Source organism: Fistularia commersonii, chromosome 13 (genome assembly GCF_037954325.1).
Source record: "Fistularia commersonii isolate RoL2024-O1a breed Wild chromosome 13, RoL_Fcom_v1.0, whole genome shotgun sequence".
NCBI classification, from domain to species: Eukaryota; Metazoa; Chordata; class Actinopteri; order Syngnathiformes; family Fistulariidae; genus Fistularia; species Fistularia commersonii.
The window spans coordinates 9,962,918-10,539,633 of record NC_141296.1 but is presented as its reverse complement, the minus strand read 5'-3'; the positions used below and the strand labels follow the sequence as shown (position 1 = coordinate 10,539,633).

At 38.4% G+C, this 576,716-nt stretch overlaps 15 protein-coding genes and 1 non-coding gene across 25 annotated transcripts; 13 read left to right on the top strand and 3 right to left on the bottom strand.

Annotated features, from left to right (window-relative positions):
- Positions 1 to 25,430: 25,430 nt before the first annotated feature.
- spon2b (spondin 2b, extracellular matrix protein) lies at positions 25,431 to 33,632 on the top strand. Its single transcript, XM_086158275.1, has 6 exons — positions 25,431 to 25,561; positions 27,672 to 27,945; positions 28,105 to 28,328; positions 29,552 to 29,743; positions 30,135 to 30,321; positions 32,703 to 33,632. Exons 2-6 carry the CDS (start codon positions 27,711 to 27,713, stop codon positions 32,879 to 32,881), a joined length of 1,017 nt encoding a protein of 338 aa, XP_086014401.1. The 5' UTR covers positions 25,431 to 25,561; positions 27,672 to 27,710; the 3' UTR covers positions 32,882 to 33,632.
- Positions 33,633 to 36,970: 3,338 nt separating this feature from the next.
- LOC147227894 (transmembrane emp24 domain-containing protein 11) lies at positions 36,971 to 38,770 on the top strand. The gene is made up of 5 exons (XM_086158514.1): positions 36,971 to 37,100; positions 37,288 to 37,379; positions 37,514 to 37,639; positions 37,775 to 37,921; positions 38,621 to 38,770. Exons 1-5 carry the CDS (start codon positions 36,971 to 36,973, stop codon positions 38,768 to 38,770), a joined length of 645 nt encoding a protein of 214 aa, XP_086014640.1.
- Positions 38,771 to 40,913: 2,143 nt separating this feature from the next.
- Positions 40,914 to 46,336, top strand: rnf212 (ring finger protein 212). 2 transcript variants are annotated; one of them, XM_086158602.1, is made up of 9 exons: positions 40,914 to 41,116; positions 41,354 to 41,412; positions 41,489 to 41,548; positions 42,295 to 42,359; positions 42,685 to 42,745; positions 43,570 to 43,615; positions 43,730 to 43,784; positions 45,918 to 45,987; positions 46,100 to 46,336. In XM_086158602.1, the coding sequence occupies exons 1-9, from the start codon at positions 41,012 to 41,014 to the stop codon at positions 46,104 to 46,106; spliced, it is 528 nt and encodes a 175-aa protein (XP_086014728.1). In that variant the 5' UTR covers positions 40,914 to 41,011; the 3' UTR covers positions 46,107 to 46,336. The 2 variants fall into 2 exon arrangements, with proteins under 2 accessions (XP_086014728.1, XP_086014727.1); XM_086158601.1 differs by having other exon boundaries at positions 46,090 to 46,330.
- Positions 46,337 to 62,015: 15,679 nt separating this feature from the next.
- Positions 62,016 to 138,022, bottom strand: fgfrl1a (fibroblast growth factor receptor like 1a). The gene is made up of 8 exons (XM_086157963.1): positions 137,484 to 138,022; positions 136,269 to 136,369; positions 105,122 to 105,394; positions 75,268 to 75,345; positions 70,819 to 71,136; positions 66,471 to 66,643; positions 66,059 to 66,239; positions 62,016 to 64,846 (listed from the first exon to the last, which is right to left on the bottom strand). Exons 2-8 carry the CDS (start codon positions 136,327 to 136,329, stop codon positions 64,422 to 64,424), a joined length of 1,509 nt encoding a protein of 502 aa, XP_086014089.1. The 5' UTR covers positions 136,330 to 136,369; positions 137,484 to 138,022; the 3' UTR covers positions 62,016 to 64,421.
- Positions 138,023 to 194,881: 56,859 nt separating this feature from the next.
- On the top strand, positions 194,882 to 417,277 carry slit3 (slit homolog 3 (Drosophila)). Its single transcript, XM_086158069.1, has 38 exons — positions 194,882 to 195,730; positions 208,688 to 208,759; positions 214,904 to 214,975; positions 219,257 to 219,328; positions 319,012 to 319,083; positions 331,124 to 331,195; positions 353,439 to 353,510; positions 357,611 to 357,774; positions 359,371 to 359,515; positions 362,149 to 362,220; positions 363,439 to 363,510; positions 365,253 to 365,324; positions 367,619 to 367,762; positions 368,151 to 368,314; positions 371,436 to 371,586; positions 372,680 to 372,754; positions 373,615 to 373,758; positions 376,883 to 377,026; positions 379,182 to 379,345; positions 382,794 to 382,926; positions 385,055 to 385,123; positions 385,279 to 385,350; positions 385,865 to 385,936; positions 388,354 to 388,425; positions 388,895 to 388,977; positions 389,058 to 389,138; positions 390,035 to 390,159; positions 392,123 to 392,220; positions 395,180 to 395,319; positions 396,595 to 396,688; positions 397,508 to 397,645; positions 398,302 to 398,542; positions 401,302 to 401,432; positions 411,642 to 411,796; positions 412,853 to 413,010; positions 413,854 to 414,011; positions 415,170 to 415,375; positions 415,455 to 417,277. Exons 1-38 carry the CDS (start codon positions 195,540 to 195,542, stop codon positions 415,706 to 415,708), a joined length of 4,614 nt encoding a protein of 1,537 aa, XP_086014195.1. The 5' UTR covers positions 194,882 to 195,539; the 3' UTR covers positions 415,709 to 417,277.
- Positions 417,278 to 423,790: 6,513 nt separating this feature from the next.
- Positions 423,791 to 435,961, bottom strand: gpc2 (glypican 2). Its single transcript, XM_086158133.1, has 11 exons — positions 435,515 to 435,961; positions 433,906 to 434,064; positions 432,193 to 432,327; positions 430,718 to 430,893; positions 430,531 to 430,611; positions 429,678 to 429,843; positions 429,039 to 429,169; positions 428,202 to 428,348; positions 427,110 to 427,246; positions 425,589 to 425,761; positions 423,791 to 425,456 (listed from the first exon to the last, which is right to left on the bottom strand). Exons 1-11 carry the CDS (start codon positions 435,690 to 435,692, stop codon positions 425,227 to 425,229), a joined length of 1,713 nt encoding a protein of 570 aa, XP_086014259.1. The 5' UTR covers positions 435,693 to 435,961; the 3' UTR covers positions 423,791 to 425,226.
- Positions 435,962 to 437,631: 1,670 nt separating this feature from the next.
- Positions 437,632 to 460,722, top strand: stag3 (STAG3 cohesin complex component). Its single transcript, XM_086158154.1, has 31 exons — positions 437,632 to 437,654; positions 438,136 to 438,232; positions 438,490 to 438,711; positions 439,727 to 439,823; positions 440,164 to 440,240; positions 440,661 to 440,865; positions 441,299 to 441,450; positions 442,989 to 443,186; positions 444,230 to 444,328; positions 445,738 to 445,817; positions 446,361 to 446,468; positions 446,794 to 446,887; positions 447,505 to 447,607; positions 447,791 to 447,894; positions 448,049 to 448,141; positions 449,167 to 449,259; positions 449,810 to 450,010; positions 450,944 to 451,011; positions 451,105 to 451,192; positions 453,866 to 453,946; positions 454,629 to 454,721; positions 455,096 to 455,264; positions 455,520 to 455,653; positions 456,072 to 456,173; positions 456,444 to 456,577; positions 456,718 to 456,837; positions 457,589 to 457,764; positions 458,349 to 458,436; positions 458,780 to 458,881; positions 458,987 to 459,074; positions 460,672 to 460,722. Exons 1-31 carry the CDS (start codon positions 437,632 to 437,634, stop codon positions 460,720 to 460,722), a joined length of 3,540 nt encoding a protein of 1,179 aa, XP_086014280.1.
- Positions 460,723 to 461,710: 988 nt separating this feature from the next.
- Positions 461,711 to 470,501, top strand: mcm7 (minichromosome maintenance complex component 7). 2 transcript variants are annotated; one of them, XM_086157954.1, is made up of 14 exons: positions 461,711 to 461,883; positions 463,752 to 463,831; positions 464,237 to 464,401; positions 464,564 to 464,688; positions 464,840 to 465,020; positions 465,098 to 465,235; positions 465,316 to 465,465; positions 465,556 to 465,670; positions 465,773 to 465,904; positions 466,152 to 466,235; positions 466,522 to 466,999; positions 467,107 to 467,275; positions 469,007 to 469,116; positions 469,571 to 470,501. In XM_086157954.1, exons 1-14 carry the CDS (start codon positions 461,853 to 461,855, stop codon positions 469,794 to 469,796), a joined length of 2,184 nt encoding a protein of 727 aa, XP_086014080.1. In that variant the 5' UTR covers positions 461,711 to 461,852; the 3' UTR covers positions 469,797 to 470,501. The 2 variants fall into 2 exon arrangements, with proteins under 2 accessions (XP_086014080.1, XP_086014081.1); XM_086157955.1 differs by lacking the exon at positions 461,711 to 461,883 and adding an exon at positions 463,133 to 463,205.
- A 476-nt stretch (positions 470,502 to 470,977) lies between these two features.
- Positions 470,978 to 473,652, top strand: and4 (actinodin4). The gene is made up of 5 exons (XM_086157956.1): positions 470,978 to 470,991; positions 471,435 to 471,485; positions 471,594 to 471,638; positions 471,724 to 471,884; positions 472,766 to 473,652. Exons 2-5 carry the CDS (start codon positions 471,443 to 471,445, stop codon positions 473,543 to 473,545), a joined length of 1,029 nt encoding a protein of 342 aa, XP_086014082.1. The 5' UTR covers positions 470,978 to 470,991; positions 471,435 to 471,442; the 3' UTR covers positions 473,546 to 473,652.
- Positions 473,653 to 474,239: 587 nt separating this feature from the next.
- On the bottom strand, positions 474,240 to 478,939 carry cops6 (COP9 signalosome subunit 6). The gene is made up of 10 exons (XM_086157953.1): positions 478,861 to 478,939; positions 478,002 to 478,127; positions 477,749 to 477,880; positions 477,191 to 477,279; positions 476,758 to 476,820; positions 476,624 to 476,671; positions 476,347 to 476,461; positions 476,053 to 476,145; positions 475,740 to 475,840; positions 474,240 to 474,686 (listed from the first exon to the last, which is right to left on the bottom strand). The coding sequence occupies exons 1-10, from the start codon at positions 478,928 to 478,930 to the stop codon at positions 474,546 to 474,548; spliced, it is 978 nt and encodes a 325-aa protein (XP_086014079.1). The 5' UTR covers positions 478,931 to 478,939; the 3' UTR covers positions 474,240 to 474,545.
- A 231-nt stretch (positions 478,940 to 479,170) lies between these two features.
- LOC147227885 (F-box/LRR-repeat protein 12) lies at positions 479,171 to 481,676 on the top strand. Its single transcript, XM_086157951.1, has 3 exons — positions 479,171 to 479,327; positions 479,464 to 479,539; positions 479,900 to 481,676. Exons 1-3 carry the CDS (start codon positions 479,227 to 479,229, stop codon positions 480,932 to 480,934), a joined length of 1,212 nt encoding a protein of 403 aa, XP_086014077.1. The 5' UTR covers positions 479,171 to 479,226; the 3' UTR covers positions 480,935 to 481,676.
- A 1,724-nt stretch (positions 481,677 to 483,400) lies between these two features.
- On the top strand, positions 483,401 to 491,339 carry aurkb (aurora kinase B). Its single transcript, XM_086157952.1, has 9 exons — positions 483,401 to 483,492; positions 484,937 to 484,975; positions 485,319 to 485,400; positions 485,487 to 485,526; positions 485,630 to 485,818; positions 489,273 to 489,411; positions 489,917 to 490,065; positions 490,149 to 490,323; positions 490,437 to 491,339. The coding sequence occupies exons 1-9, from the start codon at positions 483,487 to 483,489 to the stop codon at positions 490,608 to 490,610; spliced, it is 993 nt and encodes a 330-aa protein (XP_086014078.1). The 5' UTR covers positions 483,401 to 483,486; the 3' UTR covers positions 490,611 to 491,339.
- A 161-nt stretch (positions 491,340 to 491,500) lies between these two features.
- trnal-aag (transfer RNA leucine (anticodon AAG)) lies at positions 491,501 to 491,582 on the top strand. The gene has a single exon. It is a non-coding gene; the product is annotated as a tRNA-Leu (tRNA).
- A 552-nt stretch (positions 491,583 to 492,134) lies between these two features.
- bod1l1 (biorientation of chromosomes in cell division 1-like 1) lies at positions 492,135 to 510,081 on the top strand. 7 transcript variants are annotated; one of them, XM_086157948.1, is made up of 40 exons: positions 492,135 to 492,364; positions 492,808 to 492,932; positions 493,036 to 493,226; positions 493,893 to 494,381; positions 495,127 to 495,276; positions 495,419 to 495,567; positions 495,699 to 495,795; positions 496,324 to 496,450; positions 496,546 to 496,606; positions 496,717 to 498,547; positions 498,946 to 499,016; positions 499,102 to 499,228; positions 499,331 to 499,432; positions 499,513 to 499,556; positions 499,646 to 499,691; positions 499,862 to 499,926; positions 500,592 to 500,676; positions 500,875 to 500,933; positions 501,117 to 501,201; positions 501,337 to 501,383; positions 501,480 to 501,579; positions 501,775 to 501,842; positions 501,992 to 502,085; positions 502,471 to 502,523; positions 502,704 to 502,755; positions 503,100 to 503,143; positions 503,365 to 503,464; positions 503,711 to 503,766; positions 503,932 to 504,040; positions 504,132 to 504,184; positions 504,263 to 504,359; positions 504,607 to 504,674; positions 504,813 to 504,918; positions 505,509 to 505,558; positions 505,750 to 505,801; positions 506,154 to 506,197; positions 506,385 to 506,484; positions 507,192 to 507,306; positions 508,111 to 508,182; positions 508,918 to 510,081. In XM_086157948.1, exons 1-40 carry the CDS (start codon positions 492,248 to 492,250, stop codon positions 509,039 to 509,041), a joined length of 5,625 nt encoding a protein of 1,874 aa, XP_086014074.1. In that variant the 5' UTR covers positions 492,135 to 492,247; the 3' UTR covers positions 509,042 to 510,081. The 7 variants fall into 7 exon arrangements, with proteins under 7 accessions (XP_086014074.1, XP_086014072.1, XP_086014075.1 ...); XM_086157946.1 differs by having other exon boundaries at positions 501,334 to 501,383; XM_086157949.1 differs by having other exon boundaries at positions 499,646 to 499,697; positions 503,100 to 503,134.
- A 9,657-nt stretch (positions 510,082 to 519,738) lies between these two features.
- Positions 519,739 to 522,092, top strand: nkx3-2 (NK3 homeobox 2). The gene is made up of 2 exons (XM_086158479.1): positions 519,739 to 520,108; positions 520,847 to 522,092. Exons 1-2 carry the CDS (start codon positions 519,739 to 519,741, stop codon positions 521,269 to 521,271), a joined length of 795 nt encoding a protein of 264 aa, XP_086014605.1. The 3' UTR covers positions 521,272 to 522,092.
- A 4,594-nt stretch (positions 522,093 to 526,686) lies between these two features.
- rab28 (RAB28, member RAS oncogene family) lies at positions 526,687 to 553,571 on the top strand. Of its 2 annotated transcripts, XM_086158506.1 has the most exons (8): positions 526,687 to 527,090; positions 531,816 to 531,912; positions 534,723 to 534,811; positions 535,734 to 535,863; positions 547,475 to 547,578; positions 547,698 to 547,775; positions 550,027 to 550,128; positions 551,186 to 553,571. In XM_086158506.1, the coding sequence occupies exons 1-7, from the start codon at positions 527,016 to 527,018 to the stop codon at positions 550,120 to 550,122; spliced, it is 669 nt and encodes a 222-aa protein (XP_086014632.1). In that variant the 5' UTR covers positions 526,687 to 527,015; the 3' UTR covers positions 550,123 to 550,128; positions 551,186 to 553,571. The 2 variants fall into 2 exon arrangements, with proteins under 2 accessions (XP_086014632.1, XP_086014633.1); XM_086158507.1 differs by lacking the exon at positions 550,027 to 550,128.
- Positions 553,572 to 576,716: the final 23,145 nt, after the last annotated feature.

The following is a 576,716-nucleotide window of genomic DNA, read 5'->3' as shown; positions in this document are numbered from 1 at the left end:
ATAGATCAAAATGTATTATTATTACTATCAACTCCCATTTTACCATAACTGTAAGTCAGGATCTGATGTCTATCCTGAAATATAAAAGAAAAAGCACTTGAACATGCACAAGACATTCACTGTACTTTCTGTAATAGCATAACTTGTCACAACTTCAATTAAGGAAGATTTGATGACAATTTATAGGGGGGGGCATTAAATTTCAGTAATTTTACCCAGTCTGATGCACTTATTGCACAATTCCACTAGATGTCACCTCCGACTCTTAAGCAAAGGAGAGAATCATTTTGCACTTCCAACATCTGCTTGGCCACATTCATCCATATTTTGCCTTTCCATAAACATTACCAATCTATCTATCAATACTTATAGATGGATTGTGTATGTGTACTTTTGGCTTGAAGACACATACGATCTTGATAAGAAATAATTTATTTTCCTTTTTTTTGCATTTAATATTCTAACACACACACACAAATACACACACACACACACACACACACACACACACACGCACATATACACATGCACATGCACATGCACACAACTAAACACACACACATATGAATACATAAACAAATATATAGTTTTTGTTATTGCTTTTGCTTGCTTTTTATAGTCATTCTCTTTCAATAGATAGAATGACAATACAAATCAATACACACATTCACACACACACATAAACTCACACATATTAGATACAACATAAAATATTTCTCATGTTACTTTCAAAATTCTATTTCCATTATACCTTCAGATGCACAGACTGTCACCAAATAGCATCTGAGTGGTAAAGTGTGTAATTGAACATATTTAAAGTGTTACTACCAGACACCTTCCCTCAACTAACTCTTCCTAAATGTCAGAAAAGCACGATCCTCTGCGGGATCTCAACGCAGAAAAACAGGGTTCTAAGAGGAGCCAAACCATGTAAAAGTAATCATCTGAGTTGTTAATCTGAGCTCAGTAAAGAATAGAGAGCTAGTGTGTTTCGGAAAAGACTGGCGAGATGTTGTCCCCACTATTGTGAGACATGTTGCAGCTGCCCTCGGTACGAAATATAGATGGACAATAGCTACACTGTTAAAGCATGTCATTAAAAAAATGCAGAAGTCCAGTGAGGGGAAATGAGGATGTGGATCATTGTAAAAGTTATTAAACTATGCCTTTCTTAGCCAGCAGTACATACTTACAAAAAAACCTTAATAGTGTTACATCTACACTATGGTAGAAATTCATAATTAATTTAGAATATTACAAAAGGTGGATTGGAATGTACCTGTAAAATGAGCCTAAACTATTTTGATTAATTTTCTCAAAGCCCAATTAAATTCTCTGCCATATGCACATCAGAACTGCAATACAGTTTTAGCCCATTGCCGGCTCTGGTACAAAGTTAAAGTCATCAATGGGAAACAGAAGTAAGCCTAAACAGTGACACTGTCGAATGCTGTTGAAGAAATATGAGGCGCCCGCGAGGATAATGAGTGCAAATGATTTGCACCAGGAAATAGAGAATGTGGGTTCTGGAATAATGAATGACAACTTGTGTGATTCTACTTAGGGGAGCAAATGCAGTGGACAAAGAGTTTAAGGACATTGTTATATCCCACTTGCTTGTTTCACTGAAAGTGCTTAGAGAGGAAAAAAAAAAAGATTCCTTAACTACAAAACAAAACCTACAGAAAATACATTTCCTTGTAGAAGTGATTTGAGATACCCAGGGTAATCCCAAAGTAGAGAGGAATACATTAAACAAGCACAAATATAAAGATGATGCTGACGCAGCTGTGAGGTCTTGAGGAATCAAATTAAGTCCAACAGTTTGTCTTTAGTTCTGTCTATTGTCTATTGGTGAGTGAAATAAACATAGAAGGCTGGAGGCTATGCATTCTGCATGACTGTAGCCATAAACTGATGAATCATTTAGGTTTTACAGCCACTGGAACAAGCTCTCTGGCAGCTGGAAACTCAAGATGGTTTAATCTTAACCTAGGGTGAGCAGGATGGGAACCAGATGCTGTAAAATGGTGAAGAGAAGACTTTTTCCAACACACGAGGGACCTCCAAAGGGCACCGTGCAAGAAGCAAGATACAGTTTCAATATGACATTGGAGCTATAAAGGAAGAAATAATTGCATACTGAAATCCCAAGTAAATATACTGACATTCAAAAACCATTCTATTTAAAATCAGTGGATTAAAACAGATTGACAGACTGATTTGCTCCAACCATATCATCAGCCTTAAGATACTGGTGTGTTACAGTCAGGGAAAATTTCTGGGCAAGGAAAAGTAACCGGCTTTAAGCCTGTCTTCCTTCAGGAAATACCACTATACTGTCCTTGGGCAAGGCACTTAACATTAATCTCCATTATACGATATTCCTGTTTAATGAGGTTTAAGAGAAAGAGTGATACTATTTTACCTATCATGACTCTTTGCCAGTTACATGAGACATTCTAAGGCTTAAGAGGAACAAAATCCTGTACGTAAGTTGAACCCAACTTATGCACATATAAAGAAAGTCTTTCCACAAATAGGAATGATTTGAAGACTTGCAATCTTCTCACACTAACCTTATATTAAAGAGGATAACCATATTGTCTACTCTTTCTACACAGTCTATTGTTTTATTGTTCAACTTCATTTTATCATCTACAACTGAACCTTCATGACCAGAATATTTGCATGTCAGGCGTCAAAAAAACTTAATTTCACAGTTTTCACTTCTTCCAACCCTTTTATTTTGGGAACCTCTGGATTAGAATCGCGAAAGCTTGGAAATAATGATTGGGACTCCGATGCTGGCACCTTGATAGGGTGTTATTAGTCATGGCCATGGACTTATCCGACTCCTATTCGGAAAAAAATGAATGGCCAAATCACCGACTGTGAATGCTTAATTGCTAACAAATTACATATGCTGCTGACCTAAAGACAAATGCTGAGGCATTTGGAAAATCTAGAAAAATTCCTGCCGTCATCATTCTGAAGACTTTAAGACCAGAAGGCCATCATAATCTCCATGGAGCCAGATGATATCACAACATGGACCCTTGATGAAAGATTTTAGGAACAAATTCTTTCAAGCAGTCAGACACACTGGCTCAGAACAAGGGGCACGATGAAATACAACTTAATTTAATTAGCTCTCAAACAGATTTTTTGCTGTGCCACAGGGGGATTTTTCTTTGCAGTGCACAATGTCTCTTTCCAACAGTGTATACAGTAAATATAAGATTGGATCGGAATTAGGACTAACTCTTACTTTTCACTATTGCTATCCTTTCATTTACTTTATCTGGAATCAACATACAATGTTAGCCTGCTTTATGCTTATACGCTGTGAAGTATCTTGTGATGTGTGTTGATATAGACTATATTTTTGCATTGGTGGGGGTTAATTCTAAAATCCTGCTGAATTTTTCACTGTGACAGACTGTTTCCCCTTTTATAGAGCATATGGATGTATCCTAAAAAAATTTGAATAGAACTAAATAAACATACAATACATAAAACAATATAAAGATGATTCCATGTTTCCCCTAATTCATAATAATGACCCTAAAAAAACATGGAACAACAGCTAGTCAAAGCATAATGTTGTTTTCTAATTGTTGTACAAACATCTCTAACATGGACATGATTTGCTATCAGTTAGGTTTAAATGTTGTACTATAACCTTGGCCATCAGCGAGAGTGACGGAAAGACTGGACAGAGGATAACATGACGGTATGTAATAAAGAAATTATTTTTTTTCATGCAAATGTACAGTTTGGCTCTCGATGATCTGTTAAAAAAAAGTCAAGATTATGGCAAAGATGGGAGTGTGTGCATGAGGTGGGTCCATTAAGAGATGATGGACAAGCAGGAAATGAGTGGCTTTCCACACTTCCTTTCTGCATCTCCCCGTCTTCTCCCTCTGCTCATCTCAGCTTTCCTTTTACATCTCCTCTCACCTCTCTGAGGTTTCTTTCCCTGACATTTCCTCTGCTGTCCATTCTGCTTTCCTCTCTCATCACCTGGTCACAGGCCAAATAAAATCATGCAGATGTATTATCCACAGGGATCGGGAGGGACGCACAGGTAGCCATAACAATAAAAAGGTGAGGAGCCCTGCTGAGATGAGCGCCCGCTCAAACGCAAGATTTCAGTCCATTTTTTTTCCAATTTCTGGTTTTGGTCATATGGGTCTACACAGTATTTCATAGGACCCCTCCAGCTTTCCAAGAAAAATGTCTGGCGGTTAATAAACACCAGACGTGCTTGTAAATGTTGGCTGCCGCTTGAAGAGTGCCAATTCAATTGCCGTTTTTGGCAGGTCACCATCATTTTGTTGGTGGCAAGCAAAAATGATCCACTTCCAACTAATGTTATGATGTCAATTCATCCATTTTTATAGAGTGTATTGACCCCTGCTGTGTCACATATGTTGCAAATGTGTCTTGGTACCCAAGCCAAGCTTCATCGTTAAAATGGATTGTTAAATATCACATGGGGAGTTTGCAGGAAAAATCTCCCAAACCATAACTCTTTCTTTTAAAGTCAAGGCTGGGAGGGGAAGGTAAATCTGAAATCTTTTTACAGAGTTAGTCTGGATGCAAAAATGATAAAAACCCTTTTGAATGCAACTGTTTGACATAAAGATTCAAGATTCAAAATGTTTATTGTTGTATGTACAGTTCGGATACATGTTTCCCGGTACAATGAAATTCTTACGTTGCTGTCCACAGTGTATCTAGATAAGTGAAATCGTAAAGATAAAATACAGATATTTTGTACATTTCATGCTTTAAATCCCTCTCAATGATTGCCTAAACATCTGAGATTTTAATAAAAAGATTATCTAACTAAAATGGGTGTTTAAAATTAATTTTGCAAACTTATCTGTATCTGTCTCTGGTTGTTTTGTGATTCCATGCAATATTTCTATGAAACTGTTGGAAGAAGAAAGTTTTGAAGGAGAAACAAAATACGGTCAAAAGTATGAAAAAGATGGTAAAAAGACACTGAAATGATAAAGGCTGCTCAACTTGAAAAGTGTTTTGGTCTTAAGCGAAAGTCTGAAAATCATCTCAGTGTGTTTACATTTTTCAGTCAGGTCACGTTTTCAGATTTTCTCTCAACGTGTACAGTGTGTGTCAGTGTGTGTTTCCAAAGCAGCTCTGAAGGTGGTGACCCAGTTTCAGTATCCATGTTCTGCCCACATGTGTCTGAGGTAGGAGGAGTTGACAGCTGATAGTTGACAGATGCCATGTGGTCCACATGAATAAACACATTGCAAAAACACAGACATACATGAAACTAAGTGGTAATTGAATTACTAGAAACACTAGTTCCAATAATACTGGGTTAATGTATATACTATACACATGGTTATTCTAATATTGATTTGCTTTTTTATATATAAATACAAAATATTTCCTGAGCATGGAAAGTCTTAAGTCAGGGCACAACGTGCACATGATATTAAGTTTTTGTTTTCTTTTTGATTCCCTTTATTGTTTTCACTGAAATTACTGACTTCTTCCCTGGAATCAATGTTCCTGGAAGCCTGAAGGAAAAAAGAAAAAAAAAATGGCTGCAACTGAAAAAACTTGTGAAAAGATGGCAAAACACTACGCAGAGCTGCTTATCTTTTCTGCACTTATTTCACCATATAAAAGTTGCATATTTAATTTATTTCTGCCATCATCACCGTGGTCGATTGAACACACAATTACGAATGAGTTTCAAACCACTTTAAGTCCAGTGCTGTCTCTGGGTATTTCTGCAGAAGATGTTTTTAATGTTTTGGACAAGGACGCCAAGTGAGGACTGAGAGGAGTTTAAAGAGCAATCTTTTCTTTTTTTCTAGAAGTAAACCTTTTTTAGGTCAAAAGTCTCAGTGTAGTCTTCATTTTTCTCCAACTTAGGCAAACAACATTGAATGTGTTGTGATATCTTGCAAATAGAGGTTTTACTTTTATAAAAAATTGAGTGAGCACAATTTCTGACTGACATCCTTGAATGATTATTGATGGCATTTTAATCTCAGTCCATATTTTTCCACGTTTTCAGGGTCAGTGATAATTGGATATTGTTAGAAACTAAATGAGAGCGTAATTGCAAACAATGTCAAACACGTAACAAATTGTCACAGGTACAGGCCAATTGTTGAATCCCCTCATTTATCCATTATCTATTTTCCTGTACACAGGGTCATGGAGATTCTACAGCTAATTAATGGCTATCAGTCTGATAATGGCTATCAGACTTTTTAATTCCTTTTAAATTCCTCTTCCCTCAGCCGCAGGGAATCTTCAAATCTTTGTACTTAAGACCTTAAAACACTTGATAGCCTTAACCTTGACAATTCATATTTTATTGTATTTCTTATCCTCCCTCCTTCCTACTATTATCTATTATTGTTATGTTTTTGCTTGAAACTCTGGCACAACAATTTCCTTCGGGATAAATAAATTTGTTCTTATCTTATCTTATCTTAATTCCTCTTGTAATTTGGGCAGGTTACACCCTGGACTGGTCACCAATCAATGACGGGGTCAAACATACAGACATACAACTAGTTACTCTCTTTTTCACACCTATGGACATCTCAGTGTCATAATTCAAACTACTGTATGTTTTTGGACTGTGAGAGGAAATCGGGGAGCACATACAAACCCCCCACAGAAAGACACCAGATGGTCATCAGAATCGCAAACAAGAACTTTCTTGATATGACGCAACAGCGCTAACCTCCGCAGCACTGTGTCCCTTCAACATCCATCTGCACACACTACAGTTGATGACAACAGTGGGTTGGAGGAAGTATAATTCTCAATATCAGCAAGGGATTTAAGAGAGGAGAATATGAAAGTGTTTATTATCGTGTACAAACAAAACACTTTAGTATTGTTACTCTTCACAGTGTGTTTTAAGTTTGATCATTTATTAGATACACTGATTAATTTGGGAAGGAAAATAAGTTGTGATTCTTATTATTCATAAGTTGAGAGGCTCAACTGATGGTCTGTTCCACAGGCCAGATGCAAACATGTCATCGAGAAGTCATGTCAGTTTTATCAAGAGAACCGTTTTTTATATTTATGCTCAATCTGTGATAGACCTCTGTTTTCTCTGGCTCTAAACACAACACCCAGGACATTATCTGTGATTAATATTCTGTTATCCAGTCATTGTTTACCTCCATATCAGTACAAGTAGTGACAATATACTAGAACTAAATTCCTTGTTTGTGCAAATATTTTTGGCCAATAAAGCTGATTCTGGTTCTGAATAAACACACTGGATTATCTCCAAAGGCAATGCAGTCATATCAAGACATGCAATATTGCAAACAGTACAAGCGTGAATTTGCTCCATTATTCAAAATTCAGGACACTTTGGAGTAGATTTGGTCTGGGTAGAAATATAACTAGTGAGCCAAAGCTAACTTTTATAGTCACAAAGGAAAATGTGAGATTTTTTTCACCACTGAGCCATTAACTCAAGAATAGAGCTAGACCGACCATGCATGCAACTAATTCTCCAAGGCCCACTGAAACAACCCAGGCATCATGTGATGTTCTGTCTCAAATGAAAACAAAAATGCATATTTCTCTCCAAAGTTAACACAAAATCTTTCAGAGTTTTATGACATCATCATTTTCATTTTCACGTGCTGGTCACAGTCATGCAATTTTAAAAATCAGTTGAGAGGTGGAGTGAATTGTTTGAGCTACTAATCACACAAAACAATTCCTCCCCATAAGTAGCAGGTGAATAATGTAACAAGGTAAATTCAGTCAATTTACAAACCTGATGAACCTAATAAAGGGTGGCAAAGTGCAAAACCATTGAAACAAAACACAGTGTAGAGAAATAGAGCCAACCATCAGCCCCACCCCACTCGGCTCCACATTGTATTTGGACGTCTTGCACTGTGTATATAAAAGTTTTATTTAATTTATGTTATATACTTAAAAGGGATCTCAATGGCAAATGATAATTTACACTTTAGTTTTTTAAATGTATCATTATTGTGCAGTCCTTTAGTTCCAGCAAATGTAATGACACCTGATTATTAACTTATCATTTCCCCTATATACGAGAAACTAGTATAATTTTGTTTTAAAGTTTCTTGAGGTCATGACAAAAAAGCAGGGACTGAGGAAAAAATAAAAGTATACAAATGACAAGCCTCCAAATTCATATAATTCAAGTAGTGAGAGGTACAGGTAAACTAAACTCTAGCTGACTGAAGAGCAACATCGACCTTGACGTAGCTATTTACCAATTGCTTATGTGTAGATAATTAGGTACATTGCAGGCAGAGACAGAAGTGATTCATTTGTCCCATAAGCATAAATATGAATAATACGCTGGGGGGGATACAATTAGTGTTTATGATCACTGCTGAACACCGCAAACATTGAAACACATACATGCAAAAACACAAACACACACAGACAAAATAAGACAAAATCAAAGGAATAGTCAGATACATTCGATTAACATGTCTACATCACGTAGCTTACAGTGAGATTCTAATGTTTTTCATGCCAGGCTATATTTCTTCATGTATGTAGGTCACACCAATTTATGGGGAGCAAAAATATTGCAATCAGAAAAACACAATATTGTAGGGCAATTGAAAATGGCAGAATCTGTCCCCTGGAAGTCCTTAAATTTGCCACTGATCAAGTGATGGCTCAGCATCTCACAGAAAAGTGAGAGTATGTATGTGTGTGTGTGTGTCTGTGTGTGTGTGTACATGTGTGTATCTGTGAATGCCTTTGTGAGTGCAATTTTGAAGCTTTAGCCTTGCTCACTCATCTTGAGAGATGTCAATGACCATCAATGTGAGAGAAGCCATCAGCAAAGTAGTCTAGGTTTAGGTTAACATCACAGAAACGCCAAAGTGTGATCTAAAGACAACAAAGCTGTAGTTTGTGTTTGCACATTTCCAAATGATGGCAATTAAATGGTATACCACATTCAGCCATACTTTCACAAACTGCAGTGGGAGGATAAAGACAGTGACATTGTATCTAAATGTAGTTGCAATATGTGGATAATCACAGTCAGTGCAGACATTGTGACCTGCAAACTATTGTTTGCAATGATCATCTGCAATGAGACTATCCCTCAAAACAAACAAAAATACAACATACATACAAACACACATACATAAAAATGATGTTTCCTGAAAATGAAAAGCTACAATTGCTGTTTTGACCTGTAATATAGGATGGAACTAAGGAAGAACAGCACATCAAGAATCCCTCAGTCAGGTCTCAAATAGTCTAGACCTGCTCACATTCTGTTACATGTGTTTATTTTTCAATGTCCACATTGACAGATATCACATTTACACAATAGATAAGTACATGCACGGGGGCGACAGAAGTGTATTTTTCTGGATGTGTCCTCATGGACTCACGCACATAGAATATTTAGTGGTAATTAGGCATCCCAGTACAGCCATTATATTACCGTATTGCAATCTTCCAAGGTCAAGTGTCAATTAAAACTGAAACTTCAATTTTGAGATAACAGTTGGAAAAAATAAGCAATTTTTGCTTGAGTCTCAGTGCTAGGCCAAGTGCAATAATTTCATTCTCCATCACTCACTCTGACCTAAATACCTGGGGAAATGGAGCCCAGGTTGAAAAATACTGGAATAACCCTTTAATTTGTAACACAGTGCATATGGACTTGTGTGCACACACCTGCAGTACCTTCTGTTCCTCTTTTTATTAACCTCCCTGGCATGACTCTGTCAAACAAAGGAAAAAGGAGGCAGACAGGTAAAGAAACAGAAGTGCAGAGTCCTTTCCTTCCTCACTTAACACCCTTAACCCTTCTGGTCTCTGGTTTTGAGTTTTAATGTTCGTCATCATTATTTAGATGAAAGGTAACCTGAGTGATACCGGCTGGCAAGGTAATTCATGCAGCATATAATGCAGTAATGGCTAACACTTATGAAAACAAAGAATAGATCTTATTACTCTGTCAGGATGTCACAGGAAACCAAGGGAAGGGAGAAAGGATTTACAATGTAATAGCAATAACACTAAATACGGACTCTTATCTTACCATAATCTTTTACAGATGCAGATGGGATAGAGCAGGGTCAACCCCAATGCAGCATCAGTAACATATATGATTTTGTATGTAAGAAGGTTGTTGAAGGATATAATAGCATTAATATAAAAGGATATTAACAGCAAATGTGATATGAAATAAGTAAAAAAATGTTTATATTATAAATCCAGTGGCTTATTATCAAAAAATGGCATTACGCTAAAACTGAGGTTGACTATATTTACTTGACTTCCCTGAAACGGAATCAGATAATGGCAGAAAATAACTAATAATTAATGACATTCATCTTATAGCTGATTCCTAAATGAAAAGGGATTAGACTTTCAACTGCAAGTATAATAAAACTGCTGGCGTAACACTGCAAGCGGTTGGTTGAGTATATCCTTTTTTACACTGATATATTAAAATCTATGGTTTCCTAATCTCCAAAAAAAATTCCCATTTATGACAATACTTCATGATACCTATGATACCCTTTAATTTCCTAAATGAAATTGAATAAGCAGGGAAGGACTGAAAAAAATTTTGAAAAGATAGAAACAGATGACGAGGCCCGCACAAAGCTCAACATGAGTCTGTGCGGTTGCGTATCTGATGTCATTTTCAAACAGGAAGATTCATGTGATTTTTTTTGCCAAGAAGATGCAATGCCAGGCCACATCACTTGTCATTCAACCATTGTTCCATGAAATTTCATGTGCTGGCTGTGGAAACAGTGCAAGCGCTCTTCTGCAGTAAGAGAGACAGGTCTCTGCTCTATTAGATAATCCTTATGGCTCAGACCACTTCCAAAAGAGGGGCATCTGCCAAGGTTCTGGAAATGCATGATAGTGTCTACGTCTGGCTCTGTGTGTTCAATAGACTGTGTTACATTATCACCCCTAACTTGCCCCAGCTGGCTGGAGGTGGGGAATATATCTTTACATTCAGTAATGCACATTTCAGGTAGGGATTCATCAACCCCGAAGAAACAGAGTGGCACAGAAACAATGTGCCACTGTGAGAAAGACGTGTGTGTAAGTGTTTGACGTATTGTGCTCAGTGAAGAGTGGGCGCCTGAAAAGGAGCAAAGGAAAGCAATTGGCGCTCAAATAAACTGCAGATTAACGTCGGAAGGGTTGAGACACCAGTTGCACCTGACACTGTCACCGGCGGTGGTGTCAATGGTTAAAATTGACGCAGACACAGTGGAATGAGTTTTGAAGTGAGGGGACATCCAGTTCTGGAAGGCATTATAGTCACCTTTTTCACATCAAACTCTTTTCAATCTGAAACTACAGCCTTCAAGGAGCTGAATCATTTGCCCCTGAAGACCTCTTTATTTGGTTCTTTCGTCCTCTACTTACAGTATTTGCCATATTGAATCTGACTGTATCTTGGAAGCGCTTGTTTAAATCCCTATGTGAAGGACAAGTGTGGAGTTCAAACTAAATTCAAGGAATTTGTCTATTTTCAATGCAATTTAAGGCTCATCAAACTAGTCGTTCCTACTATTCTTGAGTCAATTGTTTGGAAAACATGCATATAATTTGTGCCATTCCATTTCATGGAAAGATGGAAGTATGAAGCAAAGCCATGCTTGCACAGATTTAAACTGGTACTGATTTTGGTCTGGAATGGTCTTGTAAGAATATGCAGTGCAGTATAGACAAAGCTTGTGTTTTCAGCATCTCATTGATTAACATTTTGTGCTCCCGTGTTATGTGATGGTTTTTAAATAAGAAACATTTACACTTTTACACAACTTTGACGGAAATTTATAGAGACCAGAATACAAAGGGTTTGAAGTGAACAACACCCTTATTTTGTTTTTTATTTTTTATAGTACTTTATTAATCCCTTGCGGGAAATTCCTCTCTGCATTTAACCCATCATGGATTAACCGTGATCAGTTGGCAGCCATCTAGCAGTCAGTGTCTATGTCAATGACATCTCAACACACTAGGAGAAGCCGGGGAATTAAACCAGGAATGTTTGGTTTCTTGGACGATCGCTCTCCCCTCTGCACCACACTGCTCCAAATTGATTTGATAAATAAATCATATAATAATATATCTGATTATATAAATAAATAATAAATAACTGAAAAAAATACACGAGTTTTGTTTGTGTAAAAGGGGTTTAGAAACACTGTTCCCTTTTAAACCACAGTCACTTTACTAATTTAAAAAAATATAGTCAGTTCAATAAATCATTGTTGAATCTAGAAATTTAAACCTGAAGATGAATGTGTCTATAAATTTTGAACACGTACCACTAAAAAAAGAGCCCTTGTGTTTATTGTTGGGCTAAGATGTATTTTTATTAAATCAGAGACATGGTCTTCTTTGATTGAAGTATCTGATGCTGTAACGCCAAAATGAAACTTTGTCTGGGTTTGAACTGTAGTTGCTCTGTGATGCCGAGGTCAAAGATCCGCAGTACAAGCATCCTCAGGAGTATTAACCGCATCAAAGGTGGGAGGAGGGGTCTTAATGGTTACAACATCCTAGAATCTACTGTTTTATGCATCTGGACCTCTGCCTAAGAGCAACCCACATTTTCACTCAAGGTTTCTTTATGGCTTCTAGCATTTTATTCATCCTGTTCTTTATTCATCAGTTCAGCTGTGTCACTGTCAGTTCACAAAACATATGGGATAGTCATTATATCGCATGTCATGTACAATGCCCAAGGTCTGCACGAGTGAGTTTCATATGTCACAAGGATTTTTAGGACAAAGCATCACTGTCCGGTTGTTGTTACGTAACATTACTATTGTGTGTGTGTGTATGAGTGGGTCCCCGAGTGAGTGAGTTTCATATGTCACCGGAGGATATAATATAAAGCATCACTGCCCAGGTGCTGTTATGTAATGCCACTATCTTGCGTAAATCATATAATTAAATGCTACGGCTTTTCTTTGGTTTAACCTTTAATGCTGACATCATCCACATGTTCGATGTCTGTGGGAATTATTCAAAGCACCTAGTAGAGATAATGAGTAGAACTACTGATGTCACCAGGAAAATGTAATTAGATTTCTCTTTCTCAGTTGCTGCTAAAGCTATCCATCCTTACAAGTGGTAAAGTGTGGAGCTTAGTTTTCAAATCTTATTTCTTTAAAATGCAGTTAAGTCCTTCAGAGGGGCGCAGTGACGTCATAGAAACAAACGTTCTCATTTGAGTCATTTCCACTTGATGATATCTCAAAACCCTTGGAAAACGTATCCCCATTTCAAAATGACAAGCCAAATTATCCAAACTTCATCTGAAACTGATGAAATGATCTCACATATTTTCACCTTTTTTTCTTTTGGTAAAACAAAAAAGGGATTTGGGTTATTTGGGGGTGAAATGTACACCTCTCAGGAGATTCAACGTTTTCCTTCGACAGTTGTGATAATTTAATATCCGCCCTTGTTGCTTCATTTCCAAAGTGTGAGTAATTCATCTGTATCGACGCCTCACAGATGGACTGACTACTGTCCAGCAGATTTATGCTTCCCTTTTTATCACTACTAGATGATCCAAAAATCACAAGTCATGTCACAGAGGACTTCACATTCACCTGTTTTTCTCCATTTGGGGGTATCTTTTGTGTCAAAGATCTCATTGTATTTCCTAATGTGGAGTAAAGACTACAGGAGCAATGTTTGTTGAGCCTTTATTGCTTTTCCTTAAGCTGAAATAATTTGGAACCTATTATCATTACGCTTTTTTTTTATTTTCATATTTTCAAGTGTACCTTCAACAACAATAGCCATTTAAGTACACATGTCAGACAAACATGTCTTTATAATATATATGATTCCGTCTTTTACTAGGAAGTGCAGTTGTTGTAGAAGTAGATATGACTGTTGGAAAATAGAACTAAATAAAGTTTTCTTCACTTATCTGTGACATATTCTAAAAATCCTACCCAATTTCAACTGTACATTGGACCTGGAAATTACAACATTACCAGCTTTTGTACTCACATCATCTGGAACGGAATATCTTGCTGTAAATTAGCTTTTTTATATACAAGTTCCACATAATATATTTAAACAGTGCAGAATGTGTTTAAAATGGGATATATTGATAGTTATTTTAAATGTATAATAAAAATGTATCTGCCATGACCTCACAAGCCAAGAGGACATGTTGATGGCATAGCTTTAAATGTTGACAAGGACTGGGGGGTTAATTATTTTAAGCTCAAATATATTTGTGAATGCAATGCCAAGTCTTTGAGAAGATATGTCTATGGTTCATGCTCATATTAGACACCACAAAGAAAAATCAATAGCTTTCGCTGATACCAGAATGCAATTACATATGTTTTTAAAACATAACAATAGAACATTGGTAACTGCAAAAGCTACATTTACCATTAAAGAATAACATTTTCGATAGAAGCAGAATTCATTGTTGAACATTAAAAACTGTCTTTCTGTTAAGACATGATACTTTGTCAGAGGAAAATGTCAGTCTCTCAAAGTTCAATCTCAGTTAGGCTGATGGCTGATAATCTAAACAGAAGAGTATTGTCCTGGTGGATTGTCAGGAAGAGCAAGCAAACACAATAGACTCCTAAAAGTATTAAAAAAGTGAAAATGTAGTAAAAACGGGTTCCAAAAACTGAAAAGCTGTGGCACAGGCAATAAAACGCATACATCCACTGTACATTGACTGTTTTGTGAAAATCACATAGTTAAATCATTTGAAAACTACTCAAATGGATGTAGAATGCTGGGGCAATGAGTATAAACTTTTCTAAAATAAAAAACTGGCGTGTGTGATCATGGTAGCTGGGGCTTTTTACACAGAATATTACTTTCCTCTCTGTCCTGATCCAGGCCACATGATGTCAACTGATCACACATAAAGAAAACCAAATCCATTTGTCTTTATCACTTTTGTTCTCCTGCGGTAGTAGATTTTGGCAATTAAACCAGATAAAATTGGACCACACAGTGTTGTGGTCAGAGTACCATAATTCAACTCAGAACTTGAATGAAACCTGCAACAAACTACCTGCACTACTGTGCTGGAAAATTGATCTCTCTTTTTGTGTTTTTCTTTCTTTCATTTTCCTTTTTTCTTGCAAAGGACACAGTAAATCATGTCCTTTATACCTCCGGCCGTGGGTTCAGTGCCTCAGTGCAGGGTGGGAGGAAAGCATGATGGGAAAAACATGATGGGAACTCAAATTTGTGGTACAGGAGGAGGAAGCAAGAAGACAAAATGCTGTATGGTATGGGTTTGTAAAGAAGGTAAGAAGAGCAATCTTTGGCCCATTCAAGAGACTAATACAGTCATGTGCAAGATGTAGTGACAAACATATAAAAAGACCACAATACACCCCTCCTTGAGCTTCCACCTTAGTGTGGTGGAGAGTTTGGTAGTTTGACCCTGGGAGCTAAGTTGTCAAGGGCTTCATACCACTGGTAGGGTCACCAGGCAAAAAGGTCCCAGTTGAGGGACCAGGCAAAGTATGGCTCAAAAGACCACCATGATGACAAATGGACAAACATTGGACAATGTTTTCCTAGGCGGGAGGCACCAAGGTCCTCTGGTGACAGGCCCAAGGGTGAAGCTCAATGGTGAGCACCTGGAGGCCAGGCCTGCATCCATGGGGCCTGACTGCACACAGCCTAAAAAGACAACCTGGGACCCCCTTGTGGGCTCACTTCCCATAGAAGGGGCCATGGGGGTTGGGTGCAGGGTGAGATAGGTGGTTGCTGAAGTAGGGGACCTTAGTGGTCCAATCCTGAGCTACAGCAGCTGGGTCTGGAGACTTGGAATGTCACCTCTCTGATGGAGAAGGAACCTGACCTTGTGTGACAGAGGCAGTGAGGTTCTAGCTAGATTTTGTGAGACTTGCCTTGACGCACAGCTAGGCTCCAGAACCAATCGGAGTTGGACTCTTTTCTGCTCTGGAGTTGCGCCTAGGGAGTCGCGCTGGACAGGTGTGGGCATATTGCCTCCCACCCCCGAAATGCCTGTATGTTCCGGTTCAACCCAGTGGACAAGAGGGTAGCCTCAATCCACCTTTAGGTAGGGGGATGGGTTCTGACTGTCATTTGCGCCTACGCACAAAACAGCAGTTCAGACTGGGGACACTCCCTTGTTCTCATGGGAGACTTCTACACTCGTGTCGGAAATGACAGTGAGACCTGGAAGGGCATAATTGGAAAGAACCCCCTATGATCTGAACCCAAGTGGTATCTCATTACAGACTGTTCATAATGAACACCATGTTGAGGCGTAAAGGTGTGCACATGTGCACTTTGCACAAACACGCCCTTGGCTGAAGTTTGATGAGTGAGTTTGTGGTCAGGTCATCGGACTTTTGGCCAGATGTCCTGGACACTCAGGTGAAGAGAGGGTCAGAGCTGTCAACTGATCTCTACCTGGTGGTGAGTTGACCCCTGAACTCATTGGTGGACACTCTGCTTGCTTGTATTAGCAATGCTGTTATCTTCCACTGCAAAAGTAGCATGGTGAGGGATGCTGTCAAGCTGCAATAGGAGTTCTATTAGGCCTTTTGGCATGTGGGGCTCCAGGGGCAGGGTAGGAGGGTAGGATAGGGTAGGATACGTGGCATGTGGCCCTGGTGGTGGCCAAACCAAACAATCATGTGTGAGAGGAGTTTGGAAGTTCAGGAAGAGTTTGGAGTTCAGCAAGAATGACTTCTGTACAGCTTTGAGGAGATTCTGGTCCACCACCTGGCAGTTAAAGAGGGGAAAATAGTAGTCAGTGGAAGAAATACTTAACCTTTTCAATCCCATCAACACGCCTTCTAATGAGGAATTGATGTATGGGAACTTGGGGTGGGCTCCTCTATTTCTGGGGCTTAGGTTACTGGGGTGATTAAAAAGCTCTTATGTGGCAAGGGCCCAGGCCCCTATAGATGATACGCATACCCCCTGTCTCCATAAGGGGTTTGTCCAGTGGTAATTTTTGCAAATACACAATCTATTTTAATAAAGGACTTCTTTTGTGCAAATCATCAGCACACATCAATGGTATCAATTTTACTGTCTATTTATTTTTCAATATTATATTAGTTTGTGTGAATATTTCAAACCTGCTAATTAAACACAAAGTAAGATCAAGACAATATTCAGTGGGTTCTAAAAATGAATAGAATTAATGCATTTACCTTTTAAATGCAGAGTGATATGCTGCACATCTGTGGCAATCACTGCACATATGGAAAGGCAGCTACTCAAGAGGTGGATAACAAGAAAAATATATTTTTGTTTCTTTTGTTTGTTTTTTATGTAACTCAGTATGATCTTGGATTCATAATGATTTTCTTTGTGGAATTGCTGATGTTGGGGAAAATGACTGTACTGCTAACTAGGAAATTTTACAACATAGCCATTCTTGTGGTGTAACGTAAGACTAATTTTCCAGCTCTTTTTCTGATTTGATAAAAAAGGAATGTTTTAATGATGTGAGGAAACCTTTGGAGATGGTGTCATGGCGTGCAAAGGGCAGCCCAGCAATGGTATAAAAATATTATAATCAGCACATACTGAACAGATGAAACTGAATTTATTGCTATCACTTTTCATAAACCCAACCAATACATTCTTTATGATACATATTGAATAGCAGGTAATTTGAAATGAATCATTTAAGAGTTCAGAACATTGAAAATATCAGAAATACTAAATTACTGATAATTACCACAAATGTTTTAGAACTTTTTTGTGGATGCAAACAATACTGAAATCCATCCTTATGGATCCATCCATCCATCCATCCATCCATCCATCCATCTTCTGTCGCTTATCCTGCACTCAGGGTCGCGGGGGATATTGGAGCCTCTCCCAGTTGTCATCAGGCGAGAGGCGGGGGTACATCCCCCACCTCTGGTGGCCAGTCAATCGCAGGGCCACATACAAATACAGACAACATTCAGTCACTCACTCTTTCGGGGCAATTTTCCCAGTTTTTTCCAATTAAGCTGCTGCACGTTTTTGGAATGTGGGAGGTAACTGGAAAACCCGAAGGAAACCCACACAGACACGGGGAGAAGCGAGTGAAGACGAAAAGCAAGTTGTTAGAATAGAGAGTAGGGACTTTGAGGGACTATGAGTTGACAAGAAAACTATGACAAGAAAACCTAGAGAGTTGGTTGATGATGCAGAGCAGGAAGGTGGATATACTATGTGTCCAGGAGACCAGGTGGAAATGTAGCCTGGCTAGAAGCTAAGGAACAAGATTTACATTCTTCTGTCATTGTATTGATAGGACAATTGAGCTATTTGAAGGAGGAATGTATAAGGAATATCCTGTTTGTAAAAAGTGTGTCAGAAATAGTGATGCATCTGAAGCTAGGTGCAGGAAACAGAGATGATGAAAAAGTGATGGTCAGGAGTCTGGCAATCTGCAAAAATGATGGAAATGGCCGTAGTGCATCCTTTTTTTCAGAAAAGAAAGGAACAGAGAGTAACTTTTAAGAGTGGAGGAATGAGGTGGACTGCATCTTGTATGGATGATGTGATCTAAAAGATATCAGTGATTAAAAAGTAATGGTAGGTTAGAGTGTAGCTAGAGAGCACAGGATGGTACTGTACATGATTAATCTCAGAAAACAAGAAAGATAAAAATGACTACGGCATAGCAGTGAAAGAAGTGGTGGAACCTACAGATGACTGGATAACTGCAGTGAAAGTGATCAGGAGACTGGTAGGAGAGAACTTGTATCATCTGGAAGGAGTGTAAAATATAATAAGAGGATCAAGCAGAATAAGGGTAAGGTATACAAGATGGTGATGAGACCACTAAGGTTGTAGCATTTAGAGACTAGCACTGAGGAAAAGACAAGAGGCCAAGCTGGAGGTGACAGATGAAAATTTCTTTGGGAGTGACCAGGATGGATAGGACCAGGAATTAGTCCATCCGAGGAACAGCACATGTTAGATGTTTTAGAGTTAAAATAAGAGAGGCCAGACTGAGCTGGTTTGGACATCTACAGAGGAGGGATAGTGAATGTATTGTTAGAAGGATGCTGAGGAATGAACTGCCAGGCAGGAGGCCTAGAGGAAGACTGAAGAGGAGATTTATGAATTTAGCGAAAGAGGATATGAAGTAAGTTGGTGTGAGAGTAGAGGATGCATAGGATAGGGTTAGATGGAGTAAGATGATTTGCTGTGGCAACCCCTGAAGGGAGCAGTCAAACGGAAAAGAAGGAGAAAGTAGTAGTACACATGGAGCGTTTACACTCTTCCCACAAAATGACACAAACAGAAATCTGGTTTAAAGCTAAAAATTAATCAGCTAGTTGATAAGCTAACAATTACATTAGTAATAACTGAAGAAGTTTTCAGCAGAGTGGCAAAAATTACTGATTAAGTTTATCCTATTAAAAATCGATAAAGGATAAAACTTGTTGAAATGACCGATCATTCATAATAAATCGCTTGTTCCTTCTTATATAATCATGTTTTTTTTCCCAAGAGTCAATACTTTAAACTTAAAATTTAGATGGTTTTATTATACAACAGTTCTGCATATGCTTAAACTATCACGCTAGTAAGAAATGCAATCTCAGCAATATGAATGAATTAAAACAAAAATAGAAACATATTCTAATGACCCTGTCACTTGGCGACTGGGGCATGGTGTGAATGTTGCCTGTGACCAAGATCAATTACTAAGGTGTTAAAGAAAGCCTGCTGGAAAAGGGCAGGATATATTCCAGAGACCTGACTGATGACAGAACAAGAAAAGTGTTATTTCTGTAACAGCCAGAAGTCAGTTACGGGTATGGTTGACAAAAAAAAAAAAACATTGACCATCTTAACTTACTACCACTGACAGTAATGAGAAGAAAATTAAAATTGGCCCAACAATGGAATATGAGAACAACTGAAAAATTAGTAGTTCTAAGTAATCAGTGCCAATGTTGTACTTTTCAGGGCTGGTTGTCCCACAAATATAGCAGGTTAGTAAATATGGGAGTATTACATCGAGGAATATGAGCCAATATGAATTAATAAGAAATTAGAAATAAAGATGTAAGTATATATAAATGTGTTTTAATGAATAATCCTGCAGCATGATCTGAAGAAATAAAGTCCTTGATTGATTGATGCCTTTTGTCATATCATGTCTGGCAGTGCTTATCGTCACACACCAATAAAGGACAGTGATGGTTTATGTATCACCATGAGGTCCTTTGTCTCTATCCTCGACATGACTCCTAGCTGTTTAATCTTTTTGTCACATTTAAAATCTGGTTTGTGCACCTTTTAAAAATCTTTCCATCAAAACTGAACAATACTGTCAATTGCTAAGCCAATTAATACCAAAGTCAGAACTGAGCAAAAATGGCAGTCAGCAACTTGGCTGCTAATGGGGTATTTGTACACTTTGTGTTTTAGTACTTTGAGGCCATCTCATACTCTGACCTGAGCTGTTTATTAGGATAGAAAATGTTTTGGTCCTGACATCTAATACTGGGTTTTTCTGAGTTTCAGTGATCGATGGTACAAATTAATTTGGGGTCACTTACAATACCAACATGTTTTTTTTTTGTGATAGCAAACAGTTGTGCTCAAAAATGTATTAGGCAAGTAAGACAGTTAATTTGATTGCATTTCTGTGCAATTAATGTCTTCGTTATTAATTCTGTATCAGAGCTTGGAAAAAAGGACATCATCACAAAACAAAAGCTTCAATATTACAGTTACATTGAGGTCCATTGATATCCATGTGCTACATGAATAAACATCATCACTGGATTGCTGTCTTCTGTTTCTGCTCTGAGCTGCAAGCACACACACACACACACACACACACACACACACACACACACACACACTATCAAGAATTGCTCAAATGAATGCACATGCACAGAGATTGCTCCCACACAGCGGAGGAAATTATTCTCGGAAATCAGGGGCGATTATTGCTCTAACAAGGCCCTTGGGATATACTGCATAGAGGGAACAGTGTGGAAAATGTTGAATGTTAAGACCAGGAGAACCAAAAAGCATGTGTGTCTTTTTGTATGTGACAAAAACTAAGGAAAATGGAGAGAGAAATGGATGAAAAACATAGCATGTGTCATCAGTGTTTTACTCATGTGTTTACTCCCCATTTCTGGAGACCTTAGTTGTTTGGTTGGTTGCCGGCAAACAAAAAATAAATTAACGCCACATGACCTCGTGTCAGATTCATAGGTTTATGGATGTGCATGCTATACAATCAATTTATGATCACCACATCACAGCTGTAGATTTACCTGCTGCGTTGGATAGATACATTCAAAACACAATTTGGCATGAAAGAAGATAGAAGGCTCATCTTTGGATAAACTTTCAATATATTTCATAAAGAGCAATAAAAAAATATCAAGATATTGAATTTTTTGATTATCTTTATTTGTCCATGCCATCAATGCCCCTATTTGTCACAGAATAAACTAAAAAAAACAAAATGTCATCTTGTTTATAGACGGTGCAGCTGACTTATGCTGGCCTTTGTACCATCTTGACATTTGCCTCCTTAAAATATCTGTTTCCTTAAATCAATTTTCCCCGACTGTACATCTGTTTAATTGGTCAATGATAGAGTGACACACAGCTCAAACCTTTGAACCAATACATAACTTTTCTGAGCAATTTAATACAATATTTTGTTTCCACATAACAGAACACAATAGGTTCCCAAACTTTTTTACTGATATATGGATTATAGTAGACGCAGCCACGCATAAGCATGTTATGGCTGCTTTAAAAATGAAGCATGTTTGAAACTCAGAAGTTTGAAACACATAGATATCAGTCCTAGTAGATACCGACAGTCCATGTGTAATCCTTACTCTTTTTTTGCCCCTTATTTCTAAGATTTTGAATTATTATTCCGCAGTTTCTTAAATTGAATGTTATATTACTGTATGCAATTTTTTTAAAACTTTTTTTAGATGAAAGGAAATACATAGCCCTTCTGTATTGTTTCCAAATTAGTGCAGGGATGGCTTATATTGACTGTTCATACCTTGTAAGGGGCTGAATTAATAGAGACATTTGTGCGGTAGCCAGTTACCATCGAAATACCCAAAGTCTTTAAAGGAATTTTTAATTTACAAGTATTGAGTATACATGGTAGAAAAAGACAGCATAACTGAAAGCTATGGGCTCAAACAATACTATCTGCAAGTTAAAGGTTCGGGTTGGTTTCTTCCTTCCATTTGAGAAGTATTGTTTGTCTGGCTATATCCAAGAGCTATTAGATTCGTTGTCTGGCTGCTGAAATGGGCATCTTGTTTAGGTATTCCAAACATTGCAGTGATTTTAATGGTATTTATAAGACGTGAATATGGTCTAAATATTATCTGCCAACAACATTGACAAAACCAGAACACAAAAGAAGGTGTTATCAATTGCACCAGTAAGTGATACTGGACGTGAACTTTGCAGGTAATCAAATTGAAGAGAAATATTTAATAAATACAGTGAGCAGGATGGGAGAAAGCTGGTCAGCAAATTTTATGAAGAATTCATAAAGGAACCCCAGTTCCTGTCGATTTTCTATTTTGCCTTTATATCATTGCATGTGTAAGCTCGTCTATAGACAAGGTTTTTTTTCTTGCTCAAATGAGGTCTCCTTGCCATTTTTTTCAGAATTTAAAATTGTGTCTTGTTGCTTGACTTTTGCAGTTTTGGCTCCTCTCATGCAAACACACTTGACGGGTGTTTCAGTATCTCTGATCAATACATGAGACAATTTTGTTATAGGGCGGCAGTGATTAATTAAACAAACCAAATATCAGGAATAAAATTAATTCATATTATGAAACAATCCAGAGGAGAAGAACAATTTGGCGGGATACTTAATCAAACAGTTGCCGGCTTTTGAAATGATAGAAATTTGTTTCAGAACTGTCAACTTTACCAAAACAAAAAGTCCAAATACAGCTGCAAAGATTATAACCATAATAATTCAACTCTCTATTCTAGTCAGTGGTGCAATTCTGGTCTCAGAAGAGGTCAACAGTCATAGGCTTTGAACACAGCAACAATTCTACAGCGCAAGTGGAGTTCTAGGGTTTCATTTCTGGACACTTTGGTTGATGGGATGTTTATGAGCAAAGCGACTGTAATCTGGATTGAGATTTAATGACAAAGTCAAAAGATAAACAGTGTGACAGGAAGAAAATAAGTGTAAATCAGTCAGGTGAATCATCCAGATGCTTTGCAATTATGTTTATCGGAATGCTTCTGCACTGAAGACATGCACAGAAAGTATTGTAAAAATCATGGTGTTTATAATTTCATAAAATTTTTCTCCACAACCCTTGATAAAAATGAACACAACACAGCTCAGCACTGCTTTGTGCACTTAAGAGTTATGAGGGTAGTAATGAGTTAACTCTACCTTCCCAAATGTCACTGAATGAAAACAGACTTAATTTTACAGTCCAAACAACAATTCTGAAAGCTGAGTGAGGTTGAAGAGAGCAACTGGCCTGAAAGAGCGTGTAGTTTACGTTTGCATAAAACGTGACCATATGGAAATCATTAGACGTGGGCTGATTCAGCATGCTGGCATATTTGTGCTATCACACGTGAGTGTATGATGTTGTCTGCCACTTCCATATTCAGTAAGCCAAACAGCACACACCCCAACCTCTCCCTACATACAGACACGCTCAATATACTGCCTGAAAGGCTAAAAACACACAAAACAGGATCTGAGAGAAAACACCAGCTGTTATCATAGCTTCCTGAAGGTGTGGGACTCCAACATCACACATTGTAAAACATTCACAGCAAAACAGACATTGCATCGTCTGCCTGGATCATGTACAGACTTTTTAGCTTCATGCTTAAAGGGTTGTTTGATTTTGTGAAATTCCCAAACACAAAACACAATAATTACAATTTATTGACAGTGATGTATTTAAAATACAGTTTTTCTGAAATCACAGGTAAAATGTTCAAATATCGGCTGTGACCTACAATGCTTTGTTGTTTTTATTTATTTTTGGGTATAAAGTATGATATAACACATGGTGAATGGAGCTAAAAATTTAAGACAGTGTTGAGAAAATGACTATCAATTGTTCAGTTAAACTGCAGCAGAAAGTAAACTTTGTATTTGCTCATTCATTAAGTTTACAACTTCTTCTTTAGTATAGTGACTTCAGTTTTTAAATTTCATAGTTATTAAAACATTGCTCTTTAGGAAGTGAAACTGGTAAGGTAGTAAATATCAAATGCAGCAGGGTAATGGTACACTCTGACAGGAAAAACATCCACCAGCAGTGATTTTTCAATACTATTCCAGCTGGACAAGGATTTCTGATGATGCTGCGTTATATTGAAGCACAACAGAGGAAACAGAAAGCAGGAAGAGCGATTCCAACGAACCCTGATTAAGATATTGCATTTTGAAAAGAACTTTCAATTAAAGAAATAAAATCATCAAATATTAGGTATCATGTGGATATTTAAAAGTAATTATTAATTTGTAAAACAAAAGATTTACCACATTATGATCTATACTGTTAATGTGATGTAAAGAGGCTTTATATCATAGTTTAGTTATGACTCAAGCTTGACTGATGTAAATGACTGCACTGCCTTTTCAACAAAAAGTAAAAGAGATATACAGTGAAAGATATACTTATTTTATTCATCAAGATCACAAAATGAACATCCATGATCTTGCTGAAAGAGAAACTGAAGAGAAAATTTGAGCTAAACAAAATTTAAACTGAAATCTGTACCTATCTATCTTCTCCATAGCTAAACTAGCTTTTAGCCGAAGAGTGACTTATTACATAATATAAGCATTTTGCACAACTGTAAGTCAAGCAAAACATGTAATATCCTTGTATTTTAAAACCCATGAGTACATTTTATGGTGGATACCTTGATTTTCTTCCCCTTGTAAGCCATAAAAATCCTATTAAAAAGGTTATATTCCGATGACTCAGACATATGTAATTTATGGAAAAGGACCCGATGCAGTACAAAAACCTAACCAAAATACATTTGGAGAATTCCACAAGTTTACTATAAATCTCTGTGTGTAGGCAAAAAGTATTTGAGTGTCATACTGACACACGAGACGTAAGCCACAGAGTTGCACGGCACCCTTGGCTGTACATGCAAGAGCTGCAGAATACATTACTTGGTTAATATGCTGTGAGTGGAGGAAGGAGAGCCAAAGTCAAAGGGCATGAAGGGGGCAGGAAAGTCACTGAAAAGCAGATAGTGGGTCTGAGAGCAGGAGTATAACCAGTTGCAAAAGGGGTGTGGTATAGGGGAGGAAGAAAAAAGAGGAATTAGGGAAAGAGGGAGCGGGATGAGGCTCCTGAAAGACATAAATAGGCGAAAGAGGACTTGCAACCTTGCAGTCACTTTTGCCGACAGCCACACGTGCTGCCCTCCTCTTACCCCTTTTCCTCATCTCCAGCCCTGCTCAAGTCATCTGGTGCAACACCTTATTCATCAGGAATCCTGTGCAATTTCAGTAAGTAGTTTCACGACACACAAATACACAATTCCATTTGAAAACTGCATTCTTGATGCTGGACAATTTGGTGGGGGAGCTACTGTCCATTGTGGGCTTATTCAAAAATGTGTTCATAATTAATCTCTATTATTCATTTAAGCACTTTGTGCTTGTGTATATAGCAGTTTACTCCCATGCAAACATTTGTGCTGAGAATGATTTCCTGAAAACATTTCATTGCAAGACACAATTATCAACTTTGAGCTCAATATTCTGTGATGAAAAAAATTGCATAGTAACAGCACACCAACGTTTAGATCAATACTAAAACTGCCAAATTCATTACCAATATGAAGAGCGAGTGGAAACAGACAATGTCATATATTTTAGGTCTGTATAATACTACCTTAAATCTAATAAACTTATCATGTATTTTGTGCATAGATAATTTGATGTGGCTCTCTTAGAGATGCATGTTTTTTTATAGAAATAGATATAGGCCACAGAAGAATGTGAATGAACTTTATAAAAATCCAGGCATTCATAGACTTGACAACACATCAAAATCATATTGGTAATTGGACGAGACTAGTAGAAAGAGCTCAGCATAGATGATAGATGTGTTCCATGATTCAGCTCCTTCTAAGCAATAAATTATAGGTTCAGAGGAATAATATGATCAAGTACCATATTTAGTGTGGTAGAGAAAGCAACCATTATCATATCACAAGCATGATTATAACCTCAACTGCAAGGTTATTTGTTTAAAATCATTTGGTCTACCTAAATTATTTCTTTCAAAAAATACCACAATTTTCAAATGGAGCTCTTAAAACATCAAGAATTAATGTGTCAATTAATGTGCTCTGACTTTCATAGCGCATCTTTTTAAATCTTAGCTGGGACCCTGCTGCCAAATACTTACTTTCACTTTCACTCATTCTCCTTGTTACTCCAAACATGTCCCATATTTCAGAAAATACAACAAGAGCAATTTAAAATAAAAATGGCCAAAACAGTGACATGAATAAAGATTTACAGAGTTAAGTATTATTTTCAGGCATTATTAGATTAGTCATTCATTCATGAATTATCTATACCACTAATCTTGCAGCCAGGGTTGCTTGAGTGCAGGACCACATATAGAGACATACAACCATCCACTCCCACATTCACACATTAGAGCAATCTAGGGTCTCCAATTAACCTACTGCATATTTTGGACTGTGGGAGGAAACTGGAGAACCTGGAGGAAGCCCCCACAGACATGGGGAGAACATGCAAACTGCACACAGAGAGGGCCCCTGTCAGAATCCTCTTGCTGTGAGGAAGCAGCATTAACCACTGTGCAATTATTCAGAATCATATTTATTATATAGTTACTAAAAGTACAATGAGTACAAGTGGTCTAAAAGTGCGTGTCTTGTGGTGAAGCATTAACAAATAACAACCCAAACAATAATAACAACCCATGTGCAGATGAGTACATCCTTAATAATAGCAGAAGTGGTTTTCTACTTACATCAATTACAATTGCTCTTCAACTAACAAAAGATGGGATTTGCTGTAGACTGGATATGTAATATAACCAGTGCTTTTAAAATTACTATCTGCATTTATGAATGCATTTAGCAACCATCTAAATAGTCTTCAATTGGTAATAATAGCCAGTTCCAAGTAAATTTACATTACAAAATGCAGTATTAGAATATTTATAATAAACAAACCCTTTTTTCCAAAACTCAAGCAAATTGATTAAGTATGACTCTCTAGTGTAATATTTCTCCTGAATCTGGAGAACTAATCAGCATGGATAACAGAAATATTCAAATGACACATTTGTGTTGGCTGCTTCACTCTATTAGTCTTATATTGGAATTTTAACAACAGATAGCAGCAAACACACTGACAAAAGCTATTAGAATTCAAGCAAAAATAGAATGGCAAGTTTAAATTTAAAAAAAAATTACAATCAATAAGCTTTAGCTCAATTTTACTTTCATAATCTGTAGCTTTATTCATGTCCAGAGATTCAAAGATTTTGGTATAGCGAGAAGTTGGTCTTATCCACCCTTAAGTTTGCAGTTCTCTTTGTGCTAATTCTCTATTTATTTTTTTTCCCCTCCAGAGCATCCCTTACTCCTTCACCCAGCATCAGTAATATATCATGGACAACACGGGAAACACTGCCACCCTCTACGAGCTGCTATACCACCTTACTGTCATGACGTTAACACTTAGTCAAAGTGTGTATACGATGCCTGTTCCTACTGACATCCCCACATGCACAGCTACAGAAACTGCCCAATACAGTTTAACTTTTTCTGGCAAGTGGACCCAGTCGGCTTTCCCAAAACAGTATCCTGTCTACCGTCCCCCTGCGCAGTGGTCAAATCTTATTGGTAAGTGCAATACAAGCTGATCCTATTTAGGCACAGTCTTAGAAACACATGTGATAGTATTTTGACAGTGTTCTGAAGGACAGAATATTGAAATTCTGACTTAATTACAGCATGTGAGAGAAAGAAAGATGACACATACCTAACCAAGTTTGTTCTTAGGGGTGACCCACAGCTCTGACTACCATATGTGGCAACGTAATGGGTTTGCCAGCAATGGAGTGAGAGAGCTCACGGAGAAAGGCGAGGCTTGGACCCTCATGAAGGAAGTTGAGGAAGCTGGCGAACGCATCCAGAGCATTTATGGGATCTTCTCTGCCCCTGCTGTTGTGGGAGGCACAGGCCAAACGAACACTGAATTTGAGGTCTTTGCCAGACACTCCTTTGTAAGTAACTTGGACATTCTGTATAATTCTTTGTCAGTGCATTCATATTCACCGGGAAGGTCAATAAACTTAACAATGTGGTGCATTCTTTTTCTTGGTGAGGGGGATAACTGCTCACAAAGTTTCCAGCCTTTTAAAAATGATTACCTCATGGTAGTCTTCTATGACCAAAATATTCATGCATCCATTCTTCCAGTAACAGTACGCAACAACAACAGTCCAGTAACAACTTAAACTTAAAAGACTTTAATAAAGCTTTGTAAAAATAGTAATCGCAGAAATGTACTATAATAAAAAAGTTCAGTTGAAAATCTAAATATTACTTAGAGGAATTTGTTATGCAATGCTTCTATTGCCTTGTTACTGAACTGCTTAAAATACCATTGTTAATTGTTGACCATTAAGTTGGTATTTTTCCACTATTTGAATGCACCATATGGGCTATTTTTCCCATTAAATTAGTTGCTTCCCAGTTTCTAACCGTTTCCACCTGAAGAGAACTTTAGAAATAATGCGAAGTTATGACCTTTGCACTTTGAGTAAGTCGTAAAGTTGGGGACACATCTGACCAAACACTATATTAAGAGATGGAAAAGAGAGGAGACAGAGTTGAGCTGCAATCAGGAACATAAATTTAGATTGAAGGGACGGGACATGGAGAAGGATTTGTTGGAGGCCGAGAAGGGTCATCATCACATGAAAAAATTTAGTATGTCACAAAATAGTGTTGGGTTTCTAACGCTAGCTGCTCCCTATGTAAAATGAGAAGTTATGGTCACAGTCCATAAAACATTTACATATTACACAATAGGGTGAATGATCTTGGGGGGAAAATATGGTTCAGTCTTAAAATCTCCAGCAACTTCACAAGGACTTGCTATCCTTGCATTCTGACAAGATTTGGTGTATATATTTGAATTTAAATTATTACAAAATATATGTAAAGATCTTTTTCTAGAATAGAACTGAATTCTGCCCTAATGTCAGAAAACTAATTTGACAGAACAGTGAGGTCATTTCAAAGCAGTGACTACTATTATTTTTTACTAATGCAGCCTCTTAAAAATGTGACCCAAAGTAAAAAAAAAAAAAACCTTTCTACCCTATATTTTTTGTTTCCTCTCCTCTCTGCTCTTATTTTCACTCTCTCTACTCATGACTCTATTTCCTTCTTTTATTCTCAATCTTTGTCCCACTCACCACTACCTCCTTTGCATCTCCAGCTGTCATTTATTGTGAGGATCATTCCTAGCCCGGACTGGTTTGTGGGCGTGGACAGCTTCAATCTATGTGATGGAGACCACTGGAAAGAACATCTATCACTGGATCTTTTCCCATATGATGCAGGGACTGACAGTGGTTTCACATTCTCCTCTCCCAATTTTGAGTCCATCCCACAAGAAAAAATCACCCAGGTATGATATTGTCAATACGTGCAAGATTAATTTTACAAATGGTGACAGGTAGAGAGCAGTATATAACTGGTACTTTGCCTACAAATCACATTTTTTACATAATTTTTTGTCAAAATGTTACATGGGCTGGAATGTACTAGATACATAAAACAGTATTATGTAAGACAAAAATCTTGGCCTACTTGTCTGTTTTAAGTTTTCTGCAGGTTCATGCTCTCGATGCACTGTGCATTGAATGAATAATACAAGAAATTTATGAGGATCTTGATTATAATATAAGCATTGCTGTACTTTAACATTACAATCATCCTAGTTAGTGCCTGTTAGACTTATGCTCTGTAAGAAGAACCCGGATGACAACATATGCACGGCTATTCCCTTTGCCTCACAGATAACTTCCTCCTTCCCGAGCCATCCTGCAAACTCTTTCTACTACCCCCGCCTCAAGCACCTCCCACCCATTGCCAAGGTAACACTGAAGAAGATAAAGAAGACAAATCAGATCATTAGCCTGCCAGTGGAACCCACCCAGTCCAACCAACTGCCAACTGGAAATGAGATTGAAGACAATATAATAAGTAAGTCTCAGGTAGAATCATCTAATGGTGGTCTAATGTCCGAAAAATCTTCATAAAGTGTACGGTCGCAATGCCATCCTGATCATCTAGGATATGTGAAACTGATTTTGGCCACTCATCGTGCTATGGAAAAAAGGATTGTCTCACATAATTTTCCACATTGATTTTCTCGTACATAAGTATACAACTATGAAGGCAATTAAATGCAAACAAGGAGGAATGAAATGTTGTAAGTTGTATTTGTTCATTCTACAGGGACACAATTGGTATCATCTTCTGAGAGGCACTGAGGGACAGATATGTGTCTATGTTATAAACAACACTGCACATAAAACAATTAAGGTGTCTGATTGAAAATGACAACAAGTATTAAGAAGTAGAGATAATCCAGTATATAGAATAGTAATTTAGCCCACCGAAACCCAAAAGTAACAAAGACATCTTATAATATGGTATAAATATAGAGGCAATGACATAATGTATATGGCCACATGTAAAATACAAAAAAATGAAAACCAGAAGTTAAAATTAAAAATTAAAAGTTTATCAAAGAACTTGACTGTTACTAGAAGTATATCAATATCATATCCACAAATGTAACATATTACTTGGATCACACCTGTTTTTATGCAATGGAGAAATTTAGACACAAAACAGATGTGAATGTTCTTAAGCAGATTTGATATAACAAATGGAATACATCAGTGTCTGCTAATAATATAGTAAATTTTTTGTTTTTATTGAACACTAACTTTCCCCTTTAACTGTACAACAATGACTCATAAGAAGACCATGAGTATGATGTGACAAGCAAAATGGAATGTCAGCCATAGTTTTCTTTAAAATTAAATTGAAACGATACTAAAACTGATACTATGCCTGTACAGACTTATAACTATAACTGTTAGCGAGACAAAGAAGTATTATCTAGCAAACATGTACAGTAGCAACAGATATAATGCAGATAATGTCAACATGTAATGCAAAACCCCTCAAATAAGCTAAGCCGAAAAAATACATTTTGCCAAATAAGTTATAACATAATACTGGGATCTTTCTGATACATGAGAGAGAGATCTGAAACCATTAGGAGCAGCAAACACTCACTTTCAGCAGGACACAAGAGTAAAAACAAGGAGTGCAGATCATCACTAAGAAAATGTTAACTCTGCTAACCAATAGAACAGAAAATGAAGCAATATACTTGAAAACCTAAAAGAAAATATAGAAATTGTTTATAATATTTATTTTACTTGGGTGGCAATAAGACCTCTATTCCTTGGGTGAATCTGAATCTAGTTAGCAATGCTAAACAGTCTGTTGAAATGTATGACTCCATTCTTTATGGATGAGTTACAAAGCTTCAAGGATGTATAACAAGCTGGAAAAAAATGAAGACTGATCTACAAGTAAAGCCATCAATACAATACTGAAACCACATATTCTTGTGATTGATGTTCTCCAATATGACAAGAAGTCAACTATACAAAGCTCATAATTCAACACTGAGTGAGACAATAGGGGACTTGACGGGGAAAGGCTTCTCTAGGAAAAAAAGGGGGTGGGGAGGATAATGCATCAACATTTCAGGATACCCGACATGGCAGGCAATGGATTCATCATTCACGGTGATTTTAAATCACAGACTTAAAAGCACCACAGACTGCAGGTTTGTTCCCTTGACAACCCATCAACAAACAGAAAAAAGCCAAGAGTCTGCCAGGACTTCCTCCCAGCTTCCAAGGTCAAGGACCTATCATACAATTCATCTGTTTATCTTTGGCTTCCTTTCATACCCCCCCACCCCCCTTGATATACCTTATCCTCAAGGATGGAGATGTGATTTCAGAGGAAACAGAGACACCTGCTTAATCCTTTTACGCTGAAATACAAATGTTATGTTATAATGAATTTTAGCCCTTTTATATGTGAATCCTTTCCTCTGGCCTTAATACACCCATGAGATGGGGGTAGGGTTAAATCGAATCAGCCTTGGCTTGGATATTCTCTCTGTATGACCGTCCAGCCTTGTAACTTCCGTAGCTCTTCTCACTGCTCTGCTTTTCTAACTGTACTTGACAGTTAAATCGGTGATAGTTATCAGATGTGTGCAACTCCTATGATTGTCTGACATGGCCACATGTTTACCATGTTGAATTAATGAAGGTTGACAGGACAAAGTGTGGCATATATTAGTTAAATTTAAGTAATTAAATTCAATTGAACAACAATTGACAACAAGTCTTGCCAAGAATGGATTAAGAAAATAAGGATTAGATTTACAAAGTATCATCATATGTCAAATATTATCTTGTTAAGCCAAGGTATACTATGCACTTCTAAAGCTCCATCCCATCTAATCACGGATATTTCCTTTGCAGATACCCCTTTGGACTGTGAGATGTCAGTATGGTCTCCGTGGGGTTTGTGCAAAGGCAAGTGTGGAGACTCAGGCGTGCAGCACCGCACACGCTATGTTCTCATGCACCCAGCAAACAATGGAGCACCCTGTCCCCTGCTGGAGGAGGAGAGGAAGTGCTTCCCTGACAACTGTTTATGACTAAGCCAGGAAAAGGGGGAGTTGAAGGAAAAGAAACAGAGAAGAGAGAAAAAAAAGGGTAAAGCCAGGAAAGGAAGGAAAAGGCGAAAACGAAGAAACAATAGTAAAGGGTCTTCAGTCTATTTGCTAGAAGCATAACTCCGTCCTCTCCCTTGACAAAGGACTGTTACATTGGGAAGATTTCATCAGAATAACAGATTGTCATCAAATAGCAAAAAAATAATAAAAAATGAAAGGTATAGCTTGGCCATAGCTATTCCTTTTGTGACTGATGGAATACTTGCGTTTAACCATCGATAAATCATCAACTGAAAATGCATTTTCTAGCAGGGTACACATTTCTTTACACACAGTGGAATACAATTATCAGAGAGACTCAGCAATTTTCTAAATAAATCCATAATAATCACACTTAGGCTCAAAGGTACCCTCATCCACGAACATTAAGAATGCGTCAATGGTTCCATTAACTGGAGCAGAACTAGAAGGGGAAAACCAATGAACAAGCTAAACTGTACCACATTCAAAATATAATGTCAACCGAGACATTGTGGATGTTTTCTTGAAGACGAAGACTTTATTTATTGACAGGATTTTAACCTGTAATGTACAGTACATCAAAACTGATCAGTGTTTGTATTCCTTTATGCCATTGAGAATTTAGTCATGGACAGATAAGCTTTTGTACAAAAAATACAGAAAAATGTAAAAAAAAAAAATAAATCACTGAATGTATCAATAAAATGTATATACAGTTATATACTGCATGTGTATGAGTGTCTGTATCCATCTTATCTTTATCTTGAGAGGAGGCTGCAAAACTTCTGTCCCTTTGTCAATGGACAAGTACTGAAAGGCTTTACAGAGCTTTTTATCAATATAAATGGCCATATGCCAGATGTATCATAAAATCAAATAATGCATTTACAAGTTTACATATCATGAATTAAAATCCCTCTTTTTGGATCTGCGATCAGCCAAACCCTAACTCTGCACTAATATCCCTAATATCTAGAAAACTTTAGGATAAATTGTCCTACTATTTCCAACTGTAAAGTGCCTTCAAATATGTTTTCAAGGTTTCATACCAATTACATTTTGCAGTTATATATACAAAGGTAACCATCAACAGTGATCAGGCTCACAGGGCTTGAAGGTTAAAAGAGATCAGTTGTGACATCCAGGGCAACACATCTTACTATGTAGAAGTTATTCCATTTGATATATAAAACAGATTCAGTGAAAATAACACAGTTTTTTTTCGAAAAGTTTTCTTGACAGAATGAAATCATTAATTTGAAAAAGTCTTTGAAATATGGCTTATTTAATCTGACAATAGTGTTAATATATTGAACAAATCTCCTTGTCTACCACCAAACAGCAGAGAAAACATACTGTAGATGACAGATTGAATAGCAATAGGAACCAAACATCTGGTGTGTGATGGGCCCCTTCCATTTTGAATGACGAAAGACAGGAAAATAACTGACAGAAAGAATGAGAAGAAACCAGAGAAAGCCAGATCCAATATCTGGTTTTCCTTAAATTTCTGTAGCCAAGGTTCAGAGAACTAAGAGAGTAGAATATTCCTAGTGTTATTTTTAATGATGATTAAAAATGATTGAAAATTTTGAATATATGATGGTCCAGTACAACACAACATGACATGTCATACTAACTTTTTTTTTAAAAACCCCTGAGGGGATTTGGGAAAACTGAAATCTTTCAGGTTAAAAAAACATAATTGATTATAAACAATCAAAGAAACTCATTACTTTGATAAAAAAAAATAATAATAATAAAAAAAAAAATACACATATATATATATATATATATATATAAAACTCTTATTTTTGAAAACGAACAGGGATGGAAATTGGCTGGAGTTCTTGTACAACAATGAATGTTTAACACTCAATACTGAAAAATACAAAATGTTTTCATGTTTAAATTTCCCTACCTTCATTTTACATTTTTACTATTACCATTGCAATAGTTACAGGTGTGGAGCCAACCAAAACTTTCAGTGGTTTTGGACCGAAGGATCAGCATTTGGTCTGATGATACGTGGTAGTATTTGTACAGATCAAATTGAACCATACAGTCTGCTTGCAAAGTCAAAACATTGTTTTGGATCGCCCACATTTCATGTTTAGTTACAGAAAATCTTAGATACAGAAAATTTTATTTTGTGAAGTTAAAAAGTGCTGTGGGTACCAGGGGATTTAGTCGGTAAGTGGAGTACTGTCTGCCTTATTTGCACCAGCGCAACTGGCTTGTGATAAAGGGACAATGTTGAGATGACATGTTCTACATTTGTTGAGCTGACCAGGTCATAGTAGGTCACAGACCCCATATAGTACATTTCTACCCAAAATTCTTAGATTAAAGAAATAAGATTAAAACAAAGGAAAAAGTTGTGGTGCCACAATAGTTGTAGGACATGATTTTGCTATTAATTGGGAACACACTGGTTGATATTTTATTACATTTCATTTTTCACAGAAACAGGTCTTAATTCTCAATTTCTCAACATGAGGAGCTGATTTATTTCTGAAGAGACGAAGGACCCATTATTGTGAGAAGCTATATTTTCTTTTTTAGCATAAGTTCGTAAGTAAGTGATAATGTTGATTAACAGATTATTACAGGGCTGGCTGAAGTAGTTTAATAGATTTTTTTAAATGCATTGACTAAGCATACACTCTATTTATTAAAAAAAAAGATACTGTAGTGTGGGAAGACAGGAAGATCTGATACTTTGCTTAGCATGAGAGGACAACCTCTGCAGATGACAAAAATGAGCAGCCCCTTTTTCTGTATGAATGTGGGTGCCGTGTCACATCAGTCATCAAGAGAATTAAATGGATTACACTTTTCCCTCTCACGCAAACTGAAGAAAAAGTTAAGGAATCCCTTTGCTTTAAAATGATCAAAATATATTAATTTGAAAGGCTAAAAATATCCAAAAACAAGAAGGTATTCCAATAATACCGTAGAATTTGGTTTGGAGATTTTGATGGCATTCAGTGTAGGTAAAAACTGTCTTTGCATTGTCCATTCAATACATTGTTCCCAGTTTCTTTGGAATGTACTAGGATGAGCCGCAAAGATCTGCTCTCCCCAACATGATCGCACCTGTCGATCAATGCAAGAAATCTAGCTGATAAACCAAAAAAATCATGCACCAGCTAAACATGAAATCTATTGAAGTAAACGGATACTTTTGTAATTGGTAACTTTGGAAATTAGACCCTTAAATATTTGTTGCTTTATAGTACGACTGTGAAGCTGAAACAAGTCTTATCCTAGCAAAGCCTATTCCAGCTCCATGATTTATCCATCCATTGTCTACCGTTTATCCTTCTGAGGGTCCCAAGGGATGCTAGAGCCTATCCTGGCTGCCATCGGGCAAGAACTTGGTACATAAACGGACAAAAAAAGCATTCACTCTCTCATTTGCACATCTGGGCATCTGCTGCATGTTTTTGGACTGTGGGAGGAAATCAGAAAAAACCCTCGTAGACGCGGGAAGAACATGCAAACACGACACATTAAGGACCACTGCCGGAATAGAACCCGGATTCTCTGTGCTGTGAGAACGAAGTGCTACACACTGTGCCACCATTCCCTGCGCCATGATTTAGTGAAGGACTTTTCTACCTGTGATGGTCTTTAATACTTGACAAAAATCAGTGAGAAAGCACCTCTAAACAACAGAACGAAAACAGTAAATATTAGCAAGTATCTTCAAATAATCACCCAGAAGTTACCAAAAATCCACAATTTTAGGACGTTTATTAATACATGAAAAAGTTCTGGACTAGGTTTTTCAGGTTAATCAGTGAGAAAACCACCAGAAGGTCTGGTCACACAAAGCAACATCTGCGCTTTTCTCACACTCGGGTTTTCTTCCACACAGCCTCAGCATTGTCATGTTAGCTGTTGGTTGCGTATATCATTGGAGTCAATGAGGCAAATCTCTAGATTTTGCAGATATTGGAAACAAAATATTCTATTGAAATTACAGGCCACACAGTCTGTTTCTGCCAAGTGTGCTGGCATTTTATACCTTATTATTAACTGAAAATGGGGTTACGAGGTTCTGGTCTCCTTCTGCTATGTTACCTGATGTTGGCAGCTGCTATGTATTTTGATCTTGGAGAGCAGGAGGAAAAGTGCATTATTGAGGAAATTCCTGAAGACATGCTGGTGACTGGTGAGTCCTAGAGAAGAGATATTTTTCGATAAAGAAACAGGTAGCCAAAAGCATTAAATATCTTAGTATCTTGGCATAAACATTTCAAGTCTATTGTTAAGTGTTCTTATGTCAGAGTATTTGTTTTTACTTCTGTTAACATTTACAGTGATTTAATAGCGTTCACATATGTATGTCTTACCTCCAGGATATTTTTTGTTGGAGCCCTGGGATTTGAAGGCAGTCACCCATTCCCCTCACCTAGGTGTCACTGTAACAATCAGAGACCCAAGCCATGAGGTAGTGTATGCAAAGAAGAGTTTTTCAATCAAACCTGAACAAAAATGTCTGTTTTCTTCACAATTTAATGAAAACTAGTTTGTAAACCCAGTTTTACATAGCTTGTGTTGGCCTTATCTTGTACTTCTCTTTAGGTTTTGCTGTCCAAGCGCTATGGTAAATTTAGTAAATTCACCTTCACATCCCACATGTCTGGTCAGCACTTCCTTTGCTTCCAAACCAACTCCACAAGGTTTTCAGTATATGCTGGAGAAAGGCTGGTGAGACCTGTTAATACAAGAATTGTACACGTATTCAATATAAATAGGCATACTGTACACCTACTCTTTGTACATAGGCAAACTTTTTCCTCTTTTCATAATTTCTATAACCTTATTTTCTCTGTTACCCCACAGAAATTACATTTGGATGTTCAGATGGGGGAACACACAATAGACCGCAGTGCTGACAGAACCAAAGATAAAATGAAGATGCTAGAGGAGAGCCTCAGTCATCTCATAGATCAGATGCTGTACATCACCAGACAGCAGGAGTACCAAAGGGTAAGACCTGTAACTGGCAGTGTGATACAGTGTGGTACCAGGCTATGTCAATAGTAGGCATTGCAACTTTGTTCAATCGACACAAAAATGTAAAATAAATAAAACCTATACTGCCACCATCATGACTGAAGTTGTATATACTGTATATTGTATATACATTTCTGAAAACTAAACAACAGCCAGATCTGTTCTGCTAGGGAGGGTAACGAATAACATTTTGTGTTTTCATTTGTATTTTGGGGCTTTTTTTAAACATATTTGTTAAACTCCTGTGTGGGTAATGCAATGGTTAGTGCTTTGGCCTCACAGCAAAGAGGTGTGGAGTTTACATGGTGCTGTGCTTGTGTTGGTTTCCTCCAGGAAAAAAAAAAACATGTGGCAAGTCAATCGGAGACCCATTAATTGCCCCAAATTAGTGTGAAAGAGTGATTGAATGGTCGTATGTCTTTATGCCACCTGTCCAGAGTGTGCCCACCTCTTGCCCAATGACAGGTGGGATAGGCTCCAGTCACCCCACAGCTCTGAGTGCAAGATTAAGCTGTATCGAAAATAAATGTTCTGTGTGTTGGTGATCAAACATTTGAGATTTTCTGTTTTTCTTTGAGTCTAAAGCACTCTTGCCCATACCTATTAATGCGCTATATTTATCAACACAGGCTTTTTTCCCCCACTTCTTTTACATTGTTGTCTGTCCCTCAGGAAAAAGAAGAAATGTTTCGGCAGATCAGTGAGGACACCAATGAAAAAGTGTTGTGGTGGGCCTTTGTCCAGACCGTGATTCTGCTTTCAGTAGGCTTCTGGCAAATCAAACACCTCAAAGACTTCTTCATTGCCAAAAAGCTGGTCTGATGATGCCTTCTGGTCTGTTGGTTTTATACAGATGCCAGCAACAAATATAACCTGACATCATTAAACAATTGCTCTCACTGTGAAACATCTGGTGACACTTCAGGATAAAAAAAGAGAGTAAGATCCATGCAAAAGCACATTGATGTTAACATAGAAAATTACAAATGAAGTTAAATGGTCTTTGAGAAGACATAGAAAACTGTGATCTCTTTTTACCTGTAAGATTCACAGTAAATCAGGGCGGTGTGGTACAGCTGGTAAGAGCACTTATCTCAGAAGTGAACATCCTTCGTTTGACAAACAACCTCCCACTCACTTGCTGCAGTGTTGGTGAACAAGTTGATTTACAGTTCACTAACTGTTCCCTGAGCAATGTGAAGTGGCTGCCCACTGCTCATGGTTCACCCATAGTAGGTTGATGCAGTAGTAAATTTCATTGACGTGATGTATGTGTAACTTAATGTGACAAAATTAAGTAGTTTTTTTTTTCTTTTCTGCTTCAATACGAGCTGTTTAAATAAAATTAAATAAATTAAAATCAGAAACAACTGTTCAGGCTCATTTCTTGGGAAAAGTAACTGTTAGCAAATGTGCACTTTTATCATTTTGTAAAATTTTGTAAATTGACACTGACATCTTCGTTTGTTGCTGGATAATATATGTATGGGTTAATTAATTAATTCCTTGAAAAAAATCTTACAAAATGGGCAAGAGGAGAGACTGGAGAAGATACTATCCGGACAAGGCCCGGGGTTTCGTACACGTTTGTCTCACACGTTTCAGAACGCTTTGGAACCCTCATGATCCCGGATCGTGTTTTATCGCGAGATAAAGTATATTTGACGTCATCTTTTTTTATAAATTCCATATTCTACTCTTCAATTGTCGTCAAGCTAGTACCTGTATACATTGAACTTCGCTATCAAAGAAACAACATCAAATTACGTTAGGTAATACTATTATGGCTGTATACCGTCCCTTAAAACACAGAAGCGTCATTCGGTTATACAAAATATGTCGAAAGTATGTTACAGTGTTGTTGCTACTATGCTAATTATTATTATTATTATTATTATTATTATTATTATTATCATCATTATTATTATTGTTATTATTATTATTATATGTAGTAGTAGTATTAGTGTTATAATGTATTAATCGCAATTAAAAAGCGTCGTGCTAAGTATTTGACATGTCATTTCACTGCCTTTCGCAGGTCTCACTGCAATGTCTCACTGGATCTGCTGCAACTCCTGCTTTCAGTCCCCTAATCCTGACCGGAAACTAGCTCTTACTTCCTGTGGCCATATAATTTGCAACGTTTGCTTTAAGGAAGGTAGTTAAAATGCCTTGTAAAATCTGCCGCATAGCAGGACGTTAAGCTTCAGATGCCGGTACATACAACTAGGTAGACGGAGACATCTGTTGGAATTCCCGTAATATTACACAGCTGGCCCCTCACCTTAACATCATGTGTAGTCCAACGAGGAACTTTAAATTCTTTTTACAGTATCAAGACTATTGGGATCAAGATGCGTAATCCCACACATAAAAGGCATTACTTTGAAACTACTTACTTTTCTATGTTTCAAGTATTATTTAAACTTTACACATTTTTCTCACAATACTTGGGTTTGCAAAAACAACTAGCTTCACCCAGATGTATGTTCCATTTAAACTACCTCACATATATTAAAAAATAACATCAGAGCTGATTTTAGTTGATAAGCAAATTATAATGGCCACAATCTGAAGACTGAGCTCAGATTTTTGCCTGAATGTTCCTCCTCTGTTTTCCACCTCTGTGTTATAGCTAGCGCATATTTGAACAATACAGTGTTTGTTCAAGTTTTAAGTTCAACTTTTCTTACAGGCAAACACGGTGTGTGTGTGATATGCAATGCCAAGTGTCAACTTTCACGAATAAATGACAATGTAGGTATCACATGCTCTATCTAATATTTGATTATATCCTATCAGAGGTGCTTTCACATGCAGACAGAATTTTGCAGTGTTGGAACATGTTTCTGTTTCAGAGCAGCTCTGAGGTGAAGGCCCTGTTCTCTGATATCCGTGTTGTGGCAGCCAAACACTTCTCAGAAATCAGCAAAGTTTGGCCTCTTTCTCTCTAGTTAAACAGACAGATGGTTAATGACTTAACACTGTGTTTCACATTATGTTAACATGACACCTCGATCTAGAAAAAATGTGCTGCACTCAATGTTGTGTAATATGGGCTAAATGTTATTCTGTAAACTTTTTTTTCTGGCTCTTCCTTTTATTTTCCAGGTTCTAATGTTCCAGACAAGACATAAAAAGAGGCTGCTGGCACACCACCAGAAAATGGTGAGAGATAACTTGCTGTTGTATGTGTGCTAGTGTATGTTTCTTGGATAATGTGTCTTTCTTCATTTGGCCAGTAATCACATTTATTTTCAGTTTTTTGTGCCCTTCCAAAGTTTGTTTTTACTTGACAGTATATATTGTCTCTCTCGCTCCTGTTAAATGCCCTCCAAAAATGGGAAAACTAAAAATGCTTCTGACGATATCCGCTTTCTACTTTTTCCACTTTAATCATTACAGAATATGAAACTGGAGGACTCATTGGTCAAGATGAAACAAGAAATGCAGCAGATGACAAAGTAAGTTACAGTAGCAGTTTGACATAATTTTTAATGAAAGGTTTATTAAGTCTGAGTTAATTCTTTCCTACTATAGGAAGCTAAATGAAAAGAGTGCCAAAATCAACCGACTACGACACTCTCTCCAGCCTCAGAGGTACAACATTATCCAATTAGATATATGTATATAACCTGAAATTCTCACGACACCATTTAGAAAAAAGGAGGGCTTCAAGAGTTTTTTAATTGCTTCTCTGCATCCCTCTTAATGTTCACACCTCTTGCATAATTCAAAATGGTTTTATTGATATATTTTTTCCTAGTTCCTCACTTGCAACCATTACTCTGGTTATCATTCACTTTAAACCATTTAGCAGAGCAGATTTTGGTTTGTCTATGAACATATAGATGATCTGTCTTTCCACTTCTTACAACATACATGCCCAAGTAAATATTTGTATTTTCTATTGCACTAGTATGACCACAGTTACAGTAGTGTTGCTGTGAAACATTAAAACATGTTTAAAGTTAAAGGAAGTTTAACTTTAAACTTTTAATTTAAAGGAAATAGTCAATGCTCAATCAAATTAATTCACAATTATAATAAAAATTGAAATACTATATGAAATACTATATACCAAGGTATTTTCTGTAAGGTTACTGTAAAAGGTTACTGTAAAATCTCATACATCTCAACCTTATTTGCTTTTGTTGTGTCTCATTTCTGACTCCAGGTTGTTATCCATCGTCTAACACTAGGTGTCAGCATTGTACAAGCCTATTTAAGTTTAAAAACGCTTGTCTTCAAGACAGCCAGAAGAGCTTATCTCTCTGTGACTTGAACTAAGTGGATGGCACTTTTTCAAGAAGTGATGTATTTTCATTATCATTTTTCTCATTCAGTGCTCAACCTTCATCCATGTCACAAATGGGCTACAGTTCCTATACACCACCTGGGAGTAAGATGGGTAAATTGCAAACCAAAATCACATAGCTTTATATCACATTTTTAAGAAGTAGTCTCTTATAATATGCCTTTGAGAACAATCCGCCCAAGAAAACAGCATTTCAATCAGATTTATTCTTGCAGTTAGTCTAAGAACTTCAATTATTACCTTGATTCTAGTCAGTGACTTCAATTAAATGAGTGACTCTAGACCAGTGGGCCAACCAAAATGACTGTATAAAGTTGTGATGTGACATTCAGTGGCCATAGATGAAAAGGAGGCCACACTGATATCTTTCATAAGTAAAAGGATAAGAGTTGTTTTATTGCATCTTGTTTGCCTTCAGTCCGACAGAACCCATACGTTTCCCCCTTGTACCATTCAAGACATCCCTCAGTTGCTAACATGTGAGTAGTTCCCCTTCAGATTTTTTCAATATCTCTTCACATCATAAAGTGTCTCTCATCCGTTTGTTTTGTATTTGCGTACTCCGCAAAAATATTCCGTTTTTCACTCTGTTTTATATCTCAGTATACCTCAGACTGCATAACATAGATGGAGTTGGTGTACGAGTTATTTTGCAGAGCAAACAAGGTCAATCCTGGGTTCAACCCTGATGTCCTACCACATGTTAGCTTTAGCCCCTGTAGAACCTTGCCCTGCCCTGCGGCTGTCTACACTCACATAGATGGCTGCAGCTGAGTAAGCTAAGCAATGCTTGGGTTTTATCATAAATCCCTATTGGGTTTCTCAGGCATAATTGTCACAAGACTAATTGGCTGTTTGTTTAAAAAGTAAGTGTTTTTTTTTTTCTTTCAACCATCCCATACAGCTTGCGTAAGCTGTACTGTGCAAAAGAAGTATTGGTGACCAATAGCTTATCGTGATAATTATTTCATCAGGGAAAATTACCTTTCATTTTCAAAAGTAAATTATTTATTTACTTACTCAAAAATGTAATTTAAAGCAGTGTTGAAACATGAAAAACCAATAGGATTTGATTGTGAATAGTTTTTTTTGTGATACACAACACTATTGCATTAGGAGATGCAATTTGGTCAAATATAAATATGAATATGCAAGCATTGAATGTGATGGATTATTCCTCTTGATCAGTTAATGCTCTACTGAATTTGTGAGGACATATAATTTTGTGTCATTCAAAGGAAAGGGTTCACTGGTTCATTGCCATGAATGAAATCATTAATGTTAGTGTTCTCTCATGGCTTAGTAACATGGAAAGCATGGACATCGACGATGGAAGTGTGCCAAGAAAAGTAAGTTCTACAGACATTAAATAATGACTTAAATAAATAGAAGGCCGCAGAATATAAAAGGATGGTGGGAGTTGCATTTAATGGTTTGTGTGATGTCTTTCTTTTGTGTATCAGCCTAATCTGGCCCCCAGAGTTTCATTAATCAACTCTTCACAACATGAACGAATGGGTATGTGTATATATTTTCTTCGACATTTTGGCATTTCCTTGGTCGTATTAAGCAAGCAGATAGAACAATGGCCTGCGTCAAATAGCACCTAAAACCTTGGGCTTGTCTAATAGTAGGTATAATAGCTGTAACCTCAGGATTTGTGGTTTGACAGCACTTTCCGTAAATGTGTATCCACACGGCATTGTAGGCACATGTTATGTTATGTTACCTTGGATGTAAAACAAATACATCTCTGTGTGTCATTCCTTCTGTCTGATAAAGATATGTGATATGTCTAGGATTTTTGTATAAATATGAATGAGGTGCAGTACTGATATGGATATAATGACACTGTAATTACAAGGAAAATCATCTTGTAATCTAAACTTGTTTGGGGATCACAGACTCCACCACTGAATTTCCACAGTGATTACACTCTTAAGAAATTGTAACTCCTATTTATGCTAAAAGTTGGATCACCTATAATGCAAAAATAACAAAAAGAATTGTAAGAATAATGGCAATGAAATATATATGAACTCAACTGTGTTACTTTATGAGAAAAATAATCCATTCTAGTTCAAAGTTCTCATATGGGCCATTAAGTAGTAACAAAGCACATTTCAAGTGTACATTTTGGCCTTGTAACTGTGAAGAAGTATTTTTAAATAGTAGTTCAACAACTAAGAAGATAAGCTGAATGGTTTCCCTTAAGTTGAAGACTTAAAAACCTGTGCAGAAAATGAATGGGAAAATGGGTCATGTGCTTCACAATGCAAAATGTTGTAAAAAATGACAAATGTATGAGCCACATCATGAAAAGATTAAGTAAAAAAGAATGTAGAATGGGGAAGTACATGATAAGGAGTATAAAGGTAGAAAGAAAATATGACATGAAAAAATATGCAAAAACTGTCAGGGCTCTGACGCCCATGTTTTAAAGATAGTTAATGAATTTGCTGACTAATAACGGAGCCTTTTGGTTCTTACTATGAAAGCCTTGCTAATTCCAGACACTATAGAGATAGAAAGTCTCTGCACTAGCAGCTCATAAAACACAGTCAGAGAGAAAAAAAGTAGTAATTAGTACTTTCTAAATGTGTAATCATAGCAGATTACAGACTGCATATTCAGTTTGTAAACATGCTGGAGGTGATTCTCCTGGGTGGCAACATCTGTGTGGGTTTGAAGTGAATATTACATGACAGTAATTACTCTGGAAAATGACTCACCCATTCACCTTCCCCTCCAAGAGGATTTTCTAAATAAAACATGCTGCCAGCTCATGACTGAAACTGAGGTTGGTGTCTGCACACATTTGTATAAATTTTACTCTGAACTATCATATGCTTCATAAAATCATTATCATGAGTTACCTGTAAATTTGTTTCCCTGTACTTTTATTTAAAGATTATTCCTGAATTGCAGTAAAATGCGTACAGTCGATAATTCAGAAGTCTTAAAATTGTGTTTCAATTGATATCTTTGATATCATCGATATTTTGTTTGTTTCTGTCTTTTTCCTGTGAGGCTATTTAAAATTTTCAAAAATTTTCAAAATTTTTATCGAGACCAATGCCCAGCAAGTCCAAATACAGCTGGCCCTGTCATCAGCAAGCCGATACTCTGGGTTTGAGTTTTAAGACACGCCACCTCCCACTGGCTGGGTGTAAGAACATATCAGTCCAGTTTAGGTCAGGGAAAAGAACCACATTGTAATCTGTTCTTATACACATTTCATAGATTCCGTGATTTCAGAGAACGGGCAAAAAATGGCTGCATTTCCTGCATTTTTTATGACTTACACCTCACCTATAACTTAAACCATTTAAGATGACAGGCTGGGTCAATCTCTGATTTACAAAATACTAGGGCTGATGTTCTACGGTTGTACCAAGGAATCATAGTTTTGAATGTCAAATTAAGTAAAAAACAAACAGACATTGCAAATGTAGCTTGTAGCTGGACCTCCTTTTCACAACACTGCCTGGCACCTTAGGGTCTTAATAAGCTGCATGTCTCTTGTTTTTGTAATCGTTGTAATTTCTTTGATTTGCCTACATTGTAAGGTGGTTGCTTCTGTAAAAGTCTTGATTCCATCTTGATCCCAGTTTAGAGGACTAACCAAAGACTGTTTGGTGTATTTGCTAGAGTCTTTCCCTTACAAATCATCGACACAAAACTTCACGGCCAACAGCTCATCAGTCTCAGCCACAGTCAGGTAAGTAATCATTTCTCATTATCATTAATATTATACAGTTTCCATTTCGTAGGTAATATAAAAATCTCCTGCAGCACACCTCTACTGTTTCTTATCTCCCAGTTGTTTTCAGGGGATGACATCTGGCTGGAAGTCACCCATCTTCAATCCCACACATCCCGTCAGACATTCTCCCGTGTCCTTCCTCAACTTCCCTCCATAAGACAACATACACACAAACTATTGTTGTATATGAGTGTGTGTATTCAGGGGCAAAACTTACCACTCCTAGGGCTTGCGAGGTATATATTTCTGGAACTGCCCCGGACTCACAAATAAAAAGACTTAATTTTGCTTGAGGTTGAGTCTTATGTCATACTGTGCACTGAGGCCTAAAATCGATCATATGATTGGGACTTACAATTTCAATTTATTAAACTTTCAACAATCATGACATGTGCTTGATTACCTTACAGTTAATGGTTGTTCATCTTATCTTTGTGGAAATGGTTTGCCACTTCATGATGAAGAGTTCATGTGGAACCTGGACAGCTTCAAATCTCTGAAAGTCAAGTAACCAACTTCATAGTTGTGAACAACAGTTGAAAACAGAAACAGGGAAATATCCAGCCATACTTGTATCTCTATACAAGATATGAATTGTTCTCCAAATTTCTCTCAGAGCTCCTCGGAACAAATACATAGGATTTTGAAAAGGCCGCTAAAAAAGAAAATTGATATGTTGTTAAAATGCCCAATTTGTGGTCTGTCTCTCTTGACTATTGCTCTTTTAACAACCAAACTTATAAATCTGATCACTGAGTTAATGGATAAAATTACAACAAATTTTTGAATTATTTAACAAGACACCTACACCCTTTATCCAACAGCGTTTAGCTGACGGCCAATCTGGCGAGATGGTGGCTGAGCTTCAGTAGCAGCTGTTCATTTTATGGAGGTGAACATGGATTATGCTGACAAAAAAAAAGTCAACTTTGTGGATTTTAGTAGAGACATCAAAGCTGATGGAGTTGTGCTCGAGAAAGCCTTCAGGCTGCAATCATTTAGTGCCTCTGACACCAGTTTTGGCACCCCCGGCTTACTAGATGTAATGTCTGACTTGTGATTTCACCCTAAAATCTGTTACAACACAGCTGTAAGGAAAGCCAAAGAGAAACATAGCTACACAGAAACATGATATCACCTGAAGTCATCACAGCAGAGAAAGGCTGATGGTGAAGCGGGTGGCCATGGCAGTCTGATGTGCTCAGACATGTAGATCCTCTGTTTGACAACCTGTTTCCCCCTCCATTGTTTGCTCTTGTCAGAGAAGTGAATGGTGTTTGTTGAAGATGGCTCAGGTGTGACTGTGTGTTTAGTGTATGCTCTCTGGATTCATGCACCTACTAAGGTAGGTGTGTGTGTGTGTGTCTGTGTGTGTGTGTTTGTGCATGTATGCTTGAACTTTTCCTATTGTAGAGAGTCAGTAGGCCTGATCCCCCTCTGCGCTCAGTAGGATTTGAACTGGTTTCCTGTTGTATAAAAGGTCCACTTAGAGAGAAATAACTCCCTGAGGCAGATGGGGCTGTCATAGTGTCACAACTGACACAGTGGGGACTAAATTTCAATAACCACTCTTTCACAGACTTGCTGATTTCTCTTTCACACTTAAAGCAAAAATGTAGGAACAGCTTATTATTTTTCCCTGTCGCAGTCATAACATTGTGTAGTCCTACTTGCAGACAAAGATGTTCTCCCTTCCTCATGTTATCTTTTTTTGTCTCACCTTTGCATGGCTCAAGGCTGTACAAATGAGCCCTGCCACTTCAGAGAGCTAAAGAAAACTATTCTGATGTCAGTAGTAATTATTCAGCAGCATGTTCCCACAGCTTGTCCGACCCCTCCCTCTCCTTTGGTCTCCTCATCACTATCTCTCAATGTGTGTGAGAGAGAACCTTCTCACTTAATCTGATCCAGATTGTACACTTTGTCATTCAGCATTTCAGTGTGTAATTGTAATCCCCTCAAGGCAAGACATGACACGAACTAAATGATTTCACACCGGAGCTATTTGTCTTTTGTGCAGAAAGTGTTCTTGTGTAGGCCTACAATAAGTGATCATCATCGGCTACACACTTTGATAACAATAAGGTTAAAAATAATTGCCAGCCTTAGTTGGTTGACACTTCAAAATATGGATAAGTGGATGGTTTCTTTAAAAATTGTGACATTATTTTCAAGCTTTAATTTTTAGAATGAGGCGGCACAGTGGTTAGTGCTGGTCGTTCAATTCCAACAAGGGGACCTTTCTGTGTGGAGTTCTCCTTGTGTCTGTGGTCCAAAAACATGCAGTGGGTTAATTGGAAAAAATTGAGAAAATTGCCCTGAGTGAATGAGTGAGTGAGTAAGTGAGTGAGTGAATGGTTGTCTGTCTCTATATGTGGCCCTGTGATTGACCGGCAACCAGTCTAGACTGTACCCCGCCTCTTTACCGATGACAGCTGGGATAGGCTCCAGCATCCTCCATGACACTGAGTGCAGGATAAGCGGCAGACGATGGATGGTTGAAGTTTTTAAAATCTTAAGTTTTTAAATGTTCCTCATTCCTCTGTCTATCATCTATCAGTCAATCCATCCCTCCACTCCTCTTCTCTCTCTCACTCCCTATATACGTTCTATTTTCCAAGTTACCATGATAATGACCTTATCTTATCTCATGTCCACCCTGACAGTATTATCCATTTATATGACATAAGGCAACTACAATTTCTCAAAGAAGTATGAATTACTTCACAGGTCATGGTGAAAAATACTGGAAAATTAGGCAATGCTAGTATGACAATTTTACAAATCGATAGTAAAAAAATAGTATAAAATAGCAGTAATTGCAAGGACTAAGTATTTGATTTAGGATTTAACAAAGGAAGTTAAACCCCTCAAAACTGCTTGCAGCACATGTGTAATCCCTAATAATATGTATGAGGTCAGACTGAAACCATTTGCAGGTCTCAAGGACAAGTAGTACCCTCAAGCATCTTGATTACACTTTTAATGTAAACAAACCCTTTGTAATTCAAATTACATTTCTTCCTCAGTTCAAGCTGCATCAAATTTATAAGAATCTGATTTGGTTATCAATAACTGCAAGATAATCTCCAGACATCAAAAAATGTGTGATATATGATATATGAAAGAAAATCAGAGTAAAGTGATTGATACAAAAGAATACTTAATGAAATAGCCGTGATATTGAAATGCCTTCAGATATGTTTGACTTGGTCTGTTGAAGTACATGCACAGCATTTCCTCTGCCCCAAAGGTGTGTCGGGGTAATGATTATCTAACATCAACATTTCTGGGGTTAGGGGACTGCAAAATCCAGGAACCCTTGATCCAGATAATCACTTCCTGTTCGTGATTAGGATGTCACAGGAGTCACTTCTAATCATTTGAATTTTGTAATTCCAGTGATTGATGATTAAGATAGAAAAGAATGAAGCAAAGTAAATTTATTATTTGAGGTCTACCTTAGCGTACTTTACATGCCTTCATTATTACAGATTCAAACAGTTACTACAGATTCAATTCACTGGCATTTCCCTATTAAGATCTTTCCACCTATTGACTTGCAAAAAAGAGATGGGCCCGTCTAATGCATATGAAATCAACAAAATATAACTCAAAATGGAGAAAGGTGGGAAAAGTACAATTATAATGCACCACACTGATGTGAAATAAACAGCCTGTAGATGGTAGTATAGTCTATTTCAGCCTGATACCATTGATGGTTTCCCTTACTATTATGCGCGAAAACTTGATAAGGATGTACAGCATGAGGGAAATGCAAGGGGCGTGCATGAACACACAAAGATACACACACACAGGCCACAGTTTCATGTATCAATTACTTCAGAGGGAATTGATACATTATCTATTCTTAACTCCCATGGTTGCTCAGCTAATTATAATGTTTTTATCTTAATGTTTGTATTTTCCAGTTTTTATTTCTTGTTTTCATTGTACATTTTATTAGTTTTTTAATTATCCCATGCTCAGACTATTGTTGAAACTGTAGAAATGGGTTTTAAGAGCCTGCCAGGAATTCAGAATTAAATTAAAATTTTGATGTTGATTGCAGGACTTTCCAGAGGGAAAGACCCATGGTTGAAATCTAATTGTACAATATTAGGTATTAGGTATGTGTGTGGAGAAAAGTGTTAGGGGTACTATACGATAGAAGACTATCAGCCAGAATGAAAGGAAAGGTGTAAAGGACAGTAGTGAGGACAGCGATGCTGCACGGCCTAGAAACAGTTACAATAACCAAAAGACAGGAGGCAGAGCTAGAGGTCGCAGAGATGAAGATGCTAAGGTTCTCTTTGGGAGTGACCAGGATGGATAGGATCAGGAATGAGTCTATCAGAGGAACAGCACATGTCAGATGTTTTGGAGAGAAGGTCAGAGAAGCCAGACTGAGATGGTTGAGTCACGTACAGAAGAGGGATAGTGAATATATTGGTAGACTGATGCTGGAATTGGAGCTTCAAGGCAGGAGGTCTAGTGGAAGACCAAAGAGAAGATTTATGGACGTAGTGAGAGAGGATATGAAGGTAGTTGGTATGAGAGAGGAGGATACATAGAATAGGGTTAGATGGAGAAGGCTGAAGAAGGCTGATTCGCTGTGGCAACCCCTGAAGGGAAAAGCCAAAAGGAGTAGAAGAAGAAGAAGTTATTGGCTGTGTATATATATGGAACAGGAGTGGTTTTAAGCAAGTCTGAAATAGAAGAAAATAAATTCTGTCAATTACTTGGTTAAAAAAAACAAATATGAAATATGTTCAGAGTTGTACACTTTTATCTTTTTATCTTTGCACATATATCATTCTACACATGGAAGATCACATACTCAAATGGATTTTAGTCATCTGGAAGGAGCTGTTTGTGTCTTTACGGAGGTAAATAAACACACTGGTAATATGGTTGACTTCCACATCACTGGCATCAGAACTTAATTGTGCCAGCAGCACTTGACAGCATTCGTGTAGGATTCTTAAAAATAAACAAAAGGCAATACAAAAAGAGAAAGCTGAACAGTAAAGACGATTTAAACTTAACATACAATGAGGAAGGAAAGAGCAAAAACTTCAAAGTAAACATAATTAGCCTGACTAAATCGAATAAAACAGAATGGACAGGTGTGCAAATAAGCAAGAAAATAAAGGAATATCGTTTTAAACTGATCCAATGGTGTCATAAAAAAATTAAAAAAAAAACAATGGAAAGAAAAAGTAACAGACAACGGCAGCACTCCAGAGAAATGGGTGAGTTACTGCTCGAACAAACTGAATGCCTTTTTTTAGCTGGTTCAAGTTTCAAATAAGTTTTTGAGTTGTTTGAAAACACAACTGGCAAATACTTCCTTGAACAAGATGCCCAGTCATCTTCTGTTTCCTGAACATTGTGTGTGTGTGTGTGTGTTCTCGATCAAGGTTCTCTTCTGCTCTGATTTATTTCACTTTCACAAATGATTTTTGGCCAATGGCCACTAAAGACCATCTTACAATGTGTATTAATATGCAACTGACTTTAAATGCTACACTGCACAGAATACAGGGACAATAGTAACATTAGTGGTTGGATGAAATTTTGGCGCACCTGGCTGCTGCACAGTTAAATCTCCCCTAGTGTCACAAATAAAGGATTAACTTATTTTACCTTGTCTTAAAGGGTGTGACTGAGAAATCGATAAACCGACACGTGCCGAGGGGGAGGTTTAAATGCCAAAAGTCTCATTCACTGTCGCAGCTTTTCTGAGAAATGCTCGTGTGAATAAGCCTGAAGAGATTTTGATTCTTAGAAGTCTTAAATTGCAACTTCTCACCCCCAGTCTTGGTCACATTAATGGAAATGCAGTATACCCCATAGACTGCTGTTAATGGCTGACTTCTTTTCAGTCCACATTCTTTTCTCCAAGCTGTTAATTCCTCTACAAAAGCTGCAGTTTCTTAAAAACAAACAAAAAAAAAAAAAACACTTTTTTTCAAAAGACTTCAATTCTCCCTTAATTCTAAATTCATTTTCCAGACTTTTACCCTTTGAAAAAGCACAGAATGCCTTTAGTTGACTGTAAAAATGTTTTGACAGAAAAATGTGACACACTTCTTTGGTTTTGGAAGTCCTTCTCCACGTCAATGAAATGCTCATCTAGTCCTGTCCTACCTGTCAGTGGCATCATCACGCCATGTGTTAACATGTACAAAACAGAGCTGCTCTGGAACGGAGCTGCACGCACGAGTGGTGAAAATCACTGGTGATGCCTTGAAGGTATTCCCATGAATTTACTGGGAAGTATGTGTAGACGAGGCTAAAGAGGAACAGGTGAGGATGGCTGAGCGGGACTGATCATATTCGCTTCAACAGGCTTTCACATACATACACACACACACACACACACGGGCATCCCACATGTGAAGGCAAGCAGGCTGTTGCCTTTCAGAGGGACCTGGCCTCCAACTGTCCACTGCTTGAGTGATGTCACTATGGCTGTGGAAAGATTCCTTTCATAGGTATATGTACACACACAGACACACACAAAACTTGCAGACAGACAACATCCCGATTGCAGACATTCGAATTTGTGACCTTTCATTTTTTGAATACAATAAAAAAATTAAAAAAAAATCAACCAAGGTTTGTGCTTATATAACATACTGGGTCTGACTTTCGTCCCTTTCGTTTTTCTTTCCATACCCATGTGCGCATACACACATACTCAAACACACTTGGCAGGATGTGTGGGGAGAAAAAGGGGCCGAAAGACAACACCGAGATTAGGAGGCTTTTGTCACGGCTCTGTGGCAGACTTTAAAGGACTTGGCTCCCTTCCCCTCTGCCAGCTTTCTTTCTTTTCTCACCCTGTCTGTTCACATCCCTCTCTTTTCACAGATGGGGAGGTAAACATTTGATACAGAGGAATGGAGAAATAGAGGAATGGAAGAAGGGAGGGACTAGAGGAAGAAAGATAGAATCCTCCTGTTGCCCCCCTTTTGGCCTCGTTTTGTGTTTTTTGTTTTTCTGGTTTTACTAATGGCTTTGTGGCTGTGTGGCGGATGAGAGGGCTGGGTGAGGTATGCAAACAGACGAGCTCTTCACTTCCAGCCAGGTGTTTGTATTCTTTCCTTCTTTGTGTGTGTGTCCCCCATGCATCTGCCGCTTTGTTGTACATCAGTATTCCATCTTAGGTAAATATAAGCTGCCACAGTCGCACATTTATAAAAGAGACACAGAGAGAGACTTATTTCTGATTTTTGAACGTTTTTGTTTTTTACCTTCAACAAAGTTGTAATGCATGTGCATTTGTATGTGTGTGTGTGTGTGTGTGTGTGTGTGAATGCTTCATGGTCACTGACTCCATTCACCTGAGCAATTCTTTCATAGTGAATAGGGAGTTGCTGTAAAAGCTCTTTGGACAGCTTCCCTTCATCGCCAACTACAGCTGCTGTTGACTCATGCGCCCAGGAATCTCCTCTGTGGGTTCACACCCTTTTAACTGGCCAACCGCTCACCGGAACCCTGGCCAAGTGAGCAAAAGGTTCTGTAAAGGCCTAAAGGAATAAGCATTTGCCCCCTTCAACTGATGAGCCTTGTATGGAAATAAAGGCATTTTATTGTCTAAAAGAGGAAGCGGGGATGCAACAAAAACATCCCATAAATTTTAATGGTAGCAATTACAAAAAAAAATCTGTTAAGTGTCAAGTGGATCCTGAGAAAACAGGATGAGGGAAGCCAAAATGTTTAGCTGAAACCTTTATTTGCATAAAATATTACTTTTGATTTATTATGCTATAATGAATTAAAGAAAAAAAAACTAGTATTATGTACGACATTTTGCATCTCAAAATAACTACATGTTTTTTTTTTAAATCCAAATAAAAATGATTAAAATACCTTTTATACTTACTGAGAGTGAGGCTTATGAATCCTTGACATGCTTATTTCAAAGGTTTGGACTTTTCCAAAGACAGTTTAATGGCATATACTCGACTGCATTTGATAGAAGAACACATTGGTTCAATCTTCTCTATGAGTCTATTCGGAAAAACAAAAACCAAAATTGTGGTTTCTCCCAACAAAAGGATAATCCTACCACTCAGAAGCTGATAAATGTCAAAGCAGTGGATTGGCTGTGCAACTGCACAGATGCTGTGAGCTTCATCCTAAAATATTTTGCACTGTAAATGAAATATGTACGGACTTGTCTAAAGTCTGTCAAAAAAATGAAATTTCAAAGAAAACATGACTAGATTATCTCACTATAGCTCAAGGGAACTAAAACAAGTGTGAATCAACTGCACAAACCAAAGGGACACTATTACTAAATTATAAGTCATAAAACAGTGGGGAAATGGTATTACTCAGTAGCATATACATATATATATATATATAGACCGTATTTTGCAAACCATAACCATAATGTGCGAACCACAAGCACAATATCAATGAATGGTTCTATTTTTTGATACATAAGGCGCACTAAGTCATAGGGCACATGATAAAACATATGGTATATAAAGCAAAAAAAAACAGTCTGTAAAGTCAAACTTTATTCATCTCATTCGTCTCACTTCATCAAACTCTGTTTGGTCTTCTTTACTTGGCACAGTTCATCTGCCCGCTTCCCCAACTTTCGTATCATTGATTCATTAATGTTGAAATCTTTCCCGGCTGCTCTATTCTCATGATCGACTGTGTGACTGACAGGCTTGAGTTTGAATTCCGCTTTATAAGAGTGTCTCGTAACAGGTGCCATTTTGGGGGGTCATCACACACACAAATGTACAGTAAAATTATGTGCTGGGTGTAGTTTGGGGTACAATGAATTTTGGGGGTTTATACCTGGAATTTAGCGGGAAAAGTTAGTTAATTTGCAGGCTCGTGTGGCGTGGCTGTGGCCAACAACAGCTATTGCTCATTAAGCAGACACACACACACACACACACACACACACACACACACACACACACACACACACACACACACACACACACACACACACACACACACATATATATATCTGGTGGTAAATTGATTGGGCGCCCAACAATTCCTTCAAAATAAACCTCACTGGTGACCTCACTTTCACCATTAATGTGTTCCCGACATAAAAATGCGACACTGGCCAAAAATAATTTCAGTGAAATTGAACATTTTTGTCATAAATCCTTGTGAATCACACAGGCTACAAAGTAAAAAGTTATGTGTGATATTGCTGTAATCCACTGTTACCTGACTAAAGACACGGTCATTTTTAACACTGGCAAAAGACTTAATGAAAACATTATTTTATTGACATGGGATGACAAAATCATCAAAAGAATAGAAGACAAGTGGATTAATTATGCTAAATATTTTCTAGATGAAATCACAGCACATAACTGAAAAAGCTATATTTTCAGAAATTTGGTCGAACACTGAGTGTAATATGATTGTTTTTACAAGAAATTGGGCCAATTTATTCTTATAAAAAAGGAGCGATGATGACAGTGTGAAGTTTAGTTTGGATGATGACTTTTTTCAAATGCAGGCCTGTCTAAACAAGATTAAGGTTCTATTTTGCAACATGGGTATTTATGGATTAGACACCTAAATCACTGCCATATTGGTCTGGCCAAGGCTTTCCTATAAATAAATACATGCAAAACAGCAGTATGACAAATGTCTTTGGTGCTGGTACTGATTTATTTATTTATTTTTAAATCAAAATGTGATACACTTTGTTTTAGCTGAAAAAAAATATACTGTTATTTTTTTAAGTAATTGAGACGTACAAGATGTAAAAAAAAGAAAAAGATTATAATGCATTAACCTACGATATTGCTTTAACTAGCCAAACTTAGAATCCATATTTCATTTCATCAGGTGTCAGTGTTTTCCACATTTTTAGTCTTTGGACTGTCTGTGTATGCGATCGTCTGTAAAAATCTTTTTAAAACAAGGAGAACTGAAAAACAATGTTAAAATAAGATGAGTTAATTTCCATTGTAGCAAAATGCTATGCGCAGGCATACAAGCCGGTATATATTTGTGAAATTGGATTTAAAAGAAAGAAAGAAAGAAAGAAAGAAAGAAAGAAAGACAGACAGACAGACAGACAGACAGACAGACAGACAGACAGACAGACAGACAGACAGACAGACAGACAGACAGACAGACAGATAGATAGATAGATAGATAGATAGATAGATAGATAGATAGATAGATAGATAGATAGATAGATAGATAGATAGATAGATAGATAGACAGATAGATAGACAGACAGACAGACAGACAGACAGACAGACAGACAGACAGACAGACAGACAGACAGACAGACAGACAGACAGACAGACAGACAGATAGATAGATAGATAGATAGATAGATAGATAGATAGATAGATAGATAGATAGATAGGTAGATAGATAGATAGATAGAGAAACCAGAAACGGCAACTTTCCCCATGTAGTACAGCAGATAAATATGTCTATGTTTACATTGAGATTAGACAAGAGGATCAGTCTTAGTACTTGCTACTTAACACTATTTACATTTTAGAAACCAAATGTCATATATGTGTACAGAGCAGATGGAAGAAACTAAATGTTCTGACAAAAGATGGGATGTTTTCTCCTCCCCTTTTCCATTACGCAAAATGATCTCCATTATTATTCCCCACATTTCACTGATCCTGTCTGCTTTCTCATCTCCTCTCACCAATGCAGAGCTCAACAAATCTGTCATCAGCTCAACACTCTGTCATCCTCCTCCTCCTCTCTGCCTTCCTTCATCCCCCTACAGCCCCCCGAACTCTCTGTCCTCCTCCAACTCTGAGTCAATCAAATTCACAGGAGATAATGGGTAAAAAGGAGGAAGAGACGAATCTTTAGATAAAACAGGAATGAAATGTCAAGGATAAAAAAAAAACTCAGTCTCGCCCAGTATTCACTGTGTCAGGTTCATATTTTCCATCCCTTATCTCATGAAAATAGAAAAAGTTGAATGTAATGTGTTTTCATAGCTGTACATCTGGTTTGTGTGCAACAAGTCAAACATATCAAGTGAGTGGAAGCTGTATGACATAAACACACATACATACACATATTACTGCAATTGGAAATCACATAAACATTGACATAAACGAGAATATTGCCCTAATTCATTTGTACTGTGGCATTGACACAAGTATGAAAAAAATGTGTTAAAAAAAAGGAAAATGATGGTCTTTTGTTTTAACCTTATTTAAAGGAGGGATCAGATTTTTTTTTTTTACATTTTTTACTGTTTTACTTTTTTTTACTTTGGTCCTTTAAGCTTATGGGGGGGGGCAAGGGAGAATAAGAAATTTACAATAAAACATATAGTGGAGACCAACAGTCACTTGAAAAACCACCACCTCTACTATTTTTTGATTGATGCCGAGACTTTCCAGATCCACAAAAAGCCCAGAAATTTCTGGGATTAGTCAATTCCTGCACTTAAAATTTATAGTCATACACAACTGTTGAGATTGCAGTAATGTCAGAACCACAAACTTCTGTGAGGCATGTTGCCTCACCGTATGTTTCCATTATTCATTTACTTGGGATTTTCTTTCTGTAGTCCACATCCAATATTCCCTGGAATATTTGCTCTCTGTTTGACAACACAAGACGAAATCTGCACAGTAATGGTTCAGTTTGGGATAAAGGCAAACACCACACAATGTCTAAACAGAGTTGAATGATATTTGGACAAGGGAATCATTTACAGAAAGAAATTAAGGAAGAAATCTGTCCTTGCTGTTTGCGTTTGCTTGAAAACGATGTTGAAATCAGTGTATGGAAAGAATGAATGGGCTTTTCATTTGAATTACTGTGCATTAGTCACCCTGTAGACAGTTACCTTGGCTCTTTTTGGATTAACACTCAGAGTTTCGTAACTTTTTGCGATGGAAACTCAAATATCATGCAGGGTAAAAGAAAGTGCTTGGTATCTTGGACGTACTATACCAGGAAAGCCTGCAGGAGTTATCCAGGTTTGGCACCAACCAGTCAGATGGAAAAAAAAAAAAGTGATCTTAAGGTAATGCTAGTATCAACTACTCAAAATATGATTTTGTGAAAGGTTTAAGGACCATTTTGATTAAAAGAAAGCCATAGCACAACCATTTGTTTAAAAATGTCCTAAAAAGATATTGCAATAACATAATGTAATATCAATTGAATTGTATACAGCAAGTTGTGTGTGATTTTTCATGATTTTTTGGCCCCAAAAGTAAGCAGAACCAACGCATCCCCAACTAGTTTTCCTTAGCTCTGTTTCCTCAGTGGTTTCCATCTAAATTGTGTCTTACATGCAAAATAATAGATTAATGAATTAATGAATGACTGAATGAATACATAATGAAAAGTCCCTCTAGTCCCTCTTATAATAAGTATGAATATGGATTATTTTTTCAGATTTCTTACACTCAACTGCTGCGCTTATAATATCAACGTCCATTTTTAGTGTTCACATCCAATAATCCCTCCTTTGACCTCCATATTGAAATGGCATTGCTTTCCAAAGAAAATTCAGCCTAGGGCCATTTCTTCAAATCTGATTTTCAGCAGCGATTCAAAAAAATGTAGAATTCAAACTAAACTGAAAACAAATGACTGGTTCAGATTGTTCCTCTGAGCCATTGAAGCTCTTTCAGCATCAGGAAGAAGAAAAAGAATGCGCTGTGGACTGGACTGAATGTCACCAGACAAAGTAACTAGGTGGTAAATTACTACAGCTAAGGACACGGAACTCAGAAATCACAGGAGACCGAAAGGGGAAGGAGTATTCCGTACTGCTGAGTGTGTTACTAAAGCCCTGACAAGTGAGAATTCTACAGGCTGATTCTGTGTTTGTGATAATATTTGTCAAAAGATATGTATTATTTTTATTTAGACTTTGGTTACCTTTCAAATGTGGGTTGGGATGGACAAAGGGCTGGGAGGTGGGATGAAGATCCTGGAATGAACCTGGATTGTTGAGCACTTGTTACATTGTGGCAGAAATGTACTTGAGATTCTGCTGTCCACCTGAGCTGTGGAGAAAAAGGGAGGACGGGAAATCATCTGGTGAGGGGAAATGTGTTTCAACTGTATCTTGCAGACCGAAGTTCACTTACTTTGCACGGCCGCTTTGTCGATGTTTGGTGTGACACGTTAACGGACTGAGGGCAAGAGAATTGCAGGCTTGTCAGATGAATCAAAAAACACATTAAATACAAGAAATTGCGCTCTGGTTGTTCAAATGATTGCAACGCACATAAAAAAAAAAAAAAAAACTACCTCTCAGATCTTTCATAGTTTTCCTTAAAGGGTATTCTAAAGCTAAGAACTGATTTACTGTACGTCAACTGTAGGCGGGGCATAGTGGTTAGGGCTTCAAGGTTCAAAGATTTCCTCCCACACACCAAAACATGCTGTAGGTTAAATTAAAGACCTTAAACTGCCCAGATGTGTGAATGAGAAGGTGAATGGTTGTATGTCTCTAAATGTGGCGCTGAGATTGAGACTGAGATTGAGATTGAGTGAACCCCGCCTTTCACCCAGTGACAGCTGATGTAGCACCCTCGCAAACTCTGAGCGCAGGATAAGACGTATAATCGTTGACTTCATTCAAAGAACTTATCAAATAACATTTAAATTTTTTTTGCGAAGACTGAGGGAGAAATATCAATGCAGCGCCATCCCGCCATAGAAACTTTAGCCCAAAGTTAAGAAGTTTTGGATTGTGAATCCGTTTGCTCTGAACGACTGCGAAAGGAACAATCCGGTTTTGTTCTCGAATCTTGCCCTTTTGCCATCCTCTTTCTTTCAGCAGTGTTGTCTTTCAACATCTTCCTCACCAAATTGAGTCAGAGAGAAGCACCAGGCCTTCACACCCTGTGTATGCACGCAATGCTTGTTCATCTGTCGTCTCTACAGACAGACATGTTGAAAGATGAAACACTGGCCTCAGCGCCCACAACTGGAGGGCTACAACTATTTCGAGGACATTCACTTAAAAACAATCCCGTGGTATTGTGAGCCATGGGGCTGGTCTCCTTTTAAGGGATTCAAGTAGCAACATAGAGAAAACATTGATCTGAGCCTTAAGAATAAACACAGGACTAAAATTGAATTACTTTTTTTTTTTAATGGGACCAATAGCGTGATTAATATGGGAAAATGTTTCAACCTAAATGATGCTAAACTGTACAAGATTGTCATTACAAAGGTTACCAATAAAATTTTGCATATGTATCTGTATAAATACAGTATCTTACAATGATATGGACATAGTACTACATAGCTTATATTTTGACTACAACACAATTTCCACTCATGCAGTATAATACCAAATTATCTTGGAAAAAAAAGATGTCAAATAAAATAATTTATAAATACACCATCTTTTTGGATCTTGAGACAAATAAGGATTTGTTGGATTTATTTTGTGGCCATAAAAATTACTACTGCTATTGTATGGTCTGGAAGCATTTTGACAAAATCAAACAATGTTAACTATTTGAAAAGCCAACTTCAAGGAAATTGCACTCACACGCACGCCGCACACACGCACACACACACACACACACACACACACACACACACACAAACTGTGTACTGGCAGTCCTTTAGCTTTGACACATATAACACACATGGGCTAAACATCATTAAAACAACATTAGGGGACATTTGCTCAAAGAAACTGTTGTTGAGGATGTCAATAACTGGATTTCATATCCCCAATTTAAAAAAAATAAACAAAAAAGAGACACAACAGGGAAGAAACATCTGACAGAGAGAGCCAAAGTAATGTTCTGAGAGGTTTCAGTGAATTTGTTGTTAAGAAAAACAAAGTCTTCCAGGACTGGCCATCATCTTAAGTAGCGGAACGATAAGCACAGAATGTGGTTAAATGCATGATTATGTTTTTTTGTTTAATTTTTGAAAGTTGTCTGGAGGTACTAGCTTGTAAAGACCCGCCAATAACTTAACTTAAAAAAATAAATCTTTGAAGGTACTAAGAAAGAGGAATCTACAGATAGAAAAGATGAGGTTTGACACTTTCATGGAATCAAATTTAAGAGGTTAAATGTGAGTATAATGTACAATGCTACGGAGCACAAAAATGCATCAAAAGATCAAAGTTGATATTAACCATTAAAATATCACAGACTCTCAAATCCCCCCCATATGGCACTTAAAACACAGGTACAGGTCAAAAGGTAATATTTCCAAGAGAATGAAATGTGTTTGCCAAAAAGAGTTAAACACTGAAGTTTATTAATCATACTGAGAAAAAGGAGGATAGTATTTCTATATATTCTATAGAAAGACAGGATCATATTGTCATGATTTACCTGAAAATGAAAACAGCATGTTAAAGATTTATTGATAAAAATAGATATTAATGTAATTGAGTTTTCAAAAAATGTGTCACATTTTAATATAATCATACCCTCAAAACAGTATTTTAAAGCGGGACATTTCAAAGAGGGAATAGTTTTGAGGAAAAAGCAAACTGAAAACGGATTTCTGCTTTGGCTTCTTGCCTCTGTTAATCAAATGTTTCAAGATAATTGGGTTTATTCCTTTGGATGACTGCAGTTATCAAAAATGTATCTTGGAATATCAAAGCTTTTATGTCATGTTCTGACTCACAAACACAAGAGCAACAACAAAATAGACACCTGGGAACAAGCAAAGGGGTGAGACTTTGGTAGTTCATCTGGGCTGGTTTCCAAGATCTTCCAAGAACTAGAGAAGAACTAATAGCCATTGAACTAGATGAACAAACAAAGAAACCACTAGTTATATGAAGAGATATCTACAGCTACTCAAGAAGCTCCTATTCTGTCAACAGTCACAATTAAACATTTACCTTTGCAAGTTCGGGGACTTTGACCCTTTATTTTGATTAAGGCAGTTGTCTTATTGTGTTTACTCTCAATCAAACTAAATCACATTCATAGACAAGTAGTTCTAAACTTATCAAGTAAACAAGCAGCTAAACATGTCCTCGGATTTATTCAAAGCAGTAAGAATATATTTTCATACCAGTATAGTTACATAGGGTTTGTGGGTTTTGCCATAGCTGCCAGTCATTTACCCCAAAGTGAATTTGTGAAATATAGCATTGTAATGATAAAAACATTCACTTAATGTGATTTCAGTAATAAGCAGGGTTTTATCTTAGACTTTAAGGAGGTGATTATAACTCTGTTTTCAGTGGGATGGCAGGAGACGGCCCTACAGATAAAGGTAGCAGTCCCATTATCTGCATTTTTTATATATACAATATGGAGGAGAACCAGCAACAAATAAGAAACAAAAAAAGACAAAAACAGAAGCAAAAAACTTTTGATGAGCATCCAAAATATTTTTGCACCAATTAAAAGCAAACTACTTGAAGAGACTGAATTGTAAATGACTGGTTAAGCCTCTTTCTCTTTCTAGCCACGAACCTTAATAACAATATAGAGTCTGTCCATTTATTAGCATTTCATACACTTGCCAAACAACTTCATAGCACCATTTACTCTCATTTCAACAATAGCTGCATTCCAGACCAAATCACCTCTTTTTACTTGTTGTCCACACCTGGTGTGACAAAGAACAGGAAACCAAAAGCAGGAGTAAAATCAGTAGGAAGCATCAAGGAAGGTAACGATGAAGCCATAATCTTATTATTATTATACAGTATCTGCATTTGTAATAAAAGAAAATATCTTTCTTAAAGTTGTAACTGTGACAAAAATTCTCTAGCTTAAATGGCTATCGAAGGAAGTTTTGCAAAATAAGAAAGTCAAAAAAGTTATTGATGGCTGCTGCTGGCCCCTTGGGCAGATGTGGAGCAGAAATGAGAAAACTAACTCAGGTATTCTGATTTATTAATGCTGATCAGATGGAGCCAATAAAAACTAGATTTCTCCGACTGAGAGAGTGGAAAAACAGCAATCACTGATATGGGGGCTGATGTGGTGAACTTTGTGAAATGGAATGAACATTTAGTTTTTCAATGTGGATCGTCCACATGTTTTCCATCACATTAACTTCCAATTAGCTGACCGGGTATAATAGTATTCCAGATTTTTGCTAAAAGGTTAATAGAAAGAGATAAGGAGTTATTAAGATTAGTTTGACTGTACACACATTAAATAACAATTTTGGCTGTGACATTACTTTCAGCATAGCTTCTGTTCAACTCTGCAGTACTGCGATATAAAATCAACATCTTGTGGACGGAGCGCTCGGCAGTTCAGCCATCTTTCGGGCTTCAGAAATATGCTCGAATGTGGTTCTGGTAGCGGACTATTAAGTAGAACATCTCTTTTCTGGACAAGGTAAGTGATGATGGCCTTTCTACAAGAATGGTTTCTGGCATTATGGGGTTGGTAAAGATAAAAATCCAATATCAGCAAGCGTTTACGACGAGAAAGAAACTCCCCATATGTTCTCCTCCAAGTTCACAGAAATTATCCAAATGGAGAGGATCGCAGTGCCAACATTGTTCAGGAAGTAAATGGTCAGATGTGCTGGAATCGGCCGGAATTGGACAGACTGAACGTTCTCTTGTTTAACTGAGATCCTGGAGTTTGTGGCAGTAACTCAAGTTAATCTATTAAGAGACATTTGTGCTGTAACATGGCGTGACACCTCTTCTTATTAAGATAAACACAGTGAACAGATAGCAGCTGGACATTTATCAGAGAAGCTTTAAGCCTCGCAGGAGCAAAAGTTTGCTGAGGATGTGGATACAGTTACGTTTGTCTTGATTTGCGGCGGTTATGGCTCAATTAGGCTGACGCCTGAGATATACACTGAAATTAAGCTATTACATTACACATATTATATTTTTCTTAATAGATTACCCAGGATGAAGAAGCATGCTAAATGCTATATAATCATATTCCACTATTTACAGGAGAAGCTCTATATAGTGCCTTGGAGGGTGAGAGAGCTGTTTTTCCACTGTTACTGAGGAGGTTGTGGTTGTGTCCTGTGTATTCTGCAGGACCAAAGTGGTTTAGTTACCTTGAAGCCGGAGCATTCATTTTGCTCTGAACAAGGCCTCGAGCAAGACCTAGGGAGATTTATTGATATTCAAACAGATTCATAATAATACAATAGCCAAATAAAACATACAGGGCTTATCCTTTCAAATTGGCATAAAATATCCTTTTTTTTCTTCTCTCTTTACATTCTTCATTATCTTTGTGAAATGTCCTTACGTTCATGATAATGTGATTGCAGCAAAAATTAGGAAAAGCCGCACGATCTCGGGCAAATCTGCATGATTACTCGCACGTGCTGTCTTGTTCTATGCTCTGTAGTCAAGTGAGAATGTTGTGATGAGTTTGCGCGCACGGGAACATGTTCATGTGATGGAGTTGAGTGCTGAACACCAGGGCTAGCTGCTAACACTGGTAGTGAATGTGCTGGTGTTGGTGAACTTTCCCATCCACATGTGAATGTGTGTGTGTGTGTATATCTGTGTAGATCTTGGGGTAGACCTTGGGAGCCAATCCAGCTCCCGCCTGGCTGAGGAGAAGCTGTTGATGGGCAATATAATCCTCATAAGAAAGGCAATCTTTATCTCCGCTGGCCGAATGAGGAGAAAGAGTCGGACCGGCTCGCTCACGACTGGCCGCCGGCAGACGTTGAGCGGTGGAGAGAGAAGAGGGGGAGGAAGCAGACAAGGAACAGGTGCGTTTTGTTTGACAAAACCAGAGGAGAGCGGTGCCGAGAATGAAGGCGACCCCGGCAGGTATTCCGATAATGACGGGCCAGGGGAGGCTTGGGGATGATGTTGTCAGGACAGGGTTGATCTGGGGCTTCAGATCTACACGGGAATGGGATTGGGACGAGAGAGAAAACAGGTACACAGGTTCAAGGGATGATACAAGACCGCAATTATACAAGACAATATATTGAACATCAGAAGAGTAAAGCAAACAAATGAAAGACTTTTTTTTTTTCAATCTGTTTGCCTAGAATTCTTTGGATTTCTAGTGTTTTACAGTTCTTCGAAACATGAACACAAAAAAACAATTTTTTTTAAATTACTTTTCAGTGACGAACAGATGATTAAAGAAAAAAAGACCAGATAAAAACAAACATTCATCTGTTCTTTGTTTAACCAATCAAATACTGCAACTTTTGGCCTTGTGTATAATTACAATGTTTCCAAAGTAGTTTTGCTTTGTGCATTTTTGAAATGATATTCTTCAAAAGACTTGGGAAAACAGCATGTGGGTTGTGATAACAACCTTTGTTACAGTTTATATACCTAAACATTTTTCTATGTTTTTCTGAGTATTTTTACTATCTTAAAATGCTGATTTGAAAAGATTCAAAGCGTTCATTGTCACATGTACGGTGTAGTTTCCCTGTACAGTGAAATTCCTACTTTGCTGTCCGCAGTGCATTTGGATATGTGCTGATAGGAAGAGTGTAAACATTATTATAAATATGATTATAGATATGAATATGAACACTGCAATAGAAAAGTGGCAGTGCAATGAGACATTTGAGTGCAACTTGGTATGCAACTCCTAAAGTGCATACCAACACCCTTGAAGACTTGTGTTGAAGAGTATTACCAGAACTCTTTTTTTTGGAATATGTCTTATTTTTGCGAACCACTGAACCAGTTATTTATTACTAAAAATAATATTGGCTATGAACTGCCAGGTAAACTGGTAGGTCACAAATCTTCTTTACTATTGTAGTGAATATCAGCTAAATACAAGAGTAATCATACATACCAGTACTGCAATTTCCAAACAATAAACCATGACTTTTTTCACTTAAATAACGATGCGGCAAATATATGGATTTTAAATGCTAAAACATTTATCCTCGTCACATCGGACCGATGAAATGACCGGGAAATTCTGAGTCCGTTCAACTCCCACACCGAAGAAGACGACTTTTATCGTATAAGTGTGCATTAGAAAGCTAAAGATAGCGATCGGCTAGCCGGTGCGGCTTATACTGAGGTGCGCTCAATAGTCCGGAAATCAATGTAATTACTATTATTCCTTCAACTGACCTGGTAGCACAGTGAGATAGGCACTCCGGACACTGTAGCCCATGGTATTGGCTCCCAGACATATATACATGCCAGCATCCTCTTTCTTGGCTCTGGTTATCAGCAGCTTGTTCAGGTAGGATCCATCAGGACGAGACCACACCTCACCTGTAGGCAGGACCACAAAGCGGTGGTCCCCAACCTGAATTCAACACACACACACACACACACACACACACACACACACACACACACACACACACACACACACACACACACACACACACACACACACAAATGAAATGTTAATGCTTTACATAATTATGTCACATGTCACAATGGCATATGTATTGTGGATATCTTGACTGTAAAATTTTCTGTTAGTTGCATGATAAAATTGGTTGGCACAGTGTACATGTATAACTGGATTCACCTCTATGGTGGAGTTGTACAAGTTCTCGTCTCCAGGCTCAACCTTTTTAAGCCACTGAATGACTGGTTTGACATCGCTTCGAACTTTACACTGGAACGATGTTGTTCCTCCGTAGTCCACAGTGGTGTTGACTGGGTGGGTACCGGTTAGAACAGGTTTAGAGTTGGTACGCTCTGTTGAAGGATACAAACATTGAGAAACACAACCTGTATTTAGCAGTAATCTTGCAAAAATTACAAAAAAACTCCTCAAATTATTAATTAGATGTAAAGATAATTTTCTTTTTTCTATTCATACTACAGTATTAAAAAAGCTCCCAGTGCAAATGAATAGTCTCTTTTACAAACCTGCTATTCTGATGTTACGGGGCATGGGAAAGTAGACCCCAATCATAATACTTTGAGAAATGCGATACAGTATATGCTGTCTTTCTAAAATTCCTTGCATCTACATTAATCATAGATTTCCAAATTTGTAATTTATCATCAATAGTAAAACAAGTTAAGATACAGAAATGTTTCTGGTGCAGAAATTCTCTGGCTTTTACAACAGGAAGAGCTGAGGTCATCATTTAATATAGAGTTATGGAATCTTTGGATCACAAAAAGGATGGCTAGACAGCAAAAAGTCAAAACGTGTACTGTTTAAGCCCCAATTAATTAAGAACTCCATTCGGGGAAAAAATAGGTATTTACTAGGTGTTTGCTCATTGTCTCATGGAAAGACATGAGAAAGCAATCATTTTCATGCATCATTTTGTTGTTACATCAGCGTTAATTTGATGCATTTCCAGCCATTAAATCACATCTGGAAGTTCATTTGGCTGTTTTCACATACTCCAGCCAGCTGCTCACATTTAATAATATTTTACATCAATTTCACCAATTTAGCTGACTTGAGTGATGCTATGGTATAGATACAATTTGTTTTTTTTGTTTTTTTTTATTTCCACTGGGTCTTCTACCACTAGGGGGCAGCAATATTTTAATGTGATCCAGGTTAGTCTTAAAAAAAAAAGGGTGAGAAGAATCTGTATCTATAGCATGGACACTCTTTAAATTGTGCCAGTTTGCTTTGAATGATCATTTTGTCAAATGTGCTAAGCTGAAAGGTGGTGTTTCATTGCTTTCCGAAAGATCAAGTTATGACAAAGTTCATCTTGACGGAGAGTTAAATTGCGTTAATATGCGCTGTATTTAGCTACATTTAGTCATAGAAATAGATGACAATCCCAGCAGCTTTCTGTCAATTTTTACTAACAACTGAAAATAACTGACAGTTGAGGGAATCTCTGCTGATAGATAAAATGTCACATTTGACAGGAGCGAGCAGCGATTTGATTTATTTCCTTTCCCTGTATGTGTTCATGAGTGTGTGTACATGTGTAGGTGTGTAAGTGTCCTTCAAGAAAGACTACATCTGTAGTTTAATGTGGAACAGATGTGGTGAGTAAAGCTATTGGACCTAGCTGGCTCTCTGCGGAGATATCACATACAGCAACATGCAGTTTAGCATGCACACAAATTCAATACCCTCCCTTCGCCAAACCGCTAGACTCTAAATCAAATTGCATCTAAACAGCAAATGCAGCCTTCCAGTGCAGTCAAATACATTAAAAACACATACAATTCATCAAAACACACATACTGTTCTCAACAGTATAACCAGACCTTCGTCACAGCCACAACTAGCTCACCTTCAGAGCCAAAAACACGCCGAACATTCCTCCCTCTAGTGATTGATGCTTACCGACAGGCCTGGTGACAATCAATAAATACCACTGAAGTGAAAGGTGACTTCACTGAAGCTATTTAAAACTTCTATTTGGGTCAGCATACTGGTGACCATGAACAGTCCGTCTATTTTTTAACCAAGCCCGTTAACTCGTTCCAGTACATTATGGAAATAATTGAATAATCATTTTATGAGAACAACTGGACATTAATCTTAGATCTGCTACTATTTTTTTGTTTATATTGTAACATGTCCTGCTAATGAACCTGACGAACACATTCAACCATTCAACCAAAGATAAAAACAGAGGAAGCTACTATGGTAATCAGACAGTGGAAAAATGTTGCTGATGACCACCAATCTTTTGTCTTTTAAATAGAAAGGAAATCTTCTGTCGGGACTTGCCAAGCACTGTCATCAAGCATTTACCAGACAAATTATTTGAATATTTCTGGTTCAGATTTTCTTGGAACCTCTTCATAAACACAGAGTCAGAATGGAAACCAAATTCAGCAGTTAGTATTTGGCAACACAAGAAAACCAATAATCAAAACACTGTTAACGTATTGTATATCACTGTTTAGTAATGAGTGAAGGACATTCCAACAGATCTCTGATACACCAGTATGAACAGAGTAAATTTGACATTTTTTGTCAAAAGATTTCCAGGGTGACATGGAGAGGTGGCCACTTATACTCCTAGTCTTCAGCAATTCTATTTAAAATTTTCTTTTAAGGCTGCTGAATTGTAATTTTTCTTGAGGATCAATGACACACCTGCAATACACATTGTTTTCAATGAATACATAGAACGTAAAACAATGTAGTACACCGAAGGGCCAAGATGATTCTCTTGACCTCACACATTTTAGTCAAAAGAAAATATTCACAACAACCTGTATCTTTTCTTTAATAAAACTTGGATTTGAGGAGTCTTTGCAATGAATAGGTCTGGTGCCACTGGTACTCTACCTGTTGCGAAATAGCTTGCCCATTGAGAATTGATTTTATTTTATTAAATGCAAGCATTTTCAATCTTGGAACCAAAGGGCTTCTTTCATGTCCCATTTGGCACTTCCAATGTAAGTGCCTTCATTTGCGCATCTTCTGTAGAAATTAAAGGGCCTGGATCAATGATGCCCGATACTTTCCCTGTACTTCGAAGCTGTTCAACCTAAAATTGTTTAAAATTTGGTTAACCCTGGTGTTTTTGAAAGGTTGGATGTCTTTCTCTTGCACTGGCTATACGCCCAACATCATAATTGTCTATTCACAGGCCTGGTGAAGTTGCAGGAAACTTAGAACTATATCCTGGGAAACATAACTTCCTTTGCAGGGGAGAATGCTCCTTTTTTTACTGAGTAGAATGTGTGGATGGTTTACAGCACACTTTCAACTTTCTTTTGTGAACCACATTTGTATGACCAGGTTTAAGGTTCTTAAAAATAGGCTCATCTACTTCAAGAATTCCTTGTGTTCTTTGTGGCAGAAGTTAATTTTCTTCTGTTTTGGCATAAAGCTTGGTTGTGATAGTGCTGGCAGTACAAACATCGCTTGTCAAAGACAATACTTGTGTTGCTGGAGTTTGCTGGCATCACACATCTATACTACAGAGTGCACCATCTGTGGTGGCATGTGAAAGTTCACACCATCTGGTTGAGCAGCCAAAATTCTGGCTCCCTCCTGTGTCATGTTCCCAACTGACAGTGTTTGGAGTGATGCATCGCACATTTTTCAAATGCAGGTTTGGGCTTAAAGTCCTCAATGGGAACTCAATGGGAATACAGCACATTCAAGCAAGTTTACGGAGATGTGCGATGAAACTCAAAATGAGGCTGTTGAGGGAATTACTTAAAAAATCTTAAAGACAGAGTCATGCGATATTTTTGACACTAACCTATACAATACTATAACTGGGCTTAGCGGAGTTTTGTGGATAAACTTCCACATTATACTGACATCTGTACATCTGTAATCCATTCTTCGTGTATCTTTTATAAAGTCTTTGATTTGAGCCATTTCGGTCACAAACTATTTTTAACAGAGAACACGAAACAAACGTTTTTTTTTTTTTAAAGAAAACACAAAAATACTTTTGGTCAACACTAAAAATGTCTCCACTACGAGCATCACTTGTCTCCAGATGCTGTAGTTGAATTCACAAAGCTCCTATTTCACTTTCCTTTTGGTCTCTTGTCAAAATCTTCTTCCTCATCACCCCTCTAATGATCATTGCCTCACCACGGGCTATTTGAACTAACGAAGCCTCTTGAATGAAGAGTGAAACGTTCTCAAGTAAAGAAATTCAAGTCGCCACGACAATAAGATTTCGACAAGAATTCACCGTGACCTGGATGACACAGAACCTCCCCAGACCATTGGTCTCTTGGCTTCCTGTAAGACCTTCCCTCTTTCATTGGACGGTCTGAATAGACAATCTCCTTTACTTTTGCTATCTTACACAGCAGAGAAAATGTTTAAGTTGCATGCCAGAGCCAAAAGCACGTTTGCTTTCAGTAACTCAGTTAGTGACATTACTTATTTTGTCCTTTATTGCTGAGTTCAATTTGGCACTGTCAAGTACTCAAGTACGCATAAAAGCAAAGTGACTCACGTATGACTTCCACTTTGTAGGTAGCGTTGATCTCTCCTGCTCGGTTTGATACGTGGCAGGTGTACTTCCCACTGTGCTCTGGTGTCAGATTTTTCAGACTCAGAGTCCACTTTTTCTTCCTCCCTTCTCGTCCTGCAGCCCCGTCGCCATCAGCTTCTGCCCTTTCATCCGAATCCACCAGAGGCCGGCTGTCCTTAAACCACACAATGTTCGGGCGAGGGTTGCCACTTGCAGTGCACTTCAGACGCACCGAGCTACCGACTGGTCGAGCGATGACCCGTTTCCTCATCTTTGCCGGCTGAGTGAAACGAGGCCGTACTGAAAGCAGAGGGGGGGAGAAAAGGGGTCAAAAAACATTTTTAGAATAATGGTCAGTCTTTTATGGAATTAATAGACAAATAATGCATTGCAGATTCCTAGAAGGCCCTAATATTTGATGTGAGAAAATCAGAGGTGGTATTTAGAAAGGCTCCTGAGTTTCTGTTTATATTATTTCTTACTCTTTGTATAAAGAAAATACAATGACTGCACTCTTAGTCACTCAGGCTGTTGTCTATGTACTCCTGTTGCTCTTGAATAGAATGGCAATTCAGAACCAACATTTTTAGATTCCTACCTCCGTATTACACAACATGGAAACTATCTAGCCTTCATATCATCTATCGTCACCTCATTTAAAATATTGTTAATGTGTGTAATGATTTGCTGTCACCTGCTTATTGCCATTTTAATGAAACGTTTAGACACATTCTGAAACATGGCCACAGAAAAAAAAGGGGCAGAAATAATTTCTTCTTTTAAAGGTTGTGGGGATTTGGGAACCAAGTATTTGACTCAGTGATTTTCTGTGATGATCATCGGCCTTGAGGTCCTCCCTTAAGGCTGTTGCACATATTTCATGGAGCACTGAAACAACTCTGTGTACATTTTGCTACACAGCCGATGTTGTTGTGATGAACCATAATTATTTTGTTTTCTGAATCACTTCCTTTTATCCGGAACAAACATGCACATGTTCATAAAAAGACACAAAACAACAAATAAAAATGGCAGGACAGTGACTCAACAAAATCTGACCCTTGTATACTTGTTGACACCCATAAATCCTCTTATGAAATGCAACTGAACAACAATGAACAGAGGAAACAGATCAAAGTGGGGAAAATGCAAGTAGGGAGAGGAAATCATTTACAGGAGTGCTTGATTTTACAGCCCTCATCTTTAAACCACAGCAGATAGCCATTAACCAGGGCGATAAATCACTCAAAAACTACTGCAGTTGCATCTCTTTCTTAGCACATCGTTATTATTCTAGCCCTGGGTAAACAAATACGGAGGAAGAGTTATGTGACAGGTCTGAGCGCTAAAATCTGCAGATTTCGCCATGGCTGCATAACTCAATGGAATATAGCTCTCCTGACCGGCACAAAGCTAGGCAGGATGACAAAACTAACATACCCAAAAGGCTTTTAAGTCCTGCCTTTGTCCCTCTCAAAACTGAGACGAGCTACTGGACTACAGCTGACCTATGACCAGAAAAGTTAGTAGATCTAAAAAAGGGAGGAAATTAGTATTGAGGAGAGGAAGAAAGTAAGAAACTGTTATCATAATAAACTGACTGCAAAGATGTCAAGAAAAAGTACTGGGAAGCCAATGCAAAGTGCTGCTGATCTAAACAAAAAAAGGATTGGATTAAGAGGGGACTCGAGCAATAATAAAATACAGCAAGAAGCAACAGATTTATATCAAACAGAAGTTAAGTAGAAAACAGATGGACAGTGACAGCGGGAGGTTCATATCACGGTTAACCCATATATAAAATCTGCCAGACTGCTAAGAACTGACAAATATATTTGGAGATGAAAATACGGAGAAAAAAAAAGGTTGACTGAAAATGACAAAAAGGTAAAAGAAAGGGTAGATAAACAGATCCTTGTGAAATAAAAAGCTGCACATCAGAGTATGCGAGAAGAGTCAGAGTGAACAAAAGGGCAGGGCTTGTCTGGGTCTCTGGGGCAAAATTACCGACCCTTTGACCAATTCCCTGTTACATAGATAGACATAAAGAGAGTGACAGAGAGAGAGAGTGAACCTTCCAACATTGATGAAAATAATTTATTATAATTTATTATTCTTATTATCAAGATAATTAAGTTTGATCTTGACTTATTTGGTTTTGTTGAGACCTGAACATGCTCAATAACTATTACTCATTAATTTATGTCCAATACAGACAGAAATATTTAACTTCATTATATATATATATATCATTATATAATGATAATAATTTAGCCTTTATTAATCGCCGTCGGGAAATTCATTTTCTGCAATTAACCCATTATGGGTGAACCATGAGCAGTAGGCTGCTGTCGACCAGTGAGGGGTTCATTGTCTTACTCAACAACACTTGGACACACTATGAAGAGCCGGGAATCGAACCAGGAATGTTTGGTTCCAAGGAAGACTACTCTACCTCTGGCGTGTTTCATATTCAGTATAGCATTAGAGTCAGGGGTGCTTCGGCGTGCACGGTATCCTTGGTCTAAAGGATTAGGCACAGTGTAAAGCAGTGTGTTTGGTGGATTCCCTTTAGATACTGAACAGAATGTAGTAGTGGCGGGAATTGATAGAGGTCCTAAAATTAGATTTTTATTTTTAAAAAAGTTATGATACAAAATTATTGTTACATTTTTATTAAAATTCTCTACAGCAAAATTTTGGCAATACAACCTATGAGAGGAAGGTGGTAATTTTAGGGGGAAAAAAGGCATCTTTGAGGCAAACAAAAATTGGTAAAACTATAATGCACAACTTGTGTCAAATATACATACGTTTATGTATTTGTACAATATTGCAATGGGATACTGCACTGTGATAAAATACTGTTACAATACACATCCCACATCTTGTATTAAGGAACCTCCATTTGATGCTCAACGTTGAATAAAGTTCATTATTATAGAGTCACTTACAGATCAGTTTGTTTTTTCCAACTTCAATAACAATAAAATAAAGTGATAAGCCATTGATGAGGTAGGCCTCATCAAAGAAAAAATTAATTATGTGTTGTTTTTTATGGAGTAATTTGGGTGGATGATTAGGACATGGGTATATCTATCATGCCATAGTGAATGTTAGTGACTGTAAAACTGACAATATTATTTTCATTAAGATACAGTGACCCAAGTAATGTCATGTACAATATCTATGGAAATGAACAAAGTTTAGCAAATTACATGAAAAAATACCAGATCCAAAATATGACAAAACTCAAATGCCATAATGATTTGCTTCGTCACTTTTTAAGTCTCAGTTTGTCTTGTTTGCATCATTTAAAAAAGGCCCCCCATTTCAGGGACCCTCCCTTCATTTTACTGTTCATGTAGAAAGATGTATGCTTCAAATTATACACCACCATCTAAAAGCACTAAAAACCTATGAGAAATGCCGGCAGAAATGAAATACCTTCAATTAACAGCGACACTTAAAATGTCAGCCATGACAGAGGATTGATATAGTTTAAAAATAGTAATAATGACTAACATTGTGAGACTGTTTTTACTGAAAGACATTCATAACCTTGCACTCAGTTGTTGACATGGAAGCTGACAGAAATAGCTGTGCTAAGAATGAATAAAGAGAGCTTGCAGGAGCACCGTAACGCCCCCGCATGCCTGCTCTGACATGGCATGAGGTGAGTGTGATTGTTGGTTTGTCAGTTTTGAAAAGTTAAAGCAAAAAAAATATGAGCCCCTGTTTTTAAAACTGTGGAACCATTAGTCTGGTTTAAATGTTTAGATTTATACTGTGGATGTGAATGTGCAGAAAATTGCAGCAGGCATTTTTTTTTTAGGTTGCATGTGAAAATTGAGTGACAGATAAAGAGCAAGAATGTGTGTGAAATAACAGTGCAGCAAACAGCAACTGCTTGTTGACAGTAAAGTGAAAATAGGCGTTATGCGTTCATGGTGTGAGGGAAGAGAAGAACAAGGAACGAACAAGGAACACTAATTTACTGAGGGAGTAGACTGTGTGTGTGTGTGTGTGTGTGTGTGTATTCGCGGTGGGTCCCACCAAGTAACACCTCACAAAATTCGACAACTCTGTCAGAACAAATTATCAAAGATGAAATAGATGACTAAATAAGAATAAATAATTACTTTTATTCATCATCTTCTAAAGTCTCCATTCACAAAGACTGAGATTCTCCTTGGTTGAAATTATTTTCAGAATACATATACATGACTGATGAATAAAAGTTATGATCCAATTGCATCTACCATGGCTGAAGAATTTTTTTAATAAGGAAAAAAAAAGGTTTATTCATTATCTGGTCTAATGAACCCTTGAACTCCTTAAGAAACTGTATTTTTCCAAATCTTGTACATTTGTACATTTCAAATACCACTTCAAGGGTTTTCAATCTGAACAATTGTTGTGAGACATTACCCAGTTTTCCAGCCAGCTCTGGAACATTCTCAGAACCGCTATCCGCTGTTCCTGCACCACCTCTTGAACTGGAGTCATCTGGAGAAGGATGAATAAGAAAAGGGAAAAGACAAAAGAAGCATGATGATTTGAGTTAACATCTTGTGAATGGTCTGTTGGGAGTGATACACACTTATCACTTTATACAGTACTTTTATTCACCATGACCTCTTGACTTGAATAAACATTTATTATATGCAAACAAATCTGAGTTTGGGCTCCGTGCAACATACTTTAAAATGACATGTGGCCTCATGAGTACATGGGAGTAAGCTGGAATCTTTCTGTTTTCTATCAACATCTGGCAGTGGTTTTATATGATGCAGCTGGAAGCAGAATGTTACAGGTTAGGACGGTGCGTTGCATAAACCTCAGCTGTATCACTTTCACCTTCAAAAGAAGAACAATGAATGTAAGAGTCGGTAAAGCCAGATCGGTACTTAGACTTGCCAGTCGAGACAAGGAGATGGTGAACCTACTGAAAACTAAAATGTGCAAAAGGTGCCTTTAACATGAAGAAACAATGTGTTTCATGCATTTACAGAGCTCTTTTTTTTCAAGTGGGAGCATTTTGTACCTGAATCAAACAAGCTAAAATTATTTATCTTATTCCTGAGATTAATCAAAACACACCATTAAAAAACCCTTCTTCAGTCCATACGCAGTGCTGGCACACATCACAAGTCCCTGTAAAGATGATGAAAAACATTTTGTTGCCAAAAGTCCCTATCATTCTTTCACCTTGATCATAAAACATGTTTAGGGTGGAAACCCCACCAATAACATTTCATATCCGTCAATTTAAGAAAAAAAAACTTTCATGCTTTCTCTGATGTATCAGATTCTCCCACAAACCAGATCTTCCCTAAAATGTCTTATCAAAATATATAAACATCTGTCCGGAACTTCGTTCTTAGAATTACTTCAAGATCTAACCAGGGGGCTCTTAACCAGGGAGGAGGGGACGCAGGTTGAAACAATGGTTCAATATTGACTCTGTCAAAATACATTAGGAGTTGGATGGTTAACTTGGCTTGAACATGAACCTTCAACAAAATCCTGGTGGTGGTTACATTGGAGTGAACACATAATTGCACAGAGATATGTGTATATGTGTGTGTGTGTGTGTGTGTACATGTCTTAATACACTATGTGAAAGAGTGTTTAATGCAGTGCCAAATGTCTTTAGAGCATCACTATTTGTGCGAGGGGATAAAGTAGTCATCTGAAATGCAAATATGTGACCTGAACCGCATCCTCAGGGATTGTATTTATAGTATACTGGCAGCTGTGTGTGTGTATGTGTGTGTGCGTACATATGTGTATTATGAATACATGGGTGTGTCAGAGCATGTGCAAATATATGCATTCTGGCATTATTTAACCAAGCGGTAATTTGAGGTGCCTCTATTCTCGTTGAATTTCACCCCTCCTTCCCTCCCTCTGATTCTTCCATCGTTGCTTTTCCCCTGTCACATGTGTGGTGTATACTGAGGGAGGGCGGCATGTTTGAAGCCAAGCGGCATGGGTCTGATCTGAAAAGGGAACATGATTTAGTGCTTGAATAGCCAGAACACCCCAAGGCTTGCTGTGAACCTGTAAACCTGACTTGGCAGAACTCTAATACCCCTACTCCATAGGGGTACTGGATCGCTTCCGCAGTCCAAATAATGTAGCCACACATCCAAACTATTTCCCAGATCCAAAACACTCATATAAAAATATTTATAGCAGCAGTATATTGAGATACTGAAAATAGACCTTCTGGCATCCTAAATAGAACTTATAAGGATAGCCCAAGAAGTGGCAACGGTTAGTAAATGATTACGGATTTGAAACTTCAGAACCGCGATGTACCGGGGAAGTCTTTTCATACAAATTGGGAAAGGTGTTTACAAACAGGATTCCTGATCATAAATGTATCTGCAGGTTGGTGAATATATCCACCCTTCAAAATCTCCAAGTAGTTACCAAAAAAAAAAAAAAAAAAAAAAAAAAGGGCAAAGAAATCAATTAAATCTGTCAAAAGACATGTAAAATATTCAAAATATTCAAAATTGATTATTTAATACGAGCAAGACAAGTTAACATATAATATCTACAAATCACCAAGTAGAAGAAATGAGGAGCAAAATATTGTCCACACTTTTTTTCAGAATTGACACATTGTATTTTAAAGGCCTGATGCATCAGTGTTAAACACTTCTTTGAACTCAGTGGTTTCGATGGCAGAATCATCAAACAGAGACAATTTTGGGCCTGATAACTGTTTAAGACATTATTTCAAAATTTCATTTAATTCCAGTTGAGATCCGTTTCCAGATAATACACCGAAGTTGTGTTGGGGTGAGTGATGGTTGCTTTCATACATACGTAATATACAGTATTACAGGTGTGACATCTGCTATATCCTCCAGACAAAAAGTACAACTTGTAAAGGGGGAGTTTGATCTCTTTTGTGAACAGAGTCTGTATAATCATTTATAATTTATATTTTATTAAACCCTTGTGAGGAAATTCGTTCTCTGCATTTAACTCATCATGGATGAACAGTGAGCTGTTGTCTATCAGTGTCAGGGAAGCAGTTCGGGGTTCAGTGTCTTGCTCGACAACACGACGACACACTACGAGGACAATTGCTCTATTAAAATGCAGTATATAGTATGACTGGGCCGCTAATACAGTCCAACCTGGAGATGAAGAAATGGAAAAAATTAGTCATTTTGTGTTTGTTCAAAATTTGATACAAAGGCTTGAAAAACGAAGCCCGTGCCGTAATACAAGTAAACTTTGGTGCAGTAATTGAAAAAAAAGAAAGGACAATGAAAGGGGGAAGGAGAAGAAGCTGCAAAACCATATTTGTTGGAATTTTAACTAAAGGGTTTATAAAAACATTGATCAACTGAGCAAGTTGCCATCTAATGAAGAACAATAGACAGTACAGGTGACCATCTGATGTCTCCATTATTCAGATGTCTACGAAGAGAGAAAACTGGTTTGATAAGCACCAAATCTTCCAACATGATAAAAATACACAGCTTGAATTCTTACTCATGAAAATGAATTTATGAACAATCTTTAACCATGAAACTAGCTCGCTGACCGTCAGCCAGCAGGACATTCAAACTTCAGCTGATGTGTCTGCCAGCAGAGTGTTTTATACCTCTCTTCAACATTGTTATACGTGTTAAGGTCCGGGGGTGATAGTTACGTGTTTGTTTCGAGCTGAAAACAGCTCTTTCATTCATCTGCATTCAATAAACAACATGTTTCTTCTGATCTGAGTCCACCTTTTCATGTCGGACCAGATATTTTGACTGTTGCCCACAACAACCAATACAGATATCTATAATTGATAAGATCTGTGAACACAGGCGAATACACATCCATACAGTTGTGCATAAATGCATAGAAGGTGTATAAATGAGCATTATGTAGTGTTTATTTAATGTAATTTGCTCATGTAGTGCTCTCACACATTGCTTTCCACATTTCACAACATTTGATTGGATTGTTGTTTATGTATTTATTTCTTTTTTTTAAATGTCTTCAATAAGAATTGCAAAGTCCAGTAGCCACAACAATATTTAACATGATCTGCTAGTCTTTGATCGTGATTCTGATACAATATACACTTACAGTGTCTGGACTGGCATCCAAACATTTTCCTTTCAACGCAATCAGGAGGGTAAAAAAGATTGCCCTCTGAAGAGAATACGCAGGATTAAATGTGTAATATGCAGCTATATGGACTTATTCAGTCTGTATCAGTGAAAAGCTGGAAGTTCACTGTCGATTTCAAAAGAGCAGTTAGTATATATATTTACATCCTAAAATAAAGTACTTTTTCGGTCAAAAAAAAAAAATATTGGACTACTTATGCCTCCCTTTGCAGTTTAATCAACCTGATCTCTCTTAAACCAATGATTGACAGATGATGAAGAGGTTGACAATATGCATCCAAATGTTCACCAGTACAAGAGTGAGATTCATACTTTGAAAAATATAACAGAAGAATATTCACAAAAAAACTGGTGATTACCAAACATACTATAACCAGAGATGTTGTAGCAAACACTGCCAGTGTTTGCTCTGTGTAGAATCTTACTTATTTAATGCCTTCAGGCTCTCCCGCTTCCTCCCACAGATCAAACCCTGCAACATGCTGTAAGTCTCTCCTTTGGTGTAATCTTGAGAATGGATGCTTGTGTGTCGCAATGCGGCGTTTTATTCAACTGGTGCCCAATCCAGGGTGAACCAAGTCCCTCACTGGTTATCAACTTGGAGTCGAGGACTCCAGCAGCACTTTTGACCCCGTGTGCAGCACAAGCAGTGCAGATAATGGATGAAGGAAGGAAGATATTAAAATGATGACACGCTAAAATGCATCTCTCTTTGTTTTTCTTATTTTATTAATGCTGTATCCGGTGTATAATGTGATTAAGCTGTCTTATCATATCTATTAGTGTTTAAGAGATTCTATTTTATTGCATCATAATGAATGGATCGATATTTAGCATTTGCATGCATGCAATGGATCATATTAATATCATAATCAGCTGGCAATCAAGTGTCATGTGATGCATGGTCACATTAAATATGTGGCAATATGTTCAGCTCATGGAATGCACTGCCTTCATTTTATGAATGATCTCTTTTCCTTCTTTTAAAGTCTTCTATTACACAAATCATTTTGCTCTCTTCTACCGTATTGTTTCTTTTCAGTTCTCCGTCTCTTAATCTGTGGGGGGCAAATGGCTCAACAGTGTGTTACATTTCACACATTTACTGTCTCAGTACCCCTGGCTGTGTGTGTGAGCACGTGTGTATATGTGTGTGTGTTTGTATAACCCCTACTTGTGTTTACCCTGAGGTCTGTAGAGAAAAGGTGGTGATTGGACATGACCACAGAAATATGAGTCTCAACTGTCCAGGGGTTTTTGTGTGTGTGTCCAGGGGGGCAGTATTTTCCTAAAGGGTCATGTCCTCCCAGGTTTTAATATAGAGACACTGGATATGTGGACAGAGCCTCAGTGTGTGCATGCGGTGCAGTCAGTATATTTGTATGTCTGTTTCTGTGTAAGCAGAGGAAGAGAAAAGACAGAGTTCCTCCTGAAAAAGGCTGACTGTTGGTTTGTATACTTGACAAACCCAGTAAACTGCTGTCAGATTTCTTAATCAGGAGCTACCAGAGTGGGTTGATTTAGAAAGAATTCAGGGGCTTGAAATAACCTATTTATTTTTTCAAGAAACTCCTTAACAGATCTACATTTTGTTGGTTTATGTTGACATTCTATTGAGGACACCTTCTGTCTACCAGCTTGAATTGTCTGAGTTTATTGTTATATCACTTATTTCAACTGCCGTTGATAAAATTTACAGCATGGAAACTGCGGTAATATTTTGGTGTTAGACCTCTAATTTGATCTACTGTGCTCAAAAAAGATTTTTTTTCATCTCTGCTTGTGTGTGTGTGTGTGTGTGTGTGTGTGTGTGTTTGTTAAGTTGTCATGACAATCCAAAATTCTAAATTTGTGAAAATTAACACAATATTCCTAAACATAGAAAAAAGTAAAACTGTACCTTAAATAGGTAACAAATGCCTGGACGTTACATTAAAAATCAAGCGACAAAATGGTTTAAAAAATAAAAAAACTGCATAATTTTAAGTGTTTTTTTTTTTCCTTAAATGGCAATAAATATTGTAAGGGTACAGAGAAACTAAATATTCATGGGACATTTCAGGATCAGAAGAAGAGAAACTTCATTTGTCTCTAAGGGGCAACTGGAGTTGTGTTAACACAGTTCAAGCCGTATTTTTTTTATTTTAGGGAACATTGGGCAAAGCTGGTTTGTTACTCCGTGCAACAATTGTCTTGTTCTCCTTGTTCAAACACAGTCTTTTACATTTTGGGAATTGTGATGTAAAGAAGTTCAGAAGTTGAACATAAATCAAAGAAATGCACAATTCAGAAAAAAGCAAGACAGAGAACAACAAAGTAAAAGACCACAGTTCTATATAACAACAGCAAGCAGAAAGGCAAAAGGTTGTATTACTGTTTCAAGAGCATAGCTTTGGATTATAAATTCTACTTTGGGGTGTCAGACAGATTATAGGATAAGCAGAGTTTGTCCTTCATTTGGAGGTCGGCACTGTGTCTACTGACCCTCACTGCTATTAAAACTTCATCAGTTCAGCACTTCTCTGGGAAGAATTCAACCACATTTTCCCGATTCTTTCTAATGGTATAACCCATTATTGCTACCGATCGAGTGACAAGATAAACAAACTCTAGTGGGGGTTGATGTGAAGTAAAGAAAAGACTCATTCTCTCTCTCTCTTCCACGCACAAACCTACACACACACACACACACACACACATACACACACACAAGCAGACATACACAAAAGTTACTGCAGTGACAACTGTCAGTGAATGTTTTTACAGCTAGCTATATCATACAATGTGATACAGCGTGTAATTGGACGAAATGATTTGTTTTAGTTTCTTTTGATCCATTTGAGAAATCTACCATTGAAAATAATATGGAAAATATCTTGGCTCAAGAACAGGCCTTTTCAGATGCAATTATCAGCAAAAGTAATCTTTTATGGACAATACCTGTTTAATGTACTTGGGAAGAAAGCTAAAAGCCCTGATAGAGACTGTACACTCCAAAACATATCGTGATATTATTTTGAGAATGATTTTGGTTGCATGTTTTAGGCATCTGATTGCATGAACTAAATAAATTATAAAATTGGCTTGGGAAATCTGTTTCCTTCCTTTCTGTCTTCCCTTGTTTGTTTCCTTCTTTCTTTATTTTTTTATCTTACAAATTTAGGATCTGTTGACAAAGACTTTTATTGACCAGGTCATGGTCAATTCTTGTCAAATATTATTGTAGCAACTTGACTTAGTTTCTCTCAGGGGTGAAACATCATCAAGGAAATAAACTAAATCCAGGTGCCATGACATTTGACAAAAGGTTTCAACTACATGAGCTTGGTAGAGAGCTGATGACATTTTTTAATATATTATGAAGGCTTGGTCTGGCAGTAAATATCAATGATTCCCATCAGAAATTTTACAACTAATGATCATTGCGTCATATCACTTTGATATTTCCCGTTCCGAAACAATTAGGTCTCAAAAGACATTAACGGGTCACAACTTACACAAGTTTCTTGCAGCACCTGATTATCACGGGAAACGGCGCGGCCACAAAATTCTGTTGCTATGACATTATTTGACAACAATAGACCACGATCTGGATGGCCGAGATCCTATACAGAACTCCTCTCCCTTGCTTCAATACCTGTTAAGTTTGATTATGAAAGTGTTATGACACTGAAGAGTATCTTACTCTTATACTACTCATCTCACATAGGTTTACAGATCAATTCTTACAATTTGCTTCACTTCCAAATTTTTTTTTTCAACTATTGATATATAATTCCCGCTATTTGACTTCTTCCAAGTACTTTTTGAATACTATAGTGTTGCGTTTTAGGTGGGATGGCATAATCACTGTAATGTGGGGCCATAAATTATTGCGAGCATTCACTTTGTGATTCCCACCCCTACTTTCTGATCTACTTGTTTCAATATTTACAATAGGTTTTTGTGGGATGATTCCTGTTGTCTAAAACATTACCTTTGAGGGACTTTGATTTCTTACTGCTTATATAGTAACCAGTGCCAAATCCCCTCAGGTTTTTCTGGACATGCACACCTCTTCCAGCTGTCTTTCTAAAACAATTAATCAAAATCGCTCATCCACCCACACAAGCTCAGAGGATTAAATATGTTGAATCTCTGAGTAGATGTGCACGTGTTCATTTCTCCACAGACCCCTTGCACACCCACACACACACACACACACACACACAAGCCATTGTGATTTACACTCAGCCTTGTAGAAAGGCAATGCAGTCTTATGGAAATCATTATAACTTGTGCTGTTAGACAGTCCTCCATTAGCAGCATGAGAAAGCAAGAGGATGGAGAACGAGGTGGAACAAACGGGATATGACTGACTTTTAGGGGAGGTCAAGAGGCAGCAAGAGAGAGATGAAAGAAATGAGAAAAAGAGAGAAATAGAGACCGAGCTTGAGAGGAAAAGGCAGCACAGAGAGTGATTTATTAACTGTAGGCACTGAACAGACAATTATAAACTCAAGCTAACTGCTACTTTGAGTGACAAAAAGAACTTACATGACAGTTTCACTGTGTGTGAAGAGACGTGTGTGTGGCATTTTTCACAACTTAATTCAATTTGTGACAAAAAAATAAGAGATCCCGATGGTAAAAGAGGTTATTGTAAGGCAAATTTTGCTGTACCGTTGCACACGCGCACACACACACGCACACACGCACACACGCACACACGCGCGCACACACACACACACACACACACACACACACACACACACACACACAGTTTGCCAAATGCCCCTTCCCCATACCAAGCATTGGCCCCCTTAGAGCAGGCAAACTTTTTACAAGTGCAGTTTTATGATGCTATTTACAAATGTGATTACACGTTATGCCATTCTGGGCTCCAGCTCTCTGAAATATGATGAACACACATCAGTGTTTGTCAGAGAATTGCTTCCAGCTTTCTAACCTATTGGGTCCAAGCCTACACGTGTGAGTAACTCTTACATGCACACAGAGAATCCTTCAAATGGTTATTCGGGTGTGTGGTTGATTACCCAGTGTTGCTCGCTGTCTGGCAGGAGATTCAAGGAGGCTTGTGTGTGTCTTACTACAGATGTCTGCTGTAAAAGTTCACAAAATTAGATAGAAAGCTATTGAGAGGGATACAAAGAAATTATGGGTGTTAAATTAGGGTACTTAACTTTTGATTTCAAATATACCACTCAACTGACAAAAGTTACAGTAAATTGTCCGTTTGAATTAAGTTGAAGAGCCATTTGTTTCACTCAAGTATGCTCAAACGCGGACGTTTGACCTATTTATTCAATCCATCAAATGCGTTAACACAGGAGCAAGGTCTATTTCAGCCTCTTCATCAAGTGATTTGTTGCAGACATGAATCTAGCAAATTTAAAATGTAGCCAAATCTGTGCAACTGAGCAGTATTGAATGACAGATCCAGTCAATTCCAAGGCAGTTTAGTTTTAAAATTAAAAAAAATGTTTGGATTGCAGTTGAGACTGGGTTGAAGCCCTTGGCCTCCTCATTGACCCCTGGATGGAAAATGTGGTTACTTGTTTAATGTTAGATCAGTAAGTGATCATTATTGAGTTTTGTCTCAAAGGTTTTCGGTGTTTACTTGCTGAGTCTTAGAAAGTTCCAGGATGCCTATGGGATCATAAGCATGTTATTTCATCCCCATGAAATTCAACATTTGATGCAAAATAACACGATAGGGTTTCATAAATGACAGCAAATGAAGCATGTTCTTACTTTGGGAAGCACAAAAAAAACCCTCTTTAACCAGATCATTTAAGTATTGACTTAGTTGGGTTTTGTTATATTAGTTAGGTTAAACTGATGCAAATACAGTTATATTAATTTGATGTATTAAGTCTCCACTGAAAGAGTTTGGTGGCCATTTGTAAAAGATTCAAGAGGTAAATAAATCTAATCAAATATTGTAAAATACCAAATGTTGAATAAAGCAGAGCTCTAATCATCAAGCATAAAGAAAGATTGTGCCGTTTTTGACTCTTAACCTTATCATATAAGGCTGTAAAATCTTTTTTAGAGTTTTTTTACTCTGAATATGGAACACGGTAAGAAAACAAAAGAGCGCCGCTAAGAGAAATTTGCCTCATCATCAATATGAGGAGCTGACCACTCAAGAGCTATAATATTTTCTCCTGAACTGCTTTCATAACCTTGTGCCCATCTGGAACCACTGAAGAAGTTCTGCTTACCACTGCAGCAAAGCCCAACTTTGTGTATTCTTATGTGAGACTAGAGATGTTGAAAATTTCAGGCTTATCTAACGATAATCCCTGCTCTGTACCTTTTCTGTCTGTGCATGTAGGAGTCAACTCTCTTAATGTAAGTTTCTTCAGTGAAGTCAGGCTGAGCTCCGTTTCTCCTGCAGACTAAACAAAAACAGTTTTAGAGGAAACCTTTTGCACGCCAACTTCACATTAGAAAGAAAGATTGAAGGTGCATGCATCTTTGTGTGTGTTTGAGTGTGTGCATCTAACTCTAAGCAGAGGTCTATTTTCCTGAAGCTGAGCGGACCGCAGTTTGATCTTGTGCCATGAATGGGCTCAATACACTAATTACAGCCACCTGTGTGTGTGTCTGTGTGTGTGTGTGTGTGTGTGTCTGTGTGTGTTAGGAAGGCCACTTTAAGATCATTAAAATCTATGAAAAAAAAATTAACCTGTCTCATCCAAATCTCTCTTCAGTAATGCACATCAGACAAGATTTGAACATTGTAATTGAAATTGATAGTCATGTACTTATTGAGAACAATACAAAAACTGAAGAGTCCATTTAGCGGCAAATAGATACGATTACTGATCATTCATTCATTCATTCATTCATTATCTATATCAATAATCCTGGAGTTAGGGTTCTGGAGCTTATCCCAGCTGTCACTGAGTGAGAGGCAGCGTCCACCCTGAACTGAAGGCCAGTCGATCGAAGCATTACTGGTCATGATTTCAAATATTGATCTTATATTAATAAGATCAGCAATGCTGTATGGTTTGGACACAGTGGCACAAGACAGGAAGCAGAGCTAGAGGGGTGCCAGAGATGAAGATGTTGAGGTTCCTTTTGGTGTGACAAGGATCTAAAGATTCAGGAATCAGTCCATCAGAGGGTCAGAACATGTTAGATGTTTTGGGGAGAAAGTCAGAGAAGCCAGACTGAGATGGTACAGATGTACAGAGGAGGGATAGTGGGTATATTGGTTTGAAGGATGCTGGGATTGGAGCTTGCTGGCAGATGGTCTAGAAAAAGACCAAAGAGAAGATTTAAGGACGTAGTGAAAGAGGACATGGAAATAGTGAGAGAAAAGAGGATACAGAGAATAACAGGGGTAAGATGAAAGAGGTTGACTCGCTGTGGTGACAAGTCAAAAGGAAAAGAAGATTTTGATATATTCTCTTATGTATGTACAGATATGCAGTAGATGTAAGTAAACTCATAAAACTTGAACACATTTAACTAAAACGACACAATACTGTGGCTTCAATATATAATTATATCTCTATATATGGAACAAGACTTCATTTTCAGTCAGTGTTGCAGCTCAGGAAATGTAGAGGTACCAAAGTTAGACTCATCAGTTGATGCTGGTCAGGCCATGAAGAGATATAACTTGCACTGAATGAGGAAATGAATGGGCCCCCCAAAGAACCACTTAGTATAATTGCACAGCATGAGTGGATGGAGCCGGGAACAAATTTGCATTTTCATTTGCTGATTATTGTGATGCATCAAATGTCCACAAAGGTGCATGCTTAAGTGTTACTCTTTGACTCTGTGATGTCTTACAATGCTGTCACTCCCTTGAAAGGACCAGAATACACCTCAGATTAAGTGCGGTAAAACTGACTTATCCTTTCTACCACTGCATCCCAAACATTTATATTCAATATTTAGCAGAAGCACAACAAAGAAGGAATCCACTGAAATGTATGTTTTCTTTGTTTCTCTAAAAGCCAAGGCCTGAGAATGACCTATTGTCTTTTAGTTTCAGAATTTAATTGACAAAATGTTCCTTTTAACATCTAACTGATGCATTTCGCTGTATATTTTGAGTGCATAATAAAATAACAGCATTGCATTGCATCAACTTGTCTATCCAATGGACCAAATAATCATTAGTATGGAGTCCATGACCAGCCTAAGAACTGGGATACTTTTTCACCTATCACCACTGTTTTTCATTCCAAACTAGGAACCTTCTGAAAATATAAAGTTTTGGTCAAAAGACACAGAAACTACATCTCCATCAGGATAATAAAGTCAGGTAGAATATTTCTGTCATTCACCAAGTCAATTGAAATAAGTGGTAGGTGGCTGTCACTTGCTTGTTCGATCAGGCACACAATCCGTTTAATGGCAGAAGTTGGAAATAATAGTACAATTATAGCGCAAATCATCTGGTGTCAGTGTTTCAATAACTGCAGTTTTATCTTGAGAATATACTGGCTTTATGCTAAAAAAACAAACAAAAGAAGCTCTTGAAAACCACAAAGCCTGACTTGTTCCCAGGTCTTCTCAACATGATCTTCAATAAGCCAACACTTCCAAGTAACTAATTTAAGCCAAGGGACTTAAGGGAGTTTTGGCAAATACTAGGGTGCATGATTCTGTTCCAGGAAGTAAAATTTACCACCCCTGCAGGCTGAAAATAGTCTCAGACCCCTTAGCAATTTTATAGATTAACCGTAAAGCTAGGTTGTATTAAACTGCATTTGCTCCTTTCGTCTTCTTTAATACACATTTTCTTTCAAGCACCTTGTTAGTGGTCTCATCTATACTAAGTCAGGATGCTCAACTCAAATTTCATCAGAGAAAAACAAAAAAAAATCCCCAAACCGCACTCCCTTGGAATGAGAGATGACAGGGAAATTATAATTTCTTGGAAATAGTGAAGACATCATGTTTTTATTTACCTTGATTTTGGAACTTCCTGATACTTGGCATTGATAATGACATAAACTGGAAACCATAATGATAAACAATCATATTACCAACAAAACGACAGAATATTGTCAGCTGTTTCAGCACAGAAGTTGGTTTGTCCTTAACCTCAGATGTAACAAGTAAGAATGGGGGGAACAGTCTAATTTACTTTGTCATGTGGTCAACCTTGTTGATACGTACGTACCTACGTACGTACATATATATATACACACACACACACACACACACACACAGACAAACGCCTATGTAAATAGATATGTGTATATATGTGTGTGTATATATATATATATATTATATACATATATATGTATATAATATATATATAATATGTAATATATATATATATATTATATATAATAATAAATATATAATATATATATACACACACACACACAAACATATGTAAATACATAGATATATAGATATATATGACATGATTGTAGCATGGTTTATTGATAACAGTATTAAATGCACAGTTAAATATTCTTCATACTTAAGTCAAAATTAAAAATACATATATTTTTAACCATTGGATATTATATTTAATGTTGCTTATTATTTGATTACCTTCTATTGTATAAAATTAAAGTGCTTATTTCATTACTCCACAAATGATGTTTTTTTAGTTTTGAAAATAATATGAGGTATGAGATATGACAAAAAAAAAAAAAAACTTATTGGAAACACAAAAAAACAAAAACAATTAGCATTTCTGAAAAAAGTAGGAGGCACATAACAAATGGCAACATTGTTTTTTTTGCCAAAAGTGTTCCTCTGGGTGTCTTTGTGTAGGGAAATGAAATCCGTTTTTGCTTTCCTGCTACTGACCTGGGCCCCTGACCTCCCTGGAAAGAGACATTAAAAAAAAGGAAATTTTCCCATTGGGGATAAATAAAGGATCATGTTTTAAACTGATTCTGACTTGGAGTATTTCAGTGAACCGTTTTGCACCCACCATTTTACTATAGCACAAAGGGGAAGCAAGATAGGGTTCAACTGTCTCATATTGAGCTGACAAAGCATGAAACCTACCATGTTCAATCGCCACCTGATATTATCCAAATACACAATATGTAATTAACGTGCCACATTTTTATGGTGCTTTCATAGGTTCAGATCAATTTTCCAACAGTTACTTACATTTAACTATAGTATATTTTCAGATACAGTGGCAAAGCATGGGCCAATTACTCTTGGCGGTCAGGTTTGGGTTAAAAACAAGGCCTGAGTTTAGTTATTTCATTAAAATTCTGAGAGACTCAACCGTGAGGGGCTATTAGAATCACCCCATGCACCTTCAATACTTAACAAGGATTGTGTCAGAGCATAAAATATCAATAGAGTGATGAAATAACATACAGACATGTGGCACAAGTGGTTCCACATACTTGCTCATAAATTCACACATAGACTGGGTTTATGAGCTCTCAAAACATACAGTAAGGGATAGGCTTTGCTTGTCAGTGTGTGTTGTTATAAGTATGAATGTGTGTGTACGTTTTTAGAATGAAAGCATCTGGTTAAGTTCACTGTGTTTTTAAAGAAAGGTTTTCACTTTGACTTCCAGGTCTCTCTCTCTCTCACTCATTTTCCTAACTCTGCGTATATGTGTTTCTAACTGTGTTCAACTTTGCATGTGCATTTGTTTATTACCAAAGCTGTTTTACATCACTGTTCTCACCTCTTTGATAGAGCACCAGGGTAAGTGCCTGGACCACAGAGCGACATTTCCTGATAATGTAGATGATATGGACGTCACTATGGCATCTGGCATACTTGCAGCTGCAGCCTAAAGCCTTGTCTGTCCACCTGGCAGATGAACGTGACGGAGGTGATCTGGTTCAGGTCAAAAATGATTCAGTGGAATTAGTGAATTACTTCAAGTTCACTACTCACAGGAGGGCTCTGAGATCACAAACTTGGAATGAATGAGAGAGGGAGTGTATATGTGTGTGAACATGTTATATTTAATGTTGAAAGTATAATTATACGTGCAGCAGGGCAGTCGGTGAAGAGCTGCAGATGGCTGAGTGTGATCCAAAGGGAATGAGGATAATTAATCTTTAAATGGACAAAAAAGACACGGTTTTAAGGTAAATTTGACTCTTTAAGAGGTGGTGAACTCAAGTAATGTGTCCATTGGATCTATAAATTCCAACTTTCATGTGCAGCGTCTGTACAAATTGCCCCACTAGGCATTCTGCTAATCTCCCAGGGCATCTGGAGAGAATTTGTGTCACATCATTTCGTAAAGTTGAATCTGCGCATCCTGCATGATCGGCAAATTGAATAACCTGAGTTAGATTCTGCGACTGTATAGTCTGCTTCAAGTTCCTCTTGTCCAATCCAGTGCAGCCAGGACTTCTACACCCTCTGCCTGAGTATAAACTCCAACTTTTCAGTACCAGGGATAATGGTGTGGTGTATTTACGACTGCGGCCGTGTGTGTGTGTATGTTCGTCCAGCTGCTGCCTGTGTAACTCTAGTAAACATCAAGGCAGCGCCTTGCTTTGCGGAATTAATGAATCTCTCACATCCATCGCCACGTGCCACCTTTGAAACATACACCGCTGGCCTCGGCTCAGCATTTTCAAATTTCAATCATCCCCGCCCACCCTGCATCCCCTCTATCCAATGGAACGCTTGTTAAATGCCTACTCATTAGTACTTTGTAGGCTTTTCCTCCAAACTTTTCACTAGTTTTTCCCATTTCTTGCATGTCTTCCTTTTTGTTGACGCAAGGTGTTTGATCAGAGCTGCTGGGGGTAAGAAGCTAGTAAGGGGCAATATGGCTTCATATACGCTAAATCACAGACAATAATTACTGCACAAGCACCTGTATACTATTTACCATGAATGTTTATTACAGAGAGGACCGACCCCCCATCCTAGATGAAGTCATTTCTCTTCATCTGTCACACACATTTTTGTTCTGCATTTTGCTCTTCGAGCAAATAAAGCGTATTAAATAAATCATTGCTAAAATAGCAGTTACAGTATATGTCCTTGCGATTCGGCAAAGCCTTAGCAGTTCAATCACTAATGATCCGAGCCCTGTTTCAACCAAATTGATTCATTAATTGACTATAATTGCTCTCATATACTTGATGAGAGCACATGAGACACTGTAGAAATAAAATCTGATCCTACGCTGAGCCGTGGTGATGATTTCTGCTGTTCACAAAAAAAAAAAAGATAAAATCTGAGAACCTCAAAGAAAATTTCAGAGGACAACAGCTACGACATGTGAAATTACTAAGAAACTGACCCCATTAAGTTTGACACTTTTTGGATTGACTCTGAATACTCAAATTGAATTTGTGATGGGAACATGTTACCAAAGTCTTCTTACTGCCTCTCTTCTTAATACTAAAGACAGATTTCTATGGGATCTCTATGGGAATGTAAGGCAGCTAAGAGCAAATCACATTTCAAAGCAAGTGCTGAACCTCTTAAATGTGAGTCAGTCATATATATGTGCACAAGAGTGTTCGTTTTGTGGATACTTGACAGTGTGATTGTTTTTGTATAGAGCAAAATTCTTGCTCAGAAGCCCTTGTGAGTCTTTGACTGTGCGTGTTGACAATATATGGCCGTATAACTTCAAAGATGCTGGCACACTCTACTGTGTGAGGCTGCACGCTGACAGACAGTCTTTGATGAAAATATTTGCAGCGATGTAAAACCAACCCACTCATCACGAATCACCGCTGGGAAATAACTCAACATGACTCTCAGTGATGCCTACCTTGTTAAACACACATTTGTTTTACCAATCTTTTCATCTGTATGACACTTCATTACGACAAGTGATCAAACACGAAACCTCGTAGTCAAGTGGTGAGTTTGCATGCCTGCTGCAAAAGTATTTGATGAAACTGCATAAAACTGAGCAATACAACTCAACAAGCCACTTGTTTGAATACATATGGTAAAATATAGTCCTGGAGATACACGGTGAATGTACAAAATCAATATCGAATAAGAAGTATCTACATAATAATAATGTATCCTTTATTAATCCCTCTCGGGGAAATTCGTTCTCTGCAATTAACCCATCATGGATGAACCATGAGCAGTAGGCTGCTGTCCACCAGCGCCAGGGGAGCAGTTAGGGGTTCAGTGTCTTGCTCAACAACACCTCAACACACAATGTTCAGTTCCAAAGACGAACTGAACATGGCGCCAAGAGGCTGTACCTCTTGGCGCCATGCCACCCCCATTTCATGATATTAATTTAAAGTGTCAATTGCAAATGCCCTGCTATTGTCCAAGGCAGGTGGCCTTTCTCATATTTATGTCAGATTGTTCTAGACTCTAGTTTTAGGCTGGAATATTGGTAAACCAATCCACTCAAGGGATGGCAGCACTGGCCCGTAGGTTTGGCTTGACGATTCCCCCCCCTGAAAAAAAGGTATTGATAGCCACAGAAAAGACTAAACAGAAAATGGACATGATCCAGTCAAATCATTTTGGCCAGTTTTCTCTGTGCTTGCTTGTCCATTTCAAACTCAAGATGCTGATTTCTCCTCCCTTGCTTACATTCTTTACTTTACATTATTAATTTGTACAATGATGGCCTGCTCCACCTGAGCTTTCCATATAACCTTCTGTTCGGGAAGATTACATTTAAATGCAATGTTTGCACTAAAATTTGGCTTGCAAAATAGTGAGAATAAAGCAACAAATATGAGTCAAAGAGGAAGAGAGTTGCTACACTATTTTTGCAAAAGAAATTATTGATATGGGCTGATTGGGCTTCTTGTTTAACACCATATCTAACAGTTATACCACATCCAGTGATTTCCCCTCAGTTATCTATTCTGCTTAGCTCTAAGAGCTACATATGAAGGACACACTCAGCTCTATCACGGTGGTGTAAATCTGGTGTAAGATGGTGAATTTTGCTTGCACGCAACAATTTAGCCTCAATGAGAAGTATAAAAAATAAACAGAAGAAAGAAATCTACACTTGCACTCGACAAAGAAAATATGAAAGAAAAATATGAAACAGAAATGCAGATAATACATTAAATACATTGGCTTCTGTGTCTGAGTGTGTGATGTGTGCACATCTTTTTTGCACGTGTATCAGTTTTCAGCGTGCTGTCACTGTGTTCACTCTAAAGTCTGATAGCCGAGGTGCCGGAAAACTATCCGACATTTGCCCAAGATCTACAGGGAAAAAGGGCGCACACCATACGCACGTACACACATGCACACACGCACACACACTGAAAAAAAAAACCTGCGCGTGCATTTATATGAAATGTAATCAGATGGAATGCAGAGACATTATGCAGATAAGTACAAGCAGACTCACACCTGATGGCTCAGAACAATACCAGTCTGTTGAAAGTAATTTCTTGTTTCACTGCGAAATTGTCTGTTTCAAATTACACAATGTATTGTTTCATGGGAGTATCCCGTGGGCATTTTCTGTTCAGTCTGTTTTGTTAATGTTTAAAAACACAAACGATAAAGCACTTTATCAAACTTCCTGGGGATTCCTGAGATATGGCACAGCAGTGACATAAAACAGTAGTTTAGTCTAGCCAGCTCGCACAATCGCATGACAAGAAACCACTGAATCAATAACAAAGTTTCACCAAAGACTAATAAAACACTGGCTTTAAGATACATAACTGGAATTAAGATAAACCTTTTGATAGATGAAATAGGTTTTTCCATGCCTGTTGCTTCTTCTTGTTTTATTGTCCCCTTGAATGCCAGTATTGCATTCTGCCCTCTTGTTGTCAATGGGATTGAAAAGCAAAATCCAACAGCTGGAATCAGAAGAGTGACAAAAGACGAATGAAGGGAGAGAATCCATGAGCACAATCCTCCATGTTGTCATTAAGACATCAAAGCAGTGGCAGGAGATACAAAGCTTTTTAGCAGTGACACGAATCCATTCGCGAAGTGAAGAGTAACGAATGAAAGAACAAGAGAAAAAAGAAGGGGGGCGGAGGGACATCGTGTGATGAACAGGTCTTTGATGGAGGCAAAGGCAGAAAAGCAGACAAAAGTTTCTAAAACTTCAAACGCAGCCCTTCTGTAGAGCACGTCCACTTTCTTTCTCCTTGATTCTTTCATTCTCCCTCTCCTGTCTCTCTTCAAATATGTCTTCGCTAATTGCCGTACCCTGCTCTGAACTTCATGGGCTCTCCACTCGTCTCGGTTCTATTCAGAACAGGGGTTGTTACAACGGGAAGGCGTAATAACACGCTCTAAGCGGGACAATGGACCCTGCAGGGCCCATGACAAAATCTCAACCCTAATGAGAAAGGACTCCTCCAGTGAAGAAGCAGGCCTGTCAATAGAACAGCCCATTATGCACAGAGGGTGTGTGGAGGAGACTTGGGAGACAGATTGTGTGTTTACATTATTGTAGATATGGTACCTTGGCCTGTAGAGACAGAAATTAGAAAAGAAAAAAATTGAAATAAAAAAAACAACAAACCAGAGGTTAAATGTGGATATGTTTTGTGAGTGTGTGTGTGTGGGTGTGTGTGTGTGCGCGCTTGCATGCATACTGGCACCTCCTGTGAGTAACAATAGTGAACAGAACTAATCCTCCAGGCCTTATAATAGGCACTAAGCTGTCTATTCAAAGTACACAGCCCCCTGCTAACTGGTCTGAGCAGGCACAAAAACTTTCCCTCCCCCTAATATATGCTCTTTTCCTTCCTTCCATCTTTCTTTCTTTCTTTCTTCTCTATATATTGCTTTATTTTCTACTTTTTCTCTCCTGCCTCCTCATTTCATTATTTATCTCTTTTACTACTACAATATTTCCTTTCCACTATTGCCTTTCTTGGATAATTGAAATGACTGCCTAAATGTAAGATTACATGCTGATTTTTTTTTTTTTTTTCCAAATAGACCATGAAATACTGTTAGAAAAGGTGTGGACCAATATCACTAGAGTTGTTCAATTTGAAAAGTAAGTTTTGGATTTGACTGACCAAAACCATAAAAGAAATACATCTTGTCCTCCCTCAGCTTTTAGCCATATTACTTCAAAAATATGTCAGACTCCCCAAGCACAAAATGCAAATTACCTATTATGTAAACATTTTAAGAAGAAGGAGTAAATAAAAAGCATGGATGCTTTTTTAAAAAAAGATGCATAAGTCAATTACAAGTCTTGGCTTGAAAATTCAGTTGGGACTGATTTAAAATTTGTGAAGACCTCGAAAATCAAGTTTAGGATTTTTGACTAATAACCAACTGTCTAATCTTTGGAATTCCAATTAAGAAAATGTAGACTTTGATGGCCATTAGAAATAATAGCATGCCCCCCCCCCATTTTTATTGGACAAAAATCAAAACTCCTGATCAGGCAACACATCCTTTACATAGAAATATGATGTGAATTTTGGTCTAAATACTAGTGCCCTGTTATATACAACTGTCTAAGTTTGAGCACAGCAGTCCATCTGTCTGTCCTGCTTCTTCTTCTTCTACCAGCCAATTTTTAAAACCTTTCCCCCATTCCTTCTCCCTCCTTTCTTCAATCATCTTCAACTGTGTGTCTGATGTGATGAGATTTTTGGAGAGGTTAACCCATTTGAGGATTTTGAGTTGTGGTGGTGTGTGGGAGATGAGAAGCTAAGCAGCAAAGGATGCTGAAGGATCTCCTTTCCATTCAGCTGCCGTCGGGTGTTGTGAGAGATGATTAACAAGGGCTGTCAGACATGCCTCTCTTTGTACACCACTCGACAAGCACTACCTTCAGGGCACTGAAATAAAGTGCTGACACTTGGTGAACCTTCCTTTTCAGTTTTCAAAGCGGAGCATAGCTGTACACTCAAAAACGGTGCTCAAACGTGAACTTTGTCTACTTAAAGGAAATCTAAGTTGGTTGTTTAGGCGCGAGAAAGATTTGCATCATGGTTATTGTTTTCGGGCCTAGTTTCCAGGCTAATCTAAGCTGCATGTGCGGTTTACACAGGCTACATGTGCATATAGCCAAAGAAGGTGGTGTAGATACATGTCATGTCCACATTTAAAATGTTTACAAAGCAAAACAGTAAAGTTCCTAAAATACTAGCCACATACAGCCTTACACAGTTAATTACTGCCAAATTAAGAAAACAAATAAGAATCTGACTGACTGAAGACAAGAAAATCTAATGAATTCCTATCAGATGATGAAGGGGTTAATATTTTCCTTTGCTTGCAGATAGATGTGTCCTCAGAAAACCAAGTGGTTTGCCTTATTTCATTAGAACACCTGTTTCCTGACTGAGTTACGGTGAGTCTCTGTAGTAAATGTTGTAGAAGATCTGCAGCCAGACTCCTCTCCAAGCAACAAAGAACATGCTGGACAACAGGATATCTTCTTCCCACCAAAAAATGCTGAAAATATCTTGGAAATATATTTGATGCTAAGCAGCCCAATTACATACTCGCTCAAGTTCATTTCTTTAGTCCAGAGTGGAAGGAACATTCTAAGAGAACCCATGCAGGCATAGGCAGAACCTAGAAAACGCAGCTGGACAATAAAGGAAGAAGAAAGACCTTCATTGCTCAACAACACTTTGACAGGGATGGCGGAGCCAAGAATCGAACTAGGAATGTTCGGTTCCAAAGATGACTGCTCTAACCCCCCTGCGCTGCTCCCAATACTTGAGCTAATCGAAATCACGACCCTCTTGCTATGTTGCACCAATCTATGTTTATCTATTCACTTACAGGTACATCTACCGAAGTAATGCTCTTGTTTGGAAAGGAATGATTTACTTGAAGATTGAGCCATATATATAAGCTGTAGGAGAGCTACATAGAGCAATTTGGCAAACAATCAGGAGGTGCAGGGCATGATCCCCAACTCTCTCAGGCGTGTCCACACATGCATATAGGGCCTACACAGATGCAAATGGGGCATAAAGGAAAACAGGAGAGGAAAGGATAAGGAGCTGAAAGACACACCGGAGAAAAGTCGGAAGTTCTAGACAAGTGGAACCTGAGAAGGGGAACTTCCATAGGGGACCAAAAAAACTAGAACATAGATGGACAAATAGTAAAGGTAGATAGATAGATACACTATATGGCCAAAAGTATTCACTCACCCATCCAAATAATCAGAATCAGGTGTTGCAATCACTTCCATGGCTACAGGTGGATAAAATCAAGCACCTAGGCCTAGAGACTGTTTTTGCAAACATTTGTGAAAGAATGGGTCACTCAGGACCTCAGTGAATTCCAGCGTGGATCTGATAGGATCCCACCTGTGCAACAAATCCAGTCATGAAATTTCCTCGCTCCTCAATATTCCACAGTCAACTGTCAGCTGTATTATAAGAACACGGAAGTGTTTGGGGATGACAGCCACTCAGCCACAAAGTGGTTGGGGTCAGTGGATGCCGAGGCGCTTAGTGCAAAGAGGTTGCCAACTTTCTGCAGAGTCAATGGCTACGGACCTCCAAACTTCATGTGGCCTTCAGATTAGCTCTAGAACAGTGCACAGAGAGTTTCATAGAATGGGTTTCCATGGGCGAGCAGCTGCATCCAAGCCACACGTCACCAAGTGCAATGCAAAGCGTCGGATGCAGTATGTAACGCACGCCACCACTGGACTCTACAGCAGTGGAGACGTGTTTTCTTGAGTGATGAATGATGCTTCTCCATCTGGCAATCTGATGGATGAGTCTGGGTGAAGACTTGTGAAGTTTGTGGGCTTTTTTCAGGAGCTGGGCTCGGCCCTTTAGTTCCAGTGAAAGGAACTACGAAAGCTTCAGCGTACTAAGACATTTTGGACAATTCCATACTCCCAACTTTGTGGGAACAGTTTGGAGTTGGCCCCTTCCTTTTCCAACATGACTGTGCACCAGTGCACAAAGCAAGGTCCATAAAGACATGGATGACAGTCTGGTGTGGACAAATGAAGGACAAATAACACAAATACAGGTGGAGAAGGGATAAAATTGAAAGTTATTTGTATAGACTACAGCAATTTTCCACCAAATGTTTTATTCATGTGTTTTTTTGTTTATCCTTTTGAGCCTGCCATTATGCACAGTGAACTGAAGACAACCTGGTCTGCATTATTATTTCACTGCTTATCTGAACTTTGTCTTACTGTGGACTGACAAATTTCACTTGAGGATCATAAAGATATATTAACAGCCTCTTTTGTCGATTAATTTTTTTGTAATATTCATATACATTTCATAATTCTAAATAAACAATTATAGATATCAAAATTGTTACCACCTACATTTAAGGGTGTCAGATCCATCTTTTTTCTTTCCTTCCTTCTCTTGTTAAACAAGCCTCAACATTTTTCACAGAAGCAGAAAGAAACAAGATCTTCATTCTTTTCTTGCTCAATCTCCTCATCCTGTCTAACTTCTTTCCATCTCTTTACTCGAGATGAAACGGTGCAGAACAAGAGGATGCGGGACAGACGGCCATTATATGGAGGCTGAGACCCCGGAGGAGTGTCTGTGTACATCTGTGAATAAAAGTATCCCTGTATGTATGTACATGTTCATACTGTTCACATCTTTCAATGAGTTCCGTGCGTGCATTAACAAATATTTTCCTGGTCGGCTTGATTCATATTTGCTTAAAGATAGAAAACATATATCTATGCATCTGGATGTGTTCTTGTCTCTTCTGGACTCAAAAACACGACACAAACACCTTCTGAAATGAGACTCTGTCTTCGCTATCTGTATCTTTACAATCGCTACAGGTTGTTTCACATGAACCAGCATGTTTACAGATGCCGTTCTTCACCATGCAATCCTGATATCTAGAGGGACTTCCTTGCTTGTAAATGAGGCACATTGTCACAACAGGATAAGCAATAAGAGACTGAATTTTGTGTAACCCATCAGTAGGACAGACTGATTGACAAATCAGATGATTCAAAGCAACCGGGTAGCCGTTGCAACGATGCGAGATCTGAAGGATCACTGACTTCTGTGGATGAATTGCTACATAGTGATGGTTCTTTCCTGTTTTGGTGACCCAGTTATTTAAACACTTGATGGATAACAGTGCCTCCAAATTAAAGAAAAAAAAATCAGAAAAATGATATGAAAATAACAAAGGAATCATCAATTTTTCCTTGTTTCTCTTTACTTTTGCTAATCCTTCTGTAGTAGTTGTCATGAGTCCATTGACAACAGATCATGAAAAGGTTAAAAAACACAAACAACCAAAAAAACAAAAAATGAAATAAAGTTGGTAATAGTTCATGGAATTTTTATATCTATTTCCCCATAGCAATTGTTTTTTTTCCAAATGCATATAAAGAGAAAAAGGGTGTTTACTGACAATTATGAATTTCATTTAGACACAATTATCTAAGCACATCTACACCACATAGAGAAAATTAAATCATAGAGGAAGAAAGTCAACAATATACATTCAGGGGATGGGAAACAACCACTTGATTTCTCGGCAGTCTTTTAAAACAACCCCCGACGCGCGCACACACGTGCATGCAAAATTCCCTTTGAGGCCTCAAACCTGAGCTAAACCCAAGTGTCTCCTCCAACCTGGGTAGTTACAGCTCTGCCTTCCTTCCATGCATTTTTCTGCCATTAGTGAGAGTGCTGTGTGTAACCTGAGCAGAAGAATCTGCTAGTAGAAAAGCTACGTCCAAAACATGCAGCAAAAGCACACATAAACACACATTCAGAAGAACATGGCAAGACAGGCACAGATGGGTTTGAAAGAGGCTGGGTGAGTGTATGACAGAAAGAGTAGGTTATTTGAGATCGTTTTGAGGCTGAGTACAATCACACACACACTCACGCACGCATTTGTGTGTGTGTATGTGTGCGTGTGAGAGAGAGACATTCCAATTAGGCTGCAAAGCTTGGCCACCTTTACATCCTCCACAGACTTGGCCCCTGATACTTCAATTAAAAACTCAGAAATTTGAGGAGAGAAAAACAGAGGAGGCACGGAGGAATTGAGGGCGAGAGGATGATGTTCGTCTGCAACCTGATCTCATGTGTTCACGTTTGCCTGGAAGACAGCTGCAGTCTAACACACGCATTATAGTTGAATAAAGATAGAATAGGCCTAACCAGCTGCCTGGAGGTTTACTGTAAAACAAAAACACTTCACAATGGACTATTACAGCAAACGTGCGTGTGCGTATATAGTCAGGATGCTAGTTGGTGTCAGCTGAATTTGAACTTGAGTTTTCCAGTATTATTTGATTCGTCATGGCATTATGTCATATTGGAAATTTAGAACTAAATGTTTTTTTCTTTTTAATAGTCATTTGAATTGATTTTTCATTAGTCACATATGATGCTGTATTGCAATTCATCATGTTTCAAAGTCTGACAATGCCGTTTGTTGAACACATATTAGCTCATTCATTCAAACATTAAATTTGAAACCATTTTTGACTTTTTTCTACTTTGTTCTGCAATTATGACCAGATGTCAGCTGCTATGGTTGAGCCCTTAAATCACCGCAAATAATCATAGCAGTCACTTCTATGTAGACACATACATTTGATGCAAAAACTACCAATACATCAAAAGTATTTCCAAATCCAGCCATTCATGCACAAATACATGTTGATGTTACATGCAGTCAGACACATGCAACTTCAAACCATTTCCTTCCTTCCTTGTTATGCATGCCAGCTCTGCTCAAGACACACATCCATTGTCATCACATCTGGCTTGAACTATTAATTGTCTATATTGGAATCTTCTACTGGAAGGCGATAAACCATTTCAAAAGTTTGTACAAGCTTATGATGAACAGCAGGCAGAAATTTGTAAATGAGTATGTCGTCAAATGTAAGACAAATAAAACAAAGGTCTCAGAGATTAAACAGGAAAACTTTGTCGCTTTGAAATTAAACCACTTTCTCTCTTTGTGTAGATATAAGCAGTCAAATGAATCGAGCAGGTCAGCTTTTTACTGACCCCCAAGAAATGTTGACACAAACGCTGAGTAATTCAACAAAATCCTGTTTTTACACATTGTCTCTCGCATCGGTGGCTGGGCAGCGGAACAATAGATCTCTTGCAGCAATCAAATGCTATTGCGTCCGGGAAAAATAGGAAACTGTGAAAATATTGATACAAATTAAAATGTGGTCGAGAGGGGAAAGAAAAAAGGCCCTGCCAGCTGAGGAAGGCGAAATGAAGGCCGAGATTGAGTGTTAATCTGAAAAAGGTGTTCAAGTTATTTTTGATAGAAATTGAGAGGAAAAGACAATACGGTGCAGGTGTGGGCTCATTACTGTGAAGCAGGGTGGCCACAGAATAATTATTGCGGGACCACACAGAAGAGGAGCGGGGAAGAAAGCAAAGAAACACAAACGGCGGAGAGAAAATTCAGAGACAGTGACCAGGGAAACGGACGACACAAACAATACAAACAGTTTATATCCTGGGAGTCACCTCCAGATGAACACAGGCCATCTTTGGTTCCAGAAAGAAACATCTATATTAATCCTTTTCCATACTTTGGACATCTGCATATGCAGATTGGTCCAGCTATGATAACACTGCTTTCCAAAAGTATCTCTATGGAGATCGGTTGGCATGATTCCTGGATTGAATTACCAAGGGGGGTCATCTTTGAAAGTTAACCTGGTAGAGCAGAGTATTTTGGGGTAGTATTTGTGTAATCTTCAAATGCAGTGATGTCGTTCCCTATGTTTGACCAGCGAGTGAGCTGTCGACAATCAGTTTTCCTGATATAATTACAAAACATGTGGACCGCAAGGAGTTTTATAAATGACCGAGTCTCAAACATTTATGTAGAAAATGGTTGAAACAGGCAATTTCTGATTTGTGTCAACAGTTTATATAGGTTGAAAGATGAACACAGGAGTTCCAACACCGAAGTAAGACTTATTTGCAGAAGCAAATGTTCCTTTCTCTAAGGACGTATCACAGAATAACAAAAAATATGGGAATTAGTTGATTAAAATGGTCTGCCTCCTCTTCCGCTTCCTCATTTTATAGCATGTTTGACTGATTGGCATGCAGTAGAAGGTTGGTCAAAAAAATGTTGATATGTACTTCACATGCATATTTTTCCCCCATTCATTTCATAATGTTGGCAGTATCCATGTTCTTTTTTGAACATTTTTTTTAATTTCAATCATCAATCCATCTTTATTGTTTTGGGGATCAGCGGCCGAGAAGTCTGGCTATCCTCAGAACACAATGAACTGAAAGGGAGTTTCTCTTAGGGTGCTCAGGTGGTAAAACATTACAATTGGCAAAACTCAAAGGACATGACTCTTCCAAGAAAACATGAACCCGGTACTAAACATAATCCACACAACTTGACATGAGCCATTTCATAGGGAAAGAAGATAGTTCCTCATAAAAATTGCAAACAGTAAAGTCTTTGTGACATGGCCATATCTTTGGAAAAGAGACGCTGCCGTTGAATATTCCACATATATATATATATATTTTTTTTTTTTTTCCCCCAGAGAAAGCCTCCACTCATTCTGTATTAGAATATACAGACATCTTTGGTTGTTCTCCAAACTGATTCATATAAACATGCTATGGAGAAAATATGTTTAGATTTTGTTTAAACCGTCCCTTTAATTGTGTATTTGTCTGGAGAGAGAGAGACCGTGAGAGAGAGGGAGGGAGGGAGAGAGAGAGAGAGAGTGAGAGACAGATATGTGGGTGGGAGGCAGACACTCACACACACACACACACACACACACACACACACACACACACACACACACATACACGGACAGACAGACAGCAGCTGTTCGCCTGAATGACCTAAGTGGCAGCTGTTACCCCCCAATTTCCCAGCACCCCCATGCCCTCTGTATGCCAGCCGGACTTTGAAGTTCAGGTCAAGCTCAATGCTACTTTGAGGTGCGTGCCAATAATTACTGCAGAATATAAGGATATTATTCACTGCCAATTTGCTGATTAATCATGCCACTTGAAAATGACATGGCTAATTCTACATTGTTTGCCTGTTGATTATGTGAGCTCATAAATCATTAAGTAAAAAAAAGCTTTCATGGATATTTAGTACGTCTTTTATGAGTCTCTTCTGGAGTGGTACCGTAGAGAGAATTATGAATATAAGCATTTACCAGCTATGTGATTTTGCAGTATCGTATGTTTTGAAGGATTTTACTGAACCTTTTCTTTGAAGTGCTGACATTGACAAAGGGATGCTTTGGACAGATCCTCTGGAATGCTAAGCTCCACATTGGCATCTAAACTCCCTTTTGACACACAGAATGCACACGCATATGGAATTGGACATATACACACACACACACACACACACACACATACAACACTTGGAATGCTGGATACAAATACACTTGGTCGAGTTTGGGGGGACTGCAGCACTCAAACAGAGGCTTCATGTCTTCCATTTATGTCTCCTGATCAGATCACAAGGGAGCAGCTTTAAGTGCGCAAGCTCACACCAATAGTCAGATAGTAAAATGCATTTCCAAATGTATTGACAGCCACTTCACTTCTCATCACATTAACTGATTCTGCATACCAATGCAGCATCATAGAGCGAAAGACAGGTGCGCTAGGTAAATTAATTAGAGATAAAGAGGACATACTGTTTTTTCAACAGAGAGCCAAAATGAATGGCCTGATTTGCAAATCAGAATGCTTTTTTCCACATTTCATTTGTTGATGTGGGCCTATTTCCTGGTTCCCAGGTAAAGTTACACACAGTTACTAATTTCTTTCCCAAGAACATGCTAGGTGACACTGGGGGTTTAGGAAGAGGACGCAGTTCAGAGTGCGTATACATTATAGAAAATATCTGTCTGAGCATTAACTATCAACAAAACTGATATAAAAAGACTGTTATCATTTCCTAAAAATAATGCAATTTAAAATGGATTCAACATTAATTTTTGTGATAATCACAATGAATAATAAGTCTGATTTTGGTTGATTTTCCCCAATCCAATGTGGCTGATTTAATGACATTAATGTTAAAAAAATAATGTTTAAAATTTAATTTATATAATTCGCTCATTTAAAAAAACATCCTCAGCCAATGAACGCGAGCTGTATAGGAAGGCTATTGATTAGACTTATAAATATATATAGATATATAGATCATAAACATTTGATGATGAAGCTCAAAAAAAAAAAAAAACACTTATGAGCAATAAAAATATATTGAACCTAAATGACTCACCAAATGTCCTTGGAAGTTTGGTATAAATTTTCCTATCATTTCCAAGGCTTTTGCCTGATGAATTTTGTTTCTGCTGTGGTATTTTTTCAACATTAGCATCGAGGGTTTTTGGCAGGTATCACAACAGAGTCATCTGGCAACACAAAGTTGTTCTGTCTCGTGACACTACTATATTACCGCAGCCACCACAAGAGAACAGAGTGACAAATACACAGACACACTGACCAAAAAAGCTGCCTTCTAGGCACCAAGAAGGAAAGTTATTATGCAGGAAAAAAAGAACAAGACACAACAATGTCTCTTTTATAGTGACATCAGTATTTAGACACGCACACACAGGCACGCATACACAGGCATAACATTCCTTACCACGCAGACGCAACATCCTACAGACAAACACTGCCAGTGCAGAATCACAAGTGTCTCCTTTCACAAATGCACCATTCATACTCATACAGGAACCCTCAAGCAAAACAATTGTGGTCACACATGAGCATACAATCTCAGACAAAGTCAGCGCTTCATTGTCGGAGGAACTACACAGGATTGATTACCATATAATGGCTCCACCAACCTAAACTGGCAAATTATATCTTCGAAAACCACACAGCAAAGAACAGATCTTTAATGTCGATTTAAAGAAGGTCAAATGCAGACTCAAAGTCACAAGAGGAAAGCAAGACAGAAAAAAACAGGATAAAGACTAAAATGTTGTGCTTTATTCATAGACGGCTGCTTTTTCTTCCGTCAGAAACACATTTGTACCGCTTAGTTTTTGTTTTTTTTTGTCCAAAAGGTCAGACTGACATGTTCTCCGATTATGAGTTGTTTTAAACATTTTGGGATAAACATCTCCATTACTCTTTGTTATCTTTTTGTTATCTAATTTTATGAAATATCCCCCCCCCCCCAATTTTTTTTTGTACTGTTGCCTTATGGATATATATTTCATCCTGTTGTCTCATGTCACGTAACAGTTTTTTGTTGTCACCCACCTATGATGATGAGAGTGTAGTTGATGTTCACGCTGCCAAATCCATTAGTTGCCTTGCAAATATAGGTTCCAGCGTCTTCGGTCTCAACTTCTTTGATCCGTAGACCATGGCGTAACACCCTGAATCGTGTCCAGCCACTGTGGATGTTGCGTCCATCTTTGGTCCACATTATGAGCGGTGGGGGGTCGCCCTCCACGGGGCAGGCCAGCTTCATGGTGCGACCCAGACGTACACTCTGTCTGTGGACCACTCGTTCAGACACCCGTGGTGGACCTTGACAGAAATGGAAGACCAGATTAAACACCGTCATATTTCAACACCACTATACACATTGCTTGAGCTTCCTTACATTGTGATCAAAGAAAAGGTCTTGCAAGGTGCTTCTTCCCATTCCCATAGTTTACATCAAATACAAGGTATGAAGGCCAAAGGTTGCAATGAGTTCACCTTGAGCAAAAAGGATTGCAGACCAAAAGGCTCAGATCTAAGGCACCTCTCAGCTTGACACCATTGCTTTCTAGTTACAATGAAGTCAGTTGGTTACAGACAGTCCTTTCCCGTATTTGTTACTTACATGGCTCTCCCAGGGTGAGAAGTGGGGCCGTGTCCCTCCACAGGCCTTTAAATATGGACCTCAGATTACATATTGACCTATGTAATACGAATTCTGACCTTTGAAAAGTCTAGGGAGCACTTGACTTTTTAAAAGGTTTACGGTCATTTGGAATGACAGCATAACCCTTGTACAACCTTTACTAGTTTACCCCGGGAGAAATCAGTTATTTTCAAGTTTGTTATTCAGCGAAAGCTTACAAGACAGAGAAAACAACCACACACTTCTTCATCATTACACAATACAGCTATCATTTCCGGCCTTTGTTGGTGAGAGTGGATCAGTCCATAACATTGCAGGGAGTAAATGGAGCAAGAAGGGGAAAGTTGTAGTGAGCTGCTAGATGAGATTTAAGCTGCAAGGAGCATATTTTCTCCTGTGCAAGATGATGACCGCTTTTACTGTGTCCTGGGGATCACGTCCTTGTTTCCCGCACAGGACCGAAGCGGCTTCAAAGATAACGATGGAAAATGCTAGTTGTTGCCTCACTGTGGTATTTGTATCAGTGCACCCAAATCCTTAATAACGTATGAAGACACGCTTGCTGCTAAATCCAGCAGGACAGAACTCATCTGGATAGGCTAACTTAGGTGACTGCATGGCTTGCTCAGACGGATATCACATTGCAAGGCTACATACACACGCCGTTAAAGACCAAAAAGGTATTTTGTGGAACTGTGACTCACATCCTGAAAATCTCATACATGGTCTGTGATAAAAAAAAATGGAGCTTGAACTCGGCATTATAGCAGCAAGGGGCAAATTTCAGATTTGAGGAAGAGCAAGATTCTAAGTGCGCAAAACTGTAAATGGGGAGCTCTCGGTTTCGAAAGAGATGCATATGATCAAAAGAAAAGTTTTGATCACCAAGTAACAAGTCTTTACAATAATGGGTTCCTTGGATTAAACAAGTGAATAATGACTTGATTTTTAATGAGCAATTTATGAGACGTTTAAAATTGTGCTTTATATCCACAAGAGGTTCCTTATACATGCTTGTATTCGACACAACATTAGTTGGTGAATATACCAGTAAACTTACTGTTACAAGTACAACTTCAAGGACAAACCAAAGGCAGTTTGCTCCAAATTCCTCTTAAAAACAGACCTTGACCAAATAAGCCGGTGAGTAAGGTGCATAATATACAGTTTAAGTTACAGACACACAACTCAGTTTTCTCTCTACTTGTGACAGATAACTTTAAGTATGGCTTGACACTCACTGGTATCCACATTGACCAAACACATAACAAGGCAGGCGGGTGTACTATCAACTGGGATCTCACATATTGAGACATGAAATCAGGTGTGACCTTGACTGCTCAGTGGTCAGTCAACTCAGAGTCTGAAAGCTAGAAAAACAGTGGCTAAAAGAGCAGGCTGACTGAGCAGAGAAGGTGGGAGGGAGTAAGAGTGACTGAGAGGTAAGCCAGATGAAGGTCACAAATTGGATGAGTAGGAGAACACGGGGGAAAAAAAAGTAAATGGAAGGAAATTAAGTGTATGGGAGAGCATGGAATTTAAGTGAGTGTGATTGACAGTTAGAAAGGGATTAAAATACAGCAGAACTGGAGAAGCATACAAAGAAAGCTAAACAGGAAGATGGAGAACAGGAAAGAGGAGGGTCTGGTGAAGTTAGGAAGACTCTGCTAAACTTCTACATGTGTCCCTGGCTTCTCAAAACACCTTTTGGAGTCCAACAATAACCTCCAAATATAGTAGTAAAACACATAATCCTTTGGTTGTGTTGAACAAAGTGTCCTGACCGATTATGAAAAGCAATTGTATAAAAATTCTTCAGACATTGGTTCACCTCAGGTTTTTCCCAGTTGAGTAAGGAGGTTTTCATGCATGAAACATTTTCTTTGTTCAGTTTCCAGGTCTAAATTGAGACAATTGTTGCATTTGACCCTCACTTCATTTGTGTTCACAGAGCCATATAATGACAGAAGTGGTGCAAAGTTGTCAACAAGTCACACACAAATATAAGCATTCCAGTGGATTGCAAAATAGCACAGCTTAATGATCACCATGAAAACAATACCATCACTGTTGTTATTCACATTTCCTATTAGAAGTATTTGCCTCTGACAGACCTCAGAGGGGAAAAATCATGAATTGTCAGTAGCAAATTATGTTTTTCAAATTAGGAAACACACACAGACACACTCACACACATACAACCACAAAGCTACCAAAAATGTGACGTTGCAGATACTGTAACAGGAGGATGTGTTTCCTGACAAATTACCGACTGCAATGACAATCGATGACTATCTCACCATAAAAACATGACGTATACTGAATTTTCAGTCTAAATATATCTGGCTCATTATACATGGTATTTTATTTTTTCCATCATTTGGTTTCAGTTGATCGCATTATCATTGGTCTAAAGGGAGCCAGTATATACAGTTGTACATGAATAATGCTGCTGGTCAATTTGAGTCATTTAGAGTTGCCAATTTACAACACATATTTTAACCCAGGGGCACTGTCGTCATTTTACTAGGGCAATGCATGTTGGGCTGAGGACATATCAAGGGTGCTTGCTTTGACTTTGGCTTTCCACTTGTGTTAACTTTTGCTTGGTACGATACGGTAAAAACGATAATAATCCCACATTGTGCTGCTTTTGGTTGCCGGTGCCAGTCTCAGGGAAACAAAGGGGCTGATGCTAGTCTACACAGATTTCAGAAGACAAGAAGAGAAGAAAGGAATGGGAAAGTGCTTGTGGATGTCCACAACTTCCAAAGGATGTGTTCTCGTTGCTCCTCTCCAGATGCAATTGATGCCTTAAGCCAAACTAAGCGGAAAGGTGCTGCTAGTTTTAAATGGACACTAGAGCCAAAGGCTGTGTCTACAGTTTTCTTTCACAAACACAGAAAAGGTCCTGGGAAAACTAGTGAAGCCGGCCCAAAGAAACGCCACAGACAGGAGACACTGGACGTTCTCCTGTGAGGATATCAACAACTGGCTGCTGCAGAATTAGCATCTGGTGGGAAAAGACCAGGCACCGGCACGATCACGGAGGAAGCTGAAGAGGAGTCATCCGGTCAGTCAACACAGCAGTTTGTCTACAGTGAACAGCCGACGACAAAAAGTGGATCTCCTTATAACTCGCTCTCTGTTAGCATAGGAACGCAGTTGCTGCACACACAACAGCGACTTTGGCTGACTTTTCTGTTGCCTTGTGATTTCCTTAAGACTGCCAGTTTTAAGTCTACGACTGGAAAATTGTAAGGTGTATGCCTGTATTTTATTTCAGCACCTGTAAGCAAGCAAGTGTAGTGTTCACATATGTTTGTTTGTTTTTTTTTCTCCCAGTTCAATGATTTTTGTTTGGTTAACCTTCATATGATGACAGCATGGCCTTAATTTTACTGTTAAGCTTGTGAGATAAATGAATGACACCGCGCCATTAAAAAAAAAGGTTTTGATGGGTCAAGTCATTTGGAATTTGACTGTCGATGGACAGACAAAACATGTCATGCAATAAATGGTTATTGCACAGGGAATTTTTGTGAACATTTGAGAAAAATTGGGCCAGTCAGAGGTCCATAACTTCTGATTCAGGGTTCTGAAATCATCAACTAATGGGCATTTGGATGGCTTGTAGACGTCTGTTGCCCAGTTTGGGTTTCTTGTAATAACAAACACACTTTGGTACATTTCTTTGTGAAAGGAATAATGGTAAAAGCTGTTAGAAGGATGGGAAAAATTTCCCTTAAATATTAACCTTTCTAAATATGAGACTCTGAAGTAATTCAGTCACAAAGGGTATTGGGTTTGTTTATTTATTGGGTTTGTTTCAGAGGAACTCTAGATGACAGTGGCGACAAAAATGTCACCATAGATGACAACAAGAACTGAGTTTCCAGTTGTGGCAACTGCTAAACATTAGTTCTACTGTTCAGAATAGAAGGGATGAAGGTTAAATAAAAGGTATAAATGAAGTGTGAGGGCTGGAACTAGACACAAAGAAGGCAAACAGCTACAGTAGTCTTCTCGTTGCTGTCACAACGCAGTGTTGTTTTAACAAGAACGGGAGGTGGACACAATGATGGATGATTGGAGCTGAAATGTGTGAAAAAGACATTAGTCACACGGAGCCTCTCCTCCTCCTCCTCCTCTCAACATTGCTCCTGAACAGGGGGGTGTCATGAAGCTGTATGGGTTTCTCATCAGGGGCCCTACTTTCCTTCGGCTCACAGCTCAAGTCATAATTTATCCCTCTTTCTTTTGCTTTTTTCTGCTATTGTACTTCTTCATATTTTCATTTAATTTTCTCTCTTTTCTCCATCTAACAGATTAAATCCAACTCCTTGAAATCAAAATACTCCATTACTATGACTTTCATTTGCACCAACTCTCTTTCTTCATGACAATTTTCAAGCCTACTTTTGTCATCCTCTCTTTCCTTGGCCTCTTATCCCTTTCTCTTTCATTCTCTCTTTCACTCTTTCATTACCGGCTCATTTGCACATCCTGTATGTTTAAAGCAAAAGTGATTTACTTGTATCCTGCCCCTCCTCCCATATACACACCTCGCTTCCCCAGAGGTTCACTGAACCAGGACCTCTGACTGAACCTCTCAATTTTCAACAGTTAACCTCTTCTTCACTTAACCTTTTTTCCTCTTCTCCTCCGTTAAAGAGAACAGAGAGCAACAGCCTCCTACCCTTCCTTCCTCCCACTCCTCATCATCTCAATCTCCTTTCTCCTCTTGCTGCTCAAAAGTCCATGATTTAAGTTTTGAAGCTCAAGCTTCTTTTCAACTATATCTGGATTAAAAAACAATGCGATTAAAAAAAGGTATCCTTTCTTTTCACGAGACACAGTGTCAGTGTTGTAGAGCCCTATTTGAAACTATACGTGCTATTAAATGATGCTGGTGCGTAAAATGAATGTAACTTATGCTGCTGATGCTGCTTGTCAAATTTGGCTAATTATGTGTGTATCTTTATTTGTATACCAAGTATGCTTTCTGGGTCTCAATGTGTGTGTGTGTGTGTGGGGGGGGGTGGCGAGCAAAGAAAATTGCATGGCTTTTAAACCTTTGGTCTGTTTTGTCCATTTGGCTTTGGTTGCTCCCTTGACAACAACGTAGTCCACATGACAATCTGGAGCAACCTGAAGATTGTTTGTCTTCTATAAAGTCACAAAATATGCACACCCTCTCTCTTCCTTCTCTTAAATGAAGGCAGCTTGTAGGTAAGACAGATGTGCACATCTGTTATTGTGCAGACTAATGACAGGAAAATACAGCACACATCAGACACACACTCTACTCCCACAGCTTTCCATCATGGAGCCTCAATATGAAGCATAGCAGAATTCCATACAGGAATTCAGTTCTCCTGCAGCTTACTTTTCAAGCAAAACACAAAGACCCCCTGCAAATCCAGTGTTTATATTCTATAATTCAGTGGACTTTGGCTGCTTCTGGTGCTCACCGATAATGTGTTATAAAGGATTTGATATTTTCATGATAATACAATTTCATATAACCTTAATATGTAACATTAGTGTGTGCAGTTAGTAACATGAACATTGAATTCCAACAACAGACATTGTTGGCTGCAGATGAGGAAACAAGAAGCAAGACTGAGATGCATCTATCAGAGACAGTCTTAGAAGGCATCTTTTATCTTTTATCACTGCCGAAATATATAATAAATATTATTCCTTTTGTGCCTGAACAGAAAGTATATAATCTGTATTGTAAAAAATATGCACTTAACATTTTTTGTCCTTAAAATATATAATGCAGAAATTCCAATTTAGAATATTTGATGCCTGACAATAAAAGACAGGAAAAAAGGAAGAAAGAAGAAAAAGTTATTGATGCTGCCATCAATAAAACCTAAACTAAAGAGTTAAAAAGATTTGAAAATGTCGGATTGAACTGTACATATTGAGCCTGTGTCAATTAAAAAGGTGAGAAGTTTCAAAATACTGCAAATACGGAGATTAACAATACAAATGTTTTCTCAAAATGAAGTGGGGGGGACTTTGTGTTATATGAGCAGGAAGACAATTTTAATTTTAGAATTTTAATTCAGGATTTTGGTTTGACTGTTGGACATCCTTTCTATTCACTGTTTAATGTCTAAATATTTTACATGGCCAGAAAAAGCATTTTGGGTGTTATTTTAACCTGTGAGGACAGGATAATGAAGTGCGCAGGTGAAAAAGGATTGCTTTGGATCAATAGTTGCATTTGGCCAAATCCGGCCTTATGCCAATTAAATTAAGAGGGTCCATGCATGGTCAGCCACAGTTGGCTGCTACCCCTATGAAAACAAGCACAATTATAAAGTACAAAAACCTGGTTGCTGAGCAGATAGTACATCACATGCATTTCTCAACCATCCCACAAAAGCTACGGCTTTACAGTAGATGCACCTACCAGAAAATTTCTGCAGCTTTAAATTCTCTACAGTGTTATGAAAGTAGATTGTTTCAAGGACAACTTGCAAACATGATACATGGATAACAAATGGCCCTTGAGCATTGCAGATGAAACAACATGCGCCTTTGAGATAAAATGCTCTTTAACTGCTCATGGTAAAATACCATATTTCGAAAAAAGATTTCTTCAAATATTTAAGTAAATTGCTCGGGTGCAAAAGAGAACTCGGGAAGCTGTAGTTTCGGCAACTCCAACAAGGAGCTCCATTGTATACTGTAGATGTCATTGAGGGAGTTTCTTACCTGCTGCACACATGTTAACCATAATGAGAGGGGGTCACTTTCCCTGATGTATTCTGGTTCACGTGGCTGCTTTGCTTTATTTGTTTTTGTTTTTGATGAGAAGAAAAAGAAACCACAATGCAATCACTCATGCATTACTAAAACAAACGTTGGCTCTTATGTCCTAATTTTTCACCCCACTACATTTTGCTATAGCAATTCAATCTTGTTTATGAATTTTGTATCATGTATTTCATTAAATCTAGTCCTATCCAGCACCAGTAGAAAATTCCTCTGGATTAGCATCAACCAGATAAGTCTACAATTTTTTCATAATCTGGACTTTGTAACAAAAACAATGCAGCTATCAATAATCTGAGTTGTGCAGAGAAACTATTTTCCTTTGTGCTGCCAGGAAACACTACTTCAACATCCACATATTTTCATTATATTTAATGGATATTAATTTCATACTCATTGCAATGTGTTTTTATTTCCTACTTGCTAAATTCAGAGTCAGAGTGTTGTCTGTTTTTTTGTTGTTGATGAAGGCATGATAAATAATTTATTCATAAAATAAACAAAGGTTATAATGCTGAAATGTAGCATTTTAGAAATAGTTGAGGAGCTGAGTTCCATACATCTAAAACAATATGATTGTTTTGGCTCATGTGAGAAAAAGGTCAAGATATATATATATATCAAAGCTTAAATAAGATCATAGCTAATCAAAATATGTGAAACAATTGCTTTCACTAACATTGTTATTATTTATTAATACTCGCATGCAATTTTGCTCTACTGTAATTCATTTGTTAAAGGAGAATGGAATAATTTGGAAATGAAAAAATTAGGAAAAAATTAAAAATCAACAATAAAATGACAAAAATATAGAAGGACACTTAAAACTTTGCAAACATTCAGTTCTGGATGTAGACTGAAAAAAGTTGTTTTTCAAAACAAGGCTAGGGTATCGCTTTTTTAGATAAATATGCCATCTATTCCAGTCAATCATTCAAGTATTTTATAATTTTCCAAGTACCATTAATACAATCCAATTTAGTACATTTTGGAAAAAGTTGGCATATTTTGGCAGAGTGAAAGTCAAGACGGCCCCTTTTTATTTTGGTTTGGAGGGATAGTTCTTTGAATGCTTTTAGAATGTTCCACTGGTCTGAAGAGTCAGATCGGTCTGCAGAGTCCAACACGTTGTTGTTTTTGGCATGGAATTGAGACTGGAGCAAGAGGAGAGAGCCGAGGAATGCTTTTGATGGAGAGTGCTTAACAGTGGGACACAGCTTTATACACTGTACTAGGCAGAGGTGTGGATATGGGTGTGAGCCCATTGCTATACATTTGCATGTGCTTATATACCATAGAAAGCACAGAATCCTCAAATAATTCATCTTACACTTGAATCAGTTGTTTAACTAAGCTCACAATTTTATGAGACAAGGTTAATCAATCCACATCATGCTAAAATGAGATCTTGCATTGCTCTAATTATATTATTATGCCATTGCTATGAGTTTTCCTATTTACAGTGCATGTTTAATGAAAACCCACAATCTAATTTAATTACCACTGGTTTGGTTTGTTGTTATGTGAGAAAGTAACATAGTGCCTGTGTAACATTTTTACCTCGCCAAAAATGTGTTTTTTCCACCTCCTCCTCTTAATACCTTTCTAATGCCTAAGGCAATAGAAAGTGTGATGGTTACACATTAAGTTGTCTTCCTTAAGTGCATGTGCTCAGGCATGAGCAAACCACTACCAACACACACGCACGCACACACGCACACACACACACACACACACACACACACACACACACACACACACGGATACGCACAGAAACACTTTCCTCTTCAGAACAAAGTCACTTCCACCCCATTAATAGGTCAACTACTTCTTGTTACTCCATCCTGACAGGTAACACTTGGCCTGGGGCAGGGGATGGAATGCTGTCATCATTGGAAGGCTGCATTAACCACATTTATACAAATAAACTTAATGGTCAACAATAGTCTTACACAAATGCACACACAGAGCATAAACACACAGCAGCCAGAAAAACTCAGTGGAATCTGCTGAACGGCTGGTACAGCAACCTGATCCCCTCTCCAACTCCCATCATCTGTCTTCTAAAAGAACAACACCCACATGAGAACCCACGAAGGTGTAAAACCTCCAGCCTTGTTTTTTTTCTCCTGTTTTTATATATGTGTATATTGTATCATTTTTACTTTCTTTCTCTATTGAGTGTCTCCACCTGTACCTCTGTCCCTTCACTCCACCTTTGCTAATAGTTGGTGACATTGTTATATTGTTCCACCTCCTGTACACCCCTGGCTGCTGCGCCTCTCAATGGACGAAAGAAAAGCCGTTTCACAATCCGAAGTATGAAACGAGGTGAGAACCGACCAAGAAGGTAGATTTGTCAGAAAATGTATTCTATTACCTCTATTGTCATTAATAACATTTAAGGCACATGGCCTGTGGATGTGGCTCATCCTCAAAAAGCTTGAGGGGAAATAAAGGGGAGAAAAAAAAATCAAAGTCACACTGTTACTTCCAAAAATATTAGTGTTTAAATCTCATGTTAATGTTCTCTGAAAGCAGCAGGGTAAAGTGCAAAGTAAACCACAAATCTTTTCCTTTTGGATTTATAGTTGGCAAGAGCAACACATTAGCTCTGTATGGTTCTTTCACTACAAAAATATTAATACTTTTTAAAGACCCTCCTTAACAACTAAAGTTTTTTTCCTGCCTTTTCTCTGGCAAAGGCTAATAAAGGCACAATTTCCCCGAAATCCAAACTTACTTTTTTGCATCAGTGCAGAAAAATATCTAATAATGACTTACAGTTGGTTTTTGCACAATTTTCTACTTAAGCTGAAATCTGTTTGAGTGATGTGTGTGCAGTTCATATCAAATGATGAATTATCTAATTCAAGAAATTCAGCCTGTCAGCCACTTTTGACAAGTCATATTGCAGTGTACAGTACACATATTGAGCAATTCAAGAATCAATGGACTGCACAACTGAAAAAAAATGTATCTGAGGAGTTTGGTGCCATGTTTGTGAGAAATTTGTGTATAATTTTGTAATGTAATGGTATGGTGAATTCTGGAATAAATATCAAAAACTTTCTGCAACATCATTGGGGCCTTGACCTTTGACCACCAATCTGAATAAGGTCATCCATGCATCAAAAGAAGGAATTTTAGTGAGTGCAGTAAATAGACACCCGCTTTATATACGGTTATCATTGAAAGATACTATTGTGCATATTTGTGGAAACACGCACACACACACACACACACACACACACACACACACACACACACACACACACACACACACACACACACACACACACACACACACACACACACCGCCTTTTTTTTTTTAAAAGATCAAGTAATACTGTTTTTCCTGGAATAGAAACAATAATTAGAGAATGGAAAAAGCTTATAGTTGAAATATGGAGCCAAAATTCAGTTATAGTAGATGTTAAAATATTATGCCAATATTTACCCAAACAAAATCAAGTTGGAGAGTTAAAAACAAGTGGAAAGTAAGCTGTAAAGATTTGTTTTTAAGGCTACCTCTATATGGCCTCATTAAATCGCAACAAAAGGTGACCTTTTTTTATCATCGAGCTGGTATCTAGATACTGATGATATTGATACCAATTATTGGCCATTGGCAAAAGTCATTGGACTCTACATCACACTACAGCTCCAGCTAGTGGGACAAATATGTTATGGTGAGTAAAGAGATCAACATATAAAGGCAACATGCACTCATAAATTAAAGAAAGAAGATACTGGAACATAAAAAAGTTCCAACAAGAGTCTTTGGAGACAGGACATACATTTTTGCAAGCCATCAAAAACCTAATGGTGGTATTAACCTGGAAAATACTTTCAGAGTTTAAAAAAGGCCTCAAAGACACCACATCACTAGAAGTTTATTGTAGTGTCCCTTGCGGCTTCAAGGATATGATTGGCCAAGAGGCGAGATATGTAAATGAGGCAATGACTGCGGGATATGGGGAATGGACCACAGGACTGTGGTTGTTTTAAAGAGTTTTTATGTGGTACAGGTTATTCAGTTGGGTCTGTCATGTTGTAATTGTGTTGCCATATTCTAAGTTAGCATTGAAGGTTGAGTGAAGTGGAGAGACCAATTTAATGGACTTCAGCCATCATCCTGTGTTCGAAATCAAACGCTGACTGAGCAATACTCTGCCTCTTTATTACTGAACAGTGAAACCCCACAGCTCGCTACAAAATGCTCTTCAGAGTGAATTTTAGGTTATGGAAAGAATGAGGGCAGTGCAGAGAGAAAACAAGGGAAGAATAGGGAGGCAGGTAATTAAGTGTGAAGAATTGGGACAAATTGCGTAGAAATACATCATCTCAAACTGATACACACAGTCAATCTCTTCACCCTCCTCCAGCATCTGACTAAGCAAGATGAATGAATCATCAAAAACATTTCTACCATAAAACATAAAAGATAAAGTAGAAATATTGAATGGTGTTGATTAAAGCTTCATTGAATTCAACACTGTGATAAATCAAAAAAGGAAAGTACTCACAAAAAAAACAAAAAAAAAACAAGCCAAAGCTGGCCACGAAGACATAATTCATTTAAAGCTGAACTGGCATTTGAACAACAAAAATGGAAATAATATTTAGCCTTTTAAAAGCATTTTGTGTAAAGAGTCTGCGGCAAACAACTGAAGACAGACCAACAAAAAGCAACAGAGGAACCAACAAACGATTTCTCTGTGAGACTGCTTTTTCTCTCTCGAAATGATGGAACTAATCAAAAAATCTGCAAGACATTTAGAATAACCGGCCACATCATCAAAGTGAAAGCAGCACAGGCAACGCCAGATAACGTAATTTCAAATCCAAAAAGTTGAACGAAGAGACTCAAAATGAAATGTAGGCAAATGGAAAAATATGGCTTACATCAGTTGCATTTTTATCTTACAGCATAGAATATTACATTGAAAAAGTGGCTGATACGCTTTAACATTCATGAAATCTACTGAAGGATTATGTTTATGAATGGACAGGAGAGCTAAAGTCAAATGTCTTCTTAACCACACATTGTGTTTTGGTTTAGTTTTCAACCAGCAATCTTTTACATATTAGAGCAAAACAAATAAATATATTTTGAAAAACATTGATGCTGCAAAAGTGCTCCGATGAAGCACTGACTTTCAAACTGAAACTTTTAGACTGGTAAACTGAAAATCTTGAATGACGTGCAAAACAACAAATGTTTAATGCCATTTGACCTTTTTGTCCTCCCAAACAAGCAGGGAACTCTTTGCCAAGTCTAGTGATTTTCTTTTACACAAAAAGTATTAAAAAAGGAACACCCATGGAAATGTTAATAGTCACTTTTCACACTTCCAATGGGAATCAACCTTCCCAACAACTTCCAAATAAAAAAGGTGTGACAATGTAACTTGAAGCCTAGTCAGAACAGTATGATGTGAGACATCTCAGTTAAAACTATAAACAGCTTATGTGCTGTATATTATCTGCATAGCAGCCTTTTACTTTGGTCATATTTGGAATGACATTGTCTGTGAGGGTGACGTTATTGACACCACATTAAGTGAAACACCTGGGCACTAAGTGAATTCCATGGTGTGAGACCAGTCTTAGTGACTTGGTTGGCGTGATCTTGGTGCAATCACTGTCTGCTAGATATGGCTAACTCAGTAAACAGCAAAAAGTCCATGGTCAAACTGAATTTACCCTTTGCTGAAGGAGGAATTTTCTAATAATTCCACTTAATCTTTTCATATGAAACTATGTTTTTGCTGTGAAATGCATACACATTTCATGATGAATTAAATGTGATGAACACATTTTTTTTGAGAACTGGCATCAGGTTTTGATACGAAAATCCAAGATATTTTATTCCATTAAATAAACTAATTAAAAAGAAATCAAATAAAGGTAAAAAAAAATGTTGAAAACCCATGTTGGACAAGAGTATGGTTGGAGGAGCAGATTACACTCAAAAAAAGTATACAACTTTTGACATATCCACATCTTCACTGGTTTAATTAATATAATCTGTAAGCAGCAAAGCAACTGATAACCTGTAAAGTCTGTGACGAAAAGTGTTGTTTACTTGGATGTGTAATTCACACTTGGGTCAGTGTACTTTTTCTGTTTTTGCAATACTAGTTTACAAAATAACACTTATAACCAAGGATTGAGAACAAAAAGCTAGGCAAGGTGAGGGCAGAAGCCTCAGTTAAAAGGTTATTATCTTTACATCCTTGTGTGGATAGTGTGCATTTACCTAATTGTGCCCTTCATACAAGAAGGCATAAATGCTGAAACACAGAACATTGAATTGTGTGTTTGTGAGTGTATGTTATAGCAATGTCCTCGACCTGACTTTTATCAGCATTCAGGAGGCAGACACCATTACACATTAACAGAAGTGATAACCAACACCCCCCCCCCCACACACACACACACACACTATGGTCATGTTCACAAGAAGAGAGTGCATATTAGCAGTAAGGACCTTCCACAATGACTTGACATAAAAAGAAAAGGAGTGATACATGAATTGCATGGGCAGAGATTGATATAAAAATAACTTGATGGTGATTGCTTTCTTATCACAAAACAAATAAGGCTGATGATGCTTGTAGTCGTAGATGTCATTGAAGACCAACATAAACATTGAAATTGAATGATAGAATTGTGAAACATACTGCAAATATATTTATTATTTAGAGACATTTTGCTGAAGGACAGTTTCATGTCACTTAGAAAACAGGAAAGTCTTCGAGGCAGTGACCCACTGCTTCCTAGAAATCCGTAACACAATCTTTAGCACTATTTTAACAGATTTATTTATTTTTCTTGAGCAAAGTTTATGAAATCTATAGATTGGGAGGTTTAACCTGCATTAAGACTTCAAAAACAGCTGCCTGTGAACATTTTACACTTACTAATTTTGTAGCATGAATTTAAGACTTTATTTCACATGACAGAAATTATAAGTATACAAAACTGATGGTTTAATTCACTCTCCTCCTCTTGTGAGTTTTCTGGTTCATCTGTTGGGGACTCAGACATTCCAAGCATGCGCACGCACGCACGCACGTACACACGCACGCATGCACGCTGAGCTTAGATGAGACAATGACCTGATCTGAGCAAATGGACTTAGTCACGGCTGAGGATTGGTGTGGAATGCGGGAGGTGAGCATGATTGTGAGTGTGTGTAGTTGTGAGGGACCGCTTCACTTTTTGCACACCTTTGTACTCTATCAGTGTCTGCTTGTTCTCCCCATGCAGCCAAAAGTTCTCACTGAGTTCTCCCTCTTCCTCCCACACTTCAAAACATGCAGTAGGTTAACTGAAGACTATATCTGATCAGCTGGCTGCTAGTTGGGAATGGCTGAAGATGCCCGGCGACCCTGCATACAGGATGAGCAATATAGGTTATGAATGACTGAAGCTTGTGGAATTTTGCTCAAAAGTCCAATTGATAACCTCACTTTTATGATTAGACTCCTGTGATGAAAACACTTTTAAGCGTGTTGACACATGTTTAAGTGTTTTTATCAGCATAATTACTTTTATAATTTTGGAACAGGAAACAGGTAACTTGGAATATTGGAAACTCATTACAGAGTTGATCAGAAATACAACTCAAATTGAATCTGCAGCCTGCGAGTCAGTTTAGGGCGTGTGTATTTCCACACAGTCCTTGACAGCACCTCTACAGTTCTCGGTCAAGGAATTTGACAGTGTACAGCAGACCTTGGCATTTTACATCCGGCCCGTTTTTCTTTTTTATTCGTCCCGCCAAACTATTTTCTTTGAATAGTTTAATAAGTATTTTCAATCAATATTGACTTTAGAAACTCCTAATTTTTTCCTTTTGTTGAATTTTGTATGGGTGATTACATACAGAATAATGTCTGTGCATTTATACAATCATTAATGATTTTAAAGTTGAAATAAAATGCCAAAAAATGTAAATATTGAAATTGCAATTTTCATTTTGTTCACTTTACATGATACCTAGTTGGCCCATGCATAAAAATTAAATAAGAAAGGTTCGTATTCTTCTGCTCTACAAACAATCAAGACCTTCTCATGTCAGTAGTCCGTATCACAATTATTACAGTGAACCATGATGAAACAAAACTATCTTTCTTGCAACAGCACTCTTGGCTTGTATGTCTGGACGCACAGAACCCCTAAGTCTGTCTACGAACACCAGGTACTTTGCTGAAACGATCCCAAAAGGAAGATATGGTGGCATTGTCAGCTTTGGCAAGGTTTTCAGCAAGAACAAGGAGACTGATCATGTAAAGATGAGATGCAGAATGGTACAGAGTGCACTGAACCTAAACGATGAAATTTGTTCACCTTTCGGCATGAAAATGATCACAACCATTTGACCAAAACAACACTAGACCAGTTTCCTTAAGACTTAATCGCCAATAAAAGTCTGTGCAGAGACCTAACGATGGCAGCTCACATATGTCTCTAATAAATACTGATAGTCCTTCACAGAATTTGTCAGGAAAAATTAGATTAACAGTCTGAACCCAGGCGTGTGATGATGATAGAAAACTGCTACACATAACTGACAGATTCTAACAAAGCAAATCTTATGGAAGTTACACAATCTGCAAAGTGGCATTCTGATTTTAAAGACATGTCAAAAATAGAATTTTAAATTAAATAACAATGATCAAAAAGAATGCACTGAATTTACAGAAAACATTGACTTTATTTAGCTATCACATGTCTAAACTTGAGTATCATGGCTATAATCATGTAATTCATTTGAGTAAGAACAAGAAGTGGGTCAATACCCAAGCTAGAATGAACCCAAACGTATAATCTCTATACTTAAAATAGCAAGCAACATAACCTAAATATTTCCAAAGACCAAAACATTTGACCAAACAACATTTACAAAATTTCTACTTGCAGTCTTAAGGAAATATGTAGCTAATTCCTTTGTGTAAATGTGCATGATGCATTTACTTCAGGATTATTTAAATCTCTATTGCAAATGAAATCAATCCATAATCAAATTTAGAAAGAGCAGGTGAAGTCAGTATAACAGACCTGTGCCTCACAACAACTCTGATGCTGCTCACGGATATAAATATCTTCCACAAGTGCTGAGAAGTCATGATTATGTCCAACATTGCAAATGACTAACAGAAATGGCCCTGATTTTGTGAAGGTATCTCAAAGAAATGTATGGAGATCTATACCTCCAAAATTAAAACTGGTTGAAATTGACATGTTGTCTAGAGTAAAATGCAAAGATTTGAGTCAATTATTTACTTTGCTTGGCTTTACTGTCTGCTATGTTGTTGTTCCACATAGCAGACAGAGTTTTTGCTTTTAACTCTCAGTGATTGTTCAGTTTCTCCCACCACCATGTGCAGGGTCCTACTCTAAATCTGCGACAAAACGACATTTAAATCCCAGAAAGCAGCCCGTAAGTACCTTTGTTAATTATGTGTCGAAGAATGGGCTTGTTGTGTCCTGGTGTGTCCTGGTGTGATAATGGGGCCAGCACAACAGGGGGATTACCTTCGGGATAATGCATATGCTGAGCTGACCAGTGTGAAAGACCATGCGGTGGGAAATAATTAAGAGCTAACTGGTCTGTAGGTCTCTCAGCCAGACGTCAGAGCTGTGCAGTTACTGGCAAGGGATTAATGTCTTGAGTTTTTTCATTGTGGGTGTGACCATTATCTGGGGATGTGTTTTTTTGTTTTCACAAATCTTGGTCATGTTTGCTTGGTATTTAGAGAAAAATGTTAGTAATGCAAGTTATGCTACTCTTTGTGGATTTTTGTAATGTATTAACAATAATCAACGCAGGATGCACTGTCTACTTTGGCTGCTCCAGAATCCCTGAGAGACTTGCAGCACACTGTGCCAGCACACTGTCTAAGTCTTAAGGTTATGAACTTTGGAAGTTTTTCATGAGTAGGAATTCCAGTGTGTAAAAGACAATTTCTGCTTCAATTAGGCACAATTTTTTGGCAAAGTTTTTCTTTCAAGACTGTCCACCAATTTGAAAAATACTTTCATTAAAAATTGCACATACATTGCATGCCCTAAATGTATAGAAGCAGTTCAACTGAAGGTGGGATTTAAAACCTTAAATCCTCATTAGTCAATTTCTAATAGAAATATTGCAGTACTATTATGTATCTTCTAAATCTGTCCTCAAAGTACAACTATAACTCATTATACTGCAAGCCGGTGGCGCAGTGATTAGTCCTGCTATCTAACAGCAGGAAAGTCCATGTTTTGATTGCAGGAGGGGAGTGTGGAGCTAACATGTTCTTTCAGAGCCCACGTGGGTTTCCTCTGAATTCTCCAGTTTCCTCCCACAGGCCAAAAACATGCGGTAGTTTAACTGGAGACCCTAAATTATCTATATGTGTGAATTAGAAAGTGAGTGGTGGTAAGTCTCCATATGTGATAGACTTTGAACAGTGCAGATAATGAATGAACATACTGCAAGCATTGTATATTCATTCATTCATTATATCAAAAACTGACTATACATGTTTAAGGACATCTTTCTAATGAGCCAAATTTAAATTTTTATTTAAATTTATTCTTTTTTTTATTTTGCATACTATATTGAAATACAGGCCAAATGTGCCATGGAGAAAAGATCAAGGAATGGAGCCGTAATATCACGTTCATGACAGTGCGGTTCACAGCAAAATAAATGATTGTTATGATTCTAGGCAGCATGGTAGCGCAGTGGTTAGCGCTTCGGCCTCACAGCACGAAGGACCCTTGCTCGATTCCGACAAGGGAAACTTTTTGTGTGGAGTTTGCACGTTGCTGTGTGGGTTTCCTCTGGGTTCTCACAGTCCAAAAACACGAAGCAGCAAGTTAGAAAAATTGCCCCGAATGGTTGTCTGCCGTTATATGTGGCCCTGCAATTGACTAGAAACCAGTCCAGGTTGCACCCTGCCGCTCACCCGATGACAGCTGGGATAGGCTCCAACATCCAGCGTGATGGATGGATGTTATGATTCTAAGCAAATCACGGTTATCAAAAGTTACAACTATGCTATATTTTATCAACCATTCCAAAACATAATTCTGCAAGTGCCTCAAGTGATTTCAGCCCTTCCAAGAGTTATCTTAGATCTTTATTTTGAAAAATTAAAAAATAAATTATGAACCTCATGAAAACCAAAAGTATCAGGAAAACATGAGAACATATACAGACATTACAAGATTTAATATTAATGTTGTCTAAAACTTTGTGTGCAAGGTAGGAAAGTTGCCCTTGGTTTTATCACAGAAAAGTTTTATAATAAAATTGATAGAACATGAGTATAAAAGATTTCTTAAAGATTTTTTTTTTTTAAAGATTCTATACCATCTCGCTAAAGGCTAGATTTCAAAATTCAAAAAAATTGTACCAAGAGTGGGAAAGATGAAGAACAATTGTTTCAAATGTATTTCCTAAAAGTAATATTCCCAACTTTCTGCAGCTCATTTGTCCCCTTGGGGCAGCCTGGCTCAGTTGAGAAAGAGCTGTTACCTTGCAGCCTCACGTACCTGATTTGATTCCCAAGTTCCCTCTAGCACACCTGTCAAAGTGCTGTTGAGCAGGGCACCGAACTGCTCCCCGAGCTCACAACTAGTAGTTTATCCAAGATGGATAATATGCAGGGACCAAATGTTACCGTTGTTATGCAGCATAAATTCAAAAAAAGGTGACAAAATAAAGATTTTTTTTTCTCTACGAAGTTTTCAGAAGCTTTTACAAAATGATGGAGGTAGGAAACTGTGGCATTTCAGTAAAAAACAAAAAGGTTCAGACTCTCCTGGTGTACATGCACGCTTACATTTTTTATTTCAAATTAGTCAGCTGTTTGACCCTCGATCCACGTAGGCAGCATTAAATCTTTATTGTCATTCACAAAGAAAAATTTGTGAAGAGTTAAAGAATAATTAAAAGATAGACTCGCTCCTTTCAGATGTACATATTTGAGGGAAAAGTATTTGTGTTAAGGTGTTCCACTTTTACCCAAATCCTGTCAGCTATCATGCAGGGGACAGGGTTTCAGGCCATTTGTGCTTCCGGCTACATTGAGGTGATCAAGAACAGTTGGCTTTACTTTTTGTTAGCTATTATGATACTTTCATTGCATTAAGTCTGCAGTTTGAAGACAAAAAGTGAGCATATTGCTTCCAAAGTTCCTGTCCTGCTGAACCCACCCCCACATCTCTCACACTCGTCTCACATTCCCTCTGTAGTATGGATTCCACATCAACAGCTGGCACTGGGGAAAAGGACGAGCGCAACAGTGTCCCCATGAGCCTTTTTTGTTTTCAACTTAGTGCCATGTTTTTGTTTAATAGGATGCAACAAATTCCGATGAGTACGTTTTTAATCCTTCTGATGAACCCTTCAATTAGTTACTTTTATGGCAATTACATCGATTATATCTTGGATTTTCACTAACAAAGATTGTGAAACTGAGATAAAGAAAAAATGCAATGTGTTAAATCTAGGAACTACAGCAAAAGTATTTGGATTTTTTTCCCTTAAACTGTCTGTCTTAACATCCTGCCCCTAATCAGGATCTACTTCCTGGGGTTAAAGGTCATCTGTAAACAACCAATGAAAGTGAATGTAGCAGACTGTCCTTGCCATTTCAGTCACATCTAAGATTGGTCTAAATGTGGCATTTTTAGTCTTGGTGAATTAATGCATCCATTGTTCAGCTGCTGACACTCAAAAAAAGATACACACCATAATTGACTTCAAATTGTGAGTTGGGAGGGCTACATGACCCCACCCTCCTCACCCCAATCCAACAAACCCCTTTTGAAAGGAAAACAAGGGTCTGTGTCTCCTGTCCCAGCGATCACCTTTCAACATCTTATTTGTAATGGCATCAGGAATAACAGCTGCAGACTGTGTGTGTGTGTGTGGCAGAGGGGGGCTGGGAGGCTGAAATGGGTCTGGCTGGGGGACAGAAGAGATAGTCAAGGAAGAGAAAAGCCAAACTAAAAGAAAGTGACAGAAGATTTAACATGTCAGGGAGTAAGATAGGAGGTGTCAAAGAGAAAGCACAGATCAGACGGAGAGAGATGTAAAGACACAAGAGGAAAAAAACAAGTACAAACGTGATGAAGTGCCTTTCAAACACTTTCTGTAATTATTCACAATTTACCTGCAGATGATTGTTACAGTCAAGGGAGTAATGAAGTAAAAACAAACAAATACATTAATAGTTCACTATCCTCAAAGACATGAGAAGAGTATAAGCAGAGCGTGTTGATCTGCAGGGTTCCCGAAATGTTATTACAGTCTCCACTGGTGCAAGCATTAGATTCGTCTAACCCAACCACACTCACAGAGACACACACTGACCTCTCCCTGATGCAGTGGGTACCCTTTGACCTGCAGTTTTTTAGCGTTGACCAAACATACCCTTACCCCACTGAGACCGCAGAACAGCACTGTGGCCCCACGGCCCACACAATAGTGCACTATGCAGGGGCACGGTAGTGACAGAAGAGGGTCACTGATGAGGACAGGGAGGAAAAGACAGAGGAGTTAAGGAGAAAACTCAATAAAATGTATGCATAATTTCATTAGGATAAGGAAAGAGAATTAAGTAGTGCTTAATCGCCTTCAACAGTACAAGCCAACATACAGAACAGCATCAATATGATGGTCAAACCCAAATAAATAAAGCAAACACAGTGTGTAAAGGTATTACATGCAAGAGACCCCAGAAAGTATTTATAGTTCTTTGAAAGCAAGCTCAGATGCGTCTTCTTTATTTCGTCAAAAAGATTTCTACTCTTACTTAAACAAATACACGTCTATTCAATTTTGAGCTTACACATACTGATGCCTAATGGATTTTTCGGGTTGACAAGAACGGTAGCCAGAAGGGAATAGTGACGATATCATTTCATTAGCTAAGCTTTAGACACATTAATGGTGTCACACTCTAAAGAAATAGAAAAGAAAAAGATACTTATCTTTAGCCTGTCGAAACCATCTGCCTATAGAATCAGTGTAAAATCAGATTTTTCATTTGAGTTAAAAATAAAAATCAGATGAGAACAGAAATGAAAATCATCCACACAATATCAACATTGGCTGCCGTCTGTTTTCTAAATTTGACAGTTGGTATCAGATTTGTACCAATGATCATTTCATACACGTTATTTCCGCAATGGCCTGAAACAAGGTAATTGAGAAGCGGATGCTGCCACAAGTGATGTTCTCAACTGAATGCAAGAGCAATTCATTATCTTAAGTCATTTATTGTCTTTCCTGTCTTTGAGCAAAACCTTGATTTACTATCTTAGTTTATCTTCTTGTTGCTGCAAACCCCCTTCAAAAACAAACACAAACACACACACACAGTCAACCCCCACAGAGACCATTGAGACAGTCCCATTGCTGCTCAACCATTAGCGATGTCTCAGCAAACACTGACTTTATCTAAATATGGGCCCATACCCTTTAACATTAACAGGCCCTGTGAAATTCTAAGCTAAAAAACAATGGTTACAAAAGTGGCAGGGGAAAGGTTGCCCTTTAAGGCTGCTAATGAGATTCATACAAATTTGGTACGTTTTGGAACAATTGTACAAGGCACAAAAAAAAAAAAAACCCAAATGAATTTATGATAACCTCTTTATGTCACGATGTGCTGGGGCGGACTCGAGCAGGGAACCACACTTCGGGACAGAGATGGGTGGAAAGCGCTTTTATTCGGTTGAAGTTGCAGACGGGACGGGACGGGTTGCAGACGGGACGGGATGCAGACGGGACGGGTTGCGGACGGGACGGGACGGGTTGCAGACGGGACGGGTTGCAGACGGGACGGGTTGCAGACGGGACGGGTTGCAGACGGGACGGGTTGCAGACGGGACGGGTTGCGGACGGGACGGGACGGGTTGCGGACGGGACGGGACGGGTTGCGGACGGGACGGGTTGCAGACGGGACGGGACGGGTTGCAGACGGGACGGGACGGGTTGCAGACGGGACGGGACGGGTTGCAGACGGGACGGGTTGCAGACGGGACGGGACGGGTTGCAGACGGGACGGGACGGGTTGCAGACGGGACGGGACGGGTTGCAGACGGGACGGGTTGCAGACGGGACGGGACGGGTTGCAGACGGGACGGGACGGGTTGCAGACGGGACGGGACGGGTTGCAGACGGGACGGGACGGGTTGCAGACGGGACGGGACGGGTTGCAGACTGGACGGGACGGGTTGCAGACTGGACGGGACGGGTTGCAGACTGGACGGGACGGGTTGCAGACTGGACGGGACGGGTTGCAGACTGGACGGGACGGGTTGCAGACTGGACGGGACGGGTTGCAGACTGGACGGGACGGGTTGCAGACTGGACGGGACGGGTTGCAGACTGGACGGGACGGGTTGCAGACTGGACGGGACGGGTTGCAGACTGGACGGGACGGGTTGCAGACTGGACGGGACGGGTTGCAGACTGGACGGACGGGTTGCAGACTGGACGGACGGGTTGCAGACTGGACGGACGGGTTGCAGACTGGACGGACGGGTTGCAGACTGGACGGACGGGTTGCAGACTGGACGGCAGAGGCTGGGCCTCAACCGTACGGATTGCAGACGGGGCGGGCCCCAGGCAGGGTGGCAGACTGGGGTCCGGTCATAGCAGGGGTGAGGTCCGGGTTGGCAGGGATGAGGTCCGGGTCGTGGCAGGGTCCCACAGTAATCCATGAAGACCACAATCCCCCGGCGCCAGGCAGAGAGTGCCGCTGCCCTTTATAGGGATCTCGATTAGCGGCATCTGTTGCAGCTGGCGCAGATTACGACGGGGATCAGCTGTGAACCCTGACAGTACCCCCCCCTCAATGGGCGCCTACTGGCGACCCACGGAGCTGGCTTGGGTGGGTGTGGTTCCCCGAGTCCATGAGGGCCGGGGGATTCTGTCACGATGTGCTGGGGCGGACTCGAGCAGGGAACCACACTTCGGGACAGAGATGGGTGGAAAGCGCTTTTATTCGGTTGAAGTTGCAGACGGGACGGGACGGGTTGCAGACGGGACGGGATGCAGACGGGACGGGTTGCGGACGGGACGGGACGGGTTGCAGACGGGACGGGTTGCAGACGGGACGGGTTGCAGACGGGACGGGTTGCAGACGGGACGGGTTGCGGACGGGACGGGACGGGTTGCGGACGGGACGGGACGGGTTGCGGACGGGACGGGTTGCAGACGGGACGGGACGGGTTGCAGACGGGACGGGACGGGTTGCAGACGGGACGGGACGGGTTGCGGACGGGACGGGTTGCAGACGGGACGGGACGGGTTGCAGACGGGACGGGACGGGTTGCAGACGGGACGGGACGGGTTGCAGACGGGACGGGACGGGTTGCAGACGGGACGGGACGGGTTGCAGACGGGACGGGACGGGTTGCAGACGGGACGGGACGGGTTGCAGACGGGACGGGACGGGTTGCAGACGGGACGGGACGGGTTGCAGACGGGACGGGACGGGTTGCAGACGGGACGGGACGGGTTGCAGACGGGACGGGACGGGTTGCAGACGGGACGGGACGGGTTGCAGACGGGACGGGACGGGTTGCAGACTGGACGGGACGGGTTGCAGACTGGACGGGACGGGTTGCAGACTGGACGGGACGGGTTGCAGACTGGACGGGACGGGTTGCAGACTGGACGGGACGGGTTGCAGACTGGACGGGTTGCAGACTGGACGGGACGGGTTGCAGACTGGACGGGACGGGTTGCAGACTGGACGGGACGGGTTGCAGACTGGACGGGACGGGTTGCAGACTGGACGGGACGGGTTGCAGACTGGACGGGACGGGTTGCAGACTGGACGGGACGGGTTGCAGACTGGACGGGACGGGTTGCAGACTGGACGGGACGGGTTGCAGACTGGACGGGACGGGTTGCAGACTGGACGGACGGGTTGCAGACTGGACGGGACGGGTTGCAGACTGGACGGACGGGTTGCAGACTGGACGGACGGGTTGCAGACTGGACGGACGGGTTGCAGACTGGACGGACGGGTTGCAGACTGGACGGACGGGTTGCAGACTGGACGGACGGGTTGCAGACTGGACGGCAGAGGCTGGGCCTCAACCGTACGGATTGCAGACGGGGCGGGCCCCAGGCAGGGTGGCAGACTGGGGTCCGGTCATAGCAGGGGTGAGGTCCGGGTTGGCAGGGATGAGGTCCGGGTCGTGGCAGGGTCCCACAGTAATCCATGAAGACCACAATCCCCCGGCGCCAGGCAGAGAGTGCCGCTGCCCTTTATAGGGATCTCGATTAGCGGCATCTGTTGCAGCTGGCGCAGATTACGACGGGGATCAGCTGTGAACCCTGACACTTTACTGAAGTATGTATATGGTGTTGTTTTTTTAAAAGATTGAGATCATACAATTATATTCATTGGCTGCCAACTAAGTTTTGTGCTTTATGGAGATGAAAACGCCACAAAAAGCTATTCTGTTGATAACTGGTGACAGTTTCTTGAATGTTGGATGTCTCTAAAGGACTGATATAGATTAAATGTCCTACCCTGAAGAATAAATACTAAAATGCATTTTGCACACTTGTCAAAAGGTTTCTTGTAAGTTTGTGAATGATAATGAAGACTAACATGTTTATGGTGACCTGTTTCTTGTTCTCAGCAAACTTTGGGGCTGGCAGGCTGATTCCCATCACCATCGACAGACCATATAACGGTTATCAGCATGTCAAATGGCATTTACGATAGAGAGCTGTCACTAGGGACACGCTTCAAGCACACACAACAGGAGCGGGTGTATGAGTCAGTTAACAATGAGATAAAGTTGTGTGTTTGAAGCCTCGGCAATATGCAGTTGTTTGCATTTTAAGGACTCAAGATGCTTGCCTCTTACTTCATTGTCTCCTCTTTCTTGACATGAGCATAGGTTCTCATAGTTTCCCTCAACTTCCCTGACAAGAGTAGCCCCCTTTGGAAGTGGTATAATAATTAAGCTACTTAGTAAACAATAAGTGAGCTAGATAGGAGTGTTGTTTGTCAGCCATTTAAGGAGGTAAAAACCTGTATCTTTAACAGAGAAATAGAGGAAAGGATGGACCTAACAACTTCATTTACATACTAAAACAGGCATCAACAGGCCTACAGCGGGCCCGGCACAACAAAACCAGCTATATCAGCCCACATTTTCAATTAAAAAAATCCTTCCATCGTTTATAATTCCTTTTTGATTTAACTTAACTTAGCTATCCCCAAGACTTCCTCTTCTTCAATTCCAAGCTCCGTTAGTTGTGCCAAATGTATTCCCCATTCCTCTTTACCAAACCACAGTACCATAGTTAGGGTTACCATGCTAATGGCATTCCTCAGTAATGAGTGTGTGGATCAGGGTGGATAAGCTGTGTATGTGTGTGCTTGCGTGTGTCTGTGTGCATATATATATATATATATATATATATATATATATATATATATATATATATATATATATATATATATACATGTATATATATATATATATATGTTTCCTTTGCTGACATGTGTAAGTCATATTCATGGTTCACTTTTTGCATGCAGATGTTTATCCTCCACACTCTCTCCGTCCTCCCCACATTTTCTCTCCCCCTTTTGCTTCTTAATGTGGAATTCCTTTTTAAAAACTTCAAAAGATTCAAATTTAATTAATGGGTTTGTTGCTATTTACACTGTCAAGTGAATCATCAGTTTGTTTTCCTTCGCTCCTCTAGATATCGGGTGGTCTGTACATTAGGTAAACACAAAAAGCATTTCAACAGTGCAATAAGAAGCCTAAAGACATTATTTCTCACTTCCTTGTGTCTATGGGAGTAATGTCAGTAATAACATTATATTCTTTTTGCCCATCTCCAGCTGTTTCACCAAATAACCTTTAACAGCCAGCTTTGATAATGCTGATAATCTGATTCACACATGGGCTGTGAATGTAGGAGTTATGAGGCAATAAACAAGCACAGCATCTGCTCGGCGCATCAAGTGTTACTCACCATTTACTTTTAAGGACAGACACTGGCATCATCATCAGCCAAAAGATAGCAAAACCAGAATAATTTCTCTCGTGGATTTTTTCTCCTGCTTACATTTGGACACAAATCATTGTGTAGCTACTAAATTATTTTTGTCACTGCAAATTACTTGCTGATTATTATCATTGTGTGTTTTTTTGCTCATCACTATTTTTCTATGTATTTTGAATTGCTTTCAAAATAATCAAAATGACATTTGTGCCACTGGCAATAGTTTGTTCAATAATTGTCAAACACTATCTCCTATGATATAGAAATTTGAAAAAAAAAAAAAGTATCTGGAAAGCATCTATCCCAACCCTCACTTTAAACTCTTTCCAGAAATGAATTAAAATAATTGTGTTGTTTTGTTCAAGGGCAAATTGTTTTCTCTATCTCATCCCATGTGACGAAAATTCAACTCTGAAAATCTTCTAAATGTTATGACACCTTTTTTTTTCCCCCCTCTGAGTGCCTCCCCTTACTTTGAGATCATTAAATGCAGATGAAAATAAAGTCAACACTATTTACAAGATAAAAGATAAAAAAGCAGATAAATAAACTCATGAATACATTTCCGATAGGCTTTACTATGTTAAAAAAGTTATCTTGGACTATCTGCTCTATAATTTCAGAACCGGACAGTGTTCTCAGCCACAGTCCCCTTGGAATAGCTGACTAATCTCAACACCAGTGCTGAGGCTCAGTGCTATGCAGCTAAAAGGGAAGAATTATAATCTCTCAGCAGCTCATTCGCATGCTCAACTACACATACACATGTTCATGGTTGCGTCAGCCTCTGTCGGGCAGTTTATGTGCATCCACAATGAAAAGCATAAATGTTTCTGACTGTCTTTTTGTCTCTTGCCATTAGATGTATGCATCCTTTCTTTTCACATCTCTTCGACAATGTGTCTTTCTCTACCAAGCCCAAGGCTTGTTTCACTCCATCCATATCCTTTTTTCCTAATCTCTATCATCTGTCTTTGCAACAACCCAGGAAAACTTCTAAGTGAATCCACTGTTCCTGCTTCCATCGGCTACTGGCCACTGACAGCGGAAAACAGACTTGAGGGCCATCTCATCAGCCAAACAAATCCTGGGGATAACTGAGGAAAAGCCTGAAAACTGAAAAGGAACGTCCGCTGGCATTTGAGAAAGCTGTTTAACCTTTCTGGTATCAATTAATGAACTATCTAATTGAGCATATAGTACTTTATGTCTTCCATTACAATAAGCACATTGTACAGAACAGTTATAAAAAACAGAGGTTTCTGGATTTTCACAGTTGAGCTCTTACATTTCCAAAACCTTGTTTGCGGAGGTAATGTTCAGGGCCAGGAAAGCATACATCTTTAGTTTGCTGATGTGTCCCCTTGTGTTCTGGCTCTCATTGTCATTTTCTATGCAGTTACCCTGGGAAGCCTCTAGCTTGCATATTTTCCTAGGATATATCGATAGTCACTAAACTTTACCTACGAGAGATAAGGTTTATAAAATAATAAAATCGTATAATGTTTTGGAATCTATCCTGCATGGATCAACAAACAACAATTAATCAGATATGATGGACAATCTGTGTAATCATATATGCATGCACATTAAATATAATATTGTATTTATGAAACCAAAATCTGAGTAATATGTTTCTCTGAAATGACAGTGTTATGTAACAATGGGAAGCAAAGAGATTAGTTTGTTCAACTTGTACTACGGTGTTCAGAATTCTGGAGCACAATACAACGATAAAGGCTGCTTAGATGGGTTTGGCTATGTGTGGCAGCAATTTTAGGGGATTACAGTAAACATTTTCAGGGTTCCAGTCCAACAAATGGAAATCTTCGCCATTTTATTTTCTAAGTTTGCAATCTGTGTAGCCCCTTGAAATACAAGATGTGATCTGAGGGGAGAGAAAATACTTGTGATTGTACAATTCCACTAAGATGTGGCCCAGGTTATGTATGGGCAAAATTTTCATCAGATGAATCCAGCCGAGTCTAACAATTGCATTTCATAAAATGCATTCCGGCACAGAAAGTCTGCTGAAACATGATTGGTCAATACAGTTGGGACTACAGACAAGACCAGGATAATTCAGTGTACTCTTCTTGCCAAAAGATTCTGTATTTATTTCCAGTTGCCTGTTTGGTACATGAATGGGGCAGCTTCAGTAGTCCTCACAGAGTTGAGAAAAATGAAGACTTATAACTTCTTTTATCTTACACCGAAGGTTTGCAGGAGATACGAAAAAAAAATTGGCATGAGAGCAAGCGATCCAACCCATTGGTTTAGAGTCTCCTTTTAGTGAGTAACTTACTGGTAGACACTGAATGTCAATCCTATCTTTAATGTCTCTATTATCTGAAAAAAAATCTCATTTCATTTTGGAGGCTAGTGTTAATCACTTTAAGCACATTCAGTCAATTTGTTTACAAAATTAATGGGCATGCCATAAGTTTATTGCCAATTGGTTGCTTTTTAGACAAAGAAAAAATCTGTTTTTCCTAAATTAAACAAGAAATAAAATTCATTTTACCAAGATATTATCCCGTTTTTCCCACAGAATTCTTCGATGTTTGATATTAGACCTCACGGTAGAGAGAGAGAATCCTGAGCGAGTGAAGCGATGACACTCTATAACCACAGACTCCCAGTAGCAGCCACTTCAGTAGACAAATGAAATGGTTACGCGTAAGATTACGCTCACTTCTCTCTCACAAGCTTCTCCTAAGTGATGAACAAGCAGTAAAATAAAAGAATACTTAGGTGAGCCCACATTTACCTCTGTATAGTCTTGATTCATTTCCTACTCAGTTGTATACCTGTCATAATATAGATAATCCTTTACTTTGCCGTTATCTTTACTGACTTTCACGTTGTTGGCAAACTGCAGTTCCAAATTTGTAGATTGTTTTACCTTTCTACTGTTATTTAGAACCAAATCTTCTTCCCATCCATATGTTACACCTTCTATTTTAGATATCCTTCTAATATACTTTAAATTCCAAAGCTGTGTTTGTTAAGGATACCTCCATTTTCTCTTCTTCACCCTTTCTTCTTTCTCTTCTCATTTCTCTTACCCTTTACCCGTATTTCTGTCCTTAATTTCTGCTTGCCCTGGTTTCACTGACAGACTGCAGGTGGTGAGGGGGAGGAAATGCTGTGGCACTGCACAGCAAACATCCCTAATAGGCTAATCTAATCTCATCTCTCTGCGGTCTATGGCCCTGTGTTTACTTTCGGCCCCGTGTCTGCACGCCGGCTCAGCTTCGCCTCAGTGAATGCAGCTTTGTTCCCACTGAAAACTCATCATCAGTGTGATCTTACGAGTAGGCGCCAACTCCACGACTGTCTGCCTGCGCTGCCTGCAGGCTGACGACACGGTCTCATCTATATACGGCACATATGTAGCTACTGTTTACATTAAATATATTCTGTTTGGCTGAATAAAATACAGTGGCCTGCTGGGATCTTAAAAAAGGCTACTCTGTAGTTGACCCTGGCCACCTGCCTCCCGTTGTGGTTGTTCAGCTTACATTTTGGTTTAAGTCATTTTACATGGTGACTGGAGAGGTTATGATCACAAGAAAAACACACACTTGAAAGAAGATGAACACAGAGTATGCATGTTTTAATTGGACCATAATACTGACAGGGGAGTTGATACCAGAATTACAACCAATTCCACTTTTCAGTTCCTGATCAAGCAAGCGTTCTGGACTTTTGCCTGATTTCACAATTTTTAAAAATTTAAACCTTATCCAGTTTGTAACCTGCGGAATCACCTTCCAGTTTATGTTACCGCCTGAGGGCTGGATTATTATTATGATAATGGTAAGTGTTGAAAAAAAAACAGGAGCCGTGCGGTCATATGCTGTGTAGTGATAAAAGGGACTGATAGGCTTGGAAGCAACCATTTTCATCCGAGTTGACAATTTGAAAACTGTTACCAATCCCAAATTCCAATATTTGGTTGTACAATAATATACTTAAACATTTAATTGCAACAAAATAGATACTATGTCAGCAAGAGTATAACCTTGTCTCGCTCGCATTTGGAAACAACAGCAGGGGTTAGTCTGAGTAAAGAGTCAGATTCTCGCTAAAATAGAAATAGAATGGTAGAAGATCGAGAGAGAGGCCATATTTATACTGCTCTTGGCGCTGTTGTCACATGCACGTGCCAGTTTTTATTTGTGGTGATTTTGAGGCTGCCAGTGTACCATTCACTGTCAGCAATAGTTGATTTTGCTGCGTAATTGCATGACATCATTGCGTCACCCCCCCCCCTTGGAATATTATGATTATCATGACAAGAATAAAAATAAAAAAAATATTTCTGGCATTTTGTGAGCAATATAATCTGACACACCCATAGTTTAGCAGGCATATCCTTCCAACCAAGACAAAGAATGTGACAATAAGCCAATGTTTCATTGAATAAGCTTCATTAAAAGTACATTCAAGTTAGGTTCAAACTAAGGCAACAGCCTGCAAACATTTGGAAATGTGCACAGTTGTTTCAGCTGGAAAAGTTATATCAAAACAATGACAAAGACCTTTTCCAAAAACACACAAAAACAACACAAGATTTGTTTCTTGAAAATGCCAACGATGAAACTGGTTGTGTGTATGGGTAATGATGTGTATTGAAGTGAAGTGTATTTCTGGTTGCTTCTGAAACAAAAAAGGGCAGAGTTTCTTACCTCTGGCAGCACTGGGCATCAGAACCAGCTCCAACAGCACACAGATCCAGAGAAGCAACATGGCAGTTCAGAAAGGAAGAGGAATTCCCAACCTTTTCAACCTGAAGGTAAACAATCAAAGTGGACATGCGATAAATATTTTCCAATAGTGAGTTTTAATGCTTTAAATTGTGACCCTTCATAGAAGTCCATAGAAGTTACAATAGTATCTATGACAATTCAAGCAGTGAGATTTGCTCCTGAACCCCACCAGCCACCTTCATTATTTCACAACATTATGAGACTTAAGTCCTGCAAACAGTCACAATAGCTGGCAAGTCAATTTTAGGAAAAAAAAAAAAAAAAACTTGTAAGAAAATATTCCTACTATCCTTCCAGTGTATCACATTTGTTCGCTAATGATTAATTGTCTCAAACAGCTTAGCTGGTTTTGGTTTCTCTGTGTAAGATTTTTATTTTCTTTCAGTTTTCTCTATTTTCATATCTAAAAGAAAAATAGATAGTCTTGTGTTTCTAGAGAGGTAGGTAAATGAACTCTGTATTGGCAAATTCTAAGCCAGATGTCATGACATATAAGGAGATAAAGGCATTTGTCATCAGTTTGACACCAAACGTAAACCTGTCTGAACTCTGAAGCGCAGATTTTCTGGTAGTCAAGCTTTTCTCCCCGCTGACTTATTCTGTTCACCTGTCCGTACGCTTCTTCTTACAGCGGCCTCTGTCAGGCAGCCACATAAATAATACGCGTTGCATTATGGGATCTTAGTTCAGTATATCATTGGCTGTATATTTGATCAAGTGTGTCGAAAGAGGTCACAAAAAGCCTTTCAAGTGAAGGATTGATTATATGGGATCACTGATGATATGGAAAATAAATATTGATTGGATGCAGCGTCCTGATGACAGTGTAAATGCATTTCAAAATATACCCATGAGTATCTAAAAGTAATAGGTGCAACAATTAATTGTCTGAAGTAGGAACCCCTCAAGACACACTAATAAAGTCTCACAGACATTATAAGCTAAATATACATTAAATTAAATCCTGTTTGTGAAACAAGAAAACTATGTCTATCGTATAACATTTAATCATTCAGTGATTTTAAGTGCATAGATAGACCAACACAACATAAGAGCGAATAAACAAGACAAAACAAGCAAACTGAAAATGCTGTGCGTATAAAGATGAGTGGTTATCAATGAAATCTCACTTACTGTAGAAAAAAATCCCGACAGGATGAAAGTATCTTCACTGTTTAAACCAGCTGGTGATTTGCATGAATGCCATGCCTTAATCCTACCAAAGAAAAAAGAAACACTATTCGCCCCCTCTTCGATTAAACAAGAATTTCAATCACTTAATCCGCTAATCAATAAAAAAAAAGTCACAGTTCCACGAAAAGACGCGTCTGTCAGCTTCAGCTTCAGCTGTATGGGAAAAAAAACAAACAAAAAAGTTGATCTGAGTAAAAAAAGAAGGTATGTAAGGGGCGTGGGGGGGCGAATCTGGGGATTAAGAAAATTAAAATTTAAAATGGAACACGTGAACCGCTGTGTAGTATTTCTGAAGTCAGTGACAGTCCGCGTGTAAAGCGCGCGGGGTAAACCGCAAACGGGAAGCAGACAGAAGAGCAGATTAAAAACTTCAACCCGCCTAGTTGAAACTACACATATAACCGCAATTTAAGATAAAAAGAAAATAAACCGCAAGCCTCATATATCCACATTGCCTCCGGCAGCGTGTCACCGTCCCCAAAACTCAGCCGCAGGCAGGAAAACAAATTGCGTCGTCGGACAGTCTCAGCGCGGAACTTTCGGCCAATCAGAACCGGGGCCAATCAGAGAGCCGGCCAATCAGCGAAGAGGAACGTGCTGGACAAATTTGGAGCGGCTTTCTGTGTGAATGGGAGGGGTGGACACCTCGCTGCCGCTCCGCACTCACTCGGCTGACGGTTCAATGCAGCGGGGGTTCAAGTTACAGAACTCGGCACCAATTCCGGCCACCAACACCCTCCATCGGGGCCGCCCTTGGAGGTTTAAAGTGAATATATATAAATAAAGTCACAAATTTGAAATGAAGTGTAATCCTCATATTTTTTTTTGGTTTTATTTAAGAAATTTAAGCAGATTCATCTCGAAAAAAACAACACAATCTTAAAGAAAAAAACTAAAGTTACTTTTCTCGCAAAATATCATGTTGCACTGATAATATGAGTTTGAGATGGGTCAAAACACTTCAATTTCTGCAACTCATACAAAGTAAGAAAGCAAATGTCTCACCTGCACTTTTATAATCGGTTGTAGTTAGTCGTATACCTCGTGAATAGCTAGTTTTGTGGATCCAAACAAGAACTGCATCAAAAGCCATGTATTACTTCATATTTAAAACTTCAACTTCAACGTAACAAAAATTTAAAAAGGTTATGTTCTGTGGTGATGTATTCATGAACGTGGCCAGAACATCTCTATACTTTCTTGTGGTTTCATGGCGTCCTCAACCATCGTTGTGATCCAGCACTGTCATCAGGTGGTTCTTCCATGCTACTGCAGAAATATGCTTTGGACTCATTCACATGCTTCAAGCCCAAGAGTTTTATTCCCCATGGATTCCCGAGCACTTTATTATTCCTTAATGTTGCATGGTTCTTTATTTACAAACAAAGTTTCCTCTAAGTGATGACAGAGAGCTGATGTACCTTTGTCCCTTTATTTCTCCAAAGTTTTTCAGAGTAAAAACTCATCTACTGCAAAAAATAAACAGAGGCAACTGTGAAAAATGTATGCAGTTTATATATTGGATGAAATGCTGCGCTGGTTTTGTACTGGAAAATAGCACCGGTCACAGATTGCATCTGTTAAAGTGGCTCATGGGATCTCTTATTAGCCAAACCAAGTAAGGCACCATTGACTATGCCAGCTACAAATCACTATTTCATAATGTTATATTAAAAATAATATTTCTTTAACTGAAAGTTAGAAAATTAGAATAAAATGCTAAATTTTAGAATGCTGTGTTAATAACCAAACATGTACTTCAAATAAAACTTTATTTTTTCAAAGCCTAAAGTGAGGCCTTGCAGAATGTAATTATCTTACACTACACCTAATATTTGAAGTTTTTTTTTTCCCCACATAAGTTGTAACATATTAAAAATGCAGTCAATATTGTCAAAGCTTTAGGCAAAAGGATGACTATTTAAAGAGGACTGAACCCAGTCACATGACAACAAACCAGGATGAGTGTGGAACTGGATGACGTTAATTCAAGAACACAGCAAAGTCTCTCAAAAGGGAAAAAGTCAGAATACATTGGTAATCAAAGTCTACAGACCTGATTTCGACAGGAGTTTGGCATGATCAAGAATTCAATATAAACCAGGAGAATCATGGTAACACCAGGAACATGTAAAAATGGGACAAAGTGGTCATGACTCAGGGCAGCACACCACATACATGCACATCCAGGCTGGGGAACAAGTGCAAACAAGGGGGCAACAGGTGAAGATGGCTTGCCGAATCAGCATCACGACAGATAGTGACAAACTAGCTTTAAAATAAAAAATGAGTGCTAAGAGAGGACAGAAGTGCTGTGCATTAGTTATTGAGTACTGCAACCATAGTACAATAATTGGGTTTACTCTGAGACAGAGCAGAATATTTTCTATGGCCAGGTTCTTTTTCCATGCCTTCAAGCAATATGGTCTATTTGAGAGCTTGGGCAAGTCAGACCAAACATGCACGAGTCCCAAGTATTTCAGCAGCTGGAGAAAAGCTATCCATTGATTCTTTCTCCAACAGATCAAACACATAATCATTAAAACAAGGTATTTGTGAGCTAGATAATTTTATGACTACATCCTTGTTGTTTTGATCAAATCTTACGGTGAAAAACTAGTTATGTTTACTGAAAGGAAATAAATATGTGTGTCTTGAAAAATTTAAATCACACTCATTTTTATTGGTTGTGATATCAAAAAAAAGATGTTTTTGTTTAAAAATCTAAAATAAATCACATATAAATCAACCAAAGAAGAAGAAAAGAGAAACTCAGTAAGAAAAGGAGATAATCACAAAGAAGGTATTTTGTAAAACAATATGTAATTGCTTACTTACATGACTGATTTATGTACATATGGGAAATCTTAAAGCTAGGCGTTGAAAAATGAGAGTTCATAAAAATGATATCTTATCTAATCGAACGTTAAGTCCATTACTTTCAAAATTATCCAGCCCTAACAGATAAAGTTCAATTCTGCATGTTTTCCACTAGATGGTAGAATAAGATTGTATCATCGTGGCCAACATTTTTACCCATGCAAGCAACACTTAGGGTCTATATACTGGTGTAAATATGTACTGAATACCAGGAATCATCCATCTCAAATTTTTGTGTATAACCATTAAACTGTGTGTTTATCTGCTGCATTATGTGCATTAAATTGACTATCATCTATGGACTATCATAGACTATCAGGGGTATACCACTGAAGTTTAGATTACATTCTGAGGTAGAGAATATTGTCTGGATGTCATAGCATTATCTCATTTCTCTTCAAATTAGTGGACGCACTATATTTGTCACATTCAATTGTATATTCTTATATGGTTTGGCCACTTTAAGCACTGCTAATGTTGAATTTTGATTCTGGAAAATAATGTGAGGCCACAATGGGTTATTTTATGAAGAATTGACACTGCAGATGTACATTATCCAATTGTTAATTTCCAGGTGAAATTACTTACTGACTTATCGACTGGTTTTTGCACTAAACTATACAGAAAACTGCTGCTATTCTCTATATCAAATTACATGTACTTATACATTTCAGGTTTTATGCTGTTAAATTTCTGTCAGCCTTTCACCTCAGTACCAGTAGATTTTATCTGTGTATATTATACTTTATAGTTCAATGTTTATTGTTTAATGATGCACTTTCCTGTTAATGTGTACTTTATTATTATTATTTTGTTAATTTCATGCCACCATGGGAAAGTGAGAAAAGACATCTGGATTCCGCTGTATGTCTAGCACACGTGGAGACACTTAAAATAAAGCAGATATTGACATTTCTTGATATCTTAACATTTAAAGTTCTTATTATGCTGATCAAGTTTGTCACAACTTTTTATTGAGAGCTGCAACATGCCGATATACAAAACACTCAACGCTCAGCTGCTTATATGGTCAGACTTTACCCTTTTAATCTCCTACCTAAAAAATGATATATGAATACTGTGAATTTTGACCCACTGAATGTTTTCACACATTGTTAATTGTTAAATTCAATGGTGGGTGGATAATTCAAGTCCTGCCAGATGATAATTAACAGGCCATGCAATTATTACTCTGCATTACAAAAAATCATAAAACTATATAGCTATCTATTTATAAATATGCTATATATGACATATCATGGTGAAAAAAAAAAGATAAAAAAAAGAACATTTTGAAAGGTCATTAATTTTGTATCATAATGTAACAAAACATACATTATGTAACCCAACGACCGCCGGGAATCCCCCCGACTGCAGGATAAGTGGATAATGTAGAAGTAGATTATGAATTAATGAAAAAATTATATTATAAAATAGTGTGAATTATTATAGCTCATTCTCCAGCCTACCTCTTCAAATATTCTTTTCATTTTGTAAACCGACTGTTATCATCAAACTTCAGTGCAACGGTAAAACCTTCACTCAACTTAGGGATCGAAGGTGAGCCTCGAACTGAGCCTCAAACATACCATGCTGATGGCTGGGTATGTGGTTCATTGCTGACTGATTTGGTTCATGTAGCAAATGTAAATTAAATAATCATATCAGACATTAAAGTAGCGGCTTTGTCCTTCAGGTCAGTGGGCTGAAGCCTGCGAATAAAGCCATCGAATTAACTTAAAGCTCTTTGGAGCTTTAACTTTGGACATGACTGTTCTCATTAAAAGGTTCCACTGGGCTTCAGCCATTGCAAAAGAGTGTTTATATTCTGCTGGCGCAGCAAAATGTCACATTCAATATGTATACTTTGTTTTCAAAGGGTCATAATTAGCTAGCAGTTTTGAAACAATTATGGCCAAAGTGCACCAATTTCCCTCTGAAGCAAATCATAGAATTACTCATGGAGAGTGAAACTGAGCGGCATGTATGTGTGAAACACTTGTGGTTTGGTGTTATTCCATTCTAACTTCTTTGTTCAGTATCAAATATTGCTTCCCGCAGATGAAGAAGTTTAACTTACTGTTAACTTACTGGCTGTCCACCCTCATTAAAAAAACAACAAAAAACAAAAGAAGAAAAAAGAAAAAAACATTCACCTTTCGCTGCTTGAATATGAACATTGCTTTGTTCATGTTATTTAGTTTTACATGTTTAACTAGCCAAGAATATTTGAAATATTTTCACCAGGTCGGAAACATTTTTGTAATAGAGGCCTTGCATACTTACAGATCAGGGAAAATTAAAGTAACAGCAGACAAGGAATGTGAAATTCACTCAGCTTCACCAAACATACACACTCTGTCTGCTAATTCAGAGATTTTGAAAAGCAAATGACAAAACAGCCAGAGGTGCTGTTGGCTGACATTTTGTAGATACCGCTCTAAAAATTCCCATCCAGCATAAATATAAACAAAGCCAAACACAACACAAAAAATGCTGTCCATCAGGGTTAGCTAGGAAATATTCTGATTGACGGTCATTTCATGATGATGTAAAATTAGTAATCATGTTGTTGCCGATGTTGGCCTTGCTGGTTGTTATGTGGCAGCTGAACTGCAGTAGGAAACAATTCTGGTTTAACTTGGAGAAAGGAGAAGTGAATAGTGTGATGACGCCATGGGAATATAATTGTACATTGCAGCGTACAATGCCTTCGTGAGTGTAAATGTGTGCAGAATTTTGGATATCGGGGTAAGTTTGCGCGTTCAAATCATATTTTTTTTTTGCCCACATGTTTTTGTCTGTTCATTTGCAGTAGTGTGGCACACTCACCTCAGGCCTGAACCCAGTGTAGCCACGAGGAGGGTAGGACATTTATGAAGGAATTCTATAATTTTCAAAAGGGTGGTTTGAGTTTCACTCTTTTAACAAGATGGTTTGGGCACTGATAATGGAAAACGGCTGTAGAGAAAAAGAGAGAGACAGAGATACTTTTGTCAGCCTTTTGATACAGCTTTTATTTATTTGCCTTTTTCCAAATAAGCTGTTTTTTTTACTATTCAGGATAGTTTAGCATTATCACATCTGATTTACGGAGAGCATTAATAACCCATCAATTCCACTGAGAGTCGAAACTGGCAATGAACTTACAAGATTAGGTGACTTAAAATTTGTCATTGACTAAATTTTTTTTTTTTAATTATGTATTTCAAACATAATTTCTTCAAATTTATGAATTATCTATCTCACAAATTTGGCAGTAGGGATGTGCGGGTGACAGTTTTGGGCAGTGTTGTCCAGGAAAGGAACCAGACAGCAATTCCAATATTGGCATGACCCTCTTCTAATGCCATGACCCAACAGGGGTCATAACCTTGGAAGGGAAAAAGTCAAAATAATTAGGTGAGTGATAACATTTATTGTCATTGTCACATTTACCGTATTTGCAGGGAGAGTGAATTGTATTCTGTTTATTTATCCTTATAAGTAAGGACCTGCTCCGGACATTTGTTGTAAACATCTCCAACTATCAATTGGCTGATATCCTTTTTTTTTTTTTTTTTGCAAAATCTATCTAAACAGTACAAGTACTCAACAAGAAAAGGTACTATAAAGATTTTACTCTGTAACTTCAGTTACTTTTGAATTCCATTAAAATTGTCTTACAGTTGTGCTGAGTATGGCACAACCTACTAATTAAAAGTAGATATGAAAGCACAACAATATGATACACACAACAAATAATAGCCAGACGTCAGGTGAGACTTATGTAATATTATATTAGTTTCAGTGAATACTTAAAAAAAAAAAACAGTTAAGTTAGTATTACTTGTTTGATATGATACTTGTAGTGAAGGCAGCTATATTAGACGGACAGAAGTCAGGACAGCAATGGCATGTAAATATATAAACAGATTTAATTGAAGTGTGTTTCTCATTGTGGGAGTAAGAAAATGACCGGTTGATAGGCAACCAATTATTTGTGTTAAAGAGAGAAGATGCATTGTGGTGGCCAACTCATAAGAAACCAAGTATTTCAGGGCCAATATACTAAGGAAGACCATTCTGGATGAAAATGATTAACATTCTGAACAATGATTATCTGTAACATTCCTGTCAAAAGAGCCTTAACTGTTGTCCAAACCTTTCAAATGATTTATGACTTAGAACATTTGAATATCCTGAAGAGAGGAACTACGTCGGGTTTCTCCTCCATACTTCCACTCACTTTTGCTTGAAGTAGATTTAAAGTCGATGATAGCACATACAATACAGTATTTCTGTTACTTTAGCGTAAATGACTTGTTCTTTTCTATGTGAGTGACAATAAATGATCTTGTCCAATTATCTTGCCCACATTTTGCTGTCATTGAAAATAGAGTGTAATCCAAGAATAATGAAAGGAGATTGCAATTAAATGTTTGATATGTGTATTACCACAATATATGATGTAATTTATAGCTCATTGAAGAAGCTGTGAGGTAAAAGGATACTTAACATATGTTGATGCAAAAGGAGGTGTGCTGTACACTTTAACAGGACAGTATAGTGACTAAAAAGATGATTGTTAGTGTGATGCTAAGAATGAAAATAAAAATAATGAATCCAAGAAAACCCATGCACAGCTTGAATAGAAAGACATTTTCGACCAGCATTTGAGTAAGAATGCTTCACCCACCATACTTTGATCCATTCAAGTGGGACATTGTTGTGTGAGGCTGCGTGTTTCCAGAGGAACGTCTTATTGCACATCTGGATGCCAGGTAGCCTGATCCCCCGCCGCACCTTAGATACACACAACACACACACACACACACACACACACACACACACACACACACACACACACACACACACACACACACACACACACACACACACCAAGTGACCAAGGGGCCCATTAAACTAACAGGAGATATTTAGCCCCCAGACTTAGAAAATAAAAAGTGTAATAGAGCCAGCTGTAAAAGCATAGAGTAGAACAAAAAAGTGTTTATCAGGACAATAGCTCATTACAGTTGTCTTATCTTATTAAATATGATCTGCATTTAATCTGAAGCCAGCCTTATTTGGGGTCAAAGCAGGCCTCGAGCGGCCAAGAGTATCAGGGAAAGTATGACATCAGATAAACAATGAGAGGTGTTGATGATTGTATGTGAATTTATGATGAAAAAACACACTGTCCCTCCCATTGATGAAGGCATTTCTACTTGTGACTTTTCTTCTGTGACTATTTTTGCAACTTTGTTCAGGCTTAGTCAACAAAGTTCAATTTAATTTGTGAAACACAATGAACAAAAAAAACCCCACTCCATTTACATTGACTGAATATAAAAAAGTCATCGTGACATCTTGCAATGAGGTCACTCAACAGCAATTCTTTATTCTGTATTCTTTTTATGTCACTTCTTGCTCATTTGTAGCAGATTTCAAACTGTTTTGGTGGTCATGTTGTTTGATTAAAAAACACTTTTTCCTGAAACTGAAAACAAGTGTATTCTCACCAGAGTCTCCTTATTATCCTGCAGAATGTGTGAACAATCTACCCGGCCTAACTTGACAAATTTGTTTCATGATTTGGATCAGCAATACTCAGCATTACAAACAACGCGGTCACATATATTTAATACAGCTAAAACTAAAGCAAGAAACGACCCCATCTACTGATGCGTGTATTAGTTTAAAGTAATGCTGAGTAATACTGTCCTATCATGGTCATGATTTATTGTTTTGTCTTTACTAACTTACCTATTTCTCTTCTACTATTGCCCTATCAAACTATCTAGCTTCACTGTGGAAAGCAAAGACATAATTTACTTGTACAGGAAAACATGTTTGATTCATAACATTTTGAATCTGGAGTCTGAAACATTCTTTGATTGTTTGATGTCTATTTGAAGCATCGTTTAGACATATGAACTACATATATAAGAAAATGTTAATTAGTCTTTTACATGTACATCATATTTGAACGCTTTTTTGAACCAAAGGAGTAGCTATGTTTTTTTTTGGTGCTGCTTTAAATTGTCTGTTTAAAGAAGAGATAAACTGGCACTTTTAGGCGTTGCTTGCAATGGGTTTGCAAATGCAAAAGTAAAACGTTTTATAACAACAATATTAGAAACTAAACCCCTCTCTGTTAACACACTCTGATATGATGCATTGCAAAGAGATTTTTATGAGTAATTAACACTAATAATAATAATCAAATCATTAAAATGCTGCAGTAATGATGTCATGTTCTCAGCCCCCCTATCTTTCATATTTAGTCCATAGATAGCACACATTCTCTCCCACCGTTTGCACTCTAGATGTTAAACTTTATTGCAGGCCTGGGCTGTTAAGCTTTGCAGAGATTTATTGCAAATCCAAGCTTTTGATCAACTTTGTAACTTCCTCCTTTGTCATTTTTACTGTCTGTTAAATTATTATAAACTGTAAAATTGTCTGATGCCTATGTAGAATTTAAAGACATCGATTATTGCCCCTGATGTTTAAACTCACTCTTTTTATATTCTGAATGCTTCCCATTGTATCTGTTCCTTTATTTATATTATACCACCATTTCTCCGCTGCAGTATTTCTGTCTGTCACTTTTTTTTCATCACCCATCCCTATACAGTCTGAACTCTGAAAATCTGAAATGAAAACACAATTACTCTTGTCAGTTTTTACTTCTGAAAAATAACCAAACTCCTTTTGAATTTCAAAAAGGTTGGATGGAACAGTTGATTGAGTTTACTTATCCCTTACACTAAACACTGATGGGATGATAGAGTATTTTGGTGAAATGAAAAGGGGGCTTTGCTATATATCATGTTAAGGGTTGGAACAAATAATTGAAAGTTTAATTGTAAAAAGTCACTGATTACCATCTTGATTGAGTTAATTATAATTAAAAAAATGTTGAGGAAAACAAAAACAAATTAAAGGAAATTCCAATCACAGATGAACATTAATGAAATTACAAGAGGAAAAACATTTAAAGGTCAGGTTCATTTCTACATCTGGAGGTGAGACTGTTTGAGATTTAGCCAAGATAAGGTAAAAGGCAATTGTCAGCAGTGTCAGAGCTTTATGGCAATAAATTCAAAGTTGTCCATAAACACAGAAATAAGAGTATTTGACTGCCTGATCTGAACCTATATAAAGTAGGTGGCATCACCAACATGACCCTCATCTTAAAGAAAATGATAGTGCTGACCCCATTTGATCTATGTTTTATATCATATATAATTGGTAGTTATATTAACTTATAACTTAACTTTCAATTGTGACATGCTTAATTAGGAAATAATGATCCATTCCCTTAGAATATGCCTGATTGATTCCTACATTGGGTCCCCCTGCCTCTACTCTGGGCACGTTTGTGTTTGTCCATCTCTAAAATCAAAAGCCCTGCAGTGACGTTAGAAGCCTTTGCTTAACAGGCTATATTTATTGACATTCAGCACAACTACTGATCCAGAGGAATTCTACAGTTACTGCATATCTGTCTGCCAATTCCTCTCTGCATTGACTTTTGCAGGCTCACTGACAACTTTGCATTAATGAAAGTGATGTCATCAAAGCTTCAAAAAAACATCTTTATATTGCTATTATTCCTGCAAAACGATAATCAGCTGATTTACTGGGTCTCATGGCCGGTAGCTTATATGTTTAAACATTCTCATTTTTGTATTGGATTGAGATGTGTATTGGATTGAGATTTCTATTTAAATTCACTTTGTTTTATTGACCAATTTAAAACTTTTGAGGTGCTCCCCACCAATGTCTCAGCAAGCATTTGGCTTCAGGTTTAGCCAAATCAAGCCTGTTTTCATTATAGTTTGTTTTTTTATTTTATTTTGTTTTTGTATTTTATTTTGTTTTATCTTCATGCGCTTCCTGCGCTTCTCTCATTCAAGAAACTGTACTCATTCCAGTCCAAGCCAGGTGTGGGTCTTTGTCCCAAGAGTTCTTCCGCCTGCCTCTTTCCCCTTTTCCTTTGATAATTCTGTGCATTACCGTATGGGCTAGTGTCATGGGTCACCTTGTGACATGCCCAAACCATTGCGTTTTTGTCTGAGAAGTATTTGTCTAATGATTTTAGTTGATATTTGTTTTCTTTTATGTAGCAACACCCTTACCCAGGAGGATACCAGAAGGAGATGTCAACCATTGAAACCCCATGCCTTGACCAATCAGTTATTGGTTTTGTGTTGTGTTGTGATCATCATCGTTGTGTTTTAATGGGTAAGATAACCTTGTGCTGCCTTTTAATATTTACTTCATGTTGTGGCAAAGATACTATAACTGACAACTGTATCCAGCTACATTGTAAACAACTGTTTAGGTGTAACATGACAGGTTTGTAATGCATGGAAATGAGCAAATGTTTAAGTAAAAGAATACCAGCAAGATAAAGAACACGCTGTTATAGTTAGCCATTGAATGAGCATTTAAGGTGAGTAATAATCTTTGTATTGGTCAATAAAGCATAGTCCCTTAATATGTTGCTTTTTATTTGGCTCCCAGTGCAAACAACATTCTCACTTTCTCTCCAGTTTCTCAACGTGCACAAAAAGAGCCTTTTGTGGCAGATTAGCATCTCTAGCTAGATATCTTTTTTCGTTTTCACAGGGCACGTCTTCCTTAATGCCACACCTCTCACAATAGAACCCTTGTCTGTTCCTGTGATAAGCCAGCCCTTCTAAGATAGTTGCCAAGCAACACCGGTGAAAACATCCTCTTTCTGATGCCACAGACATATAGTGACCTGTGAGACATAAAGCAGTTTGTGCGTACAAATACTAACACATATTGCAGATGCATAAACAAAACATGGGGCAAGTTTAGACCCACACTACCAACTGGCTTTTGTGTTTTGAAGCACAATGTACTTGTAAAGGAATATCACGATATATGAGAAGAAAGAGGTTTTAATACACATTAATGCATTATGTATAAATGGATTGAAAGAATACACAATGGCGAATGTCCACCGCATCAATCTGGAAGATAAAAAAATTTCATGTGACCCACTAGGTTGTGATATTAACATCATTTTCAGAGATCACAGAAGAGCTCAAACAGTAGCACTTAACTTCATATAATGAAGCACAGACGGTTTTGTCTAAAATAGGAAGCGGAAAAGATAGCACTGCATGTGGAATGTGGCTTACCACACCTCTTTTTTTATGGAAAATAAATCAAAACAAAAAGAAAAACAAAAAAAAAAATCTGCGGATGACAGAGAAAAAAATGTTCCTCTGCTAGTTGCTAAGACAACTATATGATATTGCAAATCGGGTTACATTTTTCATCACAATTCATTTAAAATGTGATTGCCATTTAAATATATTATAATATTGTGAGAATCTTGAACTTATTTTGGATTGCATGTGTATGTGGAATACCCTTTTCAAATAAATGGTTACATTAAACACATTATTTATCTCTATCTCTTCTGTTTTTAATGTAAACGTTGGTGGTTTCAATATTGTTCTTTTTCCCATTTTATGTTATACCCTTTGACAAATACTTGTAGTGCGTTTGACTTTGAGGGAATAGACATGTCATGAGCAATTTTTTTAATACAACTATGATCCATATTGAGAGCAGGGTGGAGGAAAATCGAGAGCGTTGCAGGTATGCCGTTAAAAGTTGAGGAATGAATGTTAGCTGCAGCAAGACAAAATATATGTGAATGATTGAGGGAGACCCAAGTGGAAGAGCTAGGCAAAAGGAAAGGGGGATGAAGAAGGTGAAGGATTTTAAGTTCTTAAAGTCAACAGTTCAGATCAATGCAGAGTTTGGAAAAGAGGGGAAGAAGCTGATTCAGAAAGGTTGGAACGAGTGAAGAAAAGTATTGGGGTAATGTTTGATAGAGGAGTAACAGCCAAAATAATAGGAAAGGTGTACAATAATGTGGGGAGACCAGCGATGCTACATGGTTTGGAGACAGTGGCATTGAACAAAAGACAGGAAGCAGAGCTGAAGGTCGCAGAAATTATGATGTTGAGATTCTTTTTGAGTCAATCAGAGGGACAGCACATGTAAAATGTGATTGGAGATCACATCAGAGAAGCCAGACTGAGATGGTTTGGTCATGTACAAAGGAGGGACGGTGAATATATTGGTAGAAAGATGCTGGGGTTGGAACTGCTAGGCAGGAGGTCTAGAGGAAGACCAAAGAGAAGATTTATGGAGGTAGTGAAAGAGGACATGAAGTTTGTCGGTGGGAGAGAAAAGGACTCAAAGAATAGGGTTATATAGAGGAGGTTGTGGTGACTTATTACTTACTATTACGAAAACAACAACAACAACGATTATAATATTTATAACAGTCAATTCATTTTGTCTTGTATTATACTGTAAAAAATTAAACTTATTTTCCATGACATTAACTGTGACAACTTTGTCAGTAAAAAAAATTATTTTGAATAGATTGTGAAAGAATCCCTTTAGAATCTATTTTGCCCATTTTGACCGCACAGCTTGAATTACAACAATAATAATCTGACTTAAATGATTATTCAATCATTTATTTGTTTTCTATATCCTGCAGTCAGGGTTTGCTGGGGGCTTTAGCCTATCCAAACTGTCACTGGGCAAGAGGTGGGGTTCATCCTGGACCAGCAACCATCTGACTACAGGGCCACGTATAGAGGCATACAACCATTCACCCTCATTCAAACATCTAATTTAGAGTCTGCAACTTACCTGCATGTCTTGTTTTGACATGAGTTACTTACAGATTTAAAAATCAATAAGGGAAAGAACATATGTACAGAGCTGCTATAATATTTCTAATAGGTTTTTTACTTATAAAATATGATTGTCTCTTTCATTTGTGTATGTAAGCTGGCCTTTCTGGTATCTGAGGCTGATATGGTTACATCATAGGAAATCTTCTGGGTGGTCTGGACAGTTGGCGAAGTAAATGATCGATAAATCAGGCAGTTTGTTGTTATTTTATCTTATCCCAAAAGGTCTTGCTTGGATATTTCTCCTTGGCTTTCATCCTTTTCAGTTTCTCCATTTTTCTTTGATAGTATCTTGACGCTTCTCAAACATTCAGAATGCATGTGTTCCAAAGAGTTGCAAGTAACTTTTTTTGTATTTTTTTTTAATTAATTGGCCACATGCTTTCATCATGTTTATCACATCAAACAGGACTGCGGATCAAGGAAGCAATGTTTATGATCCAACTAAAGTTTTATAGTTTATATAAGTTTCAAGTATAAAAGCTTTATTTTATTAAATCAGTCCAATTATATGAAAACACAGGCCTGGATACAGATGACTTCTCCTTTACTTGTAATGCTTTTATACCTAAAAATCCTGCACACATTATCCAAAAACCACTAGGTTAAGTGCAATGTCTGAGGTCAGTACAAACTGTTGACAAACACTGTTCTTGTAGATGCCACAGCAGCTGTACAGTTGTTTTTGTTTTTGCTCATGTTGATAATAAATGCAAAAATAAGAAAATACATATATAAATACCCCTTCTGCCATATACCAGAGACACACTATCCACAAAACAGGAGAAAAAAAACACATGTATGCAGTTTTATACATGTTGGTCAGAAGACGATTTTTTTTTTTTTTTTGCACAACTTGTTGCCCATTTTTAACAATGCTAGTTTGCTAAACTGACTGAATAGTGGCGGCAGTCCTCAATGAGTCGATGAGAAGCTATTAAACTGGAAAACGTGCATCATGGCGATTGGAAGGGAGGAATTTTAAAGCTTTTCTGATGGCAAAGTCGTCAAAATCTTAATACAGCTATTATCAGAGTTGGTATTACATGCTTTCCATTTCTTATGTCTCAGTGACCATTAAAAGTGCAGTTAAGGCTCCCCTAAAACTGATTAAAAGCATTGGCTTATACCCCAGACAAAAGTGCTGGTTGCTGTTACAATAATTGGCAAAACTTGCCAAGAAGGACTTTGTAGCACCTTTAAGGGGATAGAGAGAAATACTTCCACAATAATAACTTCACAAACTGCTATACGGTAGAATATTTTGAACTTTTGATACATGCTGTTGTTAAAAAAACAACATTGGTGAAAACAGCAGCACATGGAGCTGACAATTTATTTTGTTGGTATTATTTTTTTTTTCATGTACATAAATAGTGCATTACAGAATACATTTAGGAGAAAGGCTCTTACAATAATAAAGCAATATATGAACTGAAAAATATCTCCTGTAAAAAATTGTTTTTAATAATACTGTAGCGTTTTAGTCAGGGAAAACAACCGGTTGACGGTAAATCGCCCATTTAATACCGCTCAATTCCGGGTAAAAAAAAAACAGAATTCCTTGCACCCCAAACCACACCCACAAAATTCCCAGCAATCCCAAAATCACACAGAAAACAAGCATCAACATAAACCCCAAGATTTGTGACTCACTACAATACTTATTGTTCGAAAGAAATTGTAAATACACTTATTTTTAGCTCCAGCTTTAAAATTGACCAGACTGCTATTACAGAACGGCAGAATATTCAGAATATTCAAAAACAAGTATTCAGAGAGCTCTATCAGTTCCTCCTGACAGTTTAGGATGTTTGTGGAGTTCGCTATCATACTTTAAGCATCTGCACTGTAAATGAAGATCATATCACTTGAAAAGGGCGGCAGGGTGGTTAGTGCTTTGGCCTTACAGCACGAGGATTCCGATTTCGACAAGGGGACCTTTCTGTGTGGAGTTTGCGTGTTCTCCCTGTGTCTGCGTGGATTTCCTCCGGGTTCTCCGGTTGCCTCCCTTAGTCCAAAAACATGCTGTTACTTGTTGTTAATTGGGAAAAAATTGGGAAAATTACCCCAAGTGAGTGAATGGTTGTCTGTCTCTATATGTGGCCCGGCTATTGACTGGCGAGCGGTCCAGGGTGTACCCCGCCTCTCACCCGGAGACGACTTGGATAGACTCCAGCATCCCCCCGTGACCCCGAGTGCAGCATTAGCGGCAGACGATGGATGGATGGATATCATTTGAGAAACGAAAACTTTCGAATCTACCGCACTTGATTTTTTTCAATGAGGAGTCTGCAAAAGAAGTCAGATTCACCGAGATCAGACTAGTCCCGAAAAAACACCCTCACGATTGAAATCCTATCCGAGTATAGTTTGGGACATCAGCCGAAAAGATTATGACAAGGTAAAGAATAAAAACATTAATAGAGAGTTTGCTTTTTTTCTCGTTTCCTTTCTGGATGGAACAGTTTGTTCAGGATTTAAACTGCATGTGGGAAGAAACCATCTCTAAACCTACTTGGTGTGTTTTGAAGAATAACTCTGAGCCACAAGAATATCATCATATCAATATCAAGTATGAATTCTAAAGCGACAAAATATACAGAAAGACATATGCAAATCATATACAATCGGAGAGCACGTCATTACAGAAATATGTGGTCTTATTTTGTGTGTTTTTTGTGTGTGTGCTTGTGGTGGTGGTAGTCGGGGGGGGTCAGTTTGACTTTGCTACTTAGATTGGATGCGAAGCAGAAACAGTCCACATCCTACGTGGTCTATATCACTCGACACAAAGACAATTAAACCCAACTTCATGGTCATATCGTGAGAACATGTGTGTATATATATATTTGTGTGTAGGATGTGGTGTGTGTATGAGAATGTGCCAGCTGAAATTGGTAACAACAGTCCATATTTCATTTTTTGATGGTACATATGGGATATGTGAGAATGAGTAAACAAGCATTCATGGAGGGTTATTTGTTTGTCTCAGTCAAAACACTCTTCCTCTAAATTAGAAACCTTTTGGCAGAACCAAAAGGCTTTTGAGTGTGTGCCAAAAGCAGGCAAAGGCCGAAAAGAAAATTGCTTTTGAAAAAAAAAAATCTGCTGCAATGGAAAGACCCTTCAGACATCAAATGTAAAATCATTCTCTTTGAGGAGGTGGGAAAGGAGCTGTCATTCTTAAAAAACATCTTGCTGTACAAATGTTATGACAGCTTAGTAATTTTTCACATATTTTTAATACCACAAGAAGTCTTAAATATTTTGTCTGAGAAATCTGTGAATCTGAGTTTTTGACAAAATGTCAAATATTTCTACAGCTTTGAACTTTGGCAACTGAAATAAAATAAGATTAAAAAAAAAAAAAAAAAAAAAAAACAACATAAGGGGTCGGATGGAGAGTGAGACCCTGGAAAAAGTCATTTGAATTTCACTGAAAGTCAACTGGGAAACGGGACAAGAAACGTTGTAAGGAAAGACAAACATGACGGTGATTGTGCAGTGGAAAAAGGAAAGAAAGAACTTAACAGTCAGAGGGACACACATAAAATGCAATGAGGGAGGGTGGGAGAAAAGCCAAATATTTGTCTTTAATATATGTCCACACAGGGTGGACAGTTTTAGGAGGAAAATGTAAACTGAAAGACAAGCAGCACTGAAAGTGAATCAAAGATCAAACAAGCAAAACTAAAAGGGGTTCGGGGTCATCCTTCCCAGGCTGTGATAATGTGAAGACCTGACAGAGACCACTTCTTGTGATTGGTGTAATCCAAGCCTCTGTGACCTCCCCAAGCTCTTAACGTGGAAATGACCACAACACTCCTGGTAATTTATGCCAATTAGCGACTACGACAACCACTGATTTAGAGCTATCAGGTAGCCTTTAATCAAACTAATGGCATCATCTCAGGTTATGCATAGAAACGTGAGAATGACTATTCCTGCACACACAAACAGATGCACAGCCATGAATACACACATACATGGAGCGTCCAGCCCCACTGTGAAGTTTCAGAGTGGACAGAACAATTTAAGATATAATAACATAACTCAGTAAACATCAAGAATGCAAAGGACATTTTAATTGATGACTCTTCGGATCTTATATTTAACTCACCTGTAACAACAATGCCTTTCCAAAATTAGCGGCAAGACTATCTGCGAACAGATAGACAGTTTGATAATGACAAAAAATTGCCAACAACTTAGCAAAAAAAAACGTCTACTGTCCAGATGATTAAGAAATGTCCAAGCACTGGCCAGGAATTACTTAAAAAAGAAATAATGAAATCTGGCGAGTTCTTTTAAAGAAATTACCATGAGGCCTTCCTGAAATTAACAAGATGTTTATTATGTGGGAAAGTTAATGTTATGTTCAGTAGTAATTCACTCGTGATGGTCAAAATAAGAATAAGAGCCGGGTTGTTTATAGAAGGAATTAGAGTAAAACCCACATGCCTTGATTATATCATTATATGAATTTAGCATGAGTGACAATGAAAAAATTGTGAAAATTGCTTTAAAACCTCAAAGACATTTTTTAACAGCTTTTACACTGTTTTGCAAGGTCTGCAATAGAGAAACAAAGTTCTAATTTCCCCTGTAGCCAAAGAAAGCCTGCAGTAAGGTATAAAGTATGAAATGTTTTTTGTGCACGTTTCTCACCCTTACTCCCATTCTTCAGAATGACAGTTTAAACCTCTCGCCGTGGGGTTCGGCTCTTATCAAGGCTTGTTGCTGGCTCTTGTGCCTATTATTATTTTACAAAAGCATTCACATTCCACAGGACCCAACAGCATTTATGGGAAATGTGGTCTTAATTTAGAAAGAGTAGCGCTTTTAATGTACTTAATGAGTGACCAACATTACCAACCGTTGTTCTGACATAATAAAATCTACCTATGTGGTTTGCACCTGGAAATAAGCCATCTTAAATCTTCACACTTACTATAGAAAACTGGTTCAGGAAAGAATGAGTAATGCCTTCACTTCTCTCAATGCCGTGATACTGAGAGGAGCAAAGCAAGTCGGCTAATTTCTAGCAGATTAACGTGTGATGAAGAAAAAGAAGGGTTGTGAAGATGAAAAAGGGTTTTGTATTAAAAGATGACCAAAAAGTCGAACATAGATGTTGAAAGGAGAAATTGTATAAGCTGATCGTGGCACTGTCTGAGTACCCAGAGCTGAATGCAATGTTTAGGGATTTGATTTTCATATCTGGTATTTTGTCTTCAAAACATCTGTTAAGAATTTTCATCAGTATTGATTTGCACGGCGGCACAGTGATTAGCGCTGCAGCCTCACAGAACGAAGAACCCTGGTTCGATTCCGACAAGGGGACCTTTCTGTGTGGAGTTTGCATGTTCTCCCCGTGTCTGCCTGGGTTTCCTCCGGTTCTATAGTTTCCTCCCACAGCCCAAAAACATGCAGGTTAATTGGAAAAAATTGGGAATGGTTGTTCGTTTATATATGTGGCCCTGCGATTGTACCCCACCTCTCGCCCGATGACAGTCGGGATAGGCTTCAGCATCCCCCGCTACCCTGAGTGCAGGATAAGGGGAAGACGATGGATGGATGGATGGATGAAATCAAAAACACACATAACACAAATTTGAAATTACTTTCAAATCATTTGCCATGATCAAATTGACAGCTACCTAATCAGAGATAATACCAGGATTAAACAGGCCTTGCTAGTGGCCTGGTAGTTGCACAAAATGTCTGTGGTAATTTATATACCATTGCTATATGCAGCCCGGATAACTGCAAAGTACTGGCATGGTTTTCTGCAATAACCAGTGTTTGAAAATTGAGGGTGTAGAGTTAGCATGATGTGTTACTGAGGAGTCAAGGTGTTCGGTCATATTTGATGAGAAAAAGATGTTAAGGAAATAAATGATGTCATATGGTAAAAGCTGGCGGGATCTGTTTACCCACATGGAACCCAAGAAGTGAAATATTAACTGCATCCCTTGTTGGGCAAATTAACAATTTGCCTTTGGCATGAGTGTAACTTGATTGCTTTTAGTGACTCTGCCATAAATAAGAAAGGGTAAGAAACAAAAAGTACACTTCACACCTCTGTGTCCACCCAGGCTGTGTTTGCCTACTTGGTCTGCTGAAACATTGTGGCGTTCAGGAACGGCGGTTATATGACGTATTTCGGTATGATCATCCCTTTCTTCTCAGAAAGAAAAATAAACATTCCTGGCCTTTAACCTGCTTTCCATTGCAAATTACTTTGTGTTTGTTTTTGTTTTTCTTTGGAGGAAACCTAGAATTTTTATTTGATGACTCATTCTGCACTATTTTTGTGGAATGAACAAAATTTTGTGACTGAATGAACAGTGAGCTAAAAATATTCATTCTTGAAATAAGACTTGTGAGGAGCCGTGGAAATGCATGGCAACTAGAAATGGAGTCACTGGAGTGATGTGAATTTTTATGTCCTTCAAATATTTAGTTTCCCTTGCTAATAGTTTGCAGTACAGAGAACTGAAAACGCTGTTACTTACTTTGTAAGTACAAAATCAAAATCATCTTTAATTTTCCCCATCCTTCCATCCATCTTCTATCGCTTATCTGGGATCAGGTTGCGAAGACAGCACGTTCCTACCCTCACCTATGTTCACGACCCACAGCTCATTCCTTCCCTCATCATGGGTGAGGGTAGGAATGTAGATCGACTGGTAAATTGAGAGCTTCGCCTTTTGGCTCAGCTCCTTCTTTACCGAGACCGATGCAGGGTCTGTATCTCTGCTGACACCGATCTGCCTGTTGATCTCCTGTTCCACCATCCCCTCACTCGTGAACAAGACCCTGAGATACCTGCACTTCTTCACTTGAAGCGGGACCTCCTCTCCGACCCGGAGTAGGCACTCCAACTATTTCTGAACCATGGTCTCGGATTTGGAGATGCTGGTCCTCATATCATCCGCTTTACATTTGGCTGCAAACTGCACATTCCAATGAAGCCACCAGAACATCATCATCTGCAAAAAGCAGAGACCCAATCCTGAGCTCACCAAACCAGATCCCCTCAACACCCTGACTGATATTCTGTCGATGATAGTTGGGAACAGAATCTGCGACAAAGGTCGGCTCTGGCAGAGTCCAACCCTCACTGTAAATGAGTCCCATGTACAACTGGCAATGTGGACTATTCTCTGGCACTGATCATACATGGACTGAACAGCTTGTATTACAGGGCATGGTGACCACAACACGTGGAGCATCTGCCACAGGATTCCACTGTCAAATGCCTTCTAGAGGTCCCCAAAATCATGTACATTGATTTGGCAAACTCCCATGCACCCTCAAGAACCCTCCCAAGGGTGTGGAGATGTTTCACTGTTCCATGGCCAGGATGAAAACCACATTACTCTTCCTAGGTCCGAGGTTCATGGACTTGTTGAACCCTCCTCTTCTGCACCCCTGAGTAGACCTTTCCGGGGAGGCTGAGGAGTGTGATCCCCCAGTAATTGGAGCACACTGTCCTTTTGAAAGAGATGGATCACCACCCAAGTCTGCCAATCTAGTGGCACTGCCCCCACGCTCCACATGATGCTGCAGAAGCGTGTCTGCCAGGACAGCTCTACAACATCCACAGCCTTCAGGAACCCATCTCATCCATTGCCAGGGCCCGGCCACTGAGGATCTTGCTGACTATCTCTGCAGCTTCAGCTCCAGAAATAGGAGAGTCTCCCCTGGAGTCCCTCGACTCCGCATCCTCATTGCAAGGCATGTCATCGGATCCCACGTTGGATCAAGGGGCCTGTACTTCACGCCTTCCCAAGTCTTGCTGTCATTGCCCACCTGAGTATTGAAGTCCTGAAGTTGGGCGAGGGAGAGTGCTCTAGCAGTCCCTCTGGGGACCTCTAAAGCAGGGTGGGAAGTGCTGTTGAGTTCACAACAGTCAGAACCCGACCCCAACTCGAAAGGAATAGGGAGGCTACCCTCTATTCCACAAGGTTGAACCCCAACATGCAGGCGCAGAGTCATGGGGCAATCTACATGCCAACACCTGCCCGGTGCCTCTCATTGGGGGCTACTCATGAGGAGTAAAAGAGTCCAACCCTTCTCAAGAGGCTTGGTTCCTGAGCCAGAGCCATTCATTGAGATGAGTCCTACTATATCTAGTCAGAATGCACTCATGCACTTGCTCAGCCTCGAGGTAGAGCATGAGGCTGAGAGGTTCCTTGGTTCATTCCCCGCCAGATAGGTAACATTCCATGCTACTAGAGCTTCTACAGCCATGGATGGGCCGCCAAGGTCCCGGACTCAGGCCACCACTCAGCTCACATCACACCTGAGCCCAAGGGAAGTGGCATCTACATCGCCCGTTTGAGCCGAACCCAGCCAAGCCCCATGGGTATGGGCCTTGCCACCAGGCACTTGCCGTCAAGCCCAGTTAAGCCGCTGGCTCCAAGGTGGGGCCATGGGCAAGGAAAACAAGGGTCTATTAGTCCTTTTCATCATTTGGGGTCTTCTAGAGGCACGCTTTTTCCCCCTTATTTTCTAAAAAACGCTTTTCAATTGACCCTTCCATTACTGAGAAATTATGTAAAATAGAAATGGAAGAAACAATAGGACTTGTAGTGGGTTTATGGATATGTACTGTAGGTTTCTCCACACAATACACTGAAAAATTCTAGGTAAGTGTGTCTTTTTCCCACAAGCACAATCTTTGTGTTAAATATAAAGCTCAGTTTTCAGTAGTTGTACCACTGAATCCAAAAGCATTTCATGTTTTGAATAGACTTTTATAGTACAAATGAAAAGTCAATAAAATGATGTGGTTACATGTTACTTTTCCATATTTTTCTATTTCACATTTATCTTTAAAGATATTCATGAAATATCAATTCGATAGTTCATTATCTACCACGTCCGTGAGTGTCCAAAAAGCAGTATACAATTCTGATGTATTGTTATTACCATTGTCCATCAGGCATCACAAAAGAATGAAGACTTCCCAAACATAAACACATGCTTCAGTCTTTACCACAAATCAACAATGCTCTTCTCCAGAATTGAGTGACTGCATGTTTCATTCAGTGTTATAATTACAGTAAGTTGGTTTTCAAGCCACATACTACATTGCACACTCTCAACTCACATGGACAACATTTTTGATTTCCATAACTGTACTAAAATGTTGTTTGTTTTCCTATAAAATGTAACATTCCCTTTTGTCATGACCAAAACTTAACATGGGAGGCTTGTTGTCACATTTAGCTACCTCAGCTACACACACAAAAGAAAAAAAACTGCAATAAAACCAAAGAGGAAAAAGTTATAACATTCCTTGAGTTATATGACAATTTTCAGATTTTTGAACAGGTTAATTTGAAAATCATGGAACCCTGTCAAGTGAGGGATTCATAATACTCCATGACCAATGTATGCTGCATGCTTCTTTGCATTCAGTAACACTAGGTGGCACTCTAACTTCCAGAAAACAGTTACGAGGAACATCAGATATGCATCACTGCATCCCTTTGAGAACAATGTGATCAAATAATAGTCAACGTTCACATAAAGCAAGTTAGTAGCCAATCCCACATAAAAAATGTTATTAATTGTGTGTATGTACACGCATTAAATGTTATTCAAAGATTTTGCATTGATAAAAAAAAACTAATCCTTCACCTGGTTAGTAATAAAAAAAGAAAGGAAGACACTGGTGAGTGAAGAACAGGAACCAGTTGCTGCATTGTAAACAAATATTAGATGTCAATGTTACTCTGGAATTCATTCAACTCGAGACTTCCAAGGACCTCAAAAAGAACAGTTCTTCTCTCCATCTCTGGATTATTTTGTGTTATGCATTCAGCAAAAATATTAGATTAATTTGAAGTTTCCCTGTCATTTGCGAGATGTTAAGAGTGACAAATTCAGTTAATGCTACTAAGGTTTGCATAAATCCTCAAGACCCAATTTATGTTTGAATCAACACTACAACTGATCTAATGTAGATTCTAAAGTAAAAATGGCCATGCCTAATTATCATGAAACTATCAAACATGATCAGACAGACAGAAAAGAAACTCTGGAAAGCATGATCTGACTCTACCACTTGTTAATTTAAATTTCAAAAGCTTAATTTTTTGTCAGACAGCACTCTGTTACAGATATTTAACCCATAACCCCGAAACAATAGTCTCCTATCAGCTTGATCAAAAAAAAGAAAAACAGAATAGGTGCTTTCGGGACAGACAGACAGACAGACAGACAGACAGGTTCAGAACAAAGACTGGGGACAATCATTGCACACATGCAAAGTCACTTTGCTACACTTCTCCATTAAAGGTAAAGATTTCTTAAATTTAAAAAAAATCTGTTGCTTTACATATGGAGGCAAATATCCATGTGCACATTTAACCCACTTTATTTCCTGTGGTAGAAATGATTTCACAGGTTTGTCCGAGTTCTGATTGCAGGGCTCTGGGCTGTTTAGGGTCCTCAAATAATCCCTGCTAGCCCAGAACTACAGTTCACACAAGGGTCACCGAATCTGTCCCACAGGACAGACAGAAGTATGTGAACTCCAGCCCTGACCGCAGGTTTTTGGCTTTAAAATTCAAAAGAATGATGTGGATTCACCACAGGCGTCAATGTCTTGATGGAATTTAAATATAAGGTCCGACCTTGGATAAATTAGCTTTTTCAGCCCATTGAATTCTCTTTGAGTATAGCCTTTAGCGTTGGTCTTGGGCTTAAAACAGTCTCAGGATTGTTGCTTTTTAACTAGGTCTTATCTCAGTCTCGGTTAAAGAGGACATCCCAAGTAAAAATGATAGGTTAACCCAAAATTGTATACATGCTGTGTCATTTGTTTGTCACCATAATTTGTAAAAATGCTGTGTTAGGTGATAGAATACGTGGCGGAAAATCAATCTCTATTCATTGTGTCTGTGATTTGATGAAGTTATTAATATTTGCATTTTTCTCATTTGATTTTTCTCATCAGAGCATCATACAGTATAGAGATTGCACTGGTCAGGTCTTGATCCAGTTTCCGTCTTTGTGATTTGTCTACATATCAGTATTGTAGTACTCTAGGGAACTAATTCATCAAGCATACAAACACTGTTGGGGTCTTCCAATAAAATTCTGTGAGATTTTTTTTTTCATGTAGATACATTCCCCGAAATGTTTTTTGCAGCAGGAAAAACACAGATAATATCACTGATAATTGATGTGGTTTTGTTTAAAATACAAATCTATTAAGAAAACAATATTTCCAAGTTGATTTCAATGGTATCACATATGCAGATAGTTTTGAAATTATTAAATTCAAGCATGTTTTTCCTGAATTTATCTAATAAATTCCCCCCCACCCCCACCCCACCCCCAACCTCTCCAAATAGAACATTTACATTTGTCAAACTCAATGACTGTTCCTTTTTTTTGGGAGGGAGTAATGGGCCTTCAAAACAAACAAAAAAAAAACAGCATCTGCCCCCAAACCAAACTAAGGGGAAAAAATAATATGGTTAAAGGTTACACAAGCATTTTCATTGCAATTGACTTAAAAATTAAACTGCACATGCATAATAGTCCACAAAATTACATTATCACATAATCAGGCAAAGAATAAATGAAAACGAGGCAAAAATAACTTTAAATTGGCTGCGAAATTGGTACGAAATTATAAAAAAAAATTATAAATAACATGGATCGTATGCATTATGAAGCAGCAGATACCAGCATGCAGAAAACAGACAACAGCAGAGAGTCCTACTACTCGTAGTGCGACGTCGTAGATGTGACTAAATCAATAAAGGTTTGTGTTAACCTTGGCAGATACCAACTTGAGTTGTTTGCACCATAAACTAGATTTTTTGTTAAACTCACAAAGCTGAGGATTATATTCAAACCTTCTGTATGAATACTAAATATAAAGAGACAGAGGCCAAGTGTGCCTGGATGTTCCGAGACGGATTTATCCTGAAAACAACATTGCCAGACGAGTATAATTACACAACATGTGATGACCACAATTTATACATTACACCCATTTGGCATATCACGATTAATGTTTTACATCACTGTTGTCAGGTTAGAATATAGATATAGAAATGGAAGCCAATTACTTATTAGCCAGCTGCCTTTTAGGTCCAGCTGGCATCTTTCTCTTCCACCACTTTATCATACTGGTTGTTCAGCAGGATGTGAACATGAAAGCTTTGATGCAGTGTGACACAATGATCCCAGTTCAGTGTCTGCCAACAATACGAGAAACAAACTATAATTCGATGTAGCATAAACTCTCACACTCTCCAATGCAATTACACTCCAGTGATTTGGCTGTTTGGTACCAATCTATAAATCTCAACAGGGGTTTATATAACAAAGTGGGAAAACGTAATATGATTTCACACACAGTGTTTTTCTGTCTTGCTCGGTAGTTATGTGTTGTTTTTGAAAATAAATAGGTATCCATAGTTAATACATCATTTCTGCACATTAACATTGAGCGCTATATCGTGGTAGGATCATTTTAAATAGATGTATTTGGTGGCTTTACTAACATTCTGACATCGGATTTGAGTGAGCTAAATCCCAGTTTTACACTTACTTTCTTTTTACTGCTAAAACATCTACCAGAGGGAATTACGGTCCTTTTGCGAATGTACTGCTGAACCAAATTTTACATTCAAAATACAACTTCATGTTCCTGAAAAACATATTGTTGGATATTTGTATGTATGTGTGGGGGGTTGGTGCGGGTGTTGAGGAGCAGGGCTATCAGTTTCTATGACTCAAAAAACATTTTTTTATGAATGCATTTTGAAGTGTTTTGCCACACATGGCAGAAGAAACACCCTATAAACAACAGTAACCTATTTCTTGGAAAATAAACATGCTAATAATCCACAGTTACAAGCAACAGTCTTTTGGCAAAATCATACATGTTTTTTAAAGGCATTGCAGCACGCCACACTAAACGATCATATTACATCGACAACCAATCAACCAGTTTTTCCCTTCAAATCTCTTTGTACTGACATTGCAAAAGTTTCACAAACATGGGATGACATTAAATGAAACAAACACTGCCTATGTCTCCATTTCAAGGTACCCATCTCAGACATGTGGTTCAGAGGTCTTTGCCCAACTCATGAGCTATGCATGGCTCTGGCAGAGCTTATCTTGTGTATTTATCCAGGCCTGATTCACTGTAGCTCTGCCTGGAAGCTGTAGCTTAGGCAGGAATTTAGAGTTGTGACAAGGTTTATGTTGGCCGAACCGCCTGAAACTGGAGCTGAGCGCTGCAATGCAGACAAATAAATCATCCAAAGAGAAGGACTTGAAGAAAAAACCAAACAAATAGCAACATTTTTTTTTTCAAATATTTTTTGGCCAGTGAGCAGATATTAGATGCACTGACATACACAGACATGATGAAATGTAACTAAATGTCAGGTACATATGAATTTATAGAGTGCAGGCATTGCATAAGGACAGCACAGTGATTAATTTTTCTGGGTCGCCAGTTTGTAAAACAATGATGTAACTGGGGATCATTCATGAACACACAAATGTCAAAATGTCTGCAACTCAGAGTCGGAGCCTCCCCTGTCAATACCCTTCATGACAGACCGGCACTGAGATGAAGACATTGCTCGAATCCAATTCGTAGTCACTGATCAATGTATCAGAAGACTTTGACATCTTAATTACCATGGTTTCTGTGTTGAAAAACTGCATTGCTTTTGTATGGCCCTGCTGAGTTATTGCAGTTTACAGATTTGCCAAGCAAGAAGTATCGAATAAAGACCACAAACCGGTTTGTAGATTATTACGATGTCAAACAATGATATTTATTTTTATTTTCATAATCATTTTAGTTTTTGAGCGATTGCAAAATAAATGTTTGGCAAGGTCTCAGTGACCTTAATTTTTGACAACCAAATTTTAATCTGACCATCCTCAAAGTGGATGTTTGTTCCAGGCATTCAAAAGGACTAGCTGGATGTGAGGTCACTATGACCTTATTCATTTCATCACTAAAATCTGACCAGTTCATGCTTGTTGACACTAACGCTAAATTCAAATATAACAAAATTCCCCCAAAAGCATTTCTAGGATTCTTGAGAATCTGGCTTAGGGTGAGAATGACAGGCATGTTGCAAGCATAGTGCTTTCAGCAAGAGTAGGGAATTTGTTCCACCCTGATAAAAAAGAAGACCATCCAGTGCATTTATTCCATTTAAGAAAAAGCTATTTTCATACCTTCGTACTCTGAAGCCAGATGTAAAGACACTTCAGTTAGTTAACCTATTATTATGCAAAGTAGCATGTATATCTTATTTCCCTGGGTTAACCAAAACTGCATGGGATACGGATCGAATTCTGCTGAAGTTCATAATGATTGATATAATATGACTCGCAAAAGAATTCATGCACACATGAAATTTTGCTTCAGAAGACCCATTAGTGAAGGACTATACACCTTACATTCTTTTATGTTACATCTAAACACTGACTGTATAAAATATATGCAAATATCACTGATGCTCACAAACCTTGAAGTTACTATGAATGTGGATCAATGAAAAGTTGGATCTCAGTAAAAATATTTTCATTCATGTATTCAAATCTATCAACAGAGTGACTCAATTTCTGAGAGAACAGCTGTAATTGATTGACAATGGTTGAAGAAAGACACATTTAACATAATAACATTCAGTGCCATTCTATTCGCAATGAAAGGCTGGGATTCACATGACAGTCAGTTCTCGTTGGTATTTAAACAAAGCTGGTTTCCTTGTACACATTGGGTTCACAGGAACATGGATAGACACTTCGATCCAAACCAAACAAGTGATCTGGTGCTCTAGTAATGATATAACCCAGCTACAATGTGCATTGTAGCTGGGTTGACCCGATTTCCACATAGCAAGAGCAGGATGACTAATGTACTCACATAATTAAATAAATATGGCAAGGGTGAGCAGGTGCTCTTAGTCCACTAGTGGATATACAGTAATGTGACTATTAATTCTAATTAATAGTCTGAACATTTTCAAGCTTCAAACATTGTCTTTTTCCCAACTAATGTTAATGTATGAGTGTTGTTACTGGGCTAATTTCACAGGGGGGGAGGGTTCTCTACATTATAATACATGACTACTTCGTGTTTCCATGAAGTAGTCTTTTTTTCTTTTTAATTTAACTAAAATAGGATCACTGTATTGAGAATTTACAGCACCATTCATGGTTTTGCCCCTTCCAAGGACACTGTCCTGGTATTGTTACCAGCCCACAATAGACACAACCCAAACTGCCTAAAACTTACATTGTTCTCAATTAAATGTCCGTACATGGCGCAACCAATAAAACTTAATAGAAAGTGTGATTAACTCAGTAGTAACTGACTGTGGTTTGACTCTGACTATGTTTCCACAGCTGTAAACCCAATTCAAAGTTATGACTTGCAGGCAGCAGTCTGAGGAATCTGGGTAGGAGAGGTAAAAAATTCAGGAGGACTGCCAATAACCAAAGGTATGATCCTTTAAATGTGAGTGAACATATTAAGGGGAACGAAAGCAACACACTCAAACCAAAGTAGGTTAATCCTCTATTAATGGTGAACAAAGCAAACCAAACGGCAAATTAATATGTATTATACCTCAGCATATTACTTAAAAGAATATTCCAACTTTTTGGAAAATTCATATTATTTGCCATAGTCTGAGTTATACTGCGACCAGTCTAGGGTGTGCCTCACCTCTTGCCCAATGACGGCTGGGAGAAGTTCCAGCATCGCTGCAACCCTGACGGCAGGATAAGCAGTGGATAATGGATGGATGGATAGATGGATAATCTCTGTCATAATACAGCGAAATGAGTTTCAACCCTCTTTCTTAAACTGCCTGTTGCTCATCAGCCTTGCGTGATAAATTCGGTGCCCAACCTCCATTCAGTCTTCACCAAAACACATCTCAACAAATAAAAGTGTTTGGTTTCTTTCTGATGTTTCCCTACTGAACATGATGCTAAGTTGTGCATCCAGCCCATTAAGAAATGGCTTGTGAGATCTGGAAACATTTTATTTTCTAAAGTAAACACAAGGCTGGTGCTGTTTTCTGGACCAAACCCTGAAGTGGACTGATTAAACCAAAGACCTCAGACAGTAGAGTTCTCATATGAGAAGAAATTGTTTGATTTTGCAAGAGACTGCACAAAATGATGACAAATTAAAAACACCAATACCTAAATACCTACAATTATTTTATCAAGTTTGTCGATAATAGGAAATGCAACCAATTTCTTAAATAGTAATTTTCTGAATGCGTATAGGTTGTTGTTAACCTCCTCAAATATGCATACTATTCTGTGTTACTGTTCAGTATGCTAAACTAACTAGTAGGAGGCTGAGGTCTGATGCCCGAGTGCATGCAGCGACAAAGGGAGTGTATCAATCTACTGTTCATAATGGGGACTGACTATTAGGTAATTTTCCCGAAAGTCTGCATGTCCCCTAAAAGTGAAATTTAAAAAAAAAAAAGAAAAATCAAAACAATACTGCAGCTTAGCAATGTCCAAAAATGCCTTCAAATCAGAATATTCCTTTTCCCCCATTCTGCTGTTGTTCTACTGTCACATTCACAAACGCAAGAGGAATATGAACTAACACAGCACACCCTCGGAATATTTAAACAAAATGAATACAATTTGCTGAAAGCAATTCTCGGATTCAATTCCATTCCTCTGAAGAAGAATGTTGATTTTGTTGTATGCTGCACTAAGGGTTTTAGCAGCAAAGAAAACATGCAACATGGAGCGTAAGCAGCATTTGTGTTTGACTGTGGTTGCAAAGTATGTAGAGAAACTGCATCCAAGTATCACTCTAAGTCTCTGGCTACAACACATACTGTTACACTGACAGTCTTCAGGCAAGCATACTGTAAATGGAATAACGCCCTTTTTTCACTGCCTTTTCAGAGTAAAAATTCCAATATTTTCTTTAAAGAGCCTCATTTTTCCATCATTTTTCTATTTAAAAACTATATAGGCATTGAAATAAATAAACCCATTCCACTTCATGTTTTACATTCTGAATGGATGACAAAGGCTTCAAACTTGAAGTCCCATTGCCCAATTTGAATTTATGGCTTTTTGTTTGGTCAGTCACATTATGTCTGTCATTCAGCCCACTGAAGACAGCATTCACTGTACTAGGGTTTATTTAAATCACTGTAGGTTCCAAAACAGATTATAACCAAAATGAAAAAAAAAAAAAATGACATTCCAATGGTGTTTTTATGTCTAATTGCAGTGCCATGTCTGCTACTGGTTCATGGCTGTGTGTGGGGATACAAAGCTGGAGCCAGCAGTTCTTATGGCTTCCAGGGGGGTTTATCTCCCAACACATGGTAAAGAACTTACAGAAAAACAAACAAGCAAAATATATTGGTGGGTATTCAGAATGTTTTCAAATATCTTTTTAACCTCTGAGAAATAACACACAGCTGACAGTTGAAGAAAAAAATAATAATTATAATTATATATAATTTTATATATATATATATATATATATATATATTCAGCATCCTTTTACCAATATATTCCCTATCCCTCCTCTGTACATGCCCAGCTTGTCTTATTCTGGACTCTGACTCTGAGCTCTAAAACATTCAACATGTGCTGTCCCTCTGAAGGACGCATCCCAAGTCCTATCCACCCGAGTCACCCCAAAAAAGAACCTTAATATTTTTATTTTTGCTAGCCCTTGCTCTGCCTCCTGTATTTTCCTCAATTCCACAGTCTTTAAACCAGAAGTCTCACCAGAATCTTGTACACCTTTCCTTTGATTCTTGCTTAAACTAATCACGCCTGACATTTTTTCCACCTGTTCCAATCTACTTGTATATGTTTCTTCAGCTCTTTTTCACACTCTCCCTTGCTCTGAACTGTTGACCTCAGGTACTTATAAACCTCCATCTTAATCCGATCCCTGTACCTTTACTGTTCACCTCGGGTCCCTCTCACTCACACACACGTCTTCTTGTCATACTTCAGTTCAACTAAGTATAAAGTGTCAAAGTAAAATATATGGCAATATAAAGTGAAATTATCGATGCATTTTAATATATAATAAATCACATTAAACTATTAAGTAGGGTGTGTGTGTATGAAACATGCATGCCCACTGAAACTGAGGCAACGCTATTTATTTTCTGGCAGCAGCCACTGTTAGAGACATTTAGGTTGAGCTTCTTCTACTGCTTAAATAGTGTAAGTGAAGTAAAGTTCAAGTAGGCAAGAGGGAAAAAAAGTCATGTTATTCCCCAAGTGTTGCATTAAATTCAGTTTTGAAGCTGGGTGGAAATGAGGCTTGCAAGAGCTTTGGCCTCTGCTGTCATAGAGACTACCATGGAGCCAGAGAGCGTTTTCTTCTCTTTTTTTCGGCTTCTTTTTCTATTTATTTCACCCCATTGCTCTGACTAACTCAAACCATTCCACCTTGGCTGCTGGCAACCAGAGAACAGAGGTCGGTAATTGTGCTCCAGATTGTAGAAACTCACTGCAAGCACACATGCACAGATGCAGAAATGGCTTGCTCGTGTATGCTAGCGCATGCACTCACGTACACACACACCAGTGTACGTGGGCTTTCACATCCACCCACACAAATGCGGCAGAGTGATAGTAAATTAGTCTTAAGTGTTGGTTATAGAGTGGCAAAAAAGGAGGAATGTCTTAAAATGCATCTCTCATGAGCATCCTAAAACACTTTTATTGACTTTTACTGTGTTTTTTTCTTTGAGTAAATGCGTGTGTGTGTGTGTGTGTGTGTACATGTAACTTAATTTTATATTTTTTATTTTTTACTGCACAATGTGTTCTGGCATTGTTGTATGCCAATGACACCATTTGGTTGTAAAATATGTACTAGAAAGTCTTGGTTTGTGTGAGGGCTAAAAAGAATGTTTCCCTGAGGATCATGCCATTGCCTGAGGCACCTGGCAGAGTGGTTAAATTACGAAAAACACAACACAGGCTTCATGCTGGGGTACAAAATCATTCTCAAAATAAATCATGGCTCAGCATTTCGCTTCTCACCATAAAATGATGACTACATTCTTAAGAAAGGGGCTCTCAAGTAGCAGATTAGAATATAAAGACTGAGTTATAAATCCTAATTCACAAACAGATTTTTTTTAACCAAGTTAAAGCAGGCAAAGGTTTTTGTAGGTTTTGGCAGGCAAACTTAACCATAATCAATCTTTTCACAGATTTGCAGTTTCACACTCATGGGCCAGCAGGCTTGACAGTGTTTCTGCACCAATCACTGCACAGAGCTTTTAGCTCTCACAAGGGAGCCAGTCAACGAGAGAGACTTGTAAATGTAGCCCATATGAGCAGGGGCTTCTGGGTAGTCCCAGCAGGTGTTGTGTTGGTTATGGGCTGACACTCTTGTTAGCTGCTAACAAGAAGCATACCTTACACAGGGGGGAAATCAAAAACAAACTATTCAAGAAACCAACTAGAATTGCAACTATAGTGAAACATTAATAAATGTTTCCCCTTCAAGTAAACAAACATTCATACTGAATTGGGTATTTCCGGGAAGGTTTTACATTTCATACAAATAAGTCTCGGTGCATTAAAACTTGAAAAAATGTGCATTTCTAAATGTGTTTTCTAGTTAAACATGGTTTATAGGTAGTCTCCCTACCATTCACAAGGCTCCGGGGATCCTAAAAGCCATGCTGTGACACCTTGCTTGATTTCATAATGTCTTCTTGGATGTATGTAATTAAATGTTCTGCAATATAGTTTTTCCCTTGTTAGAATTTATTTTTCTACATGATGCCTGTGGACATTTCTGTCTCTATTACACTGCGGAGAAAACAAATGTCTGCTATCGCTTCCGTGCAGCTATGGTGATAACATTCTCGATGCCAGTATTTATTTTTTAAAAACATAAACTGTGTTTTTTCTTCACACATAGTTTTCCAAATGTGCATTCCATTACATACAGAGCAAATAATATGCTTCAATTTTGATGGTTTCTGCCACACATGAAACACGGAAATAATGAGTTTTTGTAGAGATATTGTTTCCCACCTTTATCAGTGTCATTGTAGAGCTGTGCAAAAACATAATTCAAACATGTCCTTATCAAGAGTTTGTTTGAATTTAAATTGAATTAAAATATTAAACCAGACACATACACTTGAAGCCACACTTGTCACTGATATATATAGTGTTAATATATATTATTAACACTACATATTACATATTTTTTTATTTTTAAAATTATGTTAAAAAAATTATATTTCAGAAATTAAAAAACAAAATTCTAATAATAAATTAACAACTGACCATCTTAGTATACCTGTGGAAAGCTCAATGACATGCACAGATTTCCAAAATGTACTACATGCATTCACTTGTTTACACATTAGCTATAAACATAAAGATGCACTGGCAACAAGTTGAAAACAAAAAATTACTCTAAAAGAGAGTTTTTATTCTCATACCAATACAGTATTTGACAAAACTGACCAAAAAGTTCAACATATTTATTTGACTGAGCTAACACTGTATATGTAACCAAGTTTGAACGGACTGCTAAAAGACCCCGCGTAATGTTGGACACACTCATTACAAACACATCTTAGACGGCAATGTCTAAGATTTGTCATGAAAAATGTTTTCAGGTGCAGTTTGTTTCAATCAATCATTGTGAAATATGTGAACTGTAAAAGTCATGTGTCACGGCCACAGAAATGTTTTGTAGTACTCTATCATCTTTTCCAAAAATATAATTACCCATGCCCTTGCATTTTCACATCATAATTAACACTTTTTCAACTGTGAATGGTAAGCCAAATAAGCTGGCACAACTCTTGCCTCTGGTAAGAACTCTGTAGGAAACCTATGCATGAGTCATATACAACACATGGCACTGGTTTATGTCAGAGTGTTACCTCGATGGTTTGTCGAGTCAGGGGACTGCTTGAGACTTATCAGATAATGTGACACACCGGAAAAGTTTTTTAGTATGTAAATTGCATGTCAAAGAATTGTTAAATTAATTAATTTCAAACCACTGATGAAACAGTCAATGTCCTAATACAAGAAAAACTGTAAATGTGAACATAATGACAGCAATTTTTTGGCATGTTAACCCTTTTCAGTTGGTTGGATACCAGAGGCACATACTTGACAGTAGCTTTCCTGGTAATAGTCTTTTTTTGTGTGTCAGTCATGTGTCATCAATCTATTTGGGTTTCTTTTCAAGCTGAAATGCATCTTCCTCTGACCTAAGAAGAACTGTTCTTTCTCTGCTGTGTCTAGATTTGGAATTACTCCAAATTACAGTATATTTTGTACTGTAGCAGAAAAAATGATCCCAGGCCGTCATCTCAAGACACATCAATCAATCACAAAAATATGAAAAAAGTCAAATAAGCATTTTGCAATTGATGTGGAGATACTCCTCCAAAGAAAACCATATGGTGTCAAGTCAACAAGAATTCAGTAGAAAATTCAAGTTTTCATTCATTCATTTTTTTGAATTATCTGGTTGTTTTACTTTATTTTTGCATGTTCTTGACTTTTGCAGTGTCTATGGAACTGTTGAAGTTTAGTTTTATAATGAAGATAAAAAAGGTAAAAAAATAAATAAATTTAGGAGTGTACTTGGAGAAAGGGAGAAAAAAATGGACTAACCCCTCCAACAACAACCTTCTGAGCCCTTTTTATTGACCAAACATTTAAAATGGATCTAATCTTTCACCAAGGCTATATGATGACATGGGGGGGGGTAAGCCTTCTGCAGTTATTTGATGGAAACAAGTTAAAATCATGAATTTATGAGATGACAGTCAACCTCTGTGATCAAAATCAAACACCCCCTCCTTATCTACACGTAAAGACCCCCTCCCATAGCTCCTGTCTTCCATTTGTCTGAGTGAATGGAAAATGGGGAAATTTTGTTGTCATATGTCAGTAGTCAACTGGAGTGCAGAATCAGAAGGGTGCAGGGTCCATATTATCCAGTGCTTATTGGCACAAAAGGTCTCCTTGTAGCCCTTCTTGAGCTGAAACAACAAATCCTGCAGCCAGAGCTTTCATCTTGAGATGGCATAGGATGCTTTTACAAACTGCCTTGCAACAGTAGATAAAATTTGGCTGTAACTGATGAGCCAGTTTGTAAATACCTGCCTGGAGCTCACGTATCTTTTGGTGGGCTCTGTCGGGTTGTTGAAGGGATAAATAGTATTAGTTTTAAAATAGCATTTTGTCACAAGAAGGGAATATTTGGTTGGTCACAGAGCGCTGTAACCACCCTACAGCACATGGCGTTGTCATCCAGTCATCCAGCCTTCATATTGGCATCATCTTAAAGCTCATGCACATGATGTTAGCAGCCAGCTATGATTTAATGGCCATTAATCCTTCAGTTGCTTTAGCCCCAGTTCCAAAAGTAACTTTGTCATGTAGAGTGTAAAGTCAGAGTGAATGATGCGAGCCTACTATTGCTGGAAATAAAATGAAAGAATGGTTTTAACTGTAAATGCAAGATTTGGCTACATCAGCATGGTTTCCACATGGCTTCCTCCTACAAACTCAAATGAAAAATTGTGACCATCAATGGTTTAGCTCTGGCTTCAGTTATCCAAAGCTCAGGCCCTGAAAGAAGGACTTGCTGTTTATCCATGATGAATCTCAGTCATTCAGGTCGTAATACTCACTGATGAATGTTATCTAACAAACTGAAAATACCCCTTCAGTTCTGAAGATGACTCATGGATGAGAAGATAAACATCTTCAAAAAAACTGAAAACATACTGCTGAAAACATAGCCAAGCACTGCCCTACTAATCGCACTTAGTCCCCAAACACCCCGAAAAAAAAAAAAAAATGAACAATGAAATGTATTTATGCATGTATATGGTTCTGGCTTCTTGGTTGAGTGGTCACTTCTGACTTGCGACAACTGGTACTTCGGAATGGAATTGCACTTTTTGTAAGTCACTTTGGATAAAAGTGTGTGCCAAATGACTGTAATGTAATGTAAAAGAAATTAACCAAGCAAAGTTGCAAAGCTAAAACTGGGGAATGACACTTGCAGTGTGCAACAACCTGGTGTCTGAAGAGGAAAATGTTAGGTGGCAACAGTTGAGGATGTAAACTGCATTCAATTGGCTGGTCTCATGCATTACATTTTCATTTATTTTTCAGAAATTATAACATAGTCATGTTACGAGTAAGAAGATTCCTTATTTATTATTGTAGACTTTTCAACTTTTCTAGCAGTTATGTGCTTTATAAATGGTTTAATACACATATTTACCTTATTATTGTTGTGTATCGTTCAGTCAAACTTGGCTCAGTGATATAAATCTTTAATGCTTTTCTATGTAATGACAATAAGATAACATACCAGTAGGTGAAGTTGATATTTCCCTTTCTTCAAAACAAAAGTTGCACTTTTGGACAGATGACATTTAAAAATTGGTACTGGTGAGGAACGCTGTTTTCATAAAAACTGCTTTTTTGGTCAAGAAAGACCAACATCTACACAAAATGAGAGTTCTTCGTCTTGCTTTATAGCTAAATAATATCCTGGGGAGCAAGAGATCTATAGGGACAGACATGTACTGCAGAGCACAGTCTCCAATATCGCTACCTGGTGGGTGAAATAATTCTAAAACGAAACTGTTCTTCACTTTTACAACAGATCCACAGGGCTTTTTTTTTTCCAAGCATCCCTGATGGATCCCCAGGCTCCACTTTGACAGTCACTACAGTGTTGGCATGAAACACATCCGGCAGATGTGGCAGGACTGCTCTCTGTGGGCAGTTTAATCCATACGAGCCAATCGAACAGCTTTTAAGGGGTCAAGCCTTTGTGTTAGGTTATCAACACACTGAATCGGGGTGAAGGTTTTGTTCTGCAAGGATCCTGGATTATACTATAACTGGACACAGATTGGATTTCAGCACACAGACATGTGTAACAGAAAGATAAACACATGATTATATACAAAATTGAAGAACTTCACAGGGAGTTGAGGGTGAGGTGGCACTTTGAGCACATATATACACACCAACTGTGTCTTTCCCCCACATCTGAAAGCAATTCGTGGTCCTTGTGTGTGTGTGTGTGTGTGGGTGTGTGTGCATGTGTGTGTATGCAGTGGGAGGCCTGCTGAATTCCAGGGTGACCCCCCTGACGAGGACAGTGGAGGAAAGGGAAGGAGAGAGAGTGGTAATGTGAGGGGAGTAGATAGGTAAGTGTTTTGGGAAACATGGACGGAACAGCAATTAAAATCCCTTTGATGGAATTCCTGGTGGAGTCAACAAAAAAGCGGGATTAATCACCAGTCCTCATCCTGCTGAAACCTACATCCCTCATCCACTCTTTTTTCTCCTTTGCTCCATTCTCTCTCTCATTGATAGCGTGTGTCATTTCCTCATTAATATCCTTGGAAAGGATATCCAGATCCTGGGCAAAACTGTAAATCTTTCTTCTCCTGCCGCTGCTCTCGGTTTAAATAACAATAACAAATGTTTAGTTGAAGCAATAAAAAGTTTTTTCCTCCTTACTTTAGCGCAAAGATTATCATGTATCTCACATTTGCGGCAAAGTTCAAACGGCACAGAGCCATTTTAACTTGACAATGATTTGTGTGTGTGTTTGTGTGTGATAAGGAGTGGGCCAAGCCTTAACTCCTTCTGCTGATCAAGAATCACCTTGCTATTAATTTAAGCCATGCATTGTAGTAGTGGGTGTAATTTAGTTTACATTATGCTTGGGAAAGGATTAGATTACATGAGTTTCTCCTCAAAATGAATGAGCTGCTCCACAGTTTAGACAAATGGACTTCCTTATGCTACTTCAGGCAGAATTTTATCCCAACACTACACCGAAACATATAATTTTGCCCTTACCTCAAGGGTTTTAAAAGAAAAAGTATAGTAAAATTTAATAAGTCTTTCTTTTCAAAAAGTTTTCTTGCTCTATTAAATTTATGTTTTTTATGTACCCCCCCCGCACTCTCTTTTGGACACAATTTTAGATTCTGCTTCTTTTGCACACATTTCTGTTCATCTCTTCCTAAAACCAACATCCCAACGATCCCCCGGAAAAAGCATTGTTATTGAGTGCATGTACTTCACTTAAATCGGTGACGTTGTGGACATGAATTTATGTTTGACTGTCTTGTCCTTTTAGCACAAGGAAACTCTTTAGTTATTTTCATAGGTTTCCTAATGACTTGCACATTGAGCAACAATATTGTCTTTCTGAGAATAGTGAATTGGTTTTCATTCATCCACTGCTGAAATTATTCTATGTTCAGTGACAAGGGCTTTTATGGCTTAAAGTTGGGTTGGAGAAAGAGACCTCCTTCTGAGGGGAGATGACAATTGTTGTGTGGTTTCATTGGAAAAAAGCTGAAGTTTCTCCACAATCATTTAAATTGAAAAGCAGTCGAAGCTTTGTCAACTCAAGTTATTTAAAGTTAGTGTGATTACCAGAAACCAAAGTCCCAAAAAGCTTTAAAATATGTAAGACACTTTATTTCTTTGGACACTACACTCAAGCAACCACAATCTATGCCTGCATTTAGAAAGTGTCTGCATGTGGTTCACTTGCCTCCAGGCCACTGTTTTTTAAATATTAAGGAAAAAGCAAACATTCTTGATCCTTTGTATATGGTCCCTGCGCGCTGACGACCAACAAGTTCTGGAAAACTTCAGAGGTGTGGCAGAAAGACAGTATTCCTTCACTCTTGTCTCCTCATCTTTGCCTTCAGTATGCCTTATGAGGAAATTGCAGAACCATGTCAGAGCCATGAACACCAAGAGTTTTTTTGTGACAGCTCATGAATCTGGGTCCAGAATCCCATGTGTGATATCAGTACTAATCTTGTTTTCCCTGGGAAACTTATAACTGACACCACAACAAGACTGCCATATCTGACACCCTTTTGATGACATGCAATAGCAATGAGTTGTCAACATTATTGGCTATACCGAACAGCAGTAAAAATTAGTAATAATGAGGAAGGCTAGTTTGTTAGAGGTGGGAATAGTCATTTTTGATTTTTTACCTATTACCCTCTGCTGTACACTGTGCAAATTTGTTTTTCATGAAGGTCTTGCATGGTGGGCATTGTGCTAACTGGCTGAAAGGTTTGTCTATAACTAAATCCGCAGAGGGGAGTGTGTGCATAAACATATTTTGAGGGGTTCCCTTGGCAAAGCATTGTAGTGTATACAAACTATAACAGACTAAACCTAAACTAGCCTGCTTATTTTTTTAACCAAGTAATGTACCATATAAGTGAAATGTGTTGCCTGTTAACTAAAAACAATATTCACTGGACAGATGGGAATCACTAGCGGATACAATCTGTCAAGACTGTTTTTGGTTCTTACATAATTTCCTTCCAATCAGCATCCATTTACTCATTAATTGGCCAACATTATCTCATCCTTTGATTAAAAGTTATTTTTTTCTTTGTCTGAAAAAAAATGTATTTGCTATTTTCATGTGCATATGAGATATAGTTAGTATTTATGTCCCAAATGAGTTTTTTTCTTTTTAATGTTTTGTATACTCCATAAAATTATAAAATTTGTCTATCTGTTATTGAACCATTTCTACTATCCATGTGTTTCCTGCGATTGAATACATTTTGGTCAAAACCTGATGATATACAAGAAAATGACTGACTGATTTAACACCTTAAATTCTTTCATACAGTTCCAAGTTACAGGTTTATCCTTTTCATCCTCTCGTTCATCCCTCTCTCAGACTGTTGGATACAATCTTCTCAGACACTCAAAATCCTCTCTTCCCTCTTCATCCTGACTTCGCTAAATATTTTTCATCTTTGTTTCACTTATCTGATCATGGCAATCCCTCCTTCATGATACTTCATCCCCTCCTCCACACTCTCTCTATCCATCCTCTAAAGCTTCAAATCCTACCTGAGCCATTCTCCTTCCAACTTTCAATCAACTTCATCTGTTTTACTCACAGGAAACCCCCCATCTGGAAACACCATCTTGATGTTTATCCATGCATCCTCACACCATGGAGTTCTATCTGCTGTAAATCACGACTAAAAAGTCATTACAAAAACCGCCTTGTGAAAATGATCTTACAATTGAAAAAATTGCAGATTTTCAATCATCCATCCCGGTCTCCTCCCTGTTTAACAACCCCCCTCCCCCCAAAACACGCCTCGTTGAGCACAGGTGCTTTCCATTATGTACATAAACACAACATACTGTACACGCAAACACGAACTTTGAAGCAAAGAACAGATTTTCAGATACAAAACCAAGGAAAAGAAGATGGTGGATTTGAGATAAGTTACCTGTGCAAAGCCACGCATGTTGTTTCTGCGTGCATGTGAGTGCTACCATGGAAGTAATAATACTAGTCAACTGAATTAAGTAATGAGCTAAATTAGCCTCTACCAGTGGAGAGATTGTTGTTATGGCTTCATTATTTTTTGCATGGTGGAGATTAAAAAAAAACATAAAAGCAACAAAAGCACTGCAAACTTGTAATCATCTGGAGCTTTGCTTGGATGGGCAGCATGTGTGAAATGTCAGATTATGTCAGATTGGATATTAAACTGTTTTGGAACAAGCCACCTCTGGTGTGTGGTATTTTTGACTGTTGATCAAGCCACTGGACTTAAGTGAAAATGTGTATTTTGACAATTAGAATGCAGAATGTGCAGTAACATGTATGCAATTTTACATTTAATCCATATTTATGTCTCGGGCCATACCCACTACTATTTTTCAGCCTATATTCTTTGACCAACAAATTGGTCTCTTTCCCATTCTTCTGAAATAACTAATCAGGTTTCTAACATTTAGTCAATGAAAACATAATTTAACAGCATAATTTAACAACAACAAGTCCCGTGAAGAGAGAAAAAAAAAGATCCTCACCTGACAATTCTTGAGTGATCCACACGAAGCAGGACCACATGGTCGACTCACCAGGGCCAAACTGTAGCCAGTGGGAAGGGACTTGCATGTTCGTAGCACCAGTCAGGCTTCCTTTTCTAATAGGTTAGTGCTGTGGACAGTGCAAAACTTGATTGAGTATTTTTTTTCTTAAAACTCTAAAGTAATTTCTTAAATGATGCAAGTTGAAACTTTATGGTTCTTCCAGGGGAGTCTGGAAATGCATCACACTTGTAATAGTTTGGGCAACCACAAGTTACTTGTTTCACTTGAAGGGTAAAGATGTTTGTGGAGGTCAATTAACACAACCTCCATTTCATTTTCTTTGTTATTGATACCTGATCTGGATTTTGAATTTAGCAACTACCAAATGGGATACGCAGTAGCAGAAATCAATGATGATTAAATTCTCAAATGCAATGTAACTGACCAAACTATTCACAGTTGCAGTTACACATTTTTACTGTTCTCTTCAAGTCCTGCCATCCCTGTCAAATATCACTGATGGATCTGGTTTTGCTGTTTCTTTTTGATATGAGAGTGGCTTACATTTTTTTTTTTTTTCTTGGCAACATTGAATTTCACCAGCTCACTTGTAGAGGATGTCGCATGTTGAGACGATCCGCTGATGTCGTCTGGCAAGAACAAAGGGGCAATTAGGTTTATTTTATTTTTTTCATTACGATTATATCATGTCACGAACAGTATGAACAGGGTTTTGTTAATGTGTCAAGAGAAGTCGCTGTCAAGAGTGCTGCTCTTTCTTAACATTTATCACTTACTCAACACACAAATCAGGTTGACTGGGCAATGTCAAAGATACTTTGAAAAAAATAGTACGTTAACTTTGTTGGTTTGTTTCAAAATGAATAACCAAATTGTTGTCAGCAAGTAAAAACACCCAACAACTACAAAAATGATAGAAAGACTTATTGGAGGCTCCAGAGCACAGGCTGAACTAAATCAGAGGTCCGATCCTTATATTTTTCAAATGGAGCAAATTCAAACAACAATAACTAACTGTAAAAACAGAATGCATTGCATCTTTTGTTATGGTTCATGTAGAGAAACACCAAACACTCTTGTACTTGATGCATACCTTGCATGTCTTGGTATGCATCTTTCATACTGGCTTCTGTTTGTAATCTTATCCCCCAACTTGGACTGATACTATCAGGGACAAAGAACTGGGAATGAAAATGAGATGTTGATAGTTTTTAGAAAATAGAATTTACCTAAGACCTTTTCACATATATAAAGCTGGTCACACATCAGGTAACGTTCTATAATTTAGCCGCTGATCCTTGCTGGCAGTAAAGCCGGACAAAATCAGCTCAAATTTCTGTCAAAGCATTTTACAAGTACACAGCTTCATTATAGGACCCTCTGAACCAAAACCAGCTCTTCCACTTGAATGAAATTTGGAAACTGAGGTGTAATTTAGAAATAAAACCATGTGTAGTTAAGAGTATTAACAAGAAATATAGAAAATGATTGTGCTAAATGTGTTGGCATGTTGTTTCTTCAACTAAATTGTAAATATTACATGCAATTTTTGTTTAGTTAAAACAAGGGTATTTGCTTTCTAAATTTTCCACATAGCGGTAAACAAACAAACAAAAACAGCATGAACGCACACTTTCTCAACATGGATATTACATCCAACCATGATTTATGTCTAATTTGGTTGGTTTTAAGATGTGAGTCAGACAGGTTTAAAAGGTGGCAAAGAGGAATGAGTGCTCAATGCAGACACACACTGACCAATTCATTTTACTGTCAGTTTCATACTCGTTAAAACACATACAACTCACCAAGGCGGACCCTGTTTTTCCACTTTCCAAGACACATATATTTGAGATTAAAAGAAATTTCTGTTTTTCTTACATATTTTCCTATGTATTTCCTATGAAATCATCCTTGTTTGGCCATCAGGAACTTCATGGGACATGACTCGTGGCTCGTGATAGCACAAAGAGTTTTCTTTCTTTCTTTCTTTCTTTCTTTCTTTCTTGGAAATACTCACATCTAAGCATAATCAACACAGAGACTATGTACAATGTGGATATACTTTGTGTATCAAATGCCACTTGAAGAAAAAAGCAACATTATAAATAACACAGCAAATAAAGGGGAACAGGTAAACAAATCAATAGTTATGGAATTCCTGGGTTGCAACATTCATTTGGACCAAAGAGCGCAGTGGTTTGCTGTCAGCCATCACCTAGATATTTATAGCCCACATTAGACATCTGGCTTCCAATCAGCCTCAGGTCTCCTTCCTTTCATCGTCGTTCAGTTGACCCTTTCATCCAGCTTTCCTCCCCCTCTTGATTCGTATCACAACCTTTGCCCTATCCTTGTTAGGGAGGAAAATGTAGAGGTTAACTTCTGCAATTAATACACACAAATGCACTCACACAACAATGCCATGTTAATGTTTGACAACTCTTGCCATGGTTTTCCACAGGGACTCCAGAAACCTTGCTTTTGAAATGTCTTTTTCAGGTTACATAAACCAATATGATAAATGAATATAGATGAATGATCTCCATGTGACCCCATGTTTGAGATGATCAAGAACAAACCATAGGAATAATTTGACATGTAGCATATAAGTATTATTTTCCATTTATCTTTTCAGTGCCCCTCATTCACCAGCATCTTTGCTTAAAAGTTGAACAACACAAATATCAAACATGCATTTGGATCAGGAAAAGTGTACAATCATTTTTGGGAACAAGCAACCAAGGTGCTTAGGAATCAAACCAGGAATGTTCACTTCCAGGATGATCGTTCTTACCGCCTGAACTATGCCACTTCACCTCACCACCTCAAAATTATGGAACCTGTTTGTCTGAAAGTTGCAAATTATAACCAAAGTAATGACCTGATGCTAATACAGTGAGAATTTCCCAGATGGATTTCACCAATCATTACACTAGACACACATACAGCACCTTGTTTTAAGTTTATGTTTTGTCTGGGAGCAGATTACCTCTTACATTTTTCTTTTCACCGTGCTATTTAATTGTTTATCTTGTCAGCTATAGATTCACATGTGTTTGGGATGTTTTCCTTTTGATGCTGGCTATCACTGATTATGGAAATTCCTTTGTCCAGGAGTGGGAGAAACAGTAAACCTACTCCTGCCTCAAGACTCATACCAACTGAATGCAGCCCCAGACTGGGAAATGCCGGTAGACTTAAGTCAGAGGCTCACCTTTCCACTCAAAATCAAGCAAACCTGTACCTACACCTGGTCCCCCTGTCTAAATCCTTCCAACATGTCTTCATCGTGGAGCTGAAAATCCCTTCGGAGAAAGCCATCGATGAGGCATATGAGAGGAAAATTCTGCGTTATGCTAACTTGGCTGCCGAAGCAGGCGACCAGGGATGGACATTTTATGTGCGTCCAGTTGACGTGGGTTGCAGGGGCTTTGTAGCTTGTTCCCCTGCAAGGCTACCAAAGGAGGTTGGAATCAGAGGACAGGCTCAACAGAAGATCATTAAAGTGCTTGCAACTGCTGCTGAAAGGAATAGTCACTGGCTGTGGCTGAGGCAGAGGGAGGCGGTTAGGCTGCCAAGTGACCCCTTTGGCGCCTCCAGGGCGACTCACACCCAGGTCTGATTAGCCTGCGGTGGGCCAGCCTTGGGGGAGGGTGTAGTGCGATAAAAGGCTAAAAAATCAATGAAGTCAGGGTGCACAACTGATGATGTGCCACCTTGGAAGTGCCAGGTGGTCATCCTCCAATTCAACTCTACCCAAGAAGGCATCTCAGTCCCCATCCGATAGGACATAGGACAATAGCGAGCTGTGGTGGTGCAACTTCAAATCTGCTCCTGGACTTGCCACCTTCCCAAATCAGAAATTTAACCCCACCCAAGAGTACAGCTCGAGCGCCAGTGCTATGATGGTGTATCAAGGAATTCTATCATCTAGTTCCAGCAAGCATTAATTCTCTCAATGTTCTTCCGTCTGAGTCCTCTGTGTTCTCCTTCCCGGGTTCTCTCTGTGTTCCTGTTCCTGAGTTTGGGCTGCACGACTGATGATGTGTCACAGTGGAGGAGCCAGGTGATCACCCCCAAATCCGACTTCGCACAAGAAGACATCTAAGTCCCCATCCAAGAGCACATCTTGGATGCTGGTGTGCCGTGATGGTGCAACTTGAAACCTGCTCCTGGGCTTCTGGCCTTGCCACCTTCCCACCTGGAAATCCAAGCCCCACTCGAGATGACATCTCAAACCCCATCCAAGGGACATCTCCAACATCATCTCCAGAGTTGTGCTGATTTATCAAGCGATTCTAACATCTAGTCATAAATGACTGACAAAGGAGATCTAAATACGATGCATGGTATCTATAACGGCTGCAATCAGTTGGGCTTTAAATGCACCATGTTCCAATCAAAGGGAGCATAGGATCTTGACACTAGCAAAGCAGTAAAACAGACATAGTATATTTGAAGTGTTAAAAAAAAAAACGTATTTAAATAATATTCTTTTGTCTTTATTTTTTAAAATCGCTAAAGTTCTAATTTAATTTGGGTCACATTCCAATATCAGTAGTGGATATGGTTTGTGCTTCCGCCTCACAGCACGAAAGACCCTGGTTAAATTCCAACAGAGGGCCTTTCTTTGTGGAGTTTGCATGTTCCCCAGGTGTCTGTGTGGATTTCCTCCAGGTTCTACAGTTACCTCCCACAATCCAAAAACATGCAGGAGGTTAATTAGAATAAATTGTAACAATTGGCCAGATGTGTGAATGAGAGAGTGAATTCCCGTTTGTCGCTATATGTGGCCCCGCAATTGACTGGCGAGCGGTCTGGGGTGTACCCCAACTCTTGCTCAGTGACACCTGGGATTGGCTCCAGCATCCCCATAACCTTAAGTGCAAGAAATGTATAATGGATGGATAACCTTTTACATTAAACCATACTTTTAGCACCCATAGCCTGATTCATCATTTGTTTTACTGGCCGCTTGGTAATCACTACATGCAAAACAGCAAGTAATAATACAAAGTCCATAATTCCTTTTCTTTTGTAATATCAGTGATGTGGCAGTTTTATCGTTGGATATCAACACAGAGAGCTTTGATATACGGGTGTTGTTTTGTGAGAGTCTGAAAGAAATAGGAGATAGATAAGTCAGTTCAGAATAACAACCTGTCTCATCTGATGTAGCAATCTTGGAAAAGGTGGCAGCCACGCAATCAAACCTGTCTGTTTCTCAGAAGATCTCATTGCTACATCAAATCATGTCTCTTATTTAACTTGCCAGCATGGGAAAAATAATAAATAAGCGAGGAAATAAGAGTGAAATAATGAATCCATCTCTCCATGGCCATCCTACCTATGTGCTCAAACAATCAGTGCAAACTTAAAACGAGCATGAATATCAACAAACTTTACATTAAGATGGCAAAAATGTGCCAGTTCAACAACAAATTTTCCATTGCTGTCAAATTAAACTTTGCATTTAATTTCAGTTGATTTTGTTGATGCGATTTTTTCTTTCAAAAAGGAAATAATAGACAATGTATCCAGACAATCTTTTTGTTTTGTTATATCTGATAGATTAGCGCATGAGACAAAAAAGCACATGCAGACAGTGTTTTGAAATACAAATAACTAATGTCCATGTTCCAATCTAACCACTATACATAAACAAGCACCCACAGAGACATATTTCCAGCCTTGCTGCCTGATAAATGCTAGTGTGTCTTACAAAAAAATAGCTTGAAGCTTGGTGCAACATAAGGCCTGAAACACACACACACACACACACACACACACACACACACACACACACACATAGACAGAAGGTCAACCGGCCAGATGTTGCAGTGCTCAATCAGTAGTTTAATCAGAGGGGTTAGGGTTTAATGAGTTCTTATTACTGAACCCTAAATCACACAAAAACACAATGTGTTCACTGTACAGGATGTTTTTCTACAGAGCCATGACCCCAGACTTTGACTGTTTTCAGGTCTTTAATCCTGACAAACTTATATTGGTGATGATGTAAAATTATTTAACTGAGCAGTGACATGTCTTTTCAGAAACACTATCTTCCTTTCAAAAAAGGAAAAAAAAAAACTGCAGACTCTCTCGTCTTGTTGTTTAAAGCTAAATAATTATGGACATTGTCCAAAGTGAAACGGATCATCCAGAGTAAACGAGAAATCAAGAAAGACAGACTTTGTGGTACATCTTTATAATTAAGTATAAATATGATACAGTACAAATAATATCCTTTGGGAAGTTTTTGTCAGGATGTTTGAAAGAGTTGAATCACACTGTAAGAGTATCACTAAATAACCCTGTCCGCAGACATTTGGATTTGTCTGGGCAAAATTTCCCTGGTAACACACCATCAGCATGTTGGATTAGTGTGTGTTTGGTGTGCCTGCATGTGTGTATATGATATTCTAGTAAATTAGTCCATCAATCAAACATTACATCGGAGGCAGGAAGAAAAAAAAAAGTCTTGCATTAAAATGAAGGCTCAAGAGCAACATATGGCATTATTTAACTGCCCATTCAGAAATGCAAGTGTGTGTCAGTATGTTTGTGTGTGCACTCAAGTTACTATTCTTCAAAAAAAGAAGAAAGAAAAAAAAAGAAAGCGCAGTGCATTATTTGACTATGGGTTGCGGACAAAGGTTTACTGGAGACTTGTGGAATCTGTTGGCCCCTTCTCGTGGCTCAAGACAATTTCTAACCAGAGGAACCTTTTCATGGGCTTAAGAGTTCTAGGGGAAACTCTGCCATTTTCATTTTTTAAAACTGCAGGAACAATCATGTTCCAACACAGTAGAGTAACAATTTAAGCATCGAGTTAGGGGCGGGTATATGCTCAGCATTATAAAATCCATATATGATTGGATGAACTGATTGAACACATGACAAATGCATCACTGTCACCAAGTTTTAAAGTTTAAACACTAGCAATGTGCGTCATTTAGGATTTCTCTTGAAAAACATAACCAGTTGAAGACAAATGAGCTGACAGTGAAGTTGCATGCAGGTACAGAGAAGATATAACTCAGTTGCATATCATAGCGATGCATTACAGACAAATTACATGTTGTTATGAGTTTACAAGCCTCAGCCAAAAACAAGGTGGCAGCAGACAGCTTTTCTAAAATCACCAAATAGAAAATGCCCTCTCAACACATCGTTGTGCTCCACTGTTTTTCAGCAGATTTGCATGTATTCAAATGTAAATCTAATAAAAAGTTTTCAGACACATGTGTTTGTTTTTACAGATCCTCACTTGGATTAAGTTATGAAAAGAGAAATTAGTATGGGTGGATTTTGCCTTAATATTTTGGATAAAGACCTGAGAAAAAGCACCGGTACAATTTAATGTTATAAGACTGGAAACAAAATTTTACAAATAAAAATCCCAGCCAATGCAATTGAACTGGACACAAGGGATACCGTTCTGCCCTTCTCCAACATGCCGGCCTCCTGCAAAAACACTGAAATTAAAAAGGACATTAAAAAAGTGCGCGGTCTTTTATTCCCTATAATAATGAGAATTTTACAATAAATAATTGCCACAAAAGTCTGTGGAGTAAGTTAAAGTTACAGTTAAATGGTGCACTTTCAAAGCCAAAAACACCCACATAGTCTTTCTCCCCGCAAAACTACTCTGCCTTAAAATGGTGCTGAGGTCAGGCATCTAACTTGAATAATGTTGTTAGAATCTCCTTCAAACTTGTTCCCTTGCGATCTAATCATGTTCTCTCTAAAATATCTGCTGCGTGTTGCCTTGTGTAGTGGTTTGTTAGTTGTAAGACATACTAAAAATGCACCAAAGCTGCACACAAACCTTCAGTTGCTTCAGATATTTAGACTATCAAGGAAAAGTATAGAAGATTGACATTCATGAATTTAGCATTTGCCTGGTTTATAATTATCCTTTTTTTCAGTTCAATATTGTTTAGTTTAGATTATATTTGGATTATTTAGATGAGAAAAATGATTGTACAAAGGAACATATTGGACAAGGAGGCAGGTACTTCACACATTATGCAATGACAATCCACAACATCAGCACATCTATATGCACATGAGTAAGTGTGTGCTAAAAAGACAAAGCAATACTGTATTAACCTTCTTTCAAAGTTTTTACTCTCTCACTCTCTTTAACACACATGGACAGAATGTGTACATAGTATATGGGGAGATAATGGCTTTGCAGGGGCCACAGCAGAGCTCAGCCAAAAATCTGTCTGGCTAGAGGATCCATTATACCACACACACATCAACATATGGTAATGAAACACAAGAGCGCGTACGCACACACACACACACACACACACACACACACACACACACACACACACACACACACACATAACACAACACAAAAAAACGTTCGATTAACACAGTCACATCTTCACTGATATCCATACAATGTCTCAAAAGCAAATGTGCAGATTGAGAGATGTATTGTGTGCCATATTTGAGGTGCCATATTTGAAAGACAGGGGCACGGTGAGAAAAGAACGCTGAACCTTCCGACGATTATTGTCTAATCTGTCCATTGCTGTGATGGAGAAAAGAATTAGTAGGAAAAAAAGGAAAAGGAGGAGAAGAAAAAAAAAATGTCACGAGAGACACATAAGTTATTGAGATAATCACTTAAGTGTGAATGTTGCACCTGATGTCATAGAAATAACAGTAGCCTGCTTTTTAGTGCAATCCTGTATGAAACTGGTGAAAAGAAAAGACAAAAAAAGAGTGTACCAAATGCAGTTTATTAAACTCCCACCAAAAGCACAGTTAATGATGTAGACAAAAAATGTTGCCAACAACCGGCATCATCCCACGTTGGTTTAGAAAAAGGGGACAGGTAAAATTTACATTCCCTTTATCAGCAAAAGATATATGCGATATTTGCATACAATTCTTTATCCTCACAGGGACCGTTGATGGTATTTAAGTGCTGGTGTGGTTAGGTTGTTTAGTTCTAGGCAGTCCGTAATGAATGCAAATCATTGTAATGTTCTAAGTACTGTAGCTGCATAAAAATGTGTGTGAGAAGTCACAAACCAGTCACAGAACCCCAGAAGGATGCTAATTAGATACACACAGTCTCACAGCTCGTAAACACAAGCAGGCACTGTGGGACCAATGATGTAAATAAGACTTCACATACAGGCAGATAATGGAACAATAGGAAGGAAAGAGGCATGCAACGTGTGTCTAAGACCCCGATCGAGAGGCCGATCAGGAGGACAGTTGAGAAATTGAAAAAAAAAAAGGAATGTTAACTAGATAGATGGTTGAAAAGAGCCCTCAAGGGAAGCGAGGGAAAGGATGGGTGAGCGAAATGAGTGGCAGTAGTTATGTGGTGCAACAACTTCAGCAGCAGCCAACACTGTTCGCTTCACAAATTCTTAATGTCTCATTTTGTGAAAAGGCTGCGTGTTTTTGATTTCTATGCTTGATTCACAAAAATGTTAGTGGATGAGAAAATGCTCTAAAGGGTATCATGAATCAAGAGTTCCTGAGCAAAATTTCAAAGCCTGAACCTCAAACAATAATGACATGCATCTTCTACCATTGCACCCAAACAAAACTGTCAGTGGTTTCATGCGCACACACAAGCAGCGGTTTGAGTAACAAAAAAAATGATCTCTCATTCATTTTGAGTGTTTCAATGTGTTGTTGAGGTGGTGGATTTTTTTTCATAATTTGCTGGCTAAATATTGTTGCCTTAAGAGATGGGATTCCCCAAATGACCGCATTTATTTAACAGAGCTTCTTTTCCCAGACTCTGCTTAGCACAATGTGCGTCATGGATCAAACATTTCCCTCAATGTTTTGAAGGGTTTCTCGGATCTATTAATGTAAATCTCAATCAAGGTTTACCTTTACCAAGGTATCTTTTGGAAAAATGTCTCAGTGTGTGTTTAGTGCGGCACTGTACTAATCCCATTTTAAGCCCAGTTACACAAGGAAGACTCCTTATCATGATACTTGTAGTACAGTATGCCAGCAATACAAATAAACAGTTGATAATATTCATGAAAATTGCTTATTTGAACATTTCAATATAAAACCCATTCAAAAATTGATTACTTATTGTTATTATGCATATTGCTATGAAGATCAATCAAACTTGAATTTGAATCTGTTGTAGCTTACTGAATGTATAGCTTTTATTCGTTTCGGCAGGGGTAGCTCGATTCAGCATGATTCCATCGATAATGGAATTCCAAACAATACTTTTAAAGAATCAATGTACATTATAGCATGTTGTTAGACTGAACAAAAGGTGTTACTGTCCACATAACCAGTTCATGTAAATATTACGTTATCAAGTCACACAAGCAATAAAGTCTTGCACCCACTGTTGCACCAGGGGGCTTTTTGAATGAACCATTTGCTGTTGGAACCAGATACCCAGCTCTAGTCTTGCATCTTTTGCATTTGCGTTTAATAAACAGCACGGTGGCACAGTTGCAAGGTAATTCCTGGTTCAATTCCTATAAGTGAGTTTTGCATGACCTCCTGAACAGCGTGAAATGTTTCCTCCGGGTTCTTTGATTTTCTTTCAAAAACAAGCAGATGACTTGAAATTGCAAAGATGAGTGAATGGCTGTTGTTGTTGCATGTAATCGTATAGATAATAAATGGGTGAATCTTAGAATAAAGGTGAAGGAGATGATTGTGTAGATAATGATAGTCACATTCTCGCTCCTGAACATTTTACAGCAGACTCAGGAAAACCAGTAAAATGATCATTATGGCTTCATTTTTTTTTGAACAGCGGCATCAGAAGTTGCAACTGTTGTCAGACATCAAATAAGGATCTGGGAAATTCTCTGTTTATGAATTATTCTTCTGTGACATAGAAACACTTTTTTAGACAACACCTTCTTAACATTACAGTTCAATATTGTTCAATTTGAGATTTTAGATTATCTATCTATAAATCATTTGAACAAACATTTCTAAATGGTTATCAGCAATATTTGGTAAAAAGAAAAACAGACAGGCAGACTTAAAATCCATAAAGAAATAACAATAGTTATTGAAAATAATCCATGGGATTACGTTTTTCCAGATTGTTTCACTTTATTAGTTAATGTTAAAGCATCAACTTTTTGGTAGATTTTACTGTCGGCAATTGAGTAAAGTAAAATTACCAATGGTTCTTGAATTCTTGCCATCTACAACAAAACAGCGAACAAGACTAAAATTTGTAGCTGGGCGAACAACAAATGAATGCAATATTCTGTTAACGTGGTAATAAATTGTAGTGCATGGAGACCAAAGAAACAAACAAACAATCATTGCTTATTCTGGCAGGCTAACCTCACTACTACTTCTGAAGGGAAAAAATACAAAATAGACATTTGTTGCTGAGTTTTCAGGAATCAAAAAGCTTTTTTTAAAGATCACTGTGGAATTTGTATATTTTCAAATGTATGTACCAGCAAGAAATTTGTATTAATAGTAATGTAGGTGGAAGACGATGTTGGCTTCTTCAAAAAGGGGCCTGCACTTGACGAGCGGCGAGTGTAATTTGGGTATTTGAATTGCTTTCATTGACTTTGAATTGTTTTCCTCTGTGAAAGACATGTAGGTAGATGGATTGCTGAAGAAGATACATTCTATCGTCCACATGGTCGCTCCATTGATTTTTTTTTTGACCGCAACCAAGAAAGTCAAGAAATCTAATACCAGTGCCATACCCTTAACAACTTTTAACTAATTTAAAAATGCAGTTCTTTATAGTAGGCCTCCTGTTATTTGGCAGTGTATATAAGAACAAATGAAACAAGACTTTATAGGGGGACTTCACCCGGTTTTGCAATACTGGAATCCATGAACTTTGGAGTTTTTGTTAAGCTGAGTAAAAGTAAAACCAAGAAAGACATATTGTTTTACAGTTTGTAGGCTCTAACAGGACACTTTATTACGTTCTGGTCAAAATACAAATTTTTCATGGAATGGATGCAGTGCTTTGACTCTTCAACCCAGCACTGAACTTATGGTTGAATAAAGTGTATTAGTATTCGTGAAAACATTGTTTTGCAACGCATCTTCAAGGGAGGAAACTGAGAGGCTTTTTTTTAAACAACCCATACCAGACCCCGGCAACTCCTGCCTAAACCTCAGCCCAAGTGAACTGACAGGCTTTTTTTCTTTCCCACCAAACTACAAGTAAATGGTTACTACATAACCTATTCAATCACCTTGGGTGAGTTCCCCAAAGTATTTTCTTTGTTACCCAAATACACATGAAATGACACCTATGCTAGCAGAACTCTATTCAACCCAACCCGTTAGTCAACATAATGGACCCCATTCAACTTCGACCAGTGCCCACTCCCAACCCAAGCAGTTATACTGTATATTGGAAACCCCACAGTTTTTTTTTCGTAACTGAAGAAGCCTCAGATGACAGATGAAACATCTTCAAGGAAAGAAACCCAGTTGTCACAATAAGATTTGAAAATGACTCTTGCAATGCTTTTTGTTTATCAAGTACAGGATTGTCTCAGAAAATTAGAACGTTGCGATAAAGTTGTTTATCTTCTGTAATGCAATTCTAAAAACAAAAATGTGATGCATTCTGGATTCATTACAAATCAACTGAAATATTGCAAGCCTTTTATTAATTTAATATTGCTAATTATGGATTACATCTTATGAAAACTCAAAAATCCTATCTCAAAATATTAGAATATCATGAAACAGTATTTTTTTTTTAACTGCATTACAGAAGATAAAGACCTTTATCACAATATTCAAATTTTCAGAGACAGTCCTGTACATTTAGTCCATGCTTTGTGCCAAATGCAGGTGTCTGCACTCGGTTTGCTTCATAAGCCGATGGGGTCTGCACCTCTTGACAGGCTGTAAACCCTGCAGGTTTCTTGGCACACACCGCAGGGAGGAAACCTGGGGGCAGACCCAGTAAATTTGACAGGATATAATTTCCCAACGTACTGGAGGGCACCCGGGGAAAAGAACCATGCTGTGCTCATAGCCGAGATGCTGCCATCAATGAGACCGTCCTTGGAACAATAACATTTAAAAACAGCCACATCTCCTTCTGTATATTGGATAAGTAAGGCAACTATGTGAGGAAAATGTTAGGTTACACACATTCATCCGTGTTGATACATTCCTGTAGCTGACGAACATTTATGCTCAGTAAATTTGAATAAATAAAAGATGCTAGTCAAACTGTAAAATTGTCCTGGCTGGCTAAAACAATGGTTCTAAAGTCTCATGTATTTACAACCTAACAATAGGTGTTTTCCTGAATGTGTTTAACTCCACATTCATCAAATAGCCTATTTAGCTGGTCTCAAGTCTCTGGTGGGTCTCAACTGACAGGAGAACTGATGCTTTAATTAGCTTAACTCCCAGAATGAGAAGCAGAATTAGTCAGTTTGGGTTCGAGGCATTATAATATTTATGAATTTTCCACGAGGGGTTGATTGGCCATCTGGATGGTCTGAAAGTCCATAATGGCTGTTCCAAGGTTCATAGATCTTAGTGCTTTTTTTTCTGTCTCAGCACTTAATGCAGAAAAGAGCAGGAGACGACACTTCCTCAACCAAACACACAAAACAGTTTTTATGCGATCTTACCACTTTGAGTGCAATCTATATTCCAATGATTTAGCGTTCTGGCTTTCTCCTGCCGACCCTTTCAACTGGTCCGCCCAAGTATAGATGTCAAACACTGAGTGAGTGATGTGTTGAATAACCATATAACAGTTTCTCTCTTTAACTGTCAAGGAGTGAAAGACCATGCTGTCTTATAAGTAATGACTGGGAACCATATGGTTACAGCAAGTTTAACCATCTGATGTGGTAAATCAAAAATGCTTACAGCTGCAACAATTATAAAGGAGATTAGATGTAGTGGTTCCAGTATCAGTCAGTTCCAATACCAAAAAGACAAATGTTTGACCGAGGCATTGTTTTGTGAGCTTGTGAGTCTAAACGCTTCACTCTCAAGCTCAAAGAAAAGACTGACCTTTTTTGTATTTTTATATACTGTATGTACTGCAACAAAGAGAATGGTATTCGAAGAGACTAATATACTAATCAAAAATCCAGATTTCTTACTAAATGTGTTTTTAAATGTAATTTTGGAAGCCCTTTTTTAACTTTTGGGGGGCACAGGGACTGTCAAGTCTTTTAAGTCACCTATCTAAAGTCCAGGGGAAGCCACTGGCCATCAGTCTTTGAGTGTGATAACCCTTGCGATAATGAGGCAGGGAAAAAAAAAAAAAAAAGCTTTGTGAACAGAAAGACAAAACAACAGCCTCAAGAAACCATACAGAAAATGAAAGTTTTCAATTCCTTTCAATTGTCTAGTAGCTTTGTCGGCATTCATAGAAGGCTATCCATATAATTTCAGATTACAATCACGCACAAGTAAACATTTTATTGGTATATTGAATTTCAAATTGATTACATAATCAGTTAGTAGTGAGTAGTTTAATGAATTTATGAGCTAACTTAACTGCAAGTTACAACTTGATGTGAAGTTTATGGAACCTGCACTTAGCATTTTGACATCCAGTAATTTTTTTTTTTTTCGGGGAAACAAATTATGTTGAATCTTTTGGGATCATTATAGAAGATCTGACCTCTGGGTTATTCTAGCCACTACCACACATTTTTGAATCAAAAATAATTTGTTTTACCGACAAAAGTATTGTGTGTCAAGGCATATCCAAAACCATTATATAAAACAAACATTTTCACACATTGTGACTAATCCAGTCATGGCATTTAGCTCATAAAAGACCTACTTAAGTTGTGTGTGTGTCTGCACATAAGTGCTAGATGGGAGAAATTCCACAGTAGTTATTATTAGTCCCAGTCGTGGTTTGCATTGTTCCATCACAGGGACAGAGCAGGGGAAAGGCTTTTCACATTTTAATATTTTGATGACTTGGAAAATGTATGTGCAGCAATTTAAGTTAGATATAATTACTTTAGTGAGAAGCAAAAAATGTTTAATCTTGACAGGCAACATGTGATTCTTTACTATTGGTCTTCCTTTTTGCCAATAGAGGGCAGCAGCACTGTAACATGCTGAAGAGCTGAGTGACTTGAGAACACTTTTATTTGGGAAATATAACTATGAATGTATCAAGGCAAGATAATGAACACTGACACTCTAAAGAGTGTTTTTCAGCCGATGCTCGGATGCTTAAATTTCACTGCGCAGAGATGATCCGTGCAACTCTAGAGGGCTGTTTAATTCTAGACTGTCTTATTTTTATCTTCAAAACCAGGAAACCATCTTGAAACTGAAGTTGTCATGATCATGTGATATCAGTTCTTGAAAACAACTTTCACCAGTGTGAGGTTTTTTTTTTTTTTTGACAATTTCATTTCTATTTGTTTTTTTTTTTGTTTTTTTTTCTTCAAATGTTGGTTGCTTAATCAAACAAATGAATGCGGCATATTTATTGGCTGCAGCACAAAACACTTTAGCAGACAGAAAATTAGATACAGAATCACATCAGAAGTTAATCATGGGGACGGTGAAAGGGAAAATAAGAAAACTGAGTAACACTGGCATTTAATTGGGAAATAGTTTGCGCATCAAATATCATCTCGGGATGCAGTAACATAGGTTTGCAGACCTGAATCACCCAAGAGAGAGATGGTTTTTTTTTTTCGTTTTTTTTTTTTTTTGGGGGGGGGGGGGTGACCCGACTACAAATCCGTCTCTCTCTCCCTCCCTCTCTCTCTCTCCCAACCTCTAGGCGTACCATTCTGTGTTGCGTCTCTTCCCTCCGAACTTTTTTTTTTTCCCCTGACTACAACTCCTCTGTAGCTCTTACTTATTTTCTTTTTTTTTCACTGCCTGCCAGAGAAGGGATGTTCCCTGGAAGAAGGTTACACCCTGGCTCAACATTTTCACCTTGGAGACTTTAGGAGCCAGGGCTGATAACTTCTCGGAAAGTTTTGTGAATGGGGGACATCTGGGGAGAATCTTCCGCATCGATCTGAGTGATAAACAGCATTTTCTTTTGTGCAAAAATTATCATTTTTGTTTTAAAAAAAAAAAAATCTTTCGCACGTTTTTTCCTCAAATCCACGTTTTCTGGAGCGTATTTAATTCTGTCGATGGCAAAGGATCACCTTAAGGACTTTTAAGAAAAAAACCTCGGTGGACGCCTGTCAGCGAAATTGATTCCCATTCCAGCCGACCAGCCCCATCACTTTTACCCTTATTAAAGTCTCGGACATTATTTTTTTTTTAATTTCTTTTTTTGGGGGGTGGATGGGTGGTGGGGTGAGCGGGATCCCGAGGTTTCACCATCTGGTCTTCCCTTCACGGATTTTGTATTGATTCTAGTTTGGAAGTACCTCCACTGGATACTATGCCTGCGAGCGGGCACACCAGGCGGACTGCGCTGCGCCTGATCCGGTCACTGTCTCTGGCGCTGATGGTGAGCGCGCTTTGGGTGGATGGATGTCCACACAAGTGCAGCTGCTCCGGGTCTCATGTGGACTGCCAGGGTCTTGGTCTGAAAACTGTGCCAAAAGGAATACCGAGGAACGCCGAACGCCTGTAAGTGTCATTCGATCAACTTTGAGTGACCTGAGACTTAATATTGACCGATGTTTTCTCTGTGACTCCCCGTGCGTCATTGTCCACCTTTTGATTTTAAATCAGTGATATTAAAAATACGGGTTTACTTGGGGTAACAATGTCATGTTCTTTGGGTGAAAATGTTTTCATTTTATGTCTTATTAGGTGAAAACACTTTTTGAAAGAATGTCTTAAACGCTGCAGCTGTAGCTGACTTGTTTAATTAGTCAAATTGGAAATGGCAAAGTTTTATCCAATTTGTGACTTAATATCCATCCCTTAATTGTGCTAATAATTCTGATATTCTGGGTTTACTTGATTAGACTGAAATCTCGAGATGATTAGACACAAGATGTGGTCTTACAAGCTCTGAATTGAAATGAAGGGGGGAAATGTTGTGAAAGCAGTATTTAGGTTTTCAGGTTGTTTAAATGAAAATTAGGGGGAGATAAAGATTGCTTTCACATTTTGAAAGGTTTACTTAAGTTTTTTTCTGGTTTTCTAGAACTGGAAAAGAGCCTCATTAATGGATAAGTTTGAAGCCAAAATATGCTCATTGCACCTCAAGCTACTACTTTTAGAACTTTGCAACTCTTCTGAAAGGCTCAAAAATGATACGCAGTTTTATAGGCAGACAAAAAAGCCCAACACTGTTGCTGCCTCCAGCCTGATTTTGACACTTCTACACCCTGCAGCCGCACACACACGCGCACACACGCACTCGCACACACACACACACACACACCTATGCTGGTAAGGTATGGAAGTGATTACGCATGATAATGCTGTGGCCAAAAGCCCCGCAGGGGATCAACAACAGACCTACCCCAAGACAACAAACATAATCAGCGGGCTGAAGGGAGAGATACAAAGCTGGCCACTCGAAGACCTGAGACTGGTGCTTTTAATGTATTCATTTAATCTGTGAGCGTATGTGATTTGTGTTTTGGTCTGCATGTTTAAGCTGGCATATGTGTCTGCATTCAGTAAATGCGTATGCGTGCAAGTGTGAACTACAGACTCCAAAACTTCTCTGTCCCTCAGGGCCGCCGTGACCTCCCAGGACCTGTTGGGTTTTACAGAGCAATCCCTCGAAGACATTTACATCCTAGAAAAATAAATAATTAGAACAGGCTGTGATAGGGAGGTGGGATAAGGGGGTTCACTGCTTCTCACTGGGGTCCCCAGGGTGGGATATTTGGGGTAGCATTGCCCCTCCTACTGCATCCATTCCAAAAACTGTGTTTATGTTTCCCTGATTTATCCAGGTCAGTATTTCAGCTATGACTTTGGCCAAGATTTGCTGTTTTCCTCCCTTGGTCTCTCCCTCTCTGCCTGCCATCATCTGTGCTCCCTTCAGTAGATATATATTTTTGGGAGACTGAGATGAGAAACATTAAAATGGATGAGATTCCAGTTGTAGAGGTTAATACAAATGGGATACTTTTTAAGGAAAGAGAGATGGGTATTACTGCCCTGATCAGAGATTTGGATTTACCAATGGGATACAATTCAACTGGAAACTAAATTTTAAACATTACATTCCAAACCCCCTTACAATGTCTTTCAGACATTTAAAAAAAAAAAAAGTTATTTACAAAGAAAAGGATATCAAACACAGACTTCATAGTTCCACTTTCTATTGGACCATAACTCACCAAACAGCTGTCAGACCATATGGTCACTGTCTTGCAGACTAATGTTTTGGCCAAATATATTTCAGATTTTTCAAATGTGAAGTTTCTTGTTTCGATCGGGAATGAAAATAGGACAGCAGTGTTTATAGATTGCATGTACAGCGCCCCCTTCACATTTAGTGTTGCTCAAAAAAACCAAAAGAAAAAAAAAAATAGTGTAGGTGATTTGTTGGAGCGAACGTAAACAACCCCATGAATGGTGGATTTGGTAGAGGGAAACAAAATCAAACTTGTCGATCGAAAATCCTGTGGAAAAGGGTTAAATACGAAACACTGTATAAGTGATGGACAGTGGTCGGCTGGAGGAACTGAATGCTATCAAAAGTTACCACGACCTTCAGTTTGTTTAACAGTCTCTATAAAATATGGGGGGACCAGTATTTTATTCCCGTTTGCATTCCTCACATTTGAAAGTAAGCGGTTGATGTGATAATAAGTCACTTTGTTGTCGAAGAAATGTTTGCAAAAAGCTCAGGTTAAGAAGAGAGTCAGCAGTGGCCTCAACCGTTAACTCATCCACCCCCCTGACATCAGGGCCGACCAGCACGCACAAACACAAGTATGCACACACAGACGGCACACATCCACACATGGAGAGTCTGGCGGATTACCTCAGGCCAGTCAATTCTGTAATGTCCTCCTTGGGAAACCACTTGAGACCTAATTTGCATCTAATTTGAGTGGAGGGTTTTTTGACGGGGGGAAGGCTTAACAGGCTTAAGAAGGCTGAGTAAAATGAATTGGAAAGCAGGGGTGGCTTTTCTCTCCTGGGTCCAATTCACACCTGCCCTACAGGGACTGCCCGGACACACACACACCCCGCAGTGTTGAATGTGAGAGCTGTGAATTCCAAACTGTTGCTCCTGCTGATGTGCAAAGCGAGGCAACCCGGTGCTGTAAACAGTTAGAGCGGCAGTTGTCAATTTTTTCTCCCCCCAAATTAGAGTGCCTAGGATTTGTGGCTCCTATAATATTCTGTAAACATCTGAGTGGTTAAAAGATACACATAAGCTTTCATTTGATTTCCAGTGTATTTTCAATGCATTTTTCACGGGGGGAGGGTTATGCAGATATTTAGATGATTGATACTCACTTTAAGCCAGACCCTTTGATTTTATTCAATGTCTTAAGTCCATTTTTGTTGATTATCACAAACTATTTTGATAACTAATTGTCAGTTTCTATGCAGGTTTTATATTTTTCTGATTTGTCTTTGGGAAATGTTTTACTAGTTTCAATGTAATTCCATGATTATTTTAAATTTTTTTCCTTCTTAATGTAGTGATGCTTTTCAAGTAGGCGCTTAAACTAATTCTTGCTCATTTTGCGGTGACTTATTGCTGTATTTAGGTCATTTTTTGCTACTTTTGAGGCAATGCTTTTAGTATTCTCAAGTTATTCATACATTGCTGCTGTGTTAGTCCAGGAACACTTGCTTTCAATACATTTTTCTCACTTAATTTTGAAAACATTCATTGTTCTAGAGGGAGACATTCAGATAGATGAGCTGCTATCACCATGGCTTGGTGTAATAGGATACACGTTTAACAGTTAAATACTAATAGAGAGGTTATTTGTTTTTTGGATTCCTTTTGTCTTTGCATGTGTAACAGCTGATCACCATTGGAAGCATCCAGTTGTTTCAGCCAACTTTACACGAACAAATTTTTATTTTAACTGCCTATATATATTATCTGCGCTTTGAGAAAGAACTGGCAGGTTGCTTGCAAGCAACACCTTCTCTGCTTTCTCGAGCCTGGCTTGGCACTCTGGCACGATTTTTGATCTCTCTCCTAAACGCTCTCCTCCTCAGTATATCTTTCAGTCTTTCTCACCCCTCATTTACCTTATAGTCTTTTTTTTTTTAACCTTCCTCTGTTATTTCTCACCCTTTACCCATTTAAACTTCCTTAATTTCCACTCTCCCTTCTTTGCTCCTCCTCAAATCGCTCCAACCTCCCCCTCCAACACACACTAACAGTTTGCCAACAGCATATCTTCAGTGGAGTTTCACTGCTCCCCATTTTTCCCTCTGCTTGCCAACCTACCACTGTTCACACAACAGTAGAATCCTGCCACAGTGTGTGTGTGTGTGTGTGTGGAATGGACACACACACGTTTGAGCCTCAGCTTCTGTCTCTTATCAAAACTTGCTGTTGATTGGTCAGTGGACGCTGTAACCACCACACCCTCTCCTATGAAATAGCATTCCATGGTGGGACTGGAATCTTTGCGTGTGCGTGTGTGTCTGGCTGGATGTGGAAGAAAGCTAATTTAAACTGACAAACTCTTGCTCCATCACATAATTATAATTTCATTGGATTAAAGATAGTTTGAAATCTCTAATGCAGTGTGGGGTATACTTTTGTTTACTCTCACATTTTAGTAACTTTGGCTGTTTCCAAAAAAAATAAATTGTCTGATAAAAGCTGTACATCGCAGTCTTCCTCAAAGATAAATTCCAACTGATTAATAATCTCTGTGAATCTCTGCCTGTTTTTGTGGAAATGTAGGGACTAATTAATGTTACATTTTGTGCTGCAGTGCATGTGCTTCAGTCACTGTTGAATAAAACACATCATTCAGTGAGGAGAGTTTTTTGTTAATACTTCTTGGATTTGATAGTGATGTAATGTGTTTGAGGGGCTCCTGAGTGTTATTGCTGTGGCAGACAAGTTTAAACTAAGAAGACAAACCACAATGAACTTGCTGTTCCTAAACAGCTTTTTAATGTCAAGCCTATCACCCGTAGTCATCTGATGGTAACTATTTTTTCCCCTCCAACTGTTTGATCCATTTCAATATGCCAATAGTGAGGGGAACCAATATTTAGGCACCAGTTCAAGGTCAGAGGGTGATATTCTTCCAATGGTCTGCAGCTTGTGGACAGTTGACCTTTCTATAAAATGACTCCCACACTGTCAAGAACCAGCCAGCTGGCAAAGAGCGTAAGCAGAGCCCTCCTACGAAATGACAGCATGCACATCACTTTTGCATACACATGGGAAATCAGGCGCACATAATACACATACAAATTTAACACTGACCACTCACATGACTGTGCCCCGTTTGAGTGATCTGTCAGCACCATAATGCATGTCATCTCTAGAATGAAAGGTTACTGTAATTAAAAGAAAAGGTCAAATGATTTTTGTGAATCCCAATGTGGTGTCCTTTTTTGTAGCTTAAAGTTCTACCATTCTACCATATAAAGTCATCATTGACATGGTAAATCTGCCATGCTAAAGTTACAATTTTATGCCCTCATCCTTTTCATTGTGATTTCCCCCTTGGTTTTTGGGGAAACTCTCATAAATGCATCAGGGCCAGTTTTGATTGAAGTATTTCCAAGGGAACTGGAGCTCACAGTAATCCTGATGCATTTTTACAAACCCAAGATGTCAGTGGCATCCTCTGTGAAATCCTTCTCAATGTACCAGCCACTCAGTGTTAAATGACAGGAGCAATACACTGACATTTCCACATGCTAAGATACATTTAGATGTGTGCAAAAAAAAAAAAAACACAGCTTATGGACATGGAGCCGCAGTAAAAGTAATGCATGCAGCCACACACATCCAGTATGCCACTAGGATCAACTGCAGGCTTACACACACGTATACACACTTTCTCATGCTTTCACTTGATTAAATATGCATTTGGTTGTAGATGGAAAGTTTGACGTTACGAGAGAGAAAGAGACTGCGTCACATTGAAACTACCCCAAGTCACGAATGACCTTCTGTGACTCTATGCTGAAACAGAAGTGTGCATCGCACTATAATACCAGTCAGGGCGTGTGTGTGTGCGTGCGTGTGTGTGATGCAGTGTGCTTGTACTTTGATGTTAACAAGCTATGTCACTGTTTTGTTAGGCCACTGTCACCGAAGCAACCCATTACATCCTGTCTGCAGAGATTTTCTCCTCATGAGTTTTTCTGGACATCTAATTCGAGCTTACATGCGAATTTGTGCTTCTTAATGAACACGCAGCAATCAACATCTCTATTTGTGGGTAGTCAAAATAAAGCGAGAGACCTGATTTGCCTATTGGGATCATATGTTGCGGTCAGCTTATGCTGCGCTTACACCTTGAGATTTAAGTCTAAACATTTTGTGAAGACTCGAGTAAAACTATCAGCTCACATCTGAAGACTAATCTTTAGAGCTTTAAGTCTTAGTGTAGTCTTAGACCAAAGACTTTTGGTCTCACATCTAAAGACTTTGCAAAGATTTTGAAAAGAGTTGCGAAAAACTACAGATTCATTCAGCAATTTTGTTCCACCCTACAATGTTTTCACCAGGTATTTGCAGAGCCTCTGCTATTTCAGTCAAATAGAATCAGAGAAACTTTATTTGTCCCCGAGGGCCAATCGAAGGGAACAAGGAGTGGCATGGCAACTTAGAGCAGATGAATATCTATAAACATATAAAATATAGGTTACACAAACATTTGAAATAAAGTGAAGTAACTCAAACATCAATGATGCGACTTAAATAACATGTATAATTATCATTATTATCGCTTTTCGTTCCCCGCTTGGTCATGATACGTTGGACAGTTGACATCGTACAAGCTGGGCTGTTCTGCTCATCATCCGCTCCTCTTGCTGGACGCCTCCATACTGATCAGGGCGTCCATTGTTGTTCCAGTCCATGCATGCTGCAAACAAATACTGTCTCTGTCACCAATATCGCTCTGGCAGTTGTTTGTCTTCCAGATTTCGTTTTTCCAATTTTGTTGGAGCTAATCTATAGGCTGTTGATTTGGTCTTGACAGTGAGGTTACGCTAAGACTTACGTAACGTATTTGATATTGTTGTATGCCTTAAGAAAAGAATGATCTACGACTGTGCTAAGACATCAGACTATCAGCTCACACATTATGACTGAGACGACGGAAGGGCGCTGCAACTCTGCTAGGACTTTTTTAAGATTTCCTTTCAATCTCCTGAGGACAGCCAGTTTTAAGTCTGCAACTGGGAACTCGTAAGATGTAAGCCCAGCATTATTGAGACCTCCAGTTTACTTAAGGCATTTGTTTGTTTCCATCACTTTCTCATTCAGTCATTGTTTCATCCAAACCCCTCAGTCTCTTACCCTAACCTTTCATTCTTTTACTCTCCTTTTTCACCTTTTTCCCCACACTCAGCCAATTCAAGGAAGCAGCAGCCCTTGTTCTTGTTAAGTGGCCTCTCAGCAGCCAAATTACCCCTCACCCTACCTCTTTCACTTATATTACACAAGCAGTAAATCCAGACAAAAGTAATGCAGCCTTATAAACCCGAGCTGACCAAATACAGTCTGACTTTACAGCTCTTTTGGCTTGTGATTGGAAAAGAAAAGGATGCTTGCGAGGAACTCCTCATGTGGTCAAGACTGTGTGGTGAATGTCACCAAACTATGAACTTCTCAAGGCTGAGTGGTATTCAAATTGAATAGAAAACAAAACCATAAATGATCGGCACAGGAGCACAGTTCTCAAACATGATTCAACCCGATTCATAACGTTGTGAATGTTGAAAAATAGGAAGCAAAAAAAGAAAAATACATGACAGAAATATACAACCAGGAGGTTCAAGATCAGACGCAGTTGAGGAGGGACTTTGAGAAATGTATCAGTTTAGAGATCAGGCTGTAGGTGCGACACCAGTGTGCATCATTTAGACAAGATTCCCTTTTATGGTATGGAAATCAGTGTCACTTGGTTTTGGGCTATTATATTGAAAATTGAAAAACTCTTTAATTATCTCTCCCACTTATTTTCTGTCTTAACTCACATTAACTTGATTTTTACTGCCAGGCTCTCACAGGTTTTATTTTGTTTTGTTTGAACATTGTTAGCCTTCAGTTCCAAACATTGCTGTGTATCTGTCGAGCAGCCTGGGGGAACAGTGAGGAATATTGGCCTGCAGAAATTCTAAATATAAAGTGTCTTAAGTGTTTGTGAGAAATATTCTTTGTCTACGCAAGAAACAATTGACCAAACAAGGGGGGAAGACTGTCGAGCTGTAATGGCAATAAACCATGCAAGCCTTTTGTCTTCCAAATGGATTTCCTTCAGTGGTGTCAGCAAATGTTTGCTCTTGCTGTGCAAATTCTGCCAAGATTGAATTTGATGGTTGTGTGTGAATGTATGAGATTCTTGCTTGTGGTAGGAAGCTGGCTGGACGATTTAATTTATCTGGTTAAAGCAGTTTAAGTAGGTTATTTTAAATCTACATTAAATGAACAGAGTGATATGAATACTCAAAGATTCATTCCTTGCGAGAAGAAAGGAAAACAATTTACTTCTCCTTGTATCTGGGCCACCTATACGGTCTTCTTTGCTTTTAATTTGTGAGAGGAGGAAACACCTTTTGACTCTACAAACAGTTTTTTTAATTCTACCCAATAATATCAAGATTTGAATAACACGATTTTTCCATGAATTCAACCAAAAAATAAGATTTTTTTAAGGATCGGTTATAGGTTGAAATCACATTATTTATAAGCCTTTTTTCCCAAGTCACATTGTGATATCCTCAATGACCAATCCAATTATTCATGAATTCATTATTTTACGATACTGCTTGTCCGGCATGCAGGGCGTCTGGCGCTGGAGCCTATCCCTGCTAGTATTGGGGAAATGATGATGTTCACCCTGGAATGGTCACCACTTGATCACTAGGCCACATATGGAGATGCACAACCATCCACTCCACTATTTAAATGCATGTACAATTTAACCCATACAGATGTGGCTTGGGGGCATGTAAATCCTGTTATCTTAATAAATTTGGCTATCATGTAACCTTTTGTGTTGAACTTCATGTTTTGTATGGGATTTTTATAGTCTCACATTGTGATCACTGTCTTCCATAGAGGACTCAAAAGCGTTCACTGCTTATTAGCATCATGGTAACAGAAATTCAAAATAGCACTTAACAGTTGTGCAGGAGACCAAAGGTTCCACAAACCCCACACATTTTTCAAAAATTGTAGACTTCTCATCGACAATACATGATTTTCAAATGCTATGAGTGTGTATTTTTGATGATTACCCTCCATAATCCACTCTTAAAGCACAATTAAGATATTTCATGTGAATATAAAATATGACCGTAAGAATTCAAAAAGAACTTAATATGCAATGTAACAACAGTGAGTTTAGAGCCTCTGAGCAGCTACTAGTAAGTGCCATATGAAACAAGATTATTTGAAATTCAATATAAACTTTAAAGCTGCTTCATATCTGCCCTCTTCTGGTGATTGTAACCGTGGAGCTCGAGGAAAAGGAAGAAGGTAATTAGGATTCCTTACACAACTGGAGTTTAAGAGAGTGAAATTGAGCATACCGATCTTAGACAGAGCAAGCAGAACAAGAAAGTAAAGTGGTAAAAGCTTTGTGGAAAATGAGAGATTAGGACAGGAAGGGGATGCATTTAGAAACAAAGTATAGGACAGAGAACAAAGGATGGATTGAGAGAGAGATAATACACAGAGAAAAGAGAAATGGAGGAAATGTTATTGTGACAGAGACAGACAGACACAGGACAGAGAGAGGAAACTGCTTCCAGTAGTTTTCGCCTTGTGTTGTCCTTGATGGAGGGGAAAAATAGGTCAAAAGGTCAAGAAAATGAAAGCAAGACATGTTAAGATAGGGGCACAAGGAGAGAAAGCAAACATAACGGCCGGCCGAGATACCTGACATGTCAAACATTTTAAGTCATGTATTGTCATTTCTTGGTTTACAATGGCACCAGTCAGCCAAACTTCCAAGTTCTGCTGAGCTCGGGGGAGCCTTTGTCACCTGATCTTGTCATTTGTTGAACATTACGTTCTAAAAGTTATTTCTCTGACTCGTCTGAGTCCCTGTGGTTTTGCCAACTAATAAAGTGGTTGAGCTAAATCAGCCTGTGTGTGTGTGTGTGTGTGTGTGTGTGTGTGTGTGTGTGTGTGTGTGTGTGTGTGTGTGTGTGTGTGTGTGTGTGTGTGTGTGTGTGTGTGTGTGTGTGTGTGTGTGTGTGTGTGTGTGTGTGTGTGTGTGTGTGTGTGTGTGTGTGTGTGTGTGTCAACCAGTTTGCTGGCCAAAGGTAGTGAGACTTTAAGGTTCACAGTTTTTAGTAGTCTGGTAAGATGTGTTGATGTGTCTTTGTGCGTTTGCATTGTAAGGCATATTAATTTCATGGAACATTTTTCCGTTTGTATTCTTGTCCTATTTCCTTATTGCAAACACACATTCACTTTTAATGAGCAGTTGTTAAAGCCGTGTTCTACAGCCACTAGTTATTTGCCTGACTGCCTTCTGGTCAGCCAAATTGAAAGCAAAGTGATGCTCCATTGCTAGATTCTTTAAAGTCAATAGACCTTTTGCATAGAAACTCCCTCCACAACCTTACATTTAAAACCCACTTCAAGTCAAGTTTGCTCACAGTTTTAAGGGCGGATTTGACCTTAGGGTTTAAAGTTGCACTGCTGTGATTTACATAGTTAAATTTCAAATTGTTATTATTAAATGTGTCTCAAATAGTGGACACTTTTTGATGCACATTTGCTGCACTCACAAATAAGCCATGGTATCAAGACAGATTCCCTTCCGTGTTGACAATCACTTCCTGCTAACTAACTTATCCCATCGTATGATGATCTGTGAAAATGTTTTCCTTCAAATACACATCTAACAACTATATAATGTTATTATTCAGAATACCAGAAGTAAAGATTTTAAGCTAGTGATGGGATATGTGCATAACAACAATCTAAATGACCTACAATGTCCCGCTTGTCGTCAGTGTTTGTTTTTATTTCGCAATTTAATAATTTCCTTGCACACACACACTACATCTCATTTCACGTTGGCAGCCTTTACTTTCATTGTAATGTAATCCATCTTCACTTGGCTCTTGCATCCCTGCTGTTTGTTTGAATCCAGAGAGGTTTACTTGGTGAGAGCTGAAGTTTCCACTGTGAACAAGAGAAAGATGGAGATAAGGATAGTGAGATTAGTGGAGAGCGTAGAGAAAAAAGAAGTGTAGGAAAAATGTAGCCAACTGTGAAAGAGTAAAAGATTGAGATAAAAGAGGATAGATTGGAAAGAAAGAAAGAAAGTGTTCAGTCAAGTGTAAAACAATTAAAAATATGGCATAGGAGATAAGTCGAAGAGGCAACACAAAACCTCCCCTTTTAGGAGATGGAAAAAATTTGGGAAAAATGTTGACAGTTTGGCCACAAGATGACACTACCTATAAACCCCTGACATTCATGTTAAAGGCCAGGATTGAGATTAGATGGAAGACTTCGAAGGAGGGTACGAATGTATCCAATCATGGAAGAAGACAGAACGGACGGGGTACAGACATTGGAGAAAGAAGGAACCTTTTGGTTGCAGGATTCAAAGGTTGAGTGTACACTTGAAATTACTATTTCCAAGTGAGCTTTTTCATTGTAAAAGCAACTGAAAATGATAAATCCCAATTTAATATCGATCTCCCATCTTATCACTGTGAAGGTATTTCTTCAAAGCAAGGTCCTAACCAACCTCTGAACTGGAATTTTGGAAAAATGGCAGAAACAAGCAGCTGCCATTACATTTGCAAACAAAATCACATTCTGATAATGACACCTCCTCATATGTCAAATGCTTTGTGATTTGATTTCTCTGTCATCAGTTATTTACAAAATGCCTTTCCATTAGCACTGTGCAATCCATCACCATTGTTGACATGAAGTCTTGTAGCAGTTGTATCAGGGTGTGCACATGGCTTTGCTATGTGTGCATGTGTTGAGTTCGGAAACTGAGCAAAAACTCATCATGCTAAAATCTTTTTTCTGTTGGATACAAATAAGTCCAAAGCCTGCCATTTTTGTCTCCAACTGTACAAAAATAGTTTGAATAGATATCTTAACCTGATTCGGGATGAGTGACACAGTTTTTTCAGTTCCCTGTGTGATCTGCACTTTGTCAGCTGCCAAATCACCAAGCTATTTTACCACATCAATTTGAAAACTAGCTGCCTGTTTAAGTTGTTAAAATCTGAATATTTCCTTGATAACAACTTACCACATTATTCAAATATACAAAGTATTTTGTGATACTTTTGAATTTTAAAATGTGCGTAGTAAGAGGTCAGTCTCGTTCAACTCCTCCAGGGGAACAAAACGTTTTGACTGCAACTTCATTCTGGGAAAATATCCGTAGATTATGATTTAGTCCAGATTTCCATCACTGTCTCAGCTGTAATTGTTAGGACTCTTTGATCAGATGATTTAATATCAACTCCCACTGTGTCATTTTGGTGGAACTGTTCATTTCTGGAGCCATTGCAACAATCCCCCGGTGGACTCTGGACACCATATTGGGCTTTGAGAACCCTCTTTCCCCCAGCCTCCCCAGCCCCCTCTATGTCTCATAGAGGAGTATGGCTCTTATTAGTGGTCCTTGCTATGGCAGCTTGGGGAAGCCTTTTGAAATCCAATACGGTCTTAAATCAGATTTATAAATGTTTAGGTGTATTATGAAAAACACATACAGCCTGTCTTGGCAAAACCAGACATTATTTGTGTGTGTCTGTGTGTGTGTGTGTGTGTGAGAGAGAGAGAGAGAGAGAGAGAGAGAGAGAGAGAGAGATAGAGAGAGGGAGAAAGACAAGGAATGATGAAAAGCATGCATGCAAAAGAGAGTGCTTATACAACAAGGAAGTAATTTGCGTGAGAGAAATAAGGGTGAAAAGAGTATGTGTTGTTTGTTTGTGCTTCTCTGAGTGTGTGTTTTCCTTGGCCTAATTCTTCCACAGCGACAGCGTTTCAATAAACCATACCTGTGTAAAAGGAACCAGTAAATACACACACACACTCATGCAAACAGTTTACAATGTACTGTGTGTACTCGCTATGCTCATTGTAACAACAGATTGTATGACAGACAGGATACTTGATAAGCTTTTAAAACCTGATGATGGAAAATAGAAATTGATTTTACTCCACTTCCATCATTTACTATAATTATTGTATAATTTCTGTGGCATTGTAGGATTGTTTGTATGTAGAGGCGTATGTGTGTGTGGGCTCACATACTGTGGGACCTTCTCACGGTCTATCTGACTCCCACTGTCTGTAATTAGGTTGAACATGTTATGCACAAAAACTTGTACACTTATTTAATAGTGGTGCTTTTCTCTTAATTCAGTGTGGATAAAAAACAATTTTTACAGGTTTTGTTGAGATTTGGATTTGTGACGCTTTGCATTTTTTCTCTGTAGGGATCTCAACAGGAACAACATCACCAGGATCACCAAGGTGGACTTCTCTGGCCTTAAGAACCTCAGAATTCTGTAAGTTTGTTTCTTTTGTTTTATTACTCTTTTTTTCTATAATACCCTATAAAATACTCCTTTCAATGGCTTTTCAATGGCAAAAAAGGACTTTTCCTTATCACATCTAATTACTAAGACATAAATATCTAAATGTAATGGGCCTAATCTAAGAATTTTTTGCATAATCTTAAATTTGTTCATTTCATGCCCTAAAAATGAGCATGATGTTAAAGATGTTACCTAATATGGGCAACACATTTTCTTAAATAAATAATGTGGTCATAGAATGGCTTGTTATGTTGCTATGAACTACAGTGGCTTTATCTGCTGGTTGATAGTAAATAGATTTATTAAAAAGCTTATATTTATGGTTTTTGAAAGTACTAAATACGATAGATCAGTTTGTAATTAGAATTTATTTTGCTATTTTAAGTAATCAGTGGCTGAATTTTGGCATAAAGTTAAATTAATTTGATATTGGTGAACCTTTTATTTGGTGTTTCATTACGAGGAATGCCATAAAAAATCCAAATTACCCTATCATGCTGTAGTTAGGAAATGCTGGATTTACCTGAAATGGTTGTGCGAATTGTATGTGAACCAGTTTGATATAAAGAGAGATTTGAGGAAAATTGAGGTATCCATCCCAAATGTTGATTTCACTCAAAACATGAGCCAAAGTTGTCATTTATCAAATGATACAGAAGGGGCTTGCAAATTTCTGTAAGAAATTAACACATACTCAACAAGTAATACCACAATAAACGTCGAGCAGGTGAGGAAGTCTTGATTTTAGCGACTCAGCTACTCTTACGTCTGCAGAAACAGATGCCACTTCTGGATGATTGTTTGTAAGTCATTACGGAAAACAATCTCATAGAAAATTTCTTACATAACCACAATGTCTTTACAGGCATTATGTGGTAGTGGTATGTGCGTGGCAGCAGTTGGAAAACGGTGCCAGTGTAAATCAGTTAAGAGTCTTTTTGTGGTGGGCACATAAATTCCCTGGTTCTGCAATGTCACATGATAGACAGCATATATTCGAGTTAGAAGACAAGACAATCTGTGTCACAAGGTGGTTGGTACCAACAAATCACAGGGTTTGTGGCTGGAGGTGGGTATTCAAGTCAGATCTCTGGGTTTTACAACATTAACCAAAGCCATGATGTTTTCTTAACTTTAACCATTTTTTCCTTTCTAAGCATAACTACAGTTGGATAGGCCCTTTTCAGTTGCATTTTAAACCCTATATTTCACAACATTAACCAAAACCACAATGATATCCAACAAGTGTTTTTGAGCTTAAACCAAGGTTGACTGTAATAGAGTTAAAACATCATAAAATATGACTTCACATTTCAAGAAGCTGTTGTCACTAAATAATGATTAATTAAATATCCTGATCGACCCTCAATTGGCATGTTTTCACTTTTGCTGACATATACTATTAAATGCCATGAATATTAATGTGGTGCTAAGAGTTCATGACCTTTTTTAATAGTTCAATCTGGTTAGTTTGCATAATGAGTCATTATTGAAATGTAACACTTAAGGAACGTTCACTGTTGTGTCATACGGGTTTGAGTCATGGTGAGTCAGTGCTGTATTGCCCAGTATTTGGAAATCGAGAAATGTGAATATGGTAGCAAGCCATTGATTTCATGACATTTATATTTCATCACAAGAAAGTAGCAAAAAACAGAGTATTCTCATTGTTCGGGTAATACTCAAGTGGCAGTAATATAATGACGCTCCTTGTGTTCTCTTAGCTGCAATAATGGACTATGAGTCTCTCTCTCCTCTGTTTGTGTATTTCCGTAATAACTATAATCACCATTTGCCATATGCAGCTTCCTTCTGCGCTCTGTTTTAACCAGAGCGTTGGATAAAAATACTCTCCCAGCACAATCTACACTGCGAAGTAGAAATAGGTTTAGGCTTGTGTGTGTTTTCATTTGTAAGCACATTTGCTTGACCAATGTGGCTTTTGGAGCTCATGTTGGTGGATGTGTCAAGTGTGTGTGTGTGTGTGTGTGTGTGTGTGTGTGTGTGGGGGGGGGGGGGGGGGGCAACTTTCTGTACATCCTGTTCATGAACAACAGAAGGAAAGTAGCACCAAAGAAATGTGTTTTTTCTGTGTGAGAGTTTGTGTGTGGTGGGCCAGCAGTTTATTTCATGTGGTTGGTGATAAACTGCTGTGACATTTCCCCACTCTAAATCTCTTAAAATTGGGACGAGATGGCTTGGGAATGTGGAGATAGTCTGAGGAAAATACACACTTTCTCAACATGCGTTCACACACACTGGGATCCACATTGCCGCATATATATCACGTAATGAACAAAAGAAACCGTGGCCACATAGAATGTGTCCTTTTTTTCCACCCGCTTTGGATGTTATCAGTCTAGACATGTTCACACTGCACCAACCAGTAGGCTGGAAGGAACATATCATTTGTTATTACCACTGATAAACCACAGTTGGATTTACAAACTTCTGAAAGTATCATATTCCAAAACAAAAATGTTTTATGTGTCAATGCCATGGCTGAGGTTTGGTCAATAAGTTTAAGCACAAAAAGTTCAATCTCGACATTTGCAGTGTGGCGCTGTGAGTTTCAATGGGGGATGTCTGCACACTGGTTGGCCCACCCGCACAGTGGGTTGGGTTTAAGTAACTACATCTTTAAGGTTATAAATAGGGGTGTAAGAATTCTTGTGGAATAATAGTTAAAAAACAATAAAATATGCATCTTAGAGGGGAAAATAGGGCGTAATATACAATGTGTTGTATTGTAACCAAAGAGCTGGAAGAAGACTCAGAGTTGGAGGGTCAGTCAATCAAAGCCGATAAACCGCAGAAGACTCAGTTGTGAAAAAAGTGTTTAAAAAGAATAAGAATCAAAAATAAAAGTAGAATAAAAAGGTCCCCAAGCTGACATTAAGGCAAAAGACCAGCCTTTGCATTCCAGGTTCAGCACAGTTTCATTGCATTCAATTTACATTCCCCCAGAAAAATGAGCCAATCATGTCATTTTTTTTTTTTTTCAAAGATCAGGTACCGGGATATGCTTCAAATCAATCAAGTTAATCATTCGGATATATATTACATGAGACTTACCATTAGAAAGACAAATGGAAATAAATATTTATATTGGATGTACATTGAGTGAAGCCTAATAAAGGGACATCTTCTGTGCATTTTTATTTTAACAGGTGTGACCATAGCAATTACACTTGGCTGTGACTTGTTGATTACTTTTTATCTCTAGTACAGTTTGATTTTGACAACTTGATTTAACCTCAATCTGAACAAACAGGAGAATGCATTGCACAATTTTAGACTAAATCATCACGTAACAAGCATGTCTGACTATTCTTCATCTGATGACTAGGATTTCTATGATCCTCAGTTCATACATCTGTTTTTCTTAAGGTGACTGACATTCTTCAAATTACATGATTAAATTACATTTTACAATGGAGGCAAATACATGCCGCCATTTTAGTTAAAAAAAAATTGCTCAGTGTGTTTCCAAAGTAATGAACACACAAACCTGTACTGCCAAACCAAAACTATAATAAAATGAAAACAGCGGCTCATTCACCAATTGACACAACACATCTATGCGATGATTAAAAACAATTCCAAAACAACTTAAATACTGTGTGCCACATATTGTGATACCTTTACATCTCAAGGTTTCCTCAAGGTTATTAATAGAACAAAAACACAAGTATTTGATAGTGGCACCTGATGTTGAACAATGAATGTCATAAAGTGAATGTGGTTAACAATGGTATGCTTCCATCCATCCACAATGAATGACCACAATGTATATTTTCCAGTTTGCTTATTTTCTTAAAGGTGAGTTTAACATTAGTTTGCACTGTGGAGTGGTGACTCAAATGTTTTAATAGGACTGAATGCATCATGAGACTCACTGAGCCCAGGAAACATTGAGTGAATTCACATTTTGCTTTATTTCTTCCACTCCCTCTTGCTGATCATTACATGGTATGGAAAAAAAAAAACAGTGGCACAGAGATTGCCATGCCGCATGCTTGGCTCAGGTTTTGGTCCCTTTCCAAGCATCACTCTATAAATGAACATGTAGGGGATTCCTCATTTGAAAAATGCCATTTTAAAACTTGATTTATTTTGCTCCTGAGTTTACAGGTATTTATCTGGCTAGAGAGAAGAAAGCCATACTTTGAAATAAACAAGCTGGATTAATGTAGCCTGGTCTGTTAACTATAACTGATGAGATGGCGTTTAGATTGTGTATTTAATTCCATGTGTGTTTGGGTCTGATTGCTACCAGCGCAGAACTTCCTACCTATGCTTACTCTTGACATGTTTACAAACATATCCAACCTTTTACGCAAGTGCTGGTGTTTGTGTGTCTGAACGTCTGTATGTATTTATTTCTGTCATTGTCTGTTTGGTTTGGTAAAAGTTTGGTTTTCCTGCTTGATTTGTTATGACTTTTTAGGCCATTGGTTGAGTGACTCAGTGAATACTGGGTTGCGCACACTGGGAATATATTGCCGATCATTTTTAAACACACACACACACACACACACACACACACGTATAGATAAGTCAAGTCTACATATATATGGTTTTAAACCTCCATCCGAAATGTGCAAGTACTCTGTGACCTCAACTGGTTATCATCTAGTATCTTGAGAAATTGATTATGTTTATGGATGTACTTTAAAAAAAACAAACCATGATGCCAACATTCTTGTAAGAGGTAAGGATGTACCCAAGTATTATGTTATCTGGTGCAAGAAATCATATCAGAATATGCCGCATGTATTTGTAATACAAAGTGAATAGGGAAATCAATAGTTGTAACATCTGCACTAAATACCTTTGAATAGTTTTGCTGTGACTTCATTTAGATAATCTTGACGGTCTTGCTGTACGATACAGATCCATCTGCCCTCTTTGGCACTGTCTGTTTTATACCAACACAATCTGCTGGTTAATTTTCAGTCTGTTTCTCCTCATTCTCTGGTTCCTCTTCTCCCAGTACATCTCTGTCTCCTTTAGCCTCTCACATATGCAGGTCTTCCTACAATCTATCCCTCCTATTTTCCCCCTGAAGAGATGTTTAACATCCACAGACAGACTATATAGGGATGTTGTCTCTCCATTATCATGTCACATCTGGAAAACCTTAGATCACCCCAAAACATGAAAAAAACAGAGCGAAGAGAGGGAAGAAGCTGCGTTACAAGAGGAACACCACTAGAAAGACACAGGGAAATGGTATACATCAATTGAGGGCTAGAAGAGGAATGGGTTTTTAATTGTTTATTTTGGCTATCTTGTCTGTGGCTTTTATGAAATCTTACATGTCTTAAATGTTAAACTTTTGCTTCATGCAAGATTAATTTGTTCAGCTCACTGTTTGGTTGTTTACCCATTTCAGCTGCACCAAATGCAAGTATTTGTATTTATTGATTTATTTTTTTTAATATAACCCCTCTCTTTTTGGCTAGTGGTGAATGTGTTTATTTCTACTGCTGAACAAGTTGCATATTACTGTCTTTCTCCGATTTTAACCCTCAAGATCAGCCAGCTGGCCAAGGGCATGTAGTCCGATATAACTGTTTTTTCTTTAGCTCAGTTTAAATAACTACAGCTTCCTAATGTTGTTTTATTTGGCACTAGTTGCTTTACTTGAGTTGCCCCTACTCAAGTGAATAATATCTGCGTAGGCAATCTGTACATCCACTGCTCAAATGTGTGATATCTAGAAACTTAATTGTTGAAAGTGCTTTGAAATGCTTAAAAATTCCACATGAGCAAATCCTGTTTTAGTATGGTAATTGAAGGTCAAGCTCACAATAACTGTGCATCAGTAAAAGTCAAATTTGCAATTTTCATGAGCTACTCGATACAAAAAAACCCAAATCCTCTAAATACAAATTTCTCCAATTTATTTGCAACAAGAAAAGCATATCCCCAAACTGCACATTGCTGATGTCTCACTCTTCTAATGTTGGAACTGCATGCAGAAATATATAAGCCTAGATGAACAGTGATGAAAACCAGCAAGTGGACTGCTGATTCCAAACCAGGTTTGCCAATGTTTGATTAAAACTGAAATCTCTCTTTCTTGTTCTCTACGTTTAATATCTTTAGTCACCTGGAGGACAACCAAATCAGTGTCATCGAGAGAGGAGCTTTCCAGGACCTCCGACTGCTGGAGAGACTGTAAGTATGGCCTCAATAACCACTGTCTGATATACTGTATCTGCAGAACCGAAAATGGACAGATGTGTGTTGAACTCATTGATACACTTTGCCAAACCCACGCATACCGCTGACTTCCTGCTGCTGCCCATCAATCTTGCAAACATGCACACATGCAGGCAGACACACCACTTAATATACCTGTGTGGTTACTTCTTACCAGCTTGGAATCTCCCATCCGTGTGTGTGTGTGGTCAACAGACAGGAGATGTCAGTGTCTGTCTGGTACATTATTATGCACTTGCATGTGTGAGCATACACACACACTTGAGTGTTAATTGTTAGGGAAGAAGGGTTGGCAAAAAGACAGCAAACTTCCTTGTTTTTTACTCAATGCCAGGTGCCCACTTACATCAATATCAGAAATCAAAAAATCTTAAACAATTTCCCACATATGCAGATTTTATTAAAACAAAGTGGTTCTGGTGGGAGTCACACTTTAAAGACATTGTGTGTCAACTGCATGTGAATTTTGAGCTCAAATCACAAGTCTGATGAGAGTAAGTGTGAGACAATGGTCTGGGTTTAGAATAAAGAAACTCTTTAATACAGTATATCAGGATGGGTCCAAAGTAAGTAGGAATTAGGTCAGGGGGGCCAAATAGTTGTCTGTCAAAACAGTTCATCAGGAACATGGCATTTAATCCATCAGAGATTTTATAAACATAATTGTAAAAGTGTAATGTATTTACTCCAGGCTTGTCAAAGGCCAGTAGTGTTTAACAACTGTTAATGATAAAGGAAACAAAAAACAAACTTCGTTTTAAAGAAAAACAACCAACCATGATATAATGTATTTGCAGAGGATGGAAATAATAATTCAATATTTTACTGCTTCCTAAAATGCTTTTTAAAACGCTTAACTGACAGGGTCTGTGGTGTTATGTCTCTCAGGGTGAAAGGTGATGGGTGAGAGGTTGCACTGATGATCCTGTGTGATTTATGGAGTCACAATGAGAAAAACATTGCGGCCATGCAGCCATCCTAAGTTAAAAAACATTCATTTATGTGAGAAGAATTAACCCTTTTTTTGTGCAGATGTAAAACAACCAGGTGAATGACATACACGATTAATTTGGGTTAATGTTATCTAAAAGAATGCAATTGTTTTGGTTTTTTTTTCAAATCAGTTTATAAAACCCCTGGTTTTTAAGAATACTTCTTTCCATTGCAAAAACCTGAATTGAATTTTGTTTGAGAGCCATTCATACTGTGGAGACTTACAACCAAAAATATCCCACAGAATATCAAAAATATTTGGTTTTATGGGGCTCTTGTGTTTGTGCAATCCATTTTATAGACCAAACCGTCCTGGGTTCAAGTTCAAACACCCAACACATTTCCATCACAGCTATCCTGATAATTACAATATATTGTATTGACATTTACATGGTTATTAAGGTGCTAATATACTTGATATGTACTTGCTAAAAACTATAACTACTTGCTAGTTTTCTCTCCAATTTTATTTAGTTAAGGCTAACCTCATGCGTGCTCTGTTAGTTTTTATATTCATTCATTCATTCGTTTGTTCATTTTCTATATGGCGCGATATCCAGCGTTCTGGGCTGTTGGGATGCTGGAGCTTACCGCAGCTATCATTGAGCAAGATTCAATGGCGACCAGTCCAGGGTGTACCTGTATAGAGACAAACAACCATTCACTTTCTCATTCACACATCTGGGCAATTTTGGTCTTCGATAATCCTCCTGCTGTTTTTGGATTGCGGACGGAAACCAGAGAACCAAGAGGAAACTCACAAAGACATGGGGAAAACATGCAAACTCCACGCAGAAAGGCCCGAGATCGCATTTGAACCAGATTACAGGGTCCTCTTTGCGTGGAGGTGGACCACTACCACGTTGTGCCACCTTATTTTCAATTGTATTTTTATTACTCATTTCTTTATTATATGTTTTTCAATTGTTTAGTAAACTACAGATTGCCACACATTTTGAGGAAAGAAACACGTCCTTTTTTTTTAACATGAATACATAACAGCCCTGCAAGTAAATTGTACTGTATACAGACATAGTTGACGCATATTGATATGCAGTCTCCCAAAATAACCAGTCCCCCGCTTTTTCACAGTTTGGTGTTTACTTAGGGGGGCAGAGAGAGAATTTTCTAAATATGTAAAATCCCAGTGCTAATAGTACTGTTTAAAAACTCCCCATTAGAAGAAAACTGTCATTATTATTTATTCATTGGATTCGTCCTTTAAAAATCATAACCGCTTTGTTGGCAACAAATGACTCATGGCAGTAATAGAAGGTGACCATGTGCTTTACTTTCAGTGTGGCAGTTTTCTCTGAGCAGGGGTCAATTATTTTAAATGGTGGGTGTTTCTTTTTGGACTTCATCTCGTTTTCCTTTGGAGTCCATGGGAGTGAAAGTCAGGGTCCTATTATCATTATCACAGGGGTGAAAAGGTTGGTGTCTGTGTCTTCTCCAACACTGATTCAACTCAGTGACCCTTTGACCTCCACCCTCCTCTTCTTAGCTTTCCATGGTTTGTTTCTCTGCCAAATCCTTTGGTGGCCTGATACCAGTGTCAGCTTTAAACAGTCATACATGAATTTAAACACATACACACACAGTCTCTTCCTTATGGTCCACACGCATATTATTTTGACTATCCAAATCATGTTTTTGCTCTATCTACCTCCTCTTTCCATTCTATAAATAATTGCCATATGCTCATTTCATGCTGCCTTTGAACCACTCAAGCCAGAATATCTATTTAGATGTTAAACAGAGAGGGTAATATGGAGAAAATGATTGGAACAAAAACAGCATAAGTAATAGGAAAGGAATTTGTTGATGGATTTCTACTATTTAATAATAATTTATCCTTTATTAATCCTGGTGGGAAAATTTATTCTCTGCAATTAACCCATCATGGATGAACCATGAGCAGTAGGCCGCTGTTGACCAGCACCAGGGGAGCAGTGTCTTGCTCAACAACATTTCAACACACTAGGAGGAGCAGGGAATCAAACCAGGAATGTTCGGCTCCAAAGACAATTGTTCTACCTCCTGTGCCACGCCGCCCCTGAAAAAGGCAATTTCCCAAAAAGAAGAGGCAAGAAGCCTTAAACTTAAAAAGATATGCAAAAAGAAGGTATTAATAAGATAATTAAAATTATTTATAAAAAACAAACCACCATCAAGTAAAGGTTTTGAGATTGGTATTTGTTTAAATCCTGGGTCTGAAAGAAGTTATTGACTCCACCAGTTTCATTTCCCACGGCAATTGTCCCAAAGCCTCAAAGGACTCATTTCAAAAGAAGTCGCCCTTGGTCTTTACAGAAAAACCAGATTGATATGAGAGTCTGACATTTATTATCTTCACATCTAGATTTGACCAGCAAGATACCAACGTCTGATGATATTTCACTTTGTTCGCAGTATGATGTTTGGTTTATGTCAAAATATCAACATCAGCTGTGGTAAATATTTATAATGTCAAAACAAGGGTAACATTAGTTTCTCTGACATTGGATTATGGGACTACACAACTGACATTTAACCCATCACGATATTTAAACAATTAAAATGTCGAGTTGGCTTTGCGTTTGACATTTGTCTTAATACAAATATTAAACCATAATATATTCACAGATTAATACAAATTTGTTTTGACTGCTGATTTTTCCCGATAAAGACTTAAAAGCAATTCGGGAGAAGGTACATGGAAAAAATATTGAGGAGTTGGCACTTTTTATGGCTTTTTAAATTCTTGCCATTAAAATCTATTAAAAGCTGGAGAACACATTAGAAACTCAAGTTTGCAATAAGTAATAAATAATTTGCAATAGTTATAACACACAAAATAGTAATACCATGAATATGATTAATAATTCTGAAAGATTTAATTTGGCCCTTTTACTGAACATATCTTTCAGTTTGGCATTTTTTGGCTGACTAGTAGTCTCTCAACCAGGACGTCCATCATTCATTCCCAAGTCAAAGTGTATTAAGGATTTATGAAGATAACTAACTACAAGCAGTATACCTCTATGTACATGTGATAAACTGTGGGTCATGATGTCAGGAAACCAGTCAAACTCCCATGAGTTTGACCTTTTGTATCATTAACTAAATAGATGTCTAATTTTTCAAGCTGGAACCTGAGACTTAGTGGGTGTACTTTTCCTTGTTTTTATTCTAGAATATTACCATATCAAATAAATTCACTTTTGTTTATTTTCTTTTGCCCTATGTCCATTTCCTCAACAGTCGCCTGAACAGAAACAGACTGCAGTTTCTTCCCGAGCTTCTTTTCCAGTCCAACCCTAAACTAGGACGACTGTGAGTATGCCTTTTTCTTTATAATCTTCACTCCATGGCCTTTGCCTTGATTGCACTCTCCTGGCTGGTGGCTCTTTCTGTCCTCAGCTCAGAATCTTTCGATGTGTTGCGTGATTCCTTTGAAAACATAGCCATGGTGCAATGGCGGGGGTGTCCGGGTTGAGGGTTCAAGTCCCATGCCGGGTGACAGAGTGCTGTTCTGAATGATTTTTAGAGGCGAAAGTGTCTGGATTGAATGTTTTGCTTGGACTAGTAAGAAGAAATTTTTAATCAGATATCTGGAGTTTTCCCAGAGTTCCCAGAGTGTAAGCCCAGGTCATGGTCATAATGATGTAGTCAAGGCACCCTCCTCCATGCACTTTTCATCTTGCATTCTCTGACCTTCTCTCTGTCACACTTTCTCCTGTGGTCCCATAGGTGTATCCACCCACCTTCTTTTATGTCCCCTTTTGCTCTCTGTTCTATTTAATCCCTCTTAAGCTTTCCATATATTTTATCCTTAGACAGTTGATGTCAAATTGGATTTAAGGTTGAACACCTCCTTAATGCAGTAGGTGTTTATTTTGGGCTGCTTCAAGGAAATAGGTGAAGGAAGGCCTTTTGTACATTGTATGTCTCAAGTACATGATTACTTTAGATTATGTGTCCTTTGTCATTATTCTCTATTATTTAACCATTTGTGTTTGTGTGCTCATGCCTGCATGGGTGGTGTGTGAATTCAAATGTAGTCTGAAACCGGATAACCTCAAAATGAGACTGCAGGAAGTGTTGGTGAGAGTGCCTGTTTTTAAGGGGTTGATTGAGGAATCTTACCAGTTGCTGCTGAGAATATGGATACTGCAAAATCCGATACCTCTGATTCAGTGTTCTTTTCCAAGATGTGAAAAGGCAGCATTTGTTGTGAGAAATTCAGATAACCTTGTGGAGCAGCATAGATGTCCTCTAGGAATGCTTCAGTTGGGTTGTTGAGGGGCCGTTTTTGCATACAGATATCCACAATGTTCTTGGATGTCTCTGAGAGAAATCTTAAAGCTATTGGAGGAGCTCCAATGTTCTTGGGGAAGGTTCTTGAAGCCATTGCTTGTGTTTTAATAAAAACTATTAGAACTTTTCAAAACCACATTCCATAGTCATCTGTTGCAGACCAGAAAGGGAAAATGATTTAGCAAGGGTGGCCGTATACTATTGTTTTGTCTCTTTTTCATTTCTGCAAGTAATTGCAACTGCTCTCAATAGAAAACAACGGCGGTTGCTAGAGACATTTTAATTTTTTTGCTGCATACCATTTGGGATTAACCCAAAGTATTTTTCCTGGCATTACTGCCAAGAATATACCTGGTAACTATACAATACAAACTTTCTCTAAATGATTTTTGTTCTTGCTCACATTAAATTTAGGGAATACTGTAACAAGCACAGCAAATAATAATGGTGCCCCTTGGCAATGACAGTAAATTAATCTATTTATTGTCTTGCACGAAATATGATCGACTAGAATGTCAGGAAAGTTCAAATCTTCTCAGTGGGTTGCATATCAAGACATCTCTCTTTTAAACACTGGACAAACTGATGTTATTTCATATATTTGTGGTTATGTATGATTTATTGTACGAGACAGCAAACTAGGCTGTTTTGGCTGAAAGATAATTGTCATTTACGTCAATTGTGGCTTTAAGATCACACACAGTCAGAAACCCCTTATGAACCTCATGTATATGTAGTGCCTTGCAAACACATACGATTCATCACACATGCACTTACCGTGTTTACTTTTATCCCTCTCACTTATAAGCAACAGCCTTCTATCCCCCACTGCCTGGCTTACTGTTCTATAAAACCCCTAATTGATCTTGAAAGCTGTTATTTGTCAGGTCAAATAGGGATCCCTATAGAGTGCTTAGACAACTTGGTAACAGAGTGGAAAGGGTGAGCCCGTTCCAAACTTAACATTATAAATCTAATAGTCTTTATATCCCAACGTTGCCATCAGCACAATCTAAATTACAGTGTCTAGAGTTTTCTCCTGCCCTTTATCTATTTTTTTCCCTTGTTTCTTTTTCAACTGTTTTTCTTTTACATTCTCTATCCCATCTCTTTTTTGATCTCAGTCCAATAGCTTGAACAAAGTGTAAGCATTGCAAAACAAGGGTCAAGAAGATCAGTGTAAGAAAGTTATGATAATGATGGATTAGTATTATGGGTGAGGTTCTGCTGCACAGAATCATGCTTGAATCAGGTTAGCAAAATGTCATCGCTTGGGTCAAGATTTTTTTTTTTGTCAAAACCAATCTTGATTTCCTATCGAGAGGTCTGTTTGTTTGGCCCATTCACTGTTAACCTGCCAACAAGCACATGCTTTTTTTTATATACACCAAATCATATCATAGCTATTGAACAAAATTTGTTTTAAACCATTGAAAGTGCACATTAATGTACAGTGTCTGGGGAACTGACTGGGAGTAAATATTATTGCAAGGTAAGGAAATGGTATGAAAGGCTAAAACAAGGGTAGACTGACATAATATCTCTCTGATTTTGTACTTTGTCTCCTATGTGTAACAGCAGGAGGGTGAGATGAAGGGGGCTAGGAAGTTTGCTGATGACTTTCTGGTTTGAGTTCATAACCTCTATGTCAGCCTCACTTAGATATCAAATGATGGCAGTGTGATAGGAATTACCTCTTAACCCTCCTATTAAAGCTCTGTGGTCTGAGGTTTGGAGACAGTAAAGGAGGAACGGGGCTGGACTGGCATTAAGGAAAATAAGCATTTACTGTTGTTGGAGGATGGGGCTAAGGTCAAGAACTATGGGGACGGCTGATCGTTTCCCAGAATCTTGGGTCCTGCTCAGATGAATGTACTGTAGGATTCAAAGTTCAATGAAAGGTTGGTGTTGTACCTTACTGGTAATTATTCTAATTGTACAGTAAGTTGAATGGTGATGGAGGACAGATGAATGATTGGAATTGGAGAGGGTCGCTAAAGGGGGAGAAGGATGAGAGGATGCTGGTGGGAGTTGAAGGGAATGGTTGATTGATGGAGGGATTGGGGTCTGTCACCCTGCACGCTGTTCAGCAGGGTCTGGGAGTGGAATTGTGATGGAGCAAAGATCAGATGGTGTTTTAGATGGATAATAGACGAATCTGCAGCTTTCACTCTGTGTAGCCTGTGGACTCCACATGCCGTATACTGTACGATAACAGCACATGTACAATAGATATACAAACAAATTCTGATTGGAATTTTATAGTGCTTTCTGGTTCCTAAAGGCAATACATACTTGTGGCACAAATGGAAAAAAAAAAATCAAAGATGTTGGTTTGAGGTGTTTTCAAGAATTGCACTTTATCGGCAACGTTTTCTTTGCTTGATGACGCAATAAATATTAATCATCACTTAATAATACTGACCCCAAATTGAGTTCATTTGTGTGTGTGTGTGTGCGTGCGCACTTGCCTGTGTGATCATATTTTCAAAACTGAGTGAGTGAATATTATATTCAGGGATACTAAATGTACTGTCTTCACTTTTGAACCAGTACTGATTTACTGCCAGTGATACTCATGAAGCGACCTCATTGTGTGCTCCATTAAATCCGTTCAAGTTACAGTTGATTAGCTTGCATGAGAGGAGACGGGCACATGGAAGACGAAAATGAGGGTCACAACTGACCTGAAAGATATTTCCCCCCTTTTATTTTTTCATTGATGCCACTTCAGAGGCTTCTTCTTTAAATACAGAATGTGATTATTATGTGTTTTTTCAGATGCAATAAAAGATTTTAGAGATACGTAATGCTATGAATGCAGATATCTGTTGTAGCAAATAAAATGGAAATACATTTCAATTAATAAAAGGAGCTCTTGCTAGCAAATGTTTCCAATACTTGATGTATATTGCTGTGTGAGAGCTGGATGATACCCTGAAGTGGTTGCCCGCGGCCTTGGAAATACTTTTGTATTTTTTGTAATCGCCTGAGAAGAGATCCACGAGAATGCTGTCCAATGCTGCTGAGATATTTTGGAAGGGCCAATATGGGCCTCAATGCCAGTAAAAAAAAAAATCTTCAACATGTTTTATTGCTCCAGGATCGAGAAACCTGGATGAAATATTTGATTTAACAGACAAAACAAGCAAAAAAAAAAAATGTAAAGGTGTAATTGAAAAGTGACATTTACTGTACTGAGCATATGCAATGTCAAAGATGTTTGGTCTGCAACCATTGTTAATACCAGTCATGTCATCACAACCTCCTCAGATCCATCAGATCCTAGATCCTATGCTGTGATCCGGCAATGTGAAGAAAGGTTTTCAACAAATGCAGTTCAGTTTCTTCCTGCTACCTAACATGCCTACTGTAACAACCCTACAAATCCACAGCAGAGACAACCAAGTATTTGCATTAAAAAAATCCTCGTCTGGTGCAGGGAGGGAGCTGAAGGGGGGTGGGGGTGGGACAGGGCCGGGGGGATGCAGGGGGTCATTTGAGATGACTTTTCCTCCTAATTTAGTTAATGGAGAGAGACGAGAGGTTGCCTTTAATCTAGGCTAATTGTCCATTTAGAGGCGACTGCCATAGCTTACCTGCTGAAATACTTCGGTTTATGTTACAGGAAGTGGCTGCACTCGCTGCCCTTCATGATTGGCTGCGACAGATGGGGCCTCATTTTCTATTGGTGGGCCAAGAATAATGAAGAGGGAGAATAGGATATGCCTAAGGATACATCTCGAGTTTCTCATATCTGTTTGGTCCATTTGCCAATTTACTTTCCTTCCCCTTTTATTCATGCGCACTCTCACTGTTACATACACACATCCACGCATAAAAAGAGCAACATTCTTTGATGTTTGTGTTGTCAGGTGTTGTAAGATCGTTTTCTTGTCACTAGGCTCCCGGCCCTTTGGTTCTCAAACCACTCTGTGCTGGCCAGAAGGCGGTAATTCTCAAACTCAAAATAAACACTATAGAAGCAGACATATATATTGTTTTTTTTGCAGACTCTGCTGATTGAACACTACAGACCAATGGACTTAGAATTCTGTAGGTGTGGGTTGATGAGTGCCTCTTTATTTCTTTGCTAGCACACATAAGACAAGTCTAATACTTAAAGTCAAATATACAAAGTTATATATGCTGTAAGATGTGGAAAGCCTCTCAAACGGTTCATACACATGCACACGCCTTCGTACATGTTTATTCATCTTTACTGTGGTTTATGCCTGGTCTTACTTGATGTTGTCAATACAAAGTGAAATAAAACTTAGGTGTCATGTAAGTAAGAAAATGGGCACAAGTAATCCGTCTAATCTGGTCTCTGAAGATTTTTTTTTTTTTTTCTTCTGTCCTTGTTTAAACAAATGCAGTGTCTTGCTTCTATCTATAATATATGTGTGTGTGTGTGTGTGTGTGTGTGTGTGTGTGTGTGTGTGTGTGTGTGTGTGTGTGTGCTTGCACGTGCGTGTGTGTATGTATGTTTTGCCTCTCGTCGTAAAGGAATTGTGTTCATGTTCATTCTCATGAATCCATTGTTCTGAATAACACATTTAGTTGCTGTAAATGTGAGAGAAGTCATACAAATTCATGTGTAAACTTATGAGACTTATTTTAAAGTTGGGTTGTATTCAGTAAGCAGGTCTTAAAGTTCATGGCAGTAACACCTCTTTCTTTGAGCTGCCCACATTCACAGTTAGCCAGCTAGCTGCATTGCTGTGGGGCCACAACCTAAGAAATTATTGTGGGAGGCTATGAGCTATTGGATTCTTTTTCTGCACTTTTTCTCACTCATTGCAAAGAATTTTTATATGTTTGCACTGAAAAAGAGCAAGGCCAGCATGTGGTATTGATTTACCCCCACAAATAAAGGTGATTTGAGTCGGAAAACAAGTCACAGAGCTATTGACATACATTTTCTTTAGAAAGTTCTATTAAAGAAATACAGTTATGTTGCCCTTAATTTACTCAACCAGGTGATAGCCTGTGCTTATTAGTGTGTTCGTATTACTTATGTATGCTTGTGTATGTTCAGGGGTTTTGCCATGTCACGCATCTTCTGAGTCTGATGCTTATGTGTTTGTATATGTCCTGCATTTGTTTTAATGCGTCTACTTAGATAGAAATCTTCACTTGCATATGTATGTCCATCACATGCACTTCAGAGAGAAAGGCGACACAGTCACATTAAGTTTGTTCAATCACTGCTTAGGTTTGTATGAAAACACAAATAAAAACAAGGCCTTTTTCCTGTAGAAATGGAGCAAGAGGCAGTAAAGGAACTGAAAGACAGAGGAAGGGAATGAAGACATACATTATCATCCATCCATCCATCCATCTTACCCCACTTATTCGGATTCGGGTTGTGGACCAGCAGCCAGAGCAATGAGGCCCGGACCTCCCTGTCCCCTGCCATTTTGACCCCAAGGCGTTCCCAGGCCAGACTGGAGACATAGTCTCTCCAGCGTGTCCTGGATCTTCCCCGTGGTCTCCTCCCAGATGGACATGCCTTGAAAGCTCCACCCCTCTCTTCACCCATGTGTCCAAGAGATGTGGCCTCAAGTCCGACGACACGACCACAAGGTCGATCAAAGAACTGTGGCCTAAGGTGTGTTTGTGCCAAGTGCACATAGTGCACCTTTATGCCTGAACATCGTGTTTGTTATGGATAATCTGTGACGAGCGCAGAAGTCCAATAACCAGACACCACTTGGGTTCAGATTGGACGGGGGGGCTTTCCTCTCAATCACAACCTTCCAAGTCACACCAGCATTGCCCATGTGAGCATTGAAGTCTCCCAGTAGGACGACAGAGTCCCCGGTAGGAGCGCTCTCTACCAGCCCCCTACCAGACCCCAACAAGGGTGGGTAAACTGAACTGTTGTTGGGTGCATAGCCACAAATAACAGGCAGAACCCATCCCGCACCTGAAGGCGGAGGGAGGCTCCTCTTGTTCATTGGGTTGAGCCCCAATGTGCAGGTGCCGAGTCGGGGGGGGGGGGCAGGCAATTAATAGCCCAAACCTGCCTGGTGCCTCTCACTGAGGGCAACTCCAGAGTAGAAAAGAGCCCGGCCCCTCTCGAGAGGCCTGGTTCCAGACCCCACACTGTGCATTGAGATGAGTCCAACTATATCTAGCTGGAATCTCTTATTCTCGCGCACCAGCTCGGGCTCCTTCCACACCAGAGGGGTGACATTTCATGTCCCAAGAGCCAGGTTCTGCAGCTGAGGATCGGACCGCCAAGATCCCCTGCGCTAGCCACCCCCCAGCTTGCACTGCACCCCCGACATGCATACAGTACATGGAAAGAAAAAAAAAAACATCGTAAGTTGACATGTTAAGGAGGAAATGAGAGGAGAGGAAAACAGTAAAATGCAACATTGAAATTAGGGAATGTTGAAGAAAAATATAAATCCCTTAATAAAAATAGTTTAAGCTTATGCTGATTGAAGCTTTTTCTCTTCTTGCAGAGCAGACAAACGTGGCTCGAATACAGGCTTTATTCTTACTAAGGGGTATCATAAAAACCTGATAAATGGATTATGACATGCTGATGAATAGTTACTTCTCCTTGTTGAAAGGGTTAGAGTTAAAGTAAAAAAAGCAGCCAAACAAGAAACACCCACACACTTAACACTGTCACACACACAGTATAGTGTGTCATGGATGAATCACTAAAGAAATGTAACGGCCTCAATAATTACATTTGTATGTACATGATGACAGAAAAGGCCTTTTCTTTACCCAACAAATCTTTTGTCGTGTTGCTGTTGCTTTTTATTTCCCCACATCCACTTTTCAGAACTTCTGTCTCTTGGCTCCAGTGAATTAGCTGGTAAGTACCTAGATTTCTTGAACATTAACATATTGTTAATGGTTTAGTGACAGCCAATATTTTGAAGCTACCCTGGTTGACATCCGAAGTGTTTATGATGGATGAGTAGGTTTTTACATGGCACCTATCTGATTTTATCTTGTAAAGTGCAGTCGTCGAAAAGGGAAGGTGATGTCATCTGTGGGTGTCTGATTTCACTCTCTGGAAGAATTCATGGAACCCTTTTTGTCAAGTTGTTTCCTATTAGGTTACATGTGGGTGTATAGTTGGTGTAAATGGTTGGATTTTTTTTGGTGAGTTCACTGTAAGTTCACAAAAATGCTGAAGCTGCTTAGACAAAATGTTCAGCAGGGGTGCCCTAGTCTGACTTGTGTCAACCTATCAATGTTGTGGATAGGTCAAAGAAATTAATGCGAAGGGATAGAGTTTACTAAGCGAATTCTGAAAAATATAGTTAAAATTCAATATGAAAAAACAACATCTCAGCTTGGCTGTTTTAACTCTCCATATCCATTTGCATAGAACATGTCAACTTTTTGGGAGGTCAATGTAGCCACTCTTGGCCATTGTTATGGCACTGGTTAATGTCACACACAGGCATAGGAATGGATCGATCATTGTTGGTGTCTAGAGAGTCATATCTTTGTTTGCACATATGTGGGAATGTTTTAAATGTCAGACTTTTGATTTATAGTGTTTTAGTAAAGTCTTACTGTTATAAATTAACCAAATCTTCAATATTGCAATTAAAGTCATCATCTCTCTTTCACCTCTTACACACACATATGACCACAGACACATTCTCAGCCGCAAGCAAAAACATCCATCACTACACGTTTCACTGTCACACAAGTGAAATTTAGCATATCTGAAATGTTTCTTAACAAGAAGTTTACCTTTTATTTTTCAAGAAATCAGAGAATTTTGTTTATCACAATCAATTTTTCTCCTTCAGCTACATTTCGTTAAATATGTTCAGCTGAAATTTAAAACATGAATGCTTTCCAAACTGTTTGACACAGAACCAAAAGAATTTATTGGTTATTATGTTACGAGGGTGTAACATACAGACTATAAAGACCCAAACCTGAAAAGGGGAAGCTTTCACATCAGTCAAGTACCGTTAAAGATGAGTTAACTAGCAAATATAACCAACATACACTGCTACATGCGTCTGTGTATCGTCGCTAAATTGTATCCACATTGAAGCTTTAACACAAAGTGGAGCATTGCAAACAAAAAGCCGACTACCGGGGAGTTTGGCAGCCACTACTGGGGTCTATACTTGGTTCAACATTGTGTGCCACTTTGTCCATACTGGATGGAAATCTACTGGATTTCTTTACGGCACAAAACTAGAGATGAACTGTTCCTCCAATACAAATGGTGCTGAAGTTTTGAATGAGTGAAATAAAAGAAGACGTTTGATAAATGACATCCAACATGATTATCAGTGCAGCAGAAAAACTTTGGCTTAACATGCAATCCTTTTTTTGTGAATCTAAGTACTGCAGAAAATGGAAACTTTTTGAAAAGCCTATCCAACAACAACACCACAAATGCATAATTTAGCTTTACAACCATCTTTTTCATGATCTCAAAAAACTTCAAATTCAATTTGATAATAGTGCCCTATGAAGTGTATGCGTTGCACTGAAGGTATTATGTAGATATTATAAATAATGAATTGTATTGTAATAATTCTCAAGTAGATTCTCCTCAGTTTTGCTTCATGAATCAAAATGTAAATTAAGAAGCAGTTAATCCAAATTCTGTACCAATTAATCAATGCTTTTATTTGTCATCGTCGAAAAGCACACAGTTAAAAAATGATATCGTTTCCCACTGACTCACACCCCTATAAACTGTAAGAACAAAAAGTGCAAGAGAGCATATGGCATCAATGTCCCTCGAGTTACTGGGATTTTTATTGAGACCTAGTTCATAGTTATTGTATTCTAGGGGCAGAGAGGGGTTAACATGGACCCATACCTCTTTCCAGAGGGCAGCAAATAGATGAGGGTATGTGCTGGATGGTACTGGTCCCGCATGATGTTGTGGACCTGCTTTAGACGGCCCAACTGTATAGTGTGACGTTCAGTCCAAGGTAGATCATGAGTAGCAGTGGGTGGTCAAATTTGAGACGTTATGATGTAGGGTGCGATTTCTGTGGGGCCGTCATTGGTTTTCGGAGGTTGTTTGCGATTAAATGTTTTGGTAGCTGTATAGATGTAAGATGCGTCCAAAAACCTAGTGTGCCTGTGTGCATGCGTGCGTGCGAGCGTGTATGATGTTCCCTCTCAAATAACCTATTAGTTGGACTTAAGGATGAATTAGTATATGAAATTGAGCCAGAAATTGGGAATCAGAAGGAAGTTACATCACATAATTTCCCAAAATACTAAACAAATTAGAAACACAACAAAGTAGCAAAGCAAAACATATTCACAAGAACTCTAAGATAAAAATAACCTTTAATGGTTGACACCTGTGGAATCATGACAGAACTCTCCAAAATGGTCATGAAAGTGTCAAACAGTGGAACATCTGTTGTTTTTTTTCCCCCCATAGTAAACATGAATCAAACAATTCTCAGACAAGGTTCAGGAGGCTCCTATAGGGCTAAACTCAACAAAACTTTTGAAATTGATTTTTTTCTACATTTTATTCTGTTTGCTAATAAGAAACAGGAACTGGGCTTATAATGATAAACGTCATTCCCTACTGAACTGATCTGCAATGCTTCATTTACGTTGTCGATATAAAAACTTTTGCAAAACTTATGAAATTTTGAAAAAACAAACAGGAACTGTAAACACATAGCCTATGAGCATGATAGGTATGCTTTTTTTTATTGTTTCCTTTTGTTTTAGATGTGATTAAACAACTTTACAGTCTAACCACTGCTGAACACATGCAGAAGACTGATGTGACAACCGACCCTCTAATCCTACTCTACATTTTTCCAGAACCTCTTGGAGATATCATCAGTAGATATTTAACAACCTCTTACAATAGAGGATAACAGAGGAGATTAGACAGATGACAGAGATATGGATTTTCAGTAATAAAAAGTTTTGTGTGTGGAGTGAGACAGCAAAACAATGGACAAGATAGATGTAGTCAACGCTGATCTGAAGGTATGACTGGGGTGAATGGGGGGGAGAGAGAAATAGAGAGAGAGAAGAAATAGAGAGAAAATGAGAGAGAAAGAGAGAGTCAGCCACATGAATGAAGGAAGTAGATTTGAGCCGGCCTCCTCTAAATACAGAACACCGCAAAGCCACTTTAAAACCTGTTGAGATATATTTATACATCACTCACAAACACACACTCAAGGACACACTGAAAATATGTACACTTTCCCTGTTTGTTTCTCTCTCTCTCTCTCTTAACACACACATAAACACAGGCCATACAAAAGTTATAACAGCCAAGACTCCACCTGTTCAACCTAAACCAACACATTTGCTTTGAACTTTGAAACATGTTAGTTTGAAATTTGAATTCAAAAGCATTTACCATGTTATTTGAGACACAAACATCTCTATATATATCCAATTTGGGTCTACACTTATCAATTATGTCCCATGCTTATGCAAGAGAAGTGTATAACTGAATGTGTACCAACCCATGAAAAGGTGCATGGCTAAACTGAATGCAAAGATTGCTGAGTGGATAGAACTATTATTCTTAGGTTAAGTGAGATAATTGAAGAGCTGAAAAGCCATGGCAGTTTGTGTACGCTGTTAAAATAAAGTTGCAAACATCTGGCTTTATCTATTTTGGATTTCAAATTCTTCTCAATGCTGGTAACACTGTGTGATGGGCTGTGTATATGGCCCTGTATTAGCTTTTGTTTTCCATGTGTTTCAAGAAATATGAACCCTTCACAAACAAAAATTGAGGGTTTTTTTTCCCTCGTCCCCTTTAAAAAAAATGTTGTTTTTGACAAGTTTCAACAGGGATGGCTGACATGACCCATCAGACAGAGCAAGAGAGACGGACAGAAAGTGAGAAAGAAAGGGAAACACCACTTTATCCTACTGTTATTTATGATCAAGCGTTAACTCAATGAGATGAGATGAGAACAACTTTATTTATCCCGGAGGAAATTGTTGTTCCAGAGTTTCAAGTAAAAAAAAAAAAAACATAACAGTAATAGATAATAGTAGAAGGAGAAAGAATAAGAAATACAATGAAATATAATGAAATATGGAAAGCATATAATATTATTTAAATATAACAATAAGATATCCAGACATTTCTGCCATCCTACCAAATGCCACATGGAGTCATTATTACCGTGAAAAGCCACACACTTTTTTTTTTTTTTTTTTTTGGATGAAGTGTTGACAAATAATAAAGGTTAGACAAAGTATTTTCGTATCAGAACTTTGTATTTCTTTTCCATGTATCCTTTCATGCCCACCACTAACTATATTATTAAATAGCTCTATTCTGTCAGATAAATGGAGCAGCCGGGTCTCTATCACACTTTCTCAAACATGTTATGCAAATAAAGATTTGATTTACTGTGGTTGGAATTTTTACTTGCCACGGAGTGTTTCCCAGATTTTATCAATGATTTATCGTATGCTTCTTCCATTTTTAATGTCACTAAAGTTGTCAGTGACAAAACAGTGGCATGTCAACCACCGTTGACATTTTCAAAATTTTTATTTGAAATGGCAAAAAGCAAAATGGCAAATTCCTCCTCTCTATATCAATGGTATCTCTTGCTTTCGCTAACTCTTTGTCAGGTTATACCAAAGTTATGTGTAACTCAAAAAAAAAAGAGAACACTGCATTCAAACTGACTTTGTTCAATGTAAAATTCTCACCCTGAATGTGGGTCACTTTTACAAGCTGAGCGTCAGGCTTGTGGTCATGGCTTTGTGTGTGTCCCAGCGTGCCTAGATTTCTGTTTCAGTCCAAAACAATAGTCTGCAGTGGTTTTCAAATTTGTAGTTTGTTTCACAAGGCCACCACAGCCTCTCCAGAGTGATTGTTGCATGGATTACTTTCATGGATTATGTGTAGATGACTTTTAATCTTGTTGTACTCTGTACTTTCACACGGCACGTTCAAATGATATACCTTCATTTCCTACTGAACTGATGTCTCGGTGTAACAGTGAAATCTGCAATGGTCCATTTATACTGTCAACATAAACCTCTGCCAGGAAGCTGTAAATCTCCAAAGGATTCGAATACTTAACAAATAAGTCAGCCCGTCTTTTGGCTATAACCATTCTATATACCTCAGGCTTATTTGTATATTTGACGAACTCTACACCAGTGTGGTGGAATGCATAATTTGTCCAGTTTTGCCAATATATCCATCAGTATAAAAGGTAGGTGAGTAGCACAATGAACAAATTTGTGGCAGAAATAAACCAATGAAGATTTTTCTTTTGACACAAAACCCTGTATGAATTTGGAATCAGTTATTTTGTTTTAAAAGCAGTAACATGGGTGAGTATTAGTTATATTGCATTGAATATAAACATTTTGTCAGCACTCAACTTGCCAAGCTAAAAAGCTATAAACAGCTATCAACTGCCCAATTTTGTAGGACAACATCTACCGTAGCAATGGTAACAAAGATTTGCATTGCTCGGTGTGAAGTTATGGCTATGAATACAGAAAGGTGATAAATCTGATAAGTTGAGGTCAAGAAGTTCAGCCTAACTGCCAAGCCGTAAGAAATGTGAATCTCTGAGGAAAACAGAACAGTAATGAAAACAGAAATGAAGCGAGTAAAGAATAATTAGAGGGAAGAGATGAGGAAATGTAATGGAAGAAAGATGGTCAAGAAGAAAGTAAACCCACGATTTTTATGGACCAAGTCAGCTATCGCTGGCCGATGGACGTTTTGTGTATGCTGGCTTTGCTTAAAGTTAAGTAAGATACTCGATATGCTTGAAACATGCAGTTTGATGTGTGGTCTGACCATGTCTAAAGGCAAAAACAATTGGATGCGGGGTGAGAAGCCTCGTTCTCAGCTCTCCCCAAGAGCTTTGTAGTTTGTATGTGCCTTAATGTTTTCTGAAGGCTTTGTGGTTGCGGATGCATGTGTACACAAAATATGATGGAACAGCGTGTGTGAATAGCAAAAATGGTCATTAGAGCTGAATGTTAAATGCTCATCCATCCGTCATGTTCGGTTTGTTCTTGAAATTGCTGTCAAGACAGAAGTCTGAAGTCAAATGTACACAGATTGGGTTCAAACAGATGCCCTCTTCTTGAACCGGCCATCACACCAGTTTCCCTTTCATTTACTTGTTGAAATTTAAAAACAGTAAAAAGTGCAACTCCTGCTTGGTTTCAATTTAAAGACAATGAGACCCCTCTAAGTGTTCACATAAAAGAAGGCATAAGAAGTTGCATTTCTTCAAAATATTTCTCTGGCATAATTAAATTTTTTCTCCTTCCCAAACCTGGTTGCAATTCTTAATAACAATATCTTGAATAAATGATGTAACAGAATTGGCTAATCGAGTCCAATAATGTTATGCAATGTGATTAAATGTATTCGTTTTTTTTTTTTTTAATGAACCCGCCCAAAGATAAACTAAGAGAGCCAGGCTTTTAAAAATGAAACTTATAAAGAGGGAATGACATTGTTAGAATCAGTCAGACCAGAACAGATATTCACGTTCTTTCAGACACACACCTGGAGGGACACATGGTTTGGGGGGGCACATAGGAAATGACTGTAAAAACTGGTGAGATGTGTACAATAATAGAGTGTTAAGGAGGGATGTAGCAAATAAATGTCAAGCTCTGTGAGCGCTCAAGCTAAATAAATGGCCCCAGGCGTCAAGTATTTCTGAGAGCTACTTAAGTCAACGCCACCCACTGCCTGGTGGTCACTTTCAAGTGGGCACTAATGAGATGATGTCACTGGCTGCTTGCTGGCCATGTCTTCACTGCTTTAACACCGTTCCAGCGTGACCTGGTTTCTTCATCAAAGGTTTGATCCATTACATTTGCTGCCCATCCAGAGGTTGTGTTAGTGTGTAAAGGTTAATTGTAAATCATTTAGAAGTAGCATTCATCAAGTGAAACTCTTTAACTCTATTCATATTTAATGGTACTCTCATATACCTACTACAGTGTAAATTTTCAGTTTTCTTTTCTGTTTCTTCAGTATGGAGTTTCATAGTCTCTAGGGCTAACATGATCCTTGATGCTGATAAGTGACACAGAGAACAGAGAGGAAAAGTCACTGGTGATCAATATGGCAACTATCATGGAGAATTTTTGAGCTGGAATGAAAATATAACCGTTTTCCAGATCAGTCTGGATTACTGTTGCTGAATATGACTGATCATGGTATCCTCAGCTGACATACAAATGACTGTAAAATTATTTATTTGAGTCCTATTTATAATCAGAAAGTCTGTAAGCAATGACTTGTTTGGGAGACAAATAGCTCAAGCAGCCATGAAGGAAGTATAGATTTTAGTTGCTAACAGATGCTTCTTGACTCAGCAGCAGAGCTTGCCACTTGGGCAGATTGCACATGCATTCATAGTTGGTGATATCACTCAAAATGGCCAGGTTGCCTACATATAAAAAAAAGATCATTGATGCCAATGCTATTAAATTACCTAGTTAAATTAAATTTTCCAAGTTTGAATCACATGAGTTATAGGACTTTTGTTTTTTTATTTGATTTTATAGGACTGTGTTTCTTTTTAACTCCCTCACTGTCCCGTCTGTCATTCTTGCCCCCTCTCTGGCATATTTGGCATTTCTTCGACAGTGAATTGTGAGCGATTCACAAGACATGTGGCCTCCATTATGCTGTCTTTGCATTGTTATTGAGATGAATGAACTCGCACACATACACATGTGCACAAACACAGTTAGGTGGGAGCCCATATGGACGAACATCTTTTGGATATCTGCAGTGAATACGGTCATATTGTTTTATTAAATGTGTTCCAGCATTGTTATGGGATACACGCTTTGTGTTTACAGCTACGTGTGTCACAATGCCCACACACACAGTCTTCCTCAAAGCGGTTTCTTGCACCTTATAGACTTAAGACTGGTAGTTACAGTATATAAAGTGCATTTGCAAGACTTGCAAAAAAGAATGAATCCATCTTCGTGCCACTACACAAATCTTCAGAACTGGCAAATCTAAAACTCCCTTCCATAACTGATTTACTAAAAGAATAGGTTATAATTGGAACTCTGTGGCAGCAACCCTGCCTGTATTTTGTATTGGAAGTTGAAAAAAAAATGCAGGCCCTAATTATCAGACTGGCTAAATATATAGATGTAATAGCTATAAATGGTCTCTTTCAGTTACATAAAGCAAGAATCCTCTCTATTCACAATGCTTTGTAGGCTTTCTATCATTTGAACAAAATGGAATACCACGGTTTCTTTTACAAGATTTTATCTCCCTTCCAAATTCTAATTAGATAAATTAATACTCCTTTCTTCTGAAAACATTTCTATCGGCAAAATACACCTAAAGTACATCTTTTTAGAAGTGATATTTGACTGCGGCATATTACCGGGAAGGCAGAAAGATGAATAGCATGTGGCTTGCAGTTACCATGTGGCCACCAGAAAACATTTATGACAAATTATCCATTGACTTTTCAAAGTCACTTTTAACTTAATGCAACAGTCTGTATTTTAAGGCTATATTGTGGGAAGCAGTATTATGAATCATCAGTTGAATGTATGTAGAAAGGATGCATGCGCCTGACATCCTGAGGCCAAGCTTGTTTTATTCAGAAGGCGGAAATCTGCTGAGGCTAATGATCAAATGTTTAACGAAAGATATACTGGCTACCATGGTAGCTAAACTGGAAACCTAGTTTCCACATTTATGTTAAGTTAGAAAATGAACAAAATGTTGGCACAAAGAGAGTTTGGGTGCTCAACTGGTTCTTAAGCAACATCAGATGTAGTTAAGATTTGATGTTCCTTCTCTTGGATTAAACTAAATACTTTATTATGTTTGACCTTTCGATAGATTCAATTTTCTAACAATTTTGAAACTTGTGTTTTGTCAAACATACAGACAATGACCGTTATTAGTAATTTAATTTTGATGCCACTGTGGGAAGACTTCAGCCTAAAATAATTCGAAGTGTATCGTTTTTGCCCCCTGTCCGTTTGAAAATGTTGTTGACAAAAAACAGGCCTCTCAAAACAAAAATGTCATAACTGCTTGACAGTTGTAGTAGTTCATCAATCAAGATTCCTTTGTTCAGTGAAATTTGAATTCATGCATGTCTGCAGCAGATACAAACTCACATCACCTCTTTGTCAAGAGACACTGACAAAGAGTGGATGTGAGTCAAAAAGCTTTAGCTGTGACATTGAAAAGTCATACAATTAGATGAAACCAATCTTAAGTCAGAGCGGTGCTAAGCAGCATTTGTCATGGTTTCAAAGCAGAATAAGATGTAGAGTTATGATGATGTTACAACTTTGAAAACATAAACATAAAAGGCGATGAGAAAAGAGTGGCGGATGGAATTCATCATGTTTGGCTTCATGATTCCAAAGACACCCAAGATTTATGTGTGAATAAGTGTGTAGCCGAACATCTACCGTGATTAATGCTCCTTTGTCGTCTCTGTGTGTGTTCGCTTTTACTGCTGTTGTATATGTGTGTGTGTAATAACGTGCAGTAACGTGATGGATGGCAAACATAGCTCTGCTCAGAACATGTTCTGATTTTAATTAGCACTGTCTCGTTAACTCACACACACACACACACACACATACTCATTCCTGGATCACACCGTGGACCCACCACACACATATATGGATTATATTTAAAATTACGGGAATAAGGCTTTGAACACACACACACAAACGCACACACACTTGAGGACCCAACGTGTGTTTTCTTTGAAAACTGTGCCAAGTCTTGCGTTGCTTATGTGTGTTTGTGTGAGTGTACAATATTTGGTGTGTGAAAATTCCTGTCGCACCATTTAAAATGCATCCGTATGTATAATTACAGGCCTTAAGTTGGTCAGAAACATCTTCAAGTCAATTGGAATGTCTAAATGCCATATTTACAAAATGCAACAACATGTTTTTGCACAGCATCACAGTTATCAACTTCATAGCTGTGGGTATTTCTCTTCCCCCATCTCTCATTTCCTGATAGTATTTAAAATATTTACTGATTATATTAAAGTTAGGCCTTGAAGATTTACTGCTAAACACTCTTACTGATCCAGGCCATTATACAGCAACTGCCTGATTACCTCTTGGTTAGTTAAAAGTAGCTTGGAAGACAAAGCAAAAGACAGCAGCTTCAGCAAAAAATATTATTTAATGCATAGGCTGCTTGGCTTGAAACCTGTGGAAATGTGTTAATAACCACTAGTTGTTGAACTGGGAGTAATTGGTTGGAAACTAATCCCAAATCTTTTTTTTATTCGGGATTATTAACACCATTAAAGATACATATGAATAACTGTATTTTCCCAATGGTCAGTCATCACTGAAAAAGTCTTATTACATGAGAGATGAAACATTTGAAAGGATCTACAACTAATTGAAATGTCCTCATGCTTCTATGTTTTTCATAGAGGTTAAATGTTTTTCCAACTTAAGCTAACCACCCTAAAGTTGGGAGTTAAAATAAATACATATTTGTGTTTATCACAGTCCAGTACCATTTCAGTTGTATTTCCAAGTCATCTCTGAGACTTCAAAAATGCAACACCCTGGCAAAACAAGAGGAAATTAGAAACAAGAGAAGAAAAACCAAACTTTGTGATGCAAAATGTAGGTAGAAAAGAGAAAAATACAATGAAAGGGAGTAGCGCAAGGCAGCTATCGATACTACCATAATTCATATCCTGCTCCTTTTGTTCTTTTTTTTCCCCTCATGTCCTCTCCTTGTGCTGCCAGGAGATAACATCTCATAGTTCACCCCCTCAGACATGTTGTCCTGACATTTTAGAAGATATAGAGCATGCATGAGAAAATCTCAGGACCAAAGCATGTGGTTTGAACTAAATCACAGAAATACAAAAGTTCTGAAATGTGTCTTTTTTTTTCAACAAACTCCGGAATGAAATATTACTGATGTGTCTTCTTGTTTTATCGCTTGCATTACATTGTGTGCTAGACTCTATTAAACCAAGAAGAATAGTAACATTTTTGAAAGCCTTTCTTCAGAAGTTCTTTGACAATCCACTTTCTATTTGATACAATCTTCTCACTTGTCTCTGAAAATTTTTGGGATATTTGGAGTTCCTTCAAGGCCATTGTCTGCCTGTTCAGTTCAAGAGGTGGATTCTCTGTGCAGCCCAAACAAATACGCTTTGAGTGCAAGCCTTTTTTCAGAATCTTTTTGTTCCTAGTTATTGGAGGTGCAAAGAACAGAATCATTTCTGTGCACACCGCCTTTCTCTGTTAAGCAGCAGTGAGGTTTTTGAAAACACAAATTGGGATGTTTCCATAACTTACAAAAGTGACTCATAGACTAAAAAAAAATCTCTTACCACAAATACCAGCTGATCTGGTGTCATCTATATAAATGCAGGCTAAAGAAAAATTCTGGTTAAATACAGGCATTAGAAAACCAGTTTGGATTTTTACTTTTTTAAGATTAAACAAATTAAACAATCAGGGGGGCGCAGTGGCAGTGGTTAGCACTTTGGCCTAACAGCATGCAGGACCTTTCTGCGTGGAGTTTGCATGTTCTCCCCGTGTCTGTGTGGGTTTTCTCTGGGTTCTCCGGTTTCCTCCTACAGTCCAATGCAGCAGGTTAGTTGGGAAAAATTGGGAAAAATTGCCCCCAATGACTAAGTGAGTGAATGGTTGTTTGTCAATGTATGTGTTCCTGTGATTGACTTGTGACCAGTCCAGGATGTACAGCAATGACAGCTCGGCTAGGCTCCTGCATCCCCAGCGACCCTGAGTGCAGGATAAGCGGGAGATGATGGATGGATGGATGAAAATAAACAATCAATAGTATCTCTAAAATCCCCCAGAACTGTAAATCAAGCCATTGACTGACAGTGTTGCTTTAAGCACTGGGATAAATCTAAGTACAAGTACTTGAAAAAAAATCTGGATTTATACAAGGGGGAACTTGGCATTAATGTTTCACTTTAGGATTTAACCTACTTAAAGGACAAAGTGAACATCTCACTTCCTCTCCATTAATCCCTCTTTTTCTAGGTAAGTGTTTCCTTCTCTTTGTAACCCTCTAAATCACTTCCACCACACGGGCACACACATACAAACTGGAGATGCATTATACACATGCAGACTCTATTAGTCACAAAAGTAATTCTGGGGGTAGATGTAGCAATAAAAGCAGTTTCAGCTCTTTGGCGGTGCTCTGCAGCTAAATAGACTATTCTACCTTTCCGGAAAAGTCCGTGAGATGAAAGACTCCAAGAGGAGCCATATTAATAAAATCTGCTGAGTGAAAACTGAACACACAGGAAGGGCCTCATACCTGGAAACACACACATACCCACATATGTGTGCACAAGCGGAAGCAAGAGGCTTGCAGGTAAAACGGCACGCAGATGAAGAGGGTTTCATCACTCACTCACTCACACACACACACACACACACACACACACACACACACACACACACACACACACACCTTTCGAAGTAAGGGAGCTCTCAACTGTCTTCACCGGGTCAATGAACAGCAGCCATGCATAGACAAGTACAGGCTTCCTGTTCATTCTGCTTTGTGCGTGCATGTGTGTGTGTGTGTGTGTGTGTGTGTGTGTGTGTGTATGTGAGAGAGAGAGAGAGAGAGAGAGGTAGAGAAACCACCATGAAAGTTAGTTAGGAGAACCACCCGTTAACACAGCTTTACACACAAGCCGTATTTAGCCTCCAGTCTAATTTGCCTAATCACAACTCTAACAACCTCGGCTGTGGTGGTGGTTTCTATAGCAACACAGTCAACATTTGGTGCTGTTTGTTTATGTTTGTTTACTCCAATGAGTCAAGATGAGGACATTGGTGTGTTGAATGAAAAAAAGAAAAAAAATAGGGCTTTTTAATTTTTTGGTTGCAAGAATATATACCAATGAACAAACATTTTATATGTTATAGGTTTTCTATTTCTCGTCTAAACACTTGTTTTTATTTCTTCTGTAGCTATAGCTGTGTGTTATTAAAGAATCAGATTCCACCACTAATTACATATTATATAAGAGCTCAAGCCCAATAATTTCCTGATGTTTTCTTTGCTAAAACTATGATTTACTTAAAATACTTTTACTGATATTTTTTTGCGTGACATTGCTTTTAAAGGGTAAGTCAACCGTAAATGGATCATTGTAGGTGTCCTGTCATTTTCCCGCAGTTTAAAGTTCTGTCTAGACTTCTTTTATTGTCTGGCTTTGGGGTTTGACCTTATCAGTTAGTCTTTGAATTTCTATGTGAGATGGTTCTGTCTGAATCAATTTACTCTCAGATCAGTAAAGAAAAAAAATTACTTACAATTTATATATAGTTAAACTCTGTGGAACGATCAAGGCTGATTCTTTCCTGATACTTTTGTCACATTACAACTTTGCAAAGAATTCAGTTTGGGTGCTCTTTAAATTGGTCATACTTCTCAAGGTCAAAGATCAAGAGCAGGCAACAGAGCAGAAAGGTAAAATATGGGTCCCATGATGCTTGCTGTCGGTGGTGATCCAAAAAGCCATCAAGTGGTATCCGCATGTGGACTTGACAGGCACAAGTCAGGCCAGCAGTAAGTTGTTGCTGTTCTGCCATTTTGCCTTAAGTGCTCTTCCAGACGTTACTGTTTACCTTTAGCATGCATTTGCACAGGCCTGTTCACCTGAGTTACTAAGTGACTTAACTGCACCGAAAGTTCTCTGTGCTGTGATGCGGTTCATTGCATGATTTCTGAACCCTAAAACAAGCCCTGTGCTATCCTCCCCTACTGTCAGACCTTTTTACCGACCGCTCTCTGTTAACTCCTCTTGTCAGTCCTGGTCTTCACACTGCACTGGTAACTTGTGTGCTATGGACAAAATGAATAATTGCTTCATGATGGAAATTGTCAATGGTGAAAATGAAAATATTTGTACCATGTGCTGGTTAAACCAGATCAAATATTAATTGCAGTTTTTCTGTGTGTGAGTGTGTGTATGTATACTGTATGTATGTATAAATGGATGAAGACTATTTACAGATACAAACTATATCTTACATGAAACTAAATTTTACAAGTTTTTAATTAATCATTATTCATTGGCTTATTACCGCAACACCTCCATGTAATTATTGGCAGTCCTTCATATATTTGAAATAAAAAATCATCACAGATGACAGCAAGGTTTTAAAGAGTATGAATATAGACAATATTAAATGGACTGAAAACAATGTAACAAAATTAATAATGTCCAATACATTTAACTGTCCATGCCCACGATCTGTGTCTGCTCTGCTGTTTCGTTCTGACTTTGGTTGTTTTGCTATTAGTGAATCAGGCTCACCCAAGGTTTTTGTCAACTTGCCTGTTTTTGTCTCCTTTGTTTTCCCGTCTTGGCTCATTTTGAAAATTAACAGCTTTTGTTACATATCATTCTCTCACCGCTTTCTTCATCCGTATAACAGAATGGAATACACCATTATTAATCCCAAAGGATTTTTTTTTTTCCCAGAAGGCTCCTTGATGTCTCTCTCCCATCTAGTCAATTATCTGCTTGTATTCTCTCTTCACAGAAAACCAGTAAGTCATTCAGCCAAGTATTAGTTTTTAATCTGAAGACTTATTCCTACTCTTCCACTCTATGATAACAGAATTTACCTATCTTGGGAAGTAAACCACAAGTAAATCTCGGTCCTTCTGTTTTCTGTCCTCCTTCCTTTGTCTGCTTATCCCACTTCTCTGTTTTGTTCCAGGCCCTCTCTTTGTCCTCCATTAATTGTGCCTAATTACCTTTCATTCTCTTTAAGAAGAATAATTTGGCACAAGTCATTGAACGCCATAAAACCATCACAAAAAGCCAATTAGTTCGATCTCCTATAAAATATTCATGTGCATTTAATTACATCGAAACCATGAAAAAGTGCCGGACTAAGTTTGACTAAAATGTCATTGACTTGCAAAATAAAGCCTGAAAAAAATATGGACATGAACACTCAAATCAGAAAAAAGGTAGATAGTGTTTTTTAAAGGCAACAACAAATAACTGAAGAGAGGTGAGAGTGAGGTTCTTAGTAGATGTTTTTGAAAATTAGATCAGTATTTACTGTTTAAATCTCATTAAAGAATGTAAATTAAACTTGATAGTTATTCAAATGCTTGTGAAAACATTTGGCAATGCTGATGAGGTTGATTTGTAATTTAATATATAAAATTCTTAATGGTTTTCTGTTTCTGCTCTTGGAAGGCAAAGCTTTTAATGTGTTTCTATTACTTCAATGCATTCCTGTCTTTTATAATTTGTTGCCCTCTTCATCACTGCATGGCCTTTTTATGTAAATGAGTTACATCATCATATAGAGGTTGCTGTCAATTAAATGTGTAACAAATGATTTTTTTCTTTAATTCCAGCTATAAGAACTCTAATTGTCATGTAAGATGACTTAACAGCCAGTTTAAGTGATTCAAATACAGTCTGTTTGGTAGCTCACTGGAGGAGTTTGAGTAAATGTTTTCATTTACGTCAGGAGCAATTTTTTTCATCTGAGTGAGTGTGTTGTCATTGAATGATATATCAAAAAAGAAATGAAAAAGTTGTTGTTGGTGCTATATACTGTATGTATATGGCTTTTATCTTGGGGATATTTAAAACTGGCTTAATTTAGGTTTAAGCACTTATCACAAGCATCTCTTAAAATTTCATATCAGGCTGGTATAATAAATATATATGTATTATATATATAAATTTATACTTTTTTTTTTTTTTTTTTTTTTTTTTTTGCATCATTAGGATTTAATTTTTCCCTGTTTCACACTCTGTCACCTGCTGGTTCCCAGGAGCTTGGGGTTGCACTCTTTAGGGGACTGTGGTATTCCGTGTTGTCCAATGTTAAATGAAATGTCCAGACCTATCAATATAACAGATGTGAAACCTGTTTCATGGTTGAAGAGACTCCAGGACAGAAATATCATCAATTATCTACCAGTCATTCGTCAGATGACAGCTCTCACTCCTGTGGTGTCTGACAAAGTTGTGTGTGTGTGTGTGTGTGTGTGTGTGTGTGTGTGTGTGTGTGTGTGTGTGTGTGTGTGTGTGTGTGTGTGTGTGTGTGTGTGTGTGCGTGCGTGTGCGTGCGTGTGCGTGCGCGTGCGTGCGCCAATTTACGCTTGTGTGCTTGTGTGGATAAATTTGTGTTGTATTTTCAGGCTCTTTAAATTCAGTTTTCTTTTTGGTTTAATTCTGTCATCAAAGGTCAATTTGCCAACTGCTTCATGTTATTTTAAACTTTTAGACATGGGCACAGCAGTGAATTTAGCAAATTAACAGCACAGCAGGGGACTCTGCTCTCTCTAACATATGTCTGTTAAATTCATTTGTAGTGGCCTAAAGTAGCATACAAATGCACTTGGTTGATCAATAAACCTAATCCTATTGCCAGTGACTAAACTTGTGTACAACGTAGCTCTTTTTGAAATAAAGAAAGCAAAGCAGTTTCAATTTCAGAGCATTTCAAGTGCAGGATTTCAATTGTGCATCAACTGCATTTATAGCTGCTGGGAATAATGGTAAAAGAGAAGTCTATGATATCATCATGTAATATGTAAACGTCTTTTCTATGACTGCTCAAATGTAGTGGTTAGACGAAACAGCTTTAGCTATAGATAAGACACAGACCTATGCGCTCACAGTCACATGCACACACACAAAGTTGTATTGAATTGCAGCAACAATCAAGAGTAATAGACATGTAATCCCACATGATGAATCAAGAGATAAATTACATTTTGACCTTGTTACATGGTTCCAAAGTTACCTTTGTCCTTAAAGTATATTTTCCTTTAATTCAATTATGTTTGCAGACTGATTAATTGTCCTTTTGCAGAAGCCATATCTGTTTGAAGGCAGCGCATGAGAGGTCCCCTCGAATGCTGGAATGGAAAAGACATTTTGCGGCTAGGAAATGGGGTTTACAAAACTCTTCAGTTATTAAGTAGGTATTAACTTTGTAATAGGACCATGTAATTGTGTATGTATACGTGCCTTTGTGTTTGTTAACCACTTCCCCAAACCCGCTAACATTTATTTTTTGGAGTGGGAGGCCTTGATTGGGGGTGGGATTGCTACGTTAAAAGCTTCAAACTCAAGGGCCACTGTAGTTGTGTGGTGAGAGACAATCTCTGTCTGGAGTCTGGGTTATTGTCTCTTATTTATTGGAGTGTTAGTTCGTTAGTCTTTTATTCACTCAAGTGTGTGTGTGTCGGGGAGGGGATCCGGATCCAGGGTCATGTGGTGTTGTTGTTTGTGACTTGAATGAGAAAAGAACAAAATAAGAAAATAACAGTTTGTGTGTGTGTTTGAATTCATCCACTGCAAGGCCAGATGGAGAGAGTTTTCTGCCTGTCCCCCTCTTGCTCGCTCACTCCCTTTCACCCCCTTTCTTTTTCACTCGCTCTCATTTCTCTCTAATCATAGTTTTCCTTTCCCTGTAAATAGGCCAGTTGGGAAATCTATATGTACATGCACACACGCACACATTTTGGCTTTATGTAGCATTTTTAAACCCCCCATGTTCATACGATCTCTAGACAAAGGAAAATTGCGCACCCTTAATACACACACACACACACACACACACACACACACACACATACACACACACACATGCATCACAGTTTGGCTCATCATATGTTTGCCCTTCTACTCACCCATGATCAGAACAAGACACACTCTCGCACAGACCTAAACCGCATAGAGGGTACAGAGAGGAACCATTTGCCCACAGCTTCCTCTTTTTATGTCTGCTAAACTGAAATTACACACACATACATACACACGCACACACATGCACACCACTACCACCACCAACAACTGACAACTGCAACTATGACTTTGTAAAAGAGCAATTATGCATCTAAGTTTTCATAGACTGTAAACGTTCCATTTCCACATTCCCAATATAATGCTTTCCAGATACTACATTTCAGGATAAAGCAGGGGCAACATGTTTCTTTTGTCAAAGAACATTATTTACAAGATGTAAATAATTTCTTGCGATGCTACACCAAATGGCATTTTTTAAAAAGGTAGAATGAACATTTCTATCAGTCAGGGGAACATGATGAACTTAGTAGTGACGTTATGTCTTCTATAACAGGTGGAAAGGCATCAAAATGAAAGTACCTAAATAGGTATATCTCAGCCAATTTTCAGAATGGCTAGAACCATTTTGCTCTAGCAGTCTTCTGTTGGTTTAGTCAGTGACATCAAATGTAATTGCATGTCATTATTCCAATTTTGCGTCTGCCCTTTCAAGCTTAATGGTCAAACTAACGCAAAATGAACCTTGAAATTCCCCCTCACTTCTCCTGGACATTTGCCTTGGGCCCTTGTCTCCAAGAATAAGAAAGCCTTTGACCACTTTTGTCTCCCACTCCTGAACCCTTTTTGGATTATATTTGTCTGTCTGCCTGTGTCTTTCTATGGAGGCTACCCTTCCTAGGAAATGTCTTTTACATCAGTTTATTTAAAAGCTCTTAGACTTTTTACACACAGTTCATTTTATTTAGCCTGGAGGGCCTCTCTACGTCTGTGTAAACAAACTCCATTTCATCTTCATTTGACTCCCCTCTTTAATGTTGGTTCTGTCTTTCACACTGTCTTAGCCAAGGGTACATGGTCAACAGATGGAGAAAGTGAGAAGGACTTTGAAGCAACAACTCAGTGTCTCATTAGATTGGCAAATCTGTTGTTACTTGTTGGCTGCTTTGCTGCATTGCGTTCCGCTATCTTTGTCAACAAAACATTCTTTCTATATTACTTTTTGCTAGAATTGCATCCACTATCATATGAGCTGGAATTGATGAGTAACTCCTCCTCCTTTTTGTAGCATGGCAGGCATGGGATTCCAAGCCTGGAGAAGCCCTTGGCAGTTTTTCAACCCTAATAAAAGCCAGCTAAATTGTTTTAAATACATACTTTTAGCCAGATGCATCCTTGGTCACACAAGGCACTTCAACCTGTATCAAACTGTACTACATTGGTATATGTTAACATATAGTCAGTTCACCCCTATTCTAATCATACAGGACTGTCTCAGAAAATTAGAATATTGTGATAAAGTTCTTTATCTTCTGTAATGCAATTACAAAAACAAAAATGTCATACATTCTGTATTCATTACAAATCAACTGAAATATTGCAACCCTATTATTATTTTAATCTTGCTGATTATTGCTTACATCTTAAGACAACTCAAAAATCCTATCTCAAAATATTAGAATATCATGAATGAGTAATTTTTTGTTTTTTAAATTGCATAAAGAACTTCATCACAATAGTCCTGTATACTGGTTCATCACATCCATCACAGTTACTGATCAACACATCTGGTGATCACTTAGTAGTTTCTGGTCATGGAATTAAAAGTACTTTGGTCCCATGCTTGTTACTGATTCGACAGATCATTTGTGATCAATGAATATCCAGTTCAATCAAATGTGTTCAAACATTGCATGCAGGGGTGGCCAGACTTTTTGGCTGTTGGGGTACATTTTTTTTCATACTGAGCAGCAGGCTGCCCCTTTTGGTAGATGTGGTGAACAATTTGGAGTAATAGGTATAAATGAATGTGAAGTCTTTAATCAGACTTGAAGTCTATTTTTGTCCTAATTTTAATTAATTAATTCATATATTTCAAAACAACGAACCACTGATGGATGTAAAGGGAACACTGTCAAAAACCTGGTGGCAGCTTTGTTGTGGACCTTCTCAAGACGATCTCAGGTGTTGATAGGTGAGCCAGCAACTATGGCGTATTGTGTTCATGTTCCTCACACACAAAAATCTTGACCAGTGTCTTCCTACCAGCTGTTAGAAAATTGGAGACTTGTGTCATGTTCAGTGTGGAATGAAACCCATCCAGTTTGAATTCTCATTCAAGACAAAGTCAGACAGGAGACTATCACTTGTGATTTTGGCAGAGCTCCTTCATGAGCAACAACTTTGAGGACAAAACACCAGCGAAGGTCACTTCTCCAGCCAATAGCACTGAGAGAATTCACTACAGAATCTGCTGTGCTTCTCATCCCTGGCGTGTTGTAGGGCTTCTTCCTGTTGCTAGTGAGTGCGAATGCACACATGATTGGTTTGTCTTTTATTGCTTATTTAATAATATGCATGCCAGTAGATGACTTGGTTTTGTGCTAATTTCATGAATAGTAAGTAGACTGATTGGAAGGTTTGCTGAGACTGTGCATTAGCTGCTAACCTTGCAACATTAGATGCTCTCTCTTAAGATGAAAAGTAGCTTGCATAGTTAGCATGCTATATGTTGTATTCTTTCTTTATTGTAACACTTGTTAGACTAATGACTTTGGGTCATAAGTCGGTTGTAACTTATTTTGCGGTCCATTCAGGTTAAAAGCCCAAACTCACTGTTGATTTTCCTCTTTTCTTGCCTGCTAGTTGTGCTCTGGAGAGTGACTCACATGTGAACAGGTCAAGAAAAGGGATTTGCAATTAAAAAAGGCCAGGTGTACTTATTGTACGCCATCTGCTGTTACTAATTAAACAAGCAGGAAAAAAGTTAAACGAATCCAAGAAATGTAAACATTTTGTAGGATTGTAGTTGATGTGAATCCCTGTGGGCATGAGTAAAAAACACAGTGAGACAAATGTGGCCCGCAAGCCGTAGTTTTCCAAACTTCGCTTTAGAACATTGCTTATTTCTGTATCAAACATAGTTCATTGAAATTTTTCATTTTCCTCTTGTGTGGATGTGTGGCAGCTGTGTCTAGCTGCCCCAGAGTGAAAGGCTGTCTATCTTAACTTCTCCAAAGACTGACAACGCAACTACAAAACGACTGGGAAAACTAAGTACCTCCATTCTCTGTTATTCTTCCTCTCTCATTTGCTCTGTCAGTTTACTTTTCTGCAAAGGGACTACAAGCTGCCACCCGCTCTGTTTGACCTCCTCCTCTTAATGAGCAATGAGGGAAGCTGCATGCTTTTTTACTGAGTGGATCCTAATCACCCCTTACTTTCTGTCTGTCAGTCTTTTTTCCATTCACCCCCAGTTGTCCCCTTTATGCCCCTCTTTTCCCAACCTTCGACTTGATCTGCTTTTCTTGCAACTCCTCTGTATGTACAAATTTCATTATCTCTTCTTCCCGCTTCCCTATTTTTCTGGTAGCCAGCTTGAAGGCTCGCTATATTTACAGCTTAGTTCCCTAAACCTATGACAAACTACTATCACCAATTACTTTTTTAGAGCTCAAGATGGCTTCAAAGGATGGATGAAAACAGGAACAATGAATAGAGGACAGCATGAGAAAGTAAATTGAAAATAATTAAAGGTTTATATATAGTCTGCACAATTTATCATGCTTGTGTACTATAGTTAAGGTGGTGTAGGAAGGAAGGGTTGTGTGTATTTGATCCGGAATGTTCAGTGCCAGTAGGAAAAAAAAAAAAAAAGCAACAGCTAGTTGGTGCCCAGTCATGCATGTCCCACCGTGCGTCTATGTGTGACCCCATGACCCCAGGTGCCCTGCAGGTGTGCACCCCTACATAACAGCAGGCAGGAATGCTTTATCTGCAAACACACACACGCACAAACCAGGAAAACCTCATCAACTGCATTCTTACTGGTTCAGACAGGGGAGGGAGAAAGTATCGGACAAAGACATGGTCTGTCAAGGACAGAAAGTTTAAGGAAAGAAAGGGACATTGTAAAGAAGTAAAATAGGTCATAGTGAAAAGGTCAAAATTGTTGATGTATTACAATATTCCCATGGAATATCAATGACAGCTTTATTTATGCACTGTTTCATATCATGGCACCACATTACTAAATAGCTTGGGCTGTTTTTTATGGCCATCTTTTCCAGGAGACCCAGATCCAGGAGTTTTTTTTTACCAAATTGCTACTGATTTCTTAAAATATTGAGAGGATGCTACTCTTATTCAGATTTTATATATATTACGCTTACATTTCTTAAGTAAAGACATGCTGTGTAATGGAAAGACCATAATTGGAGAACAACCCTTGAGCCTTTGCTGTGACTTTTGATATAACTTCCATACATATGATACCGTAACCTAGATTGGATTATGTTTCAAATATCTGTATCAATAAGCCCTAAAGGCTGAAATATAAATCCTTTCACTTGACATCAACTGTCTAATTCTGAATGTTCAGAAATCCTTCTCCAATCACATCCAAGTGCAATGTTTTTCTTTATTCTTTAAAAACATCCACAACAGAACAGACAAGATTTTACATACACTGAAAGCAGAAGCTAACTCCTAAGCCCTCTCTCTTCAATCATACCTGCATAGGTCCTTTCTGACAATTTGATTCGATGTTATTTTGTCACAGCAATGCCACATTGTTGCCTACAACACAAGAGTGACCCCTCATGTACTGTACATCTGTGTGTTAACAGCATAATAATCATGTCCAATAATGCTGCCTCGGAGTGTCAGTTTATAAAGCACCATCCTCTATAACAGCAGAATGATGTGCAAAGACAAAAAAACAATGGTTTCTGTGTCCTCCCCACTTTATGTATAGTTTTGTAAAGACGGAAAGGAGACGCAGCAGCATGATGTTCCTGCTTTAAATGCCTCACTGTAGGGCAGAATTTGGCCAGCTCATATTTGGTTCAGTGTAAACAAGCAAAGGCAGAATAGTTAGGGGGCTATTTAAGGGCACTATCTCACAATCTGTGTAATCATGGCTGATCTAAAAGGGGATTTCTCCCTTACTGCTAAATTAATGTCTGTTGTTAAGTTAACTAAGTCTTGCTAAACTGCCCCCAGGTGAGACATTTCCAACTTTGACTTCCTCTCTCTCTCTCTCTCTCTCTCTCTCTCTCTCTCTCTCTCTCTCTCTCTCTCTCTCTCTCTCTCTCTCTCTCACACACACACACACACACACACACACACACACACACACACACACACACACACACACACACACACACACACACAAGCAGTCCAACTTCAAAGGAGCCCTGGCAATAGTAACTTTCATCGTACTAACCACCACGTACTATCCTCTCCTTTTAATTTCTCTCTATTCAACTTGTTATTCAACCCTGTTTTATTTCAGTTTAAAGAAACATTATTTTGATAATCCAGTTATTTTGTTCCATGATGCTAACTAGTTTTGTATTGTATAGCCATAAACAATTTTGTATCTTATTTCAGAGTGACAAAGACAATATCAAATCTACATTTGTGCAAAATTCATATACCCATTCTATTGTTTACTGGTTACGTGATGCACTTATTTATATGTCACCTGCTCAAAACAAGTTAGACCGATTGAACAATATGCCAATGTAAATGAATGGTTAAATTATTGACATTAAATTGAGTACACAATTGTTTACCTAAACAAAATACACTCTGTACACCTTACTTGTGAACACATGTATAGAAACACATGGATTTTGACTTCCATATTAGCATTTTCAGTAGAGCCTCTGAACACAAAGGAGCCACCATGAAGTTTTTTAGTCTTGCATGGAAAGGGGGTGGGAGGCATATTCAGTTACATGCTGTTCTACAGACTCTGCTGTATATACTACAATCTACTTGCATTTCCTCAGGAAAGGTGTCAATGTTTTGCAACAACAAAATTGAGGGTTTTTTTTGGCTTGTACTGTGGGACTGAAAAACTAGGGGAGTGCCAGTGTAATGCCATTAACTGCAGAAAAACAAATTAAAAAAAGAAAGTAATTCCCATCCTGACATGTAAATCGCATTTCAGTTCCCTCTGGGACAGTATCTGTATACAGTAGTCATCTTTTTCCTTTGGCTACTCCCTTCAGGGGTCACCAAATAAACTTCCTCAAGCTAACCCTATCCTCTGTATCCACTTATCTTAGACCAGGGGTGTCAAACTTAAATACACAAAATTCAAAACTGGGCCAAAGTTGCGGGCCAACATTGATATTTATTGAAAAAAATCTTCCTCCAGATATAACAATGAACCTTTTCAGAAGGACCCAAACAAGTTTTCCCTAAAAACTAAATATGGAACGAGCATATCTTAATACTATACAACATATAAGTTAATATTGCACACATGCAAAATCCTGTTTTCTGCCCAAGTAGCAGGGTGCCAGTATTAGCATAAGGTCACTATGACTATTGTCAACAGAGGAGAGGGTGTTTATGGGTCCTGTTGTGATTTTCGTGCCAAAATACCAGCAGAAAATTCTGGAATTTGTAGAATTTGCGGTACATGTACTGTAGACTATACCGGTGGCCCAGTTCTAATAGTCATTTTGTATGGCTTTGCTGGCCAAATGTAATTACAGTGCAGGCCAATTGGGCCCGCAGGCCAGAGTTTGACATCTATGTCTTAGACCAACGTACTTCAGTGTGTCTGGATATTGGTGTGTCTGGGATCTTGCAGTGTCAATTTAATATATCAATTTAATATATCAGCTCTTTGTCCCCCGCCAAAAGATACAGCATAAATTTGTTTTATCTTCATTTGATTTGTTTTGTTTTATTGTATGCATTGTTTGTGTCTTTTGTTTTTGTTAATTGGAATTGTGTCGGAAATGCACTGTAATCCACAGTCAATTGAGTCATTGACAACATCTCTATCACTTAAAAGAAAATACAAATTCATACAGCATATCACAACAACGGAATAATGGGATATGACATATTCAAATAGGAGACAATTTAATGAAATGGAATTTCTTGAAATGTTTCTTTTTTACATTAATTAAACTGTCAGTGAGAAACGTCTTGAAATAACCCTAGATGAAATTGTTTTGGTTTCTTTTACATATCGGTTGCATGGTTCAGAAATTGTCATGTCAGATATATTATTACAAAATGACCTATCTACTGTAATTTTTGGACTATTGAGCACGCCCGAATATAAGCTGCAGCAACTAAATTTGAAAAGAAATCAAATTGTACGTATATAGGCCGCACTGAAAACCATAATTCTTTCTTTTTGACAGGACTACAAAATTCACCTGCTTACATGCACTTTGCAAAATGTACATTGTTCCCCTCTAAACCTTTTCAGAGATTGGCATTTGTTTTGTCTGTTTTTTTTAAATTTGCAATCACAAAACATAAATGATGAATTCTTTCAATACATTCTTCCTCTTTTAAGCACATTGTCATTCCAAAAGTCTCATATTCCATGACATTTTCTGTTTTCTTTCTGGGCCCAACTCTTTTTCCTTATTAGCCTTCATACAATTTTCTTACAGTATTTGTCTTTGCATTGTAACTAGGGAATAGACCCTAAAACAGCGAGTGCATATAGATAGCTCATTATACGTGAACAGCTTTCAAACAGAGGTGATGTAAAGAAATCAAATAAATGAATCTATTGCACTTGGGTTTCATTTTACTTTCAATGCCTCGCAGATCTTGTAGTTATGACTCAGTGGACGTGTCTGACACCATCCATTCCTATTGGTTCAGAACATGTACCACAAAAATAACTGTAGAACAACAAACACAAGAGCTACTGCCTTTCCGTCGTATTACTCTTTATCACATTTCAAACATTTTCAGATGCTTTAGTTGAACGATAAGCTACAACCTGATTGATTGCATAGCGGGAAAAATTGCAGTGATCTGTGGGAGTGCTCTTTACTGTACTTTGGATGTCAAAGTCGTGTAAGTACCTTTTGTCAACCGTAGAAAATCCAAGCAAAGTATGCACGACCATCAAAGGAAACAGATACAAGAAGTGTGTACTGACCAGAAAAACGAAGTGACGTGAGAGAATACCAGATTGACAATTAAACTGTCAGGGATTTTGAATAGACGAACAATATGATGACAGAGTTAGAAAAACCCAACCAGAAGAACACAGAAGTTGTCCAAGCAAGAGAAAAGAAGTGCCTGAACCTTTGGCTCAGAACAATGAATGGTTAAGGACAAAGAGTGGTCAGATATGACAGATGTTGTACAAGCAGATTGCATATTTGGCAGAGCAGGAAACCTGGTTTGTCAGGATCACACAGAGGTATTTGGAATTAAAGCCTACCTTTCCAAAAGGGAAGGCGAGGAACAGAAGTTCAAAACCGCTTACCTTCCCCTCATAAGATTTGATGAAAGTGTTCAGGGCTTGGACTGTGGCATGAAGGCAAAAAGTGATCAGCTCATGACAGTCCTTTTAGATGAAGCATTACTGGACATTTAGATATGTTTTAATGAAACTGGCAGGTGGACAAAACTTTCATGAGTTTAGAAGTGCTTTCTATTTCTTTGCTCTTGGCTACTCTTTTACTCTCCCTCCCTCTCTCTGTCTGTTACTCTCACTCACATGCTCACTTTACTCCCGCAAGAGTTGTAATGATTTTTTTACTTTTGAATCCAGACCTGTCAACTTACCGGGGGATGTTGAGTGATGTTTGACAGCCAATATGGAAATACAGGTTTGGACTAGTGAGCAAAGGGAATTAAGTGGAAGAGTCCAAGGTGATTTAAAATGAATCAGAGGTTATAGTGCAAGGGTTTGGGTTATAAAAGCTATAAAAGAGACTTGGACAATTTAATATATCAGACTGAAATTGTAAAATTATAAGGAAAAAAGTGAGTTCTGATTCCAAAATAAACTTTTATTGTAGGCTTTATCAAAAATATGGAGACACGACTGTAAAGATTCTATCACTTCTTCGGAGAGCCATAATACAGTGATCAATGTTTGTAATGTGATAACATTAAACTGGATGACATGTTTCCTATCTGGTGAACTGCAGGCAAAATTTGTCATTTGGATGACATTTTTTTTTTTTATTAAACTTTCTTCAAATTAAAATTTTATGTGCAGTTGTGCTTAATTTGGGGTTTAATATGGTAGTAAAGGGATCCAGGATAATCACATCAACATGACCTTAGCTCATAAATAGCATGTAAAGTTGTATAATGAAGAGTCAATGAGAAAAAACAGAGCTGCTTTGAGAACAACTGTTAGTGGGGGCTAAAAATCAGCCTATAACTGTGTGTCTCCTGCACTTCCTGATTTATGGAGCACATACTTAGGTATATACTCACAGGAACCAGTAGAAAGCTGCTTTTTAGACTGTAGGTTAGTGTTTTAATTGATTGGCACCCAGGAGCCTTTAATTAAACCGGTAATAAATCAGCTTCTTGGTTGATGAGAATATCTGACATTTACACACACATAGATATGCTCAAACCTAGACGTGCTATACAGCATGGTTTGGGCCTTACCTCAGCACTGACCTTTCACCTTTGCAGTTTTCCTTACAAGCATAGCTTTCTGTCACCAAGATGACCTGTCGTTACTATGGTGCCCAAGGCGGTCCCTCCAATCACATCTAACAGTAAGATTCCTTTGCTGGGCGGATTTCTCTACCCTCTAATAACAACCTGCCGCATCTAATTTATGATTGGCTGATTGGGCTATTGAAGCTCCGGTGGGGAAGGACTTTGGGTCAACCCAGAAAACAGTATTTTAAACTGCTTTTTTGTGTTGCAGAGCCCATTTAGTCAGACCTAATACAAAAAGGATACAAAAACATAATCTTGAATTTGACAATGTGACATGTATTTTATAATCATTTTGTCTTGTAGCTTTATAACTGTTAAAAATACCTTTTATCTGGAAGATATGAGTGTGAAATTATTTCCAGAAAAGTTTTCATATCCACGGAACAATCTTCATTGCCTTCAAAACCCCATGATTTTTTATTGGCAGCAGCTGTGACTTTTTCACTTTGATCACTTTTTCATAGTTTTCTTAAAATCTAAATGTAACAGCCAAGTCTCTGCCAAGAAGGCAAAAGCATTAATTTTTTGATTATCATCACAGATTACCTGTAAAAACAGGCTTGAGTCTTTTTATATGGAAAAAACAGCTGCATTTCATGAAGGAGTAGTTCTTTAGTGTTTTGTGTAGGACAGCTGTAGTTGTAAGGAGTTTTGCTTCGGAAAGTTTGGGAACAAGTGTGTGTGTGCGTGTGCGTGTGCGTGTGCGTGTGTGTGTGTGTGTGTGTGCGCAAAAGAGAGAGACGTAAGAAGGATGGAAGGAAGAAAAGAGTTTTAATTCAATAATGAACCATTTCATCCCCTCCTTTCCCACTACTTTGTTGGAGCCATAAATGTGTGCGTTCAAATGACACACTTAAAACATTGTGCTCAGTAAGTGGGCTTAATTCAGGTCTGAGGGATTTAACTTCACATGGTAGGACAAAGCCTCCGTAGATTATCAAATGACAACACACACACACACACACACATGCACGCACCCAGACACACAGGCAATCCTGATGAAGGCATTTAAGAGGAAATGTCCATCAACAGGAGGATTCAGACTCTTAAATGGATGGAATTCTAAATCTTTCTTATCATTTTCACATGATGACATTTTTTATCTTTGCTCAATTTGTTTCACCAACTCATTTCTCTTATTCTTAGTCTTCTTCTAGTTTTCCCTCCATCTGCCCCCCCAAAATGTTTTTTGTTATTATTGCCTTCCTGCCTTCCCTCCCCACTGATCTGTCACTCCTTTCCTGTATTTCTCTTTGCAATTTCACTTTTCTTCCTTTTGCTCATAGACAGTGTTGATGTTGGCCCAGGCTCATTTCTTTTGCATGGCTTGTCAGTGGATGACAAATGACTAGCGTTGCACTGTGCAGAAAGAGCTTAGCATTACCTCTCACTTTTCATACCCAAACATGCATCTAGTATCACCATATTTCTGATGGAATGATGATGTTAGAAATGTGACCCTTACACTTATTAATGGAAAAATATGAATATGAGGTGCAAATCATAATTTGGTAGGTATCAAATGAGTAATAATGGGGACTATTCCTTGCGTGTATGGTAGTATTAATGACATTACATAATGTTTTTGAGTGGTTACTTCGCAGTTTATGGTACATCTGTGTTTGCTAACTTTTAGTTGTTGCTGTTTTTCTATTTTTTAAAAGGCCACAGAATGAAATCCTGCATGTTGTAATCTGAACATTAATCAGTTAGTACAGTATGTTATTGCCTATAAGTTCATAGAACATGAGATCATCACAAAATCATCTCAATTTATCTTGATTTATAATCCCTGTTTTGTTAAAGATTTGGACCCAGATTATATGAAATGCCAGAAGTAATGGGAATGATTCCTTGTATATGTTTTTCTATCAAAATGTGAAATACAAATAATACAAATACAAATCGTATAGAACCAATGCCAGCCAAGTTGCCTCATTCCCTTCACAATTCTCTCCAAATGTCATTCTGTCATGTGATGAATGGTTTGCCCTCTGCCTCTCTCATGGTGGTTCTAGAAGTTTAGGAAAATTGAGATAAATAAGAAAGCAGTCAGGGCAAGTTTGAGATATACGGTCAATGAAGAGATGAGGCCCGTTGATAGAAGGGTTTGATGAGGAAGTGGCATTTTCAGGTAGGATTTTTGACATTCCTCTATGTGCTCCTCCTCAGTGTTATAGAACCAGCATATGTGTTGATGTACACACACACACATGCACAAATGCAAGAAGAATGACATTTAAAATTTTATAATGAGTAGAACAGATGTCGCAGTGAGAGCTCTATCTCAACAGCAAAATTTTCACCTCTGCTTTTTTCACTTGCTTTTGCTTTTTCATGTTCTTTCTCTCACTTTGTCACTCTGACATCACCCTCTTGTTTATCCCCCCCCCACACACACCTCTCAGCGTCTTGTGTATTACCACCTGTTAAGCTTGTTATATTGTAGAAATGCTGGCACTAATGCCTCCTGGAGCAGACACTGATATCAGAATATCCTAGTTAAATTGTCTAGCATTACATTTATAATTACAACTTTATGTAGTCAGTACCTCAAATATCATCTGGCCTTTCCATTTTCCTTTCAATAGACATATGTATCATCTCATTATACATCTCCTATATACGACAGACAAAAGCTTCATCCAAAAAAAGAACTACATATGTTTATTGTCGTTAATGCTTATAGAGCAATGATGAGAGCAGTTTTTTGATAATACTGAGTACGGTATTAAAAACGTGTGTGTGTGTGTGTGTGTGTGTGTGTGTGTGTGTGTGTGTGTGTGTTACAGCAAGTGAGCTTGTTCTATGAAAAAGACCCTGACTGATGTCTCAACACCCCGAAAGACAAAGAAGACAGATTTAATTTAAATCTGATATGAATATTTAAGAAGAATAACATTGTTGCCATAATTACTTCAGCTGGTTGTCATCACACTCTCAATCTAGATGGGTGACAGAGGCAATAAGCGCAAGTGAGAGATTAAATTGATAAGCACTACCATTCATGCCCAGAATAATTTCTGCCTGATAATAACATTTATCTAATGTCTTAACCAATAAAGAAACAGGGACAGTGATGGAGAGATTACTTAAAGAGCCACTCACTTACCACCTTGGTGTTTTATTGCTTCTCTAATTAAAAGTGTAGATGAGGGGTAGCAGGCTCAATTATTGCACAAATGCATCAAAGTTATCGTCACCGCACGTACAAGAGCAAAGCAAAAGAATGTCCTTTTAATTAGCAGTTTAGGCAAATGCACATTGTAGTGTTACGTTCACAAACCTTTTGCTCAGTTTGCTATTTTTGTAATGTTGTGTGTGTTTCTTTCAGAACTGTTCTTGGTTTGATAACATGCATTGCAATGCTACAAATTCGAAACAAATAATGACGTAAAAGAGATTTGTTTTTTTGCATTGAAAAAGCCTAAGACTGACACATCATTTTGCATTTTGCATTATGCAAAAAAGACCCCCAACTGGTGAGAAGCAACAAGGTGTGCAGAGAGAAAAGAAGCAAGAGGGAAATAGTGGAGTGCAAAATGGACAGATATGATCTTATTTATGGAAAGAGCTGTGCCAATATGGATGGAGACAAGAAGAAGATTTCAGGAAACAGAGGAAAATTCATGAGCGTGCGTGTTTTTGCGAGCTGAACCTCCAAAACATCTTCTGAAAAGCACATTCCTCGTGCTCATTCTTTTGGAAAGTTAGTATTGGTTAGCAGAAAAATGTGTGTGCACTGTATTCACAACTTATTTAGATGGGGTTCTCCAATGTTTTATTTTTTCAGTGAAAGGGTGATATGAGCTTTACTGTTTTGATAATGCGACACACTCCTATATTTGTATGTCTGCCTCTGTTTGCATGCGCCCCCTAAACATTGTCGAAAAACACTTTTTAGATTTTCTCCTCCTGTTCATTGAATTCAACTTTTCTTTTCTCTCCGTCACTGTTGGCTCAGTTTCCTCCATAAATATGATAATATCTCTCCCTCTCTGGATCCATTCTTTCTCTCTTATTTATGTCTAAACACCTTGTCAATCCCTCACTTGTAACCAGCTGCTGCTTGTTCACACTCGGCACACACACTCACACAAACTCACCAGACCTGTGTGGTATGGGCAGGATATACTGAGCATATGGATGTGGCTGCTGCTGATTTGTTACCTGTTGGGTAAAAACTGGTGGAGCCTTGATATTGCATACATATATACAAACATGCACATACTAAATTACTCATTCTAAATTCGCATTTACCTTGACAGAGTACAACATGTAAGTTACAGACTTCAGGCCCTATATGGTTGTATATGCACAAAAGTATGCATAAAGCATATTTATTCTACATTTCTTTTGGCAAAATGGCTCATGCTAAATAAAAAGTGTTTCATGCCCCTCCAAATGTCTTTCAATAACACTGTTTGCTGCACTGTGTGCCTCATTCTCTTCTGTGTATGGTTTTGGTTTTCATCTCCCCTGTCTTAGGGGTATCTCAACAGCCTAAACATCTTCATGGTGTGTGTATGAATGTGTGCGTGTTTGTGTGCAGCACACATGCAAATTTAATACAAGCTAGAAAATGAGATACAGTCAGTTATCACAGGACCTGCCAGGATCTTAATATCAGTTGTGCGACTAGATGTGAAACAAAGCAACTTCCTGATCAACGTCTCTATGGGAATGCACTCTTTATGTCTTTCTTCTTCATCCTGCTGTTCTTCCTTTCAGATTTCTTTTAATGCAAAAATGCTCATGAATGTTTATCAAAAAATGTAAACATATGGCTCTTTCAGAGTGAGCGAATACATCTCTTCTGAACACAAATGGCTTTAGGGTGTAACACACTGTTGCAGACTTACACCCGCACAAGCGCCCACACACGTCAAGCAATGACGAGTCAGTACCGTGTTCAGTACCTCTATTTTTTTTTTTTTCTGTTGTAGTGCAGTGATAGTGCTGATGTCCTAAATATCAAATATTGACATTTTTATATGCGGTTAATATGGATTCTATATGAAGGTGCATTGGGGAGGGAAACAATAATAAGTGCAGTAACTAAGTCTATGTCATGGTCATGAAAAATGATACAAGAGAGAGAAAAAAAACACCTTCATTTTGTTGGTTACCAGAGTGATATGCTGCAACACAAGCTCATGCAGCCGACCTATGGCTGCAACAAAAAAAGGCTGACAGAGTTAAAAGTCGTAACTAGAAGTCATAACAGTCTTTGCCTTAATTAGAGAAGCCCAATAAAAAAGAAGGAAAAGTAAGAAGAAATCAAATCAATCAATGTCTAATAATATGAAGACATGGGCAGAGATGATGAATTTTAGGGGTAGTTTGCATTAGACCACGAACAGATGTCTCGTGACAAAGTCTGTAAGCCCTGGAAAAAAAAACTGCGACCTAAAGGTACAGTTTTTCAACTCCATATAATTAAAACAAACAAGAAAAGCCAAAAAATAGAAAGAAAATAACCAGCAACATATATTGCCTACCACCCTCAGTGCACCCAGATCTAGATCACATCCCTTGAGGTACTAAAATTAGTGCCTCTCTGAAACTGAATAGGTGTTTCTTTTGCAGTGCCCAGACATGAAAAATATGAACAAAATACCTGTAAATTATGGAATCTTCAATTCCATTCTGGCTTCAGATGAGGGAATAAAAACTGAAATAATAAAATTTAATCTTTACACTGTTCTGAATAGTGGTGGGCCTTGTGTCCATGTTTCAGCACTTATGTAACCAAAAATTTTAGTAGAATTTTACAAACACCGACTGTTGCTTTAGATGTTGCGATTGGTTGTGACCATCCAGACATCTCGAATATTCTGTGCTCTTTCATGAGGGACTCTTGTAGCCGACAGGGCAGTTATTGCTGGCACACACACACACACACACACACACACACACACACACACATACACACACACACACACACACACACACGCTTACATCTAAATAGTCACATACATGGGAGCACACATGGACACTTTTCAAAATTGATAGCTGTAGGGGGAAAACTCACACAGGCAGACACACACAGGACATGTCTAGGCAGGGTGCAGATGGAAGCTGGCTTTGATTGCTCTGTTGACCTATGACCTCAAGGTGAAAAGGTACCGGAGGGTTCAGCAAGACAAACACATGCGCACACAACACACACACACACACACTCACACTCTTGAAGACACCTCGCTCTCTCTTTCTCTCTCTCTCTCTCTCTTTTTACTCTAACCCTCCAGCACTTTGGTGTGTGCATGTGTGTGTGTTTTGGGTTGATGGGTCACGTCCCACAGCATGAAGGTTAGGATCACTACCAGCTGGATTTCACTTTGATCTATGTGAGGTGGCGGGTGGGGTTGGAAGGGGAGCAGAGACCAGACTGCCAAGGTCTTTTCTGCATCTACCTCTGCTCATCTGTCACAAGGCATCACTTCTCCGTCAAGACGGTGAACAGGAATGAAGAGAGGCATCATCTACTCTTGTCTCTTTGTACACTGATCATTGGTCATGACCATCATCCCTCATCGCCAAGATTCTTTTCAACACCAAAGTATACGTTTCCATACAGGTACCTCTGTACAATAAACCAAATTACTTAGAAATCAAAACCACTTTCAGACATACATTGAGGTGAGACTAAACCAATGCCATGAGGACATTTTAAAGTCTTGGTCAAGCATTAGGATACAGCAAATTTGAAACGGTTACAGTCCTTTTCACTCTTAAAAACTCAATAGTCTGAATTAAACAGTGTGTTACTTGGAAGTTTTCGGATAGCTTAATTTTGAAACTGAATCACATCGGTTTTGAAAATATGTAGTTGCTAAATGAATCTTTGCATTAAGTAAATCCAAAGAGATAGTGTACTGTATATATGTGTATAAAGATTTTTTTTTTTTTTTAGTTTTGTGCTTGTGTATTTTTCTTCTCCCGAGCAATAATCAGATGCAGTTGTAGACAATTTGTCTTTTTATTGTTGTTTTTAAAAAAACGTGATAACATTCTAGATTATTAATTGGGCAGACAAAATGACAGCACTACAGTGAAATGTCTCCTGAACCATCCTAGACTAGCCAAGACAGTATAAGGACCAATAGTATAATACAATAAACATTAAACTATAAACTATGGCATGAGAAAGTAGCAACAGATGGTCTTTTTTGTTTTGTTTTGTTTTTTGCAAATGTCGGTAGGTAGAGCCACAATGGTTTCTGGTTCAATCGCAGCGTGATGGTTTTCTCAGTGCAAAGTAGCAGTGACGTGCGGTGAGTTCATGGCTGGTGAGGCACTGACGTCATCAGTCAGATTTACAAACTTATGAACCCGACAGAGTAGCTTAATCACCATTTTATTGGCAGCAGTTGCCGTGTTTTGTTCGTAATATCATATCAGCATTCTTTACCTATACCATTCTTTATCATCTCTTACCTTTACTTATAAATGAAGTCCATGCGCCGCTCCTCCTGAGGAATAGCATCGATAACTAGCTTGTAGAAGTCTTTCCGTTTCTTTCTTCAGTTTTAAAAAATGAGATACAGTCAGTTTAAAAGTCTGTCTCAATGGAAATCGCTGCCAGTGAAGACAGTTGTCCTTTATCGGTCCTGTTCCGACAATATGTTTTAAGTCTTTTCGGTACTGAGAATGAGCGCTCCGCCGGTGCTGTCGTAGCCGGAACGGTGACCACCGGCCGGAGCAACTTTGTCGCCTCAGGAACAGTTTGAATGAGATCCTTCTGTGCCAAAAAGTTGAAGAAGTCGCCCAGGAGATATACATTCATCCCTCACCGTTTGTGAGCTATACAGCCCGATGAGATCGGCAAAAAAAAAAATAGCTGGATGGCTGCACTTGAATTGCTATCTGTTTACTGTAGCTTGCTATTGCTAATTCTATTATTCTGTATCCGAGTAGTAAGAAGGATCCCTGGGATCACCAGTTCCCCCTACCATGAGGCACCGTCACTGCGTGCCTCACTTAGTGTCTCTTCGGAGTTGTTTTATGTTTACGAGAAACATGTTACAGTTGTTGACTATAAACATTAGACACATCAGCTAACCTATGGAAATTTAGATCATATATTAATAGTGTTTTCTTAATAGTGACATCACAGAGACAGCACTATGGTCTCAGTGCTTAGCATGGCAGCACAGTTTGCAGAATCATTCCGCAATCCATAGTGGGCTCAGCTGGTTGCCACGTCACCGCATGTCTCTTCTTCATATTCGAACGGTAAATGGGATTTTATTTTTTAGTGATTTTGAAAAAAACAACTAAAAATGGTGAAGCTAAGAGGAAAGTAACTTTATAGTACAAATCACTGAATAAATATAACCATTTAATTTATTTTTTTCATTTTGCATTTTTTTCTTTCCATGATGTCAGGTGAGGCCCAGCCTCCCCTGCCTCTACTGACTGCTCGGCACTGGTAGCAGTAGTGCAAAAGAAGAAAAAAAGTGATTGCATTTCAATATAGTGTCTGGGGAGTGGTGGTGCAGTTCTGGGGTGGGAGCTGTGCCTTCTTCATCAGTGATGCGGTTTGGTGGTCCATGAGAGGTCCTCATTGATATGCACCCCCAGGAATTTGGTGCTGCTCACTCTCTCCACGGCAGCGTCATAAATGGTCAGCTGGGGGGTGCTTAGTGTAGCCTCTCCGGAAGTCGACAACAATCTCCTTGGTCTTGCTGATGTTCTGCAGAAGGTTTTTTCCTTCGTGCCGCATGGTTTGAAGGATGACCTTCTTCCTGTTTCGGGTTTTGTTGTCCTCGGTGATGAGACCCACCAGAGTTGTTCGCAAACTTCACCATATGATTGGTGCTGTAGGTATATTTGCAATCGTGAATCAGCAGGATGAAGAGCAGGGGACTGAGCACATAGCCCTGGGGGGGCCCCTGTGCTGAGTACGATGCTGCCCGAGGTGTTGTTGCCGACTCGTACTGCTTGTGACCTCTCACAGAGGAAGTCCAGCAGCCAGTTGCAGAGGGAGGTGTTGAGCACCAGCTGCTGTAGTTTGGTGATCAGCTGTTGCGGGATTATGGTGTTGACTGCTGAGCTGAAGCCTAGAACCAGCATGCTCACATATGAGTCTCTGGTGCTCGGGTGCGTGAGGGCTGGGTGGAGAGCTGAGCAAATTGCATCCTCTGTGGAGCGTGTGGGCCTGTATGCAAACTGGTAGGGGAGAGGATGGATTTGATTTGTTCCATGACTAGTTGCTCAAAGCAATTCATGATGATTGGGGTCAGTGTTACGGGGCGATAGTCATTGTAACTGGATGGAGCAGGTTTTTTGGTAACGGTATGATGACAGTGGATCTGAAGCATGACGAAAGAACCGCTTGCCTCAGGGATGTGTTAAAGATGTCCGTGAATATGTCCTTAAATTCCTCTGCAGATTATATCAAACCCATCCAGAAAACCACATTTTCAAAGGTGTTTCCTTGTTGTCTTTCTAGAGAAAGCACAGATTGGTAGGAAAATCATGACGTAGTTCCTATGGGCATCACATAAAAACTGTTTATTGCAATTTAATCACAGCAAAATCTAAGTCAGACGCAAGAATCATTCACTTCTCATTAGATGGTGGTGAAATGGTTGGGTTGTGTGTGCCTCACATCATTTCTGCTGCGGCTCACAGTGAATGAGTTCTTACAGAACTTTAATCATTTTAAGTGCATCTGTATAATGTACGTAAACCTGACAAGGATTTTGGTCTCTAATGGGACTTCCACTGGTACAGGGCAAGTGTCATTGGCAATATGCATATGTTTGTGGTTGTCAAGGTTAAGAACCACATAATTTTTATAGTCTTTAAGCTGCAGTGGTTACACATGCTGTTTTGTTAGTTTCAAAATTGAAAAAAAAAAAGACTGAACTGGACTGTCTCTTTTCAGTGTGCCAACACATTCATTTCAACAACAATTTTGGAGACAAGTGAATCAGATGGAAACCGCTCGACTGTTAAAATGATTTTTGAGAAGTTTGATAAATGTTTTACTAATTTAGAAAAGATGTTCATTATTTGTACAGCATCACATTGGCAAGCTGATTTCATGCTTGCAGTAATCCTTCCTATTTCCGAAGCTCTTTTCAGGCAGGTCTCAAATTATGTTAACCACACACAGAAAGAGCACTTCTCATTGGTATGGAAGGTGTTCTGTTTTTTTCAAATCCAGGAAACATGCTGGAAAGCAAAGTAAGTGTTATGATGCACATTTTTCTGTAACAAGCACAATGCACTTGTCATGTGAAGTGATCAAACCAAGATGCTTGTTAAATACTTTTAAGTGTTTCCCCCTCTGCTAAAATGCAATCACTGCCTCCCTTATCAAGACTGCTTTAATATGAGCGTCTGGATCTGATTCAGTAGGTGTGTCATGTTTACAGATCTGATCCTCTCTGAGCGCCACATGGCTGTTGTTTATCAGCAAAGGTCCGTGAAGTTCTTTGCGTAGAAGTGCGGCTCCTGCTTTCACATCACTAAGTAGCTGACATCAAATGGAAGTGGATGTAACACTTAACGACTGATGGCTTGACCTAGCAGCCTGACAGCACTGTCTGGATGAAGATTGGTGTGTATGGGTGCGTTGTAGCTGTCTGACTGCACACCTCGATGGAGGGATCATCTAACTAGGTGCAGCTGCAGCCAGAACAATGTTGGTGTCCTTTTGGATTTGTCGCCATTAAGAGTATGATTAATGGAAATATCCTAGGGAACACAGACTTATTATTCACGCTTCATGAAGTTGAACTTTCCCGGAGTTATAAAACTTGACAGGTGGTGTAACTAAACAATGCAGTGGTAAAATCTCCCAACACTAGTTCTATTAAGAGTATGAATCCTGCCATGATGCTTCTTGGCTCATGATGTGTGTGTGTCTGTGTGTGTGTGTGTGTGTGTGTGTGTGTGTGTGTGTGTGTGTGTGGTTAAATTTAGTTCCGATTTATTTATTTTTTTCTATGTACAGAGAATTAGTTCCTATATTTGTTTTGTTTTTCAAAAAATCTTTTTTTTTTCTAATTCCTCAAATATGCAAACTACGGATGTGAAAAGAAAGAAATTTCATGGAAAATACACATTTTTTTTTCTTAATTGTAGCTCGCTGACTAGTGCCTTTTGTCTAAGTCCTTCACTAGGCTTCAAGAGATCCCACGAAGCTAAGTAAACAAGGACCCAACCGATTGATCTTTGTGCTTGGAAGAAAAAAAACTCTCTTTTTTTATCTACTGAACAATTTATCATATCTAAAGTGATTATCCACTTGTGGCTTCTCAAAATATAAATGTAGTTTTTTTTTCCCTTTTCAGCCAAGCTTAGGTATGACTCCTGTTTTTCTTCTCTTGGTTTAACAGTTTTTGACCCCTTAACTGTTTAAAGGACTGTACACTCCTGTCTGGAGCTAAAAAACTGAGACTTGTGCACAGAGTGTGTGTGTGTGTTTGTGTGTGTTTGTGTGTGTGGGTGCGTGTGGGTGCGTGTGCGTGTGTGCATGCACGTGAATGTCTTTCAGCCCTGCCCTGCAGCGTTGCAAGTCTGATTAGGTTTTTTGCAGTGAAACTCTCTATACACTGTCATTAGTGTCATTTCACTAATGTTTGACTAAAAATACCCATAGGAGCACACTATTAAAACACAGCAGGGCGGTGTTAATCGTCTTGAAACACAACTCCCCCACCCCCGTCAGTCATTCCTGCCCCCTCCCTCACTTGCTGATACTTCTTACTTGTTCTCCGTCATGTCACAGTTCTGTTTTTTTTTTAAATCCTGCCCACTTTGCCTCTCATGAGTCCTATTACCAGATGCTATCAAGCCCTTGCTGAATGTGTCTCTCCAGTCCCTAATGGTTTGGCTATTACAGATTATGTTATGATTTAGAGAGAGACAGGGACAGGAAAGTTTGTGTGTGTGTGTGTGTGTGTGTGTGTGTGTGTGTGTGTGTGTGCGTGCGTGTGCGTGTGCGTGTGTTTGTGCGTGCGGCTAAGTTTTAGCTGTGTACAGGTAAGAACAGTATTTTGTAGGACCCAGGTTATTAATCGTAGCATTAGTAAGAAGCCAACATTCATTATTTTTATTATTAGCTTGATATTCGCTCATCAAAAACATGTGCAGGGAACACATGCCAAAAACAGCATATCCCCATGACAACATATGTGCACTCACTGTCTATTTGTGTATGTGCGCACATGTGTTTAGTCAAGAAACTTAGACCACTTTCTGGAATCATTTATTAAATAGAGTGCAACATCTTTGCTGACAGTGCCATGAGCTGATGGGAGGTAGATGTAAAAAATTTTTTGTAAGTTTTTTTTTTTATCTGCCTTACGATGCTTGCTCATTCTTTGTTTCTGGATGGACTTCCCTATAAATACATATGTGTGCGTATGTCTGTGCAGAGGTGTATGTTTGGGGAGAACTTTTGATGACACACACGCAGAGCACAGAGTGTAGACAGCTGTTCACCAGATGTAGTCTGCAGAGTCACGTCTGAGTCTCATTTGTTGTCTTTATGGATGGTGGACATCAGGCCCTGTCTAAAGTCATGGCGCTGACCAATGGACTCACTGACCCTTTAGTGGCTACTGATCAATCATACGGTTGAACTCAGATGCTGCCACCAATTAAGGAGAGCTTGTTTCAGCTCATTGGGAATCCAATGAAGTTTAAAATGCTTATTTGTCAGACATGATTATTCTTTTCCTTAGATGGCAAATAGGTTGAATGTATAAAATTCACAGCAGAGATCATTATATTAGGTACTGCATATGGTAATGGAAAGTACCGAGTAAAGCGAACAACACAGCAACATTTAAAAAGACATAAACCATCTGATATGAGAATACATATAGATATATAGGCATTCCACATTTGTGGGAAATCCCATAGAGTGTATATTTTGAGTGCAATCTTGAAACTTTTTTTCCCCATGATGAATGCTTGGAGAGTCTGATCCTGCCTACATTCCAGAACTTCTTGTAGAACTCCAGATCCTCAGAGGCCAAGGCAAAACATTTTTAGGGCAGGGTTAAAGTTGGGCTATCTCCCACTGGTTAGGTTTTGGCACAAATCACAGGCAAAGGTAAATTACAATGATTAATCCTTGTCGCTTTAAAACCTCTTTGCAGTTATTTTGGTGTTGGTAATTGTCTTTGGTCTGGAAAGTTACCTGGAAACCAAATTAAAGTGAATTTATATTGTTAATTTTCACTAAACAAAATGAACTTAAAATCAATCAGCAATATGTCTGTACATAGAAAAGAAGTTTGAAATTAGCCATTCATTTCATGTTGTTTTAATTTATGTTAGAAAAGGTCTTGGCAAAACAAAATAACTATTATATCTAGGTCAAGGTTGATTTCTGAAACATGCACGCTATCAAATGCAGTTTATAGGGGACTGGAGGCAAACTCAGAGACATAAAAGTGAAGTTGTAACTTCACCTCAAAACTACGTTTAAACCATATTACAGCACACTTAGCATACAGAAGTCTTTTCAGATTCTTGATACATTTTGTGATCTCAAACCAACTGGTCCATTTAAGCTTATGTGTCATTATTAGGTCATTTTCAGGAGTGCATTGTCCTGTCAAAAATTCCCCTCTTGTTGTTCTTGGTTTGCTCAGGTGTGAACGTAGTGCCAAGGCTATCAATTATATCAACTGTACAACAAAGTTGTGGTCCCAACTCCTACAGATGATCTGTACTAGAGTTTAAACGGGGTATGAATGTGATCTGACCGTGATCCGACCCATCTGTAAGAAATGTAGAGCAATTTGGGATTGAACCTGAGACCAGAGCCAGCTGTGGAGATTCGTATGTGCTTAATAGGTGCTCAATCTTCACACCATGTCCAACAAGTGTGAAGATTTTGTTTGAATATTTTTATTTAATTTATGAACCAAATGATGACTGCAGTCATAGAAACATGCCTGTTTCACTAATCCATTTAAACAGAAGATCAACTTCCAACTTTTATCCACCAACCAAAAAAACATTTCTGATAATGAATATGTGACAGATGTTGATACATCTTGATTTCCTCAATATTTAGCCTTTCTCCATTCCAAAAAAATAAATGGGAAAGTGCACAAAAGAACATCTCATTTTCCAAGTGTGAAAATTCCCCAATCAAGCCTTTTATGAAAAGTGAAAGATTGACACCTAAACGAGAATTGCGGGATTGAGCAAAAGGATGAGTTCTGGCAGTTCGTATGACTGAAGCGGGGCAGCTTCGATGTCTAGACCACTGGACCACCTGCTGAACATTTTTTCTTCCTCTCACTTCTCTGTCTATATCTGACTGATTGAGCTGTATGAAACCCAACACCCATCTGTTTTGTGTTGGCAGTTAAAAACCAATATGGTCTAAATTAAGCGGCTTTATGCTATGTCTCACTGACACACTGAGCAAAGTGATCAGTTGGAGATGGCCCGGAATTGATCCTGTGGAGATGGTTACACAATACAACACAAAGCAAGCTGAGCCACAGTATTCACAAAATTTGGTAGTTACATCTGTCACGGACTACAACTCTGACTAGGTACATGCAGGACAATAGTAATGTAAAAGCAGTTGAAAGGAAATACAAAGAATGCAAAATGCAACAAAAGGTCTTTTTTTGAAAAACAAAATCCAAATATGATGATGTGATTCGCAGGACGCAGTGTGCGGTTTGAGCTCTTTGTAAGGATACATCTTTATATTCTATAACATAGCAACAGTACTGTGTAGGATTAACATGAATCCACATGAATCATGACCGCCATAGTTTGTTTGAAAATTTTGGGTTAGTTGAATGTTGAGAAACTTTTGGGACCATGCAGATTCTTGTAATTCCATTTTACACCTGATTGGCTTGACAAAGTACACAAAAGAGAAGCATCTCTTCTGCCAAATCTGCTTTGTAAAAAGGTTTTTTTCCTTTCATTCTTTACGGATGCGTATCACTCCATCTCACCGTTTCTTTCTCTGTCTTTTTTTCCCTACACACACACTTTCTACTCAGCTTGGGTCTGGTAGTGATCATGCACACTGATCCTTTCAAACCAGCAGAACTAATGCAGACCAGAGAGAAAACTGTGATGTAGACAGAGACAAAAGACAGGGAGAAACACAAAGACTGGGAGTTAATAATGGAGAGAAGGAGCAAAAGTTGGATACAGTGTTGGGTTTGTTGAGGTAATTCATTGCCCAGAGAAAACAGGTGGGTGTTTCAAAGGAAAGAATAAAAGGGTAACACTAATAATCCAAATATTTGTGAACTCTGAAGTAAATGCTGGGTGTGTGTCCTGTATTATGATTAGGTATTGAGTTTTTGCTTCACGTATCACAGAGAACATCTGGGACTTTATTTTATTTCAACCAGTCACCCTTGCAGTCTATGTGGAGAACCAGTTTTCTCTACTTCCATGTTCTTTTCACCCATCCTTCCATCCATACATCTGCTTATTGATAAAAGATTCTTTAAGGTGCCTATGCCGTACATCATTTGTCTGATTTCCTCCATCATTCACTGATTTTTTTTTTTTTCTCTTCTCTCTCAACTGTTTCTCCACTACATGTGTCCATTGATGTTCCCCAGTTGAGCTAAAGTGCACTACTGTGGTATTTCTACTATGGAACACCCTCATGGCAGTTCCATGTGGTTGCCTCCCAACCTCACCCTCGTCACCACACACAAACACACACACCGCACACATGTTTGGCGCCATTAACTTTACCCATCTATATCTCAATTCTCCTTCCTCAGTTTTCATCTACTGACATTTTCAGCTCTCTAGTTACTAGAGGTCACAAAAATATTAATGAATACAATGTGTGTGTGTTGTTTTTTTTTATATATATATATGTATGTTTTTTTTTTTTTTTACGTCTGTAATAACAAACACAATTGTTTTACATGGCCTGTACATTGAGGTCTTAGGTTTGTCAACCAGCAACAAGGCAGTGAAATAAGACCACCCGAACAGTTTCCCTGTGCCTGGTTGCACTTGTAATTTTAGGAAGTCTCTTCCTCCACTGAACTGAACTTGAACCACTCGCATATTTATATACTAGTCCCAGTGAAAGGCACAACATTTCCAATATTCTTGAAATAGCTGCCCAATCACAGAGTGGGTTTAAAGATGGAGGAGTAAGGAGCAAAGACTGCGTATTCAGGCTGTGTGAGAAAAAGTTCGAGTACCGTTTGAGCGTGATCCTGAGAAGGGGTATATTTGGTCATCAGATGCAGTGTCTTCATTGACATTACTTAATTTAAGCCCTCCACTTTTGAAAGAAGAGGTAGTGAATAGGGAATGCTTGGGATAGGGCTTTTTGTCTCTATCTGTTACATCTAGGTTTTCTGGTTGGCCCCCACAGTCTGAGAACATGCAGTAGGTATATTGGAAATATCTAATCCCACCACATCTGTGGCTACATTATAGGCAGTATTGAAAATAGATTAATTAAATTAAGATTTTGTATTTCTTTGTGTCCAACTGTTCAATTGATTCATGATATTAGTATTATTAATATGTGTGTCTGTTTTCTTTTTAATGTGCGCTTGATACTGACCACAGAGAAAAATGATCACTTTGACTAAATAAATATTTAACATTGTTCAAAATAAATCTTAAAGATTCAATAAATGTCTCCTGAAAATATAGTCATGTTCTTACATTTATATCAAAGTTAGGACACTGAGTTGAGTCACTTAAATATGATGTTAAGTAGAGCAAAGCCACAACCAGTGATAATATTCAAAGGTACCGGATTTAGAACCCAAGTTCAAAAACAATGCATATATTTAATGCTATGCTTCTTTATCTATATACATGATTAATACACTGCAAAAGTATTGCATAACAGCGATGTGCTTTAGAATCCTCATTATTAAATTGTCATTGCCTCAGCTCCTATTCTTCCCTGACGGCCTTTTATTATTTATCTGTTTCTCATTATCCAGATATGATTAAGTGTTTAGATCTGACATTTTTGGCTTTTTGCAAAAGTAATATAGACAGGCAATGGCAAGCACATGACAGAGATTAGGTCAAGAAGACAAAAAGAAAAATAGAAGGAAGAGAAGAAAGTCAAAGAGAAGGAAATGAATGTGAATGCTTATATCATAAGGACAAGCAGAATCAGTCGGAAGGGTGAGACCAAACAGAAGACAAGATGGCGAAAGATTGTATCAAATTACCATGATAGGCAATATTTTAATTATTGTAAAATGGGATTATATAGGCTTATGGAAGGCCAGGTTTTTATTATTTCTCTCTTCCCCACCTCGCCGTCTTTCTGTATTTTTCAGCTCAGCTCTGAATTCAATCCACTTTGCCACTGGTATGTGAACAAAAGCAGTATTTACAGGACATGAAGATCAACACTGTCTTATTTGGATGCATTCTAAGCCTTCCAGCTTTATTTTGACGCATACATTTTCCTTTATCATTTTACTTTATCTCAATGAATGTACCAATGTACTGTTTGTCCTCATCCTTTTTCAACTTGACCCTAAAGTATGTGCGTGTCCGTGCGTGCGTGCGTGCGTGTAAAAATTTAGAAAAGTTACAACGTTCCCCTAACCACTGTTCACTGATGGTGATTGGTAGCAGGTGTTGGCTCTAAATTCAAAAACACACACATCCACGTACATGCACGTTCAGCTGAATGATAGGTGTGATGTATTGAGCCGGGAGCTATGGATAGCTCGAACAACACGGTCTCGGCCCGCAAAGATAACATATAAAGCACGCACATGTACATAATGCACAGATATACATAGGATAAATACACTGACACACACTCACACACACACAGGTGGTTCATTTTTCTCTGACATGGCAGGCTCTCTTCAGTCCAGAGGTGAGATCAGACATTTAAGATCTTGAAAGCATGCCTAATGGAAACAGTAGGAAATGCAGGCCCTGTGCTGCAACTTCAGATATCTCAGGTGTATTTTGGTGCATTGAACGGCTTCTGAGATGTGGCATATTTTAATACCAAACTCAAAGCCTATTTACATGGATCATTGATTCTTTAAGCAGTGGACTGTTGACAAAAGCCTGAAAGTGGGCATAATTTGCCCAAGTAGGACATGATTAAAGAAGTTGCAGTCGAGTGAAGATAGTAAAGTCAATTGTGGATAAAAAATTATCAATGTGTTACTAGATGAGGCCATTTTTTCCGATGCATTTGCACACCAAACATCAATTGCCATTAAATGGATAAATAAAGATGAGATGAAGGATGGTTCCCTGAAATACTCTTTACAAATTTCAAACCGGTTGTGAGTGATGTAAATGTCACACACAATCAAGTTATGTCTATAAGGCTCTGTTAGTGATACTCATTTTTGTTTTCCGTATTCATGGTTTATTGATTTTGACCTCGAATAAAAGTAATAATAAGCATTATCTTCAATTACTATGCAGTGTTCAGCACAGATAAGAGTCTTACCCCATCAGAGCTCTGCAGCAGTCACTAAGTCAGTATTGGCATTACTTTTTCATCAGGCAACAGTGATTTGCCATCATCTCCATGTAAATGATCACTCTAATCATAACCATTCATCAGATACACCATCAATGCAATGTTTTCATCCATGTGTTGGTAATTAGATAGTTGGTTATTCCACAGTTTTGCTTGCTGTTTTTGACACAATTTAGAAATGTGGGAATACAAAGATTTTTTTATCATGCATAGAGCCATACTTTTTGTGACGCTGTGAGATTCTTCAATTCTTTATGTAAGCAAATGGGGCAACATTACTTGGCAACATTATGGCTGCTCTGACTTGCATGTAATATAATAATTTTGGATGTTCTAAAGGATTCATAATAGGGCACATTGGACTGTTCACTATATGTCTGGCATGGACTTTTTTTCTTGAAAAATAATGTGAAACTGACGGTTATTTGGATAGCTTGAGAAGGGCGAATTACTTTACCTTATTATTCATGTTGTGAGATTTGCATTTTGAGAACTTGCAAATATTGTTTAGATTTCTGAATAGATAGCATATTCCATCCATTAGTCAAAGAATACATTAATAAATAGAACAAACAAACTTGAGTTGGAAAAAAAACATTTCCGCTTCCATTATTTTACTTTGTATTTCACAGTCAATTTCACAAAGTGCTTTCATTCATGGTTTGAAGAGAATTGTTCATTTTATCACCAAGAATATTGACTTCACACTATCTTAAATCTAACAACCAATGGTAACAACTTCACTTTTGCTCCATTTCAAAGAAGTTGTGTCACCGCAGTCTCTCTGTCCAGTTAATGACTTAAGGAGCAAGCTAATCATAGAAGACAAATTTCAGATGTGATTGAGGAAATTAGAAAACGTTCCTCGTTCATGTGAGACACTAAAGTGTTCCCACATTTTGAAGCTCAAACTTCAGTAATGTCAAAAATTCTGTTCGGTAAAAGACAAGTAACGTAGGGGAAAAAATTCACAGCCTGTATATTATTGAATGAGAAACAAGAGGGGAAATCGAGCATGGGGTCCAATTTTTGGTTTTGGTTCGCTTGTGACATTTTTCATACCCATAGTGACACTTCAAATTTGGGGAACAACAGTTTACATTGTCACATTGAGGATATTCACCATCCTGAGAAACCAGATGTTATTTTACGCGCTCAAGTATTTTTATCTATTATTCTCTATCATTCTTTTTATCGCACATTTATCAGAGATTCTTCCTTTCATCTATACTATAATATAAATATAATCATGACTGCCAATTTTTGATGCACCTACACCCACATAAATATTTGTGTTCATACAGGGTATTTTTTTGCAGTAACAAAGACGGATGACAAGTTGTGCAGTTATGAAAAACAGCAGACTTTACAATTGTTAATCTTAACGAGTGTAATGATGCAAGTGTTTTTTGTTTGGTGCTAAAGTGAGCAGGGCTTTCTGGATGGTGGGTGTTTGACTATTTGGAATTGGTAAGAATCAGAGCTTTGAAGTTTGGAGAATTATGTGAAAAAGTGATGTAAGTGGAGGAAGTGATAAACATCTGGCAGTAAGTGTATGGGGATCAGTAAGATTTGGTTGAGGGGAAATATGTTGTGATTAAAAGGGTGACAAACAGAAAATGCATTTACAAGTACTCTCCTCAGTTTCTTGTAACTTTAAGACCTTTATTTAAAAACTGGCAGATTATTCAGATTTCTTTATTCATTATCAAAGGCAGCTGCAGCTTAATAATAGACATGGATAAGTTGTGACTGAACATAATTCACTCAGTCATACTTACTAAATTAAGCATCAAATAAATCTAATGGTATTGGAAGTAAATTCATGAAAATAAAGTCCTGAAAGTCAGTTTAATTTTTTTTAACTTTCATTCAGCATTGCCTTTTTTTGTTTTATATTTATTTTATTAATTGTTCACACAAGAAATATCCATGTATTCGGTAAACTAATCCTCTGAGGGAATCTGTTAAGGAGACACAATTGTAACTCTAAAATGGGATTTAAATCACTTATGAAAAGTAAAAATTCTCAGTGTCAGTGTTTATGAAACTAAAACAATAATACATATTGTTTAGGAAATTCTGAGAATATTATGCTTTTAAAATAGTTTTGCTGATGAAAATAGGTGCTATAAAGCTATTCAGTTGCTGAATCTAAGCATAAGGTACTTATGTTCTTATAAGGTACAATACTTTGTTTTGAAATAGCTTAGAGAACCTGCTTGAGATTATACCAGTGTTTGGTTTTTATCAAAAGTGCAGATTCTTTCAAATGTAAGAAGCTAGATTTAACATATTGACCACAATGATCTCAGGAAGTATTACTTTCTTTGAACGGATGTAAACCAGCTGGCCTATTCTAAAAAGTCATTGATAAGAACAAGCGGCATCTGACCCCCTGTCTGGTTGCTACATACTGAGCTTGGAGATAAATCCATCAGGTTTAGGTTTTCCACATTCATCTGATGTAGATTGATAGCCGTTTACTGCGAGGAAGACACATACATACTCACAGTTAATCATGTGTGTCCAGTGGGACGGAAGGAGAAATCTGGAATACCAGTTGGACTTCTCTATCTTGACTTTGTGTATGACTTGGCCTGTTGCCTTGTCGCTGCACGAGCCATGCGCCAGGACGTCCTGCTCTGGATTATCCCCACAAGAAACACAGATACACACACAAATCTTGCCATTCCAGTGTGGGCTTTCCAGCAAACCACCTGTCAGCCTTAATGCCTGCCTCCAACTGTCAGTATCTTCTTGTCCGCTTCCTGTTTCTGTCAGATGCAACACAGAGGTATTCTCTTGCACAGAGACTTTCCTTTCATTCATCACTATTACCATTCTTTCTTGTTGGAGCCTCCTAATATACTGCTCTTTTTCTACCATTTTTTGGTGTCTTTCATATCCCTGCTGTGCATGCGTGTGTGCAGGTCTGCTCTGAGAAAAGCCAGTGTCCCCACTATGTCTAGTAATGTTTAATTGGTGCAATTAACCTGTTACCATGATAATTAACCTGGGCAACCGTCTTGTCAACATTATAATGACAAGCAGATGGTACAGCCGCTGCCAACCCTGAATCACGGAAATGAACGCACACAATAATGCAGGGACATTCCGTTGCAAATATTTAATGTTTGATGTGGACACATGCATTTGATTATTTAGACACACTGTCTTGCTTCATCTGACTCTCATGACTCAGCAGCACCGAGCACTGATCTGATCTTGAGATGAGTGTGAAAAAAAGAAAAGTCATCTTTTATGTATGGAGTATCAAAGTGTTCCATGGTGTTCAGCAAATCAAGACTAAATACATTAATAAAAAGTATTGAAACAAGAATGGACGCAAGCTGCAGTAGTTTTCTGTCCTTATGAAGCTTTGTTTTTTTCTCTTGTAATAACCTTTAACATGCATATTTTCTCATGCATTTTTCAGTCCTTTTAATTTGCCAGAGACATTAAATTTATTTCAAACAAACAATCCATTTTGAGATAAAGCAAACAAAGAGCTACTTGTACAAATATTTATCGGTAACTCGCTGTCACTGCCACCTTATTCCTGACCTTGTGGAGCCGCATTACTTACACCGTTTGGCTGTAGTAATGTTCTGACAAATCAAAAATTTAGAAAGTAATGGTTTTAAACTTCGTGGCGGGAATATTTGATCTTGCAGGTGCAGTGTGTGACTTCAGTTGAGAGAATTCACTGTGGGCCTTGGAACATCCACATTCTCACACAACCGTTGGCATGAAAGTCCTCATCTGGAAGTCAGTACTAATTGTGTGGGGATTTGAAGTGTCACCACCACATGTTGTCCGATGCAGTCGATGTTGTTATCCTGCCGACATGCTACATGAAAGTTTTCAACATGAACAGTAGAAACCAAATGATCCTCGACCACATTGTCAGACAATGTAATCAGTAGAGCATGATGGGGCTCATGTTTGATTACTTTCTGGTGTTTTGGCCAATCAGCATACATTTGCGCTGCCATTAAACCATCTCATCAGATCAAAAAAAAGGCCCCGTCAAAATTTTGACAGGGTTTGTTTAATACATGGTGAAAGGGTGGATTGAAAGGGATAGAAGCAAAGAGTGATATAGCAAAAAAAGAAAAAAAAAAAGCTATATTCTTAGATCGGGAACAAAAAATATGATACTGATGGATAGGCCCAGAGAATGTGAGGTTTATCGTGATGAAAAGCAGAACCGCATCACTTTGAGTGTATGAGTGTCTGAATGTGCACAAGAATGTGTGTATGGCCTATGTGGATTTAGGACCAATCTGATGATTTTTGATTTAGTTGACAAAGGTTTCTTCTCACCTCTACCATGGAGGTCTGAACAGTTCTTCCCACCCTGACAAACATCAGGACTGCAGATAATTCTGCAGACCTATGTCTGCAGAACATCTTAAACACATGTATTTAAACTGTTCTCAATAAATTTCTCCTAATTTTTTGGCAATCGGGTTACAGTTGGAAGATCTTTGGACCTGCTTGCGTTTTCCTGTGGTGTTTGAATTTTATTACATTCTAGTTTCTTAGGAAATTCAAGAGACCTGATTATCAGCAATTCTGCTGGGAACTGCTTTAATTATTTCCCAACTACTACTTCTCATGTTAGATAAATAAATCTGGACAGATCAAGGTCTTTGAATTTGCATGTATTTTTTGAGAGAGCTCTTTCAGTGTTTGTTGAAACACCTGTTCAAACAGCAAGGCCATAATTTATAGACAAATACTGAAACATTTTTTAAGCATTTCAAGCAAGCCCCTGTTGACAAAAGCGGCTATTACTAGATAAGCAAAGAGGACAGCGTTGATTTCTGTTTTGAGAATGTCATAAGAACAATTTGAAATTGAGAAAAAAAAAATGTTGATTAGCCCATTTTGGTGTGATACTGTAATCAGAACAGTTGGACAAAGGAATAATATTCATTCTAATAACTACTCTTTATATGATCAACCTTTTTGCAACGGATTCTATATGTTGATTTCTGCATGTATGTCAGGCTGTTGTGCCAGGACTCACCTTTAACACAGGGCAAAATGCGAGCAGAGGTATTTGTGGTGATGACACAATATACACACACCCACCATCTGGTTGTCTCAAGAGTGTATTTGTCAGTCTGTGTCAGTGTTGAGAAAGTGTCTATTGGGACATGACAGTAAGACAAGATAGGAAACAGACCCTACTTTGGATAAACAGTCTGCATACTAGTCTAGGTCACTGCGTGTTTACATGGTACTGGATATTTACTCGTGTCCACTTTCATTTTTATTTATGTATACATTTTGTTTGTTTATGAAGCAGTTATAGCAGGTCATAATCACTGCCTTTTCTTGAAGCTGGGGCTGAATCTTTGATATTTTTTAAAGAAATTTGTTTGTCTTTATTCATCAAGTGTAAAGAACCACCATTAGCCTCCAATGGTAATAATGTAATCATACCTTGGTTAGAAGAAATTAGCCCTACATAAACAATTGAAATATTGAAAGATTCCTCACATTTTACATTAGAATTTACAACACTCGATTCGCCTCTTTGTCACTGTGCCCTTTTTCATATTTACCTTGCTCTCTGGTCAAATGTCATTTAAAGATGACTTGATTAATAGTTTAAAAAGGTGTTCTTTGCCATCTGGGAAAACATGGTTTATTTACGGAGTTCTTTGGTTCATCTCAAATATGTCTGTGTTTGTGTGCGTGCATGTGCGTGCGTGTGTTTGTGTGTGTGTTGAACAAGTACATCAAATATGTACATGTGGCAGTTGTATTTGCAGGGTAAGCGCATGGTGGGGGTTGTGCTTCATGTTTTGCACCACCTGGGGGCGGTGTGCTGTAGTGTTTCCAGCTGCTTTGATGTGGGGGGGCACAGGTGGACAAGGGATAATACAGTAGTAACTGTGTCTAGGGTTGTCTGTACTTCTCAGCCCGTTAAATAGATGTCAGTGTACGCAGACGGTATTTTTAAGTAAACCCAGTCAGACACTCCCATCTTGAAAAGACTCCAAGTTGTTGATTGTGACTGAAACTCTGACAAGAACTAAACAATGGACAGATGCTGAAGATTTACTGTTGGTTCATTCAGTAAGCCGGCATAAAGAGAGCACAATCCTTTCTGTCTAGCAGTTTACTCGCAATTTTTTTCTGTTATAGTTCATCCGCTGTTTTTCTTTCCATTTTCTTTCCTTCCTTTTTTTTTTCTCATTGCCAAGCAAGGACTCTGTAAGCCCAGTTAATGCCTTGTCATGTAATCCAAATGTAAATATGAAACACAATCAGAGTAATACTTAATTCCACTGAGCCTTAAAGGAGCCGACATTAATCGAAACGGCGCATAATCCTCTGGTGCTTCACTCTTGAGTCAGTGTGTGTGTGCATGCGTGCGTTCTCACATGAACTGATGAAAATCTTTGCCTAAAGTTTAGTTGTTAAATGTCGGACAGAGTGAGGCTCTCGATTCATCTCCCAAAGCTCCTCAGGTGAAGGCCAACTGAGTTAGCTCAGTAAAAATGCACCCTTGGCTGTGCACTACTGGTGTTAACACTTACTTTTCCATGAAATCTGTGAACCATTTTCGATTTTTCTGTCACACAAGTTGTAAAAATAATAATGCTTAACAACTGTCCTCTAGATCAACTATTGGAATTCCTGTCTTTCATATGTTTAATTGAAAGGCTGCAGGTTCTTGGAAAAAAAAATTAAACACACAGGAAAATAAAACATTAAATACAATAGCGAGAGTTTGACAATCAAAACCAAGGTCCCCTTTTTTTAATGCAAAATCTAAATTAGTGTTGAAAGACAAAACCCTTAGCAGTTTCTGAAAAGCAAAACGAGTCGGGGGAGAGAGAAAGAACAGATGGACAAATTGATAGGCAGGCAGAGTGATAGCTTCCACACACCACCTCTAAATTATAGTGAAGGAAAATGAGGCACAGAAGGAGGGAAATGCAAAGAAAGAAAGAGAGGCATAAAAGATAAAAGGGGGGATAAATAAGACAAAGGGGTGAGAGGCTGGAGAAAAGCTGGGGATTTCCAGAGAACTCTGTGGTCTACAAGGGATCTCTAGTTAAATAAAAAATGATTAAATCAAGGTGACATGTGCTCATCTGCTGGCAGAATAACCCAAATTTTTGTCCTCAGCTATGGGTGTGTGAAATCTGTATTTTATTTTGGATAGATGTTTAAAATATGTACGCAGTTTTGTTATTTTCTCCTTTACTTGATTTTCCTGAAGTAAATAATTAATAATTAATTGAATAATTAATAGTATATATATATATATAATATGTCAACAGATGCCGCCCAATGCCAGCAATTATAAAATGAATGCATATTTTTTAATTGTTTTATTTTAGTGGCCCAATGTCAAAAAAAAACATCTGGCCATGACGACAAATCATGAAGTCCATAAGAGGATAACATACTATAATTATGGCTCTCTTTTTGTAGTATGTAGAAGTTTACCGGATAGGTGTAGCCTGGTTTAAAAAGCGGTTGCTCAGAAAATTAAAAATGTTCTTGAAAAATCCTGAGGTGTTTTGGGAAAGTATGATAAAATTATCCCATTTACATAAACAATTTGAAAGCTGATCTGGCTCGTACTGATGTTCAAAAAGTAACATTTATGAATTTTTAAATTGTATCACAAAAATGTAGACTTTCCGAAAATAAATAACTGATTAAGGATAGTAATGTGTCACTTTATGACGATTCCCTTAAACAAATCTTTCTTTCGAAGAATATTTGAGCCTCAACAAAGACTGTCATCTTACAATTTCCGGAGACTCGACTGTTTCGGATTGAAAATCTCATGGAAAAGTTCAAGAGATTGAACCCCTGAAATGCACTGAAACCCCGATAATGGATCCATGAGTTCTAAGAAAATTGTTTTTTGGAATATGTTTTTGTATCCCCTTTTTGTATCCCCTTGGTTCGGGCATTTCGTTGCCCTGTACTCGTACATGTGTAATGACAATGAAGTAGAATCTGATCGAATCTAGAGCGGACGCCCCTCAGACCAGAGAGGTTGGCAGTTCTATTCCTGGCTCCTCCTGGTTGCAGGCTGGAGTGTCCTTGGGACCTCCAAAATCACTGAACCCCAAATTGTTCCCAATGGTTAACACCTTGCATCCAAGATTTGCCATGAGAATATCGTCTCGTTCAAACCACTTTGAAATTGCAAGGTGTGAAAGCACTACCGGTTATAAGTTTAATTTAAGGTTAAAACAAGGACATTTATGGACAAAAAGAAGATCTTTCTATCTTCTGGTTCTAAGACAATTTTTACATGAAAAACAACTGTGTTGGCTCCAGGTGGTTATGTTACATAGCATGTAACAATATCAGTGCATTAGAACAAAGTAATTCTTTCTTGATTAAAATACCTTTCAACGGTTCTACCCCTCACTGCTTATTTATCCAAAATGCAGCTCAGAATGAATCGCCATGGTACATTTGAATGTAGTTAACTACTGCTATGCATACTATGCTGCTTCAAATAAAGACAAACATTTTACAATAGCACACATATCTTCCATTATCAACCCAATATGTTGTTGAGACATGGGGAGAAAATGCAAACTCCACACAGAAAGGTCCCCTTGGAAGATTCAAACCAGGGATCTCTGTGTCGTGAGGCTGCGGCGCTCATCACTGCGCCGCCGTGCCACCCACGAGACAATTTGTGCTGCCAAAATGCTTTTAATTTCTGAATTATCATACCAGCAATATTCCTCAGAAAAGCGAACAAAAGTCAGTTAAAGTCACCAAGCGAAAAAGTCTATAGATAAGTCCAAGATGCTTCGATGCTTTGAGCAATTAGCTATTTAGGGCTGAGCAGCTTGTGAACAAAATGTCACTATAAAATGATGATGATGACGATGCATCTTTTTTTTTTGAGTCCTTATTCTTTCTCGGTCATGGTTTGGTTTGTTACAAATTCTCAGCATAGGGAATAAAATCATAAACTAAAATCGGTCGAGTGCCTCATAGCCAGCTGCTTTTCTTTTGCGGAGACAGTCAAACAAAAATAAATAATCTGGAATGTTCTGCTTTGAATTGTAACACAGTGCAACACAGATGCAGTGACCCAGTATTGGTTTTGGTTTGTGTATTTAAAGTTTTGGTGAGTAAAGAGAGGCAGCAACGTGGAGATGGAAAGGAGGAAGCGAGGAAAACACTCTTCCTCCCAGGCAACCAAGACGAAAAGAAATGACATGTGACAATGGAAACATAAAAAAGGACAGGAAAGTCATTAGTCAATAAGATAGGCATTCACTTTAAATTGAAAACTCTTACAGTGAAAATCTAGAGGGTTTAAGCATATTTTTGATTTTTTGATATGTCCTGTCATTTTTATGTATATTCATTTACGTGTGTGTGTGTATGTACACAAGCACATAGATTCAAAAAAACAATTTTCTCTGAATTGTGTCTTATTCTACAAAATAAACCAAGAAAAGTCCAGAAAAGAAAGATGAAAGAAAAAATGGAAGAGAACTCAGTGTTGGTCATGCAGCTTAAGCCAACATCAATGAATCCATCCAAAATACTTCAATGAACCATTTTATTGTTATATCCACCAATTTTATATGAATATAGGTGGATTACTGCTCACTTGACCGTTAGCATGTTCCCTCCTGGCAGCGGCCAGTGATCAACCTGAATATGTTCAACCTGAACATGTAGGTAAAAGCTTATCCATGTAAAGACTCTTCAGTTTTAATTCCATGTAAAGCGATTGATTTTTACTTTGACTTTCCTTGAAATTTTCCTCTTCTCCTTTCGGTACCATCACATAGTACCCTGACACTTTTCTCCACCCATTCCAACCTGCTTGAACCAGTGTCTTCACCTGTTTTCCACACTCTCCACTGCTTTGGACTGTTGACCCCAAGTCATTTACACACACCCCAAGTACCTGAAATCCTCCAATTTCTTGATCTCCACCCTCTGTAGCCTCACCGCTCCACCCTGCCTCCTCTCATTTACACACATATACTCTGTCTTGCGACTAACCTTCATTCCTCTCCTTTCCAGAGCATACCTCCACCTCTCCAGATTTTCCTCTACCTGTTTTCTGCTCTCACAATAAATCACAATGTCATCTGCAAACATCATGGTCCATGGAGATTCCTGTCTAATCTCATTTGTCAGCCTGTCCATCACCACTGCAAACAAACTCCTCCTTCAAGATAACTCCTACTCAATTTCTCTTGTTATCTGTACCATAATAGTACAACTTAAATCCTGCTCCTAAGTTTCTAGCCTTACTACCTTTCCACCTGGTCTTCTGGACAAACTTTCCTTCTTTGCATCATGTCGACCAACTCTACCTTTTCCTGTCACAGTTGCCAAGTTTCCATTGGTACCCTGCAAGTCATTGGCACCAATGGCGGTTGTTGTTAGCCCGGGCCTCGACCGTTCCAGTATGAGATTATTAGGTTTGATTCGCATATTTGGTTTTGGAAAAAGTTTTACTCCAGATGCCCTTCCTGACACAACCCTCTTGGGACCAGCTCAGGGAGACACTGGCCCATGCCGACCCGAGGCTGGCTCGGGCTATTTTTGACATTCCTTGACATTCCTTGAAATAAAAACTTGAAATGAGACAGATGTTTTTTTTTTCCACTGTGTTATGATTTTATATATATATGTATATATATATATATATATATGTACTGCTGATTTTTCAGCTTTTCCCACTTACAAAACATGCAGAGGTCTGTAATTTTTATCATAGGTACTCTTCAACTGTGAGTGATGGAATCTAACACAAAAATTCAGAAAATCACATTGTATGATTTTTAAGTAATTTGCTTTTTATTGCATGACATAGGTATTTGATACATCAAAAAACAGAACTTAATATTTGGTACAGAAACCTTTGTTGGCAATTACAGAGATCAGATGTTTCCTGCAGTTCTGGACCAGGTTTGTACACATTGCAGCAGGGATTTTGGCCCACTCTTCCATACAGATCTACTCCAGATCCTTCAGGTTTTGGGGCAGGAGCTGGGCAATATGGACCTTCTTCTATTCCTCCTCTGGATCATCCAGATGGTCAGTAGCAAACTTCAGATGGGCCTAGACATGTGCTGGCTTGAGCAGGGGGACCTTGCATGTGCTGCAGGATTTTAATCCATGACGGCGTAGTGTGTTACCAATGGTTTTCTTTGAGACTGTGGTCCTGGCTTTCTACAGGTCATTGACCAGGTCCAGCTGTGGTTCAGGGCTGATCTCTCTCCTTCCTCATGATCATTGATGCTCCATGAGGTGAGATCTGGAGCATGGAGCTCCAGACAAAGGGAGATTGACCTTCATCTTGAATTCTTCCATTTTCTAATAATTGTGCCAACAGTTGTTGTCTTCTCACCAAGCTGCTTGCCTATTGTCCTGTAGCCCTTTCCGGCCTTATGAAGGTCTACAATTTTATCCCTGATGTCCTTTCACAGCTCTCTGGTTTTGGCAATTGTGGTGAGGTGGGATTGGTTTGTTTGATTGAGTGTGTGGACAGGTGTCTTTTATACAGGTAAGGAGTTCAAACTGGTGTGGTTAATACAGGTAATGAGTGGAGAACAGGAGGGCTTCTTAAAGAAGAATCAATAGGTCTGTGAGAGACGTGATTCTAAATGGTTGTTGGGTCATCAAATACTTGTCGTGCAATAAAATGTAAATTTGAAAATCATGCAATGTGATTTTCTGTCTTTTTGTTTTAGATTCTGTCATCCACAGTTGAAGAGTCCCTATGATAAAAATTACAGACCTACATGCTTTGTAAGTGGGAAAAGCTGAAAAACCAGCAGTGTATCAAATACTCATTCTCCCTACTGTATATCTGTAGCTATATATATATATTAGATGTCTTAAGTTGTTCTATTAAACATGTGGGTAATGAGCATTGAGGCATGAATCAATCTCTGGTAAATTTGGTTCCCATGAGACATTTTCATGTCACCCCTGTTCATGGATTAAATGAAAAAGTATTTCACGTCAAGCAAATATGCAAAAGATATAATGGCTGCATTCAGTCTAACTGATTTAGATTCAGGGTCCATCTATACTGCACATTTGGTTCCTGTCTTACAGGCAGACAGCAAATAATTGAACAATTGTTATGTCACTAGAACCACCTATGACTTTCCTACTACAACAAATCAAAAGGTCAGCTGTGAAAAAGGCCCAAAGAAAAGGTGTAAAAACTGATAGAAACTGACAGATAATGAAGCCACAGAAAATAAGTCTCAGGAGATACAAATTTGTTTTTTCTCTTCACTGTGTGTGTGCGTGCATGCATGCGTGCGTACGCACATTGACGTAGGTGAAGACAAGTATGCAGCCAACTAATTACTTCTGAGGATTGGAACGGATAATGATTGGATTTAATTAGTCTTTTGTTCTAAATGCACATTCTCTCTCTCTCTCTCATTACAAACACATGCACATCTAAAAGGATGGTTCCTATGCAGAGTGGAATTGGTCAAGAGTTTCAATCTGAGCAAATAGTGGGAATCTGGTATCTTGCCATGGTGTAACTACTTGTGTAAAGATGTGATTGGGATTTCATGTGAAAACAGTGATGTAGTGTAAATACTTGGGGTGCTTTGCTATTTCCTGTCTAGTCCTCTCTGTAGTTTTTGTGTGAGTAGAGGTGTATACTGTGTTTTTCTGCAATATAGCGCAACATTTAGAGCAACGGACAGCCACAGTAGCCACATGGAATGTAAACACCTTTTCTCAAGACTTTCTCTTTTCTTTTTACCCCCACACACCCTTTATGCATGAGATACCAGTTGCCCCACCCTGTTAACCTCTTTGTCAGAGTTTGATGAACCAAAGCACAGATATTCCAAGTGCATATTCTTCATGTATGCTTCCCCTCCAGCAAGCCAGTTCTTACATCTATTTGTAGATTACTGTCATATTTTTGAAATTATAATTTTCAATAATTGAAAAAGACCATTGATTATTAAGTACCTTTTTGGTGTAATTGCCTGTAGCCACCAACCCTAACTCTTGGTATGTTGGTCAGAAGAAAATAAAAATCAGAAGTAAAGTCAAATTGATATTCTGTGTGATATTCTACTTTTTCTTAAGGTCTGAACCAGATGTGCATAGTCACATTTTCTTTTTTGTCTTGTTTGAAAAGCATGATTTTTAGTGCGTGCGTGTGTGTGTGCCGTTTGCAGAGAAAGAGAGACAGAAAAAGAGAAAGAGAGAGCTCACCAAAATTTCAACTCTCTTCCTGTGGTATGTTTGTATTGTGCTTGTGAAGATGTGAATCAATTCTTACCTGGTACTTTTGCTTTCAGCTTGAGAGGCTGACAACCTCTTTTGAGGGTCAGCCAGGTCTAATCCTTTCTAACTTTTTACCTTTGGGGGGCTAGGGTGTGTTTGTGGTGGGAGGTTATCTTCTTGGTTAGATTTCTAAAAAGTGGATGAGTTTCTGTTTTCACTTTCTCCAAGCAATCCGTCAGTCCCATCTTTATGTTCCATTCATTCGGTCACACTGGATTCACATGGCCAACTGGCAATGTTTCATACTTTAATACATCGTGTTTATGAATCCCCTCATTTTCTGACAAACACATTTTTCTTTCTAACACCAGAGATCAGAGATAGTCTCCTGCTGTTTTCCTTCAGTCTTCCCTTCCTCCCATCTTTCACTCATTCTTTGTCTGTATTTTCCCGTATGCCAGAGTAACCACCTCTTTCAATGGTTGTCACCTAATAGAGTAATGACTAGGGCTTAATGTGCCATAACAGTAATTTAACATTGTCAAACACAAACACAGGCATACACTGATGGGTTCTTGCAGAAGTGCTGTACCAAGGATAGTCCTGTGTGGAAATGGATATGTTGAAAATGACTGTGTGTGTGTGTTTGTGTGCACGCATGCTCGCACACATGCGCATGTGTGTGTGTGCATGTGTCACAGTGGAGGGATGTGTCAATCAGAAGTGAACAAATTCAACTCCGATGTGTGACTATTCAGCTCAGATGAGCAGCTGTGTGTATTCCTGCTGCATTTTTAGACAACTTTGAACCAGCCCTCTTGTGGTTGGGACCTGGCCTGAGTGATGCTTCGGCAGTAGCTGCAACAAATCATTAAAGCAATAATCACTTACATGGTAGTGAGAATAAATGTCTGTTCTGCCACTTAATGTCAGTATAAGTCATGCGTTAAAAAAGATGGAATATTTTATCTGTTTGAAGGCAGACGTCTCCCGCATTAACCGATACTAACACTCGAAAATGGTCCCAAAAACTGTATATCTACAAAGAAAAGTCTTTTAAAGAGTTTTTCTTCATAAATTTTCAGAGGCTCCGTATAGTCCCTTCAGAAATAAAAATGAAATATGGAAATTGTGTCTCCACAATATATTTGAGGGCATTAAGGCTCAGAACATGTAGCAGTTACCACCACCACACTGATTGCCTTCATGTTTATTGATGTGAGCTTTATGCTCAAAACATTTTAATTGAGGTATCATGGGATATCTGGGATCTCTGGTCCCATCATTCAAATTATTGTTGTTTTTTTTTCGACAAAGACAGGATTCTCAGCAGCATAGGAAAATATTTTTTTCTTTACTGTCCAGGCATAAAATACATTTTGTTGGGATCACCTAATTCTTGCATTGTTCATTTTTTCAACTGTCAACAAAACACAAGCTGGATGACCTGACTGTTTGAGACCATTTTTAATGGGCCGGTCCAAGAATACCAGATTCGGATCTTTTTAACCAAACAGACAACGAAAAAAGACATCAAGCTGTTTGACTGACAACCATTCTCTGGGAAATGTGGTACAATAACACCAGGGTAAGATGCTGAAGACTGCTACTTTGATTGTTTGCCCTGGCTTCAGTCAGAATAGTTGACATAGTGCTGCATTTACGTTTACCGTAAGCTGAGGTCAAGACAGGGCGAATTACGTATTGGTCATACTGTTGGTGGTCGCAAACACAGAGCAACACACGGAAAGATCAAAACATCTGGAGGCTTTGGTTCATAATCACCAGGCACACACAGTCCTGACATGAAAGCAGTGGCACGGTGCAAAAGAAATATTTTATGTTCCCTTTCAACACCTGGTTTGGAAAATAAGAGAGAGAGAGAGAGAGAGAGAGAGAGAGAAAGTGGGAGACTTAAGGGATGGAAAGCACTTGCCCAGTATTTTTTTTTTCTTCTGTGCCAATTTGATATCCATGTACCATGCAGCTGTTATCAGCCATGAATACAATTTGGAACATTTTTCTTCCAATGGGATTTGGCAACACATGAGTCACTACACACACACACACATGCATACCCATGAACAGCATTGCTTCGGGTGTTTTGTTTGATTTTCTATTACTGTATGTGCCTTAGACCATTTTTACGCGGGCATGTGTGGTTTTTCAATTTGGATTTTGTGCTTGTGTGTGTGGTGTGAGTGTTTTAAAGGTTTTTGACAGTTGAGGAAGATGGATGGGTTAAAGAAACTGGACAGCGGGGTTTAAAATGGGTTTGGTTGATGGTTGTTTGTGCTTAAGTGTGTGTGCGTGTGTGTGTCCGAGTGTGTGTGTGTGCGTGCAGCATGCGAGTGCACACTTGCTGGTGAGGCTCCTGCTGACTGATAGACATTTCAGGCTCTGGAAAGTCAAGATGAGATAGCCATATGTCTGTCGGAGATTTCCTCAGGAGGTCTTGACAAGAAACAGAAACAGACTCTGAGGGCAAACATGGCTTCCAAATATCACTCAACTCCAGTCTTACTCCCAATATCTATTTTAATGTCTTCAATAGGCACAATAGATTTTTTTGATTTTTTTATAAGTATGGTACAAATCATTTCCTCTAAAGGAAGGGGGTACTTGGGATCTGTTTGTGTCCTTGTGTTTCCTGTTGAAAGTGTGTTTTAGACAGACTGCACTTGTAAATTCATTCAGTTGTAATGGGTAAATGAGCAGATATCCAGGAGAGCTGTATTGGGAAAGATAAAAGAGACAAATTATGTAAGCACTGGAAAAGACCGTGGAATAATGTTGTAAATATCTCAAAATTTTCATTTGAGAAAAATATGCGAGCATCGGTTATAGTAAAATAGCTGCCGAATTATGATAAAAGCTAACCTAATAAAATATTCCTGAAATCTGGAAATGTTTTAATTGCCACTATGCAATGAGCGAATATCCCTACATTTTCAAATCCTCCCGTTTGCCCAGTCCCGTTCTCCTTTATTCAATATCAAAATAATGAAACATTAGCATCAGATTATTTAATAAATTATTATATAAGTAATTATCTTTAAATTATCTAAATGTCCGAGTCATTAAGATAAACATAAGCAAGAAATCGAAAATGTATTTAAACAAATATAATCAGCATATTTCCTAAAGACTCACAAGAAATTCTCAAAAATGTCAAAAAGCCGATCACAGAATGTATATTTATTCCTGAAAGGATTGCGGATTATCATGGTATTCATTCCATATCATTCCCTCCCATATTGCCCGCACCTTCTCCCAACACAAATAATTGTAGTTTTTTTCAGACTAAGTACCAAATCTAGAATAACTTGATCCTGTGTCAGTATTAATTTCTGGTTCGAACCACTTGGCCAGCTTGAGGGAATGATCAGAGCTCAGTCAAAAAAACACTTTTGAGATTAAGTGACAATGTGCATTTTAAACACTTTTCTGTTTCGTGGTTGAAAATAGGAAAAAGGATCTGGGGACTCCTGCATGTTATGGTGGAAAGGGGAAACAAATAGCGATCTCCTACCGCAACGTCTGTGAAAACAACAGCACTAAATCATGACTTGATACATGGATCTTACCATTTTCTCTCACATTACAATCTTGTGTTTGCACAAACCATCTGCCACCTCTGCCTGCCACTTGCACATCACTATCTCACTATTTTCCAATCATCTTATTTCCCAACTTCTCAATTTCTACAGCTACGAGATGGCATTCTGGCATTTACTTTTCCTTTTCCTTAGTTGGATGGTCACAAAACCCACGATTAATCATCGAAATTTGCTTCTATTGTAGATATTGTAGTTTATGGCTCCTTAAACCTCTCATCTCCTGTATTTGTCCAGACATTTTGTCTTTAATACTGCACACCACAAAGTAAATGTAATTAAAAAAAAAGGCCTTCATGTCGACCAAAAACATTCCCTGCGGCCTCAGAACTTTGAAAAGAGAGCCTGTAGCTCCGCAAACATGGAAAAAGAAAATGGAACACCTACAGTGGCTCTATATTAACTGCGTATCCACCATAGCCAGAGAAAACAATCCTCATACAGCATTTGCCGAACAATTTATGACTACAACATATGTTACAACTTCCCAAACACATTACATGTGAAAATGTTGCTTTATGTTGTAAATCTGGCATATGAGTTTAATTTTTCTTCACAGGTGATGTTGTCATTCCTTCCTTTTTTCGGTGACGGCAGGCATACGCTGAAATATTTCATCACGAGGAAGGTTAACCTGACAAGGGAAAGCTTTGCCATAAATTCTTTGGCAGTGTTCTTACCATTATTATTTTATTTCATAAATAATTGTATTAAATTCCAATAGCAGATTCAATTTTACACCATTGATTCCCAAAAGAAAAACAAAACAAAACAAAACATTTTTTTGTCTTTAGCATCTGTTTACAGGTAATGCCTCGGGTAATGAGTGAGGGAACAGGGTACTGTGGATGAAATATATCCTCTAGTCTACAAATCTAGCGCAACTCTCAATGCATTGACCACATCAACTGGTGAAACTGGTAACGCAGACATGGATTTGCCAGAAAAAGGACTGATGTCGACATCTGGATTACAAAACGAAAAAGGAGCAGGAAGTGCAAGTAAACACGGGAGAGACAATGATACTAACAGACAGTAAGTGCCATCTGGGCAAACCACCCTTTACAATAATTATCTGAAGCCACACAAACCACATACACAACACCGCTCTGGCTTTCTCTTAGTTACTGTCTTTCCTTCATTTGTACACACTAACACATTCACTTGCTAAACAGATAAACACAAACACACAAGGTGGCCTTGTTGACATCACAGCTGTGTCAGGAGAAGTTTTTGGCAGAGAAATGAGGGATCAGATTCATCGGTAGAGTACATCTTGGAGCCATTGCCTGGCTATCAGTCAGAGACCGCAGACAGGGGGAACCTCGGAATCACACACACATTCACATACATGCGCACACACCACACACAGACACGTTGCTCTACTACTTGTATATATGTTGTAGATTAGATCAACAGTTCACATGAAAGAGAAAGAACATGTGAGAGCAAGACAAATTGAGACAAAGGGGGGAGGGGAGTAATAAGAGAGGTTAAGATGAAAAGGAAATAAGATGGATGGACAAAAAAGAAATGAGAGGAAGAAATTGTGTGCAGGGTTGGTGGTTGAAAACAAAGGGATGAGGTCTTGTCATCTCCATGCCTCAATTGTTAGCCACGTTGCCCTTCGACTTCACTCGCAGATGAAAAGACTCGAAACTTCATCTTGTCGCTTAGACCCGCAGTCATACACGTGCTCCCCTTCACCCGCTGCCCTGGCATTCTTGCACGTACAAACTGATACGCGTGCACTCCAGCTCAACACGTATACACATGCACGCACAGAGGATCCTCCTGCTTTTGAGTTTAACCTTATTTTCTCTATATCATTTCCATATGGGGATACAAGACTTGCTGTGAAAACTACTGTACTTCAGCTTCAATATGACTCAGTACAAGCTCTGCATGGGTCCTGCTAAGGTGTCGGGACCATCATGCAACATGTGCTAACCTGACCTTCACTTCTCCTATTTATCTGATGTATAACAGGTGTGATTCACACTTTCCAGGCACATGGTACAAGCCATGAAGTTTTATAATCAAAGAGAGACCAATTAGAAGTATAGTACATCTCTGTAAATCAAATTTTTTGATCAATCACCTATTGCTGAATCAAAACTAAAATTAATGTTAATTTTTTTTTTTTTATTGTTGACTGTAATCCAAGATCAGCAGTGCAGCACTTCAGCGTCGGCTTAGGTTCATTTCGGCTCAGTTTGTGAATATTTAGATTGATTCACATTCATTTCTACTCAGTTTCTGTTTTACAGGAGTACAAAGTCTATTTCAATTTCATTTACTGAAGTAACCCAACTAAAGTCCTATCCAAGGTACTTGTGCTTGATTGACTGCATTTTATGCCACTTAATACTTACTCACAAATGCATTAAGTGAAGTGGATTGTGCTTTGCAGTATATTTGTCTGACAGCATCAGCTTATGCTTAATTATCAGTTTGCAATATCTGGTATATATCTGTGCAGTGAATTTCAAAAATCTCCCAATGTGTGTTTTTTGTTTCTTGTTTTTTTTATTGAATGAAAAAAAATTCACCTTCATTAATAAAGTTGAATCTTGGATTTGCTTTAAAAAGTATAATTCAAAAGCTGGAAAATGCCGTTTTTTATATTTTCAAATTTTAAGATCTACACCAAGAAAATACAAAATTAATGCAAATTATTCTGAAAACACTGATGACAAAATTACTGCACAATTGCTAGAGCACTTTTTATGCTGAGTATGATTAAGGTGGCACACTTTGCTTTACCTGTTTGGAGTGTAATGGCTCGTTTGTACAATTTTATCTCATCACTTTTATGAAAGAAATAAACATTTGTTGAGTCCTACCCACTGCTGTGGAAATGTGATCAACAAAAATGAACTTCAGCTGTTATCACAGATACTTCACTGTTGTTTGTTGTTTGAGGGGCAGGAATCAGCTAGTTCCTTTACATAACATATACATATATAATTGCTTTTTTAAAAATAGTTTTCGTATGATGACACTTAATACCCAGATGTCTGATCAAACAATAAATGACCTTGTAGATGTAGCACAATGTGATGATTAGCCCCAACCCAAACGCAACAGCCCCATCACAGAGGCACACACAAACACACAAACACATGAATGCAAAGGAAAAACAGGTTTTTTTTTCCATGATAAGTTTTTTTTTTTATTTTGGGTTAGGTGTGACATGTTATGTAATTCTCAGGGTACTCACTGAGACAATATCTTTTAGAAGAAGACTTCATTTGTAAGATGTGATGTATCACCACTGTGCAAGGTGCTTGTTTCAAAGGGGAAAGGCTTATGACCCTTCATTTATTCAACTATGTATTTGTTTTTGTGTTATGTCGTGTTTGGCAAAACACTGAAAAACCATTCTCAAGGTCAGGCAGTTGTGCCAGTAATCCTGGTGGCGAATAAGACCGAATAAGATTCCAGGTGGAAAAAGGCCACATTTTTACCAGGGAAGAAAACGTGTCTTTTCAAGGACCTAATGAGCTGTGATCCTACTCTGCATTTTATTCTGCAAGAATTTTTCAGCTGTTACAGAACCTCATTATTTATTTATCTATATCCTCATTATTTATATTTTGAGTGTCAGTTCTGTCTGAGGTGAGTAGGGAAAAATGTGTTGTGAAATTTAAAGAGACGACTCTGGGCGATATCTTGGCATATGTTGTTCCTAGATCCTTAAAAAACAGCCATACCTGCCTCCTGAGCCTGGTATTTTAGAAAAAATCCAACTTGGTGTGAAGCTCAATTGTTTCATCCAATATTAGATGTGGCCAAGATCTTTCCATGCCATGACAAGTTACACCCTCTTCCCATCCTCATGCCGCACCATGTGGCTTAGGTGGCACTGGGTGGACAAAACTGAACCACAGCTTGTCACAACAACAATGCTTCTTGTTCTTCCCACTTGGCCATTTGTGCAGATCAAGGCCTGTTGGGGCGGCACAGCGGTTAGTGCTTCAGCCTCACAGCACAAAGGACCATGGTTTGATTCCGACAAGGGGACAGACGGATGGATTTGTTATTTTGGTTTCTTAACTTGTGTTTTGAAAATGATGAAAACAGCAGTAACAGCCGTGCATATCCATGATCTTATGAAGGGCTGAGCTGAATGACAGAACTGAAACATTGGTGAAGAAGCCATCAAAAAATCATGAAGATGTGGATTCTTGCATGTGGACATGTTGCATTTTTCTTCATTACTTATTTATAAGCATCAGTTGCCACAGACCCTCCCCCCACTCCCACTCCCCCTAACTCAGTGGTGCCCCAAACTGGAACCAGATTTGAGAGAGGCCATGAGGTTGGAGATATTATTCTGGGTCCTAAAAGAAAGATTGGATCAAGAACGTGAAGATTTCATGGTTTGGGGATTTTGGGGGGTGAAAAAAAAACAGGTTAGTTGTATTTTTTGTGCTGTACTTTGACTGACATAGGGCGAGTTTCAGCATATCCCCCCTTCAATCAAGTTCGAATGAAAATATGTAGTAAAGGAAATAGTTTTTGGGGCTGTGTTACTTTATTGGCCAAGTATAACAAAAGGGGTTTCATTTTGAGATTTTTTTTCAAGGACAGTATTACTACTCATGTATGTAATTATTGAGTAATGTTTTGACTCAGATCAAATATATGGAGCCCTTAATTTTCTGTTTCAAATGCATTTCTGTTGCAATATATATATATATATATATATATATATATATATATATATATATATATATATATATATATATATATATATATATATGAGAACATTACTGTACATTACTGTACTTCCATTGTCTCTTGCTAAATATTGCGTGGGATGCTGGGGCCCATCCCTGCTGCTGTGGTGCGAGAGGCAGGGTGCACGATGGACTGATCGCAATTCACCCACTGCACTGCATGTTGATGGACTGTGGGAAGGAAGTGGAGAAAACCAACGCAAACGCGACACAACGTGCCGCCCCGCTACTGTACAGTGGTTACACTACACTGACATGTCGGAACAATTGCATTTTTGAGTGAAGACTGGGGATAGATAAGATGTATGAAAATGAATTGTATTAGAGAATAATATCCGGGCCATGAAATGGCTTTAAGCAGGTAGAGGACTGCCATTTTCCTCTCCTTTGTAAGCAAATATGACATTTTTTGCCTTGTGGCTTTTCCATCTCTACATTTTCATTTGACTTAAATTACCTTTGCCTATTTTCTTCTCATTCTGATATTTGAGCTTCCTTGTTCTGTCAGGAAGCAGAACAACGCATTTTGGTTTGAGAGAAATGTAGCATTTTTTGCTGCATTTTTCATCAATACGACACATTTCTGGTTCAGTCTATGCTTTCTGGAATGTAGTGCTTTCACCATACAGTGGCACAGCACCAGAAAGAAATGCACATTGTTCCTTTTTGGAAAGGATGATCCATTTTTGGGATGAAATTAAATGCTTCACTATATCCAACGTTTATCTTCTGAGTTACATTTCCAAGTACCAGAAACCAAATGCCATCAGTAATGATTGCACCCGCCAATAATAAATTTTGGATGGAGTCTAAAAACATCTAATAACATGTATATCTTGGAGAGTCTCATTTTTTCAAATGTTAAAAACCACTAATTAAAATTAAATTACAGAATGTGAACTCTACCAAAGATTCCAAACATGACTTTATCTGATACAGCCCACAGTAGCAGCTTGAAATGTGGTAATGGCCTGGTTAGGTTTTGGGAAAAAAATAACTCAGCATTTGATCAGGGTTAGGAAAACATTGTGGTTTGGTTGCCATAGTTGCAATCTGTATAATAAATGAACATTTGTCAGCCTTTTCATGGCCTCCTTCTTCCTGCGACCCTAAGTACAGGGTAAACTTTAGATAATAATGAATGAATGAATGAATGAATGAATCACTCAAATAATGAGTTTGTCAAGGGTTTTTTTTTATTTGAATATCTGTTTTTTAAATGGTAAACATTGCGTTCAAAACCCCAAATAACCAGATTAAAAATAGTAACTGATCTAAAATTAGATTAATTTTTCATTAGATTGTATACCCTCCCCAAAGATCTTTCTAAGTTCTTCTTGTGCATAATGATGTTCTTTGGCAAATTTCAACAGGAAGTTATACACAATTTGACAGGAACCACAAGCACCAGTCTTCAGTTGCAAGGTGAATGTTACTTTGCGCCACAAGAATAGTCATAGCTCAGTAAAGCAAAACTTGAATTTCTTTATTTTTTTCTTTTATGTTGTTTCCATGGAAACAAACAGCAGCATGATAAACAGCAATGACAAAATTAAATGCATTATAATCTGAGGTGTATGTGTGTGTGTGTGTTTTTGAAGATGTGTGTTCAGCTTAGCCAGTACTTAAACTCTGGCTATATATATATATATATATATATATATATATATATATATATATATATATATATATATATATATACATATATATATATTTATAAATATGAGGATATAAAAAAAAAGGAATATTTCTCAGGATTCCTCTACATTTATATTAATTAAAGCAGAGTGACCAAGTGTAAGAAGAATTTATCTTTTAAAGACAATCAATTGCAGGAAAATATTCAACCACTCCCAGTGAAGCAAATGCATGCTTCCTGGCTGAAATGTACATTTTGTATGATTGCACATTTTGTAAAATGTACAACAATGTGTTCTGGTATAGGTTAAGCCAGTTATTTTCACTTCCACAACAATATTCCACAGGCCTAGGGGTGTTTCTGGGAGCAGGAGGGAGAATAACACTTTGAAAATGTGTTTTATTTCCGGTTAATGGTCAAAAAATTTAGCTAAATACATAAGACGAAAGACAACACTGTTTAAAAAGGAGAGAAAAAAAATCTGATTCTTATAACTCTAATCAAATAGTTTCTATTGAGGCAAAACCTGTGGACTGCAAAGGCCTGTTGTGATGTCTCAAGCAGACAAAGCTTTTTGCTCATTTCTTTCAATTTGAAGGTGAACACTAATAGCAGTTTGATCATATTTGATGCCAATATCAGCAGACCTTTTTAGAGTGAAGGCAGTCTGTCAGAAACAGTTTTGAGCAATAGCATGGGCTAATATAAACAAATTAGTGTCAGAAATTAATCAGCGCTAAATAATATGCAGCATGAAACACAGCTCTTGATTTTGAAAACATGAAGAATGAGATAGTCAGAAAGAAGGAAAGGCCATCTTCGAGAGTTTGTCACTAAGATCTTCGCAACAGATCTTGTTTATGAAGTTGTTGCAGACAGTGTGGTAAACACGGTGTCAAGGTGATGTTTGCTCTTTTTTTGCCCTTAGAGAGCCTGAGCAACACGGTATGGCTGATACTAATCTCAAAATTCATTGATTTGTCGCCCCTGGCGATCTAGCTCTTTGTGAGGGTAAACCACAAAGGTGAAATATACAGTAAGATCATGTTAGCTGCAATAAAATCATGCTCATATGTTTTAGCGGTGTTGATGTAATGATTTCACAGACTACCACACATTTCACTGATTATTACTTGTTTATACATAGTGTGTAGACTTCACTCTTACTAATGAAATAATACTTTGCACACACAAATGTCATTTGCTTGAGCCTGTGTAAGGCTTTGACTGGAGTCAGTATTTTAGTACAAGCTCTAAAAAAATGACACTATGCCTTCATAACACCACAGTCACGGATGTTCACAGTGAAAAATTCATTCTTTGTTACAACTGGAGTAAAAATTAAGTTGGTGGTTAAGCTCTTTGTCCCAAACAATGAAGAATTTAGAGTCACAGAATTAAATCCCACTAGGGCTCATTTAAGCTCATTCTTGCACACACACACACACACTCACACACACACACACACACACACACACACACACACACACACACACACACACACACACACACACACACACACACACACACAAAACGTCAATACACATATGTATGCATATATATATATATATATATATATACATGTACTCACACATATATATATATATACACACACTCCCACTCACATACATATATATGAGTGTGTGTGTGAGTGTATATATATATGTATAAGTCTGTGTGTGAATATATATATATGTATATACATATATATATGTGTGTGTGTGTGTGTATTTTGATATTGTCTGTGAAAATAGAATAAAAATCGTAATGTTATTGAATGTGAGATGTAGCATGTCCATGAGATTCTAATTTACTTTTTTCATGCAGCCGACATGTTATTTTAACACAATATGCACTACCAACAGGCTGATTTTTAAAATTGTTGTGGTTATAGCATGTAATTCATTGAGGAAAGAGCTATTAAATTACATGAAACACACATTCGGTGAAATGAGAATCTGAGGATGGCTAACCCCAGTCAATAAGCGGGTAACCATTTATGATGTAAATGGTTAATTTATCATTGCAGTTAATCATCCCAGTTGCGCATATGGGTGTGTCGGCATGTCTGCACAATAGGGGTCATTCATTAATTTCTATACACATCCTGTGCTGTCCAGGTTCCTCTCTAGTCTGTGTTCAATGCGTGCTTTACGAATACATGCCACCTATCAATATTTTATCTTGTATGCTCTTCCTTTCACCTCCACCGCTTTATTTTTCTTCCCAAAAGGGTCTTTCTGCGCCACCTGGGGTCCGTTTGTTTAAAAGTGCCTCTTAGCTCAGCATGCATATAAATCAAACCTACCTGATGATGTCATAATCACTGAGATCATCTCGAAGGAGGAGGTTTGGCTGCCTGGGCCTCATCACTCTCAGGGCAGCATTTTTCACAGTGTGTCTGCATGTTTGTAGCTGTTTGGGTTACTATTTGTGGGCTGGCACCCACATCGACAATTCCCACCATGTCACAGAGTGCAGTATGACTCATATGTGTGGTTCAACATTTCGTCATTGCAGCAATTTACCTCTGTCCAAATCTCAGTTGGTTCACTTAACCCTCTCAACTTTGCTGCAAGTGACCCTGATTGTTTAATCCACGGAGCCTGGCTGTTAAAAAATAAGTAAATCTTCAATGCAAGGAAATTAATTTTCACTGAGCAAAATGGCAAAGTGCTCGCCAAGGCTACAGTACTCGAGTTACATTGGTGAATAAATCCTTTAGAAAACATTTCTCACTGAATTAAATAGCCCAATGCCTCATTTCATGTTACTGGATTTGCTCTATCTGTCTCAGCGTAAGCAATCAAGTGCTCTCCTGCTTGACACAAATTATATTCGAAGAGTTACAGCTTTTCTTGAACGCCATGCATAAGGTGTACTAATTTAGCTCATCCACTTAACCAATTCAGGAGACCTTTTATCACCAATTAACATTTAAATTGGTTGACTTATTAATGCTTTTTGTGTGTTTGTGTACAGTATATGATAATACCTGCCCCCTCAAGTGTTACTTCCTCTTATTCCCTCTTGACCCCTTAAAGGTCAAGCAAGTTTTACCTCTGGCTCTGCATCATGGCATTGCATTTCTTTTCCTGGGACTCAAAATGGTTATATTATACTTTTTCCATTGATGTTCTGTGATTTTTCCATAAAAACACGGCACATCTTTTTCATATTTTGACACTAAATGTCCTTTGACCCAAAGGAGCCACCACCCCTTTTCAGAATCTGCTGTGTATTCTTGTATTAAGCAGTTGTTTCATTGTGAAATTTTTTTTCTACTTTATTTTTTCCATACATTGTAATCAACAGACAAGTTTATTTATTTCTATGGCATTTTCAGCTTTAAATTGTCAAGGGAAAAAAAGAAACAGAACAAAAACAGCATATCAAACCCTGCAACTTTTTTTGGTGGGGGGCTGCCTGATGCATGCATGTACATACAGACAGAAAAAAATTGATATGGGTGTAATAGTCGTGCATTGCAAAGGGATTTAAAAACACTCGATGAATATTCAGGAGGTGTGTGTGTGTGTGCGTGTGCGTGCGTGCGTGCGTGCGTGCGTGCATGTGTGTGTATACGCTCATGTGTGTGTCAAAAAGAGAATAATTTATATACCAGGAAATGATGTCCTGTTGCACATGTTGCCCTGCTCCTGATTTGATTGATTTAGGAAAATAAATTGTTAATTTAGTTTGGCTACCACTTCCTTAAAATACCAGACTTTATTTATAATGTAATATAATATGATATAATATAATACAATATAATATAATATAATATAATATAATATAATATAATATAATATAATATAGTATAATATGATATAACAGAGTTGAACTGTATCAACAATTTTACACACACAGACAATATGCAGTACGGCAAATTCTCAGATGAAAGCATATTGGGAAAAAAAAAGAATTATACAAACACTCATACTATACACCCAAAACACTTATGGTACTAAATTTAAACTCTTCATCATCATGCTGTGTTTCTACATAATTATTGCAGCATTTTTCTTGTTGTCAAGGCAACAAAAAGATCGTCTAAATAATAGATGGATGGTGGAGGGGGGGCAGAAAATGGCTTATGCGGAAACATTTCAGTTTCAATTTCTGCCTTTTCTTTCTGAGGTCAGTGTTCACCATCAAAGTATGTTTATGTTTTGTCGGATTCAAAATTGATTTAAAAATATTCAAGCAATCGTGTAAGTATTTGTGATCTAAATATTGTAATGTAAGATATCTCATGAGCATTTTGTGAGCATATGGTTTTTCAGTATGACCCCAGTTGACTCATGTTTGTATTTTCAGCACCAGTTTGAAGACAAATGCCACAACTTAGCATGGCTAAATTGATTATTCAAAAAATATATACTTTGTAGATGTAAGATTCTGAAAACAATCATGGTCAAACTGATTGTCTAGTCACTCAGAAGTTTATAAGAGAGAGGGTCCGGTTGCATAATTGCTTTTTAACATCCTAATTTTTTTAGTCACGTATCTGTTGTTGGGAAGATCGATTGCAACTCGGATATTGAAGATCTCCCTCCCACCGAGAGATCGGGAGACTAGATTGATGAAGGGTGATAAACTGTTGAAAAAGAAATTTAGGCAAGGATCTCATTTTCAGCAGTGGAAACCAATAAACGAGGAGATAGGGGGTAAATGGATCCAGAGACGATAGAGGAAAACAGGAGAAAAGGTGAGGCTAAGTTGCTTATATAATAAAAAGAGAGCATGCATAGACAGAAGGATGAGAAGAAGGCAATGAGAGAAAAAGTTGCATGATGGATAAAATGGGAGAAGAGTATCGTACTGGAGAACCGAGAAATGTGTGGAAGAAGGGATAAAATAGAAGATGGAGGACTTCAGTCCCCCGCTGATATCTAATTTCAAGCTGTTCAATAAGGCTGCTCTTATTCAGCTCTATGTAGGGGAAATGATAAACACACATTCATCCGTACATCCGTGCAAATAGACGAATGTGATTATAATATATACTCACATGATAATATAGATGTACAAATATACAGTCACAGAGGTCCACACGTTTTGTACTGTGTATGTAAAAATAATCCAGTTTAGATCCACATTCGCAACAAGCGTACAAAAATAAGATTTGTGTTTTCTCGCTCTTGCCCTTTCTCTCTCAGACACCAATTCCCTCCTCGTGTGATACAAAGCTTATTCGTGTCACAGGCCAGCTAGAGGATAGTCAATTATAGATTTTCTTTCTGCAAAGAGAAATAATATGGATAGTGACAGACATATGGAAGAGAAGATCGTAAAATATACACACATCCTTTTCTTTTTTCACTTCCTATATCACCATTTTCATCTGCTGTCAAGAAGTCGTGTATATCAGTATTGTTCAGGACCAGCAATGACATATAAGGACAAACTTTAGTGTTTTACATTCAGCGAGGCCTCTGGGATGGGAAAAAAATGACACTCGGTATATAAGCAAATAGAAACGGTAAAAGCCATTTAATATACAGGATACATTTTACATCCAGCGTTCTTCTCATCCACTCTCAACGTGCAATTTTGAAATAATAAGAATGTGGATTACCTCATCAATAATATGTGTGTCAACTAATAATCTAAATTTGCCTTTTTTTTTTTTAATTGAATGAATTCTGTGATGCTTTCAAAGAGGGTGATCCTTAACACTGGGAAGTTATCTGCATGAAGGGATAGAGATGAACATGCCAAATGCGCGATTGGGATTTTTGCACTGATTGTAGAGAAGCAAACCAGGGAAGCATGATAGCGCCATCTACTGTCAGGAACTTGTCTTGTACCAATTTTCCACGTAAGATGTATTGCTTTGATTTAGTAATTTTTTAAGCCTACCTGCTGGGTGGGGTTTAAGTGTCACACAGTAGCTTTCAGCGCTCTACTTTTCTATACTAAGTCTCCTCCAAGCCATCTCCCCCGTCTGTCATTTACAAGACATAGGTTATTTGATCTTAAGTACAGGCATACTTTTTTTTCCCACTAAATGAAAGTGACAAGGTAGTTCTTTGGTTTGAGCCACCCTTTTAACCCTTTCTCCCCCTACGTCTGCTTTCTCTCCAACATGTAGTAATGCTATAGTGGCTATTTGATTGCAGCAGCCAGAAGTGAGTCAGTGAATGCAGCTAGGATAGCATGTATTTGAACCGTACATTACCTCATAACACAAGAACCACTGCAGTCTGAGTAATTTAGTCTCTGCTACAGCTTAAGGTTGCTTCTATCATCTTTGTTTTGTTGGTTTTTTTTTTTCTCTTTTTTTTTTTTTTTTCCCTAAACCTGAGAATCCAATGACCAAATCCAAAACGTTACAGCTTGACATTATAGCACAAGACATTTTTTTAGAATCATTGCCAACATAATTGGTGTCTTATTTCTTAAGTTTGGGATTTTTAGTTTGGATTTATTGGTCTCCATGCTGGAGAACCTAGTGTTAGTGTTTTTTGGGGGAGTCAATGCTGCCTAATTAGTAATGACTCATAGGGGTCATTTAGGTGTTAGTTGCTTTTAATGTTTTTAGTTTATTTGGAGTAAAGTGTTGTTCTGAAATCTAGGCATTGGACTTTTGCAACATATGTAAAGTCACTTTAATACACTGTGTTATATGTATAGGTTCCTTTCGCAGATTGTTGTGTGTTGATGCTGTAGCTTGGATACTGTAATTTTCAAAGTTCGGGCCCTGTTTACTATAAAGATAATGATTTTGCCATGTGGCTCGGCTGTGTTTGTGTTGCTCATGGCAGATTGTTGAGGTTTTGGTGCAGTTTCACAGGGTGTCTGGATTTCATACCCATGTAGAAGTTTACCACTGTGGCCCCAGGTTCAATTTCCAACTGCAGATTTTATTTATAAACTGCAATGATCATGGACACATGAGTCATAAAATAATTTAAAACAATATGATATGATACAGTACAATAAAATGTGACAGTCTGACGTTTGCTTTCCTTACTTCAGATTGGCCCACCCAGCCAGTGGGAGGTGAGCTTATTCTGTTTTGGCTGAAGGGTTGAATTACAAATTTTGATTTTCTTTTCTTTGACTTTTTAAAACAACTTTCTATTTAACAAAAGACAGACATAGACTCAACAAACAACCTTAATTTGGGACTTTTGCAATGCAATCAGGGAAATAATCAATTAATCTATATGCTGTTGAAACCACAATATGCACTGGAGCTGCGTTTTGATATTGTTTTTTTTTTCCTGCAGCTGCAGAGTGACTGATACAATGTGATGCATCACTGATTTCAATGGTTCCAAGTATTATTTCCTGATATAAGGATTAGTTATTGATATCTGTAACCAAAAACCACCCTTGACTGAGCTAATTTCAATAGGATTATTTTCTGTTACAATATGTCTGATTTTTCAAGACTGGGGCTTCAGTATTGCAATATTTATTTTCATTTATTCATTTAAAGTTGGACATTCAAAGAATCAAATTTCTTCCTCCTAACTTCCAAAAGCTTCCAAATTAAATAGATTTTGATAAAGCCATTTTTTTAGCATTTCTGCAATTGTGCAGAGCTTTCAATTGTATTGTATCCATCCATCCATCCATCCATCCATCTATCCATCCATCCATCCATATTCCCCTGCTTATCCAGAGTCGGGTCACAGGGCAGCGGCCTGAGCAGTGAGGCCCAGACCTCCCTCTCCCTCGCCACATGGTCCAGCTCCTCTGGGGGGACCCCAAGGTGTTCCCAAGCCAGCCTGGAGTCATGCTCTCTCCAGCATGTCCTGGGTCTTCCCCATGGTCTCCTCCTAGATGGGTATGCTTAGAATACCTCCCCACAGAATTGCCCATGGAACACGGTCGAATGCCTTCTCCAGATCCACAAAACACATGCAGACTGGTTGGGCAAACTCCCATGCCCCCTCGAGGACCCTGCGAGGGTATAGAGCTGGTCCACTGTTCCACGACCAGGACAAAAACCACACTGCTCCTCCTGTATCCGAGGTTCAATTACCCGACGTACCCCTTTTCTCCAGCACCACTGGAGAATAGACCTTACCAGGGAGGCTGAGGAGTGTATAGTTGGACCTTATAGTTGGAGCACACCCTCCGCCCCCTCTTCGTCTGGGAGTCCAGGACATACGGTCCTAAGTCCGACAACCTAAGGTGTGTAGGTGCCAAGTGCACCTATGGACACCTGTATGCCTGACCATGGTGTTTGTGATGGGTAATCCATGATGAGCACAGAAGTCAACTAACCAGACACCCCTTGGGTTCAGATCTGGGGGCCCATTCTTCACAATCACGCCCCTCCAAGTCGGACCATCATTGCCAAAGTGAGCATTGAAGTCTCCCAGTAGGATAAGGGAGTACCCTGCGCTCTCGAGCAGCCCCTCTATGAACCCCAGGAAGGGTGGGTAAACTGAACGACTGGGTGCATAGCCACAAACAGTCAGAGCAGACCGCCAAGGTCCCCCGTTTCAGCCACGGCCAGGCTCACATTGCACCTGACCCCATTGGCTTCCTGTGGTTAGTGAGCCCAGGTGAAGAGAGACCCATGTCAGTCCTTCGGGCCGTGCCCGGCCGAGACCCATGGGTAAAGGCCCGGCCACCAGATGCTCGCCAACAAGCTCCCGCCCTGGGCCTGGCTACAGGAAGGTGCCCTGTCACCCGCACCAGGGCAAGGGAAGACTTAATCCAAAGTTTTTCTTCTTCAGGGGAGTTCTATTGTATTGTAACATCTTTAAAACATTCTGAAAAATAGTTGTTTTTTTTTACAGATTGTATTGTGTCATGTGTGAAAAAAAAAAAAATCACTGTTTTTTTAGAATTTGAGAAAAAACATATTTCTGGTTGCTTCTGTTGAACAGACAGACAACAACTTTTGGAAAAAAAAAATGAAAAGAATTAAATTGTCTAAGAACAGACATAACATACTGTGATTGTTTTTTGTTTTGTTTTTATTTTTTGCCCACATAAAGTATGACTTTCCTTTACAAAAAAAAAACCTTCTTGAAATTGGTGTTAGCGTTAGACTCTGGCAAAACCTTTTGCCAAAGTGCAGCATTATATCAATGCCCATCTTACTGACACACTGCCTGAATAGCTCTACAACAGTTCTGCCATAATTTTCACAAATTACTACATAAAGTAAAATGTATTTTTCGTTTCTTTTGCTGTATCCCTCGGAACTTCGTGTAATGCGGATGCGAGGCTTTTTGCTGAGGTAAAAACATAAAATGTGAGAGTAGCTCAGCTTTGTAAAGAACGGTGTAGTTTCATCCTGGAAAACATTAACAGTCTAGTGCAATTACCTCTCAATGGCTGCCTTTTGCCTAGTATGTCGGTGTGTATTAACGTGTATTTTTGTGTGGCAGCTAAGTGGCTGTTTATGTTGTTGCAAAGACGTCATATAAGGAGTATGTGCAAAGTTGCCCAATTCTGTGTGTGTGTGTGTGTGTGTGTGTGTGTGTGTGTGTGTGTGAAAAGGGAGATGTGCATCAGAGAGAAAGCATTTTGTACACCATGTGATAGCAATATGTGCTGATTGTATTCCCTTGGGTCCTGCCCTCCCAATGCCTCCACCCCAGGTTATTTCTAACGCACTAATTCCCTCTCTCTCTCTCACACACACACACACACACACACATACACGCACACACACTAATTCAAGTATCCATAAACATCTCGCTCAAAACTCACCTCTAATCTTGTCAAACTGCCCTTGACCTTTCAATTTCTACCCATCCTTCTGCTTTTATTTGGTTTACTATAACTTTTTTTACTTTTACTGCATTTTTCTTTCTTAATGTCTTCATCTTTTCTTTCTTTTTCAATTCCTCCGTCCCCCCGGTCTTGGAGTTCCACCTGCCGCTCATGTCTTCTTCACCACTTCACCTCACCTCTTATTCTTTCATCTTTTCCCTTATACCTCCCCTTGCTTCCCTCATCTGTCCCGCACTCAGTCCTTTCCTCTGTCCTCTACCTTCATCCTTGCATTTGCCATTCCTTCTTCATCATCACCCCTCCCTTCCCCCTCTATCAACTTCTACACGCCCTGCCCATCCCCACCCCCCTCCATTAGCAGATTAGATTTAGTCATAATGCCGCTGGGCATCGTGATTTTACTGGCTCCCATTACTCCTAAATCATCTCTTCCTTCCCCCATGCCTATCTTTTTCTTTCTTTCTCTCCCTCTCTCTCATCTCTCAACAATAACACGCAAACACCTTCTTCCACAAATACTGACCGGATACCATATGCCTTACACTGCTTTTGTAATACCCCTGAATTAGCAGCAGAGCCAGTGATTTGTAATGCAGCATGATTGGATGGGAGGAGAGAATTTGGTTCAATTTCTTTTTCACTGCATCCATCCTTTATTTCTTCATGTATTCCCTCAGGGCACGGCTGATTTTTATATCCTTGTGTTAGGGGTGAACTGCATTCTCTTGTGTGTTTTTATATTAGGGGTTTTGGAGTAGACTTTCCTGGAATGAAGTGATTGTATAATGCAATTTTTTGAAGGGCAGCTTGTTTCTTTTTTTTTTTTTTTTGTCATTTCAATTATTCTGGGGAGAACTGAAAGACGGGGACAGAGACTAATATGAACACATTCAAAAGTAAACGAGAGATGGAGAGAAAACGAAGAGTTATATGTATTCACGGCTTGTGCAGATGCAGCCGGTAGGTCTGCGTGTTCATCATTCCCGTTATGTCAGCGTCTTATCATTTATTATGGTAGCGGGTGAGTTAATTGTACTTTTACCCTCAGTGACAAAACTGCTGATCACAAAGTCCATTTTAATCTTGTCCAGACAGCTCTGAGCATATTTATGACATCCATATACATGCAGCACTAACTCTATCATAAATTAAAAGCCGTCACATAAAAAATAATTCACAACCTGTTACCGTTTCATGCATATTGTCCACTACTCAGAAACGTCTACATTTTGAAAGAACACAATATTGTTTTAAAGGAAAATTGAAAAACGCACCGTGTTCATTCATTCTTAAAAAAGTCAATTAAATGCACGTTGCTTGTTGATACCAATTATTGAACGGCTGGTTAATAGAATGTACATTTCTGGAAAAAAAAAAGAAAAATTAAATAGTTGTGTTCAAACCTCCAAATTTTAATTGGCCTTTTTTCACACTTTCTACCTTTTCTTAGAAAGAAATCTGACAGGATCCTCAATTAGATGGATTCGAATATCTCACAGCTCATCGTGTTTGTTGTAGTGTTTCAGCCATTACCAGATGTTAAGACCAATTTACCTCACCCCCCTCTTTTTAACCCTAATTTGACCAGGCAAATGAATTAAGAATCCATTTCCTGCACCTGTCACATTTTTTTTTCAGACCACAGAGAAGGCCTATTTAAGAGGAACAATGGTGCTGAATCTGGATCCACTCAATCTAATCCCTTTACCCTAATGGGCGCCACTGCTTTTCAAACACACCCTGTAATGCAATTGCATTAGCATTCACATTCATACACATGCACATTACATTTAAAAGCAGAAAAATGTATTCACACTCCAACATTCATAATTTTGCTGGGTATGTATGTAACTACTAACACTGCTCTTTGTCATGAGTGGACACAGACATTTAACTGATAAGAACGCGGTCTGTCATACGTGCAAATATTTGTGCATGCTTCTTTGTGCGAATACACACACAACCCTCTCTTCCAGTTAGCCCTGACATTAGCCACTCATGGTTTCTAACTGGATCATGAGGCTTACTAAAGAGATTAGGGCGTAGAGACAGGATAGCAACCACACACACTCACACATACACGCACATACACACACACATACATGTACAAATGTGCACAAGATCACTGTTCTTTTCCCTAGTTGTCTCTTTAATTCCATTCCCTTTCTCCATCTTCCTCTATATCTCTCTTGCCCAATGTGAAATACACACATACACTCTCATTCAAGCAGACAGGCCCTCAGGCTAAGAAGACAGCAGCCAGTAGCTATTGTGGAAGACAGTCTGTCAGAGGAATTAGCCTACCGCTGCATGCGAAGGGAGGATGACAGTCTGCTCTGTTAGCCATCACAATCACTTTATTTCAAGTACTCCCATGCACTATTGTAAATACCTCCCTTTTCTTTCTGAGTTTGATTCACCTGTATTTTTCATCATACACAAGGTATGTTGAGGATATTTTGTAAACATTAATACCATGCCATAGTTGAACAAATTGGTTGATAGTATTCACATTTTTAAAACTTCACTACACAGGAATATGAACCAAATAATATTTGATTTATAAAAACATCTTAATTAATTTTTTGGTTAGACTAGACTATTGAAATATAAAAAAAAGAAGTTATATTTAGAATAGTACCTATAGTAGTATCAGTAGTCATCAAAAGTTCATTTTTTTTGACAATATCTGATTACAACTGGAAAAAAGATTTTCTCAGTTTTAGCCCAAGTAGTTCACTTTTATTTAAATATAGATTAAAACATATTTAGCATTACACAAGCAGTTAAACAAACCCCTGGTCAATCTTTCCTAGTATTTGTCATGTAACAACTTTATAATTCATTGTTGATTTGTGAATAACGTTCCACCAATTTACATGGTAATTGCCTTTTTCTGAATAATTTAATTTTGTCTTTTTCATTTATGTCATAACTAATACTATTTTTCGGCAAATCACAAATCACACACACACACACACACACACAGACACACACACACACACACACATATATATATATCCCTTTATCCAATGCTTTACTATATGCTTTACTATACATGGCATATCTATGGTATTTCAGGGGATACTATTTTGTATCTTTCAAGTTATAAAAGTCAGTTTCATTGAACCACTGCCTTGATTACATTGTCAGTTCTGGAGAAACATGATATTCTTCATTATATCTCACCAGGGCTTCCTAAAGATGAACAGTTCTTACAAAACTGTCACAAGCTGAATGATGCATATTTGCCATAGTTTTACTCAAGAAAACACATCAACCTTTAGACAAACGCATTCTCACACAGAGAAAGCTTAATTTGTTTACTCTCATCACACTTTCTAGATGTTTACCTTTGCTCAATTATCTCATACAAAAAAAGACAACACTAACCACATGTGCTCTGTCTCCAATCTCCCTTTCTCTCATACCCCTCTACTGCTGAGACACCTGCACTGTTCCATTCTGTTGCTGTATGAGGGGAAAAATAATTGGCCCACTGGTAGAATGGCCTTCAGTAGCCTTGACAACACTGACCTGCTGAGAGACGGATCAGATCTCAACAACGTGCCTTACAAGACATATGTAAAGACAACGTCCACACACAATTCATGTGTGAGCACACACGCTTTTGCACTCACAGTTCCAGGCGTCTCCTTCTCCTGCTAATTTTCAGCATATTATTTATGAGTGTTATGTTGCTCCCCGGGTGCTTGTAAAAGCGAAACACCACACTTGGCTTCTTTATTCACCTGCAGTTTATTTTCATCACCCTATTTCATATTTCCTGCATCCTTTTGTCTAAATTTCACTCACTCATGTTTCTCCCAAGTTCACCTTCCAATATCCTTCTCATCTTTTTCCTTTACCCCTTAACCGCTCCCCTTCTGGAAACGGCACCCAGCCCGCATTGTCTCATTTCCATTTTGATTTCTTTCTTGCTTCCAACTGTTAATCAGGCCAAAAATGCTTCTCCTTCAGAAAGTGCTGTTATCTGTTATTCTATATACTGTCCTTGCATCAGCCACTTATTGATGACCTATAAATAAAATAATAATAAAATGCTTAATCATTCACCAAACAACAGGATTTATCCTTTCTAAAGTTATGTTGTGCTTAATATATAGAAAGAGACAATTTACTTTTTTACTTGCCCTCTCCAGATATACTAAGTTTAGATTTTTTTTCCTTTCTCTTACAAGTATTCATTACGGCTAACTCCACTGGCATGACTATCCCTAATCATAAATTAACCTTAAGAGGCTTTCTAATTTGTTTAGCATATGGCACTCAATAGCGTTTGACCTTTTCTTGATATAAGAAAAAAAAATTAAATGAGAGAAAAAATGGGAAAATGAATTTCAGAAAGGGCAACAGAGCATATTACTTGTCCAGGGCAGACATGAAAACATATGTCTTTTGATATAATGGACAGAAAGAAAACGACACAAAAAGACAATGACGACTGCAGATACAGGCAGCTTTCTGTGGAATAAAGAATACTGAAATAGCCTCTCCTGGTTGAAAATGGTAAAAATCATCAAAATTATGAAAACAATCACTTTTTTTGAAAGGGGTGTGGATATGTGTACCTTCCATCATACCTTATGATTTTGATACATTTATCTTAAGTTTACCTATTTTTATTATTGAACTGCATGTTTTTTGAGATATTTCCTGTTGTCATGTGGAGCCTTGGTGTGTGTGTGTGTGTGTGTGTGTGTGTGTGTGTGTGTGTGTGTGTGTGTGTGTGTGTGTGTGTGTGTGTGTGTGTGCGTGCGTGTGTGTTTGTTTTTGCGTTTCATTATCTGTAGGGGTGAAGAGTGATGTGTCTCTGAGTATCAGCCTTGTGGTAGGTTAATTTACTGACAACCTAAACGGTTCTCCTCATTCACATCCAGCTGGCTTGTCACCAGGTCGCCTTGTTCCAATTGTATCTATCTTAAAAGCTTTCACTTTTGCCCAGCGTTATACCATTATTGCAAATGTAGGGGGGTTCTTTGCAAGTATTTATGTGACTTCTTTCCAGTGTAAACTTCTTACTATGTCTTGATTTGAAAAAAGTAGGGGATATGTGAATAGAAAATTGAAAAAAGACAAAAAAAAGCCATAAAATATATCATAATGGCCATAAAGGATAAGATTTTTAAAGCAAATCCTATCAAACTGCTGTACAAACAAGAAAAAATAGAACACGTAGAACATGATGAAAGAAAAAATTATTCATTAATTCTTCTGTTCATTCTGTCCTGTAGCCAGGGAAACAGTGGAGCTCGAGGTTTACAATGTACCTACTGCAATATTTGTATAAAAAATTCCAATGATAAAAATGATATATAAATTTCCCTCTGGGATTATCAACCTATCTAATAATGGGCAAACACTGAAAAACATTTTTTCATAAAAATTCACAAATCAAAATTATACATGAATTGATTTGTTACTGTTTTGTCCTAATATTAATTAACAATTACAAGCCTTTTCTAATGACTACATTCAGACTTACTGGAATCAGACCTCTCAAGGTTCAAACTTTTTTTTTTTTTTCAAGATTAGCACGACCATACGATAAGTGACTCCCATTACTGGTAAAGCCTTTTGCATTCTCTTTATAAAGCTTAAAGAAATTGATTATCTGTGGTTCAAAACTTAAAAAAAAAAAATCAGTTTCTGAATTTCTCTCACTGTCATTAATCATTAAATATATTCCAATGGAAGCACTATGCAAAGAAATCTGATAGCCATCTGTACATAGTCAATCCCTCAATTCATTCCCCATCTCTCGCTTCACAGTGTAGGTTTTTGTCATTTCTTGCCTGTCTGTTAATTTACTCTCCCCTTCTTCCATCTACCTTTCCTTTCTATGTCTATTCAAATGCCATCTCTAGATCGTTTGCTGCTGAAGTTTTATTAGCTCAGTAAATGTCTCTAAGGTCCCATATTACCGCCTAGTCAAAGCACTTCAAGAGGAGGAGCTTACATGAAAAAAAAAAGCCCAGAAAAAAATCGTTGTAATATCTCTAAGTCGAACGGATGACAATTCAAATAAGAACATGTATTAAAACAAAATGGCGTCAGGAACATTAAAGTGAATTAGTCAATAACAAATGACCATGTGTGCATCCCGCTGCTTTAACCTCTCTAACATTTTTTCCCCCGATAGTAACTCATCTAAATTTGTGGGATGTCTTTCGGGCGTGGGGCCAGAAAAGCTTTTATATTCATAAAGGCCTATGGATCACAAAGAATTGCATTAAGCTGTCCGATTTAATTACAGAATCGACAAAACATAATAGATACTTACAGCCTTACGGAGAGAGAAGGGCAGGGAAAGAGCAAGAGAGGGGGAGAAAGTCTGATAGAAATGGAAAGTGCAGACAGTGTCAATGTATAATGCTGATGCAGTGAATGTATCAAAGGAGGTGCTTGAGGAATTCGTGCATGTGTGTCTGTCGATGGAGGCGTGTGCAAGCACATGTCCCTAATGAAAGAATTGCAAGGGCCCATGAGACCTTTTGAGAAAGTTAAGTTTGATTTAGATGCTTCAGCTGCCGGATGATTGTTCAACTTGCAAACACAAAGTTGCTGAACAGTATACACACCTGACACCGATACACAGAGTGTAACTGTTTGCCTTTTTTTTTTTTTTTGACACACATACGTGACACGTACACACAGACAAAATGACTTGGATCCGTGAGAGTGAGTCAAGGAATTGAGTGAGGCTGGTCTGTCTCGCTCCCTGCCAACCTGGGCTGTCAGCCTCGCATTCGCCATGATCAATAGATGGAGCAATATTTCTATTCATAAAGCGGCCACTTAATTAAATCACAGGGAGTGGAGCGAGGGGGGAACGGGGAGGGGGGTGGCTGAATATGCTAGGTGGTATGGGGCGGAGGTTAGGAGGGGAAGCAAGGGCATAGAGTTAAAAGACTGATTAAAAAAAATACGAAGAGTGGCAAAAGAATGTAAAACAGGGTGAAGGAAGACCGTTCAGTGTGTCCTCTTGTATCAGTACACCAGAGGACAGGTTTCAAGGCTAAACATAACAGAAAAACAGAAAAATCCATCTGTTGTCTAAGACTGATTCTTTAATGTGATACGATCCCATGCTTTGAGATGAACTGATGAAATGATACCTTTCATCAAAAACTTGATCACAGTAAAAAAAAAAAAAGAAAGGGGGAAAGAAAATTGCAAAAAGAGAAAGCAGATGGTACATATAGAATCCTCACTTTCCAGCTAAAACAATTTATACATTTTGGCAATGAAAAAAAAAATTCCCAACAAAGTCCCTGTAGGGTATGTCGTTCTTTGCCAGCATGTTGGATAGCAAAACCCCTCAGCTTGTTGGCACCAGTCAGAATCACCCAAGTAGTGTGGCACATGTTGCCAAGACACGAAAACCAAGGTTTTCATGGGAAGGTTCCAGTTTTGAATGCATGAAGCGGAATGACAATGTTACTATGCCGCGTTTCAATCAGTAAATATACTCTGGATAAATAAAATCTGAGAAAAGCACTTATTGCACTTATGCGATTTGCCCAATAAAATAATGGTTGGAATATTGCGTAAAAACACTTGGATGTTTCCACTCGGACCTCCCTGCTCGCTGAGCTAATCGCAATTTGACATATATATATGTATTTGTGTAAATATGTGCGCTCATACTGTACTACGCACATTTATTGGATTGTAAATCCATGTGTTCATCATGACACAGATTAAAATTAATCAAAATCTTAGTGTGGACTGACAAGAGTTTTTGTGTTTTTATAGCTACTGGAATAAATCTACTAATCCAGACATTTCAAATTAACCATATTTTTATTGCAACTTAAAGGTAGTATTTAACAGTAAGTTAAAATGGCATAAATGATATTTTAATAGATTCAAAGGTTACAGATACCACAGGATATTGGATTGCTTCGACGGAACGGGCGGTAAGCACTGTAATACTTACTACATGACTTTGGTCTTACTCCACAATGGACTGCCTTAAAATAACAGGGGGAATATGAGCTAGCCAGCAGTCGATATTTATTATTCTCTTTATCGGGGAATATTAAATGCAGTTACAGCTCCCAAGGGAGAGGAAAAGAGATGTGGAGAGAGAAAGTGAGATTGTGTTTGGTTGGTAGAAATTGAGAGAAGAAAAAAGGAAACACAAAGTGAGGTGAAAGACTTGAGCACAACTCAAGGCCTCCTGTTTCAGGGAAAGAAAGTGTGCAACCTCGGTTTACCCAGAGTCCAACTTTTTTTTTTTTTTGGTCTCTTTAGCATTTTTCCCCCAGGGCTGACCTGAAGGTCATCTCTTTCTTCCATCTTCTACTGTCATTTGTACTCTAATAAAATAAACTTTGACACGCACGCACGCACGCATGCAAAGATGTATATTTTTTCCCGTCCATTTCTATACGTCGATTCTTTCGTTCAGGCCGACGTACAAATTCCACCTGACACACAGTTGCACACCTTTGCCATACTTCTGGTGATCTCTGTCTAACTAAGGCCTCCTGTGATTCCGTCTGACACAAAACCACATGAAATGAACCAGCCTTTTTACACTCCCCTTTTGAGGTCATTAGTTCAAACTTGAGCACCCTTGGTTCATATCTGGACAAGCCTCAGGGTAGATACATCTAATATTTGGTGTCTACAGTTACACATAATATTGTACAATGAGATACCCTGGGAGAAAAGTTCATTTGGTGTGTGTGTGTGTGTGTGTGTGTGTGTGTGTGTGTGTGTGTATATATAAAGAAAATAGGAGAGAAAAATATATAAGCGTTTCTCTGGTTTCAATTCGGGATGAGAGTTGTGCTGGAACGTGCGTGTGCGTGTACACATGCGCTCGTAACTTAATGTATGTTTTAGGGGTTAACAGTAATATCCGATGCAGCAAAGAGTGACCTGGCGAATGTTATTATTCTCCTCACATGAATAATGGAACTTAATATGGAAGAGGTGATAGCTGGGAGCAAACACACTGATACACACACCCTCATAGACCAAAGCCAACCACCACAACTGCTACCCCAAACCCCAGGAGGACCCTGCTGTCATCCTCAATTCCTCCAGACTTATAGGAGCCACAGAAAGTCACTATACCCACAGAGGAGAGGCATTCTTTGAGAAATTAATGGAGTGTGGTCTATTTTGAGAGTGAAGAAAGTCTTGGAATTAATTTTGTCAAAATTCAATCAGTTATGCTGTAACCAGGTAGCCATGGCAAACAGGGAACAGTTTATAAATGATTTCTTTTTCTTTTCTTTTTCCTCATCTCCTATTCCTTTTTATTTCCCCCTCACCTTGCTTTAAAACCCTGTTCTTTTGCCAAGCAATTTACAGAACTTTTCTTTCTTAGTTTGTTTTCCATCCACTTTTGTTCCCATTAAGATTTGTTCAGATATTTGGGAGATTTGCAGATCGCGTGTTACTTTTCTGGATTTGTGTCACTGAATTAGAACTCGTGTATAAATCAATCTGTTGTTTAATGGACTTGTTGGAATAATTGCACACTCCCTCATATGAAATGGCAGAAGTAGAGGCCCTAATAATTCAAACTGTAATCCTTTAAATGTAATGTGGGAAAAAAATTGGTTACACTGATTTGGTATTAATACAGATACATGTTCAAGGTTTGCGTTTTCTAGTACTTCTGAAGTGGTTTTATTACCTTTTTTTTTCTTTTCATTTATTTAAAAAAAATGAAAATGAAAAATGGCTTTGAAAGTCAGCCAGAAATGAGAAAATCAGCCAGGAATCTAAAAAGTCCCAAAAAAATGCCAAAATTCAACAAGAATTAACAGAATGTTTAAAATGTCACAAAATACGGAAAAATAGATGAAATCCCATTTGCCTGTTTGATATTATATTGTGCATTTAGACATTTCAGATCACCGAAGTTGAGTCATTTTCAAATTTTATGGCAAGTATTTACATAAAAAGTTCAAACAATTGACATACTTTGAGGTTTTGAGTTTTTAGCAAATTATTTTCTTCAGCTGAGAAGATACCATTAAAGATCTCAACTGTACCTTTCTTTTTTTTTCTCCCCATTGCCCATCCCTGTTCATACACTTGTGTATAAATGATGCCCAACACCTAAACAAACCTTGTGTGTGGGTGTTATTCTATCAGTGAATGGCCTTTCCAGGGATCACAGGGCAATCTCCTGATGGTGATAGCCTTCGCCCTGCTAAAAGGTCAGCAGGTATGACTCACTGGCAGATGAGAGGGGGGCAATTGTTTATTTGTGGACATATCACAAATCTGAGTGTTCAATGTGTTCAGCTGTTCTCATAAAATTATAAAAAAGCAGGAAAATAATTTTAAACACCTGCTAGTCCACTGGGCCATATAAACACATCAAACTGAAGCCACGGATAGCTGCTTAGATGTTGTTTCTTCTTTTTTCCTCACAATGTTCTCGTAGGTTGAAGTATATAGTTCTGAACTAATCTCGTGGTTCATTTTTTTTCCTTTTTTTTCACATTCTATTATTAGGATTTGGCTATTTGGCATTGCTTCTTCTGTTTGAGCAACATAAATCAGGAAAGTTTCAGAAAAACGTGTAAATATTTGTGTTTGAAATACCGTAGAGGAGTCTCTTGCAGTTTGGGTATGCAACCTTTTCCATTACCCTAAAACCACATTTGTTAATGAACAACATGTAATACGCCATGGTATGAAAGCATTGTTGCCTGCCTTGTGACATAAAAGTTTTATTGTATTAGCCTTAGATTTTGCTTCCCAGAGCTCGTGTCATGAGTCGTAAAGGCTGACAGAGAAACACAGTCTTATAATGAGAGAAATTGGTCTTGGACGGCTTTTCGCCTTTTTGAAGAAGAACAAATACATATTATGGTTTAAATATACATGTATGAAAAAACAGTCTTCTCATCATAGTCTGTGATTTTGCAGTGTCACTCCTTTCATCTATCTATTTTTTTGGACTAATTTTAATCCAATCATTTATCTATTAATTATTTCCTTTGTCAATGTAGCTGATGAAGTCACAAAGTGAAAAAGACAGGAAAGCTCTCTGTGGATCTCATCCAGAATGTGTCAGAGTCTTCAAAACAAGATATTTCAACACAGAGGATATATTCCGGCTGTGCTCTACATTCAGATGTCATAACACCATTCCTGCATCTCAAATGATTGCCCTTTTTCATATCCCTACATTTCCGCGCTGAGCAAAGCTGTACATAAAAGTTCACATTTTATTTGCCTAAACAGTATACAATGCCAGGCACATACTTTTCCCATCAAGGCCTCGGGAGACAAAACAGGAAACCCTCATCTCCTGTCAAACAGAAGGAATGAGCCAGAAAAACATGAAGCTGTGAGTAAAATATCCAAAATGATCAATCTTGTTAGTTTGAAGGAAAAAAAAAACACATTTTGCCAATTGATATTCAGAGGACCAATAACAGTTGATTTTCAGACAAGCTCACCCCCCACCCCATACACAGGATATGAATGTATGCACAGGACTGTCTCAGAAATTTAGAATATTGTGATAAAGTTCTTTATCTTCTGTAATGCAATTACAAAAACAAAAATGTCATACATTCTTGATTCATTACAAATCAACTGAAATATTATTATTTTAATATTGCTGATTATGGCTTACATCTTAAGAAAACTGAAAAATCCTATCTCAAAATATTAGAATATCATGAAAAAGTAATTTTTGTTTTTTTAATTGCATTGCAGAAGATAAAGAACTTTACCACAATATTCTAATTTTCATAGACAGTCCTGTACAACTGATAAATTAAATTGCATGCGCATATGTTGTTCAGATTATTAAATTTAGGTTTTCATGAAAGAGCATACCTGCTATATTCTTAACAACAGGGCGACATTAAAAAATAAATGGGGAATCGGTGGGTTAGAGGATCTTATTGTACTATGGCAAAGACTCAGTCAGGTTTCTTTTTAAATGATTTGCACTAATTTGACTTTTTGATGATAGCTATATACAGTGCTAAATAACACATTTGATGATATATTGATGTATGGCCCCTTACACGCCGGCCTGCTTGCCTGCCAGGTTGAATGTGTCAAGGCCTTTTAGTGAAAAGTGATTAGACACCTCCTACATGACGGCAAACTGTTCTAAATTTAGTCAGTACACAAGTACCTTGCTGAAAAACTGGTTTGGCTGATTTCCAAGCTGTGTGTGTGTTGGAAGGTGAAACAAGAATATCTAGGCAGAGGTCCTTGTTTCTTTTCTTTTATAATGCTTTTACTGCAACTACTTGGAAGAGAGGGTAAATCTTTTGTCTCATGTTTCATATCTTTTTTTCTCAGCCTCTAATTTCATTCTACTGTCTGAGTCATGTGTTCTTCCACAAAGAAAAACACTAATAGAGTTAAGGTCATGCTGTTGTCAAAAACAATTTGGCTCATAGAGCTATTCATTACAGAGGTGTATGGGTGTTTGTGTGTGAAGGAAAGCAAGGAAGAGCAATCAGTGAAGGAGAAAAAAATATAAATCTATTGCTCCGATGGTGATACTCAAATTGATTGCGTTGATTGGCAAGTTTCTCGGAATGAATGTGATTCTCTCATTTTTCCACTGTAGCACAAAAATGCGCGATCGGAGAGTATAACTTAAAAAGAGAAACAAATCTCACTGTAAACACACACACACACACACACACACACTTCAGGAGGTAGATGGACTCACGCCAGCAGTATTTCCAATAATTCCCTTTGTCTTTGAAGCTCTTTGGACCAAATTGTTCCACTGATCATAAATGTCATATCATCCTTCTCGGTTCCTGTCTCTCTCTTTCTTCCCCCTTGTTTTCATTATGTACCCCTCCTCTGTTTGGCTTTGTGTTCACTTGTGCTATAGATCAAATATTTGTGGTATTTTATCATTTGACTCCATACATCTTTTGGAAACACCACAACTAATGTCCTGTGTCCTTTTCTCCCCCCGATCCTCTGTTTCTCCCCCTCTCTATCCAGGGACCTCAGCGAGAACCAGATTCAGGCAGTTCCGAGGAAAGCTTTCAGAGGAATCACCAATGTCAAGAACCTGTAAGCACACTTATTCCCAACGGAACCACTTTTTTCCCTGCCCTGCCGTCTCATCTCTTCATCTAAATCCTAAACCTTTTTCCAAACCTTCATCTAAATCCCAAACCTAAACCACCTCACTTGTATATTTTCTTCCATAACCCATATTCCCACTTGCCTAATCCTTTTCTTGTCCCCCTCTTTGTCAGAGGTCTTCTTGTCCAAGGTCTGTTTTGCCCTCATGGCAATAACTTAATACCTACTTGATATTTATTCACAATATCCTGATTGCCTATTGTGTGATCAATATGCCACCAAATCGATTCTGGTCATCAGCATCGGCTCTTTGACCCCATCGGAGCACTTAGGAAATTACTGGGCAGAATTTTAGGGGTAAACAGTATCTCAATTGAATAGAAGGCAATAGAGAAAAGACTGTTACTGTGCCTTTGATGATTTGATACCACAACAATATTTCAGAAGAAACCCATTCAAGGTTTGGGGATTTGCTCGGAAACACTGCAAGCATCAAATCATTTTAAGGTAAATGCTATTATTTAGTTGAAAGGAATTGCTTTACAACAAAGCTTCTGTGTAAAAGCAGGTTTGTCGTATGAAAAAAGGAAAAAAAGAAGCTCCTTCTTGAATAAATGAAAAAAGAAACTTGTCTTCAAGCACTATTTCAGTGCAACTGCTGCAGAACAGATGAAAGTGATTAATTTGCATAAAAGGCAAAGAGGCAAAGATAAGATAACTATAACTATTGATTTACTATTATTTTATGATTTTCAAAATGTAAATAAAATTGTCAATTTGCATTTGCTGCAACCTTGGTCAAGTGGGCGATGTGTGGTTCAAAAAGAATGAAACGTTCTACATAACATTAATGCAGAATTAATAAATAATCCTTGCAGTCACTTTGAGTGGAAGCCAAATGCATCATTCTTATTTATCTACTGGACCGCAGGAGAGACAAATCATTTCATTAATGTATTTCATTCCACTTTGCTTACAAAGGGCGTGTGTTTTGATTTAATGCTTCTACCATAATAAATGGACCATGTGTCAAGATGGTTTTCTCAACTGGTCTCTTTCAAGTTCAAGAATCGACATTGAATTTATGCTTTTGAGTGAGATACAATCAAATACAAAGCCTTATACACTCAGCATAATTGCAATCATTGTGTGTGCTTTTGCGTAACATGGAGGAGCTTTCAAATGTCGCTTTCATTATCTATCACATTAACTCCATGACATTGGATACCATAGCAAATAGCAATATTGGATGTTGTAAGATTATGACTTGTCCTTAGAATATTGTTTGGGATCAATAAATGGCACATTGATGTATTACAACAGTCTATGAAAAGGAGTAACAACAGAAATAGATTATCCCCCAAACACAGAGGAAACAAAGATGAATCCAATTGTTTCAGGAGTGGAGAAAAAAACAAGAACACAATGAATATATTGCACACACACACACACACACACACACACACACACATAGATACACTATACACTATTCATTCAAAAAAAACACACACACACACACACACACTCTCAACTTCATTTAATCACCTATTTAAGGGCCCAGACAGTTTTATGTGGACTTCTAAAGGGTAAACAGACCAAAGTATGAAATTAAAAGAAAAAAATGAATAAAAATGTGACTCACCCAAAAATAACTTTGTCTTAATATTTCAGAGAAGCGAAATCAAGATATATTGGAAGGAGAGTTGACCCCACTACTTAAAGACCAGCTGTTTGCAGCCCTGCTCTGTTTTGCAAAGCTTGGGTCCTCATGCTTACAGACGTTCCAATCTGCTCATATAATAGCATCTCAAAAGATCTCAGGCATACTGGACATTAAATATATTGACTGTTTACTGCTTTGTTACAGAAGTGTAGATGTTGTGAATATGTATTGACCGGCAGAGCCGTCAAATTAATTAGCGTCACAAAATTTTCACCCACATCAAAAGCTTTTCATTTAATAGCAAGAAGCCATGCATGAGCTTACTTGAAGTACCTCTCTATGCTCGGGTGAATAAACACGAATCCCTGTGAAATATGAACCAATACATCAGATTATGAAAATATTTGTGCCTCCCATATTTTCACTCTGTACTCTGTAATTCGAATTTGCTACACATTAGTAAGGCCACAGGCAAATCTATTCCTCTGGTTCAGTCTATTTCTCCCAAGTGCGATGTAAATTCAATATTGCCGCCAAAGTCCACAGGACTTTTAGTTTTACTTGACTTTTAAGTCAAATGGCGCTGAAAGTGCCTGTAGTCTGTACTGCTGTGTGTGTTTGAATGTATAAAAGTGAGCAAGTGTCTGTTTCCATGGCCACAGTCCAAACAGGTTGGCATCTGATCAACTAATTCACTCTCCCTTTTAATAGAGGCCACAATCCAAACTAAACGCTACACACCATGTTACCTCGATGACCTTAGATTCTCTGAAGTGTTTCATGGCGAAACACTTTTGAATTCACCGCTACAAAATGAAACCCTTCAATGACTTAGTTAATGCCAAAATATTACAGTGTGGTGGGTATTGCATTGACCCTTATATATGTCAATGAGTTTAAGTTTGGAGTTGCATCTGAACTACTGGCCACTACCTTCAACGATCATTCACTCACATTACTTTAATACTGTCCTAGTGTAGCAGTTTATCTACTTTTATCCTTCTACTGTTGTTGTTTCTGCTCTTTTTAATGTCTCTCTTTAATGTCATTGTTACTGTTATTGTTTTATGTCTTTTGATACCTGTCCTCTGTCCTGTGCTGCTGCGACACCGGAATTTCCCAATCGGGGCCAATAATGTATCGTCTTATGTTATACCTTGGAACACAATGGTATCAATGGGTGTGCAAAATAAAGAATAAGATAAGATAAGATAAGATGAGATAGATGCTGTGACAGGCTGCCGCCAACTGGTGCCATCTTGAAAAAAAACAAGACTTGTGCTTTTGCTTTTGGGGTGTTCACCTTTTTAATCTTAATTTTCATACATGGCCTACATAAATAAGAAATAGATATGTTGAGGGAGATGATATTGTTAAGTTTCATTCAATTCAGACTTGGCACTGTAAACTCAGGTTCTCTCAATTGTCTCGCAATTGTCTCAGTAGGAGTCAGGAGGAAATAAATAAAATGGGGTTTTAAATGTTTTTCTGAAATGGATTACACTAGGTGTAGTCTGTGGCCCAGGGCAAGGCAAATACTTCCCATTGACATCACACGATTTCTGCATCTCGCTTCACCACCTTATTATCTGGTATCCAATCTAACAACTAATCTGAACACAGCTCTTGACATTCAGAAAACCTTTAAAGACATATCAGTCAAATTGTACAGTAAAATTGTCTGCCCCTTTAAATTGTTTTTAGCTAAATTGCTTTGTCCTACGACTTACATGACAACCTTCTAACTTGGTCATTAGTCTTATTCTTATAAATCAAGAATGACTCATGCTTAAAAAAAATCAATCATTTCTTCCCCAGCTTGTTTGGCAGTTTTACAGTACCTCTGACGTTTCCTCTTCAACCTTGTCGTTCTTACAGCGGCTACCTTATTACCCTTTCTTTTTGTTCTTTGTCCTAATTCCAAAATGCATACACTTCCTGTCCTGCCATCAAATGGATCTTTCCCCCTTGTCTGTCTACCCGCCCCTCACATTTTTGTCTCTTCTTCCATGCTTTTTATTTTAATTCTTGGGAGAATTCAACCAGATTTTATTATTTTTATTTTTTTCTTCTCTTTTCTGTCTTCCCATGCCCCTGTCGCCTTCTTTGTCTCCCCTTTCCCATCATTCCTTTTTCCCTCACGAGTCTCAAACTAGTGCCATCTCCAAATTCTTGGTCTCCCAATTTTTCTGATTGTTTTTTTCTTCTACCTCTCTCTATCCCTCAGTCTCTCCCTCCATTAGACAAGGTGACTCCTGCAATAAAAGGCTCCAACCCTCCATTACACCACAAAGTAAAAAAAAAACTCCATGACATTCTGTCCCTGGTGGACACAGCATTGATTTTCTCATATGCCCCTCTCTCCCTCTCACTCTGGCTCCCTCCCCTCCTTTACTTTCTCCTTTCTCCCACCATTTCTCCTCCATACTGCTCTTGGCCAGTGTGTCTATCTCTTTCTTTTTACAGAGAATAGGGTCTCCTTCATACTCTTACCTAGTTGTCCTCTGTTTTCAGCTACCCAACAGACCAAATAACCCTGTTGTTCAAATAAGTACTGTTGGGGGCTCAGAACATCCGTCTCGCCGCATGTATTATTTAACTCTAGGATGAAATCATTGAAATATATATCCGAAACGTTAGCCTCCATAAGTTGCATGGTGGATTGACATCCTTTTATTACAGTCCTGCTTAGAACATCATGAATCATTCATGTGGCTTACACCAACATTAAAACCTATAGGTGTAACATTGTGTTTTTGTAACTGAAACCACATTTTCACCTGCCCACCACCTCCAGATGTGCAGGAGTATTTGTGTTGCTTCCTACATGCTTTTATCCTACCGAACTGTTTGAAATTCAACCAAATCAAATGTACTTTTACTTTGCTCAGGTGCAAAGATCCAGTGTTGGGAAACCTTAATCACTTCCTCAATGTAACACTAAATATTTTCTATTTCTCAGAAGGTCAAACATCAATGGTCATGGTTTGTCCTAACTGGGATTATTGTTATTTATATTGATGCTACACTTGTTTATCCTTGACATTGGTGTCTCACAAAAGACTGTCAGCTTTTTACAGAATTCTAAAATGTACAACAAACATCCAAAAAAATGACTTGCCACTGACAACCACAGACATTTTGTTCCATTGTTGTTTGAATTTATGGTGCATTCAAGTGCTGCTCAAGATGTAGATATGACTAGTCTTTAGAATGTTCTGATTTGCAGCTTTGGTTCTTTTGCACATATTTCGATACCTCTACTAATTTCTGAGGTAGATTTTTTTTTACTGACTAAAATGTGAATTAAACTCTTCCCTGTTCACCCTGAAAAGGTACAGTTTGTTGTTCTGTTTTTTTCAAGGTCCATTACTTTGTAACATTTACCTGTGTCTCCCTGGGTTTACTTCGTTCCATATATCTTTCCTTCTCATCATCATCACCCTATACTAAGCTACTTGTTGAAAGTGAGACCATTAGAGGAGCAGGTAGATGGTTTCTGCGAATGTTGTTGTTACTACAAAGTGCAAGCTGAAGTTGTTGCTAAGAGTCAGCGTTGTTCCCAATAAGAATATTGTGAGGGATCCATCAACTCATTTGTTTGCCACTGATTCTGGTCAAATGGGCTATGGCAGGAGGCTGACACAATCCTTGGGTATTCCCAAAAGGATTTACTTTATGTAGGGGAAGAGAAAGAGAAGAACTATTCCTTTGACCTACAACAATTTGAGTCTTGTTCCATCTCGTGATATCTTATAAGATTCTGGAGCCAAAACAGCAATACTTTAGCCATGGCCAGCTGAAACTGCTGAATTTATACAGCAGAGGTACTGAGGTTGACTGCTTGGCTGAAACTGCCAAGATGATGGCAAATATGATTAGTGTTTTCCTCTGCTAACGTAACAAGACAGGTTTATGCCATATGACACTGTAGGTGTGTGTGTGTGTGTGTGTGAGAGAGAGAGAGAGAGGATTTCACAAACCCATTGCGCTGACTGCTCTTCCTGTCAATCCTGTAAAATCTTCCTGTCAGTCAGTCTCAGAATTACACTGAAATGTGTTATGTTCCCTAAGTTATCATGGTCACACTAAGACACGAGGAGTTACTTTGTACTTTCATCTAATTCACTGTATTCATATCTGTGACCTAATCTTGTTATATTTTAGCCTGTATTTTGCTACCTCAGTTTTCTGTGCAGAAAAATTGAACAATACATTCTATCAGAATGTGTTGTTTTCCCCAACGTGTTGTTTCTACTCTCCTGATCCTAATTCATGAACACTGTTAATCTGAACAAGTTTTATAAAAAAAAAGATTCTTTCACTGATAGCATTTTGTGTCAGTGAGACAAAAACTCTACTTGAGTTTACATCATGAGTAGTTTCAGCGCATTCTTTCCGCAGTGGAAATTGAGAAGCAGCAGTCGACTAGGAAACACATATATCATTTGTGTTGTGTTGCATTTACATCACGTCATGTGCAACTAAAACTGGAAGGTATATAATAATAGTAATAATATAGTAATAGTGGATCACAGAGAAGTATGAATTTATCAGATAAGATGAAACTATTTCATATATTGTCACACTGTACCTCAGTCCCCACAAATACCCGCTTTTTATCTTCTCTTGCCATCATGTCCTCACATTTCACTGTCTTTGCCATCTGCCTACCTGTTTCACTTTGCTGATTTTTGTGATCAAATGTAACTCGTTTCTCCCACTGGGTCTTTCCGTGCTCAATATCTAGACACTCAACTTTAGTCGCTTTGAAAGAATATGCTCGGAAAATAATTTCTTCAAACAGTAAAGTAGAACCCACCTCATGGCTTTACTCTTACTTTTCTCCTCCATGTCATCTTCTCGTTTTGGTTCTCCCTCATAAACTACCTCTATGCGTCACACTCCCCTACCCACAATGCAGTGCAGGATAGTCCTTTGTTTGAATTATTGCTACAGTGCCTTACAGAATGCAGGAGAGCATTGTAATGGTTGCATGGGTGTTTGCACATACACATTTCAGACATACTCTGCTGTGGATCACCACTGTTTCACTGTATTTTAGCTGTGAACAGCCTGAATGAGGCAAATATTTATCAAGATTGTTGTGTGTGTTTGTGGGTGTGTGTGTGTGTGTTTAAGGTAGTTAAAGTCACCCTAACACCACAAGAAGGTTCCCGGTTTGATTCTAACAGGGGGCCTTTCTGTCCCCATGTCCATGAGTCTCCATGTTCCCCAGTTTCCTTCTGAATTCCAAAAACACTTATAAGATACAGGCCCTCAGGACCCCGTGACCCAGAATGCAGGATGGGGGGGGTTAGATCATTGTTGAATGGAAATTATATATTTCTGGTGCTACCACTTGAGGAATGTTTTGTGAAACGCTGCTTTTAGTTTAAAAAAAATACGACACAAATAGAATTGATGTTTTCTATCTACTGTCCAAACAGATTTGCCAGTTAGAAGGATGGCCGTGGTGTGACCTAAACCTTATGATTAACATAATGTATCTTTACATTATTCATTCCAAAGAAGAATCTGCTTTAAGTAGATGTTAGTGTGTATTTGTTTTTCAATAGATGGATACACTCATGAGAATGCATTTGGTTCGGAACGCAGTTAGACCGACATAATGTCAAAACACAATGTCTCCTGTAACCTTGACCATCACTTAAAGTAGAAACATCATTTGCAAGACAACACTGACTAAACTGTAAATATCCTAATCTACTGCAGTGACTCAGCATGGAGGTGCAGGCATCGCACGCGTGCATCCAAATGATTTTGATGCCTTTCTCAGCTTGGCTACTCAAAGAACTGTTACCACTGATGCTTTTATCTAAATGAAAGGCAATGTTTGACTTTTTCCAGTCTAAGTAATCCCTTTTGTACCACCATGAGGCAACACACCCAGCTGTGTGAGTGACCCAAACATTTTATCCGTTTCAATGTTTCCCTAACTCTTAACCAACAGTTTTATGTTGTGTGTCTTATGTTTTTTCTTAGTTGCTGGTGACATTGTTGCTGTTTTTAAATTGAAAATATGAGCAAAAGTTTCCCTCCTGACCATTTGTATTTTTGACCCATCAAAAATCCAAACCTCCCTTATTATGTGGACTTTCTCTTAATACCCCCTCCTCTAATTTTGTTGCTGTGAAGACAAGTCATCGTCTTTTTCATCAGTATGAGATGAGAAAGACCCAAAGAAAGCAGTAACATTTGTTGACTGTGGGTCTGATTGTGATTGCATCAGTCCTAGACTTTTGTCAAATCTTGTTCCCCAGCATTCACCAGTTTCTTTGAAATATACATCTGTATTTTACATTATTCAACCCTTTCTTCCTAGTTTTTGTAATTATTATGTTGAGTCTTTGGACTCCTATATTGTTTTGTCTTTTGTCTCTATCTTAAACCATAATTTCCTATCTGTATGAGTCTTTCCACTCAACCCATTTAATCATATTTCAAAATAAACTGGTGCTCATGGCTGGAAGCAAAACAGACAAAATAGCTGATTGACTTGAAAGACAGAAATGACTGAAAGTCCGGGATGTTTAAAAAAAAATCTTTGTATAATGACTTGGAGAGGGTTGCAGTTACTGCCAATTTTGACTGAAACATAGAAAATCATCTATCATAGTCTTGTTGAAGTACAAATAGCCACAGAAAAACACTGTTTCTTCAATGTGTTTCAACTCTGTGTCCATCAATATTCATAATGCATTTTTTTTTATCAACAAAAAGTGTTTTGCTTCAGGAAAATTAGAATAGTTCTCTGTAATTTTCAACTGGAAATAACGAGAAACAGAATTTGTTGGTACGCATCAGAGAAGAAACCCGGGATTCTCATTCCCTTGTCCATTCATAGATGACTACAATGCGCTCACTCATTTATGAACTTATGGAGCAAGAGGGCTTATCTCGCACGTGTGTGTGTGTGTGTGTGTGTGTGTGTGTGTGCGTGTGTGTGTGTGTGTGTGTGTGTGCGTGCGTGTGCGCTTGTATCTCCCCTTGGTTCCAGATAATAGCAGAGGAAAAGACTCTATCACTATGCAAGTAAGCTGTTTGATAGACAGGATTAAATGCACTAACTAATTATATGAAAGGAAATAACATTTTTGAAATCATGGGTCTATTCCCTGTACAAATATCCCAAAACAAATGATACACACGAATGCACTGTGTATTTTCTGTTCATCCAAGATGGATATCAATCATGTAGCTGCTAATCAGGGTGCTTGGTGAACAAAAGCTTGTCAGAGGAATCCAATCATATCGCAGATGATGAAATAATTTACCATGGATGCGGGCGGAAGATGAAGTACATTGCCACTAAAATTAATCCACCAATTTCTCAATTCTAGATAAATTATAGCTGTATGACATGCTGTAAAAATTATTAAAACACCATCCCATTGATATGAAGTTAAGGACACGTTTTTCTGTCCTCGTCAGCTGCGTTTAGAGATGGCAAAGATGTCTTTTTTCAATATTACGCAGCTGTGTGTGTACATGTGCATGCGCGCAAAGGCACCTTTTGATTTGTTCTGTTGGCCTAAACTTGTTAAAGATTCAAAGAATTGGTACAATGACAGATATGCAGTTTCTCATTTCCAAGAGTGTGGCTTTTTTTGATGGATACGTCACAGAAAGTGTTGCCCCCAGATAATCAGCAAATGCAATGGACCTGTAATTATTTGTTGTTTGCTTTTTCCCCTCTATCGATTCAGTAGAATTACAATACCGTATTCTCATACAGAACAGTCCATATCGGATACATCTGGAAAGGTTTGTCGTTTATAAGATCTCGGTCATTTAACAGACGTTTCATTTGAAGATGCAAAAACATTGTTGTGAAATAAAAGGCTATCACTTCACAGTTACGATCGCAACAACTTTGCTAATTGTTTGCAGTTAAAGTCAAACTACCTCTAAAAATGCAATTGCATCACATTGAGGCATATGAACCCATCGAATCAGTTTTAGATGGGTTGTACATGAGGTACGTAAAAGACAAGCTTTTCTCTTCTGAATTGTAAATTGCCTTTCGTGACCCTGCAATGCACATCATTGCTGCTTTTAACACATAATACAGAACGACACTGTATGGAGTGCAGACCGTTGCCAAGGCCAACATAAATGCATGCAATTGTAAAGCAAATGAGGTACATTATTTAATTGGTTCTTCTTAAGGCCGTGCCGCAGCCCGCTGGAAAGTTTGGTTAAACTATCTTTTGCATAATCTTCCTGATATACAAGAGATCAGCAAGTTGATGGACATATAAACACTGAGCGGGAATAAAAAATAAACATATAACGATGAATGTCTAATAATGATTAGTCTCTAGTGCCTCATCCAATTTGCAAGTTTTACCATTTTTGGTCAATGAATTGAAACTAGACAACAGAAACTTCTGTCTTTGCATTTAACTACAAAAGCCACTCTTTCTTTTTGATTGAAATGAAACGATAACATATCAACATTTCAGACTCGTAGAATTCCCAGTCCATCATCACACTAACACACACATACAAAAATGCATTGCTTCTGCCCTGAAGTCATTCCTGTTTCCCCACAGAGAAATCCAAGCTCCTGTTTTGGAAATCACCATCCTCACACGAGTGATATCACAGGTGCTGCAATGCTTAACGCACAAAGGAGCTGTGTAGAAAAGATGATTTTAAAATCTTTATAAAAGAAAATATGGGGATAAATGGATTAGCAATTGATAGGTGGAGACTGAGAAGAGAAAAGGTGAAGGAGAATAGTAGAATAGATGAGATGAGATGAGAGGCCACTGGATGGACAAAAATTGAGAGCGAGGGAACATAAAATATTGAGAAGACAGATGCTCGGAAGTAGGGGGAGAAAAAGAAAAGGGGAAGACAGGAGTCAAAGAAAAAGGGATTAGGGATGGATTAGATGGGAAAAGGGACAAGGAGGAGAAGATTAAGGTGAAGTGATATGCTTTTATCTTCAGGTGTCTGGAGAGCAGACGAATAACCAGACATTGTGTGTGTGTGTGTGTGTGTGTGTGTGTGTGTGTGTGTGTGTGCTGTGTGTGCGTGTGTGTGTGTGTGTGTGTGTGTGTGTGTGTGTGTGTGTGTGTGTGTGTGTGTGTGTGTATTTGGGCAATCAATGGTTGCATGTCCTCTAACTTCGCGGGTCTTTTTCCACACGTTTTGACGACTTTTGTGTATCTCAAAACAGGTGTAATATCACTACTATATTTTGAATGGGTTAAAAAAAACGCAAAAGTAATACTTTAAAATGTTTATCTCCACCTCTATAAATTCATCCTCTCGTTTGCAAAGAAAGAGGAATGGGCGGAGGAGAGATAGAAATGTGTGAGGGTGGAATGTAGTTTTCGGGGTTGCTGGGTTCATAGATTGTGGGATGGATGGAAATGGACAGGTGGGGAGGGGCCTGAATATGTAGAGCTGGGCAAATTAAAGTAAAAGCAAAGGATGGATGACAGTGGGGCACAGGGTGCATCTGGGAGTCTGCTGAATGAGGCGTCAACCAGAGGAACAGAAGGAGGAGGGGAATGAGTAGGGAGGCAGAGAGAGACAGAGGAAGGAAGGAAGTCGTGACTGTAGGTTGATTTACGGAGGCTTTCCTTTTAATGAAATTGTTTCAGTGACAGAGCCGGTAAAAGGCCCTTAATGGATTGGCTGGCCTAATGTAATGAAATTACTCCCTGTTTCACTACAGAGAAAAGAAAAAAAGAATAAAAGAGGACATCGGGAGGGCGGGGGTAAAGAAGGAGGGTTGGGAAAGGAGAAAATGCAATTAATATTTACAGAACAGACAAGGAGGGTGGGCTTTAGTAGCTATGGCTTGCTCTCTCTCCCCAACGCTGCATCTACCTCTCTCATTCCTCTCTCTCCTGGTGGCTAGTTTGCGCTGGACATGCAGAGGGGAGAGGAGGTGATAGGCTGATGCCAGACAGGCCATTTCAGAGCACTGGTACCTCACTCCTGCTTTTTCCTTTTCCTCTCCTCCTCTTCTCAGGGCTGGCCATATCAGCACTGAGGTGAGAGATTTAACCTTAGCTTATGTGCTATCAGATGATATCCTTAGTGTGTGTGTGTGTGTGTGTGTGTGTGTGTGTGTGTGAGGGAAGGAGAGAGAGAGAGAGAGAGCTAGTGTGTGTATCCCCTATCTGCTACTTTAAGCTCACTAATGGGGTATCACCTACACATACACATTCATTCACATCTTGTGTTAGTCCCTCCCCCCAGTGGACCTTGTAGACTTGCGCCTGACTCTCCCATCTCTCTCCCATTTGTGTTTGTGTGTGTGTGTGTGTGTGTCTGTGTGTGTGTTTCTGCCTGTGTATATGTGTGCGACTGGTGCAGGCAACTGGACAGCAACCACATCAGCTGCATTGAAGATGGAGCGTTCCGAGCGCTGCGCGATCTGGAGATTCTGTAAGTAAAGAAATCCCCCTGTCCTCTGAATCTGCCTCGTCTCTCCTCATCTTGCGTCTCGTCTTCTCATCTCCTTTCCCTGAGCCGCCTGCACATTTCTTCTCTTATCATCACGGTATTCTCTCATTCTCTCTGTTGCTTCATCCTTCCGTTCATTTTTTTTTCACCCTCTCCCCTCCTCTCCTTTCCTCACTGTTCCTCTCCTCACTTTTCCTCTTGCACTGTGCTAAAAAATTAAGTTGCAGGTGTTATTGTTAACAACCTACTTTTCTCGTGTGTTCTCACATCAATTATCTCTAGCAGCAAGTTCCTGCACTAAGGTTCATGTCGAAGTACTTTTCCTCTTTGTTCATCAGGACAAAGGCTTGTATACTTGTCATTTTACTAGCAACTATGTCATTGGTGGAGAATACACTTTCATCCATGCACAGTGTTTTCTACCTACTATGTTTTCCTGCATTAGAACAGTGTGTATCGCTACCTAAATATTAGAATATCTCAATACACTTCTGTGTTTGCTTTTTGTGAGTTTATTTGATTACAGTTGCGCTGTTGGATTTTATGTTCTTTGCAAATCCATCAATGTCCATGCGTGCGTTGAAAATTTTCCAAAGCTGGATTGGCTCTCACACAAATGCCCATTTTATCAAATGAACGAAGTTACCCATAATTTATTTATTGAAACAGCTGACCTCTCAGAACTCACTTCTCAAGTAAAATGTGTGTGTTAAAGTACAAGGTTACAAGACCGGGCCTAAAATTTCATGAAACAAATGTGAAGTGTGATTTTTTTTCTTTTTATTTAGTTTTAATTCCCTTGTTTTCAGGCTTGCACTAGCATATGTTGTTTACAGGCTCAGCGGCGATTCATTTATTTTCTGCCGAATGACAATGAGAGTTGATAAGGTTAGTAGAATTCTTGCTGAATGTTTTAGTGAGATGGAAAACAAGGTGGAGTTAAACCAGACAAAATGTGTAAAAGAAGGTAAGATAAAGACATGCACGAATGTAGCCTGCAGGTTGAGGGACAAAACAACAGGGCGAAAAATTGACAGCATGTCAGCAGAATTAAATGCAATTTGGTAACTACCAACTGGCTTAATCGAGGACCATAAAAAGAAATAACAAAATATGATAATAAAGTTTTGAAATGTCTGATACATAATATTGTGTTTATTATCAGTATTTCCACATTCTGAAATGTATATCATTCAGAGGAAAGCCCAAATAAAGAATAGAGCGGTAATTGGTTGCTTTTGGTTAATTGTATCTCATTTCCACTCGCAAAACTGATGTGCAAAGTAGGAAAAACAAGATCTTAGCCGTTGCTCTTGATATGCGTGAGAAATGTGAGGATTTAGTCCCCCTAAAATTTGTTTCTCGCAAAATGGCAAACGTCATCAACACCATCCAAACAAAAGAAGAAAGAAAATTTTAGCTAAAATTTGAACATGGCAAATTACAATGAGTTATTTCAATAATAACTTGAAACTCTTATTAGCTGATCAGCAGACATTTAAACAGAGAGAAATCCGTAAGCACATACTGCTGGTGTGGTTCCTAGTGCGTACTGGAGCTGCTTAATGCGTTTATATGAATGATTAAAAAGAGCAAAGGACACAGTGGAAAGTGTTCATCTTACTCGCCTGGAATTACCCCAAATTTGAAACCTGTCCGCACCTTTCTTTTTTATTATGATCCTTTGTTGCTGACTTTTTTCACCAAATTCTAAATTTGACCAGATCCACTTTTTTCAGAGCACACTATGGGAGTGATAAGGGGCAGACAGAGGAGGATCTGCAGTGCAAGATACAACATATTAGCAATTCATAAGACTCTGACAGCTGAGTGCTTGGCAGGATTTACAATTCACTGTAAATACACAGCCGCTCCCATTCAAGGCAGACAGCAATGAAACTACACAGTATATTCACCAAATGTGACGTTTTAATAAAGGCAGGTGTGCGTGTCTGTGCGTGCATGCGTCCGTGTGTGTGTGTGTGTGTGCACTCTTGCGCACGCAAAGGGCATGAATGACAGTAAGCAATTCTGCCGCTGGACTGATCTTCATTTCAAGAATCCTTACACTCATACACAGACACGCACACCTGCAAACTAGTTCACTCAAACACAGACAAGCACATTCAGTGCACATTCACAATCAAGTGTGGACACACTTGGGTCCACATCTGTTCAGCTGTTGAAGTTGAATTTGTAACTGCAGTACAAATTGAGATGACAGGGATAACAATGATTTGTGGCCATTAACGGCATTTTCAGATTGTTATTCTGCAGGTCTCTTATGTGTGTGTGAGTGAGTGTGTGCTCATTTAATTCAATAACTTTTGGGATCAGACCCCAGTTGTAATCCAAACATTTTCTTGCAAATGAGGCAGTTTTAGCCAATCAATACTACAACAAGAAACAGTTTAGATTAATTGGACTACCAAACAATCAAGTCACTTATCAATCAATAATGCCAAATGAGTTATGGTCAGGCCGGAACTGAATGACTTTGTGGTTATTCCATCTATTTAATTTTATCTATAAAAATGCATTATAAACTGGAGCCAATAAAGCACTAGTGACTATTATTGATCAATGCAGTTGGATATGCTTTTTTTGCGTAGTTTGCGTCTAATAATTTCTTTGTGAACATGAGATCAAGAAAAGTGACGTCGATTTGCTCTTGAAATGCCAGAAAATGGAGGATTATACCTATTTCTGTTTCTTAAAACCCAAGATTATGTCTATTAAAGACTACAACCTAACGATATGAGACTTAGTTTGTGATGAGCGAAAATTAAATAAAAACAATAAAAAGAGGAATCTGAAATCTGACTTGTAGCAGTCATTATTTATCAAATAGGTGCTGAATAATTCAAAAGTTGACCTCCAATCAATTAAGCAGGGCAGTTCCCATGTGTGCATCCATAGTCTCCATGTATCCATACAGCAGCTAGATGTTCATGACAACAATAGTGTGTTTTTCTTTTTCTCATCATGCAACAGTCTACTCCTTGATGTGTATTAGGGTCTGTTCACATCTTGTAATTTATTTGTTGTTTCATGAATAATCTATCAGTCGTAATTGAAACACACAATCATCACTGGTCAGTTATGCATGAAGTGGTAGGTGGCAATCACTCTAAAATAGTCTTTTCTTTCTTGTATGTGATGCAAGTAAAATGGAATAAATTGGCTTGTTGGTCGACGGATGCATGCAGATTGACTGTGCATGTGTGTTGGAAACAAGCATGTGTGTTTGTGTCATGCTGATTGAAAGAGGCAGGGTGCTTTGTGTGCCTCTAACGAATATCCGCATTAATTAATCTAGTCTTTTTTAATTAGCTACTGTTTCTTGGTAGACTTAACTTTATCTGAGCTGCTTAATATGATTCACAAGAGCAATTTTGAAAAGTCAAAGCCTAATATTGTGCCATCAGGCTCAGTTTGAAAATGATAATGTATTCTACTTTCTTAGTTTGATTATTCATTCATTCATTCATTTGATGAATCTAATTTATATTGTTTAATCAATTAAAATGAGGCAGGTTTGGCAATTTGTTTTTTTCATTGGATACCTCGTTTAAATCAGAGACATTTGATAATATTGGATCAATTAGATACGTGACACATTATGCAAAAAAGTAAAGAAAGATGCCTTCGCTGGTCATCGCTATAGTTATTTATTAACAATAAAAGTTACTTTAAGATACCCCGTGTCATCCAAAAAAATCAAATTTAATAAAAACATATATTTTTTTATCAGAAGTAACACGTCCAAGACAAACATCACACTAATTTGTTTGTTCTGCTTTTCCCCGCAACATATTTTAAGAGAAAGGGCAGCTATTGCAGTTTTGCATCCCCGTAGCCATCTGCACTGTTTACCCATATGCCTTATACATCGTCTCTCTTTCTCTGTTGCTTCCTCATCTCTTCACCCTTTTTCATGGCTGCCTGGATAAAAGTGGTGGGTTGGAGTTGTAAAAGCAAGGCAGCGCCTGTCCATGATTTATTTAAACTCAAAGGACTGTGGATACTGTCCTCTTTCCCACTTTTTTTTTTCCTTTGCCTCTCTAAGAGAGGCAAGAGATTTCAGGCATTGGCGGGCATTCCCAAAAAGGAAATGACGAGAACAAGGGATTTGACAGAGGAGAAAGAAGTGAGTGTGGTATCAGTGTTGTAAGAGCATTCAGTTTCCTGGTCATAATTTATTTATCTGCTGTTGGACCTGAGGTAAAAGAGGGAGGGAGCAAAAAAAAGGGATACAGAGCAGATAGGAAGGAAATGAAGAGAAATTCAGAAGAAAAGAGACACATGCACATGACACAGAGATGCAAGTCTGCAAAGATAAATGATGAAATGTAAAATTACACACCAAAGTGAAAAAATTGCACAATTACAAAGTGTGTGAGACAAGATTCAACAAATAGATAAGAAGTTGTCAATTTGTTCAAGATGGAAAACAAGATATTAAACGCAAGGAAGGGACAGGGATCTAAAGGTATAGTGACATTGCAAAGTGCAGTTGGTATGTAATAGGAAATAAACAGGAAAGTTGACGGGCAGGAGGAAAGCTGATGAAACATTACAGTGTGAGAAAATAGTGGTCGTAGATAGACTGAGCGGATCAGAGGGAAGAAGCGAGGCGGCATCAATTATTGATGAAACAAAAGTCTGACTGACTTACTCAATTTGGTGCTTTGTTGTTTGCAGACCATGAAAGTTGTCAGATAGACTGAACATTGTTTCTCAAAAGAGTGGAGACCCCGATCTGCATATCGTTGGTTTTGGTTTTATTTTTGTTAACTTCTTCTCTTTTCGGCTTTTCCCTTCAGGGGTCACCGCAGAATCAACCTTCCCCATCCAACCCTATTCTCTGTATCCTCCTCTTTCACACCAACTACCTTCATATCCGCTCTCACTACGTCCATAAATCTTCTCTTTGGTCTTCCTCTAGACCTCCTGCCTAGAAGCTCCAATTCCAGCATCCGTCTACCAATATATTCACTATCCCTCCTTTGTACATGACCGAACCATCTCAGTCTGGCTTCTCTGACCTTCTCTCCAAAACATCTAACATGTGCTGTTCCTCTGATAGACTCCTTCCTGATCCTCTCCATCCAGGTCACTCCCAAAGAGAACCTTAGCATCTTCATCTCTGCGACCTCTAGCTCTGCCTGCTGTCTTTTCATCAATGTTGCTTTTTTCTTGACCGTGCAGCATCGCTGGTCTCACCACTGTCTTGTAAACTTTCCTTTTATTCTGGCTGATAGTCTTCTATCACATAGTACCCGTGACACTTTTCTCCACCCATTCCAACCTGCTTGAACCCGTCTCTTCCCCTTTTTTTTTCACACTCCACTGCTCTGGACTGTTGACCCCAAATACTTGACATCCTCCAACTTCTTGATCTCCACTCCCTGTAGCCTCACCGTTCCACCCGGGTTCCTTTATTTTTGTTAACTATTAAATATTAACTTCTTTCATTTTTAGCAATTATGGGGTCAACTGATGCAAAAAAAATGATGTATATATTAAATTGTAGCTTAGTTCATGCTTGATGGGTTAAACTGTGAGCCTTAAAACTCAAAGTAATATCGTATACAGAGTAGTGCAAACTGATTTGGTTGAAAAAAGTTTAACTAACTTAAATATGTTGATGTCGTGCTAGCATCTTGTTCATTATTCAAGTTCATTGCACCTCCAAATTACTATGAGCATGAAGTAATTAGCTAACCAAATAAGACAGACTTTAAGAATCAATTACACTTAAGCTTAAAAAAAAGGAAAAACACTGAGGAATAAAGTTAGTGGGAAAACATCAAGAAAAAAACGTAGATTCAATCAATCTGATTTTTAATACTCAAGGATCTGTGCTGTGAATACAATTTGTTTTGAGCATTTGCGGCTTTTGAATCCATCATTTTAACAGTTTTAGTTCTCAATCAAATGAATACATTACTTAAGAGAATGGCAGCAGAACAAGGCTGCAAGATCATCATGTTCCCTTCAATTTACACATAGAACTTTTGCTTGTTAATTGCTGACTTACAGTCCAACATGACCTCTGCTGGAGTTCGCTTCTTCTTCCCCCTTAATATCCGCCCAATCATTTCCCACCGGCGAGTAATGAAGATAAAGTCCAAAGCTGCCACAGTGAAAAATTAAAGAAGGAAATTAAGATCGTCTATGATTTTAGGTGAGATTTCTGTGCCTGCAGTGAATTTTTGGCTGAAAGAGTAGCAGTCCATTTGGAAAGTTACAACGTTGGCATGTCCATGATGGTTTCTATACCAGTAAACCATAACAGGAAACATTTACAATTCTTGCTAAAATATGGCAGTCCATTACACCAAGGAGCTTTTCACATTTGTAATAATTACACAGATTTTTTTTAGAAATTCTGGTTTGTTGGTTTTTGCTACTGACAATCATCCAAATACAAGCTCAAGCACGGTACTCTCAAAATCAAGGTCACAGCACTGTAAATGTCCTGGGAGTTTTAGCTAAATGTTATGAGAGGAAGGAGTGTGAACTGACTCATGGTTTGAATCCGATGCAGTATCGCAGTTTGCGTTAGGAGCAGATTTATTTAACTGTTTAAAACATTGATATTGGCAAATTCATCCTAGATCTGCAACAAAACCAATTTTTCTGTAACTTTTTCTCTAATCCTATGTTGGAGACTTCATACAACTAAATTTTCATGCAGTAGAAGCCATGAGTAAAATATCTTGCTGAATGAAAAAAAGATAAGGATTTAAGTTTAGACACCCAAAGTGCATTTCCAGGGAGTGTCTCAAAAGTCAAGGGTCCCATGTAGTTATATATTAAGTATAACTGCATTATTGCAATTTAAAATGCTTTAAATGAAGATTAATGCAAAACTGCGGCCGTTTTCTCATTTATGAAAAGAAAAAACATAAAAAAAACATTAGAAAAAAAATATTATATATTTTACCATACAAGCCTTTTCACCGTGCATGCTAGTGACACCCTACTAGAAAAGATCTTGCAATATAATAGAAATGGGCCCTGCATGACAAAGCAAGTTCCTCACAGTGAAAGTCTTTCGGCAATGTAACTCTTGTAAACAAAAGCAAATATGGTTAAGTGTTCATCATAATCATAACCATGGACCAACACAATCTTGGTTTCCATGGTCGAAAGAATATTTGCTACGTCCTGAACATGAGATAAATTTTCAGGTGACCCACCCCCCAAAAAATCTAAATGTGTGTAACGCCACATTTTTCAGTAATCTAAACTGAAAGTCCCTTATATTAGTCAATACAGTATTATGTTATAGAAAACTGGCCATCCCAATCTTCTTTTTATGGCAGACTTACTGTCATTTAAAAGTTTGAATGGTTTAGAATAGGTGCTGGAACTCCTGAGTTTACATGAAATTCCTTTGAAAACAAAAGACTGGTTTTGGCTTTCTCTTTCCATGACCAAGGTCAAACCCTGCCCATGGCTGCATGTGCTAAAAACTGGCAGCTAATAAACATATTAATGAGATTTTTAAGTGCACTTCCTGTTTTAGAATGACTAAAATATGTGCTCTGATTAATAATTGCAACCAGTATTTAAATAGTTCCCCTTATATTTATTTTGTTGTGATTGTCAAGTCTGGAAATGCCGCCACAAACCCATTGAGGGAAACCGGAACATGAATTTCCTTCAATGCATGACTGAGAATAATACCATGACCATTAAACTCAACAACCCCACAGTCCGCTTTTCTCTTAGTATTTAGTTCTACCTTTTTTTTTTAACAGCCTGCGATCGGAGGGGCTGTATGTGCTTAAACTTGGAAGGCCAGTAAACACAGCACAAGTGGAAATGTAATCATGTGATGAACACAGTCTTTATATTTGGCTGCATTTGAAGAAGTTGCTCAATCCATTTTGTCTATTAGCTTCCCCAGCATTCCTGGTCTTTTCAGTTACATCAGTGCAGATGGTAGGCATTCTTTCTGCACCAGCAAATGACTTTGTTTGTCATCATGTGTGTTTTTATTCTGCCACAGCTAATCTAATTCAGGGTGCCAGCACTGACTGTAATTCAGCCCAGAGGAGAACCAAACCCTGAAGTCTTTCCATAGAGCATTGTCTTCATTTGTGTCTGTGAAACCATAATAGTGGAAATAGATGTTTTCATTCTCAACATATGGAGTTGGATCATCACTCTCTTCATTGTCTTTTGTTCAGGTATTTGAACAACCCAAAATCTTACCGGTCATTTTAGAGCAGGTTTGCAAAATATGGTGATGCCAGTTTTTTTTTCTGTTTGTCTATACAAAAAAAGTTTAGATTCATCCAGTCCATCCAGCTCGGTGATTAAAATGCACAATTTTAATTTCATTCGTCAAATCCCTGATGTTGTATCTGCTGTACTTTGTTAACCCTGCTAAAAAGATGCAATTTGAAATGTAATTTCCCATCCAATCTTTTAAAAATAATTTGATGAAAATACAAGAACAGTTTATGTTAGGTGTACGTGTGCTGAAAGAACATAACCTTAATGGTATTGTTTGCGCATGATGATTTCGGGAATACATACTCTATTTCTTTCCTCTGCCTGGCTGAATATATTTCACTTCAATTCAGCAAAATATGATCAAGCAAATGAAGGAATTCTAAGATTATAAGTGACATTATAAGAAAAACTATACCTAAGATATACAGGACTGTCTCAGAAAATTAGAATATTGTGATAAAGTTCTTTATCTTCTGTAATGCAATTACAAAAACAAAAATGTCATACATTCAGGATTCATTACAAATCAACTGAAATATTGCAAGCCTTTTATTATTTTAATGTTGCCGATTATGGCTTACATCTTAAGAAAACTCAAAAATCCTATCTCAAAATATTAGAAGATCATGAAAAAGTAATTTTTGTTTTTTTAATTGCGTTACAGAAGATAAAGGACTTTATCACAATATTCTAATTTTCTGAGACAGTCCTGTATGAGGGATTCAGTATGTAGACAAACATTTTAGGAGTTGCTTTTGCATTTTGTTATAGTGCAAGTCATCTTTTCAAAGTTACTGACCACTTGAGTATTTTACAATATAGCTTTTTGAAATTTGGATGTGTAGAACAAAATCAGCCTGTTTTTCGATGTTCCTGAGGTTTTTTTTTTTTTCTCTAGTCACTGGTGCTTATTCAGAGTAGGACATGATTTGAAGATGGCGCACTCACAAGGGCAAACCAATCATCGCTAATGCCCTCCAAAGTCTCAATCAATGATACTGTATATAATCTATTTTAAAACACTTACTAAACAGCAAACGCCCGATTTGAAATTCTGCTGTGTTTCAGCAAGTATGTCTGCATGTCTTTGAATGAGTTAATCCAGTTAGTGTGTGTGTCTGCCAGGCCACATCAGAATAAAGGATGGGTCCCTGTGTGATGATGAATGGTAATTTAGATTTAACATAACTGGACTAACGAGCACACTAATGACTCTAAAGCTAGCCTGGACAGCACTCACTCGATGGGCTCATGCCGTGCATCCCAATGAGCTGGGGAAAGGGTTCCCATACACACAGACCCACAGTGAAATAACATGAATTGATTTAATAAATGCATGCATACAAAATGACAAATTCGCAAATGGCCCCTGGAAGGGAATGTACACACACAAATACATGCACGGGGGTCAGTTTGTGAGTGTGTATGCGTGCGTGCGTGTGTGTGTGTGTGTGTGTGTGTGTGTGTGTGTGCTTCCAAGGGCTCTATGAGGAATAGAGAGCAGGGATGTCAGACTAATATGAAACTGATTAATTAATAATTATTCAGGGCCAGTTGAATTAGATGCAGTTTCATTCATTGATCTTTCAACTCCGTTTTTTTTTTCTTTTGCTGACAAAGATTAATGAAAATAGATGATAAGTGCTTGATCATTTTCATACATAAAAAGAATTAATCAGTTTCATTTTTCAAAAGAGTCTTTATCTCAGTCTGAAAATGTAAAAATAGTGAGATTTGGATGAATCATTTATCTTCAGATCTGAAAGCGCTTTATTTTTCCAAGATTATGCCATTATTTTTTTCAGCATGCCCAACATCTTACTGCAAAGTCACAACAGTTTGTTGTACTTATAAATCAACGTCTAGAAAATAAAACAATCTCCCATTGACAGATCAACGTGTTTGTTGCATCTGTGGACAGGGCTTTAATGCAACAGTCTCAACAGATGCTGTACTTTCTTATATCCTTGTTGAGTGACATTAGGTCACACCCTGCATGCAGGGTGTGACCTAATGGCAGTTTCTGCAAATTACCATTGTGGACTTGTGGAGCCATTTGTTGCCTCAATTTACATGCAGGATCGATACAATCAATGCCAGCAGAAATTGGTTGATTTCTACCATCAGTTAGTGAAACAGCCATATCTGTACATCAGCATTCTGAAGCCTTCTTGGAATGCTGAGTGCCCTTAAGCCAAACCTTCAGTTCTCTTGCTTACTAGAAATTGGTCTTTACGCCACGGATTATGACGCACCATACTGGATGTTTAAAATCATTCCAATGCGTTGCAGAAAACAAGAAAATCGATAGCAAATAACTTGCAGAGAATGGAACGGTAAGCTGTTTTTTTTTTGGGGGGGGGGTCCATTTTTAAGGATTTTTAAGACTGTATGGTGTCTATACGGTGGAGCTGATTGATGCAGACGAACCTACATCTCAACGACAACTGCGCAACATACCTTGAGGTTCACCAGGTCCTCGGCTAAAAGATTGCAAGAGTCAATAATAGGTTGTTCCAGTGAGTATCACTGATCTGACAGCAAAGCCAATTTTTTAAGAAACTGAAAGTGAAACCAAGACAGACCAAGACCTGGTGTGAAACAGAGTGAGACAGATTGAGGAAGGTGTAAGGAGAGTGTTTGAGAAGTAGGAAGACGAAGAAAGAAGTCTCAGACTAACTGAACCGCAACGCACGAACACACACAGACACACACATGGACACATATTCAAAAACTCCAGGGGTCTAAGAAGCACTCTAAAGAATAGGGGAACAGCTGCATATTTTATGATCACTTTTCTCGATGAGCTTTCTGGGTAAGGGTGCACCACTAAGGGAGATGGGGTGAGTGAAGAAAGAGAGACTCAAAGAGACAGGGAGGGATTTTTTGCGCCGCGTGTGTGCCTTTGTGTGTGCATGTGTGCGCGTGCGCTCGTGTCTGGCTGCCTGCGTGCCTGCATGCTTGCATGCGCGTGTGTCTATGGGTGGCAGAGGGTTTTTTGCCAAACAGCGGCTGTCATAATTCATGAGGGGAGACAGAGTTGCTAGAGCTCCACAAGGTGACTTTCATTCTGCCTATAACTCCCCTTTTCTTTATCACACACGCATACACAAAACCACTTTTTTATTCTATATCCATGATTTTTTTTTTTTGCTTTTTATCCTTTTTTGTTTCCTTTTATCAGCTATTTTCTTTTGGTTTGACGAGATGTTGGGACTGATAATTGCATGGCCACACACCACACATATTTTATATCATTTTAATCAGTGCATTTTTATCTGCTGGTGTCATATAATGCATGTGCTTTGCAAAATGCATGCCGCATGCCTACCCTATAGAGGCACAGCCCCAAGATGCTTTGCTCAATGGGATTAGCATGTGAACTTTCTAAGGTTAAAAAAAGGCAGTGGTTGCTGTGAAGAACCAAGGATAACAGAATGAAGCAGTAACAGCAAATATTTTTATTGTCATTATCCATCTTTTCGGTGTACAATGAAACTTCCAAATTGCACATTTATTGTCTAGCTGTCTTTCCCCATTCAAAGTAAAAAAATAGACAAAGATCAATTCATACCCTTCTATCAAGTAATCATCCTTTTTTAACAAAATAAAAGAAAATGTAGGTAACAAAATCCAAATCTTAAATATATTCCCAACATCAAAGTAGAAATTGCATTTTGTAACGTAGGCAGTTTCTCATATGGAAAATGCAGCGCCGTGTCAGTTTGTTATTCATTACAAGAAAATAGTGGAACCCTCTCACGCTGCCCATCTTATTTCTTGCACATAACTCGCTTCTTTTAAGGTACTATGTCCTTGCAAGCTTCCAATCCAACTCAACGTGCCAACCCACCACAACAATTTCCAAAACTGCATACATCAGATGTACTTGGTGAACTAATGAGCAAACATAGATGGTGAAATTTTCTGAAAGATTGACTTTGGACCCACAGGAGGTTAAACATTCCATTTTAGAGGGTGCCCACCTCTAAGGTTGGGATAAGGTAAGCTAAAATTCAGGACTAAAAGAGTCAAAAGAAGTATAAAACCCAGCTTTGTATGTGTGTGTGCTTCTGTTTCTATGCACCCTGCATGTCCAAAGCAGTATATGTGTCCAGACTCCACAGACCCCTAGTAATAATTGCATTTTTGTGGCCACATCCTGCCTCCAGATCTGTCTTGTATCCCCAACGAGTGGGCGCTGGATCGAAGCCCATGAAACGAACCTTTGTTGAACCTCAAAAGTTGGTTACGTACAACCGCTGGCAAGTCAGTGAAGGTGCAGAGCTTCTGAAAGCACGTTAACAAACAATATATGTATCGCCGAGTTGTGACTTTACATGTTTGTTTGTTTCATCCTTTGAAGTTTATATATGAAATGTTCTGTTATCATTGGATAACTACCTTGTGTGTGTACACAGAACAGCATTATGGATTTCTGGTGTAAAGTGATTTTGGCTTGGCTGGCTTTTTTCCTCCTATTTAAATCAGACGGCCCAACAGAGCTGTCACTACTAGACAGCAACCTGGTAAAGACCGATAATTCAACCCAGGGTGTGGGAGGAGTTAAATGAAGAATGTAAGACAAGACAGTGTCCCTATAAAAAGGTGTAAAAATCGATTCTGAAATTCAAAAAAAATACTGTCTTTTTTTACTGGTTTAAGATGTTGTGGTTTTAGAGATTATAAGAAAGGCATAGCATGGTTGGAGGTAAAAGAAGAAGAACAGCACGTATCAGTTGACAGTTTACATTGAAATAAGCTTGAATTTGATTGGTGGGAATTTTGAAAAGGAGGGATCTGAAGAGAGTTTGAAAGGAATATTGTGCAATTACAGCAGCATTTACACACATACTGTAGCTCTGCGCAAAGGAGATGTCTTAGCATCTGGAGAAAATTAGATCTGACAGGGCAAGGAAGGACTAATCTATAAGACGCCCGTTGTGGAAGAGAATATGCATAAGGGCCTGGCCGTTGTGCAGTGGGAACGTGCACCACAATCTCGCAAAAATGCAAGATTCATTTGAACAAATGCAATTTCGAGACAATCTTCTGAGAACCTATTGTCCCCTAACTAACACCATGTGTTATTGTTATAACCATGACAACAACAGTCAAATAACATTGATCAAGTGGTAACTTATCCCAAGCCACAATGTTTTCCTAACCCTAACCAATGGTTTATGTGCTAACCAGACCTCAACCAAAGATACGTCATTGGTGGAGCATCATAAAACATTTGTTTTGGAAGATGATGCACTTTAGGAACAGAAACTGCTGTTTGCCATAGTGTCACTGTTTTGGGTGCAGTGCCATTGATTCAGTCTGAATTTTATTTTCAAATATTAACAAAGGCGGATGCTGGGTTGAAAAGGCATGGCAATTGATTTCAAGGCAATACATTCTCACACTGAGAATAAAAGGAATTGGGAATAGTTTTGTGACTTTTTAAATATGAACTCCAAATATAAGATGATAAGAGGCAGAATGCATCAGCAAAAAATCAAGTTGCCAAGAAAGGGGAATACTGAGAAACCTGGGCAGCCAAACTGGTAAATAGTCACCAATGATCCACACAGCTAGTAGCATGGAATAGGGCTGAATATTCAAAGAGCTGAGGATCAGCGGTCTGACCAAACGCAGCTAATCACATCCCACTTACTAGTAGGATAGCAATCAGTAGGCGTTTGTGTTATGGGAGAGTGTGACCCAATCAAAGCTGGGAATCAGATCAAATGTGTGGAAGTGGGGATGGGGAAGAAGAAAATACCCATTATGCAGGTAAGCATAGCCTAAAATGAATCTTCAGTTCATAATTTGCAGTTGTTCAAATGAAATGGACATTAATGTCAATTTATTTTGCTCTGGACCCCAATTACCATTCAGTCTGCATCTTTGGACTCTGGTTTGAAGGGTATTTAGGAGTAAAGCTGTTATCATAACTGAAGTGTGAAAACAATTTTCTTTTGACAGTCCATGCAAACCATCCAAATTTGCAGTAAATTTGAGAATATCATGTTTACTAGTCAGAGTTCTCTTTGTTAGACGTGAAATAATTAGTCAAAAAGCCAAAACTCAACTTCGGGGCTCAATTACCTTAACCGCACATTATCTAACACCCAAGTGCTTTTTTTCGGTAAGGATAAACAGTCGAGCTTTCCCAGGGTGGTTTCCAATGGCAACACCCTCGAAATGTCAATTTTCTCAGAGATAAGAGGAGTTATTTGCAGGAGTTTGCTTGTTCCAACACTTGAGACTTTATTAAACTAGCTGGCTTGTACACACACACTATATATAGAGAGAGAGATGCACTGACACATATACACAATGGTTCACAGTTCTGTCACACATTCTTGACACACACACTGACAAACGAAACACAGTTGCACAAATACAATTCAACACCAAGGTGCCGGTTAAAGCAGTAAAGTTGGCGTTAAACCCTGTGGGAAAGTTCAAAAATGAGACAATGGAGCCACTAAAAGCCCTTAAGTCTTATACTTATAGACCCTGAAAGCCAGGTTGAGACCTCTTAGACCTTTTGAGCACCATGTGAACATTATCAGGGTCAAAAATCACTTCAACATATGATCTTGAATATCCGGAACTAAAGAGATGAGTGGAGGTCAGGAGTGTTTATTCACATATCTAATTCTTCATATGTTTTACTGACAGATTCGCAAACTTCCTTCACATCAAATAATACATCATGCAGAAACCTCTATTAACCCTTGTCCAACAAATGTAGACGTGAGCATGCACAGAATTCAGATACATTCACTAACACCTCCACATACAGAAAAAGTAACAGAAACCGGTTGATACAGTGCTTCAAGAGAAACAAAGTACTGGCCAACTTATCTCACCGATTAAGCAAGTGAGGACACACTTTTCCAGCCCGGTTTTAAGTGCAAACATCCATGTTAGCACCGAAAGACACAAATAAATAATCATTTCTACCTGAAGTTGGACTGTCCTTAAGGGTTCTGAAGAAACCGATTTTTAAACAGCCTTGTGAGGTACCTGACTATAAACAATATGTGTTAATAGGCTCTAAGTCATATTGAAAGGGATTTGAACAAGTATATGATTGAAGAAAAGAAATATCTGTGCTTTCTCCCGACTCTGCTCTTAAAGCTTTAATGAGGCCTCGGGGAACATGTTGTAGACTCTTCACTTCTCAGGGCTTCAGCCCTTTAGGATGTTGGCCTCTTTTGATTGCCAATGTGAGAAAGCATTAAAAGAAATTAATTCCCCCTAGAATTTGCACCAGTTGAATGCAAAATATGTTCGATTAATCTATAGAGATGTGCAGTGTTGCAACAACATAGATTTCACAGGCTGTTATTTTTGCCAAGGAAATGTATTGTTGCCATTGCATGCTCCATACAGGAGAGCTACTTTGTCAACAACTAATGAATGATTAAGAACTTGCTTGGAATTGAATGTTTCCATTTGTGGAGAAAAAAGGATTACACAAGAAAAGAAACATTTTAATGAAACCTAAAAGAAAATAGCAAAGTGCATTTTTGATTATTGTACAGTTTGCGTAACTGTTTGATGCTTCTTACCAAACCAAAAATTCTTTTTCAATAAGACATCACTGACATATATGAGTGTACTGACATTAATGAACAGTACAGAGTATTTGGTACGAAGGTACTATGCTTCTAACCAAATTAGAAATTCCTCTTCAGTAAAGTAAATAAATACCGCTGTTAAATGACAAATGAAAAAATGTCGTTTTAATATTTGTGAGACAACAAAACCAAATTGATAATTGATTTGAGAGTTTATCTTGATAGACAATTTAATTTTTCTCCGACTCATTCCATACCCTTGGTTGTTGCTTGCTTTCTTTTGAATACCATTTGCACTTGGGCTTTTTTAAGAATTAATAAAAACATGTAATCCTGCACTTACCTCTCAACTGCATCTTTGCTTAAGGTACTGGTGCTCAATGATGTTCTGCTCAGTTTCTTTGATGCAGAATATGAGCTCTTAATGCCCCTTCTGAACATTAATTTTGCTCTGCATTACCATTTTTATTGTGCACAAGCAGTATTGAATTGAGGTAATAAATTCACATTTAATGTAATTTTGTCATTCTAGCTCTTTTTCTAATTCTACACAAGTGTTTTTTTCAGGCAACTCAAATAAATATCATGCGCATGTACCATGTGCAGGAACTCGTTATAGTGATGACTGAAATGAGTGGTTTTACGGTTCTACGCTGGAAGAGAACGGTAGATGAAAGCGTGTAAAAGTCAAAATGTTGTGGCTAGAGTAAGGTCTTTTGAGCTAGAATTCTACTAAGTGTATTTTTTCTTCAGAAAAAAATCAATTAAACCAGTCACTAATATTCTGAGTCTTATACCTGACCATTTTATGGCGTTACGGTCAGCCTCACTGACAATAATGTTGTGCTTTTGAAATATGTGGGTAGGTTCCTACAAAAAATAAACAGACTTTTTATCGGCAAGCAGTTTTGTGTCTAAATTCAGAAGCACAGAATACACACTTTGAAACCAGGAGTGAAAGGGTGTGTCCAGTCCGATCTGCTGCTGACACCAGTAGTCTACAAGCTAAGATGTGCATGATGGGGTGAAAAACCCTAAAGTCATCCAACCAAGGTTTCATAACACCAGAAGTTTCACACCCGGGCAGAGATATAGAATTAGTTACCGTTTTTTTCCTATTGTGGCATATCAAAATGTCCTCTATTCAAAAGCCTATGTATTCCTCTTTTAATGTGCTGTTTCATTAACAGAACCATAACTCAGTGTCTGTGCGATAAATACCACCCATATAACAGCTTTAATTTGGTAGTTTTACTTCGATGAGCCAATTATGCCGAAAGACAAGTTGGCTCTGCATTACAGTATGTGAATATACATGGGAATTTTCTTTGAATATTTTTTTACTCTTCGTAACACTTCATACTGTACTTTACTCTAGTAAATAATCAACAACTGAATATAAAAAAGGAAAAAATAAAACCAGCTGGTCTGCCAGATACACTGATAGAAACGCTTTCTTGTCTTGACAGTATAAACAGAAACTAAAGAGGTGGATAAAATCACACAACACACAATGATCCCACGTTGCGGTTAAGTAAAGCTGTTTTGTGATTTTTGACTTACGATACTGCCTCGAGTGTTCTGAGTTGACTCCAATCCTTTTCATAGATCATAACAAATGTTAGTAATTACAAGAGTGAAAAATCGCATTGAACCTGAAGTCAATATCAGCTGTAATCACAGGCATAAAGTTACATTGCCGTGTTGTCTTACAAGCACTGTAGTAATTTAGCCATTCTGCCTGTTTATTGATCCTTGTCTGTTTAGGCTGAATGAGCATGATAGACACTGATAGAAAATTTACTATTTTACATACACATGCAGAAAATCATAATGACAGTTTACATTTTGTTTTGCTCAAAATGACCACATCTTGAATGACCAGTGACTAACGGACATATGTTAATATAGAAATACTTAAACCAGTAGTTACTTTGTACATTTTTTAAAAATTATTTCCAGATTTCATTCATTTTGACCTTGTATTCGTTAGCATTTATTCACAGTATTTCCATATGAATACTTGATCAGCCCACAGGTTTTTTTTTAATTTATCTTTTTATGTATAGTATTTTTTGTCGCTTTTTTTCCTCTGAACACTTCCTATAAGTGTTGGCAGGAGTCAAGTAAGATCTCTGTGTTTCACTCAGCAGATTAAGTTGGGCAAAATGGGTAGGATATTGAACCGCCAATCAATGAATCAGCGAACAATGTACTGCATTTCAGACCTCTTCAACAATTTCCAATTTAGTAGTTATGTAAAGTGGTGCTCTTTCTTCACTAGGTTTCTTTGGCCATATAATAATTCTTACATGGCTGTAAAACCTCACCCTCATGCAGCGCTTTCCTTTTGTCTTCAAATCATTGGGTTTTATTGTCTGTTTTGTGATCAGTTGATAGGTAAACAGATGTAAATGTAGGGTTCTGATATATACCAGGAGTCCAGAGGAATCCGATAGCTTTTGTTTTACTTGGACTAGCAAATGCAAATTGGTCTGGGGATGTCCGACTAAATTGTAGGCTTTCTTGGTTGAGAATTATGATTTTATAAGTATTTGAGGAGGTTACATGGGGTCATGCACTCTTAAGTTGAAGTATAATTACAGACTTGAATAGTCTGTGCAAATACCCTTAAAAGTATAGAACTGTTGTCACAATACCATTGTAATTGATTACTGAGCCGTACATGATTGTTTTTTTTGCTTCACTTTAGACTCTTCTACTGGTTATGCATCTTCTCTCAATCTGGATTGTTTGCCGCAGTATTTGAGCTCACTTTGAATTTTCTCTCAATATGCAAAGTAAGCACGGACAAACAGTCCAAATATTAACTAAATAAAATACTGTTATGAAGGGTCTGTTTATTACCAAAGGTATTTTGCATACCCTGTTCAGTACAATTGCTCTAAAAAGTTGTGCAAAGGATCTTTAGACCTTTATAACAAGACAGTTAATCTTGCGTATAGGTCTGCAGGGGAGTTGGATCGCCGAGTAAGGATTTGACCTCGGTGTGTAGGCTGCAGCAAAGACACACATGATAACATCACTCTCCTTTCTCTTTCACACACACACATGTACAGGCACAAGCACACACACTCATTCTAAAACACACACACACACACACACACACACACAGGCGATAGCATCTCCCTTGTGGGTTGCCACTAAAGTGTCTCCTCCATCACTGACTGTAGAGACCCTTTTACGGCAGCAGAAAGACCACCTCATCGAGAACACACAAAAGCACATATGCAAACATGCAGCGGAACTTGCTGACTCAACTCAATAATTCACATATAAATGTAGCGCATGCACATGGAGTACAAGTCTACAAAAAAAAGCACGTATTGAGGCATCATGGATCCGCTCTGCAACACCACTGCAGCAGCCACTGCAGCTTTCAAATTTATGGAAAAAATAGAGCTGAACAGACTTTTCACAATGGAAACAATGTGTATCTTAAATATTGCTGGGTCAACCAGGCTTTCCATTTGACTACTTTTGAATGCTTTTTTTGTTTTGTGTCCCCCCGCCCCTGCAAATATTTTATCCGTTGAACAGGATTCATAGCAGAAATGTACACTTTCATTAAGGTGAATAGTATGATTTACACAAATTTGTTTTGTAATGTTCCTTGAGATGAGCCATCTTTTTCTATCATTGAGGGTTTTTGCACTTGAACTGAAAAACATACATTGTTATGAAGAAAACTGACACAGGGGAAAACACACTGTTTTAAAATGCTTGTTTCTGTGCTAATTTGCATCCCTGTCGGAGACATTTGTTTTTTTACACAATATCATCTGGTTATACAAACAGCTCAAAATGTTAAAAGATCATAGTAAATGTTAAAAGCTCATACTTTAGCATGCAGTTTTCCAGAATCCTGATCTTGGTAATCTGTTCATCATTTTACTGGTATCTTTAACTTCCTGACTTAATGCTGTTTATCCTCACATGACAGAAGAATGTTCGAATAGGCCAAAAAAGTGATTATAATTTTTTTCTTCTTGAGCATTTTGACTATTGATTCTACACAGGATGTTAAATCCTGCATGTTTTAACATTTATGTCAGTTGTGAAATATTAATGATATGAATTATTATATAGCCAATGCCCTGGTTTGCACCGTGTGACTTTGTGGCCAAAGTACAGTAAGATCCGTCAAGATTGCAGGATTGTTTGGTTAAGACTAACATGGGATGATGAGCTATTTGACATTTTTGCAGGCCAGAGAGATCAGAAATTACTTTTAAGTACTGAATAAACGGTGAAACTTAAACCTCTAACTGTGGTCTAAGTCCACACTTTAATACAGTTAGATATTCAATCTAATTGTTATATTTTGAGTCTGGGACATGATTTTATTCTCTATGTCGTGTGCTTTTTAAAATGATCTGATCATTTCAACCCTATAGTCATTCCCAAAGCTGCAGAGGTGAGAAACATATATAACAGGCTGAAGGAGGGGGAAGATATAATTTAAAACAGGCTGAGACTCTTAAAGGATGTTTTAGTGTTTATCTTGGCTTAAATTAATTCAGTTACAACTTTATTTAACTTTATGACAGAAAGATTTTTGGGGGGATGGGGGTAACTGACAAGAAAATTGTTGTTATTCCACAATTAAATTATATACACTGTGTGGAATCACCTCTGACAGGCCTGACCATAGCAGCACTCCTCATGTCTGTGTGTTTTTTGAGCGAGTGTGAAACCCGATCCGTCTACCAAGGCCACTGAGGCTATATTGGCAGAGAGAATGTATAAAGAGAATTAAAGAAGTCAAGAGAAAGAAAAGTAAAAACATCAACAGGGTGAAGCAAAAGCTCTATTTTAAGGATGAGTGGGTGTTAGTAAAAGCAGAGTAAATGCCTGCTGTTGGGTCTATTCTGAACAGGCTAAAGTAGATAAATAAACCCCGCTTGGACTTTGTTGGTGAAATATAAACTCTTCTTCTTGTCTCCGCATATGTTGCAATTCTGTGGTCATGCCAATATTGTAAGACACAAGCTCCAAGATGGTTTCAAAAGTGAAAGCTTAATAATATGCTAATGTGCAAATGTATGGATTTGACACATAAATGAATGTTTTTTACTTTGGTATTAATTGTTTTTTGGCTTATGTTGTTTGTATTATATTTATGTTTTCTTATATTGATAGTTTATTAAATTATTCATCACCTGAGACACAAATATTCATGAGGTTATGAATGGGTAAACACTCAAGCTTTAGTATGATTTTAGAATTATTCTATTGTACTTTAACTTAAATACTAACCAGTAATTTTTTTTTGTCAAAATGCATCTTTCATGGCATATTGTGTTTGTTTCCACAATAAAGATAGGTCGAATTGGGCTTGAATGGATTGAATATGCCTATTATCCTATTCATATTACGTCATGTGTATATCATATGCAAAATATGTATATATATATATATATATTTTTTTTTTATATATATATATCATTTTTTCATCTCCCTGGATAGTATCGATGAAACAGCTGTATATGTTGCAATGTTTTGTTCCTCTGCACTCGTTTCTATATCAATTTCTGTACATAAAAAGGCTAGAATCAATCACTAGTGTGTGTGTGTCTGTGTGTGTGTCTGTGTGTGTGAAGTTGAAATGACACTCAGTTGAGTCTTCCATTCCATTTTAGATCAATACTACATATGATACGGTGTGTATTTTATGCCAGAACTAATGCTCAGAGACAGGAGTGACTAGGATGTCTGGCAGAGATGGGAAATTTCAAAAAAGTTTGTGTTTTATTGTGCAAAAACAAAAAGTCATATGGTAAGACTCAGTGTGATTTCAACCAGGATTTGTTTTTAGTTTTCGTGACATTTTAAATACCATTGCAAATATTTGAAACTGATCCTTTTATATAATCCCGGATTTAAAAATTGTGGGATTCACAGTCTGCCCATCCGAAAGTGATGATATTATTTTATTTTGGGTTATATTTGCTGTTTTCTTTATTCCGAAAACTGTTTGTTTTGTTGCTATGTAACCCTAGGTAAAATAGGGTAACTAAAATCAAAATTTCTTCCAAAAAATATAAATAATTTGTGAAATACATGATCAATAATAATATGTAGCAGAAAAATATTTATTTCCTTGCTTTGCCATGAGTCATTTCAAGACCCCTCAGTGCAAGAACTATAAAGGAAAGTCACCAATCTTTGAAATTTCATTTCTTTTCTTGGAACTCTCTTTTCCCGAGAGAGGTCAGAGAAAACATGACCTTGGTTTTGGAAGAAATTTAACTTTACTTGCGTCAAAGTTTAACCACCAGACCCATAAGTGGCACCGGACCCTTCCTCTAACAATCTGTTTTTCTCCTCTCTTTTTATTTTTTTCTGGATTTTCCTGTTTCTCTGTCCAGCACCCTCAACAACAACAACATCAGCCTCATCCCCCTGTCCAGCTTCAACCACATGCCTAAACTGCGGACACTGTAAGTATAAAAAAATGGCTACACAAATACATGCAGTCACACACATACACACATAAACATGCGCAGTTTAGTGTTCCAGAGGATCAGTGTTAATCCCATAAAAGTGTTACCTCTACTTGAACCTTTCAAAACGCCCAACAGGACCTGAACCATACCTCCAATGCCGAACCCAAGCTTTAAAGCTCAAAAAGTTCTTTATTAAGACTTAAAATACAATTACAATTATATACAATCCTCATGACAAAAACCCAGGGTTAAGCAACCAATGCTGAGAAAAAACCACTGATGAAAGTGCCTATTGATCTAAGTGTTGTTGTGATTATTGTTATTTGTTTCAAAATGGATTTCAGGGACTTGCATTTAACAAGTGCAAGAAGTTGATGGTTGTGTGACTTTGCAATTTGCTACGACTTCAGAGATCTATTAAGTGTTTGCACATAGTTGGGCAAATTCCCAAGTTCATCACCAATATGAGGTTGTTTCCTTATAGTATCCTTTTAGTTGGGAAAGTCAGGGCAGGAGGGGAGTTGCCATCAAAATGATTTTAATTTTGGTGGCGTCACCACATAGCCATTAAAAAGGAGATTTGTGTATAGTGATTATTGCACTTCTCTCTTTTTTCTGTCATGGCAGTCAGTAGTCATTAGATAGTCCTAGAGGAAAAAGTATAGTATGAATACCCCTCTCCTCCATTTTGTTTGTCAACAAGGCAATAAAACCTGACCTTGTTCTTAAACCAATTCTGTGATTGATTTCCGGACAAAGAGACAATGATGACACAGCGCCTCTTCAAAAGTTGTGAGACCTCAAATATACAGAGCACACAGAATGTAGATGTGAGTTATCAGCACTTTTTCTTTAGTGGACAAAATGTTCAGAGCATGACACTCTAAACACACTCAAATGCTAACACATGCGTACACACACACACACACACACACACACACACACACACAGGCTAATTACCAGTTTAACTTTTCATCTGGATGATGGCCCTTTTTTGCACACTATTATCTACTTATTATCTATTATCTAAGAATCCGTGTGTAATTATCTGTTTATGTCACAACCACCTCTTTTATTGTTTCATGAACGTAAATAATCATGTGGTCACGTAGACAACAAAGATAAACACATACAGAAACACACGATGATTGACCCAGCAACGAACACAACACACTCGGCTAATTGTAACCTCATTGACACTAAGGAAATCTGCTTCGATTCACTGATGTGTGTGTGTGTGTGTGTGTGTGTGCGTGCGTGTGTTCGTGTGTGTCATCAACCGACATGAGTTTCAAGCCAAATCAGCATCTCTGATTGATTAGAAGGAGGATTTGATCTGTGTGTCTCAGTGTTTTGTCTGCTGAGAGGACGATCTTGTTGTTGCCAAGGAGATGGCACGATATCTTGAGAGACTCTGCCCATAATCCTGCAAGACTGTGTGCGAGGCAGACCATTTGTTGCATTCCATCTGGCCAGACTTGAGGTTGAATTTTGTCAAACCAGCGTGTATAGTGGGATTTCCTCCCCGAATCATCATTTTTAGGACGCACTAGTGTGGTCACGCGAACCTACTTAACATTCAAAACGGGGATTTCCCAAAAACTACACACACAGTCTCAGAAATCTTTTTATTCCATGACCATTATTCTCTTAAAATATGACTGGCAGCAGCCAATCAAATGGCAACAATTTATATTTCCCTCATTCTGCTGCACCTCCATTGGTAATATGGCTTGAAATCAGCCCTTCGAAATTGGATTTCAGGCAGCACCACAGCTACAAGTTGCCAGCAGATTGAGAGCAGAGTTACCAATATCCAATATCTTTTAATCAGAAGCCCTCGACTGCTTCTATTTTCTGTCAACACTGAGTGACTGTCTACTTTTATTTCCTCTTTCCTCCTCTACCCATATATCTCTTCCTCCTTAATGTTTCTGCATCCCAATTCACACACACCCATTTTCCTTTTCATTTCTTGCTCATTTTTCCAATCAGTCTCCTATTTTGTTCCTTGCTATCATGACTTTTCTCATTTCATCATCACTCTGCTGTCATTTCATTTGTCATTCCACGGTTCTTTTTTCATGCATTTCTGTTTTATCCGAGTCTTCTTGTGGCCACGTTTCTTCCCACTTCTACTTTTTTTTATTCTTGTCTCTTCCTCACCATGTTCTGCATTTGGTGTTACATCTTCATCACCCTTGACCTCCTCTTGCTCCTCATCTTTACTGTCTTTTTGATAAGTCAAATGTTCTTTATCTCTGTTACACCAACTGCATTGCATATTCATCCTTCTCCTCATCCTCCTCTATCTCTTTCTCTTAAACAGTTTTGGGTCCCTCTCATTTTCTCACCCTTGGATTCTGCCATTAAATTCCCAACTAATTTAATCAAATGTTTAAAGATGTTCCTGATTTGTTTAGGAGGTTCTGGAGGGGCATAATAAAAATGTTCACCTCCCATGCCACTTAGAGCTTATGATGCCCTTTTTGTCAGATGTATTTCATATTTGTCTCCATCTCCATCTCACTCTTTAGTCATCTCCACAATGACCATGACTTTTAAAAGCAAGAACATCACTTCGTTTCTTGGCTATTGCACAAATGTTAAGACTAGTTCCTGCAGCCTCGTTCTCTGCGAGTGTTTAAAAACTGGTATTTGCCTTGTTGCATTAAGGATGTGCCCAGTTGCCCTAAGGGACAAGTTCTAAGCATGGCGTCGGATCCCGGCACCCATTAAAAAGATAGACATTAACAAAAACCCCATGAACTAAACCCTGAATAACCTGTGTCCAATAAGCACTATAAACCCTATCAGACTGACTCAAGAACACTGCCAAGCACACAAGCACAGCACTTTCTCTATGCCCCCCACCTGTTCCCATTCTCCCCTGTGTTTTAATCCTACTTGTCAGTAATTAAGGCTGAGCCGGGGGTGGGCTGAGACGTGGCTATCTCCTGGCGGGGGTTTGACTATAAACTGGATTTATAATAGGGGAGAGGTATTAAAACCACTGCCCCCACTGCTAGCATCAATGAGCCCATCTCTGTTCCATAACAGGATTTGTCCTCTGCTTTATTACAAAGGGAGGCCTGTCTTCTGAAAGGCTAGATATCCCGTCTGGCATACAATACGCTGACAAGACATTGTGCCATTTTTTTTCCATCCTCCTCCTCTCTTGCTTCCTCTTGCTCTTTTCTGCCTCACTCTGTTAAGGTGTCAACCCCAGCCAATGCAACCTGCCGTGAGAAGAGTATAAGCCCTAAAGAGGGGAAAAAGATCCTCTGATGTTTTCTAGTTTATATTGTAACAATGCAGATTGTTATATAATGATGCGGACAATGTGAAATGTTAATTGACTTGTGAATATACCTTTCATCAACTTATGTGGAAATCATTTTTGTAATATTATCTAATGAGACTGTGGTGTTACGTTTTTAGATTTCGTTTTTCAAATCTCAAATTTTCTTCATTTGCGCCACCTGCTTCTTGATGCGGGGAATTTTAATATATTCACTCAGGTTACAAGATATTACTAGAATGGCTAGAAATACTCAAAAGAAATAAGAACCATCCTTCCCATTTCATTTATTCACTCTGGTTATTAATGCAACAATTTTTCCTTCTTGTTTCTACATTGTTACATTCTCTCGCCACACTTTTTATTTGCGCTTCATATTATGCTTTTCTCACATGTGCATGTTCTTATTCACTACCTTCATTTTGATTTATCTCATTTCACTCTCTTTCTCTCTTCCACTTTTCTCAGGTTGTCTTGTCAGGACAGATTATGAATTGTTTGTATTTGTCCTTTCTTGAAAGAGAGTCATATTGTCATAGGCCTTGTGGAAATGAGTGCTAAGGATATTAGTATTAGTGTGTGGGTGTGTGGGTGTGTGGGTGTGTGTGTGTGTGCGCGCACACATACATCTTTGTGTGATCATTTGCATGTGTCACCTAAGACTGATCAGTCAGTGTCCTCACATTAGCATCACAAACGTTTCGGCATTTCAAAATCTGACATAGGCAAATCAATTAATGTTTGGTTCCTGTCTGATGGGTAGATAATTAATCCTCCCCTTTGTCTTTCTCAGCCGCCTGCACTCCAACAACCTTCACTGTGACTGTCACCTGTCATGGCTCTCTGACTGGCTCAGGGCGAGGCGAGGTCTGGCTCCCTTTACCCAGTGCATGGCCCCCGCCCATATGAGAGGTCTTAATGTCCCAGATGTACAAAAGAAAGATTTTGTCTGCAATGGTGAGTTCTCCTTCACAACTGAAGCTATCCAAGATTCATTTATTACAATCTGATGCTTCAACTTTCAGTGTGTCATTAGTCCATTTTCTTTGACATTTTGTTTTGAGGTGGGTCCTCAATACAAGACATACAGTGATAAAAGAATAAAAATTAAATGTATGCTTTGGAATAAGCCTACATTGACTGTCTGTCTCACTAGAGGTTAAAACTGATTTAACTGAAACATAACTACAGGTTAGATAATGACAGAAAGCGTATATTTACAGAACAAAGCTAAATTTTGCATCTTGTGTGATGTTTGAGGCCATTGACAACAAGCATATTGAGAAAACGGCAACAGTCTGTGCTTGAAGGATGCTTGTCCAATGGCTGCCATTATTGCTGATACAATCAGTAATGGTTTGTGTAATTTAGAACCTTCAGAACAAAAAAATATCCGGTGTAAAAAAAAAATAAAAAATTGAAGCACATAAAAAAGTGAAATTATTTGATTTAAAATGCTAATTGAAAAAAGATGTTGGTGGAATGCTTTAGTTTTTTTTGTTTTTTTTTTTACATTTTTTAAATGCATGAGGAAAACAACAAAATTCAGCCCTGGAGCATAAAAGGACACATGTTATAATAAAGATGATTTCCCAAATCCAAATAAATGCTGGCAATTAAGATTGTGATGCTGCTTGTGATGATGCTAGAAAGTTTCAGCAGAATCTTCAGTTCAACTGAATGATGTTGACAGTGGAGACTCTTCAACAAAGAGTTGAAGACAATCTAACAAACCTCAAGGCCATTATTACAAGAAGCATTGCTATCATCTGAAGACAGCTTAGCATTGAGGTTATAACACTGACAGACCAACACAATGTAGAGCATGTAATCAGCTAAAAGGCCTGTATAAGAAGTTATAAGCTTCAGATACAGTGTTTATATCTCTCCCATTCAGCTCTCTGTGCTAATAGACTTTCTGACCATTCCCTCATGGTTCAGCTTTAACCTCCCCCCCCAGTGTCAGAACCAGGCCTCTTGTTTTTTTTACTTTTTTGTCTTTTTTTCTTGGTGTGTTTTTTTAATATTCTTAAAGCTTTGATGTTGCTAATGCGCATCTTCATCAGTTACAGTTCTCTCTATGTTCAGCCTGTTTCTATTTGGCTGTACTGAAAGAAACTTTATGTTCATTTCAAAGCATGTACAGAAGTGTATTAATTAGTGCTAGTTTACTTCCAGATTTTCTGACATTACTTGTTTGCTTTTAAAAGGCAATCTTTCATTACTTCTCATCAGACTTGTCTTTGAAGAGGTTATTTTGCGCTCTCTTTAAAATATTACACAGCATCCTTTAGTTCTGAATAAAATATCTTCACAATAGAGCTGTTTTATTTTTAACTTTCATAATGTGAGTGAAAATCTCTGCATGCCCATTGTCTTATTATCATAAAACACTTCTAGACACTCAATAATTGACTAGATTGTTATGTATCAAGTCTTATATCCATTTCCAAAAAGTTAACTTGTGGTCAAGAAACAGTGCAACACTACTAAAGAAGGTAATGTTATATTAACCCAAATTTCTAAATGCTATCTGGGCGTAACTGTCTACAGGTCCTGCCCAAACGGAACCAAGGACATGTGTACCTCTGGTAGCTGTGTGTCCACCCAGCTGCAGCTGTAACAACAATATAGTGGACTGCCGTCGCAAAAGCCTTACTGAAATACCGGGGAACCTCCCAGAAGGCATAGTGGAGATGTAAGAGCACTTCTGTTTTAAATTTTATGCATTATTTTGAACAATATCTTGTGTGGTGCCAGCTATTTGTGGATGCATCCATGTCTCATACAATTCATTCTCAGATTTTTTTTATATGTAACTCTCTGTGGCTCTGTGTGTCTTTAGTCTATTAAGATATCTCTAAGTTGAAAGTCAAAAATTTGATAGTCAGTAGCAGCAGATGTGGTTCATGTTGTCATTCCACTGTTCCACTGACAAATTGTTGCTCATCTCAGTTTCACATTGGCACATTCAATTCATCTTTGTTCAATCATCTTTCCTTTTACAATCCCCCCCTCTCCCTCTCTCCCTATATATATATATATATATATATATATATATGTATATATATATATAGATCACATTGGATGTGATATATATCCATATTGATTGCTTCTGTTCCTATAAAGGACAGCAAGTTGATCGTTCTGAGCAAAGAAGGAATGTGTGTCCTCTTTCTTTTTCAACCAGATGAAGCCAGACTTCTCCAACATAAGTTATAAATCAGCATACGCACAAACACACATACACCAGCGCACAGGCTTTTATGTAGATGTGCTACTGTGACTTGGCACTTTTAGTTCTGTGATAGGCAATTCTCTGAAATGGATATTCAGACCAATGAAAACACATCATGGTTGCAGAATGTGTAAGAATTGCATTCTTAATAAATTGTGTATCTCCATTTCTCTGTCTTTGTCTCTGTTCCTGACACACAGGGACAAACAAAAGGATCCATAATTAATGTGTTGGATTCAGACATAAACAATGACGTATAATAAGTTGATATATTGTTAAATCTCTGCATACCTGTGGCAAGGATTACAGTATGTGTGCATGCAGAAACTGCTAACTTAAGTGGATCAATACCAAAAAAGCTGACTTGATTTTCTGGCTCTTGGCTTTAGAAATAATAAATAGATTATCTAACAAAAATAAATTATTCAAGCAAATAATAGGACAATCAATACATGGGGAAAGAAGCTAGTAGAAAATCATGCCGAATTCATTCAAACGGCAAGGAGAGGGAAACTGATCACTGTTGTAACAAATGTAATAATCTCGCTTCTTAGCTGCTAGATACTGTTTTTAACTAAAGTCAGCAAGTCAGGTTTAGTATTATTGCTTTTAGAACTGAATCATCAGCGGATGGGAAGATTTATTTATTTATTTATTTATTTATTTTTCCAAAATTTATAGTTGTTGTACAATTTGAAACACCGGCAGCAAGGAAAGGAGGAAAGAATTAACTGTGCGTGCGTGCGTGGGTGTAGTTGTATGTGTGAAGGGATTAATGATACTTTATTGATCCCCAAGGGGAAATTCATATGTTACAGCAGCAGCAGCAGCAGGTGAGCTGCAGGTGTGTGTGTGTGTGTGTGTGTTCATCTGCCAAACTCACCTCCTCTATCTATTATTATTTAATTGCCACCTTATAGATTATATTGCCTCCTTAAATGCCTTCCTATGATATTGAGCCTCTAAGTGTCCTTGTATGAGTTTTGTCTTACTGCCCGCTGACATAATTTGTAACTTGTTGTGTGTGCAGATTGTCTTTGTCAATGCATCTTTGCTTAATTATGACCCCAGATGTAAAATGGGTGGTGTTTGTTGCCAAGGCTGTGAGGCGCAAAAATAAAGAAAGGGATATGAGCTGATAGACAGATACAGACTGATTAGAAAAGAGAGAAATGAATGGTTAGAGACAAATGTCAAGTGCAGGACAGTGTGGGGGCTAAAGAGGAGGAGGACTAGAAGAGGTGTGGATTTGTTCTCATTTATCATTTTGACAGTTGACCCTGTTGCTGGCCTTGTGTCCTCACTGCATTCTCCTCTTCCCCCTTGAGTCTTCCTCCCTTCCTTCTTCTATACTTTTCTACCCCTCTGGCTCCTTTTTACTCCCTGCCTCTGGATCTACTTTTCACCATTTTTGTTCCTCAATCATTCCTCTTTATCTCATTAAATGTAACATACAACCCTCTTGCCTCTCCTCCACCCTCCTTTACATATCTCCTCCCGACCTTATAATTCCGCTCATGCAAAAAGACTTGAAGAATACCTGCACTGCACTGCCCATTAGGAAGAGAGAAACTAAAATACACTATATTTCCCAAATATAACTGCCAGTGTAATATTAGAGTAAAACTACTTGCACCATGTAATGAGTCTGCCATTGTTCCATAGAAGAAGATGTCATAAATTCATTTTGACTCTTAGTCATTGAGAATCCTTCAGCATATTATCAGTTGACTGCATCTGAAGAAAAAAGTCAAGGGAAAAGGTTAAAACGTATGAAACTTTATGATTATAAAAATGAATATTAATCATGTGCTTCTATTATTAAGATACAGCCAAAACGCATGTTGGCATAGATAGATCGATGGATATTGTTACATATACAATGTGTATATATAGTGTATATATATATGTATGTGTGTATGTATGTATGTATGTATATATATATATATATATGTGTGTGTGTGTGTGTGCGCGCGCGCGATTTTCTATATCTATTTATTTTAATTGCTTTGGGTTATTATTCTGTTATCATGCATGGATAGTTTGTCCTCCATGTTGAATAATGTCTCACTTTTTTCTCTCTTTCTCTCCAGTCGTTTAGAACAGAACTTGATCAAAAGTGTCCCAGCAGGAGCTTTTTCTTCTTATAAGAAACTCAAGAGGATGTAAGTCTGAAAGAACACACGCATACACATGTACACACACACACACACACACACACACACACACATGATCATGTAAAGCCAGGGAAATTAACAAAATGTGTAAATTTGAATTCAAACCTTATCTGTCATCTAATTTTACTAACACAACACATGCACAGATACACAAATCAAAGCTGACCATATAAAGATTTGCAGTCCTGTATGTATTAAGTAAACTGGTCACATATGAGAGGATAACTGGAACAATATTTGGTCAATTTCACATATCAACACAAGTCGATTGGACTTTTTCCAATATATTTTGTCCCAAGATAAGATCCTAATCTAACCACTAGATTTGACTCGCATTAATTACAAATCAGTTATGATCTGTATTAACCTCTGTAATGTGAAAGAACCCAAAAGGTCAAGCCAAAGAGAGCTAGCTGAATGGGAACAGTCCATGAGTCATACATAGCATTGCCACTGTATGAACCAGCTGCAGAACACACCCCCAGTGCCCTCCCACCCATTCAACTTTCCAGCTAAAAACTTTAGCTTTTATTCTATTATTCTTATTTAATTTTATTCTAGAAGTTAAGCACCAGCTGTCTCTAAAATCCCTGGTTTCCACGTCACTTCGTCTAGTCTTTTAGTCTTTCTTTCTTTCTCTCTTTCATTCATGATTTCTTTTTTTTTCTTTCTTTCTTTCTTTCTCTTGCATATTCACACTTACATATTTTTCTTATTCTTGTCTCCTTCAGCCGCACTAATAGCAAGAGAAGTCACCGTGCCATTCATGCAAAAATCTGATATGCCAGGCTTACAGACCTGCACAGTCACTGCACATAGCATACATGCACACACAAGCAAGCACTTTTCAACTGATGTCACCAGAACTGTTAAATAATATATCTTACATTGGTAGAACTGATTGACATGCACTCTATTTAACATGCCACCACTCAGGGGCTCTTTCCATTTCTTCCTGTCACTACATTTCATTCCACCTCCATGTCTGTCACTCTATCTCTGTCTCTCCCCTCTCTCACCACCATTTACTCACACTTCCTTCCTTTACCAAGCCATGTCCTCTCGCCTTGACCTATGCTGATGTATTCCCTCATGATCATTTCTCAGACAGTTCTAGGACATCCGCACAGAATGAACCCCATTACTGTGTATTACAGTAGAGCACTTACTTGCCCCCTTCTCTCTCCAACCCCTCAACCCTCACAGTGACTTAAGTAAGAACCAGATTTCTGACATCGCTGCAGATGCTTTCAGTGGCCTTCGCTCACTCACCTCTCTGTAAGTATACGCAAGCACACAATTAGTCATGTAGTTGCATACACAGACGCTCACACAAATTCCAACAGGAAGTTAATTGCTTATTAATATGTTAAGCAAAGACATTTGTTGTTATTGATAACCACTGGAACATAACATTGTGAAGTATTTTTGTGCTGTATGTGTTAGTCTGTGTCACCGAGGGTGATATCGCTAAGAAAATGAAGGACAGTTTAATTTGAATCAATCTGTAGCATGGAAATGAGATAGACAGACAGACAAGAAAGGGCAGACAAGGTGATCTCCACAAGGATTTTTTTCAGAATACTCACATGCACACACATAAACACATACACACACACACACACACACACACACACACACACACACACACATAGACATCCATCCATCCATTGTCTACCACTTATCCTACTCAGGGTCGTGGGGGATGTTTGAGCCTATCCCAGGTGCCATCGGGCGAGAGGCGGGGTACATCCTGGACTGGTTACCAGTCTATTGCAGTCACAGACAGATACAATCAGTCTCTCATACATACATTTGGGTAATTTTCCCAATTTTTCCAATTAACCTGCTCCATGTTTTCGGACTGCGGGAGGAATTGGAGACACGGGGGGGAACATGCAAACCCCACACAGAAAGGCCCCATGTCAGAATTGAACCAGGGTCCTTCGTGCTGTGAAGCTGATGCACCACTTTACCACCGTGACACAGTTTAGTGAAGCAGCACTGCATATAGCCCTTGTGTTACAGATCATCTGAGGCACAATACAATATTTCCTCTACGTCTGTGAAGCTTCTCTGTCATTCAGGTCATGGTCTATCGATTTTAAATCTTACTGCGTAACTGGACTAGTTTCTTTTCATGAAGATGCTTCACATCTCATCCGAAAGCCTTTTTCAGCCCAAGAAGGGCTTTTTTTATATTGAGCAAACTTTCCTATTTAAAAATAAGAAAATCTCTAATGACTATTGCATTTGATGATGCAGCTTTTAGACAAAATCCACAGAGGAACATGTTATCTTGAATATTAAACAAACACATTCCACGTTTTTAATTTGGCTTTTGAATAAATATTTTTAATTTATTGTACTTGTTTCACCAACATTACACCGGCCCTCCCAACTGGGATTCTATTTCTTTTACTGAAGAGAAAACTTTTGTACATAGACTTTAAGTCCACTCTCTGCCTCCAGGCTTTTATACTGTGAATTGCATTTTGTCCATTGCTACATAAATTAAGTACACTGATTAATATTGTAATGGCACGCGCGCGCACACACACACACCTTCGCAGAGGTAATTGAATATTTTTTATGGCAGTTCTTAATCAGAATGAAATAAGTAGGATTTTTTTTCAAAATGTTCTTCCCACTGCACATTGAGCAACACTGTCTGGCAGCTCCGCAGGTACATATTAAGAGTTAGTGTAACACTTGGAAATTTTATTAGATATAATTCACATTGGTAACCATAATTATAGAAGGCAACATTGAGCAGATAGCCCACAGGCTATATGATTTACAGGTAATACCTACTGTATGCTGTTTCCACAAACAGCATCAACTGAAAGTTTCCACTTGACACAAAATATGCAAGCAGCAGTTTTCTCTAATAGGTGTTAGAGAGGAAAAAATGTGAAAAAAATAATGATAGTATTTGTTTGAGCCATTTCATTCTTTTTCAAGGAAAAGCCGATGAATGCTCTTGCCTAAATTTGGGTCACTGTGACTCTACTACACAGGGTTCTGTATGGGAACAAGATCACCGAGCTGCCCAAGGGATTGTTTGATGGACTGGTTTCCCTGCAGCTACTGTAAGTACTGACTGCGTGGACCATTGTTTGGTGTGTCTGTGTCTTGTTCTGCCAAGAAAAAATTCAAATTGCAAAGAAGACCGAAAGTAACTTGGCAAGGAGCACAATATCGTCGATTTGTCTGGTCTAAATTGTCTAAAACTGAGGTGTCTTAAGGGAACAATTCAGACTCAGCAGCTACATTATTGTCACCTTTTTGCAGGTGAACTGTTAACAAGTTTGACTCTGGCTTTGTGTCATGATTTATGGGACTGATTTCACAACTGCACACTGAAACTGTCTTTCTTACTGTCGAGGTATTGTGCATAGGTTCAACTTAACTATGTTTAGTTTTGCATTTGAACTGAATAAGGTGATTTGGTAACATGGCAACTGTACAGAATTTCTGTACCGATTTTTTACACTTTTATTACAGCCTAAATATATTAACTAGATCATAGCTCAGTATATAAAGGAAATTTCACAAGGGAGAGAGCATCACATTTAACACACAAACAAACCCTCATTACGTGTATGTGTGCGTGTTTCTGAAATATCACTGTCAGTCTGTCTTTGATGATCAACGTCAATGATTGTAACTGATTATATGAACTATTAAGTTCTTCAGCAGAAAATATTTTTTTCATGAATAATTTCTCATGTAGCAAAAAAATTGTGACTCCCAAATCATTGTTACTATTTGGTATACAGTCCTTACTAATGGTGCAGTCTACTGCACAAACAATGAACATTTGTGACTTCTTTTGTCATAAAGTGAATTGAACCAAAAATAATGAGTGACTATACAGGACCGTTTATGGGCTTGGGTGAATTATTTGGATGCAAGGTGCATATTTGCAGACGGAGCAATGAGGGTGCAGATAAATGAAAGAATAGATGAATGGTGTTGCATGGTAAACAATAGACAAAATCAGACAAGCAGGGAGACACTTAAAGGAATATAAAATTGCAGTAAGTATTGAAAAGAATAAGCAAAAAGGCTTTTAATAATACATTGCAATACCTGCACAACAGGTAAACTGTAGTGATGCCTCGTCAAAAATTGAAATAAACTTTCCCACCAATTTTATCATCACACTGATGCATACAAATCCAAAATGTAAATCATAAATCTAGTAGAGATTTATGTATATGCGTTAAGAGGTAAATTAAAAGCACATTCTTTGAATTCCACTGCTGCTGATTCTCAATAAAAAAAACTAATAAATTACATTTTTTAATCATCTGCAGCAGAACAAAAACAAGTGAGTGTATCTGGAATATCTGTCTATCCATCTATTCATTTATCCATCCATCCACCCATTCATCCATCCATCCATCTAGTGTATCTATCCATATATATGCATATATATGTAATATCAATCACCACGGTACATAACAGTTAAATAGAATAAATTGGCTTTCACTGCTTGTCATGCATGCGTACCATGCATGACAAAAACCTGTTTATTGCTTTGCATTATTACAGGGCTACTGTGTGCATGGTCTGCACGGCTTTGTTTTACTGGTGCAGTTTCAAGTAATTACATACCCGTGTATGCTGCCTAATCAGGCGTGAATATGTCGCAGAGCAGTATGTGCCTGCATGTATCTCTCTGAGTGCAAATGTGTGTTGTGCTCGGATATGCTCTAGTTAGAATGCCCTGAGATCATTAAGCAGAGCTTCTGCACTGAACACACTTAGTGACCAGTCAGATAAAGAAAAAAGAAAAGAAGCTATAAGAATTTTTCCTGGGTTTGGGAATGGGAGGTGGAAATGTCTATATGTACAGGGACACAACTGTCAACTTGCTGAAAATAGTAATGAAGTGCAGCTATGAAAGATTTAGCAAATCTCTCTATCACATACCTTATTTGCCAACCTCTGTCTCCCCCAGACAGTTAGTTGTCAGCCTACCTCACTTAAATATATATATTTGCACCAATCGTAATTAAATTTTTACCTGTCTGACTCCATTATAACTTCCATGCAATCTCCATTATTCTATCATTTATCTCCATCTTTACTGCCACTCCGCCGGTGTCTCCTATCAAAACAAAATATTATACTCCTCACAACAGTGGATATCCCCGCCCTGCTCCACAATGAAAAGCTAAAGTAAAACAGCAGTTCTCAGATTTATTTGTTACTGCCCGAAAAATATATAACAGAGGAAGAGCGTAAAGGGCGGGGATTGATAAGAGGAATATAAGGATATAAGGGATAACGTGTTTTTAGTGCAACAATTTATTTATGGTTTGATAATAATAACTTGTTTCATCTAAATATGAGTTGTTATTTGTTTGTGATTCAGGCTGTTGAATGCCAATAAAATAAATTGCCTGAGAGTCAACACCTTCCAAGACCTAAACAACCTCAACCTGTTGTCACTATATGACAACAAACTCCAGACCATCAGCAAAGGACTTTTCACACCACTACGCTCCATCAAGACTCTGTGAGTATTTACATCATACTTTCAGACACCAAAAGTTCATTCGAAGGATAAGTCTTTTTTGTACACAATATTTTTTTTTTCCTATACCTAGGCGATTAAGTCCATCAGAATGACATGCTGATAGCAAAAAAAAAAAAATCAAACAGTGGCAGGGAACAGCTGTGTACATTAAATATGTTCTGGCTAATAGACTAAAAATAGGCTAATACAATATGGATGTACACTTCTACTACATTTCTATTGGAAATGGAAAAAGTAAGATGGCAAGTGAATAGTTCCTCCAATGAATTGCTATCTGCCAAGCACAATGCATTGCTTCTAATCAGGAGGTTTTTTAATGTGTTTTTTGTGGAAAGTAATGACAGGTCAATGCTATGCTCTTTCCCAGTCATCTAGCCCAGAATCCCTTTATGTGTGACTGTCACCTGAAGTGGCTGGCAGACTACCTGTTTGATAACCCTATTGAGACAAGTGGGGCACGCTGCAGCCAACCCAGAAGGCTCGCTAACAAGCGCATAAGCCAGGTTAAAGGCAAGAAGTTTAGGTGTACAGGTAAGCCAAGCATTCACACTGAACTCCTTATAATATAAAATAGTGTTTAGAACACAATTACAGGTTTATGAGTATAAATAAAATGTGTTGAGTAATACACACACACGGGTATAACTGTATTGTTATTTCGTTTGATACGAGTCATGGGTCTCACCAATTACAGTACAGACCGATTAAGTATCCAGAGCAGCACAATAAGTAACGCAGCAGGGACTCGTCATAGACTGTGATTAGTTAATTTTGTATGAGTTTACCTGCTTGTGTTTGTGTGTTTTTATTTAAAATCCTCTTTGCTTCTTTGTACATTATTTTCAGTGTCATCGATGCTGTGCATTATGATTACACCCTGGAAAGTGATGATAGTATATCCCCGTAAATGCACATGACAAACTTTAACTTTGAAAATAAACCGTTGATTTTTGGGAACGGCAGAGTTCAATACTTCAATCCTTAAACGATCCTCTAATCTCACTTAGTGAGAGGGTTTGTCAGTTAACTACCCATTAACCTTATTGAAATGACTTAAGCGCAGACGCATCTCAAGCTGGTTACGGCTGTCCTCTTTGCTTCAGCTCTTTCTCTCTGCAGTCCAATTTCTGTTCTTGCATCTCCTCTCCTCTCTGATCATGTCTGGAGATTATCACTATTGGTAGGCAGTTTTCTGGTCCTGTCCCTGCAGCTGTGTGTTGTCTCTCCTATCTCCTATATGGACCCTACCCTGACTGATTGGTGCAGGCCTCTGTTGCCCCGCCTTCCTCCTGTGTGGACCTGCATTGTGAATGTGCAGCTGTCTCTTGTGCTTGATCTAACCATGTGGCCCCGCCTATTGTGACATCACATGGTTCCGTCAAGCGCCAGGGACCGCCCAGCACACACCCAACTGCATCCTGCCAATCACTTGTCTTGAAGCAAACTTGAGGATTCCGCTCATTCTATGTTCATATGTATGTTACATCAACAATAAGTGAAAACATGGGATAAAAGTAAGATGCGAAAGACAGCAAAATGCATAAATGTGGGATGATTATCAGTTGTTATATCAAGTAAGATATGCTGAACTGAATGCACAACTACCAACACAATTTATTCTTCTCAAAACATACTTAATTTTCCTGTTAAAATTGTTAGCTATTGTTTGGATAAGAAATGACATGTTTTTAAATTTCAAAACTATATAAGTAAAGTGAAATAGGTCAGTCAATTAAATTTCATATTGTCAATAACCTGTAATTGTTTAAGGTCATAAGTCGATTTGAGACTAGCGTCAATATTAATTAAAAATGTCAGACCTTTGTCTGTGAGGCTTTAATTCTAAGCTCTAGTTTAAAACCTACCACTTTCCAGTCAGCCTTATTTACTGCGTCAATAATCCATAACAACTGTACTGTGTAAAGATTTTTGCGATGGAAGATTCTACCCGTGAATCAGCAAGATGTAGATTACACCCTAGTTTTAGCAAAATGTATTATTTTTTTCCAGATTTTCCATGACATTCATTTTCTACAAACTAGTTTTCCTGATTAATAGTCTGATCAATAATTCAAAGAGGCAAGTCATATGGCAATAAAGCAATGCAATAATTTAGTAAAAGCATCGTTTTTGAAGGCAATAGTTGTGTCAGTTTTCCTGAATAAATGTTTGGCTGCTACACAACTTGTACAACAATCAAGAAGGACAATTGTGTTTTGGAACATTTGTAATATGATTAAACTTCGTGGAAACTCTCCATTTCTATCCAGTGTCATGGAGTTCCCCAAAATGTTGATTGATTAATTGACTGTGAAATATGCAAAGCAGCAAGAAAAATGCTTGTTGAATGTAGTGAACTATGATTTGAGCCATTATTTTTAGAAAACCATTGCCATGCTATTTCCTACATTGCATTTTTGCAATTTAACCAATTTCCAGTTCCACTTATCTTTCATCATATTTGGACAACTGCCTCCAACACAAAGTTTCAATAGTTCAGTTATTAGCATGGCTGATCTGTCATCTCATTTCCCTCATACCCCTCAATTATGTTCCGCTATGTTTATTCAAAACATGTCATCATTATTTTTATCCCAGCTTCTTAATTCTTATTTCAGGTATGAATGTATGGGAAAGGCTTCTGACCTTCCTTTGTTCAACTTCCATTCCTCCTTTACTTTTACTTTGTGCTCTCCTTCTGTCAACGGTTCAACCAACAAGATTTGTGTTGGCACAGAGAGAGGGGCATTCATGACAGTCAGGGGCGAAAAAAGAAATGGGAAAAGTTCAGGATGGATAGATAGAGAGGATACCTTGAGTTTTGTGAGAAAATGCACTTTATCTAAGTAATATCTTTAAACATTGGGAAATTTTATCTACATTGACAAATTTTCATTTGATTGAACATCTGAAATTAAACGAAAAGCAATATGCAAATATTCCCGAGAAATCCTACCAAATTTTGCCATCTGCAAAAACCTTTATTCTGACAGCTTAAATGTACTTAGCACAGCATCATTTCTCATCAGCTTCCACACATTCAAAGGTTGGGATGAGGCAAAATTTAAGTGCTAAATGGGATAATGCCTATTCCCACTGGCCTCTCAACAGACACAACGCTACACCCTAGGATGCATGCTCCTTTATGGGTTTCAATGAATTTTTCATATACTAATTTTTCTATGAATTCTTTTCATCCATTTTATGAGAGGTGACTGATCAAACTGTCTGTCTTATCTGCTGTGTCTTTTTTAATAGTTGAATTAGATATATTGCCAGATAGTTCATGCTGTGGAGCTGTTCAATGAAAGAAATATAGAGCTTTCCTTACCCTTAACCTGACTCATTTAGATACCCAAGCCGCTAAGCAACAACTTCTCAGATGTTTACCACAGCATTCATGAAAAATTACGTTGACCTTCAATTTAACTGCATCAGTATCTAAATTGGTACTCTTATATACAAAGATGGGACAAGATGTCTACTTGTATTCATCAAATTTTACATCCGGTTTACATTTTCTTCTCTCTCAATATATTTGCTTTACTGTCTGGATTTTGAGTATACACAAACACACACACACACACACACACACACACACACACATGTGATTTTTTTTTTTTTTTTTTTTTTTTTTTTTTTTGATTTGCAGGCCAAGAAGACTATCGAAGTCGATTAAGCGGTGAGTGCTTCCAGGATCTGGTGTGTCCAGAGAGATGTCGCTGCGAAGGGACTGTGGTCGACTGCTCCAATCTCAAACTTACCCGTGTACCGCTACATATCCCAGAACACACTACAGACCTGTAAGTTTGCTCAACTTCAATTCAGATACTCATACACACACACACACAATGAACTATCAGACTGAGAACGTCTGCTGCCCTAGAAATAAATCTAAATCCTCATAATGCCCATGCAGGTCTGCCTTTCTCGTCTGCCTTTCTCAGAGCACTATCATCAAAGTAAATTTTCATTTTTAGCCCTCTCTATTGAAACACCTCTCAAGAGTCTTTTCTATCTCCCTCCGAGTCTCAAAGGAGCTATCATGAAGCCTGGGGAACATCTTATACCGGAATATTGAATAGTCTGATGGAATCTTTCATTTTACTGTTGAAAAATGGAAAGAGAGTAGAAAATCTCCTTGCACATGTAAAGTCTACTGCCCACTTAAACTGCACCCACCCATCCTTGCACCTGCACTTTGTGAGTTGCACACCATTCTGCACTCAAATGTCTTATTGCACTGCTGCTGTTCTATTGCACTGTTCATATTCATATCTATAATCATATTTATAATAATGTTTACACTTTTCCTAGCAGCACAACTCCAAATGCACTTTCTAATCTTTATACTCTTAAACACATTAAAAAACATTCTCTTTGAAGAATTGTTGAAGTACTTCACACTTGATGTGTATATGGTTTTGCTTCAGCTTGAGCCATCTTTTAACTACCTGTTTCTTATCAAAGCATTCATTTTCTGTTTTTCTCCTCCCGTGCTCAAAAAATCTCAAACACACAACCACATGCTCAAACCAAGTGCCCCCTTTTAGCTGCTCTCTTTTAGTACAAATTGCTTCAATAAAACAGATGTGTACTTTCCCATCTCTCTCTTTCCCAAACTGTTTTCCGAGGGCTCAGGGCAGTTGATGACTGCATAGAAAAGATTCTTTACAGTTCTCTTCTGTTCTCTTGATTGGTAAAATCTAACCTTGCCCCTGTTTCATTGGGCATCATACTTTGAGAATCAATAAATACCTCTTAACCTTCACGCAGTCATTCCTTATTCTCAAGTAGGATGTCTCCTGTTTTTGTGCACAGCGGTCAACTCTGGTGCAGTTTATCTCATGGAATAAAAAATGCCTTGCGTCCCTGTCTCTATCTTTCTCTCTGCAGGCGGTTAAACGACAATGAGATTGCCGTCCTGGAGGCTACAGGGACGTTTAAGAGGCTGCCTAACTTGAGGAAGATGTACGTACTCCTTGGGAAGATGGTGTTATCGAAGGCAATCGGATGAAATTGGAAAGGACAAGGACGAAAATTATGGAGAGGGGAGAACTTTTTTTTTTAAAATGATGAATTACAATAAGAGAGACTTGCAGACAGAGATAGCAGGATTGAGCAACAGGAGTGATGAGCAAGGCTTGGAAAAGAGCAGTGGCTGAAGACAAGCAAGAGTGTGGAAGGGGCAGACAGAGATGGAGAGAGAATGGGTGGGTCGAATTTGTGGAGGAAGCAAATATTAAACGGAAAGAGAAGATGGACCTTCAGTTCAGATTTAAAGTCATGCCTTTTCCAAAACCTACTCTACATTTATGTGTGTGCATATATCCACGTTTGTGTGTGTGTGTGTGTGTGTGTGTGTGTGTGTGTGTGTGTGTGTGTGCGTGCGTGCGTGTGCGTGTGCGTATGTGTGCATGTCAGCAAGATACAGAATGACCAGGAGTTGATTTATTGGAGCGGAAATTGCTAACAATCTAACAGTGTCACTGACAATATAGATTGTTGAGCACTCATTTCCATATTCCTTCCTTTACTCAATCTCTTTTTCTTTCCTTTCTTCGTCTAGAGAGAGAGAGGTTGTACACAACATGCTGTAAATGGTAGCTTCAGCGGCTGTGATTGCTATTGCTTCTTATTATATGAGCAAGTGTTCTGTATCTTCTCATCATTGTTGTTGGTTAACTTCCACATTGTGTTCATGTGTGAGTGTGTGTGTGGTTGTGTGTAAGAGAGAGAGAGAGAGAGAGAGAGCACTACATGTAGCAATTTGCAGCTGACCCAGTTGGATTTTATTGACACATAATTCAAAAGTTTGTGTATCATCACAGCAACCTCAGCAACAACAAGCTCCGTGACATCCGCGAAGGTGTTTTTGACGGGGCGGGTGGAGCTCTGGAGCTGCTGCTGACAGGGAACAAGCTAACTGGAATCCAGGGACGGATGTTCAGGGGCCTCACAGGCCTAAAAACTCTGTAAGTGATTTAGAATTGAGCATGTTTATGTCTTCAAGGGAGCAGTGCGTATGTTTGCGAAGTGGTATTGTACTGTATGCTGATTGTAACCTGTGAATTTTTAAGTGATATTGTTGAAATAGTGTCCCAATAGCATGTAAGCATATTACAGTTTTTTTTGTCTTAGCTGCACCTTAAATTCTGTGGATATGATCAGTAATATATGTAATTATGGCTTTATAACAAAAACTTATAATCGACAGAGTGAATGTCCTTATTTCTTACCCTTTTGAAATTTTCTCTACCATTTTTTGATTATTTTTCTGTTCTTGTTTTTGCTTTGTTTTTTCTTAACAGGTTTACTTCCAATATCTGTCTTCAGTTGTTGTATACAGACTGTGACGTTTAAGCCCCTCAGTATTCAGTTACTTAGTGTTTGATTACCTACCCATGTTGGGAGTAAATTACTGATTTTAAGATATGAAGTTGAGAGTCTCTTTGTTTTTTTCATGACAATTATGATGATTTGTTTTGACTGCCATGATTTCACCGTGATTACAGAGGTCATCACCATTGTGGCTTAAGGCCTGTATAAACTCTTCAAGAAGCGAGAAATGTGTTCTCGCTCCCAGGGTTGCAAGAACAAAATGACATCATTCTGTTCTGGCAGCTCTGCTTCTAGAGCTCTTGCAGCTTGTTCTCGACACATCATCTGAGCAGAACTTTTTTTCTCGTATGGTCTTTGCGAACTATGGTGTGATTGGTCAGACATTTGAAGTGAGCGTGGTTAATGCTGGGAAAACCAAAGGGTTGTTGTTACCGCTTTTCCACTGGCGTGGAGGGTTGCGCTGTGATGGATAGTTTTGAGGATTAAGCAATAAAAAAATGAAGCATGAAAATCCCTAACATATAAAGACACGCAAACGAGTGTCTGTCCAGACATATGACGAAACCCTCGCAACAAAGTTGCAAAGGCCAAATAGCATGTACAGATAAAGAAAGGTGACCCCAGCAGGAGGAAATCAATCCCCGCACTGGAAACATTGTTGCAGTTGCTCAATGCTTATGTTAGACACCATAAAACTAACAACAACGTTGCTGTTTCACTCTATGCCACTGTCACTGTGCTGTAAATGTTGCACCAATACTTAGTACTTGTGATGTGTATGTGGGGCCCATGAAGAGCTCTCAGAATACTTAACTTGTGTTTCTCGCAAAATATAAATTATCATGGCCAGAGAGAACCTGTATTTGTTCTTGCTATTTCAAGCAAATGCACAAATCTCTCGCTTATTGCAGAAAATGTTGAGGTCTTTAGTGCTGCATCTAAAACCACACCGGGATGAGTAGTGTCTTGATACTAAAAAATTAATGTTTCTAATCAATTTCAACCACATCGTACAAGTTAACATGCAAATTAAAATGAAAATAACAGAGTCAATTTTCTGCTTGAAAATTATTGAAATGCTGCTGCTGACTTTCTTAGCTTTTCTTTTCAGCGAGGAAAATGAAAAAGCCCAAAACAACTTTAAAAGGTGGCTGCTCACTAATCTTAAAATGAAAGGTACCGAGAGATTGTCTCTGCCCTTCTAATTTAGGTACCTTCCATAAACAGGCCACCATCCAATTAGAGGTTACAGGATAGTGACGGGAATCTTGAGCTAAGCTAATTTTGTCTGTGTATGTGCTGTAGTTAATGCGATCATGTATACATATGCAAGCTAATGACCCTCTAATAGCATCATGGCAGTCTCTGTCTTATGTTAAAAGGCTCCATGCTCCAATAATAGCCTGGCTAACTAGGTTAGCCCATCCCAGAGATTGCTAATGCTAACTAACTCAGTTACTATGGTCCCGCATGACTGTATTACAAAGCCTAATGTTGTGTGACAGACAATGGCATGGGTTCCTCAAGGGATATATTCTAGTTTACCCTTTATCTGTCCATGACATTCTCTTTTATGTATTTCTTTATTTTCTTATTCACTTCTTTTTGGTGTTTTTAGTTTGTCTGGATGTTGTATTTTCTCAAAATAAGCAGTGTTCACAGTCTAACAGTGTCTGTATATCTCAAGGCAACTTAACGCTGTTAAGAATCCTAGTTTCAGTTTGTTTCCTGGTTTTTCGAAAATGACCTTTTTGGAGTAAATATGAGACGTTATTGGAGTGCATATACCAGTAGCACAAATTATGTTTCTGTTCCTTGATTATCCAAGACTGAGAACAATGATATTTGTTATGTCCTAGCAATTTTTCATTCAAAAGGAATCTGATTTTTGATTGTCAAGTACTTTTTGTATGCAAAGTGATTTTCACTATTTCATCATTTTAAATTTGTCTTTGATCATTATACATAGACATTTTTTTAACTGAAGATATGAACTTGTAGTTTATTTTGAACCAGTCATGTCACGAATAAGTAATTAATAAGTACTGTAAATATTGTGCTTTTCTTCAAGTCTTGAGATGCCCAGCCCACATGGGCTAACTCAAAGACACTTGATAAGATAAGATAAGATAAGATAAGATAAGATAAGATAAGATAAGATAAGATAAGATAAACTTCATTGATCCCCATAGGAGAAATTCATCTGTCATAGCAGCATAAGTTATGTCAAATAAAAAGAGTGAAATACAATGAGTAATATAAATAGAGAGAAAGATAGCAAGACATCCATGAATAAATAACAACACTTAATTGCAAATTGAGTGCCTAAGAACAAGTGCCAATCATTAAATATCAGACTAGTTCAAATAAATATAGGATCAGTTCTGCTGCTTTGTGCTAGTTTTTTGATATAGCATTAGCACATACTAAATAAGATAAAAGCCCTGAACACTTCTATACTCCTGGTTAGCTCTTACTTCAAACTGTGTAATGCAAAATATTTTCTTGGTAAACAGAGTCAAGTTATTCACTTGTTCTAGAAAACAAATTCATCAGCCAAGATACATTATTTCCAAAAATGAGCAGAGCCATGTATAAGAATTAAGTCAGCTTATTATATTTTCTTAATTGGGGCGTTGAAATTGTATCATGGAGGGAGTTGGAAAATCATGAAATATTGGAAGCATGTGAGCTGTTGGTTTTTAGAAAAAAATTATTGAAAAGACTTGTGTTAATATAATTGTATTGTATTTCCAGAATGCTGAGGAGCAACCAGATAACCTGTATTGACAACACGACATTTACTGGCTTGAGCTCAGTGCGTCTGCTCTCACTGTATGACAACAGGATTGCCAGCATTGCCCCGGGAGCCTTCTCTACACTTCACTCTCTGTCCACCATGTGAGTTTTATTAGTCAGCCTTTTTATCAAATTTTATTTCTTTTAATCTTTCCATGTCATTATTCACTTACTTAGTCGCTCAATATATTGTATACTAAAATTTTACTCTTTAAATCTGGCCAAGTTTCCCCTTGAGATGTCTTGTATGCAACACACATATATACACGCATGCATATACACTGATACTGCCCATCATACATAACCCCTTATCCAGGGACAGTTGTCGTTGCAGAGAAATATATGTCACCATACAAACACACACAAAATTTGAAAGCTTGTCCTACATTTTTAAGGTATAAAAGCAGTCAAACAAGCATCCAGCCCCCACTATATACACACTACTGCATATGTAGTGACTGCTGGACAAGTGTGGATGACGTGGCCCATCCATCAGAGTTGTTGACGGTTGTGATTGCTTGGTAAATTTGTCTCCTGAAGAATGCTGGTGTTGGTGCGCCTGTCTTCACAGTTAATCCTCCACAGACCTCTTTGCTTGATTAATTCCAAGGCTTTTAATTGTCTGCTGTAGTTGGTTCATGATTCTGCTTCATACAGGAAGGCCGGTAGAATCATAGCTTTGCAGACCAAACCCTTTTTCGAGCCTTCAGGTCTCAGTTGCCAAACACTGTTGTTCTGAGTTTGGGCCCCGCTGGCACAACTTGATGGTTGGCAAAGATGATGGTTTACCTCAGAGTCTATTTCGACTATTTCAAATAAAAAATGATTATTAAGCATAAAATGAATCATGAATATATTGGTAGACCAATGCTGGAATTGGAGCTGCCAGGCAGGAAGTCTAAAAGAAGACCAAACAGATTTATGGACGTAGTGAGAGAGGATATGAAGGTAGTTGGTGTGAGAGGTGGATACAAAGAATAGGGTTAGATGAAGAAGTTTGATTCGCTGTGGCGATCCCTGAAGGGAAAAGCCAAAAGGAGAAGAAGAGGAAAATTAAGCACAAACTGAAACTACCATGACACACGTAAATTACACACGTCACACATGACGTGTGTAATTTAACACGAGCCATGACACATCTTTTTTATCCTTGTTGGTCTTGGCTCACTCGCATCCTGCCTATTTTTGTTTATTTATTTTATTCTTGTCACTGCTATTGTCACTCTGTTTCCTTTGTTGTTTACGGTTGTTGTAGTTGTCCATTTTCACCCTTACTGTCTTTTTTTTCCATTCTGTTGTCCATTCTTATCCTTGATGTTGTTGTTGTTGTTCTCTTCGCTGTCTATTTATTTGTGGATTTTTTTTTTCTTTTGCTATTTTCTAACTGTCTTCTAATTGTCTCTCTATTTATACTTATATTCAGATTTATTGACACTTACAACTGTAACACTGCTGTGACTAAAGAATATCCCTCAATAAAGTTTATCTTATCTTATACATCAATAAAATATTACAATTTCACATTTTCATGACATAGAAATGTTTCATGTCGAAAGAAAGTCCCCTCCCATCCTCTCTACTAATGTTTTGCAGTCTGTATTTCTTGGTCCTCTCTTTGCTTCTTGCTCTGTTCTTTGATTCTGCTGTCTTTGTTCAATTTGCGGTTCATTTTCTTATATTACATACTTATCTATGGCATTCCGGGGATGAAGATTTATGCAGATATTTTATACTGAAATAGATTGAACTTGGTTTTGTTCAGCAGAAAATAAAATAATTTAAAATTCTAGAAGATTATTTCAGTACTGAGTTGTGTTTCAAAATACTGCTGCAGTAAATGAACCGGTCATCCCATCTGTCACCCCAACCTTCAGGTTAAATATTGCTCAAAATAAATAATTCATGAAGAGTAACAAAAACAACAGGATGCAATGAGAAATAATCTAAAATGGATAAGACAAAAGATAACCTTTCTTCTTTTCTTTCTGTTTCATGGTTTCTCTCAATCTGTCACATTCTGTCTAATTCCGTGTACGTCATTTACTTTCCCAAATAAATAAAAAGTATCTGATAACCTTTTCTCTTTGCCTCTCTTTTGTTCTCTTTATCCCCAGTCTTTGACATCCATCTAAATGTATTCAAGCTATTTTTCGACTGACCAAAGCCTTTCAGTGTTTGGATTTTCTCTATGTGACATGATGGATAGCCAAATATTCAATTATTATTGTTTAGCTGTCTACCTGTTTCCTGTCCATAGCAACCTCTTGTCCAACCCTTATGTGTGTGACTGTCACCTGGCCTGGCTGGGTCAGTGGCTAAAGAAGACCAGGGTGGTCAGTGGTAACCCTCGCTGTCAAAAACCAGCCTTCCTGAAAGAGATCCCCATCCAAGATGTGGCAGCCCTCGACTTTACATGCGACAGTAAGCTTCTCACTGTTTTGACATTTGATTAACACACCCGCCTTTTGCTCTGTGATAGCATGTTTTAGTTTAACTTCTATTCATTTGACTGAGTAATACACTGTATCGTACTCAATAAACAAGATGGAGGAAAGGAAATCAAAAAGTCAACCTTCATGTGTCAAGTGAGATTAGGACGAAAGTCATGTTAATAAAGCTAAATTAAATGTGTCTTTTCATTATGTTAACTCAGTCAGATAATTGAATATATCCATTGTTTAGCAAGACACACCATTCAGAGGAAATTAAAGACGGAAATTTGTTTTACTTGTCAATATAATGCCTGATATGCTGTTGCTTGTGAGCAACACTTTCTTGAAACATGAGGCTTCAGCTATGATACAGAAGCATTTTAGAGACCTCTATTGATATTGATTATCTGGTTCTACAGGTATTCCTATTGATATATAAACCAGTGTTGAGCATGTTAATGGTTCATGTCAATAACTAGCAGGTCATAACTTTAGCAAAGATATTTGCAAGTTGGAATCACCTGCTACTCCAGTAAAAACAAACTGCAGCCAAGCCAGCAGACCCAGGTAGATTGAGACATGCTCAGCAAGAACAAATTTTCCGTAACACTTAACATTTTCTTGCAACCGCACTGTAACCATTTGGTACAAAATTATTTAAGTCATTTTTATGGGCTCGCTTGACAGAGGAAACTCTCTGATGCTTGCAGGATGTAATGTTGAGTTTTGTGTGCGACACAAAACCCAAAACACAGTTTGCTATGGTGTACCTGTACATCTGTGAGCAAATAGTGATGGTTTTGATTAATGTATAGTCAGATCTGTATTCATCCTAACTATAATAATACACACCATTGTCTTAAATTAGAAAATGATAATTTTGAGTATCTGAATAACCTGTTTATTACCGCTTTTTCTTCAAAGTTTTAGCGATATTATGCTGGCATACGGACAAAAAAAGCTTTTTCCAGGGGATAAAAAATTTTAAAAAATGCTAAACTGAGCACCTCAAGGGTGAAAATTTACATTCCTCATCCACACATAAACAGAAATACACATTCAAACAAGGTCTCTATGTTTGGTCTATTTATAGTTGTGAAAAATGTCTATTTAGTTGTCTAGAGACTGCCAGGGCAAGGTAAAATTAATTGAATTTGTGAGAAGATCTTTAGATATTAGTTCAATCAGCCAACTGTCAAGTGAGTCAGCCGACAGCAATACCTCCCTGTTGACTCACAAGCTACACACAGGCTACGCAAAGACATGTCATTCAATCCATATTCAGGCACAGAACACAATTTGAAAGTGCAGAGAGAATAACTAAATAGTCACAGGATGAACAGTTTAATGCACATGGAAAATTGGGGAGTGGTTTTGCAACCCCAAATTGTGCGTGAAAACTGTTCAATGCACCTGTAAGTTGATTTTCACAATAACATTATGGTCTTGTTTACCAATGAAGACCATTATACCATTCATTTATATTTTGTGTTTTTCATTCAGAACCTGTTGGCTATGGGTAAAACGCTTTCGAATGTTTTAACAAGGAATAATTCAAGTCCCTTCACCAATTAGTCCTCTCTTGCAAGTCATTATGTATAACTGAGGTTGAAGAACGGTATGGTTTCACAGCTGTACATCATAAGACATATTTCAAAATTAAGTCTGACTTTTAGTCTTAAAATTCTCCTCAAAATTAACAGTATGTTAACGAATCCCAGCTTGACTTGAGTTTGTAGAAATGTGACTAATATCATCCCCTGTGGATTACATTTTAATCCTGCTTGGTTCTGTTATTGTTGTTGCTGTGCTACTCCTTAGACATTTGGTCAACTCATTTAACTATGAGACATACCAAGCATGTTAGCAAAATGTTAAGAGTCAAGAATCAATGAATGATCAAGCTTTTTAATTGTCATTGTGAGGCACAATGAAATGTTGCAGTGAGTTTAAATTAAATATTGACATTAGCAGGGGTATTTCTGTTTTTTCCCAAATGGTAGTTTTGCAAATGAAAATAAGTCATGATATGTCATTAGCTGATTGTTTTGTATTCTTCGGTCATCCTGTTGTTACAGGTGTGACGAACATAAAAAGTTCAAACCTGCATCTAATTATTATTAATGTAATTATTATATATATATATATATATATATATATATATATATATATATATATACATTCATAACATGTGTTCACAGTTATACTGAACTGCCTCAAACTTGTTTTGTTTTTAAGCTTCTTGAAAATGGTTCCTTTGTGTGAATTCCTTTTTTTGGTTGCCGTATGTTGGTTTATTGTTTTTGTTTTCATTCTGGGTGTTTTAAGCTACTCAAATGTGTTGTTCGTTGAGCTGATAATCACACTGTATTGTATTGTGATTGCATTTGGATGTTTGCTCTGCCAGACCTCCCTCCGAGCTTCCTCCAGTTTTTCTTCAAGTGGAAACTGATGTTGGCAGAAACAGTTTCCACAAACACATTGGGCTTTTCAGCAGTTTCTCGAAAGAAAAGAATGACAATTTGAAAGGTTTCAACAGCCATGATGACGTAATATACAACTTTCTTGGTGAAATATTGTCCAACATATGACAGCTGCTTGTTAGTCATCTCCAATGGGGGCACTGGTGGGAAATGAATATATTTGGCAGCTGTCTTTTCTGTTTCTCTTTTCACTTTAGTCTATGATCGCTTTCTGATATATTTAAACTCCAAACAAATCTTGATTTTTCTTTGATCCGTTGCATTTAGCTTACTCTGCTTTGCATTCTATAGGAAGGGTTGACTTTTTAGTGTTAATTTATTTTGCCATTCAAAGGCTAACAACAGTAATGATATTCTTGATAGATTTATGGCATTTTTTTTAGGTTTCACAGTTTTACATCAGGGCCATGTCACTTAAGCATATATTTTTATTTTTATTGTTTTACACTTCGCTAAATGCAAGTAGGCTTTGTACAGCAACAGGAAACATAATGCCAAAAAATGAGAGTAAAAATATCTCAGTTGAAGGACTTTCAGATCATGGTAGAAAAGAACCGTGCAAGAAAATAACTGCTGATGTTTCACATTTTGTTGAGCCATCCCATAAGCATCTGTTCACTGAATCATCTGAGGAATTTTAATATCACCATGACCCAACAAATGTTCCCAGGCCAGATGTTGAAGCATAGATGATTTTAGTGTCCTCTGGTCAGTGGCTATGGAATATAAAGTACTCTTTAAAAGTGCTGAGCACAGTGTTGATAATTTAATTGCTGCATTTACGCTGGAGTATTTTCGTCTTTCTCTCAATCTCTTTATCCTCTCTTCACTCCATTCTACCTGTGGTGCCCCTCTCTGTTCTCATTGTCCTGTCATTGTTTCTCTTTTTATTTCCCTTGTTTCTGCAAATGCGTCTCTCTCTGAAACAATCTGTAATGTCTGCTCTCTCCTCAGGTGCCGAGGATAATGGTTGTCTTCCTGCGTCTGGTTGTCCTGATGTCTGCACATGCTCAGACAGTGTAGTGAGATGCAGCAACAGAGGGCTGCACTCTCTGCCCAAGGGCATTCCCAAGGACACCACTGAGCTGTGAGTCGTGTGCCCAGACATACACACACACAGACACATGCAAGCAATCATACCCACAAAAATGAGTGAATATATCCACCATCTTCAATATCAAACAGTTGTTTTTTGTTCAATTTCTAGTTGTTTTGTTTTTGTTTTGTTTTTCTTGACAAACATGCTTAGTAGACATACACTTACACAGCAATGTAGCAATCTTGCAGAAGATACTGCATTCTGTGTGTGTGTGTGTGTGCGCGCGCGTGCGTGCGTGCATGCGTGTGTGTGTGTGTGCGCGCGTGCATGCATGCTCATGCGTGCATGCATGCATGTGTGCATGAATGCAGGGGGAGAGGGGTTTCCCTGCCAGTTGGCTCTACCAACAAATACTGTGAAATCTGTGAAATACTGTGTTATGCTGTATTTTGCCAACCAGTAAAAACCAGAAACCTGGCCAAAAGTTACTGACACCTAAACTAGATCCCAGAAACTGTCCATGAATTATTTTTGTAAAAATATCTTTAAATTGCTTTGCAAAAAAATCAGGCTTTTAAGATTGTAATGCCAACGATAGTACTAAAGAAGCCAAGGTAAAGTTTAAGTGCAAAAGCTTTGCCAGAGGTGAGATTTCCTTTTTTCTTCTTTTCCCCATTATAATACTATGATTTCCTTCTGACACAGAAAAAGATCAGACTCATGGAGAAAAACAAACAGACACTTAAAATATATTATATTATAATATTTATACTGTTTTTATGCTTGATGATCATCATTTCAGAGCAATGAGGAACCTTTGTAGGAGTAATAAAAGAACATCTGAAATCATTCCTGATATGAAATTTTGTAACATAAGTGCAGAGCAGTGACAATAAAAATGAGATCTTTAAAAAAATAATAATGGACAAAATCTCACTATTGAGGGCAGATTAGAACGTGTGCAAACACTTAGACATGGACACTGAACAATACAAACTCTCTCGGTATAATATAGGTCTGCTCTTACAGGGTCAATAGCAGTGATTAGGTATCGATCACTCTGAAGAAGACACTCCATCATAATGTCCACATGACCTATTTATGACCTGAGAGAAAGAGAGGTACCAATGGTTTGATAAATGTGTTTTTTTTTATATGTTCATCTCTGTGTATGCATGTTTACCTTGTTTCCAACGGAGATTTGAACAGAGATATCAATGTACTGTATTTTGTTGTGGTTAGAGCATACAAGCAAGTGTTCCATAGTAATTAACAGTATAAATTGTAAAATGAAGTTAAACAACTTACTTTTATTGGTTTGATAATGACATGAGAAAAAGAGGGAAATAAAATGGCACCCATGTAAAATGTAATGTCCACATTGGGAAAATGGAGAGAACAAACATCTGACTTTGGTTCAAGGCACCACAATTGAAGTTTGTTTTGTTTTGTTTTTTTGTTATTTTGCAGTGCGAATTTCAAATTATTGTAATATGACAAAAAAGGTGACCTTAAAGAAGTGATAACCTGAGTTCAAGCCACAAGAATTTCTACATCCCAGCTGTTTTCATGTCTTAACTCAACCAGCCCTCAATTATACTGCTGACACATTGTCAAAACTTCCACTTTGCAGAGTCTTGATTGAAAGTGTCTTGTCGCATTTGAGAATGTGATGATTTATCAACGGTAATTTAGATAATTTGGACCTTGAACGCTCTCAGGCACATGGATTTTCTTCCTTTTCTCATTGTTGTAATAACCAGATGATAATGGTGAGTCAATGCACCAATTGCCCATGAAGCATTTGGACCTTTAAGTTGGGCAGCTACAGCATGTGATGTCTTTTCCTATCTTTATTATCTATCCTTTGAATTTATAAGAATAATTGTTGGTGTACCACAGCTTGTAACAAGTTTTGATTGTGTTAATAGTAATGGAGTAGGTTACTAATGGGTAAATTAATCACCCTCCTTGTATGTGTCTGAACTGTGACCAAACACATAATCACCAAAATAGAATAGCTACAAAACCCATATGTGTGCTCTTTCAAAGTGGTAAAGCTGGCAAGAGCAACAGACTTTATGTTTTGAATGCGCGTTTGCTTGTGAGCATGCATGTGTGTGTCCTATATATACCCTACGCAGTATATTTAACAACAACTTCTCCTATCTTGCAGTTACCTAGAGGGTAATCTCTTGACATTTGTGCCAAAGGAGCTGGCAGCACTGAAGCATCTATCACTCGTGTACGTACAACTTATTATCTTGGATAGAAAACACTTATCCACATCTTGTGCACACCTGTGAAAAATACAGAAGTCATATATAAATTGCATACTGTTTATGAATGCATACTGTTTATTTGTTTTGTTTGAATTTATTATTTTGATTGTTTTCACAGAGACTTGAGCAACAACAGTGTCAGCACAGTAGCCCCTTACACTTTCAGCAACATGACTCAACTTGCCACACTGTAAATATCTGTCTGTTCATTTGTCTATAACTTCTGAAACAGAGATTGTAATTAAAACATTCAAGAAAGAAAGCTTTCACACTAAGCTGATAAATAAGCTTTAAAGTATGGCTTGAATCATGGATATAACTGCTATACAGAACTATGACATGACCGCTTTAAATACCAAATTTGAATCCTTAGAAGTTAACTTGTGACACCATTCTGCATGGCTGTTGTCAAGGAGAAATAATGTACGGTTATCCAAAGTTAATGGTATTGTCGTTTTTTAAGCCAATTACTCGCCGGAGGCTCATATAGAAGAAGTGGCCCGATTTGAATTAATTTACCAAGGCCACCAACACAGGCATAGTCAGAAATAAATTTTAAGAGTTCTAGAAAAAGCTTTCTTTCATACAACAGTTAAATTTTCCAAATATGTTGACTGTTCTCCACTTTTCCTTTTTATCTTTTTTTCCTTTCCGTTGTGTCTTTGTTAATCCATCTAGCCTACTTGATATTCTCTCCCCCACAGCATCCTGAGTTACAACCAGATTCGCTGCATCCCGGTCCATGCCTTCGATGGTCTCAAGTCCCTACGTCTGCTGTGAGTAGCAGGTTATGCCGCAGTGGATTCAATATTCAACACTCCCCTTTCCTAGTAATAGTTCTGAGCTAAATCAAAGTTTAATCAATCCCCTGGTGCCTTGCCAAGTGCCATGTTTAGATCCAGTCACAAAATGAGTCACCACCACCCAATCATTTGTTGTCCAGGGGTACTAAAGAGATAAATGTGACAATCTCTCATCTCTACTTTAATACTCCCTCTCTATCTGCATGCTATGCTGTCTCTTTTCCCTTGTGTCGATTTATTCTGTCTCTCGCTCTCCTCCATCCATCCTCTCCTCCATTTCTCCCTCTCTCTGACTGTCCGCCCAGTGTTGTGTTTGATGAATCGACCTTCAGCCTCTGTTTCTCTCGGTCATCCATCTGGTTGTCCACCCTCTGTCTCACAAAACAAAATACATTCACATTTTGCACCTGTATATGTCTCTCTGGCCAACTTCACAAATGCACCGATTTCATACCTGCAGCTTTGTTTTTTGTTGTTTTGTTTAATAATAAGACTTTCATTGAATGTTTATGCAATTGGATATTTTTTACTAGCAATATTACAAATATCTTTATTGAATGACTTGGGGTCTGAAAGAATATGGTTCCGCAGAGTGTGATAAATCAAATAATGACGAAATATTATTCCCACTATGAGCCACATGGTAATAGTGGCAATCAAACACAAAATTCGTCTAATCCTCGCAAAGGTATGACCCCCTTTGCCCATGGATCTTTGCCTCGAGTGTGGAAAAAATGCTGAAAAGATTAGGGGACGCCCTCAAAGAAGGATAGACAGATGTGCAACGGTTGCAGTTTCTACACAGGCGTTTCTAGAGATTTACAATAAAAGAAAGGGTAAACATTATTATTCTCAAATAATTCTCATGTGCAAATGTACATGTTCATAGAAGGAATAGAACCATTTCTTTTTGGTTTTGTTCAGAGGAATAAAAACTTTAAAACCATTATAACTTTCAGGAGGAAGTGTTTTTAGCTACAAAACACACGAAAAAAATCTATTGCTTTTCATTCATTCATACGCACTCTCAAATACAGTGAAGCTGCCATGGAATGTGCAATTAAGGCTTCAGCAATTTCAAAATCTGAGAATGCATGGAGTAGTCTGTAGGCCCAAAATTTTGGGACTGTAGAATTTTTTTCTTGGCTACTATTGTTTGTCACAATGTCAATGTTTCTCTGTCTAAGATGTCAACATTTTTCTGTGATTCCTCTTTGTATCGACTGCACCTCTTTCAGGGCTTTCACCTTGCAGAAGTTTTGAGATTGCTTTTTTTTTTTTATTCTTCCCTACTCTCTTCCTTTAATTTTACTTAATGTTGCCTTGGGGACTGGTCCCTCTCTGCCCCCACATAGCAACGGGTTGCCAGGCAGTCATCACTGTCACTTCCTTATTACCCACAACCCTCCCTGGGCTAGCCTTGTGCGGGGGCTATTAGACTACCATATATAGATGCTCAAACAAACACAGCGGTGCACACAAGCACAAAGTTTTCCACAAATATGAAGCGCACGAAAACTTCTAAGGGCAACATGCACACACACACATTGTGTGTTTAATCCCCTGGCTCTAATAAGATGTGAACTCACCCAGCAGACACAAGTCTTTGAATGGAAAACCCAAAAGTCACACTGCAGATTACTAGCCCTTGTAAACAGTCATAGTCTATGAATGCACATGTGCGCGCTCACACACACACACACACACACACACACACACACACACACACACACACACACACACACACACACACACACACACACATGAACATCAATCAAAAAGGAAAGGTATATGATCACACAAAGACACATCTCAACCAGCAGTTTATTTCTGTGACACATGAGCAGAGTCACAGTCTGAGGCAGTCTCTATCTTCCTCATAGATCAGCTCACATTTTACTGCCCAATAAAATGAAATGAAAATGAAAATAACCTTTCCTCTTAATTTCTGTTATTCTTTCATAAATATTTTATTGATTTCAAATTATACAAGGAGGTGATGTTGCATCTGCCACTGAAAAACAAAGTAGAAATCTAAATAATGTAGCATACAGCTGAGGGAAAATATGATGAGCTGTTATATATTAATATATGAGTAAGCTATTTCTACAGTTTTATTAAAATCTGGCATAACTGATACAAAATGAGATTCAGTGGGTTTGTTTAGATATCAGTAAAAAAATCAATTATTGTCCAAATACAGATGCAAATAAAGCATGAGTTTAACACTATATAGAGTACTGCTAAGATCATGATTCTAGAAAAGAAACAGAATTATGTTTGCCTTGATTACACCACAAAATTTATATTAAGTCAAAATTGCGCCTCTTTAATTTATAACAAGGTCAGTATGGTGTTTAACATTCATATACGCTCTTGCTCCTCTGCAGGACTCTCCATGGCAATGACCTTTCAACTATCCCAGAAGGAGCTTTCAGCCACCTCACCTCTTTGTCCCATCTGTACGTACAATTTCATGCTTACTTTCATTTCAATGCCATTTTTCATTGTCATGTGGATAGCTTGTTTGTTTTACTATGCAGTATTATTAAAGTTAGCACACTGAATTATTCTCCTCACTGAGGATGACAGTTTGTGTGATTTATGTAAATATAAAGAAAAAAAGAACGTATTACTTTTTCCTGCATTGATCCTATTAGGGTGAGTTAAGACAATTTATATTTCATGAAATGCAGATTTTAGACTTCATAAATATTTTGATCCCCTGAAAATAGAATATTTGTTTAATATCAATTCACTTAGGCTGTCTGCCTTTGCTTTGCAAAGCTTTGAATTTGACACTATTTTTCACCTATTTTGCCACCTTGATATTGTCCTGAAAATTGTGTTTTTAACTGGCTTTTTATTTTTGCATGACACAAATGATGAAATTATCTCTCCAGCTTTAAGTTTGTTGTATGTATTTTTTAGTGCTCTAGGTGCCAACCCCTTGTACTGTAATTGTGATCTCCGATGGCTTTCTCAGTGGGTGAAGGCTGGCTTTAAGGAGCCTGGTAAGATGACAAATCATGAGTGACACATTGTAAATGGTATTTGAGACTTATTTTGTTAATGAATAATAATATGTTTATAGGCATTGCGCGTTGTACTGGACCCCCAGACATGGCTGACAGACTGCTGCTCACCACACCGCTCAACAGATTTCAATGCAAAGGTAAAACATCAGCGCTTTCTGTCTTCCTATTATTTACGTACCTCTTCCTGGCAGCTCCCATATTCTTCTACTTACATATAGATTACTAACTTAAATAATACATTTAAAGGAACTTTTATCCTGACCTTAAAATAAAGTGATTAAAGATAGACAGTTCAACAGCCACTAGTCTTGTTTATTGAGTTAATTAACCTATTTTTGTGTATCTTCATATACATCGGTGTAGCTTTATTAAGAAAATAATTGCTAATTGCAAGGTTTCCTGTTTATGATTTATGAAGCAACATGTTTCTTAAAGTATTGTTGGCACATTAAAAACTAAAAGGACAGAGTTATTTTTCCAAATAATTAGAATGTCTCACCAAGATGTTTCAGATTGACAAAAAAACAATAAATGTTGGATTTTTTTTTTAACTTCTTTTAGTAATTGGCCTCAGGCATGCCCTGCATTTAGAGAACACACACACACATGCAAAGACACACACACACACAAAGAGTTGACCTCTCAGAAATTAAATCAGTGGGCAGAATTAAGCCAAATCACAAAGATGATTCTGATGGGTTGTGTAACCTGTTTTTCTAGATGAAAATAAAGTATCAACAAACAAAAGAAAATTCTTTTTGAGGTTATTGGCTGAGATCCTCCTTTTCTCTTGCTTCACCATGCATACCCCAAAGCAAATCACATTTATGGCTCCCTTTATCTTTTACTTCTTTGTAAAGCCTTTTAAACATACATCGTAAGAAAAGCAGTCTGAGGTGTCCTTAAATGAATAAGTACAATATATTCTTGTCTCTGCTGTTCCCCTTTGCTGTATTTCTGTCTTCGTATCTTTGTCCTTGTTACTATTATGTACTCTGTCTCATCTCTTTCTCTTTCTTATTGTCCATCTCAGGTCCAGTAGATATCACTCTCATGTCAAAGTGTGCCCCCTGCCTCGCAGCACCCTGCCAAAATAATGGCACTTGTGTCTCTGATTCCACTGGATCCTACCACTGCACCTGTCCATTTGGATTTAAAGTGAGTAAGAAAAAACAAAAACAGAAAATAGTTATGGTACTTGGCCAGCTGGGTTTTCTTCTAGGTATTTCAAAACTAAAAAAAAAAAAAACAATATCCAATTTTCAATTATGCATAAAATTTCTTTTTCTTTTTGTTTGGCCATGTTTTTATTGAGGTTGTGCTTGAGAAAAACAATGAAGGAAAGTCCTGTACAAATACTGCCAGAAATTAAGCATCAAGGAGGAATTAATTGTCAGTATTTGTCATCACGAACTTTGTAAAAGCTGATAACCATGCAGGCTAGGTGAGCAGATTTTTCTCTCTGACAAAGAAAATTGGAATTTCAATTGATGCTCTAGAAACAATAAATTCTTACCAATGCTGACACTCTGTGAGGAACACCACTATCACTGTCTCTGACAATCAGTTATAATAACTTGCTTGATCAAAACAGAAAGCAAATGATGTACAGGAAAAGCACTGAAATAGTTATTTAATTACATTCAATAAAACGTTGTTTTGAAAATATTTGTGCCATTCAGTGGTCTCTCTGGGAAAGCAATTCTATTTGTAGTAATGCTTTACTACCAAACAAAGCCTATCAAATAAGAAAGCGTAGCTTAATAGTTCCGTAATATTTAAAAATAACATGCATCTATTTGTATTAACCTTTTCTGTTTCATGAATCTGGCAGCATGTGTATTGGTATTCATGGATATCCTTGCTGCATAAAACTGATCCACAACCCTTTGTCAAATTGGTGCTGTTTGTAAAGACAAAGCTTGACATAAACTTCCAAAGAAACTGCATTCCCTCTCCGTCTTGCTCATCTCCTCACATACATTTTCTGACAACACCTTTCCCTGTTTTTGAGCTCTAAAGTGTTTCATTATTTCACAAAATGTAAAGTTATGCATATGTTATCAACTCCATCACTGAAACTCCAATGCAGATATATGAATCAAACACGAGCCTTTGGTCTAACCAGTATTTCTTATCTTAACTTCAGTCTTAGATAATATATTAACCTATCCAGCATTAATGTAAGGAGATGTTTAGAGATCTATCAGAGGTTTGTACATGTTGTCTGATGCTGTCATGCACGTGCATACACACAAACACCTCATAACCTTTGGGCTCCACAAAGCCTTAATGTAGTCTTTAATTACAACATCTCTTGCCAAGGTCACAGGCAGGGAAATGGGCTGCATGTGTGTTTTCCTTTCAGTGTCCTCTGGGATAATGTTAATTAAAATGAGTAAAAGGAATTAAACAATGAAGGTTGAGCAGAAAGAAGGTAGAGTGAAGAGCAAAAGGGAGTGAGCAGTACTGCAATGGCATTGGATTGCAGGAAATAGAGAGGCAAATTTATAGGAGAGGAAGGGAAAAGAGGGAGTAAAATGGGGGTGAAAGGGACAGAAGTTGTAAATGCTGTATTACAGTTGGCTAGAACACATCTTAAAGAAAACAAGAACTGAAAAGAAGGGAAGAAAACAAACATGAAGGGATGGAACAAACGAGGGAAAGGAAATAATGAAGATGGATGAAGAGGGAAAACAAGAGTAAATGTCCTCATTTAAGCTTTGATCAGAGGAAGTGGGCATGTTCACAGCCAAAGATTCAGTGGTTTGAAATTTAAGCTACCAAAGAGGCAGTGTTTGTTTAGGTGCAGGACTTCAAAATGCCAAAGAGTGCCAAAAGGCTAGCTGAGTTTTATGTGTGTGTAACCCCTACCTACATTATTAACTTGTATGTATATTTGTGCATAAAAAAGTTTTTCTTTATTATTTCTGACCCTTTATGACAACAAAATTGTACAATATTGAAATTGCAATTTGAGACTGTTTAGAATATTTGTTAGGGAATCGTTTTAGAAAAAAAAAAAGATTTGGCAGTACTGTGATGGCAATCTCTGCATCTGAGGTATTTTCACTGAAGGTTTCCTTTCATTTTTCTGGTCTTTTTCTGCTTTCATTCACAGGGTCAGAACTGTGAAACACCCATCAATGCCTGCGTTAGTTTCCCCTGCTCGAATGGAGGAACTTGCCATCTCCAGCCTGGTCAAGAGGACCTCTTCAGGTGCATAAATTGAACATCTTAATATGTTGGATTTCTTCTAAAATTTTTTGTGCTAACAAGCTCAATATTATGTATATATATCATTCTATATCATATTTGGAATACCTACTCAATATTTTTTATTTTCAAATTTCTTAGTATGCTAACCAGCATGGTTAAGGTGATTCCTGTTTTTTTTCGGGCATTTCAGCCCACTGACAAAAGAAGTATGTGCCCCCCTGCTAAATAATCCGTCCATTTGGATGCAGAGTGAAGAGCTGTCACGGCAGCTGTGCAAGCTCAGTGTGAGCCGGGCATCTCCCACTTCATATAAATGGTTATTTTCTTCTTTGGGCTGAGTATTTTTTCTATATGTTTTGTAAAATCTCATCATTGGTGGGGAATCATATGTTTGGAATTTCATGCTGCATGAAGAATATTGAAAAAAAAATAGATAAGTCATTTCAGGTAAGACCTTTCCAACAAAGGTTATGGCTCAAATCCTGTTGCTTCATACTCTTGCTACCTCTGGGTGTGGAGACATTTTCAAACCTCAACCGGTTTTCTAAATTGAAAGGAAAATTAACTTTACTTTGCCGCTAGACGTATACAGCATGTAAGCCTCACTGAACAAGGCATTACTCCAGATAACAACTTACTTTGGCCTTATAATGTGTTTTCCTGCCTGTGTGTTGCAGTAGGGGGTTAGACAGGAAGGAAGGAGGAGGAACCCCCACTTGGGCTGCTCATTAAATTTGTGTGCTCTATTTGACCTCCTAACTACTCAAACAAAATTCTTTAAATGTCTGTCCCAGTCCACATCTGTGTTTCTCAGACTGCTGTGCATAAATCTTTTGGGCCATTTTCTAAAACGTGGTATTGTTTTTGTTTTACACAAAATCAATCCACTTTTACTGGTACTGACAGAACCATTAAGAAGTTGAAACACTCGAATTAAGCATCAGTGGACCACATGTATATTAAAAAAAGCAGAGTTAGAGGAATGATGAGAGATCCATCCCACTTTGGATAGAAAAAATTGTCCAGTGAATGGATTCTGATGTTTTGCAGTCATTTGTGTCATTTCAAAAGGCAGAAATTCAAATAGTTCGAAGAGAAATAATTGATTATTATTAAACTGTATCCAAAACAATGCCTATGACAGACATCCACATTTGTGTCATTCCAGGAAAAAAAATAATCAGGACATTAGTCCTTTAATTCTCTCCTTTGCCTTCATGCAGTTTTACCTGTTCAGATGGCTGCCCAGATTGCATTTGACTCCTGTATACAGACTAGCACTTTGGCCAGATGTTGTGGGTCATGAGTCACTCAGTGGCAGTTGTCAAGGGAATAGTGTGCAGGGCATTAGCTTAGCCTCATCAGCTCCCTCAGAACTGATCTAAGGATTAAGAGAGGCAGTTCATAAATCTGAGACCTGTTTATTACAACTGTAGCCATCATTATTCGAAGTAGTATTATGAATTATCTTTGAGAGAGCAGGATGGGGGGTCATTTGGCCATTGAGTTCATTGAGTAACTTTGGTTAAAAAATAAATACTAAATAAAACATGGTTTTAAAAAGTGCTTTATGAATGAACAAGACACTAAGTCACAAAATGCTCTATTTTAATGTCCATTTAAACCCTGTGACTGATATTTTTGGGCAATAAAGAATTGACTGTAAAGACATACATTTTAACCACAGAGCCTCATACCCAAAGCGATCTAAAGGCACACAAATTGGCCGTAAATTTGAGTTTCATAAGCATTCGAATATGGTCTGCATGTGTGCCTTTGACCAACAGGATGAAAGGGTTTTATTTTTACCAGAATTTATGACAAATATCAACTTAGATTGGGACAATTGTCACAAACATCTTTGTGAGGTTTGTTCTCTCTGGTGCCTTAACAAGGCCTTTGCCCTCTCCATCCAGCCTTTAACTTCCCATGCAGTAATGATATTAGGTGATGATATAGGTAATATTAGGTAATGATATAGTAATGATATTATATTCTCTTTACCCTTTACAAATCTTCCTCTAATGTTAATACCAACACATGTAGATATTTTTGCCCTCTGACGAGAGTGGGGAACCAAACCCTTTGACATTTTGCCATGTTATATAATCAGTTGAGCATATTCAAAAAGTCCAATTAGCCTTGGTTCTAAGCAGGGACCGTTTGTCAAACAAAATTGTTTAAATGTCACGACTGGGATTTCATTAGTGGTACAACACTCTATGACCCTGTCAATGCTCTTCTTTTGTAATTCCTTCACATTGTTTCTCACGAGAATAGTTACCGGTATTCAGTTTTCTTTTGTGCTTTCTCCTTGGAAATCTGACTTTTTTAACGGCATGAAATGGTTTTACCTGTGCGACTGAGGAAAAGAGAGTACCATATATGTACGATACTGTCTTACTGAACCAGTGAATATATGTCTGTACGTGGACTTACTTACCGGTAATTTGTAATAACGACCTTGCTGTAAAATTCTTTTCACATGGGTGTGTTTGTGGGGGGTGAGTGGGGTAGGGAGTTGGCTTGTAGAGGAAGTATGAAAAGAGTCACTGGAGTGGTTGAGTTCCCATGAAAGTGAAGTGTGCGTGTGTGTCTGTGTGTGTGTGTGTGTGTGTGTGTGTGGTGGCACTCTAGAGGAATCAAAGAAAGGAACCACCGAACACAGAAGAAATCGTTTACCTAATTTTTCCTCCAAAAAGGAGAGTCTTTTAGCACAGAATGGCCCATATCACTACAGGTCTCCTTTCACATCTGCAGTGACTCATGGTAAGGTAAGCTGCCAAATTTAGACTGGGTTAAGCCCAGCTCATTACATTTTAGCCCCATTTGACATATGGAACACTATCTAGGTTGAAACAGTTTGATAAGGAGTCATGGTCAACCTTAGCAGTTTATAGGTTTCATTTTTAATCAAGCCCAGACGCATAATGTGTGTGTTTGTGTTTTTTTTTTTTAGTTGCGTGTGCCCACCGGGTTATGAGGGCCAACGATGCGAGATGAACCCGGACGACTGTGAAGACAATGACTGTGAGAACAACTCCACCTGCATTGATGGAGTAAACAACTACACCTGCATCTGTCCACCAAACTACACTGGTATGAGCATAAACACACACATAGACACACTCAGTCAGGGGCTATGCCCAAGAAATTCCTGAGAGTCTGGAGTCCCTCCACTATAACAAACACACACAAATGACATTTTCCACTTTACCGGATGATATGTTAGTAATGTGTAGTATTCCAGCAGTGACCAGTGTTCATACAGTAGGTCCCCGCAGTGGCATTAAGATTGCAGTAAATTTTGACCTGCAAGGTGCTATGAAAATGCCCGGAAGCTATTTAGCTCATCAAGACTTGATTCCTGAGATCATGAATATACAGGAAAAAAACATCCTGGCAGTGGCACTAATTATTCTGTGCAGATATGTTGTTCTGGCACATTTTATCCTGGTACTCTTGGCAGAATATGACTTAGTTTCGTGCATGCCTTGAAATTTAAGGTCAGCTATATTCTTTAACTATTCAAGTCAAAAGAATATATTGCGGATGTTGTCTGTCATTTAATCTGCTAAACTTCTTTTTGAGGGAAACAGTTCCCACCGTTGTTAATTTAGTTTACAATTGTGACAGTTAATTCCAGTAAGAAAATAAATCTACCGGTAATAGGAAACATGATACATTTTGTGAAGAAAAAAATGCCTGCCCCGTTGTGTTCTGTTTTATATCATTAGATTTATTTGGTAGTTTCTGATGTTTCTTGCCATGGACCTTGTCACAAATACACTACATAAAATGAAACCATAGTTTTTTAAATTAGGTCCAGCTGTTGAATTCCTCAAAAAAGTATTGTTGTTTGAAATCATCTTCAGGATTCAAGATGTCCTGTGTTTGGTAATTAGAACAAAAGACATTAATTTTAGGGTGAGTATGTGGAGTATTCTGCTTCAATACATTTCTGGACAAGATGGATATAGTCGAGGTTAACACATAACTAATAAGAACATAAGAAATGGGCTGCAACAGATTTTATAGCTTATAGCAGGCCAAAAATGACAGAAATGGGCTTTACCTTTTTTAAACAAACCCCTTCTGCCACTGTCAGACAGACTTTAACTACCCCAGCCCACCCCACCCATTAGCTCTGAGAAACAGCTGATAATGCATTTCCGTGTGTGTGTTGTGTGCGTCCTTTTAATGCCATAGTGATTCTGCATTATCTGAGGCTTTGGGCAGCATGGAACTTGTTTCTCCATCTTGTTCTCTTCTTTTTATGTTTACTTTCAAGTTGACATTCATTCTCTCATCACCTTTAAGTTTTTATCTTATGAAAAATATCTAAAAGTATCCTGTTTTGCTCTTTTTCACAAGGTGACCTATGTGAGGAGGTGATTGACCCTTGTCTCCAAGGTTTTGACCCCTGTCAGCATGACTCGAAGTGCATCCATGTTGGCCGTAGTTATAGGTGAGTTATTGTTTTGCGGTTTGTTGGGATTTCACAAACCATGAAACCATGAAGATCATATAAGTTGACTTTCACAAAAACAAGAATTTTATTGATTAGATTGATCTTGGCTACCCATTGATTAGAACTTTTCATTCAGTATAAACAAAAGCACAAAAGCTCACTAAAACATCTTAAGACTGAGGTAGTGAATGGCCCACTGTCTATTTTTGATATTATATACTAGCATATTCAACAGCCCTCTACAGAGCAGAAAATGAAATGAATGTACTGACTATAATTCCGAAAAATATTTGATTGATAATGCTTTGTTACACAAGGTATGATTTAGGCCCTGAAATGTGAGATCATCATCCCTGAAATTTAATCAGAACCAATCCATTCCAGCTTCCATTTGAAAATTGTTGCCAAATTTGAAGAAAGCCCTTTGACAATCCCTCTACAGTTACTTCAGTGGTGGTTTTAGGGACAGAATTGCAAACAGACTCATAACCATTCAAGCAAAATAATGCCTCTAACATGGAGGCATAAAAAGTAGAACAGAGAGAGAAACATTGAACAAAAATGTGGAAAACGATCACAATTTCTGCAAAAAGTCCATCTCAAACATCAGTTTCAAAAAAAGAATCTTTCTTTCCCTATAATGTTCATATGCTCTAAATAATTACAGGCCCTGGTCAACTCTTTTCAGGAAATACATGTTCATGTAATGATTACATGAACAGATTAGCAATTAACAGATCACATTGCAATCTGTTAACTGCTGCACAGTAAAATATATACAATCATAATCCTACCTATATTGTCTTTTCGCTGTAGGTGTGAATGTTTACCAGGCTACGTGGGCCAAAACTGTGAGCAGGACTATAATGACTGTCTGGAAAATAAGTGCAGACATGGAGCTGAGTGTGTGGATGCCGTCAATGGATATACGTGCGTCTGTAAAGAGGGTTTCAGGTGAGACTCATGGAAAGAAATCACAGACGTGCAAAACAAACCAGGAAAGAGACACAATATAGTCAGAAAGGGTGGAGATGGCAGTCTACATTGTTTGTGTGTGTGTGTTCATGCATGCATATGTGTTGTGTGTGTGTGTGTGTGTGTGTGTGTGTGTGTGTGTGTGTGTGTGTGTGTGTGTGTGTGTGTGTGTGTGTGAGAGAGAGAGAGAGAGCGTCCACGTGCATGCGAGCAGATTCAGTTCTCTGTGGTTAATTATATCAGACTATTGACAAGAGGAAAACATTTATCTGAAGGAACAGAGATGGGGAAAAGAGAGGCAGTCATCATTATGCAGAAAGCTAAGGGAAAAAAAAAATCAGAAAAATGAAGACCCAAGAGGCTTAGCTAAAAGTCAAAATTCGGTGACGGTTCCAGAGATTTCAGAAGATACTGGAGAAAGTAGTCAGTTACAAAATTAGTCTGAAATGTCTATTTTCTTCAGACACATTTGTTTCCAACCTCAGTGCTGCAAACTTTAAATTTAATTGAAATAGGGAAAATGTCATAAGTCTTTAAAGAGATTAAAGACAAGTGCTGTGGTGTTTTTGTTGGAGAATGCACAACAAACCACTCAATGAATAAGTTATCCTTTGTTTAACTTCCCCATTCCTCAGTGGGCTGTTCTGCGAGAATCCTCCACCAATGATATTGCTGCAGACCAGCCCATGTGATCAAACCGATTGCCAGAACGGCGCCCAATGCTTGGTGGTTGCTGGGGACCCCGTCTGCCGCTGCATGCCTGGTTTCTACGGCAATAAATGTGACAAGCTGGCTACAATTCATTTCCGAGGTCGTGAGGGGTACGTGGAGCTTTCGGGCACAAAGCTTCGTCCCACCGCTCATATTTCATTCCAGGTAAGGTTGCCTTTTGACCTCCAATCACAAAAAAATGGTTTGTTATGGCATGGAAGCAGTCACTCAGAATATCAACATCGAAAGAAATGTGTTGTATTTGCAATTTTTGGATTTGTGTTTGCTTGTGGTGTTTTGCTCGAGTGATGCAGGCAAACTTGGAAGTCAGTTAACACTCATTTGCTTAACATTTGTCATTTAAATTAAGGTTCAAGTCCATGAGGAGAAACAAAGATTCATGACATTATGGTTCTGGAGTGCAGAACTAAATAGGTCACAATCTGTACCATATACTTAAACGAGTAACAATTGAGATAAAATCAAGTCTCTTTGGAAATTATCTTAAACAATATTCCAGTGTTGGCATCGCCATAAACTCTTAAAACCCTCCATCTACTCATTCATCCATCCGTCCATCTTCTGCCACTTATCTGAAGTCGGGTCACAGGGGTAGCAGCCGGAGCAGAGAGGCCTGGACTTCCCTCTCCCTTGCCACATGGTCAAGCTCTTCTGGGGGGGATTCCAAGGCCATTCGAGAGACATAGTCTTTCCAGCATGTCCTGGGTCTTCCTTATGGCCTTCTGCAAGATTGACATGCCTGAGCCACCTCATCTGACTCCTCTCTATGTGGAGGAGCAGCGACTCTACTCTGAGCTTCTCCTGGATGACCAAACTTCTCACCCTATCTGTAAGGGAGAGTCCAGTCACCCTGCGGAAGAATCTCATTTCAGCCACTTGTATCTGCGATCTCATTCTTTCGGCCACTAGCCATAGCTCTTGGCCATAATTGAGGATAGAACCTCTTCCTCACCTGGAGTGGGCACTCGACCTGCTTCTGGTTAAGCACCATGGTCTCGGATTTGGAAGTGCTGATCCTCATCCCAGCCGCTTCACATTTGGCTGCTAAGTGCTCCAGTGAGAGCTGGAGATCAGAGACGGTTGAAGCTAACAGAACCACATAATCTGCAAAAAGCCACGTCCAGGCGAGGGAAAACTGGGTTCAATTCTGTTATTCTTCAAAAGGGTCTTCTGAGTCCCGCTTTGTCTGGTCCTTCACATGAGACCTGTTTGCCTTGGGTCTCACATCCAGGGTCATAAAACTCCCAGCAACATCGCCCCTAGGATCACTGGCATGCGCAAACCCCTCCACCATGATAAGGTGGCAGCTCAAGGACCTTAAAACCAATTATTCTTAAAATTGCCCTACACACACAAATGTCTGTACAGAATACATATTTTTATCAGTATTCTAATTAATCGTTTTATCATTTCTATTTAAAGCTATTTGGTAAGATCTCTGCTTTGAATAGAAATAACTACATGTAATATGCTTCTTTAAATCGTACAAATCTGTTTCAAAGTCATTCAAAAGTATGTCTTTATTTTGTGTGTCAATCATCAATAGTAAAAAATTAAGTTCTGCTGTGCTCCATGGAAAAAATTTTGGGCTGCTTTAAATAGAGTAGTAACCCCCTCGAATCAAGCCTCTTGGGTTGCACGACTTCATGCAGACGAAGCAAACCAAACATCTGCTGCACCTTCTGTTTCCATGGCACACTGAGTATTTGTGCCTATACACACATACACCCACAGGGTCATTCACACAAAGAATAGACTTTGAACACCTGAAAGTTACATTACAATAACTGAATGTGTTTCCCTTTATGTAGAATTACAACTTCAGTGAGTAAAGGAAGAACGAGGAACCAAGAGCAGTCTGTCTGATATTTGCCACCTGTTTGGATGTGCGTGAATTTGTGTGCACATGTATTCCTTCCTGCCAGGAGCTTTCAATGTCAGTGCCAAGACTGTTAAAAATCTACTATGAGGCCCTGACTGAGAGGAAAGAGAAAAAAAAGGGGGGGAATGAAAGAACCACAGACAGCACTTCATAAATCACTGTTTATTTTTTTCTTGCTCTTTTCTCCACTGTCATCCATTCTTTCTTTATACCTTCTTTATTCATCATTCCTTTCAATCATACCCTTTCTCTCTATTGCATGTTTTCAACACCTCTCCCTTCCTTCTCCAGCTCTGCCTTGCATTCTTTTACTGTCCAGTGGCTTGTTAGCAGATGTTGACTCGGCGATGCCCTATTGAAGCTCAGGTGTGAAGCGCTTGGCCCCTTTGCTCCATTTCCACTTATTTGTTCATTAGTGCCCAGCAAAGCAGATGAACTTGTCACATGAGTACACTATGTGTCTAAGGAACTTGCAAATTAAATTACCTTATTTGCTAGAAATGACTGTGCCCCATTTCATATTCTATTATTTCCTTTAGAAAATGGCTAGCAGACAGTTTTAACTAGCTGTTGGGAGGGTTTCCTTGATTGAAAACAAAAGTCTATTTTAATCTAATAATTAGAGCTGTATCAAATTAACTGTCCAACGAGGTGAAAACAATTTAAGTGTTAGATAAGTTCTTTGCAAGTTTCGAAAACATGAAGAGACAGATGAGTTTCTTGTACTGCGGCAAAGCTCATATGGTATCAAAAAAGATGACAAAAATGGCTTATCACTTCCTAGAATGTGTCTGTGAGAGGCTGCAATCAAGACAATATATTCAAAGTGGTCAAGCCTCTTTGCTGATCAGAAAATATTGACTTCTAGAGACTTATATAATATCTGAACTTTATTCATCAGGTCAGAAATCAGTATGTATGTGTTAATGAGCAAAATCTATATCACTTTTACTCAAATGATTGTAAGTCGTAAATTGGTTATCTATTTCATATCTAAGATTTAACTTTCATCTCTCTCCAGGTGGCTACAGATAAAGACCATGGCATTTTGTTGTATAAGGAGGACCATGATCCCCTGGCACTTGAGCTGTACCAGGGACATATTCGGCTCATCTATGACATGGCCACCTACCCACCCACAACTGTATATAGGTAGGACATGCAAACATGGCTCTCAGAATAATCCACATATACCCGTGTATACAGTATAGTGTACATGTAACATCAGGTTTCAATATGGTATGTCTGACCTGTATTAAATTAGTTTCCTCAGTCAGAGAAAAAAGAGGATGAGAGTAACAGTGTGTCCACAAAGATGGCATTGCTTTGTAAAGAGTATTTTCACCCTCAGGTAAACACTGATTTGCACTTAAATTTAAGAAAATGCTTAAAAGCATGTCTCTTTAAAACAACGAAGCATGGTGGGGTCATATACATGAGCAGGAGTTCAGCTGCATGATTTTTCTGGGAAGATTTTGAGACAAGGAGAATCACTTTGAAAAAGTTGAGAACTCTTTCTCTTACCAATGTGTGATTCACAATCACCATTTGACAAATAGCTTTTCTATGATTTTAGAAAATCTTTTTAGCATGAGTGGGGGTTTACAAATTGAAGGTAATTTCCTGACTGTGAGTTCCTCTGCATAAAGCAGTAGCACAATTAGAGACTATCCCTCTACTCGTGACAGACTAATTGGGCAAAATTCAAGATTTACAAAGAGCTACCCGTCTTTGATGAGAACCTCCTTATTTCGGAGCTGATAAGGGGGCTCTAACATTCTTTTTGATCTAAAAGAAATTTGGGGGGAGAGTCGGGGAACATAATTAAACCATGTTCTAGTGTCTGAAATACCTCTTAAAAGTTTTCTTTTGAACAACTACCTATTTACACATCTTACAGTGTCATTGCCATTAAATCAAAGACATGCTAATACAAATAATATTGTAGTATTCCCTCATGCCTCTGTTTATCTGTGTTCCTCAGCTCAGGGCAAGGAGGTTTAGGAGAAGACACATTGACATTTAATGTTTTGCCGTTAAATGAAAAAAAAAATAATGGTGATTACTTCCACTTTACAGTGTCAAAAATACTTACTGACTGATCTTTCACATCTTACTTTTTTAGAACATTTATGATCAGTTATTAACTTATTTCAATTCATTTTAACTTATTTTTAAATTTGATAGCACATCCCAGAAAATAATGGAAAACATTCTCAGCTGCTGAACTGAATTTAGTTATAGCACAGATAAAAGATGTTAAAAACCAAATCTTCTCACCTCTATGAATTATGTTTTATATCATTTATATATATCTAATCACTCACTGAAATTTTACAAAACTCAAGCTTCAAAGAGATTCAAAGAAGTGTTAGGGTTCAAAAGAATACACAAAGCACAAATTAAACATACATTTGCAAGGTTCACCTTTCATTGACGTTTTTATATATTTCATGGACTTCTCAGTAATTTCTAAGGTAGCTTTCGGTTTTGCAATGAACACATCCACAGATATTTTTTTTACACCACACTAACACACACACACACACACACACACACACACACACACACACACACATGCGCGCACGCTCACACACACACACACACGGATACACTCTCACAGGTCTGAATCTCAGCACTTCCCTCTATAAACAAACTCAGAAAAATTCCTGCACAATCCTGACTTTTCAGTCAGGTACCCAAGAGAAACACAACAAAAGTATTTCGAGGTAAAACTTCAAACAGTAGAAACAAAAGCCCTCATTCAATGTTTTAGTCACTGTAAGCCTTTGGATACTACAGAGCAGCAAAGTTGACATTTTTATTGGAATGGATAGTCTATGGTAGGCCATAGAAATGGCAGTCATAATCCAAGATAACACAATTTAGGGATTGCATGCACCCGTACAAAATTATTACAGCATCTGGAATTATATACCATAAAAATAACACAGTCAGGCAAGAAACATTAGAGAAAAGAGTCACATGCATTAATATATTGACTTAACTCATGTAATGCTAGTTTTTGCTTTGTAAATATTAATTTTTTAAGTATGTGTAGATTTTATGCAATATGAAATTTCACTCTCCTACTCCAAACTTTGCTACAAGAGATGCATCATGTCCATCGGTGCTGCAGATGGAGTCTGCAATTGCACGAGAGTGAGAGATGCTATGACTGAAATATGTTTTCTCTGGAGGGTGGCTTGTCTGGGCTGCAGCAAGCTCATGCTGAAGCCGTTTTTCACGTTTGGAGTGTAAAGAGATCCGATAGTCAAAATAGTTGGCCATTGTTCCTGCTATATGGAAAGGCTCTCTTTATCACTGTGTGAGGCGCTCTCAAAAGAGATTAGCAGGCAACTCACAAATATCATTTGGTTGAAACAATTTGATAAAAGAGAACAGTTTGGAGGAGATTAACACACTGGTAGAAACAGTCAAAACAAAGAGACCATGAGACAAGATCAAGCAGCAGAATTGAAGGCAAGAAGGGGAAAGCATGGGAGAAGAAAACCACATCGTGTGTCAAGGAATTATGCTTGTCTAGTTTTATTAGCTTTATATTGGTCACACCTGGAAGGGTGACAGACAGACAGAAAAAAATCAGGACAGACAGAAGTGAAGAAACACTGAAAGAAGCAGAAAGGAAATATGTTTAAATAGAGAAAGACATCTAGGAAGGAGAAACAAAGAAAGGAAAGTAAGCTTTGCAGAAAGAAAATATGGAATGAGAGATGCTGGAAACACTATGTTGGAAGACATACAAATAAAAACAGACACTGAAAGATTGTTCCAAAATTTGAGAAAATTTGGAGCAAAAGCAACAAACATGGATCCATTGAGTCAAGTCATGTCATAGCACAATGCTAAGCTCTAAGTAAACACTGTCTCTATGTTATGTTTAGCATTAGCAGTCTGGAAGCAGATGAGGCCCTGCTCCAAGCCTAGGGCTCATTTCACCACAATCCTCCATGTGTATTCCCTTGTATATGCCATCTTTTGATTGCATGAGTCTGAGCATTGCAAATGGCCTATCTTATCTGTCCTAATTTGGAAATACATTGTAAACTAATTCAAACCGCATGGCCAGGCAGCCTCAGCAGAACATCCTGCCACCGTCGAACTGATCCTGTCCAGAATGGCATAACTACTTAACCACCACTGTCTAAGCACAGCAATCTTGGCAGATCCCAAACATTGTGCTGTCCATTCAGTTACTGCGGTTGTACAACTAAGGGCCAGGGAAACCTGCCAAACCGTAGGATGGTTCTGAGTGCTGAATAGGTTGGTTATCTTGTGTAAAAAGCAGAGGGGAGAGTATCACATTCAAGCCAGTTTTTGACAATGAGCTGAAATGTAGTAGTTGTGGTCAGCTTAAGATATGCTGCTTGTAATAGGAGTCTTCAGCGAGTCACCTTTGGTGTAACAGACAGTATTTAACTTCACCAAATAGATATATACAAATATATCTATGCTTAACGGTTGAATTATCAGAGGGGATACTGGAATCCGAAAATTCCGTGTGAAGGTATATTTTTTATGACTTAGGAGGAGCAGATATGCATCAATTAAGCATGGGATATTTTTTTGTAAATGGCTCAATTAACACACCCATAGAACTTCAAAAACTTGTCAAAGTGATTGTCATTTTACTTAACAGATATTATAAGTAGGAGCAAAAGACAATGGCTGATGGAACGACAGAAGAAGTTGTTCGGGTCCTCCTTTGTGCCCTTCCTATTAGTAGATAATACTGATTGTGTATGGACAGTTATTAATGTCCATGTGTTGGTGAGAAAATGTTTGTTGTGTGGATAGACATGTGAATAGACGTAAATAAATGTGGGATAGAAGGACAGGACCGAAAGAAGAATCGTCCTAATAATCATAACACATATTATTTTGATTCAATATTTTGGCAGAATAATCTTAGCTGTAATTACTACTAAGCCAAATGAGACCAGTTTGACCATCTGTTCAAAAACAATTGATTTAAGACATTTAAGTCATCTCCTTAATGATAATGCTGTTTGTAAATCCAGGAAGAACTGTAGTGTTACTGCTGGTTTGAACCACATTCAACATGTTATATATATATACATATATATATATATATATATATATAAAGAGAGAGGACAGTGGGGGCTGATGTTGTTCCCTGGGAAAACCTAACTGGTATCTTTAAAACTTTGTAAATTCGAGTCATGACATTTATATTTCCCTCACACATAGAATCTTGCAAGTAAATAAGTGGGATGTCATTTTAAATTATATACTTTTTCTATTGTTTTCTCAAAATTGTTTTGTGGTCAAGTGAGTGACTATATGTTCGACCAATAGTTAAAAATTCACAGGCAATCCTTGAACATTATAAATTTAAAACAGTCAGTGGCAATTCAAATATTTTAATTCTGAAACTTTATAAGCTTGAAAGGGCAAATGCTAATTCCTGGAATCCGTCATCAAAGCACTACCCACTCCAATCTTGGAAATTACAAATTTTATATGAACTGACCAATCTGTTTTTAAAAGGAGGGAAGGAAAACAGTAAAGGGGCTCACTATTCAGCAGCTGCCATCTCAGCAGTGACTAATTGAGGTTACCAGATATATGCAACTGGGATGCCCGCCTGCTAAACATCACTTTAATAAGACTGGGCTGCTAAAAACACACAGTATCTCTGTCTCTCTCTCTCTCTCTGTGTCACATACACACGGCGCTACCCCGTCGACAGAAAAGCAAGCTCAGACACAGGAGGAAGCACATGCAGGCTTTCACACCCATATTTATAGAAAACTGACAGAAACCTATGAACAGACATTGTTTAAATACACATTTATGTACACACATATCGAAAAATTATATAGGGAACACAATAGTATAATCTGTTAAACAAAAAAATTAACTGTTAGATTAAGTTTCTTGCACTCTAATACACATATGCGCCTGTGCGCGAACACACGCACAGTCACAGCAACTTTGGTTGAGGTAACCTAAGTAAATAATAGCAGTACCTAATTAGATTTAACAATGTAAGTTGATCTGTGTGGTTCTTTCTAATCTACAAAGTGTAAGATAAAGTCAGTGACTTGTAATTATGTTGGGGATCATATGTGATTCATTTCTATAAAAATGCTAGTTTATGTTTTCTCTGAGGTACTTTTGCAGCTAGGATTATTTTTGTGTGGATGTATGAATTCAGGGTGTATTTGACTTTGGACAGACAGGAAATTGTCATCCCTGTTGGGCTTTGGCGGAATACGGTGAGAGTTCGGAAGGGAGGCATCTGAATGACTGTGTGATTTTAGTGAATACCGTAATGAGCTAATTTCAAGAGAAACAGAGACACAACACAGCTGTTTTCACAGCACCTGAAGCAAGTGCTAATTTGCAGCATTAGCTTTAATATATTTAAAGGGTTATAAATGTATCCACCTTGCAAAAGGCTACTATTGTTGAGTCATTCTATTCTTGCCAATAATTCAATACCATTCCATTCCCTTACGCATGACCCAAAAAAAGCACACAGTATAGCACTTACAGTCATATACTTTGGCTTTGCATGTTCAAGTACCACACATTCTAAAACTTTGAAAGAAATTCAATACTGTCTTTTGCTTGTTTATTGCTTCATAAACAAATGTAGGCCATTCAACAATATAATGGACTAAACGTGTCACGTAATTCATGAATTGCTGCCTCAAATGGAATTTCACTCAATCTGGAAAATAAAATGCATGTGTACTTTACTCCAAACAGCTCTACCAAACAAATTTTAACTTGCAAATCAAAAGTAGTAGCTTCGAAGGCAGCAATTACATTTATATAATTGTTTAAACTGAACTGGCAATGCATTTGAACATTCCTTGATAAGGTGATAAACAAAGAGATGCCATGTTAGTCATCTATTTGTGCTATTTCCATACTGCAAGCACAATTACTAGGCAAGTTGTATTTTTGAGGATTAATTTTGTTGTTGCACAATTACAGTGCTCGTGGTCAATCCAAAATGTTAACAAACCCTCAAACCTGAATATTCAAATAGTAAAAGTGAAGTTTGGCCTTTCTTAAGAGAATGTCTATATCTACAATTACAATTATTATACAACCAAATGGAAAAAAGATTGTTCTATGTCACATTTATTTTCACCTGTTAAAGTGAGAATAATAAACAAACTCAAAATTTACAACTAAACATTTCCGAAATTTCAAAAAAAAATCTCAGTGACCAATATAGCCACCCGTCTTTTCGATAACAGTCACAAGCCTTCCATTCACAGAGTCAGTCAGTTTATTGATCCAGTCAGAATCAACTTTTTGTGCAGCCACAACCACAGCCATCCAGACACTGTTCAGAGAGGTGTACTGTTTACCTACCCTACTGTTTATTTCTTACTTAAAGGCACAAAAGTTCTCAACAGGGTTAAAGTCAGGTGAAGAAGGGCATGTCATTAGTTTTTCATCTTTAAGGACTTTACGGGCCATCCACACAGTGGAGTACTTTATAAGCATATGATGGAGCGTTGTCTTGCAAAAAAATCAAAGTCTTCTTGAAAGATGCAGACTTTTTCCTGTACCACCGCTTGAAGAAAGTGTCTTCTAAAAATTGGCAGTAGGTCTGAGAGTTGATTGAGCTCATATTCAACCCGAAAAGGTCCAACTAGCTCATCTTTAATCATACCTGCCCATACCACTAGCCCACCTCCACCTTGGTGCCATCTGAGTTGAGGTGGAGCTCTGTGTCTGTTACTGATCCACCCACGGGTCCGTCCATCTGCTCCGTCAAGAGTCACTCTCATCTCATCAGTCCACAAAACCTTTGAAAAATCTGTCTTCAGATATTTCCTGGCCCACTCTCGGTGTTTCAACTTATGTGTCTTGTTCAGAGGTGGTTGGATTTCAGCCTTTCTTACCTTGGCCATGTCTCTGAGAACTGAACACCTCGTACTTCTTGACACTTCAGGTAGGTTGCAGTTGTGGAATATGGCAGCACTGGAGGACAACAGGTTCCTGGTAACTTTATGTTTGATTATTCTCAAATCTTGGGCAGTTAATTTGTGCCATTTCTTCTCGACACATTTCTTGCGACCCTTTTGACTATTTGCAACAAAACGTTCGATGGTTCTGTGATCACGCCCCAGTATCGTAGATATTTCAAGTATGCTGTCCGCTGAAAGACTTTTTACCATTTTGGGCTTTTCAGAGTCTTTTCACATCTCTTTTTTGGCCCAATTTTCTTGAGGAGAAAAATCTGCCAATAATTATGCCTTCCATGATATAAACATCAAATGCTCCCCACCTTATATGTATTAAATCCAGTAAGCGTTCAAGTTTATACAGCTTGAAGTTGGAAATTATGGATAAAATTATGATAAGGTCAAAATAATCACTTGCCTAATAACTGTGAAAACAGTCCAAAGATGACCCTGGGATCTGACCACAAAGGAAATCTTGCCAAACAAAAAGACTAAATTTAAAGTATGCAGTGTTTGTCTAATCTAGCTATATGAACATCATCAGCTGTTGTTGATCCAGACTGATCAGACTTTAGTGAAAACTTAAGACTTAGTACTATCAACAGGCAGTATTGGCTGACAGTAATGGCTGTGAGAACCTGACGTATATTTTACACATACACTTCCCTCACTCTCTCTCTCCTTTTCCCACTCTCTCTGCTCAGGCTTGCTTGAGTATGCTGCCCCCTGATGGATGGTGTGTATTTGTGTGTGTGTGTGTGTGTGTGTGTGTGTGTGTGTGTGTGTGTGTGTGTGTGTGTGTGTGTGTGTGTGTGTGTGTGTGTGTGTGTGTGTGTTTGAAAGAGAGAGAGTGAAGGAGATGGTAAGCGGGGAGAATTTGTACCTGCAAAATGTCATCCCTGTCCCTTGTGTGAAGGATAGGTGTAATGTATAAATTGGAGTGAGGAAAGGTTTGATTTAGGGTCAGGTTGTCTATACACAGAATGGAAGTTAGTGCAGCTGCCTATCACTATGCAAACATGTCGGTGTGTGATGTGTTGGTTTTATTGTGAATCTCAAGCTGGAGTGAAAAGTAAACCTGTACATGTCCTCAGCTGTGTAAGCTGCTTGGTTTTTTTTTTCAAAACATTTAGACTTTTGAGCAGGTTTTGAAGAATGATATCATCCTAGAACAAAAGCCAGTAAATATAAAATAAACAGAGGAGATGGTTGAAGGGAAGGGACAGGTCCGCGATAACCAAAAGAGAAGAACATACCGGGAGAAATTGAAACAATGAGGGTGACGAAATTGAGAAACAGCGGAAAAGGGGTGTAATGAAATGTGTCAAGAGGAAACAAGAGAGGAAGGAGGAGGAAACAGGGAAAGAAGGAAACAGAAAGTGAACAAGAGTCGGTTAGGGAGCGAGGTAATCTTTCAGGCCAGCAGACCATCATTTTGCTTGGTTGCAGCAGGCCTGTTGGAGACCATTATTAAATTACATGACTCCTGATGGAAAACATGTATGAGTCTGCATTGGGTCTACACTGAAGTAAGAGCTCTTATTTTAGAAACCACCAGCTTCAAGCTGAACTAGACTGATGTCCAGAAACACAGAACGTTCTTTGTCATTGTTAATTATATAAATGGCTTTGTTTCTCAGTGAGCCTAGCAACGTATTTATGATGTTGGTTGCATTACTTCCAAACGAATCATTCTAAAATTTGATTTTACATTTGCTTTATAAGTTGTACTTTTTAGAATTCTGTTCATTTAACAAGTCATCACCACAATGTTTTTGCACTCCCATTTAATCAAGATTATGTCCTTCCCCTCTCTAAGGGTATTGCATCTGCTGTGCTCTCTTTTCTTCGTTTGAATGGTCAGCAGTTTCTATGATAGTCAATCTGGCCAACCTCCAGAACTCACAACCCTGCTCCATTGGCTATTAATGTAACATCACTGTAATCTGACTGTTGTATAAACTACCGTCAATCAAATCTGACTTGAGGCTCCTTAGCTACTTAGCCAAAATGAGGTTGTAGACAATGGGAAGTATTGTCTTGTTATTTAGCTGCAGGATTCTGGAGAGGACCACCGGCGGGAAGCGTGGCCTCACTTGTTCTTTTGTTTTTTGGATTTTCTGCTTGTTTTCTCTGGGTTTGAGGAAGGAAGAACTTGGGTGAACAGAGGCACGGTCAACTTTACCGCCCCGTCATCGACATCTTTCTCGTTCCCTCTCCCAACCCCTCTTGCTCACTTTTCTTTCTTCTATGCCAAACCACTGTCTCTATAGCTGTCTGTCTCCTCTCCAACAAAAACCACTTAGCAGGGGAATCTCATGTCACACACAAACATACGCACTTTCTGTCAAGGGTCAGACATGGTGCAAAAGGTCAAAATCCTGATTAGTCGCAGCCTCTGGTCTTCAAAATAGAAATAGAATAAGTTGGAGACAGACTTCTTTCTTAAACCCCAGGTTCTGAACTGGTTCAGCTTTGCCATTAACTTTTACAAATGTAGTTTTATTTAATGCTCAATCCCATCATAAAAAGCAAGTGAGCTGCTTTACTGCCATGTCCAGAAACCAGAATAATACTGAGTCCATGCTTAAACTTCTTCCAAAAGCAACAAGTCCCCCAACCCAAATGATAGTGAAGGTTGTTTGTTTTGACCTTCTGATATGACAACTAACTGGTATATGACCTTGAGGCCTTTGAGCCCTGTTACAAATCAATGTTGAAAAATTGTGTATGATGGTCAAGGTCTAGTTAGTTTTGTGCCCGAAAAAGCTTGATTCAGGTTTTGCTTTGGGTTCAAATGAGCATGATTGCGAAGGCCAGGGGACAAGCAGGATTTCCAGACCTCAGGCCAAGAGTATATCTCACGGGTCTCGTGTATGTGATGTACTTTCACTGCCCCAACATGCCTCATTAAATGTTTTCTATTTTTTTGCAAAGCATTGACACAATTTGAATTCCTCGGGTACACTTAAATAATAAATAATAATGCACTTAAAATATGTAATTAGTCACCTTCAAGGTCTTTGTTAGATATTTTGAATGGTTACATTTTCTTGGTAGCCCAGTCTCTCAAAGATTGGGAATGTGATGGCTATGTTTTTGATAACAAATTTAATTTCATTTCAACATTAATTTCCTTAATCACTTATTCATTTTATTTGGTCGATTTGCAAACAAAACAAAACAAGGGAAATGTTGGAATTGAATGTTTTCAGCGTCTGTTTTGTGTCTGGCATTTCCAATTTACTCTATCATGTTTTTTTCTCCACACTACTCTTATTTAGAGTTCAACAGTAATTTATCATAATAGGAACCATCCTGAAAAACCTCTCCAAACTGTGTGTGTGTGTGTGTGTGTGCGTGTGTGTGTGTGTGTATGAGATAGTGTGGAGTCTGTGAATGATGGGCTTTTCCACATGGTTGAGCTATTGATTCAGAACCGGTCTTTGAGCCTGGTGGTGGACAACGGCGCCCCGAAGAGCATGGGCAAGTTAGCACGCCAACCCTCTGTTGACCACAACACCCAACTGTATATAGGAGGTATGTGCAATTTTATAGTGCATGCATTAAAATCACATTCTTGCAAATACATGCAGCTCATTTGAAAATGTAACATCTGTTTGTTCAACTGTACAGGCTTTCTGTGGTTATGATTTTTACCATGCTTGGATACACACAAATACAGTTACCCACATCATGCATTACACAAAACTACACTCACACATACACAATCACAATTCCACAAAGCCCCCTAACACACACACACACACACACACACACACACACACATACCAGCTAAAGGATGTGGTCAGAAGACAGAATCTCACAGAAGTGCTAAGATATGGCCATGAAAACAGAAGACTTTTCCTGATGAGAACATTTTATGTAGCAGTAAGCTGTCAGGTCATATTGCATCTCTGAAGGTTCTCAGTCATTCATTGTCATGGCCTGTTATTGTCAAATCTTATCATGGTAACTGGGTGTGGTTTTTCCCTTGAAGATGTTGCACTTCTCATCTGAGAGGTTTCTTCGGTTCTAAAACTGTCGTTTCATACTCTATATGCAATGATATATAGTCTAGAGAAACCGTTACCAACTCCTGTTTTATCTGGAAAAAAGAGAAAAAGATCATATTCTTATGACTACCCTTGAAATCTGCTATGAGAATTTTCATGAAATGAAAAATTCATGAAAATTTCATTTTCATGAAATGAAAATTCTGAGAAAGAGGGTCTGTCTGCGTAAATGTTAATTAAAACCCTGTGTTAAGAGGGTTCATGTGTCAATAGAGTGCATAAAGTTTATAAAGGACTGAATAACCCTGGAGAGGAAAAATTAAATTATTGGAAAAAAAATCAGATGGGCTTTTCAGAGCTTGAGAGTGATATCAGGCAGGTTGGTAAGGAGGAGACTGGGAGGGACAAGTCTAAGGTCAGATGAACCGCTCCAGGAGAAAATAAGAAGGGGTAAGGCTGAGGACAAGAAAAGAGATAGTCAAACTGTGCCTTTGTTGGTGAATGAAATACCATTCTAAGCATCCTTAGATAATGAATACAAAAATTTCCTTTACATGTTATCCTATTTTCTATCTCCTAGGTGTGCCATACCAGGTGATGGCTTCAGGGCTACGTCCTGGACCAGAGCGTTCACCGCAGACCTTCAATGGTTGCATCCACAATGTCAAAATCAATGGAGAGCTCCAAGACCTGAATTATAGAGCCACAGGAGGACAACCGCAAGGCCTCGATGGCAAGGTGATCTCAAGGGGAAGGGTTTGGTTTGACTGTATTTTCCACTAACTTTTTAATGCAGGTATTTTAGACCACAAAAGCTATAATGAAAACAAAAAAAAAATCACTGGGTGAATTCTATTCCTGTAACTCCTGTAACTGAAATATAGGACTTATTTTAAGGTTCTGAAAGTGAACCTTTAGTCTAAAAAGAGCTGCGTTTTCAAACATTTGCAAGTGTGGAAAAAATCATATTTTATGTCTTAAGGTGCAAATGTATGCCATATTTCTTATGAGATTCAAGAAAACAACGCGATCTTCCCCAAATGCTCCCCATCTTTGTTTTTGGCTCTCTACCGCTGCATTTAATTCATCCAGTCTGGTTGTTGTGTGATCCTGCTTACTGTCAGACAAACAGACCAACTTTAAAGCTAGGAATCTTTGGTTTGGATTAAAAATTCTCAAAGTTTGATATAATAATGCGCATTTTGTTCATATAAATATTGTGACCATTTTTTTGTCCAGCGTCAGATCACTAAAAGTTGTTGTCTTCTTTTTTGCCATGTAGACAATATTACTGATAGCTGATCACTTTTTTCCTAAGCAAATCAACAGTATGAATAGTGGGATGTTCATTGTCTTCCATATTGCCAAAATCTAACCAAGAGATACAAACATTAAAAAGCTATAGAAAACAGGACATTTAACTATTCTTTTCAGCAGCTTTAATGCACAAGTATGTTTTTCACACATCTATGCCACACATCAATGTTTACCAGTTTACACCCAGTAATTCCTCAATTTGTATTTAAGGAAATGTACACTCAGCTTCCCCCTTAGAGTAATTTTGTTTTGTTTTGTCTATAGGGTGAAGGCATCCTGACCGGGTGTCACTCCTGTAGCGTGTGTGCACAGGGTGCATGCAGAGAAGGTGGGGAGACAGGAGTAACATGTCAGTGTCCACCAGGACGTAGCGGTGCATGGTGTGACCAGACAACTGCACCAGACCCCTGTCAGGGTAGCAGGTAGGCTAAGCACTCGAGCCATGAGTCTCTGACCATCCTATCCTTTGGAAATTCTGCCAAGGAAGTTGCAAAACAATCACAGAAATACTAGCACAGAAGTACTAAGTCGCGTATTGCTTGGACAGTATTCTCACTAAGCATGTCACACATGTAAATGAAGTCCCTTCTCACATATCATAGATAATTTGAACAACAAGTAGTATTAGTTGTTTGTTGAGAGTGATGGGTTTTACTCTTTTGTAATGCAGAGTGTATTGCTCAGTAAGCTCTTTGTTTTGTGCACACCATGAATGCCTCATGCACAGCTTTGGCATAAATACAAAGTAAAACCTGAAGATGTAAGTGAGTAGCACCCCTAAAATTCCTATCTAGACATTTATGACAGTCCCTAAGTGCACATCCTATATCCCACAGTCCTCTTCTTATTTCCATATCTTCCCTTTTGGCCAATCACTTCCAGCACAGTATGAATTCAACTGTTTACTTTGCTTCTGTCATCTATTCCCAAAATACAGTAAAGATAATCAGACATGTTACATGTAGGCATCAGTGGGTCCTTAAGTCATAAAATCTGTTCTGGAAATATCCGACTCGCACACCATTTTTCTTTAGTTTCAGTTGAGAACAATGCCAATATACCTATTAAAAAGGAAAGAATGAAAGAATGAGTGATAAGGAAACCCTTGTTGATAATTAGCTTTGGTAGACAGGTAGCAGTTAGTTTACAACTGATTAGTTCTGATTTTTCTGTTTTTCTTTCATGTGAAAATAAAGTTAGGATTGGATCATTAAAAAAAAAAAGAAATTGTCAAGCACTTAATTGCAGCACTTTTTATCAAGTAGCAGCAATAAACAGAAAATACTGGTATTCAAAAAACTTACTTCGAGCTGTTGTTCCCAACAAGCCATGACTGGTAATGGCGAAATGGAATTTAATTAGCTGCCACAGCCCTGCGGAGAAGCATTTAATCATCTGCTTAGCTGTAGATGTTGCCTGGTTTAGATCCACTCCTCTAGTAAATGAGTTTTGACCTTTTCACAGTGATTGTAATGTCATGGATGTGCAATGAGAAGTTAAACTGGTTGCTCATTGCACAAGTCTAACTGTCATACATACGTCTCTAATTTATTTTTCTTCCCCTTTTCTTCTCCTCCCAGATGTGTTCATGGCTCTTGCGTGCCAGAGGGTCAGTCTTACAGCTGCCAGTGTAGCGAGGGCTACCAGGGCCAATTTTGTGATCGATGGCAGGAAACCGTAGCCTGCAGGGGCCAGAAATGTGTGCACGGGGAGTGTCGCATGTCCGAGGGAGGGGAGCCGGTTTGCCATTGTCTACCAGGGTACACTGGACCAACTTGCGACAAAGGTGAGACCGTAATATTCTAAACATTGAGGGGGGCTGTATTTGAGACTCATAGCACGTCCTGTGTCCTTTCAATGTCCAGAGGTCACTTGTCAAGGTGAGATGGTGAGAGAACAGCTGAAGCGCCACCAACCCTTGAGGACTTGCACGTCCACCAGCAAGATTCTGCGCGTGGATTGTCCACGATCCTGTCAGACCACAGCACCACCTGGTGTTTGTTGTGGCGTCACCAAGAGCCGAAAAAGAAAGGTGGTCTTCCGGTGTACTGACGGCAGCTCGTACTCGGAGGAGATGGAAACTGCCCTGGAATGTGGCTGCTCCAAGTGCCCTTTGTAACATCGCCACACTTTTTTTTAGTTCATTTTGCAACACCCACTGCTGCCATTTTAACATTTTGTGAATTTTGCTCATCAAAAGGCTCTGAATTTTTTTTCTGTGTTGATGAGCAACACCATTATGTGATTTTTTTTTTTTTTTTTCTACATGTTCAATTTGACAGTAGTCAATTTGCTGCCAATCAAAACCAAAAGCAAAAATACAGTATGGGACAAGTGTGTTGTTTTTGACAGAGAGAAATATATTGTAAGTAGACATAAGTACATAGAACTTATTTTTATTATGGATTTTCTTTTCTAAAAGAGGATAAAAGGACTGGTGAGTTGTTTTTATATGTTGATTATACAATGTGTTACATAGTATGAAAGGTTATTTTATACCTTGTCAGGATAAAAAGTACACAGCAAAATAGATTAACATTCCTTAAAAAATATATAAATTTATATGTATGTGTAAATCTATATAAATATATATACCCTAACACAATTAATGTTTTATTTTTAAAGTGTATTTGCATGATCTAATTGTGAGTGCTGGTGTGAGAGAAGCTTTGGACACTAAGAGAGGAGGGCTTCCTGCAAATCGGACACCGAGAAGAGCTCCCTCGACTCCCACGACGAAGAGGTTTTTTTTTTGTTTGCCTTCTCTCTTTGGGCCAAAAAGGGAACCGTTTGTGCCTAGCTAACATGATCCATTATAAAATGGACACTATCCTCACATTAGACCTCTTTGACAAACATAAAAGACTCTTTCCACAGAGACAATTTAACAAGCTGTTCTAACAGCATATCTTCTTAAACTCACTGTTGTGCACCAGACTTGGAACCACATTAGGTTTGACATGAACCTCTGACAAACCGTTGCTGTTCACTCGCAGTTCATTGCAAATCAGAAATCCCAGTTCAAGTTAACGACAGTGATATCATACTGTAATTTCTTTTAATCGCCCACCTGCTTAGATTTAAAGAGTTCTGAAAGGCTGTCTTGGTGATAATGATAGCAGATGGCAGAGAGCAGGACACTGTTCTAGTCAGTTTCTAATTGGGAGCAGCGTGGTCCGAGCGCTCGTCCTAGGAACTAAACATGTGATTAGTTCCGTGTTCGATTCCCGGCTCCTCCTCGCCCGTCGAAGTGTTGTTGAGCAAGAACACCTGACCGCTCCCCTGGCGCTGCGAAGTGGCTGCCAACTGCTCACGGTTCATCAATGATGGGTCAAATGCAGAGAGGAATTTCTTGCAAGGGATTAATAAAGTATGATGAAATAATCCCATTACAAAAGAGATGTGTACTAAAGATTTGCCTGATACCTGTTTAAGTAATGTGTTTTACTGCCTTGTCTGGTTGAATGTTCAAAGTGTGCATCGCTGTTACTACCTGGGACGACACCTGTAGCAACTCAGCACAAGGAAGATGCAACTAAACTCCACTTTTTTTATTCGCTGTATGAGCATAAATTACACTATGAATTGCAACAATAATTAATGAAGTGGTAAAAATGAAAAGGTAACACTAAAACAAAAGAAAGTATACAACAGTGATTACAAAATGTAATAAATCTTCTTAAAAACAGGAAATGGTGTCAAGACCACTGAATGGGGGCTGGGGGTGCAGATGGAATACGGGTGATTTAAAATGTTTGGCTAAAAGAAGGTTATTTTCCCTACTGTGCCTTCTGCTTTTGTTGTTTTATTCCATTTTGACTCGACATTCTACTCATCAGTATCTATCTAACTTTTGACATGTGAAACCCAGCACTGGTGTAAAATATAGTTGGTATAGAAATGCAAAATGATCAAAAATTCATTTTTTTTCTTGTAATTACCCTAAGTGGAATGGTCAAAAGATAATTATTGTGAATTAATCATGTCAGTCTGCTTTGGTCAATATTTGCCTCACTTAGTGATAGTTACTCTTCTGTAAAAACACTTCATAATGTGTCAAAACACAAACAAGGTCTTGTTTGTAATATATTCACTAGTCAGATTATATTTCTTAACTCGGAAAGGCTTTCCAAGTTGTTCTCTTTTTGGTCATAGGCCATAATTATCGTGACTTGAGAGAATTACTTCTGTTATCGACACCTTATAACCCCAATATTGAGCAAAGGATTATTAAAGTGATAAGTCTCGTACATCATCAGCTGTTTCCTTCTCAAAAAGGAGTACTTAGATCGTTCTTCATGTAAAGCTCAAGTATTGACTTATGAATTGTCGAGTATGGTCATACAGAAGAAAAATTAATCATTACTTTATGATTATAAATTAAGTGCTGACACATTACTTCTATGCATAATAACATCTGTGGTCTATATTGAATGCATGCACATTAAAGAAGTTGTTCTCTCAGTAGATGATAAAGCCTCCTAGCCGCAAAATGACAACATCATTAGTTGTGTCTTTATGACAGTTTTATATCAGCCAATATGTCCAGCGTTTTGCTAATTTTCTAAAGGCATATAAAAGTCAACCTGATGCAGCAGAAATTCCCCTACAGTGCCAGGGTCTGGCTCATAGCAACACACATGCTTAAGTTCACTGCTACATTACTACATTTCTGCCTCGTCAGCCCATTTTACAGTACAGTGTTTACTCATTATGAGGCTTATAATGAGGTACATCCACCCCAAACAAGACAGCATCTGTCTCTGTTCAAACCTCTTTGGTAACTTTCTTTAACACAGTGTGACAGCCTGAGATTTGATATAAATACTCCAATTTCCAAGTCAATCATATCAACCAAGTCTTTTGTCTTGTAACTTAATCACTTTTCTATCAGGGTACAATGACAAACAGTTTGTGCAGGAAGTATTAAATATACTTTCTTCATCATTCGTACATCTTATAATGTATGGATGGTTTTCATGTGACCATGTGTATATTTTTCAATATATTATATAGTTTCTAAACATATTGAATTGCATTCTAATAACTGATAACATGTGTCCTACTATTTCACAAGACTATTTGTTAATTTAGGTACTAATATGAGGACATCTTTTTGCATGTAATGATGACACACACCCTTTGACAAAGAGAAAAGCTGAATTATCATTTAAAGTTCATCGATATGACCAGTGTTAATGACATCATAAATTATAATAAATATGTTTACTATGGTCACTGATGTAAGTCAATATAAATGAAATTAACAGCAGGTTAAATGACAAAAAAAAAGATTGCTTTGATTACCTGTCAGTTAATGTTTGTCACAGCATTTACATGCTTAGTGATGCACCCTTAAATATGTCAAAGTTGTAATCTTATCCATCCATCGTCTGCCGCTTATCTTGCAGCCAGGGTCACGGGTGATGCTGGAGACGATCCCAGCTGTCATTGGGCAAGAGGCGGGGTTCACCCTGGACTGGTCGCCAGTCAGTCACAGAGCCGCATATACAGACAGACATTCACTCACTCATTTGGAGCAATTTTTCCGTTTTTTCCCAATTTTCCCGGGGTCCTTCATGTTGTGAGGCCAAAGCGCTAACCACTGCACCACCGTGCTGCCTAGATGCCGTCTCATGTAAAATCTAATTCTTCAGGCTTACAGTGAATTTATGTGTTTTACCAACAGTATAAATATGCAATCTGTTCACATATCACCCAATCCAGTTATAAACCAGGTGGGATTATTTCCTGGATTACAGGTATAAGGTGCATATAAAGACTTGATATTTCCAAGTAGTATATGCTTCCCGTAAGAAATGAACTCACATATGACACACTTTCTGATAGAATCTCAGTAAGAAAACCTTTATCCTCTGCCAATACGGCAAGTTTCTGTAACTTGTTAGAGAATCTGGATAAGGCTTCCACGGGTTCATACATATGCTGAAAAACACTTCTATATTTTGCGTCAATTACTTACGCAATTAAGAACATCGAAAAAGACCATAATGTAAACACTACTGTATTCTTTTTTTTTTTTTTTTTGCTTTGTTTACAATAACTGCAAAGTATTGATACATTTTACAGTACAATAGTATCTTTGTCTGCCAATTTCACCGTTGTATACCTTCTATAGAACCTGATCCCAATTCTCCCTGTTACCTTTTTGTCACCCAAACCCCAACCCCCTTCTCTCTGCAATTATGTGATCTGCAAAATTTACTTTCTACTAACGGAATTAATCTTCTTTTTTTCCCCTCTTCATCCCCACCCCAACCTTAATTGTCTGCATCCTTATTTGTGAACTGAATACTTTTGTTTTTGAAAATTTGTCAAATCAGTCACTCACTCTGCAAATGTGCGAAATTCACCTGGTTGAAGGTTTTATAAGCATGCACATGGGAGTAAATTATGGGTGGGGGCAGAATAACCATCTTTATTAACACAATGTTTTGCGCAAGCAGAATTGTATTTTAGTTGCTAAAGAATAATTCTAACATTTAAAATGTTATGGTACTGACAAAGTGGAGTTTAGATACTCATAAAGAGGCCAGAAAGAGGGATATTATAATATTTGATGTGATATGAAGAAAGATTGCACCAATGTTTGCCGGAAGAATTTGCATGTGTGCATAGGTGTGATTTTATCAAAATCATACATATACATCAAAATAATTTAAATGTATGTTAATTGAGTGAAGAAGGGGCTATGACATGAGGAACTATACAAGGGAGTCAACAGTTTCCTGTTGATTTCAGGTTTTCTCCTGTGTTTGCTTTCACCAAAAGATGGCAGCAGATTCAAAGAAGAGCAAAAGTCCTTTCCAAACTTGTACAGGTAAAAAGTGACCCATCATACCCAAAGACAGCAGTAACAATGCCACCTGAAAAAAACAAACATATTCAAAGGTTTATCCAATTTATCAGGAGTAATTACAAGTATATTGTTTTTGTATTTTTCCTCAATTGAACTTCAGATGAAATATAAGGTCCTTTAAGATGTGTTTTATTTTTGGTTGTTCAATTTGTTTTTCTTTTTAAACCGTCTATTTATGACATTGACGAAGGACAACCTGAAAAATGAAATATGTCAGTGTGTTTCCCTGCAAAGACTGGTTGATATAACTCAAATACACTTGTTGTAAAGACAATGTTTCTTAAAAGAAAAAAGCCAGAATGGACTTCATGAGGTCCAATCGATTATTTGCGTCGATATTTGAACAGTTTCGATAGTATGAACAGTTTATTTTATGCAGGTCACATTTTCAGTCGTTCTTTGGGACACTTTGGGACAAAGGTAAATGCACTCATTTATTTTTTTCTCCCATTAAATTGAAATCACAGCTGCCTTGTACATATTTAGGTATGTCATAAATTCATTATTCATGACAATGATTTCATAAAAACGCAATGATTGGTTTTTCAGGGTGTACCAACAACCAAAGCATTTTAAAAAAGACTGTTTGTGCTCGAGAAAATATGATTCTCACAGGCGCAGCCAGAACATACCAGTCACGGCATTTTTGTTTTGGATTTTCCAGGTTTTCTCCAAGACAGACTATTTCCTGGAATTTTAATAGCAGCACACACTACATTAACAACATCAAAACCATACACATACATTAATTTCTTCGTATTTTTGTTTTTTTTTTATTTGTTTTTTCTTTGGGGGGGCTAAGTGTGATTAGTGGAGTGGTGCTTGGTGAAGAGGTATGTTTTCACCTCCAAAACATTCCTAGCAAACTCCTCCTTCAAGATAACTCCTACTCCATTTCTCTTCCTGTCAGTACCATGATAGTACGACTTCAAGCCTGCTCCTAAGCTTCTAGCCTCACTACTTTTCCACCTGGTTTCCTGGATATCCACCTTCCTTCTCTGCATCACAAACTCTCTACTCCTATTATAATCCCAATATTCAAAGTCCCTACTGTCAGTCCCAGACTCTTGCCTTTCCTCTTTTCTCTCTGCTTCCGAACACGCCTTCCTCCTCCCCTTCTTCCACCCACAGTGGCCCAATTTTCACAAGTACCCTGTAAGTCATCAGTACCAATGGCCTCGACTGATCCGGCATGAGATTCTTAGGTTTGATTTGCATGTTTGGTTTTGGCAAAAGTTTTACGTTGGATGCCCTTCCTGACGCAACTCTCTGCATTTATCCAGGCTTGGTACCGGCTCAGGGAGACACTGGCCCCCCGCCGCCCTGAGGCTGCATTATTTGCATATTTGTCTCTGTGATTGCGTAAATAACATTGTGCCATAATGTTTCCACAGGTACATCGGTGTCACATGTTTTTTCTTCAATAAGCAATTTTGCCAACCAGAAAAGAAGAAAAAGTAGACATAGAACCAGGTATGGAAGAGTATGTGTGCAGCAATGTGAGGATAAATTAATACTTATGTTTCTGCCTAGAACTGCTCAGATGGTAGAATGAATGAAGATACATTGCTCTCTAGTGGGGAGACTTAGTGATTGTTTTGCATTTTTTTTTCTCTTGTCCACAATTCTTGCTGTGATAATAAATTATACAATTGAAAAGGATCATAAAATGTTGAAAAGAAAAATCAAACGTTACAAAAGCCTCACCAAATAATGTGCCAGGATACCCCAAAAGCTGAAGAGATGGCTAATGAATTAATAATGGTCAATTAAAAGTATGCTTTTAAAAAATGAAGATAGCAGATAACACTATAATAATCACGTTGTGCGTGGGCAACACCCCACACACACACACACACAATTCCTGTCCAATATTCTTGTCTTGGCAAGTGGACAAGAATTTTTTCACCAGAAGATGTTTCAACCCTCATCCCTCATTATTCAGTTCAGAATTCTCTCGGATGAGGGGTGAAACATCTACAAGTGAAGAAATTCTAGAATGGTTGCCAAGACGAGAAAAATTTTGACAAGAATTAAAGAATTATTTAATCACGCTCACATCACACATGATTTCTTAAATTCTTTTTTTGAACATGGCTATTTCATTTTCAAACTGTTTTTTTTTCCTTATTCATACTGAAATTCAATGTTTTAGCACCCTCATCAGTGTCATGGGGGGGGGGGGGGGGGGGGGGGCAGGTTTCCTAGAATCTTATTGTAAATCTTATTGTAAATCCCTGCTTTAGATGAAGATGAAAAACTCTTTGGTAACATTTTGATCCAAAAATCTAATTCTACTGTTTTTGGTTAAAGCAAATACTGCAGGATGAGTCACATAATTGTCATAGTGATGAGACAATTCATTGATGCATAACCTATAGATTGGAGCATTGTTACCCTGCTACTTACTTATTTTTTCATTTTTGTGAATTACAGTTACATTTCATTTTTAGACTGAATATTGAAGTTTGCTGTAGAAAGATTAAGCCTATTACCCTATTAGCTTTATTAACATTGAACTCAGTTTAAACTGCCTCATTTCTTGCATCCCTCAGCATGAATGTATCAGCTCTCACAGAAAGCACATTAAGCTCTCATATAATGTGTAAAGACAGATAAACTAATAAATCAAAGAGCATAAATCAACTGACACTGAAAATATGACTATTTCAGCCCCCTGGTTACTCCTTTTATGCAACATGTTTTTTTATACATTATTTCCTTTTTGTAAAATAAATTAAGATAACAACACACATTTCAATTTTTTAATGAAGCAGAAAATAGCACATATTTGCTACCAAAAACGGTTATAACAATATGAAAAAAAACTTGTGCTATAGTTTCACCGTGATAGAAGGTGCTTCAAGTGATGAAGAGATGATTAGTTGTGCTGGAAAACCATTTGCGTAGAACTTGATGAAAATCTCGTGATCACCTGCAAACTTTACTGTAGGTCATTCAAAGCACACTGACACAAAGTTGCTTTTAAATGACTGTGCAGTTGTGTGACATAATACTGTGTTGTGCCTCCTTCATACTTCACGGGGTTTCACTCCAGATAATATTCCGCACAATGAATCTGTCAGTGTCAGTGTAAAAACCAATATTAAATCCTATATTTTGACTGATTATGACCAAGCCCAAATATGTTAAGAGGATTTAAACACTTTTATTTATATTTGCTGAAATTGTTCTTTTGGAATGAAAAGTCATTCTCTGTTATCTAAAGGAAGTATATCCTGTTTGACTAAAGTGTGCTTCTCCTATAACCAAGTGGGATATACACATTCAGAACAAAAGTTTCTGTTTACATCATAGATACATTCTTTGTTTTTTAATTCAAGTTTTTGTTGTTCTCTCATAAAAAACAGTAAACTTTCAACACTTTGAGTTCCCTCATCTTTTCCTCTGTAGAGAGACACCATCTCTAAACCCCCTTTTGCTTGGTCAGGAACCTATTTAGTTTTAAAAGCCATCCCTCTTCTCTCCATTCTTCATAATCCTGTGTTCCAGTATTGTGTACCATCATCATTGTTTTGTTGCTTTTAAAGACAAACAGTACAAAAGCACAATATCAAAAAACACCCAAAGACCTTCTTGACATAACCTCAGAACCACTTAACCTGAAACCAGAACATACAACAAATAATGTGAAATATCATACATGCCGACACACACACACACACACACACACACACACACACACACACACACACACACACACACACACACACACGTGCACAAACAAACAGAACTAACAATCTCAGGTAAAAGGTTGGAAAAAAAATTCTGAAAAAAGATAGTTAATGTTATGGTCCAATTATTTTCGATGATTAAATGATTGTATTTTGTGGTGAAAAATGTTTTTTAAAGTATATTAACATTTTTTTTCCTTTTTTTTACCAAAAAAAGGTGACAAGAAACACTTTTTGTGATTAAAAAAAACACTGCCATAATATAAGGAATTATATAAAATTTTTTGATTGTTCTAAAATAAATAAATCAAAGGCATCAATAAATAAAATAATACATGTTTTGTTACAGCAAGCAAACCAAAATTATGTTGACTTTTTACATACATTACAAGTCAGCCTCTTTTTTGGTTTATTCTCCATTTCTGGCATATTTTAAATGTCTGAGTACAAAACCTTTAAGTGAATCAATCACATCTTACTATCACTGACAAACTCCAGTAAAATAAGCAATGATAAAAACCAAAATCAGCTAATCTAACCGAATTCTAGTATGGGACCAGGAAAAGAACATGGTAGTTGATCAAATCAGCTGCTCAGTGAAACTACACAGTAATTACAGTTAAACTACTTACTATCTTACCCACAAAAAACCTGACGGCCACCAGCTTTATCATACAAAACCACTGTGAATTAACTGGTTATCAAACATTTATATACACCAGCACAGTGTGTCATTCAGCAGGACAGGAGTAGGTGAATATTTTACAAAATGGTCCTAAAAGATGGTTGTTATATTTATTCAATAGTGTTTTTTGATTTTTTTTAGTTCAGTAAACATTTTCAGTGGCTTAGGCAGTGGAGATTTCATTTTCTATCTACTTTGTGCTTTAAACAAGTTCCTGATTATTGCTAAATGTACCTGCTATAGTATTGTTTTTCTGCTGGTGCAACTAAACTGATATATTGTGTTGTTGGTTTTTTTTTTTTGTTGTTTTCTTCATATTGTTCTTGGGATTTAATGCCATGACAGACGGGTCTTTGTTTCTCAACTGCAATAACAAGCTATCTCCACATGGGGACAATAGTTACCATAAATGATAAATTCAACAAAAGAAATAAGGATGTGATGGGCTGACTTGTTGCAGATTTTACACGTCCGTGGGTTCTGGTCCACTTGTTTCTATCTCGTACACGGGGGGTTTTGGCGGGGCTAGAGGTGATCCTGTAACCTGGCCAATCATCACTGTATCTTTCCCCATTGTCTCCAACGCCTGACCCACTGCCTTCCTCACCTGGAACCAGAGTAAAGGCGTGTGAGGGATCGATGCATGAAGTGGACGTCGAAATGAGAACATTAACACTCACAAAGCAGTGACTTATTCTAAATAATGACAACAGGTCGACACATAGATGACAACACTCACTGTCCATAAAGTCCATGTCCTGGCCGCTCTGAGCATGCCTCAGTTTGATTGTTGCCGCTCTCAGCTCCATAATCAGCTGTCTGGTTCTAACACCAGGCTTGGTGATGTCCACTTCTACCTCAGGGTTGTTGATCTGGCTGACCAGCCCGTCACCGGTCACATCCGGAAGATACCTATAGGCGTCCACAGACAATAGATTGGCACGCATTCACAAAGAAGAATAGATCCTATTAAAGTGTATATCAGCCAAAATGAAAGGAAAAGTGTACAGGAGAGTGGTGAGACCAGTGATGCTGTATGGTTTAGAGACAGTGGCACTGAGGAAAAGACAGGAGGCAGAGATGGATGGAGCAAAGATGACAATGTTGAGGTTTTTTGGGTTAGATGGAGGAAGATGATTCACTGTGGCTACCCCTGAAGGGAGCAGCTGAAAGTAGAAGAACAATAAGAAGAATCTTATTTTTTTCTCTCTCTTGGATAGCGTCAACAGACTTTTGCCATTTTTGATTGAAAATAAATCCCCAAAACAATTTCATTTTCTTTTACAGCGGTAGCACAGGGAATAGGAATGTCCACGTTCCTTCATTGTAACAAATGAATCTTGAAGAATTTATCTTTCCCCAGATGTGAAATAAAATTGACTCACTTCTATTCCCTTATGAAAGATTTGTACTTTTCATCTAGAGCCATAAAAATAGAACTGCAATTTGTTTGATACTTTGGTTTTACGATCAATTACCAGTACAACTAATGACCATACCCTCTGGGGTACTTTACATGGACAATTGCGAGACACTTGCATATAAACACACTAAATATAAATGATGAACATATGAATGACTTTATTATTGCTTCACATCAGCATGTTAACATGCTGGCTTATGTGTCTGAATGATTGATGCCTTTGTTAATTTAGCAGCCTTTCTTTGTCTGTTTTGCTGTTGGTCTATGTTGAAAGAATGCTGTCAGTTTATTATGTTTTTAAGCTGAGAACATTCTTTTTTCTAAAACGCATTTTCTTTGTATGTCATATTTGCCTAGTCCTCAAGCAACGAAAACAACATTCGAGAGATATACTATGTGTAATGCAGATTTGCACAAACACCCTCCCTACACATGGACACACAAAGAGCTGCTCTCCTCTTCCATCTCTTCAGAAAATATTGCAAGTCTTGTCCTAAACTCACAGTGATTCCCATCATTTCTGCTCTCAAATGGGAAGCAAGGCTACATAATATGAGTAATTAATTCAGGTGCATTTTCCAACAACATGACGGATATCAAATAATAACACACACCCCTACACGTTCACTCTCAGTCCAATTCAGACACGGCTATGGTGTGAGGCTGTGTCTATGTGCATAAAAGCAATCAGGTGGATGCAGTGGAGCATGTGGGCGACTGGTATTAAGCTAAATTAAATCAACTCAGTTCCATCTGTGCATCCCTCTTTCCACCGCTTGTTCTTTTTCTGCCTACCTCAGATCCCTCCCTCAACTCCTATGCTGCAGTCTCACTAACCTCCCCCGAGTCTGACCATTCCAGCAGCGGTCCTCGTTGGTGACATCGGCAGCCATTCTCTCATCATTGCAGATGGTGAGTGGGAGGGCCACCCAGAAGCTCCGCATGGGCCGCAGTCGCTTCTTCAGTTCAGTAACCTGCGTGGAGGTGGACGGAAATGTTTATGACTCATGTCTGGTTCTTGATACGTCTCGCTGGAGGAAGCATATTGAACTTGCAGAACAGGTCACCTTTACTTTCAAACACTCAGTATGTGTCAATGCCAACTTTCCTCTCCCTCTCTCTATTGATTTGACTTGGTTTTTTTCAGTTTAGTCACATAAATGTGGTTCCTGCTAGTGGAAATTAGCTCTTCAACTGTTTTTAGCATGCTACATTTGATTTGCAGCCTGTCTGATGGGATGGGTAGAGCTGAGCCTAGTACTTTGGAGAAATATATTTTTAAACAAATGTTATGTTGTATATTACACCCAATGAAATAATATCAATGCCCATTTTTTTAGTAGCGTCTCAAAGATTGAGGTTGTTGGGAATAAATACCCAAAAGAAATATATGATATTTTGTTCAAAGATCCTTGACAAATCTTGTCATGTCAACTCGACACACTGATTCCAGAGTGTGATTGATAACAGTAGATAAATATTCACTGACTGATAAGTTCATTAGGTTAGAATTGAGACAGTCAAACCATGACCTACAAATGAAACGTCTGGAAAACTACAAAAGCATCTTCCCCATCAGGTCAAATTTTATTATTAGTGGAAGCTCAAAGTACATTCAGTAAGTTTTGTTAATAGACTCAAATCTGTACATGTAGCTTGTAAGTGTCCCCAGTTTTATGGAGATTTTATCACCTTGTCCTTGCTTTAAGAATTAGCTGGTGGTCCAAGAATATTCGACAACTATGGAACTACACATTTTCCTCCCAAGGCTTAACAAGTAAGCAGAAAAGACCCCATAGAGATGTAAATGTTAAATAAAAAATGCCTTGAAAAAAACTCAGCTACTGCCGATGTAGGCTTTTTTTAATTCAAAATTCCGTTGTGCGAAGCTCTATCTACTGTTTTTCGCAGAGCGTCTTGCAAATTCACCAGTCGGTCCAGGTTAGTGCCCGCTGCAGTAGTTGGTTTTTCCTCTGGGCTATAGGTGCGAAAAGGCCTTCTGTTTCCCCCTGATTCTTTGGGTGAGCGTTTGGACCGTCCTGGAGCTGGCCTTGGGTTTCCACAGCCCTGGAAAATCTAGATGGGTGAAACCACCGTACAACCAGCGTAAGTGAAATAACAATTTCCACACTTACATGAAAAGTTAACATCCCAGCTGCATTGATAATAAGAGAGTGAACAATGACATATCTAATACCCAACTCTTACATTTTTGAGATGGCCAATCCTTTGTGTCAAGTTAGAATCGATGAGCCAGCCTTTGACTAAAACAAAACGAGTAAAACTCACTGTCTCCATCCAAAGGCATTTCAGTCGTGTGCACCTTGGATTCTAGATGTAAAATTTGAACCTTCAGGCAAAAATACTTATTGCACCTGAGAAATCTAATTATCAGGAAATCCAGTTGAAACAAAATCCTGTGCTTGGTAGAAAAGAACTTCCTGTTCCTTCAAGCACTGCAACCAATTTCCAAGAGCTGTTCCTGACAAGATGTGGGTGTCTTTCCTTGGATTATCTTCTCAAATGTGTGCCATGTTTTAATCACACTGTGACGTGATCACGTTCTCACTGTGTAAACGTTGTATTTGACTACTTTTAAGAGAAGAAGAGAAGCGATACTCCATGTTTTCACATGGAATCAATACAATATTGGAGTATGGACAGCATGCTGTTTTGTTGGAGCCATATGTATTTTTTGAAAGTTTGTCTCTTGCCGCTTCCATAGGAAAGCATGTTTATCCATGGAAGTCTATAATGTTTCCTTGCCTTGGTGGAGATGCTGACGCTGTTTTCTTGCATATGCATGATGGCTTCTGACACTTTCACAGAGATGGAGTCGGCTGCAAGCTCCATGTTGAATGGCCCCTCTAACTTTTCTGAAATCTGGTAGAGAGCATCTGATGGTGAAAAAAGGGAAATACAAGCAGAGTTTACAGGCTGATCTCATTGCCTATGATCACACACCATACAGTGTAAAAAAAACAAAACAGTCAGGCTATAAATTTAATGCCAAAAGCCATTGTCATATGATCAAAAAAGGGAGAGAAGTTTATGTGGAAAACGGGTTTTTAAGGCGAACAAGTATGTTTAAAAAATTTCATGTTAAAAGAAAACAATTACATGAGTTTGGTGAGGCAGCAAAAGAAACATTAGGAGGCAGCTCAACTGTGAAGCAGCAAAGAAGCATGAATGATTAATGGAGGATGAAATCATTGGGGAAAAGCAAATCAGTGACAGACAGAAATATAATACATCTTTTAGAGATGTTAGCTATGTTTATGATACTGTTTCAGGGATTCCTGGAGTACAGTTTAGACAGACAAATCTATTTTTCTTGGTAGGCTTAAAACACCTCTTCCATTTGGCTCCAATTTAATTCAGAACAGCCTTTTTCGTCTCACCCACCAATGAAATTATTCCATTCGGTGTACATGTCAGCCTGATTGGCCAGGCAGCCTTTCATCACGTTCAGGCACAGGGAGTGGCAGGGCTTCAGGGAGGGCATACCGCGGCACAGAGGGCAGTACCACTGACGCATCAGGGCCCGCACACACTCAGAATCTGCGGTCAGCTGAAAAGCCACACATCAGTGGACAAAGATTTAGCAAAAAGCAAATTACTCATGTAGCACAACATTGCCAAAATTGTTGAGAACATGTTGCATACAGTGCCCAGAATGCAAGCGGCTATTTTAATTACCTATTTTGTGATCTGGATATTGACTTGTCTTAGATTTGTGAATCAAAGCTTGGTCAATAATGGTTAGTTATCAATCATTTTGGATGCATTTTTAAATATTGTGTTTCCTATCATGTATGGGACCAAGTCAATGTCCTCAGCAACTCTCAAGTCCAAAGACGAGTTCAGAGTCAAGTCAGGCACATCTTAAGCAAATCCAAAACTGCAGGCTTGAAGCTGTAAACCGCTCCTAATGCACTATGACAAATAACATGCCATAGCAAAAATTATTAGTGCTTCTTATAAATGGGAGTTTATTACTTTTCAACAGTTTTGCTCCTTAGCCAGCATCAGCCTATTTTTATTCATTCAACTTCAAGTGCCATATTTAGTGTGGTTTATCAAAAAGTAAAAAAATACATAAATTATATCAAGCCTTTCACATCATAAATCTGGACTCTCCAAACATTTTGAAATAAAAATGCAATTACATTCAAATATAGCCTTTATAGTCTGGGAAGCAATAATACAATGCCTGGGTTATAATGCGTTGAACTATCTTGCATAGGAAATCTCTAACCTTTGTGGCTTTGTTGACAATATCCCGACCAGCAGCCAAGCCTTGAGACAGCGCTCTGGCTGCGATAAAAGCTCTGGACACCTGTTTTGACAAGGGAAAAGAAGTATAATTTGTAAGGAATTAAAATCAGCCTACATAACTGCGGGTTTGCACTGCCTAAATTTGTGATGATTCATTGAACACACACTTGTACACGTAGTTTGCGGGGAACATCTCCAAATGGTTGCAACTGTTCGGCATGTTTGCTGACACACTCAAGGTAGTCCTCACTGAATTGATACTGGGGGTTGACCAGAGAGAAGACCCGCTCTACTAGTCTGGACCAGAAATCTGCCAGGACCTCTGTCAGGCTCACACTACTCCCTGGGGATAAAAAAAAAGCATATCTTTAAAACAAATTTACATGCTGGGTGAGAATTCAATTACAAGGTTTGTCAAGAGGGACAGTGTGAAAAGGAATGTGACAAATATATCTGATGTTTGTCATACTGTGTGACTGTTTGGTTTGACATTAGAAAATAGACATGTACTTTGTATCAGAGGTCACAGGGCATTTAACTTGTATGCATTGAAAGAGGTTTAAAAAGAAATGAGAACTCTGTCTTTTCGATTGAAGGTATAAATAATCTTAGACGTAAAAAAGGCGGAGTGCAGGAAAACTACCTTAATAACCTTGACACAATGATCTATTGTTGAACTCACTAGACACAAGATTGATAATGATATTCAAAAGACTTCCAAAAAGCGTAAAAAAAAACCTAAATATCTATATAGCTCATTCAACTCAGAGGTAAACTATCCTTTGTTTCATATACTCTTTTTCTTGCTTATGCAACAAATTAGTTTGTTATCAATGTCCACTTGTTTTTTCACATACCAATTTTACTGGCTGATTTTCATGACACTCGGTGTACAATGGAACAAAGAAAAAACTCAATTTTCTCCAGATCTGTTCCTGGAATTCTCTACAGCTGCTTTCTTGTAAAGGCGTTGGTCAACATGCAACCCGATTATGAGTTTTCAGCTCGCCAGTCTGTTGTTTACTATAGTGATATAATAGATGTACTTTCTTTTCGGCAGAACAATAGATGTTGTATTCGTAGCAACAGCATGCAGGTAGACAGTTGAAGTCAAGCAACAGACTAATATGTAACCTATATAAAAAAATAGAAAATGGTATCTGTGAGATCCCAGTTTTTTCTTCATTTTTGATTGAACTGTTTTTGATGTTTCATACCTACAGTGCCTGACAATTGGGATCCAGAGCTGCATGTGTCTTAAACTGCAACAATGACATTTGCTGTTGGAATAAATAATGATACTGCTGGTAAATGAGGGAATTCGTTTCATTTACTCTGTATTAATTAATGCATCAGGGCTACTCTAGCTATGTAAACTGAAAAGTAAAAGATGAATGACTAGATTTCTTTTGAATTTGGTTAAAAACATCAAAAAAAATATCTTATCTTCAGTTTCAAATGTGATCATCTGACTGTGTCTATATAACCAATCCTATTCTAATTTATTTTAATTTGTTGCTATTTGTACCTGTGGGGAAAGAGAATGCTTCCAAATACATCTCCAGTTGACTGATTTGCACAAATTTCAATTTCTCATGAGCAATCAGTCCCACATAAGGAGCATAGATGCCATTGAACTAACCAGAATAATATCTGCGCAGCTCCACAAACAGCTCCTGGAAGATGTGTGCATTCTGGAGAAAGAGCCGCCCATACGTCTTGGTAAACATCTGGTTCATAGACTTCTCAGATAAGTCTATAAGTTCTCTGAAGAACTCTGAGCAGGAACAGCAGAGACAGAAAATAATTCTCTCACACCTCTCACCCAACCATTGCACAAATATCTTTGCCAGGTCCTCACCGCTCAAATGAAAAAAGTAAGATCACAGTCTGAACATTCTGGGGTCTAGATGATTCTAACAGTATGTACCGTATTTGAAATAACTCATCAGCTCTCTCCCACTCCTTTAGTCTGTAAATGATTCATCGAAAATATTATATAAAATGATGATGAGGAGGAGGAGGAGAAAAAAAGGTGATGCCAGTCCACAGCAGGTAGGAGGAGGAAATTTCAATAAGGCTCTGTTCTGTGTCTGCTTCATACTGTGCAAATGTCTAACAACTTGGACCAAATTATCTCAAATTCAGTCTCTCCAGGTAGATTTCATACACTGAGCATTTGTTGAGAGACCCGCCAGTGACATTGCCCATTAATTTTATTCTGCTCAATCGTTCTGAATCGTGCATCATGAATGCATTAGCTCCTGGGATATATTATTACAAATTTGATAATATTGTGGTAATTTGTCCATTCCTTCCTCCGCTTCGTCTTGGAATGTCTCATTCCACTCATCCATCCATCTTCTGCCGCTCATCCTGCACTCAGGGTTGCGGGGGACGCTGGAGCCTACCCCCGCTGTCATCGGGGGAGAGGCAGGGTTCACCCTGGACTGGTCGCCAGTCAATCGCATATATCAATAATCATTCACTCACTCATTCGGGGCCATTTTCCCATTTTTTTCCAATCAACATGCATGTTTTTGGACTATGGGAGGAAACCTGGAGAAAACCCACACAGAAGGTCCCCTTGTCAAACTCGAACCAGGGTCATTTGTGCTGCGAGGCCGAAGCGCTAACCACTGCACCAAAATTAGTAAGATGTTATGACAAAATGAATGAAAGTGGAAAAAAATAGATTATGTAGTCTAGAAATGCCATTTTACAGAGAGAGTTCTAACTAAATTGAAACTGCATAAGTCAGACTTTTGGTGGCCTTGCTCATTAACACTTTGCACTTCTTAGATTGAAATGAATAAATACATAATTACAAGTCATCTGATTTGACTTGTGTGTAATATTTCAATAACAAAGTAGGCACATATCAGATTTTCTCTAACACATAAGCAAGAACCAGCTCCAAATACAGTTTAAAAAAATCCCCTCAATTAAGATGCCCCATAATGAACAAAATGACTGAAAATGCAACCTGTGACACAGGACTTGGGACTCAAGTCCAGAGAAAACCCCCACAAGCGTCCACAAAAAACTGTTTCCCGAAAAGTTCTCCGACAGAATTAAACAGGATCTGGTGATCAACAAAGTGGAAATACAAAAATGCAATACTAGAGACTAGAACACTGGAGACAAAGGAACCCAAGAAGTAACCATATATATTGTATAGCTATCTAACAATCTTACTAACTGTTGTGGAATTTAGTTTCTTCAACATCCCATCCCAGCCATACTGTTGCTTTAAAGTAAAACTAGTCTTTGCAAAAAAAAAAAAAAAAAAAAAAATCTCAGAGGATATATGAAAAGAGGATGAGCTGTGCAGGCTCTGTGCTTTGCCTCTCACCATCAAATCTGCTGTGTCTCTGAGTGAAGGTGGTTAAAAGAAACTGGCTGTTTTCTTCAACAGCTTTGAGGAAGTCGCGCTCGCTCTGTAGGGCCAGTGTTTCCTCCATCTGGCTGGAGCAGCAGGTGTAGTCTTGGGGACAGAGCCGCAGGTGCTCTCCTGCATCAAAGGGAAATAACAGATGACAAATACAGGTTGATCACTCATGTTCGTGAGGGGGAGAGGTTATAAGATACCAGATACTTGAATATGTCAATCTCCAAATGCCAACATTAATGTTCATAACCCCAATAAGTCCACTAGAGTTGTGTCATTTTGAAATCAGTAGTTACTAACAAATTACAGCAGCATTCTGTTGAGAAATCTTATTAAAGAGTTTGACATATGATTTTCACCGCATGTATTATTCAGCTCTGGTGCGTTTTTATTTGTCAACTCAGGTTAGGTCATTAATATATCAGATGTAATGATATGCAAATGACCAACAAGGAGGAAAAACATGCCAGTCTAAAAGGAGGAAGAAGACAAAAAAAATCTGTAATTTTTACAACACACACAAAAACTATTGTTTGTTACACTGCCAAAAAGTCTCACTCACACCTCTACCCTGGGTGATCCAGCTCCCTGCCTCTTTTGTTCTCTCTGTGTGTCTCACTATTAGCCCTCTCTCATCACTCCATTTCCATTTCTAAACTGCCTCACTTCATCGCTCTCTCCCCCAGCCATCTGCTCCCCTGGCCCACGGGACAGTGAGCCAAGACTCGGGCAGTGATCACCAAACACAGACACACAAAATCAATGCTGCAGATGTCTGTTGTGATTCACACAACAGTTAATTTACCACTAAAAAAAAAAAAAAAACCTCACACAGTCAATCTCTAAACAATTTGCCCCTCACTTTGTCAGACGACCATTGTGGATCAAATTTACTGAAAAAAAAAAAACAATAAATAAATTCAAAAAAATCTTGCTCCCCTCCATCCCTTCTTCTCCTCCCTCCAGCCCAGTCGACAAAACTTCAAATTATTCACAATCGAGCTGTTTGGAATCCACTGATCCTTCCTTGCAGCAGATAAGATTATCACTAGTGAACAGAGACTGGATGTAGGGATTTACCAGCGTGCCAGTCGGCAAAGACTAATTAGGGGCGAGGTTCTTTGTTGCACCGGTGTTGGCAAATTGCTCATCCTCTTAATCATCCTCTTTATGGGAGGAGAGGGCGAGTGTAATTTCTTTTAAACCACCCTGCATTGTTTCTCTTGAGGGAAAACACAAAAACTAATAACCATGCATTTTATTTCATTTTCTTTTAACTTTCAGATCTTATAAGTGAGTGATGGAACATGTACTTGGTATCACTTTCATAAGACGCCAGTCTATTTTTGTGATGGATTTTTCAACAGTGGTGGCTTTTGGTTTTAATAGGATTCTTTATTTTAGTTGAGGTAAAGTGGGGCATGCTGATGTAGGCTACCTTCTGCTCCTTACACTGCGACATCAATCCGCCCTCATTTTAAATCATTAATACACTTGAACCCATATGCCTTAACAAAATTGGTAGAGTCTCTGCATCCTGTAATGTATTCCTGCCCCAGGCAATGAATCTTACCGGAGATTTGAGTCAGCGGAGCGGTGCTAGTGCTGTACCCCTTCTCGGAGTAAGCCTGCCGGGTGTCGGAGCAGCTCCTTCCCGCAGCGGTCACGGGGCTCCGGGTCCCTGACAGGGCAGCGACGGCACAGAGCAATGCCGGCAGTGTGCGCCAACGGCTGGATATCCGTGCATCCATTTTCACCCACAAAAAAAAGAAAAAAAAATTGGAGCGAGGAGATTTATAAATGAATGAGAGGTGCGTTTTGGATGCAGTAAAAAGTAAAAAAGAGGGGCAGTGTCCCAAATCGACACTGGTTTGAAACAGTCTTCCCAAAAGTCAAAGGGTAAATTCTTCTAAGCTAATTTACGTCATGTTTCTCCATCCACCGTGTCCACTTGTCATCCCGGTAAATGTAAAATGAATGGGGATGGGGCACTCCCGTCTCTCTCTCATCGCAGTCACACTGAAAATAGTAAAGCTCTCATATGTTGAATAGGGTCTAACCGGAAAAGACCAGTTGGTTTCAAAGTAAAAGCCTAAAATTGGACAACTACAACATCAACATGGTTTTTGTTTGTGCCACTTTGTTATTTTCTGTTTTCAATTTGCCATTTCTGCTCTTGTATGCCTGATACTGCCTCAGTGAGTCCGAGCAACATTTTTAAGAAGAGTGGATTTTTTTCTGATCAATTTTTGTATGTAAAACTGGCAAAATAATTGGTTAACTAGATGATAAGGTTGCTTCTGACCAACGTTTTGTTTAATCATTCTAAGTGTTGTGTATACATAAAGCAAGGCAAATAATCGTCACTAAATGATAATACCTCCATAAGCATGTTACAATATATTTGAAGCTCATGGGTGCGTTAATCCTTGATAAGTGACATAAAGCCAGTGCAGAGTGAGCGGTGATCAAACTGATATGATGGAGGTGACGTGGGAATTATTGGGGAAAATCCACTTTTAATCTCTAATGAGGCCAACAGAATTAATTTTATAAGCAGGTTAAATGTTGGTTCTTTGGACCGTTCTTTTATTGTGCACTTTATTCCTCAGATTAAGGAGTTTGGCAAACAATTGATAATATGTAGGATACATAATCATCATTCTTTAAAACCATACTTTCTGCATTATAGGACATTATAAAATAATTGAAGACGGAACTTAAACAACCGGAAATAGTTTATTTTGAAGATTCTGAACAGGAGTTGTGTTTCTCACTCTTGTTGATTTCACTCGTCATGTCTATCAAACACAGAACAATGAAGCCTGCTGTGGCACTAGTGAGGGGGAGAAGGGTGAGGAGCCTGCAGCGGTGGGGCGAGGAGCAGCTGAGACCGTAACCTCAGGGTCGTAAACCGGGACTGTGGGGACCCTTAAGATTCCCTATGGATGCAATGCTAACAGTCTATTTCAATATTAATGAAAATAACGTTAAAAAAATCAAGTATTGTGTTTTCCTGACTATAAATCCACTCTATAGACGGCCTCCAACGGACAATAGAAATTTAATATTGGCTGGTAGTGAAGGCCAATGGAAACTGTCCTCCAAAATCTTTGAAGGACCAATCATCAACTCGTCCGATGAGGCTTTGGCCAATAGGAGTAGTCAGTCGTTCAGTAGCGTTTGGGCCCTTTCTTAAACCCCTTAAAATTGCTCAAAAAGAGAATAAAATAATCAAATTTTGTCATAAAAAAAAGAACACGTTGAACGTAAGTGACACGACCAGGTGGTAATATTACTTTAGCTTCATAAATATTACACATGATATTCGTTTTTGTTGCGGAATAAATTGCCTAAAATGGAAGCTCAAGTTCTTGCCGTAACCATAGCTCCCATCGCTCAATTATCTTAGCGAACAATCATATTGAAACCCCAAAATATCTGAACGCTTATTTACAAGGTATATTCAATAATTGTTACATCCTTTAGTTAATTCAGAATCTAATTAAAATGTTTTATTGTTTTTGGCTCACATTGGCACAATTCATGTTGAAGTCAAGACATTAGCTTGTTTAGCTATTTTTTGGCGTTCGCTAATTTTTAGTCAGTCCATTCTTTTCATCTTAATTTTAGCGATCTCAAATGAAATATATTTAAATATTTCTCCTAGACGCCGTTCCCTCGTCGAGGATGTCAAGTCCCGACTGGTTAAGGTAAGTTAAACTTGCTCAGATATAAACTGACAATGTAAAGCTACATTGTCATTAATAAAATTGAATGCACTTTTTTTGTAGCAATCGGATTCACATTTAAGCACAACTTATTTGTGTGCGCATTTATGATAACTGTGTTAATCTGTTAATTTTTCAAGATATATCATTAAATTATGTTTAACATATTTAAAACAACTTAAATCAACCATAATCACTGCCATACTTAACTTAAATTTTTTGATCTGCTGTTGTATTTGCACATGTACCTTATTTAAAACAAAACTCTTAATTTGTTAAATGTAACAGAAATAAGTCTCAGTTCGGCAAGGGACAGCAGTAAAGATTTTTATTTTGGGAACTGATAAAGTGATTTCTTTTTTAGATCCAAATTGTGGAAACGCAAATGACCCTGTTATATGTGAGGAACTGTTTTTAATATATATTTGTCTAACGTCAGTGTTCTTGTACTCTTTTACCTTAGCCCTGATGATTGGGATGACACCACAGGTTCAGGTAGTGACTATGAATTCACACCGGAAGCACCCAAGCGGAAAAAAACAGCACTGCCCAGGCAGCAGGTATATACCTTTACAGTCTTCTTTAAAATAAAGTTAGTCTAGCTTAATTTCTTTAATCCAGAGAGAAATCAGTCTGTGCATCCTACCATATATTTGTACTTTGGATGCGATGTCCCAAATATTATATATTTGACAGAATTTTTAATTGCAGCAGTGGTGAAGTAGTGTAGTTCACAGCTACCAGTTAGTCATTCGTCTACACCAATTCATTGTTACTCTCCTGCTGAGCTGCCCTTCTGTCTCTCTTTCATCCAAAGCCACCCAAGAGACCCAGGCGTAAAGCTGCATTAAAGGTGACACCAAGCTCCATTAGTAGCCCAGACCCTTCTCCACTCGACCCTTTGGTGCAGAAGCGGTCTTCCCGAGGGACCTCCAGGCAGACCTCTCAAAGGCCTGAGACTGTAGGGACGAGGGAATACCAGGAAATGAGTGCAGAGGATCTGTATAGAGCTGTACATTCTGGAAAGACTGCCATGTCGGTGAGCAAATGCCCAGCTGTAGACTTTGAGGGGAGGGAGGCAGAAACAAGCCTCTCATTGACAGTGAGTTAGATTACCATGTTGTCAGTTGTTGATTGATGTGACCCTACAGAATCACCTCTGATACCAAACAGGAAGGAGTGCTTTCATTTGGCCAGCTAGTCAAAGACACACTGAATGTATCTATCTTAACCATTGGTTCTGTTTGTCATGCCCTGTTTCATGACATAAGCAAATAATTTTGAAGTTTTGTGCAGTAAAGTGAATCTGTTACAATAGCACAGTTGCATTGCGTGTGCTAATTTAAGCAGAGCAGTAAAGTGATTTATCTTACTTCAATTTGAGGAATCTATTAGATATATAAAAAAATTCTCTTATTGTTGATACACTTTTCTCATATTTATTCATAATGTAATACTTTTTCATTAGAGCAGCATATGTTCAGACATTAAGTCTTTTGTATGATCAAATTGGCTATTTGACAGCACGCATTTTTAAATTTGTTTAGACAAACTTCAAACGTTTTTCCTCCCCTCAAGCTAATCAAACCACTATTCCCCAAGTAAACACAAAAAAAAAAATCAACACCCTCCTTTTTTAGGTATAAATTCTCCTGCATTTTGCTGAAATTTACAGGTTATTTTTCAACCCCTCTCTCTGTTTCAACTTATTCATGAGTAAAGGAGAAACAAGTGAGGCAAACACAGCATTCTTTAGTTATCAAATCACTAACAAAAGTCAGTAATAAGGAGAGTCCCTCACTAAATGCCAATATGCTGTTTAGAGGAGAAAAAATACAGCAACTGCAAAGTGGAGAACTCATTGTAAGCTTCAATTACAGAAGTGCACATTAATGAGACAAATAACAAGAAACAAATTCATTAAAGAAACATATCCCACTTTCCAGTCAAAGTACGGAAGTACTCAAAGGGAAATGTTCATGTTTGCTAAAGGATATTGTTCTGATCTATGTACTTAATGAGCAATCCCACTGCACACTGTCTCCAAACTTTAGACTGTGGTGGATGACTGGCTTGACAGCTACAAACATTGCCGTGAGGAGGGGCTTCTTGTGCTCATCAACTTCATTGTTCAGACATGCGGATGCAAAGGTCAGTTGTCAGTGAAGAACCAAGAGAAGTAGAAGAGGGGATACTTGTCAGAGTTTAATAGTTTATCTTTCCATTTCCATCAGAAATGCTTTAATTTTTCAACTATAAGGAATTTGCTGTGGTTAACAGACAGCATGTAACAGTCATGTTGTCAGAGGCACAGGCCATATTCAGTAGTCAACTATTGATCTCAATATGCTAAAGAAAGTATTGAGAGGTAGTGTTAATCCTCTGTTGACTGACATCAAATTGTTGGAGTAGTTTACATTTTTTCGTGACTCACAAGTCAAAATCTTATATCTAACTGATCAATTGTCGGTATTGTCTTACGTTTGTCAAGGAGTGGTCCACAGAGAGATGCTAAGCAGCATGGAGAATGCTGAGATAATCAGTATACTAACCAAAGAATTCAATGAGGTGAGAGAAGGAAGAAATATCTTACATGCTGAAATAATCAAAATGTTGTCTTTTAGTGTTGAGAGGTTTTATGAAAATACAAATATATAGTGAGGCATTTGTCCCATCTACACATCCAAACAGAGATGTACTGCAGATCTGTATAATGCAGGGGTTTCTATTCATCAGTGATCCCCCAACCCCACACGAGAAGAGTTTTTTGGCCACTTAAATACATACATTCATACATACATATATACATACATTATCCTTGGTCAATGGCCCTAAGATAGTAGATGAATCTAAGGGATTGGCAAGTTGTGTTGAAATGAAAAGGATTTCAGAAAAATAGTCATAGTAACAAGCTGATCGTAATAAGAGAATTGATATAATTAACTGGTTGTGAGACAAAAGGCCTTTGTTTTTCATTTCTTCATTCAGGATTCAGTGAATTACCCCCTGTGCAGCCGAGGCAACCAACTGAAGCGTTTCAAATCTGGCCTGTGTGAATTTGCACAGTGTCTTGTGCACTCCTGTCAGAATAGTATTATTTATGATGAGTTTCTCTTCCCATCTCTGCTATCTCTAATCACTGGACTCTCTGACTCCCAAGTCAGAGCTTTCAGACACACCAGCACCTTGCTAGGTAAGAGTATTGGTAATTCTCACCAATGAAAATTAGAGAATTTTCACTATCACAATTTTCAATTCTGAAATTCAATTTTTTGCAATTCCTGAAAATGTTTTAAATTTTTTTTTTTTTTTTTACGTAAATATCTAATTATTAATGTACAAATACAAGAAGAGCTTATCTGTAAAATCCTAAAGCGTGTTAATATAAAACCGTCACTATTTTAACTATAATTTGAGATGGATTTAAGGACTCTTGAAAGAATATGCATTCAATTAATGCTATTATTAATACTATAATTAATACGCATACTATTATCTAAACATTAACTGTGTGGCCTCGTCTAAAGAGGACAGGATGGTGATTGACTCCTATTTGGGTAGAGTCTCAGTGGTAAAAGGTATAAGAGGTTCAAAAGCTTGTCACTCTACATGTTTTCTCTTATTAGCCATGAAGCTGATGACTGGTTTGGTAGAAGTTGCTGTGTCAGTGTCTGTTCAGCTGCAGACCACCCAACGACAATATGACCTGGAAAACAGTAAGAGGCTACATGACAGAGTCCCTGAAAAACTGCAGGAACTTGGGGCCACCATCAGTGAGGTGACATACAGAAACACATGCCCGCACATATACTACCATAATAACACTAAAATGTAATTAAAGGGGCGTCATGGCAGTGCAACGGTTAACCATTCTGCCTCACTGCACAAAGGACCCTGGTTTGATTCTGACAGGGAACCTCCCTGCTTGGTGTTTGCATGTTTTTCCCGTGTCTGCATGGTTTTCCTCCAGCTTCTCTGGTCGCCTCCCACAGTTCAAAAACAAGCAGAAGATTCAGCCTAACAAAGGGCTGAACACATGGACTTGAGAAATCATAAATCATGTTCACCCGATCATTCTTGCTATCACTGAAGTGTTTTTTTTTTTTTTTTTGGCCTGACCTGAGGTCATGCTATAGACCGATAATGATTGTATTCCAGATAGTGATACTTTACTTGACGGTGATACATAGAAGTACTGTTAGTACTTAAGTCTTCATTTCTTTTTATTTTCATTTCAGCCAATCCTTTCAGGGGTCGCCACAATGAATCAACCCTCTCCATCTAACCCTATTCCAAGTTTCCTCTTCTCTCAAATCATCTAATTTCAAATCCTCTGTCACTACATTAATAAGTCTTCTCTTTAGTCTACCTCTAGGTATCCTGGCTGGCTGTTCAACTTCAGCATCCTTTTACTAATATGTTCACTATCCCTCCTCCTACATGACCAAACCATCTCTGTCTTTCTTCTCTGATCTTATCTCCAAAACATCTAACACGTGCTGTTAAGTATCAATTGAAAACAAAACTCTTCACAGCATATTTCAATCATCAGAGGTATAATAATGCTAAATAAGCAAAATCTCCTTTTTGATATGCTATTAAGTATAGGTAAGGCCATGACTTAATCGCAATATTACAGGAAGTCTGTATCGCCTTTCAGTGTCTTTTTTTATTTTTTTTATTATTATGCGTGTTGAAGCTCAGACAAAGGAAGTTTATGTTTTTGTGGTTTGTTCACTGGGAAGACAAATTAAATGGCCTAGAGGGGAATAAAGAAGATAGCTAAGGAACTCCCAAAAAGGAAACAGTCAGCCAGGGGCGTAAGAAATTATTCCTAGAGGGAATATAGAAGAAAATAATTAGACATCCACTGATCTGGCTAATGGAACAAGACATTAAAAGGCAGCCTGCTGATCAATCAGTTATCATGTCATCATCTCGGAAAATTCAGTAGGCCCTTAACCTGGCCTGCGCCCACAAAACACGATCTACCTTGTAATAGATTTATGTTCCTGATATTTGCTCAGGATGATCCGACTTTAACAAACAAGTATCTGCCTCTATATTTCCCAGCTTCATGTTCACTATTAATTTTCAGAGGAAACCACAGCCTTGTGAGTTCTCGACGACTGAGAGAAAAAACAATACTTTCTTAATTGTTAATAACCACTTAAATCATGCCACAAATCTGTGACTGCAGTTGTGTTGTATTACCAAGAGCAATCTGTTAGAGATCCTGGGTATAAAAACGTGCGTTTTTACCACCAAGACAATGTTTTGTTAAGTTTGTGTTCATGTCTATTGTTTCACTTGCAGTTGAAAGAGAACACAGAGGAGTTGTCTTCAATGATGCTTGCCACGTTTCGAGGAGTGTTTGTGCATCGTTTCCGTGACCGTGTTCCTGATATCAGAGCAGCATGCATTGAGGAGTTGGGTGTCTGGCTGAAAATGGATCCTGAAGATTTCCTCAATGATGGATATCTTAAATACCTCGGCTGGACCTTGCATGACAAGGTGGAGCAAAACTCAGAGGGCTCATGAAATGCATCACAATATATCATTAGTCTTTTATCAGTTCTTCCAAATGCAGATGGCAGACCCAATGCTATAGAAGTTGTGTATGTCTTCCTGCAGGCTTCTAAACTAACAGTTGAATTTGAAGTGTCAATGCCTGCTGCCTAAAGGGGACCACACACTCACGAATTTAGCTGCCTACATTATCAGTGTTTCTTGCACCTTATTTGCATAGAAAAAGAAACTCATTTTAGCTCAGGGGCCACATGGTAGAAAATCCAGTCTCAAGTGGGTGGAATGGGTGAAATCATGGGATATTAATGATATTAATATTTTGCAAAAAATTGCAGCTCATTATTACGCTTTGCTAAACTATCTTGTAGGTTGGTTTAGACCTGTTCATGGCCTTGACGCAGCTCATGGGTGTACATTTGACACCTCTGGTTTAGAGAGACTGTGTATAGGATAACTTACTTAATAAAGCTGGCATGTGATTGAGAAGGCCCAGAATAAATTAACTTACCTAATACAACCGGACAGCCATGAATGTATCAAAATGTCCCATCCAAGTAAAGTTATGTGTGGGCATGTTTTATGGCTGGTGACAATATGTTTAATTAATCTTTTTTGTTTACATCAGCGGCAGATGAACTAATGAGGTGATTTGGAAATCTGATAATAAGCTTGCATAGAATACATTTGGCAATTTTTAATTTCTTATAAAATAAAATCACAGGACTATAAGAAATCAAATGGTTGTACAGAAAGGTCATGAACAGATCACTTGTTTAGCATTGCTGCAGGGTTGAGCAGGTAACAGGGACAGATATATCCAATACAATACAGGAGATGTATCAGAAATACACAAATAATTATCAGTTTTTGGCCAAATTTGAAGGTAATTTTTTTAGAACTTGCATACATTTGTATAATTTCTACAAAGAAACATTAATGATCACATTTCTATCCCTCTGAATGGACAGACTAGGATTTAGAGACTTGTGAATCCTCGCATACATATCTTCTGAAATATGTTCTCTCAGCAAAGTCCAGTGCGTCTGCAGTGTGTTCGAGCCCTGCAGGGTCTGTACCAGGAGAAAGAATTCATTGGCCGCCTCGAGCTTTTCACCAGCAGATTTAAAGTGAGGCATCCCTCTGGAATGGACTCAAACCACATGTCTCTTTGGCTTTCTTTTTTTCCTTTTCTGGCTGGCTCTGCATTTTTAATCTTTTGTTTGTTTGTTTTTCTTTCTCCTATTTTGTGCTGCCTATGTCTCTCTCCCTGTCTATATTTTCTGCCCTCTCTGATAATTCTGCGCCTTTTTTTTCCGTTATTGTTCTTATTGTCTCTATTTGAGTGGCTGTGTGTCTGGGTGACTTAATTGTTGCCAGTTACTGCTGGTTAATACATGGACCTCCCATGTCACATGTGGTGCCACTGATAATTTGCCTTTGTTGTTGCTGAGCTCATAGTCATTGCATGCCTGTCTATGTATTTGTTTTGTCTGGATGAAATTTTCCGCAAGTATCACCCCAATTCCTAAAATGTTGTGACATAACATAAAATGAAAATTAAAAACAGAATGCAATGATTTGCAAATCTCATACACCCATTGTTTATTTTCCTGGAACATAAACAACATATGTTAAAACTAAGAACGTTTACCAGTCCTTGAGAAATATAAGCCCATTTTGTTATTTGACGGCAGCAATACATTCTCAAAAAGTTTTGAACAGGGACACCTGTGCATTAAAAAAGCCATAATTCTCTACTGGACATCACTGTCTATGAACACAGTTTGCTGTGCAGTCCACAAATGTAAGTGAAAGCTATATCATGCAAAGAAGCTATATGTAAACAAAATCCAGAAATGCTGTCGTCTTTTTTGGGCCAAAGATCAGTCTGAGGCGAAATTTGAAATTATTTTTGGAAGCCATTGATGCCATTTCTTGTTGACTAAAAAGGAGAGGAACCACCAAGCTTGTTATCAGGCAGGACAGTTTGAAAGCCTCCATCTCTAATGATCTGAGGTTGCATTTGTGCCTATGGTGTTGGCACCTTGCATATCTAGAAAGGCACCATTAACACTGAAAGGTATATAGTGGTATTGAATTGGCCTGCCTGCAGACCAGACCTTTCACTAATAGAAAACATTTGGCATATCATAAAACAAGCAAATACCTGCAACAATGTCCCCAGGACTATTAAATTACTACAATCCTGCATCAGACAAAAATGGGACAAACATGTAACTAGTCTCCTGAATTTTCAGACATACAGTATATAGATAGTGTTATTGGAAGAAGAGATGCTATGCAATGATAAACATCAACCTGTTCCAACTGAGATGTGTTGCCATCAAATTCAGCATGGCGTAAGGTTTTCGATGAAATGGTAAAATGACATCATTTCAATATCTTACTCGTTTTAGCTTCTTTCTGGAATAAAAGCTGCTTTCATATGATTTACAAATCATTGCATTATACTTTTACTTCTGTTTAAACTCTTCCGGTTTTATTTGACCACTAAAAATGCTGTGATTGTGCTCAGGAGAGGATGCTCGGCATGGTGCTGGACAAGGAACCAGGCATAGCAGTGGAAGTGGTCAAGCTGTTGTTGCTGATTCAACAGTGAGGGCTTTCACCGTTTAATGTTTTGACTTTGTTACTTTCTGAATTACGCTGTGCAGTAATTGTATATTTGACCATGAAAAAATTGATGCACTGGGGCTTCCACCAAGTAGTTTAATGAACACAAGTTAGTAATTAGTAGTCCTGGTTTCAGTGGTTGGTTGGTTGCATGTTGTATGGGGGGGGGGTCTCCTTTCATGTTACCATAGCCAAGGTGAAGGTATGCAGTCAAAAATGCTGTCTGATTTCCATATTTTGATAGGACATGTCCTTGTAGTTCATTCACTAGCTTCAAGTCAAACTTTTAAAAGATTATATTGGTTTCCTCACATTGAGAAGCTTTTTTTTTTCTTCATTATCACTGACAAATCAGAGTGTTAGTTTTGAGCTCCTACTTTGAGGAAAACACCCAAAGGACTGAAGGATCCTTTGGATGAAGGAAGTATAAAGGATAAGGAAGGGTGAAAGTGTCCAACTGCTCTGCAGAAGTGCATTTTATTGTTATGTCAGCCTGTAATGATAGGTATGTGTACACACGTGCAGAAACTCGGAAGAAGGTCTTGAAGAGGAAGAATGTGGCCACATCTATCCTCTCGTTTACGCTCTCCACCGCAGCCTGGCATGTGCAGCTGGAGCATTCCTCTACAACAGGTACCCTTTCAGTCCTCTGCACAATAACAGATATGGGTTTTTACCTGAAATACCCCCACAATACTATATTTTTTTTAATCATTTTCCCAAAGCACACTTTATATTCATTTTTAATTTTCATAATTGTAGATTTCTTCACCTACAAGAGTATTCTAATCCTTGCTCATGAAAAAAGATACATTTTCATCAATTACTTAAATAATGAAGCATTTTGTTGCAGCTTTCATTTATTAATAATTATTAATCCATTCTTATGCATCTAATGTTTTTTTTCAAATTAGTAATCGTCTAAATTTGGTTGCAAATGCGTGTATATATTTGTCAGACTGAAATCTGTAATGGCCAGTGACAACCAAGAGAATATGACCGTAAATCAAGCCTTTCTTCAAATCCTCATCTCCTTCTACATCCAAAATGAGGTAAACTTTCTCTCTCCTTTTTCTCACAAGCTCTATCCTACCTTTGATAGAATAGAATTTAACAGTATACTCAAAATACTTTTTTTCTTTCATTCTGTCTTTATTTTTATAATTTGCTTAATTGGTTTTTGGAATGTCTAGTATCAAGATTTCAAGTAGTTTGATTCCATTTTGAGCAATGACATATTCCCCATTTAATTTTTAAAAATAAAATGGTCACTGCTGATGATAAAATAGTGTTGCTCAGTGCATGTTGGAACCTGACTCACCAATTAGTTTATAAAATTCCATATTTTACTGTTTAATCATCAAATAAATAGGTTCCTCAGTATAAAATCTTGCCAGTAACTATTATTTAACCTGTTTTAATGATGTTTGCAGCATATTATAGTGATTTTCAGCTACTACACACTTCAGTGCACTGTAAGAACGATAAATATTGTGTAATAAAAGAAACAAATTCTTGCCGAGAGTCAAGATTCAAAGCATTTATTGTCACATGTACAGTATGGAAACATATTTTACCCATACAAAAAAAAATCTTACTTTGGAGCAGTTACACAATTTATTTACTGATAGCAGTAGAGGTGAAGCAATTAACTAATTTCTTGTGACAGTTCCATGAACATGGGGCCTACCTGGTGGATAGTTTGTGGGATGTGGCAGGGTCTGAGCTAAAAGACTGGGAAACAATGACCTCACTATTGCTAGATGAAACTGGTAAGAAACTCAAATTACTGACTTCATATGAAAAAGCTGTTGAACCAGAACTCAATGCCGATCGAGTTTTATGATGTCATCATAATATAAATTAGGTTGTGCTTTCCTTGAATTAGCTCAGTGTGTTGCTAATTTTTTAGCATGTACACATTATTGCACCTGTCTCTGCTTCGGTGTTGAAAGGTTTGATGTATGAGGAGGAGGGTGCTCTCATAGATCTGATGATTTGTGCAATTACACAAGCAGCACTGGCAATTCCCCCTGTTAGAAGAACTCAGGGAAAGAAGGTACTGACACTCAAACAGCATGTGCGCACTCCCATGAAGATAGATTAATACTGTAGTTGGGCTTGTGTGTGAGTAAAGTGTGCTCTTCACTTTATTTTTTTCCCTATGACTTCATTCGTTCATAACTTTTATTCTGGCTGTTTATGTTAAAAAGAGCTTGAGTATGAAGAATAAGAGGGTTCAAGAACAAGACAGAAGAAGAATCAGTGCCCATTTTATCCCCCTGCTCCCACAACTACTTGCCAAGGTATATAACCGTCTTTGTCTTCAAAGTAATTTTCAAGACCGATACTACATGTGGTCGTTTTCACACTTTTGTAAAGGCCTTTAAAATTGACCTAGTTATTTAAGACGTCATGGTTTGAAAGCCACACCTCAGAAGCAACAGTGGCATTACCATGGATTTTCTACATATTAAAGACAATGAGTAGTTCTTGTGCCCTTACTTTTATAAGCATTGATGTATTTTATTATACTTGTGAGTCCTGCATGGTCTTTACAATGGAGGTCTTGCTATATCGATAAAGATATAGAATATAACAATAGAAGACTGTTGAAATAAACATAAAATATCTGGAACTTTTTAATTTATTGTGTTTCAAATTTGATTTTTGTTTTCCTTGATTTGTGTTTCTATGATCCAGAAGTTAAAATAGTACTAAAATTCTGGAGGGAAGGAAAGTTTCCTGCTTAACATCTCTTCAAGAAACACTTTACATCTCCATTGATTTCAGATTTTTCTGCTGTGCACTGCATAAATGGAAGTAGTGATGCACCTCTCTTTCATTGTAATCTACCATTGTCACAAATTTTGCATTCCCAATCTTTTTCACTCTTTCTGTTTTGACAATTGTGTATCTTAGTAGAAACCAAAAGGTAAGACAGGGTCGGGTACAGCTTAGATTTTGGATACTTGTCTCGCTGTTGATACACTACAAGAAAAATAAAAAGACAAATACTAATTTTATATATACTGTATCTGCATGACTGTTGTGTCCATGATATGTCTACCTTGATAGGGGATATGTGTGAGAAACCTTATTTTCGGATAATGCGACTCCTAGGGTTTTCTATGAATTTTGAACAATATAACACAGTGTAAGAAGTGTCCAGTAGAGAAAGCTATAAACGTTTACCAGAAATTTGAAAAAAAACAAAACAAAAAAAAAATAGAGGCATAAATCCCTTCACGTTTTTCCTTTTGTTAACTGTTATATTCACATTGAAATGTAAAACACTGACTTGGTTCCTGTTGTCATCACATTTCCATAGTACTCAGCAGATGCAAAGTATGTGAACCTCCTGCTCAAAGTACCACTACACCTTGATCTGAAAATGTACCAAAGTGGTCAATCACTCGAGAAGGTAGGATTGAAGAAAATGTTGATCCAATAGAAATTTATTTCACTTTAATCCTGATCAAATGATCTTTCAAATAATAATCAAATTACAGCTGGTGTAGTTTGAGCCATTGAACCAAAGTAAATTAAATGATAAATAGGTTATAGAAAAATAAATACATTTCACAAGGATTAGGATTTAACAGCTTTATTTGTTCACCAGTAGTTGGATTAAACCAGACCATTAAAACAATTTAAAATAACACTCAGACAAAAGGATGTTGTGTTTCTGTCTTTTAAATATGCCCTGATGTATTTGGGTTTTTAGATCGTTTGGAAATTATTTCAATCGGCAGGAAACCAAGTTTGGCTTTTCAGAAAAAACTCCAAAAGTCCTTGTCATGGGGACGTTAGTTATTGTTTCATCTGTAAACTTGACAGAGGGGTCAAAAAAGGTCATCATTTAGCTTGTGTATGTAAAAAAAGCAACTATTGATTGATGGGATTGCTCCTGAAATATACCAATCAATAGAGTTCATGCAAATAGTAATCTGTATCTTTCCTATCACTTTCAGCATTTGGACCTGCTGCTCTCTGAGATATGTGCCATTGTTCAAAAGCACACTGAGACAACTGTGTTAGAGTCTTGTGCCCATCTTATCAGCACGCTTAGCTCTGAGAGCTATGCCTTTTCTACCCGCGCACACCTGGCCTTCAGCCAGCTTTTGGACAGCCTGACAGAGTGTTTTAGCACCTACTTGACTGACCTGCTGCAGGTGGGTGTGTGTCCAGGAAGCTGAACTTGAATAGGAGACCCCATTAAATACCTTCACACATATTCTTGGTGTGTTGGTAGATATTTGAGTTGGAATTAATGTGTGTGTCCTGAATTAGTCATGAAAAATTCATTTTTAACACATTTCTGAGTTAAGCATTTTGAAGTATCAAATTATTATCAAGGTATCATAAAATGCTTTTGAACATAATGCATCATCAATTTCATTTTATAGAATTAAGTAAAAAGAAACAAGACTTTTCTCCAGAACAGTGGAACATTACCCGATTGTGGATGGTGTCTTGCTCAAGTCCATTTGGTGCCTCATGATGGGATGTTCTGATTTTTTTTCTTATTAAATAGTCATATTTGTTCCAACTTGCATATATGAATAGATATGACTATATTATTTGACAAGTCATTACACCACATTGCATCTACTCACTGAATATTTCATTTCTTGTTTGCTTTTCTCTTTTCACTGAATGGCTGGTTCCTCACTTTATGGACTGTTTTTCTAAACTTGTTTTAAAAGCAATCCAGAGATTATGCTTCTTTTAATTGGAATTTATAAAATATGTCTTTTGTAAAGACATACTTTGTTACTTTCTTGGAATGCCATCTTATCCTTACAAATCTAAATTTTCTACTGAATTGATAAAATCTTTACTTTTTGAATTCATAAAATTATCGGTAGGAGCCAAACCATTGTTAATCCTCATAATGAAATAAGCAGATGGCACTTGGCTAAGAATTGTGAGTTGATGCAGCCATGCCTATGGTACATCATGGAAAGAAAACAATGAAATTTTTCAAAATATGCTGTTTTTTTCCAGTGTTTTCTTTGAATTTGAATACTGTATGTTTTAATAAGTTTAGTTACTTAAATGGTGTAAACCAAAGTGCATCCCTCTCTGCATGCTTGTTTATTCAGGGTACCGCAGATGACAATGACACATATAGTGCTGCAACTGCCCTGAAAAGGATTGCTGCCTTAAGCAGGTGCTTGGGTTCTTTTAATACATGCAATGACAAGGAGGCACTGAAGATTCTCATAACTGATCTTTGTCTGTGTGTTTGTTCATATTTTCCCAGTGCCAAAGACCCAACAGGTTTGAAGCTGTTCAACTCATATATTGACCTTCTAAAGGACCGATTGGAATCCAGAGATCTTGACAATGAGGTCTACATTTATATCATGCCATTTTGATATTTTGACCAAAATACCTCAAGGTGGATGACACCCTGAGTGATCCATGTAGAATTTCTATCTAAATATGAAGTAGGGACTGTCTCTAAAGAATCTGAAAAATGGATTGTTTTAATTTTTCAAATAATAATAATTGATCCTTTATTAATCCCTGCTGGAAAATTTGTTCTATGCAATTAACCCATCATGGATGAACCATTGGCAGTTGGCAGCTGTCCACCAGCAGCAGGAGAGCAGTTAGGGGTTCAGTGTCTTGCTCAACAACACTTCGACGCACATATACCCATATGTATGTCTTAATGTGGGCATGATGTACTTGGTCTTAACATTAGTTCTGCCCCCAACACATAAAAAGTTAAAGGACTGGAAAGTAGCAGAAATCTTACAAGTAGATTGAGAATGCTTATCAAAATCTTCTTGTGGCATCTTGACTTGATTTTTGAAGAATTTGACAAGAATTCATTATGACCTGAATGACTCAGAACCTCCACATAGATGGAGAATGATGGATGTCAGATGACCAGTATGCAGATGGACTAAAACCAATGTGCTATGATGTTATTTCTCCCTGGAAAATGCAGAGCACTTCAATAAACATGCTTATAAGATAAACTTTATTGATCACCATACGGGAAATTCCTTCACAGCAGTGTAACAGATATTTGAAAAAAAATAAGAAATATGAATATAAATATGAGTATAAATATTAATAGAAAGGCAGAAGACGCGATATAGCAAAAAAAAATGAAAAATACACAGCAGATAAGTAGATAACAGACAACAATAACAACAACAAACAACAACATCAGGGATGACAATGGGCAACATCAAGGAACAGTGAGGGTGAAAAATGTTCAACTAGAACTGTACAGTCTGATGGCCTTGGGCACAAAGGAGCATCCGAAATATTTGGTTCTGCAACTGGGTGGGATGAACTGTTGGCTGAAGGAGCTGCACATCAGCCACAGCTCATCATGCAGGTGGTGGGAATGATTATCCAGGATAGCTCCCAATTTGTCTGTCACCTTCCCCACTACCACCGATTGAAGATGGTCCAGGTTCAGTCCTACTATGCTATCCTTAGCAAACAATATTGTTTTGAGACAATGCCATAGTTGCTCAGTAATAGTCAGAGCAACTGTGTCAACTAAACATTGAGATTTTAAAGTTTAATGGGTACAGGAAATTAGCACTAATTATTTAAAGTGGATATTATGTCCAGTCAAGCATGTTCACCACAGACATAGAAAATCCATCAGTTTCTCATATGAGGCTTTACATTTAATTTAACTGTCAAGTGAAATAGTTTGTAGCTGGCAGGTGTCTTCTCAGTATTCATTAAGAATTAACTTATCAGGGTCACTAATACTAAATAGGCAACTAAAAGTTTCCAGTTAAAAAACACAAAAGTATACAAAAAGACTTTCATGGATTTTTATGATCACTCATTTTTCTAATCTGAACTCCAATCATACCAATAGTCAGTAAAATTGACTATAGAAACCTTAAGATAAACACAATTTCATGTGCACATTGTGGCATGCTTACTTGACATGCCAGTAACCCAGCAGACATGGTTCACAATGCCACTGGGATTATTGTCCCAGTGTCATTAGTCTGGTCCAAACTGAAACATTCTGGACTTGCGCCTTGTTTCTTGCTGCATGTGATACTCCTGAAGAAACTCCAAATACCCTTAAACCATTTGGATAATCAAGCTTGTCTGACATGCGGGACAAAAGTCTATCTGTACTGGGTTCTTAATGAGCCTAGAACCTCAGTCCTGGGGTTTTCCACAATACTGAACGCTTCAGAGATTGAACACATTTCTCATTATGATCCCAGTATTCAGCCTGATTTCAATTATTTAATTCAAATGGAGTAAAACTCTGTTTGAGATAAGAAACTGTATTGATCCCCATAGGGAAAATTCCTTTGTCACAGCAGCGTAGCAGTTATGACAAAAATTTTAGAAGAAATAGATGTGAATATAAATATAGAGACATTAGAAGACAGAATATAGCAAAACATCCACAAATAAATAGACAGCAGGGAGAAAAAACAACAGCAGCAACATCAGGGATAATAATGGACAACGTAATGGAACAGTAAGGGTGAAAAATACACAACCAGAACTAAATGACAATATAAATATAGTGACAATAGCAATGACAGTTCATGAAATTCTAAATTAATATTAATCAATATTATGTGATAATTATTATTTTCTGTGATCTTTGAGACTTCGGATTGATTCTTTGAATGGACAGTACTGTATTTCATGTCTAAAAATCCCTGATGTCTACATCATGGTTTCAGGAGTTCATCTTATTTATTTTAGAAACTCTGAAAACATTTTATCTCAATAACATTTAGAAGCCATTTGCAAAATGATTGAAGAACGCATGATATGATCCATCGTCATCGAGACTTCACGGACACATCTGCTTGTTCTTGATTTGTTGCCACTTATTACCAAGGGATAGAAATTTGAGATGTTGTTGATTAGTTGATAAATTAGATCATTTCATTAAATAAGTATTAGAATTTATTTTCTAAAAAAAAAAAGAAATATTGACATGTAAAACTTTCTGTCTACAAGATGAGTCTCAGCTTGATTGGTTTCTTTGATTTGAATCATTTCAGCTCATGCTCTCAGCTCTGAAGTGTGCAGCATTCCATTTGATGTGGGCCAAAGTGAACATGGTCAAGTCTGTGCCAGAAGAGGTGCTCCATGAACATCAGAGCAGTTTTTTTTTTTCATTTTCAATGTTTGTCATTTTAGTTGTTCGAAACAAGGTTCACAGACTGTGTCCCACCAATGCAAAATACTGCAATGTGCCAGGATTGTTATTATCATTTGATGATATTCTTTCATTATCATCTCAGGTATACCATGGTCATGTGTGTTTTATAAAACTTGGCTCATTTGAGCCGTTCATCACTTTGCCAGCTATGCAGACAGCAGACTATTAAATAGATGTTAATTAGGGTTATAATGATTTGGTTCAATTGACAACTCAAGGCTTGTGATAGTTTAATTTTCTTTGTTGTTATACATTAAATGAAATTCTCAAGCAAAATGATTTCAAAAATTAAAAATGAACACGTCGCAAAATGAACAGAGTAGAAAGAAAATTGTCTGTCATACAGTTGGGAATGTTGCTCAAAAAGATTGTCAAAGAAAATTATCGAACCTGAGATCGAACCTTCCTGGTAATGTATGCACATAAATTGTTAAGTCCTTTTGGTAGTTAGGGAACCACGTCATTGGGTTTGCGCTAGTTGTTCTCATAAACCTGATGATAAATTAAGGTTGATTAGTGAATGAAAAGACCTGCCCTATCTCAATCAATTTTTGACACATTAATCACTTTCTGCTTTATCTTTCAACTGCCCACTATAACAGGTTGAGCTGAAGCATTTAAAGAAGGGTGTGCGTTCATTCTGCAGAATCTGCCAGGCCTGTCTTTCTCTGAACTCAAGGAAGATCAGAGATCAGGTGATCAGCCGAACCCTGGTTTAATTCCGACATGGGGACCTTTCTGTGTAGAGTTTGCATGTTCTCCCCATGTCTGCTTAGGTTTCCTCCCACAGTCCATGCAGCAGGTTAATTGGAAGAAAATTAGGAAAAATTGCCCCAAATGAGTGAGTGAATGATTGTCTGTCTGTAAATGTGGCTCTGTGATTTAATGCTGACAACTCCAGGGTGTACCCTGACTCTTGCCCAATGACAACTGGGATAGGCTCCAGTATCTCCTGCAATCCTGAGTACAAGACAAGCGGCAAATAATGGATTGATGGATGAATAAATTATCAATCTCAAGTGTCAGGTTTTAATTGTGATCCTAAGACAAGTTTTACATCCATCCACAGGCATTTGAGCTGCTGTGTGACTTGCTGCTGTTCTACAGCGTGAACTCTGTCAGTTCAGAACCCTCTCTCCAAATGTTGGTCTACTTTCCTTCTGATTCCCTGCACTCAGAGATGGCAGCGTTCGTCCTCGACTACATCTTTACTGACAGTGAAGATGTTGAGCTCAACGGTATTTCAGCACTATTTGAATTCATTGCCCAAGGGTGCTGTAGTCAGAGGGATAACACAGATTGACTTTATCCACCCCATACAAGATCCTTAAATTATGCTCAGTGATGATGTGTTGGGAAGTATGAAGTTTTAGTAAGAAAAAGCTTTGAAAATCTGCCTCTTCAGCAAAGTCCCCATTTATTTCTTCCAATTCAACCAGAATCTACATCTTTCATTATGGTATTTATAGCTATTTGTTTCTCCTATGTCCTAGGTGAGACTGAGGAGGAAGTGAAGATAATTCTTTACCAAAGGAAGCGCAACCAGCTTGCTGGTTACTGTAAGCTGGTCATCTATGGGGTGCTGGAACTCACCGCCATCACAGATGTCTTCAAGCACTATCACAAAGTATAGTCTGTTTTCTAATTGGTACATTTTTCCATTTTCTAACTGTCAAAATACACAGATCTCTTTTTTTTCTGTCCACTTGCAGCAATGGGATTTGTGCACACAGTACATCATAAATTACATTCATATTCACTCTGAGCCAGTTTAAACAGAACTGCTTTTTAGCTGCAAAGATACTGAAAAATGTTTTTTTATGATAATCAAGAGGATGAATCGGAGAGATGGGGAATGTGAGAGAATCTTTTCGCAGAACCGATAAGGTGATAAGAATTAGTCAGAGGGAAGTGTTCAAAAAAAAAAAAAAAAAAGCAGTATGGTGAATTACAGGGTGGAATTGTTCTAAAGCGTAAGTCCTTGTCAGGGATGCAAAGATGATCAGACCATAGGTTTTATCCGTCTTGTATATTTTTTTCTCCAGTATTTTAAAGACTTTGGTGATATAATTAAAGAGACCATAAACAAGACTAAACTCATCAGTCCTGTCCAGAGTGCCAAGATCATCTGCCTGACTCTACAGCAGGTGTGTAAGACTGACAAATCATGGGCCGCATGTTACAATTGTGCATTTTCTACATTACATAAAAAGATTTTCAGTGAAAGACAACAGCTACCAAAAACTTTATCAAAATTACCGTTGACTACCACTATCTCAATAACTGGACATATTACGATGACTTAAATATGTAATTCTTAGTTAATGACTTTGATTGGTACAAGGTCACTCTAACAATATCCAAGTTTTTAAATATAACACGATGTGCATTAAAATGAATCATGCTTGTGTATTCAGCTTTTCTCAGAGATGATGACAGAGGACCTCAGCAGGCAAGATCTTTGTGAAATTAGAGATTTGGCCAAGAAACTTGCCACAAGCTTTGGTACTGATCTCCATCGTGTCCGTAAACCCCTGATGTCCTTGCACATGTCAGTGCCTTACACGTACAGATCATTATGCAGTATTTAATAAACTTTGAAACCATATTTCATAACATAACAGCTGAATTATTATTGACATGTGTTGCAGTTGTTCACACTGTAATCACGAGTTTTGTTTGTCCTCTTAGAGACGGAATACGTTTTGCCTTCCGGGACTCCCAAGGAGGAGAGCAGCCATCAAACGTGTCCTTTTTGGAGGTGCTCAGCGAGTTCAGTTTCAAGCTGTTGCAGCAGGACTGTACTCAGCTGTGAGCAGCACTCTCACATAACTCTGTATAACCTAGTCAGTAAGATTACCAAATAAAGACATAAACCAAAGTTATATTTTGTCAGATAATTATAAAAATGGCCAAAGACAAAAGTCATTGTCTTGAATTTTTAAAAATAAAAGTACATATCATAGCTCACATTCTGATTATCATATCTATATTTGAATACATTCTAGAATTAAAAGTGTATTCAAGTGTCACCAGCAGCAAGCAAATACAGTGTCAACTTTATGTGACATGGAGTGAACTTTAAAGGTCTCTCCATTACATATAATGGAGTCTGTAGGATGATTAAGCATTATTCCTCTCTGTTGATAGGTGTTTGGAATTCTAAAAAATGCTTGTTTCCTCTTTGAATGAAATCTCTGCTTAAGGAACAAATGCCAACATTCTGACAATATTTGTGAGGAGTTTAAATTGTTTTGAATTAAACAGATTTTACTCCTATCCACTGAGTGTGACAGTAGCTGAACTTATAACTTGACCCTCTGTCACAAAGTGCACCATGTTTCATTGATGATGAAATGGATCGTTGTTTTATGTCTGCTATCCAGTAATATCCAGTCAGATATCCAGTAATCATTGGATTAATACTAAGCCTATGATCCACAAAATTACTTGGAAATTGTCCACATACTTCTGTTTTAATGACCATTAAAATAGCAATTTAAACACAAAACAAAGGTTCTGTTTTCTTGTATCTAATCCTCCCTCTTTCATTCCCTTTCAGGGTTAATTTTCTGAAATCAGAATGTGCAACTGCTGCCCTCTCCTGGCCCCCAGTCAAACTGTATCAGAAGTCTCTGGAGGGCCAACGCACTTTCAGGACTAAGACAAAGGAGAAGGGAATTGAACATATGAAACTGGATACCCCTGTAGCAAAACGCAAATGTACCACTGTCCTTGGTATGTCCTTGGCCATAGCTGTATTTTTAATGAATGCACTTCTTCTCTTGGCTTTTCCCTTCGAGGGTCGCCACAGCGAATCAACCTTTTCCGTCTAACCCTATTCTCTGTATCCTCCTCTCTCACACCAACTACCTTCATGTCCTATCTCACTATGTCCAGAAATCTTCTCTTTGGTCTTAATGAATGCCATAAGTTCAGGAATTGGTGTTGCTCCTGTCATGTGTAACCAAAAAAATTGTAATTTTAACTCTAACCAGTATTTTTTTAAACTGAGATTTGTCGATGTTTTGCCCAACCAGCATGCTAAATTCAATGATGTACAGTTGAAATGATAAAGCAGAGAAATTGCCACATCTTTTTATGTTTCTTTTAGTGAGTACATTGACTGTTACTTAAGAAAAGAGACAGATTGACAACAGATTGATTAGAAACCAGTTTTAAATACCAACACAAAGCGCTGAATTGAGTATTTGAGATAAGTCATTTATACATTTCTCCTGTTAAGGTTACGTTTATAATGTTTGCTATACAATGTGGATAAAGAAATAATATTCTGTAATCTCTGTCCTTTATTTTCTCAGAGTCCAGCACCGTCAGAGGAGCTAGGTTAGACAGCAGTTCTGAAGTCAGCATCCACAACCCTGTCCTCACCTCCACTGTTCAGAGATGGTTAAGTACACCATCAGCACCAGGACAAAGTAAAACAAAAGAGGATTTTGTTGGCTCCACTGAACTTGAGTCTACAGATGAATTTTCTTCAAGGCAATATGGTTTTTTTTTTTTCCTCTCTGTCTCACTCACCAGCTTAAAATGCAGTATCTCATGTGGGTTAATTGATGTGGTTAATTCAAGCACCTTTGGAAAGTTTAAACTTTGACAATACTTTGTGTCTGGCAATGAATGTTACAGTTTTGTTGATTTAAGATACTCGATTTTCAAATCCACTGATGGGTTTTCGACTTCAGAGGGATAGCCTTTTGTAGCTGCTAATTTAACAACATATCCTTTTTAGGTCACAGATGCGAAGGGTGAAGCCCACCAAACAACGCCAGACTCCCTCCATTAAAGGCAGCTCTGCATTAGAGCAGCATGAACTGGATTCCCATTTTACTTTGTAATTCATGTGGACAATCTGTTCCAAAAGACATTTTCAACATTTTTTCCTACATTTTGAGTGAAAGGTAGTAAGACCTTTGACTAATCAATTACTTTGTTTCAGACTTTCACTGATAGAGGATGACATTGCAGAAGAAGAGGATGCAGAGATTGAGGGTTATGAAAGTGACCCTGATGCTTCTTATGCATTGGTAAAACAAATATTCCTGAATTTGGCTTTTTTTTTTTTCAGAGCCCATTACACCTATTTACATTTACTATAGGTCTGGTGTCTATGCGAAAAGAATTAGAAACCCCAAGCTTTGATGTCAGTATATCACAAAATCTGGGAAACTCAATAGTTGTAGCATAATAAATCCATGTCCCGAGCTATGTGAATAAAAATTCAGTTCCACTTTCCAATTTTATTTAAATTGCAGCTACATTTACAAGTAAACTTTCAACAAGTGTTTAGATACAAAGAATCTAAATGATTCAATAGAATCACAGGTATGAAAAAAAAATCTTTTTCTTTTGGCTGATCCCTTCAGGGGTTACCACAGTGAATCAACCTACCCTCTGTATCCTCTTCTCTCACACCTACTAATATCATTTCCCATTTCACCTCATCGATAAAATCTTCTTTTTAGTCTTCCTTTAGGCCCCCTTCTGGCAGTACCAACCTCAGCATCCTTCTACCAATATATTCACTATCCCGTCTCTGTGCATGACCAAACCATCTCCGTCTTACCTCTCTGACCTTCTCTCCAAAACATCTAACATGTACTATCCCACTGATGTTCTCATTTCTTCACGCCTTTTCCACACTTGCTGTTGCCCTGGACTGTGTTGACCCTTGGTACTTAAAACCATCCACCTTTTTCTCCACTTCCTGTTGCCTGACGGTTCCACTTGGGTCTCTCATTCACCCACATACAATTTGTCTTGTTGAGGCTGATCTTGATTCCTCTATTCCTCTCCTCTCAATGGCATATCTGCCCTTTTCTAACTACAGATCACCAAGTCATCTGCAAACCAAAGCAAATGCAACTCCTTCTGGCCTTTGCTGTACTTCTCTACCAGCATTCTTAAAGCAAATACTCCCATCACTTAATAGACATGAAGTTGCCCACTATTGCTGACGAACTCTTTCCATCTTCCCATCACTCTTTTAGCACTTATCAATACATGTCTCGCTCTATCCATAATCACCTAAATCTGCTTAACATCCTTTCAATCTATTGTTCCAACCTGTATCCCACATTGCAGTCCAACCTAGCATACTAGTCATCATATGTGTGTTGTTTGACCTTTGCCACCTCCACCTTCACCTTAGGCTGCATCTTCCTGTATTTATGTCTGCCCTCTTCAGTCCTCACAGTGTCCCACTTCTTCTTGCTCATCTCTTTCCCTGTATATATGCCTGCACTTCCTCATTCCACCCAGTCTCCTTATCAACTTTCCCTTCAGAGAAAAAAAAAAGTACTTTCCTACGCACCCATCTCCCTGATCATATTAGCTGCAGTTGTCCAGTCATCTGGAAGATTTCCATGACCACCGACCACCCACACAATGCAATTAATCTAGCAATGTAGATTTTATTAAATTAATTACTTTGGACCCTTTATTCAATGCCCAAGTTATTTCTTCACTGCTCATTTATATATTTAATACAAGGATAAGACACTGAGCCACAATTCAAACAAGAGCACAAGACTGGAAGAAAATGTTATTGTTTTTAATGCAACAGAATTGTCTGAATTAAGTGACTGATTTTATAGCTCTTTTTCTTTGTTTTTTAATCCACAGCCTTCCACCCGTTACAGTTCCGCCGGTGTCCTTGATGAACTATTTGATTAAGAGCAGCAGCACAGTATCGTGGGAATGAGTTTTTGTTTATTTGTACATTTCAGAACTTTGTGTTAGATGGTTTTAGAACATAAGTTTAATAAACAGCAGCATCATCAGTTATGTTTACCTTTTGTTGACTTCACCCAAAGTGTAAGATCCATTCCCGTTAAGTATTTTGCTAGGTACTAACTGGAGTAATCACTTTTTGATCTCCAGTTTTTAAACTTGCTGCTCATTCATTATTTGTTTGAAACAGACAAAAATGTCAAATGTAGAGCCTGAGTCTTCTGTTCTTTCTACAGGTTTAATGTTGTGAAAAGGATCTTGTTTTTGAGAAGCACTCGTTGATTTACATTTTTAATAGATGTTTATGTGTTGATTTGGGTTTAACTAACACCAGTTGTCTTGATTTTCTGAAATTTCCCAATTCTTTTAAATGAATTGTTACAGATGAAATGTTTTCTGAATAATACAGAAAGGTCACCATAGTTATGGTGATTTGAAAATCTGAAAAATCCTTTCCGTTCAGTCAATATTCAATGTTGACATACCATAAATTTCAACATTTGTCTGTCCAGTAAAATAATTGTTATCCTTTATTTCTGTATCTTTAACACCAACAAAAACCTGGTCGGCGCTACATTCATGGCATCATTTAATCGAAAATGTATCTGTACATGAAGACGAAAGATAAATAAAGGGCACTCAATACACACAAATGTCATAAGTTGTATTTTCGTTATTTATGCGTTGAATTCTTTAGATTCTGCTGTTTACCGGTAGCTACCGACACGAGTTCATAAGCGGGTCACTCTGCAGAATGAAGTCCAATCATCGCTTTTCGCGCCATAACTGACAAACAAGACGGAAGTCAGTAGAGTCACGTGACGTAAGTTCACCCGCAGCTTTCGCGCCATCACGAAGGCCCGCCTCTTCGCGGCGAAAGAGACAACACGATTGGCTGCTTGGGACGTCAGACTCGCGCCACTTCTTGCAACACGACCGCGAGAAGCGTCCTCTCGGAGCGTCAACACCGGACACCGGGAAAAGTGAAGTGATTAACCCGTCGATTTTAAAGGAAATTTGAAGCTCAAGTTAGTTGAATTGAGAAATATATTTTGCGAATAACCTCTACAGTCATGGCTCGAAAGGATTATGAAGCAGAGAAAGGTAAAACCATTCACTTTCTCGAACGGCATTGTAGCAACAGGTTGTCACACATCGCTGAACCAACGCCTCGGAAACAGTATAAAACAGATTCCCGGTACACTTTTTTTGACAATCCATACCAAACGTATGTTTCATTTTCATGGTGCAGTACAAATGACGCCGGTCTCGAGTACTCAATCGATTTTGTTGCATCCCTGTATGCACAAAATGATCTTAACTACACAATATGCCATATGTAAAAATGTTTATGGTAACTGTAGGTCGTTCATGGGTTGTTTTAGTCTTGGTCGCAGTAGAAGTACGTTACTTTTTGAATTGCTGACTGACCTCATCTGCCTCATTGTCGATGGGCTTTGACTATCCGGTGACCCGGATGAGTGAGTGCTGAAACAAAGGAGCAGGCGCCACCGTCCAAGCACATGTCCTGTTCGCTCTATGTAGGTTTTAACAGGTAGTCTGCACCTCCTTAGTCACACGGCTATATATCAAACTCTGACGTTGTCACAATATTATTGTCATATTAGTTGTAGCACCCCTAAATCAGAAAACATTCTTTGCTAAACTCGCTATCTTCTGTCCACTGACCGATGGTACTGCGACGATGCGTTAGCATGCTAACCAACTAGCTAGCCACACTTAGTGAATGCCATGTACGTTAGCTTCCAAGAGTTACAGACTGTATCATTTTGCGCTCCAGTATGATATCCCGGCTGGTGAGTTTACTCACCAGCAATCCAGTTTAGTTTTTGAAATGTCGAACTCTTGGCGTTTTGTGTGTCGCTAGTCCAATTGTCTTGTGTTTTGTTAACAATTAACGGACGTGCAAGAAATTGACCACGAGTGTATATGTACTTAAAGACAGCATGATAAAGTATCCAACATATTAGTGGTAAAGTAGTTCCTCGTCTTAAGTATTCGGAACAAAAATTGTATCGTTCATTTTATTTCTAACAACGTTTATAGCTATCACGTTTTTGATTACACTTCCTTAAAACTTTCTAATGACTTTCAGGGACGGGATGCGTTACATACGACCACAATGTTGAGCATTTAAACGCCGCCGACACATCAAAGTTTTGATAATAGGAAAATTAATACAGAAAGTGCTTATTTTCTAAATAAGTTTGCTAACCACTGCTAACGTAGGAAGATGGCTGGCCATGGCGTGAACATGGTCAGCCCTAATTTTAAGAGCGGAAGAATCGCGGAGGGATATCTTAAAGTGACGAGGCACAAAAGCCATGTGCTGCTTTGTTTACAAAAACATCCTTGAACACAGAAATAACTAATCAGCGCGGCACATTTTGTACAACGATTGCAAAGTAAGTTGCATGCTTGCATTATCGCGCTTGAGATAGTTTACTTTCATCTTTGATGCAATGAAACGTTCTTTGCAGTTACGGGTCTTTAAAGAAGAGAGGGTAATTTAAAAAAAAAAATGGACACTGACTCTGTATTGACATCTCATGGTGACGCTATTTGCTGCGTAACGCCAGTTATTTCACCCTCAAAACTATTAGTGGCTACATTACGACTGCATTTCACTTTGTACAGTACATCAGGGGCAGAGTGTGCTCTACTGAAGGCAGTAGTGACTCATCGAGATCACAGAATGCCATGTTACTCAACAAAGGCGCCCGTCGTAGGACAACAAATTAGCCCTCTGAATGTAGGCCCTCTGGTAGTGGTTTGTTCATCACTTTCAATATATTTCAATACCAAAACGGCCTAAATAGTAACAAATTAAAGGGTAATGTTAGTGGCCACAGTTTATTTGTATGTGATATGCTAACAAGCACCCCACATGGCCTTACCAGATTTAGGCTGTGCTGTGAAGGGCTTGGCTAATTATTTATACCTTTTTACAGAGAAATGTAAAAGATTCCTTCAAGAGTTTTACACAGAAGATGATAATGGGAAGAAGCAGTTCAAATATGGAGCACAACTTGTAAGTATAAGTCCCACCTAATGTCTTCCTGTTGTTTGACTAGTGTGACTAGGGATAATATGTTCCACATACTCACATCACACAAAAGTTTAAAACTGGAATACTTGTGCCAAGTGGCTCAACAAGAAGAAAGAAAGAAACCAGTTGTCTTTTAGTGTTTTAAATCCCCTTTTAATCTATCTGTTAAATCAATTTATTGGTATCTGCCATCCCCTCTTGTGACAGAATGAGCCCTTTTTATGACATCTTCTGCAATATAGACCTGAAAATACATTGAACAGATGATTTGCTTTGTAAAATACCCATCTAATTAGCTGATCACTTGTGGGTCTTTTTTATTGTTTAAAATGTGCAGTATTCCAAGACAGGTGTGCATTTAAGTCACCCATCAATTTGTGTTCACAGGTGGCACTTGCCCACAGGGAGAAAGTGGCCTTGTTTGTGGACCTGGATGATGTGGCAGAGGAAGACCCTGAGCTGGTTGAGAATATCTGTGAGAATGCCAAGCGCTACACAGGCATCTTTGCAGATGCTGTCTATGAGTTGCTGCCAGAATATAAAGAAAGAGATGTAGGTGGAGCCGACACACTATTTTGATAGATGTATACAATATTGTGTGTATAGCAAAGCAGTATAAATTACTTAAAATCTGAAATATTGAATGCCTTGTGTTGATGCTTTCATTATATACTAACTGAGAAAGGTGGAAAATCTCCCCCTTTCTCTGCTAAGATTGTGGCCAAAGATTCTTTGGATGTGTACATTGAGCACAGACTGATGATGGAACAGAGGACCCGTGATCCTGCAGACACACGTGATGCACGCAACCAATACCCTTCAGAACTCATGAGGAGATTGTATGTTAAATTAAAGCCTGTCCAGAATTTTATACTGATATTCCTATACTTTTAATATCTAAAATTATGTGAAATTGCCTTTAATTTTGGTCATTAGATCTGGCCATTATCTCAAGACTCCCTCTTTACATAAAAAATGATTTTCCTACAGCGAGATGTACTTCAAGCCTCCAAGTACTGCTAAACCCAAGGTGGTTCGTGATGTACGAGCTGACAGCATCGGGCATCTGGTAACAGTTAGAGGTATTGTCACCAGAGCAACTGAGGTCAAACCAATGATGGCTGTCGCTACATATACCTGTGACCAGTGTGGTGCAGAGACCTATCAACCTGTAAGTTTTACTCATGCAAGCATTTTGAGTCATGCAGTGGGGTCGGCGTCCTTCATGTTCTTCTGCCTATCTTACAGATACAGTCACCCACCTTTATGCCCCTCATCATGTGTCCTAGTCAAGAGTGTGTCACCAACAAATCTGGTGGTCGACTCTACCTGCAGACCAGAGGCTCAAAATTTGTCAAATTCCAAGAGCTGCGCATTCAGGAACATGTAAGCTTGACAATCTCATTTAACAGCAGTGGTTACAGGAAGTGGACTATTGTGTCATTGGTCGTGTCCATGTGCCGCAGAGTGACCAGGTGCCTGTGGGGAACATTCCAAGGAGCATGTCTGTGTATGCCCGTGGGGAAAACACCCGTCTTGCCCAACCCGGAGACCATGTCTCCATAACAGGAATTTTCCTTCCACTGTTGCGCACAGGCTTTCGGCAGGCTGTCCAGGTCAGCGATTTATTTATTTTTTATATACAATAGCTGCAAGCTATGTGTCACTGAATATTTATTTATCTGCTAATTTTTTGTTTGTCTTAGGGTCTCCTCTCAGAGACCTATATGGAAGCTCACAACATTACGCTCATGAACAAAACTGATGACGATGAGCTTGGCAGTGAAGAGCTGAGTGATGAGGAGCTGCGTAGCATCACAGGTATGAGGCTGTGTGGTGGGTGGTATATATATCGTGCTCAAACCTGAGATACCAGGTTAAATTAGTCTTCAAGAGGTTAATTTGGTTGTGTCCTTTTTGTAGAGGAAGGCTTTTATGAAAAATTGGCTGGATCAATAGCCCCAGAGATCTATGGACATGAGGATGTGAAGAAGGCTCTACTCCTGCTTCTGGTTGGGGGAGTAAAACAAGCTCCCAAAGGCATGAGAATTAGAGGTGAGATTTGGCCCCTCACAGTTTATATAATTCAACTTGAAATATTTATCCAGTTTCTCACATAAAATGGCAAGCTGCAAATCAACTATAAACATAAGTAAGCAGTCATCATTGTCAAGTTAATCCTTCATTTAATGACCACGAAGTGTAAATTATAGACTTGTCTTGTGAAAGTTGTTAGGCATATTTGTGACGTTTGTCTGTCCTCATTAAAAAGCTGCTTCATGCTTTTCTTTTGTTCCTTTAGGCAACATAAACATCTGCCTGATGGGAGACCCTGGAGTTGCAAAGTCCCAGCTTCTGTCCTACATTGACCGCCTAGCTCCTCGTAGTGAGTCCGGTTCTGTTGGTTGGAATTAAATACCTACTTTTTTTTTTTTTTTTCATATTTTAGATCCTGCTAAATCTTTTCTTTTCATCAGGCCTTACATGGTAAATCACCAATATGTGTACTTGTGTGGGTGTCTGATGTGGAGTTAGGTTGGAGAGGAAATAGCAAAGTAAATTGATATGAGAACTCCTAATGAAGACATGATTCCTTGCTTTGGGGACAATTTGGAACCTAATCCTGTGAAGGTCTAATTTTGCCCCTGTTGTGTGTCCAATGTTATTTTCAGGTCAGTACACAACAGGCCGTGGGTCATCTGGTGTTGGTCTGACAGCCGCAGTTATGCGGGACCCCCTTACTGGAGAAATGACCTTGGAAGGTGGTGCCTTAGTGCTTGCTGATTTGGGTGTCTGTTGCATTGATGAGTTTGACAAGATGGCTGATGCTGATCGCACAGCGATTCATGAGGTGATGGAGCAGCAGACCATTTCTATAGCAAAGGCTGGTATTATGACCTCCCTCAATGCGCGTTGCTCCATTCTAGCTGCGGCCAACCCAGCTTATGGTCGCTACAATCCCCGAAAAAGCATTGAGCAGAATATTCAGCTTCCAGCTGCTCTACTGTCTCGTTTTGACCTGCTCTGGCTAATCCAAGACAAGCCAGATTCAGATGCCGATCTGCGCCTTGCCCAGCACATCACCTATGTCCACCAGCACTCCCGCCAACCACCAACACACTTTACTCCCATCAGCATGAAGTTAATGAGGTGAGGAGCAGAGAAACCCAGCATTGCTGAATAGTTGAATATTTGAAACAGACTTAATGGTCAAACATTTTTGTCTCCACTTTTTTTGCAAATATGATTCCGTCCAGACGTTTCATCGCTGTATGTAAGAAAAAGCAGCCTGTGGTTCCAGAGTCACTGGCCGATTACATCACTGCTGCATATGTAGAAATGAGGAAGGAGGCGCGGGTCAGCAAGGACACCACCTTCACGTCGGCTCGTACCCTCCTCTCCATCCTCCGTCTGTCCACTGCACTGGTGAGGATGCCACCAACACTTTGATGGTCTGAAAGAACAAAATGCCCTTTTTCTTACTCAAAACCCTATAGTGGGTCTCATATTTTTTCAAGTATTTTCTATTGAAAGGGCCACTCTTGCTCTCAATGCATTTAACTTGTAGATTCATGCTGATTTAAAGTTTAACAAAGTTCTGAGTACAGAGGTTCAGTGTGCGCTAAAGTGCTTACAGTGCAGATAGTAGTGATTACCTGGTCTACTGCAGTGTGAGCACTTCTTTCCCACGCTGGACCAAAACTCCAGTCTAAAAGGAGTTTGTCATTGCTGATGCTTCAGTGGTGCCAAATCATGAGCAATATATTCATTTTTTTAGCAGTTAGTGGAAGGATTGTAATGAAACAGGGTTTGATGGCGACCCTGCCTCTGGGTGTCAAAAGTGCTGTTTGTGCAGGTAGCGGTCATCAGCCTACTGCAAAACCAGCACTTCAGGCAGACAGGTGAGCACTGTGCTGCACTTCGATGTCCACAAGAGGGCAAACAGTCGTCATGATTTTTCGGATGTACTAAGAATGTTATCCCTATTTGTCATTAAGTTAGACTTAATGATCCCTTTGAGGTACTTCAGCCGTCATTATTTGAAATCAGAGTTGTTCAATAGACCTAACTGCCAGGAACCTAATAAACGTGCATGAATATGATTCTCCTCTCGATCTTGTATTTACAAATGTTTGTTACTTTATGCTCCTTACTTATCCCAGCAGGAATTTTCTAAATCAAAATTGAAACCTTTCCATTTGCATAACAAACCTCAATTGATTTGGGTATAAAGTGAATTTGTAAGGCACTATTAAATTTGGTGTTACAGATATGTACTTTGAAAGAGTTTTGAATTTAACCTTTGTGTGCCAAAATGGGCACACACTTGAACCTACAGGGTTGATCCTGACTATGTCAATAACATATCTATTCTGTCTGAATGGGACCAGCACCTTTACCAGCACTGATTTAACCTCAACACATGTTGGATAATTCATGTTTTAAGAACAGGGATTATTGTATTGTTTATTTCTTATGTATGAAAACAGTTTTGAGTACATTGTTGAAACTGCTCAAAGTAATGAAAAAAAGGTACACTGTTGGGACAGTAGTATATAATAGTATGATATGCTCTAAAATGAGGACATTTGCCTGAAATAAGGAGCATCTACAAAGACTTAAGATAGCTTTGATGTGACACAGGTTGCTAACCCCTGAACCCAACTACTTTCAAGTTTGGAAAGAGATCAAGAAGTCTGTTTTTTGTTTTTGAAAAAAGGTTAATTCCCAGGAAATAGTCTGATCCTGGCCAGCTTTGCTGGGTGGGCAGTCAGCCTGTATTTGAACTGAGCAGCTGTGCAAACCCATGCAAAACTGACCAAGATTAGAAAATACATCATTATGAAGAGTCATATCTTCAACTCGTTTTTCCCCTTTTTTTTTTTTTTTCTTTTTTTTTTTTTTTCCCCCCCCTCTTCCCTTTGGGACAATTTCAGCTACTGAGACTTGAGACTTGCTGGTGTTGAGAGGCGGAGACTTGGGCAATTGCCGGCCATCACAGAGGGCATTGCACTTGTCTCGGTCTGACAGTGCCGGCACAGCGCAGCCTACGTTATCAAGATGGATTGAGTTAATGTTCCCAGTGTGATAAGTTGTATGTTCATGATTCTGTCAAACCACCATCAGTAAAGATCTTTTTCTGGTTCTCTGCATCAGACTCGGCTCCGCATGATGGATACTGTAGAAAAGGAGGATGTCAATGAAGCAATGAGACTAATGGAGATGTCCAAGGATTCACTTCAAGCGGACAAGTCCAGTACCACAAGGTCAGAATGCAATCTTAAACCTCAAACTATTTTAACAACCACACTAAGCCAGCCCAAAAGTCCCCATAATATGATTTTCCTTTGACTTTAGACCCCTTTTATGACCCTTTTGGATTCCAGTAAGAGTAGCTATTCATGCTGGGGAAGGTTGTGAAACTTGAGCTCTTGTCACACCTGCATCTGATCTTTAGTATCAGGTCTTGTGCTGTGTGAACTATTAACATACCACTGCATGTCTGAATGGGGCTACACATTATATCTTAAGTTCATATCTAAGGGGAATAGTTCTGCAACTTTTTTTTTTTTAGATGAGGGAAGGTTAAAATTTTCCACCAGTTCTGTATATCCATGTTGCATGTTTTTTTTTTTGTTTTTTTTTTAATTTAAAAAAAAATTAATTCATGGTCTACCAAGTACTAAATGTTTTTGTATGCCCCCCCCCCCCCCAATGCAGGACTCAGCGCCCATCTGATGTCATCTTCTCTCTGGTGCGCGAGCTTGCCACAGAGGGTGTGACAGGTCATGGTGGCTCTGGTGGATTGGTCCGCATGGCTGAAGCGGAGCAGCGGTGCATCTCCCGTGGTTTCACACCAGCCCAGTTCCAGGAGGCTTTGGAAGAGTATGAGGAACTGAATGTGTGGCAGATCAACCAGGCCCGTAGTCGTATAACTTTTGTCTGAAAAATCTGGCAATGGACATTTCCCAATACCGTTCATTTAACCCCGCTGATGCAAAACTGGATCAATTCCCATCATTTATTTTTTTCATAGTTCAATAAAAACGGGGAATAATTGAGCTTTATCTTTAAGATTCCATATTCATCAAAAAAATTGTTTGTAAATATGTATGTCAGACTTTGTAGCGCTTTCCAGAGTTCTCTGCTTCTGGGTTCTTTGAGCATTTCTGTGCGTTTTATACATTGTAATGCATGTCTGACAGGTTAACTTTGGTCACTATATTTGAAATTATAGTTGTCATGAAAAGATAATTATGCTTTGTGTGCATTGCTTTCATTAAGATTCCTTTTGTACAATGCAAATGGTTTATTATTTTGGTGTTTTTTTTCTGCCAAAGGAGCCGTGTTGATATAATTGCAGCCTTCAACCTTGTAAATATTGCTGTTAAACCTTGGCAACATAGGTTTGAAACTAACAATTACTTTTATTGTAGTTCATATATAAATCCTCTCTTAAAACTATTACTTTGTGTCTTCACATAGTATGTTTTGTGTCACTGTTTGAACATGGACAGCTATTAAACTTCTCACTTCCAGGTTAGAATTTCAAAAAAAAATTTGATATGGTGTAATTTGAACACTTGTTTTTGTATTCTACCATCTACATTATTTAAAGAATAAAATTTCGCCTCTTGTCCAGTTACTCAAACTTACTAAAACCAGCATCCGTCTTAAAACCAGAGCATATGATCAGGTTGATTTTTAAGGACCTCTCAACTTAAGGATTTTATTGAAATTCATTACAAAGTTGGGTTCTTTTGAGTGCAAAGCTTCATTGTGAAAGTGTATAAAGACTATTAGGTCATCTAATTTTTTGCTTGAATATTGTTAGCAGGCGCCATTTTCCACCACAGAAGCTGTTGTCCCAGCAGGTGACCACTTCCTCTGCTTTATTAGGAGTTCTCTGTTTGAAGTTTCAGCTCGTTATAACTTTGCCGGTGAAGACAGGGAGGTTTTTAGTTTTAATTATTGCCAAAGGCTCCTTATTAAATTGTATTTAGAGGGAGGAGGAGAAGAAAAAGTTGGACCTGGATATGCTGAAATCCTATTGGGTAGGAGACAGTGTTTCGTGGAGACACTGATGCCTGTATTTAACCCCCGTGGCCTTGTGGTGCAGCGAGGACAGCTGCCTGGTCCAGGTGAGTAGTGCATGATAGTGTGTGTTTTGCTCAGGAAAACCTATATCTACTAAATAGTCATTGTCATTTAGTAGTATGGTATGGAAACTGAATCAAACTAGTCTGAAGTATTTCAATCTCTTTGTGATTTGTTAAATTGTGTGTGCATTGATATTTACTAACTACCTGCTTTGAACTGAACACAGCAGGTTTTGTGAGTTTTTTTCATGACAGGTTAAGATTTACATTTATAAAAAAATCTGCAGAGATGTTTCTTCAGTGAAATTGGCCTGGTTATTTAGGAAGAGTGGAACGAGTTCTTTCTAAAACTGGCAATAATTAAGTTTTGTCGATTTAAAAAGTTTGGAAATACCTTTTTTTAAATGTATTCCAACACATTAGAACCATTAACTGCCGTTCTTCTGAATGACACTTTTTGATTAATGCTTCCTGTGATGTTCCAGGGGTCAAAATGATTTCTACTTTGTGGTTGTGTTGTTTGACATGGCTTCCAGGTCAGTTCCACTCCTTTGATGTGCCACTGGAAAATAAATGAATGTAAATAAAATAAATGTCACAGTTATGAGCTTGACATCTCACACAGAATGTTTTTCCTCCTGCAGGGCTACTTGAGGCCAAATCACTGTTGAATGCCATCAAACAGGAAGGTAACCACATAAGCTTCCTCGGGACAAAAGTATGGTCTTGCAGTACTGCAATTGTGCTTTTTCACTTGCTTCACTCTTTCCACAGAGATGGCTCCTGTTAGAGATGTCGGCATTGACTCTGAAAAAGCAAATGGCTTTCTGACTCACTCCCGACCCAAACGAAATGTCGATCCCAGATGGTACCGAGGGAACCCAGACTTCCAGGCCTACTACCGCTACTACAGCAGCATTGGACACACGGAGGGGGTGAGGAGCACACCCTGCTTGCCTGAAACACTTTCTGATCCCTCATTTTTAAAATATTTCCAAAATATGTACATGAAAAAGGGTCAGTAATGTTAACTACAGCACAAGCGTAGTGAGTACATTGATAGCATTACCTGTTTATAATACTTTGGAGATGTATCTTTGTGCAATTTAATGTAAAAGCTAATGTGGGGCAGACAACTGGAAAAGTTTTGCAGCGCTAGAAACTTTTTGAAAAAAATAAAAAAGTTGTAGACTAATGATGTGAACTTAAAGGCACATATATTCATTTGGTTAATTCTTTGCAGTTTACAAATGTTTTTAGAAGGAGATATTTCTCTCTGAAAGATATATCCTGCCAATAACTTATTGTATTCATTTTTACACAGCTAATTGTCCATGCTCAGTGGATCCTTCTGTAAATTCTGACTTTCATCCAAAGCACATAGACACAAGCACATAAGCACATATTCTATACTCTTTTGGTGTGATAAGAAATATATATATAGACCTACTTTTCCACATGTCACTTCTCTTTTATCACCTTGCAGTTCCAAAACACTTTCACGCTGCATATGCATTCACACCCTGATGGCAGCAGAGCAAGGCTCTGACCAGACCGTCAGAGAAACAGGGTTTCAGTGTCTTGGCCAAGGATACATCAGCATAGATAGATGTACAGCCAACCTTCCAATAAGAGGGGCGTCTGTTCTGGCAACTGAGCCACAGCTGCCCCATGTTTGATAAGATTGTATGAATTAGAAATCCTACCATCAAGTGAACCTTTTTTGAAAGGCAAACTTTATAATTGTTTTCAAAATTAGGAAAATGAATGTCAAACTCATTGTCTCAAGAGGTTCCTTTTTCTTCTCATGTCTCAGCTCTATGAGATCGACAAGCTGCGGATGCTTTACCAGCAGATGCGATTCCTTGAACACGCCTACGGCCCAAACGCTTCTTATTTCCAGAATAAGCTGGGGGTGCCCATGATAATGTGTGACCCAAACACAGACAAAAAATGCAAAGTGGCACCTCCTCCTCCTCCCATGAAAGGGGTCCCCAAGCCTTCAGACCCCCCAGTGACCCCTCCTCCTTTCCCTCTTGCGCCTGCTATCTCCCAGGCCGATGTGCTCTTCCTGTGCAATAAGAAAGACCCTCTGTGCAAGCCCCACATTGTCTACCTGCCCACTGGAGCTGTCCCTGTGCTTTGTGATCCACGCTACCACCCCAACTGCACTCCTCAAAAGACCCCTGCCACTTTGCCCCCACCTCCTCCCCCTCCACTCAAAAAGTCTGCCCCTCCTCCACCAATGATAGTCAAGAAGCCCCCTCCAGTCCCCATCCGTACCTTCAAGGGTATGGAGTATGACTGCGATCCCTACTGGGATCCCGACTGCCTGATAGACCACCCACCAAGGCCCATCAAAGGGAAGGTTCTGGGCCACCCACAACCACCACCACCTCCTGTAGAAGAGGAGGAGAGTGATCCTGTGGTGGAGCCAGAACCCCCTGCGCCGATTGAGAAAAAATTGGTCCATTACCCCTACCCTTACTATTACTCTCTCCCATATGACCCGAGAGATGAGCTGTACGACCCAGTCCGCTTCCAGTACCCCAAGCCTGACGCGGCTGCCGATGAGCCTGCAGAGGAGAGCCAATAGGATGGATTGGAAGAAATGTTTCTCTTCAACCAAAAAGACTTTGAATTAAAACATCCCATATTTTGAAGAATTGACTTGACTTCCAACTTCAGCCATTAACCAAAGCATGAACAGTTGCAGTGTTTCTTCAAGTGAAAATAAACAGACAACTGTGAATGACTTATGGTATTACTGTGGAATTTCCTGTCGGCATGAAAAAGGCGGTTTTCAAGATACTACAATTTAATGCTAATGATTTAAAAAATTAGAATGTCTACGTTTTTTTTTCCTTCAATGAACAACTTGCCTTTTTAGCTTTTCCTAATACATTTGAAAACCTCCCGTTATTACATGGCAAGAAAAAGCACACCAATAAAGCAGGAGCACCAACAGGCAGGTGGTGCTTCTAGTTAGTTTCAATTCTTCCAATCATAACCCATTTCAAGAGTTACTACAAGTCTCCTATAGAGTCCCCCCCACCGTCTTGCTGTCTGTATAGAGGGCCGGAGGCAAACAAAACAGTAGGAACACAACTTCAAACAACAACGTAACTGCAGACTCTCAGCTCCTGAAATTAAATTTGCAACTACAACACTTCCACACAGCAGACTCCCATGAGCTCATTTAAAAGTGCACTGTGGACTTTTTAGAAGCTGCAGAGTCTATGCCCTTATCATTTATGTGCACAATTAAGGCTTAAAGAGGAGAGTCACAGTCCCATGGAAAAACAGCAGATCATTTATTACTTACAGAAACATCAAACAATAAAACAAATAAGTAAAATAATACAATGCTCATGTACAGTCGATTTTGTAGCCGTGCACACCCAAGAAAGAATCTACATCGGTGCAGTTTTCTGGGTTAACAATTATCACTGGTATCTTTAAGTCCATTTGGACACACTTGAGGATGAATCTACTCTTGGAAGCTGCAGTCGGTGTAAGAATGTGACCAAAATACAAATGAAGAGACAGACCGGGGGAAAAAAGAAACTGCAGTGCTTATTTGCCTCGCTGCCAGCTCAGAAGAAAAGCCCTCTCATCCTCCGGCCGATGCCCTGTCTGTCGTACAGGACGTTGAATTTGTTTATGAACTGGTTCATGCTGTTGCAGGTCTTGGTGATGGTGCCTAAGTAGGCCATGAGGCCCACGTCGTTACATTGCTGCATGGAAACGAAGAGGTACAGTTTAACAGGAGGTTTTGCTCCAAACTTCACTCATAATAATGTACCGGTATCAGAATCATTTACAGTGAAGACTGAAGAAGCATGCAATTTTACAGAACTAGTGTGTGTCTTTTAAATAAATGCCACAAGAAACTTTGAGGGAAGATACCCAACCATCTGAGGACAAATCAACCCTAAGCTTATGACCATAACCTGTTTGGAAAAACCTGGTTGACATGGAAAACAATTCTGATTGTTCTAATGCTTTCTCTATTTCTGATTCAGATAGAAGTCTCGATGTCTGCTTAGGTATGTAAAATTACTTATCAGGTACACAATGTGATTCATCAATTGAATCGTTTCTGAAGAACAGTATTATGAATAGTTAAACTATAATTTTGTTTATTCTGCATAACATTCACAATAATTTAAGATTAGTCAGAACAGTAATCTGACATGTTACATGAATACCAATGTTGGATTGAAGTTCCATTAGTATTTAATTTTCTAGAACTTTTCCTGTGATTGTCATGTATCTGCCAATTAAATTCCTTTTGATTTTTTCCTTCCAGATCTGTAGGTACAGTGTTTTCAAGCAGTTTTTAGCTAGTCTGTTGAGATTAAAGGTGACAAAGGAGTAAGTAGTTGAAAATTTCATTCATGATTTTAAAAAGTCTACATTTGCTCCAGGACAAAGGTATTAGCACATTACAATTATTTCAACCTGAATTAGTAAAGGAGTAAACAAAAAACATTTAGTTAACAACAACCACAATGCTGTATCATAGACTATTGCACAAACATAGATAAATACCTCCCATTCCTACTGTACTGGGTCTACTTGGCAGCTACTCAAATAAAATATAACTACATATATAATTAATTTATATCTAGAACATTTGCCCTAATAATTTAGTGTATTTTTTTCCAAAATCCACTAAAACTACCTGTGATGGCATTAATTGGAACATCTGTAATATTTTGTTTTTAAATAATCAATGACATAAAACCTGGGCAAACATATGGAAATAACCAAGAACAGTAGCTTACATCATAGAAATCTGTTTTAAATTTTGTAGTGCTGAGAACAGGCAGTCTGTGGCACAGAGCATTGGCTTCTCGAAGGATCTCATGGTTAAATGGCACCTCTCCTGTGAACCAAAACGTCAGAAAATTGAGAAGTAACATGGTATAATTATGTAGTGATTTTTCCAAGATATTGTGAGACAAGTCTTGTAATCATGAAAGTGTGTTTAGAGGCCTCGTGTAATGATATGAAGGGAACATCTAATTTGAGAAACAGGTGTTTTCCACACATTCTTTGCCTTCACTGGCCTGTTAAATGGCTTACTGGTTGTCTCACCTGCTTCCACAGCTTTGACATACTCTAAAATGATCTTCACCCGGCTGTGGAGCATCTTTATCGCGCTGTGCTGGGCTATAAGGTGTTCAGCGACTGTCACACAGAGATTGGGATTTTTTTAGGGGCAATACATTTGGAACTGACATTTTCTTGACATTTAATTCAAAATCTGACACGAGAGCATGAAGCATACAGTGCTTCACCCTGTTTGCGCTGCTTTAACCTGATGTACTAACTTCTGCCAATGTGATACAAGCTTTTATGTTACTAAAAATTAGCGACAGCCCATCCTACCTGTTGAGTTTTCTCCTGTGCCGGTTGCTGTCATCCGAGCAACATGGTCAACACCAATTCTCTCTGCTTCCTCTGTAGCCAGAGTGTAAGTCAGCTCTGCAAACAACATGGTAGCCTGGAGAAGAAAACAAAACAAAGCAAAACAGACAAAAAAAAAAAAAAGGCAACACATCAATGCTTGGAAACAAACGGTATATGTTAGAAGGCTTACAATGACATTAAGGTATTAGTTTAAAAAGGTAATTTGTGTATATTTTATGTAAAAAAAAAAAAGTACCTCCCCACTGATGATGTCGATGACAGACTCATATACACTAACAGGTAGCTTGAAGACAACACAACACAATTATTAGACAAAGGATCTTAGCACATGCTGATGTCTAAATGATGGGAAGAGGAAAAACAGCTTACATCAGTGTGTTTGGTCATGGGGTTAAGCTTGAGGAAAAGAGGACTCTCAATAATCTCGCACACCTGGAACAGGAGGGAAAGGACACTGATTATGTTCTCCATACAATTATAATAAATATCTTATGACATCTCTGAATCATCCTCCAAAGTTTTTGCTGCTTTATGTGGGTTCTTTAAACTGGAATTTTCATGTGAACAACAAAACTAAAGGGTCATTAAAGCTCCTGCAAAATATTACAATATAAGTACACCAGGGATACTTCCATTATTACAGCTCTGTTAAACATAGCTCAGGTATCTAAAATCGCTCAAGGCCCATTCCATTATTCAATCAGCTGTGAATGGATCATGGATTAGTAAAGAGACATAAAGCAATAAGTGTCATGTGATCCTACCTCTAACTACACAAACCGAACGTTACAGTGTGACATACCTGCTTGTGGATGTGGATATCTGATTGGTCTGGAGGACCGCCAGTCGTATACCAGCCCAGGAATTCCATGTCTTTGAAAACCTGCTTGACTGAGAGGATATGGTAGATTTTGTAGGAAAACATTACAGCAAACTTTGATTAACATAAATGAGACAGATCTGAACTGTTGCGGACCAGCTGAGAATTTTCAGAAATCAAAAATTATCCCTCAACTTCTGGGTAACTATCTAGATTCAAAAAGTGTAGGACAATTTGGTTTATGTTTTAAAATACAATATTAACAGAATTATTATTATGTAGTACAGACAGGCAAGTGCAATAAAAGACACAAAATAATGCTCTGCTTGTAACAGTCGAAAATATTTAGAAAATCGAATCAGAACATATGTGTATGCATGTGAAGGAACAAACTAGTACTGGTCTGTCTCAAATAGTTATTTAAGTGGCATCTGGAAACTTTCTGGTGGGTTTGTACACCTGCATATCAGACATCCGGAAAAAACTATCATATTTGACAAAACAAGACAAACACTTGATATGTTCATACACAAAACTTACATTGCTCCTCCTTGGTGTAGTAGTACTCTTTGTCAATGTGCACTCTATCGTCAATGGTATGAGACAGCAGCTCAAAAGAGTTCATCACCTCAATGTTTCTACCCTCTTGCTTCCCAATCAGAGCTCCAATCACTGAGCACCGGAACAAAAAACAATTCATTTCACCTCTTTTATTCAATTTAACACAGGAAAAACAATCAATGACTTAACTGCATACAAGCTAAGTATTCTTTAGAATTTGCTGTTAGCCTACCCTGCATTGGTCGTCCCTCCTGAGAGCGAATACGTATCCAATGGTCTGATATGTTGAGAATAACCAGAGGATGTAAAGCCACAGAAACGCTCCCTGTGACACCAGAGGCCATAACACTGGGGCTGGCTGCAGAAAAAAAGAGAACACATACAAATAATTTCTTCATCGATCTGAAAGACACGGTAACATCAATAATAATCCAGCAAGGCTAGTTAATATTAATTTCATTTGATCTCCTCTATTTTTTTAATTTTAATTTTGATATTTAAAATTGTGTCATGCTTTCAAAATCCATACACAGATCAAGGAATTACAGATTATACGTTTGTGAAAAATAGCCTTCCTCTCTCTCAAACTAATGCATGAGACTAGTATTATTGATCAATAAATTGAATGTGTTTCAGCATCATTATTACATGACCCATCACTGGAAGCATTATCAATTACCCACAAATAATTTACACTGACACAGCGTTATGAAAAACACATCATACGAAGGCTGATGACCAACACAAGCTATTTGAAACGTTTGTTTGCATATAATTCAACTTTATTGAAGTGGCACGACTCGGATTAGCTTATAGTTGAAAACTAACTCGTACAACAGACTCGAGATGACAATGTTAAAGCAAATAAGTTAATTAGTCCGTTTACTGATAGTTTTAAACGACAGCTATGTAAAACGAGATTCACCCCAACTTATTCCGCTCATGTCAGCAAGCTCACTGCCAGTGAGTTTTGACTACGATTCATTATCTAAGATCACCACTATAGCTAAATGTGTCGCACACATGACATTTTGCATGAAGAGTCTAATTTACAGAATCCAGATATTGTGATTTCATATAAAATAACTCGCCTGCCCCGTCCACTTCCATTCCTCCACCATTGCTGGTCGCCATCTTGTCCAGTGAACCGCGCATGCGCATCGGCCTGTCTGGTTAACGAACGTTGGACGGTAACGTTAAAATATATGGATGATATATAAACACATAAATTACTTCATGTGTATCATTGTTATTCATTATGAAAGAATCTGATTAAGAGAAAGTCGAGTTCAGGTTGAATGACACTTGTTATGGTATACATAAAGACGCAGGTTGTAAACTATTGCTAGGTCCCACAGCAAATGTGCAGCTGTTTCCTGCGGATTCCTGATTTGGGTGCAACCTGTGTGTCTCTGGATTTCAGTCCGTGTACAAGGTTGAAGTGTTTTGTTTACAAAATGGATGAATTCAAAGCCTGTAACCTGGACTACTTTCCAGAAAACATTTTAATTGACGTGTTTTCGTATTTGAGTGTACGTGAGCTCGTCAAAGCTGGGAGGTAAGCATATTTTAACTTTATCATCTGTGTTTTACCAGTTTTACGCCTTGTGGAGCAAAACTCATTGTTTGTGATTTTTTTTCTTTTGACTCTCACACGATCCAAGTTGCTTACTGCATTCACGGTGTTGTTTCAGAGTGTGTAAGAGATGGAGACGCCTCGTTAAAGACCAAAGACTGTGGAGACTTGTCGATCTGACAACGTGGAAAGGGGTAAGAAATGTCCCATTCATGAAGATTTATTTATTCCAATTTCTATTTTTTTTACACAATTTTTGTTTATACTTTGCTGTTTTTAAAATTCCCACAACCGATTATAAACGTTTGCATTGAAATTCTAATATTGTCCCTCATACTACCTTGCTATTAATGCTCACAGTAGGGCTTAGTGACTTGTCTTTGTGTTTGTGTGCATAAATTACTGTGGTCTTCCATGATTCTCTTGTTTGTGTAATTGATACTGTAAAGGCCTATTGCTTCTGCCACAAATATATTGACAGCAACAGTCTTTTACCTGCTACCCTCAGTCACCTTCTTCAACATTTATGTCATGGCCTGTTTATTGTGTGTTAGGTGACCTCCCGCAAACTTTGGGTGCTGCTGCGCCAGTACCTCGGCTGTGGACTAAGGTATCTAAGGTTGCGTGGTTTGCTGCTTTCTGCTCGAGGAGGCACCTTTATCTCTGAGTCTTGGCTCAAAGCCTTGTCCACGAAGTGCCCTCGTCTCAGTAAGTTGTACCTTTTGCATGCAGACCTGAGAAGCCTTCCCAGTTGCCAGCTCCTACCTCCATCTTTGAAGGTGCTAGAGCTGCGCGGCTGTGAGCTGCCTCCAGACTTTTTCAAACAGAGCTTGCCAACTTCATCTGCTGGCCAACATGAAAATGTAGAAGCCACCTCCAGTGTTGGTCCTCAACAAAAAAGAAAAAAGCTTGGCACTCCGTCAGGAATTTCTATTGAGAGATTAGTTCTTAATAGTGTTCCCTCTTTTACGGACCAGCACCTGCAATGTTTGACATCTTGGGAGAGGCTCAGTCATTTAGAGCTGCGTGACACATTTCGTGTAACTGCTAACGGACTGAGGAGCTGTGCTGCAAAGGATGGCATGTGTGGTGTGGAAGGGCTGTCCCGTCTTAAGTTTCTGGAAATTGGCATAACTGGGCGGCAGGGCTACCAGTTACAGATGGCCTCCCTGGGGTTAGGAGCAGGGTGGCTTGGGCTAGAGGAGCTAAGCCTTGGAGGTAAGGAGGTCGGGCCAGGCTTGCTCTGTGCCAGCCGCCTGAAGGACTTGAGGCGTTTGTGCCTAAAGGCCTGCACACTCAGTGAGATGCAGGTAGTGCGGAGTTGCAGAATGCTCCGCGGGCTCCTCAGACTGGAGTTTCTTGACGTGGTCTTCCAGCCGCGCCAGATTCCTCAGGTGGAGGAAGGAGAGGAGAGAGGTGACGAAGAAGAGAATGACAGTGAAGAAGCTGCAGGTGCAGGGAACAGCAATGAAGACAACAAAGCAGATATGGACAATCCCATTCCAAGTTTGCGTCGCTCACTGGCTGTTTTGCTACCGTGCTGCACTCTAGTTTTCACCAACTGCTCTGTTCAACTAAATGCAGACTAAATGTGTCTTCAGTGTGAGGAAGTGGATGATATTAATCTTCTGTTTCCAATAATTTCGTCATTATGAATATAATATCAATGAAATGGATGGCTGATTGATGTTTTTATCATTGTGTAAAACTAACATATTTTAAGCAGATTTGCAGGTTAAAAGGAAGTATGTAACATGCCATGTAGATGCTAAAACCGTAGTAGCGATTGGCCACGAAGGAAAATACTGTTGGTAAGACTTCACCTGTTTCCTGTTCATTCAGCCTCATTTTGATGTCAAGAGAATTTCTTTTCTTGAGTTGCTGAACAACATAACATTTTTAAACATGTTAATCTTTCTTCCACTATTTGTTCCTTCTTGTGTGTTCTCTCTTTTTCCTGGATATTTTTTTCAAGCAATTACAAACTACATTTTGTTTCATGTGTGTTTAAAATTGAACATTTGTGTGCTGACAATATATATGTTAGATTTGAGGTATAAATGTTTGAATGAAAATCAGTTTAAATAAATCTTTCAATGAATAGGTCTTGAAGTGTAACTTTTTATTGCATATTATTTCTTTCTCATTGTTTTCTTTGATATATTATTGCCTCAAGAAAAAAATGGATTTGGCTTATGTTGTAGCCTTTACAGTTTCGAAAAAATAAATCAAAAAGACACATCTGTACTGTTGTTCTATGGTATGGAACCACAATAGAAATACATCTCCTGTTTTAAATTTTGTAGAATAAATTAAGAAATATCTCTAAAATTATATCTGGAGTTTAGCAACAAACCCCATTTGCGACAGACAGTGAGTTTGTGTCCCTGTGACTGGCAAATAATCCCGACAGGGGGCCTTTCTGTGTTGAGTTAACACACTCTTCGCAGCCGCATGGATTCCCTTAGGGTTGTTTGTTTTCTTCCCAGAATCCCAAAACATGCAGTAGGTTAATTAGAAATCTCTAACTCCACCGTTGCATGGTCGGTGGAATGGACGAGAAATAAATGAATTGTTATCCATTTCATTGTGTCCTACTCACCTTTTCTTGTTTGTACAGCACTATGATGCTTAATAGATATATTTGCTATTATTATTTATAAATTATGAGGACATTTTGTTGGCAAATACTTGTGAAGATATTAAGGGGACTAGACTTATTGCCCAAGTTGTAAGCCCCCCTGCCCTATTTTTGTTTTAAATTCTTACAATAAATTTGATTTCAAAACATCTCTCTATTATTACAAAGGTTATAAAAATGAGCGCCTAGATATTCCCATCAAAGTGCAGGACATTACTTTAACCTAAAGAAAATAGCAGAGAACAATTGTGCTTTAATATTACTGAGGCAAAATCACGTTATTTCAAGGAAGTGTCTAATTGTATGAATATTGCTTAGTACAGGACAAAAACATACAAACATATCTTGAATAGTTTAGTTTTGTATTATAATCTCTAGTTCTTTTCTTCTTTCAGCTGTTCCCTTCAGGGGTTGCCACAGCTAATCAACTTTCTCCATCTAACCCCATTCTCTGTATTCTCCTCTCTCACACCAACGACCTTCATTTCCTCTCTCAATACGTCCAAAATTCATCTCTTTGGTCTTCCTTGAGACCAATTCCAGCATCTGTCTACCAATATATTCATCATCCCTCCTCTGTACATGACTGGACCATCTCAGTCTGGCTTCTCTAACCTTCTCTCCAAAACATCTAACATGTGCTGTTCCTCTGATAGACTCATTCCCGATCCTGTCTATCTTGGTCACTCCCAAAGAGAACCTTAGCATCTTCATCTCTGCAACCTCTAGCTCTGCTTCCTGCCTTTTCGACATTGTTACTTTTTCTAGGCTGTACAGCATCGGTGGTCTTCCCACTGTCTTGTGCACCTTTCCTTTCATTCTGGCTGATAATCTTTTCTCTACCCATTCCAACCCTCTTGAACCCATCTCTTCACCTCTTCCACACTCGCCACTGCTCTGGACTGTTGGCCCCAAGTACCTGAAATCCTCCAATTTCTTGGTTTCCACTCCCTATAGGTTCTTGGGCAAGTAATTAAGTCAGAAGTTCAATAAACTATGTTATATGATAATACTTACTCTATTAATTTCACCTTTTCTATTTTATAGTTCATATACATTCACTATTTACCATTTATGAACTCGAAAGTAGTTAAATCCCCTAAAGCCTTTCTGTCGACAGTACCTTGGAGGTACAGCAGCCACTGAGCCATGTAAATAACGCTAGTAACCAGGTTAGGAACCCTTATTTGTCCGGAAAATGTTTTTTCACACACTTCAATAGAATTGTCTAATTTTTAATTTCACTATTCCCTTCACCGTTTTCATGGACTAAACCAAACCGAGGCAAGGAAATGGGGCGGGTCTAACCCGCATTTGACCATTTCTCTCCAATCATCGGCTTCCTTTTTCAATGATTCTGACGAATGAGAAGACTCAATGTCGAACACACTGGCCAATGGAATTCGTCGAGAGTGACATTTTGAAAACGTTGGCGGTGAGGAAATTCGTAGTATCTCCTCTTCACTTAAAAGTTAAACTTGCTTGATTTCTTCAGCAACGATGCAGGTAAAGTGTATTGTTTGGGGTACAATGCAGGTCTCAATTCGCATTTATCTGCTCTGTTGTAATAGCATTAAGCTACTGAAATGCATGAGTTGTGTTTCTTAGCTGCTTAGCCTTGTGTAGCCAAGTATTGAGTTATGCTAATGTCGAAAACTGTTGTAATGACGAGGTGCGATGAAAAAGTAACGTTGAAAATGAAACATTCGCAAGCGGTACGTCGCTGCATAAGGCAGAAAACGAGTCAAATTAATGTCTGAATAAACGTTGCCTGCTCGTCCTCATTAATTTTTCGTCTAAACCGCCGTAGTAGAAGCAAAATAAATCAGTACCCAAATTACAGCTACTTAAGACCTATCTCGTACGATGTTTTCATGCTGACTCCTGGCTTTCATAACATTGTCATAAGGTAATATATCTCCAAGGTTGACAACTGCAATTTTATCACATCTGATGTTCAGTGTTCTATGTGTTCAGTGTGTTAGTTAATGTTACGCATACGCAACATCAGGCCATGTTTGTTCCTACTCTTTTTCCGTTGGCAATTTTTCCGTGTTCACTGTGTAAACGCGTGCTCGGGCACAAATTGACATTTGCAGCTGTTTTTCCCTTCGTATTTATAATTACATCACTTATCATGGATTTCGTAGAGGCAAGCCTACCATCACACAAAACACGCAATTTCTTACATCAGTTTGTCACTGTTGCCTGTCAGACCTGGACACTTCACGAATCAAGGGAGTTGCTCTTAATGAGCAATGAATTCATAGCCAAAAAAGGATCATATTTCGATAATCAGTCAGTCGTAATGACTTAAAAACTTCAATTTTGCTGTCCCACAAACAAACGCTAATATTCATTACTAAAGAAAAACACTGGTAGAAAATTAATATTTGGGCGCTAACATAACACTCCCCTCCGGCTTTGACATTAGCGTGTCATTAATTTAAATCAAAGGTAAATAGGTAAGTCTGAACTGATAATACTGATAAAACTGTTGATGTTGAATAAGCTTTTCTAGGTGGAAAAACAACAACCATAAGCTGATGTGTTTAGTTGTTGAGGGGCAGTTCATTGATACTTTTTTTTTTTGGCATCTCCCCATTTTTTTGTTTAACATTAATCATTTCCTCATGTAGGAGCGTCTTGTGTCAGAGAAGGGAAAAGCTCTCTCTGACTTTTCTTAGACTATTACACTCAATATTTGTTTTTGCTATGATATGGAGTCATTTCGCAAATAAAACAACCTGCACTGTCATTCACAGCTGTAATAGATAAGTTGAGAACTTGAGAGTAAGAAAGTAAAAGTGGGAATAGCTCAAAAATCAGCAGTATATGAAATACTTGTTCTCTCTGTACTATATAGGTTATATTCTGCCCACTGAAATATTTAATTATTCTTTACCTGTTTCATATGGTCATCTGAGGTGTGTGTATTATTTTTTTGCAGAATAAGGAAAATTGTAAACCCACAAGTCTCCAGCGACTGGTAAGAAATTATAGGCTTTCGACATCATCTTTTTTTGTCACGGGCTTCAGGCTGATTATTTATAGTAATTTCATTGTTTTGAGTTCCTGTCTCTGACTGTGTAGACACTAAAGAAAAAGTCAAGATAGATATATTCTCCAATGTTCATGTCTGAGGGTGGGGGGTTGTTACTGTTTTTTTTTTATCTTGTGTTAGTCTTGACCTAGATTTCTGCCCGATGTGATACATTATTGACGTGCATTGTTTTGTGTCATACTATAGGTCAACAGAGTTATTTGAGTGACCTTTACAGGTACTTTTAGTAACGTGCATTGTGCTAAACTTGTCTATTTTTGGTTATTAGTATGCAGTGCCTGGCATGGTGACAATTCCACAGCGTGTTCAAGTGAAGCCACATCTAGACATGGACAAAAATATAGTCACAGGTAACAGTGCAGAGCTCACATCCAGGCGTCTTTCTAACATAACAGAGTATGTCATTGTATTGTTCTTTTTTTTATTTTTTTTGAAGTTCCTGGGAGAGAGTGTGTGGCCTCATCATCCAGTTCAAGGCAAGTTTATTATACTTAGAACCTGTTGTGTTTAAGTTTTCTTGTCTTTTATAAGAACCAATCTTTTCAGATTGTTAAATTATGACTTTTTTTTACTATTTAGGAAAATCTCCATTGATGACTTCGACATTGGTCGACCACTGGGAAAGGGCAAATTTGGGAATGTTTACCTCGCAAGGGTAAAGAAGTTGCAGTCCATCGTGGCGCTGAAGGTGTTGTTCAAGTCACAGATGGAGAAGGAGAGTGTGGAGCACCAGCTCAGGAGGGAAATTGAGATTCAGGCCCACCTCAAGTTAGTGTCCTATCATTTTTGGCATGCATTGATGTTGACCCCTATTTTTGACAGAATTACAGTACATTTTTTGCATTCCACTCCCCGAGCATTCGAGCATTCTAGTGTTGACAGAATAGGGAACAGAACTCCGTTTTAGAGAACAAGTTGCTTTGGTCTCAAATGAGTGGAGGAATGCTTTGAATATGAAAGTTACCTCCCATAAGTTAAACTCCTGTGGGAGAATTTGGAATGATGTGAAGTTTTCAGAGGGCTCAGTCAATTACAATTTGACTTTTTTCCAGCACAAATAGGCTAGCTCATGATAGCTCATGATCGCTCAATAGAAATTGACAATGAAATTAAATATTAAGCAAAAGTCAGTCACTGGATTTCAAATTGCTTCCAACAAATGTTTTGAATGAATGAATACTTTATTGATTCATGTACTGTAGCAGTTGAGTTGCTGCAGCAGGCGGCCGTCTTCCAGCGCTATCTTAAAGGAAAGAAAGGAGAACAAGAGGGAAGAAGAGGTGGGAAAAAGCCACTGCCGAACTATGCTCCTGTAGGGGGGCACAGTTTGGGATTAGGAAAAAACACAGAGGCATATAGCAACATAATAAGACATAACAGCACTTCAGATTTGCGTGTGTGGTGGTTTGGGGGGGGGGGGTCGCAGCACAGACACTGGAGGCCCTGCATGCTGCCCAACGAAGGCGCTTTTCTGAATAATTCCCAGGTGTATTGTTTATCTTAAAAAAGAATGTTACCCAGCTGCCATCAGCCTCTTTATGGGCTCCCCATTAAGACCCTGCATAAAATTTTGAGCTTGCCATACCACAGCCATATGAGGATAAAAGCATTTTTTATTGTAATTTTTGTCTTTGGAGACATTTGCAGAGAGAGAAAAGGCAAGGGTCTGGAACTGAGAGTAGGGACTCTGAATATTGGGACAATGACAGGAAAAGGTAGAGTTGGTTGACATGATGCAGAGAAGGAAGTTGGAAATACTGTGTTCAGTTGACCAGGTGGAAAGGTAGTAAGGCCAGAACAGGGGTGGGGAAACGTTTTGGCTCAGGGGCTGCGTTGACTTTTAAAATGTGACCGACAGGCCGGGTCAGCACAAGATTACAATAAACGTAAAAAAAACGCATTTGTTAACAGTACATTTCAGACTTTGAACGTTGTCCGACATTTGCTTTGAAAATAAAACCAGCTCGGTTTTGTAGGCTGTGACGCTTGCTTGCATTTCATTCACAAACCGTTTTATCCCCTCGTAGCTTCATGTCCAGCTTATTGATGTGTGTCAGCATGTCAAAAGTAAAAGTAAAAGTAAAAGTAAACATCACAAAGCCAATCTGTGTCATTTGGCTCAGGAAAATTCTCAAGTGTTCTCAAGCAGCTCCAAAAATGAAATAATTCCTGTTAAAGCTCCCACATTCATTGATCCAATCATTCAATTATTCACATCAAGTATGAATTCTGTACCAATCTTTATCATGGTACTGACAGGAAGAGAAATGGAGTAGGAGTTATCTTGATGGGGTTTGTGAGGAATGATCTCGGTGTGAAAAGAATGTCAGATAGACTTATGAGTCTCAAATTGGAAATTGAAACTCCCTCCAAAGATCTGGAGACTTGCTAGGCCAATCCAGGACCTCTAAATGTTTCTTACGAAGCAAGTCCTTAATTGCCCAGGCGGTGCGTTTGGGGTCATTGCAATGCTGAAAGACCCATGCCACGTTTAATCTTCAATGCCCTTGCTGATGGAAGAAAGTTTTCATTCAAAATCTCACGATACATGAGTCCATTCATGTCCCAAAACATGTTTCCACCCCCATGCTTCACAGTAGGTATGGTGTTATTGGATGCAACTCAGCATTCTTTCCCCTCCATTTTTAGAAAAAGGGGGATGTGCAGAATTGTAACTATAGAGGGATAAAGTTGATGAGCCATATAATGAAGTTATATGGGAAAGAGTAGTGGAAACTTGACTGAGAGCAGATGTCAGCATTTGTGAGCAACAGTATGGCTTCATGCCTAGAAAAAGTACTACAGATGCAGTATTTGCTTGAGAATGCTAATAGAGAAGGTCTGAGGGAGTTGTAGTGTGCTTTTGTAGACTAAGAAAAAGGATACGACAGGGTGCTGAGAGAGAAACTCTGGTATTGTATGAAGAATCCTGGAGTGGCAGAGAAGTATGTTATACTGGTGCAGGACATGTATGCTAGCTGTGAGACAGTTGGGAGGTCAAGAAGTTGGAGATTTCAAGTGCTTAGGGTCAACAGTCCAGAGCAACGGAGAGTGTGGAAAAGAGGTAAAGAAACAGGTTCAAGCAGGTTGGAATGGATGGAGAAAAGTGTTTTGGGGATTATGCAATGAAAGACAATCAGCCAGAATGAAAGGAATGGTGTACAAGACAGTGGTGAGGCCAGCGATGCTGTATGGTGGATGCTGGAGGTCACAGATATGAAGATCTTGGGTCAGCATCTTTTGGTGTCACTGTCATTGGGTTCTGACTGACATTATTCTGTTTTGAGTTCCTGTGTGTGATGATGGTGACACCAAAGAACAACTCAAGATGGATACATTCTCCAATGTTCATGTCTGGGGTGGGGGGTGGTAACTTGTTTTTTATCCTCTGAGCAATATTCATTGTTTTGTTTAAATAGTTTAGAATATCAGCCAGAATTAAATGAAAGATGGATGAGGTTTGGATATAGTGTCATCAAAGAAAAGACAGGAAGCAGAACTGAAGATGTTGAGGTTCTCTTTGGGAGTGATGAGGATGGATAGGATCACGAGTGAGTCTGAGGGGGACAGCACATGTTAGATATTTTGGAGAGAAGGTCAGAGAATCCAGACTGAGATGGTTCGGTCATGGACAGAGGAGAGATAGTGAATATATTGGTAGGATGATGTTCGGGGTAGAGCTGCCAGGCAAGGGGTCTGAGAAAAACCCAAGAGAAGATTTATGGATGTAGTCAGAGAAGATATGAATGTAGTTGGTGTGAGAGAAGTGAATGCAGAGAATGGGGTTGGATGGAGAATGTTGATTCACTGTGGCGACAGAAAGAAAAAGAAGATGACATTTTAGATTCCAGACCTTCACTGAATACTTCATGGTGTTTTACTACCGTCGATACATGTTTCTGGTCACTGCTATTTATCCACTTAAAAGGCTGAATAATAGGCTTGCTGGAAAAAATATAGACTGTATATTTAATTATTGTTCCCTTTGTAATAATAGTTGTTTGGCCATAAGGTGTAATTTAAGTGTACATTAAGATTTGACACTTTGTCAATATATAACTAAAATCCAAAATGTTGTTTGTGTCTTAGGTAAAGCTGCGAGTTACTCAAAAGGATATATTCGCTGCTTAATTCCAGCATTCGCTTTTTTTCCCCAGTTTGAGCACACTGATAATTTCTTTCTGTTTACAGACTGTTAAAATGATTATATTTCTGCCATCAGACATCCAAACATCTTGCGCTTCTACAACTACTTTCATGACCGGAAGAGGGTCTTCTTAGTGCTTGAGTATGCACCACGTGGTGAAATGTACAAAGAACTACAGAGATGTGGAAGATTTGATGATCAGCGTACTGCCACTGTAAGATTTTCTACTGTAATGTATTTTTCTCTATATCAGATAGAAATCAGTTCAGAACTCGATCGCTTTTGTGCACAAACCTTGGCTATTATCTTAGATTAAAGATCAGATAACAGTGGTCAGTAAGTTTAGATGTACTTGTGCTGTCCTTTAATGAATTGTGAAAACAATGTAACAGCAAATATTTGCTTTGAAGTTAATAACAGGATTTGAATAGGCAGATAACTGAATTTGATATATTTGGCAAAGTTATGTCCTAAAATATTGTATTATTTGTGATTAAGTGTCTCTCAGTTTGTTCAGTGACTGTATTCACTTTGAATATAACTGTATTTTATACACAGATTTGCTAGTGGGGGAGGTTAACAAGATATGAATGCAATTTCCTTGCTCTTTTCCCCTTTGTCCTTTTTTAAGATATATCAGTGATCAATATAATGAGTTGAAGTGCACTGTCAAGAAATGTATAGTACATTCTAATTGTTGCCACCCTTTCTATTTGTAGTACATGGAGGAGATATCTGATGCATTAATGTATTGTCATGAAAAGAAAGTTATTCATCGTGATATTAAGCCAGAGAATCTGCTTCTGGGTTATCGTGGAGAACTGAAAATAGCTGATTTTGGATGGTCCGTTCATGCACCTTCTCTCAGGTGAGAAAGTAAATGATTATTGTTATATGTGTTTGAAACTGCTCGATTCAATTAAGGGATTTACTGTTTTTGATCATTTCTAGGCGTCGCACAATGTGTGGGACATTGGATTACCTTCCCCCTGAGATGATTGAAGGCCACACCCACAGTGAAAAGGTGGATCTGTGGTGTATTGGTGTCCTCTGCTATGAATGCTTGGTTGGAAACCCACCCTTTGAAACAGCCAGCCACACAGAAACATACAAAAGAATTATGAAGGTTGGTTTCTGTTGGGAGGAAATGAAAGCTATACATGCAGTGCAACTGATTACTACATAGTGTAGTAGAGTCATTCAAATGAAGTGGAAAAACTTTATTCTTGCTGTTTACAGGTGGACTTGAAATTCCCCAAGACAATCTCAGATGGTGCGCGGGACCTGATCTCAAAGATGCTCCGCCATAACCCCACTGACCGCCTCTCATTAAAGAGTGTCATTGACCACCCCTGGGTGCAGGCCAACTCTCGTCGGGTCTTACCCCCTATCTGTCCGTCCAAAAATTCATGAACCCATCTAACCAGCTTGCTGAACTCCTGAGGAATATTTGGTTTTTCTTCCAGAAGAGGCTTCAGGGTCAGCATCTTTTGTGTCACTGCCGTGGGCTTCAGACTGCCATTATTCTGGCACATTTTATGATGGATATCATACTTCTACCTGTTTTTTAATGTACTGCGTGTAGTCTTTAAAATTAGTGTTTCCAGAAGTATGTGTTTTTATTGTAATTTCTGTTTTGAGTTCCTGTGCGTGATGGTGATGACACCAAAGAACAACTCAAGATGGATACATTCTCAAATGTTCATGTCTGGGGGTGAGGGGTGGTAACTGTTATTTTTTTTTTTATCCTCTGAGCTATATTCAAAGCCTAATAAACATGATAAAAGAATCATTGTTTTGTTTAAATAATTTAGAAGAATATAAGCTAGAATTAAAGGAAAGGTGGACAAGTTTGGACTAAGTGGCATTGAAGAAAAGACAGGAAGCAGAACTGAAGATGTTGAGGTTCTCTGGGAGTGACGATGGATAGGGTAAGGAACGAGTCTGAGAGGGACAGCACCTGTTAGATGTTTTGGAGAGATGGTCAGAGAATCCAGACTAAGATGGTTTGGTCATGTACAGGCGACCTTTACCTTAATAAAGTTAATTTATATTTTTCTGGAGGACTACTGCATTTGATAACACAGGAAAGTGACTGTATATTCCTTTCACAGGAACTTTCATCTCTCAAGTTTACCTTTTCCCCAGCTCTCTCCTTTGCAAGTTCTTTTTGTCTTTTATATTCAACGTTAAAATGAATTGTAATCTTCATTGAGTTACCCTGCGAATAATAAAAAGCCGCGAATCACAGTACTGGTAGTTATTTCGTAATAATATCTCAACTTCTTGGACGCCAACGCAACGGTAGCGTGGCCGAGCGGTCTAAGGCGCTGGATTAAGGCTCCAGTCTCTTCGGGGGCGTGGGTTCGAATCCCACCGCTGCCATCGGATGATTTTTCTCTCTTACTATGATGTTTAACTCTGTCGATCAGTGTTACACAGTTGATCGCATATGCTGACACGGCAGCCATCTACAATAGTCAGCTTATGTAAGACTTTTTCATATATTCCAGCACGTCTGATAATTGGACAACTGGGATGCAAATAGCTGATCGTTCGGTGAGATATTATCCTTTTTTCAAACACCAGATCATTACTGTAAACAAAAGCAATAGAAATACGTACACAACCGAACCTTATGTTTCTAGTACACCACGTATGCCACTAGAGAACGCTAATGTGACGCTTACGTTCCAAATAAGCGCGATCGGAGCAGATAAACATCCATTTGCAGTTAAAAATACCACCAGAAAACTAAACGTGGCGGATGGATACAAAAGTTACAACAGTTATAAAGTAGAGAAATAATAAAATGTGAATCATTAACCCGTAGTCAATTAACAGCCAATTCGCTGTATTTTGGCTGCCGGTTGTCATTTACTTCCGGTTCAGGACATGTTTTTTTTCCCCCTCAATGGTACTGTTGTTCCGGGTCTAGGCTACATCGAACTTCATAGACCAAAACAGAAACACACCGGTTGGATATATTCCGATGATTGTTCGTCAGAATCGTCTTTAACCCACCGAAATCCGAACCATATCGCTCGAATATGGCTGGGTTACCGCCCGGGGACCCCCAGCTGGTCTCAATGATTGTGAGTCACTTGAAAACACAGGGGCTGTTCGATCAGTTCAGGAGGGACTGCCTCGCAGACGTCGACACGAAGGTAACTTAACTGCCGAGGGTATTTTCCTTAGGTGGTTTTCACTTTGTCTCGGTAAGAAAGATCAAGTTTTAGGGAGCTTGGACTCGATTTTAATTTTAATTTCATGTAGATCATTGCAGTTTCCCTGAATTGGCTAGCTAACCACAACCTGCTTGATAAAATATTTAAAGTTAAGTCTACTTTTCACCTCACCTTTTCACCTCAGTCTGTACTATTTCATTGTTAATGGTATTGTATTGGTTTTTCTTCAAATTGAATTAAAGATAAAGAACATCCGAAACAGGTTATTTAGGGATTTGTTAGGTGTACATTGTTTTGTTATGTTATTGGCCTCTTAATGTAGAATGAGTTTAAAGCTGTTGTTACAGTAATGATCCAATCTAACACACGGGACACATATGTTGTTTTGTATACTTGCTAAGTGGGTTTCACATCTCTTGCAGCCAGCTTATTTGAACCTGAAGCAAAGGGTGGATAACTTTGTGTCCAATCACCTTTCAAACCACACATGGAGTCCTCACTTGAACAAAAACCAACTAAGAAACAACATCAGACAACTTGTACTACAGTGAGTCATAAGTAATATCTTTATCTCCTGTGATCCCCTCTACTTTACAATATGCAATGTCGTGGAATAGTGACCCACCACTAAAGCAAGCTGTACCTCATAGATCTGGGATGCTGGAGCAAGGAGTAGACAGGATTGTGGCCCAGGTGGTGGATCCCAAAATCAACCACATCTTCAGGCCACAGGTGGAGAGGGTGGTCCGTGAATTTCTGTCACCTGGTAGCTGTTCTGAGGAACCAGTGGCCCCACCACCTGCAACTGAGACCAAACCAGACAGCACGATTCCTGAGCAAGGTGGATAGCGTGTCATGTCTTGATGATGCTTGACTGTGATAAAGTGCTGCTCTTTCCACACAAAAATCATTTTTGGTGTTAATGTGGCCAACATGAAGATAACAATTACCTAACACATTTATACATTGTTGATTTATTGAACTTTGAAAAAATAATTTTAGTCATTAATTCATCAAAAAGGGAGGACATTTAATCATTAATTGTTATCCTGAGATGCTTCAAAATAAAAAAAATAAAAAATCAGGTGTTACACTAATGATAATGATAATTGATCGGTTGACTTTTACATCAATCCTATGTCATTTTTAATATTAGTACCATCCGCTTGATGTCATTCTGTTTTTTAATTCACAATCTTCTAACACAAACCTTGTCTTTCTTATGTTAATTTAATGTATGCTGTTGGTGTTAGCTTAAATAACATTTTAACTCTTGTTCATACACAGTATGAGCCAGTTTCTGGAGTTTAAGACTTTTTTAGTAATTAGCTGAAAAATCTCCAGAATGGATCAGCTGTGCTTACAATTTGCCCATTGAAGCAATTAACTAATTCAAGGACAGTTTGTGAAAAGACTAGTACTTGAATGTACTACAAACAACAAATGAGCAAATCGTGAAGGCTTTTACGATCGGTGGATTCACAGTGACTTGTCACTTTGTTCACAGCGTCGTCATCCACTCCACCCGCACCTGTATCCAGTGACGCCATGTCCATCCTTGACACCATCACCTCTCTCAACCAAGAAGCTAGTGTTAGGGCCATTTCAGGCTCTGAGAAAGGACAGAAACTGTCAGATGAGAACATGGTTCTTGTGGAAGAGGGTGATGAAGACATGAGTCTTGATGAGGAAGGAGATAGCAGCAATGAGGGTAATATACTTGAAGAAGGAGAGGAAGCAAAGCTAGCTCCAGAAGGGCATGAATTAGAAGTTAAAACAGAAGAAACGCAGGATGTGATGGAAGAGGGGAAAGAAACTCTCACAGAGGAGATAAAAATGGAAGAGGAGGAGGCTAGACCTCAAGACCTAACAGGGGATGAAAATGACAAAGCTGCCTGTAAAACAACAGGAAAAGTGGCAGAGGAGAAGCAGGATGAAGATGTATTGAAATCCACTTGTCAGGCAAAGCAGAAAGCCAGAGAGAGAATAAAAGAAGGTAAGGCGATTTGCTCTTTGTTTGTGAAATGTACCCACTAATCTTTGAAAAACAGAAAGAAAAAAAAACTTTGCTGCATTTAATAAAAGATTTATTACTAATATGCATTGCAATCCAGGATTTTTTTCACATGTACACCTGTATTTATAGTCATTTATAGAGCAAGTATATATGATCATAGAATGTGTAAAACTAAATAAAAATACCAAAACATTATTTGCAAAAAATGATGAAGGGGGTAAAGCGAGGGGTCCTATTAATGTATGGGGAAGTGTATGAAATCTCCATTTTGTGATATTTTCAATTTTTTTAAACTCAGGAAATTATGTATGGACTCTGGTACAGTTATGGTGTTAATTCCTGTGTAGGTATAAGATTTTGTTCAGGTTAGGTTAATGTTTAAGCTTACGATCATTGTCAATGTATGAATGATACTTGTGCTCTTGTAGTTGCATGCTCAGTATTTATGTAATTGGTATTTTTTGGTATCCTACGTTATTTCAAATGAAATGTTGAGCGATAGTGCTGATTTATCAAAGATTAAATTATGGAAACTATGTGATTATTATTGGATCCATCACGGGAAGTCTTAGATTCAGTCCCTCTTCCAGATAAAAGTTCCCAAATATCTATGTTTGTGCCTTTTGTTTTTTATTGCTGCAATGTTTGTTTCTGTTTTTTTTTTTTTTGTTTTTTTTATGCAGTAATCATTTTTTATATATTTTGTGGTGCCTTTCCCCTACAGAGTATTCCTTGGAGGACTCTGACTTAGAAGGCCTGAGTGACATTACCGTGAGCTCTGTCCACACCAGTGACTTATCATCATTTGAGGAGGAAAGCGAAGATGAAGAGCTGCCGTCTGATTCCTCTGAAGAGGGAGAAATTTTACCCGATGGTCTCTTATTTTCTTTCTTGCATGATTTTTGCTGCATAGTTTGATTTTAAAATGGATTCTTACACTAAATTTGTCATCCAAAGACAATCAAGACATTCAACTAATTTTCTGTATGTGTGTGATTTCTGTTTTTAACTTCAAGGTGAGAGATCAGAAAAGAAAGAAGCAGGAGATGAAGAAAAAGAACCGAAACCTCGCCGTAAGGCCTATGTTCACAAGCCCTTCTTGTACTCCCGTTACTATAGCGACTCAGATGATGAAATCACCGTGGAGGAACGGCGCAGATCTGCAGTGAGTTGCAGAGATGCATCTTGGTGCAGGAAATCAAAGGCTGTGTTCAACAAACATTTACCCATGAACTTTTCATCAGTATTGTAACCACCGATCTTTATCTCTTGTACTTTTAACTTTCTCCTTTTTAGGCAAAAGACAAAGAGGAAAGGCTGCTCAAAAGGCAACAAAATCGGGAGCGAATGGAAGAAAAACGTAAACAGAAAGCAGCCCAGGCTGAAGAACAAGGTCAATTCTCATCATCAGTATAGTCTTTTAACTTTGCATTACATTGTCTAAATTGAAATAATACATTTATGCTAAATTCAGTGAGATATAATGTCACTTGGTGTTTAAATTGTTGAGTGGTTTCAAATTAAATTTGGATGATACGTTTGCTGTACCTATGGTTCAGGCATGTATCTTTGAAAAATTAAATCACATTAGTGCATCATGTGCAGAAGTAGAAACATTTTTAAGCCCTAAATGTGGTGGCCCAATCAAAGAACAGTTTTATGTCCAACATTTGATGCCAAGGAAAACTTTGGATCTTAATTAGAAAGCTGGAATGTAAAGTTAAAGGCAGTTAACCTTTTAATTTTCGTTTCCACTGTCTCCATTCAACCATTTATTTCTTCATGACTATATCAGATAATGTAACTAATAGATGTACTACAAATGTGTTATCAATTTTCCTTAATTGTCAAGTGGTGTATGTTGAAGACATGACGAAGAGTTCGATATTCTTATCACTTACTGTCTTTTCCCCCTACACAGATCAGAAAAATCGAAAGAGTGGTGATTCTGCTGCACTGGAGAAACCCAGGGCCAAAGAGGCCCGTAAAGAACAAAAGGTTCTGGAGAAAAAAATGGCTCTCAGTAGAAAGAGGAAGCTCGACTCAAGGTAAATGTAAAATCAGTAATATGAAATAATACTTCTGCTGATCAATATAGTTAAATGCTCACATTTATTTGGAATAATAATATTTTTTCCTGTAGGAAAAGTGGCGATGTTTTTAGCAGGAAAAAAGGGGACATGGGAGAAGGGTCTAAAAAGGGAGTAAGTGAAAGGCCTCTTGAGTAAAACACACATCGTAATCAAAGATATGTTAATTTTCTTAAGTGATGTATCTAAACCTGTTACCTTTTTTTTTTATTATTATCTATTAGGAAGTCAAATCGACATTGTCAAAGACTCCTCAACCAAAGTTTAGACTTGTCTCAGACGCAACATCACTGGATGAGAGACACCGAAGGACAAGTGGCAGCATCTCAGAGGATTCCAGTGATGCCAAAAAGCTCTGTGACAAAGGCCGGACACACTCCTTCATTTTAGAGTTGGAACAAGGATCCCAAGAAGCCCTCAAGCAACGTTCTGTTGGGAAATTTGACAGATTGTCACGCAAAGAATTTAATTTAAAAGAACGTAAAGAGAAAGAACGCAGTTTGTCAGATGAACGTGCCAAGCTGAAACAAAAGCAGGAAAAAAAATCAGAACACCAGGCGGGTGGACCTCAGCAGAAGGAGGGAGCCTCTTTTAAAGTTAGCCCTGAAGAAAAAGGAGATAAGAAGCTCAAAATGAAAGGTGAGAAGAAAGTGACAGGTGGTGCAAAAGAGCAAAAGGCTTTTGTGTTCGAAGGTGTAGCCGAGGAGTTTCTGAAAGATACAACTGGCAAGAAAATAAAGGCTCTGTCTGTGGAAACTTGCAAAGCAGAGAAGGATAAAGACAGGGAAAAAGAAAAAATTAGAGAGAAGGACAAGGACAAAGAGAAGGATAGAATCAAAGGAGAGAAAACACCAGCAAAATGTGATACCAAGCAACCACATCGGCCTGACTCTACTTTCTCCTCTGCAGATCGGTTTGACGTAGAACTTGGGTTAGAGAGCAGCAAAAAGAAAGATAAGCATTTCAAGGAAGTCCTGAAAAGATCGAAGAGCCACTGCGAAGACAAATCCAAACTTAAATTTGACAGTAAAGACAATGAGAAAGAGAAATTTAAGACCGATCAAGACAGCCAGAAAACCAGTAAAACCAGCCATGAGGCTAATAAAGCTTTAAAAAGAGTCAAAACAATAGAGAAAGGGAAAATTTTGGAAAAAATGAAATCTAAAGAGGACAACAAAACTCCACTGTTGTTGTTAAAGACAGACAAGAAAGCTCTGATGTTGGAGGACAAAGGTGTGCCTGGTTCAAGCAAACCTGATACACCAAAAGAGAAGAAAAAAGATGGAAATGTGAAGGAACAGCTGAAAGCCACTGAAGACCTTGTTCAGAACTTGTCTGAGAATAAGGCTATGAACAAAAAAATGGACAAGAAGGATAAAGCCCCAGAGAAAATAGATGCGAGCCAAGAGGAGAAGAAAAACTCAACAGAAGACAAAAAAGACAATTTGGATGAAATTTCCAAGTCTGCACTTTCTTCTACAAGTCTAGAGTTAGAGGATCAGTTGAAGAAACAAGAAATCAGCACAGACTCTGAACCCATCACCATCACTGTGACCACCTCATCCTCGGATGACACCTGTGATGCTTTAAGCGACATCACACCCGAACCTTCCGAAGGTGAGGTAGAGACTGAAGTTGGAGAGGTGCCTGCTGTTCCAGTCGAGGCTGATGCTCTGTTGGCTCTCATGGACGTTTGCACCTCAGCCGATGCAAGACTTCCACAGGAGAGCTGTCATGAGGTTATAACCCCAGAGACGACGCTCCAGGATGCTGATATGAAGATGAAAGAAGCAGCTCTGACTCTGCTTTCCATGGATCCGGACAGTGTTTTATCATCCAGCTTTATTATTCAAGACAGCAGCAAAGATCAGGAGGTTACAACATCGACTCAAGAGCCAATGGAAACGGCTGTTGCTGAAGAAGAGCAGCAGCCTCCCACAAATTTGCACTCAGTCACCAAAACGGCGCTCCCAGCTGCTGGGGCATCACCAGGGCTTCCTCCACAAACTCATGAACCTCTTGATGAAGATACCTACAATCAGTCAGTCGCAGCAGGTAAATGAAAATACATATACTTACCTGGGTAAGTGGTAGTATGTCAGATACAAAGGACAAAAATACAGGCGTGTATTACCAGTGTAGTTAGGAAAGATAATTTCCAGCTAAATACTTACAAATATAAGGTAATAACCTCCCAACTTTTTTGTTGTTTTGTTGGATAGTTTGTCAAAAATGTAATTAAAAAGTATGAAAAAAAAGATTTTTTTTTTCACCACATGAAAATGTGGTAAACATGTAGACATTTTTTTCTATGAACATTTTTGATGTGAAAAAGAATAACATAGTTATACAATATTATAGATACAGATATATGGCTAGTCCTATTTACAAAGGGGATGTTTTACTCCCACAAAAAAGATTTTGTTGGTCAACAACTTTGTATCATTTCACAGAGGAGCCAAAGACCCAGGAAAGTGAAACGGATGTAACTCATGTCGAGACTTCCGCGTGTCTGGTTTCTCAGGTATCAATTACAATCCATCTGATCTATTCGTCCTCCGGCGCAAAATTAAGTAACTTCATTTGGGAAAACTGTTGATCTCTTCCAGGATGCAGATGCTGTATTCGATGAATTGCAGACTCCTTTAAATACAGAGGAATCAGAACAAGCAAGAATAGCTACAGAAACACAGCCTGATGAAGAATTGTCATTGGCATCACCCGTTAACAAAGATGGTATTTTGACAATGTTGTTGCCTATGCTGGTATTTCTGTTGTTAACCTTTGTTTCGCGATGTGGCCTTTGGTATCACTCGTAATTTATATTCTACATTTCAGCTTCTGGCACAAAGGAGGAAGAAGGAGGTGCAAAAGAAGGCACTGTGACTGTTTATTACACTTGTGGTGCTGAACTTGTTACAGAAATGTCTAGCCAACAAGGTAAAGAGTTGAAAACAATCTTTCTGAAAATGTTGTGATTTTTGGGTGACTGTTGATTGGAACATCTTTTCATGCCTCAGAGCAAATTGTGCCAGATGTTGTGGATGTAGCAACGTGTCCCATGGTGGGTTTCTTTTCTCACACCACACATTTCAAAATAATTTCAATCTTAACATTTTCATCATTCTGAATTTCTTCTTTTTAAATTAATAGACAGCAGAAATTCCAGCTGAAGAAAGCCCAACAGAGACAGGCACAGGTAACGGTAAGGGTTTTTGTCATAATCGTTTTTTTTGGACCATAAAATGTTTTTTGTTTCGTTGTGTATTTTACTGTATATTTTAAGAAATGTATTCATCTATAATACATTTAGTATTTGCACTTTTTTAGTAGCACCTGTATCATAATTCCACTTCTCTTCATCACTAGAGGAATTAAGGCTTGAGACACAAGAGGAACCAAATACTGCTGCAGAGAGTAGTGAACCACAAACTGTAAGTTTTTCATTTATCTTTGCTTGCTTACACTTGGTTTGCATGAAAATAAAACCTGCAGCATAAGCTTTGACCTCCATGGCACCCAAATGTTACCAAAAATGCTTTAGTATGTCAAAAACAGGTGAGTCCAGATGAACAGTCCTAGACTCGATAGGGCAATTCATTTTTACAAGGGGCCTTATGAGAATCATAAGTGTTTTGGAGGGCCAATGATGACAGTAAATCAACACACTTGTATAACATGAATGGGAGAATGTTTTTTTCGTTCGTGCTCTGATTGAGCTCATGGCATCTGGACAGGGATGCCCAAAGGGCCAAATGGGCCCCCTCACTGTAAAATGGCCAGGTCTGGTCTAAGGTATATTTGGATCAATAATGAACATAAAGGATATCAAAATGAAATTAAAAAAAAATCTTATTACTAAATGTTTTGTTCACATTCACATACTAGTCTTGTTGACATAATCAGTGGTTTCACACCAGCAGACATTGTATCGTTGATGTTCAGCTAATCTACAATATCCCTCATCCTTTTCTCGTGTGCATATGCGTGTGTTTTTAAGCAGTCATCTGTCCACCTTGGATGGAAAATCAGGATACCTGGTACATCTTCTCATATTATCAGCCTCTGTTAATCTGTGTAACAAACCAATTATTTTTAGGTGGAACCCAGTGCTTTGAATAAGGCAGACGGGGTCGAAGAAGGACAGAAAACAGAAAACCAGTCGGAACCTGTACAAAAAAACAGTGAGTTTTCTTTTTTTTTGCCACAGCAGTTTAGTGCTGCACTGATTAAGCAGCACTGATTAAGTGTGTGTAAGAATTTTATGGGACTTCTTGTGACCCATATCAATATGAACATTCTGAACACTTATTTTCATCCATTTATTTAAAAAAAAAATCACTTTGTAACACTAATTAATTACCCTGTATTTTGTGTAACAGATGACGTGCCCAGCTCTGACAGCCACGAAGTTGAGAAAGGGTCAGATCTGTCAGAAAAGGTAACTAGTCACTTCCCCTTGATATGTTTGAAATTTGGATTTTAGAGATAGAAAGGTTTCTGCATTTTTATAACACTTCACAACCTTATGGTATTGACAGTTCTTTGAACTCTTGCATGTTATTAATCAACTTCCACTCAGATTTACAGCCCGAATTTCTCTTTATGCTTCTTTGCAATGCAGGAGGAAAAAACAGGAGGGAGAGGGAGACGTAAAAGAAGGATATCCAGTCAAACTGTTGCAGAAGTGCCAGAACCTGGGAATACTGGTGGGATTCAATTTCACTGACACAAACTGACCGTATCATATGACTTTAATATCTATAATTAGGATATTTGAATGAGAGTGGTGACAGATGTCTATATTTGTCATAATATGCCATTTTGTTGATTCCAATAAGCAGGTGGTGACAGCGCAGAAACACAAATTCCGCAGGAACCATCACCGGGGGTAAATTGCAGCTGCTGCTATACCTCCTTGTATTTTTATCTTTAGGTTTCCAAACTATATGCTATACTAAAAGACTGCTTTCTTTAATCCTCTCAGAAGAAGGACAACAAAAAGCAGGGGGACCAAGATCTGACCCCTAAAAAACCTGGCCGGAGAGGAAGACCTCCAAAGGTGGTGGCTCCCCCCAACGTTAAAGGTTGGCACTTTCAAAATGTGACTTAAATGTTGATATCAATGTCTGAAAAAGGACCATGAACATCAAATTGAAAAAAAATGGGACTGTTCAAAGTGTGAGTGGCCTGACTATCATCAGTCATGTTCAAAAATCTTTTCTGTTTTCTTTAAAAACAAAACAACTTTTTTTCCATTGACTATTTTTTCTATACATCAGATAACTGGAGTAAAGATGAAGAGAAGGCAGATAAAACCTCGGGAGGGAAATCAGCAGATAAAGAAGAGGTACATCATGACCCTGCATGTTTCTGTCAATGTGACTTTATGAGATTATAATTACTTGTGCTTTTGCATCTTATCATGGGAATGTCCACATTATAATAGACACATTGTAAAATGACAACATTTTTGTCATCTTCTTCCACAACCTATAGAAATCCAAAGAGGAAAGTAGGTTGGAGATCTACCAAGCCAATGTTCCAGCTTCTGTTCAAGAGGACAATGAAAATGCCGGATGTGCTGGAAAAGGTAACACTGATACAGGAAAGAAGTCATTTAGAAATTCAGGTGGCATCATTAACGATAAAGCATGAATTTTAAAATTTATCAGGCAATAATGTCAATAATATAAATGGTCAAATGGTCAAAAGATGGTCTAATGGTCGAAAATATAATTTAAAGTAGACAGTGGTCTGTAAAAATAGATTGTGATCTTTTACAAAACATAATTCACAATGCAAAACTACAGTGAACCAATGTTTGTCACACAGTACCGGTATGTTGTTTTAAACATTATTCCATCTAACTTGCAGCCTTGATTTCACTTAAAAAAGAACATTTTCAGAGTGAGTCTTGTTTTTAAAGCACATAGGTGTATTTGAATTTTTTCACTCACCCTATTTCCCCGTCACAGGTAAACCGCTAATGAAAAGAAAGAGGTCAGAGGGAGTTGAAGAATCTGTGGAGGTAAGATTTTACTGTCCTGTGCTCTTTATTTTGTCTTTCCTCCCTGTATTTATTTGTTTCCCTTTATTGGTCTGTGCTGACGATTTTACTTCGTAAGACTAAAGATGTCTATTTGTATCAACTAGTATATTGTTTTTAATCGTACAGCATACTTTATGTGTATTCATTAATGCTCCACAGGGAACCCTGACTAGAGAGGAGGTGAAACAAGACATTGACCAGCTTAAACAAAGTAAATTACAAACCGACAATAACCAACACATACCATACACAAAAAGGTTTTTCTGTATCTTGAAAAAATTGACATAAGGTCTGAATCACGAAATAGGATTACTTGGTTGCATTATATAGGTAATATTGGCATGGTAACAAAAGGAATTGGACCTAATCTGTCTTCAGTCTTTGATAAAGGCAAGAGATCTAAACACAGGAAAACACTTGTAATGGTGACATGTGACCAGTTGTCACATGTCACTCTTATGGAATCCATCATTTTATTTTTGCTGATATCTTCACAAAACACTTTGGGCAATGTCTTGCTTCAAAAAATTGCTAATCATAAATACACCTTTTCAGGTTGTCCAGCAGGATCCCAGCCAAATGGACAGAAGGTGATGAAAGTAGGGGAAAAACATTTATTTAATTGTTGGTCTAAAATAAGTGGATTATTATTTTGCTCTGCTCAGTAAAAATACTGTTCAGGATAAATAAAGTTGTTCTTATTCTTATTCTTGCCTGTTACATGTTTTACTGCTCTGTTTTTCCCCATTACTGCACTCTTATTTTTCTGAATGTAATGCTGTACCAAAAAAGACTGTTTTTTTTCTTCTAATGTTCTCAGAAGGAAGAAGGACAAAAGCAGGGAGACCAAGAGATGACCCCTAAAAAACCTGGCCGGAGAGGAAGACCTCCAAAGGCAGTGGCTCCTCTAAATAATTCAGGTTGGCACTTTCAAATGTGTTGTAAGTGTTAAGTGTAAAATGGCAACTCAGACGATATCAGGGTCTGAGAAAGGACTATAATTAGTGTCTTATAAACATTTTGCAGTTTTCAAAGTGTGAGTAGCCTGACTCAGTACTGTAGAAGTGGATGATCAATTGAAATTGAAAATCATATTTAAAAAAAGCCTTTACTGTTTTTTTATTATTATTATTATTTTAACCATTGCTTATTTTTCAATACACTAGATAACCAAAGTAAGGATGACGAGAAAGCAGATAAAACCCCAGCAGTGAAAGAAGAGGTACATCATCACCCTGCATGTTTCTGTCAATATGACTATGATATTACAATATATTCAATGGTTTTCTCTTATCGTGGTAATATTGAATTATCACAGACAAATGTATTATGTGCATTATGAACAAGTTATTTTGTAATTTTTCTTATATTATTCCAACACTTGAAGAGTTCCAAAGAAGAGAGCAGGTTAGATATCTGCCCAGCCAATCCGCCAGCTACTGCTCCAGAGGACAATGAAAATGCAGGACGTGCAGGACGTGAAAATGCAGACTCTGGTCTGTTTTCATCTAAAATGTAGAATTTTCAGAATTTACATAAAAAGCAGTTGTATTTGAATTGTTCTAGCCGTCCCTATTCCCATCTCAGGTAAACCACAACTTAAAAGAAAGAGGTCAGAGGAGGTGGAAGAATCTATGCAGGTATGATTTTACTGCTGTGTGCTCTCTGTAAGTTGTCACTCCTCCCTGTATTTATTTATTTCCTTTTATGATTCTCAGAAGGAGAAACAAAAGCAGGGGGACCAGGAGATGACGCCTAAAAAACCTGGCCGAAGAGGAAGACCGCCAAAGGCAGTGGCTCTCCAAAACGATAAGGGTGTGCACTTTCAAAATGTGATATAAATGTAAAATTTGAAGTGGTAACAGGGTCTGAAAAAGGTTTATAATTATCATATAAAGAACATTTTGCATTGATCAAAGTTTGAGGAGCCTTACCATATATGTATTGTAGATATAAGTGACTACATAAAATGGAAAATCATGTGTTTAAAAAATGTCACTGTTTTCTTAGCCCCCCCCCCCCTTTTTTTTTTTTACCATTGTCTTTTTTCTCTTTTCATCAGATAACAGGAGCAAAGATGAAGACCAGGCAGTTAAAACCTCTGCAGGGAAATCAGCTGAGAAAGAAGAGGTACATGACCCTGCATGTTTCTGTCAATGTGACTTCATTAGATTTTGATTAATTGTATAGTTGCCTCTTACCTCAGGATTATTGATGTTATGTATTCTTGTGTAATAATTCTTTTATATTTTCTTACACAACCTATAGAAATCCAAAGAAGAACGCAGGCCAGAGATCTGTCAAGCCAACCTGCCAGATCCTGAAAAGGACAATGAAAATGCAGCATGTGTTGACAAAGAAAATACTGACACAGGTAAGAAATTATTTAGAAATACAGGCAGCATCACTTGCCCTCTCAGGCTTCTTCCCTTTTTACAAATGTGATAGCTACACTTGACCAGCTAATTTTGGCCTGCCAATATTATTTTGTTTTTACTAATAGTGTGTGAGAGAGGTATGGAACAATAACTTGGCAAGCCCAATTGGAATTCAAAAAGAAGTTCCAAAATCCTGTTTTTTGCGTTTTGTCAGATCAAAGAATTCATAACTACCGAGTCTGTTAAAGCAACGATTTTAGTTTACTCAGACTTTATTTGCTCTTCTTTTGCTTGTTGTATTTAATGGTGAATGTTGAATTTAGCTAATGTTTAAACAGTGAGTAATTTGAAATTTACACTATACATTTCTTCATGATTTTGAAAGTAGGCCTTTACAAGGCAATAATGTGTTGTGTAAATACTAAAAAATAAAATTTCTAACAGACAGTGGTCTAAGGGTAAAATGAGAGAACATTGCTCAGAAGCATTGATGAAGCATTGCTTCATCCCACTTGCAGCCTTGCTTTTATTTGAGATGTAAAATTTTTGTATATAAACTTTTAGTCACCCTTTTTCCTTATCTCAGGTAAACCACCACTGGAAAAGAATTCAGAGGAGGTGAAAGAATCTGTGGAGGTAAGATTTCACTTTCATGTGCTCTCTATAAGTTGTCACTCCTCACTGTATTTTGTATTTGTTTCCCTTTATGACTTTGTGCTGATGATTTTACATCGATTTTTACACTCAATATGTCTTCATTTATATTAACTAGTGTATTGTTTTTAATAGTACAGCATACTTCATGTGTATTCATTATTGCTCCACAGGGAACCCTGACTCAAGAGGTGGTGAAACAAGACATTGACCAGCTTAAGCAAAGTAAATTACAAACTGACAATACCAACACACACCATACACAAACAGTTTTTTTATGTATCTTGAAAAATGTGACGTAAGGTCTGAATCACAAAACAGGATTACTTGGTTGCGTTATAAAGGTTATATTGCCATGTCACAAAAGGCATTGGAGCTAATCTGTCTTCAGTCTTTGATAAAGCCAAGAGATCTAAACACAAGAAAACACTTGCAATGGTGACATGTGACCAGTTGTCACATGTCACTCTTGTGGAGTCCATCATTTTAATTTTCGGAGAATACTCTTCACAGAACTTTATCACTTTGATGTATACCTTGTTTTAAAAAATTGTCATCTTGAATCTACCTTTTTCAGGCAGTCCCGCAGGGTCCCAGCCAAACGGAAAGGAAGGAGAAAAAGTAGGTTTGTTTTTATTCTTATTGTAAGTTTGTAATAGTTTTTGCTCTGCTGTCATTGAAATGGCTTTCAGCATTTTAAGAATAGTCTTTTTGTTTGTTTAACCACCGTCTTTGTCCCACTACTGGACTCCTTGTGTTTTTCAAACTCAATATTGTACCAAAAGACTGTTTTTTTTAATCTTCTTAGAAGGAGGAACAACAAAAGCAGGGGGACCCCCAAGAGACCCCTAAGAAACCCGCCCGGAGAGGAAGACCTCCAAAGGCTTTGGTTTCTCAAGATGATATAGGTTGGCACTTTCAAATATCATATAATGTCACAAAAGTAATCCCTTTTGCAAACATTGTAAAGGAACACCTCATCCCGAATCACTTTTCTTCCCAGAGTTTTATTTTTTTTATTTTTTTATTTTTTTTTAAACCTCCTTCTTTGTATATTGTGTCCTCTGAAAAATCAGCCATATCGATGTCTGCCTTTTCTCAGCTATAATGGAATTGTATGGATTTTACCTTGGGAACCACAAAGTGCCAAAAGCTGGTTTAAAAAAAGCAACCAAAAAAAAACAACAAAATAGACTTTTCAGTAATCAGGGCCTGTTATTCAAGATAAGCCACAGCTCAATTATTTTATATTGATGGTGGAGGGTGTAGTTCAGTTTTGTCATGAAATTGCTTACATTATAATCTGAATTTTTTGAGTAACCAGTCCAATATTTTAGCAAGTAGACACAAACTATTGAGTTAAACTGTTGTATTTTTTGGCATTTGGAGGACCACATTAGAGATGCTATTCAGTTCCATTTTATTTGAGGGAAGGCAGACCTGTCTCTGTCTGGTATCTCCCCAATTCAGCGCTTCGCTTCAAAACAAAACATGATGGATAAAGAAAATGTTTTTTTAAGGGTGAAACGCTTACTTTATTGCTTTATGTCTGAAATAATTCAAACCATTCCAGCCAAACTAGTATCAGTATCTGTATGTGTCCTTTATTTGACAGGTAAAAAAGACAAACCGGCAGAAGAGAATATGCCGAAGAATGAGGAAGAGGAAGATGGTAATGAAGCATCAACTAGAGCCACTACACGCTCAGCATCTCGCCTAGAGGCAGAGAGGTAATCTAATGCATCAGTTTCATACAAAACTCCTTCTTTTAGACAGCATCTGGTGCACAGTAGGTGCAAGGATGACAAACCGACTGGTTACTGGCCCTCTCTGATCAAAAGTAATGTACCTACTAAAGGGCAAAAGTGAAAGACGGCCATGTTTCTACTATAATTAATAATATATCAGCACTCAAGAATGTAGTTCCCCCAAATTATTAACACTGAAAGGTTTAGTAATCGGTAATCCAAGACTTGAATTACTATCATAAAATATATATAACTCACAAAAAGTTGACCATTTTTAATATCCAAGAAGCAAAGATCACTTACAAATCTTATTGAAATGGTGTTTAACTCAGGATGAAATAACAAGTACATTTGCAAGACATTTGTGAAAAATCAGCAAGGGATTGTTGGATTGGAGTCCGTGCCACCTTAAACATGGCGGTAATATATGTGGGAAAACGCAGAGGTCAGTCTGTACTGTTCATTTTTTGTTGAAAATGTGTCAGCTTGTTTGGGTGACAAAAGGTCTAAGGGTCTCATGTCCACTTTGGCAAATGTTAATGTACTGGAAAAGTCCTAGAAAGTGATATCTATGCAAGAATGTGAACCCTCTACAAAGCTACTCAATACTCTTCATCATCAGCCATGCAAATCCTGTGATGATGTGGGAACCCTTTGCTTTAAGGGAACCCCTTGCGTTAGCATTGGATATTAGCACCAAGCAGTCATCAGCACTGTTGCCTCCAGCAGTGGAGATCACAAAAGCATCACCTGTTCATTTCATGTTTTCTTTTTATTGCCTCTCAGAAAAAAGCCAAGTAAACCCTCCACCCGGGCAAGTCGACAGAACGGTAAAGAAGAGACCACAACTGGCACACGGTGAGTTTGTCTCACTGAAGTTCATCAGAATGAACAAGCTTAATGGGAATCCAAAATCTAGACTGTGGTCCATCTGCTGTGAGAGAGAACATTACATTGAAATTTTCCACAATCCCCAAAATTGCTGCTGAGCTGTTTGATCCTAAATTACAAATCATCTTATGTGGTCCAGTCTGTTGTGAGGGAATGTGTGAAACATCTGAAAAAACAAGATATGAGAATGCTGTTCCATATGAATCTGACATGAATATAAGAACTTGTATTATTTAATGGTTATTGACACTGACAACTGAAGGTAATGCAAGCATATATATCACTATGCTTGCATTTTTCCTCAAGGTTTAAATACCAGAATTGTAAATAATTTCATTGCTAATATTGAAATAAATTAATAATATTTTCACCACAGAAAATTTGTCTAGAGAGAATGATCTGATATTTTCAAAAGTAAAAGAGTCTTTTTTTGTACCACCTGTGTAATTACTGGAAGACTCAGCAGCTTTGAGGCATTTTACATTAAATCCCATAAATTCAAAATCAGTCTCCTGCTGACTCTCTTTCATCCGGAAGGTGGAGCAAGGAAAACTCTGCATTTAAATTTGATACAGGCGTCTCTGTTATTTGTTACAAGTTTCTGTGAATAACTCTTATATTAACAAAGACAAATTTATACAGCAGGTAAACATGACACTTGGACAAACGCGCTGACACATGCTCCCTGTTTCCCTCCTGCAGTGGGACCAGGGGCCAGGCAGCGGTGGTAAAGGGGGGCCGCAAACGGGAGGCCAGCCCTCCTGCTGTGCGAACGCGGGGAGGACAGAAATCAGAGGAGCCCCCTTCTAAGAGAGCCAAACGCTGAAATCTCTGACAGCGGTGGACTGGTTTGCCCCAGCAGTGTTTTTTTTTGTGCACTCCATATTCAAGTGAGACCTGTGCAGTTGTGTTGTTGGGGATCAGGAAGCCTGCACACACACACACACACACAGACATATATATGTATACACAAATTTGTGCTTCATTGACTAAAGATCTTGAAAAGCTCTGGATAGTATTAAACACTTTTCTGTGGTGGTAGGGTCTAAACCTGAGGATCTGCGGAGGAATCCCTCAGAATACCTTCTACTGCACTACACCCATCTGGTTTGGATCAGACTTCATCATTCCATTGTTTATATAGTAATGCCCACTGAACCCGAATAGTCCGGACCAATCAAAGGCCTAATGTTTTGTCGGGTTGCGCTTTTAGATAAAGAGGGTGAGGAGAAATTAGCTGTCACTCAGTCAAGAGGCCTGATAGTGTCAGGGAGTCCGCTGAGACCATCGCACCGCCACAGACTCGACTAGTGTTATCAGATGGTAAATCGACACACTAGAAACATAGAAATCACATTAAAGTGACCACCTGCCATTGTGAATTTTATTATTGTATATTCATTCTGTGAATGATGGGAGGTGCTCCCCTCTTTACTTTTTTAAAACTTTTTTTTTTTTATACATATGCGTAGTGTTTATTATCTCTGTCAACAGTGTTAGTCACAGAAAAACAATATTTGAATTTTGTGTTTTACAGAATATCTTGGTGTTAGCGATCTCAAATACTTGTAAGTAAATGTAATAGTTTTTATTTCTTGTGAGGCAAATAAGTCACATTAAATCCTGCTTATCACATTGTTGTTCTGCATGAAAGATTTTTTTTTTAATGTTGATCAATGGAATGCGTCATTTAAAATTCTTTTAACCCTTCTTTCAGTAAATTCATGTCAATGTTTTCAAAATGGAGTATTTCTGTGAAGAAATTGCCAATTAGTCTTCATTTAGGAACTGTAAGACATTACATAAAATAAATGACTTAAGAATTATATGGAAAGTCACAATAAATTATCTAACCCTTTGCCAAAATCTATGTGCAATTGTTTCAAAATGAACAACAAAACAGTAACAAACAGCTTGAAAATAAGCAGGTAATAACCTAAAACTCGGCAACATAAAAACCATTAGAATAGAATAAGACTAAATTAGCTGGAAATGGGGAACATTGTATTTTGAGCAATTAACAGCAATTAGTTCTATCAAAAAAGGGCCAAATCTGACAACGTTACATTTAATGCTTTTATAAGACAGCAGGAGGCGGTGTAAGGACTGGGGAAAGTGTGCGGTTTTGCGTACATATAATCAAAACTATTCTTGTTAATAATTTGATATTTGTGTGTGGTCCCAGCCCTTTGGTCATCATTTGGAAAAGTTGGATTACTTAATTAACTAAATATCCTATCAGAAGCAGCTTGATGACAGAGATACATTTCTTGACAAGACCATCTAAATTATTTTTAACATCTATATTTTAACTTTATCTACAGAACCAACAGCGCAACACATTAAAAAGAATCTAACATTTAACTTTGAATGTCACTGATCTTTTTTTCATTGAAACATTGAAAGGCAATGCCACCAAAATCTGAAAAAAAACAGGAAGATAATGAGATTATAAAAATGCACAAAAACAAGAAAAGCTAGATTTTTTTTTCTGTTGTCTTGAGAAATTTAGGATTTTACCCTTTCTTTATTGTATTCTGAATATTGTAATCTAAAACGTGTGTGTGTGTGTGTGTGTGTGTGTGTGTGTGTGTGTGTGTGTGTGTGTGTGTGTGTGTGTGTGTGTGTGTGTGTGTGTGTGTGGGACCTGCTTCAGAATTTATCAAAACCTTTTTATTAAATTACCTAAGCGTCAAAAGACTTTCGATCACTTTCCAAAGATGGAGAAATATCTCTAAACACAAATTGCATTTCTTAAATGACATAACCTATATGTGTGTAAGCAATGTCATAAAGGAATACCCAGAATATCACCTAAAATCATTAAGACATCAGCTAAGTCTTGCCTTGGAATTCGCAAAACCATTCTCATTGAATGACATAAGTTGACAAGAGATAGCCCAAAGACAACAAGGAAATTGCACTGAAAAAAAAATTTGCACTAAAGCACTCATGCAGCCACACGAAACATGACTTTTATTGCTTCTTATTAAATGCAAAAAATAAAAATGATCGTCTTACACATAAATAATAATCAATGACTGCAGGCCTAATAAACGTTACTCAGTGTCTGATTACTGTTGGTCTTTCCCACCAGTCCAGCTGTAATTTTAGTTACCTGGCTAAATAACACTCCTGGCCCAAAATGCAACTGTTTTATGTATTACTATTAGTGAGCCATAATAGTTGCACCTGAACTTACCACTGGAGGAAGGAGAGAAGCTACAGAAAGTTCTCAGAAATGGCCCTGTGAAGTTTTCCAATCATTCCTGCAGATCGCTAAATTTTTATTCCTGAAAGGTATAACTCTCAGGTATTTCCTGGTTCTGCAATCCAAGTCTTAAAAATATTAGCCCACCGGCTCTGGCAGAAAAACAGCTCTCCTTTCAGAAACCGATGCCATCAGAGGGCGGCTAGAGCCGCCGTTTTATTTTGGCCATTTGCATTGTCGTCCAAAATGGTGTTTAAATTTCTCTTAATGGGTTTTTGTGGCAACTGAGGTCTTATTAAGCTGATTTATAGACAGTAAACTTAAGTCATGAGATGGAAGACTTAATTGAAGTAAGCAGGGACTTCACATCCCGAACTGTGAAGATATAAAGTGATACAGGATAAATCTGGCAACATGCTGTGTTTTTCCCTATGCTGCTCACTTGAATTTTTTTTTTACCTTGTTAGAAAATTGTTGAATTTTAAAAGCCTTTTAGCAATATCTAAAATGTCAAACCTTATAGTTCACTATAAGTTACGGTGCAAGTTCATCAAACTTCACCGGGTCGCTTGTTTTTCCCCGAACATTTCAGAGATTTCTAGATGAAAAAAGTACCACAAACACTGTGTATGCCATCAATGAAGACGAGCCATAAATCTTATCTTTTTCAAACTAATTTATGCTTCTGTTTTTAGGGGCTTTTTCTGATTCTGTAAAAAAAAATGATTACAGAAGACGAGTCTTCTGCCGAAATGCAGCGGTTAGCGCTTCGGCCTCACAGCACGAAGTACCCTGGTTCGATTCCGACAAGGGGACCTTTCTGTGTGGAGTTTGCATGTTCTCCCCGTGTTCTCCGGGATCTCCGGTTTCCTACCACAGTCCAAAAACATGCAGGTTAATTTGGGAAAATTGCCCCGAATGAGTGAGTGAATGGTGGTTTGTCTGTATATGTGGCCCTGCGATTGACTGGGGACCGGTCCAGCGTGTACCTTGCCTCTCGCCCGATGACAGCTGGGATAGGCTCCAGCATCCCCCGAGACCCTGAATGCAGGATAAGGGGCATAAGATGGATGGATTTTTATTAGTTGTAATAGTTGTAGTAATATTGATAACGTCATTTCTATTGAATGCCATTCTTTGAATGCCATTGCCTGTCGTCTCAGTTGTATTTCTTGTTAAGTCTGCTAACAAGTGCAACTGAGGTGGTAAAACTCAAAACATGGAGAAAATATAGGTGTTAAACGTCGGCTGAACTCGCTGAGAGGATGAACTAGTTTATTTAACAAATAATTGTTTAAAAAAAAATTACATTTGGATTGATGCTCCTGGATTGAGTTCTCACTTCACCTCCAACCTCTAGAAGTTTGGGTCAAAAAAAAAAAAAAATAGATAAAGTGCAAACCTCATGTCTCCACACTTTTCCCAGTGACTGAGCTGGTCTGCTGAGTCGCAGGTTCAGGAGATGCAGCAGAGGCCAGCAGGGAGACGGTCGCTTCTCACAGCTCCGCTTGGAAAGGGGTAACTTCAGACCTGTGCAGAGGGGACCCTCACAGGCAGAGGGGATGGGGGGGGGTCGCTCACTCCAGCTCCTGCCTTTCTTGCGATGGGAGTGGTCTTTCCTCTACTGGGGATTTAGCCAGTCTGACTGGCACTGCATATAATGTTTTCCCATTCAGCCACTCCTCTCACAAGACATAAAAGTTAACAGGTGTTTAACGTCAGAAGCGTTTCATGTGAGAGTCATAGAAATAGCTCCCGACAGCGAGCAAGGAGGGAGGGGAGTCCAAACCTTTTTTCATCCTTTTTTTTTTTTTTGCAGTGTTGAAGAAGTTCAGCGGTTGAATCGAGATCAAGATCAAATTCTGCCGCCTGACTGAAAAACAGAACTTGCTGGTTCTGGTGCAATACAGGTATCAAACATTTCAAATTCACCACATTCTTATCAAGAATGTCAAGAGTCAAGATCTCTTAATTATTGGTTTGCTATTAAGTACTTTCAAATTGTAATTTTGGTACTTTTACATAAAGTAAAATTGTGTTCTTCTTTATCGTCCCTCTCAGATGTTCTTGTTTTTTATAGAATACTTGACAAGTGTCCATGCTCTCAGCTGCTCACTGAAATATCTGATATTAAGAAGAAGGCCTTCGTGCACAGTTTGTGATGTCTGAAATATTTGGCCCATCCTCCAGGAGCCAACAGACCTGGAAAACCATTCTTGATGTTTTAATTAAGTAGAACGCATAGTATTAGGGGTGGTAATGATCTATTTCCTCTGTGGAAAAATACAACCTCCAACACACAACAGATAATTTCATATATCCCTTCTATCCTGGGTGTCCTTTGCTTTGTCAAACAAAAAACCTCAGCGAGACTCATTCGTAACAGGACTGGCATGATTTTTGTCACCTTGAATACACACTCTTGAGTCTGAAGTTGGTGCCCCATCCTGCCGCTGTTTTAATACGCTCAATTTTTGTAATAGTCTGAAAAGATACAGTTAACTATAGTTTGAGTTGATCCTGTCTTATAAATGAACCTACCTTGGTGTCTTACTGTTATGACATCGACATACAAACAGTGCAAACAATTTCTGTTTTCCTGCTTGGATCCTGAAAGGATTGAACCTATTTAAGGGTGTGAAAAACTAATCAACATAATTCATGCATATAAAAAAAGATCCGCTTATCATCCTCAAAAATCATTCATCTTAAGCAACACTTTCTAAAAATGTCAGAGATCTGTTTGCCCTCTGATAATCAATGATACCCTTTTTTCCTATCCAAAGTGTAGCTGAAGTGCTTTTAAAAATATTAGAAATGCAACACAAGTACAGAAACACGGTTGATTCAAAATGTGGATTTGGTAATTCGAAATATAAACAGAGGCCGTCATTTTAAACTGAAATACACAGGTTGCAACTGCTTTTACAGAAATGTTTACAAACCTTGCAGCTGCATATATGCATATACATATATATATATGTAATGATGTTTCATATTTTTCACGTTATGTACTGAGAATTCAACATAATACTCGTGGCCTCTGTTTAGAAGAGGAAAAATACTGACAGGATTTCCCTGAGCGAGTCAGAGAGACAGATTGAGGCTTGTATTCCAGAGGCAGACGAGCAAACGTCCACTTCACTGTCGGCACAAAAAAGGGAAAAGAGGCCCATAATATCTAAAGAATTTCTAAATGGCCCTTGAAGTTTTCACAACTCCATCAAGTCGTGACACGGGCTGTTTTACATCTTTAGGTTTTTGAAGGACGTCTCTATTTAGGCGTGAGTGGAGTTAGAATAGAAAAAAAAAAAAAAAAAGTGGGGTGCAGGGGGGCCCCTGAAGACCCTGCGACGAGCCTGAGCTCCTTGCGTGATCCTCTGCGTGCTATTCTTTTTTTTTTTTTTTTTTAAGTGCCAAGCATTTGAAAAATAGACTATAAATCACGTCTTTATCATCCACACATATTAATTGGACTGTAACGGCGGGCACCCAGGACCCACCTCCCCTCCCTCCCCTCCCCGGGCCTCCAACCCGCGCGTCCCCGGGTAATGCAGCCGCGGGCCGGGATGTTTTGAAAAGCCTCCCGGAGACGGAGGAACCCGGAACAACTCTTGGTTCCATTTACTGCATTAAGTGTTCAGTCCCAGGGGCTCTTCCATTTAATGCTCCATCGCATGCGAGGATAATTCTTCTTCTGGGAAGTAAAAATGATTTGGAGGGGGCTCACAGTGATGACTAAAAGCACGCTTTAAGCCTGGATCCCCACCCCCTCCACTTTTCCAGTGTTGAGGCTGATTAGGGGCTCTATCACGGTGGAGCCGATATTTGGTGAGAAATATGGGGAACATTTTGGGAGCGTTTATGGCAAATGACTCTTGGCAGTGCCCTCCTCTCATCTACTGCTGCATCTGAACGCAATTTCACAACCGGGGGGATGGAGGGAGGGAGGGTGGGGGGGTTCAGAGGGGAGCGCAGTCTCCTGCGCATTCTGGAAAATCCAAATCAAAACTTGTCACACCCTGCAGAGAAGGGGAGGTAAACAAAGGTGTTACCATGGAGACCGGCGTGCGGCTGCATCAGGCCGCATTTGTCGTTTAATCTTGAGGAGGTTCGTGCAGAAAGCTGCGCTCTGCACACACACACACACACACACGCACACACCATCCCCGACATCCATGTGTGTGACCCTGCACACACACACACACACACACACAAACACTCGGATGTCGGGCATTTTCCCCCGCACAAGAGGGGAGCGTGTGATCAGAGGGAGCCCGGGGGTATCCATGCATCACGTCAGTAATGTCAGGGAAAAAAAAAGAAAATAAAAAAATAAGACCCCCCCCAACATTTCCCGGCATGGTCATTATACCTGACCGACATGCAATCGTGCGTGTCGCCGGCAGATGGAGCCCTCCTGTCTTCAAATGAGCAAATCAATGTCAGATTAATGTTGACGGGGTTTATTCACTGATAACGCTAAGACTTAATTTTGACCCGTTATTTCAAACAGATGATTAGAATCTATCGATCCTTTGATTAATTTGCCATTCATGTTATATTCCCGTAAGTTTGTCAGTATGCTTCAGTTAAACGAATTCAAAATATCTGCGTTTTGTTTTAATTGGATGCAACGTTTGAAATGACAACTAACACCGAAATGTAGTTTTCCTCCTCTTTATTTTCTCCAAAAATATCCAAATTATTGAGCTAAACAAGATGAACCCGATGAACCGATAGCTGCCTTTTTTCCAATCAGTGTCCATTTACTCCCAACAACCATCTTTTTTCGATCCGTTTGTTTTTTATTCTTGTCATTTTTAATTCTAACATTGACAGAAAATAGCCAATCATTCATTTAAGCGTACTGATCATTATTGCCTATTTTTTACTACCAAAGACAATCACAATGATGTATCCTGAAGCTGCGGAACAAATATCTCTGTTAAGGGTGTGTGGGGCTGTACATATAATAACTGTAATATAATCTTATTTGGTTTTGATTTAAATATCACGAAAGGGGAAATAGGGAGAGAAAGAGGGGGTAATAAACTTCTTCTAAAAGGTTCATTCATCCCTTCAGGTTTTTTTTTTCGAAATCATTCATCATCGCATCTTCCCGGTTTCTCCATCACACTATGCTATGCGTGTGTGTGTGTGTGTGTGTGTGTGTGTGTGTGTGTGTGTGTGTGTGTGTGTGTGTGTGTGTGTGTCGTTACAGCACTCCTGTCATTTTGTGAATGATTTACCACGGGCCGCATCCTGCTCTCCTCCCCGCCAGGTCCCAGACACGCGTGGGGCTGCGCCGGCGGACCCACGCTGATGCACCGTGTTGGAAACCTGGCAGGCGGTTGTGTCTGCCTCCGTTCATCCACGGCTCCCGGGAAAGGAACGGGATGCCACGGAAGTCAACAAGAGGAGAGTGTGAGAATATCCAGACGTGGATGTGGTTTCTTCCTCCTTTATTCGTCTTCATCTCCTTTTTTTTTTTTATTATTTTTGGACGAAACACCAATCTCTTTTCCAGCTTTATTTACTGTGGTAAAACAGAATTTAAACCCCCAGATTATAATCCAGTCCCGGTCATTTCACCGGATTGGTTTGATGACACACTGCAGCAGCAGGTGATCCTCGGATCACACACACACCTCAGCTTTGTTTGCTTTGTTGTTGTTGTTTTTTTTTTTTTTTTTACAACCCCCCCCCCCCCCCCGGAATATTATAGCATCTATTTGAAATGAATATGTGGTTGAAATATCGTGTTACGGTTGTCGGAGGGGGAGGCCGAGCTCCCCCCGTTGACCCCGGAGGTGTCGGGGAGTCCGGACGGACAGGTCCGTCCGACGACCACTAGATGGTATAATAAATGCAGGCAAGGGGTTTGACAGCAGCGCAGACAGATCCTCCGCTCAAATGTACTGGATCGATATTATAGTTCGATTTATTGTCAATATTATTGTCAAAATGATCCCCTCTTTAACTAGTATTCGACATCACTGGACTCATATTCTTTATACTCCTGGTTCAATGTTGCGTCGTTTTGCTGTAGAAAAATACAAGAGGGAGAATTTCGGCTGTAGTCAGGTTGCTGAATTATTATCTATTTCCCCTGATTTTTTTTCAAACAAAGTAGTTAAAACTAATGACGAAATTTTCGATGAAAAACTAAAATAAAATCTCTCGGTGAATAAATGCAAGGGATTGCGCGCAAACGTTGAATTGCCCAGAAACAGGTAAAATGAAATAAAATTGAAAAAAAAGGATAAACACCTGCTCTCTGCCATTTCACCATTTATTTTTTTCAAGATAGAAAAATAGAAGAAGGAGCAATGTTTCCCTTGCGAAAAGTAATTTTAGCAGAGCAACGAGGGGATATTTCACAATGCCCCACTGTCAGAATCACTGTTTTTGAATGTATGAATAAAAGCATCAATGACCTTTTTCCCGATTTATCCGCCACGGGTTTTTATAACCCATTTATAGTTACTGCATGCACCATTTGACCCCTTTAATTTGCACAGAACCCAAACATGAGAGGGCATGAATGCATGACTTTCTTGACATTTAAGACTGAAAATGTTTTTGAATTGAATAGATACAGATAAATTAATCAGATGCGTTGATGTCGAAAATCAAATTCTAAACAGGGAAAAAAATGTAAATGAACCCCCATGATGAAGTGGAAAGATAAACTCAGACTTTTTTTTTATCCGGACAAGGGGTCGACAGTTAATTCCTCTTAAAAGTCTGAGAAATATACATTTGTATATTTGCACAAAAATAGAGTAAAATAATTTTCGTTGCTTTTGTCAATGAAATATCTTGCTCTGCAGTTTCTCCAGGTGGCTGAGTGAAGGTTACTGGGAATCCTTGAAGCCAGTTAGACGGTCTCCGTCTAAAGCCTGCTGTCTACCCTTCCATTGTGACAGTCACCTGGATGACACCCCCCCTCCACCCCCACGCGTGGAAATCACGATTAGATTTAAAACAAATCCACTATATTGCAAGATGGAGACGCCATCCTTTAAAACGAGAACATTTTTTTCAAGGCTCTATAAATTCAATATTAACGACTGTTTCAATTAGGAGAAACCACACGCAAATAAAGAAACATACACACGACAAAAAACATGAGGAACACAAAACAAATATAAACTCATTAAATGGCGATTGTTTCTTCTATTTTAATGATGCGTTTCATTTAAATCTTCGATCAATCTTTTTTAGTAGAAAAGATAATATGAGTAAATCCACTGCGCAGCAGCGGAGGCCTACCTGGCCTGAATGAGGAAGATCGCTGGGGATGAGAAGAAAAAAAAACAACAAAACAACAAAGATAAATCGAGAAGAAAAAGTTCAGATTTGTGAGGGAACCTCGCTGGTGCAGGTGAAGAACCCAGCTCGTCACCTGGGGAACAGGAGACACAAACAAATATCGGTGTGAAGGCGTTACGCGCAAACACGCGTAAAATCTGTTCAGACGTTCACGGGTTAAAAATTCCAAACACGGTGACATCCTACAAACACGCTGTCCGAATGATGCGTTCAGGACACCCGGTCGGAAATGGGAGTTTCAACCGATCGGTGCGTGTTTGTCCACGCTGTTTAGATGTTTGACTTATTCGGACGTGTCATCTCGCTTTATTTTCTGACACCCATGTGTAGATTAATGATCCCCTGATATTGATTAAACACAACAGCGATCGAGTTATTTTCGCACGGGAACTGTAGGATGTTTGTGGGTGAAGTAAATACGTGTGGTTGCAGTTTAGTCTCCTATGAAAAAAAAAAAAAAAAAAAAAAAAAAAAAGCTCCGACCACACGTTTCTTTCAAGCCTTCGCCTTTCCCCTTCCAGCTGAAGGCGTCATGACGTCATTTACAGTTGCCAATCCGGAAATGATTTTCCTCCCCTTTCGACCAATGGGCGGGCGGCTCGGAGCGCCTGTCAGTCACAGGTGAGGGTGGATGGTGAAAAAAGAGCTGGGTGAAAAGGGCCGGAGCCTCGCAGCGCGCCGGGCTGATGGCAGAGCTATGCGGAGGAGCAGCATCGCGCCTGTGGACGTAGCAGAGACCTTCCACGGCTTTTCCTGCGGGAATGCGACCGGAAACCAACGACCGGCGGGAACAGCAAACCCGCTCCACGGACGGAGAAGCGTAAAATGCGGTTGTACTGACTCCCGGCTCCCCGCCGCCCCCCTCTTCCTTGTTTAATTGCGCCACTTGCAAACCGAGCAAACGTCGCTTACACCCCCCCCCCCCGAAACCCCTCACCCCACCCCCGCCCCCCCATCCCCCCCTTTTGAAAAAAATGGCCGTTCGGGGCAATTCACTGATGCCTTTCTCGATCCAAGCCATCCTGAACAAAAAGGACGACGGCAGACACTTGCCAGATCTGGACGTGTGTTTATCCAAGACGGCGTGCTGGAAAATATTCGGGGAGATGACCGGCGGGTCGAGGGGGGGCGGCGGGACTTGCGAGCCGGCTGATCGGAAGAGCTACGACTCGGACTCGGGACTAAGCGAGGACAACGACGGGAAAACACCGGTGGCCTGCAAGCTGGAGAAGGACGGGGACCCCGGCTCGGATGCGCCGGAGGAGAGCCTGCAGGAGGAGACCGACCAGGAGTCCGCCGCCGTGGAAAACGCCAAGAGTGACAGCGAACCGAACAACGCCACAGGTACGCGGAGCGGATAAAGCGTCCGGCCGACTTGAAATGAAGTCTTAAATTAAAAATAAGAAGGAAACCTTAGACAAATCCGATACTGTTTTCTAACTTATTATCTCGCCGATTTTTATGAACCTAATTTACTTTTTAAAAACAATCAAGATCTTTCTGCTCCTTGGCTTTTACGCACCAGCTGGCCCGGTTTGCGCACGAAAATTAACAACCGATTTCTGTAGATTTCAAACGTTATCCTCGATCTCTTCGCTTCTGTTTGGAGCCGTAAGCCAGCGTGGCTCTGACTGTGTGAATATTTGAAAGAAAATTACACTTAAAAAACGTATATACACATTTCATAAATTATATATATTTTATATATACAATTTTATTTTTTTTGTATATATATATAGAGAGAGAGAGATAGATACATTGATAGATATAGATAAAATGTGTGTTAATCCGGGTCACAAATGAGTGGTGAGATACTGTGAAAGCTTCCTTTTCACCCGGAGGATAGTGACGATTACGGCGGTGTCACAGCCCTTCTAAAATAGAAGATACAGTGAATTTATTCATTATTTTCCCATTCTGCTTGCGATCCAGTCGACAATATCGTAAAAAACACACGTCAAGCGTTGCCTGCGATCAACAGACGTGATTCTTAGTGTGAGACACAAACAAACAAACACACCGAGGATTGTGGATTGACTTGCGTGGCCCCGTTGCGCCCCCCCCCCCCCTCCCCACTTGCAGACTCCGGCACCGTGGACGGGAAAAGCCCGGATCAGCCCAAACAGAGGAAGAAGCGCTCCAGGGCCGCCTTCTCCCACGCACAGGTCTTCGAGCTGGAGCGCCGCTTCAACCACCAGCGGTACCTGTCCGGCCCAGAGCGGGCCGACCTGGCGGCCTCCCTGAAGCTCACAGAGACTCAAGTCAAGATCTGGTTCCAGAACCGTCGATACAAGACGAAACGCCGTCAGATGGCCGCCGACCTGATGGCATCGACTCCGGCGGCCAAGAAGGTGGCGGTGAAGGTGTTGGTGCGGGACGACCAGAGACAGTACAGCCCGGGGGAGGTGCTGCGCCCCCCGCTGCTCTCCCTGCAGCCCTCCTACTACTACCCGTACGCCTACTGCCTCCCCGCGTGGACGCTCTCCGCGTGCGCGGGGAACCAGTGACAACCCGGTGACTGTATTTATTCTTTTTACTTTTTTAAACCTCCATAGCCCCCAATCCACCCAAGACACCCCCAACACCCCCGGGAACTCAAACTAACAAGAGGGAGAGGATCTGCTGGCCGGCCACGGGTGACGGACTCCCCACGGCATCCCCAACTAACTCTCCAACGCAACCCTCTCCGTTTTTTTGTGTTTGTTCCGAGGAAAAAGAGGGTTTTTTTTATGCTATAGGTTGTAAATTTGTAGATGACTGGAGAGACTGGACCTCCGTCTTTAAAAAAATAAAAATAAAATAAACAGCAGTATGTTAACCTACCGTGGAGCGACACAGTAAAAAAGTATTCCTCTCTGCCGGGGAGACCTTTAAGGACCTCTGAAGGCTCCCAGGAGCCCACCGTGGGAACCAGCGGTCCGAGGAGACCGTTTTTATTTTTATTTTTTATGTCATTCATGTTTTGCATCCTACCTCTGCAGTGATTGAAAGTTTGGCATGTTCTAATGACTTTTCAAATAACTGTCTCTGTTGCCGGCTTTTTTTTTTAATTCTCGCTGTGTTTATAAAAGGTAAGACATTTCAGCACTTTCGAGCTTCTAATTGACATTATTTCAATGTTCCTAATGGTCTGGACGTATAAAAGTATCAGACCGGAAACGGGCAGTGTGTTGTGATTTTTTTTTTTTTTAATTTTAATTTTATTTTTGGTCCTGGAGTGATGAAGTGGCACGCAAAAGGCCAGGGGGCAGATCGGTTGCTATTAAAATGTACCTTTGCTCTTTTTTTGTGTTCATTTGATTGTTTAGATCGAAAATCATTAAAAGTATCAGACATTAATGTCATTTTGGGCGCTATTTTACTTTAACGTTTTCCACTTGAACTTTACAATGGACACGTGTTTTTAATTTAAGAAACCAAAAAGAGTGGATCAGTTATCAGAACAACAATATGATTTTTACTTTTTGCGCAGGTTACGGAATGCTCTGTTCGGTACATTTAACAGCGATGCTGAGGGTAAACGCGTTTTAATGCAATTTAACTGTAAGGTCTCGTTATTATAACAGTTATAACCCGGGCGATTTGTTTATAAGCGGGACTTTCGTTTAGGAGACTTGAAACCACGACCGGAACAAATCAATCTGGTTTATATCAGCTGGTTTTGCTGTTTTGTGGCTGCAGGATCACTTCATCCATCCACTTAAGTTTCATCATGCGCATCCTCCCCATCCTCTTCCTTCTCCTCAGCCCCTTCTTCCCCCACCCACCCCACCTTCATCGCGGTTTAAGTACGCTTGTCACCTGCAGGACGTTTGTCCCGAACACAAGATGAGCACAGGTCAAGCGCAGGATGAAAAGCTCCCAGGATAAAATCAAAACAAATGTGACAGCCACCTTTAGGGCCACTTGTCAACACATACAGTTGAAGGAGAAACGGAGGCCCGTCACACTCATCCGAAATTTAAAGTTAAGGAGGAGCTTTTCTTGAGGACAGAAGGGTGGAGTTTTTTTCTATTTTTTTTTTTATTTTTACATTCTCTCTTATTTGTTCTCTCTGGCTTGTTTTGAAAATACTACCCTGGGCCGGTAGCCGTGATTCTTTCTCCTAAAACCTCGACTGTCATGTCGAGGTCACAGGGCGACGATAAAACCCACACACTCTGGAAACACTTGGGACAAAACTAGGATCCGTGCATGATGCGCGTCCTCGTCTGATCAGAATCCCATCTTTTCTTAAAAAAACCTACGTGGTGGAAAAACAAACGAATGGCGCCTGTATGTGTTTGAATCTGATCTCCTGGATGCAGGTACGCGCCACCGAGGCCCTCCGCTCCGCGCCGCGCCGCCGTCGGCCACCCCTGATAGGCTGAGCCGGGCTCCGGTGACCGAGCGGAGCGGACCGGCCCCCACATAACTTCCTGTCATACCTGCATGTGGAGCTATCTGATAGAAGGGGAGCATTTCCTCACTGCCTGCCATGGCTGAAATGCAAAATACCCCCATCGTTGCAGATTGGCGCCCTCCTGAGCCGTGGGGATTCAATTCACCCACCATGCGTGGAGGGAAATCAGGTCGCGCTTGTTATTGTGTCGCGACAGTTTCATGGAGGAAAACAATAATTGTCATGGACAATTCATCCCTCAGCTCCCCCTTTTTGTTTTAGATTTTTTTTTTTTTTTTAATTATTTGCGGATGCATTAGAGAGATACTGAGGCGTGTGGTGAGGAGACGGGCCGGCGGAACCCCAGGATCCTTTGCGAGTGATGCTGACTGATGGGAGCTTCTCCTGCTTCTGTGTTAGAGAACACTATTGTTGAATATCAGTGCAATGTTGTGCTTTATGTGTGACACTAACCTGCACTGTTAGTTGTCATAACGGGGGCGGTGTGTGTTTGTGGTGTGTGCGCCTCAGTCCAACTGTTACCGCTGAGAGACACTGCCTAGGTTTCCCCTATCAATTGGTTTGGGGTATTCAATTAATTTTTTTTACAACTGTTATCATGTCAGCTTATTATCTTCGCATTCTAATGTTACTTAAAAATTTCAGCTCTCACAATGCAACCCAAGGTACCTAATCCCTCGCAACTGACCCTATTGACTTCTTCTTAAATTGAGCATTTTAATTGAGACGTTTAGATCGTGAAATGAAACATGCAGGGAATGTTGTTATGCTCATCAACAGAGAAATCACGAGTGTGATCGATTTTAAAAATCGTAGGGATTTATTTGCTCAGTACTCCCTGTTTTCTTTTTCTTTTTCCTATGCTGCATTGAATGAGCTAAGTGGCCCGATCCAACTTTGATTTAAGTAAAATTAATAATGCTGCAGTCTACACCGAGATCACACCCCGACAAGACTTTTTCATAGATCTGCGAGTGTCACCGTCTCAAACCCCCGATTCGGTCCCGATCCTGGGCCGGCCGGAAGGGAGACGCGGCTGCGCGCAGCTGACTCACATTGAGAAAACGTCTCCTTTAATTGCAACCGAGTTCACCGCTAAACGTTCCCACTAATTCACGGCGCATCAAATATCCAGCCGTCATCCTGCCTCTGCCGAGTCTTAATCCGAATTTCCCCTCAGCGAGTGGGATTGAGAGGCTTTAATTGACTCGGTCCTCGAAATACAAAACCTGACTCCCAGGAGATAAACTCCCGATTTATGGGAGAGTTGAATAATTGCATAGAACAATCTCAGGCATGAATGCAAAGTTTTTTTTTCCTCTCTCTTGGAAATAGGCCCTACAGCGCAGATGACGACCAGGTTAAATTTGTTGCAACAACTTTACATTAAGGATGTGATATAAAACCTGCATATTGACCTTCGTGAAAGGCGTGAAACCAAAACAGGTCAGTCTATCTCAGTGTTCAATGCTCATCTTCTTTTTTCCCCTCTAACACAGCCAGATTTTTCTTTTCCTCTCTGGGCCACCATTATTTATCAGTGCCGGTGCCCACGCATGACCTGGACTACCTGAAAAAAATGGCTCAGGATTCCACATGACATGATAGTTGCTTTACGCATTAATCATACATTTCAAGGCTTCAAATAATCTCCAGATTAATCAATAAATCAAACACGTCCAAGCAGGAATCCAAGTCAAATCGGAAGCTGCCACTCACACCCCCATGGGCGTGTTGGACTTGACCGAGCTGCTTCAAAGTGGCCCAGGTGCGAATTCCTCTGTTTCCCCCATGAGCAAGGACATCCCCCCCCTCCCTGGAAAGTAACCGTGAAAGGAGGGATCCTGATTCAACGTCTTTTTGTTTTTTAAAACTCTTCAAAAAATTTTTTTTTTCAAAGTGTAAAACGATGTCGGTATTCCTGGATGTTTAACGTGTTCCATCACAACTTTGTGAGGAATCTTTTTCTTTCAAATTTGTGATATTCCATGTTCAGTGATATCGTAAAAAATGTGCTTCCTTGTAAGACTTTTGTATTTTTGCTCCATTATTTTTATGCCCTTTCTTAGTGCGATGTTTCTTTTTGCAGAAAAATACAATTTATTTCAGAAATACAAAAATCAAAGGACACTGATGTTTCACTGGCACCTAATAGATGAATGATTTTCTTTTTGCATTCATGACGAACTGTACTGTGGCTATGTAAAGAGTGGGTTCTGTTTTTCCTGGATGATTTTAGATTGATTGATTGATATTTTCAATCGACTGTATGTGCAACCCTTTACCAAAGACGGTCAGCAGTGTGGATTCAAGAGCAACTGAATTACAAAGCCGGTAAGATAGTTCTGCTGACCATGTCAACCAGGAAGTCAGCCAACAGCTCTACATGAAGCCACATGATTAATACGTTGAGGACAAAATGTCTCAATAATTTGGAAAATATCATTAGTTTTTGAATTAGTTTCAAAAAGGACAACTTGAAATGTATCAAGCAGTGCAACCACAGAGAATTGGATAGCAGTGCCTATATTGACATGCCTGACATTGCATGGAAGGAGGCCTGGAAAGGATGAGCAGCACCTCCATACAATTTCATATCGGCATCAACTTGTCTACTTGTCTCGATTTTTTTTAAATACCATATTTTACCAAACTAGTTTTATATCAGTGTTTGACACCAACTTTTTAATCCACTACACCCTGTATCATTTAAATTTTTAGACTAGATCCTCATCATAGACCATGTTCTCTGTATATTATTTAAAAAATCCTACAGTGGTCAAATTAATCTTCATGTTGTGTGTGTGTGAGTGAACAGACATGAAAATTGAGACGGAAGAAGACATTTTCTTTTCATATTTTGCTAAATAACATATTTGGGATGCTGTCATAACTATACATTGAAATCCAAAACTAAATTCAAACAGTGTTGTGAGAAGATACCATCAAGGGCATAGTGTTTTCCGAGTAGGTATGCTTTGCATATGCAGAATATTGTACTTAAGGATGATCTATATGAATAGACCTGAAACCTATCAGAGCTCCTGGATTTTAATAATTCTGAGGATTGTCTTGATGTAGCTTTTAGCTTCATGTTGCCTCCCATGGGACTATGTGTTTATGTCATTTTCATATATAATATTAGGTCCTTGCTCAGTTTGGAAACTGACGCTGTGTAAGTGAAACAATCTCACTGCCTGGAGTTGTTAATGCCATTTTGAAGAATATTTTCCCTGCAAACTATGGAAGGAAATCGGCCGCAGTGCTGACTAAATACATTTTTACTTATAGATTAGATCAAGAAAGAAAACCACAGGGATTGCTTTTTCTTCATCTGAAATAAAACGCGAAAATTCAGAATTCTCAGATGGAAAGCACCCAAGACAATATCCCCAATCACTCTATAAAAGACGTGTGTTAAACGATGTTACCGCAATTTTAGTTTGCTCACTTACGCGTCCACCTTTGTTGCTATGGTAACGCCAGCGCGTCACACACGGGATTCTACCATACCGGCGGCGCATCGGTTTACTTGGCCGCGCTTTCTTTTCGTCTCTTCATTGCCGTAAAGGTGGTATTATCGACATGGAGTATTAAATTGTAACTTCGTGTTATTTTTCGCTTGGTGTGTGAGCGTTTAAAACGTTAAATCCCGGCCCCGAGTTCAACGTGTGTGGGTGGACCGTCCCCAGAAGAGCTCTGTGTATTGAGTCAAAATGGCGTCTGCTCGCCTGCTCAACGCTGTTTTAATCCAACTGTGATTAGCCTTTAGCTCGATTCCAAAAAACCTCTGACCATATTCCAGTGTTCGGTTTTTCCAGACACGCCAACTGAGCACACATTAACGTCATGTCGGACTCGGAGGACGAAAGCCAAGACCGGCAGCTTAAAGTAGTAGTGATTGGAGACGGTGCGTGTGGGAAGGTGAGCCCATCACACTCACACACCCACAGACAGACACACACACAACTGGAATATACACAGCGACGCGGAGGGAACACTTTCACGTAGAATTTCTCCGCTGTGACAGTCAAATGAAGGTCTGCCAAGCGACTGTGTTCCCCTTATGTTCTCTCCGGTGGCCACGCTGACGCTTCAATAACTCACAGTCGCCATGGCGACAGACGCTAATGTTGCTAAGTTAGCAATTAGCTAAAGACCTACCGAGTAATCGAGACGTTATGCTTATATCCTTATCGAGACGTATTAGTTTTCTGAGCCAAAATACTGTACTAACTATACTAGTTAATACTAACGGAACAGTATTGGAGCATATATCTACCAAACTACATGAATACTTCTTTCGTGCTTATGAGTGGTTTCGTTCACAGTATTTGGCTTGCAATGTTATCTAATTTGCATCAGGACTTACAGACAGCTGATGTTTTATACTCACCCAAAACAACGCAGAGATGTGACTTTCTTGCAAAGACTTATTTTTCATTTTTTTTTCTCCTGAATGTATAATTTATGAAGTTCTAATTCTGTCAGTGTATTCAAGTTTCTGAGGAGAAGGGCAGGGAAAGCTGTTCAGAATTGAATTACATGTTGATATAGAGTAATGACTTGGCAAATAATCCATGCCGTTTTTGTTAATTGTCTTTATAAAATCCTAATAAGTCTCGTGATAATTTCCATTGGAAAAGGCCACACACGTATGCATACACTGCAATAAACTGCATTACACACACACACACACACACACACACACACACACACACACACACCACACCTTCTGTATATACTTATATGCGCCTCAGAACAAAGCATTCAATCTTACAAAACTGGATTTAAAGACAAAGCAATTGTAGAAATTGTTCTACATTCAAAAAATGATTTACGTTTCCCTCCTAACTGCATGAAACATAAAGCGTGTCAATTTGGAGTACTTTGTTTACACACACTCAGTCTTAAATCAGTGTCAAAGATAGAATAATGGATTTATATCGGGCACAAATCCGTTGTTCCAAACCTATTAAGTCTACCCAGCCCTTAATCCATTTTACATGTGCTACTGAACTTACGCAGGTGTGGGCTTTCTGCCTGTCGTACACGGTTTTAGACTACTTCTGCCCGCTGGCTCTGAGCAAATTCTACTATAGGTGGTTTGCTACCTGACAATGTCACTTGGTTGATCTTCCAATGACGTTCATTCTAATTGTCAAACAGGCCGAAAAAAAATTGTGAGTTTGATTTTTCCGTGCAAGGGATAAGTCTAACTCTACTCCCTGTCATTTGGTAATTAGCACCTTAGACCACTTTGGTAAATAGCACCTTAGACCACTTTCCTAAGACTCACATTTAAAAAAAAAAAAAAAAAAAGTTACATTTTAAATGTACTTGAGATTATACTCATCCCTATTTTGTATTAATACTGAGGCTTCATAAATAATCCATTTTACCCACCTTTTAGTTTTCATTACTGTTGGGACTGCTTCCATTATTACTTTAACATCTGCACATTCTATCTATGTTTGCTAAACATTCATCACCATGGTGCTCTCAAGTACAGCTATTAAGGTCCCCTTCCTTTCTAAACCTCTGCACTGCAAGCACTTACAGTGTCCCTAAATGTGGCAGAGGGGCAAGTAGCCACAAGAGTTACACAATGACGACCAAATTTTCTTCGAGGTGGCCCAACACTGTAAGCCAAAATAGTTACATGAATATCTTTCAGCGACATAGGTAAATATTGTGCAAAAAAGGGAAAGAACATTTTAGTGACATTATTGTTGGCATCACATTGTACAAGTGACAGCAAACAAATTTGTGTTGCTGAAATGGAGGTTCAACAGTCTAGTTATACTCCTTGGGGTGCACAGTCAGGGCACCAAGTGTATGGATTGGTGGTTAAAAATATTGGTGTCTTTTCCCATGGATTTAGATTTAAAAGGCCTTCCTTAAATCTAACGCAACATAATTATTTCTACAGGAATTAATTGTTTGCACAAAACTAAAGCAGTTGTCATGCTTATTCGATGAACTTTCTTCTTCACTGTCTGAAAGCCCGGGTGAATGAATGCTGATGTAGGACAAGAAGACAAGAACGACAAGTGCTTTTCAACTACCCATCCCTTTTTGTAATTAATCTCTCCTTCCTCTGGGAGAAAGAAAATGAATGTAGCAGTAATGGTGAGACCAATGAGAAAAATGAATGTTCTCACTCTGAAAAGTCTACATTTCTTTTGAGGGAGGAGGGAACTGAACACACACAACTCAGTTCCCAGTAGATACGCTACATTAATAACCGTCCTCACGCTGCTGCCAGGTGTCAGCTCGTCACTGTCTGAATGACTTACCTGCTTGTCTGTTTTGGGCAGAAAACAGGAGCCCTTCCCCCTATTTTGAGTAGGCACCACTGACTGACATCTTGAATGCCGTTTCCCCCCTTATTAATGTCAATTTGCTCAGCAAATTGCAATTGGATCAGTTTTTCTTGGACACTGATTTAGGTGGTATTTTTACTTGTGGTTGGATGTCCATTCAGAAATATAGTGAGATGTGGGAAGGCTTGTCCACTGGAACGAGATGTTTTTAAAATTTGGAGTCTCACATTTAGCCAGGCTCTTAATGCACAAGGCTTAACTTACACACAAGTCTATTTTGACTGAGCTATAAGACACTCAGTTTCTGCTCAATATTTACTGTTCGTGTTCCCTTAGTGTCAAGGAAGCTTTAGATGCATGCCTCTCATATGAACTGATACTTTATCATCAAAGTTCCTTATTGGCAAGGGGAAAATTCTGACGCTGCAGAATAGCTGTGTTTTAATGCAATTGTTGTACGTGTTGAATAAAAAGCCTGCCTTGATACAGTGCTGCAAAAATGCACTGCATCGCTCATCTGAGTTGCATCACATGAATGTAGACAGCTTGCCATATTTTTTTCCCTCTCCCAGTGTCTTGTTTCAGTAGAACTTCCCCCCATTTCCCGGCATTGGTATCATTGGTGACCCTGTGCTGTTCTCTGTTGGAGTGTCAGGATTACGCCAGCTTTAACATTTGCCGGTTAGTTCCAATTGTATGGTGGAAAAAAAGGACTATGTTGCGGGAGGAGAGCCAAGCTACTGGAATGCCAAGACAAATGGCCGACTAGGCCAACCCGAGCATGTGGAATACATTTTTGCTGTCCAAGCTTGTTATTCCTGTGTTGTCAATGATAGTTTGAGCTACTTAAATGGCTGATTTTCTCCTTGTTGCGTCAGTCACCTCTTGTAATTTTTCAGTCACTCTTGAGACTGTGACATATTCTGCTGGCTGAGATTGGCGGAGGTTGGTGAACTTCTGAAAGAAGTGGGTTGATAATTTTTTTTTTTCACCAAATAAAGGTGGATGAAGAAGACATCCATTGGCAAATGTTTTGTATGGCTCTTTTATGAATCAGTGCTTGAATCATTATAAACATTTGATAATTTCATTTTGGCTTCCACATACATTTCAGTGCCCAAGCAATCCCCAAAGACTTGTGTTTATTCGGACAAGTTTTGGTTAAATTAGATAAGGATTATTATAATTATATAACAATGTCTTTAAAATGTACTTAAATGAAATCAAGCCCCATTTTGGACATTATGGGCTGGACCTGAAACCTCAAAGCATCATTGAAGGTAGATAAGGGCACAGGCTCAAGTGAAAACTTAGTGAATTGATAGAAAGAATTTAGTATCAAATCCACTAATCCTCATCAATTGTTAAGAGGCATGTTAAAATGCATTTACAGCCACAGGAACACTCAAGGAATCCTATTGCTTCATGCCTGTGTTGTGTTTATGTAAGCCCAGTGCTCTAAAGAAAGCTAATAGACATTCAGTGCTTCACTTTTTTCCTGCTGTCATCCATCACAATGAATTAAACTTGGCATGTCAAACTGAAGCTGTGAATTCCCATGGATTTCAGGAGAGTCCCTAACATACAATTTTTTTTCGTTGTCAAACAAAACAATGACAATGATCGAGGTTTTATAATTTGTGGCAATTATTAGGTCTGCAGCCTGGGGACGGGACACATATCTCAACACCTGTTTTTGTAATTCTTGCTGATTTCACAGTCATGACTGGCTGAGGATTGAGATGGCAGACATTCGCATCAGTCTAGTCAATCATTAAGTTTTCGGAGGCGCATAAAATGGATTTATAATGAGAAAATTTATGTCCAACAGCTCACATTTTAGGGTTACATCACTATCACTGTCAAGATTTATGGCTGTTTGGGGAAAATAGGAACAGAAATATTAAAATGCAAAAAAATATACAGGTGTAAATTGTAGTTGTAACAAAGCTGTTACAAAAAACATATATTCTTTTCTGTGTGAATGAAATAAAGCTTCTGTTGCACAGCCCTCTACAAAAATGCCACTTTTCGCACCCTTTAGTACACCCGCCCCCCCCGCCCCCCTTTTCTTCCCTGAAGGCATTTTGCAGCATCTTACATTTTTCTCCAGGCCACACTGGGATCCCCCCCCCCCTTGTTATTTAACCTATCTATGGGGACATGTATGATTAACTATGGTAATTCTATTACCATAATCAAAGTGCCTTGATTACAATGAAAGCTTTTTTTTTCAAAATCAACATCTTCAAATGAGATTTTTCATCTTGCTGATTGCTAAAAATCTGTTTTTTTCCCTTTTTTCCCTTTGTCTCTGTTTCAGACATCACTCGCCACCAGGTTTGCACAGGAGGCCTTTGGGAAGCAGTACAAACAAACCATTGGCCTGGACTTCTTTCTGAAACGAATAAGCCTTCCAGGTGAGACACCTTCATATTCTTTTGGGACTGCTGGCTTGCTCAAAGACTCGGCACGGACATGGGTGTTGCACAAGATCATACCGATTGGCTCACTGCATACTTTGTAATGCATTAAAATGCTGAGGATGTATGTTTGGAGTGATTTTGCATAGAATGTCCTGAGTTCAGTCACCAATATCTGTGGTGAAATTACAGAAAATATGAAATGTGTTGAGAGCATGGCTTTTATCGTGTATATTTTTCTGTCATATTTCAGTTCCTCATATTTTCTGGTGCCACTTATATATTTTCTTCCCCAAGCATTTCCAGGCAGAGGTTAGGTTTATTCTTCATGTTAACTCTTGAGCTGAATGTGCCTTTTCTGGTAGCTCCTCATTGTAGAGTGTCTGCCACTTCTCAGGCTTATTCACTCTGAAAGCTCCTCTCTCCAGAGCAAACAGCACTTTTTTAACTCCACAAGGCCAATGGACAGCTTATGTCCAAACAGGCGAGTCTTGCTCATAATTCTGTGGGCACAGTACAGAGTAAATACATTAACATTTTATATTCACCTCGTTTATCCTCAAGTTCAACTCATCTTTCTCCTGCACTATATTGAATGTTAATGTTCTTGTTTGTTTATGCAGAGCCTGTAGAAATGAAGCCACACTCTGTATCCCCATTAGATCAGTAGAATAAATGTTTATTGACTAATACTATATTTAGAAGAAAGTACCCCATTTTCACTTCCTACTATGTGAAATGGGGATTTTCAGCATTTTAAATGGTATTTCTCCATCCCTGCCAGGGCCTAAGCTCCAGAAATCTGCAAAGTGCCTCTATTCTTTCATTACTAATAAAACAACATTAAGCAAGAGCAAATTACGTGCTAAAAGTAAAAGTTATGCTGATTTGTGAGTTGGACGATGGATTCTATTTTGATTTTGTGTCAGTTTCAGCTTAGGAGACTTAGGAGAACTAAACCCCCAAAAATGTTGTGGTGGAGTCAGAATGAAAAGAGCCAACCATAAGCACAAGCTGGGCTCAGCTGGACTTAATGTGAACTCAAACAAATGCTGTTAAACCTGTGACTTCTCTTTCCAGTAAGTTTCTTTCCTGAAATAATTACTGTACATTTAGGCATTAAACTATAAACCGTTGTTCCAATGCAGTCCACATACATCTCTATCAATGGTGCAGCAACAACACAGGTTCAAGACTTGAGTTGTTAAATGGCCCATTTTCTGGGGAATTGGGTGTTGATGAGCTGATGAAGAGGAAGGTGGCTCTGCGAGCTGGGTGGTCCCAAACTTTGTTAGGACCCTCACCCTGCCTTGTATTGGAGAGGTTGTGTGGCTGTCCGGGTCCCTATGGGGCTGTAAGGGTCTTTTGCAGCAGGGGGGAGAGTAGGCTTTAGCTAGAGTTGGCCCCTCTCTCACCATGAAGGCCCAGCTTGTCAAACTTAATGTACATTTTCCAACTCAGGGAGAGGTGAGGCGAGGCTGACTGGCACACAACAGCCTCCTCTGTGTGTGCTTTTTATAACAATACCTCTTCCAGATGTCTCAGCCAAAAGGCGGTGAAGGATGGAATTAACTTGATAAAACCTAACTTTCAGAATCTGCCCATTCCGAATCAGCTTCACATCACACCAAGAAGATCAACACGCATTTCGTCTGACCTGTTTTTAAGGTTCAATGTTGGACAGGGGCGCCTTGGACATGGTGCAAAAACATAAACAGACAAATGTAATTTGTGATGAGTCAGCATGAAACTTTGAAAGATAAATAAAGTGAGTGTCCGAGCATGGTATATGGGCGGGGATAGCTTTTTATACCACCAGAGAACAGTTATTCAACACATTCCTCAATGTAGCTTTACATTGACACTGTATAGTCTAGATGTAGTGACTGTGAATCTCAGTTTCCTTCCTTTGCTTTAAAAAGAGGACTTATGAGGCGGTTGAGTTGTCCAGCCGTGTCCACAGTGTATGCTCGTCTCTCCATCGCCGCTCCAGCCTAGCGCAGGGCCCTTATAACACCACTATAAACTCTTTGCTGTCTGGTCCTCCCTCCTTCTCCTTTTTTCAACCACCCCTTTCATTTTCCAGGGGAAGAAAATATTTATTTGGTTTTTGTGCCTCTCTCTCTTGCTTTCCCTTTCTCTGGCTCTCTCTGTTCTTTCTCTTTTAGCAGGCAAAAGGACAAGCGTCTTCTTTCCTCTTATTTTGTGTTTGATTATTGCCTTTTTTCTTCATAGCACACAGTTCGTCTCAATTTCCTTGCCTCAAAGACTATGTAAAAATGCAAATAGCAGTTTTATTTTACAACAATCATTATTTTAATGGAAAGAGCATTGAGCTTATTAGAATTAGAGGTTAACCGTAGCTATTCATTGCCCGATTCTTTGAAGTGAACAGTCAGATTTGATTTGTGGGTTATCTGCTGGAAATGAAAGATTAATACTTGAATTATTGCGTCCATTATATATTTTAACAATGTTGACTTTTGTCCAAGTAATTCTTAACAAATGCATTCTCCCATTACAACTGAGGTGTTATTACCCTAAGATGAGGAGCTTTATTAAAACAAAGCATTGATTAAAAAGCACAAAAAGTCCAGGGTCTGCCAGACTGTTCCAGTATAACAGCTCTATAACCTGTCCAATTTGAAAGGTGAATATAGGGAGTAATATCATTTTCTCAAGAAAAAATAGTATTATGTTTAAAATGTCAATGGAATCCTTCAGGTTGATCTCTGAATATTTTCTTTAAATTTCAATGTGAACTTTTTCTTGATCAGTGGCGTTTTCTGTTTTTTCTCTTTTTTTAGGCAATTTAAATGTGACCCTTCAGGTCTGGGACATTGGAGGACAAACACTTGGAGGAAAGATGCTGGATAAATACGTATATGGAGCTCATGTATGTGTACACACACACACACACACACACACACACACACACACACACACACACACACACACACACACACACACATACACACTGATATAATATCAAATGTGTTAATTTGGTTATATAGGTTGGTGTCAACAGCTTGTAGTTTATAGGTTTCATTCTGGTAACAGGGCTTAATTGGTGACTCTGGGTAGACCTCTAATTAAAGCCATGGCAACATTGTTCACCCTTATCACTGACTCGTGCAGGAGTAGTATGATCATCAAGAGACTGATGAGTCCATCAGGTCAATTGAGCATTAAAAGTCCCTTCACAGTGCCATTATTTTATATTTTGTGTTAAATATGGCACATTAATTAAACATTACAACCATTTATTCTGCTTACATTTAATTTAAGCCCTTGCAATCATGCACCACTGATAACAGAAAGATTATGTTGTTGTTATATGCATCATAGTATATCTGTTTAGTTCATATTTATATTTACTCCCCCCTCACCTAATGGAAATTATTTGCCCTAATACGGGTCAAGAGTCATAACATAGTGGTTCGTGTGGAGCACTCAGATTTGTGGATTAAATAGGGAGGAAGAGCGCTTTTCTGTTTTTTTCCCCATCAGATAGCAGATAATAAACATTCCCCTTTTTGTGCACTGATTTTTAAGAATGCTTAAAACAATTCTCTCAACTGGATTATTGTCAATTTTCATCACGTCTCAAGTACAGTTTGAGCAAATACTAACTGTACTAAACTTACCTCAGTGTGGGAGTCTGTCCCCTATTCTATTCTAAAAAGCGGAGCAGTGCCACCTACTGTTCCATTAACATGAAAGAAAGTTTGACAAAATTCCATGCACTTAGAGTCAGACTGAGTGACTTGAAATGAAAGATGGTCCAATATTTGTTCCTCTGGTCTTTTCTAATGCAGGGAGTTCTCCTGGTCTATGACATTACCAACTTCCAGAGCTTTGAGAATCTGGAGGATTGGTTCAGTATGGTGAAGAAGGCCAATGAGGAATCTGATATTCAGCCTGTTGTCTTCCTGGTAGGGAACAAAAGTGAGTATTGTTTATCCAAGAAATACAAGGAGATTTCCTAGACTTCATTATATCTGTGTTCCACAGCTGAGTGTAATTTTCAGATCCATTAAATGGAAGCATTTGAAATAAGACTAACGTACATTCATTTCAGTTTCACCCTGACAAATTTTCATTTTCCATGCCTATTTGTCTGTGGAGGAGTGTGTGTTTGATGGTAGCAGACGTGTTTGTTCGAGCACCAGACTGATCTGATCTGTGTGATAAGCCAGTTGATAAGGTTTAGGAGCGATGGGAGTGCCGATGTTTGTGAAGTCCAGGGAGTCACTGACGGTGATTTAAGATCCCTTGGCCATTGGACTGAGGGCATCACTTATCTGTGTACTAGTGAGTACACCCAACCCCACTGGCTCGCCTGTTCCGAGCTTGCATTCAAATCCCAAGTGGATGGTTGTGGAAAGGAGACAAACTCGATGTTATCCAGACGTCTCCCTTCCTATCTGTCTGCACCCATCTAAAAAATAACGAGTAATAATGATGACGCTTTTTAAACAACCCCCTTGACAGATGTGGAGTCATGAGTGCTGCCATGTTATTGTAAAATGAGGCATCAGTGTGTGCAAGTGTGTATGGTGATTGTTCACCCTTGTGGGCTTTGATGAACAGTTAACAGAGTGTTGCCCGCATACAGGAAGCTCTCACTAATGTTATTCAACAGTGACCATAGGTCACAATTTAATTTGGACGTCTAGAGCAGAATCTCTGTGTTTTCATCCACTGAATCTCCTAATGCCCTGGCTTCAACAGTGGGCGCCTTGGTATTTAGGATGTGTTTTGGTGTGTGGTTGAGTGCATGCACTGTAATATTTAGTCCCTACTCTTGCATAGTCATGCTTTCCCTTTTGGCTTCATTGCTTTGACTGGTTTATTATTCCTGTTTTCTCTCTCCCTACTGATTGGGGAAAAAGAAAAAGAAAATCTCACACAGATATCCCTATAAGGAGCAATGGATTATCTCATGAGACTTTATGAAATTCTGTATCTTATCATGGACTCATACACTTTACTTTTGAAGGGAGTTTTCAGGTCCAAGGTTGGGAAAAAAAGCCCTCACTTACGCTTGTTTATTTGTCTTAATTTCTTTCCTTTCGTTCTCTGTTTGTATCCTTTTAATTATTGTAGCATTTTTTCCTCAGTTGTTTTTTTTCAAACCTGAATACTTTGCTCTGAACACCAGTGCACTAAACATATGATTACACAGCATTCTTTTGGATCGTGTTTGGCTTTCTTTCAAATGGTTCCCATGATGCTGGATTTTGCAAGGAAACGTGTTTGTGACAACTGAATTAGACAGACTGACTTTTTTTTTAAATGAAAAATCACCAGATTTATGGTCCTGTTTGGACCTCCCCCCGGGGAGGTTTTTGTGTTTCACCACTCAAATATTTACTGAGATAAACATGCACAGCATGGCAATGCTCACATGTTTGCAGTATGCTGATGATTTTTTATTTCCTCTTACTTGCTGACATGGATTTAAGTGGTATTTTAACTTTGAAGCAACAATTAAGTATGGCTCTTTGGCTTCTTAATTAAAAGAATGTGGGAGTCAATCTTGGTTAATGGAATTAGCCAATTTTGCTTTGTTGGCTGTGTCCACAGATTGTTTGAGCCATCTCATTTTAAATGATTCTCTGACAGAATTTACTGTCTGTAAATTTAGCCAGTCATGTTCACAAAAAAGTGGCCCCGCTATATATATATATATATATGTATATATATGAAAAAGTGTTTAGTGAAATGCAACATTTTGATTCAGTTAATTAATGTTGAGTGTTTCATTTTGACATTTGTTTTAGTGAAGCGACCTGTTATTTTTATTTAAAAGAAAGTTCGTTAAATGTTGTTCATTCTTTTTATTTTTATTTTTTTTCATTTTTTGAAAGCACAAGCAATTGGCTGAAACTTGGATCAGAAGGCAAAGTTTATCACCGTTGCTCATGAGTTTCAATTTCCTCTATTATCTACTACCTATATTAAGTTTACTTATAACACTGTCTCTTTGCCAGTGTGCACTAATAAAGCCAAACATAGACCAGACTGGATCATTAATGATCGTGTCTGCTCTTCTCAAATGCCGACCTGGCTGCCCTACACTACCATGTCACTGTTCGGAAACAGTAATTCCTTTCTTCAGCTGAGCATAGATGTTTGGGTTCAGTTTGCTTATTAAGCACCAGTGTTTCACAGACCCTTGCCCTTGACATGCTGCCCAGGGACTTGTGTTAAATAATGGCACCGCTTGTAACAATTCAAAATGATTTTTTTTGACAGTGTATATTTCTATATGAAATTATTTATGGAAGTATACATGAACACACACATACACACACTCTTTCTCTTCCTCTCTCTCTCTCTCTCTCTCTCTCTCTCTTTGCGGCACAGATAGAAATATGCATTTCGGCAAAGGGACCAGCTTGTTGAGTTCCTTGGAACACACGGGTAATGGAAGAATGCTAGGCCCTTGGTCTGTCTATAAACATACTATAATTGTTTATTACACTGCTGTCCAGTGTAAAAAGTGTACAGTACACAAGAATATCTCAAGAGAAATGTTTGCTACACATCCACTACGCGTCTGTAATTTTCATGTTTTGAAATTACTCAAAATTCCGTTGCATGTTGCTTCACAACAGCTGTATTTGACAATTAATCAGATTTCTTCTTAAACAGACATAATTCTACATTTTGCAGCTTTCTTGCCCATGTGTTTCCATGTTGGTATTAAATAGGACCATAGTTATTATAAAATGACTTGCTTTGCAATTTTACAATAATGATAACAACCCTTTATAATATTTTTTTTATCACATTTGATTCATTTTTTTTGTAAGAATATTATTTGTCACTTTCCTTGTTAACTCTTTAAATGTGCACATATTTCTTTGTAGACATAAAGTCTGTGTTGTTTATCAAACCAATTTGTTTTTATTGAGTGCGGATTGCTAGACCCCTGTTCACTCCCAACCCATCACCCTTCCCATTGCTAGGCCTCTCTCCCTCAGGAACTCTAGGAATATTCATCATGGACTTGTACAGCCCTTATTTGGGTGACTTAAATAGGTTCAGTTCTCTTAACCCTGCCTCATCACTCATGGGTTTTTGCTCAAAGGTTGTAATACTGTTTGCTGCAGATCCTCTCAGCTTGTTATGGGAAATGTTCCCTTCAACAGATAGATAAGGCCCCTGCATGAAGAAAGTTTCTGTCTCAAATTTTGTTCTACCCCTCTCTTTTTTGTTAGTTCCCTTTTCCTTTCTTTTATTTGTAAATCTCTCTTCTGCACCATCGCTCCAACATTTACACATTGATGTGCGAACACTTAGTCTTAGGCCTTCTGTTTAGGCTTATCTCTCACATGTGTAGACTAACACTTTTGCTGTAGCTGCCTTTACCCACAGTAATGTCTTTTCATTGGCTTGGTGTCCCTGTTGTGTTAAACAACATGCATGTGTTTGCCTTCCGCACGCTACAGCAGATCTCACTGCATGTCGTTACCCATCGCACTTCTCTCTCCACAGTTTTCCATCCAGCCATGTGTAAGTCAAAGCAAAACATGGATCTTCGCGTGAAGCATGTCCTTGCCACCAACATTGTTGGTCTTGAGTTGTTTACCCTCTTGGCAAGGCCTCAGGTGAAGTTGAAGCCTTCCCCCTCCTTGCCTCTCTCACCCCCTTCACCTCCCTGCCCCAGTAAAGCTGCCACAGTTCCTGTCTGTTCAGTGTAGGCCTGCACATTTCTTAATAGAGAGATGCTCAGAAGTCCAGGAGCGCTGAGGAGCTCAATGCGCTTCTGTTTTTGGTTTAGCTCAAAAATGTTTTTCCTGGCTCAACCAACTCGTACTTAGGTCCTCTTACAACAAACTAAAAGGTCCTAATTGCCCCCAAGGGAAAGGTTCAGCCACAATAGACATGTGGTGGGACAAAAGCCCAGTACTCTTACACCGGCACCCTCACCCCTCCCCAGATAGAAAGGATGAACACGTCAGCATTGTCTATGTTGCACTGTGGGTAGTGCAACCACAGGTCTGACACTGTAAAACATTATATATACAGTATAAAGACCTAGTGAGGCATGGTGTATGGTTGAATAAAGACCTGGAATGTTTACAGTTTACAGCAAACCCAGTGTTTCCTGCTTCTCTTCAAATTTTATGAGGGTTAGGGTCAACACAGACTTGCAGATCAAATTGTCTCAATAACTATTAATAAACTGTCTTTGAGTCTGGAAAAGACTGAAAATACATATTTAAGTTGCAGCAAGAATATAAAAAGATGGGTGAATTATTGTAGCTTGGGTGATGAGATGAAGTCCACATAAGCTGTACAAGTACCAGGTCTGCTATTCTATGCAAAATTACACAGATACTGATAAAATTGTGACATCTCTTTGACTAAGGTCCCTATTCTCATCCCTCTTGACTCCTAGGCCTGTCAAAACATGGAAAGTCCTCATTCATTTTAGCCATCCAGAAAGCAAATATTGTTGCACATGCAGTAGATGATCAGTCTTGGAATACCTTCTTGTGTGGTAAGTCATGGGCCATTTGACTTGTACAGCGCAGCTTAGCCACCTGACCTGAGTGCAGCCTGGAACCCTCATCATACTCAGGCTGTACTTTATTTCCTCACTTCTACACAACATTGATTTAGAGGAATTCCTGGAAGGGGCATTGCTGACAAAGGATTGTGTAAATAACCAATTAATCTGGATCCACAGGCATATTTTATCCATGTATGTGATATTCTTCCTGTTAGCTAGATTTATAATTTCTTGATGTGAAATATTACATCAGACTCTGCAGCCTGATCCCACTTCAGACTTTAACTTGGCTGATGTCAGCATAGGCAGTTTTGACAACTCAATCTCCATGCTATCTATGGTGGGTTTGATGTAAAGATGAAAATGTTCAGGCCATCGTAGTCATGACAATATTCCACTTACACTACATGTTTGATACGTGTCAGGACACTTGAATGTATTAATAATTAATCATAGAAATAGAGGGATGCAACATGTCAACAATTAAAACACTTTCCCTTGTACAATATAATTATTATAGCTCATTGCTCCGCTGTCTACTCACAGAGGCATGTATTATTACTGCTTGCCGATAAAAGTCCACTTAGTTTAACAGCAACAGAAGAGCTAGAAGGACATGGCTAGTGAAACCTTGGGCAGCAACTTGTGCGGTCGGCTCAGAACTGGACCTTTTGTTCACTTTTAATGAGTCCTGGGAGCCTGTTAACGGTGCCTGCAAGGCCCGCAGTCCCATGTTTTACTGTTATTCTGCCAGCCAAACACTCCGGCTTTCTCCTAGCCACGACAGCTACCACAGTACGCTCTGTATTACATTCCCTGACTGGGAAGGAAGACCACATTGTTTTAGTGGCCACTGTGGAGTACATGATTATGATTTCAAGTGTGAATGCATGTGTGTGTGTGTATGTGTGTGTGTGTGTGTTAGTCTGCACATCTTTTTAACTAAAAACTATCAAATGACAAGATGAGCTGTGATCAATGAGCTGTCGACAGAACACTTCTGACCTAGTGGAAAGCAAGTCCCTTGACGTTCCCGGCCCGTTTCAGGCCACCGGGGCAGGGGCGCCGAAGCACAAAGAGCGCTCTGTCTCTGTCAGGATTCCCCCGAGTCCTGCTAGACCCTGCCTGCCTTGACAACACCGGGCTACTAACAGCGTTTAATCTGTCTGTAATCACTTAAAAAGTCATCATAATATTATTTACTTCTAGATTTAAGATGTGGATTGTTATTTCTTACTAATTTGCCACACAATATTTCATATAGTTAAACATTATTTCTGTCTGTGCAGAACTCACAAGGTTACTGAGAAATTGTGCTCTACATTACAGTGATTGTGAAATCATTGTTCTATAATATAGAGGGTCAACAGTTATATTGAATTTAATTTCAATTTCAGACATTTTTCTATCATTTAATGTGTTTCAGTTCTTGAAAAACAAACATTGCTAACTATAAACAATACTGTCAGTGTTAAGAGTACCATTACCTCTGAATGTTACCTGACTTCTGAATGACTGCACAGTGCACAGAGCACAGAGAACACACCCTCTTCTGTGACACTTCAGATTTTTGTGCCTTTGATTGAAAAAAGGAAATTGAGCTGAATTCTTGGTGGTGACCTAGGAGGGTATATTCTGTTATGTGATTTAAATATTGTACTCTTAATTTTTTTTTATAAATTAGATTTTTGAGTTACCTCCAAGCTGTGTATGTGAGTTGACCAAACCATCTACGCGTTCCATGTAAATTTTGGTTTATAAGTCATGAGCACTGTGAAAGTTAAATCATTGTCTGATTAGATCTGGCGACACTGAGAATGATTGATTTATTCTACTTTTACCCACTTTATTTTAGGTTGTAAAGGTTTCCTTTCAGCCTGTATTTGAAAATTTAAGAGTAAATAAAATGTCACTCACTATCAACTGGAGAAATTCTTTATTATGCATGTAACATTGTGGCATTTGCGAGACACCAAAGACACCGCTTCCCTTGTTTCAAGTCAGGATATAGTCACAGTGAAGAGGACCTTTGCAAGTTAACCTATTGGGTTTATGAACTCAAGCAGTGTGTATTTTGATTTACCTGTCACTTAAATCTAAATGAAAACAATGTCTTTGAAACCCACTCAACCATTTTTATCCAGGTAAATCTTGCCAAAATTTATCAAACGCACTGAATTTATTTCACTATATTTTAATTTTTTTAATTGGAAAATGACAATTCATGTCCCAGTAATTTGCAGATTAAATGTTGCATAATCCAGATGAAAAAAAAACACTAAAAAGGCAACAATATAAGATAATAATACAATTTTACTTCAGGCTAACAGAGGAGTCATTTTACTGTACTACAACTTCTTATATAATTGAATGCTCATTGCACATTTTTCGTCAGCATCACAGAAAACCATATCTATACAAATCCGCTGTTAGAATAAAACTGCAGATAAAGATCAGTCACAATTCCTTTTTCAATGTCCCTTAATATTTTCACAGTTTGTTTCACAGGATCAGGTTCTTCCAAGGCAAACTGTAGAGTTCCTTGATGTTATACTTTCATTGCATCCCACAACTAGAGTACCAGTTTGGCGGTAAGACAAGGTACTGAGCCCCTGTTCCTTGCTGATTCAAATATGTCTTGAAACTATCCTGACATTTTCCAGGTTGGCAAGCAAACTTGGATTTTGTAGGCTTGACATTGGTGTTACATTTTTCCATCTCTAATTAAGCATATTGATCTAGTTAGAAATTTGTTATTGGCTTGTCATTAGCTTTGTTGTTTCTTCTGACTGAATTTACAATAGCGAGTGAATGTAATTAAGTTTTAAATTCAGCCAAACTTACGGGAGCAAAGCACTTTCTCTTTGTGTTGAACTGTCTGTGCTTTTTACAGTCGGATTACTAATTCACTGATATTATATTTGTACTGATGAAGACGGATCATATGTCACGAGAAATAACACTTTTGATTATTTGGAACCTCTTGCGAATTCTTTGCAAGGCCAATGATATGGTAGATATTTTGAATTTTATTAATGTCTGTCACTTCTTTGCCTGCTGTTTTCATTTTAAAGGCTACCATCAGTAATCAAGACTACAAGAAATGTATGTATTTACCAAATTGCAAAAAGTTGAGAATCCTTCCAATGACTATACATACTATACTATTATTATTATACATACTATATATGATCATATATATTATATATATATATACTATTACTATACTTTATTATTGTTATGTTTTACTTGAAACTCTGGCACATCAATTTTCTTCGGGATAAATAAAGTTGTTCTTATTCTTATTTATACTATACATACTTCCTGGTTCTTTTTGGTTATTGTTGAAATGTTGAGTTGAACTCATAGAAGAGCCTGAAAGTCAAAGTATGAGGTAATGTTGAAAGTGATGGGCTTTCCCCAGAGGTTGAGTAGTCTCAACCCTGTAACTTTCGCTTAATGGGATCTGACCTCCGAGAGCCCTCTGACAACAAACGCCCCACCATCCACACCACATACAGACACACGCACAGTCTACACATTCCAGCCTCAGCCCTTATAACACCCCATTGAAGCAATTGCTGTTTAGTTTAAAATAGGTGCTGCCAATTAACTCTGTTATGTAAGGCTCATCTCTCGTAATGCCGGTAGCTAAAGTACTACAAATTGGTCCCACAGCTGCCTATTTCACACAGAATGTGCCTCTGTTATTGCAGCTTGGTTTTAAAAAGCCAAGTGATGATCCAGGGTAGGATTTCCGAAAGGATGACCAACAAAGAACCAGAGTTCTCTAAAGAAAAGGTTCTGTGCCAGGTTCTTTCCTCCAAATCTGATTAAAAAAAAAAATGTGACCAATAGTTTCAGGTATTTGTTATTGGTTCAAGTGTACTCCATTTCATGAAACCAGACCCTTTTGCATACCCTGTTGAGGTGGAGAGAATTTTGGTTTGCTTTAATGTTTCACCAACTGTCTAAATGTACAATGCATGGAGATTGAATGCTAATCCAGATTGCTGTGCAACTGATCCGGCAGTGCAAATACTACTAGTTATGAATCACCTCAATTTTTTTAGAGGAAAGCTAGAATGACAGAGCTACTCATCCGCTCATTCAAAACAGACATCATTTGCTTTTAGTAATCCTTGATATATATGTATATATATGTATATATTTTACTCTGGCATATAAATATATATTTAAAAATTACTTATGACTCCTATGTCATAAGTTACTTGTGACTTATGTTACTTATGACTAATTACTTATTACTTATCTGGTAGGACTAGGTGTTTATCGAGGGATATCAACACCTAGTCCTACACAACAGATCTGCTATAGATAAACAATTAGATAGCTAAAGCACCATATGTGTGGGGCCAAATGTGACATTTGGGACAATTAGAAAACCTCAAGATTTGGCTGGATCTGATGCTGAGTGAGAGGATTCTTGCGATGAAGGAACTAAGTCAACTGTTGGGAAACTGACTTGTGCAGACGAACATCCAAAATTTATTCTCATGGTGCCATTTCCATCTATGTAATAGGTCATTTCTGCAATGAACCAAATCCAAGCAGTAAAAAAACAAATGTATCCATTAGATTTTAATCTGGAACTTTTGTCTTATAATTCAGCGCATTAACAGGCATATCTTTTAAATAAACATTGATGGTGACCAGAGGGGGGAGAGTCATCGCTCTTGACGAGTGATGAGCCTCTCCCCTATCTCAATGTGCTTAGAGGCCTAAACAGTTTATTTCGTTTTTGCCGTCACTTCCTAGAGGTTGTTAAGCTGCTGTACAGTTTGACAGAAATAGAGGGAAACCAGATCATCTTAGAAAGATTGTTTTTACCTGATAAGTAGAAATGGGTACATTAAGAAGAAAAATTGAGTAAAACACTAAAAGTTTGGGATTAGCCTTCAGTTAAGTTTACACAGACAAATGCCACATGGTGCAAATTCTCCTGGGTGAGAATGCAGACCCACCTATATTTCGGTGGGGATTTGTTGTTCTTAAATCAGTTCAAATCTCTTTATGATCTGAGAAACTTGATTTATAGTCTTGTTATGTATATTTCTGCATTGGCTATTGCAAGAATACATACATGTGCAGCAGAACTATGAAATACTAAGTCATAAGTAACTCATTGTTACTACTAAAAAGTACAATACCTGAGAAGAGTTTTGTGCTGGATCCCAAAACTGCTCTCGATACCAGTTTTTAATCCCGCCAAGATATAGGATTTACTGCAGTTTTTCCCGAATCCTTAATTCACTGTGCTGAACTCGGTCTTATCAATGTGTGCCTTTATAATCTTGATGAAAGTATCCTGATACTGTGTAATGTTCTTGGACAGTAGCACTGCTGTGGCCGTGTTACCTCCAAAAATGTAGATTTCCACTTTACAAAATTCTGCACTCCTCATTCTTCATGCTTTTTCTCCTTTGAATAATTCCCTTTTCTATCTTTTTTAACCTTTTTCCTTCTCTTTTCTTGCAGCCCTCACCATCTCTTCTCATCCCCGCCAGCTCCTCTGCTTTTCTTACATCTTTATTCTCACTTTGTATCTTGGAATGAAGTTGGTCTGATGGCTTGTCTTACTCATAGGCCCACTGACCCTGCTCTTTTTAACGGGATTTGTGCAATACCCCCTCTGGCTCCGTGGTCACTATGTTAATGTTGGTTAATGTGACTCTGACATGTGATTGATAGCCTCTTACAAGTGTGCAGGATCCAAAGGATTAGCAGTGTTTACTTCTAGTAGCATGCAGGGTACCTCTGCTGTTAATGACTGGAATTAATAACTCGCTGACGCCCATGAGATAGCTATGTTTATGCACAGGCAGAGACATGACAGTCTGTCCTGTACTCCGAGTTGATGTAGAAGTCTCTGCCTCTGCCCTGAAAGGTCTATGTTTACAAGTCACTCATAATGATGGCTGTATACTTTAGTTAAAATTTTTTGTTACCGAATTTGCCATTTTGTCTTTATAGATTGGCCTTAAACTCTTTAGGCAAGACAACTATCTCAGTCATTGTTAGTGCTATATTTAGATCTATGTTTACATCTCTCCTTTGATTTTATTTGCTCCTCTCCCTGCTCCTTTGCACAAACACATACGCTAAATGACATGAGAACAAGTTAATCTTTCGCAAGTTCCATGAAAACTCACAAAGACAGTAAAACTTTGGGGGAAGAGAGAAATGCAACACCATACAGTAGCCTGACCTCCTTCAGGTACCATAGACATGTATGCACCAGATACTGGGTGTGGCTACCTTTCTACACAATGCCAGAAATAAAGAGTGAGGCTATTGCTTTCAGTAGCAAGACCCCCAGGTGACCTTCTTCATCGACCCCAATGTGACCCCATACTAAGGAAGAAGAGAAGCAAAGCACCAGGTATCACTGTGCAGGAGTCAAATGCATAGGCAGTCACCACAATAGCTAAAAAGAAGGCACTGACATTATATGCTCACAGTAAATCAGTGTGACAGATGACAGTCCTATATCTTGGGCCTATGTATCCACCTTAAAGGCCACCACACTCATAAGTCAAACTGTTCTCTCCATCTGCACTCTCACTTGATTTACCCTGAAGTCTTCTTTCACTACTTGTTTCTTACAATTTCTCCACAGCTTTGCTGATTTATCTGTTTCAGTTCAACTACAGGTTCATGGCTTTAGGGTGAGACTGTCCTCGGTTTACATTGTGGAATGTGTTACATTGAGTTTGAATACCGGCTGGTAATGGAAACTGAAATGATCATCCTCAGAAGCAGCCTAAACAATTTCCCAATAGGAAGTGGATTTGAATGATACATAACAATTGAATTATATTTTGTCTGAACATTCCTTTATATGACTACTTGCTTGGGCAGACTTTTTCCATCTCAACTTGTGTAAACAGTTATCTTTTCTGTTTATGTTTAGATATGTGCCAGTCAGCCTATAGAGAGTGCTCTGTAACCACTATATAAATCGCCATTTATCTCTAGGTTTTCTGACGTCATGCTTTGTTTCATCCACAGTTGATCTAGAGCACATGAGGACAGTGAAGAGTGACAAACACCAGCGCTTCTGCCAAGAGAATGGTCTCATCAGTCAGTTTGTGTCAGCCAAGACCGGTGACTCGGTTAGTATCAGCTGATTCAGCAAATCCCTAATACTAAGTTATTAAGAGACTGATATTATAGGACATCAGAGTCAACCAGTCTAACTTTGGACTAATTATTTTGTTATCACTTTTTCCAGGTGTACCTTTGTTTTCAGAGAGTTGCTGCAGAGATACTCGGTGTTAAGCTCAACAAAGCAGAGATAGAGCAATCTCAGGTGAGCCATCAAGAGCATTCTTTTAACTCCCTGTAATGACAGCTAATACCTAAAAAACCCTTATAAAATACACTTTTGATTTTTTACCTACTCTACTGAATTTTTAAAAGACTGCCAGAAAGTGGGCGCAGACCCAGACAATTCTTTCATGTTTCTCCCTCCTAGCATGATATGTAATCCTATGCATGAACTTATAGGGGGTCAAACAGAGGGTGTCAGGTCAGTAGAGGTCTCTGCACACTGTAAAGGGCCTTTTGTTGTGTAAACACAACTTTGTTATGTCTGCCTTCCGTGATGAGATCCCTGCCTGAAACACTGTAAATAGTCCCACACTGACCACATTAACTCATGAGGCCAGAGGTTAAAGGTAGGTAGTTGTAGGGTTGAGAAGGTTAGGTTGGGTGTCTGATTTATTTGGTTTATCTTGTACCATTTAAAGCTTAAGGATGGTTTAGGCCTGCCAGCCAGACCAAGGGTGCCCAAATGTGGCAGTCATAGGATTTATAGGCCTACCTCCCCCAGAAGCATTAATCCTTGGTCTGATATGACCTGCTGGAGCCAAACTGGCTGGGTTAGTAGTTGATGAGCTGTGGGCTGGAGAAGGGTCAGGACCCCCAGAGCGGGGAGAGCATGTAATGGAAGGACTGGCCAAATTCTCAAGCCCCTCTCCTATCAACAACACTTCTGTGACTAACAGAAAATGACCACGAACTAATGGAGCTGTCTGTCTATTTTGCTCTCTCTCCCCTCCTGATAATAACTCTCTCAGAAAACAAAGTGTTTTAATCCAGGCCAATTGAGTAGGTTGAGAGGTGGAATCAGTTTCCTATTCAAGGAAAAAAATGTGCAGAATTTTGTTGCATAATGACATAAAGCATTTTGGAACCTTGATTTTGGAACTGCACAGTGTTGCAATTATCTGCTAGTGATACTGAGCTACTAAAATCACAAAGTCTTGAATGTCTTAAAAGCCTTGATACAGGACCATTGCTTATGTAAATTGTCACAATGTTAGGAATGGCATCTCTACTCTGAATTTGACCTAAAAACAATGTCTCCCTTACTTAATTTAAAGAATGATGTTGCTATGTTTCTAATGTGAAGGATTACAAAGATGGCAGGGTCTGTTTTTCCTAGGTTTTCCAACATTTTTTAAATGTCAAAAAGTGGTTTAAATATGCCCTATTTTCAATTTGTCAAACAAACCAATGGTAATAACCATAAAAAGAAAATCATCCATGTAATTATCCGTGTAATCTTACTTAACAAAATGCGAGATAAGATAGTAAGATACCACCAATTATTTCCTTTATTCTATTTAAAAGCTCAATACTATGTTGAAATGGTCAAAAAAGATAGTAATTATCTAAATACTTGTTAAAATCTCAGAGATAGTTTATAAATGCTCCATATACTTAGAAAGAGAGCGAAGAGTCTAGTCACAGACCCAGTGAAGCCTTATCATCAGCTGTCAGGATTTTGAGAGCTTAACATGGAGGTCACTACCTACGACAGTATTATGTCTGCCTGGAAGCCCTCTCCGTCATGGTCCTTTGTCTTTTAGATCACATAGCAAGGATATAGATCAGTCACTGACTTTGACAGCCAACTTCAGCTGCTCATTAATCAGACAGCCAACCAGGTGACTGGTATGAAGACATGTGGTCTTCTTTTTGTTATGCTGCACAGAGACCAGCAGCCTGTTCCACTCTTAAAATCAAACATTCTGTAATTTGAACATGACTTGTCATGATGCTGCTGGTTTACCCAAATTAATTTTTTTATATTTGCTATAAGACATTACTTATTTGAGGGCAGCACCGTGGCGTAGGGGTTGGCAATTCTTTTGTTTAAACATCATTTTAATGAAATATTCTTCAGTTTTGTACAAATGCCACGAAATGCCCATCAAATCACAGTGCCCATCATTGACGTCATATATATTTTGACACGTTTCGTGTTTTTATTTTGAAAAGTTAGCTATTCTGAATATTTTCATTTTCAGAAACATGCCAGGGGCTTTGCAACTTCTTCTGCCTTTACAATTTAGATCATGCTTCCAGTTTTTGTTGTGTGTTTCCACATTCTAGTTCTTTTTTGGTTTCTTTTTTTATTTCTACTTTTCTGTCCTGTTCTTGTCTGTACATTATCTTTCATTATTTCTTCGTATGTCTCAGCCATTTTCTTTTTTTTTTCTGTCCTCTTGCTTTCCTCTATTACTCCCCTGGTCTGTTTTGTTGTACCACCTCAGAGGATCGTGAAGGCAGAGCTGGTGGACTACCCGCAGGATGAAGGCCCCTTTAGACAGGAGACCGTCCAGCAAAGCAAAATATGTTCTGTTCAATAGTTTGAAGTATGTTTCTGTAGAAAACATAGAGTTAGATAATTCATCTTTTATATATCTGTAAGTGTGTCTTTATGTTGATGGTTGTCTTAGTACTGCCATGTAGATTAGATGTTTGGATATACTAGAAATCAAACATATCACCTTTGTTGTATTGGAAACATGACCATTTTACAACAGCTATTCAAAAAAAAAATCTAGCCTTTTTGGACGTTTTTTAATTGCTAAAGCCAGACAAACTCCAGTTGGACCTCCTTCAACTTGTGGTTGAGGTGCACAAACATTTTAACTTGGATTTTGAATCATTGCATGGATTTCATTTTGGAATGTATGTACCAGAAGTGTTTGACATTGCTTTTTAAGCTGTGTATTCAAGACATCAAAGAAAAAGAGCCTGTAAAATGTGGGATCTAAGTGAGCCCAAGAGGTAGACTAATGTTTTGATACATTTTAGGGAATGTCAAAATAGTTTTGCTATTATCTTTCCACATAAGAACATGGCTTGTAAACTTTATGAAGTTCATCTTCATGCATATCTCAGTCATAATATGAAAAGCTAGACATTGCAACATATCACCAGATTCAGAATTAGCACTGCTCCCAGCTGGCGACTAGACATAAGGGAGAAGTGAGCTTTTGTTGGTCAAGTTTCAAGAAAAAAACAAATCACGTGACAGAGACACTTGGCACAGATAGCCTGACGTTGGTCACGGCCCTTGGCTATAGAACTGCATTTCTGCCTGTAGAGTAGACACACTCTACATGCTTGATAATCAACATGCAATGCAATTTTTCCCATTTATATTGTTAATTAACTAGAAATACAGATATGTGTAAAGCACATTTGATTTAATGGTGGACCACCATAAAACCAAACTCTGTTTTATTGTATTATTATGTGCATTGTGTTTCTGGGGTAAAATGCTCTGCATCTATATTTTGCGTAAAGAAAATCATATGAAACTGCCACTAAAACTGGTTTTGGTCAGGTAATACTTATCTTAGCATTATAAATGTGAATAATTGGTTCCATGATGTTGCCTCTTTGTCTCTCTGCATTTTTTAGCGTGTGGTGAAAGCGGACATTGTTAACTACTGTCAGGACACCGTGGCCAGGACAGTCAACCACCCTCGCAGCTCCATGTGTGTGGTGCAGTGATCCCCTCCAACATACACATAAAGTTGTCTTCAATCAGTATTCCTTTTATTTCAAGGGTGACTGGAAGAGACAGGTTGAATCTGTGTTATCTGTGTCCGTTGCATGAGGGAGATGGACAGTTAGCATGGTTCAAAGGTTAAAGGCTATACTTTAGAACATGCAAAAACAGTAATGATTTTGAAGGTTTTCCTAAAAGGAAACTGAAAGTTAATTTTCTCAAGTTTACATGGAGCTATCTTTTTGTTTATGTGATTTCTCATTATTATTATTATGCACTCTAAGCTATTAAATGACATCTGAATTACTTTCAAATACGATCCAACACAAGGCATGAACAACTATCTGTTATTTAAATGTTGAAACCCATACATCTATTTATGCGGAGAACTGTTGGGTCCAAACCTAGTTGGAAAATCTTGTTTGGCACAGATTTCACTGCTGATTAATCTTTATATGTTAAGTTACAAGTTATTCAAACTAAAGTTTTTGTTATAGCTAATGTAATGTGAAATTGCTGTTTTATCTGTTACTGGCTATGACCCAGTGGTATCCTGAATTTCATTTATTTCTCAATTCTATTTGCTTGGAAAGGACAGTGGTATATTGTTGGTGATCGACAATAATCGGTTATCCTAAAAATCCATTTGTGATCATGGTTTTGAACAACGCATCAGCATTAAAGCATTGAGGTAGCATATATTGTCTGCCCTTTTGAAAGTTAACTGCAGATGGATTGTTGGCATAGTGTCTAGCATTAGAATTGCCAATTTGCTTTGTGCGCTTTCCAAGACAAATCATATTATGATCACCCTATCAGGCCTTCTTGGAACTGCTGGACGATTTCCCGTGTTATTAATAGAACAGGTGGTAACAGAATAGCTTCAACATTCTAGACCCATGAACCTGAACAGGCCCTGGTTATGTCGGGATTTCCAATCTCTATTCAAACTGACATATCTTAATATACTGTTTTAAACTACTGTTGCTACACTGCTTCATGAAGTGATATACTATACGAAAGGCTCAAGGCAGTATTCTGTCTATCAAATAGCATCAACCTGTGATATTGTTTTGTGGATATTTTTTTTTGAATATTTTGTAAATGTATTGCCTTTGTCTAAATTACCTTTTTTTAAGGTCATTTCAGTTAAACAAGATAATTAAATTGGGAATTAAGCATCTTTAATTCACCAGCAGAAAAACTGGCAAAAATGACTTGTAACATTAAAATCTCAATGAAAATACCTGAAAATGACCCAAAAAATGATCCAACGTTTTGCAGAAAAATTAACATAATATTGTCCAAATATTGAATCAAATATAATTTCCTGTAGCTAAACAGATAATATGATACTTATTCATATAAAAATTCCTTCTGAATAGGTGATTCTTTTATTTCCCAGCCAAACTATACTAAACTGTATTAAACTATACTACTTCTAATAATATAATCAGCCTCAGTCTTTCCCTCTCTCCAATGTCAATATAGACTCTGTTTGAGAGACATGAAAGAGGTAAAACCAAATGCTCTCAATGGTGCTTCTTAGACATTCTGCAGTTGACTAGCATGGAAGAATTTTCCATTTGCCAACTATAGGTTTGCAAGAGCAGTGCTGTGATGTAACCTGTGTACTGAAATTTACTAAAGAAATAGTTCAGTTTTAGCAGCTTAAAACTCGGCTTATATTTTATACACGTTTTTTTTTTTAAATCATTCTTAGCTGTCAGAGTGTACATTTCATCATGAAGATGTAGGTATTTGCTTTTGCTGTGAGGTTCCTTGGGATAGATGCCAATACAGATTCTGTGGCGAAACAGTATTGATCGAGTTAGGAATCATGTGACGTGTCAAATTGAGCTGAAACACTATTCTACTAGGTACGCTTTCATAGCTTTATCTTACCAGTGATAATAGAACAGAGATTTTCATACAGTTAACCATCATTTAGAGATAACTGACATATTGCAAGTTCAAGTTATTTTATCAAGATAATTTATACAAAGTGGTATGTTGGACTTTAATATGGTGTCCAAGAATTCATTATTTGTGTTCATATTTTGTACATGAATTCATGAATTCATGTACATGAATTGTACATGAAAAGGAGCATGAATTCAGTTAAACCCAATAAGATCTATGAGAAATCTTTATAAGAATGTATCCAACACAGAGATTTTGATCTTGTAAATAAAATGTATGACTTACTTATGTACAGTTAAAAGTGACTGTTTAGTTGACATGACATAATGTTTTTTGTGTTTATAAATAAAACTGTTACCATGAGAAAACAAATTATGAATGCAGAATTTACAATTTACTTTATTCATCCCTTCCATCCATCTTCTGCGGCTCATTGGAAGCCAGGTCGCGCGGGCAGCAGCGAGAGGCCCAGACCTTCCTCTCTCAAGCCACGTGGTCCAGCTCTTCTGGGGATCCCAAAGTGTTCCCAGGCCAGCCTAGAGACTTTGTCTCTCCAGCATGTCCTGGGTCTTCCTAGTGGCCTCCTCCCAGATGGACATACCTGGAATACCTCCCCCGGGAAGTGTCCAGGAGGCATCCTGACCAGATGCCCGAGCTACCTCATCTGATTCCACTCTATGCGGAGGAGCGGTGACTACTTTGAGCTCCTCCTGGATGGCTGAACTTCTCACCATATCTCGAAGGGAGAGTTGGACCACCCTACGGAGAAAACTCATTTCAGCCTCTTGTGTCCGTGATCTTGTTCTTTCGGTTACTAACTACAGCTCGTGACCATAGATGAGGGTGGGAATGGAGATCGACCATAAAAGTTATAAACAGAATTGGTGACAAAGGCAGTCCAGGCGAAGTCCAACTCTCACCGGAAACGAATTTGACTTAAAACTGGCAATGCGGACCAAATTCCGATAGCGGTCCTACAGGGACCAAACAGCTTGTTTTAACAGGGTTCGGTACCCCATATTCCCGGAGCAACCCCCACAGTATTGCCTGTGGGACATGGTCGAAGGCCTTCTCCAGATCCACTAAACACATGTAGACTGGATGGGCAAACTCCCATGCCCTCTCGAATACCCTGCTGAGGGTATAGAGCTGAAGAGTGTTTTTGACTGCTTCAGCAACTTCAGCATTAGGTGTGTCTGCTCCAGAGTACCCCGGCTCTGCTATTACATTGGAAGGCATTTCGACGGGATTAAGGATGTCTCAGTATCGGTGGAAGTATTCCTTCCACCAATCTACAACGTCTCGAGTTGAGGTCAACAGCACCCCACTCACTCTACACGGTGTTGATGGAGCACTGCTTCCCCCCCTCCCAAGCCGCAGGATGGTGGACCAGAATCTCCTCAAAGACCACCAAAAGTCACTGCACACCTGCCTGAGTTTTTGCCTCAGTGACCACCACAGCTGCATGGCACTTGGCTTGCCGGTACCTGTCAGCTCGAGGGTTGCCACCCCAACAGGCGCTGACCGCCTTACGGCCATAGCACATTCTACCGCTTCAGCAATGGAAGCACAGAATATGGCCCATTTGGTCTCAATGTCCCCGGCGTCCCTTGGGATGTGGTTGTAGCTCTGCCGGTGGTGGGAGTTAAAACTCCTTCTGACAGGGTATTCTGCCAGACACTCCCAGCACACCCTCATGTTACGTTTGGGTCTGCCAGGTCTGACCGGCATCCACCCCCGCCATCAGAGCCAGCTCACCACCAGGTGGTGATCCGTTCCAGGACATGTGGCCGCAAGTCTGATGACACGACCACAAGGTCGATCAAAGAGCTGGGGGATAAGGTGCATTGGTGCCAAGTGCACATATGGACACTTTTCTGCCTGAGCGCGGTGTTTGTTATGGACAATCCGTAATGACCACAGAAGTCCAATAACAAAACACTGCTCGGGTTCAGATGTAGGCGGCCATTCCTCCCGATCACGCCCTACCAAGTCGCACAGTCGTTGCCCATGTAAGCGTTGGAAGTCTCCCAGTAGAACGACAGCTCTCTTTCAGCCCCTCTAGGGACCCTAAGAAGGGTGGGCAAACCGAACTGCTGTTGGATGCATAGCTGCAAACGACAGTCAGAACCCGTCCCCCAACTAAAGGCGGAGGGAGGCTACCCTCTCGCCCACTGGGTTGAATCCCAATGTGCGGGCGCTGAGTTGGTGGGTAATCAATATGCCCACACCTGCCCGGCGCCTCTCAGCTTACACCGGCAACTCCGGTGTAAAAATAAAAAAAAGGGTTCAGCCCCTCTCAAGACGCCTGGTTACAGACCCCACACCGTGCATTGAGGTGAGTCCAACTATATCTAGTCAGAATCTCTCAGCCACAGTTACCGGCTCGGGCCCCTTCCCCACTAGAGAGGTGACAGTCCATGTCCATGTCCCCCGCTCGGCTCACTGCCCAGCTCACACTGCACCCAATCCCTTTGGCCCCTCCTATGGGTGGTGAGCCCAGGGGAAGAGGGACCCACTTCATCTCTTCGGGCTGTGCCTGGCAGAGCCCTGTGAGTGCAGGCCCTGCCGCCAGGTGCCCACCATCTAGCCCTTGTTCCTGAGCCTGGCCCAAGGGGGGGTCCTCGGTGACCCATGTCCGGGCAGGGAAAAACTGCGTCCAATTATATTGTTCTTAATGAGGATCTTTTGAGCCACTCTGTCTGGTCTCTCACTTGGGACCTGTTTGCCTTGGGTGACCCTTCCAGTGGCATAATGCCCATGACAACATAGCTCCTACGACCACTGGACATGCAACCCCTCCACCACGATAAGATGGCAGCTCAAGGAAGGGCAATTTAATTTCTGATACATGAAATTAAATGTTTGTTTTTTTACAATTTACATGCTCTTTAAATGTTCACACATTTCCGTACTCTGCCTTTGTTAGTGTCACAGCTAAAATGACCTGCATTTGGGCAGTTACTGCATCTTGTAATTCTAGCAACCTTCTCATTGATATCACAAACCGGTGTGCTAACGTGACGAATTAGCCCTAAGGTGGTCATTTGAGTTGCTGTTGATGGGAACTGGATGGCTGATAAGGGCATCACAGAGTAAGGATACATGTGTTGAAATTTAAGAATGTCTGAAACTTGACCACCCTAGAGATCCCCTCTTTACAGTCTCAGCTATGTCTTTGGTAGCTAATGAGCCACCTGGTCTTTGTTCAGTGATTCCTCTATGAAATGTCCCCTAAATCCGCTCTGGACAGATGATACAAACAGGTCTATAAATGGTTGTAAGCTGTATTAATTGATTACTTACTTAGTCCAGTCCTTTTGTTGTTGTCACACAACTGTAAGAGGATTTTGGTTTAATCCCTCACTTTTTTGATGACTAAGTGTCACTGAAACCATCAGGGGATCAAGTGTATTTGAAACCACAGAGACAAACCAAACAAAGACAGCATCTTAATGGGAATCTCTACATCCAGGTGTTGTTAAATGTCAATGTTAGTCAAAGGAAAGCAACAAACAACCTAAAAACTTGACAGAGAATCAGGCAGCCCAGCTGGGGTCATTCCAGCACACGTGCATTGTTGCGCTTCAGCGACTTTCTTAGGAATTGTCTCTGCTGAATTTTTGTCAAGAGCTGTCACCAAAGCTGACAGGCGAGACTTTCCCTTGGCTTTGCTGCTGTTTAGACAGGTGCTTTTGGAAAAAAAACAATTGCAGTCTGCTTCCAGCTTAAACACTCACCATACCGGCATTTCTTTTAAAGACGGAAGCTAAGAATATCACATAATGACATTGATGGGAGACTTTTGACAGACTGGCTAAAGTCAACAGCAGTGAAATTCATAATGAATAATTCTAACTCTTTCTTTTGTTGCTCCATGTATATAATTTTGTTTGCTCAATCTGTAGTTGGTAACATACCAGCAGAGTTGCTGAGGTAAGTAAATGAACAAACTATAAGTATTTGTTAATGTTTTGTCAACAACTGAGACACATTAAGTTTACTCAACACATTGCAGTCTTAGAAAAGGCATTGGTCTCCTGAAACCAAAACACTTTTTTCTGAAGAGAGTTTCTTCTTCTGTGACTTTTTAGTTTGTTTGTGCTGGCAATAGACACTGACTTGTTGCTTTCTTTCTTTACCCTCCTCATCTGTGTTTCTTATTGTTGAAACTTTGTGATGACAGTCCCAACATGCTGGTAAGAGGCCCACGGTTTGGGCTGAGTGTTTTTTTTTTTTTTTTTTCTTTTATGTGTGGGTAGAACTGGGCCAACACCCTTGTGATTACCCACTCATCCTCTTCCGTTTTCCACCTGTGCAGAGTGCCAGACCCGCAGTGTTGAGGAAGTAGGCAGGACTGAGTCAACCCCTCTGATGAGCTCCAGTCCCCCAGGTCTTGACACTGGCTCCAGTTCTCTTTTACAGTCCGACGAGCCAGCCAGCAGCAAGAGGAGTGACAGGCAAGGCAAGGCAGGTTCCGCGCTGGCATCCAGAGTTTCAGAACTCTTAGGTGAGCCAGCAGTGCTGAGTTCCCAGGGTACTTTAGAGGATTGCTGTCCTCTGTTGTCAGTAGCTCTGCTTTAGTGAGAGTTTGTACAAGCATGAGAGATTACGATCTCTGGTTGTCCCATTTACAGACTGCAGCTTGTGTAGGTAGACCGGACTGACTTGCTGTAGGTGCCATGTGTCTGCTCCAGCTGAAAAGCACATGATTTATTTTAGGGGCAAGGATGTGGGCATTTAGAGAGGTCATATTTATAGTATGTTGGTCTGGTAAAAAGACATGCCAGTAAAAACACAGATTCTGAAAAAGAGGCATGGGGACAGAAAACTGAAAGTCTTTCTGTCTTTCGAGGCCAAGGATGAGAGCTATTTTGGGTGGGCTGTAATGAAAAGCACTTAAACTGAATAGCTCTTGTATTGGATTTGAGACATGCAGGGATAGAGGGCTATAACAAAGCAAGAGCCACCTTAGTGAACACATGATATTCTTTGTCTTTCAAACACCATGAAAACAACAGGCGACTGTTTTTGTAGAAGGACTTAGACTGAGTTGGAACAGCAATATTACCACATACATAAACATATAGTTTGTATCTTTTTCAACTAAATTTGCTAAAACATTTTGACCCAACATCCCAAATGTGAACATTTGAGTATCCTAAGACATGTAACTAAAATTTGGGTTGCACTATGTTGGTCAAAGTAATTTGAAGGCATAATAATTTTATATAAGAGATTTAGATCAGAACATTATGACAAACAACTGATTTCTTCCAAAAGACATTTAGGTGATGGAACAGAGTAAAAGAAAGCCTGCTGTATGTAGGTTTGTGTTTGCGTAGTAATCTGACCGTCTCTGCTATTTGTTTTGAGAGGTAGTCCAGCCATGTGCGTGAATGCAGTCTGAAGTGTCCCAAAACATTTAGTTAAAACAACCAAACTTTGGCTACCTTTAACTTAATGCTTTACTAGTATCAGGAAGGTGTGTAAGATCAAATAATTTAGTTAAATGGATTACTGCTTCATTGACCATTTAGAAAAAACCTGAATAAACAAAAACAAATATTTGTTTCCCCCTTACCTGCAAATTACAAAATAAAAAAAGGTAGTAATATTGATAAATATACAAAACAAACAAACAAAAAAATCAGTAGATAAACAGCAACAAGCCAAATATTGTTGCACATCCACACCATCAAATTATTACTTTATTATTACTTTGGTTTACTTAAGGTTCAATCTTATCTTGTGCTTTGAGGGGCCAAATTGTATTTTTTATGAAATACAACTGTAATTGGGACAACTGATCACTCACACACTGAATATTTTCTTTTTTTTAATTTAAAACTAGTAATTTCATTGTGGACTTGATATTGTATCTTGCCAAAATCATCTCTGAAGTCGTTCATCCTTTTACTTTTTACGCGCTTTTTTTCTTCATAAAAATGTTCTTTTTCCCATCCAAATAAGGTGTACAAATAGAGTAGACTCTATTTTTTTGTTTTTCCTTTCTGCCATATAAAATCCATGAACTACTGCCACCTTGAAAAATGCCTGGCCTTGTTTTTGGAGATCCTTTCAAAGCTTTTTAGGAATATATTGCTTCAACTTCTGTTGTGTTTAATGTTAATGTTACATCGGGATCGTTTCTTTCATGTATACTTTATATTTTACAATCCAATCAGTGGTAATAATGCAATTTTATGTGGAGAAAATAATCTATAAGCATTTCTTTTAAACTAATTTTGCAGCACCTTTGTCATCATCTCCAGTGATGACATAGTAACTACATTGTCTCATTGCAACTAACCTAATGATCAGTGCAATTTTCCAAACTTATAATTGATACTTCTTCCCTAAGGGCTGTATAAATCATGTGTGGTGCAGAATATCTTCTGAGTTGTTTTTTTGATTAGGACCAGAGTTGAATTTCATGATTTATCGTCTATACTAGAAGATAAATAAATGTCATGATTTAATACATTCAGTGACAACAAATGCAGAGGCAGATTACAGGATCATTACTCAACTCGACTCCTTTCTTTTGCTTTGTGATTCGTCTGTCATTGTTCTCCAAACTACTTTGGATACAAAACTTGATATGAGATCCATTCAGTATTTTAAGTGCTATTCATTACAGTCCACGGAAAAAAAACATTCATCCAAAGATGACACATTGTGTCTTTCTTCTGTGTAGAAGTTCCAGTATTGCTTAAAGCAGGGGTGGGGCAATGGTTTAAAACATGCTACAGGTGCGACACTTTGCAGCTGCGGTTTGCCTTTGAGCGAATATCCAAAGCATGTCAATCAAAATGGTGGCTATACATTTCTACATGATAACAGAAATGACTTTTATGCTGTGATCAAGCTATGATGAATATGGATGCAAATTAACCAAGTTAATCTAATTGGTCATCACTTGCTGAAGTGTATGAATAATGGACTTATTCATCTAAAGAGAAATACAGTCATAAGAAGGATACATTGTAGGGGAAAAGAGCCTTTAATTTTAAAATAGTTTGAATCTCAAATTTTTTTTTGATTTATCAACAAAAAAAACAACAAAGTAATGTGACTTTGGTCTGAGTTAATTTGATCAAAGACGTCTCTTCAACATTTTTTAATAGTTTTTTAATCATTGTTTTTTTGTCTTTCTGTGTGTGTGCATTTCCTCAAATACTATCAAACAACAGGAATATTTGACTAGCACATGTGATGCTGGTCCTGATTTTCAAAATATTTTAATCTTGATTACATTTTGAATATTGCATCTGTTTGTTCAAATATCTTTTTAATTTTTTCACTATTGTCTGTAAGGTCTAGTCATAGCGACCTTTCCTCCATGATCTATCTGATGCAAGATATGATCTTGAAAACCCTGAATGTAATTAGATAAGGATAATTACTAGCTAATATCTAGTGAGGCACATGTGTTGTTAACTCACTGTCAACCACTGGTATTGTATTTTATCGAACCAGGAATGTTTGGTTCCAAAGATGATTGCTCTAAATTATCTTTGGAACCGAAAATTCTTGGTTTTATTCCCGGCTCCTCCTAGCATGTCGAAGTGTTGTTGAGCAAGACACTGAACCCCGAACTACTCCTCTGGAGTTGGCTGATGGATGGCAGCCTACTGCTCATGGTTCATCCATAATTGGTTAATAGCAGAGAATGAATTTCCCTATGGGGGATTAATAAAGGATAAATCATTATAATTATTATAATAGTTATCCACAGCATACTCCCTTTAGCCCTGGATAACTCTGCATCCAGTGGTATGTTCACTGATGAGCCAATGCTGGGTGTTTCCACTCTAAAGACTTCCCATGATATCTTCTTGCATTGCATTTGCATTCTACATCCAAGTTAAGGTGTCTCAGTAAATGAATCAGTGACCACCACCTCTTAGTGGGACATCATTGCTTCATTGCTGCCCTGTTTTATGGTTAACAAAGCACAAACACTTTTGAAATCTGGCAATAACATTCTTTTAGGCAATATATAAATATGCGCACACACACACACACGCACGCACGCACACACAAACACACACAGGCATGCATGCACGCACGCACGCACGCACGCACGCACGCACGCACGCACGCACGCACGCACGCACACACACACACACACAATGCTGCCTCAGTGGGGCACAAGCCGGTGTCTCTGAGTCGGCCCCAAGCCCGTATAAATGCAGAGGGTTGCGTCAGGAAGGGCATCTGATGTAGAACTTGTTCCAAAACCAATAAGCGAATTGAACCCAAGATGGAATGGAGCTGCCAGGCAGAAGGTCTAGAGGAGGACCAAAGAGAAGATTTATGGATGTAGTGAGAGGGGACATGAAATTAGAAGTGAGAGAGGAGGGTACAGAGAATAGGGTTAGATGGAGATGTTCGCTGTGGCGACCCCTGAAGGGAAAAGCCAAAAAGAAGATAAAGCAATACATACATATAACCTTTGTTTTTCCGTACATTGTAAATAGCAATTTATTATTGTGATCATGCATTGGTGGGATATCAATTGGTATCTCAAGACACATTATATACTCCCAGAACACAAGTCTTAGGAATGGGGCCCTGAATTGCCGTTTCAGCATCAGCAGCAATCAATTGTAGAAAGAAGTATTCTGAAAAACATTGTCATTTTTATCAAGTTAAAAACTATCTATGTTAACCTATTTTAACATATTAGACTTGGATCTCCATGTTTAGTACCTTGATATATAAGTTTGACACAACCAGCAAAGTAAGAAAATGCGCTGGTCTGCTGTTACAAAGACAAGGATGCAATGGGTACATAAACCGCAGCAAGTTTGTAAAATCATTGTAAAATTTACAGTCAGAGCTTGCACTCAATGTGAGCTGGCTGGCCAGACAGCTGTTTGCACAGCCTTTTCAAGCTTACATCCCTCCATCTCTCCCGTGACTCAAGTTCACATAGCTAAAAGAGACCTTTTAAACTGAGGGTGCAAGAAAAGTCCAAAAATGAGGGTGGCATTCATAGTTTTGTTTGCTTCAAAGCTGAATGAAAACCTACCTTTGGATCCATGAAAGACTAATGATAGAAAGAAAATGAAATCCATTTTAATTTATTTTTTAACTAGATAAACATGATTCCATCTGATCTATTGAGAACCTTTTATCAGAGCCAGATGTAATTCAAAGAGGTGCAAAGTCTAAATACTGTCCAAATATATAAAATTACTGAAGTTCAGCATTGTTTTGAGGGTATTTGTAGTTGCTATATGTGGTAAATGGAAAACTGTGACTGATTTTGAATTTGATGTGAAATTATTGAACGTTTTGGGTTGTAGCAAAATTTGAGAACTATCTGAAATGTAGACCCGCGTGGTGCACACCATCATTCATTTTCTGTTGCCAGTCTGGAAAAGACAACCATAATCAGCTACACTAAATTTCAGAGAATTTCTGGACAAAAGAAAATGTTTTCCTATATAATTTACCCCCAGCTAAAAGTTTTAACATCCCAAGATGGTATCCAGATTCCAAATTCATGATGTACCTTCACAATCGCCACTCCCTATTTATGGTAAGTTAGAAACTGAAAGTGATTTGACAAGCAAGCAACACAGCCATTAACATTTTACCAAAGCAGCATGAAATGACATCAGGATCCTATCATATGGTCTGATCTTCCTGCAAACTGCATTCAAACCAAAACGTACTTACATGCAAGGGTAGAGCGATTTTCCTTGGAACCAAACTGTCCTGGTTCGATTACCGGCTCTTCCTAATGTGTCGAAGTGTTGTTGAGCAAGACGCTGAACCCTTAACTGCTCCCTGGCGCTGATAGATGGCAGCCAACTGTTCATGGTTCATCCATGGTGGGTTAAATGCAGAGAAGGATTTTCCCCACGTGGGATTAATAAAGTATAAAAAATTTAAATTATTTCCTCAGGTACCAGTGAGATAATGCAATATAATCCAGAATGCCAGTTTACGACAGATGGGTATATGCAAAGACTTACTACATACATTACACCAAAAAAGTGGTTCATAAGAAGCAGAATTTTACAATCGGGGGTTCTTACTACAGCAATCATTGAATGTTAAAAAAAGCAAAATAAACACCACCTTCAACAAAATACCATCAGGAACATAAACTTGGCTTTACAGTTGCAATGCTGTGCTGAGTGACATTAGATTTGAATGTTTTTCTAGGTTCGATGTTAGTTAAATCCACTTCACAACTGCATCCTTGAGGCTGGTTGGAATTCCATATCTGCTGAACGGCGCTCACCAGGGTGGATTTGGGCTGTCAAGGGGAATTGAACTGAATCCTTCTAGTTTAAGGACTGTGACACCAATCACAACACCACCCTGCTGTATCAGCCAACAACAATATATAGTCAAATGTGGACCTGGCAGGATGCATAAAAGTCCCAAAATGTTTCAATCACTGAGATTTCCTTAAAATAGTTTCAAGAAATATGTTGGGACAGTACTTTGGTGAAAGACAATGTTCTTTAAACCGGGATGCCACTAACAAAAGATTGCATGTTGGAAGAATCATCCAGCTCATACTGGGCAGGACGAAATTCTTGATATAATATAAGGTGATGTAAGAATTCCCTTTTTCTTTCAAACACAATGGGGGCAGTGTGGAAAGCCTGGATGGTGTGATTTTTTTCAGAGTATCCATCACAGCGTCACAAACCCTGCATGTCTGACTTCGAATACACTGTACTGTTAATCAAAACCAGCTTGTTCTGAGGGCTAGAAGGTCATCAGCCAAGAGGAGGAAATTATTGATGGAAATAAAGGCCCTGCACTGCCCCAATGGTTCACCCTTAGAAACATTCTAGATGTATCTGAACAAGGCAGGGTTGTTCACATCTGATTTAAGGGCTGCCTTTTTCATGACACAAGCCAAAGAACTGCTCATGCTTTTGTTGGCTGTTTAGTTAATTTCCATTTCTTGACCTGCATTAAATAGCCTCTAAGAGTTAATACATCTTTTTCTTTCTTTGAAGCGCGCTATGGACAGTGGTGCCTGATTTACGGAGTTCAACTGCTTGAGTTGCAAATCAACACTTTTCTCTTTCCCATATTAGACATGGAAATGAAAAGTAAACCTTATTCACAGTGATCTGTCAAACTGTTTTAATTGAGACATAGAGCCATTACAGAATGTGATGACATTTGTGTGTGTGTAAGAAATGGCAGCCTGCCATTCTTTGGAAAGACGAGTGGCAAAGAGAAAACTGTCACAAAGGAGAAAGAGACTGGTGAGGGTCATGTTCCTGTGTGTAGATTGTTGTGAAAAGTGTCTGTTGATGGCCAGGCTGCTCTGTTGGTGCTGCTGGACAGGGAGCTGAGAGGAGGGTTAATTGCTATAGTGAGGGGAAAGCGTGAGATGCTTTAGATTACCTTTTGTGGTCTGTGGTCTTGTATTTCCAGTTAGTAGAGGTGTCAGCAGAGAGGGCTGTTAAAGATGGCAAAGGCATGGGCTGACTGTATTTTGTCATATATATGTCATATATATGTCATATGTCAATATATCATAAAAAATACGCAATATGTCAAATATATATTGCTGGCGCTGCTAGTCCTGTGCACTACCTGTCATTTTCTTAGTCATACTGTTGTCAGACCTTTTGTCTATACCTGCTATATATGATCAAACTTTCATAAAAGTAGTGTTAAATTACTTATCACATGAAACTACAGCTCCAAGTTATGAAAAGTTAATTTGTTCAAAACACTGATAACTGATAACTAATAAATCGCAAGTTAGGATCTCATTACAAATAAGAAAAAAGTAGTAAGAAATAACTATTTGGGTACTCTAGGGCAGCATTGGCAACCAAAAGGGCACAGATAATGTGAGGAGCCAGATGAATAGGTTGTATCGGGGTGTCGCTCACAACCTCATTCCATACTCACTACTTCCCTGCATCATCATAGAGGCCCTCTAATATCCCTGCTATACTCATTCCTGTTTAGATAAATATATCTTCCATATCCAAATCTAATGTCCACCCCACTCTCATTAACTGCTGCAAAAAACATCGAATTATAGATGCAAGCTGACTTTCTCTATCTCAAATGCACAAAATCAAAGTTGGTACCAAAGGTCGCTACCAGATCGAAGTATATTTGGAGCCCATTTTCATGTTGTGGTAAACTATCATCTTGCTCTCTTTCTAGTTTAAACTCTCCTCATTCACAAAGCCCCTCTTAGTGCACAGACCAGCTCTATCACTATGTCTCCTCTTGCAACCTCTGGTCCTCTGAAGCCAAATATCTTTCCCCACCACTTACAAGCAAACACTGGAGAGTTACAGGGCTTTTTGATATTGCCTACCCTGTCCAGAGCTCTGCAGGAGAAATATCATTACTCTGGCTTCACAAAAAATCAACTTTACCTAAATAGGCTTTTAATTTTTGCATTTTTATGTTTCTTTTCGAGCTGTGTAAATGGCAGGTTTTTTTTAATTCATTTTTGAATATTTAAAGCTTTTACTGATTTTACTGTTGATATAGAATTTAACTATACCAATTAATGGTGATTCAGATTCACATAACCAATGTAACAACAGTCCTGGTCAAAAGATATATATCTTTATTAATATATATTAATTTATAAATATGAATAAATGTAATATTTTATTGGACATCAAGTGGGATTTTTAAACATTAATTTTGCATCTTAGTGTCCAAATATTTAGCGGGAAAATTAGCAATAAATTCGTAAACGTGGACTTTTGTGTAGAAGGTACTAATCTCCACCAAATATGATTTAAAGATGACGTCAAGAAGTCAAGTGCCCTTCTTGTCGTCAAAGGCACATAGCTTTTCAGATTAAAAATAATAATTAGAATAAATAATAATTTTGAAAATCTCACAAAATAGCCACAAATACAAAGATTGACAATTGTCTCCCTGGCATAAGCATAAAAATGAATGAAAGAAAAAACAAATTCTATTAAAGATAATAATAAATAAAAATTCACTTCTGTGATTGTTTACGGTCTGTCTTTTCATTTGGCCATGGAAATAATATTGTACAGTACAATGAAATATTACCTGAGAAACTTTGTTGCAATGTCTTGTGAGCTTGAATTCTAATTCAATTCTTCAATTCTGAGATCACCTGAGTACTATGGATTAAATACTAACCTCCATATGATCAAAATGGACAAAGCATTTTTAAATTTTCATAGACACACTATAGCAATACTTGTTCATAACCTCTCTCCTTTTTCAGAGCTTTTAAGGCATGTTTCTCACTCACACATACACATGGAAACATCATTAACGGAATCCACTTGTATCCTTTTGGATGTTTGCTTTATTTCTTATTCAAAACTTCAGCTTTGCCTCAGCCCACATGAATGTCTCTATTTTCTTTCAAGCTGAGGGCCAAAGCTAGGAAACAATTTCTTTATGGTTCCATAAAGTTGTCTTATCCTGTTTTTACAGGGAGATTAACAACAGCATCAATGATGATATTAATCTTTCTAGCGGTAAAGTTACATTCATATTACTACTACTACTACTACTAATTACATTCCTACGAAGTCATACAATATGTTTCATGTATGATTCAAAAGAAAGTCAGCCAGATCTTTTCTTGTGTCTTATTATGGAGTCCAGAAAAAGCAAATCATTGTTTGCTGTTGTCATAATTGACCACAGCCTCATTCAAGGTATTCAAACCCATTTGCAGCGTAGAGCTCATAAAAAGGTTAGTCTCTTAAGTTTTGTGAACTTGATGGGCCAAAGTTCAAGACAAATTATGACATTTCTGGTTGACTTCATTTTACTTTGAGAAATTTTGAGTGTTGAGCTCACAGAATGTTATTGTTTTAAGAGTGGGGCTGTCGAATAAAAGTAAATTAAATAAACATTATTCTACATATATGTGTGTAGACCAGGATTGCATTGCATCAGAAACCACATACAGGTAGCATTTTTTTAAAATGTGCAATATTACATGAATACAAAAGTCTGAATGATCTATGGGCATGGCTAGGCTATAATGGGCATTTAGGCTACATTAAAATCGGTCAATCAGACAGATCCTCCCGTGTCACTGAAAGATGTTACAAGTATTAAAAAAGGCAGGAACCTTCAAACCGAACACTTCAGAAAATACAATCACCTAATAGATGCCATAAAATCACATTTATTGTAAATTAGAAATCACACGTGGACATATCTAAATTAAAATGTCCTACCTTTATTTGACCATAAATTAACATGGTATTACAATTTAATTAACAGTAAAAGGACTTTAGCAATATACTATTTATTCATTTACTAGTTAGATCAAAATGAACAGACATGAATGAGAAAATGATTGTTCATTTTACATTAATTGTATTCATTGTTTGGAAAGAAAGCATTATTAGTGAATCGGACTAAATTCTCATATTGTCAGCTGATATATATCATGTTATTATTACAGTTCTAGCATGAACCAAATTTCACCTTATGTCAGTCAGTTAATATTGACTTAAGATGAATGAAATACATTTAGATGTTGCAGAAATTCCAGGATACACTGCACCTTTTTCACAAGCTCATTAAACAAGAGAAAAAGTATAAATCAGTGAAAGTAAAAGGTTTTATGAATCAAAAACTGATTCATGTGCTATTACTCTGATGACTTTTTAAGTTCAGTGGCAGACCTTGTGTAATATGGCATTTAACAGTAAAATCTTCAACTTGTAATTACCAGTAACATGAGACATTTTCCACAGTGGTACTTCATCGAATCTATTTAGTTTAAAAGGAACCCAAACAAAACATTTCATCAGCCTGCAATGTCTCAATAATTCACCACAGTCACAGTTGGCCTATGAAAAAGAGAAACTATGTGACGCTCTGAGAGGGAAAAACCTGATCTGCCCCTTCACAAGTGAGAAGTGTGAATATGACAAAGCCTCTGCATCTGACACCCAACCCAACAAATAACCATCTGTCATCATTATAAGTGGCATCTGATGTGCTGCACTTAAGAGGAACCTTAAATCTTTTATGCTTGTCTGTCAATTAAGCTGGGGCGATTATCTTCTGAATTATTGAGTCAAAATTGCAAAGAAAATCACTAATTCATAAATTGGCCAACAGCGGTGTTTCAAAGTCAGTGGTGACTTTGATGAAGAATGTCATCCGGTGCAACGTCACCGTGTTACCGATTAATATATTATGATGAGCTAATCTTTTTGTCAGCTCCCTGCCTATGTATTTCCCATTTAGCCGTGCCAGCTCTTTGGTTATTCATATTCCTGGTCTCGGACAATGGGAACCTCTTTAAACTCCATAAGAGGTAATCCTCTCGCCGCAAAAGTCACATGTCTCAGGTGTTTCGAAGGAGAATGTCAGATGAAACATTATCACTATGATTGGCCCTGCAAAAACTATTTTCTCTCTTTTTGTTCGCCTGACAGGACTTGACACCACTTAGAGCTTTTCTGACAGGTTCAAGAGGTATATTTTCCACTGTTACGTTGAGTGGTGTGCAAATTAAATCATGCTGCAGTCAGTTTGATGATACGTAATATCCTTTTAATAGGAGTCATTAATATGTACAGTATCTGGTGACTAATCTTCAGAAATTGTGCCTGAAGCTGGGGTGGAGGGATGCTGTAAGGAATAGTTTCTTTATTCATTTTTTCATCTGTCTTCCTCTTCAATTCAACTAATTCACAGGAGAGCCATCTGAAAGGAATTAATCCACAGCCAAAGAAAGATGATGGGGATTTGGAAGCTGTGAACCGAATCCGCGGTAGTTTGCATACCTCTATTTTCTTTTTGTCGGTTTAAACTGACAAAAATCCTTTTTGGTCTGGCAGATATTTGACCAAAGAGAGTAAATTCCGTGCAAATGCTCCGGGTGTAATTTATTAATTACCACTGCAATATTTCAAGCTAATTTTTTTAAACAAAAGGTTGTGTGTTAATGGCTAATTGTAATGCTTATTATTTTTTGACCAGGGCTTCAGCTTTTCACTTATTGAAATTGTCAAAATGACAGATGGAGAATAAAGTTATTGGTATAATTTTAGTATGTAGGGAGAATACCCTGGCTGGCAACCAGCAAAGTAATGGCGGCGACCTGAACCTCTGCGGTCATTCCGTGTGTCAAAATCCGTCTATTACAAGTGTTTGTTTTTGCCACATTCTTATTATCAGTGTTTTACAGCCAAATGGGAAACAATCTTTGCAAAGAGACACATTTCCAACATATCTGAAGTCTATATTAAGTCTGTCCTCAGCCCAGAATACTCCTATACTTGATTTTCCACTTAAACCTCTTAAACTCTTAAACACTTAAACAAAGATTACAAATACTGCGTGTTTCTCTTCACAGTATCCTCACCCATAAACACATAAATTGTCTATACATTAATGTTAAATGGTTGAAGCACTTTTATACCCTTTCACAAAAAAAAAATCAGTGTGTGCAGGAGTATCATGTATCTGCACATAAAAAGCCCAAATATAAATCTGCTATTCTAATTTACTGAAAATGTGACTAAATATTCTTTCGACTCGCATCTCAAGTTGACCATCAAGTAACAGTTATTCCATAAGCTAAATAAAACTACTGTGCACTGATATTTGATAATTGATTGGAGGTCACTCTGGTTACCACTAGAATTGGAAGTAATGACTGCCATGATGGAAATGGTTTGCAAAAAAGCAAAAAATACACCTTGGAAAAAAAGCGAGAAAGTAGCAACTGCATGGCTCCATAGTCGTGAGTCCGTGATGCATTGTAGTGAATGAATGGTTCATCTACAAATTGTGATCGCCTGTGTGCATAGATTCATCTTAGTATGAAGGTGTTTATCCTTCTCTAATGGATGAAATCAAAGGAATAATTGATAGATTTTGCCTCAGTTGGGATTTTGTCCACAATCTGACAATAGATCAGCTGTGATGTACAGGACTGTCTGAGAAAATTAGAATATTGTGATGAAGTTTTTTATCTTCTGTAATGCAATTACAAAAACCAAAATGTCAAAAATTCTGGATTCATTACAAATCAACTGACACATTGCAAGCCTTTTATTATTTTAATATTGCTGATTATGGCTTACATCTTAAGAAACTCAAAAATCCTATCTCAAAATATTACAATATCATGAACAAGTTTTTTTTTTTTTTAATTGCATTACAGAAGACAAAGAACTTTATCACAATACTCTAATTTTCTGAGACAGTCCTGTATATTCAGCCTGGCATCGAAGTGTGTCGATAAGATGAAGAGCAGTCTTAAATTTATTTGCTGCCCCTTCCTTGATGAATGTGGTTGAGAATATTTTGCAAAAATAATGACGCCGATGGCTCTTCTACGACATTACAGATTGTAGGATTCCTTTGATTGTACTTGATTTTGGTCATAAATGGTTGGCTAATTTCGACATACTTTGTCCTTGACAAAACCACACATATGTCTTCTTTTAATTTTTTATGTGACTTATGAACTGATACAGCGTCTCTTGAAAGCACATAACAGCAAGAACCTCATGACCTCATTGATTCATCTAACGCGATAGCAGCAAACCTACCAGCTGTGAGAATTGTGCCTCATCCAAGTTTGGCTAAGTTGGTGCTGCTGAGTGACAGCAGAGTTAATATTTAACGAGAGACTTGGGATGAACCAAAGGTTGGTCTCAAGAGTGTGTGATGCAGGGAACACCCAAGCTCTCCGCTATTGTTATCCCCCCGGTTCTGCCCTGCTATTCATAGAGTGGGGGATAGGGTTCTGCACTCCCACTCTAAGAGTTTCACCAAAGACAGAAATACAATGAGGGACGAGTAACAAAGCTTGCGGTGCCCTTCTCATCACTATCATGTGAGCTCCTCTGGTACGGAACTGCCGGGGTGATGGACAATTTACGAGGAGTGGGCTTTATATCTTCAGAGGCCGCACTTTCGTTACACCTGATCGACTCTGATTTACATTATCCTTTGCACAAAAAACTTAAATACACAAGTCTTTTATTTACAATAAAAAAAAAAAACATCATTACGTAGTATGTCATGTAAATGCTTTTGTACTTTAAAATTTAAATTGCGGTTGGCAGTTGCGGTTGTACTCAACAGTAAATCAGAGGTGCCTGTCATTGGATATTTTTTTGTTTACCTTTAGGATATGTTACATTCAAAGTACTGCACTTGTTGGTGTTCATCAATAAATTGGATATACCAAAAAAAACTCTCAGCACAAAGTCCTTTTATGGCAAAACAAATGGATACTATTTCCTCTTGTAAGATGTAGGTTATCTGTTTTGTTGATTATCCAATTATATGGCTCACATAGATTTAATATTCATCAAAAAAACAGATTTTTAAGAAATGTTGGTTTTCATTCAAACAACAACAACTTCCATGCCCTGAAAAAATCCTAACAAACTCTGAATGTGACAGGATATGTTTAGTAGCTAGTTGGAATGCATTTTATTAAAGGTCAGACACACCAGAAGTATCATGCAGACGACTTAAAATTTCTCAAAGTAAATGACAAAAATTGGCATTTTTTTTCTTTTCTTCTTCCAACACGCTCTGTCCCCTTTACTTGCAGTAAAATAAGTGTAAACGAATCCTTTACTGTATGCTGGGTTGAAGCTGAGAAAATATGTAGTGATCGTCTACCTGATCTCATTGACTCAGACGAAATATACAGTATCATATAACCTGCAGGTGCCTCTTTCAGGCTTCAGGGGAATCTGTGGGATTTACTGCTGGACTTAGCAGTGTACTCTTGTCATACCACCTTTGGCTGTGAGCCTGAGGGAATCAGCATTTAAACTGACTGTCAGGGCATCCATGAGGAAAATGTGGCAGCTTGGAAAGAAAAGCTGAAAGTGATCCTCGCCTTTTGACTCTTTCTGCTTAACTCATAATCCATACGCCATCCTTGATCGGCCTGTCTGGCATCTGCTCACTCCCTCATTGACTCCTAGTTCCTGCAACCTAGAGGACTCACTGTGTAAAGCCTCTGGGGGCTTTTCCTCCAACCGCAATTTGTCTTCCGTCTGTCTTTCAGGTTGTTTGAGTCTCTTTATATTGTTGTTGTATAAATGTCTATATATATATTGTTTTCTTCCCTTTTGTTTATAATTCTTCCCCATTATATACCAAATCAAATACTTCATGATGTAAAAGGTAAAGGAAGGATCAATCATACTCAACATAAGTATTAGTTTTATTGTTTAACGGGGATAGGGTATAACCTACACAAGATGAGTTAAAACATGTACACTGAGCAATAACATTTTTAAAATCATCTTGTTTGAAATGAACAGTAGTAAATGAGAACTTTTGGTATTTTGTAAATCCAGTGATGCAAAGACGCAAGATAATAATGATAATAATAATGACAACAACAACAACAACAACAACACGTCGCGGGGGACGCTAAAGCCTATTCCAGTTGTCAGTTGGCGAGAGGCAGGGTGGACCCTGGACTGGTCGCCAGTTGATCTCAGAATGATGAATATTGATGATGATGATGATGGCGATAACAAAAGGGCAGCACGTTGGCACAGTGGTTGGCCCTTTAGCAAAGGGACCTTTTTCTGTGGAGTTTGCATGTTTTCCCCGTGTCTGCGTGGGCTTCCCCCCATAGACTAAAAACATGCAGGTTAATTGGAAAAAATGGGAAAAATTGCCCCAATTGTTTGTCTATGTATGTGGCCATGCGATTGACTAGAGACCAGTCCAGCGTTTACCCTGCTTCTCGCCAGATGACACCTGGGATAGACTCCAACACCCCCCCTGCGACCCTAATTGTAAGATGAGTGACAAAAGAGGGATGGCTGGATGAATGGATTGATAATAATAATAATAGATCTTCTCACTTCAGTAAGAACTTTGGGAACATAAAGTTTAAAATGCTCATTTATCCTTGTGAAATGAAAGTAAATTCACTACACAGAGCTCTTCTCTGCAATGCATTTGGGAGCAGAGGTCAATTTTTTCCCAATTATCATTTGTAATATAATTTAAAGCCTGTGGACATTGTTGCAATTAGTTTTTCACCCTTACCTGGATACAGATAGTAATCACCTCGTCTCTGTGAATTTTGTCATCTTTCACAATCTGTCCTGCTTTATGCGGAATTAACAAAAATCAGTTTAAGTTTGGAATAAATTGCATCACTAGGAAAATAGTAATAATATAATATACACTTACAGGTAAAACCAACACACAGCTCCAACTGAAGATTTACATTGCTTTGTCACGACTGGAACCAAAAGCAGCCTGCACTTGGTAACAATATGAGGATATGATTTTAAGACATAATGTTTTTATCAGTGCAGTGCTCATATCTTATTTGCATCGCCCAATGGGGCCATGAAATGGTCGCTGTACGATTTCACAACCAATCTCTATCAACCGATGATGAAGGTGTACATTCAAGACAACAACACATGATATAAAAAGCATCACAAGCTGCCCACACATGTAGCATCTCTTCAGGTTCCAATTATTTTCCCCGTGAGTTTTCTTTCCTCTCTTCTTCTACTCGAAAACACAGCTGAGTCCAGCTCCTTTCTCCTCTGCGTCTTCTCAAAGCCACAACACAAATAGCAGCAGCCATATTGGGCCTCAGCTGCCGACATGTCTGCTCAACAGCGTATTTATGTAAACCTGCCGCTGGCCCTGGCGGTCCTGCGCCGGCCTAGCCGGGGGCCTCCCAGCTTGTTTGAGAATCCATTCACACCTGCGCATTAAATTACTGACACTAATGTTACTAGTAATGCTTGGACCAGCTCCCATTTTTGAACCCATAAACCTGCTGGAGCTGAGAAATATTGGACAAGCAGGTGAGAAAAAAAATGCCATGAAGGGTAGATTCAGACATGATACAAGGGTGTTTTGTTAGATAAGCATAACTTTATCTGTTCAAAGAGTTTATTTTAAAAACTTCACACATGTTTGTTTTTGGCTATGTATTTGTAGCTGTGGGCGGGATTGAATAGTACATGATGTAACACATACATGGGTGTTGGCACTTTGGTTAATATGTATATTTTCATTGTCAGTGAGTGAAGATGGTGTGTATATGAGGCGTTTGGATCAGGCTTGTTAATGCCCTGCGCCCTGTGCTTCCTAGCTTGGATGACAGAGAACAGTGGACACTGTCGCCTTGGGCTGGAGAAGCTGACGCATTGTTTGACTGTTAGCTGGTTGCTAAGGACTCCTTGGCTTTTGAACTTGAGAGGTGTGTAGGCATGAACACCTGTGCAATCCTCCTCACAGAAAAGGCCTGGATACCTTTCACCTTGTCTCCCGCTCCTGCACTCAGCAATAGGCTGAGAAGAAAAGGGAAGAGGAGCAGAGAAAGGAAAGTATCAGAGTCATCTCCCGGGTTGTCAGTCTGGGGTCAGGGGTCAAAGGTTGGCAAGGAAAGGGCATGTCAGGTGTTAAGTGGAGCAGACAAGCCGGCATAGGATTTGTTAAATGCTTACCTGGCGACCTGCTAACCCGCGGCCAGGTGGGAACACAAAACAGTGGGCTTTTTGACAAGATCACACAAACAGGATAGAGATCAGAGACAACATGCTGACAAGAGGAGAGCTGTTATGAATTCATCATCTGAGAGCCATTAAAATGATAAATTGTTCATCTTTCTGTAGTTTTAGTCCTTGTTTAAGATTTACAACTCAGTTATTTGCCATCACATCTTTTCGTCAGCACTTACTCAGTAAAAGAATTAATGAACACTTATAGCACCAACTAGACGATAGCCAAATGTTTATACACTGATGATAAATATTAAGCAAATGTACCAGCTATCGATTGACTTACTTTTCTTTCGATAAGCTAAGCTTTGATTGATAAACTTAACTAGCGTGGTGAGAATATTTGGATTGTGGATTACTATCTTAAGCACAGTAAATGACTGAAGAGGAGATTTGGATGGCGTGAAAGAGGACATGAAGTTATTTAATATGAGAGAGGAGGATGCAGAGAATAGGATAACATGGAGGCTGTGGCGACCCCTGAAGGGAGCAGACGAAAGCAAAAGAAAGGTTTTAAGGCTTGGCAAATGGAAAATAAGGAGCAGCTACTCTGCTTGTATTTTCGAAAAAGGTTCCAAATTGTGAAATACAATTTTGAAAACTACCGACCGTACTTCAGCAAGTTAATACATTTAAGGCATTTATATTTAGACTTTATCTACTTGTTTGGGTTTACTTTGTTCAGTGATGATAATCACTGGTTTTACAAGTTTCTAAATTCAGGACATAAAATAGGAAAATAATAATGGTGTATGGCATGTATTGGTCCTTCAAGTCTGAGAATATTCAATGAAAATTTGTGAGTGCAAAAGTCAAGGTAACAAAAGTTTGATTTAAAAAACATGTCATTACTCAACTGTAACCTTTATTGTAAATATTATCAATATTATTACTATTAATATCGTTATTCAATTATTAATGGCATCTTTGCCAAATTATCAGTGCAAGGATGAAAGGATTAGGACTAATTACTTAAGAAAGTTAAAGGTTACATTTTTTACCATCTTTACCCAAAAATACAATCTACCTTTTATATTATCCTCAGTAGAGCCAAACACAGGTAGTGTGTAGCACTGCACACTTTCCATATATGATTGCAGTTATTTCCTATTTATGGTAAATAAAACATGGATATTATCCGCATCTCCAATTTCCTTAAAAATGATTTGTTAGTTCATGCTGTAACTATGTATTGAATCATATTAAGAATGTTGATTCACAGAGTTTTTACTTTTTCTATATAAATTCTATTTTTCTATTTTTTTCTATATAAATTTTTCTATTCTTAAATTCAATAATTTGATTTCATGGGGGAGACTTTAGGTTTTTAAATCTAAATGGGTTTTGATAGATGGGTTTTGATATGTTCGCACACCATCCCTTTGTGCCCTTTTGTTCTTTCTCTTCCCCCGTCTCTCCACTGTTTCAGCACGAGATGAACTTTGAGCAGTGTGTGTTTACGTGACAAAGGAATTACAATTAAAGGTTAAACACGGCAGCTTTGCACTAATCCGCAGTGTCAGTGACATGGGATCATCTAGGCAAACAGTTTGGATGGAATTTAATTAGAGGGCAATTTGCTTCAACATGATATAAGTCCAGCGACATTTTGCGCTGAGAGGCCAATTACTTGTAGACCTTGAAAGGCTTATATACTTTTATGTTGTGTGTCCTAATCCACAGGACAATATCAATGATGATCTCTGACAGAAATATGAAGTCTGTCTTGCGTGTATATTTTCTACAGTAAGATGAGCATTGTGATGTTAGCAATTAGGTATGTGTTTACCTCCATATTAATTATTAACGGTTATTCACAATGACTATTGTCCTGAGGGCACAGCATGGAAACACACACTGCTAAAGTGAGAAGCTCCCACTTCAGTTTCAGACAGTGTGACAGTAAAACGGTTAGTGTGATCATATAAACAAGAGGTTTAACTACAAAATAATTTACACTCCCATATAATATAAGATTTCGCCATATAAAAATGAAGTATTAAAC

What these genes read in the sequence shown, in the direction of transcription:
- aurkb (XM_086157952.1), top strand. An exon ending in GCCTCATCATCCAGTTCAAG is followed by an intron (nt 485,527 to 485,629) that starts GCAAGTTTATTA and finishes TTTACTATTTAG; the next exon opens with GAAAATCTCCATTGATGACT. An exon ending in CATACAAAAGAATTATGAAG is followed by an intron (nt 490,324 to 490,436) that starts GTTGGTTTCTGT and finishes TGCTGTTTACAG; the next exon opens with GTGGACTTGAAATTCCCCAA.
- fgfrl1a (XM_086157963.1), bottom strand. Translation starts at nt 136,329, where the DNA reads ATGTTGCTTCTCTGGATCTGTGTGCTGTTGGAGCTGGTTCTGATGCCC. An exon ending in CTACAAAGTGGAAGTCATAC is followed by an intron (nt 66,644 to 70,818) that starts GTGAGTCACTTT and finishes ATCCTTCAACAG; the next exon opens with AGCGTACCAACTCTAAACCT. An exon ending in CTATCTCACTGTGCTACCAG is followed by an intron (nt 64,847 to 66,058) that starts GTCAGTTGAAGG and finishes ATTCCCGTGTAG; the next exon opens with ATCTGAAGCCCCAGATCAAC.
- LOC147227885 (XM_086157951.1), top strand. Translation starts at nt 479,227, where the DNA reads ATGGATGAATTCAAAGCCTGTAACCTGGACTACTTTCCAGAAAACATT. An exon ending in GAGCTCGTCAAAGCTGGGAG is followed by an intron (nt 479,328 to 479,463) that starts GTAAGCATATTT and finishes GTGTTGTTTCAG; the next exon opens with AGTGTGTAAGAGATGGAGAC. An exon ending in ATCTGACAACGTGGAAAGGG is followed by an intron (nt 479,540 to 479,899) that starts GTAAGAAATGTC and finishes ATTGTGTGTTAG; the next exon opens with GTGACCTCCCGCAAACTTTG.
- cops6 (XM_086157953.1), bottom strand. Translation starts at nt 478,930, where the DNA reads ATGCGCATGCGCGGTTCACTGGACAAGATGGCGACCAGCAATGGTGGA. An exon ending in AATGGAAGTGGACGGGGCAG is followed by an intron (nt 478,128 to 478,860) that starts GCGAGTTATTTT and finishes TTTTTTCTGCAG; the next exon opens with CCAGCCCCAGTGTTATGGCC. An exon ending in GGAGGGACGACCAATGCAGG is followed by an intron (nt 477,881 to 478,001) that starts GTAGGCTAACAG and finishes TCCGGTGCTCAG; the next exon opens with TGATTGGAGCTCTGATTGGG.
- stag3 (XM_086158154.1), top strand. Translation starts at nt 437,632, where the DNA reads ATGTCAAGTCCCGACTGGTTAAG. An exon ending in CCTTCTACATCCAAAATGAG is followed by an intron (nt 446,888 to 447,504) that starts GTAAACTTTCTC and finishes TTCTTGTGACAG; the next exon opens with TTCCATGAACATGGGGCCTA. An exon ending in TCTTCAAGCACTATCACAAA is followed by an intron (nt 455,654 to 456,071) that starts GTATAGTCTGTT and finishes TTTTTTCTCCAG; the next exon opens with TATTTTAAAGACTTTGGTGA.
- bod1l1 (XM_086157944.1), top strand. Translation starts at nt 492,248, where the DNA reads ATGGCTGGGTTACCGCCCGGGGACCCCCAGCTGGTCTCAATGATTGTG. An exon ending in AGAGTAGTGAACCACAAACT is followed by an intron (nt 499,927 to 500,591) that starts GTAAGTTTTTCA and finishes AATTATTTTTAG; the next exon opens with GTGGAACCCAGTGCTTTGAA. An exon ending in GAGTTGAAGAATCTGTGGAG is followed by an intron (nt 502,524 to 502,703) that starts GTAAGATTTTAC and finishes AATGCTCCACAG; the next exon opens with GGAACCCTGACTAGAGAGGA.
- LOC147227894 (XM_086158514.1), top strand. Translation starts at nt 36,971, where the DNA reads ATGGGGTTACGAGGTTCTGGTCTCCTTCTGCTATGTTACCTGATGTTG. An exon ending in TGAAGACATGCTGGTGACTG is followed by an intron (nt 37,101 to 37,287) that starts GTGAGTCCTAGA and finishes TCTTACCTCCAG; the next exon opens with GATATTTTTTGTTGGAGCCC. An exon ending in TATATGCTGGAGAAAGGCTG is followed by an intron (nt 37,640 to 37,774) that starts GTGAGACCTGTT and finishes GTTACCCCACAG; the next exon opens with AAATTACATTTGGATGTTCA.
- spon2b (XM_086158275.1), top strand. Translation starts at nt 27,711, where the DNA reads ATGGACAACACGGGAAACACTGCCACCCTCTACGAGCTGCTATACCAC. An exon ending in GCAGTGGTCAAATCTTATTG is followed by an intron (nt 27,946 to 28,104) that starts GTAAGTGCAATA and finishes GTTTGTTCTTAG; the next exon opens with GGGTGACCCACAGCTCTGAC. An exon ending in CACAAGAAAAAATCACCCAG is followed by an intron (nt 29,744 to 30,134) that starts GTATGATATTGT and finishes TTTGCCTCACAG; the next exon opens with ATAACTTCCTCCTTCCCGAG.
- nkx3-2 (XM_086158479.1), top strand. Translation starts at nt 519,739, where the DNA reads ATGGCCGTTCGGGGCAATTCACTGATGCCTTTCTCGATCCAAGCCATC. An exon ending in CGAACCGAACAACGCCACAG is followed by an intron (nt 520,109 to 520,846) that starts GTACGCGGAGCG and finishes CCCCACTTGCAG; the next exon opens with ACTCCGGCACCGTGGACGGG.
- slit3 (XM_086158069.1), top strand. Translation starts at nt 195,540, where the DNA reads ATGCCTGCGAGCGGGCACACCAGGCGGACTGCGCTGCGCCTGATCCGG. An exon ending in GGCTGGCTTTAAGGAGCCTG is followed by an intron (nt 388,978 to 389,057) that starts GTAAGATGACAA and finishes ATATGTTTATAG; the next exon opens with GCATTGCGCGTTGTACTGGA. An exon ending in CCGCTCATATTTCATTCCAG is followed by an intron (nt 398,543 to 401,301) that starts GTAAGGTTGCCT and finishes ATCTCTCTCCAG; the next exon opens with GTGGCTACAGATAAAGACCA.
- gpc2 (XM_086158133.1), bottom strand. Translation starts at nt 435,692, where the DNA reads ATGGATGCACGGATATCCAGCCGTTGGCGCACACTGCCGGCATTGCTC. An exon ending in GAGACACAGCAGATTTGATG is followed by an intron (nt 432,328 to 433,905) that starts GTGAGAGGCAAA and finishes GTTCCTGCTCAG; the next exon opens with AGTTCTTCAGAGAACTTATA. An exon ending in GCACTAACCTGGACCGACTG is followed by an intron (nt 427,247 to 428,201) that starts GTGAATTTGCAA and finishes ACCTCCACGCAG; the next exon opens with GTTACTGAACTGAAGAAGCG.
- mcm7 (XM_086157954.1), top strand. Translation starts at nt 461,853, where the DNA reads ATGGCTCGAAAGGATTATGAAGCAGAGAAAG. An exon ending in GCTTTCGGCAGGCTGTCCAG is followed by an intron (nt 465,466 to 465,555) that starts GTCAGCGATTTA and finishes TGTTTGTCTTAG; the next exon opens with GGTCTCCTCTCAGAGACCTA. An exon ending in CAAAGGCATGAGAATTAGAG is followed by an intron (nt 465,905 to 466,151) that starts GTGAGATTTGGC and finishes TTGTTCCTTTAG; the next exon opens with GCAACATAAACATCTGCCTG.
- rnf212 (XM_086158601.1), top strand. Translation starts at nt 41,012, where the DNA reads ATGTTATTCTGTAAACTTTTTTTTCTGGCTCTTCCTTTTATTTTCCAG. An exon ending in GAAATGCAGCAGATGACAAA is followed by an intron (nt 41,413 to 41,488) that starts GTAAGTTACAGT and finishes TTCCTACTATAG; the next exon opens with GAAGCTAAATGAAAAGAGTG. An exon ending in ATGGAAGTGTGCCAAGAAAA is followed by an intron (nt 43,616 to 43,729) that starts GTAAGTTCTACA and finishes TTTGTGTATCAG; the next exon opens with CCTAATCTGGCCCCCAGAGT.
- rab28 (XM_086158506.1), top strand. Translation starts at nt 527,016, where the DNA reads ATGTCGGACTCGGAGGACGAAAGCCAAGACCGGCAGCTTAAAGTAGTA. An exon ending in GAGACGGTGCGTGTGGGAAG is followed by an intron (nt 527,091 to 531,815) that starts GTGAGCCCATCA and finishes TCTCTGTTTCAG; the next exon opens with ACATCACTCGCCACCAGGTT. An exon ending in CAGAGATAGAGCAATCTCAG is followed by an intron (nt 547,776 to 550,026) that starts GTGAGCCATCAA and finishes GTACCACCTCAG; the next exon opens with AGGATCGTGAAGGCAGAGCT.
- and4 (XM_086157956.1), top strand. Translation starts at nt 471,443, where the DNA reads ATGATTTCTACTTTGTGGTTGTGTTGTTTGACATGGCTTCCAG. An exon ending in TTGTTTGACATGGCTTCCAG is followed by an intron (nt 471,486 to 471,593) that starts GTCAGTTCCACT and finishes TTCCTCCTGCAG; the next exon opens with GGCTACTTGAGGCCAAATCA. An exon ending in GCATTGGACACACGGAGGGG is followed by an intron (nt 471,885 to 472,765) that starts GTGAGGAGCACA and finishes CTCATGTCTCAG; the next exon opens with CTCTATGAGATCGACAAGCT.